Below are 484,793 nucleotides of genomic sequence, written 5' to 3' on the forward strand. Positions count from 1 at the left end.
GGCCCAGAGGATGATATAGCTGCTTTCTTATTAGACAGAGACAACTGGTGATAGTTCAACCCAAATCCTTCATGATAACCTCAGCCGGTACATGAAATGAGCTGGCGCTGTTAGTATCATTTTGCACTACAAGCCAACTGCCCAGTTAATGGAGCTTAATAAAGATATACTAGCATTAAAGACACTTCAAAAGATTTTCTTGCAAATGTTTCGTCCCCTTTCTAGGTGACATCTTCAGTGCTTGGGAGCCTCCTGTGAAGCGCTTCTGTGCTGATACCTCCGGCATTTATACTGGTTTGAATCTGCCGCTTCTGGTTGTCAGTAGCTGTCCGCTGCAGTGGCCGGTATATAGGGTCTAGGTCGATGTGTCTGTTGATCGAATTCGTGGATGAGTGCCATGCTTCTAGGAATTCCCAGGCTGTTCTCTGTTTGGCCTGTCCTATAATAGTGGTGTTGTCCCAATCGAATTCATGTTTGTCATCTGAGTGTATGGCTACTAGGGATAGCTGGTCATGTCGTTTCGTGGCCAGTTGGTGTTCATGGATGTGGGTTGTTAGCTGTCTTCCTGTTTATCCAATGTAGTGTTTTGTGCAGTCCTGACAGCCAGACTGCTGCGACCACTAGGACTCATAACAGCACACAAACCAACAGCCACTCTCAGACAACAACTCACCAGGACAAAGGATCCGATACCCAGCATGAGCAAAACCAATGTAGTTTACAAAATCCCATGCAAGGATTGGTGGGGTGGTAGGTGAGGACCAGTGGGGTTCTGTTCTGGTGGCGATTGGAGGGGCGGGGTTCAAGAGCGGAGGAGCGGGAAGTGGAGGATATGCAGTGGAGAGCATCGTCAACCTGGGAGCAGATGTGGCGAAAGCGAAGGAATTGGGAATATGGGATGGCGTTTTTACAGGGGGCAGGATCGGAGGAGGTGTAATCTAGGTAGCTGTGGGAATCAGTCGGTTTATAGTAAACGTCCGTGTTGAGTCTGTCGTCCAAGATGGAAATGGAGAGGTCTAGGCAGGGGAGGGAGGAGTCTGAGACGGTCCAGGTAAATTTGAGGTCGGGGTGGAAGGTGTTAGTAAAGTGGATGAACTGTTCAACCTCCTCGTGGGAGCACGAGGTAGCGCCGATACAGTCATCGATGTAGCGGAGGAAAAGGTGGGGGGTGGTGCCAGTGTAGTTGCGGAAGATGGACTGTTCCACATATCCTACAAAGAGACAGGCATAGCTGGAGCCCATGCGGGTGCCCATGGCAACTCCTTTAGTTTGGAGGAAGTGGGAGGATTGGAAAGAGAAGTTGTTCAGGGTGAGGACCAGTTCAGTCAGTCGAAGGAGGGTGTCGGTGGAAGGGTATTGGTTGGTACGGCGGGAAAGGAAGAAGCAGAGGGCTTTGAGTCCTTCGTGATGGGGGATGGAGGTGTACAGGGACTGGATGTCCAGCGTGAAGATAAGGCATTGGGGACCGGGGAAGCGAAAATCATGGAGGAGGTGGAGGGCGTGGGTGATGTCCCAAACGTAGGTGGGGAGTTCTTGGACTAAGGGGGACAGAACCGTGTCGAGGTACGCGGAGATGAGTTCGGTGGGGCAGGAGCAGGCTGAGACAATGGATCGGTCGGGGCAGTCAGGTTTGTGGATTTTGGGCAGGAGGTAGAAACGGCTGGTGCGGGGTTGTGGGACTGTGAGGTTGGAGGCGGTGGATGGGAGATCCCCTGAGGTGATGAGGTTATGGATGGTCTGGGAGATGATGGTTTGGTGGTGGGAGGTGGGGTCTTGGTCAAGGAGGCAATAGGAGGAGACATCCGCGAGCTGGCGTTTGGCCTCAGCGGCTTAAAGGTCGGTGCGCCAAACTACTACCATGCCTCCCTTGTCTGCCGGTTTGGGGTTGGAGCGGAGGGAGTGGAGGGCTGCACGTTCCGAGGGTGAAAGGTTGGAGTGGGTAAGAGGGGTGGGCAGCTTGAGTTGGTTAATGTCGCGGCGGCAGTTGGCTATAAAGAGGTCGATTTTCAGCTCTGATCTCCAGCATCTGCAGACCTCACTTTTTACTCGAAGATTTTAACCTACTGCGAATCCTCTTGCAAGGATGCCTTCCTTGAAGAAGCTCTCTTCCTCCATCTACAAGGATTTCAGTGAGTCTCTCTCTCTCACTGCACCCCCCAGGTCATCTCCTCTGCACAGAAGCTCTTCTGCCACATTCTCAAACAGACTCGCTACCACAGCCACATCTCCTTCCTCAGCACCTGCCTACGGAACCGACTGATCCCGCACGGACTCCGGACTACGTTCCGACCAACAACATTTGGACCCAACCAGGACAACCTATACCTACAACAAATCCAAAGCCTACAGCAACAGACGTCCCTCCGGATCCTCCGCTCCACCCTTGCAGCCATTCGTCGCTACCTACGTTCCCTGCAATCAGCCCTACCCCAGCTCAGGATAACACTCTCACAAACTTGTAAAGGACCTCTGCTGTTCTTCATCTACAGAAGAATCCATACACTAAACAAACAGTTCTTCCTAGCCATATCAGAAATTAAAGACAGTAAGTACCGAAAACTTTCATGTACTTACCCCCACACTCGTGGTTTCTCAACTGTTCCAGAATCTTCCATCGGCCTCTGCAATCTGTCGGACGCCATTACTCACGCGGCCACTACAGCGCCCGCGGCACCAATGGCCAACGACGACCGTGACGTCACTTCCGCCCCCACCGACCTCGCAGTCTCCATGATCGCCCAGGCGATCGCCGTCCAGACAACCGCTTCCACGATCGCCGACGGATTCGCGACCCCCGCGGCTATCGGGAGTGACTACACCTCCTCCCACCCAGCCCCCTGTAAAAACGCAGGAAATGCAAAACTTGCGCCCACACCTCCTCCCTTACCTCTCTCCAAGGCCCCAAGGGATCCTTCCATATCCGCCACAAATTCACCTGCACCTCCACACACACCATCTATTGCATCCGCTGCACCCGATGTGGCCTCCTCTATATTGGGGAGACGGGCCGCCTACTTGCGGAACGCTTCAGGGAACACCTCTGGGACGCCCGGACCAACCAACCCAACCACCCCGTGGCTCAACTCCCCCTCCCACTCCACTAAGGACATGCAGGTCCTTGGACTCCTCCATCGCCAGAACATAACAACACGACGGTTGGAGGAAGAGCGCCTCATCTTTTGCCTGGGAACCCTCCAACCACAAGGGATGAACTCAGATTTCTCCAGTTTCCTCATTTCCCCTCCCCCCACCTTGTTTCAGTCGATTCCTTCGAACTCAGCACCGCCCTCCTAACCTGCAATCTTCTTCCTGACCTGTCCGCCCCCACCCCACTCCGGCCTATCACCCTCACCTTGACCTTCTTCCACCTATCACATCTCCATCGCCCTTCCCCCAAGTCCCTCCTCCCTACCTTTTATCTTAGCCTGCTGGACACACTTTCCTCATCCTGATGAAGGGCTCTGGCCCGAAATGTCGAATTTCCTGCTCCTTGGATGCTGCCTGACCTGCTGCGCTTTAACCAGCAACACATTTTCAGCTCTGATCTCCAGCATCTGCAGACCTCACTTTCTACTCGAAGATCTATGATGAATCACAACCATTAAAATATATTGACACAACTATATATGAACTAATATTTGAAACTGTCACAACCTTAAATGCTTACCTGTTAGAAGGTTCCTGACTTCTTAGCAGGAAGTCCACCAGTGAAAACAAACTCTTCAGTGAAATGGATTCTCTATGTTTCCAAACTCCTCACCAGCATACAAAAGGAACAGGGGTGAGAAAGTTCAGATTTCCTAGAGACCTCAGATAAGGTCAGGTTCACCCTTGGGTGATTTAAAGTATTTATGAAATTTCTGAAAGGCCACAAAAAATACAGCATGGGGTTAGGAAACACTGGAGAGTAAAATTCAAAACAAAAATTTCTAAGTTCTGCTGGTCATGAACTTATTGTTGTCTCCACTATCAGACCCAAATTCAGCAGCTGGATTAAAAAGCTACTGACAGATGCACTCCCACTTGGGCATTCTGTGTACTTCTTCTGCCAATACTCACCTCCAATCCCAGTAAATTAGTAACATTAATCCCAGAAGATCAGAAACTAAGAATCAAGCCCAATGTTTTCATTGCATATTTGTAAGGAGTTTTTCTTTGCTTAGCTCATCTACATTGAGGCTAATGGTAACAGCCCGAACAGGTTGAGATCTGCTTGCCACATCCTGATAAATTTGAATTCAAATAGAAAAGTGTTGACATGTAAAATGTGCTGCTACTCATTGATTTAATTGCCTGGAAGAAATGTCCAATGACCAAATACTAAGTGTAATCATCAGATGAAGCAGAATTTGAAGCTTTTTAATCATCCAATCCATGGTTTGAAAACATTCCTGGTCTTGCTTTTAATATTTCTATTTTTAAAATTAAGTCTGCACAACTGGAATGTAAGCTACTTATACAAAATGTTTATACTGTTCGGATTAATCAGCTGCCTTTTGGCACAAACTATAAAATTTTTCCTCATGGTTCACTATGTCTACATATGTACAAACTGTGCAAGATTCAAAAAGGTCATACTCCATTACTCACAATCTGAGCTATGATTGGTTACGTATGAACCTTTGAAGAAGGGTGGTAGAAATAAGCCAAAGAATTCCAGACCAATGATTCTCACTTCTGTTCTAGGGAAACTATAGGTGAAATAAGGTATTACTAGCAAACTTAGACTATCTATTTACTCACTGAGGCACTGAACAGCAAGCAAAATGAATGAGGCTGCTCACTGCATTTAGGAACTGATGTCAAGACAAGCCAAGCACACCATGTGAATGTGGAGAGGCTATGGTGAGATCTGGTTAGAGGTAAAGGTTCCTTTGAAAAGTAAATTTAACTATTTCGGTTAGATATCCACAGACATTAAAAACATTTTGATTTATTTTGGAGATAACCATGAAAGACTCTGTCACAAATAGCAAGAAAAAGATATACCTTTAAAGAAACATGAGATGACATGCATAAGCTATTAACTAAATTAACATTCAACCATAGACAACAAAAAGACATGAACAATTAGTTAATCATTGAAGAAAGCCTAGAAAGACATCTGGCAGCATCACACCTGGGCATGAAAATTAATTGCTAACTAGAGAACGATTACTGGGACCATTCAACTAGTTAAAATAGTAAAGATCCTTATCACATGAATACTACTAGAGATAAAACACTAAAGGACAGAGAAGGGCTCTTTTGGCACAGTGCAATGTCCCTATCTCTGAATTGGAGACTCAGATTCAAGTTCCACCTGCTCCAGAGGTGTGTCATAATATTTCTAAACTTGATCAAATGTTGCCTGGATGTTAAAGGAAGTAATTTTCACCATATCTCTGGCAATGACCCTCAGATAATATTTCTCAAAAGATGCTTTATCACCATTTATCAAAATTGTATAATTAGTAAATCTGTTACATTACATATGATATATACTTCAGTGAGAGTACTTTCTGAACAGAGAAATTCCTGACTCTTAAACTATCGGGGATATTAACAACATAGCAAAAGGTTATTAAAATGAAACAGGCTGTGTGGAGGCAGGTAACATTCTCAGATATCTTCTTCCCTCGTGGGATGGTTACATAAATCCGAAATTAAGCATTTGTGAAATTGGTTTGCTTGAATTAAGCGCATATAAGTCAGAGTCCCTTCAGTGGGGAAACAGGCCATTTGGCCCATTGAGTCCATACCGACCCTTCAGCATCCCATCCACACCCGCGTTCCCACCATATCCCTGTAACCTTGCATTTCCCATGGCTAACACATCTAGTCTGCATATCCTAGACCAATTTAAATGGCCAATTCACCTAACCTGCACATCTTTATACTGTGGATGAAAGCTGAGCATCCAGAAGAAACCCAAGCAAACGAGGGGAGAATATGCAAAACTCCCAGTTGCCCAAGGGTGGAATCAAACTCAGGTCCCTGGCCCTGTGAGGCAGCAGTGCTAACCACTGAGCCACTGTGCAGTCTCTCTCATGGCTAATCTTTCAGCCTGCACATCCTGGAAGTTAACACCGAAATATTCCTGATCTGAGTTAGCTCTAAATATATGTTAAATGCTATAAATCACAAAGCCCCTCCAATAAAATAACATTCATATTGGCAAGGCCTAGAAGAGCTGGCTGAGGTTCAAGAGTAGAATAGCTATACACAGGAGCATCATCTAATAGAACCTAACAGCAGTAGCTGGAGTCCCCAGTTAGCCTCGAGCCCAAGCTGAATGACTACACAAAGCTCTGCACTGACTACCAAAGATACAGACCAGAGTTGACTCCAATTCTATACCCTAGGGAAGCTTGCATAGATAGGGTAGGTAAAGCAGCTTACATTTATGGTATAATTACTTAACAGTCACTGGTGGGTTTCCTTGATTACCAACGCAAAGACCTTAGTAACTCCAGACTGAATACAACAGTGTCAAATCATGCCTTTCAGACTCTAAAATGCTGTAACAATCTTTTAAGGTATGATGAATGAAATAGTGGCAGGCTTATTGTGTAATGTAACTTGATGATGTCTTTCTGTGCAGCAAACTTGAGAAACACGCTTAGAACAATTGGAAGCCCTCTTCATGAAAATATGCATGTTTATTTTATCAGCAATACCCATAACTACATCCTCCTTTTTTGCTGGCACTGAAGTACAGTTGAATTTCAGAGAAGATCAGAACCATAATAAAAATAATAAAATTAAAATAACAATAGGAATACTAATCACTTCATATATTTGATCCTGCCACTGTTTATCCTTCAGATGAACAATGGTCCTGGTACCATTTTTCTGCTGAATTCCCTTATCCTTTATTTCCTTTTTTGTTTCAAGTCCACTCTGAAACATTGACATGGTTTCTGCTTCAAACATTAACTCCAATGATACATTCTGCAGTTCAAGTTTGGAAATCCCTTCATTCTACACACCAAGACACTGGAAACTGTTTGTCTACCTTGTCTCATTTACTCTTAAATTTCACATCCCATTATATGTAAATTCTAACCAAAATAACCCTAAATGTAGGAAGTCGAGACTTGTATTTTCTCAAGATTAGAGTGGTGCTGGAAAAGCACAGCAGGTCAGGCAGCATCTGAGCAGCAGGAAAATTGACCTTTCAGGCAAAAGCCCTGATGATTTTCCTGCTCCTCAAATGCTGCCTGACCTGCTGTGCTTTTCCAGCACCACTCTAAACTTGACTCTGATCTCCAGCATCTGCAGTCCTCACTTTCACCTTGTATTTTCTCAAACCTGGCATGAGCGCTTTCTAACTGCAGTGGACCTTCTGTGTCACCTTGACATATGCAATTCAATGTTTATCCTTTCTTCCTCACCAGGAATACTTAAGGACAAAATCTAACATCTAACCTCATTAAACTTCTTTGGTGGTAATGGAAGAAGGGAGATATTGTATGCAAACTCCTTCCAATCATAAATAAATGAAGCATAGTACTCAAACTCTCACCACTAATCAAATATTTTCAAGTTGAGTGATCTGTAGTTTTTATTTAAAAATTAATGCAGCTAATTCTCAAAGCATATCTTTCTACATAAAATACTCCCTGAATCCTCTAAGTTAAAGAAACAATATATCAGCATAAATAAATGCCTCTGAACATTTATATTCAATCATTACCAAAAAACAAACAAACACTGTCTCTGATATAGAATTGCACCACCATCAGTACACAATATGAAAAATCACAGTGCGGACAACATAACACTAAAGAACCAGCTGCACTTGAGAATTACTCATTTAACTATTCTCTCAAATTTACAAGACGGGTTTCAGAGAAAAGTGAATGATCCGGCAGATAATGGGTTCACGTACATCTAGGAGCTAATGGATTTCAAATTATGCTTTGCTGCTGCAAAGGAAGGTCCATAATCAAGCTTCACCATTCCACCATCTGTTAATAGCTGTTCACTTAACAATGTGGAATTAGAAAGCAAACACTTAGAGAGATGAGGGAAAATGATGATGGCTAAATGTTGATAATTTATGGCAAAGCATAAAATAGAACATGAAGCACTTACTGATTTTAATACCTTCAGTAATTCAGCCTAAAATATATGTCAGTTACAACTACATGTACTGCCAATTGACATGGGAAATGAATTTAATACCTGATACTTTTTAAGGTTGACTGTACTACCAAAGTAATTCGTTATCTGTTCAGAAAGTGCAATATAAGATAGAAAATGCACACCGTACTGTTAATATTAAACTAAAATATACTTCTGGAGTATCATGTATCCAGATAGCTGACATTTTACCAACAAAAAGAGAAATTGCTGGAAAATCTCAGCTGTGGTGAGAAAACAGAGTTTTTCTCTGGAGGCAGGTCAGACAGAGTTCACTAGGATGATCCCTGGTATGGAGGGATTGTCTTAACAGGTTATTACTCCTGCTATGAGAGTCCAGGAGAGTCTCAGCATATACAGGCAAACATGGACTGTGATAAGAAAAAAATTCTTCTATCAGAGGTTTGTGAGATTTTGGAACTCTTTGACACAGAAAGCTGTGGGTGCAAAGGTCCTGTGAAAATCTATGACTGAGATAGATTCTTAATCAGTAGAGGAATCAGGGACAACAGGGAAAACACAGGAAAGTGGATGTGGAGCATGTCGGATCAGCCATGATCCTAGTGAATGGTAGAGCAGGCTCAAGTGGCTGAACAACCTACTGCTGTTCTTTCTTCTATGGTCTTACTGTTTAGAGTCCAGTAACCATCTTCTTTACCCTAGAAGGATCATTGGACTTGAAGCATTATCTTTGCTGTCTTGCTACAGATGCTGTTAGACCCGTTGAGTTTCTAAGCAATTTCTGTTTTTCTTTCAGATTTCCAACATCCACAGTCGTCAGTTTTGTTTTTGACATTTTACTAACGTGGCATATATATGTAGATGTACTTTATGCTGGTGTCTACTTTAGAGATTGAAGGTCTTTCTATCTGCACCCTTAAAGAGTACAAATGTAAGGGCAAAATTATTGTAGAAAAATCTACGAAAATAGTACAGTACATTTCTATGACTTAAATGGTAATAAGACAGTAACAATAGTAAGAATTAAATCTTTGGCATTTATCCTTCAAGTACATTTTTAAAACATCTTGGCATGTTGTTTCAAAGCCAAATACAGTATGATGCATTGAAGTTATCTGAACTGGGTAACAATTATGTGAGATGAATACAAAGGTTCATCTGCCAAACGCTTCTGTTGTGCATTAGGAACTTTATTCCAATCCAGAGTGGAAAACTGCATAATTGATCTTCGTCTCATTTGTGAACCAATAATATCCTCAGAAAGCTCTCTGAAACATACCAATGGAAATAACTATTTAATTGAATTTAACTGAAATTCAAATATGTCAAAGAGTTGCTAATTTTCTTAAAGTCAAATCTACCAAAGATAAACTGAAAAAAATAGAAACTATTTTGCCATTAAGATACTTCCGACTGTGTTACAGGGACAGGATACTCTATTCTATTACGCGCCAATTATTTGGCATCAATTAGCTACCTGCATTTTTTTTTCTCTCTGAGGCAGACTTTATTATATTCTGAGGAGTGGTCACTCGACCCAAAACATTAACTCTGATTTCTCTTCATGGATGCTGCCAGACCTGCTGAGCTCTTCCAGTAACTTCTGTTTTAGGTTATTATACATCAAACTCCTCCAGACAAGTGTAGAGGAAGCAGAGAGCTTTGAAGACCCATCTCAGGAGAAGCACACTACTTGAAACTCCCCCCAAAAAACTATTATGAAACCTTGTGACCTAATGCAAAATTACCTATGGTCACTTTGAGTCGGCCTTATATTCTATTTGCAATAAAAATCTCAGAAACAGCTGCAAACTATATTTCCAGAAAGATCTGCTTAGGGAAGAAGGCTTGAAAATTTTGATAAAGGAGCTTGCTCATATATGCATAATTAAAACAATAGACAAATATGATAACCTAGAAAGCCAATAAAAGTTGATCAAGTTTCAACATAGTTGATACCTGACAAAGAACACTCTCTCATTTTGATCAACATTCCTTATACATTATCATATGTAGCAAGCATAAGGAAACCTATTAACAGAATGTAAACTGGGATGTGAACCTTTCACACTAATGTCTGAATTGTTTGTGACACAACATAATTGCTTCTCCATTTAGGACCAGGTGTTTTATTCAGCAGCCTTCCAATACAACAAAGGTAGTAGTGTTGGAATATGTTATTTATTATGATTCTCAATAATACTGCCGCTACTCTAATGAACTAAATTTATGGCCATGTAAATGACATATTGTAGCTTACGAGGGTCAGGTGATATGGAGGGAATTGTAAGTTTATCATTTACATGACTCCTACTGTTCTAGGTTTGCATATTCCTTGTATTTCTGTTTCTTGAGCATTAACTGAGATGCACTTTACATTTTCACAATAATTAATATTTTAGTTCTCTGCAAATCTTCAGACACAATCCACAGTACCAGATGTAACTTAACACAGGTTTCCATCAGAAATTGTTATGCGTACTATGTTAATGAAAAGGTGAAAACCTGAGGAGAATAAGAATTTGAATTTCTGCATACAAACCTAGATCATGTGCTTAACAATCTATCTTACTGCGAGTCAAAGTGAAAACAGCTCTAAAAGTGGAAGGAGCTAGTAGCGTAAATGTTTCACTAGAAAACCAGAATCCAAAAAACAATAAAGAATAGCCAGCAGACATTTCAAAAGAGTAGGCCTTGCTTAACTAAATGTATTGAACGCTTTGCAGAAGTAACATATAAGGCGACAAGATAATGATATGGGTATAACATGTACAGCCTTTCAAAATCCTTTATTAGGCACATGGTAGATTCACGATTGGCCTTCAGTGCAATTGGACTCATTAGTGAAACCAGTAATTATGCAGATTTCTAATCTTGAAAAATTATCCAGGTCATAAAAATACAAATAATGCCCTGAGTTCATTTCTAAAGGAGTACAACTGAAAAGTAAGAAATGCTGATAAACATTCATAAATCTTACAAAAAGGATAAGGATTACACCTTGTTTAAGAACAAATTATATGAACAAGTGGATGTGTTCTATTTGAACTTTCAGAAGGCTTTGAAAAGTACCCTCATAAGACATTAGTTGGCAAAGTGAGAGAGTGTGGAATAGGTGGAATACATTAGCACAAATGGAGAATTGGTGGACAGACAGGAAATGAGTTGTGGAATAAGCAGGTCTTTTTCTATCTGGCAGGTGGTGACTAGTGGGCTACCAAAAGGATCTTGGGCCTCAACTATATATAACAGATATAAATGACATGGCCGAGGGAACCAAATGTAGTATTTCCAACTTTGTTGATGACGCAAAAGTGGGCAGGCTTGAGAGTTGTGAAGAGAATGCAAAGAGGCTTCAAGGTGATTTGGACAAGTTGAATGAGTGGACCTACACATGCTAGATAGGTTGAGGTAAAGGTAAAGCTGCCACAGTTCTACTGAACCATAATGCTGTTCTCTCATCATAGAGAGATGACTGGTGATTTAACCTGATGGTCACCACACCTTGGACAAGGGAAGAAATTTAGGAGAGTCCTTCATGCTAACGTCATCCAGTGGCATCATTCTATATCACAACAGTCATCCAGCCAGTTGAAAATATATCATGACTAAATGTGAAATTATACACTTCAGTATGAAAGACTGGAAGGAAAAATATTACTTAAACGAGGGTATTGTGGGAAGTGTGGATGCACGAAAGGGATCCTGCTGTCCTTGCACACCAGTCAATGACAGTGGATGGGCAAGTACAGCAAGCAGTTAGAAATGCTGGCTTTATTGCACGAGGAGTTGAGTTCAGAAGGAGGGATGTCTTATTGCAGTTCTGTGATGATTTGGTATAGTATTGCACATAGTTATCATCTCCGTACCTAAAAAGGAAGAGCAGATACTGGGGACAGCAGGATTGTCTATGAGGAGAGATAGTTTCAGCTGGGACTGTAGTTATGAGAGTTTTGACAGATGAGGGATGAGTCTGATTGAAACATCAAATTCTAATACGGCTGGGCAGAATAGATGCCATGAGGATGTTTCCCTTGGTTGGGCAGTCTAAAACCAGGGAAACACAGTCTCAAGGTATGGGTAGACCATTTAGGGCTGAGATGAGACTAGAGCCCATTATAAAGGATCTTAAAGCCCAGCACGTAGAAAACAGTGATAGAATTAGTCAGAGTAAATATAGATTTACAAAAGGTAAACCATGCTTGACAAATCTGTTGGAATTCTTCAAGGATGTATGGAGTTGATTGGGGAGCCAGTGGATGTGGTTTATTTGTACTATAAGAAGGCTTTTAACAAAAGCCCCACATAAGAGATGAATGTGTAAAATTAAAGTATATGGGATTGTGTAGTGTACTAAAATGCACAGAAAAGTAGGAATAAACAGGTATTTTTCTGAATGACAAATATGATAGTGGAATAGTGTAGAGATTGGTATCAGGACCCCAGCTTTTCATAGTGCATGTTAATGATTTAAATGAGGGAACTAAATATAATATCTCAAAATTTGCAGATGACACAAACCTGGGGTGGAAGGGTGAGCTCTGAGGCCAATCTAGAGATGTTGCAGTGTGATTTGGAAAAGCTGAGTAGGAAAATGAATGCCAGATGCAGTATAACGTGGATAAATGTAAGGTTATTCACTTCGATAGCGAAAATAGGAAGGCATTTTACAACTAGAATGGCTGTAAATCCAGAGAGGGGAACGTTCATGCACTGAAGTACACAGGTGCAGCAGGTTGTAAAGAGGGCAAACTTCATTGTCTTCATAGTGAGAGGATTCAAGTACAGGAATAAGGATGTCATGCTGTAATTAGACAGGGCTTCAGTGAAGCCACACCTGGAATTTTATGTGCTGTTTTGGTGTCCTTATCTGAAGAAGATGTTATTGCTATAAAGGGAGTGCAGCAAAGGTTTACTAAATTGATTTCTGGGATGTCAGGGCTGATAAATGAGGAGAGATTAAATAATAAAGATTGCATTTCCTGCAGTTTAGAAAAATAAGGGAGGGATCTCATAGGAACCTACAAAATTAAATCAGGACGAGACAGCTTAGACGTAGGAAGAATTTTCCTGATGGTAGGAGAGTTCAGAACCAGAGGTCATAGTTTAAGGAAGAGGGATAACCTTTTAGGCCAGAGATGAGGAGAAATGTCTTCACCCAGAGAGTAGTGAGCCTATAGAATTCACTATCAAAGAAAGTGGTTGATGTCAAAGTATTATGTTTTTTCATGGAAGCGGCAGATATAGATCTGGTGGCTGAAGGGATCAAGGGAAATGAGGGAAGGGTAAGCCTGGGTATTGAGCTTGATGATTAGTCATGGCGAGGTAGATTCAAGAGGTTGCATGGCCTGTTCCTGTTCTTTTCTTCTCTGTTTCTATTTCGTCATTCAAAGAGTAGTGAAACTGTGGATTTTTTTAAATGCCGAAGGCTGTGGAGGCCAGGTCACTGAATTTATTCATTGAAAGGGAGATTTTCTTTGCAAGATTTTTAAACATGTCAAGAAGTTTAGGGAGTAAGTGTGAATATGACATTGAGATGGAGGAGCAGTTACGTTCAAACTGCATGGCGGAGCAAACTGAAAAGGCCCAATAGCCTGCTCCTGCTCTTTGTTTCCATGTTGAAATTAGAAGAAAAAATATTCTATCAAGAAATATTCATTTATAGTTTGGGGTACTTTTCTCAAGAAAAGAGAAGACTCAGAGATAAATCTACTCAACAGATCCAGCAGGATACATGTACAGAAAATATTTCCATTTGTAGGAAAGCCCAAAGTTCAGTGCCATCAATGTGAGTGACTAATGAATCCAAGACAGAGTTCAGGAAAATCTTCTTTACTGAAAACTCACTGGAATTATGTCCTATTCCACTGGCAGGTCAAACCCAGCAGAGGTACAGTGGTATACAGTTGGGAGAGAGTTGGGAGTCTTCAACATTGACTCTGAAACTCCATGAAGTCTTGAGGCTTCAGGTTAATCATGGGCAAGGAAACCTCCTTGGTTCCTGATGAAGGACTTTTGCCAGAAATGTTGATTTTCCTGCTCCTCGGATGTTGCCTGACCTGCTGTGCTTTTCCAGCACCACTCTAATCTTGACTCTAATCTCCAGCATCTGCAGTGCCCACTTCAGACAGGGAAACTTTCTGCTGACTACCACGTACTGTCCTCCTTCGGCTAATGAATCGGTACTCCTCCATGTTGAACAACACTTAGAGGAAGCACTGAAGATAGTAAGGGCACAATAGTACTCTGAATGGGGCATTTCAATGTTCACCACTAAAAGTGGCTTGGCAGCAGTACTATAGATTGAACTGGTTGGGTCCTAAATGACATAGCTACTGGACTGGGTTGGGGGCAGTTGGTGATGGAACCAATAAGAGGGAAAAACTTACTTGACCTCATCCTTAACAATTTTTAAGATGCATCTGTCAATGAGAGTATAGTTAAGGGTGATCACACCACAGTCCTTGTGGAGTCAAAATCCTGCCTTCACACTGAGAATAACCTCTATCGTGTTGTGTGATACTATTGCTGTGCTAAATGGGACAGACTTTGAACAACAATTTCAGACCCAGCACTCAAGACTGGGCATCCACGAGGCACTGTGGGCCATCAACAGCAGCAGAACTGTACTCCATCACAATCTGTAACCTCATGCCCGCATATCCCCCACACAACTATTACCATCAAGCCAGGGGATCAACCTTGGTTCAATGGAGAGTGCAAGATGGCATGGCAGCAGCAGCACCAGGCATACCTGAAGGTGAGGGTGAGGACTGCAGAAGCTGGAGTTTTTATCAAAGTCGAGAGAGTTGTGCTGGAAAAGTACAGCAAGTCAGGAAGCATCCAAGGAGCAGGAGAATCAACCTTTCTGGTCAAAGACCTTCTTCAGGAATGACACCTAAAGGAATACCTGAAGGTGAGGTGTTTGATGAAGCCATCAAACAGGACTATTTCTATGCGAAACAACATAAGCAGCAAGTGATAGGCAGAGCTAAGTGATCCCATGACCAACAGATCAGATCTAAGCTCTGTAGCCCTGCTACATACAGTCATGAATGTTGGTGGATAATTAAACAACTCACTGAAGGAGGAGGAGGCTCCACAAATATCCTTATCCTCAATGATGGAAGAGTCCAGCACATCACTGCAAAAGATAAGGCTGAAGCTTTCGCAGCAGTCTTCAACCAGAAGTACTGAGTGGATAATCCATCTGGGCCTCCTCCAGTGGTATCCAACATTACAGTTACCAGACTTCAGCCAATTTGATTCACTTCACATGATATCAGTTGGAGACACTGGATACTGCAAAGGCAAAGGGCCCTGACAACATTCCAGCAATAGTACTGAAAACTTGTGCTCCTGAGCTTGCCACTCCCCTAGCCAAGCTCTTCCAGTACAGTTCCAATACTGGTATCTACCCAACAATGCGGAAAATAACCCAGGTATGTCCTGTACATAAAAAGCAGTACAAATCTAACCTGTCCAATTATCTGCTCCTTGGTCTACTCTCAATCATCAGTAAAGTGATGGAAGGGGTCATCAACGTGCTATTAAGCAGTACCTGCTCAGCGACACCCAGTTTGGGTTCCAGGGCCACTCAGCTCCTGACCTCATTACAGCCTCGGTTTAAATGTGGACAAAAGAGCTGAATTCCCGAGGTGAGGTGAGAGTGACAGCCCTTAACAACAAGGCTGCACTCGACCAAGTATGACATCAAGGAGCCCTGGCAAAACTGGAATCAGTGGGTATTAGGGAGCAAACTCTCCGGTGGTTGGAGTCATACCCGACACAGAGGAAGATGGTCGTGGTTGCTGGAAGTCAGTTATCTCAACTCTAGGACATCTCTGCAGGAGTTCCTCAGGGTAATGTCCTAGGCCCAACCATCTTCAGCTGCTTCATCAATGACCTTTTCTCCATCATATGGTCAGAAGTGACAATGCTTGCTGATGATTTCACAATGTTCAGTACCATTTACAACTCATCAGACACTGAAATAGTCCATGTTCAAATGCAAAAAGATCTTAACAATATCCAGGCTTGAGCTGATAAGTGGCAAGTAACATTCATGCCACACAAACGTCAGGCTATGACCATCACCAATAAGAGACAATTTAACCACCACCCCTTGACATTCAATGGAATTACCATCATTGAATCCCCCACTATCAACATCCTGGGGTTATCATTGACCAGAAACTCAATTGGCCTCATGACATAAACACAGTGGCTATAAGAGCAGGTCAGAGGCTAGAAATATTGTGGTGAGTAACTCACCTCCTGACTCCCCAAAGCCTGTACACCATCCACAAGGCAGAGGTTAGGAATGTGATAGACTACTCCCCACTTGCCTGGAGGAGTGCAATCCCAACAGCACTCAAGAAGCTTTGCACCATCCAGGGACAAAGCAGCACGCTTGACTGGTACCACACCCACAAGCATCCACTCCCTTCACCACTGATGCTCACTAGCAGCAGTGAGTACTAAATACAAGGTACACTGCAGAAATTCACTAAAGATCTTCAGACAACATCTTTCAAACCCATGACAGCTTCCATCTAGAAAGACAGGGGCAGCAAACATATGGAAACATTACTGCCTTCAAGTTCTCCTCCAAGCCACTCACCATCCTGACTTAGAAATATATTGGTGTTTCTTCACTGTTGCTGGGTCAAAATCCTGGAATTCCCTCCCTAATGCTATTGTGTGTCAACCCACAGCAGGTGGATTGCAGCGGTTCAACAAGGCAGCTCATTACCACCTTCTCAATGACAATGGGCAATAAAGCCTGAGATCCACGTCCCATAAATGATACCATATGGAATGCTAATGATATTTCATATCGATGCATTTAAGGAGAAGCAGATGAGTGAGAAAAAATAACAGGATACATTGAAAAAGTGAAATGAGAGAAGACTTGTGCGGAGCTTCTGCACTGCCACAGACCAATTGGGTCAATGACATTGTTTTGTGTTGTATTTCAATCTATGTATTTCAACGTAAATTCAATCTTCCTAAAACTGAAATAATGCTAACTGAACAAGTAAAGTAATAATAAAAATATGGAATTATTATATCATTTCCCAAGGATATCTGTAAACAACTATGTAATTAATAAATGAAAACAAAAAGGAACAAATTGAACTGATTACATTTATCTACTTTATGAACCCTGGTTAAGAAACCCAAAAGAGGCAAATCAGGTGTATAGCAAATTCAGAGGGAGGCAGGTTAGAATAAGTAATATGAGCAGAGGAGTTAAGATGGCCAATATCACATCAACAGTTCTCAATGACAAGGTCAGGAGTGAGCAAGAGAACAGAAATGAGGGTTCGGGTGAAGAGTACTGGAAGAAAGTGAGGACTGCAAATGCTGGGGAGTAGAGTCAAGAGTCTGATGTTGGAAAAGCACAGCAGGTCAGGCAGCATCTGAGGAACAGAATAATTGAAGTTTCAGGCATAAACCCTTCATCAGGAAGAGTACTGGAGGCAGGTAGAAAGATCCACTGATTGTGGGAGCATTTCTGACCAAAAAGGTTCAGAAGTTGTCATACTTGATTCAAAATGTTAATTTTGTTTCACTCTCCAGAGATGCCAGCCAATCTGCTGAATATTTCCAGCACTTTATTTTTACTTCAGATTCAGCATTGATAGAATTTTATTTTAATTTTAAATCAGGTGCATGTCTAATGGTCAACTGGGTTCACTGGTTCTTGGGGTGGTTTATCTGTTACAGGAAGCTGGAATAACCCTCACTTGATTCCAGTTATCATTCAGTACAAGCTCTATAAAACCCATTGTAAGGTTTTTGTTTTGTGACATTGCATGTTTCAGATAGTTAAATCCCATTATTTACTGCAGCACACAATTCGAAAACCCCAACATCTAGTACTTTCTCAATTTGCTTTGAAACAAATAGCAACAGAAAAATACGACTGTATACTGTGGCAACGATCTACCAATTGACTGAGCAGTTTCCTGATATCTTCTGGTGACATATCTGACCTCATTCCACATGGAGCACAGTAAGAGAAAAACATTAGTTAAAAAAACTAAATTCTCAACTTGCTTCATAGTTGCAACTATTGTCAGGCATGTTTCTAAACCACTTTAAAATTTCTCAGTATGAATTGAAGAAGGTACAAACCTGATCACTTTGTTCTCTTGGTTTAAAACACCTGAAATAAGATCAAAATAACATTTTTAAAATTGGCATCAATGGGAATTTTATAAGGCTAGTGGTCCCTCTGCCCTCGTGTTACTTTTTCATTGTTCCATGTCAGAATTTAATTTTAAGATGATAAACAAAGCTTGACACATTATACAAATATATAAATATAGATAGAATGGAGAATAAATACAAAGAACAATACCTGTACCAGATTGATTTGTATTTTATGACTGAGCTGTTTAAAATTAACTCAATTTAGAAAACTGAATGATGCAATAAAATACCCATTCATCTTTGGTACACAGGTTCAAACCCAAGCCTAGACTAATGAGATAACATAATTTTTTAAATCTGCTGTTTGAAGTCAAATTGTTTTGAACCATTCCAGCAAACGTGGTACAAATATATTACATAAAATTTTCCCAAGGATTTAAACAGAGATGCCAAATGGATAGCTGATACAGGAAACCGAAATGCCACAATGCAAAGTAGGTGTTAGTTTTCTGATTTGACAGCTAATCATTTTCCTAGGATAGATTAAGGAAACTATATCTATCCTTTGGGTGTATAACACAAATGTACAGTGCTGAAAGATTTCACATCTCAATGGAACAGGGATAAAAATCTCTCTCAACAAAATAAAAGTTTCAAAAATACCACTAACATGAATAACCTGTGATATGTAAGATAGTGACAAAGCATTATGTTGTATCCAACAAGTGGTGTACAAAGTGGCAGCTGGAGGATTTGTACGTCCATTAGGTAAATTCCTGATTTTAGCTATGGAGAATCAAGAAGATATTTTTTTCCAAGAGAAAAGATCTTACAATAAATGGTTATTATTGATCTTGATCCAGTTTGGAATCAGATAATGGCTCAGATCTTCCAATCTTTGAATCATCTGAGACCAGACCAAGGTGCATGTCAGGAACCCATCAGAAGACGCAAGAACGCCTGTGGGAATTGTTCAGAGGTTTGAACTTCTGACAGACAATCTCCCTGCTCCCCAGGACTTTCTGCAAAGGTCCCCAACTCTGAAGTTGTATGAATAAACTTTAGATGATTCTGCAGTTACTATCTGAAGAGTTATTAAGAAAATGTTAAGACAGATTAAAATCTACTCTAACTCCTAGGTAACTACAGAGCAGACATCCCAGTTACTCACAATGAACACCCACGCTCCTAACTCCCTCCTTGACAATCACTCCATCAAGCCTGCCACCTTCAACATCCACTTGACCACACCCCATCCCCTGACTACCCCTTCCAATGACATTAACCCCTGATCATCCAACTAATTCACTGACCAGACCTGACTACCTCTGCCCCATGATTTCTCCCACAACCCTAACTTGAATATTCTCTCAAACTGAAAATGTGTCGCTGGTTAAAGCACAGCAGGCCAGGCAGCATCCAAGGAACAGGAAATTTGACATTTCGGGCCAGAGCCCTTCATCAGGAATCTCTCAAACCAACTACCTTCCATCGCTAAAGTACTAAACACGACCTAATTACCTGCAACCAACCTGTACCGACTACCTCCCAAACCACCTCATGTACCCACCTCAGCAATCTGCCACCCTATCTACCAGTCACCCTCCAAATCAAATTCATGTAATCATCCATTCACTAACATTCATCCATTCTGTAAAATTCACAGTGGACCATTAAACCTAGTTTACAGCAGTTTGTACTGTATTAAGGGAATATGTATTTTCTTCTCCCAGCATTACAACTCTGAGAAGGAACTCTGCAATGGACTCTGCATTTACAATTTCTGGAAAAGTGAAGCTCAGAAGACTTGGCAAGAAATTCCAACGTTGCAGTGTGAAAGCTCAAGGTGAGTGGAAGATCCAGGCCAATATACTTAGCTTGCTGTTGAAGATTATCTTCCTGATACCTACACATTTTTGATTTAGTACAAATTTAACCAGACCATGTTCCAAATTCCATAATCAATAAAGTGAAAATATTATAATTGGTAGGACTATTAAGTTTGTAACATCTAAACATTGAAATATGAATAATATTGACTGCCATGACTTTAATTTTAGTTTTATATATTCCAGAAATAAACATTCTAATTGGGCGTGCTAAGAATTACTTCAATATTATTACCATTAGCTTTACCATTGTGAACACTGACCCGCTTTTGCGGTGAGAGACATTGACACAGTATAGGTTGACTCTAGCCCCTATGCTGACAACAGGACATTTTCATGAGAACACAATTTGTATAAATCATGCTTATGATATGCTAACATGGTATTGTCCTTTGCAAATATAAATAAATGTGGATATGAAGATAATGATAAGTAGGTGCACACTGTGTCTTGTGTAGCCTGGTCTCCATTACTCTTCAATTACTTCATGTTGGGAATCTAAAATTCAAACCTCATACGTATATAAAACAAAAAAAAAACCTGAAGTAAGACATACCTATCAAATAAGTGAAAACAAAAAGACACCAATAGCCAGAAAAATCCTACTAAAGAATCTCTTAAATATACTTTCATATAGCTTTGCAAACTGGAGACACCCGTTTTGAGGGGGTAAAAGTTGACACTGTTGTTTTACCAGCATAAACACCAGAAATTATATTGTTCATTTACACTAAATAATTTGGTATCATTTTCATACAATTAAAGCACAGAGGCAAACCCTGCTGGAGTCATCACAGATCCTGGCTAGATACTTAGGAGGATTACTTAATCCTTTGGAAGGACAACTTCTCTCAAAGCGTGCTGATCCCATGAATGGGTGAAACTAAGGACGGGTCTTGCAGTCCAGTACCGGAATATTATTAAGACTTGCGGGCCATCATAAACAGCAGCAGGATCATATACTACCACAGTCCAGAGTACTGAACAGTACATTGTTTACCTTTCTAGCTTCATTCAGTGTAGAGACCACATGGACTCAAGTACAGTCAAGAGCTACATGAAACATATCTCAAAAAAGATACCAAATCAGTTGTCACATAACCAATAGATCCTATCAATACATCTTGCCTTCTGAGAATAGGGAAAAAGAATCAAGCAGTAGCAGAAGACAGAAGGGCTATGAATATTTCCATCTTGAACTATGGTGAAACTCAGAATAAGAAACAAAACTGAAATACCAATAGATAAAAGTTCCAATGTTGGACCAATCTACTAAGCTTCCCTCGAGGTCCTCACCAACACAGATGCTAGCGTTAATCAGTTCCATACATTTATTTTTACATTTAAATATGAAATAAACAATGGACACAGTGAAAGCCATGGGTCTCCAAAACACAGGCTGCAATGCTGAAGAAATGTGAATCAATCTTGTTGACACTCTGCTCAATCCTCATTCATGCCACTGCCATTTTAACTGCCATTATGTTCCTGATACCTACATAAGATATTTTTGATTTAGTACAAATTTAACCAGACCATGTTCCAAATTCCATAATCAATAAAGTATCTTTAAGGGTTCAACAACAGTGTCATCTAGTGGCATCTTTGATTACTCACAGTGAATGTTTAGCTCTTTCAGAACTATTCAGAGAAATTAAAAAAACTGCAAATACTGGAATCCAAGGTAGAAAAGCAGGAGGTTTGAAGAACACAGCAAGCTAGGCAACATCAGAAGGTGGAGAACTCGACATTTCAGGCGTAACCCTTTTCCATTCCTGAAGAAGGGTTATATCCAAAACGCTGACTTCTCCACCTCCTGATGCTGCCTGGCTTGCTGGGTCCTTCCAAACTCCTGTTGTCTACCATTCAGAACTATTCAGCTTCAACATTTGTCACAGCCTTAATCCGGCTGTGACATGAAAGTTGAGCAGGAAAGGGAAAATAAAAATACTACACTTAACAGGCTATCTTTCCCACAACAGCACTAAACCTTGCAAGATACAGCAATTTGTTTAATTGTCACCAAACTAAATAGCCAACTTCCTCCTCCACTATTGCACTATGGTTTCAACTTCTTTGTAACAGGATGCATCATACTGATCCCACTTCAATAGCACTTCTCAGACTTGCATTTTCTATGTGAAGGACAACAATGGCAATGGCATGACAACACCATAAACTCCATGTACTCCAGCAAGACACAACATTTTCTTTCATCATTGATGGGTCCACATTCTGGGATTACCTATTGAATACAATAATGGAAGCACCATCAATGCAAGAGCTGCAATGGTTCAAAGAGAAAGTCTGCAATTACTTTCTCAGGTCAACTAAAGAATGAAATAATGTTTAGTTCATATTGGTCTTGTACCATAAGTCAACTTCTCTTCTGATATTCTTCACATGGTATAAATAGCTCTGTTTACTGTAAATCAGCATATTCACTAACTCCTTTTGAAAAGTACATGCGATACTACAGAGGAACCTCCTTTATCTGACATTTGATTATCTGAATATCTGATTATCTGGCAAGATCACAAGGTCCCAGTACTTGGCTAAACTATGTTATCCTGCATTTGATTATCTGGAATTCAATTAACTGAATGAAATACTCCCTGCCCGTATTCCTCGGAATTGAGGTTCCTCTGTACTTTATTTTTTATTAATGGATGTCTTCTGTCATAAGATCATTATAAATCTTCAGCAGTATGCAAAGTGATTTTGTTATAAATAGAGCATACTGATTTTAAACTGTAGCATAAATTAAGGTGAGTTAAACAGTTTATGATTAAACACATCTCGCAGTATTGAAGACAATCAAATATTTGGATTATACTATTTGAAAATAAGTTTAAAAATTCAATTGAAATAAGTTGTCTTTCAAAATAAAAGGTTGCCATCTAGTGGAAACTTAAATGAATTGTAATTTTCACTTAATTTAAGTTGACATGAATTCACATCTGAACATGTTAGCCACTAACACTGAATAATTAAGAAAGGATCTAATTCTGATCTGATCTTGCAGCCATAGCATTTATATAGTTGATCTGATCATTAATAACCATTGGGAATGTTAATTGTGAGATATTCATTAATGCCATTAAATGTCAAAAGACTGATGGTTAGGTATCCTTTTGTTGGAGATAGCTATTGATTGGCACTTGTGCAGCACAAATGTGACATACTATCAGTCCAAGCCTGAATGTTGCCCAGGTCTTGCAGCACAAAGACTCAGGCAGCTTCAGGAGACCATGCCCATTTCTGAAATTGTGATGAAAGGAAGGTCATTGATAAAACATCGAAGAAGGTTGACCCTAAGACACCATCCCGAGGAACTCCTACAGTGATGTCCTTGGGCTGAGATTATTGATCTCCAACAACCACAACAATCTTCATTTCCAATTTCTCCCAATTCCTATTTATTCCAGTTTTGCTAAGGCTCCTAGATTATTTACTTGATTGACTGCTACCTTGATATCAAGGGTAGAGACTCTCAACTCATCTCTGGGGTTCAACTCATTCGACTCTGCTTGGACTGAGGTTGTCATGAAGTTAGGAGCCAAGTGGCTTTGGTGGGAATCAAACTGAGCATCAATGAGCAGGTTATTTCTTTGCAAGTTTCATTGATAGATAGAAATGTCAACAACATCTTCTGTAACTTTACATTCAATGGAGAGTTGACTGACAAGCTGGTAATTCGTCAAGTTAAATCTGTTCTCCTTTGTGTGCACTGTACATGATAGGGTAAGGTCCAACATTGGCAGGTCAATGATGTAGCTATGCTGAAACAGCTTGATTAGGGGCATGATTAGTTCAGGAATATATGTCTTCAGTATCATTGACAGGAATGTTGTCAGGACCCATATAAATGTTTAGGTACGCCTGGTGTTGCTCTTGGCATACCCTCCTGCACTCTTCCATCAACCAGGCTTGTCCTCCCAGTCTGATGATAATGTTACAATAGGCAATATGCCAGGCCATGGCATTACAGATTGTGATTGAAAACAATGCTGCTGCTAATGATCGCCCACAGCACTTCGTGGGTGCCCAGTTTTGAGGTGCTAGATTTGTTAGAAGCCTGTTCCATTTAGCCTGGTAGTAATGCCAACAACAGCTAGGACAGGGAATTACAATGTGGTCCAATATTTAGGGTGGTGGGCTGGTAGTGCTCAGTTTCAGAGTGTGGCAAGGGCAGGGATTCAAGTTAGGATCAACACCTGGGTATGGGGTGACCACTATCCATGTCCCTGAGTGCCATCTAATAAGACGGATGATAACCCCAATGCAGAGAGCAGATTTAATGACTGTGTGGTGGCCAGTCTAACCCATACTGCCACAGACAGATGTATGTGCAACAGATAGATTGACGAAAATTAGATTTTATATTTTTCTCTCCTAATGGCTGTCTCATCACATGCCACAGACCTAGTCTAGCAGATGTCTTTTAGGATTCGAGCACCTCAGTCGACATCAGTGCTACTAAACCACTCTTGGTGACGGGCACTGAAGTCCCCCCATCCAGAGTATATCTTTTGCTATTGCCATCCTCAATGCTTCCTTCAAATGCTGCATCAGCAGGGCCCATAGTTGCCTTGATTTCATGAAGCTGGAGTCAATGTTGAGGACACCCAAGGCAACCCCTCCTGACTATATAGCATTGTGACAGGACGTCAGTAGGGATGGAAATGGCAGTGTCTGGAACATTATCTGTAATATATGATTCCATGAAAATGATTATGTCAGGCTATTGTTTGGCTATGCAATTACTCTCCTAGTTTTGGCATAAGCCAAGATGTTGGTAAGTCAGACTAAGCTGGATGAACAGGCTATGTAGCAGCTTGACAGAACTGAGTGCCTTGCTAGACCATTTCTACAGGCAGTTAACTCCAGTCATATTACCGTGAGTCTGGAATCACTTTTGGCCAGACTGGTTAAGGATGATAAATTTCCTTTCCTAAATGATATTAGTGAGCCAGATGAGTTTTATGACAATTGACAATGGCTGTGGCCAATATTAGGCTAACGTTAAACTCCAAATATTTATAGAATTTAAATTGTTCATTTGTCATGGTGATATTCAAATTCATGTTTTCTGAACATTTGTCTGGGTTTCTGAATTATTAGTCCAGTGATCTGACCACTTTGTCACAATTTCTCTCTAATGATTTTCAGGGAAAGGGGCCATAATTACCTGATGTGGCCGTTATATGATGCCAACCCCACAGCCATATGGCTGACTCATAACTGTTTCCTAAAATGACCTATCAAGTCACTCAGTGGTCAAAAGGATAGCCCACCATGACATCACAATTGGAGATGTCCAATCTTGGCCACATTCCATAAGTGATTTTCTAACAAAAAAATGGTGAGTAGGATATCAATTCATCAATTATACTGCTCACCCCCTCCCCAATTCTCAATGATATCCATTTTGCTCACAGACTTTGATGCTATATACAATCAAGTTCCGCCTTGATATTAGGGACAGTCACTTTTACTTCACTTCTGAATTCAGCTTTTATGTATACTTTTACTAATCCTTTACAAGGTCAGGAACAGAGCTATCCTGGGATTACCTAAATTGGGCTGCAATGATCGAGGAGATAGTAATTGGCCAGATTAGATTTGTGATCTGGACATACTATTGGGTAGATCTCAGTTTTATAGGCATATTAGAACAACTTGGATTATGGCATGGTTAGTCTGGAGCACAAAGTTTAGTACCTGAACTATGTTGTTGTTCTGATCTTTGATGCAACCAGTGCACTCAGCTGTTTCTTAATATCACACCGAGTGAGTAAATATAGCCAAGATGGTTTTGAGATGGTGATGGATCACCAAAGGAGATTTGAGATGGTGGGGGATCAACAAAGGAGTTCACTCAGCATTTCTCTCTGAAGATGGCTGCAAACTCGTCAATCTTGTCTTTTGCATGCATATTAAGTTCATCCATCAGAGGATGCAAATGATGATGCAGCCTTCTCCTTCTTTTAACTGTTTGATTGTCCACTTATATCAGGGCTGGATGTGGGGGACTGAAGAGGTTTAAGCTGATCTATTGCTTGTGGGATGTCAGTTTGAGGTATACTGGATACATGCTGCTCAACATTCATCAGTGTATCAGATTTGATTCTCTTGGGTTGATTGCAATTGCAAAGTGAGAGAGATGCCATATCTCGAGGTTACGGATTATAGTGGAATACTATCCTGCTGCTTCTGATGGCTCACAGGTGCCAATATGCTCTCTCGGAACATCAATGCCAATTATTAAGAGCACTCAAATTTTCTGATAAAATAACAAGAGAGATAAACCTCAGCTATGAGATTATGTCAGTTCAAGACACATTATCAAAGGTATGGTCTCAAGAATGCTCAGACTCAGTTTATAAATAACTGTCAGTTTTGGATGCTTGAAGCCTCAGTTATTAAGAATCCTGTATGAGGAGTCATAACTGCTGTTATAGATACACATTTACTTATTTATGCATTTTTGAAAAAAATCTTCTACGCCTTCAACCCTATCATATTTACAACCTGGTCTCATCAATGACCATAGGTAAAGTGACATTAAATATGAAGTGTTTTTAATAAACCATCCATTATATGATGGTAACATTTATTTTGGTAGTTGCAGCCATTATATTTTTAACAGATAAAGTTATTTCACAAATTAATTATAATATTTACTTAAGTAATGATCAAATCCCCACCTGGATATTTCTTATACGTTTTCTTTGGTGTGATGTGTTGAACAGTAAAATATGGTTTTCTTTGCCCAAAAGCCAAAGATTGACGTACTCGAAATTGATCTTGACAGTAGGTACCAAAAGCAGCATCTCGCTCCTTCTGAGTAATCACTGTACAAGGAATGAGTATGCACTGTAACTTCATTAGCAATTCAAATTCCAAAATTTTCAAAAATAAAGTTCAAAGTTTTGAATAACTGACACTGTCTATCAAGCAGCTGTACTGAAGGCACATGGAAGATGACATAAAGGCGATAATCTTGGTCCTGTGTCAAAGGATTATTGAATAAATCTGAAAGAGAATGAAATTTACAACATCAAATTACACCAAGAAAAGTGATGTTACGATACAAGTGTTCAGTTTGATATTTAATTTGGTGCAAAGTATATATTTTCCAGTTGAAGGTTTTGTTAACAGTTCAAATTAAGGTACTTTGGGACACATTTGGTGTGTTGCTATCAAATACAGGTCTTATTATCTTATTTAAAAATAATCAAAAATAACCTTTGTTTCTAATACTTCAGCAGTCAAGTTTAGTGGAGTGATACAGATCCGGAAAGTGTGAGATTCAATTACCTATTTGTTCTACATTTGTTGACTGCATCTATAATGATGATGATGAAGGCTTACTTGGTTGGGTTTATCCTATGAATGTATTGATATTTATTTGACCCTTGTGGGTGAGATGTTATTTGCCCAAATGCAGATGAGATGAAATGTCACCCAAAAAGTGTCAATGCTCTCAGGAGAGATGTGAGAATGAAAATGAATAAAACACTGAAAGAACGGATAGTCATCTCAAATCTTTTCTTTTGTGAAGCACCATGACATAGAACAATTTAATCCATTGTGTTTAGTTGTCAAAATAAATGTATTAACATCTTCCAAAACTGTGACTTCTTACAGTAACATTATTAAATTGAAATCAAATAGAGTCTAAAAGGGCGATGTTGGAAAAGCACAGCCGGTCAGGCAGCATCTGAGGAGCAGGAAAGTTGACATTTTGATTCCTGAAGAAGGGCTTATGCCTGAAACGTCGATTCTCCTGCTCCTCGGATGCTGCGTGGCCTGCTGTGCTTTTCCAGCACCACACTTTTCAACAATTTTGAGCTCTTCATCAGGAATGTGTATGTGTTGTTGGGGGTGGGGGGGGCATGTAGCTGAGAGATAAATGGGAGGCGGGTAGGGCTGGGGGGGGGGAGGTAGCTGGGAATGTGATAAGGTGGGTGGTAATAGTGATGCTGATAAGTTGGAAGACAAGGTGGAGCACAATTCAAGATGTGGCAAATTGGAGGGTTGAATCTGGGATAGCACTGAGGGAAGGGAGATGAGGAAACTGGTGAAATCAACTTTGATTTCATATGGTTGGAGGGTCCCAAGGTAGAAGATGAGATGTTCTTCCTCCAATCGCTGCATGGCTAGGATTTGACAGTGGAGGAGGCCCAGGGCTTGCATGTCCTAGGCAGAGTGGAAGGGGAGTTCAGCCACAGAGCAGTGGGGTTGTTTAGTCTATGTGTCCCAGAGATGTTCTCTGAAATATTTGACAAGTTGGCATCCTGTCACCCCAATATAGAAGTGACCACATTGGGAACATCATACACAGTAGATGAGGTACTTGTAGGTGCAAGAAAATCTCTGCCAGATGTGGAAGGATCCTTTGAGGCTTTGGATGGAGGTGGAGGTGGAGGTGGAGGTGGAGGTGGAGGTGGAGGTGGAGGTGGAGGTGGAGGTGTGGGCACAAGTTTTGCACCTCTTGCGGTGGCAAGGGAAGGTGCCGGGAGTGTAGGGTGGGTTGGTGGGGTGGCGTGGAACAAATGGGAGAGTTGAATTCAACCTTCCAACTCAGCACCGTCCTCTTGAACTGTCCTACCTGTCTATCTTCCTTCTCATCTATCCACTCCATCCTCTGCTCCAACCTATCACCACCACCACACACCTTCGTTTACCTATCACATTCCTAGCTACCTTCAGCCCAGCCCCAGTCCTATCCATTTATCTTTAAGTCCTATTTGGCTCCGATCTCCACATTCCTGATGAAGAGCTTATGCTCGAAACATGACTCTCCTGACCAGCTATGCTTTACCAGTGCCACATATTTTGACTGCCTCCAGCATCTGCAGTCCTCACTTTCTCCTGAAATGAAATAAACTTTGTTTTATGAAAGAATATTTGATGTAAGCGCATGCTATGAAAATTTGATACAAATATAGCACAAAAAAAATCCTCCATTGCTTTACCAGCTCTTTGAATTTCCCAAAAAAGGGTACAGTAATACAGTAACAGTGAATCTGAATTGGTAATGCAGAGGCCTGGACTAACAACCTGGAAAAACAAGTTCAAATCCAGCCACACAACTTGTGAATTTAAGCTCAATCAGTTAAAAATTAATTAATAATGTCTATGAAAACACTCAAATGACAAATTAATTCACTACTGTCTTTGACGGAAGGAAATGCTAGCTTTCCAGTAAGACCCATATCTTAGGAATGAATAAATAGCTTAAAAATGGAATTATCAAACTATTTTAAAAAGTTTTGACCAGCTTTCCTGCAGTAAGTGCTTATGCCATGGTGTCAAAGTGACTTGTGTTCTGAAATAACTCCACATAGGCAGGTATTCCATCACCAAGTTGCCCTCTATTAACACATGGTGACTCCTTGACATGATCCAGCTCTCAGAGTGACAGGATGCCTGACATTCATAGAGTCATAAAGATGCACAGCATGGAAACAGACCCTTCAGTCCAACCCTTCCATGCCGACCAGATATCCCAACTCAATCTAGTCTCACCTGCCAGCACCTGGCCAATATCCCTCCAAACCCTTCCTACTCATATACCCATCCAAATGCCTCTTAAATGTTGCAATTGTAACAGCCTCCACCACATCCTCTGGCAGCTCATTCCATACACGTACCACCCTCTGTGTGAAAAAGCTGCCCCTTAGGTCTCTTTTATATCTTTCCCCTCTCACCTTAAACCTATGCCCTCTGGTTCTGGACTCCCTGACCCCAGGAAAAGGATTTTGCCTATCTATCCTATCCATGCCCCTCATGATTTTGTAAACCTCTATACGGTCACCCCTCAGCCTCTGACACTCCAGAGAAAACAGTCCCAGTCTTTTCAGCCTCTCCCTATAGCTCAAATCCTCCAACCTTGGCAACATCTGTGTAAATCTTTTCTGAACCCTTTCAAGATTCACAACAACTTTCCGATAAGAAGGAGACCAGAATTGCATGAATATTCCAACAGTGGCCTAACCAATGTCCTGTACAGCCGCAACATGACCTCCCAACTCCTGTACTCAATACTCTGACCAATAAAAGAAAACATACCAAACGCTGTCTTCACTATCCTATCTACCTGCGACTCGACTTTCAAGGAGCTATGAATCTGCACTCCAAGGTCTCTTTGTTCAGCAATACTCCCAAGGACCTTACCATTACATGTATAAGTCCTGCTTTCCCAAAATGCAGCACCTTGCATTTATCTGAATTAAACTCCATCTGCCACTTCTCAGCCCAATGGCCCATCTGGTCAAGATCCTGTTGTAATCTGAGGTAACCTTCTTCACTGTCCACTACACCTTCAATTTTGGTGTCATCTGCAAACTTACTAACTGTACCTCTTATGTTCACATCCAAATAATTTATGTACCCTTTTTTTCTTTATTTTCTTTCTTTCTCCCACACCTAACTGTGGTAGTGCTTATTTTTCCCCAGCACCCATGCTGCATGTGTGCAGGTGTGGGACACAGTGAAAGACACAAGGCACATGAACCTTTATTCAGTTTCCAACACCAGGAAGAAAAGAAACACCCAAGTGGCCAGTGACAAGCAGTGCCCTTCACATCAAAGGGCAATGCTGTGTAATCAAATAGTGAAGGGAAGGGCAGGGAGTAAGTCAAAATAGAATTGAACGAGGAAATAATACACTCCATTCCCTGCGGCACCCACCTCTCCCTGAACAGCTCAAAGGTGTTGATGGACACCACATGCTCCTTCTCCAGACACCCGGGCTCTAACGTAACCGTGGAAGAGGGGCAGGCAGTCGGCCCTAACAACCCCCTCCACGGCCCATTGCCTGGACCTGTTTATGGCCAGTTTGCTCAGGCCCAGGAGCAGATCTACAAGGAGGTCTTCAGACCTGCCCCTCCCCCCCACCCCTGTACCGGGTGCCCGAAGATCAGGAGCGTGGTACTAAAGTGCAACCAAAAGCAGAGGAGGAGGTTTTTAAGAAAATCAAAAAGGAGTGCAAACGCCCACACCCAATATACATGTGGTGCACGGACTCCATGAACCACCGCAATCTGTGGTTGATGATCCTCTTTCTTTTTCTTTTTTTTTTGCTTCCTTTTTTTCTTTTTTTTAACCCCCACACTACCGCCTAACTGCGGTAGTGCTCATTTTTTCCCCAGCACCCATGTTGTGTGTGTGCAGGTGTGAGACACAGTGAGAGACACAAGGTGCACAAATCTTTATTTAATTTCCACCACCAGGAAGAAAGGAAACACCCGAGAGGCCAGTGACAAGCAGTGCCCTTCACCTCAAAGGGCAATGCTATGTGATCAGACAAGGAAGGGGAGGGCCGGGATTAAATCAAAATAGAGTTGGAAGGGGGAATAATGCACTCCATTCCCTGCGGAGCCCACCTCTCCCTGAGCAACTCCAGGGTGTTGGTGGACACCACATGCTCCTTCTCCAAGGACACCCGGGCTCTAACGTAACCACGGAAGAGGGGCAGGCAGTCGGCCCTAACGACCCCCTCCACGGCCTGCTGCCTGGACCTGTTTATGGCCAGTTTGGTCAGGCCCAGGAGCAGACCCACAAGGAGGTCTTCGACCTGCCCACCCTCCTCCGTACCAGGTGCCCGAAGATCAGGAGCGTGGGACTGAAGTGCAACCAAAAGCAGACGAGGAGGTTTTTAAGAAAATCAAAAAGGGAGGGCAAATGCCCACACCCAATATACACATGGTCCACGGACTCCACAGCACCACAGAACAAGCAGTTGGGCTGGGAGTCCATGAAGCACCGCAATCTACGGTTGATGCTCCTCTTCTTATTTGTCAGCCAGGATTCCCTGATTGAACTACATTAACACCTCCAGTCAGGAACTCCTATTCTATGAGTTCCACCTGGCTGACCTCCTAACAATCACTACACAATCTCTTAAAGTAATGCAATTACTTATGAGCCACAAAATATACTGATATACTGTCTACCCATCAAAGCCAGGGGGTAGTAATTATCATGACCCTACCTCTGCCACAGTAGCCCTTACCCAAGCTCTATCATCTACCATCCTTATATGTTGATTCACCACCCTTCACAATTATTATCTTCTATACATCCCACTATGATGCCTTCAATCCTTACAACTCATTTCCCCAGCATCCCAATCAGTAGAGTGGCACTCTGGTGGACCCTCTAAACTTTCCATGACTAGACCTGTCGGACTGATCGTGGCGTTTCCCACTGACCTGAAAAGATAGCCTCAACCAATGAGTGGCCAGCCCCTGATTGACCTCTGAGCAGCTTGATTGACCCCCTGTTCTCCAAACTGGCTCAACCATCACACAAAACTGGACATGACCCAATCCCTGATTGGAAAAGTATGGAGCCCTCACCTTGGACATCCCAAGTGGCTGAATAATCATGTCCAAGCCTTGGCATGTCCGCAGATGGTGCAAATGACTTAAAGTGTTGGTATGCTATGATTGACGACGATCTCCCTTGACTTGATGGAGGGCTACTTCCATTTGACTTTGATTCATGGCTAGGGTAGGGAAATGGGTCTGGGTGGGTTACTCTTCAGAGAGTTGGTGTGTGGACTTGTTGGGCCAAATGGCCTGTTTCCACACCGTAGGGATTCTTGTACGATAACTGTTTGAAGCACATGCAATATGTTTGCTGTGGATGCTGCCAGCAGATGGTGTAGATGCGACATTGATGTCGAAGAGGGCCATACAGCCACATGGTGCTAACTGTGGGCACAGGTGCACCTGAGGCTGTTGAGGCAGATGACAGAATTTCACTGCCCTTATACTCATTTTGAACAGAAGATCAGTGAAATGTTGTTACCTGCCTCAACAGTCTCAGGTGTACTTGTATCCACACTCATTGCCACAGACATCAGATTGGCCTTCTTCAAAGTGAACCCATGAAAAGTGATTGGCCCAGATACAGTCCCTAGCCATGCACTCAGGTTCTGAGGGGACCAGCTGGAGGGAGTATTCAAAGGCATCTTTAACCCCTCCTCATTTCAATGTGAGGTTCCCACCTGCTTCAAGAAGACAATTATCATCCCAGTGCCAAAGAAAGTTCAGGCAACTCGCCTTAATGACTGTTGCATTGTGGTCCTGACACCTGACATCCATCATTATGAAGTCTTCAAGAGGTTAGTAACGGCATACATTAACTCCAGCCTCCCAGGTTGCTTTGATCCACTGCTATTCACCTCCCATCATAATAGGTACACAGAAGATGCCATCTCCTCAGCTATACACTCAGCCTTGCAACATCTGGATAATAAGGACACCTACGTCAGAATCCTAATTATTAACTTTTGCTCTGCTTTCAACACCCCCATGGTTCCAATCAAACTCATCTCCAAACTCAGAGACCTAGGACTCTGTTACCCACTCTGGATCTGGATCCTCAACTTCCTGGTTCATAGACTGTCATCAATAAGGAAAGACAACATCTCCTCCACAATAATTCTCAAAACAAGTGCCCTGTAAGGCTGCGTACTCAGCACCTCACTATCCTCTTAATGCACACACAACTGTGTGGCCAACTTCAGTTCTAACACCATTTACAAACCTGCTGTTGGCACCACTGTAGTGGGTCAGATCTCAAACAATGAAGAGACAGTACAGGGAAGAGATTTTAGTGGCATGTGTAAAGACAACAATCTCTTCATCAATGTCAGTAAAACAAAGCAGTCAGCCATCAACTTTAGGAAGCAGAGTGGAGGACACAAGCATGTCTATATCAATAGCGCTGATGTGGTGATGGTCAAGAGCTTCAAGTTCCTCGGAGGAAATATCATCAACAATCTTTCCTGGTCCATCCACACCAACTCTACAGTCAAGAAAGTACATCAATGCCTCTCCTTCCTCAGAAAGCTAAGGAAATTTGGCACGTCCACAATGACTCCTACCAATTTTTATAGATGCACCATAGAAAGTATTCTATCGGGAACCATCACAGCTTGGTATGGCAACTGCTCTGCCCAAGACTGCAAGAAATTATAGACAGTTGCGAATACCACCATTCATCACGCAAACTAGCCTTCCTTCCACTGACACTAAGGGGCGGCATGATGGCTCAGTGGTTAACACTGTTGCCTCACTGCACCAGGGTCCCAGGTTCAATTCCAGCCTCAGGCAACTGTCTGTGTGGAGTTTGCACATTCTCCCTCAACTGTCTGCGTGGGTTTCCTCTGAGTGCTCCTGTTTCCTCCCACAATCCAAAGGTGTGCAGGTCAGGTGAATTGGCCATGCTAAATTGCCCATAGTGTTAGGTGCATTAGTCAGAGGGAAATGGGTATGGGTGGGTTACTCTTCGGAGGATCGGTGTGGACTGATTGGGCCGAAGGCCTGTTTCCACATTGTATGGAATCTAATCTAAACTCCCTAATGCCTTGGGAAAGCAACCAACATAATCAAAAACCCCTTCCATCCCGTTACACTCTTTTTCAACCTCTTCCATATTGCAGAAGATACAAAGTTTGAAAGCACATACCAACAGATTCAAAAGTAGCTTCTTCCCTGCTTATGAATGGACCTCTCAAATATTACAGTTCATCTTTCTCTGCACCTTCTCTGTATCTGTAAAACTATATTCTGCATTCTATTCTATTACCCTGATGTACTTATGTAACGTATGATTTGGCTGGCTAACATGCAAAACAATACTTTTCACTATATCTCAGTACATGAGACAATAATAACAAATCAAATCAAATCAAAATGTTCACCCCTCAGTTGATCACTACTGACAATCATAACAATTGCCTGCCTTTGAGTCTGCACTAAGAGGCAAGGCAACTTAGAAAGACTGCGAACCTCTCAGTTCCAAATGAAGTAGCAAAGCAAGGCAAGGCAAAGACGCAGGGCGCATCCAAATAGGTAAAAAGTGAGTGAGAGCTAGGAGAGTAAGCAAGATGCACCCTGTTCCAATCCACGAAGGGGGTGTTTGTCTCTATGCGCAAAGTGGGTTCAGCGATAGCATTTAAAAAATGTGTTGCTGGAAAAGCGCAGCAGGTCAGGCAGCATCCAAGGAACAGGAGATTCGACGTTTCAGGCATAAGCCCTTCTTCAGGAATCGCGATAGCATTAACTGCAAGGCAGCAATGTGCTCCAAAATATTGAAGAGAAAAACCATATTCTGAGTCGGAAACGTGCCTTGGGATCATGGGTGAGGCTGCCGAGAGTTTTAAGCCAACCTCTGTGGATTGGAGGTTGCAGGCAGTTGTTGCCCATGCCTTGTAACCTGAGATGTTGGAGAGAGCTGTCTGAGTTGGAGTCCTGGAGGAACATGCGACAAATTAGAGTTGGGAGATATCCACTCTGAAGTTCATGTCTGCAGTCATCTAATTCCTCGCTGACAAATTAGAGATTAGGAAACTGCAGATTACTGATATAAGATTAGATCATGATGAGATGTAAATAAACTTCTTACGACACCCTAGTGAGATTCACAATCTGGTTGCAAAATCAGACTAGGAGCACAAAAGTGATGGGGGAACAGGACTTGGTGTAAGTTAGAGCTACATTCCAACACTTATGTTTATGGGAAAATAAAGTTAATTATCTATGAAAGATATGCCATTACAAAAAACATATTGCATTTTTGTGACTGTTATGATTCAGTAATTCTAACTTTTTTTTAACAGATCATTATATAAATTGATCATTTGTGGGCACTGTTTCCGATTAATCACAGAATTAAAATAACTAAGTTGGAGACGGTTGTTGAAAACTTACTGCTATTATAGCAATATTTATCAAAACAAAATCAAAACAATTAGCAGTATGGTTCATTTCTATTTATTTCTATTGTAATAAACTTTGCTAAATGTGGCCTGTGCTAACTGGCACTTTACAAAATCAATTTAATATCCCAGAGACAGACAATTGCTTACTTAGTGTGTGTAGCCATCTCAATTTCTTGAATTCTGATATGACTTTCTCCACATTATGAAGCCAATTATTTTGTAGCATCAATATCTGCAATGATGTCAAATGTTTCAGAGCACCTACAATACAAGGCATCTTGTAAAATGTAATTCTAAAAACACTTCAATTAATTGAAAACATTGTGCTTGACAAAGTAATTTCTGAGCACAATCACCTCATGATGACAGCTCTGAATTGGAGACTTGTGATTTCAGATTTTAAAATGACAAACTGTGAAAGCATTTTCACAAACTGGCCATTGGTGAGTTATTTTCATGTAATTACACATTAATTCACTTCAGAATCAGGAATTTTTCACCATTATCTGGTTCCAGCTTTAATCTGTATAGCTTCCATTTAACTCAGTGTCCTTGTAATGAAATACTCAAAATCATACAAACCTATGAATTACCATTAGACAACTCAGCTCCCTCAGCCTGCTCTACTATTCAGTAATATCGTTGCTAATTACTCCATGGTCCTGATTACTTCATAATCCTACTTACTCATAATGTTTCACCTCTTATTTAGCAAGAATGTATCTGCCTTTGGATTACAAACATTGAATGGCTCTGCTTTCACCGCTGTCTGGGGAAGAGATTGCCAAAGACTCAAGACACTCTTGAGACGAATAATTTCTTACTTTAAACTGTGTCTCCTGTTGTTTATCTCTGTCAAAAAGAGAGCATCCATACTCTCAAAACCTTACTGATCTTCAATACGGTGACTTTACTTTTCAAAACTCCAATGGATCCAGACCCAGCCTGTCCAACCTTTTCTCAGAACATAATCTAGGTATAAATGAATCATAAGGAGACCAAAACTGTCTGCATGTCTCATGAAATGGCCCCACTAACCCCCTTCCCAACTGTGGCAAAACATAGCTAACTTTATATTCTGCTCTCCTTGCAGGAATATTTACTGTGTCTTCCTAATCACTAGCTACACCTATATAGTAATCTTCTAAAATTTATCAGCAAATGATGTCTACATCCCATGAGTGAATAAAAAACAGTATCAGAATACGCAGATCCATCTATCCCTTGGAATTCTGCAATATCTCCCTGCATTAAATAGTATGTTGTTTTTCTATTCTTCCTATCAAAGTGGACATGTTTACATCTTTCTACATTATTCTCCATCAAAATTTTGATCACTCTCTCAATTTTATATATTCCTTTGCAGATTCGTTATGTTCTCTTCCCACTTACTTTCCAACATATCTTTGTAAATTTGCAAGTAATTATGGTATCAGTACTGATCTTATGGTACTACACAATGTTCCCATTATGTCCTTCTGAATAAAATATTCCAGCGTTTCCTTGGGACAGATGCAAAGGGTTCTGACTCCTCTACTCCTGAAAGAGCGCAACTCAGCCATTGAGTTTCAACGGCAACTTCTGTAAATATCCTACGACAAAGTCCATCAGAATCTGTAGTTTGACAACTTTTGGTTTGAGCAATTTTCTCAATATGCTTTCACCGGTGATTGTAATTGTTTTAAGCTCTTCATACCCTTTCACCACACAATTATTCCTGGAATTAGACTTATGTTTTCTACACTGAAAACAAATGAAAAAGTTAAATATAACTTTGTGTATCTATTTTCGATTATTAATTCCTCAAACTTACTCTGTTGAAGACTAAGACTCACTTCCAATCATAGAGCTGTATAGCATGGATTAGATTAGATTACTTACACTGTGGAAACAGGCCCTTCGGCCCGCCAAAGCGCAACCCACCCAGACCCATCCCCCTACACTTACCCTTTCACCTAACGCTATGGCAATTTAGCATGGCCAATTCACCTGACCTGCACATTTTTGGACTGTGGGAGGAAACCGGAGCACCTGGAGGAAACCCACACAGACACAGGGAGAATGTGCAAACTCCACACAGTCAGTCGCTTGAGGCGGGAACTGAACCCGGGTCTCTGGCGCTGTGAGGCAGCAGTGCTAACCACTGTGCCACCGTGCTGCCCACTTGGAGATAGATCCTTCGAGCCAATTCATCCATGTTGATCAGATATCCTAAATTAATCCAGTCCCATTTACCAGCATATCCCTCTAAACCTTTGTATTCATATACCTATCTAGACGCCTTTTAAATGTTGTAATTGGACCAACCTCCACCACTTCCTTTAGCAGCTCATTCCATACATGCTCCACCCTTTGCATGAAGTTGCCCCTTAGGTTGCTTTTAAATCTTTTCCCTCTCACCTCAAACCTATACCCTCTAGTTTCGGATTCCCCTACCTGGGGAAAAGACTTTGGCTGTTCACCCTTTCCAAGCTCCTCATGGTTTTACAAACCTCTATAACGTCACCTCGCAGCCTCTGACATTCCAGAGAAAATAGCCCCAGCCTATTCAGCCATTGCTCAAACTCTCCATTCCTGGCAACATCCTTGTCAATCTTTTCTGAATCCTTTCAAGTTTCACAACATTCTTCCTATAGCAAGGAAACCAGAACTAAATGCAGTATTCCAAAACTAGCCTAACTCATATCCTGTACAGCTGCAACATGATCTCCCAACCCTTGTACTCAATGCACTGACCAATAAAAGCAAGCAAGACTCCTTCTTCACTATCCTGTGTACTTGGGACTCCACTTCCAAGGAATTTTGAACCTGCACTCTAAGATCTCTTTGCCGAGCAACACTTTCCAGGGCCTTCCCATTCAGTGTATAAGCCCTGCCCTGATTTGCCTTTCCAAAATGCAGCACCTAATTTATCTAAATTAAACTCCATCTGCCACTCCCCAGCCCATTGGTCCATCTGATCAACTCTACCAATTGGTTTCTTTTTTAAATACCTGTAAAAACTTTTACTGTTTTTGTGTTTCTATCTAGCTTTACCTCCTACTATAATTTATCCTTTCTCATTAATCTTTTAGTCATGCTTTGCTGTTGTTTACATTCTGTTCAAATTTGACTTCCCAAATTACATAACTTTTCTTTCATTTTGAAACTATTTAAGACAAAAACAGAAATTGCTGGGAAAACTTAGCATGACTGGCCGCATCTGTGAAGAGAAAGTAAAGTTAACATTTCAAGTCCACTGAACTTTCTTCAGAAGGCACTCTTTCAGAAGAAACCATTTCATACCTTTCTCAGTTAACCAAATATGCACAAGCTTCCTTTGAAGTCTTTCTTACACAATGGATTATACATTGAGTATTCTGATATACTTCATTAAATGTCTGTCATTGCATTTCTGCTGACAATAACCGAATGTCAGTTCACTTTAACCAGCTGTATACATGCCCTTTAAATTCCCTTATTAAATTTGAACCATGTACGTTAGATCCACTCTTCTCTCCCTCAAACTAAATGCAATATTCAATCTTATTATGTTCACTGTTACTTAGATGCACTTTTACTATGAGGTCCTTCATTAATGATGTCTCATTGTACATTACAGATCATATACAGACCATACATGTACCAGATCTGTGTATATAGCCAGCTCTCTAGTTGACTCCTGAACATGCTAGTCTAAGATAATACCTGAAAACACTCTAGCACCACATCACTCAGGCTACCTTTGTCAATTTGATTCATTCAAACTATATGTAGATTTAAATTGCACATGATTATCACTGTGTCTTTGTCATAAGCTGTCACTATTTCTCCAATATACCTTGTCGCTGTTAGGGGGCCTATGTATTAACTTCCACAAGAAACTTCTTACTTAAACTTTTTCTCATCTACATTTTGATCTTCACAACTGGAGTCATCATTCTGATCTTGTACTAATGCCATCCCTATTCTGCCACCTTTTCCTAGGTTCCTAACTTTTCTGAAATGTCATGTACCTTGACTATTCGGGTCTCAGTCTTTATCACCTTGCAGGCACGTCTCTGTAATAGCTACCAGATCAAACACATTTACTTCTTTTTGTACAAGGAATTCATCTGTTTTGTTTAATTAAACACATTCAAACTGAGAGCTTATAGTTTTGTCCTTTAACTGTTTGAATAAGCTCGTTTTATTTTGACGCACTCTTAGTTTCCATGTTCTCTCCCTTCTTGCCACATTCTGGTAATCATTTCCGTAATTGCTTGAACTCTCTTGTCTTGTCTTTTCTATTCAATGTATTACACCTTCCTAAACTTGATCTATTTCTTTCCCTGCCTGATGACCTACCTGAATTCTAGTCCTAGGACCATTCAGACAAATACTGACCCATCACAGCCTCAAGGTTTGGCAGTTTTATCCACATTCGAGGAATAAAGCTAAGAACTAGTTGGCTTTTCATGCATAGCACGTGGGTTAAGATAAAGGACAGTGTTACAGTAAAGAGAGTAAGGAGGTGAAACATAATTGAACCGGGATGATGAATGTAATCCAGTCCCCATTTTAATGTCATGTATTCTTATCTGTATTCAGTGTCATTACAAATTCAGGAGCTATGGCACTGAGTATTTCGAATAGGCCAAGGATGCAATTATAGCATGGCAAGTTCACATGGGTAGTTTCCATTGTAAATGTGGATACAGAAATTACAAACACAAAGAAGTGATGGGAAGTGAATGAAGATTTAAATTTTAAAACATATTAGATGTAATAGTTCAGAATTCGTTGGGGACTTGAACCCAGTTAGGTACACCTACATTGTAGAAACCCCTGAATGGTACATAAGAATGAAAAAAATTATGGAGCAAGTTCTCATTAACCCAATTAATTATGTACTTCCAAGAATTCTTGGAACTGTTGTGACTTTCGTCATTGCCTTTGCTGAAAACCATTATCTTCACCCCTTATTTAAATCAATGGTGATCACAGTTTTTCTGAATTTAAGCCACTTTTCAAGCAAATATTATTGAGATATAAAAAAAAGTATTGAAGGTCAATGGCACAAAGTATTCAATTTGATTGTATTCTTCAATTTCATATAAATAACATATTAACTTAAACAAAACTTGCATATTGAAATGTGTTTGAATGCTTAATCCATGGCCATACAATGACAGAATAGGTCAAAATGAAGGTTTCAAAGAATATCAATGGAGTAGTGAAAACTACTTCAGGCAGTGGTTGCACCATTTCTAATTGATTGCATTGTTCATTGCAGTATGTCCAATTAGAAAAACAGAGAAGGTTGGTGCAATCATCAGCAGTTATCTTGACATTTTGATTAGTAAAATCTACTTTGCCAGCATTGACAACATAAGAAAATGTAAACCTTTGCAAATTGAAGTAGTTTCTGTGAACCTTGCAAGTAGGCAGTTTCATCTGCAAGGAACAGAAAAGTTGCTGGACAATATCAAAAAAGAAATCACAAGATGTACAGATGATATCAAGCTTAAGCTTACATCTCAAGGACAATTAGTATTAGGCAACAAATGTTGGTCTTGCAGCCTTGTCAACATGAAGGGTTAAAAAAAATAAAACGTATAAACTATGGGAAACTTATAAGAATAGAGGTGATAGATCTTTCCAACAGTTAATTTTAAAACAATAAACTAAGTCCCATACAAAATGATGAGAAATTATTAAGTTGTCATTTCCAATTGTCGCTAATCCAAATTTAAAATCATTATTGACAATGTTCTAGCTGAATTCAACTGGTTAATGTTAAAGTTGATTTAAATGACCTCGTACATCTCCTGTTTACCCTCACTAATATACTCATGTTTCCTGTAGTGTAGTGATGAGAACTATAACCAGAACTCCACTTGTAGACTAACTAATAATTATATTACTTCAGAGTAACCTTTCCACTCTAATATACAGTGCTTCAGCTAAATAAACTAAGTAACACACATGTCTTCTTGACCATTTTATCTAGCCATCCGTTGCCAAGTCATCTGTTGTCAAGCCATCTACAAGGATTTGTGGGTTTGACCTCAAACATCCCTCCCCCTCTTTTCGACTTCTCAGTATCATACCATTTATTACTTTTGTAATTTTCCCAAATGCTTTAGCTCATGTCTCCAAACTGGAACTATATTTGCCACTGTTTCATTGTATAGACCATTGATAAATTCCTGAAAATTACAATTGTATTCTTCATATTAAAGCCAGTGCAGACTGGAAAATGATAGGTTGGAGCCTCTACTATTTCCTCTCTGGTTTCCATTAACAAACTAGGATACATTTATTCAGGGCCACATTTATCCATTTTCAAAGATGTTACTGTGTATCTTACTAATGATAATTTAATCAGACATTTCACATTCCGCTTCTGATTGTATCATCCTTCACTTTGGAAGGAAGCATGCAAAGTATTCATTAGGAGCAATATCCTGTGGCTCTATACACCCTTGTGGACCATAATAATCCTTCTTTAGTTACCTTCTTGCTCTTTACGCACTGAGAACTTGCCTCTGTTTTTTATGCATGTCCTTTCCTTGCTTCCCTAAATACCTCTTTAATTTTGTCCCTGCACTTCCTCCAGGTTTTCTACAATAGTGAATCATTAATATCTACCACAAATTTTGCTTTTCCCTTTATCCTCTTCTTTAAGCACCCTGACATTAAGAAACTCTGAATTTGTCAACCCCATAAAACATTTAAGAACTAAATGAGTGAAAGTTAACTTAAAATCATTACAATAATATTCTAATTAAAGCACCAAAACACTCCATTCAGAGCAAGAATCTTTAGCTAAATCAGTGATCTTTGTTCTCCTCTGGCTGACCACTTGAGTGTTTCCAGCATTTCCTGCTCATTTAGATTTTTAGCAGCTACAGTATTTTGCTTGTAATACAAACATATTTCATGGTAACAGAGGTGACAGATAATAGTATACATTGAAATACATTTTAAAAACTGAAAATTATCTTTCAAAGTGTTTGAGTCAGCAAGCAACATTATCCAAAATTAACTGTATTTAAGAAAAAAAATTGTACCTGTTACATCGGTGATCAGGTTGTTGTGTAAGTATAATTCTTTGATGTGATAATTCATGCTCAAGAAATTGATTGTTTTAATCTATAACAGACAAATGAAACTGAATGATACAATAATAGCATAGAAAGTCAACATTGCCCAGTTAAACTCAATAACACATTGATAAAAATGAAGGTTGTGTGTTCACGTGTTAAATGACTACTCAGTTCCATTTACATACATGGTATAGAAAATGTTGATAATGAGATCCAGTGCTTGAATAACTTTTCAAGTTTATTTGATTATTACTTCTATTTAATCAACTTTAATAATGAATTACACTAGAAAGCTACTTTGAAGTATAACATAGAGACGCAGCAATTCCATATTTCAATAATAAGTTACCTGAAGCACAAATGTTTCAGAAAATCATTGTTTTAAAACAAAACATTGAATCTTCTCAGCTCCTTTCCAGCATGAACCATGGCAGGAAAGTAAGGAAAATTGGGTGAGATACCCAGCCAGAACCTGCTTGACATTGAGACCAATAACTTTAATTCTCCAACCAATTGTTCCATGGCAAAATAAGATTCCCACCAATAAGCAGAAAGAGGCCTACATGCATGGATTATTGCTCATTGTCACCCAATCTTATCTCATTAATATCCAGTTTCCCATTGCTCCACCTATGGGATCAAAACTAGACACCAAGTACTCCTGACTGACAATCAGAGCAGTTAGCTGTTGACTGCAGCTCACCACTTGGTCCTCCAATTTGGACACCAGTCACTGACATCTCAGGGAAAAAGTGAGGACTGCAGATGCTGGAGATCAGAGTCAAAAAGTGTGGTGCTGGAAAAGCACAGCCAGTCAGGCAGCATCCAAGAAGGAGGGTCAACATTTCGAGATTCCTGATGAAGAGCTTATGCTTGAAATGTCAACTCTCCCGCTCCTCAGATGCTGCTTGACCGGCTGTGCTTTTCCAGTGCCAGACTTTTAGACACTGACATCTCAGGGCCCATCCCATAGGCAACAAGCACACACACAGCCCAACCATGGACCTTGGCATCTGACATATACCACCCTCACCACATCATCATTTACAGGATGCTTCTGTATGTCAGTGCTGCACTTTGGAATGAACTGGCGACATTTCATTAGAGTACAGATGCAAGGAAGGTTTACATCTTGAGATCGGCACTCAACTCATTGATTGGACGAGGGTTTTTTGCTCGGTTTCTTTAGCATTTGCTCACTTGTTCCCATTTTGATGTTTCTACCTTGCCTTTGTATACTTTTTCCCCTCAGCCAGAGCTAACACACTCACAGTTCTTGTACCTTGCTTTACTTTTCAGTGCAGAAATAAAGCCTGGCAGCTTGTCCCATTTATCAGCAATGATCAGTCAAGGGGGTGAACATCTTGTTATGTGGTATTGTGCACATCAGGCTCAAATCTGTACTATGTGCAATCTGTGTATGTGCCAAATATATTGTATGTGTTTCAATCAATTTCATTCAATTAGGTCTATGCAAGTAGACCTCAGGCAAGGCAAAGGAGACGCCCTTAAGGCACAACAAAAGTAAATCATTTCATCTGATAAGGCTTTTGGCATAGTCAGCCAACCACTTGAGCAGGCCATGGTAAGGATCCTTTCCTCGCATGCCCCACAATCCATCAGGGCTCTTTCAGTCTGATTGTGAGAGGCATTTTCTCCTGGAATGAGAAAAAGGGAGGTATTGAGTCAGGTAAAATTGACTAGCATTAGTGTAGGTTGGGGAAAGATGGTGAGGTGTCCCACATTAGTCAGTAGGAAGTATGGAGGCCATGCAGAGTTTGTAGTCTGAGGGGATTGAGTAGGTAAGAGCAAACAATGGAAGATGTTGCATTCAACAATGTGAGCAGCTACTCATGAGCCTGAATGGGAGGTGGGTGCAGTAGCAGAGTTAGAGTGAGTTGTAAGACAGCAGAGAGAAGTTAAAGCCAATTAGCCTGGCAGAAGGAAAAGGTTCTTGACCTTTGAATTGCATGGCTGAGTGTTCCTCGAGATGGTTGATACCGCACTAATGCAAGCTGTAACTTCAGAGCAAGCTGGCAGGATCTGATGTGGTCTCCTGCAGGACAAGGACAGGCCGTTCTCTGCACTATCCCGTCCATTCAGATTTCAAAGACCCTGTCCACAAAGCAGTACACCAGGTTCCTTGCAGTTACAAGGCAAATGCCTCAAACCATGCAGGGCAACACCGGACTGCCAGTGCTTGACTGGGAGCACCAAACCCTTTAACAATGGCGTCTGACCAGGGATCCCAAGAAAATCCCAGTGGTAGGTGAGCACTTTGCCTCAGGAAAGAGAGAGAACCAGGCCACCATCTGATAAGCGGAGCCCCATAGGGCGTGGTACCTAGATGATGAATTCAGTTTGAGCTGATAGTACAAAAAAAACTCGTTAAGTTCTTTCTGAGAGAAATGCACTATAAAACACAGCAAAATAATGATTAGCCAATTTCTGGTAAGTTTCAGCCCAAAGACTACTTGTAAAATCCCTCCTTAATATTACATTTTTGCTTTAATGTTATAAAATGGACTTCTGTATTTTGAGGTTCAGAATTCAACAATAAATGCTATATTTGCCTGCAATGTCCATGTCAATGAATGAATAAAAAAATGTAGATTGTTTGCCAGCAGAAAAATGAACATAAAACTAACAGCTGTTAATTTGTTTACAAGGCTTTAAAACACAGAGGCATAGAAAACCGATGACACCGCACTCATTAATTTGAGCACGAGAAATGGCAGACTGGAAGATTCATGATCATCATGAACTAGGTGCATTCTGAAACAGCTGTTAGACAATGTACTTTGCAACTGTATTCACTTGGTATTGAACAGGGTGCATTGAAGAAATTTGCAATTTACACCTCACTGAATAGCAGTTTTTAAAGGAACATTGCAAGTTACCACTAAACAAATGTGCGTGTAAATAAAAACTTAATGTGAATCCGGAAGCATTACTACATTTCCTTATCCCATTTTAAAACTGCTGCCCACTACTGGCTACCAATTACACTGCCTACAGTCACTGCTTCAACCTCTGACTTGATAGCTCTCTTTTTTTTGTAAATTTTAGCAAAAAGATTTTTGACATTACACAAATATAAAATTATTGAAAATACAACCAATAACAAATACCAATATAATAAAAAGAAAAAAAACACACAAATTACAATACAACTACTGTCTACTAACTACTAACGTACCCTGTAATACAAAACAAAACCTAACACTGTGCAAAACAACACCCCAATAAATAAATAAGTGACTAATAAATCAAAAGAAATGCAAAAAAAAACACAAAATAGCAATGCTCGACACAATGCTCCCAAAAAAAATTAATTCCAGGGCCCAGGACTCAAGAAACCTAACAGTCCTGGTTCAACAAACGCCCTAGTTAAAATAGCCGACAAATCTATATCCAAATAACTCAAATAGGGCTGCCATGTCTTATAAAAGTTGTCTGTTGTGTGGTGCACCATGTTTGTAAAAAAAAAATCCAAGGGAACGTGCTCCATAATTAACTTGCGCCATTCCAGCAAACCCAGTGGGATCTCAGACACCCGATTAATCAGTATCCTGTTCCTGCCTTATCCCCGTAATCCTTGATTCCACTATCCTTAAGAGCTCTATCCAACTCTTTCTTGAAAGTATCCAGAGACTTGACCTCCACAGCCTTCTGGAGCAGAGCATTCCATACACCCACCACTCTCTGGGTGAAGAAGTTTCTCCTCAACTCTGTTCTAAGTGGCCTATCCCTTATTTTTAAACTGTGTCCTCTGGTTCGGGACTCACCCATCAGTGGAAACATGCTTCCTGTCCAATCCTTTAATAATCTTATACGTTTCAGTCAGATCCCCTCTCAGCCTTCTAAACTCAAGCGTTTACAAGCCCAGTCGCTCCGATCTTTCAGCGTAAAATAGTCCTGCCATTCCGGGAATTGACCTCGTGAACCTATGCTGCACTCCCTTAATAGCCAGAATGTCTTTCCTCAAATTTGGAGACCAAAACTATGCACAATATTCCAGATGCGGTCTCACCAGGGCCCTGTGCAGCTGCAGAAGGACCTCTTTGCTTCTATACTCAATTCCTCTTGTTATGAAGGCCAGCATGCTATTAGCTTTCTTCACTGCCTGCTGTACCAGCATGCTTGCTTTCATTGACTGATGTACAAGAACACCTAGATCTCATTGTACTGCCCCTTTACCTAACTTGACTCCATTTAAGTAGTAATCTGCCTTCCTGTTCTTGCCACCAAAGTGGATAACCACACATTTATCCATATTAAATTGCATCTGCCATGCATCTGTTCACTCACCTAGCCTGTCCAGGTCACCCTCTATTCTCCTAACATCTTCCTCACATTTCACCCTGCCACCCAGCTTTGTGTCATCAGCAAATTTGCTAATATTACTCTTAATACCTTCATCTATATAATCAATGTACATTGTAAAAAGCTGCAGTCCCAGCACTGATCCCTGCGGTACACCACTGGTCACCGCCTGCCATTTCGAAAGGGAGCCGTTTATCACTACTCTTTGTTTCCTGTCAGCCAACCAATTTTCAATCCATGTCTGTATTTTGCCCCTCATACCATGTGCCCTAATTTTGCTCACTAACTTCCTATGTGGTACTTTATCAAAGTCTTACTGAAAGTCCAGGTATACTACATCCACTGGATCTCCCTTGTCCATCTTCAGAGTTACATCCTCAAAAAATTCGAGAAGATTAGTCAAGCATGATTTCCCCTTCATAAATCCATGTTGACTCTGACCTATCCTGTTACTGCTACCCAGATGTGTCATAATTTCGCCCTTTATAATTGACTCCAGCATTTTTCCCATCACTGAGGTCAAACTAATTGGTCTATAATTCTCTATTTTCTCTCTCCCTCCTTTCTTAAAAAGTGGGACTACATTTGCCACCCTCCGATCCGCAGGAACTGATCCTGAATCTATAGAACATTGGAAAATGATCACCAATGCACCCACGATTTCTAGAGCCACCTCCTTCAGTACCCTGGGATGCAGACCATCAGGTCCCAGGGACTTATCAGCCTTCAGACCTAACAGTCTCTCCAACATCATTTACTGCCTCATATAAATTCCCTTCAGTTCAGGTCCTTCAGCCACTATTACATCTGGGAGATTGCTCGTGTTTTCCCCAGTGAAGACAGATCTAAAGTACCAATTCAACTCTTCTGCCATTTCTTTGTTCCCCATAATAAATTCACCCGTTTCTGTCTTCAAGGGCCCAATTTTAGTCTTAACCATTTTTTTCACATACCGAGAAAAGCCTTTACTATTCTCCTTTATATTTTTGGCCAGTTTACCTTCGTACCTTATTTTTTTATTGCGTATTTCCTTTTTAGTTATCCTCTATTGTTCTTTCAAAGCTTCCCAGTCCTCTGATTTCCCACTCATCTTTGCTATGTTATACTTTTTCCCTTTTGTCTTTATATGGTCATAGAGTCATTGAGTCACAGAGATGTACAGCATGGAAACAGACCTTTCAGTCCAACCCATCCATGCCGATCAGATATCCCAACCCAATCTAGTCCCACCTGCCAGCACCTGGCCCATAGCCCTCCAAATTCTTCCTATTCATATACCCATCCAAATGCCTCTTAAATGTTGCAATTGTACCAGCCTCCACCACATCCTCTGGCAGCTCATTCCATACACGTACTACTCTCTGCGTGAAAAAGCTGCCCCTTAGGTCTCTTTTATATCTTTCCTCTCTCACCCCAATCCTATGCCCTCTAGTTCTGGTCTCCCCGACCCCAGGGAAAAGGCTTTGCCTATTTATCCTATCCATGCCCCTCATAATTTTGTAAACCTCTATAAGGTCACCCCTCAGCCTCTGACACTCCAGAGAAAACAGCCCCAGCCTGTTCAGCCTCTCCCTATAGCTCAGATCCTCCAATCTTGGCAACATCCTTGTAAGTCTTTTCAGAATCCTCTCAAGTTTCATAACATCTTTCTGATAAGAAGGAGACCAGAATTGCATGCAATATTCCAACAGTGGCCTAACCAATGTCCTGTACAGCCGCAACATGACCTCCTGACTCCTGTACTCTATACTCTGACCAATAAAGGAAAGCATACCAAACGCTGTCTTCACTACCCTATCTACCTGCGACTCCACTTTCAAGGAGCTATGAACCTGCACTCCAAGGTCTCTTTGTTTAGCAATACTCCCTAGGACTTTACCATTTAGTGTATAAGTCCTGCTAAGATTTGCTTTCCCAAAATGCAGCACCTCGCATTTATCTGAATTAAACTCCATTTGCCACTTCTCAGCCCATTGGCCCAACTGGTCCAGATCCTGTTGTAATCTTAACTTACCTCGTCAGCCACGGCCACCCCTGCCTCCCCTTGGGATCTTTCTTTCTTTTTGGAATGATCTGATCCTGCATCTTCTGCATTATACCCAGAAGTACCTCCATTGTTGTTCCACTGTCATTCCTGCTAGGGTATTACACCATTAAACTTTGGTGAGCTCCTCCCTCATAGCTCCATAGTTCGCCTTTTTCAACTGAAATATTGTCACTTCCAATTCTATCCTCTCCCTTTCAAACTACAGATTAAAGCTTATTGTATTGTAGTCATTACCTCCTAATGGCTCTTTTACTTCGAGGTCCCTGATCAAATCCGGTTCGTTGGACAACACCAGATCCAGAATTGCTTTCTTCCTGGTCAGCTCCAGCACAAGCTGTTCTAAGAATCCATCTCAGAGGCACTCTACAAACTCCCTTTCTTGGGATCCAGTACCATCCTGATTCTCCCAGTCTATGTTGAAATCCCCCATAACATCTGTAGTAATATCTTTGCAACAGGCCAATTTCAGCTCCTTATTCAACTTACACACTACATTCAGGCTACTGTTTGGGGGCCTGTAGATAACTCCCATTAGGGTCTTTCTACCCTTAAAATTTCTCAGCTCTATCCATACTGACTCTACATCTCCTGATTCTCGGTCCCCCCACGCATGGGACTGAATATCATTCCTTACCAACTTGGCCACCCTACCCCCTCTGCCAGTCAGTCTGTCCTTACGATAGCATATATAGCCTTGAATATTCATTTCCCAGGCCCTGTCCATTTGAAGCCACGTCTCAGTTATCCCCACAACATTGTAACTGCCAATTTCCACATGAGCTTCAAGCTCATCAACCTTATTTCTGATGCTTCGTGCATTCTTATATAATATTTTTAATTTGTTACTCCCCTCCCCCTTCCTCTCAATCCCTATTTCACTTGACCTTACGGCATGATCCTTTTTTGAGTTTTCCGCTCCATTGATTCCATTGTCTTTCTTGACTTCTCTTATTCTAACTTTCCCTTTAACTTCCTTCTTAAAGTTCCAGTTTGTCCCCTCCCCCTCGTTATTTAGTTTAAACGCAGCTGTGTTGCAGTGGCAAACCTACCTGCCAGAATGCTGGTGCCCCACCTATTAGGGTGCAAACCGTTCCTCTTGTATAATTTATGCTGACAGCTAAAGATACCCCAGTGATTCAAGAAGTTAAATCCTTGCTTCCTGCACCAGTTCCCCAGCTACACATTCAAGTCCACTATTTCCCTGTTCCTGTCCTCTCCAGCCCGAGGAACTGGAAGCAAACCGGAGATAACCACTCTGGATGTCCTGCTTTTCAGCCTTCTTCAGAGTTCTGTGAAGTCCTGCTGTAGAACGTCCCTCCTCTTCTTCCCGACGTCATTTGTGCCGACATGCACCACGTCTGGCTCTTCACCTTCGCCCTTGAGGATTTCCTGCACTCTGTCTGTGATGTCCTTAATCCTGGCTCCAGGAAGGCAACACACCATCCTCAAATCCCACCTGTTGCCGCAGAAACCCCTTTCAGTCCCTCTCACTATGGAGTCCCCTATTACCACGGCTCTGTGTAATGTCTGACTCCTCGGCTCTGCCTCCACGCCAATTTCTGGTTGGCAGACCTGACCGCCTCTCGGACTGGCAGTGACATCTGTCTCTATGGCTTCCAAGAGATTCAACCTGTTCCTGACAGGTACTTTCCCCAGGGTCTCTTGCACTTGTCTCATCTCTGCCTTCCTCATCGTCTTCTCCCTTCTACTCTCTTCTGGTATGCTTGGTGTAATAACCTTGCTGAAGGTCCTGTCCAGAAAGATCTCGTTCTCTTGGATGAGCCTGAGGTCATCTAGTTCTTTCTTCAGTGCTGCAATATGCTCTGTCAGAAGCTGAACGTGTACACACTTTCCACAGTTTATACAAGCCAGCTACATCAGAGTCCCTGACCTCCCACATCATGCATGCACTACCCTGAATCAGCTTGGCAGTCATGTCTTCAACCTCTTCAACTGTGGCGTAATCACTTCTCTCAACTTCTTTGTCGAAGACTCCTGAGCCTAAGACTCGTTCTTTCCTCAACAGAAACTTCCCTCGATCCCGTCTTTTGTTGAAAGTCTGTGGACTTTTAATTTAGGTTAGAGGAGGTGGGTGGGTGGGAGGCCCTACTGTGTAGGACCTGGGGCCTAGAACACACCTACTTAAATAACAGTCACCCACCTTCCCAACAGCCTCTGCGCTCTGACTTCACTTCCGCCCAACTCCCGCCGCTCTCTTCTGCTAAAAGACCGCTGGCTTCGAGGTAAGTACTTAAATAACACTCACCCACCTTCCCAATAGCTTCTGCGCTCTGACTTTGGGGGTAATAAAAATGCCTAGGTATCAGAACCTCGCCCATGACCACTTAAAAGGGAGCTTAGGGCCACCTTCAACCTCTGGCAATTTCTTGAGGTTCCCCAAAGGCACAGCTTCCACTTTTGCAAAGTTGATCTTACATCCTGAAATAGCCCCAAATAAACTGGTACATTGTATCAGACGGGATACGGAGATCATCGGGTCCAATAAAAACAGAAGGGTGTCATCTGCAAACAGTATAACCTTGTGTACCCTCGATCCCACTTCCGGAGCAGTTATGTGGACTTTCTGATGAATAGCCTCTGCCAGCGGTTCTATCACCAAAGTAAACAACGGTGAAAGGGGGAAGCCTTGACAACTACCCCTACCAATCCTAAAGTTCCCAGTCTTCACCCCGTCAGTGATGACCACAGCCAGCGAGTGGTGATATAAGACCTCCACCCAACTAGCAAAAACCGTTCTAAGACATAAAACAAGTAAGGCCATTCCACCCGGTCAAATGCTTTCTCTGCATCTAAGGAAATCACCAACTCCTGAATCGATTGTTGCTGACAAACTTGGACCATATTCAGAAACCTCCTAATATTATTAGAGGACCTACGGCCCCTTATAAAACCTGTCTGGTCCTCTTAACAATATGGAACAACACCTTTTCCAATCTCAGCGCCAAGATCTTAGACAGAATCTTGAAATCTGAAGTTAACAGAGAGATGGGCCTGTATGAGGCACAATCCTCAGGAATCTTCCCCTTCTTAAGAATTAAGGAAATATTAGCTTCTCTCGAAGATGGTGGTAGGCATTCGTGCATATAGGAGTGATTGTACATCTCCAACATTGGCCCTGACAGAATTCCTATAAACGCCTTATAAAACTCACCAGGGAGACCATCAGGGCCAGGCGCTTTCCCACTCTGAAGTTGCCTGGCTGCCTCCTATATTTCCTGAACTGTTAAGGGAGCATTAAGGAGAGAGGCCTGTTTCAAGGTTACTCGGGGAGGTCCAGGCTCTTAAAAAAGGCCTCCATTTTAGCCCATCTGTCCTCGCAATCTTCAGACTGATACAATTCAGAGTAAAAACTCCAAAAAGCCTCATTCATCCTTTTGGCATCATATGTAAGGAACCAGCACTGTCTCTGGTTGCAGTAATGAATTGAAGAGCACACTTTTTCCAAGTCAAGTACACTGAATACTTCCCCGGCCTATCCCCATACTCGAACAGCCTTTGTCTAGCAAAAGCAAGTTCTTTCTTTGTGGTTTGTGCAAGTATTGATTTCAAGGTAGCCAAGAGGGATGTGATCCGCTGTAGCTTAGTCACCGAAGGCATCGCAAAAATGTGCCACCTCAATGGCTTTCAACTGCGCCTCAAATAGAAGCTGCTGTTTCTCCTTCTGTCTTTTCCGGCTAGCCAAATAGGAAGTAGTTAATCCCTTAGCAAAGGCCTTAGCTGTCTCCCATAGCATAGACAGACTACCAGCCGTGCCTGAGTTGAGAGTCAAGAATTCCTGAAACTCCTTCAAAACGTATTCCACAAATTTGGAATCCTTCCGGAATAAAGGATCCAGACACCAGCACGCAAACCTAACCCCTCACTCTTGGCCTTAACTTCCAAATATAACGCTGCGTGATCAGAGATAGCTGTATTCCCAATCTTAAAACCCATAATCAAATCAAGAAGGGCTGAGGCGGCCAGAAAGAGATAATCCTCGTGTGACATTTATGTGGGTTTGAAAAAAAGGTGAAGTCCCTGCCGGTAGGGTGAAGACATCTCCAAATGTCCACCAGCCCCAACTCCTTCCATGTCAGTCACCTGCTTGGCCTGCAAAGTTGGGGGCCCACGAAGCATCCTGTCCACTGTTGGATCCAAAAGACAATTGAAATCCCCTCTATAATAATGTGTTATGTTCCAAAGGCAGTAGAGAAGGCGCTAATTAAAAAATTTGAGGAGATGCACCGAAGGATAATAGCCATTTAAAATGTCACATTCGTCCCCATGTATCAGGGTTTTAAGTATCACAAATTGTCCCTGCTCATCTTTCACCTGCTCCAATAATGTGAACAGAAAATTTTTCTGGATAAGTACTGCCACTCCCCTACTTTTAGTAGTAAAAGGTGAAAAGAATACCTGGTCCTAACTCCCCTATTGTAGCTTCGGGTGTTCCTCATCGTCAAGATGGGTTTCCTGCAACAGAGCAATATCAAGCCTCTTAGGGCTAGAAAACACCTATTTCCTTTTAACAAGCGAATGACTTCCCTTGATGTTCCAAGTGCACCATTTGACAAGAGGCTTAACCATGTCCCCTTTCAGAGACCCTTGAACCCATGGGAGGGAGAACCCTCCTTACAATGGGCCAAGCACAAGTAAATAAAGATTCATAGAGTCGAAGAATTGTGTATACAAAAACTACTCTATCATAACTACAAACAACTATTACTACCAAAAAACTACGAAGAAAACCAACTATAAAACCTTGAAAGGAAGACTCTCTCCCCTGCCCATAGGGGCGACTCACCCTACCCATTCCCCTCCTTCACAGCTCCTTCAAGCCCGGAGTGTGCCCCAGCCTTAGCAAAAAAACAGATGATCCATAAATCAACAAAAAAAAAGACAAAGTCAGGATAAGCACTCAACCCATCCCTGGCTTCACGTCACTCCTACTTGTGACTAAAAGTGAAAGAGAACAAACAAAAAAAAGGAGACAACAAAGGACATCCACAAAACTTCCCATAATAAAATTCAATTATTAAAAAAAGGAACAACACTTTCTGAGTTTTTAAAAAAAATTATTTGGGAAGGAGAAAAAAAGGGAAGACACAGGGAAAGAAGAAAAAGAGGACTAACACTAACCATATTCTTCAGACCAATGCATATAGTTTAAAGTGCCTACAAAGTTTTTCACTTTGTCCACTGAGTCAAATGTATAAACCGAGTCCTTGTGGCTGAAACGGAGCACTGCAGGGTACCTCATGGAATACGGGATACCCAGGTTCCTCAGCCTCTTTTTAACTTCATCGAAGGATTTCCTCTTTCAAATTCAACTGCCAAGAAATCATGCAAAAACATGATTTTTGACCCTTTGTGCAGCACTGCCTGTGGGTCTTTTCCCACTAATCTGAAGGCTTCTATTACTTTTTTGCTTGTCCTTGTATGAGTAGTTTCGGACAGGGGCTCTGCAACGGCCCAGACCTTTGCACTGCGACCCGATAGGCCCTTCCATCTGCAGCCAGCTGGACTTGATCTGAAGGCCCAGAAATTGCGGCAGCCAGCTTTCAAAGAAGCTGACTGGCTACCCACCTTCTTCACTCTCTGGGAACCTGACAATCTGCAGATTCATTCTCCAACCTCTATTTTCGAGGACGTCGATCTGGTCTCGTAAGGCCCGCACTTATTGCTCCAGCACCTGGATCGGCTCAGATGAGGACTCCATCGCCGCTTACAAAGCTTTGGTTCAACCCTCCACCTCCACCAGCCGCGCCCGAGGCCTGGATTTCCCGTTCATGCTTCTGCAGCATGGACATGATGGGTTGGACCTGGGCACGAATCTCCTCAGATCTTGTCAATCGCAGCCCCAACACCTTCGAGGTAAGTCTCTCCATCACCACCGCCAATTCCTGTGAGTCTGTCAGGTCCCCAGGGGATTCCAAAAAGGCTGCTGCTGCTGTGGTCTCTGGTGTCCCCGGTGCTGCAGGGGAGTGTCCTCTCTGCTGCTGTTTGCTCACTCCTTTTCCCTTAGGCATCTTTCCCACTCCCAAATATTAACAAATATGTGTTCTGTAAGGTTGTAAACTAATAATTCCTCCACATAAGTTGACCACGGATGGCAAAAAAACCAATATGCTTTGGCTGTTAGGCAGAACCGTCCATGACAGTTCCACAGAATCGCCGCCATCTTGCCAAGTCTGATTGCTCCCTCTTTAACATCTTGATTGCTTTATAACATTCTTAATTGTTCTCCTTTTGCAATTATAATCATGTTCTGTTTAAAATCGCCTTCTTGAGAGCTGCTACTGGCAAAATAATATTCAGAAATTTAAAGCCCTTGTGTTCACCTCACATGCTTGAAATCCCAGTTCAGCTGCATCTTAGATCTAAACATTTAGGCATGGAAATGACTATGATTTTGAGCACATTAATTTAGAATTCTTTCAACATAATTCCATTGCCATTTTGCAAATTGAAATATGGTCATAAAATTCAAATACATAACACTGCTGTTGATGACACTACTGAAGTTTTCCAATTACTACTATCATTGCCCATGTAACACAACATGCTAATTATGCAGGTGTTGGATGCAGACTTGAATCCATGGTTTGGTTATAACATGGTGTGACTCATTGGGTGATATAATGCCCAGCTTTCAAAGCAGGACAAGACAGGCTCATTGCAATAATTTGATTATAATTTGATTGTAACTCACAAAAGAACAAGCATTCAGCTACAAGAGGGGGCCAGTATTATCACCCATTATGACCAGCCAATGCATTCATCATCAGTGTGTGAATGCCCATCAGTAGGACATACGAATAGGAGAAAGCTGTTCAGTTAACTAGGGCTGCCCTGTCATTCTTGATCATGGCTGATCATCTATTCAATATCACTTTCATGAACTCTCTCTATAACCCTGAATCTCATTGGTCTCCCAAAATCTATCCATTCATGTTTCGAATCGGTTCAATGACTGAGTTTCAACTACCCTCTGGGTTAAAGAATTCCAAAGATTCATCATGCTCAGTGAAGAAATTCCCCTTCATCACAGTTTTAAATATCCTGCCCCTTATCCTGGGATTATGATTTCTGCTTCCAGTGTCGGCAACAAGAGGAAATATACTGTCTGTGCCCCCTATCAAGATAATTCCACCATCTGAGAGATTAATCTAATGAAGTTCAATTGCTCTCCTGTTAAGGTAAGTATAACCTTCCTTAGATAAAGAGATCATAATTGTATACAATATGGCTGGGTGAGGTCTCATCAAAGTTCTATACAATCACTGCAAAGCATTTTTAATATTGTACTCAAATACTGGTGAAATGAATGTCAACATACCATTTAGTCTTCCTAATTGCTTGCTGCACCTGCACACTATACACTAATAATTCATTGTCAAGGAACTCAGACCCCTTTCTACATCCACACTTCCCAACCTCACACTATTTAAGAAATATTCTACCTTTCCAGTTTATCTAACAAAATGAGTAAGTTCACATTTATTCACATTATTTTCCATCTGCCATGTTCTAGCCCGTTCACTTACCCTGTTAAAGTCCTTTTGAAGTCTCCTTGCATCCTCCTCACAAGTTACATTTCCATACAGTTTGGTATCATCTGTGAATCTGGAAATTTTGCAATTGGTCCTCGCATCACTTGTACACTAACTATTTGTTCATCAGTGCTCAGTTTGAGTTCCACCTGGTCACTCAGCTCAGACCTCATTGCAGCCTGAGTCCAATTATGAATTTAAAAAAAAGCTGAATTCCACAGATGAGGAGAGGGTAACTGTCCTTGACATCAAGCCAACATTTACATAAATGCAAACAAGCTCGAGCAAAATTGAAATCAATGGCAATCTGGGAAGACACTCAAATGGTTGAAATCTTACCCAGTACAAAGGAAGCTGATTATAAAGACATTTGAGATGTGCCAACAGCCCCCCAGGAATTAACATTCTCTGGAATGCCTTACCAACTGAGGGCTGTATGTGAATGTTTTAACTGCAGCAACCTCTGATATAAAGGGGGAGGTATGGTGTGTATTTGTGTACATATGGTGCATTGTTACTTTAAGAGTCTGATCACATGACATAATAAAGACAAAAACGTCCATTTTAGGCAGACAAACACTTCTCTCTGGAGTGAGTACCTCCTGAACAATGTTCTTACTGTTTAATGCTTTGGCCTCCTGGTCCTTCTTGAAACTGTCCACCTCCTATTGATCTTCCTGATACCCACATTATCATCAGCCTGGAAGTCATCATCAAAACACAGAAACCCATGTGGACCAGCTACATAAATGCTGGTCTACAAGATCATGTCAGAGACTGAGAATTCTGTGATGAGGCACTTTCTTTTGGACTTTTCAGAGCCTGTCCACAATCACAAGGCATAACTGGGGAGTATGACAATACTCCCCATTTGCTTGGATGAGTGTCACCTACCAGACTCACGATCAAGAGAAACAAGCACTACAGACTTATTAGAACTTACAAAAGGGTAATTCATTTTGTAGGTGATTCAGCTCAGTTACTTATTCACTGTAGGTCTTGCTAAGTCACATTCCCATTATACCAAATCACTGTTGTGAAACAACAGAGTACCTTTAAGGCTTCCCACTAAGAAATGTATTGCTGTCACTGGGTCAACATCTTGGAATTTCCTCCCCTATAGCCCTGTGATGAACCTATCATAGCTGGACTGCAGTAGCTCAAGAAGGCAGCACTTCTGCAGCTGCTGAAGGGAAATTAGGGATAGTCAATAAATGCTGGTCTTGTTAGCAACTCATGAATTTCCTTAGCAAATGTTTAAGTAAGAGCAATTCAATAACTATCCTGGGAGCTATTGATAAAGGTATGTTCTAAATATAGTGGCTCTGTATTTAAATTAGAAATTTATAATTTCAGCTGGACTTGAATCGAAACAGGCCTTAAAAATAACTCCCTTAACTAGTGTATCATGTGTCAAGGCTATATTTCTTTTTTGAAATATAAACTGCGAAAAATGGAAATTTGAACACTGCTGTGTCACAGAAAATGTACCAAGTTGTCTTCTTTAGCAACTTGAAGGTCAATAGTAGAACTGTGCCATTTTCACTCATTGGTTACACAAGATCATGTACCTTTTAATAATTAGAATCCATGTTGAAGATCAGAGGGTTATAGCTGCGAGACAGGCAGAAGGAATGACTAGCAATCATAAGTTTACCCAAAAAACTAACCTTTCCATTCACCCCTTAAACCTGAAAGTATAGAAGATGAGATCGTGAAAGGACAGCAAGTAACCAGGATAAAATGATGGATGGTCGAGAATTCCTTTACAAACTGGAAAGGAAGGTACTGAGGGTAGAATTGACATTCATAGGCTTAAGTATTTCCAATGTAACAATGTTACATTCAGAATGATCTAAGTTGCATGGGAAGCCCATTTATTGGAGGTCATAAGATTGGGTGCAAGGAAATAACCATCCCTGGGAGCTACTACTGCAAGTATAATGGATCTGTACTTAAGTCAGTGCTGTGTTTCAGAAAATATACCAAGTTGTCTTCTTTAGCAACATGAATTCAGTGATCAAACTGCAGTGTTAACTACAACTATGTGGTCAAAGATAAACACGACTGTGACTGTAGAAGTAATGAGAAAGGAAGATGATAGCTAAGAAGGATTTTTGTTGAACGGAAATGTAAACCCTTTTCCTTAAATAATACAACTAATTTCATAAATATATTAAAGGATACTGAATGTATTCGAATTGTTCAGAAGGAAATAGATTCACCTCCAGTGTGAATCGAAAGCCAGGTTTCTAATAAATATGATAAGTAGAATGTAATACCCTTCTGTTGCACAAAGGCATTCAGAGTATGATAGTATATGAATCAATGACAGTAGTCATTGTTCAAAAATTATCCGTAGATGGAATGGGCTTTCTCTTAGGTAATTACGAGTGAAGATTATAGAAAGTCATAGAAAATCCAAATTAAGTTAAATGAACGGAACAGTTGCAATGGAATCATACCTGGAACATTAGAACATGATTGTGGTTGTTGGGGGTCAGTCATCTCAAATCCAGGACATGTCTGCAAGAGTCCATCAGGATAGCGTCCTAGATCTGATCATCTGCAGCTGCTTCAGCAATGACCTTCCTTTATCATAAGGTCAGAAGTAGGGATGTTCGCCGAAGATGGTGCAATGTGCAGTACCATTCAAGTGACAGTAGAGGTGCAGGAGAGTGAAGAGATGAATGATAATCGAAGTGTGATAGGATGAGGTTGAAAATACATGCAGAAGAAAGCAACGGAAATTAGACCAGAGTAATGCATGATGATAAAATGTCAAAGATATAGGTTCTTTATCTGAATGCATGAAGTATTTGTAAAAAGACAGATGAGTTGATGGCACAAATATAAATAAATGAATTGACTTAATACCTGTTACAGAGATTTGGTTGCAGGGCGACTGGGACTTGGAACAGTGTTCAAGGGAGTTCAATGCTCTAGTAAAAGCAGCAAAAAGGAAAATAGATGGGGTAGCACTGTTAAGAAAGGATCCTTTCTGTGGGTAAATGATAAATATTCTTGGAGGTACAATAGATCATGATGTGGAATTGGTTTGGGTGGAAATAAGGAATAACAAATGAAATAAATCATGGGGAGTAGCCATTTATAGGAGTTGTTTTGCTGCAGGACAATATTGACTGGACAAATCAGATGGGAAAGGGTTACACAGAAGACAAATTTGTAGAGTGCATCAGGGAGTGTTTTTTGGAGCAATACGTTGTAGAACCCACCCAGGAACAGGCTATTTCACACCTAATTTGACAGATAGGAATGTGAGATGATGTGGGATGGCTAAAAAATCTTGTAGTTAAGTATCTTCCATGGACTAGGGATCACAACAGGAAAGAAGTTAAAATTCATTTTGAGAGAACAGCAGTCCTCAACTTAAATAGGAGTAATTACAGAGTTATGAAGGAAGTGTTGTCCATAGTAGGCTGAGAAAATATACAGAGAGGAAATTCAGTGGATCAGCAGTGACAAACATTTAAGTGAGTATTTCATAATACTCAAAAAAAATTGAGTCAAAAAGAACTCTATTGAAAGGAGAGTTAATCAAGACGATCAAGCAGAAAAATCCAGGCAAAACCTAAGGCGTATAAAGCTGCAAAAACTAACAGTAGGCGACCGGATTGGGAATTTTATTAGCATCCAGAAGCAGATGATTAAAAATCTCAGAAAGAGAAAGAAAATTTATTATGAACATAAATTGGCAAGAAAAAGAAAAACAAATAGAAAGAGCTTCTATGGTATATAAAATGATAGTAATTAATTAAGTGTAGACCTTATGAGGATCTACACTTAGTGAAATTGCAGATAATTTAAACCAATATTTTGCACTGGTCTTCAAGGTGGAGGGTACTCAAAGATAACATATAAGGAGGGTGCTAACGAGAGAAAAGATCAAACAACAATCATTATTACAAAGGACAAAGTACTTGACAAACTAATAGCCCAAAAGGCAGACAGGACTTGATGACCTAAATCCATGAGTTTTACAGGAAGCAGCTGCAGAGACAGTGCAGGCATTGGTTGAAATATTTCAATAGATACCAGGAGGGTTCCAGTGGATTGGCAAATGGCTAATGTGATGCCTCTCTTCAAGAAGGGAGGGAGAAAGAAAGCAGGAAACTATAGGCCAATTAGCCTAACATTTTCCATTGAAAAAATACTAGAATCCATTATTGAGGAAACAGCAGAATATTTAGAAAAGGTTTAACACAGTCTAACAGAGTCAACATGGTTTTGTGAGAGGGGAATCATATTTGATGAATGAGCTAGAGTTCTTTGAGGTCATAACAAGTAGAGTTCATAAAGGGGAACTGATGGATGTACCTTAGGTTTAAAAGTGTGAATAAAGAACTCTCCTTCTTTAAGCTTAACCTCTATACCGCTGAAGCCAGACGCCAACTCAAAGACACCAAACCATAATCTCTCAGATTATACAGAAGCTCATCACCTCAGGAGATCTCCCACCCACAGCTTCCAACCTCATAGTCCGGGTACCCCATACTGCCCAATTCTACCTCCTTCCCAAGATCCACAAGCCTGACCACCCTGGCCGACCCATTGTCTCAGCATGCTCCTGTCCCATCGAACTCATCTCTACCTATCTCAACGCTGTCCTATCCACCCTAGAGTAAAAAGTGAGGTCTGCAGATGCTGGAGATCAGAGCTGAAAATGTGTTGCTGGTTAAAGCACAGCAGGTTAGGCAGCATCCAAGGAACAGGAAATTCGACGTTTCGGGCCAGAGCCCTTCATCAGCGATTCCTGGTGAAGGGCTCTGGCCCGAAACGTCGAATTTCCTGTTCCTTGGATGCTGCCTAACCTACTGTGCTTTAACTATCCACCCTAGTCCAGGAAATCCCCACATACATTCGAGACACCACCCACGCCCTCCATCTCATCCAAGACTTCTGTTTCCCCGGCCCCCAAAGCCTCATCTTCACCATGGATATTCAATCTCTCTAAACCTCCATCCGCCATGACCAGAGACTCCAAGCCTTCCTCTTTTCCTCTCTCAACGTCCCCAACAGTACCCTTCCACCGACACTCTTATTCGTTTGGCTGAACTGGTCCTCACTCTTAACAATTTCTCTTCGAATCCTCCCACTTCCTCCAGACCAAAGGGGTACCTATGGGCACACGTATGGGCCCCAGCTATGCCTGGCTCTTTGTTGGCTACGTAGAACAGTCCATCTTCCGTTGTTACACCAGCACCACTCCCCACCTCTTCCTCTGTTACATTGATGACTGCATTGGCGCCATCTCGTGCTCCCGCGAGGAGGTTGAGCAATTCATCAACTTCACCAACACATTCCACCCCGACCTTAAATTCACCTGGACCATCTCTGACACCTCCCTCCCCTTCCTGGACTTCTCGATCTCCATTAATGACGACCAACTTGACACTGACATTTTTTATAAATCCACTGATTCCCACAGCTACCTAGATTACACCTCTTCCCACCCTACCTCCTGCAAAAATGCCATCCCATACTCCCAATTCCTCCGCCTCAGCCGTATCTGCTCCAGGAGGATCAGTTCCACCACAGAACACATAAGATGGCCTCCTTCTTTAGAGATTGCAATTTCCCCTCCCGCATGGTTAAAGATGCCCTCCAATGCATCTCATCCACATCCCGCACCTCCGCCCTCAGACCCCACCCCTCAAACCGTAACAAGGACAGAACCCCCTTGGTGCTCACCTTCCACCCTACCAACCTTCAAATAAACCACATCATCTGATGACATTTCCGCCATCTCCAAATGGACCCCACTACCAGGGATAGATTTCCCTCCCCACCAATTTCCGCTTTCCGCAAAGACTGCTCCCTCTGTGACTACCTGGTCAGGTCCATGCCCAACAACCCACCCTCCCTTCCTGGCACTCTCCCCTGCCACCGCAGGAATTGCAAAACCTGCACCCACACCTCCTCCCTCACCTTCATCCAAGGCCCTAAAGGAGCCTTCCACATCCATCAAAGTTTTACCTGCACATCCACCAATACCATTTATTGTATCCGTTGTTCACGATGTGGTCTCATCTACATTGGGGAGACTGGATGCCTCCTAGAAGAGCGCTTTAGGGAACATCTCCTGCACCAATCAACCCCACCGCCTTGTGGCCCAACATTTCAACTCCCCTCCCACTCTGCCGAGGACATGCAGGTCCTGGGCCCCCTCCACTGCTGCTCCCTCACCACCCGACGCCTGGAGGAAAAACGCCTCATCTTCCGCCTCGGAACACCTCAACCCCAGGGCATCAATGTGGACTTCACCCGTTTCCTCTTTTCCCTTTCCCTCACCTCACCCCAGTTCCAACCTTCCAATTGCCCCAAGACCTGTCCTATATGCCTACCTTCCTTTCCAGCAATCAACTCCACCCTCCTCTCTGACCTATCACCTTCATCCCCACCCCCATTCACCCACAGTACTCTTTGCTACCTTCGCCCACCCTCCTCTCTGACCTATCACCTCCACCCCCACTCACCTATTGTACTCTATGCTACTTTCTCCCCACCCCCACCCCCCCTCTCATTTATCTCTCCACTCTGCAGGCACCCTGCCTCTATTCCTGATGAAGGACTTTTGCCCAAAACATCAATTTTCCTGCTCCTCAGATGCTGGACCTGCTGTGCTTTTCCAGCACCACTCTAATCTAGACTCTGGTTTCCAGCATCTGCAGCCCTTGTTTTTACCTTATTTAAGCTTAAAACAGTTTACTGCAAATCACTTTTAGATTGACTTTGTCTAAACAAAGGGCATTGAAAACCTACTACAACAGTTCAAAATTAAGCCACTTTGCTTTTGGATAGAATGTGAGGAGGATAAAACATTTAAATCTATCTCTTCCCTCTTTCTGGAACATCAGGAAAAAGCGAAATCTTCCACAAGATGAAATGCCAATGGAGAGCAGGACTTGCTCTAATTAATACCTCTGAAGCAGGTGGGACTGATCCAGGTGCAAGAATACTAGCAATATGCCAAAAGTGGGCCCCTTCCTACAGCACCTTGTATTCTCAGACGATCTCCCATCCAAGTATTAACCAGGTCTGAGTCTGCTTAGCTTCTGAGATCAGACGAGACTTGGCATTATCAGATTAACTTGGCCATATCCAACACAATCTCTTTCCTTCAATTAATTAATTGCATGACTTTGCAATGTTCTTTGCTGTCAGTCAATTGAGCACTCACTCACAACACCAAGTTTGCTCTACTCCTGAAAACACACAATGAAATCTACTCCAGTATGTGCTAAATCCTTTAAACCTGAAGGTGGAAGACAGTCAGTTATTATCAATCTGTCCTAACAATTACATTAGATATTTGTTATTGCATGTGCTGTCTACAATAAAAATGTTTAAGGTCAATGTTCTCAAAGTTCATTCCTGTCTGAAAATATGCCTGAAATGTTACTTACATTCTCTGCTGTGACATTTACCGCAATTAAGAAGAAACAAAACATAATATTCCATAGCTTGCTTGAATAAGGGACTTAGTTATCGCTAAATTTTACTTACCTTGCAGCAAACATTTGGCACATAAAAATTAATATTTTAACCACAAACCAGATTTTGGTCAAATTTCCATCAGTTTAAGCTATGCAAAGCATGTTATGTTGGATTGGCAATATTTATCCACAGATGCAAAATCCCTATGCTTGGTCAATCTGCATTCTTTCAACCAGATTTTGCTCTGTATCCTCCATATTTCCACATATTCATAGTAGTTGTAATTAGATGTGTCTTAAAAATTGCATGTCGCATCTCTATCAATTTTTATTTCTGAAGAGGATGCCCTTGTTTAAGATCGCTGCCACAATTCTTCTCTTGGAGGATGATTTTGGTCAACATCCCAAATAAGGGTAGCTTTGGAGGGTTAGAATTCTAATTCAAGGCAGGAAATAAATATACTAACAGAATCTTTGAATAAAGTTGTTTGAAAGGCTAAATCTATTACTAAATCAAATTACCGCCAGCATATTTGGACACAGGTTTTATCAAATACATAGAAGTGCATGTATCAGTTAGGTACCACATCTTAATTTTTTTTAAAACAGCATGGTTAATCCAATCTTTTAAAGTGCTTTACATTGGTAATGAAAAACTACTGATGTAGGCAGGAATGTCAAATAATTAGATCAGCCAGAATCCCAATGAATGGCAGAACAGGCTTAAGGGGCCGAGTAGCCTACTCCTTCTTCTACTTCGTATGTACTGATGTTCGCTACCAGCTGTTAGGCTGACAGAAGCAAACAGCAGGGCTTGCAAATGTTATTCTCAAATACTTCTATGGATTAGCAAAATCCACAAACTGTTCAGCAATTACAAACATTTTCACTCACCTTATTGTGATGCAGCCACAAATACTTTAACCATTTAAATCTTGACAGATTAGGCACTTCTGTTAGTCCTCTTAAAATAAAATATGAAACAAGCATTTTATTTTAATTTCTGGTTAAACAAGTGTCACAATATAAACATAAAGAGACACTCAAAAGCACTTTATATATTAATGACCTGGATGAAGGGACTGGGGGCATTCTGGCAAAGTTTGATAATACAAAGTTAGGTGTACAGGCAGGTAGTACTGAGAAGGTGGGGAGGCTGCAGCAAGATTTAGACGTTTAGGAGTGCGGTCCAGGAAATGGCTGATGAAATTCAATGTGAGCAAATGCGAGGTCTTGCACTTTGGAAAAAGGAATACAGGCATGGACTATTTTCTATACAGTGAGAAAATGCATAAAGCCAAAGTACAAAGGGATCTGGGAGTGCTAGTCTAGGATTGTTGAAAGGTTAACTTGCAGGTTGAATCCATGATTAAGAAAGCGAATGTAATGCTGTCATTTATCTCAAGAGGGCTGGAATATAAAAGTAGCGATGCGTTTCTGACACTTTATAAAGGTCTAGCTAGGCCCCATTTAGAACACTGTGTCCAATTTTAAGCCCCAAACCTCAGGAAGGACATACTGGCACTGGAATGTATTTAGCGGAGATTCACACGGATGATCCCTGGCATGGTCGGCCTAACACACGATGAGCAGCCGAGGATCCTGGGATTGTATTCATTAGAGTTTAGAAAGTTGAGGGGAGATCTAATCGAAACTTACAAGATAATGCATGGCTTAGAAACAGCACATGCTGGGAAGTTGTTTCCATTAGGCAGGGAGACTAGGACCCGTGGGCACAGCCTTAGAATTAGAGGGGGGTCAATATAGAACGGAAATGAGGAAACATCTTTTCAGCCAGAGAGTGGTGGGACTGTGGAATTTATTGCCATGGAGTGCAGTGAAGGCCGGGATGTTAAACGTCTGCAAGGCAGATATTGATAAATTCTTGATCTAGCAAGGAATTAATGGCTACAAGGAAAGTGTGGATAGGTAGAGTTGAAATGCTCATCAGCTACAAATTAATGGTGGAGTGGACTCGATAGGCCGAATGGCCTTTCTTCCACTCCTAAGTCTTACGGTCTTATAGTTTTTTAAAGTAATATGTCAGCCTTATTTCAGCATTGTGATATTTGATTTTAAGCTACCTACATTTCACAATTAGAAACACAGATTCTGTAGTGTGAAATGAGGTCATTTGGCCAATCGAGTTCACACCGACCCTCTGAAGAACCCCACTCTATCCCAACACTCTACATTTACCATGGCTAATCCACCGAGTCTACACATCCAGGGACACTATTGGCAATTTTGCATGGCTAATCCACCTTGTCTACACATCCAGGGACACTATGGGCGATTTCACATGGCTAATCCAACTCGTCTACACATCCAGGGACACTATGGGCAATTTTGCATGGCTAATTCACCTCGTCTACGCATCCAGGGACACTATGGGCAATTTCACATGGCTAATCCACCTTGTCTACACATCCAGGGACACTATTGGCAATTTTGCATGGCTAATCGACCTTGTCTACACATCCAGGGACACTATGGGCGATTTCACATGGCTAATCCAACTCGTCTACACATCCAGGGACACTATGGGCAATTTTGCATGGCTAATTCACTTAGTCTACACATCCAGGGACACTATGGGCAATTTCACATGGCTAATCCACCTAGTCTACATATCCAGGGACACTATGGGCAATTTCGCATGGCTAATTCACCTAACCTGCTCATCCTTGGACTGTGGAAGGAAACCAAAGTGCCTGGAGGAAACATGCAGACATGAGGAGAACTTGCAAACTCCAGATAGGCAGTTGCCCAAGGCTGAAATCAAACGAAGGTCATTGAGTCTTTTGAAGAAATGACAAAGAAGATTGAAGAAAGAGTGATAGATGTGAGGATGTGGGCATCTGGGAGGTAGTACAAACTGGCTGAAGGAGCTGCACAAAATGGCTTCTGCACTGCTAAATTATATTGTACTGAACCAGACAGAAACAAGAAACCGCAGACTGATCAAACTTGATAAAAATACAAAAGTAACGGTTTAGCCCTAACCACTACGCAGGACAAAGAAATCATGATAGCATGAGACAGTATGCATGAATGTTTTATGCTATTTCATTGGTTATTACCAAATGATCATGCTCCATACTTGCCTATGAACAATATATATGAACCCTATGCAATCTCTGTAAGGGGTCGGATTCTTTTGTTGGTGTAGAAGTACTCATACTTCTGGGTTGATCAAAGTCTACTGACCTGGCCATATCAAGAATAAACGATTGCTTGTGTGATTAACAAAGAAGTGTTTACAGTTGTGTTTATTGACCGATCGCGGAACTGAGATGACGGTGGCATTCCCAAATAGTTGCTGTCCTTGTCCTTCTGGATGGTCGTGGTTGTGAGTTTGAAAGGCGCTGTCTAAGGAGCCTTGGTAAACGTCTACAGTGCACCTTGGAGATGGTACACACTACTAGTGAGCATCAGTGGTGAAGGGAGTGAATGTAGTAGATGTGGTGTCAATAATGTGGGCTGCTTTGTCCTGGATGGTGTCAATCTCCTTGAGTGTTTTAGTGCAGCTCCAACAACACTCTGGTGTACTCTCTGCTTGCTTGGTTTAGTGTAGTTCCAACACCAGGCAAGCAGAGAGTATACCACCACACTTTCGCCTTGTGCCTTGTGTTATGGACCAGGCCAGACCCCTCAAAACATCAGGAAGATAGCCCAGAGTCTAACTTTTCTCGTTGTTTTAAGCAGATGCACAGTAGATATTTCAGGAGTGATGCAGCTGATCAAAACCCCTCAGTTTTAAACTAGACAGAGTTAATTTACATGGTACCAAATGAAACACCAACAAAAGAGAACAGAATACAGAATAACTTAACCTGTCTGAAAATCCAATCAACACTATCACAACTTAATATTGCTGTTCCAAATATTTGCAACAACCCCATAAACCCTGCTTGGCAAAAAAAGTAAAATCCAACTAAGGTCCTTACAGGAGAGATGTCAGAGAGAGAGGGAGAGAGAGAGAGAGAGAGAGAGAGAGAGAGAGAGAGAGAGAGAGAGAAGATCAGCATGGAGTTGTTTCTTTGGGTCCAGTACCTTCAAAAACAAACTGCTTGCTAAAACCAAGCCAACCAAACCAGAGAAAAGCTGAGCTGGGGAAAACTGGCCACTCTCCTTTCATTATACAAGTGGTTTTTTTTTAAAGTTTAAAAGGTTCTTCAAGTAGATAAACCCAGACATTTCAGAACCTGTGTCTTCACTACCCTTGTGAAAAAAAATCCAAGGACAACATAACCATGTTAAAGAAGTAGCATCATCACTCGTCCCCTCTTAAAAATAATGAACCATCAAAATCCAAAGGTGGCTTCATTTTAAAACCCCTTAACCTTTCACTACTGGTACACTACAACGCCCACATAAGTTACATTGACTGTAAACATGCAAACATGCACTACTACATTTGGTTTCAGTCCATTTACTCCTGCCAGTGAACACATTTATTTCTCATCCAAGTCTCGACAATGCATCGGTAATCACATTTTCTCGTTCTGTCACAAGCACAATTTTCAAATTGAATGGCTGTAACAACAAGCTCCATTGAAACAGTCTGGAATTATTGTCCTTAAATTTCTCCGCAAACTTTAATGGTTTACGATCAGTGTGAATGATCATTTCAGACATTACTGCTAACATAAATGTTGAAATGTTGTAACGCCAACACCAATCTCAAAGTGTCTTTCTCAACTGTTGAATATTTCTGCTGATGAATGCTGAATTTCCTGGAGAAATGCCCAATAGGTCTTTCTATTTTCTCGTAGTCTTCCCGCAAGGGCACAGCACTGACACCCACATCACTGCCATCGACAGCCACCTTTCATGGTTTCATGAAATTAGGTGTGGCTAGCACTGCGGCAGTGGTTAAACACAACTTTCAGGCTTTCAAATGCCTTTTGATAATTCATTATCCACTGAAACGTCTTGCCTTTCTTTAGTAATTCAGTGCATGGAGTAGCCACACAGCTAAAATTGGTACAAACTTCTGATAAAATCCACTCAATCCCAGGAACAGTAGTTCTGCTCTTTTTGTCAATGGTGTGGGAAATTCTCCAATTGCCTTTGTTTTTGCTTTCCGTGGGGCCATTTGTCCATGTCCAATAACATGGTCCAGGAAGGTGACCTGGCTTTAGCAAATTCACTTTTAGCCAGGTTTATCACCAGGCCTGCCTCCCGAAGTTGACTGAATGATTCCGATAAATGTTGCAAATGCTCCTTCCATGCGTGACTAAAAATCACCAGGTCATCTATATATATATATATATGACATAGTTGGGTAATCTGAAAATGACCTTATTAGTTGGTCTCTGAAATGTGGCTGGCACATTTTTCAAATCAAATAGCATGACTTTAAATTGATACAGTCCATTCAGCATTACAAAAGCCAAAATTGTCTTCGCTCTTTCAGACAAAGGTACCTGCCAGTACCTTAGAAACATAAGTTGCTTGTCTCATCTTATCAACACAGTCTTCCAAACACAGGATCGGATATGCATCAGTCATTGTAACTGCACTGACTTTGTGATAGCCCACAGATCACCATTGGGCACCATCTGGCTTTGGCATCATTCCTATGGGTGAGCTTCAGTCACTGTAACTCATCTTGGAGCAGACATTCAATCTCCTTTCGAACCTGTGCCAACTTCTGCCTATAAGGAAGATACTTAATCAGAACAGCATTTCTGATAACTATATCATGCATAATAATGCTATCTTATTTCCACATATCTTCCCATGCACTGGCAATAATTCTTTCAAGCCATTTTGATTTTCTTCGAGAAGATAACTCAATAATTTATCCCAATTTTTGACAACTTCCTCATTGTCCAAGTGAATTTGAGGCATGTCTAAGTCTGAACTTGGTTCTTCACTCTGTGTTGTAACCAATAACAATAACACATTCTCCTCTTGCTTTCTTTCCCTATCAAATTACCTTTTGAGCATCAATAATATTTCTTTTTATATGTAGTCCTTATCAAACAGTTCATTTCAGTCAACCTCCTTTTGACTTGAAAAAGTCCACTAAACCTTGCTTTTATAGATTCACCTATCACAGGAAGTAGCACTAACATATTATTGCCAATAGGAAAATTGCAAGTTTTTGATTTCTTGTTTGTTTCCTGTTTTATTGTATGCTGTGATACTTTTAAATGCTGTCTCGCCAACTCCCCTACTCTATTTGACCATTCCCTAAAATTTGACACTTGCTCTGTGAATTCTGGCTTACCAATTTCTCCTTAATCATTTTTAGTGGTCCTCGCACTTCATGCTCAAAAACTAATTTAAATGGCCTAAATTTGGTCGATTCACTTGGTGCATCGCTGATAGCAAAAGGTACTTATGGAATTCCTTTATCCCAATCATCTGGACAATCTTGAATCTCAGCCCTCAACATGCCACCTGTTTAGCACTCTCTGCCATTCTGGATGGGTAGGAGTGAATTTGAATTGTTTTATTCCTAAGCTGTCCATAATGCCTTTGAATAATTTTGATGTAGAGTTTGATCCTTGATCTGATTGTATCTCTGCAGGTAGTCCATATCTAGTGAAAAATTTGATTAACTCCACTCCAATCCTTTTAGCTGTGATATTGTGTAATGGAATGGCCAATGGAAATCTAGTGGACACATCATTATTGTTAACAAATACTAATTCCCATTTTTTTGCTTTAGGCAGAGGTCCTTCACAATCAATTAAGACTCTTGCAAAAGCCTATGGTTTTCCAATTACCTGACTTGTATGACACATCTTGCAAAATTCAACTACATCCTTGTGCAGTCCAGGTGAGTAAAAATGTTTTTTGCATTTTAGCTTGAGAATTTCGTACTCCTAAATCACCCCCTACTGGTAGTTCATGTGCTACCTGTAAAACTTCCTTTCTATAACCCACTGGCAATACGAATCGATGAACTTCTGTCCATTTTTCATCTGCCTGAATATGTGGTGGTCTCCATTTTCTCATTAAGACATCATTTTTAAGATTAGCACACCAGGATACATCTCAGTTCTTCTTCTGTGTATGCTTTTTGATACAATTGGTTTAGTTCCTCATCTTTCTTCTGTAACTCAGTTAATTTTTCTGAACTAAAGACGTCTGTTTTGTCATCTATTTGCTCCTGGTTTGTCTCAGACATTTGATCAAATGCAGTCTCTGCTAATTCCACTTCAACTTTCTTAGCTATACTCCTTGATCTCTCCTGTTTCAGCTGGTGACTTTGTGACTTCATTACCACACAGCTAGAAAAAAATCCCAGGACATATGTCTTTTAATAGTTCAGTTGCCTGAGTTTCCATTCACAGTAGGCAGCACTTCTACCTGTGAACCAGTTACATAGTTAGCAAGGACAAATTATATTCCTGGAGTTGAGAGTTTGTCCAGTATTCCTACCATGACTTCTCCTCTTTTCACTAGACACTTTAACCTCACTCCACATAACTGAGCACTTTTTGTCTCACCGTGAATTCCTGTTATTAGCACTTCTTCTGGCAATGGTCCTTCAGAGGTACATATCTCATCTTTCAACATCAAAGATCAAGAGGATCCTGTACCTCTTAACACTGTAATCTGTTTTCCTGCTGCTCCAGGCCTATGCAAGTAAGCTTTAACTTTGCAGGTATATGTTTTAAGACAATCTGGCACTTCCTCTTTAAAACAACCTCCAACCAGGTTGTATATTCTGGTGCAACCTTTTAGCCTCCTCTGTGCTTTCTGTTACCAGTTCAACAAACTTCACTTGTTTATCCTGTTTTTCTACATCTTGCTTCCCAGTGCTTTTCTGAACCTACCAACACTATGATTTCACGTGGCCTACTTTATTGCAGTGAAAACACCTGATCTTCTTATCTTCTCTTTGCTATTCAAGGGTTCCCTTTTTACCTGTGGTAAGTTATCTTTATGATCTTCACTGAGATCTATCTTTCCCTTTCCTCGTGGAGATTTCTGTTTTTCCGAGTTTCTATCCCTCACGTATTGAAACTGAAGCTGGAAGCCAAACTTTGATTTATGAACCAACTCATAATCATCAGCCATTTCAGCTGCTCATCTTGCCGTTTTAACTCTCTGCTCTTCCACATGAGTTTTCACTACTTCAGGAAGTGAATTTTTGAACTCTTCCAAAATAATCATCTCTCTAAGGGTGTCATAGGTTTGCCTATTTTTAATGCCTTTATCCACCTATCAAAAGTACTTTGTTTGATCTTTTCAGACTCAAAGTAGGTTTGACTCCTGGAATATCCCAATTCCTTCGTCTCCACCACATCTGCTCCCAGGAGGACCAATTCCAATACCGAACAACCCAGATGGCCTCCTTCTTCAAAGACCGCAATTTCCCCCCAAACGTGATCGACGATGCTCTCCACCGCATCTCCTCCACTGCCCGCTCCTCCGTCCTTGAGCCCTGCCCCTCCAAACGCCACCAGGACAGAACCCCACTGGTCCTCACCTACCACCCCACCAACCTCCATATATATCGTATCATTCGTCGTCATTTCCGCCACCTCCAAACGGACCCCACGACCAGGGATATATTTCCCTCCCCTCCCCTATCAGTGTTCCGAAAAGACCACTCCCTCCGTGACTCCCTCGTCAGGTCCACACTCCCCACCAATCCAACCTCCACTCCTTGCATCTTCCCCTGCAACCGCAGGAAATGCAAAACTTGCGCCCACACCTCCCCCCTTACTTCCCTCCAAGGCCCCAAGGGATCCTTCCATATTCACCACAAATTCACCTGCACCTCCACACACATCATTTACTGCATCCGCTGCACCCGATGTGCTCTCCTCTATATTGGGGAGACAGGCCGCCTACTTGCGGAACATTTCAGAGAATACCTCTGGGACACCCTCACCAACCAACCCAACCCCCCCCCCATGGCTCAACACTTCAACTCCCCGTCCCACTCCACCAAGGACATGCAGGTCCCTGGACTCCTCCATCTCCAGACCATAGCAACAAGATGGCTGGAGGAAGAGCGCTTCATCTTCGCCTAGGAACCCTCCAACCACAAGGGATGAACTCAGATTTCTCCAGTTTCCTCATTTCGCCTCCCCCCCACCTTGTCTCAGTCCCAACCTTTGAACTCAGCACCACCTTCCTAACCTGCAATCTTCTTCCTGACCTCTCCGCCCCCACCTCCACTCCAGCCTATCACCCTCACCTTAACCTCCTTCCACCTATTGTATTTCCAACGCTCCTCCCCCAAGTCCCTCCTCCCTACACTTTTATCTTAGCCTGCTTGGCACACTTTCCTCATTCCTGAAGGGCTAATGCCTGAAACGTCGATTCTCCTGCTCCTTGGATGCTGCCTGACTTTCTGCGCTTTTCCAGCAACACATTTTCAGCTCTGATCTCCAGCATCTATAGCCCTCACTTTCTCCTGGAATATCCACTCTACACCTGCTTAAAACAATGAGGAAAGTTAGGGTCTGGGCTATTTACTTGAAATGTTTTGAGAGGATCTGGCCTGGTCCATAACAGAGTGGGGGCTCTTTGCAGGATTTATTTGATGCTTCCAATATGGGATTAGGGTTGTTAGCCTCAAAGCCAGCGAGTGGTGGGTATGAGTAACTTTTGTTCTGGGTGTTGTATTTGGTTGCTTTAAACAGTACTTGATCCTCACTTAGATTCCTAAAACGCTGCCCATAGGCTCCTGGCACAAACTCATATGCACTTAAAAGGGCTTTCTTCATCTCCTCAAACTCCTCAGATACCTCCTCTGATAGTGTTGTGAATACCTCATTGGCTCTACATACAAGTGTGTTTGGATGAACAAAAACCACATGGTCTCAAATTTAGGCAATGCTTGAAACAGATTCTCACCAGGCCTTTGACTACCATGAGTTTGCTCAGCCTCACGAAGCTTACCTTCAGCCTTCATCTCCATCCTTTTAAGCTGACATTCCTGCCTAAGTGCCAATTTCTGAAGTTCAAACACTCTTTCTTCCTTCCCTCTCTCTCCTTTTCTCTCTTTCTTCTCTCTCTTTCTTTTGGTTCTTCAAAAGCAATTTGTTCTATTTGTCTTACCTCTGCTTTTAATCATAATTCAAACGGTTTCATTTCTTTTGCCCTTTTCTTTTCTTTTGCCTCTAGCTCAAACTGCTTCATTTTCAATTGAAGTTTAGCCATCTCCAAAGATTCTGGTGGCATTTTCAAATCTAAATGCTGAGCTAATGTTGTGATCATCTCTCCTTCCCTCATGGAAGGAGGCAGCTCCAACTCCTGTTTGACTGTCAATTAAAGCAGCTTTGCCTTGTTCACCTCTTTCAAAGCCCCCAAAGTCACTTCTTCCATCCCCAGAAAACTCTTGGTGACTGAGATAGCCATTACCACATCAAGCACCGTTTAAACCAATTGAATACAACACTCGTTACAAAAGTTACTCATACCCACCACTTGCTGCGTCCAACAATCCTAATCCCAAACTGAACCATCAAATAAATCCCGCAAAGAGCTCCCAATCTGTTATGGACCAGGCTAGAACCCCTCAAAACATTTCAAGTAGGTAGCCTAGACCCCAACTTTTCTCGTTGTTTTAAGCAGATGTAGAGTGGATATTCCAGGAGTGATATAGCTGGTCAAAACACCTCAGTTTCAAACTAAACAGAATGTATTTACATCGTACCAAATGAAACACAAACAAAAGAGAACAGAATACAGAATGACTGAATCTATCTGAAAACCCAACGGACTCTATCACAAATTAATGAAGCTGTTCCAAATATATACAACATCCCCATACACACTACCTTGGCAAAAAAAAGGTAAAAATCAAACACAGGTTCTTACAGGAGAGATGTCAGAGAGAAAGAAAGAGAGAGAGAGGGGTGGGGTGGGGTGGGGGAGGGGGGGTGGAATCAGCATGGAGCTGCTTCTTTGGGTTCAGCAACTACAAAGACTGACTGCTTGCTAAAATCAAATCAAACCAAACCAGAAAAAAACTGAGCTGAGAGAAATGGTCATTCCCCTTTCATTGTATATGTATTTTGAAAAAAACTTAAGATGTTCTTCAAGTAGATAAACTCAGGCATTTCGGAATCTGTGCATTTAAGACCCCTCTGCCAAAAATCCAAGAACTGCATAACCTTGTTAAAGGAGCAGCATCATCACACTTGCAGATAACGGATAGGCTTTAGGGAGTCAGGTTGTTTTGTCACTTGCTGCAGGATTTCTAACTTGCACTTGAAGATACAGTATTTAAATGGCTAGTCTGGTTCAGTTCCTGGTCAATGTTAATTCCCAAGATACTAATAGTGGATGATTCAGTAATGGCAGTATCATTGAAGGTGGCATGGTGACCTAGTGGTGAGCACCACTACCTCACAGCATCAGGGAATCGGGTTCAATTCCATCCTTAAGTGACTGTCTGTGTGGATTCACTCCCACAGTCCAAAGATATGCAGGTTAGTTGAACTTGCTATGCTAAATTGTCCATAATGTCCTGGGGTATAGAAATGCAGGGTTTCAGGATAGGATAGGATAGGAGGATGGGTTTGGGTGCAATGCTTTACAGAAAATCAATATGTACTCAATCAGCCAAATAGTCTGCTTCCACACTGTTGGGAATCTATAAATATAAAGGGGCAATTGTTAGATTCCCTCTTATTGGAGATGGTAATTGCCTGGCTCTTGTGTAGCACAAATATTACTTGTTATTTGTCAACCCATGTCTTGTGAAATTGGACATGGACGGCTTGATTATCTTACAAGTTACACATGGTGCTGCATATTATGCAATAATTAGTGAACATCCCCACATGTGACTTTAAAATTAAGGGAAAGTCATTGATGCGCATCCCCCTAAAGTTCATTATGCCGGTCAGTTGAAGTTTGAAGATTAGTAGATCGGATACTGTGTCCTAATCTGATGAATTGGTCTTGGTTTGAATTTGTCTGCTCCAGTACAGAGACACACTTTTCTCAAAGGAATCAATGCTATTGCTTTAAATGTTGTTGTTTATTACTGAATGAAAAAGATTTAAAACAATTGTCACTGGAGGTCTTTGGGCAGAATATTCTCTTCCATAGTGTGATGTTAGTAATTGCAGGAAAACAGTCAGACTACAAAGAATTTAATTATCTGTGACAAGAAGAATGTCATCAATTTTCTCCTCAAGCCATAAATCACTTCAGAATTTCAGTATTGATTGGTGACTATCATAATGACATGCATTTGCACCTCCCTACTTCCTTCACTCTTGTAAGTACCTTTTCCACTAAATACCATCTCCATCTTTTCAACACACTCACCAACTCACTATCCTGTCTGGAGTACACACTAACAATTCATATCTTTGAGTCTCTGAATTTGAGAAGGTCTGGTGAACCTACCTTTAATATTTCACCAGAAACAGGCAATAACATTAACATCTTGTCTCCTGCAACAACATTTCAATTTTTTGCCTTTTCTGTGCTAGTTTTCATTGTTTGTTGAGCTTCTTTCAGATACTTTTTAGGCAATTTACAATTAGTCAGTTTCTCTCTGAAATTTGAGACATAGATTGGAAGCATTGTTTCTGAAATTTGTTTTATTAACTTTGCATATTTTAATTAGTGTGCTTAAATCCTGTCCATTTATTAGTTCAAAAGGTACAAATTCGAATAACCTATTGGGAGCATCCCTAATGGCAAATTGTAACAAAGGAATTCCCAATCATTAGGACATTTTTGATCATAACCCATAATCATAGCCTTCAAAATCTGATGCTAACTTTCCAATGCAGTTTAAGATTGTGGGTGATACACAGATGTGAATATTTATTTCCAAACTAGTCATAACTTCGATACATATATGCAACAGAAGATGTGAGCCTTGACAGGATTTATTTAGTTCATCCACGTTATGTAAAAAACAAATGAACTAACTTTTCTACCAGTACTTTCACAGTAATTTCCCATAAAGGCAGTGTTTCAGGAAATCTTGTGGAGACATTCATAGGCATTAAAAGATATTAGTTTTCGATTCTGCATTTTAGGCAGGGCCTAAAAATCCAACTAAACAGCTCTTCAGAGTTGGAATCTGAATTGTATTAGAATTAAAAGGGCCAGTTTAATTGAAGGTTGGGATTTCCCCACTACTGACATGATAAATTTCCTCTAATAGCTCCTGCTGCTATGCAATCTCAAAGGTTCACACGCCACAACTGTTTCCAGAGCCAGAAGTCAATGCTTCTGCACACTGATCAGCACACACAGCTTTGATGGAATATTGTTAACATGGATGGCATACCTGTGAAAATTTGACTACATCTTTCTGTAAACCTGGTCAATAAAAATATTTTAATACTTCAGTTTGTTTCCCTATATCCAATTGACTTGCCACTAAAATTTCGAGAGCAACTCATAAATTTTCCTTTCCATACTCAGATGGAAATATTACCATTGCCCAATATGGACCATTGCCCATTTTGCATTGGCTAGTATTTGTGATGGTCTCCATTTTTTTCTCATTAACATACCTGTAGCATCTGAAAAAGGAGCGTGGCTCTGAAAGCTTGTGTTTTCAAATAAACCTGTTGGACTGCAACCTGGTGTCATGTGATTTTTTACTTTCCTCATTAATTCTCTGTTTTTCAAGCAATGACATTCAGGTATTGTTTTTGATTTAGTTTCTAAGTAAGCCTATTTGTGTAACTCTAAATTCCAAATTTGCATGTTGCACTTATAACCATGTCAGCATCATTCTCTTTGCTTTCATCCTTGTCAGTTAAATTTTCAAACATTACATTCAATAAGTAAATTTCAAATTATCTCCTTGTTCAGAGAGCCCTTTTCTTCCTGTCTAATTTTATAGGCCTTATGTTTAGACATGACAGAATCAGAAAAGAATCTAGGATGTTTCTTTTATAATATTTCAGTTTCTTTAACCTCCATTAGTTATTCCACCACCTTATGAGGCCAGTATTTTTTAAACTGCAAGGTTATTTCACAAAATAAAGTCAATTCCTTTTATAATTTTTGTTTCACTTCTCCCACTTTCATTTCTCTATTTACCGAGTCACTCTTTATTCTTTGTACAATGAATACCACTAATTAATATTTGCTCCTTCATCAAAACCTCTAGAAAATAAATAGTATTATTAGCCAGCATCAGTGATGACCTGGTCCGGTGTGTCTCATAATTCATTGGTTTCCCTTCCGAGATGTGAAACACAGATTAAGTCCCTCCCTTTATGCGATAGAATACTCAAAGCTTGCAGCAGTCTGACTCTCCTTTTGAAATTCTCTTTTAAAGATTGACAACTGTCCTCAGCCTTCCCTCCCTTCTGAATACATCCTGAGTAAGCATGTTCGCTTTGTACCACTGTAACGGATTAGTACCTATATCTTTTCATGATGTCTTGTATGAAAACACCCTAGATTTTCCTATCATTGCAATTGGTCTCACATTTAATCTCCAGCAATAGGCTCTGAACTTTTCAGTTCCAGCCTTTCTCCACTATTGTATTGACATCCTTCTGTCTCTTCTCTAAAACAAATATCTCTTCTACCTATAAATTTTCTATACTTCCAATTTCATTGTAGATATCCCCATACGACCATTTACCTACCTATACCTGTCGGTGTGAGATATCATAGGTATCTTCCAAAACCACTGCTTCTCTGATCCTCAACACTAGATGCTCACCTGAATAAATTTTTGCAGCACTGCTATTTCTGCATTCTTCCCTGATCAGAATTTCCCTTACATTCTCAAGTTTTTTTTTCTCTAGCTAAAGTGATCTAAACCACTGACACCACAGCAGTTCTGCCTTCTTTGCAAATTCCACAGTAGTAGTCTTAATTTTCAATTAATAAGCTCAGGCACAAGCTTATAAGCATTGGGTATGGCTTCTTCAATAGTTACACACACAGCAGGTTGTTCCTCTGAACACAGACTATAATGATAATATCCAAATTTCTTTTGGCCACTTCATCTATCCAATTACTTTCTTAAAAGAGGTAAAATACTTTTCAATTCCACCCTCATTAAATTTAGGCATGAATCATAGATTCTCAGGTAAATCAAATTCCTCACTGGGGCCATAACAAGTCCAAACGACTACCTCTTTCTTCCTTCTTTATTCTAAGATTTTCTGCGGCTAACTCACATTCTCTACATTCCTCAGTTTATTGGAATTACGCTCATTAATTTCATCTTATTTTGTATTTTTCTCTGCTTTCTCCTCTGCTTTTTTAAATCAAGTATTTTAATTTATTTTTCCACTGTCCTTTTGGTTGTTTCTATATTCCTCATTATTCACTTCAAGGTTTTCTTTAAATTCCTCCCTCTCTGTCTACTTTTTATTAATTTCTAACTGTATCCTAACCAATTTCAACTGTGACATCATCATTTCTACTTTTCTGTCTCCCAATTCTAAGTGTCGTGTGATTACTCATCCTTTGGAGATTCTGTTTTGGTTCCCACCTTCAATATATCTGCTAAATCCTTCAGTTTAGCCTGAATCAAATATTTTAAATAATCCACTGTTTTATTTTCCAAGTCCAGAAAACTTGTAGCAACATCTAAAATCATATCCAAACTTTGAGCAATAAACTCAACACAACACTTTATGTCTCAGAAGCATCCATGGGGTTACTTTAACAAAAAGACTCAGATCATTCTTAAATCCAGTGAATTCAAAACTCCCAAGTGCCCCAAATTGTACATAAAATCGACTTAGATCTGCATCAAATGTTTGCTTTGTCATTGGACGACATGATAAACTTTCAAAGAAGGCATACAGAGAGCAAATAAATGGTGTGGGGGCAGCAGCTTGCACAAATATATTTTCTTTCAATTGGCTCTGGATAATTCCAGTTAACCACAAGATAAAAAAAATCCTGGAGAAACCCAGCACACCTGGCAGCATCTGTGGAGAGCAGATGAAGGGTCACGAGACCCAAAACATTAATTCTACTTTTTCTCTCCAGATGCTGCCAGACCTGCTAAGTTTCTCCAGCAATTTCTGTTTGTTTCAGATTTTCATCATCTACAGTTCTTTATTTTATTTCAGTTTATCACAGCTGCCTCTCTCACAGTTAGCCTCGTTTTGTTCTCACTAGCTAGTATGTGGCACGATTTCTGCATTTAGTAAGAAAGCCTCCTCTATCACACAGATGCATTGCAAGTAAGGCAACATTTCTCTACCCACAAGTATGGATAACTGTAGGCAATCAGAATAGCTGATAAAATGCTCTTAGTTCAGATGCTTTTTATATCTTGTAATATGTTTCATAGATTTCAGTGAATCTATATAATTGGCCACAATGTTATCGATTGAAAGGCATATTATCAAATTGATTTTTAAAAATTAATTCAAGCTTCAGTAAGTAATATAAAATAATTATACGAGCATCTAAAATAATGTTTCAGCTATCCCAGATGCTCAGATAGATAGAAAAACATATTCTGTGAAAATTGAATAGGTCAGCAAAAATCCCAAAGGAGTTATTAATTAATGTTTTAATGTTTTTGTGATAAAAAATTATGTTACTTACTCGTTAGCCAGGTAAAGTTCAATGAGATCATTTTTCACCTTGCATTTAGAGAGCTTTAATTGATTTTGTATAACCTGTTTGTAATTTAAGGAATCGTATACAAATTACATTTATTGCAATTTTAAAGACAAACATTTTGCTGTTATCATATTTTACTGTACGACTATCACCCTTAATACTTCTTGATTAAATCAAACTGTTCCAAAGTAAAAGTTTTATCTTTAGCATGAATGTCTGATTTATAAAGGTTTAGATGGAGAGGAATTTGTTTAGTGCGTATAAGACAATTTTCTGATTCAGTATATGGATGTACCTACAAGAGAAGGTGCAAAACTTGACCTACTCTTGGGAAGTAAGGCGAGGTGTCAGTGGGGGAGCACATTGGGGCCAGCGACCATAATTCTATTTGTTTTAAAATAGTGATGGAAAAGGATAGACCAAATCTAAAAGTTGAAGTTCTAAATTGCAGAAAGGCCAATTTTGACGGTATTAGGCAAGAACTTTCGAAAGCTGATTGGAGGTAGATGTTCGCAGACAAAGGGATGGCTGGAAATGGAAAGCTTTCAGAAGTGAGATAATGAGAATCCAGAGAAAGTATATTCCTCTCAGGGTGAAAGGAAAGGCTGGTAGGTATAGGGAAAGCTGGATGACTAAAGAAATTGAGAGTTTGGTTAAGAAAAAGAAGGAAGCATTTGTCAGGTCTAGACAGGATAGATTGAGTGAATCCTTAAACAGTATAAAGGAAGTAGGAGTATACTTAAGAAGGAAATCAGAAGATCAAAAAGGGGACATTAGATAGCTTTGGCAAACAGAATTAAGGAGAATCCAAAGAGTTTTTACAAATATATTAAGGACAAAAGGGTAACTAGGGATAGAATAGGGCCCCTCAAAGATCAGCAAGGTGGCCTTTGTGTGGAGCCACAAAAAATGTGGGGAAACTAAATGAATATTTTGCATCAGTATTTACTGTGGAAAAGGATATGGAAGATATTGACTGTAGGGAAATAGATGGTGACATCTTGCAAAACGTCCAGATTACAGAGGAGGAAGTGCTGGATGTCTTGAAATGGTTAACGGCGGATAAATCGCCAGGACCTGATCAGGTGTATCTGAGAACTCTGTGGGAAGCTAGAGAAGTGATTGCTGGGCCTCTTGCTGAGATATTTGTATCATCGATAGTCACAGGTGAGGTGCCGGAAGACTGGAGTTTTGCAAACGTGGTGCCACTGTTTAAGAAGGGTGGTAAAGCCTGACCTCAGTGGTGGGCAAGTTGTTGGAGGGAATCCTGAGGGACAGGATATACATGTATTTGGAAAGGCAAGGACTGATTAGGGATAGTCAACATGGCTTTGTGCATGAAAAATCATACATCACAAACTTGATTGAGTTTTTGAGGAAGTAACAAAGAAGATCGATGAGGGCAGAGCGGTAGATGTGAAATGTATGGACTTCAATAGGCATTCGACAAGGTTCCCCATGGGAGACTGATTAGCAAGGTTAGATCTCATGGAATACAGAGAGAACTAGCCATTTGGATACAGGTAGAAGACAGAGGATGGTGGTGGAGGGTTATTTTTCAGACTGGAGGCCTGTGACCAGTGGAGTGCCACAAGGATCAGTGCTGGGTCCTCTACTTTTTGTCATTTATATAAATGATTTAAATGTGAGCATAAGAGGTACAGTTAGTAAGTTTGCAGATGACACCAAAATTGGAGGTGTAGTGGGCAGTGAAGAGGGTTACCTCAGATTACAACAGGATCTTGACCAGATGGGCCAATGGGCTGAGAAGCGGCAGATGGAATTTAATTCAGATAAATGCAAGGTGCTGCATTTTGGGAAAGCAAATTTTAGCAGGACTTATACACTTAATGGTAAGGTCCTAGGGAGTGTTGCTGAACAAGAGACCTTGGACTATAGGTTCATAGCTCCTTGAAAGTGAAGTCGCAGGTAGATAGGATAGTGAAGGCGGTGTTTGGTATGCTTTTCTTTATTGGTCAGAGTATTGAGTACAGGAGTTGGGAGGTCATGTCGCGGTAGTACAGGACATTGTTAGGCCACTGTTGGAATATTGTGTGCAATTCTGGTCTCCTTCCTATTGGAAAGATGTTGTGAAACTTGAAAGGGTTCAGAAAAGATTTATAAGGATGTTGCCAGGATTGAAGGATTTGAGCTATAGGGAGAGGCTGAACAGACTGGGGCTGCTTTTCCTGGAGCATCGGAGGCTGAGGGGTGACCTTACAGAAGTTTACAAAATTATGAGGTGCATGGATAGCGTAAATAGGCAAGGTCTTTTCCCTGGGGTCGGTGAGTCCAGAACTAGAGGACATAGGTTTAGGGTGAGAGGGGAAAGATATAAAAGAGACCTAAGGGGCAACTTTTTCATGCAAAGGGTCGTACGTGTATGGAATGAGCTGCCAGAGGAAGTGGTGGAGGCTGGTACAATTGCAACATTTAACAGGCACTTGGATGGGTATATGAATAGGAAGGGTTTGGAGGGATAAGGGCTGGATGCTGGCAGGTGGGACTAGATTGAGTTGGGATATCTGGTCAGCATGGACGGGTTGGAGCGAAGGGTCTGTTTCCATGCTGTGCATCTCTATGACTCCATCTATGACTGTAATATATTTTCAGAAAAATAACACAATACATATGAAGAAATAACAGTAAATTCAGAAAGTAAATCACAACAGAACAGTAATGATCAAATAATTCAGCTTCTTTTTGGAAGTGCCCTATCAGAGGATACAGTATATATTACTTAGATGACTGATATCATTTTGAACGTTTTGCAAAAGCCGATAAAGAAACATGGGCTTAGTGGTTAGCACTGCTGCCTCACAGTGCCAGGGACCTGGATTTGACTCCCGCCTGGGGTGACCGGCTGTGTCGAGTTTGCACATTCTCCCTGTGTCTGCGTGGGTTTCCTCTCATAACCCAAAAATGTGCACATCAGATGAATTGGCCATGCTAAAATGCCCATTGTGTTAGGTGCATTAGTCAGGGGTATGTACAGGGTGGAGGAATGGGTCTGGATGGGTTACTCTTTGGAGGGACGGTGTGGACTTGTTGGACCGAAGGGCCTGTTTCCATACTGTAGGGAATCTAATCTCTACTTTTACTTTGCCAACAAACTTAAACCTGTAATTCCATTCACCTAAATATTATCAAAATCCTGAGACCCCCATGCAAAGCTACAAAGATTCACCAGTTCATACAGGAAACGGCTTACATCTGCATATGCCTCCTGTCTGCATACCTTACTTGCAAGTGGCATGTTTTTGTCAGTTGTTGGATCAACACGTTCCAACTTTAAATGCTCACATCCGAATTGGAAACTAATGTAGATGTGTCACACTGTAACTTCAATCTCCCTCTGGTACTAGTTCTCCAAGACTTTCACTGTTGATCCGTTGCAAAGATTTTCATTTTGGACTGTACACTCTTGGGTTCAAACCCTGCTCTGCACACTTCATTCCAAAACCTGAGTTGACATTCTGTTTTATTCTCTCCTGGATGTGGGCATCACAAACAAATATTGAAAGAGGGTTACCTTGTCCAATGTGCCTCTCTTGAGGTATGAAACCAAGTTACCATCTGACCTCTAACAAGAGTGTACAAGGTCCAATGTCACTGAAAGAGAGCAGTGACGTTTTCTTTCTGTGTTAGACAATGTTTACCCCTCAGTCATCAGATTATCTTTGTTTTGACTTATTGTCACATATACAAAGTTACAGTCAAGTATATTGCTTTGCATACTCTACAGGCACATTGTACCATGCAAAGTGCATCCAATAGCACAGCAGAGTGCAGAATAGTGTTATTGCCACAGAGTGACAAAGATCATCATTAACATTTGAGAGGTCCTTTATTGTAGTTTATGAGCCTTGCTATACACATTGATTATTATGTTTCTTAATTTACAACACTTCAAAACTAACTTATAAAGTGCTTTGTGGCACTAATTGCAAACTGATCTATCGGCTCATTAACTTGATCATTACTGTGCAGCAAGGTTAGTGCTGCTTCTGACATTCTGAAAGAAAATTACACTTCACCCAGAAACTAAACATAGTCTTAGAATTTTTATACCACAGAACAGGGTCCTATGGTCCATCATGTCTGTGTCAATCATCAAGCATCTATCTATACAAATCCCATTTTCAAGCACACGAATCAATCACTAGTCTTACATTATGGCATTTCAAGGATTTCTTATTTTCCTTGACCATTCTCATCTCTACCATTGTTTTAGGCAATGAGTTCCAGGTATCCACAACCCTTTGGGTGAAAAGAAATTTCCTCATATACCTTATACACCACTTAATCCTTACCTTAAAACTGTGTCCCCTAATTATTGACCCCTTTATTAACATGTAACATTTCTCAATATCTATCCTGACAATACCCCTTCGAACGTTATACACTTCAATCGGATCTCTCCCCAACCTCACCATCCCTTCAGCCTTCTATGCTTTAAGGGAAGCAACCTTAGCTTGTCTTCATAACTGAATCACTCCACCTCTGGCAATATCCTGATGAATCTTCTCTGCACCCCTCTCTAATGCAATCACATCCTTCCGCGAGTATGGTGACTTAAATTGCAGTACTCCAGCTGTGGCTCAACTAAGTTATAGACAGCTCCATCATAAACAACTTGCTCTTGCATTCAATGCCTTCTTAATAAAGGAAGTATCCTTCTATGCTTTCTTAATGTTAAACATAGAAAACAGGAGCAGGAAAACTTCCAATGTTTTGGGATCAAGTACTTTCTGTGACAGAAAATTTTTTAGGCTCAACGCTCTTCAGGTGAACAAATTTCTCATCGCAATCCTAAATGGCCGACCCTATAACCTTAGACTGAACTTCCTGGTCATTTGGAACATCCTTTCTGTACATACCCTTTCTAGTCCTGTTAGAATTTTATAGGTTTCTATGAGATCAAACACCTTCCCCATCAACCAAATTCTTCTGAACTCCAATGAATATAGTCTTAATTGAATCAGTTTCCCTTCATATATCAGTTCTGCCAGCCCAGGAACCAACCTGTTCATAGATAGATCAGAATTTCTACAGTGTGGAAACAGGCCATTTGGCCCGACAAGTCCACCCAGACCCTCCCAAGAGTATTCCACCCAGACCCATCCCTCTACTCTATCACTTTACATTTCCCCTGACTAATGCACTAACTTACCCATCCCTGAACACAATGGGCAATTTAGCATGGCTAATTCACCTAATCTGCACATTTCTGGACTGTGGGAGGAAACCGGAGCACCCAGAGAAAACCCACACAGCCATGCAGAGAATGTGCAAACTCCATACAGGCAGTCGTCTGAGGCTGGAAACAAATCCAGGTACCTGACGCTGTGAGGCAGCAGTGCTAACCACTGACCCGCCCATCTGCTAAACTTTTGTTGCACTCTTTCCAAATCCAAAACATTCTTCCTCAGATAAGAAGACCAAAATTGCACACAATACTACAAATGTGGTCTCACCCAGATCCTGCATGTTTGCTGCAAGACATTCCTACTCCTGTACTCTAATCCCACCGCCACGGCAGATCAGGAAACTTGAATTCAATGCAAACCTAGAATTAAGAGTCTAATGATGACCATTGTCTGTTGTCGATTGTCAGAAAATGTCATCTAGTCCCCTGATGTCCTTTAAGGAAGGAAACTGCCATCCTTATCTGGTCTGGCCTACATGCAACTCCAGACACACAGCAAAGTGGATGACTCTTAACTGCCCTCTGAACAATTTTCCTCCTCGCCATTTACCACTCCACCAACTTATGTGTCATCTGTAAATTTACTGATCAAACTTCCTACATTCATGTCTGGATCAATAATGTACACTACAAACAGAAAGGGACTCATGCTGAATATTGCGATACCCACTGGACACACGCTTCCAGTCACAGAAATGCCCTTTGACCATCAACCTCTTCTTTCACTAAGCAAATTTTAAGTCCAATTTGCCAGGGACCCTACAGGCTCTTAATTTTTTAACCAGTCTGCCATGCAAACTTTTGTCAAAAGTCTTAAAGAAGTCCATGTTGACTATATCAATTGCACTACCCTCATCTACACACCTAGTTATTCCCTCAAAAAATTAAATCTGTTCCATGAAATACTGCTTCAGAGGCAAATATCCTATTAACAATCATCTGATATTTACAAAACCATAATCTTTGACAATATCACTACCTCTCACTGAGTCAGGCACTACAGTGTCAATATTCCTCTTTTATGTCAGCCAGGTCTACCTGATTGGAGCAGATTAACAGCCTCAGTCAAGGAACTCATATTCTATGAGGTCCAGCTGGCTGACTTCATTATAATCACTCCATTAGAAATGATCAAAACCATTCTGATTGTTCTTGCTTAATCTTTTATCTCCAAGTGGAGATTAATTCTGTTCCTCAGATGTTTTTTCCTCAATAGTTCCCCTATGCTAACAATAGTAACAGGCCTGTTGTTTTCTCACATAGCCCTACTATCTTCTTGACTCATTGCACCACATTAGCTGTCTTCCAGTCCTATATTACCCCTCATATGGCCAGAGAGGATTTGAAAATTACATCAGAACCCCTGCAATGTCCTCTCTCATATCCCTTGGCAGCCTGGAATCATCTCATCTGGGCCTGGGAATTTATCCACTTTCAGGTCTATTAAAACTGTGAATACCTCCAACCTCTTGATGGTAATTTGGTCAAATATACCACAGGCCCCTTCCATGACTTTTATACTTGTACTATCCTTTACTATAGTGAATATCGATGCAAAGTATTCATTTAAAAACTCTAACATGCTTTCCGGTTCCAAACACACATTGCTCCTTTAGTCCTGAATTGATCCTGCCCTACTTTTGGTTATCCTCTTTCTCATAAAATATTATAAAATACCTTTAGATTTCCCTTCATCAGAGTTTTCTTTTCCATGTCCTTTGATTACTAATTTCTTTTTATTAAATAACCCCTGCACTTTCTGTAGTCATCTCGGGCACCTGCTGCTGCCAACCATGGGTAAGGCTTCACTTTTTCTCCCCCTTATCCAATCCTTCCACCTCAGTCCAACTTCAGAAAATAATAACTTGTAGACTCGAAATCTCTAAACCAATGCCATGCATCGTCCAAGATCTGAGAAGAGTCTACTTCCAAACATCACTCAAACTGAGGGACTTGACATGAAGTGTGGAAGTACTTTCCACTGTGCAAACTAAATTCCTGTGCTGCTGCTACCTACTGGGCACATCAGGAACTGCAACGGGTTTCATTACTGAACTCTGAGTGGCTGGCGAGATGTGGGCAGGAAGCTGGGGGTGAGGGCGGCCGGGGTTTTGGGGATGCGGTGGTATTACACAGAGGGAGGGTCTGACTCTGTCCCCGCTCGCCATTCTCTCACCTCCTCCGCCGCCGCCATCTTTCTGTCGACAGCGGTTGCCTAGCGACGTGACCTCACAGAGCGGCCCCGCGCTCACTCAGCACACTGCTCCCTGCGCCGCGCGTGCGGCTCGTCGCCATGACCACCCGTCCGCTGGAATGGCAACGTCCTCGGTGATTTTCACTGCAATGGTCGGCGTCCACTGCAATGTCCACCAGCTGCTGCAATGACCAGCTCCTACTGCAAAATCCACCATCTACTGCATTATCCAAAAGCTACTGCAATCTCCATCATCTATTGCAATGACCATCACCTAATGCAACATCCACCAGCTGCTGCAATATCCATCACCTACTGCAAAATCCACCAGCTACTGCATTATCCATCACCTATTGCAAAATCCATCAGCTACTGCAATATCCGCCATCTATTGCAGTAACCATCACCTAATGCAAAATTCACCCTTTACTGCAATATCCATCATCTAATGCAAATTTCACCCTTTACTGCAATATCCACCATCTACTGCAATGACCATCACCTGCTGCAAAGTCCAACAGCCACTGCAACATATATCACCCACTGCAATGTCCACTGCCAAATCCAAAATCCACCACCGACTGCAAAATCCAACAACCACTGCAATTACCATCACCTACTGCAAAATTCATCACTTACTGCAATGGCCATCACGTAATGCAATGTCCACTGTCCACTGTAATGTCCACTGCAATGTCCACCAGCTACTACAATATTCATCGCCTACTGCAATTACTACCACCACTGTAAAGTCTATCATACACTGCAATGACCTTGATCTACTGCAATGTCCACCATGTATTGCAATGTCAACTGCCTCCTGCAATGACCTCCACCCATTTCAATGAACACCATCCACAGCAGTGACCACTGCCCACTGCAATGACCACAGTAATGTCCATCCTCAACTGCAATGTCCACCACCTTCTGCATTGTCCACTGCAAAGGTACACCACCCAGCCCAATGTCCACTCTAATGATCACTTCCCACTGCAACAATCAATGTCCACTGCAATGTTTGCTATAATGATAATTGGCCTTTTGCAATGATCACCGCAGTGTCTACTGCATTATCACTGGTGAAGTTTCTGTGCAACATATATTTAATCTCAAAGGCTGTGTCTCAGCTGCTATTGTAGTGGAGATGATGAAAAGGTGAGGTTTGAAATCAGTTTGCAGAAAAGGATCTGTAGTCTTGCAGGATGGTATCGTGAAAGGAGAGCTGTCATCTTCCCCCCCTAGCTTCACGCACGAGGCCATGACAGGAGATGCTGCCGACTGGAGCAAGATACCCATCTGGGGCAGTGCACTGTCCCCAGTGAAAAGAATTGCCAAACAAGAAATAAGGAGGGAGAAGATTAAATATGAGATAGCAGTAATATAACCATTTTTTAAGATATATAAAGGGCAAAAGATAGACAAAAGTGGACTTGGGCAGTTGGAAAATCACACTGAAGAGATAATAATGGGGAACAAGGAAATGGCTGAGGAACTGAATAATTACCTTCCATCAGTTTTCACTGTAGAAGAAACGAGGACTATCCCAAAAATTCAAGAGAGTGAGGGGGCAGAGCTGAGTATGATGGCCATCACCAAGGAGAAGGTGCGATAAAAATTATCTACGTGGACTTCAAGAAGTCTTCTGACAAGGTGCCGCACAGGATGCTACTGGGTAAGATAGGGGCCCATGGTGTCAGAAGCAATGTGCTTGCATGGATAGAAGCTTGGCTGTCTAGCAGAAAGCAGAGAGTTGGGAGAAAAGGGTCCTTCTTGGGATGGCAGCTGATGACAAGTGGTGTTCCCCAAGGCTCAGTGTTGGGACGACAACTTTTCACTTTATACATTAATGATCTAGATCAAGGAATTGAGGGCACTCTGGCTAAGTTTGCAGACATACAAAAATAAGTGAAGGGATAGGTAGTATTGAGGAGGTGGGGAGACTGCAGAAGGATTTGGACAAGTTAGGAGAGTGGACAAAGGAGTGGCAGATGGAGTACAATGTGAGAAAGTGCGAGGTCATGCACTTTGTTCTGAAGAATAGAGGGATGGACTATTTTTTAAATGAGAAGAAAATTTACAAGTCTGAAATGCAAAGAGACTTGAGAGTTCAGTTCTAGTCCAGGATTCTCTCAAGATAAACTTGCAGGTTGAGTAAGTAGTTAGGAAGGCAAATGCAATTATGGCATTTATTTTGACAGGACTTGAATATAAAAGCAGGGATGTTCACTCAGGCTCTATAAGGGTCTGGTCAGACTACGTCTGGAGTATTGTGCGCAGGTTTGGGACCCATATCTCAGGAAGGATGTATTGGCTCTGGAGCGTGTTCAGAGGAGGTTCATAAAAATGGTCCCAGGAATGAAAAGCTTAACATGTGAGGAATGTTTGAGGACTCTGGGTCTATACTCAATGGAGTTTGGAAGGATGAGGGGGGATCTAATTGAAACTTACAGAATACTGAATGGCCTGGATAGAGTAGATGTTGGGAAGATATTTCCATTAGTCAGAGGGCACAGCCTTAGAATAAAGTGAAGACCTTTTAGAACAGAGATAAAGAGAAACTTCTACAGTCAGAGAATTTTGAGTATAGTTAAGACTGATATAGACAGGTTCTTGAGTATCAAGGGAATCGACGTTTTGGGGAGAAAGTGGGAGAATGGGTTTGAGAAACTTATCAGCCATGACTGAATGGTGGAGCAGACCCGATGGCCTGAATGGCCTATGTCTTTTGGTTTTATGGTCTTAATGTTAATGACATTCTTCACTCCGCAAGGATAAGTGCAACCATCTTCTGTCTGCTAGTTGACACTCACTATAGCTCTGCCGTTTCATACCTCCCACCAAGGCGAATTGTCTACCACTCTTGTTACTGCATGCAACATTTTCACTTATTGGCTCTCACCCACCTCACTCTCCCAAATTACTAAGTTCTCCTACACTCTGCACTTTCTACTCATTCAGTTATTCAATTTACCATCTTCCTGGCACCTGCAGTGCCACTAACAGCTCTTCCAACCACTTTTATCTCACAGTTCCTCCTTTTGCTGGAGTGGGGTGACTGAGATTGGATGGTGCCTTTGACTGAGTGTAGTAGAATTTCATGACTGCCCATAGTCTGTCTTCACTTGACTAAGGACTTATTCCTCTTTTACTTTAAGAAATGCTCTTTTGGTTGCAGCATATGCAGTGTGCTTGCCACATATATGCTGCTACACATTATAGATGTGACATTGACATGCACAGACCCATGTGCAGTTCATTTACTGTTCCATGCTTGTAACCACAACAAGTTGCCTGGATTTCTGTCTGCATAAAGGAGCACAGCAAGCCTGAGATGTGTGGTGACTGTAGAAATGCTAAGTCAATCTTGTCAGATTGTGAGGAGATAATAAATATAAACAAATTAATCATGTTAATATGAATCAATAAAATTTCAGCTTATCTTTTAGAACAAGTGAATATTTACTCAGTAGCGTCCACAATAATTCACTATAACAACTGTTAGCCATGATGGGTTGATGTAAAATTGCTTTTACTTATGCTATGCTTACATCTGTTACTATTGACTATAAGCTAAATTAGAAGGGCATCTAAAATCAGAGCTGATCTTTTCTCTGCACCACTTGAGGGAATAGCTTTACATTTCCTTGTAAGTCCTACTATCCAACATCAGTACTATTGGCAAAATAAATATTGATAGCCTTATCTTATTGCTGATTCAACACCGAAAAACCCATGGGAGCATCAGAATCAGACATTGAATGTGCAATGAGTGAATGCAATAAAATAAATAGCCACCAGAGGTCAGCAATAAATGCTACTTAACCGAGTGTTGCGTAATGGCACTTTCCAAGGTCCAGGACTGCGTGCTGAGGGACGCATTAAGACTTGGGGCAACTGCCACAAGGCACAGTGGGGAAAGACCACTGTCTATTGTTTTTCTCCTGAAGTTAAATGGTGGCTCATTCAATGTTCAGACCCTCCTTATACCTCAAATGCATTTAAATATAGTCTGGTTCAAGTAGGAGATCCCTTTGATTTGTTTCCTTGATGTCCTACTGTACAGAAATGAAATATGTTTGTGATTGTGTATATAGAAAAAGATATTTTTATGAATAAAGTATATTTTTGAAATTAAAAAAATGTGCTCAGTAATAGTATTCATAAACTGAGGGAAATATCATTTGCTGAAAGAATCAAGGCTAATCTTAGTGTCTGGCCATAGGATGAGTAAAGCAACATGAGGGGTGGTCTTATGGAGATGAACAAGATGTTAAATAAAAGCTATAATAGAGTATTAGTTAAACTGTGAGACTAGACCAAGGGCACACATGATCAAACTGGTAAATAATAACTTAATGATAACTAATAGCTTCCTTTCACACACAAAGAAATGAACTTCTGGGTAGAATGATGGAGACAAAATACCAGAGTATATGTAGAAAATAGCTAGATGTAATAACAAGGGGACTCAATATTGTCTCTTAATGAATGTTATAAGATGGGCTGTATGTTTATTATTCACCTGTAATTAACTTTTTATATTTTATCCTTCTTTTTGAGTTACTATGATTTTTCATTACAGCCTGTTTTACACTGTTTTGTCTTTGTTTTTATGCATTTGCATTTATATTAATTAATGTTATTCATAAGATTGATATTAGTAATAATTGATGTTTATCTGGTCTGTCTGCAAGAAACACCAATACTTTCCTTGCTCATATGTTCAATCTTACCTTTAATGGTTGCATTTTTAGTCCCTGCATATTTGTAAAAAGAAATGTAATTCCATTACTCATTATCGGCAATCACTCACTAACAAGAATGATTTTTCACACAGGAAAATCCATGTCACTGGTCATTGGTTTGGTGGATCCTTGTGTGACTGATTAACCTTACCATTGACCCAGTCAATTGGGAAGATCTATGGAAGACCCTGTCGGCTGTGCAGAGAAATTCATCAACATCCTTCATCTCCTCCATGACAAGCTGTCAGTCATGGTCTTCACTGGTGGAAATATGGCAGAATCTTTTGAGGTTAAGACAGGGGTTGAGTGTGGATGTGGCATTTCCCCTACAATTTTCTCCATCTTTATCACCACCATTCTTCATCTTGTCAAGAACAAGCTTCCCAGTGGTGTGGACATTGTCTACAAGATGGATAGAAAATGTTCCAACTTCAAACAATTGCAATCCAAGAAGAAATCTTCCTCACTTATGGAGCTATAGTATTATCATTTCTAACAATGATTAGAATCTTCCTCTCCCTGTTGTGGTGAGACTAAAGGTGAGTATGTTGAGAAAATGAGGATGGATTGAAAAAGATCAGATTTTCGCTATCAAGAAAATCTTTTCCAATTTTCCTTCAAATCTTAATGGTGATTGAAAAGTCTCAACACCTATCTTATCCTTAACTTTATTTTCTTTTATTTGAATCTTATTACAGCTTCAACTCATGCTACTACATTTCAATTCCAATTCTCCTCCCCTCCATTGAGAAAGTAGAGAGCATAATTTCTCAACATTGAAAACAGAGCGGGTCACCTGTCAGCCGTAGCTTGCCAAATGCCTGTCCCAGCCGTCATTCCACTGCTTCTTAGGTACAATGTTCCTGGATTTTCCAGCATCCATCTTGACTCTTCTTCCACATAACTCTGCTTTGACAAACTAACTGCCTTACCGCACCTTCAGCCTGCTCTTGGAGGAGTCTCACATCACTTCAGGCTTTCAACACTTTAGATTAGATTCCCTATGGCACGGAAACAGACCCTTCAGCTCAACAAGTCCACACCGACCCTCCGAAGAGTAATCCACCCAGGCTCATTTCCTGACATTTATCCTAACGAATGCACCTAAATTGGCAGTTTAGCATGGCCAATTCACCTGGTTTGCACATGTTTGGAATGCGGGAGTAAACTGGAGCACCTGGAGGAAATCCACATAGACACGGGAGAATGTGCAAACTCCACACAGACAGTCACCCCAAGCTAGAATCAAAACACATGTGAAGGAGCAGGGATAACCACTGAGCCACCATGTCACCCTACTCCCAATAAGTTGCACGGTTCTGCCGGGTTGCTTTGTGCATGGGAACAGTCATGGATCTAATCAGGGTACCTTTGTGCTGCTGTGGACACACATACACAATGTGTGGCTGTTAGCTTACTTTCTTATTGCTAACAAACACCAGCACTGATTATAGCCAGTGTGTGTGTGTGTGTGTGTGTGACATTGTTTTATTAGCACAGAAGGTTTTAAGTACTCCCTTACAGGCCTGTAGATTAGCCTGCTTTTGAATGTTGAGGCAGAGGCAGTTAGTTTGTACCAATGTGGAACAATGAAGAGTAAATGGTTCAGCCAGAGAAGAGGGGACAGATTACCGTGTGGCACCAGGCTTTGTCAACATCAGAGTTGCAGCATAGAGAGTCATACAGCACGGAAACAGACCCTTCAGTCCAACCAGTCCATGCCAGCCATAATCCCAAACTAAACCAGTCCCACCTGCCTGCTCTTGGCCCATAGCCCTCCAAATATTTCTTATTCATGTACTTACCTAAATGTCTTTTAAAATGTTGTAACTGGACCACATTCATCACTTCCTCTGGAAGTTCATTCCACACATGGACCACTCTCTGTTGCCCATTTGGGGAAAAAAAACACATACCATTCAGCTTATCTATACCCCTCATTATTTTATAAACCTCTACAAGTTCACCTCTCAACACTCAAACTTTAGTGAAAAAATGTTTTTCCAGCCTAACCAGCCTCTTCTTGTAACTCAAACCCTCCCTTTCTGCCAACATCCTGGAAAATCTTTCCTGAACCCGCTGCAATAATAACATCCTTCCCATAACAGGGAGACCAGAACTGGACATGGTACTCCAAAAGAGGAACTTGTGTGTGCTTCAAGCAAATGGCAATGTGTGAGAGTCAATTGTGAAGAGTCGTTTAGTGATGTGATGTGGGTCTACAGTCCGTTGGGGAGTAAAACCACAGTCAGCTAAGTGACTCATCAGATTACACCAAAGGGGATTGACCAGAGTCAGTCCTACAGGTCAAGCACAAACAGTTGAGGATTACAGATTGGTCAGCTATGATGCTTTTGAGGCATCAGTGCAATTTGGACAGAGGGGACAGTTTGTCTTTCAATAAGACAAAGCAAAGAAATGAGGATGATGGAAGTGGATGCAAGAGCAGTTCGTAATCATACATGAACAGGAACAGACGTGGGGTTTTGGGAGAATGAGAAAGGTGAGAGCTCTTGAGTGGGCATGATGTATGCAATACTGAGAATTGTAGTCCATGAGCCTTGTTGCAATATGTGTGCAGTGACAGAATTAGACTGAGAGCTGGTTCTTGAGTATTAAAAAACAGAGAGAAGGTAATGACTACAACCTTGCGGACCATGGAAGATCATTAATCTTCTTGTGACACTACCGGATATCCCTTTTCCATAAAATATTGAACTGTATTGTAAATTTTTTCTACCTGGCTGGGTTTGTTGATATGGCCTCTTTTGGTGGTCAGCTTTGAAAGAAAAATGCACTTCTCTCTTCCACCCTTATCCAACAGACCTCCTTCTCTGTGCTAGAAGTGGGAAACTAGCTTGACTTCCCTCTGAGATATTTTCTGTATTGGGGACTGCAGTCTGAGAGGTTGTTCCTGGCTTATAATGTGTGAAGCAATGTATATCTGGGTTTTCAATATGATGCCAGAGGTCTGGAAGCCAGAATATCTCAAAGGGATGAGCCTATCCACATCATTGCCACACAGTTCATCGAGAACTGCAGTCTACAGCCCAATAGTATAATTAATTGGGTGAAAAGCAAAAGACTGCATGAAGGCATTTGCCCAGATCATGGCAGGTCAAATGCAGTGAAACTCATTTACACCTCACTTTAACGATAAATGGAGTAATTCGGCCCAAGATTTTACAAACTTGCATTGTTTGTCTTCTAAATATCTTGAATTTGCTTTCAAATTGAAATTTATCATTTCATTTCCTGCTGTTGTTGGAAACAATACATTTATCATCCTCTGGTTTTGTTTTGATGACATTTTTCAACATTCAGCATGGCTTATCTCAGAGTTTGATTCATGTGTCTTTCACACAATAATTGTGTTGATGTGTGAAAACATTAAAATCGACAAATTTGTGAGAACATATGCTGTCTCTATGTTTTTAATATATCAAATAAGGCTGCTTACTCCAACATTGTTAGGAAATAATGCTGGATAATTGTTTAGAGAGATTCAAAAGATATTTGGCAAAATGCAAAATATTTGGGTGGCTTTTTTATCATTCAGTATTTGTCTAATGTTTTACTATATGATGAAAAATCAATATTAATTATGCATTAAAAAATAAGTATGATTATTTTGTAGTTATTGAACACAGCCAGGGGACCTGTTTTCCAGATGGGATGCTAAGCTTTAATCCAACTACAGTGTGAACGTAAAAGACTCTGTTGTATTATTCAAAGAGCAGCAGGCAATAGTTGTCACTCAAACAATATCACTAAATTAAAATAGATTATCTGGCCATTTATCAAATTGCTTTTGTGGGAATTTTTTGTTTCACAGATTTACTGTTGTGTTTCCCTGCATGAAACAAATGTTGTGATTTCAAAATTATTCAACTGGCTATGAAGGGATTTGTAATGTCCTGGGCTAATAAATGGAGCTTTTTAAATGTAGATTCTTGTTTTTCCTCCTTTCACAAGCATCTATGTCCTATTAGTACATGTCTCGAATTTTAAGTAGTAGTATGTTGTGTACCTCTTGATTAAAAATACAATATGGTTTCCACTATTGAATTTGTTTGGACATTGATGAAGAACATTGATTTGAATGATCTCTTAACAGGCTGAGTATCAGTAACTGAGAGATCAACTGATTTTGATGCTCCCTCTATAATCCTCCTACATTTCTATCTGCCTTTCCTGAAGGATATTATTCATGTTACAGTTCCGTGAAAACTGGCATTCTCTAACATTGTTAGTGGCCATTCTTCCTGCATGAATTTGAAAGTTAGTCAGCAAGTTTTTTGATTAACCTTCCTTACAGCAAAATTCACAATTTCCAGTGGGAACAATAACTGACTTTCTCCCTCACTGGTTAGAACATTGAGTCTAATTATATCACATTTACACATCTAATTATTAGGAAGTTGTGCTTGCATTCTTTAAGCATTATAATCGCTGCATTAATATTAATTACATGAAAATTACATTTGAAAGTCAAATGTCTTCAATAGATCTTTATAAAGTTTCATTGATTAATTAATTAATTAATTATAAATGACTATCACTTCAGAGACAATAACTTCTATATTTAAAATGTATTTATTGGAGAAGCCTGGAGATCTGTGTTGAATTAGTGTTCAGTGCAACTTGCATTATGAAATATTATGAAGTATCCCAAGACACTTCACAGGAGTAGTAAAAAACAAAGAATAACACAAGGAGATTTTCTGTCAGATGATTAGATTAGATTAGATTACTTACAGTGTGGAAACAGGCCCTTCGGCCCAACAAGTCCACACCGACCCGCCGAAGCGCAACCCACCCATACCCCTACATATACCCCTTACCTAACACTATGGGCAATTTAGCATGGCCAATTCACCTGACCCGCACATCTTTGGACTGTGGGAGGAAACCGGAGCACCCGGAGGAAACCCACGCAGACACGGGGAGAACGTGCAAACTCCACACAGACAGTCGCCTGAGGCGGGAATTGAACCCAGGTCCCTGGCGCTGTGAGGCAGCAGTGCTAACCACTGTGCCACCGTGCCGCCTAAAAGCTCAGTGAGAGAGTTAAGTTTTATGAAGTGTCTGAAAGAAGGAAAATGAGATTGAGTAGTAGAGAGACACATAGAGTGTATTCCAGAGCTTGGGGCTTCGGTAAATGAAGGAATTCAAACAACGGTTAAATATATACAAATGGTCAGAATTAAAGGAGCTCAGATATGTTGGAGAGTGAAAGTGATGAAAATATTTAAAAAAAAGGATTAGAGTTATAAAAGAAGACATTGTTTGCCTGAGAGTTTGCATGGATCAGCTTACATAAGAGTGAAAGGGATCAGTATTTATTGCAAACTAAGATATAGATGGCAGAATTTTGGAAGACAGAAAGTTTACAGAGGTTAAAATATTTCAAGCCAATCATGAATGTATTGGAATTGATGAATCTAGAGATAATGAAGGCATCAGTCAAGATTTCAGTAATAAATGGGCTCAGATGGGAGATGCTATAGATCTGAAAATAGATAGATTTGGTGATGTGTTATATATGAGGTACTGAAATCAAAGTGATACCAAGGTTGCAGATAGACTGGTTTAGTGTCAAACAGTTGTCAGTGGGAGGAATGGCATTCAGGACAACAGAGTTTGGAGGAAGGATTGCAATGGCTCTGTGGCCTTCACAGTTTTTAAGAGGAGGAAATTTGTCCACCTGCTACTAAATAATGATAATCAACCTAATAATTGAACAACAATGGAGATGTTGAGTGAGTATAAGTGAGGTAGAGCTTAGTGTTGGCACGCATGTGAAAACTATGCAAGAAAAACCTTTGTTATAATTTCAAATGTGTTTTAACTGTTTTCATTGGATTGAGTGAAAAATACTTGGCAGTATTGTGAAGCTCCTGATACTAGACAATTTAAACATGTGACAGGCTGCTTGGTGTTAAAGTGTAACCTCATTGTGCAAAATTGAAAATGTTCAAAGAGTGTGATGTAAAAATTACTTCAATGACAATTTTAACCTTATTTTGAAGTGGTAGTTATTATCACAGTTGTAATTAAAAATAAGTGGATTATAATCGAAAGAATGATTGCTGGTTAAAATAGCAATGCACAGTAGAGGATGACTTAGAAAACATGTACGTTTAATGCCTTACTTTGGAAATTCACAATATGTCATATGACATACGGGATTTGTCTCTTTAAGGGGCGTTACAAAGGAAATATTTCACAAAGTGAAACATGAGAAGTGTGAAATTTGAAACTGATACAATTTGCATATACCACACTTCTACGTGTGTGATCTAGTCTGCTATTGGTTAGCAAGATATGTGTGTATGTTTCCATTCTGAAGCTACACTGTTTCCACTTGAATGAATGCCAGGCAGCTTTATAAAAGGGGAAGCACAGAAAATCCTTGTTAAAAGCTGCAGTATTGCAACCTGGTCTTCATCCTGAGAGCTCTGGAGCCATGATCTCACAGTCGTTTGATTGCACATTCTTTGTGATAGCATGCATTTTTTTCAAATGCTGCTTTGCTTTCGACAAGGGTATTGAACAAACTAAAAATGATGCTACAGAAATATTCTACAATCGAAAGGTACTACAACATGATAGTCCAAGCAATTTAACATTAAATCAGGCAAGGAATGGAGGACGACAACCTGACCCATCAGATTTGAGTCGCAATGGTATGTTTTATATGTTTTCAGGAATACTCCATCGATTTCAAAGGTTTTTTTTCTGTTTTAGCTTTGTCTAAGTAATAGAATGATATTGTTAGATGCATTAAGTTACAGAACTTGATTTTTCCATAAATTAACAGCTAATGTTATCACTCAAAAGTACAAAGTTGAATGCTTATATAATGTAATTTATTGATATAAGCATATAGTATAAGTATGTTCAGGTTATGTAATATAACAAAAGCCCATGATTCAGTAAAGGAAAATTAAAAAGAAAGGATTTTAAAAAATTATTGAATGAGAACTAAGCATAGATGCACCAAGACAGTGCATGAAAATGTAATCACAGCTATGGTCGTATATAATGTACAGATAATTCCACAAGATAATAATTTCAAATCCTTCTATGACTCTAAAATTATTAATCACAATAATTATTTTTGTCTTGAGTTCAATCAAACTGAACCTGCTTTTGGGCAGGTTTCTGAGAAGTAGACATGCATTCTGATCGATGCAAGACGGTTTCAAGTAGCATTTGAACGTTCAGCTAGTTTTCAGTTACAGTTACTAGGATTACATGTGCTATCATGTCAGCTAAACTTTAAATCAATCTATCTTTGCATTACCTTCAAAGGAACCGACAGCAAATATCTGGGATTTCTGACACAGAAGTCAGCAAAATCTCAGTGAATTCCTTCCAAAGTGAATATTAGGCATTAGCTTTTATTGTCACATGTAAAGTATAGGTATTCAGGGGTACAGTGAAAAATGTACAAATTCTTATTAATGTATCAGTAAAAACCAAATGTAAAAGATCAATTGCTGAACATATCAGTTGCTCAATTTATCAACATAGCCTTCTAAATTTACTTGCTTAATTTTCCAATGATATGTATCTTTATTAAGGCATGCCACATTTTACGTCTGTACTTAGAGACAATTGCCAAGACTCATGCAACACACATTGGATGGATGAAAATCAGAATCAGCAAAATAAATAAAGTATACTTATTGTTCAAGTATTTTCTTTTGTATCTTAAGGTTTCAAAGTGAAAAGAGCTCAGAAAATAACACACAAAATAATTGGCAAGTCCAACCGATCACTGTTCACCCCATATTCTGAAAATCAGTTAAAGGTTTCACGGCTATTTGGTTACAAGCCAGTCTAGGATAGTAGAAGCATTTATTGAAAAATATGTCTTTGTACTTTTAAAAGGGCTCCCATTTATTGTAGAACAGATTTTTAAGCACTTTTGCTGTAGCTGTGAGAAAGCTATAAGTTTAGAATAGGTTTGATGCAGAGGAAAGATGTCTTGAGTTTCAACGAGTAACATTTGCCAGAAAAAAGTACAGTTCAAGAAAAAATTATGAATATTTGCAAGCAACACTGATTTTTTGTAGTTAATGTTTATAGAAACTCTTAGAATTGAATTTTGTTTTGAGGTTTATAATAAAAGTGATTTCAATGTAAACTACAATGTGTTCTTTTTGAAATGTAGATCGATCTCAAGTTGGCTGTCGTGAGCTTAGATCAACCAAGTACATTTCTGATGGCTTGTGTACTAGTATTAATCCAGTGAAGGAGTTAGTGTGTGCTGGGGAGTGCTTACCTGTGCCTGTTCTTCCCAACTGGATTGGAGGTTATGGTCGAAAATACTGGAGCAGGAGGAATGCACAAGAGTGGCGCTGTGTGACAGACAAGACTCGTACTGAGAGGATTCAGCTTCAGTGCCAGAATGGCGGGACACGAACCTACAAAATCACAGTAGTTATTTCATGCAAGTGCAAGAGATACACACGACGGCACAATGAATCAAGCAATACCAATATTGAGGAGGCACTGCCAACAAACAAGAGAAGATTCCGAGGCAAAAAAAGATCCCGGAAGATTCATCAAGAGGAGACCAAGCATAAAGCAAATTGGCATGAAGTGGAAGATAAACAGTGATTTTCTTTGTTGCCATATGAACTGTATTGCGCAAAAGTGGGCTTCCTTTGTTCGTGTTCTGCATTTATTGAAATGAGCTTACTCAATATGTGTTAGGTATCATTAATTAAAGAAGAAGTAAAATTATGGTCCATCAGATGCGTATAATTGATCAGGACTCCTGGATTAAAACATATATACTCAGGAACCTGGCTACATTAATGTTTTCAATAGCATTCCTTACCGTGCACCTTTTGCTTAACTATAACTTCAAAGAAAAGACAGTGACACCACTTTCATATGCGTAATAGAACAAAAGTACAATAAATGGCTGTAGAACAATTAAGTTATTCAACAATGATTAAAATTACTTCAGTTTCCCACTGGTTGAATCAATCAAACTAAGAATTATTTTGTTTCCAATAATTCTGTTGAATTGCATTTTCATCAGATAAATTGGTGACAATTTATGTATATAGATATTTTTGGATAAAGATCTAATCTGCATGGGATACCATACAAGAAATTAAATATGTTGATCTCAAATATTTTGTGCATTTCTAAATGTACATTACTGATTTATCTTTAATGCAATAGATAGTGTGAAGTAAATACATCTGATCAGTGATATTGGTTCAACTTATTCAAGCCACACCTTCTCAATAGAAAGTTGTACTCATTTCTGTTCTCTCCGTTGAAATAAAGTTCATTAGTATCAAAACTATCAAGCCCTCACCTCTTAATGAAAAAATATCCAAAGATTCATTTAGTGGATGGGATCTATGAAACATGACACTTATTAAATCTGATGACAAGATCTTTATTTCAGCCTTTGAAAGAACATTTGTTGTCTATTTATTTTTTCAATATAGATATTTAATAAACAGTTTCATTTGGCTTTAGAAAATTACTCAGCATAAGTCTTTTTTTCTGGTTTTATTATGTGTCTACAAGTATTTTCAGGTTTTGCAGTAGGAGACCAGAACAAAAATGTCAATAACAATGTACATTTTGTACAGCTAATAGCATTTTGGCTCTTCAAATTTTCCAGCTTTATTTTGTGCTTTTTTTTGCTGCAGAGTTTGAAGAGTATGAGAAACTCTAAACTTAGCTTTACTTAAATAATAAATGGAATGCAAAAGACTATCTTCTGTAGACATCCACTAGTCTGGTTTTTTTGTCTTTTAATGTCTTCCACTGAGTAATGTACATTTTCACAAGAGTAAAATTATAGAAAATAAATCAGTGAAGTCACAGCTTCTCTGTCTATTTCATTTATCCATTTGTTGCAATTATATGTACCAGGGATCATCTCAATTCCATCTGGTTTATATGAGCTATTGGCAATTCACAACAAGATGGGTGAAATTTTCAGTTCCTGGGGCTAAACTTTCAGATCATGCTGCGGTAAGAATAGAGGCAGGAGGGGAATAAAAATACCAGCTGAGGTTCTCTTTCCAGTATCCCAATGCCATTCCCAATAGAGGTGATCTTCACTAGGACTAGTGGAGGTCGAGCCCAGAATCTGACCTGACTAAAAAGGCCAATTACGAGAATTAAAGGTTTTGTTTGACAGCTTGCAAAGGTGCATGTTATGACTATGACTATGTAGACATGATGCATGTGCTTTCGGGGAAAGACCAGGTGAATTATAAAGGATACGCAGTGGGGAGAAAGTCATGGTCGCTTGAGAGATTTAGCTGGATCCCATGTAAAAAAAAGCTCAATCTCATTGATGAGTTCCATAGGGAACTCAGCCTCATTGGAAACAGATTCCCTCTGTTCAATGCAGGTTGTGGTGAGAACAGTCAGCATTTATTGAGGGGACAAGGCTGACAAATGCAACTGGGGATGCCGGCCAAGCACAAAGAAGCCTGATTCTCAGATATTAAATCCAGTGGTGATGAGGAGCAGCATCTTCACAGGAAGGGCAGAACTTGGGGCTTCAGGAGGGCAGAGGAGATGAATGAGGTGTAGAACAAATCCAGCATAAGGTGTATTGGTAAAGTGGCAGCTACCTTGAGATGACTGGAAGATGAGAAATAAACAGGCAGATGGTCACAGAGATCTGTGCCTTTATCACAATTAACTTAGACATTGCAGTACCTTTCATCATTCCCTGCCAACATCCATCAAAGTCACTGCACTATTGAACTCATTTGCTTCTGACCTGGTTCAAAGATCCGGTGTGGACCTTAGTGACGTCTTACAAATGGCTGCATAGCAATTGCTGATCATTGCTACCTTAATGACAAGAATTGGACAGTCTATTCAATTCCAGGCATACACAACTTTACAGGGCACAGGGTTTTGTCTCCATTCTCCCCAGATTCAGAGCATTATTAATCGTAGCCATGAAGGCATCAAAAGCATTGAATGAATGAGTGAGATTCACCAACAGGAAAGGCTTCCAGTCCTTCAAAAGTTTGATCTGCAACCACAGAAAGAGCTTCCACTTTGTGATTATTCATTTTCTAGACTCCTTCATCCTCCACCTGTCCAGGTGGCTGCAGCTCTCCACTCTATCCCTTTGAATCTCCTGATGGATTCCAGGAATACTAGAAATCTCTTGGACAGTTGGTTATTAGTCCTCTGTGAAAGCTAGAGACAGAAATACAAAGGTGATACAACCAGCACTCAGCTATTGACAAGGCCATCAGATGTCTGAAAAGGTGATTCCTGAACCTGTACCAGTCATGTGGTGACTTGCAGTACACTCATGCAAATGTCTCACTCATTGGATGTTCTGTTGCCCTATCCATATCAGGAGTGAATCTTGAAGAGTGCGAGGCTCTGGCCTGGAAGACAAAAACTCATAGGAGAAAGAAGGGGAGCAGGTTGAAGAAAGAGAGGAATGGTGACCTTCCAAGAGTTTGTAAGATGTGACAGTGCTTCTTCTGAGCTCTGAGGTCACTGTGATTGCACCAATGATAAAGAGGGAATTGGTCATCATTGTCTTGACATCTGAACATTTCAGAGACACAGAGGAAATCAGGAGAACTGGCCTTTGAGATCAGAAAGAAGACTTTAAACATTAACATGTTTTCTCCCTCCACAGATATTGACGCAATGGTTGCGTTTAGCCAGTAATTTTTGATTTTATGTCAGTTCTCCAGTATCTGCAGTACTTTGCTTTAACACTTATTATGAAAGGAGAAACCTCATTATGAGTATTCATTATGTATGGTTATTGATACACTGTCAGATGACCCTTTACAGGATGTAACATGTGGTGTAGTCCCCATCTCCACCATAGCTGACCATTTCACTTTGCACACCCTCCTGATGATCAGTGATCCCAGTGTTGTCCGCCTTCATGGTGACGACAATAGGAAAGTAGGGAGTGCCTTCTCCTGCATGAGGCCTGTTATGGATAGTATGAGCTTCTTTCTCCTGCAAAGAAAGAATGCGAGAATGTTCAGGGATTTCTATCTTTGGTGAACAATCCTAGCTTCTCCTATTCAATAAAAGTTGCATGTTTCAGTTCTGGCAGGTCTTCAGCAGAGCAGTATCGCTGAGCCATTCTAAAAGGGCCCTGGGCACACACTCCTCCCAAATTCAGGAACAGCGTGTGTCCAGAGGTGTCTGAACTAGTGTGTCTGCCGAGGGGGGTGAACACACAGAGCTTGTCCTGAGAGTTACAGCTTGCATTCAAGCAGCCAGAGTGAGTTAGGTCATTAAACCTACTTAAAACCAAGGCTAGTTTTTTCAGATCCAGTTTTTTGTGCAGCACATATTTATTGACTATGTTAGTTATCGATGCCTGCTTAGTTTCCCTCCAAGAAATGGATACCCCCCCCCCTCTCTGCTCACAGCCTTATTGTCTGCATCTCACACTAAAGGGATTCTATGATTTTAAAAGAAAAAACCCAGCAAATATAGGGATTGCCTTACCCCTGCTTTCAGATCTGTGGCTCTCCTGAATCATAGTCATAGAGTTTTTAAAGGGAAAGAGGCTCTTCAGCCCATCATATTCACACCAGTTATCAAACATTCATCAATTCTAATTCCATTTTCCAGTTTTGTATGCTTTGGTGTTTCACATGTTGATCAAGATAGTTCTTAAAATGCCTTGAGGTTTCTTGTCTCTACCAACCTATTAGGCAGTGAGATCCAAATATTTGGAATCATTTGTGTGAAAAATATTTTTCTTAAATCCCCTCTAAACCATTTGCTCCAGATTTTAAAACTGTGCCCTTTGGTTACTGACCCCTGTACTAACATGAAACTGTCTATGCATCTACCCCCACCATCAGAAATTTGCCCATCTTAATCAGATCCTGCACCCCTGCCCCCCCCCCCCCCCCCCCCCCGCCCCAACACTGACCTTCTACACTCTAAGGAAAATAAACAGAGCCTGCCTAATCTCTCTTCATTTCTGAATTACTCCAGCCCAGGCAACATTCTGGTGCATCACTTTTGCATCACTCTCATACAATTATATCCTTCCAATGGTATGGCAACCAGAACTGCACACAGTATTCCAGCTGTGGCCTAATTAATGTTGCATATCACTTCATTATAACCACCTTACACTTATATTCAATGCCTTGACTAATAAAGGCAAATATCCCACATATCTTTTTAAGCACATGTCTACCTGTCCTGGTGCTTTCAAGGATCTATAGACATGGACATCAAAGTCATTCTGATTCTCTGTGTTTTCAGGGTTATACCAAGCATCATTATTCCCTTGCTTTAGAGTCATAGAGATGTACAGCACAGAAATAGACCCTTTGGTCCAATTCGTCCATGCTGACCAGATATCCCAGCCCAATCTAGTCCCAGCACCCCTCCAAACCCTTCCTATTCATATACCCATCCAGATGCCTTTTAAATGTTGCAATCATGCTATCCTCCACCACTTCCTCTGGCAGCTCATTCCATTTATGTAACACACTCTGCATGAAAATTTGCCCCTTAGGTCTCTTCTATATCTTTCCACTCACCTAAACCTATGTCCTCTAGTTCTGGACCCCGCCCCCTCCCCCCCCCCCCACACACACCCCAGGGAAAAAAACCTTGTCTATTTATCCTATCCATGCCCCCATGATTTTATAAACCTCTATAAGGCAGCCCCTTAGCCTCTGACGCTCCAGGGAAACAGCCCCAGTCTATTCAATCTCTCCCTATAGCTCAACTCCTCCAACCCTGGCAACATCCTTGTAAATCTTTTCTGAATCCTTTCAAGTTTCACAATATCCTTCTGAAAAGGAGTCCAGAATTGCACACAATATTCCAAAAGTAGCCTAACCAATGTCCTGTACAGCCACAACATGACCTCCCAACTCCTGTACTCAATACTCTGACCAATAAAGGAAAGCATACCAAACGCCTTCTTCACTATCCTATCTACCCGTGACTCCACTTTCAAGGAGCTATGAACCTGCACTCCAAAGTCTCCTTTTTTTCAGCAGCACTCTTGAAAACCTTACCATTAAGTGTATAAGTCCTGCTAAGGTTTGTTTTCCTAAAATGCAGCACCTCACATTTATCTAAATTAAACTCCATCTGCCACACCCTAGCCCATTGACCCATCTGATCAAGATCCTCTTGTAATCTGCGGTAACCTTCTTCGCTGTCCACTACACTTCCAATTTTGGTGTCATCTGCAAACTTACTAACTATACCTCTTATGCCCACATACAAATCATTTATGTAAATCACAAAAAGTAGTGGATTCCACACTGATCCTTATGTGGACACCACTGATCACAGGCCTCCAGTCTGAAAAACAACCCTCCACCACCACCCTCTGTCTTCTACCTTTGAGCCAGTTCTGTATCCAAATGGCTAGTTCTCCCTGTATTCCATGAGATCTAACCTTGCTAATCAGTCTCCCATGGGGAACCTTGTTGAACACCTTACTGAAGTCCATATAGCTCACATTTACTACTTTGCCCTCATCAATCCTCTTTGTTACTTCTTCAAAAAACTCAATAAAGTTAATAAGACATGGTTTCCCACACACAAAGTCTGTTGACTATCCTTAATCAGTCCTTGTCTTTCCAAATACATGTATATCCTGTCCCCACTAATCCTTTCAAAATGCATGACCTCACACTTTTTAGGATTAAATTCCATTTACCACAGTTTAGCTCATCTGAGTAGCTTATTTACATTGTCCTGTAGTTTAAGACTTTCCTCCTCACTATTCACCACAATGCTGAAAGTAAAACATTGAAATAGCAAGAATGGTAATGTGCTGCTATGTGTGTTTAAATCACGTTATGTCTGCACTTAACTACTCCTACCTTTGTTCCTGCTCCCAAAAGACTAAACATCCAGCAAATCTATATCCAGGTCAATCAAAGGACGTCACATGAAAATTGGGCTGGTAATTGTTTACACCATGATTTTTAAATAGTCATGACTTCCGTTTCCTCTTCCTGGAAGGTCAATTCAACCATACCTCCTGAAGAGTTTAGGAATGCTATTGATGCTGGAAAAGACTTTGCCAAACCTCTTTAACTGAGCCACTGTATAGCACCTTGCTTCCAGATTCCCTGTCCAAACAAGAACAACAGGCCAGATGATATGTTGATCCTTTTGAAGGAACAGTTTCTAGTTAAGTGACCCTGAGAAGGGTTCAAAAAGCTCAAATGGTTCTGGAGTCCTAAGGTTCTGACAGCTTTAAGAATGGAGAAGTGAGCTGAGAAGGCTCCTCCCTGGCTCTCTGAATCTTCCCTGGAAATTCTGTTGAGGATCTGAGGGACTGCAGCATGGTGCATTTTCCTAAGAATGGATAGCGGCAGTCTCTGAAACCAGGCATGCATGCATGCATGGGAGAGGCCAAAGGGGTCTGCAGCAGCAGGAGTATAGTCTCTTCTACCTGGAGACAGCACAAGGACATCAAGACTTCTACAGATAAGGAAGTAAGTGACATAACATGTCCAGGTGCAGGCAGTTGGTCGAGCTGAGTGACTGTCCCAGAACACTTCTGTATAGCAGTCTTTTGAAATAACACCTCACAACTCCACAGGAACCTCCACATCTTCCCGTCTGGAGAGATAACACTCAAGCTCATCCTGGTGTCCTTTCAGACACATGCACCTTAACTGCCATTTACAAATTGTGTCCTTCCCTCCTCACCATACAACCCAAAATTAACCATTCATAACTCTCTAATTTCTTTCATTGCAGAGGAAGAGAGCACATAATCTTGATAAGAGGCAGAGACACAGGACACAGCATGGTGGTAGCAGGGGAGGGAATGAGAAGGGGTTGCATGGGCCTCCACTGACAGGTACCTTCATGGCCTCCAAGACAAGTGGGAAGAAGGTATTTTTATAGACTGTAGATATCAGCAATGTCCTATCAGAAAAACCTGAGGCTCAGCTTTTATGTCACATGTTTTGAGTGAGCTAATTTCCTGCCCATGAACCTTGTGTTGGGGGTTTCCATCAAGATAGACCTCTGTGTCTATCCTGTCTGACCAGTAAAGTAGCTTTGTGGCTTATGGGAAAGACAATAGACAATAGACAATAGGTGCAGGAGTAGGCCATTCAGCCCTTTGAGCCCACACCGCCATTCAATATGATCATGGCTGATCATTCCTAATTAGTATCCTCTTCCTGCCTTATCTCCATAACCCTTGATTCCACTATCTTTGAGAGCTCTATCCAACTCTTTCTTAAATGAATCCAGAGACTGGGCCTCCACTGCCCTCTGGGGCAGAGCATTCCACACAGCCACCACTCTCTGGGTGAAGAAGTTTCTCCTCATCTCTGTCCTAAATGGTCTACCCCGTATTTTTAAGCTGTGTCCTCTGGTTCGGCACTCACCCATCAGCGGAAACATGTTTCCTGCTGCCAGAGTGTCCAATCCTTTCATAATCTTATATGTCTCAATCAGATCCCCTCTCAGTCTTCTAAACTCAAGGCTATACAAGCCCAGTCGCTTCAGTCTTTCAGTGTAAGGTAATCCCGCCATTCCAGGAATTGACCTCGTGAACCTACGCTGCACTCCCTCAATAGCCAGAAAGCTGCTTTCACTGCTATTAAATTTGCTCCTGCTATTCCTGTTGGTGTAAATCCTGCTGCAACTACATAGTCTATGCTTGGCTTTACATCAAGTATACTTGGCGAAATCTGAAGTTAATGATCTCCATGATAATGAATATTACTTACCAATAGCTCCAATCGGTTTCCCACTTGCTTTCACACATTCAGGTGAAACCCAGAAATGGGTAGGACAGTGTTGATATTCTAGCCCAGTCACTTTTAATAGATTGAATATCCCAGCTGTCATCCATTTGCCTGCAATAATTCCCCTTATATAACTCAAACATAAAACACGTCATTCTGAAATAATTGTTTTGATCTGAGGTAGTTTGAGAAAATTATACTTGATTTAAGTCTTCATAAACTCAAATCTCATACATTGCCTTGGCAGATGCTGTAATTGTTCCAGTTTCACAATCAGAATTGGCATGAATATGAAAGAACAACAATGTTTTACTAGATAATACCTTCAAACCATATTGTGCAGCACCTTAAAAAGGAAGAGAAAGATTTTCTTATAATTCTTCAAACAACAGCATAATCAGCATGAAATTGGCTGTCCCAATCTAATTGAACATAAAAGAAAATTGAGTTATGTTACCTTTGTTGCACAGTACATTCTATTCAAATTGTCATTCCCTGGTTTTATTCAATTATCATTTTTAATTCAATTCAACACCTTGTTGGTAATGTCGAAAGAATGATTCCATGAAACCATGCATATGAATGAGGAGTGATTTATAATTATGCATCAAAGTGATGTAATTATTCACATATTGGATAAAATCGTAAAAACAGTTGGCAACTAGTGTGTATGGATAGAAAGTATTGTTCAATTTGTACATAGGACATTAGGATGAAAAAAATTCTCCTCACTTCATGTCCTAATGTCCTAAATGAGCAATTTTTTTTTGAAAGAGAAAGGCATTTTCTGTCATTATTCATTGTATAGTAAAGTGTGTTAAGTGCCAAACAGAAACAAAATGAACTGTGAAGTTGTTGTCTAGATTAGAGTGGTGCTGGAAAAGCACAGCAGGTCAGGCAGCATCTGAGGAACAGGAAATTTTTCTTGCTACTCGGATGCTGCCTGACCTGCTGCACTTTTCCAGCACCACTCTAATCTAGACACTGATTTCCAGCATCTGCAGTCATCACTTTTGCCTGTTAAGTTGTTGTGTATTGATGCCTTTAATTAAGGTGTAATCTGTTTGGGGATTCTGGTTGCAATTGTTATAATGTTGGGAGATAAATGGATATGAGCTTTTCTAGATTATTTTCTGAGCTTTTTTCACCCGGTAGAGTGTTGTAAAAACCGAAAACACATTTAAGAAGCCACTCCAGCCATGATCCTATTATCTTGCAGAAATGAGTCTACAAGAAACAAAATTGTCCATGATTAAATGATTATAAGATGCATCTCAATTGAACTTTTATGTAAAACAAACCAAGGAGAGGAAAACAATATGAACTGTGTACTGTAAATTGTAGTGGGAAAGGGGAGCTCAAATAATATGCATCACTCCAAATTGGACAGTGATAATTGAATGTTTGAAAGATATTAAGACAACACTTTCTAAACCCATGAATTCTTCCATCTAGGAGGACAGGGACAACAGATACATGGGAACACCACCACTTGCAAAATCTCCTCCAAACTATGATATGGAGGAGGTAAAAACAATGACTGCAGATGCTGGAAACCAGATTCTGGATTAGTGGTGCTGGAAGAGCACAGTAGTTCAGGCAGCATCCAAGGAGCAGTGAAATCGACGTTTCGGGCAAAAGCCCTTCATCAGGAATAAGGAGGAGCCAGTGTTGGACTGGGGTGGACAAAGTTAAAAATCACACATCACCGGGTTTTCGCTTTCGGAGCACTGCTCCTTCATCAGATAGCTGTACAGCACAAACATAAGGCACAGAATTTATAACAGAAGATTACAGTGCCATGCAACTGAAATGATATATTGAACAAACCTAGATTGCTGTTAAGTCTTTCATCTTTTCGAATGGGTTGCAGGTTTTGGTTCATTAATATGTAAATCCCAGAACTTCTTTTAAGTCACATTCTCAAGATACTTAAGGTTTTATTAAAAAAATGATGACTTCTCAGCTCAGACAATGCATTAAAGATGTGAGGTTAGAGTCTGTTTGTATCCTAGTCTTGAGACGAAACTGAGTACTGCAGATGCTGGAGTTTAGAGTTGAGAGTGTGGTGCTGGAAAAGCACAGCAGTCAGGAAGCATCTGAGGAACAGGAAAATCGACATTTCGGGCAAAAGCCCTTCATCAGGAAGGGCATTCCAATCTTGAATCAAACTGGTTCTATTTCCAAAGTGGAATTTATTAAATATTACATGGATTAACTGCTTGCATTGGCTGCCTGCAGACCGTGCGCTTTTGAGCAAAATAGAATGTATCTGCAAATATAATTTTGCAAATATAAATTCACCCCATATACTTATATGTGTATGTGCGTGCATGAGAGAGAGTGTGAGTGCCTGCATGTGAGTGTGTGCATGTGAGACAGTGTGTGTTTGCGTGTGTGGATGCTTGGTAACGTATGTGTGATTGTGAAGGAATATGAGCCTGTCAGAGGGTGTGTGCATGGGTGTGAGTTGGGCGGGGGGGGGTGGATGTGTGCATGCATGTCAGAGAGTGTCTGTATGACAGAGGGTCTGCGTGAGTGTGTGTGTGTAAGAGAGTGTGTGTATATGTGGTAGGTACTCATGTGATTCAACCAATGTTGTTTATCTCATACGCTGGAGGCAAGGATGCATGGTACATTGGCAAGACCAGGCAGACGCTAAGCAAAGTATGAATGGGCACTGTGCAACAATCTAGATTAATGGTGCTGGAAAAGCTCAGCAGTTCAGGCAGCATCCAAGGAGAAGGGAAATCTTGCTTTTGCCCGAAATGTCAATTTCGCTGCTCCTTGGATGCTGCCTGAACTGCTGTGTTCTTCCAGCACCACTATAACAGAATCTGGTTTCCAGCATCTGCAGTCATTGCTTTTACCACTGTGCAACAATCGCCAGACAGAGGTGTCCCCTCCCAGTTGGGGAACACTTCAGTGGTCAGGGACATTCGGCCTCGGATCTTCGGGTGACCATCCTCCAAGGCGGACTTCGGGGTGTGCAAATACGCAGAGTGGCCAAGCAGAGGCTGATAGCTAAGTGCAGTACCCATGAGGATGGTCTCAACTGGAACCTTGGGTTCATGTCATACTACAGATAACCCCACTACACTATACAATCTCTCACACACATGCATAATAACTGTTACAGTCCATGAGCCTTGATGATGGGTGTCTGGAATGGCCGAGTTAGGGTAAGTGGTGCTCTTTAAGTGCAAAGGAGCAGAGACAAAACGATGGCAATTTACCCAGGCAGACTGCAGAAGATCTTTGACTTTCTTCATAAATTGCTGGGTGTCTTGCTTTATCTATGCAATCCCTGGGGCAAGTCTTCACACACAGGAATGGTGCAAGGCAGCTCCAAACTGACAGCACTTGCCTTTTCAAAGATGATTCCAGTGCTGGCAATCACATGTACTCCTGGCAGGAGGCAAAACAGGATGATGAGTGGGGCATCATACAGGCAAAGTATATAGCTAATGAAACGAGTTCCAGTAAATAGCATTAGCAATCTTACTGGGTTCAGAGAGAAACCCTCCATGAAACTTGCTAAAATTGACATTTCTCAATTTCTGGCAAAATACAGCCCAGAATTTGTGTTTAATTTTTGAATTTGTGTGTTTTGCTTTTGTGAAGTACATGAGAAATCGGAGCTGGAGTGGGCTGTTCAGTCCCTCGAACCTGCTCCGCCATTCAATACCATCATGGCTGATCTCCTCTCAGCCTCAACTCCACTTTCCTGCCTGCCCTCCATTATCTTCCAAAATGTTACAAATTAAAAATCTGTCTATCTTCTCCTGAAATTTACCCAATGTCCTAGCATCCACTACACACTGAAATAGTAAGTTCTCTAGATTCATGATAATTTGAGAGAAGTAAGTTTTCACTGTGGGAACCTGTAAATCTCCAAGTGTTGCATGGATTTTTCACACTTAACCCAGATACCTGAAGCCAGTGCTACAATGGATTATAAAGGGCTAACTCTCAAGTGGAAACATAGGTGATTTATTGGTGGTGAATAGATGGAAAAAAACACCACTGATGATTTGGCAATGGGGAAAAAATACATTTTGTTGTGTGCAAGAGCACTTCTAGATATAAAGTAAAATTAAATAAAGGGCTAACTGGAAAGAAAATAGCAGGGCTGCTGGGATATCTTCTGTGCAATTTTAGCTCCTTAAATCTCAGCATCACCTGCACTCATCTCAGTGTCTCTAAGAGTTGGCTACCTCAAACTACACGTAAAATCTTTGGACTTAGCTCAGGGAGTATGTTCCCTTAGGGTAATACATATTCAATACAAGGTAAATCCTAACTCTACCTGTGCTGTAGCTTGGTTTAACCATGGTGATAGGATTTTGTACATCTTTGATACCCAGTGATGAAAAAATAGCAACCTGTCCTTTTGTAGTGACCAAAAAGATACATTGTCTGTGTTGCACTCAAATGGCTTTCAAAATGAGAACAACTCTATTGTTAGACTCTTTTTATAATTCTCAAAGAGGTTTACTATTTCATAGTAATTTGTACAAAAAGAAACTAGCCTTGAGCTGTTGTCTTTTGCAGAAAGGTATATAATTTTTTGAAGGTATTTCCGGTAATATTGACCAGTAGTATCAATATCAATTCTGCTTTCAAAGCTTGTGTTAGAATTTATACATACAACTCTTGAAGTGACATCCTCAAAATAAAAAGGTTTTGTTCGACTGTCAAGTAAAAGAGACAGAGTCTTTGGTCTTGGCAAGGGAAGTAACTAGCGCTATCTTAAACATGTGATGCAACTTAAGGTTTCAAGATAATGTTCTGAGATCAAATTAAACTTAGCAGACGATTGCATTCCCCATTTTAGTCAGAGTGGATATTTAATCGACTGTAAACTGAATTTGAATATTCTGACTGTTAAAAAATATCTGTATTTACTTCAATATATGGAGAACATTTTATTAATCATCTTAACTGTGAAGTAGGTTATTTAAGCAATAGTTTAAAAGAAACACATCAGTATAGATCATAACCTTCCTTTTGTCAGGTGAAATCACAACCCATTGTGGGATTTTTTCTGGGTGTATATCTGAAAGCATCAAATAGATTTAGCTAGTGAATTAGACAAAAGAAATTGAGTCTTGAAATGGTCCTAAACTATAGTTTCTATGCATACTCTCTGTCTGTCTGTGTGTTTAAAAAATGTAGGGTCACTTTGAGGTCATGAAAGGTATCAAATAAAATGCAGGAATTTATCAAATTACTGATAAATTGGTGAATCAAATGCGGATGGGTCTTATTATGTCTCTCTCAATATATAATCATGCCAGTCTGTGAAAACACTATTGTATCAACTCTAATCATTCCTTCAATTACAATAAAATCAGAGTATTTCTGGACACGAAAGCAAAACAAGCTAAATGTTTCACATGAAATAGTGCCAGAAGACTGGAGGATAGCAAATGTCGTTCGCCTGTTCAAGAAGGGGAGTAGAGACAACCCTGGTAATTATAAGCCAGTGAGCCTTACATCAGTTGTTAGTAAAGTGTTTGAAAAGATTATAAGAGGTAGGATTTATAATCATCTAGAAAAGAATAATTTGATTAGGGATAGTCAGCACGGTTTTGTGAAGGGTAGGTCATGCCTCACAAACCTTATTGAGTTCTTTGAGAAGGTGACCAAACAGGTAGATGAAAGTAAACCGGTTGATGTGGTGTATACGGATTTCAGCAAGGCGTTCGATAAGGTTCCCCACAGTAGGCTGTTGTACAAAATGCGGAGGAATGGGATTTTGGGAGATATAGCAGTTTGCATCAGTAATTGACTTGTTGAAAGAAGACAGAGGATGGTGGTTGATGGGAAATGTTTATCCTGGAGTCCAGTTACTAGTGGTGTACCACAAGAGTCGGTATTGGTCCACTGCTGTTCGTCATTTTTATAAATGACCTGGATGAGAGCCTAGAAGGGTGGGTTAGTAAATTTGCAGATGACACTAAGTGGAGTGACGAAGGATGTTGTAGGTTACAGAGAGACATGGATATGCTGCAGAGATGGGCTGAGAGGTGGCAAATAGAGTTTAATGCGAACAAGTACAAGGTGCTTCACTTTGGTCGGAGTAACCGGAATGCAAAGTACTGGGCTAATGGTAAGACTCTTGGTAGTGTAGATGAGCAGAGATATCTCGGTATCCATGTACACAGATCCTTGAAAGTTGCCACCCAGGTTGACAGGGTTGTTAACAAGGCATACAGTGTTTTAGCTTTTATTAATAGAGGGATCGAGTTTCGGAACCATGAGGTTATGCTGCAGCTGTACAAAACTCTGGTGCGGCCGCACTTGGAGTATTGTGTACAGGTCTGGTCACCACATTAAAAGAAGGATGTGGAAGCTTTGGAAAGGATGCAGAGGAGATTTACTAGGATGTTGCCTGGTATGGAGGGAAGGTTTTACGAGGAAAGACTGAAGGACTTGAGGCTGTTTTTGTTAACTAGAAGAAGGTTGAGAGGTGACTTAACAGAGACATATAAGATAATCAGAGGGTTAGAAAGGATAGACAGGGAGAGCCTTTTTCCAAGTATGGTGACGGCACACGGTGGAGGGGGCATAGCTTTAAGTTGAGGAGTGATAGATATATGACAGATGTCAGAGGTAGTTTCTTTACTTAGAGGGTAGTAAGGGTATGGAATGCTTTGCTTGCAACGGTAGTACATTCGCCAACTTTAAGCACATTTAAGTCATCATTGGGGACAAGCATACGGACGTACATGGAATAGTGTAGGTTAGATGGGCTTCAGATTGGTATGACAGGTTGGTGCAACATCGAGGGCCGAAGGGCCTGTACTGCGCTGTAATGTAATGTTCTATGTTCTATGACTGATTCAAGTGAAGTTTTAGAACACCAAAGAGGTTAGAATACATAATTTTACTTGAATCTCCTTCCTTACAAACTTCATTAACTAGCTGGTGACTAAAGCTACTGTTTGATTCATATTTGGTTGAAACTTGAAGGAACAACTGACATCAATGAAGGGACTGGAAACGACTGGCAAAAATAGCCCTGTTGCCCATGCAAAATTCTTCTTACTAACATCTGTGGGTTGGTGCTGAAACTGGGAGAGTTGTCTCACAGACTAGTCAAGCAACAGCCTGACATATTCACACTCGTGGATTCATACCTTTCAGACAAAGTCCCAGACACTACCCAGCCCATCAGGATGTGTCCTGTCCCACTGGCAGGACAGACCCAACAGAGGTGGTGGCACAGTTGTATGCAGTCAGCAGGGAGTTGCCCTGAGAGCCCTCAACAGTGAATCTGCACTCCGTGTCTTCAGGCAAGGAAACCACCTGTTGGTTACCATGTACCATCTTCCCTTAGCTGAAGAATCAGTACTCCATGTTGAACAACACTTGGAGGAAGGACTGAGGGTGGCAAGAATATAAAATATTCGCTGGGTTGGGGACTTCAATGTGGCTTGGCAGCAGCATTACTGATTGCATTGGGTCATAAAGGATATAGCTGCTAGACTGGTCTGCAGGTGATGGTGAGGGAAGCAACAAGAGGGAAAAACATACTTGACCTCAACTTTACCAATATGCCAGCTGCAGATGAATCTGTCCATAATAATACCTGTAACACCGATCACGACACAGTCTTTTGGAGATGAAGTCCCACCTTCACATTGAGAATGCCCTCCATCGTGTTGTGTGGCACTATCGGCATACTAAATGGGGCAGATTTTGAACAGATCTAGAAATTCAAGACAAGGCATCCATGAGGCGCAGTTGGTCATCAACAGCAGCAAAATCATTCTTTAACACAATATGTAACCTCATGGTCCAACATACTCCCCCACTGAACCATTATCTCCAAGCTAGGCATTCAATGGAGAGTAGAGGAGGACATGCCAGGGCCAGCACCAAGCATACCTAAAAAGAGGAGTAACGCAGTGAAGCTACCAAACAGTTCTACTTACATGCCAAAAAGCATAAGCAGCAAGTGATAGACACATAACTAACGATCCCACAATCAACAGATCCAAGCTCTGCAGTCCCTCCATGTCCAATTGTGAATGGGATTAGACAATTATTGAACTCACTGAAAGAAGAAGTTCCACAAATCCCCCATCCTCAATGATGGAAGAGCCCAGCAAATAAGTGCAAAAGATAAGGCTGAAGCATTTACTGCAATCTTCAGTCAGAATGTGGATGATCTATCTATGCAACATCATGGCTCTCAGCATCACAGATGCCAGTCTTTACTCACTTCAATTCACTCCAAGTGATATCAAGAAACAGTTAGAAACACTGGAGACTGCATAGGCCATGGGCCCTGACAGCAATGGTATTGATAACTTGTGCTTCTGAACTTCTTGCAACCCTTGCTAAGCTGCTCCAGTACAGTTATGGTGGCATCTACCTGACAGTGTGGAAAATTGCCCAGAGTATATTCTGTACACAAAAAGCAGGACAAGGCCAACCTGGCCAATTACTGCCCTATCAGTCTAATCTCAATCATTAGTATAGTGATTGAAGGTGTTATCAATGGTGTTATCAACATCCTGGAGGTTACTGTTACCAGAAACTCACTCGGCTCACCATACACAATGCTGAGGCTAAATCAGAAATGAGAAACATTACAGCGGATACTCCACTTCTTATCTCCCAAAGGCTGTTCACCTAAGGCACAAGTCAGGAATGTGATAGAATACTCCTCACTTGCCTAGTGGGGTGCAGTTCCAACAATATTCAAGAAGCTTGACCCCATCCAGTAGAATGCAATTCACTTAATTGGCACCATATCCACAAGCATTCACTTCCTCCACCACTGATGTACTGTGTACTATCTGCAAGATGCACTTCAGAAACTTGCTAAAGATGCTTAGACAGCTTCTTTGAAGCCTATAACTACTGCCTTCTAGAAGGACGAGGGCAGCAGATCATGGGAACACCACCTGCAAGTTCCCCTCTAAGCTAGTCGCCATCCTGACTTGGAAATATACTGCTACTCCTTCACTGTTGCTGGGTCAAAATCCTGGAATTCCCAACCTAAAGGCATTGCAGGTCTACCTACAGTAGATGGACTGCAGTGATTCAAGAAGGAAGCTCACCACCACTTTCTCAAAGAGAACTAGGGATGGGCATTAAATGCTAGTGATGCCCACATCCTATAAGAAAAAACTTTGGCTAATAAGTCACAAGTACTTCTCCTGTATCACACTTGCAGAGTAATAAACTGGGTTTGATGGTTGTGTTTGCTCTCTTAATTCCTTTCCTCTTGCCTCTGCAATCTTTCTATTATCAGCTTGCTTGTCACTTACCAAACTGCATTTGTCATTCGCTCCTTCATCTTATTCTCTATCTTGGTCTGCTTTTGGGTGCCTTTACCTTTCATTTCTGGGAATGTGCTTCAATTAGGATGGAATCATTTATTTTCAAAGAGATCTCACTTCAAACAGACCTGACATTTTAATCTGTCAATCATTCATTCCAATTTAAGTTGCACAAGTCCATTCTCAAACAGGTGAAATTGCCTCCCTATCACTTAAACAGTTTTACTTTAGATAGCTCCTTGTCTTTCTCCATGGTGAGTGTACACCTTGCGGTGCTGTGACCACTTTTCACTAAATGGTCCCCCACTGACACTTGACAAACCTCATTTCCCAAAAATCTGTTGTCCAATACTTCCATTTTGGTTAGGTCAGAAGTGTACTGATCAAGAAAAATCTCGCGAACATACCACAGGAACTCTCCTTCTCAGCTATTAAAACTATTACTATCTGAGTTCATAATAGATCATTAAAGTCCATTAAAGGGCTCTATAGTTCTTGTACCTCTTTGCAATTTCCTTGCAAATTTGATCCATTGTACTTTCCTCAATAGTTAGTTGCCTATAGAATAAACAAAATAAAGCAATGGCATCTCTATCATTTTTTTTAACTCTAAACAAATAAATTCTGTCCTTGACTGCTCCGTGGTATTCTCTCTCTCCAAAACAAAAATACTCTGCAAAGTTCATGTAGTGTAGTGGTAGAATTGCTACTCCTGAAACAGAAAGTCTGGTGTCAAATCCCTCCTGAAACAGATTAACTAAAAATATATAGAAAAGAAGATTGGTGGAGAAACTACACCTCAACAACTCAGAGCCGAGTACAATAATGTGGAGGAAATTTGTTGTCAGAAAATAACTAAAACACTCTCCATAATCAATATTTCCACCTACTGTTCCTGAACATCTTATAATCTTGAGGGAAATATGAGTGAGGTGGTCACAATCATCATCCATTTGTCCTTTGATTATGAAGTTGTGTCATTGGAATTGTTACACCCATGCTTAAGTAAAGTTTTCAAATATGAACTAATTACCCAACCAAAAGCTAAGGCTCGTTCATTTAACCCAAACACTCATTTAACAAAGTTGTGTTAATTAGTGTCAATCAACTTCCTGGCATTGAAAATGAAACATTATAAATTTGGTGTTTCATTTGAATATTGTTACTGGAGATATTGTTTTACTTGGTCTTTATTCTCCTCCCTCATAATCCAACCTTCATTTCCTTCTCTATTCTCTGACATTGTATTCAGTCAATATAACTTCCTTCTCAGTTCTTCACAGTCACTTTTATCTGATTCACTAATGAGGTATACGGTTTCTTGCCTGTTTACTCAGGTCTCAGTTGTGCTGAATTTCCTCACTGCAACACTATCAGTTTCCACCTTTAGCAACTTGCCAATCGAGAATTTAAAAAGTCTCTATTTGCAAATGCAAGTCAAACTAACAGAAGACAATGTTAAATGCCCTGCTAGCAAATTACAGCCTTACCCCTGAAGTGACCTGCCAGCACTTCTCCCAAAGGGACTTTGCTGATGCTAACCTGGTAGTCTTGAAACAGTACCTTGAAAGGAGCTGCCTTACATGTAGTACAATCTCTAAAAAGCAAAGACTATTTTTTCTTTAGTGAGAGATGTGAAATGGTACAGTATCACTTTTGGCAAAGGAGACAATTCTGTGGAAGTGTTATTGTGGCAGATGATAGTGGTCTTCTTCAACCACTAACCACAAAAGAGAATCATGAAGCATTAATCATGAAATGACAATACAGTCAACACAGACAGAAATACTCAGACAAGTTGCTGCTAGAGAATAATAGGCTAGTTAAGCTAGAATTATCCATAATCCTTTATATTAAGTAACTGTAAAAGCTATTTGAGGCACAAATATATATCCTCTCAATAATGTTATTTTAAATTTAATATCTTATAATGCACATATTACATTCAGATGTCAACAACCTGGACATCAGCATAAAATTCAATGGCTTCTCAGCTCTTTACCCCACTGACACAAATTTTATACCATTTGTATGGTCCTCTGTGAGGAACATATCTGTCTGTCTTTTTTCCTGTCCTTATTACCATAGTCTGGACCATGATCTTCCATTGGATTGGTCCATGCTTATAGGCATTGTGCTCCTATGTTTTACCATTGCCTTTGCAAGATGGCTGACTAGGTAACCCTCCCATCTTTACTGCCTGCCATCAGGATTCACTGACTATCAGTCAGCTTCTTTAACCAGGTTACAAAAGTACTTTGCATGGCCAACAAGTCATTGTGTAGGAATCAGATCTGGAATTCTGCCCCAGAGGTTGGGATGCTCCCACTGCACCACAAGAGTTCCTGGTGAATATACGTGTGATCACAATGATCTTGGATCGCAGGGTGTCACATGAACAGAAAAATATTTATTTCTCTTAATTTCAAATTCTTAGTTGGTCTTCCTTGTGGTAAAATCTAGCACGCAGAGGCATTGATATAACACAGCAACTTCACTCTAATCATATCATTATCTAATTACTGAATGACAGTAGCCTCATTCCCAAATAATTCCCACAAAGACAAAATGTGCAATATCTTCCCCTCATTTATTCCTCATCCTAGGGATGAAAATACAGGCATACAACAGATTAAGGGTATAGTGCACAGAAGTTAAACTAAACACCAGCATTTGAGGTTGGGGAGAGGTGTTGAATGTGTAGTGGCATGGCAACATCATTGCATGAGTAATCCCGAGTTCCAGGCTAATGCTTTCGGGAATGGGGCTTGAATCCCACCATGGCAGATGGTGAAATTTGAATTAACTAAAAATCTGGAAATAAAAACGAGTCTCAGGGAAACCATTCAATTGTTCTTGATTATCATAAAGGCCGATCTGAATCACTAATGTCCTCATGAAAGGAATTCTGATGTCCATGCAGGTTTGGCTTACATGTGACTCTCAACTGTGCCCTGAAAAGTTGCATCAAAATTGCTGCAAAACCTAATGAAAGGAATTAAACTGGATGGTCTACGCAGCATTGATTAAGGTACTGGAAATTGCAATGGCAAACCCAGAGGTGATGCCTTCCATAGACATAAACATGGAATCATATCTCACATACGTGCACCACTATCACCAACCCTGTCTCATCAGCATGAAAGACCAACCAGAGGTGGTTCCATAGTAGTACACAGTTGGGAGGGAGTTGTCCTTGAGTTCTCAACATTGGCTCCAGACCTCATAATGTCTCATTACATCAGGTCAAAAACAGATATGGAAACCTTCTGAAGATTATCACATATTGAATTCCCTCAGTTAAAGAAGTATCTCTCCATGTTGAACTTAATTTGGAAGAAGCAGTAGGGGTGGCAAAGGAACAGAATGACTGGAATGGGGATTTTAATGTTCATTATCAAAAGTGGCTCAGTAGCACCACTACTGATTAAGCTGACCTAGCCCTAATGCAGATAGCTGCTAGACTGGATCTGCAACAGATAATGAAGGAAACAAAAAGAAAGAACTATCTACCTGGCCTTGCCCACCCACAGTCACGTGGAGATGAAGTTTTGTCTTCACATTGAGGATACCCTCTTGTGTGGCAATGGCCATCTTGCTAAATGGGACAAACTTTGAAAAGATTTTATAAATTCAGACTAGGCATTCATGAGGTACATGTACCAGACACCGTTATCACCATCCCTGAGTATGGCCTGCCCAGTCAACATGAAAGGCCAACCAGAGGTGGTATGGTACATCCATGAGGTGCAGAATTGTATTCAACCATTATCACTAACCTCATGGCTTGGCATGTCCTTGCTCTATTATTGCTATCATGCCAGGACAGCAACCCCGGTTCAACAAGTGTGCAGGAAGGCATGCCAGGAGCAGCACCAAACAAATTTTTTTTAAAAATGATGTCAATCTGGTAAAGTTACAACACTGAACTATGTGCCTGACAAACAGTGGAAATAGCATGTAAGACACAGGACTAAGTGTCCCTATGGCAAAGAAAGATCTAAACTTTGCAGTCATGCTACATCTAGTTGTGAATAATGGTGGACTACTAAACAACTAACAGGAGAAGGCTCCACAAATAACCCACTTGCAACAATTGATTGGCCCAATAACATCAATGTAAAAGACAACAAAAACTGCTAGCGCCAAACAAGAAGTTTGGTAGCACCTGTGGAGAGAGAAATAGAATTAACATGTTATAACTATTATTTGGAAATGTTAGTGTAGTGAAAATAATTTAGGACGGAGAGAAAGAATAAAAGTTAAAGTATGAGTGATACAACTACCTTAGGTACAAGTTTGGGATTAAGATGTTTAAGATCCTAAGGTGATTGCTGATGCTTTGAGTGGAAGGAGTATTTTTAAAAGATTTCATGGACAAGAATCTAACATAAGGTCCCAGCTGACTGTATGCACTTTTACACAGAACTTTTGCATTCCTGTCCATGTTGCTCATTTCCCATTTCAGCTGCTTGTTTTCCACTTTATTTGCCCCGTGATCATGTCAAGGTTATACAAAATAAGTAGGCAACAATAATCTGGGAGACTTTCCTACCACTGTCTTGGGGTATGGTCATGACTAGTCAAGTTGTTGGATTTGCTGAGCATGTCTGTGATGCATTCCAGATATTTTCAAAGGAATCTTTTCAAAGAGTTGTTACGATACACCTCTGAAGCAGGTGGAACTTAAACCCAGGACTCTTGGCTCAGAGGTACGGCAATACTATTGTACCACAAGAACCCTTTGGTAATGTATTCCCCTGCACCTAATTGTGATTTTAATGTTTCCAGTATATTAGGTTTGATAATCTCGCAGTTAACCTTGATTTCTTTTTGTATGACAAAGTTAATTTGCTTAAAATACATTCAGCGTTAAGAACAAAATTTGTACCAAAAGCTTAGACTTCTGTCATCTTTTCTTTCAGTTACATCCATAAATTATTCACCCCCAAACATTCCTCAATCTGTGTGCAACTAGGTGGTGAAGGCACATGTGGTCACCTTCACAAAGGTGGCAATGATCTGCACTAATGTATGCTAAAGATAAACTGCACAATTAAGGAGTTTGTAGCCACTCCCTTTCATGCAAGAAACTGAATTAGGGAAATGTGTACGACAGGTATCATATGCCTGTACTGGAGCAAATCCTGCCACCAGGGAAAGGTTTACAGCCCCTATTAGTCACACTTAGGGATTTGAATGAATGGCTTGCTCTTGCAAACAATGCACTAGTCATTTTCTTTTAATACTTGTACACTGTGAAATGCAGCCAACAGGAAAGGCCATACAAACACACAATCAAACATTAGGAACAGGTGTAGGCCACTGCACCCCTCAAGCCTCTTCTGCCATTCAATAAGATCACGTGATATCACGTGTAACCCGATCTCATGCGCCACCTACTCCAGGTAACCTGTCACTAGTATTCCCTTTATGATGTGCAGCCTTGCTCAGAGGTTCCACTTATACTAATTGGTGCACAGAACATCAACTTTAGGCTGAGAAGTTACTGCTGTGGACTGACCTCAGACCACAGTTACTACTGTGCACAGTAACAGGTAAAATTAGAGGGACTGTAGCCTCTCATCTGCACATGTCCCTCCTTGCTTATGAAGAATCAATTCATCTTTGCCTTAAAGATATTTAAAATATTTGTAATGAAAATCCAGGCAAACTTTTTTCCTGTGATGAAAGATTACACTAACTATGATGCTAATTCAACATACTCTGCCCAATATCCTTCACAGCAACTCCCTTCCCATTTCCAACTAAAGCAAAACAGGGGGAAACCTTTGAGAGTCTGTGGTGTTAACTTAAATGATAACCGTGACAAGTTAATCCAAATCAAGTTCCTAATGTGTTACATTAATGAATACCCTACAAGTTCAAAAGTCAGGAAATGAAAATGCCATTCAATTCTTCAGCGCTAACATGATAAGACTGAGAAATCCTCAACACCTATTGATGTGAAAGACACTGCATGATTCTCATATCAAAGAAGAGAATCTGCTAAGTACGTTCACTTAGATGCATCAGAGTATGATCTTTTCTTACCCTAGCACATGCTCTCTTAAATAGGAATTCCATTGTCCCCAACCCTCTCATCTCACACACACACTTAATACTGCTCACTTTCACTGCACTATCCCTAGGGCCCGCTTTGTGATCCTGCCTGCAATCCTGGCAATGCCCACTAATGAGCTCTGGTGCCAGCAGGCTGTAAGAGCTGCTGGCCAATCAAGATTGACAGCAGCTACAGGGGGTAGAACTTGTCCCCTCAGTGAGGGATGGAAATCCGACTGTCTACTCCAGACCTGGGCATTTTATGGCCCGCAGGCCATATCTGGCCCTTTGGTCGTTCCTGTCCAGCCCGCATGAGGTCAATCTTAAATTAGAACATAAATGAAAAAGTATTTACGCCATGCATGCAATACAACTGTGTTGCTTTTGTTTTGAAAAGGGAGCTTTGTTAAATTTACGTATGGACGCACATGCGTGTGTATGCGTGTGTGCACGTGCGTGAACAGCTAAAAGTGATGCTTGCTGGCTAACCCTCAAAATGTCAGCTCATGCCAAGACAAGTCATGTCATATCCCACAAAATCGCCAGACACAGTAAACAGTTTTCTGATGGAGAGTTTATTAAGGAGTGCATGTTGGACTCTGCAGAACTAATATGCTCAGAGAAAAAGGAGGCATTTGAGAATGTGCCTCTCTCCCAATGCACTGTAACGAGAAGGATTGGGGACAAATGAGAAATCTGGAGCTTCAGCTGCAGCACAGACCGATCAACTTTGACTTTTTTTCCCTTGGCTTTGGATGAGAGCTGCGACATACGTGACACAGCCCAGCTACTCATCTTCGTACGTGGAATAACTACGGACTTTAAAATCACAGAGGAGCTGGCAGCCATGCAGTCAATGAAAGGAACAACGACTGGTAATGATTTGTTCACGGAGGTAAATGCATATTTGGACACTTTGGGACTAAAATGGGACAAGCTGGCGGGTGTGACAACGGATGGTTGTCCAAATCTAACGGGTAAAAATGTTAGACTCTTAAAGTGATCAAGTGACAGAAATTGACCCTGAACAGAAATTGGTATTTTTGCATTGTATTATATATCAGGAAGTGTTGTGTAAATCAGTGTTAAAAATTAACCATGTGGTTGATGTTGTAACTAAAATAGTCAACTTCATCAGGGCAAGAGCTTTGAATCACAGGCAGTTTGTTGTACTTTTGGAGGAAAATGAGGCTGAACATCATGACATCGGCTATCACACAGCTCTCAGGTGGCTCAGCCTGGGCAAGATGCTGAAAAGTGTATGGGACCTGAGAGAAGAGATTCAAGATTTCTGTGTGAAGGGAATGGCATTCCACAGCTTTCAGATGCAGACTGGATTGCAGACCTTGGTTTTGCTGTTGATATGACTGCACTTATGAATGAACTAAATGTGAAACTGCAACGCAAAGGCCTTTTTGTGCATGAAATGTACAATTTGGTGAAGGCTTTTATGAGAAAGTTGCAGCTTCTCTCAAGCCAAATGGAGGACAACATTCTCACCCACTTGCCAACGCTGAAGAGAAGCCACACCTTCAGCTGATCACCTCCACAGGTACTCATCTATGTTAGAAGCACTGCATGGTGAATTTTCAAGGCGATTTCAAGACTTTAAAACGCTTGAGAATGAAATGTACATTAATTTTGTTTTCCCCATTTACATGCAATGTGGAGAATGCACCTAGTGATGTTCAGCTTGAACACATTGACCTGCAGTCTGACACACTTCTGGCAGACTACTTTAGATCAGTCTCACTGCTTGATTTCCCTCAAAGAGAAGAACTTTCCACACATGAGAAGGCATGCTCAGAAGATTCTAGTCCTCTTTGGATCTACCTATATATGCGAACATACATTCTCAGGGATGAAGTTCAATAAATCGAAATACAGATCCTCGATCACTGATGATCACCTCTCACAGTCCTTCGCATATCCACCTCAGATATTCAACCAGATTTCAGTGCACTTGTTCAAGCCCAAAACAGACTGGAGTTTTCTCACTAAACAAGTAAAATGAACTGAAAAACATCAAAAACACTTATTGCTTTTTGTACAGAGTTGTTTGTTGTTTGTAATACTGAACAATAATGAAGCAACTTTTCATTATTGGTTTGTAAGATTAACATGTTAAGAATAAAATGAAATACTGAAATTATTGTTTTTACTGTTTATTTTTTCTATATTTGACCTACTCCACAATTCATATTTTTATTGTAACAGAACATCCTTATTCTTTTGATTATAAGTTTCAGTGGAAAACTATATAATTTAGTACTTTTTACAATGGGAGAAAATTAATACTGAGTAGAGTTATGTTCAACTTATTGTTGGTTCGGACCTCCAACATAACTCAGGTTTCTCATGTGGCCCCTTGGAAGAATTAATTGGCCACCCCGGTCTACTCCTTCAGCATGATTAGGCTGCAGCTTGGGATTCTCTCTGATAAACGGACTCACCTCACCACTGATTTTCCTTCTGAGAGTTGGAGGTGTTGAGCAGTTTGCCATCTGTCCACAAACACTACAATTTTCTGCCATTTATGTCCCATTGACAGCTTAGTTTTCTTCCCATTTTCACATCATCAGCAAATTCAGGTATTATTAAGTTGTTTCATCGAACTCATTTGGAAAGATTGTAAATGGTTTGAGACACACTGATCTCTGTGGAACTCCACGAGTCACAGGTTGCCAACTTAAAATAATTCACTTATCATTTATGTCTACTTCCTGTGAGTTAAGCAAGCCTCGATCCATGTTAAATCATTACCACCTCCCACCGGAGCTCTTACCTTGTGTTTGATGTGACTTTGCACCATTCCAATTGCTGTTTGGAAACCCAAGTACACATCACCTATTTTATTTTATCTTTATTCATCTTGTTTAGTACTCCCTCAAAGAACTCTAATAAATTAGTCAAACATCATTTTCCTTTCTCAACCTCGTGCTGATTTTTCCTGGTTGTATTATGATTTTCAAAATGCCCTACTATTCACTCCTGAAGAAGACACTGTAAATTTTTTCCAGATGCTAGGGCTGGCAGCTGTAAAATGCTTGGTTGAACATTAATCTTAGCTGCATGGTATGCCTTTATTTTCATTTGAAAATACCATCCTTAACTTCTTTAGTTACTACATCTTTCAGTCTTTCTTTCTTAATGGAATATATCTTTATTAGAAGTTTTGAAATGCTCCTTTAAAAATCTTCCACTGCTCCTCTACTGTCCTACCTTTAACCTAATTGCCAATTCACATTAAATGTCTTCATACCCTTTGAATTGTCCTTATTTACACTTAAGACTCTAGTGTTAAATTCAAAAGTCTCACCCTTGAAGTGAATGTCAAATTCTACCATTGATCCCTGTTGCTGAGAGGCTCCAGTACTATGAAGTCATTAACTAATCTTGTTTCAATTCTCACTTCCAGGTCTAAAGTATGCTGTACCTTAGTTGGCAACTAGAATGTACCATTTAAGCAAATGTCCCAAAAACACTAGTTATCAGCAAGTTTTGTAGCTCAGGCTAAGGTTCTGGATGTACATTTGCTTGCTGAGCTGAAAGGATCATCTTCAGATATTTCATCACCATACTAGGTAACATCATTGGGTGAGCCTCCAGATGAAGCACTGGTGTTAAAAATCTACTTTCTATTTATGTGTTTAGGTTTCCTTGGGTTGGTGACATCATTTGCTGTGGTGATGTCATTTCCTGTTTTTTCTCAGAGGGTGGTAAATGGGGTCTATGTCAATGTGCTTGTTGATAGAGTTCCGGTTGGAATGCCATGCCTTGCATGTCTCTGTTTGGCTTGTCTGATGGATGTGTTGTCCCAGCCGAAGTGGTGTTCTTCCTCATTTGTATGTAAGAATGCTAGTGAGAGTGGATCATGTATTGTGACTAGTTGATGTACGTGTATCCTGCTGGCTAATTTTCTGCCTGTTTATCCAATGTAGTTTGTTACAGCTCTTGTACAGTAGTTTGTTAATGATATTAGTTTTGCTTGTTGTCTGTATAGTGTCTTTCAAGTTCATTAGTTGCAGTTTTAGTGTGTTGGTAGGTTTGTGGGCTCCCATGATGCCAAGAGGTCTGAGTAGTTTGGCAGTCATTTCCAAGATGTCTTTGATGTAGGGGAGAGTGGCTAGGGTTTCTGGACGTGTTTTGTATGCTTGTTTGGGTTTATTGCTGAGAAATCTGCGGACTGTGTTCATTGGGTACCCATTCTTTTTGAATATGCTGTGTAGGTGATTTTCCTCTGATCTCCGTCATTCCCCTGTGCTGCAGTGTGTGATGGCTCATTGAAATAATGTTCTAATGCAGTTTCATTTGTGGGTGTTGGGATGATTGTTTCTGTAGTTCAGCATTTGATCCGTATGTGTTGTTTTCCTGTAGACACTGGTTTGAAGTTCCTCATTGGCTGTTTGCTCTACTGTGAAGTCTACATTAAGTTAGATTCCCTTCAGTGTGGAAATAGGCCCTTCGCCCCAAAAAGTTCACATCGACATTCCGAAGAGTAACCCACCCAGACCCATTGTCCTATATTTACCCCTGAGTACTGCACCTAACACTGGTCAATTTAGCATGGCCAATTCAGCTGACTTGTACATCTTTGGATTGTGGGAGGAAATCCACGCAGACACAGGGAGAAAGTACAAACTCCACACAGACAGTCCCCTAAGGTGGGGATCGAACCCGGGTCCCTGGCGCTGTGAGGCAGCAGTGCTAACCACTGAGCCATTGCGCCACTTAGGAATAGCAGTTTGTTGTTGTTTTCCTCCTCTTTAGTGAATTTTATGCCACTAATGTTATTATTGATGGTGTTGAAGGTTTCAACTGATTTGCTTTGTTTAGCAGTGACAAAGGTGTCATCCCCGTAGCGGACCCAAAATTTGGGTTGGATGATTGGCAGAGCTGCGTGTTTGAGTCTCTGCAGTACTGCCTCTGCTGAAAACCTGATATCAGAGAGCCCATGGGTGTTCTGTTGGTTTGATTGTAGGCTTTGTAGTTGAAAGTGAAGAGGCTGGTAAGGCATAGATCCACGAGCTTGAGGATGTTGTCCTTGCTGATGTTTGGTGTATGTGTCTTTGGTTCTTTTAATAGTGTAGTCAGTGTTTCCTTAGCCAGGTTGATGTTGATGGATGTGAACACGGCTGTTATGTCAAAGGAGACCATTATTTCATTCTCTTCTACCTTGGTATCTTTTATGGTGTTCAGGAATTCTTGGGTGGAGTGGGGTAATTCTTCTACTAAGTGTTTTAGTCTTTAGTGTAGCTCTTTGGCTAATTTGTACATTGGTGTTCCAGGTAGTGAGACTGGGGGGAGCTCATGGTTTGTGAATTTTGGGTAATCCGTAGAAGTGTGGTGTGTTGGATCTCGCTGGCTTCATTTTTTTGAAAGTTTAATTCTCCAGATTTCTAAAGTTTCTTGAGTTGCGAGGTCAGGTCTATTGTCACTTGTTGGTAGGTGTTGGAATCTGCAAGCAATGCTTTTGCTTTCTCAATGTCGTCTGTTCGATTTAAAAATGACTGTAAGCGTCCTTTCAACGAGCCACCACACACTGCAGCACAAAGGAACAGCGAAGAGCAGAGGAAAATCACCTACACAGCGTATTCAAAAAGAATGGGTAACCAATGAACACTGATTTCTCAGCAACAAACCCAAACAAGCAGACAAACACATCCAGAAACCCTAGCTACTGCCCCCTATCTTGTGAACACTTAAATTCCGTTCCTCTTACAACTTGGCTTCATTATCCAAAAGGCTAACCCACTTATCGCTTTGTTGTTTTTGATTAATTTATCACGTTTCCCCTCTGACAACATTCAAGAAGGCTGACACCATCATGACAAAGCAGCTTGCTTCACAGGCACACAGTTACACCTTCAATATTCAGCACGGAAGCACAATGGTAGCAATGTGTACTGCCTACAAGATGCACTGAGGTAGCTCACCACATTCCTTAAATGAGAACTTCCCAACCCACCACTTGACCTTTTAGTTCACTATTTAATTTCAATCTTTTCTGCAGTCAGTATACAAAGGTCAATTGGGCTAGAAAACTTAACACATCCTTTGGCCTACTTTTACACATTTTTTGCACTTGCTCTAGTTTCGTTATTATGTTATTTTCTTCACCTAGAATATTTATGTTACTCCCATATAGCAAGGACTAACAGAGTCTTTGACTTTATCTTTCCTTCTTAGCATGCTGATGTAAGCTGCAGCGGTGACTGCAAGCATCTAAACCTTCAAATGTTATTTGATAATTTTGAACAACCTGAATCAATTATGAATTTATACAAGTGACTGAAAGAGGTCATATAGTAAGAGCAGAAAGTAAGATTAGATTCCCTACAGTGCGGAAACAGGCCTTACAGCCCAACAAGTCCACACAGACCCTCTGAAGAGTAACCCACCCAGACCCAATCGCCTACTCCCTACTAATGCACCTATCACTATGGGCAATTTAGCCCTGGCCAATTCACCTAACTTGCACATCTTTAGACTGCAAAGTAAACTTTTATATTACCTCAATTATGTTTGAAAACAAAATAGATTTATCTTCATCACGTCATGCAGGAGACCACTCAGTCCATTACCCTTCCCGTATCTGTACTTTGAAATAGTTATCCAAATAGCCACACCCCTCTACTTTCCCGCAATGTAGTGCAATTTCCACCTTTTCAAATATGCCATCGAACTCCATTTTTAAGTTACCATGCAACTGTTTCCATTAAACCTTTTGGGAACACATTCAGGTCATAGTTTGTTTAAGAAAATGTTATCTTCTCTCTGATTTTTATTCAAACAATGCACCGACATCAATTAATGTTCGTATGAAAATATGTGTACTTGTTACAAGAACAATGAAAGATCACATTCTCCAATCAGCTGGAAAACGCACAGAAGTTAATGTATGTTGGTGTGTGTCTCGATGGTATCAGCTGCAAATCCCTAACTTGTGCGTGTCTGTCAAACATCGCCCGCTACCCAGCAGCAGAGTCCATCTTCAAAGAGGCACCCAAACTGTGTTTTTTTGAAGACAGACTGCAAAACCTTTTCCGGGTTCTGGTCCCCGAACCCGTATTTTATATTTTTTTTGTGTGTATGTGGACATGTTTCATTTTGATGGCAGAGGCAGCGAGTGATTCGGAACCGAATCGGCCTTTAATTTGTAATCACTGTCAGCAGATGGAGCAGGCCATTGCGAACCGGCGGCTCGATTTCTCAGTGGCAGCGGTGCTGCCTGCAGGTGGTTCCGGGGAGAGAATGGGAACAGCGACTCCGAAGCAATTCTGCCAAGTCCTGCAGAGGCCGCTCATTAGTATCACATTGGAAACATTCGAGAGGTGAGCAAGTTCGAACGTTACCCAGGGATCACTCAACGCTCCACTCACTGTTGACGTCATAATGGTTCAGGGCAAAAAAAACCTACATATGGAAGTCACTTGAATTTGTATAGCACCTTCGTTACCGCCCAAGAGTCCCAACGCTCCTTTGCAGACATACAAACACATTGTATCATGGTCTCTGCTGTTTGAAACTTAGATGAATGCTGTAATCACAGGCTATATGGCACATTGCGTTGTTAAATCTGTCTAAAACATTCCGAGAGGTTACGTTTACGATTGTCAATCTTGGTTCGACATATTTCTGGAAATCTTGCAATAATATCTCCTCCCTCCAACTCCCCGAGTTTCACGTTCTAGTCTTTAGGTCTCCCATATTCTCAGGGCAGCACTTTCTTTCAGGCAGTCAGAAGTCAATCCGACTCCTCATTATCTAATTGAATGAATATTAACCGTCAGCTAAATGGCGTCGTGTAGGGAAGAAAATAAACAAAAAAAAATGGGAGGAACTTCAATTCTACCAATGGTAACTACCTGAAATTGCAAAATAATAATGTTCCGGTAAATGTAGAAGCCGGTTATGACCAGTAGTAACACATTGGCATTAATAGGTAATTTGTAACTAATGTTTTACCAGTAATTTAGTTATCATATAACCAACTGAAATTTACCAAGAAATCATAGCCAAACGTTTCGCTAAGCTGTACGAGTCAGGCTATGCAGCAGAAGAAAGTTAACTCCCTCCTTGTCTCCTCTGTTTGAATACAGGTTCTTTGAGATGGTGATCACCTGATGAAGGAGCGTCGCTCCGAAAGCTAATGTGCTTCCAATTAAACCTGTTGGACTGTAACCTGGTGTTGTGTGATTTTTAACTTTGTACACCCCAGTCCAACACCGGTATTTCCAAATCATAGAAAATACATGCTTGCTTTAAAACGATTAATATATGCTTTTTTTTCTTCAGTAACCATGCTACATATGTTGGGCTTCCTAAAATTGGTCTTGATGGTCTTACGCAATAAGTGAAAAATGCCATTCAAACTTTGTGCTGGCTTTGCTGAATGAAGGCTCCTGATTGAAACTATACATGTATTTTGAGCAGAACATGTCACGCTGATGCTCCAAATCCTAAGTAAAATAGCCTGCTGATGTTCAGAGTGTATTGGCATGTATAAACAATGGCAACATTGACAATTTGGGTCACTGTTGGAGTCAATTAGATTTGCTTTCATGGACTGCTATCTTCTGCAGCATAGGAGAGAAAAGAAGGAAAATGGGGGGTGGGGGGGAAAGTGGGGGTGGTGAAATCATGTGTACACTAATTTTCTGCCTACCTTTTTTCTCCTGAAAATGTTGCTATCTCACTGGGAACACTTCCATGCTTAAGCCTTGATATATATTTGATTACTACTACTGTCATGGTAAATGGAATAACTGCTTACATTTATGTAAGTCTTTCATTTTATATCATATCTCAAGTCACTTCACGACAGGAATATAAAACAGTGTCACCTAATGTGTTACCAAGTCACATAACTAGGAGCTGGGTCAAAGAGACAGGTACTGAGGAGGGCCTCAATGGAGAAAAAAATTAGGTTGAAAAGGATTTGGGGATTGTGGCCGAGGTGACTGAAGGCACAGGAGCTTATGAAGGGGAAATATCATTGGGAATGCTCAAGAGGGCAGAATTAGAGTGCAGGAATCTTAGATAGTAGTTTTGCTGGAGAAGATTACAGAGATAGGAAGGGGTAAGGCCACAGATGGATTTGAAATCAAAGAAGAGATTGTAGCTGGACTGGGAACCAGAGTAAGTCAGTGAGCACAGGGGTGATAGAAGTATGAGACTTGCTGTCAATGAAGACATTGGTTGCACAGCTTTGGATGACCTCTGGTTTGTGGAAGGTAGAATGTGAGAGATCAACTATAACCAGGCATATATGAAAATGATCCATGTTAGAGGTAAACATAGGCTGAGACAGGGTGATGTGAGGAAGTGAAAACAATCTTCGTCATGCCACTGACATTTTTCTAAAATCATGGAAATGTTTCAGTTCTAGGAATCCATCTCCATTTCATTTATCATCCCCAATTAGAAAATATGTGGCCTTTTGCATAAGGAGTCTGATAATTGCACAGCAGCATTGGAATGGAGAGAATTGGTGATCAGGCAGAGGTGGGTGTTAGCTGCATGCAAGTGGAAAGTAATGCTGCAACTTCAGATTATGTCATAGAGATATAGCATGTCGATGAGAAATAGGAGTGGAAGAGTCCAAACAAAGAAACTAATATAATTTATTCAGATAAATATCTGAAGACAATTGTGATTTTTCAAGAAGAATGTTGTGGTTTTATAGGGTCATCAAGGCAGGCATTATATCAAAAATGATGATGTAATTATTGGGCTGAAAACAAAACACATGAAACACCATCCCAATGACTCAAAGAAGCAGCTGCTAAGATGGTCAACATTAGCATTACTGTATCTTACAAATTCCAAAGCCACTAGTATGGAGACAGCTGTCCAGAAAACCCGATTAAAAACAATTACCTTGGACGAGTGTGAATAGACTAGCTCCTGACCCATTGACAAACTATCTACTCAAGCACCAGTGTATCCACTAAAATGAAACAAATGTAGATGCTGTAGATCTGAAACAACAAAAACAGAAATTGCTCGAGAAACTCATCATGTCCAGCAGTACTCATGGGTTCAGTATCCATGGGGATGGCCTCAACCAGGACCTTGGGTTTGTGTCACACTAGAGGTGACCCCACTGCACTACACACACAGACACGCTCTCCTACAGAGCCATACACTCATGCAGATCTTCTCTCATACACAAACTCTCTCTGATGCTCTCACACACATTTCCACATGCACCCTCTCACAGATATCTAGTTGGCATGGACAAGTTGGATCAAAGGGTCTATTTCTATGCTGTACAGCTCTGAGTCATAGAGATGTACAGCATGGAAACAGACGCTTCGGTCCAACCCGTCCACGCCGACCAGATATTCCAACACGATCTAGTCCCACCTGCCAGCACCCGGCCCATATCCCTCCAAACCCTTCCTATTCATATACCCAAGCAAATGCCTCTTAAATGTTACAATTGTACCAGCCTCCACCACATCCTCTGGCAGCTCATTCCATACACGTATCACCCTCTGTGTGAAAACGTTGCCCCTTGGGTGTCTTTTATATCTTTCCCCTCTCACCCTAAACCTATGCCCTGTAGGTCTGGACTCACCGACCCCAGGGAAAAGACTTTGTCTATTTATCCTATCCATGCCCCTCATAATTTTGTAAACCTCTATAAGGTCATCCCTCAGCCTCTGACACTCCAGGGAAAACAGCCCCCGCCTCTTCAGCCTCTCCCTGTAGCTCAGATCCTCCAACCCTGGCAACATCTTTGTAAATCTTTTCTGAACCCTTTCAAGTTTCACAACATCTTTGCGATAGGAAGGAGACCAGAATTGCACGCAATATTCCAACAGTGGCCTAACCAATGTCCTGTGCAGCCGCAACATGACCTCCCAACTCCTGTACTCAATACTCTGACCAATAAAGGAAAGCATACCAAACGCTGTTTTCACTATCCTATCTATGTGCGACTCCACTTTCAAGGAGCTATGAACCTGCACTCCAAGGTCTCTTTGTCAGCAACACTCCCTAGGACCTTACCAGTAAGTGTATAAGTCCTGCTAAGATTTGCTTTCCCAAAATGCAGCACCTCGCATTTATCTGAATTAAACTCTATCTGCCACTTCTCAGCCCATTGGCCCATCTGTTGTAATCTGAGGTAACCCTCTTCGCTGTCCACTACACCTCCAATTTTCGTGTCATCTGCAAACTTACCAACTGTACCTCTTTTATGCTTGCATCCAAATCATTTATGTAAATGACAAGAAGTAGAGGACCCAGTACCGATCCTTGTGGCACTCCACTGGTCACAGGCCTCCAGTCTGAAAAACAACCCTCCACCACCACCCTCTGTCTTCTACCTTTGAGCCAGTTCTGTCTGCAAATGGCTAGTTCTCCCTGTATTCCATGAGTTCTAACCTTGCTAATCAGTCTCCCATGGAGAACCTTGTCAAACGCCTTACCGAAGTCCATATGGATCACATCTACTGATCTGCCCTCATCAATCTTCTTTGTTACTTCTTCAAAAAACTCAATCAAGTTTGTGAGATATGATTTCCCATGCACAAAGCCATGTTGACTATCCCTAATTAGTCCTTGCCTTTCCAAATACATGTACATCCTGTCCCTCAGGATTCCCTCCAACAACTTGCCCACCACCGAAGTCTATGACATAAAGTACAACAAATACTCTTTTTATTAGCAAGATGCAAAAAAAGCATTCTGTATGTAGCTTGCATATAATCTTAAACATCTTAAATATAAAATACATGCATAGTTAAACACTCATGAATTACAAATGTATTATTCTAAAACCAATCTACAGCAATCAAATGTGGTGTGGGAAAGGAGGGGAGTTTTCTACTACTCCTCATCTGAGGGAAACAATAGAAAGTATGGCACCGTTCCCAATCTAACGACTCCTCAAATTGCATTGTAGCTAATGAGATACATTTGAAGTGTAGTCACCTATAATGAAGGATAATGTTGGGGATTGATGAGCTAATAGCTGAAATCAGCCCTTGATATATATAGTATGCCAGACAAGATTTAATGAAAAAAATTAAGTTGCTGTAAAATCTACAACTTTGTGTGACAAGAAGCATAAATATAATATGATGTGGAGGTGCCAGTGTTGGACTGGGGTGGACGAAGTTATAAATCACACAACACTAGGAAGTAGAAGCTTTTGGAGCGCTGCTCCTTTGTCAGCTAGCTAGTGGAATAGGACACAGAATTTATAGTAAAAGATCATAGTGTCATACACTGATGCAATATATTGAGCAAACCGAGATTACTGTTAAGCCTTTCATCTTTTAGAATGGGCTACAGGTTTCAATTCATTAATGTATAAATCCCAGAACTACTTCCAAGTCACATTCCCGAGTTAATTTAAGGTTTATAAAAAAAAAGTGACGTTTCAGCTCAGAAAATGTACTAAAGGTGTGAGGTTAGAATACTCTATTTCATTCGCGAGTCAGACTGGTTCTATTTCTGTAGAAGGAATTTGTAAAATGTCATATGGATTATAAAAAATATTGACTGTCTACAGATTGTGTGCCTTTTGAATATATTTAAGCAAAATAAATATTAATTGTTTGGCCTGATTTTGTGCCCTTGCACATTTTGGTTAAATGTTTGTGCCACATTCATGCAGTAGACACATGAACGTAGCACCTTGACCTGTAAACTTGTTAGAATTTGAAAAGGATATTCTAACTTCTGAAGTTCTATTCGTTGTTATAATGCTGACTGTAAGTCCTACTTTGCCAGGATGCTGCTAAGGAGGGAATTTTTTTACATTACACTCGCTTGTGTATTTTAGGAACGGTTTCCTAAAAAGGCAGCGGAAGCTGAATATTTATTGAATATTTATAAGGCAGAGGTGGACAGATTCTTTGTAAGCAAGAGACGAGTGGTTATCAGGTTTGAGAAGGAATGTGAATTTGAAGTTAAAATCAGATCAACTATAATTTTATTAAATGGCAGATCATGCTCGAGAGATTGAATGACCTTCTTATTTATTGTTGTTTGTTTGTTTGATACGAGAGAAGATTTTTAAAGGTGAATGTCTTCACTGAAAAATATCAGAGTAACTGTCCAATATTTTTCTACTGGTAATTTCAAGCAAAAGCATGGAGTTGTTGGTTTTGTATTAAAGCACTGTGTCTTGCATCACACACAGCTGAGTGATTAACAGCTAAATCCTTTCAGTTCATAAATTGAGATTGGTTGGTGCACTTCAGATTGTTAAAATACTTGTTGTAAAATTCTAATGGCACTGTTTGCTTTTCAATGCTGTATCTTTGAACCAAAGTTGTAACAATCAGGGTAATTTGTTTTATAGACTTGTCTCCTTCCTTTCCTGATGGGGGTGACTTTGTGATACTTTACTCTGGTGTCGACTATCTGTTTCTAAACTTGACTTACCAAGTCTTTTCTAAGCACACATTTCCCAACAGATTTTTGTAGCCTTTTCTAATTGTACTTTTCCCAACAGGTTTTGTAGGATAACAATTAGAAGCTGGGACAATGACTTACTCGCTTGGGTAGGATTGCAATGGCCAGTTGCAGTGCCTCAGGTTATCTGCTTACTCTGAACAGCACCAGTGTGAATATCTCCTGGGAGGGAGAAATAAGAGATTTTAAAAGCAACCTATTCTGGGGGAGAATCAAAAGTATTTCTCCTCTGCTCCAAAATATTTTCCATTAATATAAAAAAGAATCATTTAAAAAAAATACTTTTAGAAAGCTAAAATAATTTAGAATATGTAAAACTGTACATATTGTAATTTTTTTTCACATTTTAGTGAATTAGTGACACAGAAGCAAGATCATTGGGTTTTTAATGTTTGAAGCTATCTTCATGATACTTGTGGTGAATTTTATTGTCTAATCTGCTTTGGAAACAGGTCACTTGTCTCAGCTGATCTCCCACAGTGTTAATACTCCACATATGTCTGATCCCTCAAATGTCTCCTCAACCTATCGCTCTTTGCTGTCCTTCCTTGGTAAACCTCACCTCAGATGTGTCAGTGAAATTCACATCAACAATGTCACGTGTAGTGTGTTTTATCATCTCACCAATTTCTTTGCAAAACATCTGTGTTTTATTTTCTGGACTCTGGTGATTGCTGCAGCTGATACTCACTCTTTGCTGTAAAATATGCAGGTATTTCTAAAGAACGCAATGAGCCATTGTCCACAATTCTAGTAATTGCACAAAGATTTTTTAAAAAGTCTCTTGTCGAGGGATCAGGGCTTTATGAAATAGGTGGAAAATCTTTAACAGCACAACTTTGTTCCCAAGAAAATTAAATCCCTGGCTTCTAATTTGCAGTTTGTGTCTTTATCCCAGTGTATATTTGTCTCTCTCAAGCTGTTCAGCACACTTCATAAATTATGACCCACTGTTTTGGTGTACTTTTGATGATAAATGTCTATCTTCCTTCAATTTCTGTCTGTAGCTTATATGTTTCTGTCTGCAACTCAATACATAACTGGCTTATTTTGTTTCCTCAGTGATATCTTTTTGTCTTCAGGATATAAATGTGTGCCTCAACACCTTTTTTAATGTGCTTTTTCATAGGTCTATTTGGCATGAATTTCAGTGTACATTTATTCACCAGTTTTCAGCTGGTCCTTGTCCGAAATTTTAAAAGTCTGCCTTAAATTATTGAGACAGCCTGTTATCTTTGTTGTTGAGACTTACTCACAGAATCTTTTGTTAGATTGAAATACCATAGTCTGGTCTTGTGCCTGAAAGGGCTGACAAGGTTTTAGTTTGACATTTCATTTGAAAAACTAGACCCACAATTGTGCAACATTCAATCAATAATCTACTGAAATTTCTACCCAAATTTCTGGGGTTGGGGTTGAACCTTAAATTTTATAACTCAAAACAAACTTTTACAACAAAACCAGGGATGACAGCAATGAGATTTTTTGCAGATGGGAAAAGTAAATCTGCAAAATTATGTTTTGGTTTACAGGGCCATGAATGATCACATCTGAAGTGCAGAGTATATTATTGTTTTCCTAATTTAAGAAAGGATGTATGAAAAGGACATGGACGATGTAGAATGTAGGAAAATAGATGGTGACATCTTGAAAAATGCTCATATTACAGAGGAAGAAGTGCTGGATGTCTTGAAACACATAAAAGTGGTTAAATCCCCTGGATCTGATCAGGTGTACCCTAGAATTCTCTGGGACGCTAGAAAAGTGATTGCTGGGCCTCTTGCTGAGATATTTGTATCATCAATAGTCACAGGTGTGGTGCCAGAAGACTGGAGGTTGTCTAACGTGGTGCCACTAGTTAAGAAAGGTGGTAAGGACAAGCCAGGGAACTATAGACCGGGGAGCCTGACATGTGGTGGGCAAGTTGTTGGCGGGAATCCTGAGGGACAGATGTACGTGTATTTGGAAAGGCAAGGATTGTTTAGAGATAGTCAATATGGCTTTGTACGTGAGAAATCATGTCTCATGAACTTGATTGAGTTTTTTTTGAAGAAGTAACAAAGAGGATTGATGAGGGCAGAGTGGTAGACGTGATCTATATGGACTTCAGTAAGGCAATCGACAAAGTTCCCCATGGAAGACTAGTTAGCAAGGTTAGATCTCACGGAATACAGGGAGAACTAGCCATTTTGATACAGAACTGGCTCAAAGGTAGAAGACAGAGGGTGGTGGTGGAGGGTTATTTTTCAGACTGGAGGCCTGTGACCAGTGGAGTGCCACAAGGATCGGTGCTGGGTCCACTACTGTTTGTTGTTGTTGTTATAGAAGATTTGGATGCGAGCATAAGTGGTATGGTTAGTTAGTTTGCAGATGACACCAAAATTAGAGGTGTCGTGGACAGTGGAGAAGGTTACCGCAGATTACAATGGGATCTTGATCAGATGGGCCAATGGGCTGAGGAATGGCAGATGGAGTTTAATTTAGATAAATGTGCAGTGCTGCATTTTGGGAAAGCAAATCTTAGCAGGACTTATACACTTAATGGTAAGGTCCTAGGGAGTGTTGCTGACCTTGGAGTGCAGGTTCAGTGCGACTCTACTTTCAAGGAGCTGATAGGATAGTGAAGAAGGCATTTGGTATGCTTTCCTTTTATTGGTCAGTGTATTCAGTACAGGAATTGGGAGGTCATGTTGCGGCTGTACAGGGCATTGGTTAGGCCACTTTTGGAATATGGCGTGCAATTCTGGTCACCTTCTTATTGGAAGGATGTTGTGAAACTTGAAAGGGTTCAGAAAAGATGTACAAGGATGTTGCCAGGATTGGAGGATTTGAGCTATAGGGAGAGGTTGAATAAGCTAGGGCTGTTTTCTCTGGAGCATCGGAGGCTGAGGGGTGAACTTCTAGAGATTTATACAATCATGGGGGGGGGGGGGAGCGGGGGCGGGGTGGGGGGGCATGGATAGGGTAAATAGACAAAGATTTTTTTCCCTGGGGTGGGGAAGTCCAGAACAAGAGGGCATAGGTTTAGGTTGAGAGGGGAAATCTATAAAAGACCTAAGGGACAATGCTTTCACGCAAAGAGTGATGTGTGTGTGGACTGGGCTGCCAGAGGAAGTGGTGGAGGCTAGTATGATTGCAACATTTAAAAGGCATCTGGATGGGTATATGAATAGGAAGCGTTTAGAGGGTAATGGGGCAGGTACTGTAAGGTGAGACTAGATTAGGTTGGGATATCTGGTCGGCATGAACGAATTGGACCGAATGTTGTCGACTGAGTGCAAGTCAGCTGCGTGAACATGTAAACAACATGCAAAGAATAGGCATAGATTGCTGAAATATTGGAAAGTTCATTGAGTAGGTGGGAGTTCTTGATGACTGGAACATTTTTATTTCAAATTGATTGCTTTTAATAGCAACTGAGCATTCCAAAGTATGAAGAGGGAGACAATATGCAGGAAATTATAGGCAAGCAAACTTGACATCTGGCATCGGGAAAGTGTTAGATTTGATCATTGAAGAGATTGTAGCTGTATACTTAAAAAAAAACCTCAAGGTACATCAGAACAGTTAGCATGCTTTCAAGTTGTTGAAATTTGGTGAAGGAATAATGTGCTCTGCATAAAAGGGAGCTCCCGATAATATGCTTTTTTGTGAAAATAAAAATTCATGGTTTAGGGAGTAACATAATTGCAGAGATAGAAGATTGACTGACTTGCCAGCAGAAAATAAAAGAATGTGTTTGTCTGCTTAGCAGGATGTAACTTGTGGAGTCAACAGCATCTGTGATGGGGCTTAACTATTTGCAATGTAGAAAGAGAGTGAAGGCATCATGCTGAAAATTTCAAATAACACCAAGAGAGACAGGAAAGTATGTTGTGTAGAAGATGTAAGGAAATTGCAGATGGATATAGATAGGTTGAACAAATAGCAAAAATCTGGCAGGTGGTGTGCAATGTGGGAAAATGTGACATTGGAAGGAAGAATAAAAAAGCAGTGTCTTTAGGGTACTTAAAATCAGAATGACTGCCAAATTCTGAGGTGCAGAGGGCATAGGTGTTTCAGTGCATGAGTCATCAGTCAGGTTGCTCTTGCAGCTGGCATTCAAGAAGGCTAATAAGATGTTTTTCTTTGTGACAAGAGGAATTAAACATAGAAGTAATGATGTTATGCTCCAATTTAAAAGGATATTGATGAGACCACATCTCAAATAGTGTGTGCAATTATGAATTCCTTATTTAAAAAAGATGTAAATACAGTGGAGGCAGCTCAGGGGACATTTACTGGATTACTACCCAGAATAAGTGATATGGCTAATGAAGTGGCCATTTGTGATGTGCAGGGTTTGGGATCATGCAGTGAGCTGGCCCACACCCTTATTAGGCAGTCCAGAAAGTAGGGAAGCCTGGGAAAGCAGGGATATCCATCATTTTAAAAAGCTCTTGAGAAATTCCGACCTGCTGAAAATCTAGGTTTTGAAAGAGCCATCTCAAAAACTGGAATTGGCTGTTTTGAGATCTACATAAATACTGTAAGGAGTATTGAAAAGATTGTTTGAAGACCCTTATATAATTAATCTAATGTTAATCCTATAATTGGCTTGCATGATGAAGTTATGTCTACAGTAGTACTAATATTGTTTACAATTCAGTGAAATGTCTTTTGTTTCTTCTTGATACATTTTACTTTTCTTTTACAGAGTTCATTGGATAAATGACATTGTCGTGGTGGTGTCAAAACAGAACTTTGAATTGATGAATTTGATTATAAAGCGTTATGGACACTCGAGAACAACAGTTGTTGAGGGTGCACTCACTCGTCACCAGTCGATTTTCAATGGGCTAAAAGCATTTGTGGAAAATCAACCTTGTAGAGCTTGGCTGCAGAAACCTGAAGTGGTGATCATCCATGATGCGGTGAGACCTTTCATAGAGGAAGATATATTATTCCACGTGGCCACAGCTGCGAAGGAATGTGGGGTATGTAAGAATATTATGATGCCGCTGCTAAGAACCAGAGGCCATTCAGCTCTTTGAGCTGGTTTCACTTGTAAATTAGATCTTGACTAAACTGTATCGAAACTGCACTTCCAGCCTTGGTTCTGGGCAAATGTATATTGATATTAATTTTGACATTGTCAATTGTCCTTGGCTCAGCAGCTTTTGGTGGAGTAGGAGGAAACAAGAAGAGAATATCATTTATTGACACGTGCTCAAATACAGAAGCATAGGAGTACAGTGAAATGTTTACAGCAGAGAAAAAGTTTGAATTTTCCACAATCGTTTGTGTGGAATAGTGCTTTCTGACTTCAATCCCTGGCTGGCTTAGCTCTAATGTTAACTTTAATGTTAGCTCTATTGTTCTGATTTCCCCTACCCCTCTCTACTGACTTTATCAACTTCACAAAGACCTGTATTTATAGAAACATTCATTGTGTGAATTATATGGGTACTTCCTGTTCCCTAGTGAATTACTATTTATTTTCAGTCCTGAAGGCAGTCACTATGATGTGGTCATAATCCAGCTAGTCATGTTAACCCAGACTTTGAATATTAACAGGTTATTTGATTGTGCAAGTTGATACAACAAAGCTGGCTTCTGTCTTCCTTCAACTTTCACACTTTCCATGGTGGTCTCAAATGATCATGAACCATAACCTTGAATAATTCCCACCTGCTCGAATCATCAGCTATGAAGCCAATCATCACACTCTTGGAGCAAGCCTTGGATCAAACTGTCTAATTTACCACATAGAAGAGACTGAGTCTCAGACCTTCCGATTCAGTGCAATACCATAATGCTTGGTCATTGGCTAATTTGCGGATTTAGTGTCTTGTTTGAACACCAAGCATTTTGCAGTTAGTAACTACAAGATCAGAGTTAGCACTCCAACGAATCAATATCAATAACAGGGTGATACGATGGCTCAGTGGTTAGCATTGCTGCCTCACAGCGCCAGGCACCCATGTTCGATTTCACCTTTGGGTAACTGTCTGTTTGCATATTCTCTCCGTGTCTATGTAGGTTTGTTATGGGTGCTCCAGTTTCCTCCCACAATCCAAAGAAACGCAGGTTAGGTGGATTGGCCATGCTAAATTGTCCACTGAGTCCAGAGATATGCAGGTTCGGTGGAGGGCATGGGGAAATGGAAGGTTACAGGGATAGGGTAGGGGCATGGATATCTGTGGGATGCTTTTTGAAGGGTTGGTGTGAATTTGGAGGACTGAACAATCTGTTTCAACACAGTAGGGATTCAATGAGTTTTTTAAAAAGTTTATAACGGATAGCATTTGCATTTAATAGAATGACCCTCATTTGTCAAGGGGTTCCTGCTCTCTCTTTAGTGGGAGATTTGTGGAACCCTCGGAGGAATGATGTCAAAATGGCTATTCAGCCAATTGTCAGGATTCTATTAAAGATTTTGAATAGAAATTCAAAATCCTGGATCAGTATACTCACTGAAATATTATTTTCTTATCACGTAAATGATCATTATATGCCTAACAATTCTTTCGACTTAGATTTCTTCACAAACTGTTTTGGGCGTGCATTTTAATATCTTTTATAAGGTTGTTCTCATGACACATTAGCTTTTACCCCAACATTCAGACATGATGATCCCAGGCTTTGTCAGGACTGAATTAAAAGATCTGACGCAGAGGTTAGGTGCTCGGGTCTATGCAATTGACATCATTGCATTGTGTTATGAGTAAAAAGTGAGGTCTGCAGATGCTGGAGATCAGAGCTGAAAATGTGTTGCTGGTTAAAGCACAGCAGGTTAGGCAGCATCCAAGGAACAGGAAATTCGACGTTTCGGGCCAGAGCCCTTCATCAGGAATTGTGTTATGAGGGCAGTAAGTTGACCAATCGAATATTCTATCTAGCGATCTTTCATTTGTCTTCATTCAAAGGTCAGGTGCATGGGGAGCTCCATAGTGCTAACTTGAAGTACTAACCATTATAGACAAGTCATTGTTACTTAGCAGCTTGGATTGACTTGGAGGTGAATTGATCAAGATAGCAATTGCAAAAAATGAACTAAGCAACATTGAGCAATGTTGCTTCAAGTGTCAACTGGTGAAATATTTTGCCAACGTGTTAACTGTCATCTGCTATAGTCAATTTTTCTGGCTCAGAGTCACACTTCTCTATAATCTACTTGTACAACAAAATAACTCGGGAATGTAGCAAATGCATATTTTTGTGATTGGACCAGATATTCTTCTTGTTTGAGTATGCAACTTAAAGGAACCAAAATAACACTGGCATTGATAGAGCTGTTGGGTCAAAAGACCCATATATGTGCTGTAAATTCTCTGCATGATTTATGTAAAGCTGATCAATGTAAAAGGTTAATCGTGTGTCAATGTTACCAACTCTGGTTATCAAGGTTGATATGTTACATAAATGTCAGGAGGTCCATGGTGCATTGGAAACTGCATCCAGTTCTCAGAAGAAGATGTCTGCTCAGGAGTATTTTTAAAAATACAAACAATGTTGTGTGCATTGAATAACAGTAGATTTGAGAAAAATGAAGGTTATTCTGCTGTTTATGTGGCATCTGTTTCATGGAGGGAATATTGTATTAAATTTCTAATATAAATATTTCAGTACATAAAAGTTTTCTATTACTAACTGTTGCTTCAATATGATTAGACGAGATGCTTAGGAATGATATCAAGGACTTTAGGAATGGGTTATTGATGTTTACTGTATTATAGAACTATGCCATACAAAGAGAATATTTCAGAGCAAGTGACATTTTGTTGTCATGCAGTTAAAATTATATCAACAAGAATCTTGGAAATAGATGACCTTGCTGTTTTCCTGGCTGTAGATGTTGCTATGTGTGGAGAAATGTGAAAGGAGAAAAAACATAAAGAAACCATTTCCTCAGCTTCAAATTGAAATATGGGACAGTAGTTAGGCGCAATAGGGCAAATGAAAAACTAGTTGTGATAATTTCTCAGGGATGGCAAACTTATGTGTACAAAGACTAACAAAATTGAATTTTTAAAAAAAAATGCAGAGAAAGCTAAAGTCAATCAATGCAATTAAACCAGCCCCATCTGGTCTTTTCAAATTGCTGTTTTGGGAAAGTGCTTTGTGCAAGTCTGATGCTCACCTTCTTATATGGGAGTAGGGAATCCTCTTCAGAAATGCTTGTCTGGCTGTAAAGCGTTTTGGAAGGTGATCAGTTCTTCAAAGGCATTTTATAAGCACAAGTCTTTATTTCCTTGAAGGAAAGATTTAAAAAGAGGTATTCATATAATGTGAGTTTTTGAAAGAATAAGCAAGAAAGCTGGTGACAAGACAGTTAGTAAGCTGAGAGCAGATTTAAAATAATTGGTTAAAAAAAATCCGAGAAATGAACAGACTGTTTTGAATTATTTCGCTACAGAATGCACTTTTCTGGTGGAAATCAATTCAGTAATAACTCTTTAAATGGGGATAAGATTTATAACTGGAAAAGAAGAAAATATTGCAGGGCTATGGGAAAGAACAGGGAGTGGAACCAACTGGGTGGCTCTTTCAAAGAGTAGATATGGTCTCCTTCTGTTCTGCTGTTATTCTTTGTTATTAGCCAGTGACATTTGTAGATGAGTGAGTAGGTCAAATTATGTTGGACTATTCTCTGTCTTTGGTGAACCATCTCAATACATAGAAAATAGTCTATCATGAGTGTTTAATTCAGGAGAGAAAGGGTAACAGGACATTTTAAGCAAGGCTAACAAATGAAGACGATAAATGAAATGTATGCATAGACAATGGAGAAGCTTGGTTCTTTTCCTTGTAGAAACTATGATTAAAATGAGACTTAACTGTGGGATTCAAATGTTAATGAAGTACATAAAGAGAAACTGTTCCAAGCGGCAGAAGCAGAGAAATATGAGGACACGGACTTAAAATAATTGGCAAAAGTAACCAGAAACTTCATGAGATTTGTTTTTTAAATAGTGAGTGGTTGTGATCTGGAATGCGTCACCTGAAAAGGAAATAGATTCAGCAATAACATTCGAAAGCGAACAGAAGAAATATTGGAGGAAAAATAAATATGTCACCTTGGGAAAACTATAAGTGAGTGTGATTAACTAAATAGCTTCTGTGGAACCAGCACAAGTTCAATTGGATAAATGACCCCCTTCTGTATAGTATCATTATTTGAATCTCTTACAGATTTTATAAGATTACTCAAGACTGGAGACTTACCTCTTAATTTACTTATTAATAAGTAAGTAAATGTTTGTGTACTTAAGGTGAGATATATTTCCACTATCAATGCTGTGCTGATAGAAGTTTACCAAAAGTTAAATTTATTTTGGTTTATCACAGTCATAAAAAATTGTTGTGCAAGAAAGTCATAATGGATGTAGGTTTGCTCGCTGAGCTGGAAGATTAATTTCCAGACGTTTTGTCACCCTACTTAGAAACCTCTTCAGTAGGCCTCCGGTGAAGCACTGCTGATAATTCCTGCTTTCTTTTTATATGTTTGGGTTTCTTTGGGTTGGTGATGTCATTTCCCATGGTAAAGTCAATTCCTGTTCTTTTTTTTGGAGTGGTAGATGGGGTCTAACTCGATGTGTTTATTGATAGAGTTCCGGTTGGAATGCCGTGCTTCTGGGAATTCTTGTGCGTGTCTTTGTTTGGCTTGTCCTAGGATGGATGTCTTGTCCTAGGATGAATGTGTCGTCCCAGTCGAAGTGGTGTTCTTCCTTATCTGTATGTAAAGATACTAGTGAGAGAGTGTCATGTCATTTTGTGGCTAGTTGTTGTTCATTTATCCTGATGGCTGGTTTTCTGCCTGTTTGTCCAATGTAGTGTTTGTTACAGTCCTTGCATGCTATTTTGTAAATGACATTAGTTTTGGTTGTTGTCTGCATACGGTCTTTCAAGTTCATTAGCTGCTGTTTTAGAGTGTTGGTGGGTTTATGGGCTACCATGATGCCAAGGGTCTGAGTAGTCTGGCAGACATTTCTGAGATGTCTTTGATGTAGGGGAGAGTGGCTAGGGTTTCTGGACGTGTATTATCTGCGTGTTTGGGTTTGTTGCTGAGAAATCGGTGGACTGTCTTCATTGGGTACCCATTCTTTTTGAATATAGGTAATTTTCCTCTGCTCTGTGTAGTTCCTCTGTGCTGCAGTGTGTTGTGGCTTATTGAAATAATGTTCTGATGCAGCATCGTTTGTGGATGTTGGGGTGATTGCTTCTGCAGTTCAATATTTTGTCCGTATGTGTTTTTCCTGTAGATGCTGGTTTGAAATTTCCCATTGGCTGTTTGCACAACTGTGACATCTAGGAATGGCAGTTTGTTGTTTTCCTCCTCTTTAGTGAATTTTATGCCAATCTCCTTTGATGCAACAGCCCTGTTCACATGAATCAGCATTAACCTGGCCAAGGAAACATTGCCTACACTATTAGAAGACCCAAAGACACACACCAAACACCAATGACTTCATCAACAAGGACAGTATCATCAAGCTAGTGGACCAATGCCTTACCTCACAATTCATCTTCAACAACAAAACCTCCAGACAAACCCACAGAACACCCAAGGATGTCCAACATCAGGGATTCTTAGCAGAAGCAGTAATGCAGAGACTTGAAGAAACAGCTCTGCCAACCATCCAACCCAAACTTTGGGTCTGCTATGTGGATAACATCTTTGTCATCACTGGACGAACCAATTAGAGGAAATCTTCATGACCATCAATAATACCTTTTACTGACTTAAAATTCAATAAAAAGGAGGAAAACAGCAACATGGGTGGCACGGTGGCTCAGTGGTTAGCACTGCAGCCTCACAGCACAAGGGACCCAGGTTCAATTCCCGCCTTCGGTGACTGTCTGTGTAGAGTTTGCACATTCTCCCCGTGTAGGCATGGGTTTCCTCCAGGTGCTTTGGTTTCCTCCCACAATCCAAAGATGTGCTGGTCAAGTGAATTGCCATGCTAAATTGCCCATAGTGTCAGGTGCATTAGTTAGGGGAATGGGGCTGGGTGGATTACTCTTCAGAAGGTCGGTGTGTGCTTGTTGGGCCGAAGGGCCTGTTTCCATACTGTAGGTAACCTAATCTAAGCAAAAACTGCCATTCCTAGATGTCACAGTAGAGTGAACAGCCAATGGGGAATAAATAATCATATAGCATATTGGAAGGGTTCTTATAGTAGAGTAGTAATAACCCTACCTTTGAGCCAGGAGACCCAGATTTAAATCACGCCACTCCATAGGTCTGTAATAACATCTCTGAGCAGGTTAATTAGAACATATCCATATCGGACTGCATCCAGTCCTTACTAGATAGAGGTAGCAAGCTGATTTCCCTGAGGGATATTGATGCATCACTTATCTTTTAGCACTTTGTTTCTTCTATAGGTAACAAATTCCTAAATTATTGAATTCAGTTTCACAACTTGTCATGGTGGAGTTAAACTCTTTGTCCTTGGGGTTGCTAGTCAGTGCCATTGTCATTACAGTATCTTTTGAGTGTGCACATATGGCTGATTATTTGATTTGACAAACACAGAAAAGCACTTCAGTTTGATGCCAACTTTTTTATTTTTATGTTCATCCAAATGTAACTCAAGCTTGTGTTCAGGGTAGATCGTAATCCATCTATTCAACTGTAAGCCATAAGTATAAGTCATGATTTGGCACTTCTTGTCTGGGCCAAATGTTTGGAACTCTTGAAATAACAGTTAACTAATCTTGCTGTGCTCATTAAAAAGCCATTTTTTTCCTGTAAAAATCTTGTTTTCTGCAGCTCCATTGTGACACAAGTAATCTCATGCATTTCCTTTCACATTAGCTAATCACAGCTTCCAAGGTTACTGTAGCTTTACACTATCTTCTTATCTGTGGCTCTCTCAATTTTGCTCTTGTTGTCCCTGAACTCGTTCCTACCTTGGGCAGTATTTTCTATTAATTCAATGTTCATTTCATTAGTTTATTGTTTTGTGTGCATTATTAATCACAATTTCTTTTTTGCTTAGAAATACCGTTTGCCTTGTGGTTAAGTATCACATCTGTTTTACTACTTTCTTAATGTTATCCTCCTGTTCTGACTAATCTGTTCAAAACATATTTTTCTGTGGCTTTATGTTGGAAAGCTGCATGAGGCCATGTGACTGACTTAATATGCTGACTCAGCCAGATTTCTTTTACCCATCTTTCCTGAGTTAGCCATTTTGTTATTTGTTTTATTTTCTAACAATGCACTTTTAATTAGGACTCCATAAAACTAGTATTCTCGTGTTAAAAATACTTCCTTCTTTAACACTAATTTCCTTATTTTCAGTTTGTATTGTCAGGTATCTTTTGCTCAAGTGAACAATTTGCCCAGATCAATATCACTCTCCTGCAACAATTTTGTAGTTCAGATTGAAAGTCACACTTTTGTCAAAAAAACAATGTCAATTCATCTCAAAATTAAAATGGTTTGAGATGAGGTGCTATTATGAATTAACATATTGTTTTATTCATTTGTTCACGACCATGACTTTCTCAGCCAGAGTTTTTGAGACAGCTAGTGAATTTTTGGTGCATCTATTATTTTATACAGAATATAAAAGCAATGTATTTTTACAATACTACCATTATATATAATGCCAACTCTAAAAAGAAAATTAAACATCAAGTGAACATTTTTGCAGAAGTTGGCTGAGGAATTGTGCAGAGCAATTGAATAGCTTTACTGTGTGCACTTTGCAAGGAAAGAAAATGCTTTCTTCTCATGTGTTGACATCAGTCGTAATAGATTTAAAATTTGGGCATTGATTTGCACATCTTTCTCATAAATGTTAATCAACTAAATATGCAATTTAATTAACAACCAAATCCTTTCTCTCTAAGTAAAAAGTGAAGTCTGCAGATGCTGGAGATCAGAGCTGAAAATGTGTTGCTGGTTAAAGCACAGCAGGTTAGGCAGCATCCAAGGAACGGGAAATTCGACGTTTCGGGCCAGAGCCCTTCATCAGGAATGAGGAGAGGGTGCCAGGCAAGCTAAGATAAAAGGTAGGGAGGAGGGACTTGGGAGAGGGGCGATGGAGATGTGATAGGTGGAAGGAGGTCAAGGTGAGGGTGATAGGCTGGAGTGGGGTGGGGGCGGAGAGGTCAGGAAGAAGATTGCAGGTTAGGAGGGCGGTGCGGAGTTCGAGGGAATCGACTGAGACAAGGTGGGGGGAGGGGAAATGAGGAAACTGGAGAAATCTGAGTTCATCCCTTGTGGTTGGAGGGTTCCCAGGCGGAAGATGAGGCGCTCTTCCTCCAACCGTCATGTTGTTATGTTCTGGCGATGGAGGAGTCCAAGGACCTGCATGTCCTCGGTGGAGTGGGAGGGAGAGTTAAAGTGTTGAGCCACGGGATGGTTGGGTTGGTTGGTCCGGGCGTCCCAGAAGTGTTCCCTGAAGCGTTCCGCAAGTAGGCGGCCCGTCTCCCCAATATAGAGGAGGCCACATTGAGTGCAGCGGATGCAATAGATGATGTGTGTGGAGGTGCAGGTGAATTTGTGGCGGATATGGAAGGATCTCTTGGGGCCTTGGAGAGAAGTAAAGGAGGAGGTGTGGGCGCAAGTTTTGCATTTCCTGCGGTTGCAGGGGAAGGTGCCGGGAGTGGAGGTTGGGTTGGTGGGGGGTGTGGACCTGATGAGGGAGTCACGAAGGGAGTGGTCTTTGCGGAACGCTGATAGGGGAGGGGAGGGAAATATATCCCTGGTGGTGGGGTCCGTTTGGAGGTGGCGGAAATGACGGCGGATGATACGCTGTATACGGAGGTTGGTGGGGTGGTAGGTGAGAACCAGTGGGGTTCTGTCTTGGTGGCGGTTGGAGGGGCGGTTCCAATACCGTACCCAGGAGGGCCAGTTCCAATACCGTACCCAGGAGGACCAGTTCCAATACCGTACAGCCCAGATGGCCTCCTTCTTCAAGGACCGCAGATTCCCCCCAGACGTGATCGACGATGCCCTCCACCGCATCTCCTCCACTTCCCGCTCCTCCGCCCTTGAGCCCCGCCCCTCCAACCGCCCCCAAGACAGAACCCCACTGGTTCTCACCTACCACCCCACCGGTTCTCACCTACCACCCCACCAATCTCCATATATAGCGTATCATCCACCGTCATTGCCGCCACCTCCAAACGGACCCCACCACCAGGGATATATTTCCCTCCCCTCCGCTATCAGCGTTCCGCAAAGACCACTCCCTTCATGACTCCCTCGTCAGGTCCACAGCCCCCACCAACCCAACCTCCACTCCCAGCACCTTCCCTTGCAACCGCAGGAAATGCGCCCACACTTCCTCCCTTACTTCTCTCCAAGGCCCCAAGGGATCCTTCCATATCCGCCACAAATTCACCTGCACCTCTACACACATCATCTATTGCATCCGCTGCACCCAATGTGGCCTCCTCTATATTGGGGGGACAGGCCGCCTACTTGCAGAATGCTTCAGGGAACACCTCTGGGACGCCCGGACCAACCAACCCAACCGCCCCGTGGCTCAACACTTTAACTCTCCCTCCCACTCCACCGAGGACATGCAGGTCCTTGGACTCCTCCATCACCAGAACATAACAACACGACGATTGGAGGAAGAGCGCCTCACCTTCCGCCTGGGAACCCTCCAATCACAAGGGATGAACTCAGATTTCTCCAGTTTCCTCATTTCCCCTCCGCCACCTTGTCTCAGTCGATTCCCTCGAACTCCGCACCGCCCTCCTAACCTGCAATCTTCTTCCTGACCTCTCCGCCCCCACCCCACTCCAGCCTATCACCCTCACCTTGACCTCCTTCCACCTATCACATCTCCATCACCCCTCCCCCAAGTCCCTCCCCCCTACCTTTTATCTTAGCCTGCCTGGCACACTCTCCTCATTCCTGATGAAGGGCTCTGGCCCGAAACGTCGAATTTCCCATTCCTTGGATGCTGCCTGACCTGCTGTGCTTTAACCAGCAACACATTTTCAGCTCCTTTCTCTCTAAGCATATGCCAAAGCTATTGTGAATATAATGGCAAAAATGAGCTCTTCCTTTGGTTTATTATTGGTTTTGAAATGGTAGTCTCAATTTAGCCAAGAAAAGATCTTGGAGCAACCTGTTTTGGAACTAGATAAGACTTTAGTCAGAGATTAAAAGAATAGTTAAGTACAGTGCTGTTGTGTAATGGGGAAATAATATGCAATGCCGCAAAGTGGAGCCACACTATTTTGGCAGTTAGTTTTGAGAGAATGAAAGCTATTTGGTAAATCATGACTGCACCCTGATGGGTTCAAGCTCAATTTGAAACTAATTTCACTGTGGTGCTGAATCCCCATAGTCCTGAAATCTTTTTACTTCAAATGTTTGTCTCTAAGCTCCAAAGACACTATTTCCATGTGGCAAAGTAATCCATGATCTAAGAGTTCTGTATAAAGATATTGCTCTAAATCCCTCTGTGTTATCCTAGTAACAGTGTCAAATTGATGATCACTGGTCATTGACTCCTCAACTTGAGAAATAGTCCTTTTCTAATCACTACATCAGGATCTTTTATACTTTTAAAATTTTCTATTGGGTCTCCAATTTTGCCTTCCACATTGGAATTAAAATAGTCCTAGTTTCTAATGAAGAGCTCATGCTTGAAACATCGACTCTACTGCTCTTCGGACGCTGCTGACCTACTGTCCTTTCCCAGCACCACACTCTTTGAGCCAGGACCTCATGTTAAAAAACTGTAATTTTTTAAACCAATATCTTTCCACTGAACTTATGGTGGATTCTATGGATTTGATATTCTTTTTCTGTTGGGTCTCATAGCATTTCAGGATACTTTTAACAGAAAATTGAAAATGACTATGTTACCCTTGTGAAAGCCTTTACCTATGTTCTCCATAATAATCTTTGGTCTATCAATATTTCCTAATTAATCTGTTCAGCGATGTTATGACAAACCTTTTGAAGCAGGTAAGACTCAAATCTGGGCTTACTAGCTCAGAGGTACAGGCACTACCACTACACTACAAACAAGAGCCCTAACTATTTGATCTATTCATTGCCATTTGCCTACCTGTATTTGCACTTTTAGGAAGTTATATCTTTGATGGGCTGAATCTCAGTGGGCTGAATTAAGACCGCATGCCACAATTATCAATTCCACATTGGCTAAAATGTTGGGAAAGCAGTTTGTCCAGGGAAAGAATAGATGTCTTGCAGTCAATTGACTCTTAATAGGTTGGAGGTGGGATCTCCAACTCTAAAAATAGGAAATCCTGTTTCAGAAGTTACAAGCTCTTGAACTACCAGTGAAAGTGTTGCTACTGTTGGTACTATGCTGGGGTTGATGAGCTGAGCTGTGATGGAATAGAACTTTGTAAGAGGTTTGTGAGAAGATTTGTAGCTCGGGTGCTCATTGTTGTGGTTCTGTTCGCCGGGCTGGGAATTTGTGTTGCAGATATTTTGTCCCCTGTCTAGGTGACATCCTCAATGCTTGGGAGCCTCCTGTGAAGCACTTCTGTGATGTTTCCTCTGGCATTTATAGTTTTTGTCTCTGCCGCTTCTGGTTGTCAGTTCCAGCAGTGGCCGGTATATTGGGTCCAGGTCGATGTGTTCGATGTTAGAATCTGTGGATGAGTGTCATGCCTCTAGGAATTCCCTGGCTGTTCTCTGTTTGGCTTGTCCTATAATAGTAATGTTGTTCCAGTCGAACTCATGTTGCTTGTCATCTGCGTGTGTGGCTACTAAGGATAGCTGGTCGTGTCATTCCGTGGCTAGTTGGTGTTCATGGATACGGATCGTTAGCTGTCTTCAACAGATTTCATCAACAGATATCTAAGGGAAAGATAACGGAATGAGGACATGCCACATCCCAAAGGACTAGACATGTTACCACATATCAAGAACATTTCTGAACTGACAGCCAGACCACTACGACCACTACGACCACTAGAACTCATAACAGCACACAAACCAACAGCCACTCTCAGGCAAGAACTCACCAGGACAAAGGACCTGATACCCAGCATGAGCAAAACCAATGTAGTGTACAAGATCCCATGCAAGGACTGCACAAAACACTGCATAGGACAAACAGGAAGAGCAAGAGCAATCCACTGTGATCATGGTTGATAACACCATTCCACAAGCCCCTGACTGATGTGGAAGGCAGGTATGATACTGAGCATGCTGATCAGGTTGCTGAAGATGTGGTTCTGCTGCTTGGACCAGTCTAGGAGGAACCCTGCAGTAGAGTCTGGACGGAGAGTGCTGCACTGTCCTGGATGCTGATGAAGTGAGGAACAGAGGATGACAAGGTCATTGAGGAAGAGGGTGCTGACTGCATCGGCGTCACCTCGTGCTCCCACGAGGAGGTTGAGCAGTTCATCAACTTCACCAACATATTTCACCCCGACCTTAAATTCACCTGGACCATCTCTGACAGCTCCCTCTCTTTCCTGGACCTCTCCAGCTCCATCAATGATGACCAACTTAACACTGACATTTTTTTTACAAACCCACCAACTCCCACCGATACCTGGAATACACGGTTCCCATCCTACCTCCTGCAAAAATGCCATCCTGTATTCCCAATTCCTCTGCCTCCGCCGTATCTGCTCCCAGGAGGACCAGTTCCACCACAGAACACACCAGATGGCCTCCTCCTTTAAAGAACATAATTTCTCTTCCCACATGGTTGAAGATGCCCTCCAACGTATGTCATCCACGTCCCGCACCTCTGCCCCCTCAAACCCCACCCCTCCAACCACCACAAGGTCAGAACCTCCCGGTCCTCACCTTCCACCCTACCAGTCTCCACATAAACTGCATCATCTGCTGACGTTTCCACCACCTTCAAACAGACCCCACCACCCGGGGTAGATTTCCCGCCCCTCTACCCCTTTTTCTGCTTTCCGCAAAGACAGTTTCCTCCGTGACTACCTGGTCAGGTCCACAGCCCCCAACAGTCCATCCTCCCCACCTGGCATCTTCCCTGCCACCACAGGAACTGCAAAACCTATGCCCACACCTCCTTATGTTTTAAGGAAGTATCAGCACTGCTGCCGATGTGTTATGGGCTGTGGGGCTTGTGGCTACTGAGCCATGATGTTGCCAGTGAAGTTCAATGCCAGATTACCAAAAATTGGCACAGCAGCATTTAAAAATGGCCCGGGCACTTGGGGTAGTGGTCTTTCAAGGGATATCTCGTGAGTAGTGAGCTCTTCCAGGAAATGGTGAGTGGTAAATTGGGGCTAGAATTGAGTGAGAGGGATATCATATGGGTGTGTTAGTAGTTAATGAAGTGTGTTTGATGGGATGTGATGAGAGGACTTGGCCTTTCAGAGGGAAACCCCGTAGGAAAGCTTAGTTTTTAGCTTTTGTTTGGCTTTGACTTTAATTCATTTATAAATTAGCTGTTGATAGTGGAATTATTTGATGAATAAATAATACTGTTTGCGAAAGCCTCACATTGTTGCACCACACAAAATGCTGATTGAGCAAATTGTGCTGTTTTGGCATTCAAGGCACACAGGATATGTAAAATACCAAATCAAAAGTAGTACAGAACAGCTAATGACTTTAGTAAGTGTTTCAGCATGTTTTAATACTCTAATTAGTACCCTCGAGCTGATGAAGGAACAAGGCATAGTTGAGTACTTTGATCAGTTCATTTTCAGCATAAAACATGTAAGAACACTCATTAGATATTGAATTTTCTCTTACAAAATATATGGCAATGCACAGAATAAAAGTGAGGAATGATTGTCAACATTCCATGATGGCTGCTTATCACTCGGATTTCGCAAGACCGCTCGTAAATCAGAGTGTAAATTGCTACAAATATACAGCAAATAATCCAGAAACGTGCTTGAATGTGTTGAATGTTTGAATTCATTAGCTGTTTGCCATTTTTTGCCAATTTTATGTTGTGCTTTAATTTTCATAGTCCCAGTACCCTAGAAAGCACTTACTTGAATGCAACTTTTCTTGCAAATAAACTGTTTAGTTAAAAGCAAAGTACTGCAGGTGCTGGAAATGTGAAATAAAAGCAGAAAGTACTGGAACGACTCAGCAGGTCTGGCAGCACCTCTGGAGAGAGAAACCGAGTTAATGTTTCAAGTCTGATATGACTCTTCAGTTCTCAAGCATTGGAACCTTGAAATGAAGTCGGAGCACAATGGTTCTAACGGCATCATGGAAGTTTCTGGGATACCTAACAGAGACTTTTAATATGTGGTACCTATGACCATAGATGACTTGCTCCTTGATTGAATGGAAACCCTTTTCTATTGATAAGGTCAGCTGTGTTATGATATGGTCTCCCAAATGTGATGTGCGCATGGTCTATGGCACCCAGTGATGCCAGCCTTGTTGTCTAAGCCCACTGCTTAGGTTGCAGTGCTGACCTTGTCACAGGGAAATGAGACAAAGCAGTGTAATCTGGCACAAATTGCAATGGTTACAGTTTAGGTACATTTGTAGGTTGAGGCTTGAGATCTCGTACACTCATCCCCAGTGGATCCATGCATCCAGCCAGCTGCATAACGGTTTAGTGTAGCTATCACCTTGATGGCCCCTGGGATAGAATGGTCACCCACCCCTTCAGGTCAACGTGTGGTTTCAATGAGGAGGCTTTTCTAGAAGTTTTGCAGTATAGCCCATAAAAGGTGTGCTGCAAAATTGTTTCGTTACGCCCCTCGCAAATGGACCAAGCAAAAAGGGAATGTCCCGGTGCAGAAGAGACAGAGGATTGACAGCAGTTACCTGAGGAGGAAGATGAGGATGAGCATCAGGGTTTTGACAATGAGGGCCTTCCAACACAGCATGACAAGGCAATGCATCATTGAATACAAGAGGCAAGAGAGAATCAAATTGAAACCCATTGCTAGGATAAATGAACTGGGTTTGAACTTCCTCTCTAGGCTGTAGTGCTTTGAGATGCCCAGTGCTTATGAAAAGTGCTATATGACTGCAGGTCTCTTCCTGTTTTCCAACTGTGCCATGTAATTGCAAGATTTGGTTACTACATACGTAAAAAGAGCTTCTGAAATTCTATTTTTTTTCGTTGTCTTGTGTATAGAAATGCAAGTTGTTTCCAACAAACCATGGAGAGGTTTACCAGTATAATATAAAAATGTTTAATCCAACTGTGTGTTGAGATTTTATCATATATGTCGTTCAAAACATTGTATTTGTAAATTACTTAACTAGTTGCTCAGATTTCGTATTCAGAATAGAGTAAGAGATGTATTGAGAGGGAGTGTGATGTATTAATCACATGTGAACAGGAGCAGATATCCTTTCAAAAGGGTTTGGTAAGAAAGGATTAAAATGCTGTGCAGGGCTACCACTAATGTTGACCTCACATAAATTGACATTCTGACTAAGTTGGCCACACCCTAATATCCCAATCTGTTATTCTCTTTGCCTTTGCAAATTTCCCCTCGCGATCTCAATGTTGCCATGCAGGCTTTAGTCCTGTCCCCAATGTCTCCTTTTTGAAACAACCCTACACATTTGCAATTTTTTGGTATTTAAAGATGCAAATAAAAAATATTAAGGGAAATGAAAACAAACACTAATTCTATGAAAAATGCCATGCACATTGCAGTAACCAAAACTGCTGTCAAAATCATGGCTAATCTTGGTGAGAATAAAAAGCTTTCTTTTAAGTACACATACATGTAAATCAAGTACAGGGCATTGAGGATACATGATGAAGGAAGAACATGCAAAGATATTCAAGCTAAATTTAACATCAAATTTTAATCATCTATGTGTATGAATATTAGTGATAGTTAGTCAAAACCCACTTCACCTTCAATGACCAGATCTACAAGAAAATCAATGGGATGCCTATGGGATCACCAGTATCAGGACTCTTAGCAAAAGCAGTTATGTAGAGGTTAGAACGAACAGCTCTTTCCATGATCCAGCCCAGGCTTTGGGTCAGCTATGTGGATGACACCTTTGTCATCACAAAATGCAACAAATCAGAAGAAACACATAAACAACATCCTTGCTGGTATGAAGTTCACCAAAGAGGAAGAGGACAACCGAATACTTCCTAGACGTCACAGTAGAACAAAAAGCCAATGGACAGCTGCAGACCAGTGTCTACAGGAAAGCCACACACACTGACCAGATACTCAAATACAAGAGCAATAGTCCCTACACCCACAAACGGAGCTGCATCAGGGCATTATTTAAATGAGCCACAACACCCTGCAGCACCCAGGAACTATGAGAAACTGAGGAAAAACACCTATACAACGTATTCAGGAACAATGGGTGCCCAATAAGCGAGTCCGTAGATTCCTACACAACAGACTTAAACAAGAAGACGCAATGCCCCCATAGACTCTAGCCACACTGCCATATATTAAAGACATATTGGATATGAGGACCAGACTACTCAGGCCCCTAGACATCATGGTAGCCCACATATCGACCACTACACTGAAAAAGCTCCTGATGAATTTAAAGGACGCCATATTAACAACCAGCAGAACAAACATCATATACAAAATACTCTGCAAGGACTGCAACAAACATTACATCAGGCAGACAGGCAAGAAACTAGCCACCATGATACATGAGCATCAAGTAGCCGCCAAAAGACATGACCAACTATCACTAGTATCCATATACACAGACGAAGAGGGACACCAGTTTGACTGAGACAATATGTCCACCTTAGGACAGGTTAGACAAAGACACACACTGGAATTCCTAGAGGTCTGGCATTCAAACCGTAACACCTTTTAACAAACACATCGATCTGGATCCTATTTACCAATCTCTCGGAAAAAGAACCACCAGTGATATCACAAGTGTAACAGACCAAGACACACAAATAGAAAGTGGGACAGAACACCAGTGTTTCACCAGGTGACGTTACCTATCATGGTGTTGAAACGTCTGAGAACAAATCAACCAGCACAGTGAGCCAACTGACTACTACATCAACCATTGTCCAGTCAGCTATGAAACAAACCAAAGCCCTGGATGACATCAACAATTTTTACTTCATGGCTTCAGAAACTTGCGTTCTGTATGCAGTTCCCGAAACACAAGATCCTGTTACTCATGGATATTGCTCAGCTCATCCTAATGTCCAAAACCAAAAGCCATATGATTGTTTGTTTGTTTTTTTTTCTCTCCCACTGAGTTCAACTTCCATTAGACAGCGTTATGAAGATGTGGGCGTACTGTATGTTTAAAAGAGTTAAAAGCTAGCAGAACCATCTGACAGCACCAAGTGTTCTGAATAAGATACAATGTAACACATGGTCCAGCAACTGGGGTTGCCTGGAGACAAAAGCAGATTCGAATTAAGCCAATCAGTTTAAATTATACCCCCCAAAATACCAGTTTCCAATCAAGTTTTAATTTAGTATATTGATAAATTTAAAAGCCAGCAACACACTCCGATGCTTTGGGAGTATAAGACTGGAGAAAATTGAACAGTTGGAAGTAGAACTGCCACGGCACCAGCATGTAGAGACTATGTGAAAAATAAAGGTACCTTTATTGATCCGTGATCTGTCATACACAATCCCTATGAATAAGAAAATAAGATACAGGCTGGTTTTGAAAACTTGAATTTTTGGTGAATCTTAATTGGGATAGTTTTACCGGACTGGTATTATAGAAAGGAAGATAAAAGATAGGTTAGAGGAAGGAGTTGTAAATACAGTAGCGCTTCGACTTACGAACTTACGAACTTAATCCGTTCCAGGACCTGGTTTGCGAACTGAATCAATTTTTCCCATTGCTCGGATAGCGTAAGAATGCTTGGACGGCTGTTCACAGTGCACGCGCCAAAGACGAACTGAATGAGATCACGCAGGGCCCAAGAGCTTTTGCATTCAACAAGCGCGTAGCAAAGCAGAACAATAAAACCACGTGGTCGCACCCTGGCTTTTTGCGTTCATACCTTGAATTTCGTACGTACATTGAAGCAAAATTTTACATACAATCCTGTTCGTAAACCGATTTGTTTGTGAACGGGGTCGTTCGTATGTCGAGGTGCAACTGTGGTTGTTAGTTAATTATTCTCTGTTACACTTTAAGAAATAAAGTTGTTTAAATTTTTCTTAAAATAGTTCTTGGTCTCTCTAATTTTCAAATTACTACACAGGATAAATCTTTTCAGTGTTGCTGGTGTAAAGTAAGCATGTCATAACAACAGCCAATGAACCAAGGTATAATTAGAAGTTGAAAATGCTTTTACTGCACGATGCTTGTCAATAAGAAATGGCCTGCTTGGAATCCAGAGGAAACTATAATATAGACTTACTCTAATAAGTGTACATCCTGAAGAAAGCCTTGAATAAGGTAAAGCAGGAAAAATCCAGAATTGCTTCATGTACACAATTTTCTTTGAAGCTAATGATAACAGTTTTTATGAAGTTTCATTATTTGGTGTCACAGACGATGACACTCAAGCTGCATGTTTCTTAAAATTAGGAGTTGACGAGCAAGAATTGGCTCAGTTAATTTTTAGTGGGGAAGTGGCAAGTCTCTGTTTCTTCATTTTAGTAAAATCTCTCCTGGGTTTCACTGCTACACCCCCCCCCCCCCAAAAACTTATGAAACTACTCGGGTGACTCAGTGGTTAGCACTGCTGCCTCATAGTGCAAGGGACTCAGGTTTGATTCCACCTTCTGGTGACTGTCTGTGTGGAGTTTGCACATTCTCCTCATGTCTGTACGGGTTTCCTCTGGGTGTTCCAGTATTCTCCCACAGTCCAAAGATGTGCAGGTTAGGTGGGTTGGCCATGCTAAATTGCCCATTGTTTCAGGGATATGTAGGCTAGCTGGATTAACCATGGGTAAATGCAGGGTTACAGGTATAGGGTAGGGGTGTGCATCTGGTGGGATGCTGTTCAGGAGTTCAGACTGGACTTAATGGGCTGAATGGCCTGCTTCCACACTATAGGGATTCCATGATACTGCTGATGCCATTGCAGAAGACTAACAAAAGCAGAGACTGAGGATGATGAGGTGAGGACAGAAGTTGAACATTGACATGTTACTGGTGCTGAATGTTTAATAAGTCAGAATTATTGTGTGATTATTTTCAGCAGGCCACCAACACAAATGATAAAGCATTCCACTTACTGAACCAGCTTTCCAAACTTCTTGAGAAGAAACAATTGTCCAAAACGAGGCAAGAGTCATTGAAAATTATTTTCAAATCTAACTGATGAGCATCAGTTATGGCTACCAGTGTGTATTCTATTCCTTGTATTTTGTTTATTGACTGTTCTACAAGTGAAGCAATTTCTAGGAGTTTGCAGTTCTCATTTTGTTTGTCTTTTTAATTAAATTAGTAATCAGTGGTGCACACAGATATCTGAAAAAAATGATAATGCCACCTGTTGATCCTCAGTACATGATAAAATATTTATGATACATATATGAAACATGGTCCGCACTACCATCTTGGATCAGTAATGTTGACATTCTGTTATATCGACAACGTGTTTGATTAGATTAGATTACTTACAGATTAGATTACTTACAGTGTGGAAACAGGCCCTTTGGCCCAACAAGTCCACACCGACCCGCCGAAGCGCAACCCACCTATACCCCTACATTTACCCCCTACCTAACACTACGGGCAATTTAGCATGGCCAATTCTCCTGACCTGCACACCTTTGGACTGTGGGAGGAAACCGGAGCACCCGGAGGAAACCCACGCATGAGCCTGGAAGTTTAGATCAGAGTGGTGCTGGAAAAGCACAGCAGGTCAGGCAGCATCCGAGGAGCAGGAAAATTGACATTTCGGGCAACAACCTTTCATCAGGAATGGAGGCAGGAAGCTTCCAGAGTGGAGAGATAAAGGTGGTGGGGATGCTGGGGAGAAGGTAGCAAAGAATACAATGGGTGGGGATGGAGGAAATAGGTCAGAGAGGAGGGTGGAGCGGATAGGACAGGTGGGACAGGTCATGAGGATAGTGCTGGAAGGTTGGAACTGGGGTGAGGTGGGGGCGAGGGGAAATGAAGAAACTGGTGAAGTCCACATTGATGCCCTGGGGTTGAAATGTTCCAAGGTGGAAGATGAGGTGTTCTTCTTCCAGGCGTCGGCTGGTTAGGGTTGGCAATGGAGGCGGCCCAGGACCTGCATGTCCTTGGTGCAGTGGGAGGGGGAGTTGAAGTGTTCAGTCATGGGTGGTGTGGTTGATTAGTGTACGTGTCCCAGGGATGTTCTCTGAAATGAGCCACAAGTTGGCGTCCTATCTCCCCCATGTCGAGGAAACTCCATCCGCTGCAGCGGATACAGTAGGTGATATTAGTGGAGGTTCAGGTAAATTTCTGTTGGATGTGGAAGGATCCTTTGGGGCCTTGGACAGAAGTGAGGGGACAGATTTTGCAATTCCTGCGGTGGCAGGGGAAGGTTCCGGATGTGGGGTGAGGGCTGGCAGAGGGAATGGTTTCTCCAAAATGCTGATCGGGATGTGGAGGGAAATATATTCCTATTGGTGGGGTCTGTTTGCGGGTGGTGGAAGTGGCGGAGGATGATGCGATGCATACGAAGATTGGTGGGGTGGAAGGTGAGGACCGGGATGGATTATATTCTTGTTGCATTGGGAGGGGTGGGGTTTCAGGTTGGAGGTGCGGGAAATGGGGGTGATCACTAGAGGGCATCGTCGACCACACGGGAGGGAAATTGCAGAAGGAGGCCATCTTGGATTTCTGTGGTGTAATTGGTCATCCGGGGATTTAGATTAGATTGCCTACAGTATGGAAGCAGGCCCTTCAGCCCAATATGTCCACGCCGACTCTCCGAAGAGTAACCCTCCCAGACCCAGTCCCTTACTCTATATTTACCCCTGACTAATGCACTTATCACTATGGGTAATTTTAGCATGGCCAATTCACCTGACCTGTGCATCTTTGGATTGTGGGAAGAAACCGGAGCACCCAGAGGAAACCCATACAGACACTGGGAGGATGTGTAAACTCCACCCAGACTGTTGCCGGAGGTAGAAATCGTACCTGGGTTCCTTGCTCTGTGAGGCAGCAGTGCTAACCACTGAGCTGATGTGGCAGAGGCAGAGGAATTAGGAATAAGGGATGGTGTTTTTATAAAAGGCAGGGTGAGAGGAGGTGTGGTCGATACTGGGAGATGATTAATAGCCCTCTTTGACCATGACCTCCCCTCCTTCACCGAACCATAATCTCCGAGATCATCCACAACCCCATCACCTCTGGGGATCTCTCACCCACAGCCTCCAACCTCATTGTCTGTGAACACTGCATGACCTGGTTCTACCTCCTACAGAAGATTCACAAACCTGACATCCAGGTCAACCCACTGTCTCAGCCTGCTCCTGTCCCACTGAACTCATCTTTGCATACCTTGACACTGTCCTGTCCCCCTTTGTTGAGAACCTCCCCACCTACGTTCGGGGCACCACCCACACCCTTCACCACCTCCAAGACTTTTGTTTCCCTGGCACCCTACGCCTTACCTTCACCATGGACATGCACTCCCTGTACACATCTATCTGTCAAGGCAAAGGCCTCCAAGCCCTCTGGTTTCTTCTTCTTACGCTGTCCCAACCATCCCCTTCCACTGACCCCCTCATCCGCCTGGCTGAACTGGTCCTCGCCCTTAACAACTTCTCCTTTCAATTCTCCCACTTCCTCCAAACCAAAGGGGAAACCATGGGCACCCACATGCGCCCCAGCAATGCCTGCCTGTTTGTCGGTATGTGGAACAGTCCATCTTCCGCAGTTACACCAGCACCAATCCCCACCTTTTCCTCTTCTACATCGATGACTGTATCGGCGCTACCTTGTGCCCCCACGCGGAGGTTGAACAGTTCATCATCTTCACTAACACCTTTCATCCCGCCCTAAATTCATCTCGGACATCTCCCTCCCCTTCCTGGGCCTCTCCATCTTCGGTGACTGACTAACCACAGACATCTACTACAAACCCACAAACTCCCACAGCTACCTGGACGATACCACCTTCCTCCCTGCATCCTGTAAAAACTCCATCCCTTATTCCCAATTCCTCTGCCTCTGCCGCATCTGTTCCCAGGATGACGAGTTCCACCATAGAAAATCCCATATGGCCTCCTCCTTCAAAGACCGCAATTTCCCCTCCCATGTGGTCGTCGATGCCCTCCAACACATTTCCTCCACTTCTCGCACCTCTGCCCTTGAACCCCATCTTTCCCAACGCACAAGCACAGAATGCCCCTGATCCTCACCTTCCACCCCACCAACCTACATATACATTACATCATCCTCCGCCACTTCCTTCACCTACAAACAGACTCCACCACTCGGGATATATTTCCTTCCCCATCCCTATTAGCATTTTGTAGAAACCATTCGCTCTGCGACTCCCTTGTCAAATCCATGCACCCCCCCCCCCCCACCCCCAAAACCAGCCCTCACCCCACTCCTGGCACCTTTCCCCGCCACCGCAGAAAGTCCAAAACCTGCGCCCACACCTCTTCCCCTGCCCCTCCCCACCTCCATCCAAGGCCTCAAAGGATCCTTCCACATCTAGCAGAAATTTACCAGTACCTTCACAAATGCCATCTGCTGTATCCGTTACACCCAATGTAGTCTCCTCAACATCAGGGAGACAGGCCACCAACTTGCGAATCATTTCAGAGAACACTTGCACCAACCAACCCCACCACCTGTGGCTGAACACTTCACTTTCTCCTCCTACTGCACCAAGGACATGCAGGTCCTGGGCCGCCTCCTTCGTCCAATCCTAATCATCTGACGCCTGGAAGAAGAACACCTCATCTTCTGCCTTGGGACCCTGCAACCCTTAAGGATTCATGTGGATTTCACCAGTTTCCTCTTTTTCCCCTCCCCCCACCTTATCCCAGTCCCAAGCCTCCAATTCGGAGTCGCCCTCATGACCTGTCCATTGTCTTTCCCATCTATCCAACCTATCACTTTCTGCTCAACCTTCATCTACCTATCGTATTTTTAGCTACTTTCCTCCCCAGCCCCACCCCCATTTATCTCTCAGCCCTCGGCCCACCAGTCTCTTTCCTGATGAGGGACTTGTGCCCGAAATGTCGATTGTCCTGCTCCTCGGATGCTGCCTGACCTGCTGTGCTTTGCCAGCACCACACTCTTGACTTAAAAAGCTCAACACAACTCTTGCTTAGCTAATTAAAGTAAGATTTATGATATCTTTTCTATAGTTATACTATCTGACTGCCCTCCTATCACACAAATTATTTCTGAATATATACAGTCATAGACATGTACAGCTTGGAAACAGTCCCTTCGGTCCAACCCGTCCATGCCGACCAGATAGCCCAACCCAATCTAGTCCCACCTGCCACCACCCGGCTCATATCCCTCCAGACCCTTCCTATTCATATACCCATCCAAATGCCTCTTAAATGTTGCAGTTGTACCAGCCTCCACCACTTCCTCTGGTGGCTCATTCCAAACACATGCACCCTCTGTGTGAAAAAGTTGCCCTGAAGGTCTCTTTTATGTCTTTTCCCTCTCACCCTGGACTCCCCGACCCCAGGGAAAATACTTTGCCTATTTATCCATGCCCCTCATAATTTTGTAAACCTCTATAAGGTCATCCCTCAGCCTCTGACGCCCCAGGGAAAACAGCCCCAGCCCGTTCAGCCTCTCCCCATAACTTAAATCCTCCAATCCTGACAACATCCTTGTAAATCTTTTCTGAACCGTTTTCAAGTTTCACAACATCTTTCCAATAGGAAGGAGACTGGAACTGCATGCAATATTCCAACAGTGGCCTAACCAATGTCCTGTACAGCCGCAACATGACCTCCCAACTCCTGTACTCAATACTCTGACCGATAAAGGAAAGCATACCAAACACCGCCTTCACTATCCTATCTCCCTGTGACTCCACTTTCAATGATCTATGAACCTGCACTCCAAGGTCTCTTTGTCCAGTAACACTCTCTAGGACCTTACCATTAAGTGTATAGGTCCTGCTAAGATTTGCTTTCCCAAAATGCAGCACCTCGCATATATCTGAATTAAAATCCATCTGCCACCTCTCAGCCCATTGGCCCATCTGGTCCAGATCCTATTGTAATCTGAGGTAACCCTCTTCGCTATCCATTACACCTCCAATCTGCAAACTTACCAACTGTACCTCTTATGCTCGCATCCAAATCATTTATGTAAATGACAAAAAGTAGAGGACCCAGCACCGATCCTTGTGGCACAAATGGAATTTTATTATCTGACTGCCCTCATATTACTCATTATTTCTGAATATATATGTTATATTTATTATCACAAACTGAATTATCTAATACACACAATCACATACCTCTCAAAATCTGTAGGGAATCTATTCTATGTGTAATTTTAGAATTCTCGGATGCCCTTCCGCCCACTATATTCCATAGTGTTCTTTCATTTCCTTTTTTCTAGGCTCATGTTCTGTCCATAACCTGAAATTCTAAATTATTCACTCCTTCCTCAAGCACTGACCTCAGCCCTTTTTCGAATGCTCCCACCATTACCCCATTGTTATGACAATGCCTTTGAGCAGTCTGCCATCGTAAACCACTGCTCCGTCTCAACCTAATTCTTTGAACATCACTTCTCAAATCTGACGTGACTTCCATGTAATTAGGTTTCCCCCTCTTGCAGTTACCAAAAGCGAAATACTTTGCATGCAGGAAATTTGAAGTAAAAACACAAATTCCTGGAACGCTAAGCAGGTCAGGCAGCATCTGTGGTGAGAAAGTGAATGAATGTTTCAGGTTGATGATCAGTTCTGATGAAACATTAACTTTGTGTGTCTCTTCACAGATGCTGCCTGGCCTGCTCAGAATTTCTGATATTTTGGAGTTGTTTGTCCAATAACAAAATTGGCCTAACCGTGAGATTATGATCTCTTCTTGATCATTCTACGACCTTTGTGATTCTTATCCAACATGACCCCTCTGTTCACATCAATGAGAGACAGTAGAACAAGGAAGGGAAAAGGATTTGTAGTTGGGTTGGTATTTCAAAAAGGAAGTTATGTTAGTTAGAAAGAAGTGAGGAGGAGGAGATTGGAAAAGCAATATATGTTGGAAAGGTGAAAACTTAGGGGAAGCCATGTGTGTGATAAAATGGCAGGATGGGAAGAAATACATGTATTGTGGTTCAGGAAAAGAGGTTCACATTTTTGTTCCAGGACTCTATCAGAAATCCACCTTCGAGGCCTTGGTAAGCTTTTCTTCCTATCATATCTTCCTGTGTAACCCATTAACTCCCTTTCAAAACAAAACAAAAGAAAAAATTAAATGTGATAGAAGCAAGAGAGAGCACATGTGAAAGAGAGAAAATTAAGTAAAAAGTTAAGCACAATAAAAGAGGCTGAAAAAGAAGAAAAATGGAGAACCAGTAACATGATTACTGTAGAACTAGATGAGAAACATGCCATGTGCTTTGACTTCAATGTGAAAGCCTTGAGGGCTTGATGGATGTATTTTTTATTCCTTTAAGAATGTTTAGATGTTGATATTTAATAAAAATGACTAAATATTGCTATTAAAATGCATTAATTTTATCTTACAATGTGCACTCAATGTTGCAACATGTAATAATTATGATAAGAAAAGTAGTTAATTATCTTTTGAATAACAAACAACATTTTGTTATTGCCAGCTGCCTTAATTAGGAAATTGGAACATATAATGATTTGTTTTAATTTTGTTTTGTTCTGTAGATCATGTTAATCAGTCTGTTAAGGCATGCTTATTCTTAGCCAACATTTTTTAAGCACATCACTCTTTCTATCGCTGGCATTTTGTATTGTAGCAGAGACATCGAGATAATGGTTCTTCAGATTGTGTTGTTCAATTCACACTTGCGTTGTTTATGTGAAGAAGTGAAGCATGTCATACCCCAATTGAAATATAGCAACATGAAGATAAATTCAGATTAGTTCCACCCTACTCATAACCTAGAGGCCTGATTTTCTTGCAGATACACAGTTGACAGCTATCCTTTGGGACCTCTGAGTGACTAAGTCTTCTATCTCTGGAAGTTGTTGTCAGTTTCAGAGGAGTAATGGCAACAAACACTAACAATTAAATCATCAGTACTGTCTCAAATTACAGGAGGTTAATCTTCTTATGGTCTCTCTTTCTCTCTCTTCCATGTCTCTAGCATTTTAACTTAAATCAATATCACGTTTTGTATTGACCCCTCTTAACCAAGTCTCTTGCATCATAAGCTTATCTTGCCTTTTGCTGTGCATTCGCCCAGGCCAGTTTTGGCAGAGTGCCCAGAATTAAGCACTGTACACCCCGGAACTGTGCTTCATGCAAATTCTCATGTCTTTGTAAAACTTATGATCCAGCCCTCTGTCTATACAACTGTATGTGTATTTATGGAGATCATGCCAATCAAGTGGGCTACTTTGTCCTGGATGGTGTCAAGCTTCTTGATGCTGTTCAAGCTGCACTCATCCAGGCAAGTGGGGCGTACTCATCACACTCCTTCCTTGTGCCTGGTATGTGGTGTAACTACAGTTTGGAAGAGATATGTAGCTACTTCACTTTCTGGTCATTGGTTTTCAGTAAAAATATATTGATCTTTGTTGTCAACATAATCATTGACTGAGCTTCATCAGCTCTCTTGGTTAGAGATTCCAAAGATTCAGTGCCCTTTGATTGAAGAGATTCCTCGTCTCAGGTCTAAATGGCTTGCCTGTTATTAAGAGACCCTTTCTATCTCTCTTGGAATTTTCAAAGTTTCAATGAAATCACCTCTCATTCTTACAATTTCTATAGAGTGCAGTCCCACTCTCCCCAGTCTCTCCTCATAGGACAGTTTCATCATCCTAGAAATTCAACTGGTGAACATCCAGTGCACTCATATATCCTTCCTTCACAAAGACAATCAAAATTATGCAAAATGCTCCAGATACAGTCTCTCCAGTATTCTGGTAGAATAGAATAGAGCAACTTTTTATTTGTCATTTCTACCATATGATACAGTAAAAACGAGACAGCGTTCCTCCAGCACTGAGGGTGCCGCATGGACAGCACAAACTACACCGTTGTACATGGCATAAAGCAGTGCATAAAAAGTGTAAAACACAAAAATTACAGTGCAATAGAAGTATGATCAATAATAGACAATTTTCTCGCAGCAATACAAAAGAATTTCAGATGGGAAAGAGTCCAATTATACTGCGTTAATGAGTCTGATGGCTTGGAGGAACAAAGTGTTGCACAGTCTGGCTGTGAGAGACCAAATACTCCTGTATCTTCTGCGAGATGGCAGGAGGGAGAAGGGTTTGAGTAAAGGGTGTGTGGGGTCTTCCACAATGCTCTTAGCCTTTCAGATGCAGCGTGTGGTGTAAATGTCTGTAATGGAGGGAAGAGAAACCCTGATCTCCTCAGCTGTCCTCACTATCTGTTGCAGGGTCTTACAATCTGAGACAGTGCAATTCCCGAACCAGGCAGTGATGCAGCAGCTCAGGGTACACTCAATCAACCCTCTGTGGAATGTGGTGAGGATGGCACGGGTGGGAGGTGGGCTTTACTTAGCCTGCGCAGAAAGTAGAGATGCTGCTGGGCTTTCTTGGCTATGGAGCTGGTGTTGAGAGGCCAGGTGAGATTCTCCGCCAGGTGTATGCCAAGAAATTTGGTGCTCTTCACGATCTCCACGGGGGAGCTATTGAGGTCCAGCAGAGAGTGGTCACTCCGTGCCCTCCTGAAGTCAACAACCATCTCTTCCGTCTTGCCCACATTCAGAGACAGGTTGTTGGCTCTGCACCATTAGCCGCTCCACTTGCTCTCTGTATGCGGACTCTTTATTCCCACTGATGAGACCCACTACAGTCGTGCCATCAGCAAACTTGGTGATGTGATTGAAGCTGTGCTTCGCTGCACAGTCGTGTGTCAGCAGGGTGAATAGCAGTGGAGTGAGCACACAGCCTAAGAATTTAAGCAAGGTATCTGTACTCCTGTCAACATGAGAAAGATACTTTTATTCTTCCTCTGTTTTTCTCTCTGTGAAACTACTTAATTATTCCTGCATTCATGATTGCTCCTATTATTTTAGCTTTCCAAAGTATCATGATCATCAGCTTACCGTTCCCAAAGTTCTACTTTGTTTATGTTTCTAGACTGACCAATACTTTGAGTAAATTTAAGCAAGGACATTTTCAGTTGACTCTATTACCACCGGTGATCCGGTCTTCACATAACTCCACTGGGAGTCCTGTATGATGGAATCCTTTTGCTAATTTGAACTCCTTTCAGGTTTTTTTTCCCTGCAAAGTCAATATGAATGAATGAATTATTGTAGCATCTATTTAGGGAGATACAGTGAAAAGTGTTCTGTCACTGCAACCCAGCACCTTTTTAGGAGCCCAAAAGAATAAGAATAAAGTACTTTAAATAGGGTTCATCTCTATTGGCTGGGGTCCTGAGTACAGCTCCAGGACTACCACAGCTAGGATCCCCACTCCATGCATCAACATTGCCACAATCAACGTTCCTTCACAACTGAAAGAGTCCATATTCTGGGCCTACTACAGCCAGGAATCCCCAGTCCACCATCAACTACAGCCCATTGCCCAATAAGTTCAAGCTTTGCTGTAATGGAAAGTTATTCACCCTAGTGACTAATGACATAAAATTCATTTCCTTTGTGTAGACATAGGATGACATGGCAGATTACATTTTCTGTGTGCTAGCCTTCGGACTTAATCAGCAGTGGAGAAGGCGCTGTAATCCATTCTTCAGAAATCTCTTATTAGTTTGGGTTGGGCCAGCAAGCTTGAACAACCTATGGAGTTCACATGAATGGATTATTATAAGGTATTTTGCAATAGCTTTGCTTTTCACATTGAGATTTACCTTTCTCTTTTGTAGTGAATTTATCAATGAGGGAATTGTAATTGCTGACAGATGAACTAAGAAAGGAAATATTGATCCAGGGAATGTGGGGGCAGGGTAGGATGAAGAAATATTTGCCTATTCAAGTAATGTTTTAACAATGGGTTTGGAAATTTTTATTGGGAAATGGACGGACTTGCATAGCTCTTTTTTTTTAAAATGGATGGTCTATGCTAAAGAAAAACCTGCAGTTGCAAATATGAAGGAAGGAGTGAGGTGAAACAAATGATTTGGTGAATTTTCATTTTCCATAAATGTTTATTATACTGTTAATGCAACAACAGTTTGCTGCTTGATTTCTGCAATTTGCATAGAAGATCCAAGAGGCAGTGGATCTGATGAAGAACACAGTCTTCCACGATACATCCCTCAACCTGATGTCAATGTCCCATAAATTTGAACCCATTTCTCCCACATGGTTACCTGTTTTTGTTGAATCTTTGCCAGTTAGCTTGTGTATGAGGTAGTAATCCAATTGACCTTTTTAGTTCTGCTCTTTTTAATTTAGCCACTAGCAGCTCATATTCGTGGACGGCACGGTGGCACAGTGGTTAGCACTGCTGCCTCACAGCGCCTGAAGACCCGGGTTCAATTCCCGACTCAGGCGACTGACTGTGTGGAGTTTGCACGTTCTCCCCGTGTCTGCGTGGGTTTCCTCCGGGTGCTCCGGTTTCCTCCCACAGTCCAAAGATGTGCGGGTCAGGTGAATTGGCCATGCTAAATTGCCCGTAGTGTTAGGTAAGGGGTAATGTAGGGGTATGGGTGGGTTTCGCTTCGGCGGGTCGGTGTGGACTTGTTGGGCCGAAGGGCCTGTTTCCACACTGTAAGTCTAATCTAAAATTCCCTGAGCAGAATCCTTCTGTTTCTCCCTGTGGTGTTGGTGCCTATCTGGATCTTTCCCCTCCCGATTGAAGTCCTGCTGCATCACAGAACCCAGGCGCCAGGCAGGCAACACCGCCTTCTTGATCCTGGCCACAGAGAACAGTGTCTATTCCCTTTGACTATACTATAATCTGAGTGCAGCTACAATTCTCCCACCCACCCCCTTCACTCCAGCCAGATCAAGTTATTGACTCCTTCATTTTTCAATTTGTGGCAGGTGTCAAGTAGATAGAAGCTCTGATTTCATGTTTTGGAACTTGAGGTTCATGGTCAATATCTACTTTTTAATAAGCCTGTAATTATGTTAAAATTGTTCGCATTCTGAATTTTGCATTTCCTGTTTATTTCCCCTTCCATTTTACTTCATTCTCTCCCTTCCATTGTCTCACAACATGTCACAGTGTGAAGCCTACAGTAGCTTCAGCTCAGTGAAATGCTTTGGCTAGAAATTGATATTGGTAATGGAGTCAAAGCTAAATTCCTTCAAGGTGTGGTGAGGGTGAAATTTCCATTCTGGTATGGATGCCCCCCACCCCCCCCCCCCCCCCGACCCCGGCAACCATATAAGTCTTTCGAGATCTATTGATTGAGCTGCATTCTATATCTGACCTTCATTTGCTGTGTTGCTGGTTTAATTCCGTTCACATCAGTTTTGGGGATGGTGCTTTGAGTTCACAAGGGAAGATAGTGCCGTCCCTTTTTTCAGTGACCTGGCTCCTTACTGTGGGACTGGAGTGTTTGGGTAATAAAGGGAGGCTGGATAGACTTTATTCAGTGGACCGTAGGTTTTTATAAAATCATGAGGGTCATAGGTAAGGTGAATAACCAGGTTTTTCCTTAAGCTGGGGGAGTTAAACTGGAGGGCCTTTTTTTTGAGGTGAGAGGAGAAAGATTTTGAAAGGACCTGTGTGGCAACTTCTTTACACAGATGGTGGTTTGTATGTGGAATATATTGCCGGGGAAGTGATAGATGCAGGTACAGTTACAGCATTTAAAAGATGTTTAGACAGGTACATAAATAAGAAAGAGTTAGAAGGATATGGACCAAACATAGGCAAGTGGGGCTAGTTTAGTTTGGGAATCTTGGTTGGCACAGATGAGTTGTACCGAAGGGTCTGTTTCCATGTTCTATGATTCTATGACTGCCTCCTAAAATGGCGCATTCACATATCTCTTTCCCCCTCCATGATGTATTTCAGTGTTCAAAGCTCAGACTCCAGCTCATCAACTCTAAGCTGGAGTTCCTCAAGCAACCAACACTTGCTTCAGATGTGGTCACTCTGAACCACAATAGGCTCCAGCAGCTCTCACATCATGCAGTTGTAGCTGACATTGCCTGGCCCAGCATCTCTATTTTCATTTCTTAGTTCTTAATTAGAGAGTTTTTTTAAAGTTTTCTAGTCTTTTAGTTTGTAATCTATAAATATTTCTTCTGTTTACCTTCAATCTGAAAGATAGTGAAATTAGCAACTATTGCCAACTGCTGAATTTAAGATTTTCCTGTGATTTCACTCACCCTTTTGTGTTGGGCCCCTGATCCTGGGCTCCAGTTTACCCTGTTTAAAAAAAGTAGTCACAAGCTGTGAACCAAAAAACAATCAAACAAACAGTACCTCTTCCCCATAGTACTGAATTCCCACACAGCCTCTGAAATTTCTGAACTATACACTGATGCACACTGTGTCTCACACGGGATGTGATCTCTCCTTACTGACCGTGCAAAGCTTACAGAGGATGGTGACCGCTGTCCTAGATAGAGACCTGGAGGAGTGAGCGACAAGCTGGAGCCTCCAGCCAACCACTCTGTCTTTCATGTTGGGAACTGTCGCTGTCTGGTTTCTGTCCAGTGCGAGGGAGAACAGGAAACGGCATACTGATGGAATGCAAATGTATGCACATAGGCCTGGCACTGCTCATGGGCGAGATTGTTGCCTCATCATTGAAAAACTGATTGCAGAATCTGACATTTTTTCTCCACATTGAGAATTTCATTTCTGCCGATCTCGCCCAATTTTCCGAACTGACTGACTTTGCTTGTGTTATTCAAAGGCTGGGAAGATTCCACCTGAAGCAAAAACTGAAATTGCTGGAGAAACCCAGCAAGTCTCGCAGCAGCTGTGGAGAGAAAACTGAGTTGATGTTTTGAATCCAGTGACTTTTCTTCAGAAGGTAGCCATGATGTGGAGGTGCCGGTATTGGACTAGGGTGAACAAGGCCAAAAGTCACATGTTGCCAGTTTATAGTCTAACAGGTTGATGTGAAATTACAAATTTTCAGAGTGCTACACCTTCGACAAAGGAGCAGAGCTTCAAAAACGTGTGATTTCAAATAAACCTGTTGGACTATAACCTGCAGCTGTGTAACTTTTGATCTTCTTCGGAAGATTCTACCCAATTCTGTTTTCTATTCTTCCCACCAAAATGGACAATTTTATGTCAGACTCCATTTGCCATATCTTTGCCCACTCACTTAACCTATCCATATCTTTTTGTACACTCTTTATGTCCTCATTACAACTTACTTTTCTACCTATCTTTGCCATCTTCAAATTTGGTGATCATGCCTTCAATTATTTCACTTCAGGTACATATGTAAGTTGTAAATATTTGAGGTCCCAGTACCAATACTTGTGGCACATCACTTGTTACATTTTGCCAGCCTGAAATAGACTATTCTTTGTTACTATTAGCCAGCCAATCTTCTATCCATGTCATTGTACAACACTGTATACCATGAGCTGTTACTTCCTACAATAATCACCTTATTAAAAGCCTTCTGAAAGTCTAATAACACTACATTGATTGGTTTCCCTTTTATCCAAAGTTCATATTACTTCCTTAAAAGATCTCCAATAAATTATTCAAATATGATTTCCCTTTTAAAGAACAAGGCTGACTCTGATTACCTTGAACTTAATCTTGTGCTCAACTATAACTTTAATAATAGTGTTTAACATTTTCCCTATGATAAATATAGAGCTAATTAGCCTGTACTTTCATACTTTGTGTCTTCCTTTTTGAATAAAAGTTTGAATAATGGTATCATTTTCTATCTTCTGATCTAATAGGACCATCCCCAAATCAAAAATTGGAAAACTGGAAACAGTGCATTTATTATCCCATTGGTCACTTCTTTTAAGATCCTTAGATGAAGTTCGAGCATTATCTCACATAAAAGCAGAGGATCAAATGTCAGTTTGAGACCAACCACTGGTTATTTTTGACTACAATCAAGGTGTCATCATCTGTGTTGATCTGCATATCTTCATGTACTGTCTTCTGGAAGCCTACTGTGTAATATTAATTCCCGTTATCTTTGCTTCCCATTGTTACATCTTCGCCTTATGTTCGCAACTTTCCTAACTGTCTGACTTGTTCATTGTGTAAGTAATTTTGTTAATTGTTTGCCTTTAGCTTGGCAGAATTATACATTAGGTACAAAATGTAACGCATTGTGGGATTTGTTCCCGGATACAAGCGCTCACTGCCTCTTCCTCTTTATCTGCATGAAGAATTTTAATGTTCTTTCTCAAATGCTTTCCTCATTGACCTTCCTGTTTTCACTCTGAACAAACTTCAGTTTCTAGGTATTGATCCAATGACCAGGTATGTTCAAACTTTCAAAGAGTGACTCATGTGTTGGGCATTCAGAAGAATTTTGGGTTGAGGCATCTTGATAATCAGTGATGCATATGAATTCCAAAGCAAGTCTTAAACCTGTGATAAATGATTTGCCTTGAGTTTATCACTTATCTTCATCGAGGTGACTGACTCAATTTATTTGCAGCACTCATCTTGATTTTGAATATGAAATAACTCATTATCCCTCAATTAGGATACCAATTAGCTACTAAATGAATGACTTGCCAATTCACCAAAGTAAAAGGCAGGTACCATGTCACGTTGGAACAACTGTTGGTGCTAAGATCACACAAATCACTAAATGAAAGGATGTGAGTATGCAAGTTATGAATAATAATGGAGGTTTCTGAATAGACACAATTCCTTAAAATGAATTAGAGGTTGTAAAGACAATTCAGGCATGTTCCATAATGCAATACTAAATGGATCACCGATTATTAAATTACACTTGAAATCCATCTCTGATCTAAATTGGTGAAATTAGTCTATAATTGAATCCCTGAGATTCCTGATAGATTAATAAGGTTAAATAACCAGTCCATTGCATAGATTATTGCTAATGTTAGAAATGTTTCTGTATTTTAAATGAGTGCATGCTTGTGAATAGAATGGTAAGGTCAACCTCCTTTCATCCTTTACTTCTGAGTTACTTTATAAAATCATAGAACACAAGGAAGCCAACTGTTTGTTCTGCCTGTCCTGTGCTGCATAGTTGAAAGTCCTTTTGCTCTGCTCTGTCTTCATAGCCCAATAAAATATTTCCATTTCAAGGATGTATCTAATTTTCTTTTGAAAATTACTACTTGTGGGTGACACAGTGGCTCAGTGGTTAGCACTGCTGCCTCACAGCACCAGGGACCCGGGTTCGATTCTCACTTCGGGTGATTGTGTGGAGTTTGTACATTCTCCCCGTGTCTGCGCGGGGTTCCTCCAGGTGTTCTGATATCCTCTCACAATCCAAAGATGTGCAGGTCAGCGAATTGGCCTTGTTAAATTGCTAGTAGTGTTAGGTGCATTAGTCAGGGATAAATATAGGGTAGGGGAAAAGGCCTGGGTGGGTTACTCTTTGGAAGGTCGGTATGAACTTGTTTCCATACTGCCGGGAATTTAATCTAATCAAAAACCTGCTTCTGTCATATCTGCAGACATCCAATACAAGGCAGTGTTTTATTAGTTAATCAAGTTGCTGATTTTGAACACCCCTATTATATCTTCTGTTAGATCTTCTCTACTTTAAGAGGAATCAAGTCCAAGTTCTCTCATTTCTCCATGAAATTAAAGTGGTATACCCCTGATATCACACAAATCTCCTCTATATCACATCCTTCCTCAGTGTACTGTCAGAATTGGATACAATACCCTGAGGCAGGCTTGGAGGAAGGAAGGGGACATTTAATTGGCTTAGAAGGTGTAAGCCTGACCGCTGCCTGTCCTCTGCCCTGACTGCTCAAGTGCCCAACAGATACTTTATATAGTCATCAAAGGAGGTGACAAGAGACTCTTGCCAGCTGACGAATCAGCAGATAAGAGCCCGGTAACTTAGACTAAATTCGATGCAATATTTCACTTGTCATATTCCATCACAATCTTTACCTGTAAGCAACCACTAAAAGGTGCAAAATTGCTTTGTTCGTGCAACCGTCATTATTCCAGATTTTGGTCTTTTTGAATTCATCTTAAAGGAGAAGACCACCCATAATATTACATAGAGATTGATTACGTCATGCACTCATTGTAATGTCTTGCTATCTCCCCTGCTGTAAGGAAATGGTGATGGAGACATGGATTTTCAAGCCTACCTGATGATTGAAAACTTCCTTCAATGTTGATCTTTTGGTTGAGGGGAAATCTCATCATTCTAATGTTTGTGAATATTTGGAATTGTGTGTTCCAGCTTGTTGTGGATACTTTTTGTTGAATATATTTCAGACAAATTTCAGACCCTAGAGGAACAAAGAATATGGGGAGCAGATGGAAGAATGGACACGAGGCATTAGGTTAACCAAGGTCTTATTAAATGGCAGAGTAACCTTGTGGGAATCATGTGATCTACTGTGTATTAAGATACCAAAAGACATTGAAATAGTGGCTGGATGTGGGTCACAACACCTTCCTGCTATTGCCCCAAATCATTTACTGGTGGTAACGTACACAAATGACCTTCCTTCCCCAGTTCAATTAAAGTTCATAAATACCAATTTAAGCACCTGAACCCGGAGAGAAGTTGGGCAGGGGAGAGCCTTACTGTACCGGGGGCAATCTATGGCATGCGTGCGTGCAGGCAATAATGTGGTGACCTGAACTGTACACAGTTTGCTTGCTATGGCATAACTAGAGTTAGCTCCATCATAACCTCCTTGAACTTGTATTCAGTGCTTTGACTAATAATGGCAAGTGTACCATATGCCTTTCAACCCCCCCCATTCTACCTCCCATTCTCCCCGCCCCCCCACCCTGCCCAAGTTCCTCCTGCTGCCCAATTCCACTGGATGGATTTCTCTGTGACTTTGAGCACCACTCTGTCAGACAATTCAGATCCTGTTTGTTGGCCTCAGGGTTTTTGACCTGAAATTTAGAACTTGAACACTAGCCCTCACCCTATCACTAATGTATCAAATGTTTCTTTTATTTTCATATCAAATTTTGGATGAGAAAATTTTGACAGTGTTGCAGATAAACAGAACATTTATAGCTCCTGAATAAATTATATGGAAGAGAAGTCCACAGGTTGACCACTTCTGATTGAAGAAATATACTGGAGGTCAGCAGCTGTTTGATTGTGGAGGCTGTGAAAGGAGCCCTGTCCTTTCATTACCCCATCTCTACGTGTACGTTTTTCATCTGGAATCTCAATGTCAGTGGTGATCAGGGGCAGAAATCAACCAACCAGTTGACTGTATATTTTTCAGATGAGGTGGCTGTTATTAATGTATTGACATTTGGGCTTAAATACAAATAATATTGTGGCATAAGTTACTTTCTCATGATAGAATCACAAATACAACTTAAACATGTTTGAGAACCATGTCTGACTGTATCTACAGTGTCCTAGGACTTAATGTGTCACCTGGGCAAACCATTTAATCTTGAATGATCTAGGTTTAATATTAGGACATGCCTGTAAGGATATGTCTGTTAAGTTTGTATTCTTTGAGATTTCTTAAAATAATGAAAGCAACTCTAGGTGCATGTATGTACACAGTTTTTAGAAAAAGAATAATTGGAATGTCCGCTTTGGCAAATCCCGTCTTTATGTGGTTTCTGCATTCCTTGCGTGACACAAATTTTAAAATAAATTTTGTTGCAGACGTCTGAAACTCTGATACACGTTTTTACCTGTAGCAGTACAAGACTGTGCTGAGACCACAGGTAATGCCATTTCCATGTGAAAGCTATTAACAATAAACTGTCTGAAACTTTATCACTTTAAGTGATCTAAACTTGTATAAACCTATTTTTATGGTATTGACATTGGAAGCAATTTTGAATGATTAACCTCCTCCAAACTTAATCATCCTGATTGTGAGCTGTTATGCATATTGTTGCCAAAATTGCCTTGAACATAAGCCTGGAAATGACAGTGATAATTAGAGGCCTTTTAACATTTTCTCTTAAGTGAAGTCAAACCTATTAATGTGAGTCCCAGAAACACTTTAATCGAAGGTAGTGTCATAATTGACCCATTAACTGCTACACTAAATTGTTTCAATGGAAGTTGCATGCAGAAATACTGGTTGCTTTTACATTTCCTACTCTAATAGTAGAATTTGGAATGTATTGTTGTAACATAGCAAAGTGGCATACAACATGTGAAAAGTTACTGTCTGAACATTGAGGTAATGGAAAAGGCGGATTGTGGTGTGGAGGTTGTGGGCTGGATAGGTTGGGTAGCATCTTCTATGGAAGGACAAGCTGGATAAAAATTGGCCTGCCTCATCCATGGTTCTCTTTTTGATCTTCTGAAAATAAGGCTGAGAAAATTTCAGGCCTATTGCTAATCCTAGCTGTTATGTAGCTCAAGTTTTACTCTTGCAGTTCCATCTGGATGCTTATTTACATTATGAAACCTAAATTTTGAGCCTCTTTGTTCCACTGTTCACTTACTTCTCAAAGTTATAATCATCATTCTTCTCACTGAAAGGATTACAATTGTTCCTATCTTCCCTGTAATTGTGTTCCTCAATCTATCTTCCTTTTAATTCATCATTCACGCTCAGTTCTACAGTCAGCCATCTGGGCAGTCCCGGTGCAAGTTCCTTCACTATCATCCTTGTCCACAGAATTAAGACATTCTGATTAAACTTGACCTATGAATGATGTTTAGCAAAGTTGATATCTTTACTGTCTTCTATCTCCATGTCATTACTGTTACTTAGTTCTGCTCTTGCCTCCTAACAAGATTCCAGCAATGGAATCATCCATCTGGCACCTTGATTACTTGGAATTATCCCAAGGTCTCATCCTTTTTAACACATTGCACTTTAATGATGTTTTCTGTAGACATTGAATCAGGTTTCATGTGTGCTAACAACATCTGACTCTGTCACTTAACTCTTGACTCTATGGCCATGACTAATTCGATTAGAAGATTGTCTGATATCAAGTCATGGATGAAGCAAAATCCCAGTCAACCTGAGGTCCAACTGCTTGTATCACACACATCTCTATACTTATCACACATTTGATATGGTGGTCTCGTGCTGATAGCAGGTTCATAAAACATGTCTTTGGAGGTGCAGTTGTCATCTGTCTGCCTTACATGAACCAAACAATTGAGTCATGACTTGAGAAAGAAGAGTTCGTTTTGGGCTTTGTGAATATACAAAATAAAAAAGCCGAAGTATTAGATCCTGTCAGTAATCTGACATATAGAGATAACCTTGTGCTGTGGTGCCTTGATTTTCCATTCTTCCTGCATTGCAAAGGTTTAATCTTGGGTATATAGCCCCATAGTTAACCAAGGGCGAATAACTCAGAGTCTGGCCTAAGTTTTCTAATTATAGCACCATATTCTTTTTTTTTTCCCTGTTTCTTTTTTTTTAAAAGATATTTTTATTAGAAATTTAATATTTTGACAGATTTACAAAAATAAACAGAACTTTCAAGCACAAACATTAATATAAAAATAGATCTTAAATATATAATCATCAAAATTCAAAGGAATGATACTAAAGAAGAAAGAAAAACAATGAAACTCAGTTAACTACTAATCTAATCCACAATTATCCAGAGTGTATAGTTGAGTCACTTACATCCTTCAAACAAGAGAAAATGTTCTCCAATACACTCATAACAGTATAATAAAAAGGAAACTATTTCCAAACAATAAGAACAAAAAAAATAAAACATGTTTGAATGGAGATCCTCCCCCTTGTTCTCAGGGGGCCTTACTTCCTTTCTAAAGGTCCACCATATCCTCTCTCAAACAGTGTCCCACCCTTGACCCGGGCGCTCCTTAATAGGATTTAGATATAATACCGAGCTAGAGTTAACAGTGAGCGCCCCACCCCTCCCCACCCATACCTGAGTATATCTGATAGCATCAATGCCACGTACAAACACACATAACTATAAAATTACAACTCCAATAAATTACAGTTAAGTATAATAACATAAAATAGCAAGGGAAGACAACCCTGCTCCCAGAAGCAAAAGTAAAGTAGAGTAAGGTATCCATTTCTCCCCACGGAGTGTGGAAGAGGCAAGCCAACACAAATTGTCTCTTACGATTTATTTAAACGAGTCTAAAAGTTCCTTAGCCTCTTCTGGTGATCTAAAATTATACTCGGATCCTTCGTGGTTAAAGCATAACGTCGCTGGGTAGCGTAAGGTGTATTGAATATTTAAGTTCCTTAGACATTTTTTCACCTCATCAAACGCCTTCCTCCTTCGTGCCAAAGCCAGGGAGAAGTCCTGAAATAACATAATCTTGGATCCTTCATGAATCATAGCTTTAGGATCCTTTCCAAGCTTTCTGGAGGCGTCCAGGAGTATCTGCCTCTCCCTATAACTCTGCAGCCGGAACAGGACCGGGCGTGGGCGCTGGTTTGGGCCAGATCCGCGTTCTGCGACCCGGTAGGCCCACTCCACCCTTACCCGGTCAGTTTCAGCCCCCAGGTTTAAAAGCTGGGGCAGCCATCGCTCCAGAAATACTACTAACTGTCCTTTCCCTTCTTGTTCAGGGAGGCCCAGAAGACGGATATTCTTTCTCCGATTTCTATTATCCAGGTCATCCATGTAGATTTCAAAGGCCCGGACTCTCTGCTCCAGAGCTCGCACCTGTTCTGCAGCTGTTTGTGCTGCAGCCTCGGAGGTCGTGGCCTTTAGCTCCGCCCCCTCCACTCGGCCCTGTAATTCCTCGAGAGCCTGGCTGTGCTTTTGTAACTTTTCTTCGAATGCATTCCATCTCTGTCTGGATTCTACAATGAAATTGACGAGTGTCGTTTCCAGCCTGGCAATCATCTCTTCAAGGCCTGTTTTTACATCAGCTGCAGCTGGAGGAGGAGAGGAGGGTGGGGGAGGGGTCTTTGTTTTCTGAGAGCTGCGGGATCCCTTTGGTTTACTCATTATCCACTTAATATTAAACTGCTTAAATATAATAGTAAGCAGCTAATTAAGGTTAGAAAATTTTTTTGGGTGGTTTGGTAAGTGTGGTGGGGGTGAATAACTCACTTTACCCAGGTTTTGGGAAGAGCACTGTAAACTCAGACTTGCTGAGTCGCCGCCATCTTGGATCTCCCATAGCACCATTTTCAATAGCGTTACATTATTGTACATGCGATAAATGAGAGCAATGGTATGATGATCTCATTAGTACCCTAGCCTGTCACAACATAATAAGTGGTATTCTTGCCTATAATAACCTAATAAATGGTATCTTGACCTATAATAACCTAAGAGGTAGTATCCTAGCCTGTTCACGCTGCAGTATGTACAAGGGTTTATAATACAGGTAGTTCTCCGATAACACCCGTTTTTTAAATCTGACTTGTCTGTAACGCGATTTGTGAATTGCTCAGCGTTTTTTAAATAAAGTGAACTCGTGTTACACGATTCTCATCCCTGGCACTAGGTGTCACGGTGCACAGAGGACTGGATGGCTCCTTGGCATTACGTAGTCAGTCGGCTTGTGCACTTTCTTGTGAAGAGCTTCATGTAAGGTATTGTGAAATGTTCATGTGAGTGGACTTGGAAAAGTATCACAATAATGTCTCTACAGCCTGAGGACAAGAAGCTGGGAGCAATCTTTAATTTAAAAAAAAATTTAAAGGCTTGGGATAAGAGTGAAATTTCATTGGCATTGACGAACAGTAAAAGGGCAGTGTAGCAGAGCAGTTTGAAACTTGGCTTTCTTGTTTGTATTAAGACCTTTTTTCTCTAATTTTAAAAAAATATGTTAGATGTTAAAGAATATTTGCAGACTCATGTGAATCTGTTTCAGTAACTAATCACCAAGGTAACCAACTGCAAAGAGAATGGCAGTACAGTGGCTTGGACATGGTCAGTCAGGAAACTCTGCATATAGTGGGTGAGGGAGAGAAAAGTGGATGGCACACTGTTACTTTTGGTGCATGTGTGGAGATGACCTGAGGGGGTGAATAGGCCTTGCAGAAGAGATTCAGGGTTAGTCAAGATCAGTATTAGTGAAGATGAGAGTGAGTGAGGAAGATGTTGCAGGAAATAGTGGCTACAGTAGCAGAGAGAGAATGAGTGTGAGGTATCAAAGAGAAGATAATGGCACCTTCACTGGCAGAGTGGAGAAGGTCATTAATCTTCTGCCTACATTTTCTGCATTCCATCAGACGGAAGAGACTGTACTCACTTGGATAGTAACCCTAGTCCAGGATGGTGTTCTCTGTTGGCCTGGGAGAAAAGGACATTCTGTCTCTGCATCACCCCATCCCCATCAGCAGCATCTCCATGTCCCTGTCCCCAAAGAGAGGCACCAATTTTCTATTGCCAGCCACATCCAGCACCAATGTCAGGAACCATGCAGGGCAGCTTCAGAGTGCTAGCTCTTCTCTGGGTGCACAATATCTTTTTTTTTTAAAAACAGTGCTGTATCATGGATGTTGGTCAATTCCACGATATCCAGGAAGCGGTGAGTTGTTTTGGAAATGGCACATGGTATGATGATGCCAGAATGTGTGAGAGGATGGGGTAGGTCATAAGGATGGGGTAGTCATAAATCAGGCAAGTTTTGGAAAATGATAGATGTCCTCAAGCATCATAATGTGAAACCCTCTGAACAACTTGACAAGACTGACACATAACAAAAGAAATTAAGATTCAGCCCTTGATCTATCAAGGCAGATTTCATTCTGGAATCCAACTTCTGCAGTGTTACCATCGAATAGGATCAGAAGACTGGCTAGAATGTAGTGCAGCCAGCAGGTATAGATGGCAATCGAGAGTAATCAGTTGAAGATTCTAATGAATTGCACTATACATTAGCATACAATGGGTCAGTTACAACATTTACTTAGACACTGCCAACATTGATGTTAGGCTAACTACTATTTTTGTTTTGATTTTTACTGGTAGTTTTAGTGGTTCACCCCAACCGTGTTTTCCCCCATAGGTCCCGTTCTTTCTATACATGATTATCTATAATTGCGTGATTTTCCCACGGCATCCCGCAAGAATGCAGCTTTGGTATTTTCAAAGGACTACCTGTCGTGGTACCTTTGTTTTTACTAAGTTCAATTTCTCTTCGTATACCATGCATTAATGAATAGCAGAGCTGGAAGTCTGCAGATATTGAATCACACTACAGACATTATAAAGGCTGCAAATTCTGTTCAACCTTGTTAAGGGTGCAACCTCTGCCAACTTCATTGAGGTCAACATAATAAGATGGAATGTGGCTATCATTTCTTGACCTGTCTGCAGTCTTTGGCAAGATTTACTACACAATCTTTCCCTGATGCCTCTCTGAGAAGTCCTCGTCATTAAGCCATCTGTAATTGCTTTTATTCCCGCTCCTATGTTGTTACCTCTGGTTTCCCCCAAGGATCTATCCTTGTCCTCCAGCCCCACCTCTATTTTGCACATACACGCTCCCCCTTAGTGACATCATCTGAAAACAAACTGTCAGTTTCTACGTGCATCCTGATCAGGCCTTGCATTCTGTCATGAGAAATCATGAGGGGCACGGACAGGATGAATAGGCAAAGTTTTTTCCCTGGGGTGAGGAGGTCCAGAACTAGAGGCCATACGTTTAGGGTGAGACTAGAAAGATACGAAAGGGACCTAATGGGCATTTTTTTCTGCAGAGGGTGGTGCATGTATGGAATGAGCTGCCAGAGAAGGTGGTAGAGGCTGGCGCAATTACAGCAGTTAAAAGGCATTTGGATGGGTATATGAATAGGAAGGGTTTAGAGGGAAATGGGCCAAGTGCTGGAAAATGGGACTAGATTAGGTTAGGATGTCTGGTTGGCATTGGACCAAAAGGTCTGTTTCTGTGCTGTATATCTCTATGTCGCTCAGCCCCTTCATTGTGTTTATAGTGTTGGACTACTTGTTTGACATCCAGTATTGCATTAGTAGAAAATTCTTCTAACTAAATCTTGGAAAGACTAAAATCACTGTACAAAACCCTTTGCAAACTCTTTCGCCTAGTTGCCATATCAATCACTCTGTATGGCAAAGGTTTGAGGTTGAAAGAAGCCTGTTGTTGTCATTTTTGATCTTGAGATGATCTTCTGATCTCACATTTATGTCATGACAGAGATTGTCTCTTCACTTCTGTCCCATCACTTGAGTCAACTCAAGCAGATTGCAGATTTCAAGCACAATGAGCAGGCATGAGTTTGTTTACTTTGAAATTTTTAAGTTAGTTAGATTTTTAAGAATGATTTATCTTTTGTTATGATCCCAGCTGATGTTACTACTCGACAAGTGAGATCTCAAACTGAAATCTGCCTTGATCGATCATACTTTTATTTTCCTTTTGTTTTTAATGAGATGGTCCCTCACTGAAACATAGGCATGCAGTAAGGCAGATTTGGTTTTCACCCAAACGGCAAAGGGTGTTTTGTGACTGGAAGCCTGAATCCAGTGGTGTACAATTGGTTTTGGCACTGGTCCCTTCTTTCTTGCTGGGTATATTATGATCTGGACATGGTCATAGGAGGTTTGATCACTAATTTCACAGATGACACAAAAATTGGTGGTGTGGTAAATAGTGAGAAGGAAAGCCTTAGACCACCGGATGATATAGAAGAGATGGTCAGATATGCCATACAGTGGCAAGTGGAATTTAATCCTGAAAGATATGAGATGATGGATTTTGGTAGGACTAACAAGCCAAGGGATACATTGAGTGTAAGACCCTGGAAACTACAAAGGTTCAGAGGGACTTAATTACGATGTTCACAGGAAGGCAAGATTGCAGGTACATAATATGGTTAAGAAATTATATGGTATACTTGCTTTTATTAGTCAAAGTATTGAATACGAGGTCAAGGAGTTTATAATGGAGCTAACTCAAGTTGGACCATAGCTGGTGAACTGTGTACGGTTCTGGACACCACACTATAGGAGGATGAGGTTGCACCAGAGAGGATGCAGACAAGATTCACAAGGTTGTTCGTTTTGGGTCCTGGGACTCTTCTTCAGAACTCCATGACCATTACTATGTCGTTAGCTTGATTGACTGACATCAAGTGGACTTGAAATGTTAATGCTGCTTTCTCTCCATGGATGCTGCCAGACCTTCTGAGTTTTTCTAGCCATTTCTGTTTTTGCTTCTGATGTTCAGCAGATGCAGTTCTTCCAAATTTTTTTTTCACCAGGTTGTTGCCTGGACTGGAATGATTCAGCTGTGAGAAAAGAGGAGATAAGCTGTGTTTGTTTTCCTTAAGGCCGAGAAGGCTAAAGGGACAGGCATGAGTGGGAAAACTGATTGAGATGTACAAAGTTCTGTGGGGCATAGATAGTCACCTTTTCCCTTAGTACAGGGTTCAATATAGGAAATACATTTCTAAGTTAATGAGCAGGTGATTTAAAGAGTATTTGAGGAAAATTCTTTTCACCTTGAGGGATCTCGCTGCCTAAAAGGGTGGTTGAGTCAGGAACTCTCAAGACATTTATGAAGCATTTAGATGTGCCATAACACAGCAGGCTATGGGTTAAGCTCTGGGGTTTAGAATGGGATTAGAATAGATGGATGTTTGATGACTGGTGTGGACACTATGTGCTGAAACGACTCCATGACTCTAAATTATTCTAAACTGAAAACAAGCTAGTCTCCTTCAATGTTTACTCTGACTATCCAGGGATTGCAAAGTTAAAAATCTCACACACCAGGTTATAGTCCAACAGGTTTAATTGGAAGCACACTAGCTTTTGGAGCGCCGCTCCTTCATCAGGTGGTAGTGGGTACCTGATGATGGCACAACCACCTGATGAAGGAGCAGTGCTCAGAAAGCTAGTCCTCTCAAATAAACTTGTTGGACTATAACCAGATGTTGTGTGATTTTTAACTCCGTAGAAATGTTAGTGCACTGTCCTGGAATGTTTGGTTAGAAGTATGCAGGTGAGAAAGTCTAACTTATCAGTATTGAAAATATTCATGTAAAAACACTCCATAGGACAGAAGCTGGGGGGAATCATTTAAGTTGAACATTATTTGATGTAGAGATCTAAATTCTATGGATTTGAAACACTGAAGTGATGGTGTTGGCGAGTAGGCTGAAACTTCATTTTTTAGGTCACAGAGTCATAGAGTCAATGCACAGCATGGAAACAGACTCTTCAGTCCAATCTGCCCATGTCGACCAGATATCCCAACCCAATCTCGTCCCACCTGCCAGCACCCGGCCCATATCCCTCCAAACATTTCTGTCTAATCTTCCTTTGACCTCTCTCCTTTACGGGGCTGTGGCTCAAGCTTCACCATGCAGCTGATGCCTCTTACCCGTGGAGGTAGTTTTCTAATTCACCTTAAGCTTTCACATTCTTATAGAGGTGTGGTGTTCAGGATTGAAAATAGCATGATTACAAGGATCTAACCATTTTCAAAAAAAAAAGTTGTGCATGTTTTCTCTGGGCTTGTATTTAGTTTCTCTATTGGTAAAGTAATGGGTTTGGTATGCCTTTCAAAACACTCATATGTGTACATCTTCAAGTGCTTTTGTCTCATTTCATCTATATTGACTAATCTCCATCTTTTCTACAATGCATCGCTTCTTCAATACCTTGTAAACTTCATCTGTGATCTTTATTGCCCTTGAGTCAGCTAATGTCCTCCTGAATTCAGTTACTATCCTTGTCTGTTGTTTCCTCATAGAATCATAGAATGATTGCAGGTTACAGCAATGGAGGAGGCCATTTAGTCTATTGAGGATCTTTTTGCAACAGCAATTTAGCTAATTCCACTGCCTATCCATTCCCATGGCTCTGAAAATTTTTATTTTCCCTTCTGACTTTAATCCAAGTTCCTATTGGAAATTACATTTAAATCTGCCTTCAACAAACTCTAAGTGATGCATTCCTGATCCTTAGCACTCATTACAGGAAACAGTTGTTCCTTATGTCATCTTTGGCTCTTTTTCCACATGCTTTATTATTGTGTTCTCTAGTTCTTGTACTGTTGCCCAATGCAAACAGACTACTCATGATTTTGTATTCCTCCATTACACCTTCTGTCACCCTTCTCTTCTAAAAGACGAATCGCTCTAGCTTCTCTCATTTGTCCATGTAGCTTTAGTCCTCAATGCAGGAGGCATCCGTGTAAATATTTTCTGCACTCTTTCTCTCTAAAGCCATCACGTTCCTTCCTGAAGTGTGCTGTGCTAAAACAGATTTGAGACAGGTTTGTGATGACATCCTTGCTTTTATACTCACTGTTGCTGTTTTTACATTCTGTATCTCCTTTCTCCAAACCACAAACATTTAAAACCCATGCTTGGTGTTGACCCACCACACTTTCCTGTTTTACTTCAGCTTTGCTCCTACCATCTGCAGTTTGGAACAAAACAGTACAAGTCACAACTATACATCAAAAAGTAGTGGTTCCAGTACAGACTCCTGGAGAATAACTGAACCTTTCCTTTAAGTCTGAAAAGCACCCACCCATCACTGTTCTCTGCTTTCTGTTCCAGATTCAATTGTGTGTCCACCCAGTCACTGCCTGTTTATTACCTTGGGCTTCCATTTTAATAACAAATTGCCATGTACACAAAATCAGCTATACTAACACTCAGCAAATCTCCTTGCTACTTCATCAAATAACTCAATCACTTTTGTCAAATATGATTTGACTTGAACAAATACATATTGGCTTTCATTTATTAGTTTCTACTTCATATTTACAGATCACCCAAAATTACTGATCCAACTTAGTCTTTTTTTGGTCACTTTATGTTTTGCTGCGGCATGTAGAAAATAGAAGCAGGAGTAGGACATTCAGCCCTTTGAATTAGTTCAACATCCGAATCCATATCCTGTTCCTGCTTTATAGGAACATAAATCATAGGAGCAGAAATTAGGCTATTTGGCTTATCAAGTCTTCTCCACCATTCTGCCTTGACTGACAGGTTTTTCAACCTCATTTTCCCGCTTTCTCCTGTAACCTTTGATCCCCTTGGCAATTAAGAACTTAGCTATCTCTGTTTTTCTCCCCATACTCTTTTAATTTTCTGACCTTAAGAACTGCATCTATGTCCTTCTTGAAAACAGTCAATATTTTGACTTCAACCAGTTTCTTGGGTAGAGAACTAGATGAATTCATCACTGGCTGGTGGAAGAAATTTCTCCGTAGTCCTAAATGGCCTACATTGTGTCCTTAGACTGTGACCCCCTGGTTCTGATCTCCCTGGTCGTCGGCAGCATCCTTCCTCCGTTTATGTGATAATTGCAAGTTAATGAAGGCAATGGAAATATCAACTGTGGTTCAGTGCCACTATGCCAATTCTGCAGAGAAGCTCAAGGATGAAACTACACTTTAGCACCTCATCCAGGCTGGTACTTCTATGCAATATGAAAGGAGTCACTGTCGGATACTGTCATTCAGATGAGGTGTGAAACCAAAGACCCCTTCTGTTCTCAAAGGTAGTTTACAAAAAACTCAGGACCAAGGTATTTGAAGTAGAGCAGGAGTGGCAAAGCTACACCAATTGTTATCTCATGTAAACTGCATTTTTGTGTCAATGATATTCTTCAGTCTTTAACAATTTCTTGTCAGTTATAATTACAGCAGTCTTGGATTTTGAGTAGCAAATATTATACTGAAAAATGCCATATTTTCATCCAATTATTCAAGCATGTTAAAAATGTATACATATAATATCAGTGCCTGATGTTTCATTTGAATTCATAATTTCCATAACTAATGTGTACTATATATCAATATTTGTGATGGATGTTTTATTTTAGACAATGAAAATGAGTTTTTGGGTGGCAAGCTGAAGCTCATTACCTGAGTCTCCATTCCTTCCATCCACAAGGAAAGTGCACTATAACGCTGCATCTCTTTGTTTTTAGGCCGCAGGAGCTATCAGACCACTTGTTTCCACAGTCGTTGCAACCAACCCAGAAAGCTATCTTGATCATTCATTAGAACGTGCCAAATACAGGGCAAGTGAAATGCCTCAAGCCTTCACATTTGATGTCATTTACAGAGCTTATCAACAGGTAAAATTCTTAGGTTCACTTTGCCCTCCAGTGATTCTGATTTTCTATGTGAATACCATCATGGGGTGGATGATTATGTTATTATCAATTATTAGGTGTATATATTTTCATTTGTGTCTCTTGGGACCATTTTCTCTGTTAAGGGTGCTGAATAGTTGCAAGTTATCATTGGCTTACACCAGCATGATTTGTACCAATACATTTGGTACCAACATATAAATTCATTGGAAAGGCTTCCTATAGCTTTGATTCCTTTGCCTCAGTCTTTTTCAGAGAAAAATATGTTTTGAAGCCTGTATGTATTAGCTGGAAAAGGAGGAGACACGTCAAGTATCAACACCACCATAGATTTGTTGTGCCAATGCCCTATTTCTGTTTTGTATATTTTATGTAAATCTATCCAGATGGTTTTTACTGAAGGCTCTGCACAGAGGGAGCCCTTTTTCTACAGCAGCATGGAAGACGTGCTGCAGCATTATCGAGACTGCATCTGGAGTTTAATGGACAGGACTGGAGCCCTTGTTTAAAGAACGATACACTTGCCATAGAGAGAATGCAGCTGAGGTTCACCAGATTGATTCCTATGATGGTGGCATTGTCCCATGAGGAGAAATCAAGGATACTGGGCCTGTTTGTAAGAATAAGTGGTGCCCTGATTGAATCTGAATGTAATCCTTAAAGGGATAAGCAAAGGTAGTTGCAGAAAGGATGTCTGACCTGGCTGTTGAGTCAAGAAGCAGGGGACCTAATCTCAGAATAAAAGCCACGCCATGTAGAACTGAGATCAGGAGGAACATCTTCAGTCAGACTGTGGTAAATCTTTGGAATTCTGTACCCCACAGGGCTGTGGAAGCTAGGTCACTAAGTAAGTTCAAGGCAAAGTTTGATGCATTTCTAATTACTAATGGCATCAATGGATGATGCAGGAATATGGTATTGAAATAGAGGATTAGCATTAATCTAGAATGTGGAGCAGCCTCAAATGGTGTACTTATGCTCCAGTATTCCAAATAGAAGGAGGAAGAGCGAAAGTCAAAAGGGGGCAAAGTTTCCTGAAGACTGCCATCATAGTTTCATATTACACAAGCCTGGAGATTTGGAATGACCAAGTCTTCTGCCTCCTTCAGTTTCAAGAGATCAGAATTTTCACAATTCCTCCAGTTTCTCATGGACCGTGATCACATTGCAGTCGGCCACAGAGCGATGGAAGACCCTTTGCTCGGGTGCATGTTGGTTAGACCTAGGTCCCATGACTGAGTTAACAGTTCAGCTTTCAGAGTTTGAGGTCATTAGAAGTATTGATTCCTGGAATTTCCTCAAGTACCCAAAAGATATTCACTGAGAGATATCTTTAACTGTTTTTCTTTTAATGGTTGTCATTTATCTCCTGAGAGCAAGAGAGGTAGCATTGTCTTCTTGTAAACCTTTCCATAACTGAACAACTCTCAAATTTGTGGCAAAATAGAAACTAAAAGTCTAGAAGCTATTGCTGGACAACTTTCAGCATTAGACCTCTTCCAAAATGCAGTTATTTTTCTAGCAGTTATAGGCTTTTATGCATTCCTTTATCTCCCTTTCAAAGGTTTTGTCCCAAGGTCACTTGGGTTTTTGCGAACAGCAGAAAATCTTCAGTTCTTTTGACCAATGCATTTCAGAGAGTTACATAGTAAATACTTGATAACCATGGACTTGTTCAAATCTTCCAATTGCTAGTTTTAGTAATCTATGTTTATGCGTTCCCAGCATCACATCAAAATGCCCTGGTCCAGTGTCTATGTCCATACTGCGTGACCAGGCTATCATAGCTTGTCCTTGCCTGTCTTCCCGCATGTCGTCAGTCTGTTAAGGAGCCTGACCTCATTGGGAAAATGTGTAGCTATATCATAGAGAACTACCTTGTGGGCCTTTGCTGCAGCTGGGCAAAGCAGTTGAAACCTGATATTAAGAAATAAGGAGTGTGGCTAAGGGATGGGGACTTTTATAGTGTATTTTATATCTTTTGCGCATCTCAAAATATCTTCCAACCAAGAAAATATGTTACAAGTGCTGTCATTTTATTATTGTGGCAAGCCTGACAGCCAGCTTATATACAGTAGAGTTTGCAAGTAGTAAATGGTTTGTGGCCGATTAGTTGTCAATTTATGAGCAGTCTTTGAGTGTCCCTGGCAGAGCCAGAATACTTGTCCATCTCATGTTCTTCTGTGGAAATGCTGAACCTTTTCCTTGAACTGTCCAGTTCATATCGAGGGCAGTACATTGACCAGAATACTGACAGAAATGTACAATCTTACAAAGACCCAACAAGAGGAGGTTGGTTTTTTGAAAGTGCTGTCAATTTAGCTCCATACTCCAGCTTACTGCCCATAATAACACAACTAGTACTTTTCAAGTACATGCCCAACTGGCTTTCAAATGTTCCTATTGAATCTGATTCTAACCTCCAGAGACTCATCATAAAATCCCTACAGTGTGGAAACAGACCCTTCGGCCCAATAAGTCCACAAGGGTAACCCACCCAGACAGTTCCTACCCTATTACTCTACATTTACCTCCGACTAATGCACCTAACCCACACATCCCTGAACACTATGAGCAATTTAGCATGGCCAGTTCACCTAGTCTGCACATTTTTGGACTGTGGGAGGTAACTGGGGCACCAAGAGGAAACCCATGCAGACATGGGTAGAACATCCTTGTTTTGATCTAAATAATACTGCCAGATCATTGACGTTCAGCTAAATAAGAAGATGGGCACTGATCAAAAATGTCTTATTTGAAAGACAAAGCTTTTGATAATGCAGTGATCCTTCCATACTGTTATGGATTGCCACCCTAGGTTATTTTTTCAAGCTTGGGGAACTGTGCTGTGAAGTAACAAAATTTACAAACTCCCAAAATTTGATCCTTTCTAAATATTTAATTCTTATGTGATATGGCAAATTAATTTATTGTCCAGAAAAAAAACTTAGATTTTTATAGCAGCTTACACATCTCCACACAGCTTCTGCCTTAACCATAGCCGAAAACTACAAAGAATGCTTCTTCCTGAACCAGTGTGTTTTTTTTCCATTTCAATGGTCATTTTTTTTTCCTGAGTAAGGATGCTAGTCGTTAAGGTCAGCTTGATACTATGGCAACACCTCCATTTCTAGCTGAGTTAAGTCAACTGAAACTGATGACATGCAAGCCTCTTTTAGAGAGAGAGAGAGCGAGAGAGAGCAATTTTTTCACCAGTTTTACATTGCCTTTATTTGAACCTTAAATAATACATGGCAAAAATCATCCACCATTTTAAATTCAAAAGTTAAACATTACGATGCCATAGGGTTTTCATCACCTCAAGTCTCACCTGCAAAAGTGGAGCATTTTGAAAGACTAACTAGATTATGAAGATCAAAATTCCTGTTAGTTGAAAACTGAATTTTGACGTGATAATTAATTTTATTTTAAAAATAAAGTGTGAGTTTAATATGCTAAAGTTACATCGCTGAATATTCTGAAACTGCATGATGCAGGAATGTATCAAACACACAATTTTAATATCTAAGTAACGCAATTGCAATATTTTAATCTTCCAGGCAATTTAACTATACATTTATATGAAGACATCTTGTATAAAGTATTGCTCAGTGGTTATGGTCAGTCTGCAGCAGCTTCATATTGGATGTGAATTGAAGAGAATTGTGAAGTGGGCTATCATTTGTGTACTTTGCTGAGACCAAAAAGAGATTTAGCAAAAGGTGAAGCAATTGCCTTTTTTTTTTGTCTGCCTGTGAATTTTGGAGATGAGGAAGACACTTTTGTCTGGCAAGATGGAGCGCGACAGATCAGATTTTGAGATTAGATAAATAATATGCCTTTTATTGTAAAGGTTGTGGCTCTATTACTTAAAGTAACTAAAACCTTTAGAGACCATAAAACATAACTGTCATTTTCTTGAATGATGGTTGAGATGTGTAGTAGTGACTTAAAGAAAAGTCAGTGGGTGTGGAAGAAATACAAAAAGAACTCTGGAAACATAGCTGCCTTTTAACAAGAGAGAGTATGTAATTTGTAGATCTAATTTCGGATAGAAATCCAGCTCCTGTGATTAATCATTAATCGTATATCCATTTTCCTTTTCTTGCCATAAAGAACAATGTTGATTTTGAATGACTTAACTGTTTGTATATCTCCTGGAGCAAAGTGTGGTTTCTCCCCCTCAATTACAATCTATAACACAAGAACGATGAGCCCTGTACTTAGAATCCCTCAGGGTTGAGAGAGATGGATAACTGACCCATCCTCCTTTCCTTTCCTATCCAGCTTAGTGAAGCTTACTGCATGACTGGTAACCAAGAACTCAACTCAAAGATTAAGTTAACATTTCTATTTCTATCAGTTAACATGGTTAATCCTATTCTCATGATCAATAGGATAGAACTTTCAACATGAAGAAAAACAAAAGGAAGATAACTATCAGAATCTTAGCTAAGATCAATGATATGAGCTGAAGTATGTGATTGATATTTGGAAAGGAGAATGGTTGCATAGCATGATAGAAGGATATTTGAGTGAAATATCACTCAATTCACACTGATTTGAGGTCTGGAATTGTGAATGTCCACACTTTGTGACACGACAATATCTTCTGTCTGTTTACTGTATAATGACAGCCTGTTTGGCAGGAGTGTCTGCATTGCAAGGCCACAGCTGAGGAGAACAGTTGGCTCATGTCTGGAGGAAGGGAGATCATGCCTCTGAATGCAGTGAGTTTTCCTGAGCGATGATTTGAATTTATAAAGTTCAATTTATGTGTGGTCTGATCATGTGCAGCATATTTACTTTCCTCAGGATCCATCAGTATCACTCAGTTGCAAAGTTGTTGGAGTGTTTTTCTTTTCATTTAGCAGTTTCTTAGGCATTATTTTTCGCAATTGTTTCGGGACTATCGTTGGGAAGAATTTGAAAATCTTCATTGAAAAAAAATGTACCTGAGTGTTTTTTATTAACAGAGAGGCTGACTGTGAGAGATGGAAAACCAATAAGACTTTGAATTCAATAAGCTTTGGAGAGAGGTTGGAATTTTCCAGCCCTTGGTTTGGTGTACAGGGAATCTCAAGGTGAGAGGGGTGAATTATGGAATGAAAAGTTCAATGTCTCCACATTAGTTGTGGAACTTTCCTACAAGTGGGAATGATAGTGATGCAGCTGCCCATCGATTAGAGGTGGACAGCCAATTAATTCAACTTACTGATCACTTGATGACTGTGTTTTAAATTGCACCAAGTGTTTACATATGTCAGTAAGTGCAGGGCTCTTATGGTGCAGTGGTAGTGTCCCTATGTCTGAACCAAAAGGGCTGGGTTCAAGTCCCACCCCTTCCAGAACATGAAACAATATCTCTGAACAGATTGATTAGAAAATAGATTTAAAGAAAAGCAGACCATGTTTGGTTTGTATTGCCCATAATGGGCCATGCTTGTAAATATTGAATTGGTTACACAGGGCAGCATGGTGGCTCAGTGGTTAACACTGCTGTCTCCCAGTGCCAGGGACCCAGGTTTGATTTCACCCTCAGGTGACTGTCTGTGTGGAGTTTGCACATCCTCCCGACATCTGTGTGGGTTTCCTCCCACATTCCAAAAATGTGCTGGTGAGGGGATTGGCCATGCTCAGTTGCCCATAGTGTCCAGAGATGTGCAAGATAGGTGTGTTCGCCGTGGGGAATGCAGGGTGAGGGTAGGGGTCTGGGTCTGGATGATCTGCTCTTCGTAGGATTGGCATGGACTCGATGGGCTGAATGGTCTACTTCCATATTGTAAGGATCCTATGAAGGTGAGTTACTGGTGGTGGTTAGTAGTTGGAAAAAAACCCCACAAAATTAAAAGAGTCACAATGATTTTGGTGGCGAGTAGGTCACTTCGTTGCGTGGGAAAACGCGTCTGGGTAGGCACCTTGGGCAAGCATGGTGTTATGGTTACCTCCTGCTCTGCTAACCCCTCTCCTACCACTTCACCTCCCATGGTTTGCATTGCCCATAATGAACTTTGCATTAAACTTTTAATTGGCTGCACACTGAGGTTAGTAGTTAAAAACAAAAAAAACAATGATTTGGTGATGTGAACACTGTTCTGTTGTGTGTGATAACACTTCCGAAGATAGACAAAAGGATGAAGCAGACCTATGGAGACAGAGCACGTGGGTGTCCATCAGTGCTCTTGATGCCTTTAGAGAGAGATGGGCACCCCAGGGGGATACAGTTCTTTATTGCCTCTTCCAACTCCATTTTCATGTCGCTCTTTCCCCCTCTCCCTGCCTCTCCCTCACTTCTGATGGTTGCATTGCCAATAATGGGCTTTGCTTGTTTATGTTTAATCAGCTATACAGGTGATTACTGCTGGTGGTTAGTACTTTAAAACAAAAGTTAATGGCGATTTTGGTGATGTGAAAGTCAATCAGTTGTGCGTGACAGCACTTCTGGGTGTAGAGAAAAATAAATCCCCCTCCCATGTGTGTGCATTGTTGTCAATGGTGTGTTTCTCAGTTTGGAATATTATTTACCATTAATATAAAAAAAAGGTGACTTGTGATACTTGGATAATGTCCTTACCTCTGAGCCAGGAGGCCTCTATGGATTAAAAAGTAATAAAACAGACTCAAAAATTGGCTACATGGGTGATTTACTGGTGCTGGTTAATAATTTTAAAAAGTCCCGTGATTTGGTGATGAGGAAAAAAAAACGATTTGGTTCGCCTAAGTACAATGCAAATAGTGGCTCTATTTTGGTGTGCAATAATGAACAACGTTCCTTTCTAGTGAGGCTTCCTGAGTTATACAGAGGATCCCTCTAAAGCATATTCTCAACCCTCTCAGTAAGCACAAAATGTAGAGGAGAGAGCTTGTTTTGGAAACCTTGTATAAATTTGATGTGGTCCACCCAATATTGCTGATTGACTGCAGCCAGTGCCTTGATGCTGTGGATGCCTGCCTGACAGGAGGCTAACATTGAGCATCTGTCCTACCAATGGATTTGCAAAACTGAGAAGAGGCATTGCTGGTGGTATTTCTCTAGGGATTTCAGGTGTGTGCTGTATATTAGAAAAACACTAGCTAACCTCAACGACGTTATTTCAATGCATGGATAATGGTTTAAAGCCCCTAAATGTGAGCACATGCGAGTGACTTTTATGTATTGCACCTCAATGGTAAAGGTTAGTGTAGCCTTGGTCCTGGACTGGATGGAACAAAGGTAGAACAGTTTCCCAAAAATTCTGTAAAGGAGCTCCACTCCCCCAGGGAGCTTCATGGGTATGGGTAGGTGTTGCAGCGAGGAAGATGGACAATGACAAAGTCATCTTGACTCTACTTTGTACATGTACTGCATTGTGGTGGATCCATTGGTGAACATCAAGGTTTACATGTCATTGGGAAGCAGTGGAGATTTTCTGAGGTTAGCCAGATTTGAGGAGGATGTTCCGTAATTCTCACAGGCTGACAGAGTCAGAGGCATTTGTAAGGTCAAAGAAGGCCATGCAAATCGTGGCTACTGCTTTCTGCTGGGCTGTTGGAGATTGTAGATGGGATTAGGTGATGATCAGTCCAGCAGTTGTCAGCTCCTGTCATGATGTGGGTAATTCTAACATGCTTCACGTCACTTGCTTGGATGATGTAAATGCCATTATCCAGAGTAAGGATGTTAGCATGAGGACTTGTATTTATCTCTCTGATGAAATAGGGTGTTTGTTAAGATCAGGTTGTGATCCACGTTTGTCAGCGGGAGGAGGATCCCTTTGCCTTCCCTATCTTTGCCATTCCCAATTTTCCAGAAGTATGCATCCCTTCTCACTCTGAGATTGAAATCACTGAAAATAATCAGCTTTTGTCCCTTTGAGACCCTGGAAAGCAATTGAGCAAGGCTAGTGTAGAATTCCTCTTTGACCTCATCCATTGTTTCTAGGGCTAGGATATACACACTGAGATCTGTGATGAACTGCATCAGCATTAAGGAAGGTTGAAAGATCACAAGGTGTTAATTTGTCCCTTGGGGCCTCGCTGAGATTAATTAGTTAGTTGTTTTGATGGAGTCTGTTTTGTTTCTCCGATTTCCCTTTCCAGAAGAAGGTGCATCCGCCTCCTTGTTCTTTAAGCTGACCTTCGCTTTCCCACCATCTCTGACTCAGGGCAGTACTGTTAATGCCGTAGTACTGGAGTTCCTAGGTTACAATAGCGGTGCAATGTTTACATTTGTCACTGCAGGGATTGCCCATGAAGATTCTGAAGTTCCAAGTCCCAAACATAATTTTCCGCAGATGAAAGATCCCTGTATGTAGGTTCTTTGATCGTGAGTGGCTGGAGCACAATGACTACCCACGTAATCCTGGTAGAACAAGGTTTTTGTTCAATGGCAGGCATGGCTGAAACGATTAGAGAGCAGCTCCACTACATTGGATGGGGACTAAGGGTATAAGTCATTACCCTTAATTCTACCCTTCTCCCATTCTAAGAGCTCACCATCCTGATGCTGTGCATCAATGCCATGGCAAATGGAAGGTGAATGTTAATTACCACTTATCAGCAGGAAGCCTGAATGTCGTCTAGGTCTTGCTGCACATTGGCAAGGGTGGCATCAGTATCTGAGGAGTCTCAAGTGGTACTGAGCACTGTAATTATTGGTAAACTTTCCCATGCCTGATCTTTTTGATGGAGAGAAGGCTATTCTTTCTAACAGCTGAAGGTGTTTGGGCCTGGGCCACTACCTTAGGGAACATCTGCGGCAATGTAACATTCTAAGCTATTGGATATGTGTGGATTGATTAGAGGGAAGAAACAAGATAGATACAGACACAGTGGGGTAGAAATTTATCTTGCGGTAATATAAATTGGCTAACTTGTTAAATGTTCATTCTAGTATTCAGTTCCATTGAGTTCATCTCCCTTCAACTTGCCTGTCTTGCTGTGTGTCCTTGGTGTTGAAAATATTTTAAAGTAATTCAGTACAGCACAGAGTTCTCAGTAAGATTTTTTTATTCATCGCTAAGATTTATTATTCATCCCTAATTTTCCTTGATGGTGGAGCTGTGAATTCATATCACACAGAATCTTGGACTTAAAGAGAGCTATTAATTCCCATTTAATAAAGATTGATTTATACTTATACCGTTCCTATTTATTAGTTACTTTCATGTTTCCTTTCTATGATATGACAAAAAAAGCTATTTTGTAATAAAATAGGAACTATTCCAACTTAGAATGCATAATGGGATTTAGAAAGATCATGAATAATTTATGGTAATTTCTGTCTGTGTTTCTGACGCAGCCAGCAGGTTAGAAATATTTATTGACATGTAGAAGACGGAAGATTGGACATTGCAACTTCGCGTATGTGACATCACAGTGCTTCAAGGCTGTTCAAAATATACTTTAATCTGTAACTAATAATTTTAAGGATCCCTGTGGTAAGATTCAGATTTCTATTTTTTTTGTTACAGTGCACAGATTATGATTTTGAGTATGGGACGGAATGTCTCCACTTAGCTTTGAAATACTGTGGCATTTCCGCCAGGCTCATTGATGGCCCACCCGATCTATGGAAGGTAAGAGGGAATGGTTCAAGTTTAACTAATATGCTTTCCTTAAAGTTTTTTTTTAAATCATTAAAAAACTCAACTTTATGACCAGAAACTTAAAGCAAACAGAAAGTACCGGGAATACTCAGCAGGTGGAGAGGGTGGAGGGTTAACAATTTCGGTTATGGCCTGAAAAGTTAACTCTCGAAACTTCATGTTCAATAAAATTTACAAAGGAGCGTTAAAAAGGGTGCAGATTAACAATGTTAATTCCAGATTCTGTTGTGTTGTTTAGACTGTGAGCATGTTCTCATGATTTGTTTTAGAACAAATTCCATTTAGATATATAATGGACAGAAAAAGGAATTAAATGAGACATTTTATAAATTGTTGTATCAAGTACAAGAATTAAGAGGTAGTGTTGAACTGCTGTTGCAACTGGAAATGTTGGGAATTCCATTATAGAAAGAACATGAAAGTCCTGGAGCATCCAATATGGATTTGCAAGGTTGATGCCAGGGATGGGAAACTAGTTTTCAGGAGATATTTGTGATATGGGACTTTGCCCACTAGAGCAGAAGATGCGAAGGGGAGATTTAATTTAGGTTCAGAAATTATTGTTAGAAAGTATTGCAATATGAATTAATGAGGAACAAGTATTCATTGTGTTTGGGAAATGTTTATAGCCTGTCGATTAAAGACTACTAAGAAAAACAACGTTAGGAAAGATCCATTTGCACATATGTTATTGGCATGGTTGGTATGCAGACCCCTGTACTTTGTGAGGGAAGAATATAAAAGCAATTGTATTGGGAAAAAAATACAAAACTTTTTGGAAGCGAGCAGGACTGTCAGATTAGTTTTATGTTGCACTATTAATGTACCAGCAGGGGCACAATAAGACAGGTGAGCTCTATTTTTGGCTTCTGTTGTCACATAATTGCATCTGAGAATTAAAACCCAAAAATATATGTCACATATTCAAATTTTATTTGTCAATAAAAACAATTGAGAAAATGTGTATGTTACTGGGATTAAGTGCTGCAGTTGAACCATTTTCTAATGTTACACACACACAACCAGAGTCTTGCATACAAATGTTATTAAGACTTCAATATAGTTCAGTGGGAGATAACAATCTTAACCGAAATATATACTTTGTCCGTGTTAAGGTAATATAAGAATATGAATGTAGAAAATGTTTTTTTTATTTAAGACATATACTAATTAAATGTGTTGAAATTTTTACTTTTTCATTCTAAAAATTGACTTGCATAGTAAACAAAGTATAGTTGCAGCTGGGTCTGTCATTTTATACCCTATTACACTGGTGTTTACTTCCTTGCTGATATGCATTTGTTGTAAATGTTGCAGGAATGTACAATATGGAGCTATCATTACTTTCTTCTGTGGAGAGCATTGTGTGGGCACTTCGACAGAACTGAAAGATATTACAGATGAATTGTTTTTAAAAAGGATTAGAGCAAAGAGATGAAGTGAGAAAACATGGACGAAAAACACATCTCGGGGAATAGCACAAAAGGCACAACAGCACTTTACAATTTTCATTATGACTAAAGCACTGGGTATATAAAGTGCTGCCAATGCTGAATTTTAGCACCACAGAATCATTAGTGAAGTGGAGCTTATTAGTTGGCTAAATGGCTTAAATAATATCAGTGTGGGAAATAATTTCCTTCAGTCTGACTTTTCTTAAAAATATTTATGGGACACCGACAATATGGACTACATTTTTGCTGTCCAGCAAGAAACATGAATCAGGACTGTTTTCAGGTCTCAGGCTTTCAGGGTGAAATGTGGGAGCAACAAACCGAGAATACTGAATGCTAAAGACTGTTAGGCTGGTTAATGCTGGACAAAAGGTCCTCACTGTGACCACAGCTAATGACATCATTGCAAAACCCCCAGACAGATGGAGAGGGCAGATACAATGCTGAGCATGCTGACAGATAGTTCTGAAGAAGTCACACTGAACTTGAAATGTTAACGCTATTTATTTCTCCAAAGAAGAGAGGGTGGCATGGTGACTCAGTGGTTAGCGCCGCTGGCTCACAGCTCCAAGGACCCGGTTCGCTTGTACCCGTGGGCGACTGTCTGTATGGACTTTACAGTTCTCCCCTTGTCTGCGTGGATTCCATTCGGGTGCTCCAGTTTCCTTTCATAGTCCAAAGATGAGCACATTAGGTGGATTGGCCATGCTAACTAGCCCATAGTGTCCAGGGATGTGCAGGCTAGGTGGGTTAGGCATGGAAAACGCAGGGTTACAGGGACAGGGTAGGGGTTGGTCTGGGTGGGATGCTCTTCAGAGCGGTAAGTGCCATATCACAAGTATCTCCTGAAACTAGTTTCCCATCCCTGGCATCAACCTTGTGAATCCATGTTGGATGCTCCAGGACTTTCATATTCTTACTATAATGGAATTCCCAACATTTCCAGTTGCAACAGTAGTTCAACACTACCTCTTAATTCTTGTGTTTGATCCAACAATTTATAAAATGTCTCATTTAATTCCCAAGGGCTTTTGCCCGAAACGTCGATTTTACTGCTCAACGGATGCTGCCTGAACTGCTGTGCTCTTCCAGCACCACTGATCCAGAATGCTCTTCAGAGCGGTTGGTATGTACTTGATTGGCCGAATGTCCTGCTGCCACATTATGGGGATGCTACAAAAGATGCTGCAAACCTATTGAGTTTCTCCAAAATTCTGTGTGTTTGATCAGTCTTCCTATTTGTATACTCACGAGCACAAGGTTCTGGTAGTAATCCTGAGATCACTGCTTTAAAGGTCCTGCTCTTTCCTTTCCTTCAGGATCTCATCCCGATTTCTAGAGGTTAAGGGGGTGATCTAATTGAAGTCTTCAAGCTGTTGACAGGAAATGATAGGGTAGATAAAGGTAAATCATACTGGTTGGGGATTCCAGGCGCATAGTCTGAGAATTAGGGCTGGGCCGCTCAGGAGAGATGTTAGGAAGTACCTCTACACACAAAGGGTGGGCGAGCTTTGGAACTGTCTTTCACAACAAGCTATGGATGCTTGATCAGTTGTTATTGACAAATTTGAGGTACAGCAATTTTTATTAAGCAAAGGTATTAAGGGATCTGGGCCAAAGGCAGGTAAATAGAGTTTCGGCTACAGATCAGCCATTATCTCAATGAATGGTGAAACAGCGCGAGGGCTGAATGGCCGGCGGCTGTCGCTATGTTCCCATGTATTAGGTGCCAATGTGGATTGAAGATTGGTTGATGAAAGTAATTAAGAGTAAATGGATGATTCTCAGGTTGGCAGGCTGTGACTAGTGCAAGTATTAATGATAAGTACTGTCTGTTCACAGTCTTAGAGATGATTTTGATGTGGGGACCAAGTAGAATATTTCCAAGTTCACAGATGATTAAACAATCTTGGTAGGAATGTAAGTTGTGTGAGGAGAGTGCGAATGGTTTTAATGGGGATTTAAACAGGCCAGGTGAGTGACTGGGCAAGAACATGACTGAAATAATACAATGTAGATCATTGAGAGGTTATCCACCTTGGCAGGAGGATTGGAGTCACATGTGTTAATGTCCAAAGGGGCTTCAGAGTCCTCATTCATAAGTGTGAACAAAAGCTAGAGGCATCACATGATTTGGAAAGCAAGTCTTATTTTAGGTTTTCGGACATGGGTGTTTGAGCACAGGAGCAAAAACCTCCTGCTTCATTTGTATAGAACACTGTTCAAGCTGCACTTGGTGTATTGTGAGCAGTTCTAGTCCCCTTGCCTAAGGAAGGAGAAGCTTTACATTGAGGGAGTAAAATGACTTGGGCTCCTTACAGCACTGTTCATGACTGGATGTTTGAAAACTCTGTACAAGCCAATGAAGTTCTTTTTACGGGTAGTTAGTATTGGAATTTGCGAAGAAAGCGAGTAAGAGGAGAAAGTAAGAAGGAAATCTGTTGTCAGTGGAAACCTAAAGTTGATGGGGAATGTTGGAGTGAAGTATCGGGTGGATCTTGTTCAAGCGTTGTTGTTCTTGCCTGCCAGCTGCATGATTGGTGAAAGACCCTCGCTGCCTCGTACAGCTGAGTCAACTGGCGATCACGCACTGGGGGCAAGCAAACAGTCTGGCCTTCCAGTGAATCAAGGCCCTGTACTTGGATGTCCTGCCCAGCAGGAGCTGCCAGACAGTCCGAGGGCAGGCAGCTTGGGCCCAACATTGCTACACAGGATTGGGGAAGACCCAGAAAAAAGTAAATGATCTTGTGGACTCGGGTGGAGGGGCGTGATTCTGAGTTTGAGTGTCACAGCAAGAGGGAAGCAGAGAATTGTGGAAGCAAGGGCGCGGGACTGGCTCCAAGCAGGCAGTCACTGCCTGATGTCCAGTGTCTTGATCTGGCACTGACTGCCTTTCATCAACACTTCCCTACCTCCAAAACAAAGGGTGGCATGTGAACCCCAGTAGAAATGTGGAGAGTCCTTTAAGTGTCCTCAATCAATAAACAGACAAGAAGATTTCCCATGGACCTTCTCACCCAGGATGTAATTCTGCTGAAAGCAGGAAAACTGTGGAATTAGGGTATGCCATCTTCCTACCAAATTAAATGCCCATCCACTCTCCAACCTATCACCTTTGAGTAGAAGATTCCACCCACAGTAAGGATTTGCTAACTGATGAAACACTACACAATGAAGAAAGTGTAATATAACATACTTCAATTTTAATGTTTGCGCTTAAAGTAAAATCAGATATCCTGAGTACATTGCGATTTTTTTTCATTTTCTTTATTTGATAATTTAAATAAACAGCTTCAGGCTATGATTACATTAGCTATTGATTTTCTCTCTGTAATAAACATAATGCAATTTGTTTGTTTCTTAGGTAACTTATAAGCGAGACCTCTATGCAGCGGAATCGATTATCAAGGGTATGTCTTTATGTTCATGTCAGATTGAGTTGTTTGAAATGCTTTACAGAGATAGCTATATTTTAACTCTGTATCTAGTATCACTGTGTGTCAATTGGGTTCAGGGTGTGTTGGCAATTTGCACAATAATGTGTTACAGAACTAGGAACATTATTCAGTCCCGAGCAGTGAGTAGACATTTATATACTATCCTTAGGCACAATTAGTAACTTGAGAACAGTTATTTAAAAAAAAAGTTCCAGATTAGGAATTTTAATCCACTGTCAAGTGGAGGTATATCCATTTATTCAAGTTTATTTCATTCTTAGTTTTGCTAACTTTGCTTAATCCGATGAAAACCACTTGAAAGACAAACAAAATTGATTTTTAGCACCATATTGAATGAGAAGTGTGCATTATTTTATTCATTCCTGGGATGTGGACATCACTAGTCATTTATTGCCTGTCCCTAGTTGCCCTTGAGAAAATGATGGTGAACTAAGAGGCATTTGGGTGGGTATATGAATAGAAAGGGTTTGGAGGGATATGGGCCAGGTGCTGGAGGTGGGATTAGATTGGGTTGGGATGTCTGGTCGGCATGGATGGGTTGGACTGAAGGGTCTGTTTCCATGCTGTACATCTCTATGACTCTGTGACTATTGGGTAGGCAATTCCAGGATTTTGACGCAGTGAGATTGAAGGGACAGCAAATGTTTCCAAGTCAGGATAGTAAATGGCTTGGAAGGACATTTGCATGCGATGGTGTTCCCATATATCTGCTGGCCCTATCCTCCTTGATGGAAGTGGTTGTAGATTTGGAAGGTGCTGCTGAGAATCTTTGGTGAATTTCTGCAGTGAATCTTATAAATCCCTGCTGCGAGGGAGTGGATGTTTGTGAATGTGGTGCCTGTGAAGGTTCTGAAATCTTGTTAGAGCTGCACCCATTCAGGGAATTGGGGAGCATTCCATCACACTCCTGCCTTCTGCCTTGTAAATTATGGACACGTTTTGGGAGTCAGGAGGTGAGTTACTCACCCCAGTATTCCTAGATTGTAATCTGTTGTTGTAGCCACGGTGTTTGTAGTGAGTTCAATTGAGTTTCTAGTCAATGGTAACTTCAAGGATGTTGATAATGAGGATTCAATGTCAGTTGGTGGTGGCTAAATTGTCTCTTATTGGAGATGGTATTTACCTGGCATTTATGTGGCATGAATGATATTGCCACTTATGAGCCCAAGCCTGGATCTTGTACAGCTCTTGTTGCATTTGAACTGATGCAGTATCTGAGAGTCACAAATGTTGCTGAACATTGTGCAATCATTGGCGATTATCCCCACTTCTCACCTTGTGACGGAGGGGAGGCCATTTATGAAGCAGCTGAAGATAGTTGAGCCGAGGACACTATCCTGAGGAACCTCTGCAGCGATGTCCTGGAGCTGAGATGACTGACCTCCAACAACCAAGACCATCTTCCTGTGTTCCAGGTATGATTCCAACCAGCAAAGAATTTGCCCCTGATACCTATTGATTCCAGTTTTGTTAAGGCTCCTTGATGCCACACTTGGTCATATACAGTCTTGATGTCAAGGGCTGTCACTCTTACCTCAAATTTGGAATTCAGCAGTTTTGTCTTTAATGATATTATAAAAGTTTTGAAGATCTGGAATCGTTTGTAACTTTTTAAAACTGCAGTAGTATGTTGCGGAGTTGGAATGACAGTTTAGGTACAAACGGGTCTCCTTTCTTTGAACTGATACCCCAAGATGGTTGGAAGCTTCCGATCTAAAATGGAGACAGCCACCCATGGATCTGGCACGTATTTATTTGACTATTACTCTTTGATCACAAGATGTTTTTGAAAAATTCCTACACGTTATATTTGCAGCACTGGCAATGAGCCATTTCGTGCCCATCCTTGGTTGACTTGAAGGAACTTAGAGTTAGCCCCAACTTGCAACTAGGGTTACACGCAGGTCATACTAGATTAAGATGACAGGCTGCCTGTCCTGTGAAACTGCCAGTTTGGTGTAATTGATAATTGATTGGTTTTCTTGAATAACTTTTCCTCTGGGGCTATTGGGGCAACATATCTATTGAATTCATTTTCAATATGGCATCTTGTTCCTTGCTGCAGACATCACATAATATATTGAAGCATATCGAAGGTGATGTTGGTGGTAGCAGCACGAGATGTGTGTTAGTGAATTGACTGTGTTTTACACACTGCTGGCTTTCTTTTCCATTGATGGTGGTGGAGAATGGCTTTCACAACCATGTCATTAACAGTTTTACAAAGAACTCAGTGATGGAACCTGATGAAATTTATAGTCGGATGCTCCTCTATATAATCAGCCCAACCAGATCTCAAACTATTCTCTTTGCATGGTAAAAATAGCTACCTTTCACATCTGTCCTAATCATCTGTATGATTTACTGTGGACCTAGTGACAGAGGTAAGCTGTCTTCTGGAGCCAAGCCTGCCCATCAAGTTCAAAATAGTGACACAGCTCTGACAGCAATGATCAGTGTGAACATCTGTGCACAACTAGTTACTTCTAAGCAGAAGTCATGGTTATTTGTCAAATTTCACGATCAGCAATGAATTAAGTGGATAGATTATCTGGATATCTCATACATACGTCAGGTTTATTCTACACATCTGAGCTGATGTGCACAGGGAAGATATTTATTTTATTGTTAGGTCTGTAATTATAGGTGGAGTCAACTCAGTGTTCTGTCAGGAATAGCAGCACATGTTTAATTCCATGAGTCTTGGTCTTCAAATGTCCATTGGTAAAGTGGAAAGTGCAGTTGAGGCGAAGAGGAGATCAGCCATGAGTGTATTACATAGCGGAATAAGCTTAAGCGACTGAATTGCCTACTCCTGGCTTCTAGTTCTTAATTTTTAAACGATTACCCAGTTTGCCTAGTAGGTATCATCAGATTATTCATGTGTCGGCTATCCATCTCCAATGTCCACATGCAAGGTCTGGAACAACTGCATCATGATCGTGACTCGATTCTTGCTGTTTGTTTATCCCTTTCTAGATAAGGGCCACTTATAACAGTCTTGCTGTTTCTGTATTGGAACTCTGAATATACCTTGGGTGGAATCAGAGGCCTTTATGAAGTTGTATGGCTACATTACATGTTTAGAAGTCCATTAAACAGTTAAGTGATTACAGCCAGACTAGTTCTTTTTAGAAAACGATGATTACACATTACAGAGCTGTTCATTTTTAAAAAATGGTATTATTTGTATCTTGTGATACAAAGAAAGAAATTACACTTTTTTTCCCCTTGGAAAAAGCAGTGCAGTTGGAACTATCAGAGAATATCATTATTAAAGTAGCTAGTGCAGGGGTTCTGGTGGGGCTGCTATTGGGTATAGGATGTGTGAGGGTTCAGGGTGGGTACATTTGAGGAAGGGAGTGGTGAGTTGAGATTCAGTTTTGTTAGTATTAACCCTGGAGTTTGATTAGGGTTTTAATCCTCCACATTACCCTCTGAGGTTTACCGTACTAGCTGAGGTTACCATGAAAGCCCTGCCTTCTCAGCATCAGCCACTGCCCAAAGTGTGGTGACCCTCAGATTAAACTCATTATTCTCTCAAACGTTGTCTCTGTGTAATGAGAGAACAAGCCCTATGGTCCTTTGGAAAATGGTGACTTTACCTTTTTTTATTTAATCTGATAACCTTTTCTGTATTGCTACTATGCTTAAATGAGTTGGAGCCCTCTGAAATATTCCACTTTTAAATTTATTTTTTGGAGAAATTAATGAAGCAGGCAAATCACTATTCGGTATTTTCAATTCCCTGTGAATCAGCTGTGTGGGATTTCCCAGTTTTCCCGATGTACAGCAGCAGTCTTCATTACAAAAACAACTACTGCGAATGTTTTTTGTCCTGATAGGATCAGGTAAAATTGTGGGAATTTGAGGAGGCTTTTTACTCATTTCAACATGAGTTTCTGGTTTTAATCGCTGTTGTTGGAAGTGATCTTACTGACACAAATGTGTTATGCATATGTGAGTTGCTGCCCTGGCACAGAGGACAGGTTTGCCTTCAGCTCCATGTTGACCAAATCTTTAGGAATGAAAATATTTACCACGTCTTGTGTAGAAAACAATATTGTTATGGCTCAGACCAAACTCTCTCAAAATATAGTCCCATGATCCAACATTTCAACTCCCCCTCCCGCTCTGCTGAGGACATGGAGGTCCTGGGCCTCCTTCACCGCTGCTCCCTAGCCACCAGACACCTGGAGGAAGAACGCCTCATCTTCCGCCTTGGAACACTTCAACCCCAGGGCATCAATGTGGACTTCAACAGTTTCCTCATTTCCCCTTCGCCCACCTCACCCTAGTTCCAAACTTCCAGCTCAGCACTGTCCCCATGACCCCATGACTTGTCCGGACTTGTCCTACCTATTTACCTACCTATTTCCTTCTCCACCTATCCACTCCACCCTCTCCTCCCTGACCTATCACCTTCATCCCCTCCCCCACTCACCCATTGCATTGTATGCTACTTTATCCCCCCTCCCCCCCCCCCCCCCCCCAAGCTTATCTCTCCACGCGTCAGGCTCTCTGCCTTTATTCCTGATGAAGGGCTTTTGCCTGAAACGTTGATTTCGCTGCTCCTTAGATGCTGCCTGAACTGCTGTGCTCTTCCAGCACCACTAATCCAGAATCTGGTTTCCAGCATCTGCAGTCATTGTTTTTACCTTATTCATGAAGTGAGCTGCTGAAATACTGAAGTTTTTTTTTCCAAATGTTGATTGACTTTATGCCTTTGCTATATTTTCTGTACTTATCAATTCCAGTGAAAAGTAAAGAATGTTTACCATATGGAAAGAGTGTAACACATTTGGCTTCATGGTGTACATGGTCTACTTAGACATCTATTATTGGTTTTGTACTGTAAATAACAACAAATACAGCAAATGATGGAAGTGTTTCTGAACTAATAATGTTACCAATTCCGATACCCAGTTAGAAAGGGCTTTTTGCCACATCTTAGTTATTAACACAACAAATCACACTCCGGCTACTTTCTTGAATTCCTCGTTTAAGTACATATAGTATAGGCAAAAGCCAAACTCAGTCATGTCATAATAACACCAGATTCTAACATTTGTGGGTGTAACAAACTTTGATAGCCCTGTTAATTTCTCCAATTTACACAGAGATAAAACTAGTCTCTGTGTAGAGAGTGGAGTCTCGTATTTCCATGGCTACAGAATGAGGTACCAGAGGAATGTGGACAACTGTTCAACAGCATGAAATACTGCCTTCAGGAAAGGAAGAGTGATAAGAAAATGAGTAAATATGTTTGCATTTGACTCATGTTCCGCTTTAGCATTGGGGTGTTTAAAAAAAAATGAAGTGGAAACATTAGATTAGATTACTCACAGTGTGGAAACAGGCCCTTCGGCCCAACAAGTCCACACCGACCCACCGAAGCGCAACCCACCCATACCCCTACATTTACCCCTTACCTAACACTACAGGCAATTTAGTATGGCCAATACACCTGACCCGCACATCTTTGGACTGTGGGAGGAAATCGGAGCACCCGGAGGAAACCCATGCAGACACGGGGAGAACGTGCAAACTCCACACAGTCAGTCGCCTGAGTCGGGAATTGAACCCGGGTCTCAGGCGCTGTGAGGCAGCAGTGCTAACCACTGTAGAGGAGCATCAGAATGTTTCACTGAGAAAATGAAAACCATGAATTAATTTTTCTTTCTCCCCATAGAAAGTCTTTCTAAGAGAGTCTGTATCTTCACTGGAATACAAGAAGAACCAGTGCAATTGAGCCACTTGCTGCAAGAGGCCTTACAAAAGTTGATGGAGGTCAGTCAAGTTTGTTAGATATGTAAACTGTGTGATATGTGTATTCAAACTGAATTGCTAACGTGGAACACTACTAAGACTGAGCATCAAAAAACCCCTGATACTTTATTGAATACTTCATGTACACACCATGAACAACTGAATCTCGGCATATTCTATATGAGGAGGCTATCTATAAGTGCATAGTCATATACTGCTGCACCATTGCGCCAAAAACAATGTTCCCAGTCAGAAACACTGATAATTAATAATACATGCAAGACTATGCATTTAGTTTCATTGTTAATAACTGTACCTATTTGATGCTTTTGTTGCTTGTGTTGACTGGTCACTTATAAAAGCTGTGCATTAAGTGCCATATCTCTGACACAAGGGCTGTGGTCCTGATGCTTTGATCCTGGCATGACTCTGTCCTACTTCCCTGTTATGTATTGGCACTTGTGCCTGCTTTGGTGCTGTAGATGCACCACCAGCATAAGTGCCTCATGGAAAAAGAACTCACAATGATATATTGTCACTTTTGAGTGAGAGAGAGAGAGAGAGAGAGAGAGAGATCCAGGTCACTAAGGGTGAAGAGGACACAATAGGAAAATATTTTTGTTGCTTTCTTGTAGAATGAAAATGCCACTTATATGGGTGATCATAGACAGAGAAGCATGACACTGCCATATTAGTCAACCTTTCATTGTCAGGGAGGTAGTGTGAAAATTGGCCATGGCAAGCTATGGGCATTTGGAAATGCTAATCTGTGTTCTAAGATAATCTATGAAGGTATACCAGTTTCTTCTTAAGCATATGTATAATCCCATTGCAAACAGAGCAAGTGTTATTTGCATCCCTTCATTTCTTTTGTGTGTGTTTCTGTAGGACATTCCACTCCTTGAGCCTATTTCAACATTTGATTAGATTATGGTGTGCCTTTTGCTGGGCACAATTTAACTGTCATTGATATATTCATATTTCAGAATATTTTAATATATTTTGATGTATTTGCCAAACAAGGATTTACCATTCTTTGTCTTGGAAAATTTTAACTGGTACAATACCCTCAGTTTTTGCATGAGTTTTTTGAATGAGATTTCTACAGTCCTTTGGAAGAAAAAAATGCTCCTTTTATTTCACATCTAAATGGCCAGATTTAAGGATTGGCTAACTAATAGAAGATAGGACAAGAAGGCACTTTAAGCATGGCAACATGTAATGAGTGGAGTGTCTCAGTTTCAGGGGTCAGTGTAGGGCCACAATCACTTTCATTATATTGCTATGACATGGGTAAAGAAAGCAAATGTATTATTGCCAAGTTTGCTGATGATACAAAAATAACTAGGAAGTCAAAGAGAGAGGATGGCTCAGGGAGTCAACATTAGGATAGGGATAGGTTAACTGAGTTGGAATATAATTTGGGAAAATGTGAGATTATGTACTTTGACAGGGAAAATAAAGGAGATTACATGAATAGAGAAAGACTGCAGATAGCTACAGGAGAGAAGATTTCCTGGAGCCCTTGTGCATGGCAAGTGCCATCTATGTTACCCTTGACTCCAGCCCATTCATGTCAAATATCTCACTATGCGCAGACTCCACCTTTATTCTAACCAAATAGACATGCTGTGTTAGTATCTGCATTGGTGGTAGCAATGATGATGTGCTTTTATTGTCACCAAGTAGTTTCTGTTCCTTCACTGTCCCATCAGGTTAGATTTCTTGAGTCTCTGATAGAGAAAGACAAACAAGTATTGTTGTGGTCTGGGGTGGGAGAGAGTAAGAGATGACTTGCCTACATTATCTGCAACTTGTAAGCATGAGAGTTTGTGGGATGAAGGGGAGATGGAATTGCGAGGAGGAGGATTAAGTATGAGGCAACTGTCATCCCAAATGATTTCACCCTCACTTTTGAGCACAATCTGAGTAATGAGTATCTTAATAATGCCAACATCATTTCCAGCATGGGGATTCAGACATACAGGCTTGTCTATCCCCGGTGCAAACTTCTACTGCTTCCACTTGTGCTCTGCCTTGATTTGCAAGATAATGAGAAGTGTGTCAATGAGTGTTGTCAAATGTGAATTGTGGTAGTTGAACAAATAACAATTCGTGTCAGTACTAATGTGCGAGTGTGAAGCTTGTAGTCATGCTCTGTGTGTGAGGGTGAAGTGAAACGTATGAAAGTCATAATGAGTTTTGATTGAAAGAAATTTATGCAAAGTGAGTGATGAGGGTGTTGTGAATTGAGCAGTTTCTGAGTGTAGCGGTATAGCTAGCAGTATGTTGCATTTTGAAATACATTTACTGAATTTAGCCAGTCATGTGATGTCAATGAACTTCTTGCAGCAGGACTTTGATTCTGGCACTGCTCTTCACAACCGTCTGCTCCCAAGACTTCTGGACATATGTGTGATGATGCTGCTCCTTTAACCAAGGTTATACTGTCCTTAGTTTTTTTTTCCAAAAGGGGTTATAAATGGCAGAGGTTACGATTTGGCTGGGATCAGCCCTTTGATTATGGCTAGCAGACACTGCCTCAGGCAAAGGCTTTTTATGTTTTTATTTTAGATCACTTGTACAATGAAAGGGGAGTGGACACTTCTTCCAGCTCAGGTTTTAGCAAGCAGTCTTATTGAAGCTGTAGGTCAAGAAAACAGCTGGAGGAAAAGTTTCCTGGATTCAACAGAAGTTTTCTGGCTGAGTCTCTCTCTCTGACATCTTAGATTAGATTCCCTACAGTGTGGAAACAGGCCCTTTGGCCCAACAAGTCCACACCGACCCTCTGAAGAGTAACCCAACCAGACCCATTTCCCTCTGACTAATGCAACTAACACTATGGGCAATTTAGCCAATTCACCCAATCTCTGCTGGAAGGACCTGTATTTGATTTTGCTTTTTTTGCCAAGGTGGTGTTTATGGGGATGTTACAGGTATTTGGAACAGCATTAAGTTGCGATAGAGTTGATTGGGTTTTTAGATAAGTTTTTCTAAATTTGGTTCTCTTCTGTTCGTGTTTCATGTAGTATTCTGTAAATAAATTCTGTTTTGTTTAAAACAAAGTGGTTTTACCAGCTGCATCACTCCTGGAATATCGACTATACACCTGTTTAAAACAACAAACAAAGTTAGGGTCTGGGCTATCTTGAAATGTTTTGAGGGGGTCTGGCCTGATCCATAACAAATGTCTGTAGAGTCTATTGACCGTCACCATGTACAGGATATCTTAGCTCTTCCACCAAAGCATCCTGTTCAGTGCACCTAAAGATTGGATCCCAGTCTTTCACATACTGTGCCATTCTTTCATATTTTACTGGCCAAGATTGACTTTGTAGACAATGCCCATTGACAAAACATTTTCTAATCAACCATGCAGATATGACACCAATGTTTGAGAGGCATTTAGACAGAACCAGCAGGGAATTAGTGGAGACAGACAATGTACAGGTAGATGGGATTAGTTTAGAATGCCATCATTGTTAGCACAGGCATGGTGGGACATAGGGCCTGTTCCTGTGCTCTACTGTTTTATGTTCTGTTCAGGTATGTTATTATACACCTCTGTCAGCTGGGATTTGATCCTGGGCCTCCTGCTCAGAGGTGGGGATGCTACCACTTTACAAAAGGAACCCAAGTAATTTATGCAGCCAGCTATAAAGGTCAGCAACGCACACTCCTGGCTACATTACACCTCTTTACAAGGTGCAGGCTCAATTTTAAGTGGAGTTAACCACTCTTCAGTATTACTGCATCGCTGATAAGTCCAGCTGCGCAACCGGTTTGCTGTCACTCACTGCATGCTGAAAGTATTGACATACTGCCGATGTTGCCTTAAATTATTGCGGGATAATTGCACAGTGTGATCCCTGCTCATCTTTCTGGCTGTCCAATCTAGCCACCAAACTTCCTAATAGGTTGAAACTTAATTTTTATCCAGGAGTTAAAATAGCTCATTTTCATCCTGTATCATCAACTTAATTTAAGTCATCCTTAAATCCAGATGCAGTTTGATTGCAGATATGTTCATTTAGTAGCAAAACACAGGAGCCCATATTTAAAATCATGTCTGGATAAATTCAGTTTGTTTTGCAAATTGCATGCCATCTTTGTCTGAGAGACTGTGCATAAAAACAGATGCAGGATTAATTCTCTCAGGCTCTTCTGGCATAACTCTCTCTGCAGATCAGCATTTTGGAATGCATTTAGCTCACATAATTGAATCTACATATAGTGGTGGATTATTTTGTTGATGCCCATTCTGTCTGATCGTCAATGTGTTTAAAAACATCACTGGGATACATCAGGCATTAACGTAAAGGTAAAAGCGTGTTGGCAGCTTGGTTTTTAACTGTCCGATATTTATTTATTTTCATTAAATTCAGGGTGGAACAAAAAAATCAAGCCAGATTGAAGCCACAATGACTTGGTGCATCAAAATCCTGGAATTTCTACAGCTCCATGTAAAAAGGAAGCATGCACCAGGATGATATGTCTGTGAAAAGATTTGTGATCATTGTGAGCAGCAGCTATCATTCTGAAGGAGCTCCAAATCATTCAAATGTTTTCCTTCCTGAAATGCATTTCCAATCTGTCCCCATGAGAGCAAAGTTTCATGGATTAGAGATTCTGTGATGATTTCCCAATTTCTTACCATAAGCCTGACTGGAGAGAGTAGTTTCTGGAGGGATTCTGTTGATCCTTCATCGAAGTTACAGCACAAGATTAGAAGAACTAAGCGGCACTTCAGGCTCTGCAGTTTTAACAATGGTTTGCCAGCATCAGAAATTTACAATGCTGCATGTGGTCAGAAAGTTGGTGCAGTCGGCCTGAGATAATGATTCATTTAGATGACTGCACCTAATTAGTTGTAACACTGTGTTGCAGGCTTTGAGCAATAAAATGAACTGCCCACATTATTCATAATTTGAGTTCAGAGCTGGCATATGCAATTATGTGATCTCTACTGAAGGCATTTGGTTTAATCAATCATTTCTTCCTTTTGAAGATCAGATTAAGTTGAATGGGAAGTGAGAAAAATGAGTGAAATCATAGAATGACTGCCAGGAATAATATTTTTTATAGGTAATATGCAATATGCTTTACACAGTACAAAATACAATCATTATTCTTAAAAGTATTGTGAGGGGCAAAAGACAATTTCACTAAGGCCACTTGAGTGCCACTTGGTGTACCCAGGAAAAGTATTTGTTCAAGATCAAAACCAATTTGGTAGTTTTGAGAAGTTGAAACTGAAGGCTTACTTCTGACTTTATCTTAGTTTTAAATTCAAATAAATGTCCAATTCACACTTGCTTTCTTCCATTACATCATCCTGAAATCTCCAGTTAACGCTGTCAGTGAGTGGAGGGAGAAAAGGATCTCAGTGGAACCAAATTGTACACACCTCTTTAAAGACTTTACAGTTAAGCTTTGACAGAACTGTTGACTCCTCCAGGCTTCCTTTCTGTACTCTCTTTGCATAATTACACAGTGCCTCACAGCCCTGACTCCAATCTTGCTCATTTATGCATAGATCAAAGTAAGATTGTGCAAATATCAGAAAAAAAATGGATGGTCAGGTAATGAATTACAGGCACGTAGGGAGGCTCCCTAATTGGTTCTAAGGATGGTGTGTGTTTGACTGACTGCATCACTCATGTATATACCTGTTTTCAAATTAGTCTGGGTCTGCAGGCACGTCTGACAAATTCACCCCAGAGCATCAATTATTCAACAACCTGTAAGCTACATGGTTTGTGATTGCTTTGGCAACATTTTATATCGAGTATTAATACATTTTTTTAGTTTTAATTGGATAAAACACTTGAAGGCAAAAATACTGAGCATAGTTGAGAGAGGCCCATTGAATCTATTAGGGTGGTTTTCACATAATGTTTTAAGAGCTGTTCGTGTTTCAACTTAATTTCTGATGTCGATTTTAACTCATTTCGTTTTGCTCAGTTTTTTTTAATGATGATATCACACAGTTTATGTAAATGTTAGGTATCCATGACCTCTTTACAGTAGATAGAGATCAATACTCCTGGGCTAGAAAGGTAAAAGAAAGTAGCCAAATTATTTTTCCTGTTTGACGCCCAATGGCTGATGATGGAAAACATATATTTGAACATACTCCTGAGAGGTAGGATGGACATAGCCGTGATGATGCCTGAAGGTGAATTCACTGGCAATCTTACTTTCTATATTTATGAAGATGGCCAAGGTATGAAGACCAAAAGCTGTATGAGCAGAAGTTGTCCATTTGGTCTGTTAGTCTACTTAACCCTTCAATGAGATCGTGATTGACCCTGATAATCCTTAATTCCACTTTCCTGCTTTTTCCCCAAAACCCTTAATTCCCTTACTGATTACAAATGTGTCTATCTCAACCTTGAATATATTTAATGATATAGCCTCTGCAGTCCTCTGTGGTAGAGAACTCCTCAGATTCACAACCCTCTGAAAGAAGAAATTCCTTCTCATCTTTGTTTTAATTGGGTGACTCCTTATTATAGAGTCATAGAGATGTACAGCATGGAAACAGACCCTTCGGTCCAACCCGTCCATGCCGACCAGATATCCCAACCCAATCTAGTCCCACCTGCCAGCACCCGGCCCATATCCCTCCAAACCCTTCTTATTCATATACCTAACCAAATGCCTCTTAAATGTTGCAATTGTACCAGCCTCCACCACATCCTCTGGCAGCTCATTCCATACATATACCACCCTCTGTGTGAAAAAGTTGCCCCTTAGGTCTCTTTTATATCTTTCCCCTCTCACCCTAAACCTATGCCCTCTAGTTCTGGACTCACCGACCCCAGGGAAAAGACTTTGCCTTTTTACCCTATCCATGCCCCTCATAATTTTGTAAACCTCTATAAGGTCACCCCTCAGCTTCCGATGCTCCAGGGAAACCAGCCCCAGCCTGTTCAGCCTCTCCCTATAGCTCAAACCGTCCAATCCTGGCAACATCCTTGTAAATCTTTTCTGAACCCTTTCAAGTTTCACAACATCTTTCAGATAGGAAGGAGATCAGAATTGCAATATTCCAACAGTGGCCTAACTAATGTCCTGTACAGCCGCAACATGACCTCCCAACTCCTATACTCAATACTCTGACCAATAAAGGAAAGCATACCAAATGCCTTCTTCACTATCCTATCTACCTGCGACTCCACTTTCAAGGAGGCATGAACCTGCACTCCAAGGTCTTTTTGTTCAGCAACACTCCCTAGGACCTTACCATTAAGTGTATAAGTCCTGCTAAGATTTGCCTCCCAAAATGCAGCACCTTGCATTTATCTGAATTAAACTCCAACGGCCAGTTCTTAGCCCATTGGCCCATCTGGTCTAGATCCTGTTGTAATCTGAGGTAACCCTCTTCGCTGTCCATTACATCTCCAATTTTGGTGTCATCTGCAAACTTACCAACTGTACCTCTTATGCTCTCATCCAAATCATTTATGTAAATGACAAAAAGTAGAGGACCCAGCACCGATCCTTGTGGCATTCCACTGGTCACAGGCCTCCAGTCTGAAAAACAACCCTCCACCACCACCCTCTGTCTTCTACCTTTGAGCCAGTTCTGTCTGCAAATGGCTAGTTCTCCCTGTATTCTGTGAGATCTAACCTTGCTAATCAGTCTCCCATGGGGAACCTTGTCGAACACCTTACTGAAGTCCATATAGATCACATCTACCGCTTTGCCCTCATCAATCTTCTTTGTTACTTCTTCAAAAGACTCAATCAAATTTGTGAGACATTATTTCCCACGCACAAAGCCATGTTGACTATCCCTAATCAGTCCTTGCCTTTCTAAATACATGTATATCCTGTCCCTCAGGATTCCCTCCAACAACTTGTCCACCACCGAAGTTAGCCTCACTGGTCTGTAGTTCCCTGGCTTCTCCTTACCACCTTTCTTAAACAGTGGCACCACGTTAGCCAACCTCCAGTCTTCAGGCACCTCACCTGTGACTATCGATGATACAAATATCTCAGCAAGAGGCCCAGCAATCACTTCTCTTGCTTCCCACAGTGTTCTAGGGTACACCTGATCAGGCCCTGGGGATTTATCCACTTTTATGCATTTCAAGATATCCAGCACTTCCTCCTCTGTAACATGGACATTTTGCAAGATGTCACCATCTATTTCCCTATAGTCTATATCTTCCATATCCTTTTCCACAGTAAATACTGATGCAAAATACTCATTAAGTATCTCCCCCATTTTCTATGGGTAATTATGCCCTTTGGTCTCTCTCCCAAAAAGGTAAATACCATTTCTGCATCTGGCTTGTCAAGTGCCCTGAGAACCCTGTCTGTTTCAATACTGGAAGTAGCCAAAGAGTAATGCAGTTGTCTCTCTTTAGAGGGGAAAAAATAGCAAGTCTAGCATGTTCTCGAGAGGGAAATAGAGTTAATATTTCAAGTCCAGTATAATTCTTAGTCTTCTGTAATGAAGAAGAGTCATATCAGTCTTGAACCTAGCTTTGTTTCTACACAGATGCTGCCTGGCCTGCTGAGTTTCTCCAATAATTTCTGCATATGTTTCCTATGCAGTTCTTTGATTTTATTAAGGTTGCAGATATGGCAAGAGCGACCATTGATTAAATTACTCTTACTGTTTGGTATAGGATACAACTTTTCTCTTTATGAACGCCACATTGTATCTGACTAGGTGAATTTGATTTTGACATTGATTGATAAAAGGTATTTAATTCTCTGTGCTGATAATACTCATTTTGCTGAATTTGATCCAGTGGAATAAAACAGCAAATACTTCTTAGTCAGTCTATTGTATTGCAATGAAAATTGATTGTTATTTGTTGACTTTAACATAGCTAAGGAAGTAATGTGAGTTGATCTTGTAGATTAATAAACAGATTTGTAAAAATAATATTATCTGGCATCCCTTCACCAGTTCCACTGTCTTTTTGAATTAGGATTCCATAAGTGGTGCCTGCATTCTGATTCCTTACCTGGCCAGCCATTATCCAACTGAAAGGGACAAGTGAGGAAGAGCAGGAGAGATTTTGTAACTACTAAGAGACATTAGAGGCAGCATATATGTTTCTTTTCCCTCAACTCGCCTCCCTTTCACTTTTCACTGCCTTTTCTTTACCCACTGTCTAACTTAGAGCACTAACCATTTCTTTGGATCCACAAAATTTAATTAAAATTGTAACCTAAATTATTCTGAGAGCACAAATATTTTTGGTTGGGTGACCTTTGATATTTGAAACAGAAAATTACTTCTATAAAATTTAATTTAAGCTCTTTTCAAACGTCTTAATTACTATAAACAAATTTACCCATCAATGTGTTTTAGATAATCTGTTTCCAAATTGGGACATGATTTATACACACACAAATTAGAAGGTACTTTATTTGAATGTCCTGTTTGTTGTGCAAGTGGTATCTGCCAATGAGATTGTGTTGAGTGATCAGACTGCTTGAAGCAGTTTGCTAATACTTCATCACTCAAAAAGCAATTAATTCATTCCTCTGAGCCATTTTAAAGTATCTTCTTCGGTAAACATATAAAACTATTGATCTTTGCTGGTCATTTTGAAAAGCTCAGCGAAAGGATCAGCCCTTTCAGTGCTCAGTGTGCTATCAGGTTAATTAAAAAACAATGTGTGGGGGCAGCTAGTTTTACTTCCATTTGCATTGATGAGAATGGGGGAAACGAGTGCTTCATCAGCAAACTCAAGTGAACCCATGGAATTCATGTCACTGGCCAATGAATGGTTGAATTTGGAGTGAGAGAAAGCAGCTGTTACTATTTACAGTTGTAAGTAATAAGCATTTTGCACTCAGGAATGTGCTATACGCAGCATGAAGATTTAATTTCACCTTTTCCAAGTGGTCTTCATTGCTCTCACCAGTGACTACGCCTTCAGCTATCTCGATCCTATACTCTGAAATTTATTATCCACACTGTTGACTGCTCTACTTTGCTTTCTTCTTTTTAAGGTGCATTTAAAGATCTCTTTTTTGACAATGTTTTTGTCACTTGTTTGAATAACTTAACATGTGGCTCTTGGGCAGTGTTGTAGAACAGAGAGACCTCGGGATTCAGATATATAATTCTTTGAAGTTTGCATGACATTTAGATGGGGTGATGAAGAAACCATTTAGCACACCTGCCTTCATTGCTCAGATGTTTGAGTATTGGAATTGGGGTTTATGTTGAGGCTGTACAGGATGTAGGTGAGGCCTCTTCTGGAGTGCTGTGTTCAGTTCTGGTCATAGAGTCATAGCGAGATACAGCACGGAAACAGATCCTTCAGTCCAATTCATCCATGCCGATCAGATATTCTAAATTAATTCAGTCCCATTTGCCAGCACTTGGCCCATATTCCTCTAAACCCTTCCTATTCATTATACCCGTCCAGATGCCTTTTAAATGTTGTAACTGTACCAACCATCACCACTTCCTCTAGCAGCCCATTCCGTACACTCGTCACCCTGTGAATGAAAAAGTTGCCTCTTCGGTCCCTTTTAAACTTGTCCCCTCTCACCCTAAACCTAAGCCCTCTAGTTCTGGATTCCCCCTCTCCAGGGAAAAGATCTTGCCTATTTACCCTATCCATGCCCCTCCTGATTTTATAAACCACCTATAAAGTCACCCTTCAGCCTCCAGTGCTCCACAGGAAGGATATTATTAAGCTGGAAGGGGTTGAGAAGATATTTACCAGGATCTTGCTGGAAAATTAGGGTTTGAGTTATAAGGAGAGGCTGGGGCGGTTGGGACTTTTTATCGCTGGAGTGTAGGAAGTTGGCGGGGTGACCTCGTAGAGGTTTATAAAATCATTAGGGGTATAGATAATGTGAATGGCAGGTGTCTTTTCCCTAGAGTTGGGGATTTCAAAACTAGGGGGTATATTCTTAAACTGAGAGAAGAAAGATTTTAAAAAAAGGGCAATTTTTCTTTACAGAGAGTGGCTTGTGTGTGCAATTAACTTCTGGAGGCGTGAGGGATATGGGCACAGTTAGAACATTTAAAAGATATTTGGATAAGTATATGAATAAGGAATGTTTGGAGGAATATAGGCCGAGTGGGCAAGTTGGACTAGTTTAGTTTGGGATTATGGCCGGTGTGGACTAGTTTGACCAAAGGGTCTTTTTTTTTGTGCTTTATGACTCTGCGAATGGTTCTTTGAAGTGTCTAAGCACGTACAAACATATGAATTCATAGCAGGAGTCAGCCATTTGGCCTTTTGAGCCTGCTTGTCATTTAATAAAATCTGCACCTTCCCTTCACATTCCCACCTGTCCTCAATCATCTTTCACCTAATAATCTATCCTCTTCAGTCTTAAAATAAAATATCAAAGATTCTTCAATCACTTCTTGAGGAAGATGATTCCAAAGAATGCTGAGAAAATGTTCTCTTCATCTCTGCCTTCAATGGGCGATTCCTTACTTTTAAACAGTGACCTTGGAACATCCTTTCACATCCATCTTGTTAAGTGTCTTCAGTACCTTATATTTTCAATTGAGTTGTCTCTTGCTCTTCTGAACTCAAGCCAATACAAGCCTAGCCTCTCCACTTCATTTTATTACATCAAAGGAATTATACAAATACAAGTTGATGTAGATTTGCTGATGATTGATATTATGTCAGGCATTTGGTTTGTGGTGTTATACTGGTATTATGTTGTTATAAATGTACTGTATAATTAGAACAGAAAATGCTAATTTGTCAATACATCTTTCAAAAGAGTATGTATGCCAAAGAATGCAACTTCTCTGCATTTCATAAAGAAATGCTAAAAGTCAATTTCTTATTTCTACACGGTAACCTAAATTACCATATTATACTCAGCGGCAAAGGTTGTGTTGAGTCAATGTCTTTCTGGACACACTGGAGAGACATTGCTGTCAGTCTCCTCTTCTGTTTATCTCACTTAGGATGAGCTCATTTGATTGTAATTACAAATAATTGCAAAGGGGACTCAGTGAATTGCCTTATGAAGTTGGCATTCAGCAGTTTTATGATCAAGTTAATTGCTTATGTTTGATCATGACAGATGGTGTATTTGGGAATATGTGTTTGGAACAATGGTGATCCAGAAATACAGTACACGCTTTCTGATAGAATGGCTGTTATCTAGATAGTCCTTGCCTAGGAAGCATATATACACCAGTTACTACTTATTAGTGATAGGCTGCTTGGCTTTGTATGGGGAAGGTCATGTCTCACAAACGTAATTGAGTTTTTTGAGCAAGTGACAAAGGTGATTATTGAGCACAGTGGTGGATGTTGTCTCCATCAACTTTAACAAAGTCCTTCAGGGCAGTCCGATACAAAAGGTGAAGTGGAGCTAATACAAAAGGTGAAGTCACATGGGATCCACAGTCAGTTGGATACAGAACTGGCTTAGTCATTGAAGACAGAGTAGCAGAGGAAGGGTGTTTTTTTGACTTGGGATCTAAGACTGTGGAAGAAGAGGCTATTGTAAAAGATTGCCAAGGTATATTGTGGTGTATAGATATATTGGAGATTAGGGCAAAAAAGTGGCAAATGGAATTTAATCTGGATGAATGTGAGGTGAGGCATTTTGGAAGATCTAATGCAGAAGGCAAGTGTACAATAAATGGCCCAACCTTTAGAAACATTAACATTCAGAGGGAATGAGGTGTACAGGTCCACAGTTCCCTGAAATTAGCAACATAAGTAAATGAGGTGATATATGGTATGCTTGTCTTCATTGGTCAGGGCAGAGAGGATAAAAATAAGTGAGTCATGTTGCATCTATATAGAACTTTAGTTAGTCCACATTTGGAATATTGCACACTATTCTGGTCACCACATTACCGAGAAGGATGTAGAGGCTTTGGAGAGTGTTCAGAAATGCTTTACTAGCATGTTTCCTGGTTTGAAGGGTATTAGCTTTTAGGAGAGATTGGATAAACTTGGTTTGTTTCACTTGAACGTAAGAGGATGAGGGGTGACTTGATAAAAATTTTCAAAATTATGAGAGGCACGTGGCTGGATAGAGTTTTTTTCCCAGTGTAGGAATGTCATTTCCTAAGGGACATAGGTTGAAAGTAAAGGGAGAAAATTTTAAAAGAGAGGAGAGGCAAGACTTTTTACACACACTGGTGGGTGCCTGGAATGCACTGCCAAAGGTAGTGTGAGCAGATACAGTAATAACATTTAAGAGGAATCTTGACAGATGCATAAATAGGTAGGGAATGCAGGGATATGGACTGCATAGAGCCAAAAGGTTTTTCCTTTAGAAAGGCATCATGTGTCGGAGCAGGCTTGGTGGGCTGCTTTGTTCTTTGTTCAATGGGATAAGACCCTTAAGGCAGTCTTTGCATTGCATACCAAGATACTGGAAACTGTGTAAAACCTCTTGTGCTGTGTGTTTGATGATGTGGAATTAATAATTTAAAATGTAAACTATAATTGCAATCACAATAAAGGCTTCGCCCTAGACTGGTGATCGTAGCACAGGAGAATCCTTTAGAGCTGGTGGTGTTCAGCATAACCTCTGAAGGAGAGTCTGGTGGTCAGGTGGTAAGCGATGTGGAGCAGATTGTGAAAATATGTCGTGGATGTCACCCTGTCGGCAGCCCCAGTGCAATATAACCAAAGCAAGGCATAATTACTGGCTGGGCCATGGGAGGATCTGAAAGTGTAGCACATTGCTTCGGGTGGTTTTTACAATCCAGTGAATTGCGAGTGAGTTTGAAAGCTTGGAGGCACATGATGAACAGTGCGTCACCTTCCACCAACCCCAGAGGTGGGGATAGCCATCAGGCAGTCCACCATCTTGTGGGCCTTTTGAGGCCCTTCAGTAACCCAGGTTGGTATTTTACATAAGATAGCGGAGGACCCAAGTCAGGTGGGCGGTCGGCAGCTTTAAATGCATCGGCTGGAGTTGGGCATTTGCGGAAAACCTCTCCCGTGGGTCCACCGGCTCGTTGGAAGCTTGTCCTTCATCCTATATCTCTGCTATGCTTTTTTGAGTTCAGACACCCGAAGCCCATCAGCTCCCTTGCTGAGACATCTCTGAGCCTGGGCTTACCGAGTCTCCTTGGCAATGCTTTGGCAGTGTAGGAGTATCTGATTAATCTAAATAATTTAGTGCTCCCAGCCTCCTACATCTGGAAATCTTTATGACTGAGATTTTGGACAGAAGGTCAGACACTTATGATGAATTTTTCAAAATATGCCTTATTTACGGCAAAAATATGGCCAAAAGTTCCCAAAAAAATGAGTTTAATTTCATAACGTTTGTCACTAGATTGTTGCAGAATCTTTATGCAGTCAACTACATTTTGTTCTGCATTCAGTGTACTGTTCTTCAAATATTACTACTTTATTTTTAATCAATATCCTGAGCTGACAGATTATGCTACCACTTGATACTTTTCGTGTCTCGCAGTTTAATGATTTCTATTTTCTTGCCAACAGGTTGATGTTTTGAACTGGTCAGAGAATAAAGAGAGTCGCTGTATTCAGACCATTTCCTCAGGCCAGTACTATAATTTTGTTTGCATAAATGTGAGTGAGAAATATATTTTTCAAATGTTTAAATAGGATTTTGCTTCCACATCAAACTGGTGGTGGATAATTGTGACAGGGTCAAGTAACAGATGGCATTAATTTAAGGGGTTGGAGAAAGAACTAACAGCGATATGAGGAAAATAATTTATTTTGCAGGACATGGTTGTGATCTAGAATATGCTACCAGGGACTGTATAACCTCAGGAGGCTAAGGAAACTCAGCATGTCCAAAAACACACTTATAAATTTTCATAGATGCACCATGAAAAACATTCTATCCAGATGCATCACAGTGCGGTGTGGGCAGCTGCTCTTCCCGAGACTGAAATAAACTACAGAGTCATGAACTTAGCCCAGTCCATTACGCAAACCAGCCTTCCATCCATTGACTCCATCTATACTTCCTGCTGCACCAGGATGAAACCAACATAATTAAAGACCCCTCCCAACTCAGTTATAATCTCTTTCACACTCTTCCATCGGGCAGAAGTAAAATTTGATTACACATACAAACTGATTCAAGAACAGCTTCCTCCTTATTGTTATCAAACTTTTGAATAGATCTCTTTAATGTTAATGTTTATCTCTCTGCAGCTTTTCAGCAACTGTAACAATGTATCCTGCACTCTGTTCTGTTGGCATGATACACTTGTATAGAACAATCTGCAAGGTGTTAATTGGGCAAGAGTCCAAATAAATTCGCTTACTGCTGCATTACATTTGGTTCCCATCTCCAGGTTATTGATCTGTATTATGAACAGTTGGGAGACCAAGTATAGATGCTTGTGGTACCCCACTAATTGTAGCCTGTCAATACAAGAATGACCCATTTATTCCTGATTAATGTTTTCTGTCTTTTAGCCAATCATTAATCCATGCTAGAACATTACTTCCCATCCCCGTGTGTTAATCTTTCTAACCAGTCTCCTTGTGAAAATCCAACTGTACCATGACCATCTTCTGCAGCTACACTGGCACCACCCCCCACCTTTTCCTCCGCTACATTGATGACTGTATCAGCGCTGCCTCGTGCTCCCATGAGGAGGTTGAACAGTTCATCCACTTTACTAACCCCTTCCACCCCGACCTCAAATTTACCTGGACTGTCTCAGACTCCTCCCTCCCCTTTTTAGACCTCTCCATTTCTATCTCAGGTGACCGACTCAACACGCACATTTACTATAAACCAACCAACTCCCACAGCTACCTAGATTACACCTCCTCCCACCCTGGCCCCTATAAAAACGCCATCCCATATTCCCAATTCCTTCGCCTCCGGGACATCTGCTCCCAGGAGGATCAATTCCAATACCGAACAACCCAGATGGCCTCCTTCTTCAAAGACCGCAATTTCCCCTCAGACGTGGTTGATGATGCTCTCCACCGCATCTCCTCCACTTCCCGCTCCTTCGGACTTGAGCCCCGCCCCTCCAATTCCATCAGGACAGAACCCCACTGGTCCTCACCTACCACCCCACCAACCTCCATATATATCGTATCATCCTTCGTTATTTCCGCCACCTCCAAACAGACCCCACCACCAGGGGTATATTTCCCTCCCCACCCCTATCAGTGTTTGGAAAGACCACTCCCTTCGCGACTACCTCGTCAGGTCCCCACCCCCCACCAACCCAACCTCTATTCCCGGCACCTTCTCCTGCAACCGCAAGAAATGCAAAACCTGTGCCGACACCTCCCCCCTCACTTCCCTCCAAGGCCCCAAGGGATCCTTCCATATCCATCACATATTCACCTGCACCTCCACACACACCATTTACTGCATCCGCTGCACCCGACTTGCGGAACATTTCAGAGAACGCCTCTGGGATACCCGCACCAACCAAACCAACCGCCTCGTGGCTGAACACTTTAACACCCCCTCCCACTCCGCCAAGGACTTGCAGGTCCTTGGCCGCCTCCATCGCCAGACCATGGCAACACGACGCCTGGAGGAAGAGCGCCTCATCTTCCACTTAGGAACCTCCAACCACAAGGGATTAATGCAGATTTCTCCAGCTTCCTCATTTCTCTCCCACCCCCCACCTTATCTCAGTCTCAATCCTTGGACTCAGCACCGCCTTCTTGACCTGCAATCACCTTCCCGACCTCTCCGTCCCCACCCCCTCTCCGGCCTATCACCCTCACCTTAACCTCCTTCCACCTATTGTATTCCCACCCCCCCCTCCCCCAAGTCCCTCCTCCCTACCTTTTATCTTGGCCTGCTTGGCACACCTTCCTCATTCCTGAAGGGCTCATGCCCAAAACGTCGATTCTCGTGCTCCTTGGATACTGCCTGACCTGCTGCGCTTTTCCAGCAACACATTTTTTCAGCTCTCATCTCCAGCATCTGCAGTCCTCACTTTCTACCATGACCATCAGCTCTTCTTTAACAATTTTGTTAGGAATGTCTTCAAAGATCTCCAAGAATTTTGTCAAACAAGAGTTCCCATTTTCAAATCCATGCTATATCCAATTACATTATTGTCCAAATGTCCAATTATTTCAACTTTTATAATAGATTCTATCATTTTCTCTACTACTGATGTAAGGCCAGCAGGTCTGTAGTTCCCTGTTTTCTCTCCCATTCCCTCCTTGATTTCTGCAAATTGAATGTGAAAGGTGGTGCATGTGCCAACAACTTACAAGGCAAACACAGTTAATGTGCATGAAGAGCTGAGGGATATGTGAAAGGGAACGATGAGTTATGTCAAATGAGCTGAGGGTGGACTTCAGGCAATCAGGGTGTTTCCTCACAGTCAATCTAGGGGTCGTGCCATTTTTAGTCCTGGTGATTGGTGAGGTTGTTGGTGCAACACAGACGTGGGGATTGGCACAATTCAATCAGAGGATTAGACCAGGTCAGTCTTTAGAAGTTGAGCAAAATCAGTCCAGGGCTTGCTGATTGCTCAGTTAGGGCTGCTTTGCAATTTAGTCCAAGGTTGGGCCGTGGTCATCCAGGAGGGTGGATTACACACATCCAGGGGGTATTTTAGGGTAAGTCCATGGTGCGCTCAAATCTGTTACAGCTTTAATCTGAAATTGGCCTGATTGTACTCACTAGCTGAGGGATTGGCCTCAATCATGGAGGCTATTGATGATGTGAAGATTGAAGATGGCAGAGTGGGACCTGGTGGATTGGAAGAGGGGACTGGAAGGTCTTGAAGTCGATTCAAGGTACACCATATTCACTCTGGTTTCGATATGGGGAAGATAAAAGACCAACAAATGCATCAGATTCTCAATAGTCATGGGCTCTGGGTTTAAACAGGGACATTAATAGTAACATAAAGAGCCTCAAACAAAATGGGAAAGGGTGAATGGTCATTGGGATCCAGTAGGGAAGTGGAAGAATGGAGATGGGGATGTTGTGCGTTACAAGCAAAGCCTGCAAGTCATTGTAGCAAAAGCAAATTCTAAAGCTCATCACATTGATTCAAAAATCATTTGCACTATTGGAATTTATTATTGTTAAATTGCTCCCACACTTTTGTCAGGGCCATTGTAAAACAGATAGCAGGCTTCTTGAAGATAAGTTAATGGAGCATTTGAGTGGTATGATGCAGTATACCCACCGACCGGGTACCCTGCATCATCCTTGTGCATTCTCCACAACCTCAGGGACTGAAAGGTGGATGTATTAACTGAGGAGGAGTGCAGAAGAGAGAAGAAACTTCTGGGAAGGGGAAGGGTGTGGTGTTGGCCCTGAGATAGGCCAGGATGTCATCAAAGAAAGGAAGATGGGCAATGGTTAATGGAGTCAGGGAGGTCAACAAAGCATGTTTCCAGGATGAAGAAATTTTGTTGAACTTGTTTCTGTGCTTATTAACATTACATTTGTGCAGTTTGCTCCTGAAGAAGGGCTCATGCTCATGTTCCTTGGATGCTGCCTGACCTGCTGCGCCTTTCCAGCAACACATTTTCAGCTCTGATCCCCAGCATCTGCAGTCCTCACTTTCTCCCAGCAGTTTGTTCTAAGTCCTCTACTTGCTTTTTGCCACATTCCTGATGGATTTGATTCATCTATGCAAAAAAAACCATTGATTTTTTTTTCCCTTTTACGCATGGCTCTGATATTCTCCTCTTAATGAGACCTAAAGTGTGTTTCTCAACCTAGATGAGTGCTAAAGGAATGTTTTTACAATGAGCACTGACACTATCTCCATCTCCTGGATTGTGGCACCAAAGTGAACAGACATGTGTCCCATCAGGGAGCCCACACTGTAGTGAAAAAGACTGAGTTGACCGATATCCTGAGACTGTTCCTTATGCATCCTAAACCCTTACAACTCTGTCAATGCTGCAGAATACAATGAGCTTTCAGTTGACCTTTGAAATGCCTGAACATCCTCACTGATTTTCACTGTACTAGAGGTTGCAAAATATAGCTCTTGTGCTGGGCCTTCTGCTGAGTGCCAGAAATGTCTGCAGAAGAGAAGCTAAAGAATTACTTGGTGAAGGTAGAGAGTATCTTATGCAGAGCAAAGTGTTTATCTCTCTGCTCATCTGAGAAGAGCAGGCCACACTGTTTCTTTCTGGTTTGCCAGCCCTTGTGTGTCTTCCCATCACCACAGGTATTGTCCCGGTTTTCCCTGACCATCTCTATGACCATTTCCACAGTGGTGGCGAGGATCTGATATCCAGCACTTCTGTCCTGCCTGGCTTGGCCCTTTCAGCAAAGGGATATACCAGCTTCCCCTGCAATGAGATGCAGAGAAGGATTGAATGCAAGGGGAATGGGCGCAGGAGCAGTTTATGAGCATCCATCACTTATGCAATGTAATGAACTGTCCCCAGTAAGTGAGTAGAAAGCACATTAGACAGGAGGGTTTGGTAATTTGAAAGCATGAGGTGTATGAATCATTATGAGCACATTGAGTAGGTTGTGCTGAATCTTGTTGGCCGTGATCGTTTGTGTGATGCCTCTGCCTTGGCAGAGTGAGACAGAGTGATGTTTTTGTGAGTGTGTAGTAGCAGAGAGAAATGGCACTAGTTAACATTGTGGAGAGGAGAAAATCGTTCCTTACCGGTGGGCACTGCTTACCATCCCTGGCGATGTGCAGATCAGGTTGGATGTGTCTGACAAGAGACTCTCATGGTGTCATTCCCTGGTAACAAGATGGACCTTCTCTTGATGACTTAGTCCAGCAGCATTAGCAAATCTGGGAGCCATCTTAGACTTGCTGGCAGGCATTTCTGAGCTTTTATGCAGGGTTGGTCATGGTGCGTGTAGCACGATAGGCTCCTGGGAAGTTCCTGATGTGCAGTGATTAAAATAGTGTCCAACTAACCATCAAATGTCTTGCCAAAACCTTCAACCTCAGAACGTCCATGTAGTAGTGAGAACTTCCAGTTCAATCGCCACATGTGATCTACTTACACAATGAGCTGAGAAGCATGTGATTGTGTGAGATGACCCATGCCAGGCACTGGCAGGTAGAATGCCATCTGAGATGCTGACCAGCATGCCTTAACTCCAAAAACTGAAGATCCTGGTCATAGATTCAATCCAAGTAGAACGTCTCCACTCATAAAAGATCAAGAACAAGAGGGCACAGAATTAAAGAACTTTGCAAAAGTAACAAATGTGATGTTGGGAGAAAGAAAAAGCATTTCATGCATTGAGTAATTAGAGTCTGAAATGTACTGCATGGATGTGTGATAGAAGTGCGTTCAATCAAGGCATTGGGTGAGGGTTTCCATTCAAGGTAACAGGGAGAAGGCAGGAGAATGGCACAAAGTCATGCTCATTTAGAGAGCTAGAGTAGACATGATGGTGTGAGTGGCCTCCTCCTGCACCACAGCCATTCAGTGATTCTTTAAATCTTAGCTTCAAGACTGTCTCTGTTTATACTAATTATACACTATGAGACAGATTCCTGTCAGGAACATTTGATACAATTGATTCTTCAGCCTATGCAGTTTGGCATTGTGAAGAAGGGTTTGATATGAAGTATCAATCAGTTGTCTGAGGGGCTTCTGGCTAAGTTGTCTCAAAATTATTGAAGTTCTAGGAAACATGGTTAGTAAATTCGCGGTTGACAGCAAAATTGGTGGTGCAATGGACAGCAAAAAGAGTTATCGAAGAGTACAGTGGGATCTTGATCAATTAGGCCAGTTGGCTGAGGAGTGGCAGATGGAGATTAATCTGGGTAATTGGTAAATATAAGATGTTTCATTTCGTGAGGCAAACCAGGGCAAAACCTCTGCAGCCAATGGTAGGGCCCTGGGGAGTGTTGTTGAACAGAGAGACCTAGGGGTTCAAGTACTGAGTTCTGTGAAAGTTGTGTCACAGACAGGGTGGTACAGAAGGTGTTTAGCACACTTACATTCATTGATCAGTCCATTGAATCCAGGAGTTGGGATGTCTTATTGTGGTTGTGCAGGATGTTGCTGAGGTCTCTTTTGGAGTACCGTGTACACTACTGGCCGCTCTAGTAAAGGAACCATATTATTAAAATGGAGAGAGTGTAAAAAAGATTTACAAGGCTGTTGCTGAGACTGGAGGGTTTGAGTTATAAAATTAAGCTGGATAGGCTGGGACATTTTCATTGGAGCATAGAAGATTGAGTGGTGACCTGATAGAGGTTTACAAAATCATGAGGGACAGAAATAAGATGAGTCTTTTCCAGAGGGTGGGGGAGCTCAAAACTAGAGGGCATATTTTTAAAGTGAGAGGAGAGAAATTTAAAATCGACTTGAGGGGCAATGTTTTCACACACAGGGTGGTTTGTATGCGAAAAATGAACTGTCAGAGGCAGTGGTAGATGCAGGCATAGTTGCAACATTTTAAGGGATATTTGGACAAGTCCATGAAAAGGAAAGGTTTTGACAGATATGGGCCAAACACAGGCAAATGGGGCTAGTTTAGTTTGGAAAACTTGGATGGCTTGGACATGTTGGACTGAAGGGTCTGTTTCCATGCTGGATAATTATGAAGCTCATTGGGACATTCTCAATTAAGAGAAAGTGAGGACTGCAGATGCTGTAGATCAGAGAGGATTTGCAGTAGGTTAAAATCCTAAAGAAGGGCTCATGCCCAAAACGTCGATTCTCCTGCTCCTGCCTGACCTGCTGCGCTTTTCCAGCAACACATTTTCAGCTCCGATATTCTCAATTAAGAGCAAGTTCCTGGTGTCATTATATTGTCATAAATGTGCCTAATAACATCCTTCCTTCCTTTTGTGCTCTCTTCAGAAATTTATAGTAGGAATGTGTTAATTAAGAAGTGTGACTTACCTTGACAACAGGAAGTCAAGTGTGCAGGTGGAAAGTACATGCAGGTGTGAGACATATAAATAGAGCTTGTAAAAGCTTTGAGATATGTTCCTCAGCAATTCAGATATTATTGTTTGTATATCACACTAACAAATCAAAGCTGAACAGTTTTCAGTTTTGACAAAGGTATACATAAAAGACCAGTCAATCCCTGCTGGCCATCTTCACCCAGCAAAGAATCAAGCAGCTGCCAATCTTAAGAAACTTCAGCAGTGACATGAATTGATCTTTAACTGCCCTCCAAGAATTGCTGGTTTAGGTCATCTTCCTGTAGGAAGTAGTTGACCACTTATCTAAGGGCCAGTCCAAATTTACAATTAACTATCACCTTTGTTTTACAAAGTCTGGAATGCCCCCAGAGCTCTGTCACGTACTATTAACTAGTACATTCTAAACAATAACACATGTAGAAATGTGCTGTAAGGTGCTAACATGGTTTGCAATTCAAATACCACTGATAAATTACTGCTTTGAAATTTCAATGTATAATGTTCATAGTAAAATCATGAATGCATTTGTATGAAGTTTTTAGTTCGACTGTTTTAATGAAGTTGCTAAATCATTTAAAGAAGTAGGCAACTATTAAATTGTGAAGGACTATTTTGCTATCATTAAGTCATTTGTTATAATTACACAGTGTGATTTCAAACTTGTGGTTTGCAATCGATATTTTACTGTCTTGTAATATAGGCATGACATTTTGTTACTTTATGTACAGTGACACCAGCAATTTGTTTTTAATTTAAAATATCCCAAGGTGCTTTGCAGAAGCATAAGGAAAACAAATGGTAAGCCAGAGCTAGAGGTTAGGAATGGTGGCTGAATGCATTGGCAAATAAGTAGCTTTTCAGGTGAGCTATGAAGGAATAGAAGAAAGTGAAGAGGTCGAGGTTTTTAAAGAAGAATATCTGGAGTGTGAGGCCTTTGTATTGATTGTAACAATGGTTTTAAAAGATGGGGCTGAGAGAGATGGGAGGTCAGAAAGGTGTGAGAAGGATAGTGTAAGATGCAGATAAGAAGTAACAATGTGGGTGTGGTGATTGGAACCAGATGGAACTAATTGATTATGAGATCATTGATTGGGTTGTTAACCTGGACTAATTAAGGAACCCTGGCTGTCCAACATAAAGAAGGGATTCAAAATCTTCTAACTGACTCCAAACTGGCTGGTCATAACCAGCATACTGTGCACACATAGATAAAGGGTGACTCTGTGACACCTTTATGCAGTTATATCAGTGGCTTAGGATTGGAGAAAACTACCTAGATAGGAAGAGATTAAGTCAAAAAGGAATATAGGCTTAAGGATGAGAATTTTAAATGTGGGTGTAGGAGTGAGAGCTAATATAGGCCAATAAAGACACATGATAAATAAGCACTGCCTAGTGCTGGGTCAATGTAAGTGGTGTAAGATTTATGAAAGTTGTGAGGTGAACCAGGAAAATTTTGAAAACAATTGTGCCTAGAGTTAGTAAAGCCATTAAAAAAGAGAGTTTCAGCCTGACCTGGGATTCTTAAAAACGTTTGCAATGTTACAGAGCTAGACGTGGTGTGGAGGTGCCAGTGTTGGACTGGGGTAAACAAAGTCAGAAATCGCACAACACCAAGTTATAGTCCAAAGGTTTATTTGAACTCACAAGCTTTCGGAGCATAGCTCTTTCCTCAGGTGAAGTGAGAGAGAAGCACACAGAACACAGAATTTATAGGCAGAAGATCATACAGACGGTGTGAGTGGAGCGTCGAATAATAAGTCTCTGCAGGTGACCAAAGTTGTTACACGGTGAAAGTAAAGAATCAATAGCTGAGTAAAGACCGAAGGGATGACCTATAATCCAATTAAAAGAGGCAGAGAGATAATTACAATCAATTAAAAGTGAGGGTGGTTCTGGAGACAAACCAAATGACGGGAATAAACATAGAACTCAACCAAATGCTGGTGGAAAAGCTCAGAAGGTCCAGCAACATCAGTGAAAAAAGACCAGAGCAAGGGTCACTGGCCTCACTGAGGCCCCCTCCCCTCCCCAGCAAACCCTGCCCTTGCTCCTGATTTACAGCATCCACAGTTCTTTCAGTTTTTTATTTGACTGGGATAACCTGATAAGTGTAAGAGTCCCACACCAAGGTTCTAACCAAAGTAATAAGTATCCAAACTGTATAAACTAATGAAGGTAGAGAGATCATAACCATTTATCAAGGTTATGGTGTCAAAACAGGACAGTAAGAAAGATTTTACAAATGCAGAAAATTATGGTGTGGTCACATGGCATAGACGCATGAACTCAAGATCAAGATTGAGGCCGTCTTTATCAGTACAGAACTTAGCTATCAATTGCCGCTCGGCGACTCTGTGGTGTTGTATATCTCAAAGGCTGCATTGGAGGAAGTTGAATGTCCTTGACCTCTGAAGTGTTCCCTGACTGGGAGGGAACATTCCTGTCTGGCGATTGTTGCGCGGTGTCCCTTCATCCATTGTCATAGCGTCTGCATGGTCTCACACAGCAAGCATACCTGTAAAATCTTCCTCACTGACCCATTTTGACGCCATCACCTTGACCAATTGTACCACAAGGATCAGTGCTGAAATTCTTGCTGTTTGTTATGTACCTTAACAATTTGAATGTGAATGTAGAAGATGTTATTAATAAGTTTGCAAGTGATCTGAAAATTGGTGGTGGTGATGATAATGCAGAGGATGGTCTCAGGTTACAGTCTGATATTGACCAACTGATAAATGGGCAGAGAAATTGTAGATGAAATTTAATCTTTATAAGCATGAGACGATGCCTTTTTGGGAGGTCTAAAAAGGGAAGAATGTACACAATGAATGGTTGTTCCTCAGTTCTCCCTAGGAACCTATGAGATCTTGATGAGCAAGTCCATAGATCCCTGAAGGTGTCAAAACAAGCAGACAGAATGGGGAAGAAGGCATATGGGATGCTTGCCTTCGTTAGCTGGGCATAGAATATAGGAGCAAGGGAGTCTTGTGACAACTTATAAAGAGCTAGTTGGGCCACAAATAGAATTCTGTGAGCAGGTCTGGCCACCACATTATTGGAAGACATGATTGAACTGGAGAGGGTGCAGTAAAGATCACTAGGATGCTGCCTGTGATGAAAAGTCTCAGTTATGAGGAGAGACTGGATTTGTTTTCATTGGAGCAGAGAAAGATGAGGGGGGGATCTGATTATGATACAAAATTATGATGAGCATAGACATGGTGGACTAAAGGGCCTGTTTCTATTCTGTATGATGCTATGACTCTACTTGCTTAGAGATAAGAATAAATGCAAAAATACTTCCCTGTGTTGTATAGAAAATTATCATTGGGACCTCACATTGTCGTCTTACCAATGTCTATAGGGAAACATCAACACATAACACTCAGAAATGAAATGTAGTGTTTGAATTTTCATTGTGTAAGTGAGTACTGGGATTTAGGGGACTATCCTGACATTGAGACTCCTCCAACTAACCTGCACTGCCTACTGATACTGTTTTCATGGTGGGGACTGGGGTGGGCCTGGCACCAGCTGTGCCAACAAAAGAGGTGAAATCAGCAGTGGCAACAGTGCTGTAAAAGAGCTGCACTCACATCTCCTGACAGAACTCCTTTCTTAGAGGAGGACTATTTAAGCTTGCTTGTCTGGACTGATGCCCCAATGTTGGCGGATTTGTCCCCAAGGATGTTCAAGAAACATGGAGCTCTCTCGCTCTCACTCTCCTTGCCCCACACAAAGCCAGAATATTTCCTGAAGCTTTTCTGGTTAAGGTAATGCAAATGTATCCTCATTTGCACAGCTATCAGGACTTACCCACATTCGGACTGTATTACTGACTACAGCGCCTGGATTAACTCACACAGGCTTCTGATAGCCTCACTGCATCCTCAAAATAACCAGTTTTCATTGACGCAACCGTCATCCCTCACTTTGTGATAATATTGGGATTGCAATCCAGTTGGGAATATTTAGCTCTCTAGAAAGTCTGCGGCCATTTTCTGAAATATTTGTGAATAGGATTATATGTCTATCTACTCATAATTCTCACTGCTGACTTTAACGGTGACAAAAATGATTAGTTTCTCTGACCAGCTCATATTGAAGCAGAGTGGGATTGTTACAGCTAGCAAGTGGCTTTAGAAATGATTCCACATCAGATAGATTGATTCCAGCATGTTTTGAAATGGCGACTCCTATTATGAAATGTTACAGCGCCAAAGGAGGATATTTGGCTTTTTATGCTTATCATGGAAATCTGAAAAAGCTAACCACTTCTGTATCTGTACTCCATTGTTATGGCCTTCTAAGTCTTCTCAATTATTTTTTATTGGTATTGATTACTGTTCCTGGCTTGGTATTTTATACTTTAACATGTCCTCTGTATTTTAAAAAAGATCCTAACCTCTGTTTTCAATTGTTTGAATGATTTATTTTTTGGTTACTAATTTGTTGACCAGTGGAAATTTTTTTTTTAACTTTGCTTTCTGAAAGGTCTTCCAAACTTGTCTGTCAGGAATTTAGTACTTTTGGTTTCTTTAAAAAAAAACATTGCTAGCCTTAGTTTGAATGTTGTCCACATCTTAAGATCTGGGCTGGCTTTGTATTAGCCAGAAGCACAGATTCAGATGCATGATCATTATCGAGCAGGATATTGATGTCCCTGAAGCAGTGCTTCAAATATTTCAGTTAATTAGCTAGGTTCTTGCCATATATAGGAATACGATTCGCAGCTTCCAGAAACAAGAGACATACAAAGGCTGATCACAAATGGACAATATTTATTTGGTATAAACTATGTATATATACAAGTACTGAATACAAACTGGTAACATTTATTTGGTATAAACTTTATACCTCCTCCTGCTAACACAGGACTTCATGAGTATCTTATCCCATCCCACTAAAGTGACCTGGCATCTTCATGACCTAGCACCATAATTCAGATACGCAGTAATTGTTGTCACAATGTTGGTACAATTAACCCTCTACCATGTGCCTATCTTACAATTCCAAAGTTAATACAAATTTCTGGATAATTTTGTCATGTGAAGCCCTAAGCCAAAGCTGATGGCGAAGAGTTATTTTCAGGCCCTGACCTCACTTAATTAAAACTAGCAAACTCCCTATCCCAAAATAGGATCCCAGTCCACCTCAAGGTAAATATTGAAGCTGAACTTGAAGCAGTCACAGTGCACACATATGTTTTTGCTGTCTGAGAATAGTGCCTAATCTGTTAATTTATGTAGCTTACAGTATCTGCAAGTGTGCCACACTGTGAGTCCAACTGACAATCCAAAGGTGTTTGTGAGCATAATTTTTCATACACTCAGGATTATTGAGCAAATGTTGTCCCATTGCTGATCTCATCTAATGTTGACTGTTACTAGTTTTGTGCTCTGTAATGTTTTAATAATAGAAAATATTTAGACATCGATCCTGAAAAATTAATATAGATGACACACTCAGCCCTGTTGATTTTAGTTAACTGAGAATACAATTTCAGCAAAGTATAGTCAGTTTTTCTCATGCTTGTTATGCGGAATATAATGGGGAAGAAATCTAATTGTGCAACGTTTTTGTGCTACATAGTAGATTTATATCAAGTCACTGAGGCAGGCTGCACTGTGAAGTGTTACCTGCACTCTCCACATAAAGCCTCCAATTAGATCACTGTGAATGCCACATAGCTCGAACACTAACTTCCACAGCCTATGTCCTACTACGGCCGTTGATGTGAGTTGGTGTGCAGCCCCTGAATACCTTATTTGCATATTTCTGTTGACATGTTTGCCTTCACTTCACTGAATTGTTTCTTGTCTTGATCAGGTCAACAATTTTGAATTATCTCAGGAAATTGTGAAACTGCTGGAGTTGATTGAAAATAGAAAACTTTCAGCCCTGTATCCTGTAGTTCTGACTGTGGTATGTATGTAAAAGATCACATATTGTTTTCCCTGTTGAAACTTGCCTGATTTATTTACCTCTAATCCATTGTATTCACTGCTCAAGAAGTTTAAAAGAACACAGCAATAGGTCAGGGATGTTAAAAATTGCATGTCTCTAACATTTTGCGCAAGAAATTTGGGTCAATGGACTTAACTGAAGCCTTCTTGAGCATGTGCATTGTATTGCCAAATGTTTCTGCAGCCCATGTGATATACCACTTTTGAGAAGCACATAAATTGCAGCATCCTCTCATTTCATTGGAAGCAACTGAATTTCACTAAATTTGAAGTTTCCTAGCTTTAATAAGTGATGTAAATTCTCCAGTTCTAAATGTGGACCACATAATCCATTCAATGAAATCACTCGTGACACACAAAATCAGCAACACACAAGTGTGTTAGAGAAATTTAACCAGAAATTGTTATACCACATACTGTGGATTTAAAGGGGGCCCAATAAACTAACACAAGTGCCCTTGAAGTCACCACTCCAAGTTTTAAGGTGCTACTCCTGCAAACCTAACCACAATGTGCACCATATCTAGATAGCTGAAAATCATGTCCACTGCAAGGTCTTGTTCACTATTCTCCCAGTGGTCAGTGTTCTAGAGAAGGGCAAATAGTATAATACAAGGATACTCTGAAACTCTCCAACAACCGGGCAGCATTGACATTAATGACTGGGAGGAGCTTGCTACAAATCATTCAAAATGGTGATATCTTGTCCATCAATTGCATTTTGCTTGGAGCCGAAACAACTTAATGATGAGACAGAAAAGGCGGGCATCCGGCACTGTGGCTTCTACTAACTGGGTGTCCTTTCCATGTGCCCAAAGACCTGCCTGTACAGTCACATGCAGATTCATGGCAGAAACCAGCAACAGTGAGTGGATAAAAAGTGAGAGAACTGCAGATGCTGTAAATCAGAAACAAATACAGAAGTTGCTGGAAAAGCTCAGCAGCTCTGGCAGCATCTGTGGAGAGAAATCAGAGTTAGTGTTTCAGGTTGAGTGACCCTTTCTCAGAACAGTAAGTGGATGTCATTTTCAACTTGAGGGACAGTTGGTGATCCCTATACACTAGCACGACAGCATCACGAGCTTCATGATGTTGTATTACACTGTGAATTCAGATATCATGTTTATAGAGGCTCGAAAAGTAATAAATTATTATTTGCACTTTGTTGCATGTGAATGTTTATAGCTTGTAGCTGGGATTTAGACTGGGGAAAGGGCCTGGTTTTCTGTTAGGTTTGATTGCATGAAATTTTAACCTTTACTGAAAGCTATTCAGAGGGTGTTTATTTGATACTTCTGCACTGCAAGAGCAATGAAATCAAGTTCTAATAATATTCATAAAGTTTCAAATTAATAATGTGATTGAATGGAAAGAGTACTACAAATATGTTCTTACTACAAGAAAGTGAAAAATTTCATTAAGGCTTTACAGGTACTGAGCATGTTGACTGAGCCATTGAACTGGATTCATGCAAAGCTGTATCTAAGAGCATCGCCCACACTTGTTTGCTAGAATTCCTACTTCTGTACTTAAATTCTCAAACTTACAGAAGCCATTTGATGCACACAGTCATCTTTTGTAAAATTTAACCAGCAATCCACCATATATAAAACAAAAATTACCCATAAACTGTAAAATACATTGCTGATAATAAAAAAATGGATTAATTGATCGGTAACATGAAGTTTAAATTTGCTCCAGTAACATAGAATGTTGATGGTGAGAATTTACATTGTGTACCATATTAACAGCTGGCTAAGGAAATGGTGGCTCATGGAATAATAAACTGGCTTACAAACAGAAAATAGTTATTTTCCAGATGGCACACAGCAGAATTCCTCCAGAGTCAGTTTATATTGTGCTATCAACCCTCTGTCTCTGTACATGGATATCTATATGTATAAATTATATATACTAATATGATGTGTGTGAGTACTATATTATGCCCTTTTTGAAGATTGTCTTTTATTAGCTTTAATTTTCTTATTAGAGTTTTTCTAAACCAAAATTCTTAGCCTTGTTACCAGCAGAATGGTTACTTCATTGCGTCTGATTTCCTATCCATTATTCTTTTCTGCAGTTAACTTTGTTACATTTTATTTCAGAATTTCTCTTCCTTTATGATGCTAAACCAATCTTTTAGAAGTTGTTTCAACATGTAGGCATACTTTCCATAAAAGCTTGTTTCAACTTCTGTTAGTTTAATAACTAACTATTATTGTTTGACTGAAGCATGACCTCTAGATGCCTTTCTTCTTTACAATCATCATGGAACCTCTAAGGACAATAACATAAATTCTTCTCAAAAAGTAGAAAATTGGAATAGATTCTTCAAAGCACCTTTGGATGTTTAACCTATCTATTGTCATTCTGTATTACCACTTCACTGTTCAATATGCACTAGTGCCGATACACACAGTCCCAAATCTCTTTATGTTCAAATCTTTGAGTAGCTGCTGCTACAAATTCAGTGGAGCCAACAGCAGAGCTGGCTCTTCTCAGTTCCTGAACTTCAATAACTGTGTTAAATGTTGACACAGAGGCATGGGGCATGAAGGATGTCAGGTCAATAACACTGCTAAGTCATTAGAATGATTGAAATGGTAAAATAAATAGTCTGGAAACTGTTGGATTGCAGCAAAGGTGTTAACAGACAATTATTTTATATAATATCATATTGTTTTGAGAAAAATATAAAGGTGACATTTACCCCTACTGAGGCCATGAATGGGGGAAAGAAATTCCAACATAATTATTTGTTTAGCGAATATTTCCAGAGTGAATTTACTTGTAACTTTCTGAAATCTGCCCGTTTTGTTTAAACCTGGGAGCACAAAAGATGCTTCCAGTTGCAGAGTTTGATGCATAAATGTGAGTGAAAATCAATCAAATAAAAAATAGAGCTAAGCACCTATAAAAGGACTAAGTATGCTTCGTCAGTGAGAAGCTAAAGAGAATTTGCATTCCATGGTAACTGGAATAGAGATAAAAGGCATGCGATCGAGCAATGACGGTGAAGAATGTGATGGAATGATTAGGTAAGTAAATGAATTTTTCACCTCCCAAATACTATAAATGCCAGAATCAGAGCAGATGGAGACATTTTATTTTGGAAAAATACGTTTGTTAGCTGCATTTTCATTCATGTTTGACCATCCAGTCTACCCTGGCTGAGGCTGGGGTCAAGCAGGTGGCTTCAAGGGATATATTCCTCCATATTCCAGGCTTTTTTCACCAAAGTAGTTTTCTGCGAAAATATCTGCCAATGAAATCCCAGTGTGCTTCCATAGTATCAGGAACTCCATATCTAGCACCTTGGAAGCAAAATCTATGTATTGGCACTCTGGGAAATATGGTCATGCTGTAATACCTGTCTCCATCTATCTGCTCATATGTCCACCTTGGCTTCAGTATAAATACTATTTTCTTTCTAGTTCCTATCAGCACTGAAGAAGGGTCATTGGATTCAAAACTTTAACTCTGCATCCTATCGGCCAATGCTGCCAGATCTGCCGATTTCTCTCTTTATCTTAGATTTTCAGCAGTTCTTTGTTTTCTTAATGTTGATGCTCTATTATGTTATGCCAGATATAGACAGGGGAGATGGAGATGAACTGTTTTCCCTGATTGAGTATTCTGGACCTAGGGTACATAGTCTGAGAGCTAAGGCTAGATGGTTTAGGAGGGATGTTAGGAAGCGTTTTACATACAGTGATTGGTAGATGTTTCGTACTATCCCACAAATGACAGTGAATTCTAAATTAATTTTTAGTCTTAAATCAGAGGTCAAGAAAGTTTAGTTAAAAAATGTATAAAGGGACATTGAGTAAAGATCTATGTTAGGAGTTTGACCACAGATCAGCCATTATCTCATTCAATAGAGGAACAGGGTTGCGGAGCTGAATGGCCTACTGCTGTTCCTGTGGTCCTATAAGTCTGACATTTTGCATTTAACTGTGCATATGTTGACCATTTTACAGGCTTATTGACAGTGAACACTGACAGATTTCATTGTCAATATAGTTGCCATTAGTTTCAGTATTAGAGGTGATCAACATGTTCTGAGTTTATCTCCACTAGTAATAGATAAGTAGTTTTGGCCTTTATTCCTGTTTTCTTTGACTTATGACAAAAGCACTTACATATATAATTTTGGATTATTTTTACTGTAGGTTCACCCAAACAATTTGGAAACTTCATCTCCCTGTGTTCAAATGGAAGATTTTATCAGCATCAAAGAACAGGCAAAGGATGCAAATAGAAAAAATATCTTAATTTTTAGACTGCTGTTGAATTATACCCAGGTAGGGATCTTTTCTTTCTGTTTTAGTATTGTGTTATAAAGAAGACAGTAACCTGTCAAATTAGACATAATCAATATGGTAGCATTGTTTCTTGATTTCTTTTCATGGGCTATAAATTTGTACAGCCTATGGCCTTAGCATATTACATGGAAGAAAGTATTGGGAACATTTTATTATTGAATTGTGTTGACTTTACTTTAATATACTGCGTGATATTTTGCTGACCCATTATTACCTTTGATCATTATCAGTGACAACTTGAGAGTGAATAAATCTCAACTTTAAATCCTCCTTTTTAGTATCAGTTATTTGGCAAGGTAAACTGTTCACTACAGTTATCAACTTTCTATTTTCTTTTCCTGGTTGTGTGTGCTGGGCTGGAGTTTCATGGTCCTAATTGGGACCAAATGGAGGCGGGACTGACATTAATAATTGGCTCTGAGCAGTATTCTAAAAGTTCCACCCCTGTTCCTATCTTTGACCATTTTTATGTAAGGTTCTGGACAGAGAATGGGACATAATTGACAATGTTCTGAGGCATGCTGAAAGGCCATCTTCCATAAGTCTTTCAGTTTTCAGGGAGGTTGATGGACCTGACAAACTTTTGGATTTTACACTAGCTACATTAAGCATAAACCATGAGTTGAAGGCATTAGGCGTTTTAAAAGAAATGGTTTTGTCCTCTTAACAGTTCATTGGGAAATGCTGTAGCATGAGTTGTATATGTTCATTTAAGGTGTATCATGAGAGTGTTGTGATTGGAAGATATTCCACACCTTCGTTGGGTGTACAGTTTTGGTCTCCTTATCTAAGAACACATAATCTGGACATTGAAGTGTACAATGGATGTCCACCTCGTAATCCCTGACATGGTGAGATTTTGTTATGAAGAGAGATTAAGAAAATTGGGTCTGTATTCCCGAGAGTTTTGAAAAATGAGGAGTAACTTCATTGAAACTTGCAAAGTTTTCACAGGGTATGACGTACCGAATAGGAGGCATCGTCTCAGGATAACAACATTGGAATTCTGTGGAATTGAAATCTGTGGAATTCTCTGAACTCTCATATCCCAAGGGATATGAAAGCTCAGTCATTGAGCATGTTCAAGACAGAAATTGATTGAATTCTGGAAGCTTAAAGACATTTATGCATTTTGAAGATGATGCAGGAAAGTGTCACTGAGTTGGATGATTAGCCATAATCTCACTGAATAGTGTAGCAGACTCAAGCTGAATGGCCTACTCCTTTCCCTATATTTCTACATAAATACCCACTGAACAATTTGTTTGCCAGATTACTACTTCTGACTGTAAATATAAAAAGTCTTCCAATGAATTTTTAAAAAGTTAATCTTACACAAAATCTTTGCGATATTAACAAGAAATCACAAGATAGATAAACTATTTCACAACTAAGTGACAAAGTCTGATATAATTAGGGTTAGACCATGCAGGAGAGATGTTAAAAGCACTTCAACTAGCATCAATTGTTGTTTGTATTCTGAGGTAATTTTTTGCTAAGCAAAGGTATCAAGGGATGTGAGCCAAAGGCAGGTATATGGACTTAGGCCATAAATCAGCCATGATGTTAATAACTGGTAGAACAGGCTTCCGGAGCAGAATGGTCTTCTGTAGTTCCTATGCTCATACAATGAGACAGAGTTAATTTGAATGGATATCTATATGTGATAACAATGTAAAAATGTTTAATCTTTTTCATTGCATTTATGTTTTCACCTCATGTCTGCTGATTTTAGAAATTCTGAGGTCAGTGTGTTTAGTAAACTCTTGGCTGCAAACATCCTGCACCAATTGTCTATTCGGTTTACATGTGCTGGCCTCTCTTTACACAGCCAGTTTGAAGATTCCATTTGCTTGCGGAATTTTATGAGCTACTCAATAGCTTCCAGCCGATATGAAATAGCTTGAGTTATTTTCGTAAAGTGATAATGAAAGAGTAGGAAGAGTAGAATTAGGGGGTATTTAATTAAGTGTATATATAGATTAAGGCCATCTGAATATAGTTCAGTCTTTGCTGCTGATACCATTAGAAGGCCTGACTGAGTTTTTTTTATTGAGAACTGAAGTGGGCCTTTTTAATGTGTTTATTCCAGCACCACTTTACTGCCTTTCCTGTTGTTAGGCCAACCTCCAGACTGACTCAGGCAGGACTGCAATGGCAGTATCAGTTTCACATCCTGACTTGCACCTCTGAGAAGAAAGTCATGGCCCTCTGTATTATCAATACAGGATATGGGGTAGTAGTCTCTCTATTTGATTAAAGCTATGATTTCTACTTGTTATTAGTATATGATATGAATGTTAGTCTTGAAATGATGATGCACTCAGACAAGCAATTTAAATTATCCACTCCATACTGAAATAAAATGAGTCCTGATCGCCGGTGGACAGTAGAAACTAGCAAATAATTGAGAGACCCCAGTCAGTCTTCATTGTTGTGCAGCGTTGTTAATACACCACCTCTCAAATGCCCACTTCAGTTGTCTTTAGTCACTTTCTGTTTGCTGCAGAAAGGTCAAAGGTTGCTGCAATCATGAATTCCATTCCTTTCCCAGTGATAATGATTTTGGACCCCAAAATTACAAGAAAGTAATACAAGAAGATTTTAGCTTAAACTGCAATACATTAGTTTATTAAATCAACAAAATCGTAGTCCAAGCCCTTCTTGATTTGGCTGAAATGTACACTCATCCATGTGCTCGTTGTTATCAGCGTTGATTGTAGACCTGGATGTGAAGGTGACCCGTCCCCATCCTCCTTTACTTGATTAATGCCCACGTTTCAATGTTGTCCTTTCTTATAGTATCATAGTGATGGTAGAAAATCTCATCTGTCAGCTGATGTGCTGGCCCACATCTTTGCCATTGATGTCTTTGCTCGGCAAAGGCCTGAGTGAGCTATCCAAAAAATTGCTTTCAGTTGCTATTCTAGCTGTGGATCTCTCTGCTAAGAATGCAAGTGTTAAAGGCAGACCTGAATAACTTGCCTGTGCCAATGAACAGAGCACATGTTAAATCTAAATCTAAATGTTTATACCATTGGCTGCTATTATAATTCGGGTATACTACACCTCAGATACACTGCAATTCAGTAACTAAAATGGAGATCTGTTTAAAGAGGCTCGGTTTTGGTTTTCCATATTGTCATCTCCACTTGAGAATACTGAAGATGAGTTTGCATTTTCCTCTGGAGCTCACGGACAGTGCATTACATCAAGGAGCAGTTTTATCTGATTCACATCTGTGCTGGGCCATGTGACAGGAGTTGATGACTGCTGCATTGGGAGCCTTCAGATGATGGATCCCTTCAGTGCTGTTTAACCTAACTGTCAGAGAAACACGTCAAAGTTAGATGAAAGAACAAAAGTGCTGTCATCATGACTTGCACTGTTTTCCCATGACCAATCTGCTGGATAATTGAGAATATCCAAGTGACTGTGTGCATTGCAAGTATGTTAGGTTTAATTGCTCTTCATGTTGATATATTTCTGCTGTGAACTTCCATTGATTGCAAGGGCAAGTATGTACATTTCTGAATAATTCTTCAAGCTGTACACTAACTGGATAGTTGGTGGCACAGCTCATTGATATAATATGAGATTACTTTACAAAGTTGGACATGACCCATCTTGATGTAGACCTTAAGAGAAAGTGGTCAAAGTTAGTAACCACAGGAACATCTGAAGCTGGAAAGGGAAGAGAGAAATGACACTTGATAGAATTGATATCTTTATTGTTGAAGTTGGTTAAAAATAAATTAGCAGTATTTGCACATTGATCAACTGATAAAAAGAGGGTATGTTATAAATTGTCATGCTACTCAGCCTTCAGAGCAATGAATGATTTTTTTCAACTCCTATATTAGTGCTGATTGAGCTAGTTTTTAAGGGCTGATTTGATTTGTTCCATGTATAGTCTCTAAGATTGTACCTTGTTTGGGCCTGAGTATTCTTGTCTCTTCTTCCTGTTCAAAATTCTAGGCATCTGTCTTGATCAAAAGCAAGTTGATGTTTATAAAAGTTAGACCAGTTTGTTGATACCTTTCCTAACAGTAGGAAGTCTTAATGTCTCAACCACATGCATGGCTCATTTCCAAGTACTAGCATCCGCCTTAAGTTAATTTATCTTTGTCATACCTCTATTTCATTAAATTAAACCAAATATGAGAATCTGACAGCTGTGGTTTGTTGTAACAGATTTTTGTGGGAGAGAAGTCATTGTTTATTCAGGGTAAGGGTCAATCACTAATGACAGAATGACTATCTATACAGGATAAGGGTGACTATATAACTGTATAGGTCTACTACTCAAGGTTAGGGTCAGCTAATGTATAAGTGTGTAGATTCATGAAATGATAACAGCACAGATGGAGGTAATTTGATCAATCACGGCAGTGCTGGCTCTCTGAAGAATCAATTCTCCTAGTGTCACCATCCCCACCCTCTCCATACAAGTCTATGTGTTCTTCCTTTTCAGAAGTTCAGCTCTGCTACTGTTTTTCTTGACAGATGAATGTAGGATTTAGGCCATATAACTTTTCAAGCTTGCTCCACCATTCAATAAGATCATGATTGGTGTAGTTATGGTCTTAGCCGCAGTTTCCCATCTGCTCCTAATAATCTTTGACTCTAGTCTATTAAAAAAAATCCAACAAGCTCAGCTTTGAATCACTTGAAGACCTAGCTTTCATGTCCTTCAGGAGAAGAGAATTTCACACTCTAACGACCCTTTGAAAGGGAAAAGCAATCTCTTGATTGTTGTCTCAAAAGTAGGCCTCTTCCTCTTAAGCTATATTCTTTTAGTTTTGGTAGCCTCTCAACAAAATATCATCTGGTTATCATCCTAACCAGTCTCCTCAACACCTCGTACGTTTCCAGAAGATCATCTCTTAGTTTTCTAAACTCCAGTGTGTCTCGACCTCATCCGTTCAACCTTTCCTCATAGGATAAGACTGCATTCCAGAAATAAAATCTGAGAGTCTTCACTCAACTATGTCTCAAGCAATTGTATAATTTCCTTCTAACAAAGAAGGCCAAAACAGTACAGACTCCTGCAGCAAGATATCCTGACTTTTTAATTTCCATTCTCCTTGCAAGAAACAACATTCCATTTGTCTTCCTTACCCCTTGCTGTGCCTGCCCCTCTGTTCTATCAAAATGAACAAGTTCATAGTTACCTACAGAACATAGAATAGCACAGTACAAGCCCTTTGACCTTCAATGTTTGTCAGCCTTTTAGCCTCCTCTAAGATCAGACTAACCTACATACCCTTCATTGTGTTATTTTGCATGTGCCTATCAGAGAATCGCTTAAATGTCCCTAATGTATCTTGACTCTACTTCAACTGCCGTCAGTGCATTCCACACACCCACCACATTCTGTGCAAAGAACCTACCTCTAAAAAACCTTTCTACAATCACCTTAAAATTAAACCCCTTCATGATAGACATTTCCGCCATGGGAGAAAGTTGCAGGCTATCCACTCTATCTATGCATCTCAATATCTTGTACACCACCTATTAAGTCACCTCTCATCGTTCTTTGCTCAAATGAGAAAAGCCTTAGCTCCCTCAATCTTTCTTCATAAGATATGCCCTCCAGTCTGGTCAGCATCCAGGTAAATCTCCTCTGAACCCTCTCTAAAGCTTCCACCTCTTTCCTCTAATGAGGCGACCGGAACTGAACACAAATTCCAAGTGTGGTCTAACCAGAGCTGTAGAGTAACCTTGCAGCTCTTAAACTCAATCCCCTGCCAGTGAAAGCCAACACACCATACGCTGCCTTAACAACCCTATCAACTTAGGTGGCAACTTTGAAGAATCTATGGACATGGACCCCAAGATCCCTCTATTGCTCCACACTTTCAAGAATCCTGCCTTTAACCTTGTATTCTGCATTCAAATTTGACCTTCCAAAATGAATCACTCCACATTTTGCCAGGTTGAACTCCATCTGCCACTTATCAGTAATCTACAACAGCCTTCCACATTATCCATGACTTCACCAATCTTCATGTCATTGGCAAACTTTCTAACCCACCCTTCCAAGTCATTTATAAAAATCACACAGAGCAATGGTCCCAGAATTGATCCCTGCAGAGCACACTGGTCACTGAGCTCCAGGCTGAATACTTGCCATCTACCAGCAGCCTCTGTCTTCTATAGGCCAGCTAATTCTGTATCCAGACAGCCAGGTTTCCCTGTATCCCTCTTTGTAATCCATCTGCAAAGTTTTTCTCACTCATTTAATGTGTTTATATGTCTTTTCAGACTCTGTATTCTCTTTCAAAAAGTACTTTCTTACTTATCTTGGTGTCATTGGCAAAATTAGTCACCGTACATTTGGTCCATTCATCCAAGTTATTGATATAGATTGTCTGTAGTTGAGGCTCAGCACTAATTCCTATGGTCCTTTACCACTGACAGCTGGCCAACCAAAGACTCATTTAGCTCGAGTCTCTATTCACTGTTGGTTAAACAACCACTTATCCATGCTAATAAGAGTTTCTGCTGTTATCTATATCTTGATTTGAGTTTATTTTTGTTGTTAAAGACCTCCTCTGCCCCTTTAGTCAATAAAGTGGCCATACGCCCTAGTGGGGAAGTCCTCCAATTAGTTTTCTAGTTGTGACTTTTCATTCAACTGGAAATCTCTAGAAATAGCATATTTGCATGTAACTACAACATATTTCTTTATGGTTTGATAAGTTTCCTGTATTTTTTTCTTTCTGCAATTTGATCTTGAAGTTGATTGTGAAGATTGTAATTTGAAAGATTTTAGTGCAGGGAAATTGGTCTGACATTATGGCAAAACCGTAAGCTTAATCTATTTTTGAGGTATAAAAATGTGTTTAGTATTTTGAATAACAGAAAGATTTCCTTTTCAAGAGCTCTTTTCTGTTTGGGAGAGTCTGGAACAAAGGCACAGAACTTTAAACTAGAGGCAGTCAGTTCAGTGGATAAGTTAAAATAAGCATTGCTAGAATGTGAAACTTTCTTCCCCAAAAAGCAGTATGTATTACGGAACTTAGTTACTCATTCTCCTGTGGGATAACCCGCCTCTCAGGAACAATTGGCTTTTTATCTAAGCTAATTTATGGCATTTTTTTTAACCTGCTGAAATCTTATGGTGGCCCCGCATATTCTCCCAAAGTTTGCTCTGGTCGCAAGTGTTTCCTGAAGGCCTCCTGATAAATGCTGTCATGTTCACCAGTAATTTTCTAGGGGATCCTTCTTTCAATACCACTTAGTGCCTGATGGAGGAGCCCTGTAGTGGGTAAGGGGCTGACAATCACCCTGCTAACCTTGCTTCCGATTCTCCTCCACGTGACCCCAGCCACACCTTCCCCAAAAGCGACAGTTGTTCAGTTGTTCGGTTTATGTCCTAGATGGTTATGCTTCTGTTCAGTAAGGTATTAAGGGATATGGGCCAAAGGCAGGTATATTGAGTTAGGCCACGCATCAGCATGAATGGTGGAACAATCTTGAGGGATTGAATAGCCTATTCCTAGCCTTGTGTTCCCCATAGCCTGCAACCAGCTCAACTCATCTGACTGTAGCAGTAATTATCAGTCAAGGCCTCCTTACTCAGCAGCCGCAAAAACCACTGCTGGTGACCCTGCCTATAATGTAGAGCTGCCGGTGGGTCTCGGTTCTTGGCATGAGGAATTCTGCCTTACTGGTGAGTTAATTGTGTACACGTGATAACATGACTGAATGCTACAGCATAACACTTGGTGCCTATTGAGGAATTGAAATAGTTTCTTAAGGATCCTCCCTACAGTGGGCTAAAATAAGTATTAGAGTTCAAGCATCCTGTTCTAAGCCAGTGGTTGCTCCTATCTACTAAGATGAAATCTATTACGCTTGGATCCCGGATGAAATTCCTTGAATTTGTTATGAGTACACAGATGATACCCCCTGTTGTTAAACTCCCAGATGAGGAGAGATTAACAAGCTTCCATTTCTTATTCACTCATCCTATTAGTGTGACAAGGTTAATTTACAAAGGATCACTTCCCTTGCTTTTTTAATTAGATTCCCTGCAGCGTGGAAACAGGCCCTTCAGCCCAACAAGTCCACACCGACCATCCGAAGAGTAACTCACCCAGACCCATTTCCCTCTGACTAATGCGCCTAACGCTATGGGCAATTGTAGCATGACCAATTCACCTGCCCTGCACATCTTTGGACTGTGGGAGGAAACGTGAGCACCCGGAGGAAACCCACGCAGACACCGGGAGAATCCACACAGACAGGCACCCGAGGCTAGAATTGAACCTGGGACCCTGGTGCTGTGAGGCAGCAGTGCTAACCATTGTGCCACTGTGCTGCCTCACGGATACTTTTTCTCCTAGGCACAAATGAATTTATGTTTTAAAATAAGCCTATTTTATTAGAAGACCCACCAGTCTGTCTTGCATTAATAGGGAGTGAGTGCATTAATTACTAAAAAGGAATTAATGATGGAACACATGCACACAGGTTAAAACTAAGAGGTGAGTTCAAAAAGGTAAGAATTGAAGGAAAAGGCATACTTTGCTTCTAAGATGTTCACAAATAATGAAGAGTCAAATATTTGTGATGATTGCAGTAGAGGTTACTGGTAGCATTGATGTTTGTAGTTGCAGAGTTATTTCAATATCATGAGTTTTGCAGGTTGATTGAGATTCTGTTGTTCTAACTCCATTCAATCATGTTTGAGTTCCAGCCTCCATGGTGAGTGAGAATCCCTTTCTTGTCCTACAGGACCTTCTGTCCAGCTGTGTAGTAGCTAACTTCGACTACTCAAAGTGAGAGAGTCTGCAACACAAATGTGACTCACTGCTATGAACTTCACAGCTTGTAAATCTTTATACACAGGATGGTACACATGAGAACATTCAGTCACACTACCACACTCCAGTAAAGTTGAAAAACTACTTTTTTAAAAAATCGATTCCACCCTCTCTCTGCTTGTTCTTCAAAGGAGAAAACGTGATTTGTCTGCAGTTTGGGACATAATTCTCAGGGAAAGAGTTTGCTGTTGAGCAAGGAGTCATCTGCCCCTAAATATTTTTTAAAATAATACAAGATCACTATCCAGTCTGTTTTGTCTTGCCTCTTTGAAGGGTGGTTGTTTGAACTTTTGCATCTTTAAACGTGATTGTCGATGAATCTTTTTGCAGACAGCCACTTAATTTTATATCCACAGTCATTTTCAGCTGTATCAGTTCTCTTTTTTAAAAAAAATACTGTTATGACATGGTGGTGAACCCCTCTGTTAAGTAAACCAAACATTCAGAAAAGTGCACCTCACCTTGTAATCTGTCAAAGTTTGAGCGACACAGAACTCCCAAATTCCACTATTTAAAGAAAATAATATTAATTTACTCTTTAACTCTAAAAGTGGACATTAAACAACAAATATTCACCACTCTAAGCCCCCCTTTCTCTTAACTGTTTATTACTTATGTCCAACTCTATTACAAAATGCTGTTTCAATAAAAGAGTTATTAAAACTACATCTCTTTTTTTTCTCTCTGTCTCTGTCTCTGTCTCTGTCTCTCTCTCTCTCTCTGTGTCTGATTGCCTCAATGTTAGCAAAATAATAAATTCAAACTCAATTGGGTTTTAGTCTCCTTGGGCATAATTTAGCCTGGTTAAATTTGAATTCTTCTCAAAACAGCAAACAACTTGGGTATCAGTTTCACAGCCAAACGTTACATATATTCAATTTTCAGTAAACTCTGAGACTGCTAGTTAGTTATATGACATGTGCTTGTACACTCTCAGTGTAAAACAGCATTCACTCTGTCTCAAAGGTATAGTACATACCTTCAACTTCATAACAATACCTATTGGAATTACACATTAAAATGTCCACATACTTTGGGGTTCTGACCTGTGGTCATGACACTTGAGGTCACAAATGCTTAATTGTCTGTAAAGTGCTTTACTTTTGTCAAAAATACAACCCCATGTTAGAATACATATATGTGTAAGTGTCCGATTCAGGCAGAATTTGGCATGGGTATAATTGCCCTTGAAGATGAATACCTACTTCAGCTGCATGAAAGTCTTTGAACCTCCTGCCTAACTGCATTATATATACACTTGCACCTCATGGAATACAGTGCTTTAAGGTTCACCACCACCTCTGGGCAACTGGACATGAACAATAACTCCTGGTCTTGCCAGTTGCTAAGTAACTTCAATAATGTAGCACCTTCAAGTAAGATGAGGGCAAGATAAAAAGTGATGGGAAAAGGGCAAAAAGCAGCCAAAGTTGCTTCCTGAGATTGGATGCTGGAGGTATTCTTGTCACAGAGAATTATTGCACCATGGAATATTTAAACATCAGTAACAAACAAGGGAAAGCCTATAAGATATTCAAAATCAAATTTGGTATGCACTTGTAAAAGAGTAATATGACACAATGAAAATTGAGATTAGAATTAATTCCTGCAGTTTAAGAGATAAATGTGGAGAGAATGGTTCTCCTGCAGTTTTGTTTATTTGATTTTATGCTGGTATTATGTCTTTCATTTGGTTTTACACGCAAACAAATTGAGTAAATCTAGAATTGAAATGTAACATCGAGTCAGAGCATTGTATAATTAGCAAGGGTTGGAACATTACTTGAATAATCGGCACAATGCCTCGTTGTGCCAGGGACTCTGGTTCAATTCTGCCCTCGGGTGACTGTCTGTGTGGAGTTTGAATGTTTTTCCTATGTCTGTGTGGGTTTCCACCTGGTACTCTGCTTTCCTCCCACAGTCTAAAGATGTGCAGGTTAAGTGGATTGGCCATACTAAATTGCCCATAGCATACAGCGATAAGCAGGCTAGATAGATTAATCATTGGAAATGCATGGTCTGAGGAATAGCGTGGGGGAGAGTCTGGGTGGAATGCTCTTTGAAGAATCAGTGTGGACCCGATGGACCGAATGGCCTGCTTCCACACTGGAGGGATTCTATGACTCCTATGATAAATGTTGCAGACTGAATGCTTCTTTCCTTGATTGCAATTAATTCTCTGTCAAAAATTTCCTTTCTAATCAATTGTACTTAAGTCTTGATGCATATCTATTCTACCATCTGTAGTAGAGTTTTCACTGATGGTAAAAACACTCAAAAGACTTAACAGTTTGAACATTACCATAATTAATCTGTAAAAATGAAGGATCGGTAAATCTTCCAGACTTGGCATTTGTCCAATGGATTCTGTAAGCACGTCTTTTAATTTCCTCTGGTAGACTGTAAAATTATAATTACATGCTAAATATTACCATTGCATTCCTGAGAGATTAGTTCCTCAAGAAACAGATGTTTTTAATGGAGAGACCTGTGAACATTCACTTAGAATGTTAACGAATTATAGTATAAGAGAAATAAAACCGATCTGTATTTTATAAGTTCAGCATGATAAAATTGGTTCCATTAAGTCTGTGATAAAGACAAATAGTTTATAAGCTGTAATGCAAACATGCTGCGAGAGACGTTTTTCTGTTTCTTGTTTTGTTGAATATTAGTGCACCAGAACACCTCAATTTGGGGAAATGTTTGTGTAATCCATTTTCCTGTGTTATATACCAAAATTATGCCCATTCTTCCCCATAATTACACTTTTTGTAACCTATCTTTAATGTACTTTCTTTCCTCTGTTCTAACCTGTTGTTATTATAACATTTTCTACTGACTTTATTCACTTACTCTATCCAGCTAATTATTTCCCCATCCTAATTGAAGGCCATTTTGTAAAAACCGCATGTGAAACTAGATAAAAGGGGTTTGGAAATATATGCTGTTTTATGTTCCGAGCAAGAGATAACTTTATCAATGAACTGTGAGCATGTTTTGCATGTTCTGTCTACTACCTGTGAGCATGTTCTGCAACCTATAAGGAAAAGCGGAATCTAATTTACTGCAGTCTGAGCAACAATGCGAAGTATGCTAGATAAATATATTCCCAAAACTAACCAGCTCAAACTGAGCAAAATGAAGTGAAATGGATTAGCAGACAATTTCATGTTGAAATAGAGGGGCAATGACCTGTACAAATCTTGCAAGAAGAAAGGAAAAGGGTGAATAAAAAAATGTAGAAACAGATTGAAAGGTGATCAGATGGGCAAAGAGAAACAAGGAATGAAATGTAACAAACGATGCCAAGCACAACAGAAAACAAGTCTTTCAGTCCCACAACAATGCGATTGAGAATGTATAAAACTTGCAAATAGCCAGCAGTAGGGGATATTAGATGAGCTGCATAGCCTGATGTTAAAGTAGGGAATGAGAAAGTTGAATGAGACTTAGCTATTTTAATAGATTCAACCAATATGTTCCTCCAGTACAGAGCTGCAAACAACAAAGCTAATAGCACTTTCAATTACTGTATATCCTTGAATAACAGTCAATTTCTTGTAAAAGTCAACCGATGACTCTTGTTCAAATAAACCAATCTCTTTGTATTCAGTATCCTTGGTTGAAATCAAACTTGCCCTCGCACAAACACATTCATTGATAGAATCATTGAATAACACACCTTAAAGCATATTTGCTCAGCCACTCAAGCCTATGCACGTCAACACGTGATGTCAAGGCAACAAGATACTGGTGCATGCTGTATCTTTTTGTGCCATCTTTGGGAGCAGGCCTGATAGGAACAGTCTCCATCCTGACAACTCTGCAATAAAACAGGACAATGGGAAGCGGTGAACTTCAATCCTTTCTTGTGTAAGTCAACCCCATACATGTTGGCTTCAAATTTGTCTGAGAAACTCGATTGTTATGCAAGTATGTCCACTAAAAAGTCAGAATATTTGAATCAAAGTCAATGGAGGAATAATCGCAGAATGATTATATTGTAGGTTGCTTTAGTCAGAGCGCTCCTTGAATACTGCATTCATTTTTGGTCTCCAAGAAATTAGAGAAACAATCAAAAAACTGCAAAGGAAAATCACAAGACTGATCCTCGCTATTTGGATTAAATTGTTTAGATAGATGTGAATTGGAAACTGGAACAAGAGGTGATCCAGAGGTGTATGAGGTTGTTAAAGACATGGAAAAGGTGAACCAAAATAATAATTTAAATTAAATTGTAGGCGTAGATCTGTGAGACACAAATTCACACTCATAAAACATAATCTTGGGATTTATACACAGTATCAGGAAGCCATTTTTCATACTTTAGTTTGTGCAAGAAGCTTTCAGATGCAGTAGTGGAAGAAAACACCCTGAAATTATTCAAGAAGCAATTAGACGGAATTAGTTACTGTGTGGATGGGTGAATTTAAATTAGCAAAATGGTCATCCTCATTTATAATTACCTTTTAACCAATAGTGAGTTATTTTTAATGAATCTTTTAAAATGCAACTTTGTAGACAAAAAAAATGGTAGGATTAAAGATGACAGAATAATGACATATAGGAATGAATCATCTCCAGCTGTCCCAGTCCAGAGCTCCAATATCGCGACTAAGTGACCACTGCTGTGCTCACTGTCGGCAGCCTATTCTACATCATGGTAAAGCACAGATCTGTCAGAACCTAATTTGTTACATATTTCACCACAAATTGCTGGATTTCTTTTACTGCACCTGAGATCACTTTGCATTCCATGTAATTTATAATGTGCTTTTTCTTCCTGTCTAGCATCTCATTAACCAATTGCCATATCTAGGAATCATAACAGAAAGAAAAAAATCTTTAGACCATATGTCAGCTACTTAAATGGATGACAGGCTGCCATTTGAATTAAAGTAATGTGAATTAAAATAAATTGAAGTAAAGTGTACCGAAAAGTAATGCATCGAGACAGCCACAGTTTTAGACTATTCACTGATTTGTGTATGCAAAATGTGAATGGCAATGAGATGGTTTCCCACACTCCTTATCTATGAAAAGCAATAAAAACTTGACCTAAAATTGTTGGATTATAGACTTGCTTCTCAAACTCACTTTCAAAGCAAAACCAATTCAGGCTTTAAAAAGGCTGCAATGTTCTTTGTATCTGAGAGAGAAGGGCGAAGAGCTCCAGGAACTGTCCCTTTTACATTTTGAGATTGAGGCTCAGTTCATTGAGATGTCAATAGCATTTCCTGCCCTAAATTGAACGTCTGTCTTTTGACATGGGAGCAAGAAACCCCTATGTGTCTGCTATAGCTAAGTTCTCCACTGTGCAAGCAGAATAAGTAACACCTGGACTTTCAGGTGTTGCAGAGAATGGTGGTCTCGTGAGCACGACAGGCTTATATGTAATAAATCCATGTATGAACTCTAATTGATACTTCAGATCACCATTGTTCATCTTTGAATTTTCAAGCTGTTGATTTATTGTTGAAAGGCAATGTTGAAGCTATCATTATAAAAACTGTTACAAGTTAATAAACATGAGCTCGGACAATTTGCTACACTCTCCTATTATGAGATCCACTAATTGAAGACAAATTAAGAGCAAAATGTGCATTTCTCGGTCTTCATTTCGAAGTTCCACTTGGGACAGTTTTGTTTTCCTTCAAATTCAGTTTTTTCTTCATGAGCCTCACTGGATGTGACTAAATTGGTGGTAAAATGAATCACAATTACTGTTTAAGATAGCAACACTTAGGAGCACTGCCATTGCTGAATCCCTCACTATCAACATCCTGGAGATTAACATTGACCAGAAACTGAACAGAATCAGCCATATAAAAACCATGACCACAAAACCAGGTCAAAACATGGAATTCTGAAACAAGTACCTCATTTCCTGGCTCCCAAAAGCCTGTTCCATTATGTGCAAGGTACAATATCAGAACTAATGGAATACTCCCCACTTGTCTGGATAAGTGCAGCTCTAACAACATTAATCAAGCTCCGTGGCATCCAGGACAAAGCAACCTGGTTGACTGACACCCATTCCACAACCTTCAATATTCATTGTGTCCACAACTGAAGCAAAGCATATGCCATTTGAAAAGATGCACTGCAAGCACTCATCAAAACTTCTTCAACAGCATTTTCTATACATGCCATTACCAAATAAAAGGACAAGGGCAGCAAATGCATGGGTACACCAATACCTGCAAGATCTCCTCCAAGTCAGAGCTGATTCTGATTTAGCTTGGAACTACATTGTCATTCCTTTTCTGTTGCTTGTTCAAAATCCTAGAATGCACTTCCTAATGGCTTTGCAAGTGCATCTGCAGCCCGTGGACTACACCAGTTTAAGAAAGTAGTTCATCACTATCTCCTCGAGCAATTAAGGCTGGCAATAATGGTTGGTCTAATCAGGGTCACCCACAACTTGGAAATGAATTAGAAAAAAAGGGTGATTGGATCTATGAGATCGAAATACATGTTGGTCAAGGCGGTGGAGAGATTGGTTTAAAAAACTGTGTCCTGAAGTACTATTTTCTTCATTAAAGATAATTCTTTACACTATAATAATTCGTATTGGAGCTAACATTATCTCTGGAATATTATGACCATTTTCATATGAGTTATTGTTTCACCATACATAAGAGACCAACATGTACAGTCAATTATCCATCTGTTTGCAATGCTAACTGGGAGGGGTGCATGGTTACCTCTATTCTATTAAGTTGTTTAGAATTAAGTTACGTAGAGCCTTTAACATAGAAGGAGGCTCTTCAGCCCTGTATGTGAGCTGCTTGCCACCCCTCTTTGTCTAATTCTATGTAAGTACTTAATAGCTTTAAAAATATGATTTGGAAGTCCTATCAATTTAAGCAGTGTAAATCAGGAGTGTCTCAGGTTTAATCAGCAATTTCCAGTAAGTCACCCAATCAGACCGAATATTATAGTAGTCAACATTGTTTAGTCTCAATGTTGGATAGCAGAGGGTAAAAATCAACCGAGGTTCCTATTCCCGAGTGAACCCAAATATAAAGTATTTGCTTGATGTTCATTAGCGATAGTAGGATCTGATTCAGTTGTGACACTCCCTCTTTACTGATGCATTCCTGCAGCAATATTGCAGCCCCGGTCATTGCAGACAGGAGTACTTGGGGTCTAGGGAAAAGTTAATTATATTTTAACTTCATAGAGTCATAGAGATGTACAGCATGGAACCAGACCCTTTGGTTCAACTCGTCCATGCAGACCAGGTATCCCTGCAATCTGTGGCATAACATTTCGAACAAAATCCTGCGTTTGACCGAATTATGAACTAATTGCAGACACTGCCATCCACCCCACTGCCTCCTGAGCATAGATGAAGGTCGGTTGTGTCAGTGCCAGTTCCTTGGAAGAATTAATCCAGCTTCCCTGCTTTTTACCCAGAACTCGATACATTTTTCCCCTTCCAGTTTTCTTTTGTGAGGGTTATTATCAGATCCGCTTCCATTATCCTTCAGGTAGTCCATTATACTTCATAAGAATTCACAACATGAAGAAAACTATTTTCATCATGCCTCTTTTTGCTAGATGTCATCTGCTCAATCATCTTTACCCTAGCCTGGTAATTTTGCAACACTCTCCAGGTTTTGCAACATGTCCAGAATGCCTTGTTTCCCCGCCAAAACTTACAATTTGTCTCTCCATTTGGTTTACCCTGTCAAGACACAGGACTTTGCTGGTGAGGGATGTGGAATTAGGTGGAGAGGTCAGCAAGCTGTCATCTCAGCAAGAAAATATGCAAATCTTTTGGAGTTTACACTACTGGTCTGGGAAGCAAGAATTGCTTTCTGAGGCCAGTTTTAAGGCACCTTAGTGTATGTTCAGTTGTGCAATATCTACCCATGCATGCAAAATTTGCCTCTTGACTGATGAGTTTGATCTTTAGCCCTCTTGCCCAGGTGTAGAAAGTCTGCACATGTGATGACACAATCACCCAGCAACATTTGCACAGTAATATCTGCCAACCTACCAGATCTGTCTCCAGTGGAATGGTTTTTAAAACTTCTTGAGCCCATGTCAATGTTCCTGGTGCCTTTCCTTCCAGAGTTCCATCCAGAAAGATTTTAAATTGTCAAAGCTGTGAAGTAGTAAAAATAAACAGTGAGTATTTGACAAAGTACGAAGGACTCACAATCACCATTCAGGAGACTTTGCTTGATTGGCACAGAGACTGAGTGAGAATATCTGAGAATTTAGTTCAAAATTGTAATTCAATGGGTAAATCTTGTTTAAGTTCAATTTTGGAGTAAAAGTCAGCTTCTGACCTAGAACTAATAGCCTTTAAATAAGATAAACCATCCTATTTAAACAAGTAACTGTGAATTGCCTGAATTTACCTATCAGTTCCTGAATCTCCTTGTCTGAATAAGGTGTTGGTTACTGTAGCATGAAGCTAAGCAAGGAAGTGACTCCTCATAGCTCGATATAAGAAAAGGATTTTTAAAGCAGCTAGTCATTAATGTTCCATGGTCAATGTGAGGGTGACTTGGCTGAGTGAGTCACAGACAAAGGTCAAGGGAGAATACCTGAGAATTTGGTTATAAGCACAAAGGAGGTAAGGGGTAAGGGGAAAGGGGTTTGCTGCAAAGAGTAAAGTGTGCTGAGTGCGGAGTTTGATGAAGGCGAGTTAGGTGATGCTATATTTTCTTCTATTCTTTTTCAGTCAGTTCATTGGTGTTCTTCAAGGGAATGCAGTTAATGTGACATTTGTAGCATTGCACAGATAGGGAGTGGTTTGCCAATAGAAGAGATTTGTTAGGTGAACAGACGGGCATTTCTATAGCTGAAAAATGACTCCAGATTGGTATGATGCCTCCCAGGTGCCAGGGTCAAGTGTGCCGCAGATCAGCTGCAGGACGTTCTTTGGTGGGGAGGGGGGTGGAAGTGAATTACCAGAGATTGTGAAACATAAATATCGCCAATGACTTAGTCGGGATCACCAGCCAGTGGAAGGAGGTAGATTAGATTCCCTACAATGTGGAAACAGGCCCTTCAGCCCAATCAGTCCACACCGACTCTCCGAAGAGTAGCCCACCCAGACCCATTTCCCTCTAACTGATGCACCTAACACTATGGTCAATTTAACAAGGCCAATTCACCTGACCTGCACTTCTTTGGACTGTGGGAGGAAAGAGCTGAAAATGTGTTGCTGGAAAAGCACAGCAGGTCAGGCAGCATCCAAGGAGCAGGAGAATCGACGTTTCGGGCATGAGCCCTTCTTCAGGAATGAAGAACGTGTGCCCAGCAGGCTATGCTAAAAGGTAGGGAGGAGGGACTTAGGGGAGGGGCATTAGAAATGCGATAGGTAGAAGGAAGTTGAGGTGAGGGTGATAGGCTGGAGTGGGAGTGGGGGCGGAGAGGTCAGGAAGAAGGTTGCAGGTTAGGAAGGTGGTGCTGAGTTCAAGGGTTGGGACTGAGACAAGGTGGGGGGAGGGGAAATTAGGAAACTTGAGAAATCTGTATTCATCCCTTGTGGTTGGAGGGTTCCCAGGCGGAAGGTGAGGCGCTCTTCCTCCAGCCATTGTGTTGCTATGGTCTGGAGGAATCCAAGGACCTGCATTTCCTTGATAGAGTGGGAAGGGGAGTTGAAGTGTTGAGCCACGGGGTGGTTGGGTTGGTTGGTGCGGGTGTCCCAGAGGTGTTCTCTGAAACGTTCCGCAAGTAGGCGGCCTGTCTCCCCAATGTAGAGGAGGCCATATTGGGTGCAGTAGATGCAGTAAATCTTGTGTGTGGAGGTGCAGGTGAATTTGTGGCAGATATGGAAGGATGCCTTGGAGGGAAGTAAGGGAGGAGGTGTGGGTGCAAGTTTTGCATTTCTTGCAGTTGCAGGGGAAGGTGCCGGGAGTGGAGGTTGGGTTGGTGGGGGGTGTGGACCTGACGAGGGAGTCACGGAGGGAGTGGTCTTTGCAGAATGCTGATAGGGAAAGGGAGGGAAATATATCCCTGGTGGTGGGGTCTATTTGGAGGTGGTGGAAATGACGACGGATGATACGATGTATGTGGAGGTTGGTGGGTTGGTAGGTGAGGACCAGTGGGGTTCTGTCCTGGTGGCGATTGGAGGGGCGGGGCTCAAGGGCGGAGGAGCGGGAAGTGGAGGAGATGCGGTGGAGAGCATCGTCGATCATGTCTGGGGGGAAATTGCAGTCTTTGAAGAAGGAGGCCACCTGGGTTGTTTGGTATTGGAACTGGTCCTCCTGGGAGCAGATCCGGTGGAATCGAACAAATTGGGAATATATTGTGTGAGGAAACCGGAGTACCTGGAGTAAATCCACACAGACACGGAGAATGTGCAAACTCCATACAGACATTCGCCCGAGGCTGGAATCGAACGTGGGTCCCTGATGCTGAGGTAGCAGTGCTAGCCACTGTGCCTGGCACTACATAATTGCAGGCTTGCCCATCTCAGCACTACACTTGGCGTTATTAGCACCACGTTCTAACCATCTGAGCTAACTAACCAATGCAAATCTGCAGAGAAATTATACAGAGATGATAACATTGCGCAGTTGTCATGAGCGACTTTAGTAACTTAAAAATAGACTGGTATACTAGTAGTGTAAAGGGTGATGAAGGGCAAGTGTTCCTAAATTCTGTTCATGAGAATTTTCAACCGTGGTTTGTGTCCAGTCGAGCAAGAAAGGATGCACACTTGGGTCTTGTTCTTGGAAATTAAATGGGCCAAGTAGATCAAGTGTTAGGTTGGGAATATTTAGGAGACAGTAATCATTATAGGGTTTAGGATGATGGTAGAGAATGACAACTGCTAATGAAGAGTAAGCAAAGTCAGTTGGCAACTGGACAAGAAGGTGGCTGGGCTGGATAGACGGGAGTAAAATATGGCAGGAACAACTGTAGTTGTGCAATGGGCCACCTCCAAAGAGCAGATAGTTCAAAAAGGAAAGGTGCACAAACCAATCTCGAGCTCACTAGATGAAAAGAAGAAGAATATGAAGGAAAATTGTGCTTGTGACGGGTTAAAAATACATTTCAGAATAAGAGGGATACTGAAGGTTCACTGAGGTGGTGAGAAATCTTATTGGGAAAGCAAAGAAGAATTCTGAGGAAAGATTGGCAGACAACTTAGAGGATTTTCAAATTTTCTTTAGGCATATAAATAAGAGAAGAGTGATAAAGGGAGGAGATAGGCTAATTCGGCACTAAATCGTGAATGTGAGCAGCAGGTCTAACTGATGATCAAATGAATACTTTGCATTTGTGTTTATCAAGGAGTTAGCTACTACCCATTGTCACAAGGATTCATGACTGGTCAGGAAGAAATATTGGATAAATCGCTAATATTCAAAGTAGACAAGACTGTGGTATTGGATGAGATGCACCTAATCATATTGAAGGAAGTGAGTATGGACTTTGGCTATAATATTTCTGTATTCCCTAGTCTCTGGAGTGGTGTCAAATTACTGGAGAATTACAAACATCAAGAGGTTGTTTGAGAAAGGTTATAAGGATAAGTCCAGGAATTACAGACTAGTCTGTTTAACTTCAGTGATGGGGAAGCTTCTTGACACAATTTTTTATAATTGAATGACTAGTCATATAGTAAAAGGTGAGTTGGTTAGGAAGAACCAGCATGGATTTTGAAAGAAGGAATAATGGTGAACTAACTGGTGGGCAGCAAGGTGGCACAGTGGTTAGCACTGCTGCCTCACAATGCCAGAGACCCGGATTCATTTCCCACCTCAGGTGACTGTGTGGAGTTTGCCCATTCTTCCCGTGTCTGCTCAGGTTTCCTCTGGGTGCTCCGGTTTCCTCCCACAGTCCAAAAATGTGCAGGTTAAGTGAATTGGCCATGCTAAATTGCCCGTAGTGTTAGATGAAGGGGTAAATGTAGGGGAATGGGTCTGGGTGGGTTGCGCTTTGGTGGGTCGGTGTGGACTTGTTGGGCCAAAGGGCCTGTTTCTACACTGTATCTAATCTAATCTAATCTAACTAGCTGAATAATTCTTGAAGAGGTAACAGGAATGCTTGATGTGGTTTTCCAGAATAGGTTCAACACTGGGGCACACAAAAGATGTGTGAGAAAACGTATGGAGTAACAGGGATTGTTGTAACATAATACAAAATCGGTTGAGTAAAAAGAAATAGACTGGCTTGAAATTTAAGATAGTATTGACTCAGCATAGAATCCTATTTACTCTTTTGAACTTGACTAAAAGTTTTCAAATTTTGCCCAGGTGATCTTGTATCAACCCTGCTACAATAAAAGGAATACAATTGTGGTGTTTGCACCATTACTCTTAATTATTATTAATTTATTCAGTTATCTCGAGATATTGTTACTACCTAGTTAGCGGTGGCTGTTATTTAAATAGAAATTCAAACACATTGTCTTAATGAACAGAAATATGCCAGTAGGTTTCAGTTTTATTCATAAAACAAATTTTATATTATATAAAAGAAATTAAACAAAAAAAGATAGATATAAATATTAACTTTATAGCCTGATTTATAATTATGCATGTTAGGCATTCGTATATACCGTTTACTTCTCACTTCCCCAAAGAATTTTCTTTATAAAATGCATTAATCCTAAAGTTATTCACTTTTGTAGGGACCACCAATTAGTATGCCACACCCTCCCAGAATTTTTTTCCTCAGCTCCAGCTGCTCTCAGAGGTAAAACATTCACTCACCACCTCTTGGATATGGATATCTCAGTTCCTTGTTCTGGTCACTTTTCAACACTTGCAAGCTGGTGTGTTTGTTGATTTCTTTACCACAAGACCTCAAGGACCACAGTGGATTTTCACATTAGTTTCAAACATTGCATTTTTCCAGCTTCTGTTTCTTTACAAACTTCAAACTGAATTTAAACCTCCCCCTAAACCCATGCACCCAAACATTTGGGTAAAATAGGCTCCAACCTTGCTTTAATTGTGTTTATCTCTTTTTTTTTTGTAACTTGCATCATTCCAGATCGAAAAATTAGTTGTAAAACACTAGCATGACCCACAAATTAGGTATTCATGACAATATTCTTTTCTATCTTCGCATACAGAACAATATTCTATCTAGGGTTTCACCTCGATGGAAAGATTTTGACACAAACAATGCTGACACAAATAAATAGTGTTTTTGCATACTCTTCATAGGGAGTCAAAATAAGAAAGGTATTAAACTATAATTACCACCTACTGTCCCAATGTTACAAATGATCACAATTCTCTCTGTCTCGTATTGTTCCTTGTGTTTGCTCTGATGATCACCAATAGTTTCAGAATTGTGTGCTACTTTGCTGGTGCTCTGCTTGTTTGAGAAATAACTGCATGCCACACTTGAACTTTCTTATGATACAGCTGCAGAAACAGCAAGCCAAGTACAAACTTTATGATCTGCCTGGTTTCTCAGTATCCTGGGACCTGTATACTGCATATTTGCAGCACACTGCCCTGTAGGTGAGCAAAGACATTTACCAGAGCAGGAAAGCGAACTCACTCCCATCTGTGTTTGCTGCTGATTTCATGCATTTCAGTAGTGTCTTGCCTGAACAGCAAATCCTTGGCATCCAATGAAGAATGTGTAAAATCCTTTTTCTTTCATTCAGCACAATTTCTGTGTCAAGAATGTCCCCGATAACCCCATTGCATTCCAGTTATCCACCCCTTAAAGACAAAGCAAATTTGGTGGATCTGATAATGTGAGCTGTTATCTTTTCCCAGTTTATATCAAACACCTCATCTTTGTAACTCTATCGATGGCCATTTTCTCATTCCCACTCACTTGTCTCCTTTCCTCCATCATGTAACATGCCCTATTCAACTGTAGCTGTGTTTTTGCTCAATCTGCAAACTAAATCTTATGGTGCAGAAAAAATTGCACAGCTCCCAACCTTGCTTCTTATTTATGAATTTTCTTCATTGCATGGAACTTCATTGCTATTTTATCTCCTGGCCTTGTCTAGATTGGACTGGGAGCAGCATGAGGAGCTTGAGAGTCCATCTAACCCAGGACAACAAAAGATGACAAATAATCTGAAGTTTGAATGCATTTAGTGGCCACAAAGAGTAAATGGGAAGCTTACTCTGTCTCCTGACATTCTTTGTCAGGCTCATTAAGTTTCCTGTTCATGGTTCTTTCTTAGCAGCAATAAATTCTCCCTTGCTCAAGTTACCCTGCATTTTTGTTCAGTAACTTACATCCCATTTTACTTATCCTACCCATTGATGCATCCCTGTGCTCTACTAGAGTCCTAGAGTCATAGAGATGTACAGCATGGAAACGGACCCTTCGGTCCAACCCATCCATGCCGACCAGATATACCAACCCAATCTAGCCCCACCTGCCAGCATCCGGCCCATATCCCTCCACACCCTTCCTTTTCATATGCCCATCCAAATGCCTTTTAAATGTTGCATTTAAAGAAGCAATAACTCTCAAAGCTAGGTATGCAAACAGATCCGGCACAGGTATACAGGAAGGCCTGGCTAACCATTTAGCTGAATCATTCTTCTGGTATTAATGAAATGTTGTCCTTTCAGTAAAACAGAAAAAAATGTACCATCCAAGGTGTTCACCAGCAGGAATAATTTGATTTCTGGAGTTATGAAGGTGCCACTAGCCATATTTGCTGGCATTATTACAATTACCTGCTGGTGAATGTAGTGACTTTACTTAAATATTTTCTTCATCAATTGGGATCCAGTGCTGTGCCATACACTAGAAGAATACTGGCAGCTTCAAAGGGTTTGCGAACAGTTGGCTGTCAGCAAGTGATTTCATACTGCATCCATTTTTACTCCAGTGCTGATTTATGGAAATAATATCTTGAAGGGGCCGATAAGGCCTATATATCACAATGCTCAATTACAAAGGTTTCAGTGCGAGGCGTTTATGTTACTAATTTGTCATCTTATTTTACATTGCAGACTTCCTTTCTTTCCGATTTTGGCAGTCGTTTCTTACATCTGCCTCCTTTAGCACAAAGTTGTTGTAGGTTGAGATACCTTTACACTTTTTCTAAATGTTGTAAAATTAATTTATTCCTAGTAAAAGAGCTTTACAATGAAGTAATGTTGAGGTATCAGTACTGTTGCAATATTAAAAACCTATAAACCACTTTATGTACAGTAAGATTTAACAAACTTCATCTTGATAATAAGCAATTATTTTTATTTGGTCAAGTTGGATAAGAGATAAACTTTGAGCAGGACACTGGGCAGAACTATCCAGCTCCTCTTTGAGTATTATTTTTGGATAGTTTGTGACCACCTCATTAGGTAGATGGGGCCTCAACTTTACTGCTCATCTGAATGCATGAAAGAACTTCCAACAATAGATCTCCGAATGGGCTCCAGCTTCACAAGACTAGCTGGCGTCTTGAATCCAGCTTGTCCCACCTCTAGACGCTAATTAGCCAATTCAGGAAAATCACTGCCAGTTGATTATTGTCCACAGTGCAGAGTTGTGATCCAGGTCATAAGCCAAATGGAAATAAAAATATTGTATTTAATAAATAACATTCTTTATTTTGACATTTTGAAATTCAAGATTTGCATGTTATGCTCTTATCACTTTTGTTGTCTGCCCTGTAAAATATCCAAATGTGAAACTAGAGTTGTAAATAATAAGCTGCCCCTAATTAAAACTATGTGGTTTTTTAACCTGTTTTTGACTGTTGAGAACTGCTTAATACCAAAAATAGGCATAATTTAGCATTTATCTTGCCAATCAGTTTATCCTGATAAAATATGTCTTTTGGGCTTTTCAGACAAGATATCAACACAGAAAAATGCAAACCATATGGAGAAACCCATGGAAGTACAAACATTCTCTGATGTAAACTGCATTCATTAACAAATTGGAACAAATTAAAACCACAGGTAGACAACTTGATGATTGAAAGCAGATCACGTTAGTCACAAATAAGTATTGTGTTCATCGATGATGCCAGTTAACTTTTCATGTCCGCAAGGTATATTCTAGCAGTTGAACCTAACAGAATAATAATTTGGAAGTACTGTGGTTAATATTTAATGGGCCTGAATCTGCTAGAGCAGGATTTCTGATGGGGAGCCTGCATTCTTTAGCTCGACACATTTATGCCATGTAAGTTGCTGGCAATCCAGATGATATCTGCAGTGAGTTAGCAGGAAATCTAGCGTGTTGGTGAACTACAGGATCAACGTGATATCTCCTTAACTGACTAAACGTAAGGATTAAGAAATAATTGGAATCCACAGAGATGCAGAATGGATTTGCTTACTCTACTTCCATGTTTTATATCAGGTACAGAAACAGAAGTGAAGTGAAAGAAAAATTGAATTAGGAGAGAGTGTAAAGGAAAAGCAGAATCTTTTAAAACATGACAAATTTAATATCATAAAGAACCTCTTACCTGAAGAAATGAGATTTCGCAATTCTACTTGTTCACATCCTGGACCAGACAGGTTGATTAAAAGTCAGTGGTGCTGGAATAGGCCATTTGGCCTTTCAAGCCTTCCACCACCATTCAGTACAATCACGGCTCGGTATCCCATTCTTGCCCTCACCCCATACCCCTTGATCTCTTTAGCTGCAAGGTCACATACAGCCCCCTCTTATATGTAATGAACTGGCCCCAACAGTTTCCTGTGGGAGAGAATTCCACAGGTTCACAACTCTCTGAGTGAAGACATTCTTCCTCCTCTCAGTCCTGACTGGCTTACCCCTTATTCTTATACTGTGACCTTTAGTTCTGGACTTTCCCAACATTGGGAACATTCTTCCCGCATCTAGCCCATCTCCAGCAGCTAGTGATTGTAACATGGTCAGCCAGGTGGACTTCACAGAATGAGTTTTCTGACTGTGGAATGTTAACCTGGTCCAAACAGGGTTGACAGATATAGATAGGCGTGTCTGAGGTCCTGTTCACCCAGAACTGGCTCAGTGTGAAGGACTCTTCACTTGTAAATAATGGGTGACAGGATACTGGCCTCTGTGGATTTATTTCATTTACACAATCATATTTATTAGGCTTAACTTTCTGAGATTAGTAGCAGTCAATTAATGTCCAATTGCAATAACACTTGGAATTCATAGCAATGTTCAGAGTAGGATGATACGAGCACAAAGCTGACAGCAGAATTGTAGCAATTGGCAAATTCTAGTGCACCTCTTCCTCATCACAAATTGCTAGTCAGGCTGCACATGACAGTAATTGTGTGTCATTTTAATTTTTCAATAAATTTTGACTCATTAGTATTAGTCATAAACAATTCTTTGAAGTACAGCTTTGGTTTCTGAGAAATATGACATTTTCAATGAATATGAGGGCATCCGCAAACCAGAATAACCAGGATTGACTGAACAAACCTGGGCTGAAGAAATTAGCAAGTGAGATTGTACTTTTTATGACTTTTACTTTAAAGCGAATCAGAATCAAAGTAATTTATAGGTAAATTAGCAATCAAATCATAATTGACACAAACTAGAAATTGTCCATGAAAAAAATCAGTGACAAAAATGGCATCTTATTGGCACCAATTTCAGCCATATAGCTCTTTCATGTTTGAATCTTCTTCAGGCAGCATGCCAATTCTGTTTTGGCAAGGACTTTGCTGTTTCTCTGCAAATTGCACATTCTGCTTAAACGGGGCTCAGCATATCCTCTTGACTATGAGTTTCCATCAGTTGCGTTGGCATGAATCTACCAGAACTGTTTTTACCTTTTGTATGATATGGCTCACTCACAGCATGCAATTGCTCAGAAGTGGAAGAAACAATACCATCATGTTCTTTCTGACTGCTCAGGAATTCAACTCTCCAACTTGGCTGTTCTCTCCTTCTAGTATCCAGCTCTTGCCTCCTTATTTCTTTGCCATATCACCTGTGTAGTTTTGTTCCCTGTTGGCATTGCTTCCAAGCCAAGGGTTGCTAGGTCACATGGATCAAGGTCTCAGTGTTATCCAGAAATTGTAATTGATTACTTGACATGTAGCATGAGAGCTTAACGGTCCTCTCCGTACATTCTTCTAACCAATTGCAGCTTCCCCTAACATCTGAAACTAATTACAAACTTTTCTTGCTGTTGCTGCTTCTGGGTGAATGGCTGTACAGGTGCCAATTTGTTAGTATCCTGTTGTTAACTGATTTATGGTGATTTCAGAAACTTCGCAGGATCTTTATGAAGTCTCAGATTTGTAAGAAAATAACTAAGAAAGTAACTTTCACAATTTGACCCAAGGTTTAATTTAACTTGCTCCAGCAAATACCTTGCATTGTATCAATAAAAATCTAAACAACTTTCAGTTTTCAATTCACTACCATCTCCGCTAGTTGAATGGATATCATTCCCTTTAAATTTCTGTGTTACTCAGATAATTTCATATTCAATTCAATTGCTAGTAGACCTTCCTAAGGCTCGAAAGATCATTTCTGTATCCCTGTCCAAATTATAAGGATGAAAGTGAAAACATAGCAATTACTGCCTTGAAGTGGTTAATGGGGGAAATATAATAAAATGACATATAACAGAAACATGCCTATAAGCCTGCTGTCTCACATCTAGCTTATGTTTTTTTTTCCTTCTCGTACTTTTGTTCATTTAATGTAGCAGAAGTAGTCATATGCAAAGTCTTGATATAATTGCTCGAAGTCCTGTCTTAGATCACTTACTACCCAATGGTTGTTAGAATTTGAAGCCTAATAGTTTCTGATGCACCATTTGAAGGTTGATGTCTTAGCTATCATTACAGGGCAAACAACATTCTCCCAACTTTGCGGTGCTTCCATTAGGTCTCTCAAACCACTGTACATAGGGAACAGGATTATGAAATGCATTTTGGGTTGACTTTTACTTTTATTTTCTGGGAAAGTGGACTATGCAATGGTCAGTGGCAAAGAAAAGACGAGGAGTATACAAATATTGGTGTCTGGCAAACAGTAATTGAATCTCTGGTGTCAGTCATGTGTTGTAAAAACAGGTTTTTAGATGGTGGGAGTCTGATTTAAAAAGCAAGTGTTGGAAATACTAGGCAGATTAAGCAGCAGTTTGGAGAGAAAATGAGTCATCTCAGATTGATTACTCTTCAACAGAGTTGAGGAAAGAACGAAGTGTAATAGTTGATTGGGGTAAAGGAGAAGGAGAGGGAGTAAAGAACAATAGAGACGACCTGAGGGTGTGGGCAGGAGAGATTACATATCAAAACATTTCATGAAACAAAAGCCAAAAGGAGTAGTAATGGGTAATTACATTGCTGCACCATTCAAAGCCAAAATGTGGCTTATCTCCCATTATTGTTGCTAATAGTTTTGTGATGTGTCTCTAAGCCAGAAATGTGAGGGAAAATAAGTCAATGGGGGAACAGTTCTTCAGAGATTCTGACAGTTCCATGCAGAGGCTTGCCCTTTCTCCATTTGGTTGGTCCCGAGATTGAATTTCCACAACCATGATGGGGATTTTCAGGGAAATACTTGTCTACTGACCCTGTGTATTTTGAGCGTTGGACTGTAATTTTTGTATTAGAAGCCTTGACAAAAGGAAACTATACAGCGATACGAGATAGACAGACTACATCAGAAGTCACACGGCAACAGGTTGTCGTCAAACAGGTTTATTTGAAATCACAAGCTTTCAGAGTGCTGGTTCTTTGTCAGGTGAAGACTACACCTGTTGAAGGGGCAGTGCTCTGAAAGCTTATGATTTCAAATAAACCTGTTGGACTATAACTTGATATCATGTGTCTTCTGATTTAATCCACCCGAATCCAACACCGGCACCTCCACATCCTAGACAGACTAAATACAGGAAACTTCAATGACAAAACTAAAAATATTGGTCCACCACCACCATTTTTTTTTGCAAAGGCAAGGTCGGTTTTTTGGTGTAGAATCTTCATTAGTAGTTCACTATATATTGGGTTTTTGATTTTAATTTTAATATTTTTGAATATTTCAAATAGTACCTTGAAACATTAGACACAATGAAGGAGAAATTCTTACATTCATTAAATACAACATGCTCATTAAAGTGTTTTCTGCACTGAATGAAAGGTATGACGTATATATGGAATATATTGTTGACCTATTTTCTGCACATTCCTATGAGTAATTTCTTTCAGTTCAGGCAGTTTGTACAATAACAATTCCGTCTTATTGAGTGGTTGTAAGCAAGTGCTACCAGGACGGTACATTATTATGATCTGAGGTAGTGATAATTTCTGTCATCAAAAGTGATCCATCAATCGAACTGTGTATTTTCACTGAAGTCTAACATGAGTATTATTTTCACCTACTCACCAAGCTCAATTCATAGTCTAGACAAATCCAGTTGATCGGAATGAGTCCTGTGCTGCTGAGTTCTCTGTAAACTCCTTGAGCATGAAATTTGAATCTGCAGTGACATTGTCGAAATCACAGGCCGTCTAAAAGTGGCACTGCATCGTGAAAGGCTTCCAGTACAGTCTGCACATACACACACATCCCCCTTCCCTCAACCTCACCCCCAAAAACTCGGAAGGTGGGAACTCCCTGCATATTCTGGAGCCCTCTGAACTTGCACTGTCCTGACCACAATAAATCTGTTCAATTTGTGTTCAGTTTATGAACTTAAATTCAACAGATGCATTCAGCGTACTCAGAACAAAAACACAAGAGTTAAGTAAAGGAGTACAATGTTTGGCCCATCAAACCTCATTTGCCATTTGCTAAGATCAAGGCTCAGCTGATTGTGGCCTCAGTTTGACTTTCCTGACTATCCCTCATGACCCTTGACTCCCTTGTCGATCATAAACCTAACTAACTCAGCCTTAAAAATATTTAATGACTCAGTCTCTACTGCTCTCTGGGGAAGAGAGTTCGACAGACTAATAACCCTTGGTGCGAAAAAGAACTTCTCATCTCAGTCTTAAATTGGATGCCCCTAATGTTTGAACTGTGAACCCTATTTCTTAGACACCTGCAAGGACAAATATCCTTTCCACATCCATCCTATCAAGTGGCAGGGTCTGATATACTTCAATAAAATCGTCTCTCATTCTTCTAAACTCTAATGGATTCAACCCTTGCTCACAAAATAATCACTTTGTCTCAGAAATAAGTTGAGTGATCCTTTTCTGAACTGCTTCTAATTATATCCTCTCTCAATTAAGGAGACCAAAACTGTCGACAGTTCACCAGATGTGTTCTAACTGAGGTCTGGCACAGCTGCAGCAGTACTTCCTTACTTTTATAATCTATTCCCCTTGCAATAAACACCAACATTGTATTTGCTTCCTAATCACTTGCTGCTCCTGCATGCCAACATTTTGTGGTTCCTATACCAGGACATAAAAATCCTTGCAGGCCACAGAGTTCTGCACCTTTCTTGATTTAAGTGCCGTCTTGCTTTTCAGTTTTCCTATCCAAGTGGAAAAGTATACATTATATTCGAGTTGCCAGTTTTTGTCTGTTCACTCTGTTATGACCAGACCAAACCTTCTCAAAACATGTCCAAGACACAGTCTGTACCCTAACATTTTCTTATTTTCAAGGCAAGAGTCAGGCATTGCGTTCTGAATGCATTTCAATTGGTCAACCTATCAGGCTTGAAGCAAAAATGCTTTATTCATACGCGATGATTAAAATACAGATAAAATAAAAGAAAGGAATTGACTTAACTATAACTCTGTTGGAATACTTATCAAAATAAAAAACTACTCACTAATTGTTCTAATGGAGTAACATTCCTTAGGCACTCTCTTTGCAAAGGCAAATTCAGTAAAGTAGATTGTCTCACATGCAAATCGAGCAGCAGGAAGAGAACCCTAGCATTTAGCTTTAGTAGAAAGAGGAATAAGAGCTTCTACATTCAGCCTTAAGACCCCTGTAAATGCCACCGAAAGCTAACCTAAAAATCCTGGTTCCGTGGGAGCTTCAACTCACCCCATTCAGGTGCTTCTATTGTTTGAACATTTCTAAAAAAAAAAGGTCTCACACGCTATTTATTTCATTGGCTTTAAGCCAAACACTCAATACCTCTGTCTCAATCTGTCCTTATAAAGAAAAGGATGAAATACACCTCTTAAAGCGAAAGTATCATCCAACTACATTTGTAGACATTTTCTGTCTTCCTGACAAGTTACGTTCTACCTACCTTTGTGCTATCAGTGATTGCTATCATACTTTTGATTCCCACATCCAAATCATTGACACACATTGTAAGCAGTTAAGACCTTGGCACTGACCCATTTGACACTCTACTTAGCCAACTGAAAATTGTAATTTCTCTTTACTCTGTGCTTCCTTGATTGCCACTCCCCAAAGTATATGGGTTCACCCACATGAGGAACTAGGTATGAGTATTATTTAAAGTACCAGGCACCCAACCGGCAAGTAAAGTCAATTTGAATAATTGTTGCCATTGAAGAGTCTGTGTATGCAATGTGGAGTATTTTAGGAGGCATTGATGACTTCCTGGATTTCGTGGAGAATTTTGTTGCATTCATTTGGAGTAGGCAAAGGATTTGATGACCAGTCTACAGACAGGTTGATACTGTTTTGATAGCTGTTGTGCCAGAACATTTGGATCTTCAGTACAACAAGGAGAGTGGAGGAGAGGCTGTGGAGAGAGGAAGGCATATAATTTTCCCTGTGGAATCACCTCACACCTCCATGATCGTTGGTTTGCCAGATAATATCTGCCACTGTCAATTAACATGCCCAATGTCTGTGTGTAGTGTCATTAAGACTATCCCATATGCTTCCTCTTAGATAACCTGATTTGAGTTCCTTGTGACAGAACTAATCTGTAATCTCTCCTTCCAATGAGCTAGAATGCAAACCATCCTTTCTCCTTGCAGGAACCCAATTATGCCTGATGAGTTACTACTTGTTAATCAGCCTCGAGCTGCATGTGGTACCAGTTGGTGATTGGTTAAGTGCATATGCCATGGGAAATGCCAGGGCCTCTTCATCAGTGTCGCTCTGTTTCTTTTCCAACATGTGTTGGGTTGGTCAGACTGCACTTCTAGGATATCTGAAAGGAGGAAATCCAGAAGCGGATTTGTGCCAAGGAAGGAGGTAGGGAAGAAAGATAGAATGATAATAAATTTAAAATTGCAAATGAGTCTATCTATCACAAATTGTATATTTCTAATACTTTGATTCAGTCTTGCTTTTGTGAACAGTCATCCCATACAATTTGACTCTCACTTACTGCGAATCTTGTTGCAAGGATACCTACCTGGAAGAAGTTCTCCTCCTCTCTCCACAAGAATTTCAGTGAGTCTCTCTCTCTCGCTGCAACCCACAGGTCATCTCCTCTGCCCTGAAGCTCTTCAACCATGTACTGAAACAGACTCATTACGACAGACGCTTTGCTACCTTCCCCCACCCTCCTCTCTGACCTATCACCTCCATTCACCTATTGTACTCTTTGCTACCTTCTCCCCAGCCCCCACTCCTTCTCCCCCCTCATTTGTCTCTCCACCCTGGAGGCTCCCTGCCTCCATTACTGATGAAGGGCTTTTGCCCGAAATGTTGATTTTCCTGCTCCTCTGATGCTGCCTGACCAGCTGTGCGTTTCCAGCACTACTCTGATCTAAACTCTCAATTCTGTCTGTTATTCAACTGTAGAGGGCATCACAGTTGATCCTATTCACCTGACATCACTGTTCTTAGCAATGCTGATTGCTCCAGGTTCTGACATACAAAACTCCATTACAAAGAGCACCATCTTCTCTGTAACACTGAGGGAATAGAAGTATTTTTCCTATTGACTCTGTTCTGCCACAATAGGTTGAAGACCTCATGTGGATTGACATGTTCACTGAATGCATCTTCATGTGGCATGTATTCCTATCACACCATTAAGCTCTCATGTAGCTCAATGCAAACACAACCAATCAGCCAGCCAACAGCAGATCCTGGCACTCAGCTCCCATTTCAAACATCTAGATAATCTACCTCACCATTACACTTACCCTCAATGCTGCCAAAAGCATGCCCACCTCTTAGCGTCTCCAGCTGCAGGCTTATCAATCAAACAAAATATTCCTAAATCACTAATAGTCTTTCTCGCGTGGGACAAGGTGACAGATATTGGATTGCGGCCCCTGTTATCTAATGTCAATGTTTTTTTCTGCAAGGAAACTTTTAAAATATATTTTTGTAATTTGTAATCTTGGATTCTAAAGTAGAGGTAAAAGGGTTTTTGATTTTTGGTTCTGTCAAGTTATTTTAAGGGTCAGAAATTCGTGACCATGGTCGAGTGACAAATGAGTGAAGACAGGAGTGATATTTTGCTGGGGTTGAGAGTCTTTAAATTTATGATTGGGGAGAAAGGTTGGAATATGTTTTTGCCGTTTACGATCAGACTTTTGTGAATAATCCTTTGTTATACAGCATTTTTAAAAAAAAATGATTTTGTGTGATAAAATTTTGTTCTTTGGTTGAAGTACATTTGCAGTCTCATACGAATATGTTCAATGACTGACCACTGCTGTAACCAAACTGCAGAAGCAAAACCTATGGTCTGTCAAGGCAGGTTTCACTCTGGGATCTGACTTGCCCAGTGCTACAATCTGCTGAAATCATAATAATTCTTTTGGACCTTCTCCCCTCCCAGCTCACCCTCACGCATCCATGTACCTCTCACTCTTCAATACTGCCTTCACCTCAAACCTCTGTTCTGATTTTCCTTTTTGAAACAAAGTTGCTCCCTGTCCAGGCAGTAGCTCAGGGAGATGGAGGGAGAGTAACAATACAGCACAATGAAGAGAACGATTACTTGATCTAACACATGCATGATATTAGCAGCATGATATTGATGCGGCATGAACCTTGAGTCAGTGAGCACAAGTAACCAGGCCAGAGAAAGAACATTTCATTTGTCAGGAGGGTGTTGTTATAGATTAGAGCATAAAGTAAAGAAGTAGAGTAGCTATTCAGAGTGGTACTGCAGAGGGCATAAATGAGAACTTGACCAGGGCTCCTTACATGAGACTGGTGAATGGTATACACACTAAGGTGCCTGGCAATCCCCTCTTAATGTGAAAGAGCATGGAGCAGTCCACAAGGCCCCTCAACAGCTTTTACAGTTGCACCATAGAAAGCATACTGTCCAACATAATGGCCTGGTATTGCAAGTGCTCTTCCCAGGACTGTTAGAAACTGCAGAAGGTTGTGTACATAGCCTGTGGAAGCCCATGACCCATGTATCATCTGTACTTTGTTGCTGAGGAAAGGCTGCCAACATAAAGACCTATCCCACTGAACATGCACCAGCAGGCTCAACAACAGCTTCCCTGCTGTTAATAGACTGATGAATGGGCTACTTAAATTCAAGTAATGTTAATCTTATTAATGCTAATTTTGTCTTGTACACGTGCTATTTGGTGTAACCTGTATGCCTTACTCAGTCCAAGTTTTTCCACCCCATGATCTGTAAGTCCTTGCTTACTATGATCTGTCTGTATTGCCCCCAAACAAAACTTTTCACTGTACTTCAGTGAATGTGACAATAAATCAAATCAAATCAAATCATATTCCTGTCAGGATGCAGTAAACCTCCCTATCAAATCGAGGAGTTCACCACAGCATCTAGAAATGCACTACACAAGTTTTCTAAATTATAAGGCAGGTTACTTGTCTAGCATTCTGGAAGGTAAAGGATGAAAATTAAAAATAAGATTCAAATGCAAGATAAAGAATTGTTTTATGAAGTGTCTACCTTTTTGTCATTTACATAAATGATTTGGATGCGAGCATAAGAGGTACAGTTCGTAAGTTTGCAGATGACATTAAAATTGGAGGTGTAGTGGACAGTGAAGAGGGTTACCTCAGACTACAACAGGATCTGGACCAAATGGGCCAATGGGCTGAGAAGTGGCAGATGGAGTTTAATTCAGATGAATTTTGGGAAAGCAAATCTTAGCAGGACTTATACACTTAATGGTAAGGTCCGAGGGAGTGTTGCTGAACAAAGAGACCTTGGAGTGCGGGTTCATAGCCCCTTGAAAGTGGAGTCGCAGGTAAATAGGATAGGGAAGGCGGCATTTGGAATGCTTTCCTTTATTGGTCAGAGTATTGAGTACAGGAGCTGGGACGTCATGTTGCGGCTGTACAGGACATTGGTTAGACCACTGTTGGAATATTGCATGCAGTTCTGGTCTCCTTCCTATCAGAAAGATGTTGTGAAACTTGAAAGGGTTCAGAAAAGATTTACAAGGATGTTGCCAGGGTTGGAGGATTTGTGCTATAGGGAGAGGCTGAACAGGCTGGGACTGTTTTCCCTGGAGATTCGGAGGCTGAGGGATGACCTAAAAGAGGTTTACAAAATTATGAGGGGCATGGATAGGGTAAGTAGACAAAGTCTTTTCCCTGGGGTCAGGGAGTCCAGAACTAGAGGGCATAGGTTTAGGGTGACAGGGGAAAGATTTAAAAGAGACCTAAGGGGCAACTCTTTCACGGAGAGGGTGGTTCGTGTATGGAATTAGCTGCCAGAGGAAGTGGTGGAGGCTGGTACAATTGCAACATTTAAGAGGCATCTGGATGGGTATATGAATAGGAAGGATTTGGAGGGATATGGCCTGGGTGCTGGCAGGTGGGACTAGATTGGGTTGGGATATTTGATCGGCATGGACGACTTGGATCGAGGGGTCTGTTTCCGTGCTGTACATCTCTATGACTCTATGACTTTATAAGTAATAATTTGAGCTATTCATTCCACTGATATATAGACTGAATGAGATGGGTATTAAAGCTGAAAGTGTTTCTGTGAAATCATTTATTTAAGGTATTGATTATATTCAACATTAATTCAACAGTTTCCATAATTGCCCTTTTTTGCAATTAGGTGAACAAGAATTTTAATCCCATCAGTATGAAACATAAATACCTAAAATACACAAAATTACAATACTCAAAACCTTTATACTCTATATCCTCAGTATTACTATCAAAATCCTCTGGATCAAAATTTATATATTCATCTATTTATTCACTGGCAATTTTCTGAATATGTATTTCATGATAGGTGTCAACGGTAAGATGTGTAACACATCCCCTACATTTTCAGTGTCTCTCAACAGCAAAACAATGGGGTTTTTTTGCTATTTGTTCATGCATTGTGGGCATTGTTGGCTGAGCCAGGAACTGCTACTTATCCTATTGTTAAAACATTAAATAATTCATGGTAGACCACTTTAGAAATTCTTCCTTCTTGAGCCAAAATGACGAGATTTCTTGGTGATCCTGTTCAACTGTTACGTTTTTGTGATATTCTTCAACAAGTGTTTTGATTTTGTTGCTCACATAAAAACATTCTGTCGGTCAGGTTTCAACTTAAGGGTGGCATTTGTACTTTACCATTTGCACAACATGTTGGAAGTGCCTTTTTGTTTGCTTTATTAGACCGCATTGTTAACAAACTTTGATCTACTGCCAACGTCATACTTTGAATCTGACTCATAATTTTGATGAAGATCAAACAGAAAAAAACTTCCTTAAAAAGTTTTGGTTCTTCTTGCGTTTTATTACCCCCTGTCAACATCATGCACTTGTTCTAGCCTTCTCATTGTCCAGTTTCTGATTGTTACTTTCTGTCAACTTTATTCTGTTGCCTTTTCATCTTCCTTGGCTGTAGATGCCACCTGTCACTTTTCCTTAGCATGTAGTGCCTCAGAATATAATTTCCATGAAAGAAAGTAAGAAAAAAATGTAGAAATGTTTATGATACAAAATTGTTGGATTCTCTCTTGGAGTGCATGGTTAAGGTAGATTAAAGCATTTCTGAGTTGGGGTGTCAGAGGGGACACACAGTCGGGAGGTCAACAAGTTCGTTCTCTCTCTCCCCCTCTGTCAGGCATTTTTCTTTTATATGGGATAGATGCCTTACCTGCAGCACACTGCCAGGACAATTAAATAGTTGGAGTGCTAAACCCCTATTGTTGTTGAACACATTGAGTGGAATCTTTCCTGCCGGAACCTCCTGCGCATTCACGAGAAAGTTGGCATAGCTGTGTGAGATCCAACATTGAGGAGCTTCCTGTTGTCAAGAGCAAAATGTCCAATTTCCCAACCAAATGTTGAATGAAGAGATGAGATTCTCACTAGTGAGTGGTGAGAAGGCTATTTGCTTGCATTAGCACGCATGAACTCCCTCATTATTATGTTATGTTGCCCCATGAATAATCCTTTGCCAGATAGAAATTGGGCAGCGGCACTTTCCAACATGGAAGTTAGTACGGTAACCTGGCGACTCGAGCCCGCTGCTCAGCCATAAGCATCTTCAGGCATGCTCCATGGGCACCCCATCCTCCAGCAGGACCTCCAGGTCCCTAGCAGGAAAGTGGAGTATCAATTGCCCTCTGTCATGTGTGAGGCAAATAAAATAAATGGCAGACTGCCTGCTCTTTACGAGGTGAATAGGTTAAAGATGGCACTGGCACCAGAAATTCCACAAGTCCCAGCAATAGCCAATATGTCCACCCTGACGAATGGGAAGATATAACAAGAGGAATACCTGGGGGAGTGGTGTATCAGTAACGAGGTGAGTTTGGAGAGGTAGTTGAGGAAATTTACTGGGCCCCATAGAAAGAAATCCTCCATAAAACCTGCCAAAGTTGAGAAGTAGCCAATTTTTGGCAAGATTCAGAAGGTTACCTAAGTGAGTAACAAATGAATCCGTTGACTGCACTTTCTGTATTTGGAAAATGATAATTGGGCTGTGTGACATCTTGGACATGCCATTTTTCCAGCTGTTTCTGATACCCTCAGAGAATTGTCCCCTGATCGTCATTCCCAACATGGTTGAGGGTTGTGGTCAGACATGATGACGAATACAGCATACACCTCCAGAGGGTTGTTTAATTTCCATGGCACTGTCTCTAGCAAGGCTATGGAGCCAAATTATGTGCCCAATGAGTGCAATTGCACATATAAATGTGTTGCCTGGAACTGTCCTTTTTACACTGAAATTTAAATTCTGTAATGGATTAAAGGAAATCTATAGCACGAGAATGGTTGATTTTTTTCAAACTATTCAGCCTTGTCAAAAGTTGGATTTGTGGAACAATTATCTCGTTATGGTTCTCTTCAACCTTACCATTACCAAGAAAGAAATCAAACCCTCTCCTATTGTAATTTGTGTTTTTTGCTATTATCTTGCAGTTCCATTCATATTCAATACAGGCATTATCAGAGATGATTCTAATTACAGATGATTTTTAAAAATTTAGAGTATTCAATGACTTCGTTTTTAAAAAGATGTGAAAAAAAGAATTGGAGAGGAATTTTTCACGCAGAGGGTGGTATGTGTATGGAATGAGCTGCCAGAGGATGTGGTGGAGACTGGAACAATTGCAACATTTAAGAGGCATTTGGATGGGTATATGAATAGGAAGGGTTTGGAGGGATATGGGCCAGGTGCTGGCAGGTGGGGCTAGATTGGGTTAGGATATCTGGTTGGCATGGATAGGTTGGACCGAAGGGTCTGTTTCCAAGCTGTACGTCTCTATGACTCTGTAACTTTATAACTCTAGATGCTGTCAGGAGCATCGTTGTACAGTATAGTGTCGAGACCATAGAAGGTATAATTACCCTTCATTGAGTGGAGAAGGTTACAAAGAAGGCTATTCATAATGTTCAAATTCAAGATGGGTTTTGATAGCATAAGTAAAAAGAAATGATTTTTCAGTGACAGATCGGGCCAAGAGGATACAGGTTTGGAACATTTATCAGGGTGGTTAAAAACAAGGTCTGCAGATGCTGGAAACCAGAGTCTAGATTAGAGTGGTGCTGGAAAAGCGCAGCTGGTCATGCAGCATCCGAGGAGCAGGAAAATTGATATTTCGGGCAGAAGCCCTCCATCAGGAATAGAGGAATATTTATCAGAAGAACCAGAGGCAGGCTGAGATGAAGATTTCTTCCATGGTGAATTGTTATGGTCTGAAGGATAAAGCCTGAAAGGGTACTGGGGCGTTCAGTGATGACTTCTAAAAGGGGCTTGGATAAATACTTGAAGAGAAAATTATTCAAGGATATGGAAATAGAGTAGAGGAATAAGATTAATTGGATAGCTCCAACAAATTATTAGCACACCCATGACTGAGCAATGGACCCCTCTGTATGGCTCTGTAATTGTGATAAAACAAATAAGTATTTCAACAGAAACTGTCAGCACCACTTCTGTTTTCTTTTTCTCTTCTGCCAACACATGTTCGTTTTAACTTAGTTTCACCGGACTTAGTTGCTAGGGAATTTTTAACTCGTACATGAAGATATCACCAAGAACTAGCCTAAATGAGAGAGCCTGCATTATTTAATGATATTATATAGTTTATTGTACTTTGAGCTGAAACGTTTTGATTGGGATCTTCAATGGCTACTGTTGCTAGCCTCCAAGCACTGCTGTTGACAGAAATGCATTTTCTATATTTTTCTTAATGCTTTTAAAAGTCATTGGGTGTATCCCTTTACTCTTGTGCTAATGCTGTTTGAAATTTGTTTCCCAGTTGGTTATGCATTACCTTGTCAATAATTTTAAGTGCTGCCAAGGTTACATATGTGGGCCTTTGTTCCTCAATTCACAGAATCTTGATGTTTACCTTTAGGTCATTTCCTCCTTGGTATACAGGAAGTAGAAAGAATGTTAAATGCAAGATGATATATTTTCAACTTCATTGAGTGTTATTCTTCTTCCATTGGTCTAATCTTATGCTAGAACCCTAATAATATTTATCTAAAAGAAAGACCAGATGTTTCAAAGATCACTTTGTTATGCTTGGCCTTAATAAAACCTCACTGAATGAATGTTTCACTAGGAATCCAAAATATCGATGAAGTTCTGCTTTTTAATTTTGATTTAATTGCTCAAATGTGTTCGAGCTGGCTATCCTGTGTACTCACGGCTCCCTTATCATCACAGATCAGTTGCGTGCGCAGTCTTGGAATTATGTTCTATAGTTTCCAATTTTCTTTGCTGATTTGTCTTGAATTCTTGGACAGGACATCAAAGAAGAAAATTAATTCCAGATACTTGTATTTGTTTTAGATTACTCCATGGCTTTGAAAGCGCATAAGCCTATGGCTTTTGAACCTATTGAAATCAGTGTTTCTTCCTCATATTTTGCTGAATTTTTATACCTGTTAAGGTGAGGGATATTAGCATACTCAAGCATTCGGTTTCGATGATGCGTAGTGCTGGTCAACTTCATGCAAATTATGTAACGCCTCTGTTTGTTTCTTCCATGCCCTGTTGGCAAAGTTGGCACTACTGGAGGTATGTGGAGTTGCTGCTTCATGGTCATATTGATGTTCTTGGATGCCCACATAGAGTCCCTACAATGTGGAAGCAGGCTATTCACCCTATTGAGTCCACACTTTGTGCGGAGTTGCTGGAAGACCGATTCTGCTTTACCAATACCGAAAACGATATAGAGATTACTTCCTAAGTAGAGAAATGGTCAGTGCTGTATATGTTCTGCTACTGACAGTGAAGGGGGCTGGCAGACACCTTGTTCCCTTCCAGTCATCAGTGTCTTACACTTCTCACAGATGGTACACATACCCTCGATCTTGGTACAGCTCCTCTCGAAACTGTTGGCCATATCTTGGAATGTGTGCCAGCAAGACCATATAGTAGTGAGTTCCAAATTCTTACCACCCTGTTTCTAGATAAGGTTCTTATTTTCCCTGATTCCTTACTATGTTCATCGGTGACCGTCTCACATTTGTGGCCCCTATTTTTGGCAACTCCTACAATTTTCCCGTCATTAATCCTACCAAGCACCTTCAAACTTTTCAAAACCTCCGTTGGGTCACGAGTCAGCTTTCTTTTTTCTGTATAAGAGACTCCCAGCCTATTCACCTTTTGTTAAGAAGATTAATCTCTCAATTCTTGTATCATTCTTTGTGGAGCTTCCTTGTGCCTTTAGTATAAGATAGATAGATAGATAATATAAGATAGAGTTGGGCGGAGAAGTTACAGATGGAGTTCAATCTGGGCAAATGTGAGGTGATGCATTTTGGGAGGTCTGATTCTAGAGTGAACTGTGCTGTAAATGAAAGAGCCTTGGGAAAAGTTGATGAACAGAGAGATCTGGGAGTTCAGGTCCATTGTACCCTGAAGGCTGCACAGATGGATATAGTGGTCATGAAGGCATATGGCATGTTTGCCTTCATCGGATGGGGTATTGAGTATTAGAGCTGGCAGGTCACGTTAAAATTGTACAAGACATTGGTTTGGCCGCACTTAGAATACTGTGTATGGTTCTGGTTGCCACATTACCAAAAGGACGTGGATGCTTTGGAGAGGGTGCAGGAAAGGTTTACGAGGATGTTGCCTGGTATGGAGTGTGCTAGCTATGAAGAGAAGTTGAGTAGGTTAGGATTGTTTTCATTAGAAAAAAGGAGCTTGAGGGGGGCAGATCTACAAAATCATGAAGGGTATAGACAAGGTGGATAGAGATAAGCTTTTTCCCCCAGGGTGAGGGATTCAATAACGAGCGGTCATACATTCAAGGTGAGAGGTGGAAAGTTTAATGGGGATACATGCAGAAAGTGCTTCACACAGAGGGTGGTAAGTGCTTGGAACATGTTACCAGCAGATGTAGCAGAGGCAGGCAGTAGATTCATTTAAGGTGCGTCTGGACAGATGCATGAGTAGTTGGGGAGCAGAGGGATACAGATCCTTAGGAATTGGGCAATAAGTTTAGACAGTGGATTTGGATCGGCATAGGCTTGGAGGGCCGAAGGGCCTGTTCCTGGGCTGTATATTTTCTTGTTCTTGTTCTTCTCTTCTTGTCCTTATCAAAAGTGAAAAGCCGCTGAAAATGAGGTTAAATCTTCTGAAAAGAAGCTCCAAATGACCAATTAGAGTGAAGAAGGCAAATCACTCAGACAAAATCCAGTTTTTAGCTCTCAACCAATGAGCATTAGTAAAAAATATCAGCTTGTGACAGCCATCACTTAAGACATGGGTCTGCATTGTGGTGGTCAACTCTATCCAGCAGCATCAAATGTGGTTCAGACGCTCCAATCTGACATAGCAGTCTCTGTCACAATGCTCCTCCAAAGGTCAGCCACAAGAAGTCATGTCATTAGCAACTGTCACCCAGTTGTCAGTGTCAATATCCACTGTCTTCATATCTCACTTGCAGATGTCCTTGTAGTTGAAGTATGGACACCCAAAAAGTATGTGACCCACCAGTGGCCAGTTTACACCTGAACAACAGAGCCAAGCCAGTGCAGATATTGGTCAATATGCTTCAGGGTCTCTCAATTGGCGCTCCATGTTCTGTCTTGAGATGTCATGGATATACCTGAGACAGTGAAAGCGGAAATTGTTCAGCTTTTTCCCAACCTGGTATATGTTTCAGGGTCTTTCTGCAGCAGATCAGTATACGCAGGCTGCAGGCTTGAGAATCCCTAATTTTTTTTTATTCATTCATGGGATGTGGACTTAACTGGGTAGACCGTTATTATTCGACCATCTGTAATTGGGCAATTAAGAGACAACTACGTTGCTGTGGATTTGGATTCATATTAGGCCAGACCAAGTAAGGACGGCAGGTTTCCTTTCCTAAAGGACATTAATGAACCAGTTGGCTTTTTACTGCAATTGACAGGGGTACACAGTCACCACAGGTACCAGCTTTTTATTCTAGATGGTTATTGGGTTTAAACTGCACCACAAGCCATGGTAGGATGTCCCCCACCCCCTCCCTGGGACATGAGCCTGGGTTCCTGGATTACTAGTCAAGGACATCACTACTATATCTGGTGTTCCCAGATAGCTTACTGTCATACCACGCACACTGTTACTCAATTGAACTAAGTTGAAGTATGAGTTGATTTCAGCATCAAGTTACAGAATGCTCCTGACTGTGGGACCTCATGTTCCACATCATGAGTAACACCAGGCTCTGATCAAGCTCCAGCTTCACATTGTCAGTGCTGATGGATAGCGAGTGGCAACATCCTGGACCATGACAGGCAGCTAAACCCGAGACTCTACAACTGTAGTATCTCCCACCCACCCTCCTCCTCTAACCTCCTTAAGTACTCTGGGTTTTTAAGGTAAGGATGTTCTATTTCTTTACCAGTGACTGATTAAAAATTTACTTTTTTTTGTTTATCTATTAATTCTTTTTTAGGAAAGGACTGTAGCAGAGAGGTATCAGAAAGTATTTTAACTCGGAACTGTAAAAAGTAACAAAGTAATTAACTAAGCAGAGATGGCTGGGCAGGTGATGTGCTGTGGCTGTATGATGTGGGAGTTGGCTGATCCCATTGTGAATGGCAGTGACCACATCTGCAACAAATGTTGGTTGCTGGAAGAACTCCGGATCAGAGTTGATGATCTGGAATCTGAGCTTCAAACACTGCGGCACATCCGGGGGGTGGGGGGGGAGAGTTACCTGGACGCTTTGTTTTAGGAGGCAGTCACACCAGGGAGATTAAGTAATTCACATTCATTTAGTGATCAGGGACATCAGAATGTGACTGTAAGTGAGGCACATAGGGGGAACCTGAGTTCAGGAGTGCAGGAGCCTCAGCCCTTGACCTTGTCCAACAGGTATGAGATTCTTGCTCCCTGTACGGATGAGGAAAAGGGCTCTGGACAGGATGAGCCAGCTGACCACGGCACCATGGTGCAGAAGGCCATTCAAGAGGTGGGGGGGAGCAAAAAGACAAGTAGTTGTTATAGGGGATTCTATAATTAGGGGGACAGATAGTATCCTTTAAAAGCCGGATCGGGAGTCTCGCATGGTGTGTTGCCTGCCCGGTGCCAGGGTGCAGGACATCTCCGACCGGCTTGAAAGGATATTGGAGTGGGAGGGGGAGGATCCAGTTGTTGTGGTCCACGTTGGTACTAACAACATAGGCAAAGCTAGGGTGGAGGACCTGTTTGGGGATTACGAAGCACTAGGAAGGAAATTGAAGAACAGGTCCTCAAGGGTCATAATCTCCGGATTACTGCCCGAGCAACATGGCAATTGGCATAGGGATAAGAAAATTAGGGAAGTAAACACGTGGCTAAGGGATTGGTGTGGGAAAGAGGGATTCCACTCCATGGGGCATTGGCATCAGTTTTGGAACTGGGGGGATCTGTACCATTGGGACGGTCTCCACCTGAACCGATCAGGTACCAATGTTCTAGTGAAGAGGATAAATAGAGTGGTCAGTAGGACTTTAAACTTCTGAGTTGGGGGGAAGGGAAAGTGAAAGCGACAGGGAGTATGGAGTTAAATGGAAAGATAAGCAACAGGATAGCATATGTGCAGGCAGATTTAAACTCAAGGCAGACTGGGAATGCAGCAAAAAGGAAGGATAACTTCGGACATCTTATGACTTCCAATATCTCAAAAGGTAAAGTTAGCATTAAGGCGCTTTACCTGAATGCTCATAGCATTCGTAACAAAGCAGATGAACTAATGGCACAGATCATAGTGAATGATTATGATGTGGTAGGTATCACAGAGACGTAGTTACGGGGGGGTCAAGACTGGCAGTTAAACCTCCAAGGGTTTTCAACTTATTGAAAAGACAGGGAGGTGGGCAGAGGGGGTGGGGTTGCCTTGTTAAGAACAAAATTAAATCTGTGGCACTGAATGACATAGCGTCGGATGATGTGGAGTCTGTGTGGGTGGAATTGAGGAATTATAAAAGCAAAAAAAACCATAATGGGAGTTATATAAAGACCTCCTAACAGTGGTCAGGACCAGGGGCGCAACATGTACCGGGAAATAGAGAAGGCATGTCAGAAAGGCAAGGTCACGGTGATCATGGGAGACTTCAATATGTAGGTGGACTGGGTAAATAATGTTGCCAGTGGATCCAAAGAAAGGGAATTCATGGAATGCTTACAGGATGGCTTTTTGGAACAGCTTGTCATGGAGCCCACAAGGACCTAGTGCTATATAATGAACCAGATTTTATACAAGATCTTAAAGTAAGGGAACCCTTAGGAAGCAGCGGTCATAATATGGTAGAGTTCAGTCTGCAGTTTGAAAGAGAGAAGGCAAAATCGGATGTAATGGTGTAACAGTTAAATAAAGGTAATTATGAGGGCATGAGAGAGGAACTGACAAAAATAGACTGGAAGCAGATCCTAGCGGGGAAGACAGTAGAGCAAAAATGGCAGGTGTTTGCGGGTATAATTGAGGACACTGTACAGAGGTTCATCCCCAAGAAAAGAAAGATTATCCGGGGAGGGATTAGACAACCATGGCTGACAAAGGAAGTCAGGAAATGTATTAAAGAAAAAGAGAGATCCTATAAAGCGGCCACGGGCACTGGGAAATCAGAAGATTGGGAAGGCTACAAAAACAAGCAGAGGATAACAAAGAGAGAAATAAGGAAAGAGAGGATCAAATATGAAGGTAGGCTAGCCAGTAATATTAGAAATGATAGTAAAAGTTTCTTTCAATACATAAGAAACAAGCGACAGGCAAAAGTAGACATTGGGCCACTTCAAACTGATGCAGGAAGCCTAGTGATGGGAGATAAGGAAATAGCAGGAGAATTTAACAAGTACTTTGCGTCAGTCTTCACAGTGGAAGACATGAGTAATATGCCAACAATTAAAGGGAGTCAGGGGGGTGAGTTGAGTATGGTTGCCATTACAAAAGAGAAAGTGCTAGAAAAGCTAATAGGTCTTAAAATTGATAAATCTCCTGGCCCCGATGGGATGCATCCTAGAGTTCTGAGAGAGGTGGCTGAGGAAATAGTGGAGGCATTGGTTGAGATCTTTCAAAAGTCACTGGAGTCAGGGAAAGTCCCGGATGATTGGAAGATCGCTGTTGTAACCCCCTTGTTCAAGAAAGGATCAAGATGAAAGATGGAAAATTATAGGCCAATTAGCCTAACCTCGGTTGTTGGTCAAATTCTAGAATCCATCATTAAGGATGAGGTTTCTAAATTCTTGGAAGAGCAGAGTCTGATTAGAACAAATCAATATGGATTTAGTAAGGGGAGGTCGTGTCTGACAAACCTGTTGGAATTCTTTGAAGAGGTGACAAGTAGGTTAGACCAGGGAAACCCAGTGGATGTGGTCTATCTAGAATTCCAAAAGGCCTTTGATAAGGTGCCACACGGGAGGCTGCTGAGCAAGGTGAGGGCCCATGGTGTTCGAGATGAGCTACTGGTATGGATTGAGGATTGGCTGTCTGACAGAAGGCAGAGAGTTGGGATAAAAGGTTTTTTTTCGGAATGGCAGCCGGTGACCAGCGGTGTCCCACAGGGTTCAGTGTTGGGGCCACAGCTGTTCACATTATACATTAATGATCTGGATGAAGGGACTGGGGGCATTCTAGCGAAGTTTGCCGATGATATAAAGTTAGGTGGACAGGCAGGTAGTACTGAGGAAGTGGGGTGACTGCAGAAGGATCTAGACAGTTTGGGGGAGTGGTCCAGGAAATGGCTGGTGGAATTCAACGTGAGCAAATGCAAGGTCTTGCACTTTGGAAAAAAAAATGTAGACTACTTTCTAAACGGTGAGAAAGTTCGTAAAGCCAAAGTACAAAGGGATCTGGGAGTGCTAGTCGAGGATTCTGTAAAAGTAAACATGCAGGTTGAGTCCGTGATTAAGAAAGCGAATGCAATGTTGTCATTTATTTCAAGCGGGTCGGAATATAAAAGCACCGTTGTGCTACTGAGACTTTATAAAGCTCTGGTTAGGCCCCATTTGGAGTACTGTGTCCAGTTTTGGTCCCCACACCTCAGGAAGGACATACTGGCACTGGAGCGTGTCCAGCGGAGATTCACACGGATGAACCCCGGAATGGTAGGTCTAACATACAAGGAACGGCTGAGGATCCTGGGATTGTATTCATTGGAATTTAGAAGATTAAGGGGCGATTTAATAGAAACGTACAAGATAATACATGGCTTGGAAAGGGTGTACCCTAGGAAATTGTTTCCGTTAGGCAAGGAGATTAGGACCCGTGGACACAGCCTTAGAATTAGAGGGGGTCAATTCAGAACCGAAATGCGGAGACATTTCTTCAGCCAGAGAGTGGTGGGCCTGTGGAATTTATTGCCGTAGAGTGCAGTGGAGGCCTGGACGCTAAATGTCCTCAAGGCAGAGTTTGATAAATTCTTGATGTCACAAGGAATTAAGGGCTACGGGGACAATGCTGGTAAGTGGAGTTGAAATGCCCATCAGCCATGATTGAATGGCGGAGTGGACTCGATGGGCCGATTGGCCTTACTTCCACTCCTATGTCTTATGGTCTTATTTGTCTTTCTGAGGCTGATGCTCAGACCTAAGTTCTCACAGGTTGTGATAGTCTGTCCATTTTCGGGCAAAAGCCTGGTGAAGCCCTTTTTCCCGCAACATCGGGAACATTGGGCGGCACGGTGGCACAGTGGTTAGCACTGCTGCCTCACAGCGCCAGGGACCTGGGTTCAATTCCCGCCTCAGGCGACTGACTGTGTGGAGTTTGCACGTTCTCCCTGTGTCTGCGTGGGTTTCCTCCGGGTGCTCTGGTTTCCTCCCACAGTCCAAAGATGTGTGGATCAGGTGAATTGGCCATGCTAAATTGCCTGTAGTGTTAGGTAAGGGGTATATGTAGGGGTACGGGTGGGTTGCGCTTCAGCGGGTCGGTGTGGACTTGTTGGGCCGAAGGGCCTGTTTCCACACTGTAAGTAATCTAATCGATTCTCCTGCTCCTTGGATGTTGCCTGACTTGCTGTGTTTTTCTAGCACCGCACTCTTGACTGGTGTTGTGTGTAAGCCACACCTGGTAAGGATCGCAGATGTACTTCCTTGAAGGATAATACAGTGATTGTAATGAGATCAGCCAATTGGACTTCAGAAACTGAGTGCCTTGATTGGGGCTGGTAATCTGGTCCCATCAGGGAGCTCTGGCTAACATATAAAAGGGGGAGTGTGAGAGCTACTGCCAGTCTGATCGCTGGCTCTAAATGAGGAGGACGAAAGTCAAGGACTGTTCACATGTAAAGAAAGGGTGACAGGATATTGACCTCTATGGAGTTATTTCAGATATTAATAAACTTGATAGAATTTTATGACAGCTGACCATAGTTATGTGGTTGCCATCAGGCCAGCTTTTAATTCCAGATTTTTTTATAGATATTTTTATTAGAAATTTAACATTTTTACAAGTTTACAAAAATAAACAAAACTCTCAAATACAAACATTGATGTACAATTAAATCAAATATACAATAGTCAAAATTTAACAAAGGAAAGAAACAAAAACCAAAATAAAACTAAAAAAAACAAAACTCAGTTTTCTACTAATCTAACCTATAACTAACCAGAGTGTATACTTAAGTCTCTTACATGCTCGGAATGTATTAACATCAAATGTAATAAAACCCGTATTCGTGCGGGATTCCTCTCCCAAGGGGCCCCGGAGCAGCCAGGCTTGTAATCTTCACTAAATAAAGGCCCTTGTTAGGATGGCCGAAATATCTGCATTTATGTAATTCAAAAAGGGCTGCCATATTTTATAAAATAATTCGGTCTTTCGGTGCACCATATTTGTGAGGAAGTCGAGGGGAATACATTCCATAATTAATCTGTGCCAATTTGAAAGTCCAGGGGGGCCCTCAGCCACCCAGCTCACCAAAATATTTTTCCTTGCACAGAAAGAGAGAATAGAAAATAGTCTCTTCCCGTGCATATCCAGGGAGGAAAAGTTCGAAAAACCCAAAAGGAGAGATACAGGGTCCACTCTAATTTCAGTTTCTAAAATTTCTGTCAGGGTACTTGCTACTTTAGTCCAATATCTACGGATCTTATGACAAGTCCATAGGCAATGTACAAGAGTGCCCACCTCAATTTTGCATTTGGGACACATTGGAGATGCTCCTGCCTTAAATTTTGCCAATCGAGCCGGTGCTATATGGGCCCTATGAAGTATCTTCAGCTGGATAGCCTGGGTTCTGTTACAGGTAGTAATTCTTCTAGCATTTTCCCAAATATCATTCCACGTTTCTATAGAGATTTCTAGTCCCAAATCCTGACCCCATGTTTTAAGCAGATTGTCCATATCTCCCGACAGTTCATCATGTAGTAAATGATAAATAGTACTAATGGAGGATACCCCCACTGGTCGTAGGACATTACATTCTCTATCTGATTTATAAAGACTATCTATTAACGTAGTCTTCTTCTGTATATAATCTCGACTTTGGAAATATCGAAAGAGGTCTCCATTAGGTAATCCGAATTTCTGATGCAGCTGTTCAAAGGACATCAGGACCCCATCTTTAAATAGGTCCCCTAAACATGAGATACCCCTGGATCTCCAGAGTTTAAAAGTGGCATCTGTAAACCCCGGTTGGAATCCCCATGCCCCTACTATCAGCGCATGGGGGGATGTTTTATGTAAATTACCCTCATTTTGCCGCATTATATTCCAGGCCTTAATTGTGTTTAGTATTATGGGGTTTTTACAGTGATCTGTAATGATTTTCCTCTTGTCTGAAAATAAGAGGTTAATAAGTGGGTATTTTACTTGAGAGGCCTCGATGTCCAGCCAGATTGATTGTGGATCAGACAAGACCCAATCAGCTATGAAACTTAATAGGGAACGTAACTGATATTTCCTAAAGTCTGGGAAGTCCAGTCCTCCCCTTGCCTGTGGAAGCTGTAGCTTCTTCAGCTTAATAAGGGGCCGTCTATGATTCCAGATAAAGGAACCCAGCCAGCCATATAATTTACGTGGGGCCATCCTTGGCAGCATCACCAGGAGCATTCTCATAGGATATAGGAGACGGGGCAGAACATTCATTTTAATTAGTGCTATTCTACCCAACCAGGAAATTGGAAGGTCTCCCCATCGCTGGAGGTCCTGCCTTATCCTTTCCAGTAATTGCACAACACTAGCCTTATACAACTGACCAAATACTGGAGTAATAAAAATACCTAAATATAAGAAGCCCTCCAGGGACCAACGAAAGGGAAAAAGGGATCCGTCCACTAAGTGGGGTGTCATAACCAGGCCACCCATTGGCATAGCCTCCGATTTTGAAAAATTAATTTTATAGCCTGAGAATGCACTAAATGTATTAATAACTTGAATTAGATGAGGTACGGACATCAGAGGATTATTGAGGAATAAAAGAACATCATCTGCATAAAGGGTAATTTTGTGTTTACCTGTACCAATCCTCGGGGCCGTTATATTAGGATCAGTCCGTATAGCTTCTGCTAGTGGTTCAATTATCAGCGTAAATAACAATGGCGAGAGAGGACATCCTTGACGGCAGCCCCTACCTACACTGAAGCTATCCGAACCTAATCCATTGGTAACCACAACTGCTTTGGGATCACTATACAATGTTGAGACCCATTTGTTAAACACCTGTCCAACACCAAACCTTTCCAATGTGTAAAACAAATATGACCATTCAACCCTATCGAATGCCTTTTCCGCATCTAATGAAACTACTACTCCTGGTATCTTTCCCTGATGACAGGCTTGGATCATATTCAAAACTCTTCTAATATTATTGGATGATCTACGGCCCTTAATAAATCCCGTTTGATCCTCCTTTATAATATATGGCAGTACCCTTTCTAGTCTCAGTGCTAACATTTTAGAGAGGATTTTAAAATCTACATTTAGCAAGGATATTGGTCTATATGATGTACAGTCTTCTGGATCTTTTCCTTTTTTAAGGATAAGAGAGATATTTGCCTCTTTCAGCGAAGGCAGGAGACAGCCCTGACTATATGCATAGTTATACATGTCCATAAGTGGACCAGCCAATATTTCTGTAAATTCTTTATAGAATTCAGCTTGAAAACCATCTGGGCCCGGTGCCTTTCTGCTCTGGAGTTGCCTAATTGCATCAAGTATTTCTTGGACTGTTAGAGGAGCATTTCAGGCCGATACCTGTTCCGGAGTCAAGCCCGGAAAGGTCAAATGTTTAAAAAATGACTGCATCCTCCTAGTCCTATCTTCACAATCCTGCGATTTATATAACTCAGAATAAAATTCTCTAAAGATCGCATTAATCTTTTTATGATCATGAGTCAAGGTACCTGTACTTTCCTTGATAGTCGTAATAGTCAGAGGGGCCTTCTTTTTCTTTGCAAGAAATGCTAAGTATCTACCCGGTTTGTCGCCATATTCATATAACCTTTGTTTTGCAAATAATATTTCCCTCTTAGCCGTTTGAGTAAGCGTAGTGTTCAGAGCTGTCCTAAGAGCCATAATCCTTTGCAATTTTATAATAGAAGGTCTGTCAGCGTATGCTGTTTCAGCTGCTTTTAAGCGAGCTTCGAGCAGACGCTGTTGCTGTCCCTTCAGTTTTCTCTGGGTCGCTGAGTAGGAGATGATCAAACCTCGTGCATAAGCTTTGATGGTCTCCCACATCATTGATGGGTTGCTAGCCGTACCTGAATTAATTTCTAAAAAAGTTTTAAATTCTTGGGAGAAGTACTTTACAAATTTACTATCTTTTATCAGGAAGGGGTCCATACGCCAATGCCGAGCGGATGTCCCATTGTTCCTTGCCTTAGTTTCCATATATACAGCGGCATGGTCGGAAATTGCTATAGTACCTATTTTACAGGATAATATGGAATTTAAAAAAATTGATGGGGCAAAAAACATATCAATTCTTGTATGACATTTATGTGGATTAGTGTAGAAAGAAAAATCTCTACCCTGTGGATGAAGACATCTCCATACATCTACCAATCCTAATTCTTTATTCAGATCCGCCAATTGTCTAGATCTGGGAGATACTCCGGCAGCACTCCTGGGAATCCTATCTATTTCCGGATCCATAATACAATTAAAGTCTCCCCCTATAATTGTATGACGGGCACCAAAAGCCATCAATTTTGAAAAAGCTTCCATTATAAATTTAGAGGGGTGTGCCGGGGGGCAGTACAAATGTAGAATCCCATATTCCTCTCCATTTACGAGGGCTTTAATCAAAATATATCGTCCAGATTCGTCTTTTATCTGATTTAGAATTTTGAAAGGGAAATTCTTCCGAACAAGAATAACAACTCCCCTGCTTTTTGAGCTAAAAGAAGAGAAAAAGGCCTGATCAAATCCACCCTGCCGTAATTTTAAGTGTTCTTTATCCGACAGGTGTGTCTCCTGTAGGAGAGCTATATCAACTCTTTCTTTCTTAAGATTTGATAATATTTTCTTCCTTTTGACTGGCGAATTACTCCCCTTGACATTCCAGGTGCACCACTTAACCGACTGATCAACCATAATCATCTAGGCAGATCCGAGACCCCCCGGGAGGGGAAACCCCATCTGGAACATCTCGAGCATGGAGCATATAAAATTTACAAAAATAAAGGCTCTCTAATACACTCACAACAATATAATAAATAACTATTTCTAAATAAAAAAAATATAAAACGTACCTAAATGGAGATTTTCCCCCTTGTTCCCAGGGAGTCACTTCCTCTCCAAAAGTCCATCTTATCCTCTCCCAACCAATGCCCACCCTTGACCCAGGTGCTCCTCAATAAAGTGAGGAGAATTCAAATATAATACAAAGCTAGAGTTAACAGTGAGCACCCTACCCCCGCCCACACCAACACCTGGATATATTTGGAAATGTTAATACCACATATAAATATATAACTATAAAATTACAATCTCAACAAGTAATAATTAGATATAATAATACAAAATAACAGGGGAAAAACAACCCCGCTCCTAAAGACAGGTAGAATAGAGTAAGGTAACCACCTCCCCCCACCAACATTAACCAATCGCCCCAACATATATATATATATATATATACACACACACATACATACCCACACGTATACATAAGGTAATAAAAAGAACAAACCTAAGCGGGGGTGGGGGGAGAGAAAATCAAATCCCTCTCCCCGCCCCCCCACGATAATATTAAACACTGAGGTAAAAAAAGAGAGAAAACAAAAGGGGGGGGGATATAGACCAAAGTGGGGGGAAAGGCAAACCAACATCCACAATCTCTTACAGTTTATTTAAGAGAGTCCAAGAATTCTTTAGCCTTCTCTGGTGAACCGAAGTTATATATGGATCCTTCGTGGTTAAAGCGTAGCGTCGCTGGATAACGTAAGGAGTACTGAGTATTTAAGTCCCTTAAACGCTTCTTCACCTCATCGAATGCCTTCCTCTTTCGGACCAGAGCTGGGGAAAAGTCCTGAAATAGCATGATCTTGGATCCTTTATAGATCATGGCTTGGGGATCTTTTCCAAGATTTCTTGAGGCTTCTAGGAGCATCTGCCTCTCCCTATAGCTCTGCAGCTGGAACAGAACCGGGCGTGGGCACTGGTTTGAGCCGGGCCCACGTATTGCGACCCGGTAGGCCCATTCCACCCTTACCTGGCCTGATCCAGCATGCAGATTTAAAAGCCGTGGCAGCCATTGCTCCAGAAATGCTGTAAGCTGGCCTTCCTCTTCCCGTTCGGGAAGGCCCAGAAACCGAATATTTTTTCGATGACCTCGATTATCGCGGTCATCAATATGATTTTCTAAGGTCCGGACTCGCTGCTCGAGAGTCCGGACCTGATCCGCGGCCGATTGAGTTGCAGTCTCGGAGGTCGCGGCCTTTAACTCCGCCCCTCCGACTCGGAGCTCGAGTTCCTGGATGTCTCAGCCGTGCTTCTGCAGCGCGGCCGAGAGTGATTCCCAGCGATTTCGGGACTCCTCGATAAAGGCATCGATCTTCGCGTCCAGCTTGGTAATCATCTCCACAAGGCTTGTTACCGTTGGTAAGTCCCCCGGGGCGGCTGTGGACGCCTCTGCTGCAGCTGAAGAGGGAGGGGGGGAGAGGGGGGGAGAGGGGGTCCTGCTTGTTGAGAGCTGCGGGTTCCCTTCCCTTTGGTCATTTTTACTAAATATTGAACTATTTAAATGTAATACTAAGCAACTATTTAAAGTTAACAGCTATTATGAATGATTTGGTGAGTGTGGTGGGGGTGAGTGACCCACTTTACCCAAGTCTTGGGAAGAGCACTATAGACTCAGACTTGCTGGGTCGCCGCCATCTTGGATCCCTAATTCCAGATTTTTATTTAATTCAAATTTTGTCATCTGTCATGGTAGGATTCAGTCCCATATCTCCAAAACATAAACCTGGATTTCTCAATTACTAGTTGAGTGACATTACTGTTACACAGTTACCTCCCTGATATTTGGAATCTGGTGCTGGTGGATCCCACGAAGAGAGCCATTTAAAAGCTCAATATTAATGCTTTTATAATTGCATAAGGTGACCAAGTGTTGGTGAGTAAAGTAACAGTTGACTAGCTTGGATTTGTCTTGTACAGAGCATTTATGGATAGTTTTATGCCAATGTCTTATTTATGGTGAGATGTCCCACTTGACTAGTGGTGTTGAAGGTTCTTGAATACAGATCTTAATCATTTGAATTGTTATAGGTTCATAGAGTCTTAAAGCATGGAAACAGACACTTTGGTCCAACCATTCCATGTCCAAACTAAACTAGCCCATCTTATTTGTGGATACTCCTCACCTTTGTTGAGTTTAGAGTGTGCAATCCTTGCTTGATCTCACATGGAGCGAGTTGAATTAGCTGAAGAATTGCATGTGTGATGGTGAAGCCTGAGCAGGATCATTCTTTTTGCAGTTTTGGTTGAACATTCCAGTGAATGTTCAACTTTGAATTTTGCACTCACTATGCCATTATTGAGGATGGTAATGTTTATGGAACCTTTTCTTCCTGCAGTTAGTTGACTGTTTCACAACATGATTGATTTACCACTTCAACAACTGAATGTGATGGGACAGCAGAGCTTTGGCCTGATCTATTGATTGTGAAGTCAGAGTTTGGTTTCCACTGATTAGCAGATATATAGTTCTGTGGTATAATTTCATTGGATTGACACTGTACGTTCATGTATGCCTGGTGGTTTTCCAACATGCTACACTTCATAACCATTCCTTGGATAAATAAAAGATAATTATACACTTAATGGTAAAATCCGAGGGAGTGTTGCTAAACAAAGAGACCTTGGAGTGCAGGTTCATAGCTCCTTGAAAGTGGAGTCACAGGTAGATAGGATAATGAAGAAGGCGTTTGGTATGCTTTCCTTTATTGGTCAGAGTATGGAGTACAGGAGTTGGGAGGTCATGTTGTGGCTGTACAGGACATTGGTTAGACCACTGTTGGAATATTTCATGCAATTCTGGTCTCCCTCCTATCAGAAAGATGTTGTGAAACTTGAAAGGATTCGGAAAAGATTTACAAGGATGTTGCCAGGGTTGGAGGATCTGAGCTATAGGGAGAGGTTTAACAGGCTGGGGCTGTTTTCCCTGGAGCATCGGAGGATGAGGGGTGAACTTATTGAGGTTTAAAAATTATGAGGGCGTGAATAGAGAAAGCCTTTTCCCTGCAGTGGGGAAGGCCAGTACTAGAGGGCATAGGATTAGAATGAGAGGGAAAAGACATAAAAGAGACCTAAGGGGCAACTTTTTCACACAGAGGGTGGTACATGTATGGAATGAGCTGCTAGAGGAAGTGATGGAGGATGGTACAATTGCAACATTTAAGAGGCATTTGGATGGGTATATGAATAGGAAGGGTTTGGAGGGATATGGGGCTGGTGCTGGCAGGGTGGACTAGATTGGATTGGGATATCTTGTCAGCATGGATAGGTTGGACCGAAGGGTCTGTTTCCATGTTGTATGTCTCTATGACTCTGGTTCTGGGCACTGCACTTTATGGAGGTTTTACTGGTCACGGAGAGTGTTGATTTACGACAAAGATTGGTTTATTCCAAGGGTTAACCTAAAAAGGGACATTGTAGAAATTCTGATATTCCCTGGTAGGTTAAGGGGTGATCTGATTGATGTCTCAAAATAATAGAGAGCAGATGGGATAGATCTGGAGAAACTTCCTAATAGTTGGACACAAATTAATTCTTGTAGCCGAGGAATTAAAAACTATTTCCAAATGAATCAGATGGTCGAAGGGTGCAACTCTCTTCTGTGAAATGTAATTAATGCCAGATCAATTGTTAGTTTCTCAGTTGAGGTTAATAATGTAAGTTAGGTAATGACATCAATGGATATGTTGAAAGGGCTCACATTGAGGCCACAGATCAGCAGGGGATAAATGACTGATTCCTGTTCTTACATTCGTTTCAAATAAACTTGTAAACATAAATTTATGTTTATCTGTATTGAAATTAATTTGCAAATTGCAGTCTATTCTGTATGTTTTTTAATATTTTATTATAAATCCCAGACTGGAAGAGTACAGATTGTAATGCTATACAGTTCTCTTCCTGCTCGTGGTCCGCAGTCTTTCATGATTACTCCATGTGAGCCACTATCATATTGTGCACAAAGTGATGGTATCCTCAGTGTCTCTCCAGGAGCTGTGTGGTGATCATACTCCCAGTGTGGTCAGGAACAAATGCATTAATGACAGATAGATGAGCTGAGAAGCAGTTAGGAATACCTTGACATTATCAAAGACAATTTATAAATGAAATGTTTGTCATAATTGTACCGCTCAGATGGGTGTCACAGTGCATGACCCGAGTCAAACTCTCATCTTGTTTAATTTGACGATTTGATATGAGGATTTTTTAGTGTTATAGACGTAATTGTCCAGATGCCACATCTAGTTGTAACCACCACTTTGACTGCAGTGTTTGAATTATTTGTACAGCTTCAGTTAACTGTGTGGTAACATAGAAAGCCATGTTGATATTACTGCAAGCTGTTAAACACTGATAGGTAATTATACCTTATTTCAAAACAACATTCCAAGCAACAATGTTATTTGGGTTTGTCAGCCGAAAGCAAGTCTCTTTAATTTAATTGCATTTGTTCACAAACACAACTTCACAAGGCCACAGCAATACATTAACAATATTGTTAGATTCATACCTTGAGCCTACTCTGCTGGAAAGATAAGTGCAATACTCTCAGATTAGTCAATTTACTTCTTGTCCTTGAACCTTTTATTCAGGAAAAAAGTACCTATTTTAAAAATTAATCTCAACTGTGCCTGGAAAATGTCTGATTCATTATGTTGCATCCTAGATGTAGAATTTTCAAATCATGAACTAGAGCCCCATGCAATGTAACTATCACTGTATCTAAAATTTCTGGGTTTGATGTCTTGATCATGGTTGTTACCGTGAAGAAGAAATAATTAATACTGTTAAATGGAGGACCAATAAGGGGCCAATCAGACCATAGAGTCATGGAGATGTACAGCACGGAAACAGACCCTTTGGTCCAACCTGTCCATGTCGACCAGATATCTCATTCAATCTCGTCCCACCTGCCAGCACCTGGCCCATATCTCACTAAACCCTTCCTATTCAAATACCCATCCAGATGCCTTTTAAATGTTGCAATTGTACTAGCCTCCACTACCTCCTCTGGCAGCTCATTCCACACGTGCGCCACCCTCTGCTTGGAAAAAGTTGCCCCTTAGGTCTCTTTTATGTCTTTCCTCTTTCACCCTGAAACTATGCCCTCTAGTTCTGGACTTCCCATCCCAGGGAAAAGACTTTGTCTATTTATCTTATCCATGCCCCTCATGATTTTATAAACCTCTATAAGGTCACCCCTCAGCCTCCAACGCTCCAAGAAAAACAGCCCCAGCCTATTCAATTTCTCCGTATAACTCAAATCCTCTTTCCAATAGGAAAGAGACCAGAATTGTGTGCAATATTCCAACAGTGGCCTGACCAATGTCTATACAGCTGCAACATGACCTCCAAACTCTTATATTCAATACTCTATCCTATTCCTTGGATGCTGCCTAACCTGCTGTGCTTTAACCAGCAACACATTTTCAGCTGTGATCTCCAGCATCTGCAGACCTCATTTTTTACCCTATTCAATACTCTGACCAATAAAGGAAATCATACCAAACGCCGCCTTCACTATCCTCTCTACCTGCGACTCCACTTTCAAGGCGCGTATTATTTACCAGTTTAGCTCCTTTCCCTTTCTGGGTGCTTCCATCTCTGTGTCTTCTTCTTTTGGATTGGCGATTATTCGTTTTTTTTTGGCATGTTTCCTGTTTTGTATAATAGTTTCTGTGTTCCTGAGGTTCCAGCATGCTTTGCCTCATTCTTTGTACTACATTGCTGCCCTAGACTGCGCACTCCCATTCCCTGTGGTTCATAAGCAACTGAGGCCTGCTCCCTCCCTTTCTGTGTTGCTTTAATGCTTTTTTCACTCAAATATAAGAGGTAACTAGAGCTCAAGAGGTAAGACTTCCTGTGCTTGGAGTCACAACCTAGTGGTAAAAAATAAGGTCTGCAGATGCTGGAGATCAGAGCTGAAAATGTGTTGCTGGTTAAAGCACAGCAGGTTAGGCAGCATCCAAGGAACAGGAAATTCGACGTTTCGGGTATAAGCCCTTCATCAGGAATGAGGAGAGTGTGCCAAGCAGGCTAAGATAAAAGGAGGGACTTGGGAGAGGGGCGATGGAGATGTGATAGGTGGAAGGAGGTCAAGGTGAGGGTGATAGGCCGGAGTGGGGTGGGGGCGGAGAGGTCAGGAAGAAGATTGCAGGTTAGGAGGGCGGTGCTGAGTTGAGGGAACCGACTGAGACAAGGTGGGGGGAGGGGAAATGAGGAAACTGGAGAAATCTGAGTTCATTCCTTGTGGTTGGAGGGTTCCCAGGTGGAAGATGAGGCGCTCCTCCTCCAGCCGTCGTGTTGTTATGATCTGCCGGTGGAGGAGTCCAAGGACCTGCACGTCCTCGGTGGAGTGAGAAGGAGAGTTAAAGTGTTAGGCCACGGGGTGGTTGGGTTGGTTGGTCCGGGCTTTATGCCCGAAACGTCGAATTTCCTATTCCTTGGATGCTGCCTAACCTGCTGTGCTTTAACCAGCAACACATTTTCAGCATAAAGAGAAAATGTCAGAGTGCCAGGATATTGCTGCAGGAAATCCTCAGAGCAGCATACACAATCCAGCAATGTTCGAGTAAGTAACATTTCCACAGTTAGCTGCTTAATTTGCCACTTCTCTGATAATGCAGCTCATAGTGGTTGAGAACAGGATTTGAACAACATTCAAGCTTGGGCTAATATGTGTTAGTCATGTTCCTCCACATAAGAGCCAAGATTGACTATTTCTACAAGAAAACGCCTAATCTCTTCCTGTTTATTATGAATGATACTACACTTAGTGGCACTATTGACCCAAGGCTAAACTATAGCTACCACGCCAACAGCTTTACTACAAGAGAATGACCAAGGCTGAGTACTCGTGAAAAACGACACACTTCCTCAGCTGTCAAATGTCTTGCCATCAAAAGCCTTAATTCAGGGGTGCCGTGATCTTCACTCAATGAGGTCTGGTTATCAGCCTGAGGTCTGTTAATAGCACAGCAGTATCCATGCACTTAAATTGGAACCTTTTTTGCCTTTACTTTGCCAGGGTTCTCTCGTTAATCAGACAGAATCACAGATTCTGGAAGCAGGCCATTGGCCCATTGAGTCATCACCAATCTACCTAGATCTTATTCCGGTAACTTTCATGGTAAATGCACCCAACGTACACATCCCTGGACACTATATAAGGAATTTAATATGACCAATCCACCTAACCTGCACATATGTGGTCTGTTCAAGGAAACCAGAGTGCCAGGAGGAAACCAACGCAGACATGGGGAGAGAGTTGCCTGGGAGTGGAATCAAACCCCGGGTCCCTGGTGCTGTGAGGCAGCAGTGCTCCCCACTGAGCTACCATATCCCTCATCCGCCCCCCCACCACCCCCAATTTAAAAATAGGATTTTTAAAAATTAAGGATACCAGAATTTGTTCTTCACTTACTGCACTACCTAAATGGCAAGCACACAACAGATTGAAAATAAATTAATAACACTTGCTCTGTGTGAGGAATGCTTTCGGAATTTTAATTTTTGCAGCAGAGATTCTGTTCACAAGGTACGTGTGTTCTGACAGTTTCTTTCTTTTGCTGGATTAATTTACTGTCCTTGTTTCCAGTGTTTTCAGGCAGAACCAAGTTAGAGTATGAAAAGTGATTGCAGTGTTTGAGGAACACTGCTGAAACAGAACTGGCACTTGTATTTTAAAGTTAGTTGTGTAAACAGACATTGCGGCCTGAAGAAGTTTCTTGTTCCCTCTGTGTAGTTGCAAACCTTGGACTAGTCAGGATTAGTTCTTAAAGGTGAACTAAAGGTCAATAAAAAGACCTTCTTCACAAATATGTAAGATGTCACAAACTTTATTAATGAACGTTGACCTCTTCACTTAGACCTGGTCCTCTCGGCTAAATGGAAATTTGCTGGAAAGGTTTTGAAAGTCTAGCACATGTGCAGTATGAATGATTATGCTGAGAATGCTACTTTGTAAATGCAACCACACAACTGTGCAGTATCAATGCTGTGAAAAAGAATGTAATTTATCACAAGAATTCAATACCTGTAAATTCAAAAACAAATAGTTTACTTTCCTTAGAACATAAGGACTGCTGTCAACTTCAAATAGATTCTGACTGAATAGTTGTAGAAGAGGAATCAGAAAATCAGACACCTGGGCACCATGACCCTTGGAGAGTTCTAACATTGACAGGACACTGACGCAGATTCAAGCATTTTTTTTAATCCTTGGGGTCCTGCGAAGGAGACCTTCATAGCAAAATGAAAACATATGAAAGGCGAAACAATAATGATGAATTTATCCACAGTTCTTTGACTGCGATCTCATTATCAATTACATTTCTATAGTGCTTTTAATTGTCATCAAACATTTCAAGAAACTTAAGATTGTAATATTAAGAAACAAAACTTGAGAACAAGTCATAGAAGGAGACATTAATGCACATGCTCAGAAGCTTGATGAAAAAAGTTTTTAGATTTGAAAGAAGGTCTTATAGAAAGAAATTGAAGGAAGCAGAGAGTTGCAAGTCCTTGACAGCTGAAATGGGTCTGGGTGAGCTACTCTTCGGAGGGTCAGTGTGGACCGGTTGGGCCGAAGGGCTTGTTTCCACACTGCAGGTAATCTAATTTAATCTGAAAACATTGTGTTGTAACAAGATGTGCAAGAGGTCAGAATTGAGGGTGCACAGATATCTCTGTGGTTTTGTAGGTTCAGGGCTACAGATATTGAAGGACAAATTCATAGGGTGATTAAAATCAAAGATTGGAACCTTAAAATCAAGGCTTGACAGCTTAGTGAACACAGGATGGACAGCACTTGGTGTATATAAGAATACTGGCAAGAACAGAGTTTTGAGTGATTTGTGATTTTTGAGAAGATTTGTAGCCCAGGTAAGAGGTTCAGGTTGTAAGTTTGCTTGCTGAGCTGGTGGGTGTATTCTCGGATGTTTTGTCACCATGCTAGGTAACATCAGTGAGTCGCCGTTGAAGTACTGGTGTGTTACCCCACTTTCTATTTGTGTGTTTTGGTCTGTTACGACGGGTGTTATCATTTCCGGTTCTTTTTCTGAGAGGTTGGTAAATGAGGTCCGAATCAATTGGTTTATTGATGGAGTTCTGGTTTGAATGCCAGGCCTCTAAGAATTCCCATGTGCATCTCTGTTTGATTAGTCCTAGAATGGATGTGTAGTCCCAGTCGAAGTGGTGTCCTCCTCCATCTATGTGTAAGGATATTAGTGATAGCTGGTCATGTCTCTTGGTGGTTAGTTTCCTGCCTGTCTGATGTAGTGTTTGTTGCAGTCATTGCAGGGTATTTTGTAAATGACATTTGATTTGCTGGCTGTTGGTACATGGTCCTTTAGGTTTATCAGTGACCATTTGTGTGTTGGTAGGTTTGTGGGCTACCATGATGCCAAGGGGTCAGAGTAGTCTGGTAGTCATCCTGAGATGTCTTTAATGTATGGTAGTGTGGCTAGAGTCTCTGGGCGTGTTATGTCTTCTAGTTTGGGTTTGTTGTTTAAGAATCGGTGGACTGTGTTTATTGGGTACCCATTGTCCTTTATCTTACCTATGCAAGGACTGCAACAAACACTACATCGGACAGACAGGCAGGAAACTAGCCACCAGGATACATGAACACCAACTAGCCACCAAAAGACATGACCAGCTGTCACTCGTATCCTTACACACAGACAAAGAAGGGCACCACTTTGACTGGGACAACACATCCATCCTGGGACAGGCTAAACAGAATTCCTAGAGACCTGGCATTCAAACCGGAACTCCCTCACTATACACATTGATTCAGATCCCATTCACCAACCTCGGAGAAAAAGAGCCGGAAATTGTATCACCCACCTTCACAGACCAAGACACACAAATGGAAAGCGGGACAGCACACCAATGCCTCAATGGAGACTCACTGATGATGATACCTAGCATGGCGACAAAACGTCAGAGAACAAACCGACCAGCTCAGCAAGCAAACGTACAACTTAAGTTTTGAATGAGTTTGTAGAGCTTGTAGGTTGGAATACAGTCCAGCTTAAGCAAGCTTAGAGATGAAAAGGGTTGAAATGAAGGTTTCAGCAACAAATAAGCTGAGGAGTAGAATGAAATGTTGTAGAAGTAGGTGGTTTTAGGGTTGTTGTGTGTCATTTCTGCATCAAATGTGACACTGCCTTTCTTTCATTGTTGCTGGGTAAAATTCCTGGAATTCCTTCCCTAACGGTACTGTGAATCTACCTACAGCGCATGGACTGCAGCAGTTGAAGAAGGCAGCTCACCACCACCATTTCAAGGGCAGTTAGGGATGGGCAGTAGGTACCGGCCTAGGTAGCAATGCCCCATATTCTATAAGTGAATAAACAAACAAAGTTACAGATAATTTGTTTGAATCTCGAGGGACGGAGTCCATCAATAGGGAGTGTAATTGTGATAAGAATCGAAGATAATAGTTTTGGCATTCCAATAGTTAGTTGGAGGAAATAATTTAACAATTGAGGCAGTGAAGGGATCAAAGGAGGTGGTAGCGTCATCAAGCTGGATGTTGTTAGCGTGCATGTGGACCCTGGTGTGCTTTTGAATGATATCTGGGCAGGATGTAAATGCAAAATAGAAGGGAATAATGGATGGATCATTGTGTGAAGAACAATTTTGACAACATCTATGCCAGTATGTAAAAATAGGTTAAACAGTGAACCGAAACAAATCAGTGATGTGGGAACAAGTTGGGCACATAAAAGTGCTACTTGTGTGAGGTCTTTTAGCCTAAACAGGCTGTTCCAGTGGTGGGCAATTGTGTCTCTTACTTTTAAGTTAATTGCTGATACTAATTTTAATAAAGTACCAATATATGGTTGAAACAGCCTGGCCATAATTTAGTGGGACCGGTGAGTTGATTCTCTGCTGCATCTGCACTTTTGAGGTCCTGTTGCCATAATGTTTTACTTTCTGTGCTGATTTTAAAGCATTTGCCTTTCTTTGTGAAGTTTTGCTGCCTGCCTGATTGATTGAGAAACATGTCTGATTTCCTCATCTATTACTTGCCTCTCTGCATGTGGCAAGTCAAATGTCGGAGGGATGACTTAAGAAGAAACTGATTGAAAAAGCAAATCCCAGGACAGAGAAATTCAGAAATTTTTTTTAAAAAAGCAAAGCATGTGGAAGGAGGAGAGGAAGATAAATGTGAAGGAGAAGGCGAAACTAGCTTTAAACCAGAGAAAGTAATGCATTGGAGGATCACAACAGACGTATAGAATTGAAGGACAGAGATTGAAATTATAATAGGAGGCAGAAAACAGTGAACTGAGTAAAAGAGCAAGCATGATGTTTGCTAACTTACCATAAACACGAAGTGAAGACACTTGCCCCAAAGCCCAACCCTGACCAAGAAGTTTGGGTATAATTTATCAGGGTCAGGGTATAAGGAGTTCAGTAAATGTTTGTAAGAATGCAGGAGGTGACGGTGACAGAAAGGGGTGAGGTCAGAGAGATACATTTATGAAAAAAGTTGGGAAAAAGCTGTTCTTGTTTTGTCTTGAAAGCAATTATCTTGGAGGTAATATCACAGAAGTAAATGAAATCGTGATCAAAGACGTAAATTCAAATGAATGACTTTAAACTAAATTGTAAGAATAGGACAGGTGAATGCAGATTCAACAATGAAAAAGAAAGTTTAGGTTAATGTCACCAAGTAGTTCACACAATCCGTGCCTATGGAGTTGATTGCCAGCTATGTCAGGGAGAGCAAAGAAATATGATTGGATATTGTGGTTAGGGAGGTTTTGAGGTCTTTCTGAATGGATTACCTAAGATTAACTGAATTTGCCTTCTTACCTGTCAACCTAACCTGCATCAAAAACAGAAATAGCTAGAACAACTCAGCAGGTCTGGAAACATTTGTGGAGAGAAAACAGAGTTAACGTTTCTGGTCCAGTGTCCCAGCTTCAGCACTAATTTTAGCTTGGAAAGGGTTGGTACTTATGCAGAAGATGTCGTGAGGGGAAGGTGAGGACTAAATGACAGGAGTAAATGGCAGAGATAGAGCCCAATGATGAAGACAGTACACCAAACAAAGCAATGAGTGAAGGTCAGCCTTGGAGAATCAGTAGCTACTTACAGAGATGTTTAGTGGCTGACAATGAGTTGTTTGTGGTAAGGACATGGAAGAAGGACGTGGGAGGAAGTGCTCAAGCCCTAAAACATAGGCCCTGAATTCGATCTTGAATTTGAAAGGCTGAAGGGTTCAAAAGTGGAAAATGAGATGCTGTTCATCCGGCTTGTGGTGAACTTTACAGAAGCACTGCAGCAAGCCTGAGACTGAGATGTTGGTCAGGCAGCACGGTGGTCTGTTGAAGTGGCAGGCAACAGGAAGCTCTGGTTTATTTTTGCAGATAGAATGTAGGTGTTCCAAAAAGTGGTCACCCAGTCTGTGTTTTGTCTCCCCGATGTAAAGCATTGTGAGCAGTGAATACAATAGACTCGCTTACGTAAAAGTGCAGGTAAATCACTGCTTCACTTGGATGGTATGCCTTGAGGCAGTAAGAAGTAAATAGGCAGGTGTTGCACCTTCTGCAAAATCACAGAAAGGTAGTGTAGTGTGGGGTGGGGTGGGGTGAAGGAGGAGGGGCCAGGTTGTCCCAGAAAGAATGGTCCCTGCCAAAGGCTAACATGGGAGGTGGCATCCCACTGGAGATGGCAGAAATAGCAGCTAACAATCCTTTGGATGTTGACGCAGATGATTGGTAAGTGATCTACCACTTACCATGGGGTTGGGGATGGGAGGGCGTTGGTGGGCCCTATTACTGTCTGAACTGAACCTGCTTCTTAACCTTAAATGAATCCTGAACAGGGACCAGCAATTCCCTTTGTGCTTCAGATTTCTGAAGCCTATGCTCTTTAGAAAATAATCTACACCTCTGTTCTTCCTACAAAAGTGCATAACCTCACACTTTCCCAAATTGTATTCCATCTGCCACTTCTTTGTTCACTGACCAAGCCTGTCCAAGTCCTTCTGCAGCCTCCCTGCTTCCTCAACACTATCTAACCCTCCACCGAATCAAGTCAAAACAGCATTCTCAGAGAGGTGACAATAGTGCATCATTGCTTGCCTTTCTCCAATTCCTGTAAGCTTTCAGTTCTCAGATTTAGTTTGGTTCGACTCTTATAAATTCATTTGTAGCCAAAGAGTCAAAGAGACATACAGCAAGGAAATAGACTCTTTGGTCCAACTCATCCGTGCTGACTAAATTTCCTAACCTAATCTAGTCCCATTTGCAGCATATGTCTCTCAACCTTTCCTGTTAATATAGCCATCCAGATGCCTTTTAAATGTTGGAATTATACTAGTCTCCTCCATTTTCTCTGGCAGCTCATTTCATACACGCACCATTCTCTTTTAAATCTTTCTCCTTGCACCTTAAACCTATGCTCTCTAGTTTTGGACTCCCACACCCTGGAGAAAAGACATTGGCTATTCACCCTTTCCACCCACTCATGATTTTATAAACCTCTATAAAGTCACCCCTCAGCCTCCGATGCTCCAGGAAAACAGCCCTAGTCTATTCAGCCTCTCCCCGTAGCTCAAACCTCCAAATCCTGGCAACATCCTTGTAAATCTTTTCTGAACCTTTTCAAGTATCACAACATCCTTCCCATAGCAAAGAGATCAGAATTGAATGCAGTATTCCAAATGTGGCCTAACCAATAGTAGGGAGACTGGAATTGTACACAGTATTCCAAATAATGAACGATTATAAAACATGTTTAACTTCAAGTAAAGTATAGGATCCAAATCTAGGTACCACACTTTGGGAAGGATATGAAGGCTTTCAAAAGAGCACATAAAATATTTGCAAGAATGATTTGGAACTACAGTTACATGGATAGGTTGGTTAAGATTCGAGTGAGAGGCTCACTTTGGAGAAGGGAAGATCAAAAGGAGATTTGATAAAAGTGTTCAAAATCATGAAAATCTTAGACAGTGTAGTTAGAGGAAACTTGTTTGCGTGGTCACAAGGTCTGAGAATGAAAGGACACTTGTTTAAAATAATTGGGACAAGAATCAGTGGGTGTTCATAGGAGAAGCTTTTCTTTACAAAGTGTGTGGTGGAATCTGGAATGTGCTTCTAATGAATGTGATTGAGGCAGATTCAACCATGGTTTTTACTTGAAGAGAATTACTTGAAGAGAAAATTACTTGAAGAGAAATTACTTGAAGAGAAAAATTGTGGACCAGTTTGGCAAAGAACAACAGAGTTTCCTTCAAGTGGACGTTTGAGGAAAATCTCGAAATGATCTTCAATTGCTTTGCACAATGGATGTGGAAAACTGAAAAAAGTACTTAAACCAGAGCTGGCCTTTGTAAAGTGGAATGGCAGAATGTAGCTCTGCTGTCCGATTGGTGAAATTCAAGGAAAATTCATTCATTGGTCTCAGCCTCAGCCATATCAATAAATGAAAAACAGTTGTCTCAAGGAAAGCAGGTTATTTGTTGTCAATGTTCACCTCTTCATTATTGCTTTCCAGTGCTTTAGTTATAGAATAGATTTACAACAACATGAGTGCAGTAGCAACATAACAGCTGCTCAAGTGGTTGATCTGTCTGTTTAAGCCAAAGCCATCATATTTTACACCAATCCAAACAATGTGCATACAATCTGCAAAACTTTATGTCAAGCATTTCTTTTTCAAAATTGAGCAACTGAGATGAGTTCATTACTAAGGCATTAGCTGGGAAGTTGCCAAAGTGGGAGAATTGCAAAGATTAAATTTTACTTTAGTACAAGAGATCTTACTTATTTGAAGACATAGGAAGTGACAAATATAGAAGGTAATAGTTTGTGTATTGGAGGTGGACCCTCTCAAGTGAGTTGTGAAAATTAAAATGATCTCTAACCTGTGTTTGCCATTGTTAAAACTGTGGGCTCAAAGCAGAACAGTCTGAGGTTGCTCTTTTTTTTAAATGGAATTTTAGTAATTGGACAGTTCGTAGCTCTTCATTCTGTTTGCAGCTTTACTTGCCTCATATGCCAAATCCACTTCAAAAGGGAGATGAATTCCCTGTGCCCAATAGATTGCCTAATGAATATTAGTTGGCAAGTTCTCAGAAGATTTCAACATTGATTGTGTGGGTGCAAAGACACAGTATTACTTGATGCAATTAATTGTCTCAGCAATAAAATATTCTAGCTTTGATGTTGGAACCATTCCACGCTCTTCATTGAATAGTGTCACAACCACACCAGGAATGTTCTTGGAGTAGTCCATAAACTGAGAATTTGTATAAACTCTAATTTAGTTCCCTTTTAGTTTACAACTTAAAGGCAACCATCAGCACAGCATTATGTTTAAATAACATAAAATCTAGTTTATTGCACAACCAGTGTTGAATTTGTTCATGTGAAAATGCTTAGATTATTAGCTCAAAATAAATGTACAAAAATTAAATGGAAGTAAAGGTATAAGACACTTATGGAGATGAAAGTACGTCAATCCTTAACCCTATCAACAAGCCTGTAACTTCTTGCAGTTCCTTTTTCTGAAATATTGATACTTGAAGTCAGATTCAGCACTTAAGTTGAATCCTGTTGTTGAAACGTCAGTGTTTGCCTGTACTTGTGGACACAGCAGGAGTTGGGAGAGAGAAAGAAGGTTTCTTGACCCTCAGCAGCTCTGTGGTTACTGCATTTGCAGATTGGCTGGGCTCCTTAAGTAGTACAGCTCTTGATTTCTGAAGGTCTTTCTTCTTGGGCTGCCTTTGGTCAGCAGCCATTTCTGAGGATGTCTCTCAGAGTTCTTCCTGGAAGTTCTACATAAAACAGCTTTGGTAAAGCAGCCTTTTTCTCAACTATCGTTACTCTGTTAATTTCAAATGAGTCCTTGTTCCACTAGACAAATTACATTGAGGTCCTTTGCTGTCATTTATTCTCCCAGACATTTGGAATTCTTTCACTTTTAGTTGAACCCATTGTGTTTTCCAAGAGTTAACGAAGTTCTAAATATCTCCTTCCGTGATTGGTGCAGAGAAAACACAACTCGATACACTTTAAACCAGCCCAATGTAACAGATGTTTGTATGCTGTGATTCCTGTTACACAAGATAATGGTTCTGGAAGGGTTTTACGTTGGACCCTGTATTAACCCAATGTGATGATATCATTTGTCTTGGTTTGGGAAATTGGGAGAATAGTTCTAGATCTTAATGTGCCTTCTCTGCTTCCTAAAAGTCTCAGTAACAATGTCTAACTAGCTAACATCACCTGTAATTATTGCTATCATGCAGTAAATTCTGTCTTGTTAGGAGAAAAGTTTCTTCTTTTTTGGACTTGATCCTCTGCCATTGTAAACCACAAAGATCCTTCGACCGAAGGAGAGAGAAATGGTGACAATATACCTCTGCTTGCATTTACCATAAATTTCAGCTTGAAAAGAATTTTAAAACTTAACTTAGTGTTTTTTTTGTTACAGATTTTAAAATAGCAATGTTCTTTCAAAAGTACTTTTCTTACAATATCAGAACTGTAGAGACATGACAGTGCACACACAGACAGTGCAATTAGGCATCAAGGAGGAAAAGTTCACGGTAACGTCTAAACTCGATTGAAGAGATTCAGTGATGGACAAATTTGCCAAGGGAAATTTGCGTGTTTGGGGCCAAGCTTGCTGAAGGCAGTGCTCCTAATGCCAATGTCTAATCCAAAGAGCTGGACAGAGGGTTTTGGGAGGGTATGGCTGTTCCAGTCCCACAGAAGAATGTAATAGTGTTAAATGCGTGTACTCAAGGGAGTAAGGAGCTGTCGGAGCTTGCGGAGATATAGTGAGGAAAATTCATGGAAGGATTTATAAATAAGAACAAAGGACTTGATAGTGATAGTGACAAGAATTTGGTTATTTTATTGCACAATTAAATACAACTAGGCTTTAATGTCTTGATGTCTCGAGGAATTAAGGGCTATGGGGAGAATGCCGGTAAGTGAAGTTGAAATGCCCATCAGCCATGATTGAATGGCGGAGTGGACTCGATGGGCCAAATGGCCTTCCTTCCACTCCTATGTCTTATGGTCTTATGTCTTAATAAATGTTTCGTGAAAATGAAATCTCTTTTCAGTACTGTGGCTTAATGACTGTGATAGACTCTGTAGCTCTTCCATGTTAAAGGCTTTTCTAGTAAGAGGAAAATGGCCACTTGATATTCCTTGAGATAGAAAATGTTTGTAAAATGTATTTAGTATTTTGTAGGCCTATTCCTTCTGGTTCATGTCTTTCTATGTGTGTACAGTAAATGGAGTAATTGCTAGGTGATATGTCCTGGTTCGTGTGAGCCACAAATGTACAAAATATCATTTGGTAAATTAACTTTGTGGATAGATAGAAGACACAGTGATTGACTCCACTTTCGTCTCCTTTTGACCCCTTACCCAGTTGCTGTGACTACCCTTGTTAATGCAACTACTGTTGTAATATATTCAGCAATATACTTTGCTTTGGTCAGATGATTGTACTTTGCAACATCCTTTTTACTCATTTATTTCCAATTCTTTTCTCATTTTGTCTCCTTGAATTTTATTTTTTGCTAGCATGCAGACCATTAGTCCATTCTCTTTTTCCAAGCTTGTTATCAATAGAAGTTATTTGACGATAAGAGGAAAATTCTCAGAGGCAAATCCCAAATACATGTGCATACTTGCCAGCAGGGGCTACCAAATGTGATCAGGAACAAGTCAGCTGAGGTCCATTTTAAAGTACTTATCACTATCCATTCTAGATCAGCTCTTGCAGATTTGAATCTGGCATCTTCAGGAATTTATAATTTGCCTAAAATATGCATTGAACTTAAGTTGTGACTTTCTATACTTCTAAATATAATAAAAATCATATGAACAGGATGTAAAGTGCTGTAGTACATGACATGTGCATTTCATCCACAGGAAATTAAGTCATTTAAATGCAATTTCAATTGCAAATCAATGTTTAGCCTTTCAGTGAGCAGACCGAAAAATGATTGACTGAAAATTTTGACTGTGCATCTTAATAAGATGTAGGAAAATAATGAGTAATTGCAGCCATATTCTATTTTCTTGGTGTAGACTCTGGTGTGCAACTTTTAGTGGGAATGGAACTCCAGTATGAGGCTATCCTAGGCGAAAATAAAGATATTTAAAGATATCTATTTCCTACCAGTTCCACAGCTCACGTGCTTGCCAAGTAGTTTTTTTTTCCCACACTGACACTCAAATAAACAGTAGCAAAAATCACTAATAGGCTCAGTAGTCACAGGTCTCCATGAAACGTGTGCATTGAATTAATCTTGTTTTGTTTGAGGCAAAGCACATGATTGATGCGCAGCATTTAATTGCTGATGCAATAACTCATTGTGGTTGCAATGGTTCCAAAATGATACCCTTGAGGATGGGAGTTTGGAACTGAATCAATGGTCTGTGGTAGATTATGTAATGTGATAGCTCAGCCAGGCAGGTTTGCAGAACTTCAGGATGCTGTGATAAATGACAGCCAGCCAGCCTGATTTATGAGACATGGGAGAATGCACCAATACTGGGGCTGGAATTCTTCCAGATAATCTTGCAAGCCTGTGCCATAATGGGTAGAGCTGTCTTGACTAGACAAGCAATTAGACGTTTACCAGCTTTTAGGTTCAAAAAGTCCATGGTTTTAGCTGATTAACTTCCAGCAGTATACCTGTAATTTTAAAATCGGATTGGTCCAATGTACATCAACTTTTTCTGGTCTTTCTAAGTGGAATCTAGCAAACAGAATGAATTGCTTATATGCCAATGTAAAGCATTTATGTGGATCGCTGATTATTTAAATTTGGAACCTTCAAGCATGGCGATAAGTTTAATTCATGTCAGATAGTCTAAAGACAAATGGCGATTTTTGTTCAGAGTAGGAATGGAAGTATCTTTAGTTCTGGCACATGGCATTGAGAAAATTGGATAAGAAGATGGATGCGATTAGGACTCTGCAGTTATGCAGTATCAAACAATCTAATCACAGTATTAATGAGAGAACACCGATGCAGTTGTAACTATCATTTTGTCACCGTGTTTTACATTATCAAATCAGAATAAACACCAATGGCATGAGTTCAATTCCCGCACTCTCTGAGGTTACCATGAAATATTCATTCTCAACTTCTTCCCTTGTGTGCGATGTGGTGATCCTCAGGTCAAACCACCACCAATCATCTCTGCTTAATGAGAGAGCAACCCTCTGGTCGGCTAGGACTTTGGCATCTTTACCTTTACTTATAACACCTATTCACATCAGTGGGGAAGGGCTTTCAAACAGTATTTCATCCAAAATGAGACCTTAAGATATGCTACTCTGCTGATCTTGCACTGTGTATATGATCACACACAAAAAAATTTAAATATATGCTCATTGGAAGAAGTGGATTGATCACAGCATTTAGTTGGAACAGAATTTTCAATGCCAAATAAAGCCAGGGTACCCCTCAAAGGTGCAGATTACGATGAACCTATACCCTAGGTGACCAGAGAAGCTTGAATTTTCATACAGAGACCCTATCTGTTGTTACAAAAATGTAGTGAAGACCCAAACCTGCCCTGAACAAACTTGTCACCCTTTTTGTGTTTTGTTTTGGGGTTGGGGCAGAATGGAGACAAACTTGAGCTGACATACCACTGGTTCACAGAAGCCACTGTAAGTATTCACGTGCGGCTGCCTCAGCTTTCATCAGTGGGATGTTTGAAACACGACTTGTGCAATTTTGATCAGCTTGGAGCAGAATGAAAGCTGTCAGAGTTCTTTGGAGAAGTAGCATGCCCTTTTGGAGAGGCAAGGTATCCTTCTGGATATAGTCAAAGGATACCTTTGGGGCAGTCAGCTGCCCTTGGAGATTGCGCATGAAAATGCGCAAACTCATTGTTAAAAGAAAACTGTTCTCCCTTTAGAATTTTCTGACCTGATTCTGCTGAATGGAGATGAAGTTTGTTTAGTTTTAGCTCAGCAGTCTAAACATTCCAATCATTGACACCACAGGTATCCTGCTAGATACTTGACTGAAGTCATAGAATTATACAGTGGGGAAAGCAGGCCATTCTGCCCATCAAGTCCCCATCCTCTGAACAGCATCCGACCCAGACCCACCCCCCATTTCGCAAAGCTAACCCACCCAGTTTGCATGTCCCTGGATAGAATGGGCAGTTTAGCATGGCCAATCCACTTAACCTGCACAACTTTGGACTGTGGGAGCACCTGGAGAAAACCTACACAGACATTGTGCAAACTCCATTCCATCAGTCACCCAAGGCTGGAATACAACCTGGGTTCCTGGCGCTGTGAGGCAACAGTATTGACCACTGACCCACCACCTCATACCTTCTGGAAAATGATGTATTTAGCACATGGTTTCAAATGACTTTTTGATCTTTTTAAAAAAGATATTACCTTCACAAAACTAACCAAGGTCTATGGGACTCTATTTTAAAACCCAAATCCCAAATGATGATAATGTGAGTCAGTAGTATAATACTTTTATACACACTTTTTCCTGTTGTCTGCATTGACACTCTTCCAGAGCATTTGAAATCTCCTTTTCCTTTAGTTTTATTTTGATAAGTTTCCACCTGTGCCTTCACAAGAAATTACAACTTTTCTTCAATAGTTGTCATGGAACAGTAAGATTCTTCATGTTTTGCAGAGATCCTGTGAAAATATTCATATTCTCAGTTTCCAGATTACTTCACTGCTACCAAATTGCTAATCCAATCTGTAGGAGATGTGATTTTCTTGATTAATTCCTTCTTTTCCAGTTCCTCAATCTTTTCTTTCCAAATGGCCTTGTCAGTAGCTGGATCGCTACTCGACAAGTGCTATGTTTTTTCTCTCACTTTCATCTACTTTGGGATGATGTTCACCAGGAACATATTGAAGAATAATGCAAACATCGTTACAATTTGTTGTGATGTGTCAATGGCTTAGTGTTCTGCGACAGACTGCAAATCTCCCCTGACATATTTGAGGCAGTTGAAGTTTTAGACTTCCGCAGAGATGAGTGGATTTTGCTTCCCATCTACTATCTGAAACTCCAGATCCTCATTCTTCCTATTGTACTGGGATCTCAGCTTCATTTGTTCTCTTGGCATCATTAACCTCAATCTCATTTTTGAGGACTTTGTTTTTGTCTCACCATCTTGAGTAACTTCAAAGAGGCCTGGAAAGCTCATGATATTGTACGGAGCGACAGTGGGTTTCTGATACTTCACACTGTGTTCATGCTGTCCTTCTGCAGTCATCATTCTATCACAAACTATTGATCAGCTTTAGACCTGATGATGCCAATTTGTAGTGCAGTATAGAGGGAATCATCAGCATCATTGGTTGCTATCAGTCCAGCAGCCACCTTTACATTTGTTCTGTTTCTTTTGAGTGAAGTGTTGACATGCAAGGTGATTTAGTTTCTTGAGATTGAGCACTTTTCCCCCACTAGATATGGTTCTCTTTTTTAATGTGATATCCTTCACAATATTTATGTCCTAACCTCTAGCCAAGATCATTTTGCTGGCTTTTCTGCAAATATTTCTTGTCTCTTTCCCAATCTATTGTTTTCATTTAGCCTGGAATGTCTTCCCATATAATGCAAAGCCTCACGTGTTCTCTCATTAATATGCTTTAGCTGTTGACTAACAGGCTCAGAGCTTCTTCACATGTCAGTAACTTTCTTGGAAGTAATTCCTTATCTCTCTCCCTCGATGTGCTTTCATGGTAGGTATACTTATGCCCATCTCTGATGAGATCATCCTTCAGTTGTCCACACTCCGGATTCAGCTCAATGTATTAGTGCGGTCACATACTGATCAATAGTTTTCCTCTCCTCTTGAGCTCTGATGTTTAGCAAATGCAATTCATGAACATGGACTTCAAAACCTTCAAATTCGCTCCTGTCTGGGTTTTCTGTTTCTCAGTGAGATCTAGGTAGCAATGCACTTTCTCTTCCTAATGTGCTCAGATTTTTAAATTAATTCTGTTTCTATTTCAGTCCTGCCTTTGAGAATGAAAATAATCCAACTCTGTCTAAAAGCTCCTTTCATTTCCACAGCAGTAGGGTGTGGTTTGACTTACCTAGCAATCAAAGTTGCAAAATATTTATTTTTACTTCCTTCTTGCCCACTTTATCAGCAACTGTCTCTCTTATAGCTGTGGAAATCCACACATTTTCAGTTGGATATTCCTTGCTGTCTTTTCCAAACAAGTGGTGGATGTGGGTACAGTTCCAACATTGAAAAGACATTTAGATAAGTACATGAGCAAGAAATGTTTGGAGGGGTTTGGGTCAAGCACAGGCAGGTGGGATTAGTTTAATTTGGATTTATGGTAAGCATGGAGTGGTTGAACCAAAGGTTCTGTTTCCACGCTGTATGATGGTTTGACTCTATACCAACTTGCAGCTCTAAATATCTACATATTTTCAGCTACACAACCCTGACACCAAGTGGGGTCTCTTTAATAATTCCACAGATGGCACACAAAGGCTCTTACACCAGAGATAGCGGTTACATGACTCCAAGTACCCAGAACACTAAGTACAACATGTTTCTCATCACCAATCTATTAGCTTCCATATTTTATAACGTCAGCGTGACAAATTAAATAATTTTCATATATATTTGTTGGTCTTATTTCCTGTAATCTCCTCAGGGAAAGAAAAAGTTAGATATTATTGATAAATGTGTTTCAGGGTTCAATTCCCCTCAAACTTATCATTTTTTTTACACTTTCACCTGTCAAACTGGCCCTGAATTTCTCAGGTCACATTATAACTCTCAGTTGGAAATTGATGGAATCTTTCAGGTGTGAAGATGCTGGGGTTGTTGTATTAGTCCAGGAGAACCTTGATGGAATTGTAAGACTACTCATTCTCAGATGTCAATGTGCTTGTTGTGCACAAAAAAAAACTTTTGCCTTTAAAACAGCGGTGAAGAATGGAATACAAAATAACTGTTGTTTAGCATTTAGCTTAAGACAGTAATTCATTCTCTAAATACTGCTCATAGGTACTTATGCACTGCTGCCTTTTAATTGCAATTGCCATTTATGAAGTGATTGGATCCATTCACTTGGACTAATATTTCACAGTTCCGTTGTCCTATAAATATTTTCCATTACTTTTAATGCAATTCCTTCGCAGGTGGATTAATAATGAAACTCTGGTGCAGTAGATAGGTCATGGAATGCTAACTTCAGAGGTTGAAAAATAGATACAGTGCTGCCATTCCAGCAATTATAATCAAACCTCAGCAGTTTATAGCATTAGGAAGACAAGAGCATGGAGAAGGAAATGAGTGTTCATTTTATATGTCATGCTACTTTGACATACAGTACTGATTTGTCAAGAAGTTGATACAATATCAGTTACTCAAGGAAGCCACTGGGGTGGATGTTGTAAGTTTCTTCCAGAGTTATATTCTGCAGACAAAGATATTGAGAAAAATGGTGAGGGGATAGGTGTGTGAAGCTTACACCAATCAAAATTGAATTTATTTGTTGCTGAATGACCTATTTCTGTACTTTATATTCTTAAGACCTATGCCTCACTGACAATATCCACAGTTTGTTTTCAACTCAGGAAATATCATGTAACCATATAAGAGGACAAAGGCCAGTGCAGATCTCTGATTTTATTCAGATGTTAAAACATTTACAAATACAAATATTTTCAAATTAGAAATGTTAATTTATCTATCTACCGTTTATTGCTACTTTCTCATGTTTAAATTTAAAAGTTCATGATCCATTCAGTTAACTGCATAAGACCATAGTCAAGACACGAGAGTTCATAACGTTTAAGTTAATTCTATTTTTATTACAACAGATTAGCTGATTTTCTTTTACTAGCTATGGGCAACATATTCAACAATAAATCTATTTTGTTCTGAAAGCAAAATAATACTGACTTTGTAATCATTGTATTAATACTAATGAACATTCTTTTTAATCAATGGTTGCAATTTCAGCTGTATGGAAGCTAATGAAAAGAGTTATTTTACAGACAGGGTGAAGAGTTTGAGTATGGGGTGTTAAATTCCTTAACAGTGATGTTGGGTCAGGATTTTGATTTCATCCCACCCACTTCCAGGTTTCACCCGGGTGAGTTTGAAGTCAGTCCCAACGGTTTTCCAACAGCTGTGTCAGTATTTTATTTTGACATTGGCCTGAACTACCTTTCCTTTTAACTCGTGGCATTGTGTCAAGCAATCAATTTCCTTCTACCAATGTCTGTTTCTTCAATGAGACTGAGGACAAAATGAGGGCAAAACACTTCTGAAAGCTTGATTTCCTCTTTGCGAGAGTTTGAAGTAGTATAGCAAAATTGTTACGCAGTTTCACCATTCATTTCCTTTATCTTAAAAAAAACACAGCACAATAAACAGATCAAAGTGAAATTGATGCCACTCTAATCTGAACCAATGAATTTAGCTACTTGGTTTACCTAAAGTTTCTTCATATATAGTGAGCTTAAAGTTAACCTAGTCAAATTCAAACAAATGTGTGAGATTACCCCGAATTGATCTTCCTTGCCACTTCAGTGTCACATTGTCTGCAGCAACAACTGGTGGGAATTAAACTGAGTTTATTTTTAGTTTTTTTTGATGTTAATAAAGTGTTAATAAAGCTTTTTGTTGATGTTCAAATTAAACCTGTGTTCAGAAGCCTGTCAGTAGGTATCACCACACAACTTAATCTTCTCAATATGAGTCTCCAAAAGGTGGTTTACTTGTTAATTTCCTGTCCATATAAAAGGTTAACTTTAAGTCTTTGCAGTTTCATTTATTCTGTAAACAAAGGGGGAATTCAATTGATCTCCCAACTCAATTTTGTTTTAAAGTAGACTGGTCATTCCCCTCTTTGATTTTGAATATAAAATGACCATTTTCTGTAAGATTGTTAGTATAATTCAAGGGGTATAACAGAAGTTGCATAATAGGCAGTTCTAGATTGGATTTGGAGCTGTTTGTATGGTCATATAATGTAATGCTTCAGAGTAATAGTTCTGTGTAAAGTTTGTCATTAGTAGAGTTCTACAGGAATTGGGTCAATTGCTTCTTCATGAGTGATCCATTTGAAGGAGATGAGGAAATGCTCCCTCAATTATAGAGTCGTAGGGATGTACAGGATGAAAACAGACCCTTTGGTCCATGCCGAACAGATATCCCAACCCAATCTAGTCCCACCTGCCAGCACCCGGCCCATATCCCTCCAAACTCTTCCTATTCATATACCCATCCAATGCCTCTTAAATTTTGCAATTGTATCCGGCTCCACACTTCCTCTGGCAGCTCATTCCAGACACGTACCACCCTCTGCGTGAATAAGTTGCCCCTTAGGTCTCTTTTATCAACAGCATATAAAACAGTGATTGCTGCTCCTGGAATTCGAGGAAATCACCTCCAGCACCTAAAATACCTCAAAAAAGGAGCAGCTGTTACAGCCATAAATGTTTCCTGTCCTCCATCTTCGATTACTGAGAAACCTTTTGGCTTTTCAGACGACACAGAATTTTTTAGCTGTCGAGACCTTCAGATGAGAAAACAGATCACAGGTAGATCAAGCTGTAGTCCTATGTTTTGTTAATGTGTTTTAATAAGTTTAATGTGAAGTGCACTTGGATAGAGACAAAGCCAATCATGTGTGTATCTTGCAGATTTACCTACTCAAGTTGCTAATCAGCTAAAAAGACCAAAGTGTGTTACTGCATTAATTGTTGAAGATTCATACCTGTGATCTGAGGCTATCACAAAAGCAAAGAGTAGGCTGGATGGATAGTTGAAATAATTAAATATAATCAAGAAATATTTTTTTCTAATCTGTACACGAAGCAGAGAACAAGATAGGGCTGATAAATTAAACTGCATTTATTTCAATGCAAGAGGCCTAATAGGGAAGGTAGACGAACTTGGGGCATGGTTTGGAACATGGGACTGGGATAGCATAGCAATTACAGAAACATGGACTGGACTGACAGCTTAATGTTCCAGGATACAAATGCTACAGGAAGGGTAGAAAGGGAGGCAAAAGAGGAAGGGGGGATATTTCTGGAAATACATCCAGTGAATTTATTTGTGTGGAACTGAGAAATAAGGAAGGGATGATCACTTTATTGGGATTGTATTGTAGACTCCCCTAATAGTCAGCGGGAAATTGAGAAACAAATTTGTATGGAGATCTCCATTATCTGTAAGAATAATAGGATGGTTATGATAGGGGATTTTAACTTTTCAAACATAGACTGGGACTGCCATAGTGTTAAGGGTTTAGATGGAGAGGAATTTGTTAAGTGTGTACAAGAACATTTTCTGATTCAATATGTGGATGTACCTACTCGGGAAGGTGCAAAACTTGAACTACTGTTGGGAAATAAGGCAGGGCAGGTGACTGAGGTGTCAGTGGGGAAGCACTTTGGGGCCAGTGACTGTAATTCTATTAGTTTAGTTTTAAAAGGATAGACCAGATCTAAAAATTGGAGTTCTAAATTGGAGAAAGGCCAATTTTGATGGTATTAGGCAAGAACTTCCAAAAGCTGATTGTGGGCAGATGTTGGCAGGTTAAAGGGACAACTGGAAAATGGGAATCCTTCAGAAATGAGATAATGAGAGTCCTGTTAGGGTGAAATGGAAGGCTGATAGGTATAGGGAATGCTGGATAACTAAAGAAATTGAGGGTTTGGTTAAGAAAAGGAAGGAAGCATATGTTAGGATAAACCAAGTGAATCCTTAGAAGAGTATAAAAGCAGTACGAGTATACTTAAGAGGGAAATCAGGAGGGCAAAAAGGGGACATGAGATAGATTTAGCAAATAGAATTCAGGAGAATCCAAAAGGTTTTTACAAATACATTAAGGACAAAAGGGTAACTAGGGAGAGAATAGGGCCCCTCAAAGATCAGCAAGGCAGCCTTTGTGTTGAGCCGCAAGAGATGGGAGAGATAATAAACAAGTATTTTGCATCAGTATTTACTGTGGAAAAGTACATGGAAGATGTAGGGACATACGTGGTGACATCCTGAAAAATACCCATATTACAGAGGAGGAAGTGATGGATTTCTTTAAAAACATAAAAGTGGATTAATCCCCAGGACCTGATCAGGTGCACCCTAGAACTCTGTGGAAAGTGATTGATGGGCCTCTTCCTGAGACATTTGTATCATCGATAGTCACAGGTGAGGGGGTGGAAGACTGGAGTTGGCTAACGTGGTGCCATTGTTTAAGAAAGGTGGTAAGGACAAGCCAGGGAACAATAGACCAGCGAGCCTGACGTTGGTGATGGGCAAGTTGTTGGAGGGAATCCTGAGGGACAGGATGTACTTGTATTTGGAAAGGCAAGGACTGATTAGGGATAGTGAACATGGCTTTGTGTGTGGGAAATCATGTCTCACAAACTTGATTGAGATTTTTGAAAAAGTAACAAAGAGGATTGATGAGGGCAAAGTGGTAGTTGTGATCTATATGTACTTCAGTAAGGCATTCGACAAGGTTCTCCATGAGAGACTGGTTAACAAAGTTAGATCTCATGGGATACAGGGAGAACTAGCCATTTGGATACAGAACTGCCTTAAAGGTAAAAGACAAGGGGTGGTGGTGCAGGGTTGTTTTTCACACTGGAGTGCCACAAGGATTGGTGCTGGGTCCACAATGTTTCATCATTTACATAAATGATTTGGATGTGAGCATAAGAGGTATAGTTAGTAAGTTTGCAGATGACACCAAAATTGGAGGTGGAATGGACAGTGAAGAAGATTACCTCAGATTACAAGGGGACCTTGATCTGATGGGCCAATGGGCTGATAGGTGGCAGATGGAGTTTAATTTAGATAAATGTGAGGTGCTGCAATTGGACAAACAAATCTTAGCAGGACTTATACACTTAATGGTAAGGTCCAGGGAGTGTTGCTGAACAAAGAGACCTTGGAGTGCAGGTTCATAGCTCTTGAAAGTGGTGTCGCAGGTAGATAGGATAGTGAAGAAGGCATTGGTATGCTTTCCTTTATTGATCAGAGTATTGAATACAGGAGTTGGGAGGTCATGTTGCGGCTGAACAGCACATCTGTTTCTTGATCAGTGGTGCTGGAAGAGCACAGCAGTTCAGGCAGCATCCAACAAGCAGCGAAATTGATGTTTCGGGCAAAAGCCCTTCATCAGGAATTTACCAGCACATCTGTTAGGCCACTGTTGGAATATTGCATGCAGTTCTGGCCTCCTTCCTATCAGAAATATGTTGTGAAACTTGAAAGGGTTCAGAAAAGAATTACAAGGATGTTGCCAGGGTTGGAGGATTTGAGCTATAGAGAGAGTTTGAATAGGCTAGGGTTATTTTCCATGGAGTGTCAGAGGCTGAGGGGTGACCTTAAAAAGGTTTATAAAATTATGAGGGGCATGAATAGAATAAGTAGACAAAGTCTTTTTGTTGGGGTGGGAGAGTCCAGAACTAGAGGACATAGGTTTAGCGTGAGAGAGGAAAGATTTAAAAGAGACCTAAGGGGCAACTTGTTCACGCAAAGGATGTTACATGTATGGATGAGCTGCCAGATGATATGGTGGAGGCTGATACAATTGCAAGATTTAAAAGGCATGTGGTTGGGTATATGAATAGGAAGGGTAATGAGGGATATGGGCCAGGTGCTGGCAGATGGGACTAGATTGGGTTGGGATATCTGGTCAAGCATCGACAGGTTGGACTGAAGGGTCTGTTTCCGTGCTGTACATCTCTATGACTCTCTAACTTTGTCCTGACTCAGATATAATTGTGTCTACTGTTTTGATTTGATTTTATTAAAGTTTTATTGTTAGATGTACTCATGTACAGGAGTACAGTAAAAAGTATACAGTGTTACCACGCATGGTTGGTTCACACACATACTGATATGGAGGCTTTGGAAAAGATCAATAGTGTAATTGCTGTTATTTACCACGTTAAACCTTGGGCTACGGTTTTTTGCTCTGGAAACAACATGTAGGCATGAAAGAAGTTTGATTGAGTTCCTCATGGTAATGAAAGGATTGACTTGTCATATTGCAACATAAATTATTCCAACCCCTTTTGTTAAGTGGTGCAGAGGATGGTCTTGTTGCACAATTGTAGTGTCCACTACCTTTGCATCAGAAGGTCAATGTTCAAGTCCCACCTGCCTTGGAGGTGTGCTGTAATATGTCCAAACATTTTGATTAAAGAAATCTCAGGGATTTGTATCAGATCTTTTGTTTTGAAGCTGCTATCGACATTTTTCATCTATTGAAATTGCCCTTCTTTGTAGAGGTGACTGGATTGTTGAATGACAGTGATCCAGTTAATGATGTAGAACTTTAAAATAGGCATTTGGATGAGTACATGAATAAGAAATGTTTGGAGGGTTGTGAATCAAGTGCAGGCAGCTGGGACTAGTTTAGTTAGGGTTATGGTTGGCCGGGTCTGGTTGGCAGAGTCTGTTTCTGTACTATGACTCTGTGAATCCATGACTTGATTTCCAGAAAGCTTTTGGTAAAGTATTGTGTAAAAATGATTAAAGTAAGCTCTGATCATGTGAGATTGGTGCGCTTGTTTTTAAAAGCTGGGTAGTAAATTGGCTACATTCCTGTCTGCAGTGGGGAGTAATTAATGGTGGAAAATCCTCAACTGGGCTTTAATCACAAGCAGAGATTGTTGAAATTCACATTGACCATCACTTTCCACTGTCCATATTAATGATTTGGATGAAGGAATTAAATAAATAGTGTATAAGATTATTGATGAAAACATTATGTACCAACATTACAAACATTGATTAACTTCATTTGATGCAGATACATTTCAATACATTGGGAGCATGGGCCTGGATGTGCCAGATGTCGTTCAAAACAGGAAAAGACAGTATGATTTATTTGGGTCTGGGTAATGTCAGATGTATATTTACCATGACAAGTGATTGACTAAGGGATACAAGGCTGGAAGGGGATGTGGAACCCATGATGGATGAAACACAGGAGTCTGGAAGCAGTACAGCAAATAATGGAATAAAAACATGTAAAGGTCTGGAGAAACTCACCAAATCTGGCAGCATCTCGGAGAGAGAAACAATGTTAACTTTTGAAGCCTGACATAACTCTGAACCCACATGCTTCTCTCCCCTTTTACTGCCTCCTTGTTCTTCAGTGCAATGTGGTCCTACAATCAATAAGGCAAAATTTCCTTACACTCTTTACTCATCCTTCAGTGTTGTATTACCTATCTTCGTACTCCATTTTCCCTCTCATGTTTTGCACCCTTGCCACTCTCTACTTCCTCCGAGAACTGCCTAACATGGTGGAGTACTGATTCACCAGCCTGGGGGTTGGGGGTGAAGTCCGTGGTTGAGAGTAGGATGCTGAAAAAGCACAGCAGATCAGGCAGCATCAGAGGAGCTGGAGAATTGATGTTTCAGGCAAGAAGTATGTGGTAATTAGCTGGAGGTTTCCTTGCCCATATTTCACCTTATTACACGACACTTCATGGGGCCCATACTTAATGCTGAGGACTCCTTGGGCATCTCCTACTTGAGTGTATACAGTGTGCCACAACCCTGCTGGGTCTGTCCTTGCCAATGAGATAGGACATACACATGGATGTGATGGTGTTGTCTGGGACATTGTCTCTAAGGTACGACTATATCAGGCTGTTTCTTGATGAGTCTGCGAAACCCATCTCCCAGTTTTGGTACTAGTGGCCAGACATTAGTAAGAAGGACTTTGCAGGTCAACAGTGCTGGTTTTGTTATCATGTCAGGTGCCTTGTTGGATGCCGAGTGGTCTGTCCAGTTTCATATCTTTGTTTAGACTGTGTTTAGACTTTGTTTACAGAGATTGATACAACTGAGTGACTTGCTCAGCCACTTCAGAGTCAACAACTTTGCCATAGATGTGGAGTCAGATGTTGACTACACGATGTAAGCACTGCAGTTTCATTTCCTAAAAGGCATTAGTGAACCTGACAGGTTTTTACAACAAATAACAATGGCTTCATAGTCGTCATTAGACTTTTAATTCCTGATTTTTCATTGAATTCAAGTTTTACCATTTGCCATGCTGGGAATTCTAACCTGTTTTCCCAGAACATTACTAGGTTCTCTGGATCACTGGTCCAGTAACAGTTCCACTGGGCCATCACCTCACTATTGTCTGTGCAGCCTCTCAAATGTTACCTCAGCATCCTCTTGTATTAGCTCTTTCAGGATCCTTGATAAGCCTGTGAGGTAAGATTTAGAATTGTTAAGATAAGAAAACTTTATGGCATCATTATGTGCACAGTCCAGTTTCATTGGTCATTGAAATGGAGCTAGAATGAGTGAATGTTCAATGCCAGTTCACAGTGAGATGTTTGATTCTGGCACCGCAGGAGCTCTCTAGCTCCAAAGGCAAGACATGCCAAGACCATATCTTCAGGATAGCTTCCCCAACCTGTCCACATGGAGATGGCCACGTCTGGTTCTCTGCTATTCCTGAAGGAGGAAAAAAGAAAGTTATGAGTTGACTTTGCTTAGGGCAACATTGCTCCTCACATAATGACCAAACTGACACAATGTTCCCTTTGAAATTTAGTTGCTGAGGACCACTCATTTCTTTCAGTGTGGAGTACCTTTAAGTTTTTGGTGTGGGGTTGTGTACTCGTGTAATTTACCATCCGAGAAAGCCACTGTGGCACCCTTAAGACAGCGTACATATGCAGTTTAGCAGAAATGCTAAGAGTAGACTTGAGAAGGCAGAGTGAGGGGAGGTTGAGTTTGACACAAATGCTTGATTGCGCCCTGCTCCTACTCATCTTCCTAAATATCTGCTGCTGACCACCTCCGCAATCTCCAACCTCGCCATCTTGTTCTCTGAGACAGGCTTCTTCCTCCCATGGCAAGGAAATGGATCTCACTCTGGGTCTGTTGCCAATCGCAACATCAATTGTAGCAGTGTAACACTGAACTGAGGTAATCCATGTAATTTCAGGAATCACGTGCTGCTGGTCCAATCTCTGTTGGAACATCCATGCTATCAGTTATTTTACTTAGCAAGATCATTTTGTATACAGCAAACTTTGCTTAACCGATGCTCTTGATAAACCAGCTATAATTATAAAAGTTTACTGTGTTATCACAATCTCTCATTGTATGAGTATTCAGTAAAGGGTGCAAGTGAGAAGGCTGCCTGACAGTAAGTTTTATTTATTATTTATGCTGTAAATGAAGTGTAACAGTGATGTGTATAACCTCTGCATTTCATTTCCATTACTTTTTGCATTGATGTTTGTGGACTTCCTGATCAACCAGAATGTTTGATTAACCAGTACACTCCTGGTGCCATAGGTGTCAGTTAATTAAAAGGTTTGCTGTACTTTAGCTGAAAAAGATTTGTGCGGGTTATCATCATGTCCATTTGTATAATTCTTTAGTGAAACTTCAAAATCAGCTTCAAATTCAATGGCTGGGTTCAGTGTCATTGACAAACACGCAGCAGGAAGTTCCAGTTTCACCTTGCACCTCCCTCATAGCCACTGAATTGGAGAACTAAAACGCACCCCAAAAGTGAAAAGTTTGCAGTGAAAAGTAAACTTGCCATTTTACACAGAAACATAGAAATTATGTACAACAGTAGGCCATTCAGCCTGCAAGACTGCACCACCGTTCAATAAGATCATGGCTGGTCATGCAATTTCAGTATTGCACTCCCACTTTCCCTCCATACCCCTTGATTCCTTCAGCTGCAAGGGCCACATTCTACTCTCTCTTGAATATATTTAATGAATTGGCCCCAAATTAGTTACGGTTTCTAATTCTGAAGTCATTTCAATAACAGACTGCAGTGACAATGATGTATAATTTTCTGGGACAGAAAAGTACAAGAAACTAAATTTAGACACCTTTTTTAACTTAATTTCATCATTTCCTGGGGCACAATATAATTTATCAACAGTCATTCAATTAATACATGGCTCTAATTTAATTGGTTTCAGCTTTGTATCCATCTGCATGGTACATAGTGTCCGAGGTGTAAGCCAGTTTAAGGATTATAAGATGCTCTTTATAGAATCGCAGAGCTATAGAATCCCTACAGTGGGGGAACAGCAATTCATCCCATCTAGTCCACACCGATCCTCCAAAAAGCAGCCCACTCAGACACATCCACCTACCTTAACCACATAACCTTGCATTTCCCATGACTAATCCACTGAGCCTCAGGTCACTGGATGCTGTGGGCAGTTTAGCATGGCCACTCCATCTAACCGGCACATCTTTTGGTCTGTGGGGGGGAAAAGGAAACACTGAGAGATGAGAATATGTAAACTCCACACACAAAGTTGTCCTTAGCGTGGATTCAAGCCCATGTCCCTGGCGCTGTGAGGCAGGAGTGCTAACTTCATGTGGTTTTACATTTGGCAAGTCAAAGTGGAAAGTATTAAAATATACACATTTGAGCATTGAAGAAAAGTGAATTATCTGATTCAGATGGAAAATCATAATCTCAAGTGGCCTTCGTGGCAATAGTGATAATAGAGCTTGGAGCGGAAAAATGCATACCAAATCCAAGCATGAAATTTAACTTACCATTCTTGTTAGTTTCTATTATGCATAAGCCCTTGTCCAACCATAACATTTCAGCATGAATTAGTTCTACATTTATCAGGACTCTGCAGTAATAACGTTCCAGGTTGTTTTCTGTTTAATACAAAATATCATCATAGTCAATTCTGTAAATTTACCAACAGTGAATTTGTTTAGCAGTGTTTTATTCTTGGTTAATGTTTTTCAAATCATTTATAAATAAACTGTCATTCTTAAGTATAAAACACTTAACATAATTTTAAATAACGTCACCATAGTGTCAGAGGACCATTGGGCTGCTCTGTCATGAGAAAGAAATGATTGGTGGTTTAACCTGAGGTTGCCACACCTCAGGCAAGGGGGCAGGTTGGGAAGGAGGAACCTTCATGGTAACCTCAGCCATTTCCCATGTGCTGTTCAGAACATAGAAAGAGGACTAGGCCATTCAGTTTTCATGCCTGTTCCACCATTCAGTAAGATCATGGCTGATCTATGGCCTGGAACCATAGCCACCTTACAATGTAGATAGAGACCTTTCGGCACATCGTGAGTGCACTGACCCTCCGAAGATCATCACACCAGTCCCATTCCCCCCACCCTATCCCCATAACCCTGCATTTCCCATGGCTATCACACCTAGTCTACACATCCCTGGACATTATGGAGCAACTTCGCTTGGTCAGTCCACCCAACATAAACATATTTAGGGTGTGGGAGGAAACGGGAACATTTGGTTGAAACCCACGCAGAGAATGTGCAAACTCCACACAGTGGCCTGGGCCCTGGTGCTGTGAGGCAGTAGTGCTAACCATTGTGCCACCGTTCTGCTTAACTGCATGTTATGGCCTTTGCCCATATCCTGTATTACCTTTGCTTAAAAAAAATGTATCTCAGCTTTCAAATTAACCATTGATCCTGTATCTATCACCCTTTGTGTATAGAAGTGTTTCCTAACATCTCTCAGAGAGTCACAGAGTTGTACAACTCCGATACAGACTCTTCACGCCAACTCATCCATGCCAACCAGATACCCTAATTAATCTAATCCCATTTGTCAGCACTTGGCCCATGTCCCTCTCAACCCTACCTATTCATATACCTATCTAGATTCCTATTAATTGTTTAATTCCTTTTAATTAATCCACCACTACCTCTGGCAGCTCATTCCGAACATACACCACCGTCTACGTGAATAAGTTGGCCCTTACTTCTCTTTTAAACTTTTCCCCTCTGACCTTACATCTATCCCCTTTAGTTTTGCATTCCCCTACCCTGGGAAAAAGACCTTGGCCAATTACCCTATCCATGTCTCTTATGATTTTATAAACCTCCAACACTCCAGGGGAAAAAAACATCAGCCTATTCAGCCTCTTCCTATAAGTTAAGACTCCAACTCTGGCACCATCCTTGTAAATCTTTTCTGAATCCTTTCAAGTTTCATGTAATATACATGTAAATCCTGTCCCTCAGAATCCTCCCCAACAATTTTCTCTCTGCTGATGTCGGGTTCATTAGTGTTTAGTTTCCCTGGCTTTTCCTGACCACCTTTCTTAAAATATGGCACCATGTCATCCACCATCCAGTCTTCCGGCATTTCACCTGTGTATATCGATGATACAAATAACTCAGCAAGAGGCCCAGCAATCACTTCACCAACTTCCCACGGAGTTCTGGGAAACACCTGATTGGGTCCTGGAAATTTTACCACCTTTGTGCATTTTAAGACATCCACACTTCATCCAAAATCATCGACTTTTTCAGCACATCGGTGTTTATCTCCCCAAGTTATCTTGCTTCCATATCCTTTCTCCAAATAGTGAGAAAAAATATTCGTTTAGTATGTCACCCATCTCCTGTGGTTCCACACATTGGCGGCCTTGTCGATCTTTAAGAGACCCTATTCTCTCCCTAGTTGCTCTTTTGCCTTTAATGTATTTGTAGAATCTCTTTAGTTTTGCTTTAACCCTACAAAGCTATCTCATGTCCCCTTTTAGCCTTCCTGATTTCCCTCTTGAATATACCTCTACTGCCCTTATACACAAGGGATTCACTCGATCTTTGCTGTCTCTCCCTGCCATATGCCGCCTTTTTCTTGACCAGAGTCTCAATTTCTCTAGTCATCCAGTATTCCCTACACCCAGCTTTGCCCTTCACACTAACAGGAACATACTACCTCTGGACTCTCATTGTCTCATTTTTGAAGGCCTTATTAGCCCGGCCCTAACTCTCAAACTCTGCCCCTTCATTCTAGAATCCCTAACTTTTGGAAATACTTCATCTACTCTGTTGTTTTCTGTTAATATCTTGAACAGTTGACTTCACTCTCTGTCAGTAGAGTCATAGAGTTCTACAGCACCGAAAAGACCCTGCGGTCCAACTCGTCCCTGACGACCAGATATCCTAAATTAATCTAGTCTCATTTGCCAGCATTTGGCCCATATCTCTGTAAACCCTTCCTATTCATGTACCCATCCAGCTGCCTTTTAAATGTTGTAATTATAACAGTCTCCACCAGTTTGTCTGGCAGCTCATTCTGTATACGCACCATACTTTGCATGAAAACGTTGCATCTCAGGTCTGTTTTAAACCTTTCCCCTCTCATCTTAAACCTGTGCCCTCTATTTTCAGATTCCCCTACTCTGGAGAAAAAGACATTGGGTATTCACCCTCACCATGCTTCTCATAACTTTATAAACCTCTATAAGGTCACCTTTCAGCCTCCAACACTCCAGAGAAAATGGCTCTAGCCTATTCAGCCTCTCCCAAAAGCCCAAACCCTCCAACCCGGGCAACATCCTTGTAAATCTTTTCTGAACCCTTTCAAGTTTCACAACATCTTTCCTTCAGCAGGCAGACCAGAATTGAACACAGTATTCCAAAAGTGGCCTAACTAACATGACATTACAACTCCTACTCTCAATGCACTGACCAATAAAGGCAAGTATACCAAACGTCGTCTTCACTGCCCTGTTCAGCTGTGACTTCATTTATAAGGAAGTGCACCCTAGGTCTTTTGGTTTGGCAACACTCCCCAGGACCTTACCATTAAGTGTACAAGTCCTGCCCTGATTTGCCTTACCGAATGCAACACTTCATATTTATCTAAGTTGAACTCTATCTGCCAATGCTCGGTCCATTGATCCATCTAATCATGGCCCCATTGCTCTCTGAGGTAACCTTCTTTGCTGTCCACTACACCACCTATTGTGGTGTTATCTGTATACTAACTAACCATATCTCCGATGTTCACTTCCAAATCATTTATAGCAGAGGACCCAGCATTGACCCTTGCGGCACACCGCTGGTCACAAGACTCCAGTCAAAAAGGCACCCCTCCACCACTACCTTCTGTCACCCACCTTCAAGCTAATTTTGCATCCAAATGATTAGCACTCCCTGTATTCCCTGTGATCTTATCAGTCTACCATGTTGAACCCTTTTGAGCACCTTGCTGATGTCCTGAAAGACCACATCTACTGCTCTGCCTTCACCAATCTTCAGCACTTTGATGAGCAATGAGGCTCCTTGGCTCTTGGCTCATAAGGCAGTCCTGCAGCTGTTAGCAGCCCCAGTGTAAACATGCTAAATCTGTGCATTGGCCTCAGGAAAATTATTTAAGGGTTGTTTCCAGCTACACCAGACTTGTGCATTAAAAACTGCAACCCTATGAATCCAATATAAAGTGGCTAAAGAATCAAAAATCTTCAGTTCCCTCTTGGATGTTCCTCATTTTTATAAACATAAAGTTCATACGTCTCCCACAAAAAAAAATCTAATTACATATTTGAGTTATACAGACTTTATTGACCAATTATGCAATTTATACTTGACCTTTTAATTCTGAAAAATGTTACCAGATTTTATACATGTAATTAAGATATCAACTGTTCTTAATCACTGTTACAGGAATTAAATCACAGAGAGAGTGAAATTAAGGCTTTACAGCAAGAGACTTTATAAATTTAGTTAAAAATAACAGAAACTTGACAGGGGCATAGATACACAGTTCTTCATGCTCAAACTGAAATATCTGTATTTCTGTACAAAATGCAACTGGAGCATCATGTTGTCAAATACATTTTCTGAAAAAGACAACTGATTGCTGTTATACTGTAGATTGAAATATATGCATCCTTTCTGGTTTCATTATTTTCAGAAAAATAAGCAGAGCATGGAAGGAGAAAAATCATTTATGTTAAACAAATATAAAGGCCCCAATATTTAAATGGAGGACTTGAAGAAAATGATAGCTTTGGGAAAACTAGCAAGAATGGAGTGCTGAGATCTTGCCAGATTTAATGGCAGGAATATTTTTTTTTCTCTCTCTCTTTTGCTAACTCGCAGATGATCAAATTGACAGGTTGATAACTTCCTCAGTGGAAACATTAGTGGCAGGAAGCCACAGGCCTTGGGATTAGTACCTGGTATTTGCAGTCAAGGGGCTGACCACAGATCAGGGTTTGCACTGTGGGTACAGAAAGAAAATTGACAATTATGGGAGGGATGAGAGAGAGGCCATGATCAGCAGGAGGGAGGCTAAAGCTTCTTCAAGAGGCTCAGAATAGTGTTTCTGCTTCTCTCAACCCAAAACATGTGTTGTGAAAAGCATTTGCCTTCTAGAGTGAGAATCTACCACCTCTCTCTCTAGTGGAATTCTCATACTTTAGGAAACCTGGCCAAAGGACTTAAATTGAAATCAGGCTCCCAGTTGCACGTTGGTAGCCTTATTTAGTGATTGCCTAATGATTTCTGCAGGGATCTTACTCTAGAATCCCCTTGAGTCTTCCCCATAACCCTCTGAAGAGCATCCTCCCAGACTCGCCGCCTACCCTATGCTCACAACCTCACATTCATCATGCGTGGCTAATCTACACATCTCTGGACAATTTAGCATGGTCAATCCACCTAACCTGCAGGTTTTTGTACTGCAGAGCAGACAGCGAAAACCCACGCAGCTGCAGGGAGAACATGCAAACTCCACTCAGACAGTTGCTCAAGGCTGGAATTGAACCTGGTTCCCTGGTGCTTTGAGGCAGCAGTGCTAACCACTGAGCCAACCCTTGAGGGACACATTATCTATTGCCAGGATGTACAGCAACTGGCATGTACAAGGGGTGGGGGTTGGGGGGTGGTTGAGACTACAGTTTCATTTGTTATAGTTTACTCTTTTAACCCAGAACCTTGTTTCGTACCCATCTTTGCTGAGAGGTGTAGAGCAGAGGACTGACTTAATATAGGCCAAAATTATTGGCTGCACAGGGAAATGGAGTTAAGGCCACTCTTAGAGCTTGATGGGCTAAATGGCCTCACTTAGCTCCTAATTTATCTTTTAAACACATTGAATTTCAGTACATCAATCAGGCAGTCTTCTTGCATGACCAGCCATTGTAATGCAGTTTCTGAGGTTTAGATTGCTGGACAAGGTGATTGATGTGAATGCACACTACATGAAATATGACTGGTGCAATCTATATTTTAAGATGATAAAACATTTAACCTAAAAATATAGCTTCAACGTCCATCACTTTTATGTTACTATAAGGTTTCAGTGTTGTTTTAATTATTTCAGTGTGCCATTGCCATTCCTAATCACTTCTACATGCCCCTCCTTGTGTTGGTATAGTGCCATATCCTATAATTATATTAGACTCAGCAAAAGTGATTGAAAAGTGTAAATATTCTTAGGTTTGTATTTCTCACTTTTAGCCTGTTTCATTGCTCCTTCTTTGCTGGTTTTGACTCCATGCTGGGTTGCTGTTCCATCAGAACATCAGGGCAAAAGTAGGCCATTCAGCCCATCGAGCATGCTCCAATATTCAGTATAACGATTGCTGATCATTCACTAAATGGCTCTTTTCCATGCTAATCCCATATCCCTTTATGTCATTTGCACTTAGAAATCTGTCGATCTCAAAACACACTCAAAAGACTGAGCTTCAACTTCTCTTTAAGGTAGAAAATTCCAAATGTTTACAACTCTGAGTAAGATCATTTCTACTCCTCTTGTTCTTCATCTTCCCCTTACTTTAAAATTGCATCCCTGGTTCTTGGCTCCCTAGCCAGGGAAAATGCCTTACTTGCATCTACCCTGTCGATCCCTTGAAGTTTACAAAATATTTTAATGAGATAATTTCTCCTTCAGAACTCTAGAGAATAAGAGTCCAGTCTCCACAATATTTTTTCACAGGAAAGTTCTGCTATTGCAGGAATGGTGGAGTGAACTTCCATTACATTCACCTTGGTGGCAGCATCATTCTACTTAAGGTCAGAGGATAGTACTCCAGGTACAGTCAAGTTAATATTTTATACAGTTGATGCAAACATACATACAAATTCTCTTGTTGCCCCATTGAGGAACCCTCCTCAAGTGGCCTGTTAATTTGTTGGCAAGCGATTCAGATTGTGAATCACAACTGATCCTTATCCTTCCACAAGCTAACGTCACACCCATGGACTGTTTTGAAGGATTGGGAGGGTAGTGATCAGAATTGGAGAGCACCTTGATTTTTCTCCCCTTCCATAATCAAACACCATTGAAGTTGATTGCAAGGTCTCCATTATGACTGAGTCTTTGGGCAGCTAACTCAGAACAGAATAGGAACCGGATCTAAATCTTGGTTGAAGATATGGCTCAGTACCTCACTAGATAGATTCAACGAGGCACTCTTAAAGGTGTTGTTGCCTTGGGTTGCTGCATGTCTAGTTCAACATTGAAAAAATATTGCATTTCTTGGCAATAATTTTTTACTGACTGTTCAGGATGTCATTCCACAATAAAGATACTTTTAACATAAAAGACAGTAATCCTTCCAATGTAGCTCAATTAGGCATTGTTTTGATTTTCTTTTTAATGTTTCCTATTAAATCAGGTCATGTCATATTATAATGGGAGATGAATACTGTTTTAAGAGAAAGCTACGCAACAAATAGTGTATAACAAGGCTAGTTACAATAGACACAAGCAATATTTGTTTGCTGTGAAATACCAAAGGGTGAAAAATGAAGTTACAGTAACAATGTATGGTTTGAAGGAATACGGATTGCTAAACAAGCTGTAGTGTGTGTAGGGAGCTGCACCTGTGGAAATGTGCAAATGTACCTGTGATGCTAGAGAAACACTTCCATTGTCAAACAAATTTTTCAGTTTACATAATACTTGATGCTACATTTAAGTGTATGGGAGAAAAAGAAAACATTTGTGAAACATGAGGAAAAGTGTGTGTGAAGGGGTTCATGTAAAGCTGAAACATTAACTTGGTGGGTTGAATGACCTGTTTCTTTATTTAAAAGTTCAATCAAAGCCATACATACAGATTGAGACTCTATGCACTTGAGTTGAAAAGAATGGGAGGTTATTGAAACCTCTAAGCTTCTTGATGGGTTAAAATGCTGAGAGGATGTTTACCATCATGGGAGAGTTTATACCAAAAGTCATGGCCTCAGAATAAAGGAATACCAAGTTATGACTAAGATGAGCAGGATTTTCTTCTCTGAGTGTTGAGAGACTTTGGAACTCTTTGCCCCAGTGAGCTGTGGCACATGTCCTTGTGTATGTATAAGGCTGAGTAAAGGAATCAAGAGTTTGGGATAAGGGCTGGAAAACAGACTTGATCAGCCTTGATCCTGTTGAATGGTGGAGAGACTTGAGGGGCTGAATGGCCTACCTCTGTTCCTATTTCTTATGGTCTTATAGCCCTTATTGTTTTCAGTGCCTCTTTGGTTGAAGAAATTATCATCTCAGCCATTTAATAATCGTACTTTTTTCCAAACAAAAAGGAAGAACAAGAATTGTGGGTGTTGGAAACAAAAACAGAAAGTGTTGGTAATATTCCACAAGGAACAAACCTTTTCATGTTATTGCTCTCTTAGAATCCACTTGTTTTTCTTCCACTTTTTTTGGATCTGTTGAAGGCTGTTACATTGACATTTATTCTAGTCAAAAGAAGCTGACAGTTCCATGTTTCTTGCATCTTCTGTTTCAGCTTCATTTTTCTTTCACTGACAATAGATTTGAATTTGAAAACATATTGTTAAGTGTGGCTCAGTCTCACTGCAACTACTACGTTTAAGCATGGAAAGCAAAGAATTAACAAGACAGTAGGTTTTTTTAAGTCATTATGATGTTATGACATAGAGACAGGCAAGGGCACCAAATCTGCCTTTCTACCTTTGTATTTGCAACTCAGTAAAATTAAACCATTGAAGACCCCTGTAATTACTCCACCAGTTTCTAGCCTGGCTTTGGAATAATTAATTCAGTTTTGTATCTCAAACAAAAGACTTAACTATTTATTATATATACAATGACTTTAGCAATGAAAATATGAACAGCAAGGTAAGCTGAGGGCTATGCTTTAAACCCAAAACATGTGTTCCCAACCGTGATTCATAAAAATGACAGACAGACAAACAAACACAGTTCAGAGACAAGTGGAAGGAAATCATATTAGTGGCCAGATTACTTAAATGGCTTTCATTTGTGGTGTATTGTTTCACAGGTATAGATGTTGGTTGCTTTTCTGGAATCGCCAATTAGAGTCACCTTCTCAGTTCCCCCAGGCAAAGAGGACAATGCTTCTAACTCAGACATTTCCTCTTTTGGTTTCCAAAAGCTGGTGTAGCAGAACAGGCAGGGAGCTGTCAAATCTTCATGCTGTCCTGTCAGTAGCCAAGCTCATTTCCTCAGAAAATACAGTGCAAAAAACAACTTCAATTCTGGTCCCACTCCAATAGACTGATCGCCTCTTCCTGAGACCTCAATTACTATTCAATATCTGCCATCTGCTTGAACATAGGATATCTTCCAGACTTGCCAGAGCTAATTCCCAGGTATTGATCTTGTTAATAGACAACTGCTATCTGTTAAATACAGTGCTCTCCCCAGGGTTGACGTGTCTATTGGAATCCTTTAAATCAATAATTATTGTGCAATTAACTGCCAGGCCTGGCCTCACTAATAAACAAAGTTTATTTGTTCTGTTCTATTCCTTCCACCACAAATCACCCCAGAGTGTGCAAGCGACTTCCAACTCTCAGTTCTAAGTTCACAAACTCCAAACCAAAACTGATAAATGAATAAAAAATTTATTAAAAATTAGTAAGTGTCTGAGATATGTGCTTGGTGCTGGTGACCCTTCAGGGAACCTTCTGTCTCAGATATTTTAACTGTCTGTCACACTGAACAAGTTACTAGTATTTTGATGAGTGTAGTTGTAATAAAATGTTGTTCAATTTCAAATATTTCTTTGCTCTTCAGTGTTTTAAATGTTGTGTGATTTTACTCTGTCAGTGCAGCTTTCAGAGAAATATGGAACTTCAAAATACCAGTTATGAGTCATGGGACTGCGATTTTCCCATGATACTGCCCCATTTTGAACCCTTGCCTGCCCCATTTTAATATTAAAGGTCACCACATGCTCTGCCTTCCTGGCCATCCCACTCCTTCAGTGTCTCCCTTCCACTCAGCACACTGTTTTCTCACTGTTGGTCTTTCCCCAAATGCGATAACAGCGTGGTGAGTCGGAGAGTGGGCACTGAGGGGACCAAAGAGCCAATTGAGCAGAGTGGCCAGTGTGCAAGTCTGCCAGTGGGACAGCGAGTGGGCGGCCAGAGAGGCAGTGAGAAGGGAATTGTGTGGAACAATCAGGCAGTGAGAGGGGCAGCCAGTGGGGCATCGAACAGGGTGAGCATGAGTAGCGACTGTTCGTCCGATGCACACCAATATCATGGGATTGGGTACCGACTTCCTTCTGAAAATACGATGGTGGTGGCAGTGGCACTGGTATCCTGTTCCAGTGTTTTGGCAGGAAACAGTGTTACAGCATTTAAATCTCATGCCTGCGATTAATAGGAGGTTTCACTTTGAATATCCTTTGTCTTCACTGCAATTGGAGCATGGATTCATTCCAATGCCTTGACACTTTAGTTCCCCTTTGATTTCCTGAAGAAAATGATGGCATTGCTTTGGACCTGATTCATGCTTCAGGGTCAGGTACATCTACTAGGTTACAGTTGTGACAGACTCATCCAAATGTGGACATCTGCACTGAATCTTACAAAGAACTCCATTCACGGTATTTAAGTTGTCCAGGCCACACCACAAAATCATGGACAGAACTCTCGCTACATTTTACCTTAACTCTTTCCAAAGGCATTCAGAATTTTTAGGTTCAAGTCTTTTGCAGGAGCTGTGAACTTGAGAGGTGTGACATTATGATACATAGAAAGATGCAAACTGAAATTAGTAATGGAGTTGAGATGGTATCTGAAGTCAAAAGTAAAAGGATGGTGGAGGAGTGAGGGTTGTAGTGCAAAGAGAGGACAGGCTTGTGCACTCTTCTTTCTGGCTGGGTCACATGCTGAGAGACAGGTTAGTTGAAGTAGAATTTTTGGAGCATACGTTTGTTTGTGGCTCATTGTAGTCTAACTTCTTATACCCAAGTAGAATTCCTCTTTGGTTAACTTCAGCCATCAGAGTCAAATGTGTTAGAAAGTGATCGCTGCACTACCTTTGCCCACACTCCACAACGCCTGGCTAATGTGTATCTTAAAAAAGTATCTGTTTTAAAATTATAACTTATCGTGAAAGCATTTCACTAATTACTAGTTACTCCTAGTAAAATTTGAATGTTAATCTTTATTTGATTCAAGCTTATGAAACTGTGGAATGTGCCTTGAAGATCAATGGAAGCCAGTGTCTCCGGGTTGGAAAGAGTTGAACTGTAGTTCTTTCACTGAAACTCATAATTACACTTTCAGAAATGTTAACTTCACTTAGTTCAGCTGCAGGAAAAATCCGTTTTCCAGTTTACAAGCTTTTTTGTGTAATTGTCATTTTTACATCTGGTTTTTAGTTTACGCCTCACTGCAAAATGTTCTTATTGTAAACTTCAAACTTTGCAGTTGTAAATATGTTCCAATAATATTATGTCATGCATTGGGCTCAACCCTTCACTTGCATGCTGTTAAAATCAGATCCAGTGACACTGGTAAAATGGAGGGTCGGTCACAAGGGTGCATATGCTGCTGGACAGCATGGCAGTGGCTTGGTGCATGTCCCCTACCTGTCTCGTCATGTCCTGTGGTGATTTTTCCAGTGGAAGGGAAGGCATGCTTGTTCATGGGTCAGATGAGGCTATGAAATACCCAGTTAATGTCCACTTAAAGGCTTTCTCGCTTTGATGTTTGGAGTTTACCCTGGTGAAGGAGGCACCAAATAAAATTAGCGAGGTGGAAGCAGTCATCAATGTTCGGGCCTGCATCTCTCACTCAGACACACACACAGACACACACACCAGCCCCTAACACTACCTTGTGAGCGTGTGAGAGTATTGCTCCAACACCATACTTATGCTTAAGTTCACCGAAGATGTAAAGGTTATGTGGATTAGCCATGTTAAATTGCCCATAATGTTCAAGGATGTATACCTTAGGTGCATTAGTCAGGGTTAAATGTAAAGTAATACGGGAATGGGTCTGGGTGGGATACTCTTAGGAGGGTCGGTGTCGTCTTGTTGGGCCGAATGGCCTGTTTCCACACTGGGGATTCTATGATAAGTCATCACCCCATGTCCCCTTTTCCAATTGCCTGCGGACTCCAAAATGGCCACCTCCATTTGATTTGCTGGAAGATCTGAAAGGTGGGGCTTCCTTTCCGATAGGTTGATGATTGAGACTAAAATATGGATGTAATTTCAGAGTGGCTGTGTTCACTGAGTTCAGTGTATTTAAAGTGAAGAGGAAATTCAGTAGAGCTCATTATTATTGTTGAGCTTAGGGGTTCATGGTCACAGTTATGTGATGCAGGCAGTCAACAATTTGTAAGCAATTTTCTGATAGCTAATTAAGTATGTTAAGAAGCAGCAGTTTAGATGTGATACATTAGTTAATGATAAAGGAAGGGTCGAGCATGACAATTGAAAATGGTTCTCTGATACCTGAGGACAAAGCAGCCTGTCAGTGGAAATGTTTCAGTCTTGCTAAAGTGGTGGAGGCAGGATCCTGTTCTCCAGTTGAAGTGTTGGAAATTTTTTCCCTGGGTCTTCCTCCTCATCTTCTGGTTCATCTTCGATCTGTCTGATGAGGAATGCTGAATCGAGACTGCTGTCTGAGGACCATCCGGTGAAAACTGCTGCCTTCAAGGATTGCTTAATGAGACCTGTTCCTTGAGAAAGCCCCCTGCCTCAAGGATTTCTTCTTATACCGTATTTCTAGGGACAGGTTATTTACACTGTGTCAGTCAACTGTTTAAAGCCTTTGGGCCAATGGCCATGGGACAGCTGCACATGATCATTCGATGATCATTGTCACCTTGGCTGAGGGTTAGTTTATCATTCTTTCTAAGGGGCGATACTTCTCACTTTTGAAAATAATGCACTGACATAATGGTGCATTGGTGCCAGTAAATTGTTGTTGCTAGAACAATGGGCATTCTAACCTCTGTTTTTCATAATTATTCCCTTTCTATTCATATGCTAGAATTTTGGAAAGTTAAGTACTGTTATAATAGCTGCAAAATGAAATCTCATGCTACTCTGTAAATACTAGGAAAACTCAGTTGTTAAGAGATCAATGTTCAACACTCTAACAATGCTGTGTTAACTCAACTTATTACAATTATACAGCTGTTCCCTAAGGTCCTTCACATTCTGAGTATTACACCGTAACTACAAAACTGAAAAGGTATACTTTTTTTTTCTTTTGAGAGCTTCCATATCACAGAAGGTGTTTTTGGCAAATCCTCATCAACAACTTGCTCTGAAAACTCTACTTTCATTTTTCAATTGAGAAATTCCATCATAGCAGATGAAGCAACCTATAGCATTCTAAAACAGTCAAAAGCATTTGAAATGCTACAATAGACAAATTTTCTTTTCAGAAAGTGGTACATTTCCCTACATCCAATGTTAACAAATCCTTTTAAAAAGTTCCAAGATCTGGAAATGCATCTTTGCCAAAAACTCCTAAGTTCTTCCTGGGGCTTTATCCTGTCTGTGAACTACATTTTGTTGAAAGCTACCACTTAGTTTTTGATATGTGTAGTTTGCAGGTGAGCAGACTAACAAACAAGCCAAAAGCATTACCTCATCACACCTTCAATTGCAGAAGGTAGCCACTAAGAGAATTCTGTTATGCATTAGCATGATACTTTTAATCTTAGCTAAACTTATGCAAAGTAAATGTATCTTCTCAGTCTAGGTTGATTGCACAAGTAAAGAATTCACTGTAATCCAGATGAATGAATATACTTTAGCACTTCTATCCTGCTCAATTGGTTTTTTTCCTGTTTTCCCTGCAGAGATTAAAAAAAGTTTAGTATGTGCTAATGCAGATAGCCACGTGATCTTTCAGAAATATTCCACATGATTTCCTGGTATCGGCTGTGTTGCTCGTACAGTAGTTTCTCTACTCAAAATAGTTGGGACATGGAAAGCACTGCCTGCAACAGTCGTAGATTTGCCAACTTTAAGGACATTTTAAATGGCCGTTGGATAAACATACGGATGAAAATAGAATAATGTAGGATAGATAGGCACCATTATGTGCAGGTCAGGTGAATTGACCCTGCTAAATTGTCCGTAGTGTTAGGTGAAGGGGTAAATGTAGGTTGAGTTAACACAGCATTGGTAAAGTGTTGAAAATTGGGATCTCTTAATAACTGAGTTTTCCTAGTATTTACAGAATAGCATGAAATTTCATTTTGCAGCTATTATAGCAGTCCTTAACTTTCCAAAATTCTAGCATATGAATAGAAAGGGAATAATTATGAAAAACAGAGGTTAGAATGCCCATTGTTCTAGCGACAACAATTTATTGGCACCAATGCACCATTATGTCAGTGCGTTATTTTCAAAAGGTTCCACAGGTCAGTGTATCATCGAGGACCAAGGGGCCTGTACTGCGCTGCAATGTTCTATGTTCTGTGTTTTTTATTTTTTTAATATAACTTAGTGTGGAAACAGGCCCTTCGGCCCAACAAGTCCACACCGACCCTCCAAAGAGCAACCCACCCAGACCCATTCCCCTACATTTACCCCTTCACCTAACACTACGGACAATTTAGCATGGCCAATTCACCTGACCTGCACATTTTTGGACTGTGGAAGGAAACCGGAGCACCCGGAGGAAACCCATGCAGACACTGGGAGACTGTGCAAACTCCACACAGACAGTTGCCTGAGGCGGGAACACACACAAGGCCAAATGATCTCCTTTAATACTAAAGTCATTGAATGATTCTATTGGAGTTATCTATGGTTATTGATGGCCTTGAGCTCTAGCTTGGCTGGTGCAGGGAAGTTGATTGTGGACTAACCAGGGTTCTCTGAAGTGCTGTGGAGCTGGAAGGCGAATCTTTCTTCCCTGATTCTACATTAACGAAGATAAACTTCAAAACTATATCAATTTGCCTACAAATGCTTTACACTTTGAGAAGAACCTGTTTTGCACATGCTTTGAAAAAAAGCAAAATACTGCAGATGCTGTAAATCTGAAATAAGAATAGAAAGTGCTGGAGCAACTCTGGTCTGGTAGCATCTATGGAGAGAGAAATGGAATTTACATTTAGAGTCTGATATGATCTTCTTTTCAAACTGTGTTTGATTAGATTTGCTAAGGTCTTTTTAAATAGACATGAGGCTTTTTCAGTTAGACAGCACATCAAGAAACCATTTCCTTCCATCCCTCCTGGATCTCCTTTTCCTCCCCTTCTTGCACCTCATCCTTGGAAGTTACCAATGTGAGCTGACATAACAAATTGTATGCACTTTGACGTGCAATGACTGGTCAATTTCACTCAATGCTCCAATTCCCACTGACAGTGGATTTAGGGTACTTGTTTATTACCAAGTGTTTTTTTTAAACATACTTACAATGAAGCATATTCCATTTAATTAATCAACATGGACATTTAATTTCTTAAAACTTTTTAAAAAACTCATCACCGTGTTGAGAATAAACATTCAATCATGTGTCTGATTAATATGACTTTAGCAAGTATAACCCACTGAGTAACTTAAAACATTTGTTTTTGTGCTCCAGTCGTATTACATTCATTGTGAAACTAGCTATCACAAGCTTTAAACTAATTAGACATAGGCAATTCTACCGAAACATTTGATATCTTTAGCTAGCACTGTAGCTGAAAGTAAAAGACATCATTCTTTGTTTCTCAGCTTCCTTTCATTTGTGGTAAGTTTCCGTTCGCTTAATTATGAGAGCTTAGCTCAACATGTTGTGAGTTTACCCAACAGCTATAAATCATATTTTAAATCATGAACTTGCCCAGTAAAGTTGAGTAATTTCTGCTAGGCAAACAGTACTCAGCATGTCCCCACTTGATTTAAGAAAAATAGCTACTTCTTTGAGTGACTCAACATTAGTTTGAATTACTTTACAATGTACTTCCCATTACATGTCTGCAAAATATACATCCTGTTAATCTGTTACGCCAATGTCCGATTTATGGTTATGGTGTGCTTTAAGAAATTCAGCTGAAGGAATGACTTGTCCTAATGTTGATTATTTGTATTTATTTTAAAATTTGGTTTCAATTTTAATACATAGGATAGCAAGTTTTTAAATCAATAATGCAAAATATAGAAAAATAGAACCAATCTATGTTAAAAGCCTTATGCTGAGTTTGAAAGATATTCTTCATTATTTTACCTCAACCCTTATCATTTACCAGGAATAGAAATGAAGTGTTTGAATGGTGTTCTTCTGTGTAGGAAAAAAATGGACTTAGTCTGGTTACTTGTGTTGTCTGAGCATATGCAAACAGATTTGAGTAATTAATGCATGATAAGGACTGGGTATTCTTGTGCATGAATCACAAAAAATTGGTTTGCAGTTGCAGCAGGTAATTAAGACGACAAATGGAATATTGTCCTTCATTGCTAGAGGGATGGAGTTTAAAATAGAAAGGTTATGTTGCAGCTGTATAAGTAACTGGTGAGGCCACACCTGGGGTACCGGTATATGTTTTGGTTTCCTTAATTGAGAAAGGATGGACTGGCGCTGGAGAGAGTGCAGGGGAGGTTCACTAGGTTGATTCCAGAATTAAGAGGGTTGGCTTACGAGGAGAGGTTGGGTAGACTGGGATTATCCTCATTGGAATTTAGAGGAAGGAAGGGGTGTCTTACAGAAACATGGAAAATTATGAGAGGAATAGATAAGATAGGAGCAGGAAGTTCTTTCAAATGGCAGGTGAAACTAGAACTGGGGGTGGCATAGCCTGAAGAAAAGAGGAAGCAGATCTAGGACTAAGTTGAGGAGGAACCTCATCACCCAAAGGGTTGTGAATCTGTGGAATTCCCTGCCCAGTGAAGTGGTTGAGACTACCTCATTGAATGTTTTTAAGGCAAAGTTAGGTAAGTTTGTGAACACTAAAGGAATTAAGGCTTATGGTGAATGTAAGTGGAATGTAAGCAGATAAGTGGAGCTGAGTCCATGAAAAGATCAGCCATGATCTGACTGAATGGCAAAGCAGACTTGATGGGCCACATGGCCTACTCCTGTTCCCATTTCTTATGGTCTTATGTAATAATTACTGTCCCTTCACTTGTTTTACAGTTGAACCACTTATATTTTCTCGTCCCTCATTCTTCCAACGAAAATGAATCACTTCCTCATTCTGAGCATTAGGTTTCATCAGTTATGTGTCTGCCACTTCACAGATTTGCCTACGTCCTCTTGTTCGTATCCTGCTTACTCCATTTCTGTGGAGGAGAAGTAGTGTGTGTGAGTGACAATATTGACAGCCCCTTTCTTGCTAAGTGTGCTAACCACTGTCCGCAACCACAATTTCCATTCATCAACCATGCCACACCTTACCTTCCCTTTGTCACAGACCATCACAGTATCCACCATAATGCAAAAATAAAAGCCATCATAAAATTAGCAATTGAAACCAAATATATAATTGAAACCAAACCTAAACTGGGTAGCACGGTAGCACAGTGGTTAGCACTGTGTTCAATACCCGCCTCAGGCGACTGACTGTGTGGAGTTTGCACATTCTCCCTATGTCTGCGTGGGTTTCCTCTGGGTGCTCCAGTTTCCTCCCACAATCCAAAAAAAATGTGCAGGTTAGGTGAATTGGCCCAAAGTGTTAGGTGGAGGGGTAAATGTAGGGGGGTGCGTTGCGCTTCGGAGGGTCGGTGTGGACTTATTGGGCTGAAGGGTCTGTTTCCACACTGTAAGTAACCTAATCTAAACTAGTGCCTGCCCTTGAGCTGGTATGGAGTGCTATCCCAATGGTGTATCATGTCTGGTGGAAGGCTGCTGAATTTTAGTATCGGTGACTGTAAATGGTCTGGGAAGGAAGACTTGAACCACTCCTGCTGCTATAATCCATTCTCCAAATTACCCAATCTGGCACAGACAGCTGCAATCTGGGGCACTATTGGGGAATGGCAGGGGAACACACATGCATTTATCCTGACAAAAAGAGCAACCTGACCCTGCTTCATGGAGCCACTGCCATACCGCCAGGCCCTAAACCTCAATAATCCCAGTAATCCATCAGAGGACAGACTGCGACACCCTGCAAGCTCCTTTGCACACAGTAATTCACAGCTGTGATTGCAGCCTTTTTATCTGGTATGACAGCTCTCTGCACTTGCACTCAGTTATTGTGCGGCTGATGTTTGTGCTGCAGTTCCAGCTGAGACAATAACCATCCAGTGCCATGTCCTAGTTGGGTTTACAAGTATGTGGATAGAAATAGGAGAAAGTGAGGTCTGCAGATGCTGGAGATCAGAGCTGAAAATGTGTTGCTGGAAAAGCACAGCAGGTCAGACAGCATCCAAGGAACAGGAGATTTGACGTTTCGGGAATAAGCCCTTCAGGAACTCCTGAAGAAGGGCTTATGCCCGAAACGTCGAATCTCCTGTTCCTTGGATGCTGCCTGACCTGCTGCGCTTTTCCAGCAACACATTTTCAGCTGTGGATAGAGATAGCCACTGTTTCCATGCTGGGAAGAAAGGGCTTCAACCTTTGTGCAAAGTTGATACTCAACAGGTCTGCACTGTTTGAGACTGAATGCAAGTTTTCCAATGCTCCAAGCATTTTCTGGTGCATACTCATCAGCATTCTTATATATAAGAGTAAAAAATGAGGTCTGCAGATGCTGGAGATCACAGCTGCAAATGTGTTGCTGGTCAAAGCACAGCAGGCCAGGCAGCATCTCAGGAATAGAGAATTCGACGTTTCGAGCATAAGCCCTGATTCCTGATGAAGGGCTTATGCTCGAAACGTCGAATTCTGTATTCCTGAGATGCTGCCTGGCCTGCTGTGCTTTGACCAGCAACACATTTGCAGCATTCTTATATAAATCACTCCAACAAAGTGTTCATCTAAGATCTCGGTTGGAAAACCCATTGATGCAGGTGAACAGGGCAGCTGCTGCACTATCATTGCTCCCAGCCTTGACAGTGTGGCACTTCATGCTGATTCACCCTCCATGCTATGGTTTAACTACACACAGTGACAGTATCTGAGCTAGTGGTTTTGAGTGTGAAATTGGTATTCCTTTATCAACACTGCGCTCCTGATGTTCCTCTACACCTTAGCTAGGTTGAACTTCAGGAGTATGTGAAAGGGGACAGGCCCAAGGGGGAGGTTTTGTTTAGGCGATAGAAGCTTACACCAGTGCTTCTCAAAAAAACTTTTCAGAGGACTCCATTTTAACATTTGAAAATTAGCATGACAACAGAAGTCAGCATAAACAAACTGCAGTAAAGCAAAACTGTTAATATTGTGTATAATTTCGAAGTTTGTGTTTTGCTGATGAACAGAAAATGCATCGAATAAATACAACAGTCTGAGTTTTTGGAGTACTTTGTAAAACTATCAGCCTTGACCCCCTAGTCTCTGGATGGTTGAAGACTGGACATATGCTGAATAATATGCTATGGGTTGTCACGGAAGTCCCGACTCAGTGACTATGTGGTGATTATTTGGGAGGTTCAAACTTCCAGTGGGCAATTATCCAGCATCTGGAATCCTCTGAGTTAGTTTCTGAGACTTCAGAAGGTTCGGTCTTACTAACCTGAATAGTTGCCTGGGAAGAATTAGTGGCATTAAAACCTGCTGGACCACCTGGCTCGCTATGAAATTGACCTTCCAATTATTTACACTCATTCCCCAAAACACAACTCTACCTCCAGTTCCGGACTGATTCTATCCTCTCACTCACTTACATTCTACAATTGCTCCTTGAGTGTCGGCCCACATTAACCCATCACCCTCCCCCCCCTCCACCCCCCCCATTGGTGTCATCATCCCTTATCCAGTTAGCACCCCTTCCCTATCTCATCCACTTGCTTCCATAAACCCTCAACAATGAATTAGCTACTACTCACACTGACGGGAGACTCACGTAGCCCCTCTGTGTCCCACCAAAACCATGCATATGTTTTCCAAACCACCAACTCTCCCTTCCCCACCAACAGAAAGACCTGCAGCCACTCACCTTTCAGCTCAGCTGCATGATGTCCTGTGTTTTCCTGTACTCTGGAGGCAAGTGATCTCTGCTAGTTACTGCCTGCAGCAAGTTGACGTAAAAACATCCCAGGCCTGACTGCTCAGTCTGAATTTAAGGAAGACTTTGAGTTCATACAGTATGAGTGAAGTTGAATTGGTAGGTCCAGGGCTTTCATACTGTAGCCTCCAGATTGGGTCACCTCTCCTCAGTCACCATTACTCTAATTTTGGTGCCATGAATATCTCCAGCTGCTATTGTCTACCCTTGGTTATTCTTTGTCTAAAATACCATTCCTAAACCTCTCTGTTTCTTCCACTTTGCATCCCTTCATTAGAAACTCACTTAGAATTGAGCTCTTTGACCAAACTTTTGGTCATTTCACCTCCTGTCCACTTACATAGCTGTGTCGTAATTTGTTTTATATTGCCTCTGCAAAGTGACTTGGAATGTTTTGTTATCTTAAAGACACTATGTAAAGGTAGGGCATGGGCCGTAACGGAATCTTTACTTGGGTAACTTCTATTTCAAATTACTAATTTTAAAATTTCCAAATCCATTAGTCGCACAAAACTTAACTTTGAGTCACAGGAACCAATCAATCACTTCTCGAACACACTTCTGGGGACCTGAAATTCTGGTAAATTCAGATTGTCATTTTTTTTGCCTTGATTCATGCAACTTGACATATCTGTTTTTAATTTTTTAAAAGTGCTTCATGGTAATCCGAAATTCTACTTGTTTGGAATGGTATTTGTGTGGAAAATGCAAGTACTTCCAGTGCAGTCATTCTTTCAGACATGCTGCGAGAGATACTCGATCCATCTTTGCTAAACTGACTTGCTGGAGGGGTCTGGAGGAAATGCGAACTACAGTTGTATTTGTTGGCTGTTGGCTTTCCGTTTTACATGCCATACCTGACTGAGACTACACAGTCACAAACTCACATAGCTTCAGCTTTCACGCCATTTTTGGAGGTAATAAAAACCTGCAAACAATTGTGTCCAAGCATGCCAGCTGAAACTGTAAAATGAATGTTTTCCTTCATCAACAGAGGTTGCTAGACAACAATTTATGGTCCCTTATGCAGCAGCATTTCCTGAGGATCACACAAGTGAAGTTCATATTCCTCATTTGTTTGCTTGATGTGTCTGTCATAAGAACAAATTATTGAGTATCATTTGATTATCAAGACTTGGCTGCTCAAACTCACATCTGTTTTGCAGCGGTTCTACTCATATCATTTCGAAGAAGCAACACGAACACATCAATATGATCATTAAAATAACCAAACGCTAAAACAATTTTTTTGTGCCAAATATGTTCTGGTTAGGTTTTATTGTTTTATTTCTTGCATTAAACTGCACATTCTTTTCATAATATCCATCGCCTGTTCACAGTCCAAATGAAATTAGTGTTCAAGAATGCTCAGCATATTGTTGTGGTCATCTGTTTTTCCCATAGATGTGAACTGCAGAACCTGTTGAATTATACAGGATCAGGCAGGATTGTGTGGGCCATGACAGCACATCTGACCCATTCAGCTGATGGCACACAAAAAATCAACTTGAGTCATTGGCAGGAACTGAGGAAGAGGAGAAGGATGCAACTAAGGGTGATATTATTCTCACGTGTACCAAAGCACAGTGAAAAACTTTGTTTATGAGCAGTACAGGTAGATAGTAAGCAAGGATGGACACATCAGAAAGACTTAGACAGAAGCATAGAGGTTACATATCACAGGTGTGCACTAAGTGAGCAAGGTCAGCATTATTTGAGACTAGAGAGTCCCTTCATCAGTCTAATAATGACCAGGAAGAAGCTGTTCCTGAACCTGCTGATGAATGTGTTCAGGCTTCCGTGCCTTCTGCCTGATGGAAGATCGGGTCCCAATATTTATATGCCATGTTTTAAAATTCAATTGCCTTGATTACTATTCCTCAAAGCAGTGTTCTTTTCTTCCTACTGAGAACAAATCTCTGAATAAATCCCTACAAAGGTGCAATCACTTTATTATTTGAGCCCATTTCTGTGTCTGCTTGAATGTTTTGTTCTTAAATTGGAAAGATGCTGGAATCCATACCAAAATGGTAGACAGGTTAATGAGCATCTAGAGGCAGATGGTACAGTGAAATAGGCAGCATGGATTACAAAACCTCTTTAAAGATATGAATAGGTTACAGACGGTAGATGTAGAGAGAGAAATTTTGAGGTAATCCAAAACTAAGAACTATAAATACAAAATAGTCATTAATAAAAAATCCAGTAGGGAAATCAGGATATGTATATTTACTTGAAGGGTGGCAGAATATGGAACTCACTCAAATACAAACAAATAGCTTTTAAATATCTAAGTTAGGATAGGAAGAGGCCATTCAGCCCATGAGCCCACAGTCTACCTTGACTGATTTGATTATGGCATTAACTCCGTTTTCCTTTATACTCTTAGATTCCCTATTAATGAAGGAGTCAATCTCTTGTTGCCTTAAAAATATTTAATGACTTTACCTCCATTGCTGTCTGGAGAGGAGAGTCCCAATGATTAATGGCACCCCAAAGCAGAAAAATATTCTCTTTTATCTCCATCTTAAATGGGAGACACCTTATTATTAAACTGTGTCACCCAGTTCTCATCTCTCCCACAAGAAGAAACATCCTTTCAGAATCCATCCTATGAGTCCCCACAGGATCTTATATATTTCACATTGATTACCTCTATTCTGCTCCACTGCAGTGAATAAAGGCCCAATCTGTGCAATCGTTCAAAGTTTTGAAAGGAAGCTAGATGGATATATAAGAGAAATGGGAGCAGAAGTACTTGCTCAGCAGCAGAGATGAGGCAAATGGTATGGGAGAAATAAGCTAGTTGGTTGAACAGTAATATTTCCACCCTTTTTTGTTAGCCTGTTTGCTTGTTGTCTATATGAACAATATATCTCAAAAACTAATGGACAGACTTCAGTGAAACTTGGTATGTGGATAGAGTGCAGCCTAAGGAAGAAATTATTAGTTTCTTTTTATATGATGTGGGCCAGAAGCCTGAAACATTTTAAAGGATCTGGCATCACTGGGAGGTGAAATGAATTGGTTTTTATTTATCACGTGCATTGTTTTATATAGAAAGTTCTTGTTTGTTTTAGACTATTGTGGATTGCCTCAGCTGCTGTGATGTATTACAGAGCGTCAACCAGGCAGGGAAAGGCCTTGAGGTAGAACTGCGTAATTGTAATGACGCTAACACAACGTGACACAAGTATACGTTCCACAGAGCGCCCTCTTCACTTACTTCTAATTTGTTTTTTTATCATATTACCATGATATTAGTATTCACTAGAAGCTTGTTTTATGCAGACCAAAACTTCACTTTACCTAAAACCTTGATGGGCTCCTGCCTCATTCACACAGATGCTGCCAGGGATGCCTACTGCATCCTTTGTGTGTATACGGCATGTGCAAGCTTCACAGTTATTGGTATTGAGTTCCTATGAGTTTTAACTTTTGTTCCATGTAATTAAGAAATTTCAATTTAACATCAAAAAAGAAGTGCTCAGTCTGTGGCAACAATGTGCATTAATTAGGAATTGGCATCCAGGTCAATAAACTCTGAGCTTCCTGTGCCTCCTCCACCTTCTATGCAGGCCTTCAGCTAAAACTTCTTCAGGTGGAGGATTTACAACAGGAGCTAGAGGTTGCTGCTGGTCCTGGTCTTGCCGATGTGCCCGGCCTTGATTTCTCTACGACTTCATTGTACAATGGCTAGTCATGATCACCGTTGCTATGGTTGGATCCATTGGTCATGATTCCAATGAGCCTATGTGGGGGATATCAAAAACAAACCACTGTATAAGCAGTCAAAAATTTTCATCCCACACAAATGACCATTTACCATGGACCTTGTTACTGTAGGACATCGAGGCCTCCACCAAGCAAGGGCAGGGAATGCCTGCACTTGGATCCTTGGTAAAGTGGTTCTTATTCTGATGTATGCAGCACCCTCTTCTCTCACACAAAAACAGAAGGAGATTGTAACTCCAGTAGGATTACTTAACGCTTGACCATCTCCATCCCACATTACATGAAAAAGACTGCGTTGAATGTATGGGATTGTTGTCAAGCACATACAGTTCCAGCTTCAGGTCAACCAGCTCTGTTCTCTTGTGTAGCCTGTGAAACCTTGGATTGTCTTTGAAAATTCTGGAACGCAGGTAAAACATTTAAGGTCACCTATCATTTGTTCTGTTTCTCAGAGATATCTAAGACCAAACTGCAATCATCAGTGACATGGTTAAGATTTCTTGTGGTCAGGATTTGTATTCAACAGATTTGAACACTGTGGTTCACATGCTGAATTCTGTGATTACACATTTCTTCAACCTTACTGTGTCAGTCAGTACAATTGCCCTTAAAGGACCTCAGAAGTAGAGACCACTTCCTCAAATTGATTAAAAAAGAACATTTATTCCATTTATTCCGGGTGTGGTGGCAGCCATTTTTCATTGCTATTGTGTATTTGCAATTCAGATTGAGATGAAAAACAATGTGACTCACTCTGTCAATCTAGATGACTTCCTCCCCAATAAAAAGTTCTTTTGAAGGAGCAGCACTTCAAAAGCTAGTGCTTCCAAATAAGCCTGTTGGACTGTAACCTGGTGTTGTGCGATTTTTAATTATTTCTTTCTTGCCTTCCCCGAAAATCCATCAGTTCTAAGCATCCACACATTATCACTAAACTCTTTCACTTAAGTCTTCACCTTCCCACTTTACCACCGAGTCAATGTTTACAGCTTAGTTATTTCCAACCAATGCGTTACATATTCTCCCTGTTGAAGCTAGTGTGATGATGATTGGAAATGACGTCCATCATAACTCACGCCCTCCAATACTCTATCATCTCCCATCCTTCTACATTTGAGTTGCCCTCTTCACAATTATTGTCCCCTCTGTATTCCAGCATGCAGTCCCAATCCTCTAACTTGCCCTGAACAGCAGTGGACCCTTGTAACCTCCTTGACCTTCAATGAACAGACTCCCCAGGACTCTGCCTCCCCAACTGACTTATAAGACAGTCCCAACAGATGAGTGACCAGACCCTTGACTTAACTCTGTGCAGCAGCTTGACTGATATACCACTCATCCCCAATCTGGTTGCACTAGAACTATAGGATTGACTGTGCCTGGATTGTATTGATATGGAAGTCGAGAGTGTGGTCCTGAAAAAGCACAGCTGGTCAGGCAGCATTCAAGGAGCAGGAGAATCGACGTTTCGGGCACAAGCCCTACTGTATTGATATGGAAGTCCTGTTCTAGACTGCCCAAGCTGCTGGCTGACCTTGTCCAGGTCCCTGGAATCAGATTGGATAATGGCCTCAACTGATACTGATGACACGCCCTACCTGACAATTTGTCTTGATCTGACTGAGGACTACTCACATTAGGTTCTGAGACAAAGCCATTAATAGAGTCATAGTGATATACAGCACAGAAACTGACCCTTTGGTCCAACCCGTCCATGCCTACCAGATATCCTGACCTAATCTGGTCCCATTTGCCAGCATTTGGTCCATATCCCTCTAAACCTTTCCTATTCATATACCCATTCAGATGCCTTTTAATTGTTGTAATTCTACCACTTTCTCTGGCATCACTCTCTGCATGAAACCATTGACTCTTAGGTCCCTTTTAAATATTTCCCCTCTCATCTTAAACCTGTGCCCCCGAGGTTTGGACTTCCCTACCATGGGGAATCGATTTTAGCTGTTCACCCTATCCATGCCCCTTATGATTTTATAAACATCTATAAGGTCAACCGTCAGTCTCTGATGCTCCAGGGAAAATAGTCCGAGCCCATTCTGCCTCTCCCTTCAACTTTGGCAACATATTTGTAGAGCTTTTCCGATCAGTTTCAAGTTTAACAACATCCTTCCTACAGCAGGGAGACCAGAAATTAACAAAGTTTTACAAAATTGGCCTAACCAATGTCCTGTGTAGTCACAATATGACCTCCTAAACTCGTACATCTAATGCAATAATGGCAGGTATACCACACGCCCTCTACACCACCCTGTCTACCCGGGACTCCACTTTCGAGGAACCATGCACTCCAGCGTGTCTTTGCTCAGCAACATTGCCCAAAACTTTACCATTAAGTGTATAAATCAAGCACATTCAGTGTGTACTATGTGTGCAACTGGCACATGCTGTAGGTGTGACATGAGACCATAAGACACTGGAGTGGAAGCAAGGCCATTCGGCCCATCGAGTCCACTCTGCCATTTATTCGTGGCTGGTATACATTTCAACTCTACTTACCCGCATTCTCCTCGGTGCCCTTAATTCCTTGCGAGATCAAGAATTTATCAATCTCTGCCTTAAAGACATTTAATGTCCCAGCCGCCACTGTGCTCTGTGGCAATGAATTCCACAGGCCCACCACTCTCTGGCCGAAGAGAATTCTCCTAATTTCCATTCTAAATTGATGGCCTGTAATTCTAAGGCTGCCCCCATGGGTTCTAGTCTACCCAACTAACGGAAACAAATTCCCAACATCCGCCCTTTCTAAACCATGCGTTATTTTCTAAGTTTCTGTTAGATCTCCCCTCAAACCTCTAAACTCGAATGAATACAATCCCAGGATCCTCAGTCGTTCATCGTGTGTTTGGCCGACCATTCCAGGGATCATCCGTGTGAATCTCCACTGGACACACTCCAGTGCCAGTATGTCCTTCCTGAGGTGTGGAGCCCAAAATTGGACACAAAAATGGGGCCTAACTAGAGCTTTATAAAATCTGTGTAGCACATCACTGTTTTTATATTACAACCCTTTTGAGGTAAATGACAACATTACATTCGCTTTCTCAACCACAGACTCAACCTGCAAGTCAACCTTTAGAGAATCCTGTATGAACACTCCCAGATCCCATTGTACTTCGGCTTTATGAATTTTCTCACTGTTTAGAAAATAGTCCGTGCCTGTATTCTTTAGTCTGAAATGCAAGACCTCACATTGGCTCACATTGAATTTCATCAGCCATTTCCTGGGTCATTCTCCTAAACTGTCCAAATCTTTCTACAGCCTCCCCACCTCCTCACTCTTACCTGCCTGTCCACCTAATTTCGTATCATTGGCGAGCTTTGCCAGAATTAACCCAGTCTCTTCGTCCAGATCATTAATATATAAAGTGAACAGCTGCAGCCCCAACACTGAACCCTGCGGTACACCACTTGTCACTCACTCCCATTCTGCAAAATAACCTTTTATCCCAACTGTCCTGTCAGACAACCAATCCTCAATCCATGCCAGTAGCTCACATCGAGCACCATGGGCCCTCACCTTACTCAGCAGCCTCTTGTGAGGCCTTATCAAAGGCCTTTTGGATGTCTAGGTAGATAGCATCCACTGGGTTTCCCTGGTCTAACCTACTTGTTACCTCTTCAAAGAATTTAACAGATTTGTCAGGCATGACGTATCCTTACTAAATCCATATTACTGGTTTGTTTACCTTCATAATTGATCCTTGCCTTCCTTATCTCTCTCTTTGTTCTAATCTGAAACTGCACTTCCAAGAGCTTCCTTAATGATGGATTCGAGAATTTTACCTGCAACCGAGATTAGGCTAATCAGCCTGTAACTTCCCATCTTTTGTCTTGATCCTTTCTTGAACAAGGGGGTTACAACAGCAATTTTCCAATCGTCTGGGACTTTCCATGACTCCAGTGATTTTAGAAAGATCACAACCAATGCCTCTGCTATTTCTTTAGCCACCTCCCTCAGAACTCTAGGATGTAGCCCATCGGGGCCAGGGGATTTTTCAAATTTTACACCTTTTAGCTTTTCTAGCACTTTCTCTTTTGTAATGGCTACCATACTCAATTGTTGAGTTATTATCCATGTCTTCCACTGTGAAGACTGACACTAAGTATTTGTTAAGTTCTTTAGCTATATCCTTATCTCCCAGCACTAGCCTTCCTGCATCAATTTGGAGTGGCCCAATTTCTACTTTTGCCTCTCATTTTTTATTATGTATTGAAAGAAACTTTTACTATCATTTCTTATATTACTGGCTTGCTTACCTTCATAATTGATCCTTGCCTTCCTTATCTCTCTCTTTGTTATCCTCTGTTTGTTTTTGTAACCTTCCCAATCTTCTGATTGCCCAGTGCTTTTGGCCACTTTATAGGCTGTCTCTTTTCCTTTGATACATTTCCTGACTTCCATCAGCCATGGTTGTCTAATTCCACCCCCCCCCCCTCAACTCCACCCACACAGACCCCACATTATCTGACCCTATGTCATTCAGTGCCATAGATTTAATTTCATTCTTAAACTGCCCCCTCTGCCAACCTTTCTGATTTTTCAATAAGTTGTAAATCCTTGGATATTTAACTGCTAGTACCGAACCCCCTGCAACCACGTCTCGTGATGCCTACCACATCAAATTTGTTTATGATGATTTGTGCTGTTAATTAATCTACTTTGTTGCGAATACTACGAACATTCAATTTAAAAAAAAATTGATGTAGCATGATACAGTACAGCAAAGTGTCTATCCTCTTGACTGACTCCCTAAAGACAATCATGACAAGTTGCCTGGCTTTGCTTTTTCTGAAAGGCAAGGTAAGACAGAAAGACCATGAGCCTTTAAGTTCTAAATAAGGTGGCAACGCTTAAAAAAGCAAAGCAGAGATGCTGTGAGCATCAAAGTAGGCGCAAAGTAAGTGAGCACTAGGAGAGCAAGCCAGAAGCCCTGAGATGCGCTTTGCTCTGATGCATCGGATGGATGCCACTCCTTGCATGCAAAGTGGCCTGGTAACAGCATTGCAATGAAAGTTGTTAGTGAACTCCAAAGTGCAATATTGAAGTGATGAACTGGATTCTAAGTGAGTCAGAAATGTATTATGAGGTTATGGTCAGGTTGGAAGCATAATGCCTGAAGGTGGACCACGCCGGACCAGAGGAGCAGGTGGCAAACTGGAGCGGCCAGGTACCTGCTCAGAATTCCAACAAAGGGATTTTTCTCTCCACTGCCTTGGAAAATAAGTCAGGTAAGATTAGGTAATAATGAGATATTGATGCATTCAAATAGGCTAGTCACTGATCACCAGTGAGATTCTCACCTCGCTGCTAAAACCTTGGCTGGAAAATTGGACTTCTTTTCTCAACATCAAGAATGTTATTTTTCCCATTTTACCAGATTTCCCCAGCTTAAAGGCCAAACTCCTGTTAGTCGGGGGTTTGGGAAAAAAGTGCCCAGCAACTTAGGATAAGATAACTAAAAATTTAACTTGCAGCCCCTAGACTTTGGCTTCTTGTAAGTCAGATGGGTTTGCCTACCTTGTTAGCTTTATCTGAAATTATTCTGAATAACTTGTGTCATTCCCTGTATAAACAAGATCACGTCAGAATGAAACTGGTATTCACCAGGTATTTTTCAGTTTCGGGTAGTTTGCAGTGAAAAGTACTGCTTTTGATTGTCACAAAAAAGTAAGACCACATTAAAATTGTTTAACTAATTGAATTGTCGTCTTGTCAATATCTATCAGTGTTTCAGGGCAACCTATTTCTTTGTGAATATCACCTGCTACAATATGTTTCCTATCTCTATTTATTAATTACAAATCCTCTTGTAAACTAGTGCTTCCCAAATGTTTTCCCATTGTGTTTCCACTTTAACGCTCAAAGATTGCTGAGGGCTCCATGCCTGAGATAGCAGTGGAGAGAGATGATTTTGTGTGGATATGCTCATAAGAGAACAGGCAGCAATTGTCTGTGAGAACAGAGGGGAGGATGCATGGTGGGAAGAGATGGAGAGTGTGGAATGCCTGTGTGCAGGACTGCGGCTAGAGGATGGTGAAGAATAATGTCCATGAAAGCTGCAGGATGTTAGGTGAGGGGTAAGACACCTATCAGGGTAATAGAGAGACAGCTATTTAATCCATAGTGGTTTTAACTAAAAAGTATTTGCCTTCATATTGTATTTTAGGGGATGTGATGACCTAGTAGTATTATCACTTGAGTAATAATCCAAAGACCCAGATGATGTTCTGGGGAACTGTGTTCAAATCCAGGCGGGGCAGATAGTGGAATTTAAATGTAATAATATTTTGAAATTAGGAGGCTAATGATGTTCATGAAACTAGAAAAAAGACCATCTGGTTCACTTTTGTCCACTAGGGAAGGAAACCGCTGCCCTTACCTGGTCTGGCTTACATGTGACTCCAGACCCACAACAATGTGGTTGACTCTTAACTGCCCTCTGGGCAATTAGGGATGGACAATAAATGCTGCCCTAACCAGCAATGCCTATACCCAAGAATGAATAAAAACAGACATGGTTCAGACCTACAAGAATAGGCAGTTAGTTTATGTCTGCTATTAAAAACATTGCTTGATTTAAAGGGGTAGCCATTGGTGCATCTAAACTCAAGTTCCTTCCAACTCCGCTGGGTTCACAATGCATAGACGTGGAAGCCTTTAAACATAAGACTTAAAAATTATTTGGAGCATAATATTGGGCTAAAATATAAATACTATGCCTATAAAAGCTTTTCTTTGAATTTCCTCTCCGATATAACTTAAAATAATTGAAAGCCATCTGCTGCCAAATATTTCTTTGAAGAGATTCAACAGTTAAATTGTGACATTTGTGAAAAAGGAACTTTGAAGTTTTGACATGGAGCCAAATATATAACTGATTGCTGTCTCAACATACACTTTGCAAACCCATATTATCATGAATCTTTACTGGACTCCATTCAATGCTCTTTGCTATTTATTATTGGCTGTCTTACTGCCAATGTGTAATTCTAGGCCATTGTCCAACCGTTGAAATAACATTTTAATAGAATGTCCTGAAAATTAAGCAAATATGTTGTTTTTGGATATGAGAGATATGCGAGCTCAAAAAGATGAATTTCTTCTACGCACAACAGTTTTTTTTTCTTCTAGGTTTCAATATGCCTCTCCATATAATAGGTCACTCAGGTAAGATCAGGAGTCTAAAATGATTTCAGTGTGGTAGAGGGTGTTGGCAGTACAAAGTGATTGCATGTCACACTGGTTCTCTAAATTATTGCAGCTTACAAAGCAAACATGCATAAGAATAAAGTTAAAAATCACACAACACCAGGTTATAGTCCAACAGGTTTAATTGGAAGTGCACTAGCTTTCGGAGCGATGCTTCTTCATCAGGTGATTGTCGCTCTGAAAGCTAGTGTGCTTCCAATTAAACCTATTGGACTATAACATGGTGTTGTGTGATTTTTAACTTTGTACACCCCAGTCCAACACCGGCATCTCCAAATCATTCATAAGAATAGTTTCATATTTTGGACATTAATGAGTGATGAAAAAAATCAATACAATTTACATGGAGTCCAATAAAGATATTGATAATGGTGATTACACACTATTTATTTGGTGATATCTATACCACGTCTGCTGCTTGAGAACATCTTGCATGGTTTCATAACTCGAAATGATGATAATTCTGAACCTTAACCCCAGCATAAACACAAAGCATACTGTGCTCTTCTGTTGCAAATATAATATTTGTGGAAAAGACTGAAAGTACTTAGTGTATCCAAAATGGGTCTGTGGAGATAGAAACAAAGCTAGTGATTATAATCAATGACCTGTCATAAGAACTCAGCGATGCCATTTTGTGAGTCATACATTTTGAGTTGAGCCCATTTCCTGGCTCTCTATTCTGTTTTTGAGTGGTGTGATTTCCAGCCTTACTAGGACATCTGTTTTCTCCATGTACTCCTTCATATGGGAGCTTATTTAAAATCATGAGAATGACATTGCTTGTCTAAAGTCATGTTATTTGTGCTGCTCTTGTTTCAAATTAAGTGCTGCCAAGATAAAAGAGGTGTATCTGTTGTCACCAGCTTTTAACCTGGGAAACATTCTTCCTGTCTGCAGCTTGTTTTATACCTCGACTGGCAACTAATATTTTCAACAACTTTTTTTTTGTCTTAATATATTACAGTGAACTTGCCGTAGGCAAATTAAGGGCATTGGTCTGGCATTTGGGAAATTCTCACTCTCCCTACCCAGAATACTTTGAGTCACAATACTGTATTTTCCTTGGGGATGACTTGCTCATAAGACCATAAGACATTAGAGCAGAAGTAAGCCATTGAGATCATTGAGTATACCATTCAATGATATCAATACTGATCTGATAATCCTCAACTCCACCTTCCTTCCTTTTCCCCATAATCTTGATTCCCATAATAATGAAAACCTTCTATTTCACTTTTGAATATACTAATGATCTAACCTTGGCAGCCCTCTGCAGTAAAGAATTCTGCAGATCCACAACGCTCTTCATGTTCATGAAGGAGGGAAAATGGGTACGCTGACAAGAGCAATGGATAAGAAGGCACTAAGAAAGGAACATGATGCCTTTCTAATATCTCCTTTTGTAAAGAGTCTATAGACCACACAGAGCTCATGAAAAACTGAGTGAAGAGCACTGTATGAGTTAAGTTGTAAGCTCACTCAATTCGTTTGCCATTGGTTCCATTCAATTAACAATGAGATTCCTCAGTCTGCTATTATTGCACATTCACCAGGTTGTAGTTACAATCTTGAGGAGAACTGAGGATTTTTATTCATACATCCATAGGGTACAGTGTTAGTGGCAAGGACAACTGTTACTGCCCTGGCACAATCTCTCAGCAAACTAGACAGTTGCCTAAGGGGGCAAATTTTGTCTGGTGCTGGGGCAGCAAAAAGCTGCTGGCATTTTAAAAAAATATAGGAACTAAAACACAGCAACATTTTGATCAAATCAGTGCCATAAGTTACCATCAACAACCAAAGATAAAGAAGCTCCAACTTCCATTACCTTGAGTCATTGCCGGCAGAATGCTACTCAATTTCAAATCTCCTCCAACTGGGAGAAGGAAAGGCTGGGATTATGACAAACTGCAATGGGGTTGATGGGTTTGAATTTAATTCGGGATCCGGCATGAGGAACAAGTGTTAGTTCAACTGCAGTGGATATGAGTGAAGGTTCAGATCGTTCATTTCTGATCAGTCAGTGGTTTGTTTTTAAAGTTTACTTCAAATGCACCCAGCATAGTTCTATTAATGTCTCTAGCTGGAAGTCAAACAGAGAAACTTTAACCCACAGCTGGCTTGTTGCTTGGGTGTGTTCAAACAGCAGGGATTTTGCAATCCCAATGAGGAGGCAGCCATCCGTGACTTGTGTAAATGATATAAATTCCACAGAGGATCAATATCACTTCATATGCAGACTTTTCCTTGAGTGTTTAAAGTTGGTAGTTCTCCAATACAGAGATTATCTGTGCCATGTTGTAACATTTCTCATTACTTCTACAGTTAATTGTTAGTCAGTACAGTGCCAAAACTATTTCAACAAGAATAGTTGCAGAGAAAGGAAGTTGTGTATAATTATGTGCTGTAACATTTGCCTGCTAAACCAAAAAATGCATTTTTCTACCTAGTCTGTATGAAATTCACGTACAGCTGTGTGTAATGTATTTGTCACAATGTCTGCTTTCTCACACATGGGTATTAATATAAATACTGCTGAATAAAATCTGTGGATATTTGGTATTTGTGCAATAAACACAATTAGACTTTTCACTTATATGTTGATACAACATATTGTTAAAGGTTGACTGCCAGGTCAGCTACAGTCCCAATATCATTTACAAGCATTTTTTAAAACAATGAAGTAAAAGTCTGGTGGTGACCGTGATTTGGAGGTGCCAGTGTTGGTCTGGAATGGACAAAGTTAAAAATCACACACCAGGTTACAGTCCTGATGAAGGATCAGTGCTCCGAAAGCTAGTGCTTCCAAATAAACCTGTTGGACTATGACCTGGTGTTGTGTGATTTTTAATTTTGTTGGTGCAGGGCACTAATAAATGTGGTCTTGTTGTTGGCTGCAAGCATTTTGTTTTTCTGAGTGGTAATATTTGACTCTGCAATATGTATAACACTTCATATAATTTCATTTTGATGTAAACACCGTGAGTAATGTACTGTTATTGCAGATTTTCAGGTAAAAATTGTGTTGTTTACTTTTAACTGATGTTTGGTCTTGTGTGCTAGCAACTGAAGTTAACCTAGTGAAAATAAAATACTGCGGATGCTGGAAATCTGAAATGAAAGGGAAACACGCTGGAGAAACTCAGCAATCTGTAACATTTCTGAAGAGAGAAACAGTTAATGCTTTTGAATCTGATATGACTTCAGAACAGAAAGGGGCTGGATAAATAATAGTGTTCACAGTGTTGATTAAGGAGGAAGAGGAGAGGAGCAGCAAGTGGATTAGATAGTGAGGATGCCTTGAACAATAGAATAAAAACAAAAGTAATTTATTGTCTCTTGTACTTTTACGAAAAATATCAGTGAAAAATGTTTAAGTCAATATGCTCTGGTGCCTAGATTAATTACAGAAATTGTATCTATTAAAAAAGTTAAAATAAGCCCATCTTTGTTCAATTCACGGCTCATGGGTTCCCAAGGTCAATGAAAGGACAGGAACCACATTTCCACTGCTGCAGAAAGCCGACGTCAAAGCTGCCAAATCTCAGGCCATTGGCATGCTGGACTGGACCTCCGTGCCCCTAAAGATGCCATAGAAGCTGCCTCAAGGACACACCTCACCACCACAGCCATCACTGAAGAAAACCATCATGATGGGCCATTGGAATCCCAGCCTGCAAGGTGCCCTCGAAGTCACCTTCAAGAATCCCTCTCAATTGATTTCTCATGATTTTACATACCCCATGTTCATCGTATAAGGTATAACATGAGTCCAATTTTATATTATGGATCTGAAATATTCTGGAAGATCGATTCCCAGTTTTACATCAAAATCTGAGCAACAGTGTATTTAATTAAACACAATATAATTCATGTTAATAAAACAAAAAGAAACTGAATGGTGGAGATCTGAAATAAAATCAAAACTTACTGGAAAATCTCAGCATACCTGGCAGCATCTGTGGGAAGAAAGCACATTCCAGATTCTCTCACATCCAAAAATGGACCACTTCAAACTGGGTCAGCACATGGCCTACACCCTGCCCTAAGATGGGGACACCATCTGTACTCTACCCTAACCGAATCTGGGGTGCCTCCTGGGTTTAGAAGTCTCCCAAGAAGGAGCACATGCTGCATGCACTCCCTTCGAACAATGGTGGAAAAGCATTCAGACCGAGTCAGGGCAAGGTCTGCACCCTGTTCTAGGATGGGATACAATTTGCCCTCTGCCCCAACCGAATTTGGGGCATCTCCCGGGCTTGGATGTCTCCCAAGAGGGAGGCTGGTGACTCTTAATCTCCATGCTTATCTGAGTTTCACCAGAAATTTCTGTTATTAGCATTAACACATCAAGTTAAAATCCTCGGTATCCACAAAATCACGAATCATGAATTTGCCCAACTGTGCCAAAAAATGCCTATTTGCATTCATGCTAGGTTTGGCATGGATTTGACAGGGGAACCTCGATTACCTGAACGAGATGGGCGGGCACTATTTCGTTCGGATAATCGATTATTCGGTTAATCGATTAAATGCTGCTGTTGCTGCCGCCTTTGTGTGGTAAGTCTCCAAATAACATACACACTCACAGCCACACATACACACCTTTATACTGCAACTTTTTGACAGGTTCCACCTCTGCCCTGCACAGGACAATGTTGGTCAGATTATCTGGGGAAGGGGGAGGGGGGGTTAGGGTGCACCCCTCTGTAGAACTCCAGGGAAAGTGTGGGGAGAGAGAGAGCGTGGGAGGTCAGTCATTTGGAGACGAAGTCTGTTTAATCACTGAACAAAAGATGCAATTACTGTTGGAAATACGTCTTTGACATAATGTTTCTATCAGAACCTCCAGATCTCCTTCGGATAATCTGATTTTCGGATAATCAGAGTTCCTCTGTACTGACAATTCTAGGACTTAGAATTCAACAGGTATTTATCTCATATTCACTGTAAATGTATTCTATATTTCTCTTTCCTCAATCCTCCTTAAATATCCTTCTCCAATCATTATCTCTGACACTGCAATCCAAGCGACTGGCAAGTTTCGGGATGCTCTTCTCTGTTTGGATCATCACTGCCGGTTGGGCACTGTCCTACTGGGTCTTACTATCTCCTTGGCACTATGGGCCTTCTTCTTTTGCTAAGACAGTGGAAGAATTAGGTGTTTCATATCTGAAGACGACATGCTTTCAGAGCGGGACTCCAAACCTGTGGTGTTTCAATCGTCCATGTTGGCAGTGTTCCTCTCATGCCACACTTCCTTTTTAACCCAATGATCCCCAAGGGGGCCATGGCTACTAGAATTGGTATTAGCTGTTCTCCATTCATTGATCCATTTCCATGGTGCCCACTTCCCACACCAATCCCTCCCGCATATCCACCCATAGATATACGCCTATCCTGAGTCTTGGCTTTGTCAGGAAGGCAGCCAGTTTTCAAATGCTGGCCGACAAAATGTCAGCGTCACTGCTGCCACCCTTTTAATCCAGCACTAGAACATCCTTCCTGGTCATGGCCCAAACTGGCGCTATGGGACATCCCATCGTAGCTCAGCACTTGCCATGAATCCCACAGATCGGCTATTAATTGGGATGTGGAGATGGGTGGGGAGTCAGATAAATTGGGAAGCGGATGGTGCTAGGACATCATTTATGGCCCATCCCAACTTCCATTGCAAAGGGGATGCTGAGCTGCCCTCTTGGACTGCTGTCGTACATAGCGTAAAGGGTTGAATACACCTACAGTGCTGATAGGAAGTGAGGCCCAGAATTTTGAATTAGTCATAGTGAAGGACAGCAATTAATCAAGACGCTGTATGGCTTGAATGGAAACCTGCAGGATATGGTGTTCCCAGGCACCAGCTGTGTCCAAAGTGGTAGAACTCTTGATATCTGGTCATTTTATCTCTAAGGACTCGTTACCATATTTCTTATCAATTCCAGCAGTGAGGGCTGGCTGGTGAGAGCAGGGTAAGCATGGCAGAAACAGATAACAGGAAATTCCAGAACACATGTGAGTTAGGCTGATGACTGGCGATGAGAGTGTGGTAGGTGTATAGACATGACAGTGTTTGAAAGGGACAAACATCCATGACAGGAAAGCTAGTGACTTCTTTGTAGGGCTTGAGTTCTTGGCCCACAAAGAAGCCTTCAAAATGTAATTAAATTGCCTTTGTGGCATTCTTCTGGATGTTTTTTGTGCCATGTGCAAGGATTCTGTGATGACGCAATTGTTCAAATGGCAAGGGTACAAGTCCAGCATGGATGAAGTGGACAAAATTTAAAACCTCCAAACCAGACCTGAAAAGCAACGCAGGGGTAATTGTTTCCGAAAGATTTTACCACTAAATTTTAGTACTTCCATATTTTATGTTCAACCATCTTCACTGCTAAACTAGCAGAATCTTTCAAGGAAATCATTTTGCCACTTTCGGCTTGTATCACAAACTTTACGTTCTGACAGGGTTGATCTGATAATATGCACTGGTAAGGCTAGTAGGAGCCTAGACTGTGGGAATAGACCTGAATCTCTCACCTCCACTGCAGACAAGTTACGCTGCAGGGTGCCTGAGGCACTGATGTTTGGGTTACCTGCACTCTGGTGCTTCAGTGCTTTGTGTTTGCTTCTAGGAAAGAAGTTTTATTTTCTTATATTTCTGTCAGCCAGACAAAGATTGAGAGAGCACAGATCATATTTATTTACAAGTGACTTGCTTGGGGACACAGACATATTTTTCTCTTTTATTTTCCTGGCTAATCTGTTCCTTAAAATACCCATTATTTTGAAAGAAGACTGGAAGTATAAAACCTCCTGTGTTAGTGAAGGAGACATAAGTCTCTTTTACTGTTATGTTAGAGCATTGTTGAGTGACATGATTGCAACTTCAACTATCTCTTCCTGATTTCTGCTTACCTACAGTTTACTGAAAAAGTAAGGGCTGGGACATGTGTCTTAGAGCCATAGAATCATATAGATGTACAGCATGGAAACAGACCCTTCAATCCAACTAGTCCATGCCAACCAGATATCCCAACCCAATCTAGTCCCCTTTGCCAGTACTTGGCTCATATCCCTCTAAACCCTTCCTATTCATACACCCATCCATATGCCTTTTAAATTTGGAGAATTTTTTTTTCATTTTGATTTTTATATCAATGCTTATACATTTTGAGATGGATTTTCAAAACAGGTATGAGAACCTAATGCCTACGTGATTTCTGTGTCCTGATCTGGTGTCAAGCAATGCTGTTCTGAAACATAAATGCCCTTATTGTGTCAGAGGTGACCTTGTCTCTCAGTCAGTGGCACCAGGTATCCCCAAGAAGCAGAATCTGCCTGCAGAGCACGAACAGCATAGACAGAGGACTGACTTTTTGGAGTCTTCCATTGTCCTGCTCAAGAGAGCAGGCTCCGGGAAGGGCCAGCAGCATAATGGTCCCAAAAATGGTCATGTGACCAAAGGGATGATAACGTGCATGATCTGACCCAAGGTCCTCAGATTCATATACATTTTACTGTGTAAATGTAACATTTTGCTTTTGAGCCTGACAGCTATGCACCAATGTGCACCAGATTGTTTGGGTTCCCTGAATTCACATTTGAAGATTGCATTCTCACATTTCCCAGACGATAAGCAATCCCCTCATGGAGCCTAATGAACTACTTATTAGAGTTGAATGGGTTCTCTCCCACCTTTCTCTTTTGAAGTCAAAGCATATCCACAGAGGCCCAGGAATCCCAAGATGCTTTCCAAAAACAGTATGTTAAAATCATTCAGGGTTTATGATAGAAGACTGGAGATTTTGCAGTTTAAAATGGTCATAAAGATAGGCCCAAAATTAACGTTTAATTTCAATGGTGGTGGAACCTTTGGAAACAATTATTTGCGACAGACTTCACAGTCACATGAAAAAACATGGGTCAATGTGAAAGGATTGGCAAGGATTTGTTGAGAGGAAACCACACCTCACTAAATTGTTTGAGTTTTCTGAAGAGGTAACAGAGAGATTTAGTGAGGCCAAGGCTTTTGTTGTCATCTACATGAACTTCGAAAAGGGATTTGATCTATATCCACGCAATAGATTTCGGAGGAAAGTGAATAAAAGTTATAATGTAATTCTAATTTTAAGTTCATCAACAGTAAGAATTTTCCAGGAATAAATTAGTTGCATTTTTAAGAATAATTTGAGCTTGTTTCTGACAGATGATAAATAACATTCTCTGGTCATTTTATGAGACAGTGCCAAAGGGTAGGCCTTATCCAACATCTTCAGGTAAAATAATTGGGTGGCAAAACAGTTGTTGATAATGGCCCACACTGCCTAATTAAAAAGTCAAAGGTATCGTTTCATCATTGAGAAACTAAGATTAAAAGAAAGAAGACAATCACTAGAAAAGGAAGGAAAGACTGGGGGACATGAGATGTTTTGGTTTTTAAATTCTGAAACAATGTCAGCGATTGTATGATGTGTCTTCATAATAATGGATAATAAAGGAAGGAAGAAGAACTTGTTAGATGAGATAGTGCTGCTTATGACACAGCATTGATGTGATAAAGTGATAATAATTGCGGTGACAAAGAGATTGCAAGTCTAGAGGGTTGAGAGTAATTATTTCTCAGGTGACAAGCTTGTCATTGTATCTTGTTCAGATAAATGTTAGAATAGCCTCACCAGCAATGGACAGAATATATATGACATGCATCAGTTTAAGCTTTATAGGAATTAAAATGTTTTAGAAAATCTCTAATCTGAGCTTCTTCCTGAGCTATTCAATTAATGCCTACTTAAGATACCCATCCCACTGTCATTAGGAGTATGTGGGAGATAGGAGAGCCTTTTGCCAAGTGGCCAGCCCAATAGCTTTCCATAGAGGGGCACGGTTCCATCTGTAAAGTGCTCCCTGAACCCATTGGAGGACCCACAACCAAGGTTTCTTTTCATGCTCCAAAGTTGTTCATCATCCCAAGGTCCACCCAGACTTCAGCCTTCCACCAGCTATGTTAGGCCTAGCACCCAGCAAGACACCAGAACATCCCTCAAATGATCCAGCACAACAGGCTCAATTTGCTGGAGAGTTCCTGGCAGCTCTTTGATTGGCAGACAAATCTCAGAGACAGGGCTGACCTCATTCAGAAAGGTGGAAGTGCTACCTCCTACTTATTAATGGCCCATTTTTCAACTAAATAACCATCAGCCAACCAGTGTTCCCATGTGGTGGACTTTCATAGAGTCATAGAGATGTACAGCATGGAAACAGATCCTTCGGTCCAGCCTGTCTATGCCGACCAAATATCCCAACCTAATCTAGTCCTACCTGCCAGCAACTGGCCCATATCCATCCAAACCCTTCCTATTCATATACCCATCCAGATGCCTTCTAAATGTTGCAATTGTACCAGCCTCCACCACTTCCTCTGGCAGTTCATTCCATACACGTACCATCCTCTGCGTGAAAAAGTTGCCCCTTAGGTCTCTTTTATAACTTTCCCCTCTCACCCTAAACCTATGCCCTCTAGTTCTGGACTCTCCCACCCCAGGGAAAATACTTTGCTTATTTATCCATCCATGCCCCTCATAATTTTGTAAATCTCTATAAGGTCATCCCTCAGCCTCCGACACTCCAGGGAAGACAGTCCCAGCCTGTACAGCCTCTCCCTATAGCTCAAATCCTCCAACCCTGGCAATATCCTTATAAATCTTTTCTGGACCCTTTCAAGTTTCACAATATCTTTCCGATAGGAAGGAGACCAGAATTTCATGTAATATTCTAACAGTGGCCTAACCAGTGTCCTGTACAGCTGCAACATGACCTTCCAACTCTTGTCCTCAATACTCTGACCAATAAAGGAAAGCATTCCAAAGACCTTCTTCACTATCCTGTCGACTCCACTTTCAAGGAGCTATGAGCCTGCACTCCAAGTTCTCTTTGTTCAGGAACACTCCCTAGGACCTTACCATTAAGTGTATAAGTCCTGCTAAGGTTTGCTTTCCTAAAATGCAGCACCTCACATTTATCTGAATTAAACTCCATCTGCCACATCTCAGCCCATTGGCCCATCTGATCAAGATCCTGTCGTAATCTGAGGTAACCTTCTTCACTGACCACTATACCTCCAATTTTGATATCATATGCAAACTTACTAAGTATACATCTTATGCTCACATCCAAATCACTTATATAAATGACGAAAAGTAGTGGACCCAGTACCAATCCTTGTGGCACTCCACTGGTCACAGGCCTCCAGTCTGTAAACAACCCTCCACCACCACCCTTTCCATGGGAAAAGAGGGATATAACTCAAGCCAATGGACCTAATGGCCTCCTTTTGTTCTGTAGTTCTAAGAGTTGAGCGAGTGACCTGACTTCATGTCTGCATGTGTTATTGTGGGACTGGCTGCTATGGGGAAGAATTGGAATATACAGCCTGAAGAGACCTCTTCCTCTTCATGGAGTGCTGTGTGTAGTGTTCATTTTAATGTCTTTTAATGACTTTGATACAAACGTATCCAGAAGAGAACTACACAGATCTATTATGCTCACCTTCCTTCTTGGGTTGTACACCTGATTAACATTAGTTTGCATGTTTCATAAAACATATAGATTAGCTTTACAACAACTAAGCATCAAAAAAGCAAAGTAACTAACATATGATACATTAAATGCAATGCTGTCCACAAGAGCAGCCAGCTTTTCTCAGATGTAGCTCTGTCTCCATTCAAAGATCTAAAATATTAAGTGCTGAAACATAAAATATTCCAAGAGCAAAAAATAGCAATGCAGCAAAACCATAACAACTTAGGAGCCTGATTGAAACAGTTCGTCTTTAATATCTGTGCATAGCTGTTTGCAGTCTTTTGTTCTCCATACTTTCTAAGACACATTTCCATCACCTAATACTGCATCGACCAAATCTATGCAGGTCTCTAATTTGTTTGTAATTAGCAAACTAAAGGTAATCAGGAACTATGCAAGATGTTTGAAAAACGTTGTGACAATGAGCAACTGTGTCTCAGAATAATTACTGTCACAGTGCTTCCAAATAAACCTGTTGGACTATAATCTGGTGTTGTGTGATTTTTAACTTTGTACAACCCAGTCCAACACTAGCATCTCCAAATCGTGACATTGTAAAGAGTGAAGTCCAGCCTTTAAAAATGGGCAGGTTGCAGTGGTTGATAACAAATCTCTCTGATTCTCACAGCTGCCTTGAATTTGTTACAGTGGTTTAAGGAGTTTTGCAGATCGATCTCCATAGATTGTAACATTCCTCTCATATAGTGTAAGCAAACGTTAATGCTGGCTTTCTGTGGGATGTTTTCTCAGACTGGTGTTGAGAAATCTTATAAGGGTCAATGGATTAGGGAGTGTGTTCAGCAAGTGCTTTCAGTTGAAAAGTCAAACAGGAAATAAGTGGCACATGGATTAGCACACTAGCTTTCACTCTCAGACTCCCTTGAGTTAGGAAACCAGCTGAAACTAATGGAATTGAAAAAATCCTCCCTTTGCTGTGTGTTTGTCCTAAATGAGATGGCTTTGAACACAATCTCAGTTCATGCCCCTTACGTCATTCCTGACTCTCCAGATCCCACGGCAACACAGCTCAGACTTCCCTCACTTCGATCACCTCTGGGGGCTTGGAAGGGAAATTCCCCAGAATTCCTTTTCCCTGCATTGACCTGGGGATATTCTTTTTAGTAACATCTGTTTTATAGCAGGAAGTTGTATGATTGCTAGTGGTTAGGGAATGGTGTGGATCATGATATTCAGTTAGAATCATACGACACGGAAACAGACCGTTCGGTCCAACCAGTCCATGCCGACCACAATCCCAAACTAAACCAGTTCTAACTGCCTGCGCTTGGCCCATATCCCTCCAAACATTTCTAATATACGATTTATCCAAATGTCTTTTAAATGATGTAACTGTTTGAATATCCACCACTTCCTCTGGAAGTTCATTCCACACATAAACCACGTTCTGTGTAAAAGAAATTATTGCACCTCAGGTCTTTTTGAAATCTTTCTCCGCTCACCTTCAAATTATGCCCCTAGTCTAGGAAAAAGACACCTGCCATTCATTTTATCTATACCCCTCATCATTTTATAAATCTTGACAAGATTAACCCTCAACCTCCTACACTCCGGTGAAAAAAGTCTCAGTCTATCCAGCCTCTCCTTTTAACCCAAACTCTCCAGTCCCAGTAACATCTTGGTAAGTCTTTTCTGAACCCCCACCAGCTTAATTATACAATATACTTGCAATATAACAGTGCAATGGAAGGGCTGGTCCCCTTCCTTCATTTATCCAAGGTCAATCTCCCAGCTGGCAGTGGAAATCCATGCAGGAACCTGCCACACATAGGTGATGGAGGCTAAACCCAGCGCATTGGTCAAGATTGGGAAGGTTTAAAGTGCCTGGTCAAAGTATCACTACATGAATCTCACCCTGAGAAAGAGAATCCCAATCTGACTGTCGGAAGTGAGAATCGCCACTCCATTCTCAGCATCGACTTCTCTTGGAACACAAACATTTTAAATCAAGGTAGTCTACTCCAAAATCAAAATCATCTTCGTGCCTCACATGTTGAATTGTTCAGTAATTCAAATTAACGAACAGAAATTACAAAGCAAAGTAGCAAGTGTGATCCGTTCAATCATTTAGATTAAACCACTTCAATCTAAAAGAGAACTGTCTGTTCCAAATACAAAAGATTTATTTTATATTATGGTTAATTTCTCCCCTCAGTCCCTCATTTTACAGAGAAGTTTCTAATAGTTTGAATTACTTTCAGTTGGTTAGGGTGAGACCCTTTTTGGCAGATCAGTTTGAGTGGACACTTATGTGGTAATAAGGGGAGAGTATATCTTTAAATTTTAGGTATCTACAGTTGCTTTCTTTAGAAAACGTATTGTTGAAATAAATCTCAAGGAGTTACAGTTGATGAAGAATTTGAAGAAAATCTTGGAATCGAATATGCTTGTCTAAACAAGACAGCACAGCAATTAACAAAACCTCTAAAGCGCCAATTCTACAGCCAAATCAGCGAAAAGATGGAGGAAGTCATGACCAAGCTGTTGAGTGCTATGCTCAGACTGTGCCCTTGGGTCATATATTCATAAGATATAGGAGCAGAATGAGGCCATTCGGCCCATTGAGTTTGTTCCATCATTTGATTGTGGCTGATGTGCTCCTCATCCCCATTTTCCTGCCTTCTCCCCATGGCCCTTCAACCTATTACCAATTAAAAATCTGCCTATCTCCTTAAATGTACTCACTATGCCAGCATCCACTGCACTTTAGGGTAGTGAATTCCACAGATTCACAACCCTTTGGTCATTATCCAGTTCTGGTCATCAAGATACATGGAATGCATTCAACAGTTGGAAGCAGTGCAAGAAAGCACGACAAGACTAATCCCTATTGTTGGAATGAATTATGAGTTGCTAAATAAAATGTGGGTTTTGAACCCTTCAAAATAAGGACAGAATCTTCCCAGCCTCTGAACAGCTTGGGCATTGGTGAGAAGGTTGAGAAAACAGGGTGAGTTTGGCAGAAATGAAATTCTCCAACCAGGAATTGAATGGCATTACGGTTGAATGGTAACACTACATTGGGAACGATTTGCATGGATTGACATCTCATTATTACCTAATCTTGCCTCACTTAATATCAGTTTCTCATTCCTGCACCTGTCACATAGAAATGGCGATTATATCGGACATGAAAGTCAGAGCAGATACCTGGTGACTCCAGCTCATCACTTGTTACTCTGGATCTCCATTTTGGACAGTCATCTCCAACATCTTGGGGTGTGCTCCATGAGTAGTGACCATTCAAACTGCCCATCACCCATCTGGCAATCTTTGATCTACTTACAACAACTATCAGCATTTCAGCGCTGTACAATGAAGTTCACTGAGCCCCTTCCTCATAGTGCTGTTTCCAAGGCAGGGACAGATACCAAACTCTCAGATTGGACCAGGCTACATTTCAGAGCCGCTCACTCTCTTAGTATTCACTTACTTTGCACCGACTTGAATGCTTAAAGCATCTCTGCCTTACTCTGATTTTCCTTATCTTGTTGTGCTTTGTCCCTCATTCACAACTTAAAGACTCATAATAATTTTGTCTTGACTTGCCATTTAGCGTAGGCACAAACCTGTTCCCTGTAATTTTCATACCAGCTGTAGAATCGTAGAATCATAGAATCCCTAAAGTGTGGAAACAGGCCCTTCGGCCCAACAAGTCTACATCAACCTTCTAAAGAGTAATTCACCCAGATACATTCCCCTACCCGATTACTCTACATTTACCCCTGACTAATGCACATCCCTATACACAATGGCAATTTAGCATGACCAATTTCCTAACCTGCACATCTTTGGATTGTGGAAGAAAACGTAAGCACACAGAGAAAACCTGCGCACACACAGAACCGTGCAAATTCCATACAGATAGTCACTGAGGCTGGAATTGAACCCAGATCCCTGGTTCTGTAAGGTAGCAGTGCTAACAACTGAACCACTGTGCTGCCCCAGAAGCTGTGTGAGCTTCTGAAGCCTGTAAGCAGTAGTGAACTTCTGGAAAGAAAAATCAATGCCATGATCAACGTGCCGACACCAATCACAGTGCACGCAACATTGAAACAACTGCACAGGCACGCAGCTTAGAGGGAGCACTGGTTACAGGCCCAGGCAGCTTGCCACGTTGTCAGCCTTCATCAGTCAAGAGGATGGACATGTTTTTGTATAGCTAATTCAACCTCGCATCTGCACTATGTGAATGTATCTTACAAGGACAATGCACTGAATCTGCTTTGGCCAAATACCTATTCTGAAGTCTAAGGGGAGTGGTCCTCAAGGAGTCGCTGTGCCAACTGTGACTTTTGATGCTTTCCATTCTCATCCGACTTATAAATTCACAAATCCTGGAGACAAATCCTGTTCATCAGCCTGTGATTAGAAATTGCACATTGACAATAGTCATTTCTGTAAAGCAGAAGTAATCGCAGATGACTTTAAGATACAGCTGACTTACCCTGGGTGCAGGTGCTCTACAGACTGGGCACACATTGCATGTACTATGCCATATCATCATGCAGCTGAGTTCATCAATAGAAAATGGTACCGTTCCATCAATGTGCAATTCGTTGGTACCACACCTCAGATGTCTGTGCCAGGTACCCTGGGAGCTGCCAATTTGCTTATATCCTGAGAAATTGTATGTTCCTGCTTTTTATTTCAAGGCCCAGATGCTATGTTCTGCACCACTGGAGCAAGGAAAAAGGGGATGTGATGGACTCTGAAGAGCTGGGGAAGCTCTGGGGTTTTCTGAGGAGGTGGATGAGGACATTGAGCTGGTGGAGCATCACAATGAAGCTGATGCTGCAGTGCTGTATACCAGATTGAACTGACACCTGGCTGTGTAGCTGGGTGCAGTAATCACTCATTGCCTGTAAATTTGCTGGTACTTAAAAGGCAAGTGGTTCCTGTTTGTTCCCACAAGCAAACACAGCTTCTGTTTGTTTATTTAGTCATCACTGTGACTGCTGCTGAATGAAAGCGAATGCTTTCAACCATTTGAATGCTTTCCAGTATATGCTAGTCCCACACTGAACAATGAGAAAATGTTATTTTAGGCACTAGGGAAAGAGCAACACTCCCTTAGACAGATATCTAAGTTGGGATGTTGCTAAGGATGGGTAAGCTGTGTAGTTTATTCACTAAATCGCAATATATTTATTGATGTCCACTTGTATTTGCAAAGAAGTGTCAAACTTGCTCTGAGAGGCTCTTGGTTTTGATTCTTCTCCCACTATGTGCATGGGGAAGAGCAGCTCCTGACTGACAGTGCTTGACCTGGTGTACAACTGGGATTTCAAAATGAAGCCAGGGCCAAGAATCCAGGGAGGTGTTGGCAGCAGCAAGTAAGAGGGAGGGGTGGGGCAGATCTTACACCATAGTCTGCCCAGGATCTAGTAATTGAATCATGAGTCATGAAGCATTCATGATAAACTTCCACTAGGATTCTTGTCAATGGTAATAGCCCCCTTACTTCATCAGAAACACTATCATAAGGAGACCATTAAAGGAGCAGAGAACTCCCAAAGAACTCAGCTCATATCCTATCAATGAGCTCAATAAGTAAAATACTGGGGGCAGATTAGAGAAAGAAGATGCTTCAATATATCAATATAATCTTCAGCCATTGAGAAATGAAAGGACATCTTGATTCTTGCCTATAAACCAATATCAGGTATTACCTGCCACTTCCATCAGAAAAAAAGGGAGAAATGCAAGAAACTCACTGTCCCTTGTCAGTTTTTGCATGCTCTCAGCAGACAGAGAGGTGGTCCCAGAAGAGGTGGGATAAGGGAATCAGGTCGGCTTTGTGAGATGTTGGTAGGCTGTGATGCACAACTTTGCTCCTTTTATGGACAATCTACTGAAGCCCAATCCAGCTTCTGGTGTCAGTATGGGTTTAGGCATCAAAAGCCCACCAATGTGTAGTAATCACAATTTGAATTCTCAGACATTTTTCCACGGTAAAATTTAAATGTAACATTTAGTATGATGTATTCAGATATCATCTTTAAACCTCTACCTTAACAAATGGGGACATGATATCTTTCCACAAATAATTGGACTGGCATTAACTTCTGACTGTCTGAATTATGCAGAGATCAGCTGGCAAGCCGCTTAAAGAGAAACATCTGGGTTCTTTGGAATAAAACCACTTTTGTGTCAATTGAGCAAATTCAGATTTAACAGTGGCACACAAATCTGTAGAGTAATGGTGTGTGTTCCACAGCTGCCAGCTTTTTTTGACAAAATGTTCAGCTGGAAGAAGTTTTAAATCTTGGTTGAACTGAGGTTATTGATGTTTTGCCTTCTTTAATATACACTTAGAATCTATCTTTATTATGAAGGAAAGTAAGACTTACATGGGTCAAGTATTTATGTGAAAACTTAGAAGTGATGCATGTTTCCTGCAGTAAGTAAATCAGTTGTTGCTGCCATGCCTTGAGAGGTGATGGACAGATGGGGCAGCTATTAGATTACAACACCCGTGTTAATAGTCTCTTGGGACTTTATTTTTTTTAAAAATGATTTTAAAAGAAACAATCGCTGCTTGTTTAAAAATAATTTTTCACAAGTTTTGAAATAGTGATTGATGATGCAGAAATCATGAACTGGACTGTAGGGGTAATTTTATGAATTCATGCTCCGAAAGTAGAGCTTCACCTATCAGGAATACACATCACCCCCTTGTGTTAGTTGAAGTTGAGAAATCAAAGAGAACTTGGCTACAGAGGTCAACAATTGGGATTTTCTGTCTGAGAATGCATATTCATAAAATTACCCATTGCATTTTTGCTTTGCCATATGAACGTCAATTTAAAAAAGCAATACTTAATGACTACATCATTATAATGACGCTAGTATGACTTTTTTTTGGAAACCTAAAAATGTAGCTTTTTTCTCCTGTAACTATTGAGCATACAGAGCTGTGGTGGAGAGCATTTATTGATCTCTGGTGTGGGAATAGCACATAAATTTTGTGTGACCCAAAGAGATGGCTTGGGAGAAGTGGGGTGGTGCGAAATGGTGATGAGATGATCTCACCCAGAAAATTGACATTGGTTCCAAATTTTGTCAACAATGGGAAAGCTCCATTCTGGATAAGACAGTAAGGAAGCAAGACTGGGTTTTGAATTGCTGAGCAAGTACTTGAATTTGCCCAGAACTTGCTTCAGTTTTAGAGGAGCTTGTAAATTTAATCAGTAGCACACAGGGATTATGCATCTTCTGACCTCTGCCCAGTTAGAGATGGCGGTGCTGAGGCAAGCACTTTCTGCTGCTTCAAGATGGCAACCATGTGGAATGCTGGGAAAATAAAGAGTGTGAAGGGAACATTGGCCATCAGTGCTACAGCATTCACAGCAAGGGTGGGAGCAGGGGTGGGGGGGGTGGAGGTTTAGCAGGTATTCTAAGGGGGTGAGTGGCAAGGGCAAGATAACAAAGGCAGGGTCTTCTTTTAAGGGTCAGTGTGTCAGAGGAGGAAGAGACCAGCAGGCATGAGTGCCATCCATCCTGTGTTTGTGAACCATGGTGCTGCACAGCAGAGGCATGCAGAGCCAGGTAAACTTTCACTCCTGACAATGTCCCAGACATGGCCTGATCTACCTGCAAATGTCTAAACGCCAGTGTCTGTGAAGTTTCCAGATCTCCATATAGGCTTTGATTATGCAGCAAGCTGCAGTGTGAGCTGGAACGGAGGGTCTTCAGTGGATACTCACTGTCTGTGTCCCTGAAGATCCATGTGGTACTCAATCTCTAAACATAAAATCATGAACGGCATGGACAGGGTGAATAGCCAAGGTCTTTTTCTGGTGTAGGAGAGTCAAAAACTAAAGGGCATAGGTTTAAGATGAGAGGGGAAAAGTTTAAAAGGGATCTAAGGGGCAATCTTTTCATGCAGAGGCTAGTGCATGTATGGAATGAGCTGCCAGAGCAAGTGACTGAGGTGGGTATACTTACAACATTTAAAAGGTATCTGGATGGGTATATGAATAGGAAGGGTTGAGACGGATATGGGACAAATGCTGGTAATGGGACTAGATTAATTTAGGAAATCTGATCAACATGGAAAAGTTGGATCTAAGGGTCTGTTTCAGCGCTGTACATCTCTGACTCTATCTAGATCTTTCCAGTGACGCAAGAGATCTTCCAGGTAGCTGCCCAAAGCTGTGCCAAGAAGGAAATCATGGCTTTGTTCAGGAGGCTCAGCAACTACTCGTGCTATTGAACTTACTCTGATATTCAAGTGGACACAGATTTGGATCTAGATTTCCATGGGTGCCAGGTGTCATTGAATCATTGAGGATAGGAGATTGTGGAGGCCATTTAGCCCTTCGAGCCTGCTCCGCCATTCATCATGATCATGGCTGATCGCCCAACTCAGTAGCTCAATCCTGCTTTCTCCCCATAACCTTTGATTCCACTTGCTCCAAGTGCTATATCTAGCTGCCTCTTGAATACATTCAATGTTTTGGCATCAACTACTTCCTGCGGTAACAAATTCCACAGGTCTACTACTCTGGGTGAAAAAACGTCTCCTCATCTCCATACTAAACAGTCCAACCCGAATCCTCAGACCGCGACCCCTGGTTCTGGACACACCCACCATCAGGAACATCCTCCCTGTATCTACCCTGTCTAGTCCTGTTAGAATTTTATGTCTCTTATGAGATCCCCATCAGAACTCCAGTGAAAATAATCCTAACCTGGTCAATCTCATACGTCAGTCCACCACCCCCAAAATCAGCCTGGTAAACCTTCTGTGCACTCCCTGGAGAATAAGGGTAACCTTCCTCAGAAAAGGAGACCAAAACTGCACACAGTATTCTAGGTGTGCCTCACTAAGGCCCTGTATAACTGCAACAATGTCTCCCTGCTTCTGTACTTGAAACCTCTCATACCATGTGCCTTCTTTACTGCGTGCTGCATCTGCATGCTTACCTTCAGCAATTGGTGCACAAAGACACCCAGGTCCCACTGCACACTCCCCTCTCCCATCATGCAGCCATTCAGATAGAAATCTTCGTGTTTGCTTCCAAAGTCATCAACTGCTCTCTTGGCCATCAAGGTTCCCACAGACCAGTAACAGGAAGAGCTTTCATTTGAGCTTTATCCAACTGCACAGTCTGTGAACCCTAAAATCACGTCCTATAGGTGTATGCACAGTTTCTAGGGTGTAACCATGGTTCCTACAAATTTAGTACAAGATATTGCCACTTCCTCAACTTGTTGTGCACCTTCAGGGATGGATTCTCAGGGGTGATAGATACCCATTGAAGATATGGCTGGTCTCACTTATGAGAAACCATTGCAGAGCAGTCGAGAAGTGAGTTAGTACGAGCATGGGTCTACCCGCATGACCATTGAGCAGGTATTTGGGCTGGCAAAAGTTAGACTCTAATACTTTGCTTTGATCTGGTGAAGCCCTGTAATACACCCCAGCCAGGCACATCTCAGCTATTGGTGTGATTTTCTGTGCTTGATACAATCTAGCAGTGATGAGATCAGAGGCCTTACATCAGGAGGACACGGCTGATCTCCATTCTTCAGCCAGAGTGGAGGACATCTAGAATATTGATGAACAAGCACCGGAGGAAGAGCCGGTCCTTGCAGCATAAACAAGGGGTATTGGGAAATCTGCAAAGGATGTATGAGTCAATCTAGTACATCCCTGGTTCCTCCCTCCATGATATCTTTTGAAAAATCACCTCAGTGTAGTGCCGTTATCATCTTCCTTTTGAGCAAATGCACCTAGTGCCCAAGGCATTGAGTACACTCAGAGAGTTGATAGGATAAGTTAAGGGGCGGTACGTGGCTCAGAGGTTAGCACTGTAGCCTCACAGTGCCAGGCACCCAGGTTCAATTTCCGCCTCGGGCAACTGTCTGTGTGGAGGTTGCACATTCTCCCCATGTCTGCGTGGGTTTCCTCTGGGTGCTCCAGTTTCCTCCCACAGTCCAAAGATGTGCAGATGAATTGGCCATGCTAAATTGCCCGTAGTGTTAGGTGGATTAGTCAGGGGTAAATATAGGGATATGAGTTTCCCTTCGGCAGGTCGGTGTGGACTTGTTGGGCCGAAGGGCTAATCTAATCTAATCTCATCAAAACTTCACAAGGGATTCAAACTGTTCACCTTCAACAAATTGACATTGAAACTTCCTGAAAGGCTGCTCCATCATGGACAACGCTTGTTCATATTTAGTGGTTCACTGTCCTTTCCTGACACTGCACTCCCCTGTAGTCTGGAAACTGCCTGCACTCTGACACTTAAAGGATAACTCTAGTACTTTCACAAACAGCAAGCTTCACCAAACTAATACCGCCAGTGGATTTGTTTCTTGAGCACTGATACAGCTCAGTTCCATCAAGCAGTTACTGCTGTGGGCTTTCATCCTCTCCACTCTCAACCCTACTATACTGTACTAAAGGCCCCGATAGCTCGCAGGACATTTCTTTACAGGTTACCTCAGCATTTTTTGATGAAGATTGAAAACAAACTTTATCCAATTCAAAATTGCATGCAAACTATTTTACTTTACTCATTTTTCTCGCATAAATTAGTGAGAAGAAATATCATCGACGAACTGCAACTCAGCAGCCCACATGAATTATTTGATCCTTGGAAAGTGCTTCAAAATGAAGTCAAAACAGAAAGCTCATAAGCCAATATTATATAACACTGGAAACTTTGTAGATATCTCATTGAGACTGAAGGAACTGAAACACCTTGACAGTAATTCATGTTAGAGTTCAGGGTTTCAACTACTGAGCTGTCCTTCATGGATATCATGTGCCATGGAATTGATTTGCGCCAGATTATATACATCTCTTTGCCAGTGTGGAGGAAACTCCAAGCCATTGTGTTTAGGAGCAGCTGATCAGAGAAAGCAACAAAGCAGACCGCATTACTCATAAGATGGGAGTAGTGAGAGTCTAGAAATCTTGCTTTTGAACTACATTTCGTGACTGTGTGAAAAATGAGGTGAATATTAATCTGCCTGCTTTTGCACATGCAGCTAGTTACTAAATAATAAACTTACATAAAACTCAAGTAATTATATTTGTGATTTTTAAAAACTATTTTGCTTATGCCAAGAGTCTAACCTATGGCTGTATTTAAATATTATGGATCTAAGCACTAGAATCAAAATTAATATAATCTTACTTCATTTAGATCTTTTAGTGAACTTGTTAGAATAACAGATTGAATTCAGCAATTTTAAGTCAACGTAATATTCATATTTATTTGAATTAGTCTTTAGATGTTTCTCATAAGAAGGTTATTTGATCCTAATTCCAGTGAAAATGACCAAAGACTGAAACATTTACTGAGGGTTGGATGGTATATATAACTTTTTATGACTCTAAACATGGCACCTTCTCATATTCAATCTAAGTAATATAATGCCACTGTGAAATTAAAAAAAAACTTCAGCACCACAAGGTTTGTATTAAATAAATGTAAAAAATCTGTTTCCAATCATATATTGAACTTATCCATTGTGGTTTGTTACAGGCAGTTAGATCAAAGTATTGATTGTGCAAAAAATGTACCCAATAAGTGGACAGATTTTCTGGTTAAGTAAATCTGAATGTTTGTTTTTATTAGGGTTGTTATTGTATGATTACATTTTCCAAAAATTGATTGTTGTATCAGATGTCATTCAGAAAATGTATCTTCCATGATGCTGTAACCTTTACCATCAATGTTTATTTTATTGATATTGCTTTCAACTTAAAGCAGCATAAAGGTACTTTAACATTACCATCATTTTACATGAATCACAAGATAGTGGCACAACCTCCTCCTGATAAGTATAGGCTAAGCTTCAATACCTTGTGCACATGGTTTGCAATTCCCTCCTTAGTCTGCATGCAAGGAAAACAGTAATCTAACAAAGGTCACTGACCAGTCAGCAATATGACCATAGTTAATCGTTCCTCTCCCTAAGACAAAGACACCGAAGCCAATTGAAGCACCAGTTTACCAGTTTGGATTAGATTAATTAACACAGTACAAACTGGGCATTATTCAGCTCAATGAGAATGTGGAACTCACAATATGGTTGTTGAGACAATTAGTATAAGTGCATTCAAGAGGAAATTAGATAGGGTTCATAAGAAAGAAAGGAGTAGACGGACATATTGATAGACTCAGATGATGTAACTTTAGGCACATGCTTCTTGACTCTCCAGGGTCAGTAATCCACTTCAATCCTATGAGATATCTGACGCTTCTAATTCTGGCCTCTTCAACACCCCTGATTTTAATTCTTCTCCCCCTTTGTTAGTATTTAACTTTTGAATCCTCTTCCTACACCTCTTTGCCTCTCTACTTCAGCTTTCTCCTTTCACCTACCTCTTTGCTTTTGCTTTCCTATTTTAGGGCAGCACGGTGGCTCAATGGTTAGCAATGCTGCCTCCCAGCACCGGGGACCCGAGTTTGATTCCAGCCTTGGACAACTGTCTGTGTGGAGTTTGCATGTTCTCCCTGTGTCTGCGTGGGTTTCCTCCAGGTGCTCCGGTTTCCTCCCACAATCCAAAGATGTGCGGGTTAGGTCAATTGACCTTGCTAAATTGCCCATCGTGTTTGGTGCATTAGTCAGGGGTGAATATAAAGTAGGGGAATGGGTCTGGGTGGGTTGCCCGTTGGAGGGTCAGTGTGGACTTGTTAGGTCAAAGGGCCTATTTCCGTACTGTAGGGAATCTGATCAAATTTATCTGAAGACATTCCCCCAGTCACCCCAAGCCATATTTTGTTTGATAATGCTCCTGAGAAGCGTCTCGGGCATTTTATTACTTTAAAGGTAGTTTGTAAAAATATATTGTTATTGCAGTCCAAAACTTTGCTATCTGTGTCCTACCTCCCGCACAAGTGTCACCAACCCTTTGCTCACTAACTCATATTGAGTATCTGCCCCAGTAGTGACTCACTTTTAAAATGACTGACCTCTCAAATGTTCTCACAGCTTCTCACCTCGCAATCTTGGTGACATGCCTAGCACTTCAGCTTTCTCAATACCAGCCTCTTGCACACCCTGATTTTATTGGTCGACCATTAACAGTTGTGCTTTCAGCTGGGAGGCCCAATGGTCTGGAACCCTCTGAAACTTTCCACCTCTCTCGGGACATTTAAGATGCTCCTTACAAACGTGATGATATGGTAGAACATTGACTTTTGTTTGACTCCCTCGAAGCATGGTAAGAGGTAGAAAGCTAAAAGGAGAGTAGTGGGAATCTGGAACTCATTACCTGAAAGAATGGTTGAGACAAACACACTTGGAACATTTAAGCAGTGTTCAATATTCACTTGTGTTACAGCCACCAGGATTATGAGCCAAAAGCTGGAAAATGAGATGAGTGTCGCCAGATGTTTGTTGTTATAGGGTTGCAATAGGCTGAATGATCTCGTACAGATGTCTGAGTCCGCAAGGTGTCTTGCTATATTAAAGACACTGTGTAAATGTAAGGTGGTGTTGAGGCAGAGGGGAAATTAATAGAGACTGTGCAACTTAATCATCAAAATGTAAATAACTCTCACTTTTCAGGAGGTGAGCTTATCAACTTAAATCACAAATTTAATATAGTATCACGTTGTCTCAAAATTCTTCTTAAATGTCATTCTTTATTCTTTTCTGTTACCATCTCTGCAATTTTTACAAGGAGATTTGAACTTCCAGTTAATAGCTCACAAGATTTCACTTAGACTATTTTACTTTTACGAAAACAAATGACTAAAACTATTATCTAATTACCATTTTATTTTTGTAGGTACCCACTCCTTTACACTATAGGAATGTTCGCTTTTCAAACTTATCACTTTCCATGGAATAACAGTCCTCATAGCAAACAATGCATTGTAATCCCAGCTTCCTGGGGGTTCCTATGTCTCCACGTTGCTGAATATTAACATTAAATGACCATTTGCAGGCATTCCCCATAACTTTTGGAGAGTCTCACATCCAGCAGCAGCTGTAAAACCTGCAGTGGTGATTCTTCCCCATCCAGCCTTGCCAGACTATAAGTTCCACAAATCCATAGATGATGATGGTACATTCCAGCTACATTCCATCTCCCTTCCACTTCCAGCTGTATTAACTCGCAAAATCAAGCAACTTTTTTTTAATCTCTGCTGGCCACAAGGAACTCCTCCCAGTGATGTTCATATTCATTGGTTTTTGTAGAAGCCTGTAACTCAATCTCAAAATGGCTTCCACCGCTTGCTTTCCCATGACAACCTGATGGAATGCTAATTAGCTATCTTTGATCCCAACTCCCTTTCATCTTAGAAATAACTGAAGAAACTACATACAACTGTTTACCACCTGATATCTATAACTTTGAGAAACTCAGAGTCTTTTCATTGTCAGCTTAGACTGCTGTTATTGTCTCCCAGCATAAATATGTTGCACCTTGTTCTTGGTAGAACAATCTAAACCTTCCTTTGATATCTAACAATCAATCCATCCAGGATTACTGTCAACAGGGCTACAGCTAGAACACGTCATATGACCTCCTCCACTTGCCCTAAATTTAAATCTCTAGTCCCAAAATGTAGTAATCTTGTAAACCACATAATGGCAGCACAAATCAGAGTTAATATTTCACATCATTGCAATTAAAACAAGTCTAGAAATCAAATATTTCAAATCATTCACATGGTTAAATTTGCATAAAATACAAACTTTAACAATTATTTATAGTTTTTTTAAAACATAATTTATTGTGGTAAAATTTGACACAAATGCTGTGCGTGAATGTGAGTTCCATTTTCAGCATTTGCGACTCCTGGTCAAGAGCGTTGGCTGTTCAAACACACTATGGACTTTAGCACATAAATTATGTAAAAGTGCATGGTTTTTGGTATGCTGCATTATCACAGTTTTCACTTTTCCAATTAAGTATTAAGCTGACAACGAATCTTCCTGTTCTTGTTGACACAACGAATTTCACGGCATTTGGTTTTAAAAGGAGCAGGGACGTCTCTCCAAATAATTTCTGAATTGCATAGTGCTTTGGAGGATGTGACAAGTTCTTTCTTTCTATTTCCTGCTATTCCTATTGTAAGGGCCATAATAACAGTCTGAAATATTTCAGAATTGGCTCTGTCTGTGCTACCCAGTGTATCAGATCTTTTTCAAGCATTGTGGCTGGCTTATATTTTGGCCACATGCTATGTGATAAAATGAGTGAAAAATTATAAGATCCAAGTATATGCAGGACAAAACATGATTGCAGACAGAAAATGTCAGTGTCACTGTATGCAAGGAGCTTTTTTTAACTGCTGTTTTCCAAGCTTTCAACTCTATAAAGAAAAACACTGTATATTCCTCATAATTATAATTGTACATCCACTGTAATTAATTAGGTCATTGTAGTTACTGAACCACAAAGTACATCGACTCATATAAGCAGGAGATATTTTTCCTCAGTTTGTTTACCCTCAATTGATGAGATTTACATGGGGTACCATTGACAGCAGACATGATACTCTAGCGAATAGGACTTTTTGTTCATACATGAACTGATCTTGAGAAGCTCTGTCGTATCACAAACCCAGTACTGTGAGTCTCTCCAACAATTCTTGGGTTATCAGACAAAGTCAAAAGCATAGGAAAGCTGAATTCCCTTCCTGTTGGCAATCTGAACTGTCTTTGACTTGGAAGAGCAGCAGAGAGCAAAGAAACTAGAGAAGAATTTCACATGGGAAGTTCACGCAAAACATCTTTATTTTGTAAAAGGGGGTCTGGGATGTGAGGTATGGGTTTGAGGTGCATGACAAGTCGCAAATAGACCAAAAAATGTTAAAGTTAATTATAACTGTGTGTAATTGTAATTGAAATAAGATATTAACAGTGAGCTTTTCTGTGTTAGTGATCCAGTTTGTTGTAATTGGTTTTCAAAATATTTTGCCGTACTGATTAACATTAATAAGTTGTATACACATTGGTAAAATGGATTTTTTCTTTGACTGTTTATATTACAATAAAGATGTAAAGTATCAGATGGCTTTGGAAAAACATGTTAATTCTGGTAGATTTTGGTACTGGACAAAAGTTGAAATTCTCTCCATCAATCTTTCATTTTTTATTAACAGGAATTGGATAAAGTTGAAGAATCTGTGAAAGAAGCTGCCTCAATCATCGACTCATTAATAAAGCAGCGGAGCCCTGCCCTAATTGGGCAAATCCTTGTGGTCTGATTGTAGCCAGGAACTTCTCTGGGCACAGGTGTTGTGATGTCTGAATACTGTGAAAGAATATACTGCCCTCTAATGATAGCTGTGAAAAACTGCAAGTATCTTCTCATCAGTTTTTAAATCAGGAACATAAACAGGACATGAAATCTAGTTGAACATGTCAATATTTCTATCAAAAATTATGCCCCAGACTTGCTAAGGTCAAAATTAGGAGAAAATTACTGCATTTCCTGGAATCTGCACTGAAAACAAAAAATACTGGAGATCACAGTGGGTCAGGCAGCATTGATGGAGAGACAGCAAGCTAACGTTTCAAGTCTGGATGACTCTTCATCAGACTGGGATGTTGAAGCAGCTCTGATGAAGAGTCATCTAGACTTGAAACATTAGCTTTCTGTCTCTCTGTGGATGCTGCTTGGCCTGCTGTGCTCTCCAGCATTTTTCATTTTCAGTGCTAGATCTACTTTAACTGGTATTGTTCATCTTGCTCTTTCAGAAAGTCTCATCACTGGTGGAGAGAATCAGCTGCAATTCTACTGTCCCTACTCCAATACGAAGTTATCCAACTTCATTACAACAGAAATTCTGTTCCCTATCATCAGGGAAATGCCTTTTACCCACCAGCTATTTAAAATGGCTTGGAGTATGGCTGAACTGTACCTTTATATTAATGCAAAGCAAAAACCTGAAGAGAGTCTCGTTTAGGAGACCTGTCATTTTGATTTGAAATATTGAATTTTGTTTGTAAATCATAGTCTGGTAATCATTCCTTCACATGATTATGGTGAGGTATTTTCAAGATAATTACCAGGAGCACTAAGTTTTTCTTTCCTTTTAAAATTGCTGTTTTCATTGGAAAAATAAAACAATTAGAAAATAAAATTGTTATACATTAAAAGTCTCTGAGTCACTGATTTGCACCACTATTAACAGTACTTGTCAATGAAAAGAGAAAACTAGTCTCAAGAGTCACATTCAGAGCTGCCCTGAATCGCTACGTTGGTTAAAAATCACACAACATCAGGTTATAGTTCAACAGGTTTATTTGGAACCTCTAGCTTTCAGAGTGCTGCTCCTTCATCAGGTGGTATTTTGGTGACTGCATTAAATCTTGGTCAAAGTTAAAAAAAAACACACAACACCAGGTTATCGTCCAACAGGTTTATTTGAAAGAACTAGCTTTCGGAGCGCTGCTCCTTCATCAGCTGGTTGTGAAGAGTAAGACCATAACATACAGAATTTATAGCAAAAGATTAGTGTCATGCATATATTGCTATAAATTCTGTGTCTTATGGTCTTATTCTCCACAACCACCTGATGGTGGAGCAGTATTCCAAAAGCTAGTGCTTCCAAACAAACCTTTTGGAATATAACTTGGTGTTGAGTGATTTTTAACTTTGTCCACCCCAATCCAATACTAGCTCTTCCGCATTAAATTTTGGTGTCATTTGGCTTGTATAGCTTCATTACTTGTATTGCTGGGGAACTATGTCAAAAGAAATTTTGCTACTTCATTTCTCATAGAGTCATAGTCATAGAGTCATACAGCACAGAAACAGACCCTTCAGTCCAACCAGTCCATGCCAAGCATAATCCCAAACTAAGCTAGTCCCACCTGCCTGCTCCCGACCCATATCCCTCCAAATCTTTCATGGACTTATCCAAATGTATTTTAAATGTCATAATTATGCCCACATTCACTGCTTCCTCAGGAAGTTCATTCCACACACCCAACACCCTCCGTGTAAAATATTTGCCCCCATATCTTTTGTAAAAATCTCTCTCATCTCACCTTAAAAATGTGCCCTTTACTCTTGAAATCCTCAATTTTAGGAAAAAGGTAACTACCATTAACTCTAGCAATACCCCTCATGATTTTATGAACTTCTGTCAGGTCACCTCTCCTATGGTCCAGTGAACAAAGTCCCAACCTATCCAGTCTTTCTTGAAAACTGAAACCTTCCATACCCGGCAATTTCCTGGTAAATTTCTTCTGAAACCTCTCCAGCTTAATAGTATTCATCCTATAACAGGGTAAACAGAACTGTGCAGATCTTGTTGTTTCCTCTGCACCGTTTCACCCTAATTGATACCACTGCCACTCTGCTACTGCTTAACTCAGTTTTAATAAATTTTATTAAAATGGACAACAGTTAACAGAGAAAGAGTCAAATTCAGATAATCAACAAAACTAATATAGAGGTGCCCTATTCCATATGCTGCATTTTCAGCAGTTGCCACTGCTGGTTAGATTGTGATGCAGGCTGCTCTTATCAATTAGGTAGCAGTTCTGGTAGTCACTGGCAAAATGTAACCCAGTGTCTCACCAACTGTGAGGGCAGAGCTGCCTCCCACTTTCAGTCCAAATGGCAGGACATTGCAAGTTCTGAGAAAGTTCAGCCAACAGTTTCAAACATTTCTAACTAACTCAAATTCCTAGACTGTACTGCCACCTGCAGGATGTACTGGTGTGGTCTTAATCACAATTTTTTCTACTGGTTGGATCGCAACATGGAAAACCTAATTTATAAATTTGGTTTGGAATATTTATTTTGTTTTGAGTTATATTTTACCGTGCCCAAGTGGTCATTGTGATGATATGTGACTGAGCAAATATAATGTGAGGTACTGTTGATAAAAAGGCGAATTGCAATTGTAAAATTAGATGGAAGGGAACTATCCAGACAGATTCTTCTCTTATTTACGCAGTTCTTCATCCTTCTTCTCTTGCTACTCCGCAGCTACTTGTTGTAAAGCTGATCCATCAACCAGTCCAGATTTCTTCCAGAGGAGTCAAGGTGCTTGAACATGATTTCAGATGAGAAGTGGAGTGGATTTTGACCAGAGTTTCCACATCCATGTGCTTGCTGCCAACACTCCCATCATAATCCACTTCCACATCACTGCTACCCCTCTGCTGTGGACCAGATTGGTGATAGTCAGTGGCGCATTGTAAGATCATTGATACAATATATGTCATCCTGCTTAAGGTGGCTAACAAATTACATTCCAAGTCTTCATTGTCATATACTTCTTTAAAAACTTGCTTAGAGCTCCATGGAAGTTTGTGCACTCTCACTGTGGCAACCTCCATACAATTTCCTCCACCACCAAACTGCTTGTGATCAGAGTAAACTCCTCAATCCTTTCAACTTTTGTTGAGTGTTTGTGTAGCACATCTTTTTAGAACCTGGCCAAATTTTTAATGCACTAGCAGTACTTTCTTTCTTAACAGTAGTTCCCAGGGTTCAGCATCTGTGTCCAACTGAACAGAACTTGGAGAGAGTTACAGGCCAGGCCATTATTGCTGTATCTGCCACAATTTCCTGCTCACAGTCATTTGTGAGTTTTGAATCAGCAGATAAAAACTCAAGTGAACCCACCAAAGCATTTATACTAGTGCATGGCTGCACATGCAGCCTCAGAAGGAGCGAGGTCCTCTGAGGAATCGGTCTGATGGGCATACTTCAACACATGAGGGGCATGGATAGAGTGAATAGCCAAAGTCTTTTTCCCAGGATGGGCAAGTCCAAAACTAGAGGGCATAGGTTTAAGTGAGAGAGGAAAGATTTAAGAGAGACCTAAAGTCCAATCTTTTCACAAAGATGATGGTACATGTACAGGTTGATCTGCTATAATGCGTCAGTGTAAATTGGCTATAACGCAATTCACGAGTTGTGGATGTTGTTTGGATAATGCAAACTTTCTACTGACTGGGTATAGCAGTTTTCTACAGCGTGAAAAACACGATGTTCTATAACATGAGGTTACAGAGGAAAGCAACTGTCGCATTATAGCTGAACGACTTGTATGGAATGAGCTGCCAGAGGATGTGGTAGAGGCTGGTACAATTGCAATATTTGATAGGCATCTGGATGGGTATATGAATAGGAAGGGATTGAAGAGAAATGGGCCCAATGCTGGCAAATGGGACTAGAGTAATTTGGAATGTCTGATTGGCATAGACAGGTTGGATGGAAGGGTCCCTTCCTGTGCTGTACAGCTGTCTGACTCTACATACCAGACTTATGAACAGTCTGGAAAGATACAAAAAATATATGATTTAGTTAAATTCACAATCTTGGCAATCACTATATTTAATCTTATCATAGTTCATTCAATAATGAAGTCAACAAATGTGTGTCAGAGACACTTGTAAATCTGTCACCAACGATTTACAAGCTTTTGGACCAGATCTTTCGCCACACCAGGACCAGGAGAGGAGGTGGGCTGATGTGGAATTTCACGCCACTAGTCTGGATGCCAGTTTCCTGAACATATCTCCCCCATCCTGAGCTACCTTCTCAGGGATAGAATGGGATCCAGCTGCATAGCTCATCTGTAAGCAATGGGTTATCTAAGGGTCTATTGAAAGAATCGACTGGGACTTTTTGGTCTGTTTTCAGGTTCCTGGAGACAGCCGAGGATCGTTAGCTGCCCGGAATTAGACTCCCAGCAGCATACTGAGAGCACAAAGTTCAAAATGTCAGAGAGAAGGCATCTCCATTTTATAGCACCTTCTCCAACACCCACCTGCATAGACAGCCTGCTGCTGCTTTCAAGCTGGAATTACATGACATGAATGACAAACTTACTGCTTGACTGTTAAATGCACTCTCCAGAGAGATTGAGATTGACTGATTCATTGCTTCATAAGCTGAACCCCATTTAAACCCGATGACAGGGTGCAAGCATCCAAAGGAAAAGTCCAGCTGATGCCAATCTGTCTATGGCTGAAAGTGATTAATGATATGCATTTACCTCCAGAGTATCTTCCTAGCTCAGTTAGACTACTTGTAATCACCGACATCCTTCACCCTTATATTTTACTCTCACTTCTGCAAACAATGCAAAACCAGACTGAACCTCAATCAGACTGAGCAAGCATCAAACCTAAGAATACGGTGTGAGGATGACTGAGATACATATATCCAATGCATAAGGAATGGGATGAGTATCAGCACTGGATGGATAAATACATTGGTGTCTAAGTGCAATGAAAATGGAGCCTGGAGGCTGCTCTAGGTGAATGGATGGGGAGTGATGTGATAAAGAAGTTCTTGCAAAGCAAAGCAGAATGTTGGAGATGAATGTTTAAGATATAGGATTAGGTGATTCAGAAAATGGCCTCATTGTTGCTAAACTGGTTGATCATAATATTGCTTTTGACATTGCATTGATGACTGCAGCCCTTCTGCACATTTCCTCAACTTTCACACCTCACTTTCCTGGCGAGACCAGTAGGATTCTCTTACTTGCTTCTTGACTAAAGTGTATAATTCCACTACTTCTAATTTTGTGGATTGTTCCTTTGAAAATAGTTGAGATAAGATCATGTCATTGGGCATCTTACTTACTGTGGAACTTGAGATCGTTATAATGAATTGGTTCAGTTTGGTTGAGGTTACTCACTCTGATTTGTTCATTTAACTTTCGATATTACCGCATAATTTCAGTCTCCTTACAACGGACTGCACTTTTGTGGAATCATGGAGATTATCACGAGCAAATGTAAAGGGTGCAGACGGTCTGCATTCATAAATTGGCCAACACGATTGTGAGGACAGACATCTCCTAACCCCTCAGCAAATTGAATGGAATTGGGGCAGTTTCTGAAAGGCCCACTCTCAGAGGTAACATGAATCATAATCTGAATGCGAAAATCTATTAAAAATAGGTTCAAAAGGGTATGTTCTAATGAAAATGCATGCTCTCCATCCCTCCAAAATGGCCCCTCATGTCTGTGTGCAACCCAGGCCCCTGCACCCATTCCAATGGCTACTCATGTCTCATTTCTTCTCTTTTGGATGCCAGTTGGAAGAAGCAGTAAGGGTGGAGAGAGCATAAAATGTACTCTGGGTGAGGGATTTCAATGTACTTCACTAAGACTGTATCACTGACTGAACTGACGACATCCTAAAGGATATGGCGACTGGGCAGGGTCTGTAGCAAGTGGTGAGGGAAGAATTGACTTGATCTCATCCCCAACAATCTATCTGAAGCAAATGCACCTATATTAATAAGAGTTTCTACCTCAAAGTCACTGTGGAGAAGAACTCCCATTTTCACATTGAGAAATATCTCCCATTTTGTTGCATGGCACTACCAGTGTGCGAAATGGGATAGAGTTTGAACAGAGCTAGGAACTTAAAGCTGGGCATCCATGAGATGCTATGAACATGTAGAAGCAGCAGAAATGTATTTAACCACAATTTGTAACCTCATGATATGACATAACACCTACTGTAACATTACAGTCAAGACTGGGGATCAACTGTGGATTAATGAATGAGGGCATGATGTAACTGACGTAAGATTTTCAACCATGTGAAGCTGTAATATAGGATTGCTTGCATGCTAAACAGTGGAGGTCACATCCAATAGGCAGAGATAAGCAAGCCTATAACCAAGGGATCAGATTTATGCTGTGCAGTCCTGCCACATTCAGCGAAACATTTGTAATAATCTTCGTCCAGGATAACAGAGTGGATGATTCATCAGGACCTCCATCAGAGTTTGCCAGCATCACAGGTGCCAGTTTTCAACCAATTCAATTTGCTCCACATGATGTCAAGAAATGGCTGAAGGTACTGCTTACTGCAAAGGATATAGGTCTTGACAACATGCAAGCAGTTATGCTGAAGACTACTGCTCCAGAATGAGTGGGTGCATCTAGCCAAACTGATCTAGCCTGTAAAAACATTGGCATCTACCCAGCAATGTGAAAAGTTGTCCAGGAATGTCATACACACAAAAATCCAATCTGGTCAACTCATCTCCTATCTGCTTGCTCTTGGCCATCACCCAAGTGATAAAGGGGGTCATCAACTGTTCTGTCAGGTGACATTTGTTCAGCAGTAACCTGATCACTAACATGGAGTTTTGGTCATTATAGCCTTGAGCTATAAGAGCTGGACTCCAGAGTGAGATGAGAGAGACTGCCCTCTTCATCAAGGCAGCATTCCCCTGAGTTGTGGCATCAAGAAACCCTGGCAGAACTGCAGTTGGAAACAGGGGAAAACTCTCTACTGTTTGGAGTCATACTTAGTACAGGTAGATGATTCTGGTTGTTAGAAGCAAGTCATCTCAGTCCCATGACATCTTGCAGAAGTTCCACAGAGTAGTGTCCTAGGCCCAATAATCTGCAGCTGTTTTATTACTGACCTTCCCTCCTTCATAAAGTCAGAGGTGGGGCTATATACTGATGATTGTGCAATGTTAAGCACTATTTGCATCTCTTCAAATGCTGAGTCAGGCCAGTATATCAAGATGTGGGCTATATCCAGGCCTGGGCTGACAAGTAACTTTCATGCCGGATAAATGCCAGGCAATGACATTGTCACAAAGCTAGTTCATTTTTTTTCTAAAAGCTGTTCCTTGGCTCAAGGAGACTCTGTTCTTGATTTTTTCAGAGGGGCAATAAACTGGGCCAGGCTTCAATCAGTCTGCTTTGGTACAGAGATGAAAAGGATTTTGAGAGGCCTTTTTGTTTCTATGTAAACAGATGAGACTTCAGGCCAAAGTGGTCATGTTTTAAAAGTGACCTGTATAATGAAAGGGGAGTGGTCAGCCCTCTAGCTGAGCTGAGCAGTTTTGTTCAGTCTTGAATTGGTTGAAAGTTCAACAGGGAGCTGTGTGGAAACTCTCTCTCTCTTTCTCCCTTTCAACTTCAACTTATAAGCATGCGTTCCATTTATACTGGTTTTTAAAGGGAGTTTGCTAATTGGGACTGTTGTGTATATTCAGAACAGCATAATTAAGTCTAGTTGGATAGGCTGAGTTCTGTAGGCATTCTTTATCCTGTTCTTTGTGTTTCATTGTGTAATTTTGTGAATAAAGTTTTGTCTGTTTCAAAATCTAGTAGTCAACCTCACTAACTTAATCTGGGTAATTTCCACTGTACACTTACTGAAACAAATTGCAAAGTTATGGTCTGAGCTGTCTAGAATGTTTTGAATGGTCTAGCTTAGTCCTTAACACCATCTCCAACAAGAGAGAATCCAACTCATGCTTGTTGGTATGCAATAGTATTATCATCATTGAACATACCACTACCAACATCCTAAAAGTTACTATTGACCAAAAGCTGAACTAGACGAGTCATATCAATACTGTGGCTGCAAGTCCAGGTCAGAGGCTGGGAGTCTGCATCAAGGAACTCACTTTCTGAATCCCCACTTCCATGGCCAACAGCAGTCAAGAAGCTTGACACCATCCAGGATAAGGCAGCCTGCTTGATTGGCCCCACATCAACAAGCATCCACTCTCTCCCATCACCAATTCTCAGTCTCAACAATGTGTGCTGTCTGCAAATTGCAGTGCATAAATTTAAAGATCTTGAGACAGCATCTTCCCAACCCATGACCACTCACACCCAGAAGGAAAAGTGAAGCAGATACATGGGAACACCATCACCTGCAAGTTCCCCTCCAAGCTACTCACCATGTTGACTTGGAAATATTTAGCCGTTCCTTCATTGTTGCTAGGTCAAAATCCTGGAATTCTTTCCATTGCGGATCTACCTGTAACAAATGGATTGCAATGGTTCAAGAAGGTTGATTGCTGCCATCTTCTCAAGGGCAGCTGGGGATAGGTAATAAATGTTGACCCAGCTATCAATGTCCACATTCCAAGAATAAATAAAAAGAATACATGAGGTGACCGCATGTGGAAATGCGATCTGTTGGCATGGATGATCTGAGGGACAGTTAGAGCTGGATAGAGGGGCATAAGCTGATATGGAAGGGGCACAGAGTGATGAGGGTTGAGGGGATATGAGTGATGTGGGCTAGAGGGACTAATATTGAATAGAACAACTGGGCAATGTCCCAGAGCACCAAAGTGGATCTTCTAACCAGTCTGCCTTTGCCACTTAGCTTCTGTGCCCACCTCTGATTTGTGTCTGAGCTAATGGTTTGCACACTTCCTCTCCAAGGATTTTCCTGAGATGGGCAAGTGAGCTGGGACATGTTCCGTCTCCTGCTACCCACCTCTAATTAGACTGTGTACAATGATAGAAAGGAATTATCATCGATTACTAATCTGTGGCATAATAGCACAGCAATTCACAGAGGAGCTTGACAGGGAGATGAGCAGCAAATAAATATTGTGAGGATCTTTAAATTTTCCCAAACATTACTCCTCTTCCTATCTTAAAAAATATTTGAAAACTCACCCCATCACTTCCCTCCTCCAAAAGGATCAATTGTCCATTACAAATATTGCAATGGGGCTTTCACTAATTGGAAAATGAAGTTTAGGATCATGTGGCACCACCCAAAATTGTTGAGGGAATCAAATTTTGGTCAGAATCTTTCTTGCCATTTGGATAAGGCTTGGAGGAAGGGGTTCATAGGGTGTGAGTAGGTATGGGCTTTGCCTCTGGTCAGCTTGCTACAGATGCCCACCTCCCTGGTGCCAGTTGTAGTCTCCCCACTGGTGTCTGTAATGCAAGTGATTACAAGGCCATTAAGCACAGAGAATATATTTATGAAAAAGACGCATAAATTTCTACATTTTAAAGGTATCACGTAGTATGTGGAGAAAGTGGAAATAAAGCACTGAGATATAAGAGCAGCCATGATCATATTGAATGGCGGGGCAGGCTGAAAGGGCTGAATGGCCTACTCCTACTCCGAGTTTCCATATTTTTAGACTGATATTTATCCACTACAATGTGATCTTGCTCCCAACTTGGGTCAAAAGAGTCAACCTTACATGAGAGGTCACAAAATCTTAACTTCTGAGATGTTGAAGAGCTCACCGACAGCAAATGACAAAGTTGTTGTCCTCTGTATCACAGCCTAGCCATTATGAGATCCTGGAGGTTGACGTCTCTAACGGACAAACATTTCATCCAATCCACAGGCACAATTGCAAGCCTGCCCAAACACTCTGTCAGCCTGACCCCCTATGGAGCCTCCATTGTCCTCAAGCTGAGGGCTGCAATATCCTGTACTCCTGACTCTGGATCGTACTGATAAATGCAATGAATTCCCATTCCTGCTCACCTCTTCCTGCAGTTATTACCCACGCATGGAATGTGCCAACGTATAATATGAAAATCCCCTGCTTGGTTATGCTGTCTTTGACCAGCAGGAGGGGTGAGAATACCAACCAAGTGGAAAATCTATCCAAATTGTTCCTCGTCACCTGGTTTGATTTAATAAAATGCGTGTGTGTGTGAATATTCCATGTCCGAAGGGGAAATGTATTTTACTGAATTGTTCTATAATTTATTACCAAGGGAAGAATAGATGGAAACTTATGTTGCAGTTCAGAAGTACAGTACCTTTACAGTATTGCACTTGGTAACATAGATTACCCAGCTCACACATAACTGCCATTTGAGGTATATTTTAAGAATTTGCTTCTGTGGTATCTATGTGACATAACTAAGCACTAATAGTGGGATTGTATTCGTTAGAGTTTAGAAGGTTGAGGAGAGATGTAATAGAAACTTACTAGATAATGCATGGCTTAGAAAGGGTGAACGCTGCGAAGTTGTTTCCATTAGGCGGGAAGACTAGGACCTGTGGGCACAGTCTTGAAATTAGATGAGGTTAATTTAGAACAGAAATGAGGAGATATTTCTTCAACCAGAGAGTGGTGGGCCTGTGGAATTCATTGCCACGGAGCGCAGTGGAGGCTGGGATGCTGGGTGTCTTCAAGGCAGAGATTGATAAATTTTTGCTCTCGCAAGGAATTAAGGGCGAGGGAGAGAATGTGGGTAAGTGATGTTGAAGTGCCCAACAGCCATGATTAAATGGTGGAGAGGACTTGATGGGCCGAATGGCCTTGCTTCCACTCCTATGTCTTATGGTGTTATAGTCTAACAGTTCCAATTGATGGTATTGACCTCAAAACTATTTGGATCGTGATCCTGAGCATTATGCTGTGATTGACCCCGATGGAGTCTTTCAGCAGTGACCCTGTCAGAGTTTCAAATTCAGACACCCCACAATGATGCAGATAACTACAATGATCACTTCAGATGCTAAAACTCCTGTGTTGCTGTACCCTTTTGTGGGATTTCCTTTGGATTCCTGTTCCCTTCCTCATATCCTAGTTCAAATGTTCTCTCTCACTTGAGCAAGAGGGCGAATACCTGGGAAACTCCAGGTAATAAATGGGATCATGGTGGTATTCTTTCAAGGGGATTAGTACACCCCAGGTGCTCCTCAATTCAGTTGCCTTACCTGGATGGTGAAACTTTAATTGTTGCTTAGTGGTATTACTGGTAACGCAGAGACCTAGATATTAGTTGAATCCCAACTTAACAGATAGTAGAATACGAATTCAATAATAATCTGGAAATGAGAGACTAATGATGACCATCAAACCATTTTCAATTGTCAGGAAAAACCCATCTGGTTCACAAATGTCCTTTCGGGAAGGAAACTGCTATCCTTTTTAGACTGGCCAATATGCGACTCCAGAGCCAATCTTAACTGCTCACTGAGCAATTAGGGATGGGCAATAATTGCTGGCCCAGCCAGCGATGCCCACATTCATGGAAGAAGAATTTAAAAATATGTTGGCTCCTGATGACTATTCACTTATTTACAAAATAAGATAAATTTACTCCCTTTTCCCTTAATTCATTCATGGGGTGCAGGTGTCTTTGGCATGGCCAGAATTTATTGCCCACCCTTGATTACTGTTGCAAATACGGTGGTGAACAGTCTCTGTGATGCAGTCAGTATCCTCTGTAATTTTCTTCCCAAGGCCTGTGTGTGGCAACAACTTGTGGAACCAGATTGGTGTGGCAACAGCGATCACTGTGCATGGAACATTGGAGGGACAATGCACACCTACAGCCACATAACCCAGACATTGCCAAAGTTCTGCTGGATTTTGATCCAGTGATAGTGAAGGAATGTTGACATAGTTCCAAATGGAGGTAGCATGTGGCTTGGTGGGGACTTTGCAGGCAGTGAGGTGGATTTCAGTTGTTCCAAGTGGTTGAGGCCTCAGGTTTGGAAGGCACTGTTGAAGAAGCTATGGTGAAGTATTGTATTGCAGTTGGTAGACGGTGCAGACCATTGCAACTGTGTACTTTTGATAGAGTGAGTAAATATTTACGGTGGTTGGATGGACTGCCAGTCAGCCTCTCCGCCCCCACCCCCACTCTGGCCTATCACCCTCACCTTGACCTTCTTCCACCTATCGCATTTCCAAAGCCCCTCCCCCAAGTCCCTCCTCCCTACCTTTTATCTTAGCCTGCTGGACACACTTCCCTCCCTCGAACTCAGCACCACCTTCCTAACCTGCAATCTTCTTCCTGACCTCTCCGCCCCCATCCCCACTCTGGCCTATCACCCTCACCTTGACCTCCTTCCACCTATCGCATTTCCAACGCCCCTCCCCCAAGTCCCTCCTCCCTACCTTTTATCTTAGCCTGCTGGACACACTTTCCTCATTCCTGAAGAAGGGCTCATGCCCGAAACGTTGATTCTCCTGCTCTTTGGATGCTGCCTGACCTGCTGCGCTTTCCCAGCAACACATTTTTCAGTTCTGGACTGCCAGTCAAACTGGCAGCTTTGTCCTGGAGGATGTTAAACATGTTGATGTTGTTTAAGGAGTGCTCACCCAGGTGTGCTAGAACATGCATATGCTTTGGAGAGTTAGAAAGTAAGTCAGAATTCTTAGACTCTGACTGTCTCCTGAAGCCTCAATATTACTATGACCTGTTCAATTAAATTTCTTGCAAGAGGTAAACCCCCAAGCTGTTCTTGGTAGCAAATTCAGCAACAGTAATGATTTCAATGTCAAGAGAAGATCCTTAGGTAGTTTCTTGTTGGAGATGGTCATTACCTGGCGGGTAGTTGCCATCTATCAACCCAAGATTATCCAGGTCTTACTGAACCCAGGAACAGAATGTGCCAGTATTGAGGAGTGGCAAATGGTACTAAACAATTTGAAATCATCAGCAAACATCTCTACTTCAAACCTACTGCTTGACAAAACTGTTAACAATTCTTGCCCCCAAGACAATATTTGAGAAACTGTTACTACTGAAATAATTGGTCTCCATCAACCATAGCATACTCACTTGTGCAAGGTATGAGTCTAATCAATATGAGTCTGATTCAGTATGAGGATGTACTTACTGGAGAAGGTTAAAAACTTGACCTACTCTTAGGAAATAAGGCGGGCAGGTGACTGAGGTGACAGTGGGGGAGCACTTTGGGGCCAGCGACCATAATTCTATTAGCTTTAAAATAGTGATGGAAGAGGATAGACCTGCTGTAAAAGTTGAAATTCTAAATTGGAGGAAGGCCAAGAACTTTCAAAAGTTAATCGGGGGCTGGATGTTCACAGGTAAAGGGACTGCTGGAAAATGGGAAGCCTTTAAAAACAAGATAACCATAGTCTAGAGACAGTATGTTCCTGTTAGGGTGAAAGGCAAGGCTGATAGATGCAGGGAATGCTGGATGACTAGAGAAATTGAACATTTATTCAAGAATAAGAAGGAAGCATATGTCAGGTAAAGACAGCAGGGATTAAATGAATACTTAGAAGAATATAAGGGCAGTACGAGTACACTTAAGAGGGAAATCAGGATGGCAAAAAGGGGATAGGAGATAGCTTTGGCAAATAGGATTAAGGCAAATTCAAAGGGATTCTACAATTACATTAAGGACGAAAGAGTAACTCGGGTGAGAATAGGGCCTCCCAAAACCATATTGATAGTTCCTTGGTCACCAAACTTTTGACAACTGCCTGGTATGTGAAGTTGTCGAGCGCCCCTTTTTAAATTTCATGCTGACTCTAATCAGTGGGGCTTATCCGGAAGTTCCATTAACTTGAATTTTGCCAAGGCTCCTTCATATGAAACTCAATCAAATGCTGCATTAATGTCAAGGGCACTCATTCTCACTTCATCTCAGGAATTTAGATATTTTATCCTTGTTTCATTTTGTAATGTGGTCTTGGCAGAACTGACTAACCTGTTGAATCCCTTCCTGGCCCCGATAAAAAGCCAACTCAGCAAATAACTTTGGATGAAGCCTTCTTAGACAATGAGCCAATGACCTGTCTTTGGACCAAAGCACACATGAATTAATGAATGACCCTTGATAACTTCAGTTTCCCATGTTCTTTGCCTTCTAACGTATTTGAACTGCAAACATGGGTATACAACTCTTTATTCTTCCATTCAGATGACTGATAAAATAGTGTTAAACTGTGCAGATCCCTGTGGAACATCACTTGTCACATTCCATTATATGTCCTTAACATTCCAACTAACATACCAATCTATGTTGCAGAATCCATGCAATTCTGTGGTCTTTCATTTTCATTAATAATCGCTTATGATGATTATGATTATCTCTTTACTCTCAGGTGCCCTCTTCCTTCCATATGAATAGCATTTCTTGTCCATACTCCACTTTCTCATTAGTGGGGGTCAGTTAGCTAAACAATTGGTTTACAATGCAGACTGACGCCAACAGTCTGGGTTCAATACCTGCACCAAGAGAGGTTACGATGAAGAGTTCTCCTTCTTAACCTCTTCCCTCACCTGCAGCGTGTGAGTCTCAGGTTAAACCACCAACAGTCTCTTTCTAATGAGAGAGCAGCCCTCAATTTGGTAAGATGGCAACTTTACCTTGTTAATATATATCTAATATCTGACCTCTACTGTACAAATTCATGCTGAATCTCATTCATCTGCTGCTACTTGTTCAAGTGACCAGATTTTTTGTCTGGAATTCATCATGCTGTTCTGTCACAGATTGGATGGAAAACCCCATGACATGTCAGGGTAATCATCTTTCTTGATGACCTCCTATACCTGGAAGCTCATATACAACAGATGAAGGTATGTTGTGCATTTCAGGCTTCTACACGTTCATGACTACAATGTGTTTTGGAACATGGGGGCAAAGTCTCAGGATAAGACACAGTTCTATAGAACTGAGATGAGAAGTTTGTTCACTCCAAGAGTGCACAAGAATGTTGTGGATGTTTTATCACTGAACCTTTTTTTAAGATTAGGATGGACAGATTTTCTTTCTCTCCAGAGTTCAAGGGGCATGTGGAGAGATAGGTAAGTGGGGTTTAAAACAAGGATCTGTCATGTTCAATGGACTATGCCTTCTCTTACTCCTCTTTCTTATGTTTATACCAGGGCTCACCATCATTGATTCAGGGGTAAAAAAGGAGCAATGGGTGATCTCCTCAGTATCAGTTCAAGTAAATCTCACACCATTACCAGTGGTGATGCTTCAACATAGCACTTGTCCTGGTTTGCATTTCCCTCCCAAAACCATGTTGATAGTTCCTTGGTCACCAAATTCCGACCACTGCCTGGTATGTGAAACTGTGGAGCGCCCCTTTTAAATTCTCATGCTTTTGCACTCCTAAGAATTACCAGATACAAATTTAAAGTAGTTATTCCTCTCTGCCCCAGTCTTCAATATTATACGGATTCCCATGGGTTCCTTCTGGGCTGCACATTAAGGTTCTAATTTAAGTTGGAAAATGAATAAGAAGTATTTGCAGCAGCTGTGGGTTTAGCCAAAGCAATTGGCTGTTTTAGTATTTGTCTGGAACTATGGAAGCAGCTTTTAGTTCGTAAAATGGAGCCTTTTGCAATAGTTTGTGCTTGTGAGTGATTAAGTTACTGGTTACATGTGAAAACTGGAAATAAGCCATGAAATAGATAAAGTTGAAGAAAATCGTAAGGATCCTTTTTAGTGATCTATATACCACAACTCATCCGTGTTGTAATTTCCAGATGTATTCTAAATTATTCCATAGGTTACACCTCCACAATCCTACCCAGACGTCCATTCAGAATTTGTCCCTCACATATTGTTTTCTTGCCGTTTTTCTCTTTCCTTTCTCTGGGTACTTCAGTGGCATTTAGGCACAATAGCACCAGTCCTCTCCAGTGCTTCCACCATGTAGTTCCTAGTTTTGTGTTTACAGACAAACATAGATCTGTCCTCTTTTGATGCCTGTACCCTTACAGCTATGACAGTGATCATTTGACCTGCTTTTTTTAAAATCATCTAACTTGTTGCTAAGGTCATATTGATAACATTATCAACTCAATCTACATGGTCTGGGGTTCAAATATGGAACTTCACTGTTTATGTGGCTCAGCTATTCACTGAAATCATTATGACTAATGCAGCAGATATACATACAGAGCATTGCCTTGAAATATTATTTCTGTTTCTTCCTGCAAAAATGCTGTCTGAACTGCTGAGAATTTGGTGTAATTTTTTATATCAGATTTGATGGTAATACTGATGTCAAAACAGACAAACACAGGATCTGAATTTGAGTTAGTAAATGTGAGACAATAAAGTAAGACATGAAGGTGGATGACAACTCACCATCCCTAATTCAGAAGTGTATTTCTCTGTACTTCTCTGTCAGTGCTCATGGCATTATCAGAATTCCTTTATTCCCTCAAGCCATAAACTAGCTTTCTAGTGTCTTTCAACCTCTTATGTGTTGTTTCATATTTAATCATAATCAGCTGACCAGTCTTGAGCCAAATAAAAAGAAAAATATGTGGATGTGGGAGAACAGCATTATTTAGATTTGTGGGTTTAGAGAAAGCATTCCATTGTTTTTGCATTTGGCGGATAAAAATAGAGCCTTTGTACTTCTAGCAAAGTGACAGTTGTGTTAGTGAACCATTAAATTACTGCTACATGTGAAATTGAGCAAAATAAACCAGATTATGAAATAGATAAATGGGAGGAAGAAAGCCATAAAACTCTTCTTTGCTGACCTATACAGAAATAACATCCAGTCCCCATCGTAGTTTCCAGATGTGTTATAAATTATTCCAAGAGTTTTACCTCCACAATCCTAGCCAGAGGCACATTCTACAATTTGATCAATTTTTGGGGTGGTAATTGACTTTGTGCTGTTGTATAACTTGGATGATATCAAAGTCGTGGCCTGTTTTATGTCCCTTCTGATTTTAATTTCTATTGACTTTTATTAATGTATTCTGTCAATAACTTACTCAGGATATGTCAGAAGAGTGAGAAAACCTTTGGCAAAATATTGTGACTTGTCTTATATCACCCTAGAGAAACTGATCTCAGTTAGGAACCTCAGGTGGGCTCACATCTGCTGACCAGGTGTATCTGCACCTCCATACAAAAGAGAAATAAAAAGGCACAAAACAGGAACACCAAAGTTTCATCTACATCTACCTTATTTAACTAACCAAACTTTTCTGTGAAGCGCGGAAACCCTACTTATATAAGACCATTTCAGGATTTTTAGTGCATGGAACTGACGTATCTGTGTATCATATGAATTTCCATTTATTCTAGTAAAGTCCCTCTAAAGGTTTATTCCCATTCCTTATCTTCAGAGAGGCAAATTCCAGATTCTACTCTCCTGTTTTTCCAACCATTAGGTTTGTCACCAGCTACAAAATACCATGTACCACATCACAGGGGTGTGATCTATATAAATGTTAATTCCATTTAGTTTTGGATTTTTGAATTTTGAACTATTGGCATAATTATGGATTTTCTGTGTATAGGAAGAGGTTTACTGATTAACTTGTAACATAACCTGCAGCCTTGGTGATTTAAAAGTAGAGTAAAAAGTGAGGTCTGCAGATGCTGGAGATCAGAGCTGAAAATGTGTTGCTGGTTAAAGCACAGCAGATCAGGCAGCATCCAAGGAACAGGAAATTCGACGTTTCGGGCACAATATTAGACAGAGACTTCCTGGAGTGTGATGTGATTGTAATGAGGTCAGCCAGTAACATATGAGTTCCCTGATTGGGACTATTAATCTGGTCCAATCAGTGAGCTCAGGCTGATATAGAAAATGAGTGGCAGAGCCCAGGTGTCCTTGGAGAAGGAGCACGCGGTCTCCACCAACACCCTGGAGTTGTTCAGGGAGAGGTGGGCGCTGCAGGGAGTGGAGTGCATTATTTCCCCCTCCAACTCTATTTTGATTTAATCCCTGCCCTCCCCTTCACAGTTTGATCACACAACATTGCCTTTTGTGAAGGGCACTGCTTGTCACTGGCCACTCGGGTGTTTCCTTTCTTCCTGGTGGTGGAAACTGAATAAAGATTCGTACACCTGGTGTCTCTCACTGTGTCTCACAGCTGCACACACACAACATGGGTGCTGGGGAAAAACAAAAAAATACAAAAAAAATGAGTGGCAGGGATGCTGATAGTGCCTGGCTCTGTATGAGGCAGTATTATAGTCAAGTTCTGTTCATATGTAAATGAAGGGTGACTTGGTGACATGATACCAGCCTCTATAGAGTTATTTCAGAGAGTAATGAGACTTTGTTTACACAGGAAGAGTTTATCGGTGAACAAACTAAACAGTTGTACTGTAGGCTTTTATTTTTCTCTCTTCTTTTCTCTTTCTTTGGTGGAAGGCGGTCGGAAATGGCTTTGTCAAGTCCAGAGTGTGGTAAGGTCAGAGCGGGACTCTAGCAACTGTGTTGGGGAGACAGCTGGAGGTGGGGAGGGGGAGTGGGTGGGGTCTGGGGAGCCAGTATTAGCTGTTACATCGATGGAAGCGACATCGGCAAGGTGGAGGAAGGATGTCTTGGCTGGCTGCTGTGATGACGATGGTGGTTCCATGTGACCATTGCAGCTGCGTCTGATTGTGATCTGTTTTGGCATCTTCAGCGGCATGGCCCAGGATTCCGTTGGACTGATCGGCGGTGTAAATGGACAGCTTCGACAATGAGATTGGGATTGCTTCAGTGGAACCTTATGGCTGGGATTCCAGCAGCGTGGCACGGCACTCTTGCAGCGGTACTGTCTTTTCCCAAACCAAGGAGCCTGGAATTGAACTAAGATGAACGTTGTCTTAATTTTATTATTTTTTATTTGCGCCTTCTGTTATTAATCCAGGCGTTGTGGTGTGGTGACTTAAAAACATTTCACTGTACTTTTTCATGTAAAAAATTCAAGTGACAATAAATGACTATTCTATTCTATTTTACATAGCCTGAGATTATTTTTCATCCCCCTTATGATTGGGGGAAACACGAATAGCTCAAAAAATCAGCATTTTACTTTCATTTAAGGGAAGTTTGCAGAAGTCTTGGCTGAAGTTGGATATGTAAAACAGCTGCTCCCAAGAAAGAGGGCTACTTTTAAGAATGTTAAGAAAAAAGTTACCTCAGTGTATGGATTTAGTTTAGTTTAAAAGGTTCCAGTTCATTAGTATTTAGTTAAAATCCTGAAGGGATTATTTGAAGATGAGAAAATCTAAACTCATTCATATGAACATTCCAGGAAAGAGCTATCAAAATCTTAACAAGTGGAATTCAAGCCACAATTAAATGAATCCTCATAGATATGGGAAAAGTAAGAAATTCTGTGAAGTGATTATTATAAAGGTGTTTTGTTGGGATTGATGGACATATATGTTTTCATGTACTTTGAAATCTTTAAATTTGTATTATATTATAATTACTTTTGAGTAATAAACTTTGTTTTATTTTTAAACCCAAATCTGCAGAAGTGGAGTTTGTGTTTCAGTGAAAGTCCATCTCATTAAAAATGAAACAAAATGATCTTTTAAGCTAGGTTTCGGTCTGGGATTTGATTTGACTGATAATAGCACCAGCCAAGATCATAACCTGGGACATTTTTCACACTGCCTAACCCTTAATTCTGCAAGTCCCAGAACCAATCTCTCAGTGTGGATAAAGCCTGCTACTTTGAAATATTCCTAAATACCAGATCTACCTATCGATTTTTTTTTAAATCCAATTGAGTGGAGAGAATTTTGTCACATTCCTGAATTCAGCCTTTGTAGATGGTGAACAGGGTTTGAAGAGGTGTGTTTTTTGCTGTAGGATTCCTAGCCTCTGACTTGCTTTCGTAACTATGTATCCATATAACTCTCCAGTCCAGTTTTTGGTTAAGGGTAATGCCCAGCATGTTGATTGTCTAGGTTTCAATGATGGTAATGCCATTGAATGTAAAAGGGTGGTGGTTGGATTCTCTTTTATTGGAAATGATCATTGCCCAGCAATTGTGTGGTGAAGTGTTACTTGCCATTTAACAGCCCAAGCCGGAAGATGGAACAGGTTTTGCTGCATTTAAACTTCTTTAGTATCTTGCAAGTGATGAATAGTGCTGAACATTGCACAATCATCAGCAAATATCCCCAGTTCTGAGTTTATAATGAGGCAACATCATGTGTGATGCATATTACAATGATTGGTCCTGTAGCGATGCCCTGTGGCTGAGATTATTGACATTCAACAATCTCAACTTGATTCCTTTGTGGTTTTTATTATGACTTTCCTCCTGATTCCCACTGAGGCTTTGCTAGAGCTCTTTGATGCTACACTCGGTCAAATTCTGCTGGATATCAAACACAGTCTTCCTTAATGCCTCTCTTGAGTTTCAACTCTTTTGTCCATGCTTCGAGCAAGAATGTAACAAGCTGACTGGAACTGGCACAATCCAAACTGAGTGTCGTGAGCAACCACCTGATGAAGGAGCAGTACTCTGAAAACTAGTGCTTCCAAATAAACCTGTTGGACTATAGCCTGGTGTTGCATGATTTTTAACATTGTCAGTGAGCAAGTTATTGTTGAGTAAGTGCCATTTGATAGCACTGACAATGATATCCTCCATCATGAGCTGATGATTGAGAGCAGACTGATGCGGCAGTAGTTGATTGAGATTGCTTTATCATGCTTTTTCACAGACAGGTGTTGAGACGGAAACCGAATGGTCTCGTCTCTACGTGTTCGTTGGAAGGAGAGATCAAACCGGCTAGAGTTTGGGGCAAAAACACCGTTTATTACAGAATCAAAACTGGTACACTATACAACGAATTCAAAAACATGCAAATTCGTTGGAGAAGGCGTTCTGTCTCTCCCTTCGGATCTGGTGCAGTTATACTTCGCGCTTCCTCGAGTTCCCGGTCAGGTTCCCCTTGTTCGGCTCTTTCATTGGTCGGTTCACCTGTCTGTGAAGGGATTAGTGTCTCTATTGGCTGCCCCGAGATACCTGCCCCACTCCTGCTGTGCCGAACAATGGGTAGACATCCTGGGTTCGGCAGTTTCCGATCTTATAAATTAAAAGTTTATTGTTGGAAGGGATTCCTCATTGCCATGCGTCTGGCTGTCTGGGCGTTCACAATAGTTCTCCATAGTTGAATAGGACCCGAATGAGTTTGACGTCAGCGGAGGCATTAGCAAGTACTTTATCAATCAAGTGTAGTATCAGTGCGATTTACACTATCCGATAGTTACCGGTTTCCTTTATTGACAATGAGAGTGTAATAGGATGATCTGAAACTGACGGACATGTTCTAATCCCCCAGGAATGTGGCCTCAGGCAGTCAGTCCTGCGGTGGCTGGGTTTACTTTACATGGCTGTGTTTTAGCTGGATCTGACAGTGTCTGCTTTAATAATGGTGCTCCCCTCCCTAGCCCCAATGTAGGTACCCCGATAGCAGATTCTCCCCAACATTCCCTCCCTTGGCCTCGAAAGAGGCCACACCCCCTTATCCCGTAAGGAACGCAACCCCACGAGGCGACCGGTGTCCGGTGTTGTATCGACCAGACTCACCGGTTCTAAGGAGACAGTCATATGGGGATGAAGGGTGCCCTGAAAAACGCGCCGCTACACAGTTAAGCAATAGATAGTCACAGCTGCATGCTAAGCTAAACTAATAGTTGAAGTAATTGAGGCAGTGTCTGCAGAAATAACGAAAAGCACAGGATTAGACAAGCATTGCAACAAGTCATTCAGAGCTGGCGAAATGTACGCGAGTGCGTTAGAATGAGTAAGTCATTTAGTAAACGCAAGTCTGTAGTCCAAAGAGCCGGCAAATGTAAATAGGTGTTGTAAGTTTGGAAAGGGAGTAGGAACAGCCTGGTACCAGCAGTTAGGTACCCGCTAGAGATCTGAAACTCAATGTGAAACTGTAGTGTGCCCCGGTGGTCCCGTAGATCAGTATGCTCCAGAGAGCGGCAGTGCTGTTCAACCGTCCGACACGGATGCAAGCAGGCAGAAATCTCATCAAATGGAGACGAACGGAGGCCACGCGTTCCGATGTCAATGCGCGACTGTGCCTGTCTTAGGTTGTCCCTCGCCCGAGGGATCTTACCCGTCATTGGCTAACCAGTCGTGCTGCATTGAGTAATAGATGGTGACATCCATTTCACCACCCCAAGGACAGGCATGGGCAGCTCAGTAGCATGGTCAGTGGCCTCCGAGGGTGGCTGAGGGCAGTCAGGAATACTGGACAGTCCGCAAAGGCCGCCTGCGAGAACAGCAGTGTCTCAATTGCCAAGGCACACAGTACCTTTCACCCACCCGCTGTTATGGAAGGATCAATTCACATATCCCCAATTTAAACGGGCAAAATAAATAAGTGGGGGCTCTTTGGACAACCAGGCTGCATTTATCGTACATGAAGATGAAAAGTTAGTCATGAGTACAACAGGATCAGACGAATTCGAAAGAAAGTCATTGAGGGAGCTGACACGCACCGGTGAGATAGGATTTACTATGCCCGAACCGCGAGCTTATGCAAAGGCGGTACTATAGCAATGAAGAAAAGAATTGGGAGGTCCCCACTCGCCAGCCCTTATCGCAACCAGCCGTAAGCAAGAAACCCGGTATCATGGCTCACGAGCGGACGTCGCATTACAGCATGTATTGGATGTGTCCCTGTCCGTTTGTAGGAGGTCACACACAGGCTGTCGTGTTGTTGGAGTTGATGGCAGCGGCGTCTCCCGGTGGAGCTCAATGGATGGGGGTCTGGTTGAAAAGTAATAATACCTTATCACCTTTAAATCAGTGAGACGGGGCTGTGGGAATGCAGTAAAAAGGAGTCCCCGCATCACCAGGGTGGTATATGGCGGGGTCAGGCAGGTACCATGTGACTACTATGGGAAATAAAGTGTTGTGTTGTAAGGGGCCTTTGGGGTGGCATGTCTGGGAGACCGGAATGGACGGGAGGCAGTCCCCAAAGTCTCCAGTCAGTACTCCTGAACATAAGGTCTGTGCTCATGTGGACTGTCAAATGCAACCAGGAAGAGTGTACTCAACCATTTGTGTAAGAGGAATGGGGGCAGATATAAAGACCATGGTGAAAATAATGACGGTAGTGTGAAAGCCTTAATTATTCTTATGAGTCGCGGACCTGTATGTGGCAGTATTCCACAAAAAGGAGTCACATGAAAATAGAGAGAACTCTGTGTGAGGTAGAAGGAGTGGTTTCATGTCAGGGAAAGGGTACAACTTTACACAAAGGTAGTCAGAGGGATTCGTGATCTCAAATCAGAGAAAAAAGGCTCCCCAGCATGGGCTGCCACAAAAAGGCAGTCGAGGCAGGGGTAGCCAGATTATACTATAGGTGTTTTAATGTTCGTCGAATTACGAAGAGGCAGAGGAAAAATGTAAAAACGTAATCATGACACTGGTCCAGTGTCGGTGAGGTAATTGCGGGGAGCAGTCACGCAAACGGTGTCAAGTCGCAATATTCTGACAAAGTTAAAATCAAGTGTGCGCATAGTGTGGAAGACAATTAGTAGGATAATCCGTGTCCATTTGAGCAGCAGCACTACACGGGGTAGATGAAAGTCGGGACACTGATGTAAATGCAAGATAGTACGAGTGGCAGTTCTGACTCGGTAGGAATGTATACTAGCAGCTGCAGGAGCGCAGGCGCCTGTATGTTTTAAAACGCAATGTTTGAAGTGTAAAAACATTCGTCCAGGAGTTGTGTTGAAAAAATAGAGTAAGTCCCTCGAGAGGGAAGTGGGATTGGTAATATTGAGAAGGGAACTACAATAGACTGCATAGGGGAAGGCCTACGGTACGCCTTGATACTGCGCGGTAAGGGGCGCAAGCAATCTCGATTTGCACCCCGGGGAACTGCCCGTGCTCAGGGCGCACAACCAGTGGGGCTGTCGTAGGACTACCGTTTGATGAGCCACCCATGGAGACCGTTAAGGATAAGGGTCATTAATGTGGAAATGATGAGGATCCCCATCAACGCTGTGGTAACAGGCCAATGGAGCAGGTAAATTTCCACTGTGTGGTTGGGGAAGACACAGCGCAGGGGATCCCCTAACCTCTCGGGGGCGCAGCGTAAGCCTCAAGGCAGCTGGGACCCCCCTTTTGCAGGCAGGGCGGATTGTCGCCCCCAGACACGTGGGTAGGATATTGAAGCGGACCGCGACTATAACTCAGAATATGGGTAATATCAGAAAAAGCGTTTACACAAGGGATAAAGACAAGTTTAGACAAAAAGGAGGTTGAAGCAACAACTAAAGGGCACAATCCTATCCTGATGGTTATTTGCTCGCTCGCAGCCGAGTCCATGATAAACAAGGTGGATCTCTTAAGATAAGGCTGAATGAAGAGTTTAGACAGCGAAATAAAGTACAAGAAGAGCAAAGATATCAGTGAAATGGACCCATGTCGGGCCGTGTCAAGGTGGGGCTGCATGTTCCCATCTCAGTCTGCATCTCCCCGCGAGGTCCTGTCTCATCGAGTGATTTTAGGGATATATTAGGTTGTGCTGACCTGGAGCAATGGGAGAAGTGGTGCGTGTAGTGGCCTATGTGTTTCCAGCCAGCTCAGTATAAGATATGATGATGATGATGATTATGGAGAGGGGGCCTTTCTCACCGGGACCCTGGTGAGTAAAGCAAAACTCTGGGCAATTAGGAGATTTGCGGCGGAACGAAGTTGGACTGTTTGCCTGAGGGGGCTTGTTGCCCTGAATGAGGTACAGAACGAGAGGTGCAAGTACAATCCTTGAATATGCAAGAACCTGCTTGTGTGAGGGGCCGTGTGCCCTAGCCGAAAGAGTGTGCGCAGGTGCTGCGGGCATGTTGGGAAGGGGAGAGAGAGAGAGAATTACAAAAGGCTGGTCAGACAGGTCAGGACAGAAATTGTCGGTGTAGCACTTCCCTCCGTTTAATACTTGAGGATTTGATTAGTTTGAGGGAAGTAACAGCCTTTAAAAGATACCCCGGGAAAAGGATCGTAAAGGAACCTGGTGACCCTGCCGTTCTCAGTGCGTACCCGTGCGTCGGAAAAGATATGAACAGATGAATTGGCGAGGAGCACTCGCAGCTGAGGAGACTGAAGGATTTGGGCAGGGCATGAGGGTTGGGAAGTCCTGGTAGAAAACCTCAGGGAGCTTAAAACCTTAAAAAGAGATGGAGCGTAAGGATCCGCGGATCTTCTATTCAGCAAGACCCAGTTGAATTCATGCAAGCTGAATGAAAGACAGGACTAAGACGACCTCAGATCCGGCGGTGAACATAAAGTGTGTGGGTTTGGGAGAAAACGATGAAGGGGCGTGACTATGAGCGTCCATAATGCTTTAGCGAATGAAAAAATCTGTGGACTTGGGAGAGAAGATAAAAATGGGTTCGTGAGAGGGGGCAGAAAAATGTGGAGGGCATAGACGGAAGAAGGAGTAGATGGGCCCCCCCTCGTTCTTGGCACTTTGTGAACACGAGGGGAAAAGGGATGGCCTAAACACCCATGCCGGTGGACAAAAATGAGTGAGCGGCCGCGAGGAAGAGAGATGGGCCATGCACCCTGCTGGGTGCTGAGTAGCACGTCCTAGCTGGAGGCCTGAGGCCTGTGACCAGCGGGGGAAAAAGAGAGAGACAAGATAAGTGGGGTGGGGGATATTCGGGCAGTGGGACGGCCAAACACTGGACATACAAAACGTTGTAAATGAAAACGTACAATATGGCGATACGGCAATGCGCATGTTGTCGGTCGGGACGTTAGAGTTAGAAAGGTACAACCTGTCAGAGAAGATGTGGTTAGAGGCATGATTCATATCGACATCCCAGTAACTGAAGGACCTGTTCATCGAGCAATCCCATGAAGTAGGGCAATGACGCTTGAGAGACCCATCGGTGTAGTGGTGGCGCGGTAGTTGGGCTAAAAGGGTCGCGGAACGTCCGCAGGCGAGCAGCCCCTTCTAGACTGTGCAATCCTGCCAAGAGTGAGCATTCGCGCCAAAAGCGAATGGGTACCGCCCCAACTGAGCGTTCGCGCCAAAAGTCAGCTGGCCCCGCCCAACCTGAGCCTTCGCGCCAAAAGCAAGAAAGCCCGCCAAGAACTAAGGTGACCCGCCCAGAGAAGGGTGACCCGCCAAAACTAGGGTGAGCACGGGACACCCCGGGATTTACCGTCTTAGGATTCCACAACCGCAGTGTTATTAAAATAAAAGCTCAACCATCCCTTCCTGCGCCCCCTCCCTACATCTAGGTATTCCTTTCCAAGTATAAGAGTAATTAAAAGTGATAGTGGGGGAACAAGCGGTATTTAATCCTAAAAATCAAGACGAGACTATGGAGAAAAATCCCAGACCATTAAGTGATCAATCCCAAACCGCTAAGTGTTGGGAACAATACTCACGTACTCCGACAGCAATAAAACTGCTTTCGGCTGCTGGGCGGCTTCCCACGGTCCCTCTCCGTCACTCAGGCTGTCGGCGCCGGTCCACTGTACACCGAGACCTGGGATGAAACATTTGCTGCGACACCTCCGTTCGCCGCGTATGTTAAAATCACTGCACTCACTCACTCACTCCCTCTCTCACTGGGCCGGCCCCACACTGGTTTTCATCCACATACATGCCAATCCACGCATACTGTCGGTGTGTCCGTACTCTCGTCTCAGCCTGTCGCAGTCCCTTGTCCCTAGTTTTAGTGACATGTTTGGCAGGGGCGTCCGAAATGACTGGGGCTGTGGTGGAGGTACAGTGGCCCCCTTGCCACTGCGGGTTGAATGTGACTAACAGTTTCGTCTTCCACCCCAGGGATTTATCAGCGGTCAGTGGTGCCCAATCAGTAGGGGGTTTTCCTAGGGCTATTGTTTGCCGCACTGAATATTGCGGCAAGAGTAGGAGGCTGTTTAAAATCTTGGTCATTAGCGCCGTATCTGTGAAGGTCTCCTTTAGTCTCGTCAATATCAGGTCTTTTTGGGCGGGCGCTTGGTTAAACACTTGATCCAGTGCTGTCTTGTGCACTGTTACACTGTCCAGTAATAAATGGGCATGCCAAGTTACGTCTGTGCCAACCGTGAGGTGCCACCAGGGCACTCCGGGGCGTAATGGTCGAAATCGGGTCATTTTTGGTGGTCCAAAGTTCAAGTCCCCCATGACGGATCTCCCCTGGTGGGTACCACTTTAAAAACAGAGCGTTTTTCAAAAGCCTGACCTTCACGTGGCAGATCTCTGATCTTAACAACCGGTCTAAGGCAAACGCCTGTGCAGGTAAACCCTAACCAGGAGATGAGATCCGTCCTCTGTCCCCTTAGGATGCTAGCAGCAAGTGTGTCTATCGATAGTTGTCAGAGTTAAAGTGCTTATTAAAAAGAGAAAGGATCCAATCAGTGAAGTGCGGTCAGCGCTGTATTAATTAATTTCAAAAAGCGTCCAGGCTCCGTAAGCCACGCTGTACCTTAACTCAGACCCAGAGTTTTTTCCCCACTAGCGCGTCGGGCCCGACAAAATCCCCCATTCAGAAGAAAATTACTGCAGCACTGGACGTCTCGCGTGTCAGAGCCTTCGTTACCTCTGAAGACAGTCCATCAGGGCACCTTGTTACCTTCGAAAATTGTCCGTCAGAGCACCTCGTCACCTCTGAAAATTGGGCAGTACTGGACGTCTCGCGTGTCAGAGCCTTCGTTACCTCTGAAGACAGTCCATCAGGGCACCTTGTTACCTTCGAAAATTGGCCGTCAGAGCACTTTGTCACCTCTGAAAACTGCCCGTCAGAGCACTTTGTCACCTCTGAAAATTGGGCTGCCGGAACCACTTGTGACCTCCGGGAAGAACACACTTTAACTCAACTCAAAAACTGCGTCCAGGATCCGAAATCCACGCATTAACTTAACTCAAAAACCGCGTCCAGGATCCGAAATCCACGCGTAAAACTCAAACTCAAAACGCTGCGTCCAGGATCCGAAATCCACGCATTAACTTAACTCAAAAACCGCGTCCAGGATCCGAAATCCACGCGTAAAACTCAAACTCAAAAAGCTGCGTCCAGGATCCGAAATCCACGCATTAACTTAACTCAAAAACCGCGCATTAACTTAAGGCTAGCCATGGATCAATTAGTCACTTCAGTACCGCGATAACAGGCAGGTATTAGTGAAGAAGTGAGAAAATAGCTTACCAGTATGGACTCTGCAACGTTGCTGCCAAACTGATTTAAAAGTACTGTTTGTGTTGGTGAGGATCAGGGAGCAGACAAAGACTGACTAACTGAAAAAATTTACCTACTGGAAGTCTTTGCTTTAACAGGCGCTTCCTCACCTTTTAAAAGTTCGGCCGAAAGTTTGTCTGCCCTCCGGTCCGCCAACGTGGCCAACTTGCGGTCGTCTCTTTCCCTTCCCACGTTCAGGCTCACCATCTGTTGAGACGGAAACCGAATGGTCTCGTCTCTACGTGTTTGTTGGAAGGAGAGATCAAACCGGCTAGAGTTTGGAGCAAAAACACCGTTTATTACAGAATCAAAACTGGTACACTATACAACGAATTCAAAAGCATGCAAATTCGTTGGAGAAGGCGTTCTGTCTCTCCCTTCGGATCTGGTGCAGTTATACTTCGCGCTTCCTCGAGTTCCCGGTCAGGTTCCCCTTGTTCGGCTCTTTCATTGGTCGGTTCACCTGTCTGTGAAGGGATTAGTGTCTCTATTGGCTGCCCCGAGATACCTGCCCCACTCCTGCTGTGCCGAACAATGGGTAGACATCCTGGGTTCGGCAGTTTCCGATCTTGTAAATTAAAAGTTTATTGTTGGAAGGGATTCCTCATTGCCATGCGTCTGGCTGTCTGAGCATTCACAATAGTTCTCCATAGTTGAATATACAGATATTATCATTTAACATAGGACCCGAATGAGTTTGACGTCAGCGGAGGCATTAGCAAGTACTTTATCAATCAAGTGTAGTATCAGTGCGATTTACACTATCCGATAGTTACCGGTTTCCTTTATTGACAATGAGAGTGTAATAGGATGATCTGAAACTGACGGACATGTTCTAATCCCCCAGGAATGTGGCCTCAGGCAGTCAGTCCGGCAGTGACTGGGTTTACTTTACATGGCTGTGTTTTAGCTGGTACCTGACAGTATCTGCTTTAATAATGGTGCTCCCCTCCCTAGCCCCAATGTAGGTACCCCGATAGCAGATTCTCCCCAACACAGGTCAGACCTGGGCTACACCATACCCTTATTTTTCCTGATAGATGTCAGTGTTGAAACTGTAATGAAACAGCTTGGCTAGTGATGTGGCTAGTTTTGGAGCACTAATGCCAGTGCCACTGCTGAAACTTTGTCAGGGCCCATTGCCTTTGCAGTCTTCAATACATTATAAGTCATAAAAAGCAGCCTGGAACTAAATTAAAAAGCAGACGGAAAGATGTTGTGAAACTTGAAAGGGTTCAGAAAAGATTCACAAGGATGTTGCCAGGGTTGGGGGATTTGAGCTACAGGGAGAGGCTGAACAGGCTGGGGCTGTTTTTCCTGGAACGTCGAAGGCTGAGGGGTGACCTTATGGAGGTTTATAAAATTATGGGGGGCATGGATAGGGTAAATAGGCAAAGTCTTTTCCCTGGGGTGGGGGAGTCCAGAACTAGAGTGTGTAGGTATAGCGTGAGAGGGGAAAGGTATTAAAGAGACCTACAGGGCAACGTTTCACACAGAGGGTAGTACGTGTATGGCTAGAGCTGCCAGAGGAAGTGGTGGAGTCTGGTACAATTGCAACATTTAAGAGGCATTTGGGTGGGTATATGAATAGGAAGGTGTTTGGAGAGATATGGGCCTGGTGCTGGCAGGTGGGACTAGATTGGGATGATCTGGTCAGCATGGACGTGTTGGACTGAAGGGTCTGTTTCCATGCTGTACATCTCTATGACTCTATGACTCTAAATGTCTCCTCATTTCCATTCTAAATTGACCCCTTCTAATTCTAAGGCTGTGCCCATGAGTCCTGGTATCCTCGCCTGATGGAAACAATTTCCCAGCATCCACCCTTTCTAAGCCATGCATTATCTTGTAAGTTTCTATTAGATCTCCCCTCAACCTTCCGAACTCTAACGAATACAATCCTAGGATCCTCAACCGTTCATCATATGTTAGGCCGACCATTCCAGGGATCATCTGTGTGAATCTCCACTGGAAACACTCCAGCGCCAATATGTCCTTCCTGAGGTGTGGGGCCCAAAACTGGACACAGTATTCTAAATGGGGCCTAACCAGACCTTTGTAAAGTCTTCGTAACACTTCACTGCTTTTATATTCCAACCCTCTTGAAATAAATGACAATATTAACATTTGCTTTCTTAAACACGGACTCAACCTGCAAATCAACCTTTAGAGAATCCTGTCCGAACGTTCCCAGATCTCTTTCTACTTTGGCTTTATGAATTTTCTCACTGTTTGTAAAATGGTCCATGCCTGTGTTCTTTTTACTAAAACCTCGCATTTGCTCACATATTATCCGTCAGTTGTGGGATTGCTTTGTCCCGTTTCTTCACTGTATGCGCAGCTTTTAAATGTCAAAGGATAAAAACCAAGCATGTAGGTAAAGTTTATAATATTGCTTTCTTTCTCAAAGAATGGTATATGTATTTTGTGTGTTAAGAAAATAATGGATAGAGTCAAAGAATTTGATTCCCGAAGCACCAGTAAAAATTCCAGTACACTCTGTGATAAACCAGAACTTGGCTCATTCCAAAACCTTGAAGTTATATTCTTCATGGTATAACAGCTCCATTGTTGTAAAACAATGTATCCTTAGACTCATCGTGAGCAAGAACATGGGAGATATGCCAATTATATGCGTGTGTGTTAATATCCCAGATTAGCTAAAGGTAACTTGGGTTACATAAAGTCAGATCAGCTTACTGCAAATTCTAAACCCATCAGGCTGAAATGTTAATTTGATATCTTTTATTTAATGCTCTTGGCACATGCCATTTCCATTTTTTCTTCGGCTGTCTGGCTGCATATTGCAGTTACATTTCCCAGTTCATCATAACGTTCACCAAACTTGGAATCAAAGCTATGCTCGGAGCATCTTGATGTTTACTGGACTTTTCTGGTTTATATCAAGAAACATCTGGTACACATGTTTAACATATGACATCATTTTGTGCTACTTTTTTTTCTTTCCTCTTTTTTAATTGATCACAATCACTTTTTTTAAGACAAGGTGGACAAGATTATCTGGGCTGAGATGATTTCAAGATCCTCACTAATGTTGCTCTGTGATTATTTGATGCACCTTGAACTCAGTTTGATTACTTATCAGAGTTTATTTTACTATTGTTTTAAAGGAAATATATTTTGTTCTCTTTCTATGCTGCACTTCAAACTGAGAATGTCCCAAATTCAGTCAACAAGACCAGAAGAGTTTAGCCTATGATTTAGGGATTGTTTTTAGAATGCTTTCTTTGATTCTTCTCCTACTCTGTCAATGTTTTACTTGATCTACATTAGGTCTCAAATCAAGGCTGGTTGTTTATCTCGAGAAATAGAGTTATTTTAAACTATTCTGGTCTTTATTATTGCTCCATAAACACATGGCCTGCCTCCATGCAATTGAACGCATCAATAACCACTGATTATCTGTGTTTCTCCAGTGTAGAATGTCATACCAATTGGAGACCACATTAAATTCACAATATTTATTTTGAATTATGTAATCCATAAGCTTCTTTTTTGGGTTTTCCCCAAACTGACTTTTTTTCCTGAAAAGATTGAAGTTTAGTTATTGTAAATTGTTAAATTTATTTTCTAATTTTCCTTCTTGTTTTCCATGTATTTTAACCTGATTTTTGTTACTCCTGTTTAGAACCTATCTGCCATCCTGTATATTCTCTCACTGCAATAAGTTAACTATCAACATTCTTCCCATGAATCAATGGGGAACAAGTAAAGAATTATGAAATTCTCTGAGCAAATATTTTTGCCTTTCTCCGAGCAACCAAATCTGCCTTCTTCTTATATTTTCACCCAACTGACAGTTTTCAATTTAAAAATGAACAGGAACTGGAAGGGCCTTGCCATTTTTGGTCAGGGTAAATTGGAGTTAGCTTGTACCAAAGACAAAGTTGCTTGTGACTTTATTTAATTCTGCTTCAGACCAGTGGATGAGTCGGAAACCTGACTGGACAGAAACAAGCCAAATCTATACTAATGGATATTGTTTTGGAAGAACAGAAAACAGAGTCTAGTGAATTGTATGCCTTAACAGCCCACTGTCTCTCTCTCTCCAACAAGTGTGGTAGAATGGGCCTCCTGACTCACATTCGATGATACTTAATTCTTACAAGATGGTAGGCTGCCACCAGTGTTAAAGGGCAGAAGCATGTCAAAACACTATCAGCAGCTAATTTTTTTAAAATGAAAATGTTATAACAATAGAAAAGGAGAAAATTGATTTAAGCTTAGTTGTCATGGGGTATTTAAGTACAGAAGTATAGGAGTACAGGTGAACAGTATATATGCAGCCATACATGACGCTCCCTTAGGTATGGAGATACTCAGGTACAAGTAGTAATACAGAGAAACAAAGTTAAAAGTAAAGCATTAGTGTTGTTATTAGTATATGTAGAAGAATAAAGAAATGAATTTAAAAGTTAACGTTAAAGTCCTTCCAAGTATTAAGTGGAAAAATAAAGGTCAAATGTCAACTGCCTTCCTGCATTCCCTGCCAGGGCTCGGTCTCCTCTGTTTTGGCCCACTGTCCAGGAAACCTCAGGCTTTCTTCTCTTGATGTAGCAGATACTGGGGACCGAGACTTCAGGCTCGCTTGAACGATATTGGGCATACTGGACCACCAGTCAACACTGCTCCTGGCCCACAGCTGCTGCCATGCCCCCTACGATGCCATCGCCGCCGCTGCCTCTTTCTCTAGAACATTCATAAACAAAAAAGATGAAGCTAAGAGAAGGGTGTTGGGTGAGGGGTGCTCCAGGGATGACCATGTCGTAGGTAATGGGAAAGCTGAATAGGCTTTCATCACTGTGCATTGTTAACTAAATACTCATTGGATTTGTGTGGTCACTTTAGATCCATTCTTCTTTGTCAAAGGCTGTAGTGACTATAAAGCATATCTCACATAACCAGGGTCATGGCAACCGGGAAATATGTCCAATATCCTGTTGGAAAATATACCCTATAAAGCTTTCCTTTAATACCTTATTTTCTTTACACTTAAGTTTTGTTTAAGTTCCAAAATGCAGTCTAAAAGTATTCTAGGGAAGTCTTTTAAACTACTTTAGAAGCAAATGGAAAATCCTATTTTCCTTTGGCAATATTGCAACATGTCCAACTTCAGGTGTCTACAGACCCCTTGATCAGATTGTCATCAACGTTCAAAAGTTAATGATATGTGGCTTGTCCAGTGTGATATTTTCTTCTGAAACAAATTATACAGTTTTTATACTCATACATAAATATTGCCGCAATCTATCATTTTGTTCAGTGAGTATTATAATGGGACTCGTTGTGTTACAAAGGGATTTTGACTTCATTTTGCACACATAAATTTAGATTAAGATCATTTTGTGGTTACCTTTGAAACCTAATAAACAGATGTCTTTTCCCAATCATTTATTTCTGGTGAAAGAGACTTGCTCTACAGCTGAAATAATTCTTAAATCAATCTATGCTTTACGTGATAGTTGATTGCAACAAATGGATCAAATTGCAATCCAAAAACGCTCTATATAAACAAACATACAACAAAGGTTTTGTATAAATCTGTCACTGCTTAGATAAATGACTTCCTTTCAGTGTTTAAACAATCAAATGTCTTTTTTTATATATGTATAAAGTCGTGAGCCAATTAATTTAGAGACTGCCCTTTTTTTATTTTTTTCATGAACTAAAGTAGCAAACTTATCATTGGTCCTTCTCCAACAGTTTATCCATAAGCACACCAGAAGCTCATTCCTAATGGGTAATTTTCCGAATTTGTGCAGCCGTGGGGAATTTTACTGCTAGTTGTGCACGTTGGAAATTTGGTCAAGAGCTGCGCAAAGTTTTCCATCCATTATTTCAAACAAATATTAGTACTGATACTTTCATGGGCCCCATTGTTCAGATAAGGTTAACACTTGCTATGCTTGTTCAATGATGGATTTTGATTAATACACGCAAGAAGGCAACATTCCAGCATAGGAACTGAACCAGCTCAGTAGCAGAATGGTGAACTTTATACCCATCCTCGTACATGCTGCCAGGAAATTCTGGAGCTTATGGTTGTGCATACATTTAACCTACAGGGGTTAAGCAATAGCTGGAGCAGGAAATTGTGTGCAGCTGTAACTGGTAAAAGCTGCAGCTGCCATTTAAAAGGGCACATGAAATGCTGCCTGCAGAAGAAGTAGAAGTGCTGCAGGAAGGAGCAGCTATCCATTTACAGATGTATGTTTGAAGGTGTCAGTGGAAGAATTGCAGCAAACGGGATAGTTAATGTCATTGGCATCTGTGGGTACCCTGTTTTCAAGAGGATACATTGCAGAGGGATCGTTTATGCCACTGTGTACCCCTCTGGAATGAAAGACCTAGGAGCTGCAGGATGGCAAAATCATTGACCAAGCCAGTGAATTGTTGGGTGCAAAGTTGTGGTTGATTACCCTGATCTTCACCTTTAAATATTGGGTTCTGGCTATCAGAAAATCTAACAATGCTCTGACATTTTGATCCATGTCATACATTCAGCTCAATGATCACGAATAAGTTTTTTTTAAAAATGCAAACTACCCCAGAAGTGCCTGGAAGTGAAATACTGATCGGCTTACCCTGCTGGGCATTCTAGATTTCAGGTGATGGTGACACATTAAAGCACATTCACTATTGAAGGGTAATTCACATTATCCGCTGAATCAGAATTGTGTCTGCAGAACTGTTGGAAGGTGATGTTTGACCTACAAAACATGTGACAGTTGCACAACACAAGAGAGAATGTGCTCAAAGATTTAAAAACACTTCAGTGGAGAAATTGATGCAGGAGATGGAGAGGAGGAAAGCTGTAATCTATTTACAGGAGATTCTCCAGAAAATATTTGTGAAGGCAGTTAGACTAGATACCATTGTAGGCTCTGCAAAGAGTCTATCTGCAATGACATGAACATAGTGCCTCAAACATTTCATTGACTTCACGTGAGTGGTCAGGGTCAGTGAATATATCCTCAAATGATATATTCCACCACATTGTCACTAAAATCACAGCTTCTTGCACTACACCCTCATCATTCATCTATCATTCACTTGTCTCACTAATTTAGCATGGTTGTAACCCTCACACTCACATTTCACAGTTTACTCATCCTGTTCAGCTATTCAACTGTGACAGCTTCTTGAAAGCATCAACCTGACCAGGCAGTGAAAGAAGAGCAAGGTGTGAAAGATTAGAACAATAATGATGCAAAAGAACCACTGAACAGAAACTCTTCATCTTCGATCTTAATCTTAAACAAAACAACTGAATTCCAGAGGTGAGGTTGGAGTGACTACCCTTGACATCAACACAGCATTCAACTGAATATGACATCAAGGAGCACCAGCAGAACTGAAGTCAGTGCAACTCAGAGGGAGAACTCACCAATAGTTGGAGTTATGCTGACACTGTGGAGATGATTGTGGCTGCTGGAGGTCAATCATCTCAGCCATAGGACATCATTGAAAGAGTTCTTCAGTTCCAGGCCCAACCATGTTTAGCTGCTTCAGCAATGCCTTCCATCGTAAAGGCCAGATTCGAGGCTGATGATTGGACAATATTGCACACCATTTGCGACTTCTCAGATACTGAAACAGTGTTTCCATGTGCAGTAAGATCTTGAAAACATCTTGAGCATCTGTAACATTGGTGTTACAGGTCAGAAGCCCAAAATATCAAGGCATTTTTAGTCTTTAATTCCAAAATGTGTTTTCTTAAAAGAGAGACAAACCACAAATGTAAATGCAGTAGCTGGTTAGCAACGAAAAATCCATGTGGGACTGATGGGTTGTAACACCTAAAGCTGCAAAGAAACCTCAAACCCATTATCTTTGTGGTCACAAGAGAATATGATCTCTTGTGACCACAAAGATAATGAGAGACTAATAATCCTTGACTTATTAGCAAGCCTTCTGACACAGTTTAAGTCCCAGACTGCTGACATATTTTCTGTTTTTCCCTTTGATAAATGCACAATGACAAGGCACTTTCAACTTTACTGGAGTGAACTTGTGGGTCAAAATATCTTCATATATACCATTCAGGGTTAGAGTATTACATGCTGTGAAGATTACAGTTGAAGAACTATCCCCTAGTTACATATGTATTGCTGATAAAGATTCCCTGTCTGAGTGCTTCAAATCAATTAATAAATAAATCAGGGCTAAGGGACTTCAGTCAGCCTGAAAAAGAAAAGTTTGTAAGGCCAAACGTTCAAGTACAAATGTCAATGCTAGTGGTAATCTTCACAGCAATGGCTGTAACATTAAGCTGTTCTCGCTTTCCAAACAATCCGTACATATTTCTTTTTACCTTTGACCCTTTCGAACTCACTTCTTCTTTGTATGGGTAATCTATAAGAGTGTTGCACTGGAAATTCTTCTTGCATTTAATAATGAATAAACTCACTCTTTTTGCTAACTCATTGGAAGAAGTGTCATTCTGGACTCAAAACATTAATTTTGTTTCTCTTGCCATAGCTACTGCCAGAACAATTTAGTTTCTCCAAGAATTACTGTTTTTTTATCTCAGATTTCCAATATCTGCAGTATTTTGCTTTTATTTTTATAGAAATCAAAGAAACAACCCATAGAAATACTTTGGCAATTAACCTGAAAGTAGGCTGATTCCCTTAACTTTTTTGATGGAATCTCCTGCCTACTGCTGAAGGTCTGGTCATGGTTATTTACTAAAAGACATGTGTTGTTGTATAATACGTGTTGAATGATGGGATGGCATGGTGGCTCAGTGGTTAGCACTACAGTCTCATAGCTCCAGGGACCTGGGTTCGATTTCAACCTTGGGTGACTGTCTATGTGGAGTTTGCACATTGTCTCTGTGGGTTTTCTCCCACAGTCCAAAGATGTGCATGTTAGGTGGCTTGGCCATGCCAAATTGTCCATAATGGTGAATTAGTCAGAGGGGAGTAGGTCTGGGTGGGTTACTCTTCAAAGGGTCTGTGTGAACTGGTTGGAAATGGCCTGTTTCTACACTGTAGGGAATCTAATCTTTGAAAAAGTTAAATGGTAGATATGAGGCTAATTCTGTATGGATGCTGTAGAAAATGCTTCATCTTGGACCAGAGTGCATAGTCTCGCAGTACAGAGTTTCCCATTTAAGAGAGAGAAATGAGGAGGATATTTTCCTCTCAGAGGGTAGTAAATCTGTGGAATTCTTTCCCACTGAGGGATGTCAAGGCTGGGTCATTAACTATATTCAAGGTTGTGATAGATTTCTAAACATTAAGAGAATTAAGGATTAGAGGGGAAAAGCAGAAAAGTGGAGTTGATGGTTATCAGATCAGCTATAGAATAGTAAAGTGGATTCAGTGGGCTGAATGGCACACTTTTGGTCCTATGTCTTACGGTATTCTTCATCTATCATCTGTCTAAAATTTAGTTGTTCCGTTTGTATTCTTCCTGCTCTTGGCTTTGCATCTGGACAGTAATGGATAGTTAACATACTCAGACCTGCTGCAGCACTGGCCCTTGAGCCAATCCATAGCCAAGAGACCTGAAAGAGTGTGTTGCTGGAAAAGCATAACAGGTGAGGCTGATACCTAATAGAGGGCATATGCCTGAAATGTCGATTCTCCTGTTCCACGCATGTTGCCTGATCTGCTATGCTTTTCCAGCACTACACTCTTGATGCTAATCTTCAACATCTGCAGTCCTCATTTTCTCCCACAAACCTTCAAGCCAACTATTATTTATATTTTACATTAGCAGCAAATGTCCCCATACATTGAAAGATGCACTTGGAAAATTAAGACTGTACACACCTTGCAAATGTTGAAAAATGTCAAAGCTATCTCTGCCATTCAACAGAATATATTCATGAAAAAGGTCAATAATATTTTGGTTATTGAGGGAATCAAGGATAATGCAGAAAGGTGGAGCTGAAGTAGAGGATGAGCCAGGATCTTATTAATACAGCGCAGGCTCAAAGAGCTAAGTGGCCTACTCCTACTCCCATTTCTTATCTGCTTGTGTTCACAAACTTTGTCACTTTTTACAAGTTGTCTTTTTGAAGAAGGGGTCACAATTTCTCTGTTTTTCTTTGTATGGGTGGTTATCTTGGATTTACACAGGAGTCTGTTCATCTATTAAGATTGTGACAGCTTGCTTGTGTACTATTCTGGTCTTCCTCCAATAGGAAGGATGTTGTGAAACTTGAAAGAGTTCAGAAAAGATTTATAATGATGTTGCTTGGGTTAGGAGATTTGAGCTAGTGTGAGAAGCTGAAAAGGCTGGAGCTACTTTCCCTGGAGCATCGGAGGCCGAGTGGTGACCTTATAGAGGTTTATAAAATCATGAGGGGCATGGAAAGGTTAAATAGACAAGGTCTTTTCCCTGGGGTGGGGGCGTCCAGAATAGAGGACATAGGTTTAGGATGAGAGAGAAAAGGGACCTAAGGGACAGCTTTCTCACGTAAAAGATGGACATGGTGACAGTGAATGTAACAAGTAAAGCTAACCAAAAGGAAAGGGATGGGAGTTGATTCACAGTTTGAAGGTGTTGAACTCAATATTAAGATGTAGAGTTTGGTTAACTTTTATTGAAAATAGTATGATAAATTAGCGAGAAAAAAACCAGCCACCAGGATACATGAACATCAACTAGCCACAAAAAGACATGACCCTCTCTCACTAGTATCCTTACATTCAGATGAGGAAGGACATCAATTTGACTGGGACAACAGACCCAACCAACGACAGGCCAAACAGAAACACGTGCGAGAATTCCTAGAAGCATGGCATTCCAACTGAAAGTAAAAAATGAGGTCTGCAGATGCTGGAGATCATAGCTGAAAATGTGTTGCTGGTCAAAGCACAGCAGGCCAGGCAGCATCTCAGGAATAGGGAACTCTATCAACAAACACATTAACTTGGATCCCATTTACCAGCCCATGGAGAAAAATAACATCACCGCCAGAAATAACATGACCACAGGAAATGACATCACCAACCCAAGGAAACCTAAACATATAAATAGAAAGCGGGCCATACCGCCAGTGCTTCATCTGGAGGCATATTGATGATGTTACCTAGTATAGTGACAAAACATCTGAAAACAAACCTTTTAGCTCAGCGATCAAACCTACATCTGGAGTATTATAAACACTCAACTCAGAAAATAAACAATCTTACACTTGATTTTAAAAAAAATCCACCTATTTATATTTAATTTAGTTATAATTTCATTCTGCTGTATGTTTTCAGACTTTTTTCTCTCTTTTTACATCATAATGGGTGACAATTCTGAAAACAGATTGGAGTGTACACTCATTTGCATGAATAGCTGGATCTAACAACTTGCCATACAAGCCCTTTGCCATGTACAGATCAAAGTCAGCAAATTTCAAACATTATCCCTCAGTTTAATTGATCTTATTTATTCATTTATTGCAAAACCATTGTTAATTCTAAGTTCTGTTTGTACATATTGGTTCCAACTGTTTTCAATTAAACACAGATAATTATCATTCCAGAATCCTGGGTTCAAATTAGATTCAAATTAATAAAATGGAATTCTCTGCTGAACATGCCTTTATTATTTAAAACTGTGGCCACCAAGTTAGTTAATATTTATACTGCAATATCCTTCCCTTTTTGCATGAGTTTAATTAGCACTGGCAGGAATGACTAATAATGTAAATAACATATCAAGGCCGATGCTTGGCTCTAATCACTGCACTGTACAACAAAGTCAAGGCTACCCATAGGAAAATACTCTGGGCTTAAGCAGTTAATATGATTGGCCTTGGAACAGCTGCACGGCTCACTTTTGAACCAAGAAAATTGCCTGCCTGCTATCAGTCACAACCATTTTTTGTTATGATTGGTGTAAAATATTTTTGTGTTGAAAAGTATCGAGTTTTGAGAAAAAAATGGCAAGTTAAAAAAAATGAACATCTCCAGCAGCGATTGGCATTTTCTGGATAATTTTCATGCATGTTATCATGATTGCCTTTGCGAGGGATATTCTAGCAAAATGACAAGGGGCAATGACTTTAGAAGATGAATTGTCTGGTGCACATTTGCAAGAGAGGACTTTTGAGGGTGAAAGTGTTAAGGATTTAATATGAATGCCATTGTGTAACTTGTACTTGGAAGTTGAAGTAGACTTGGTTCATAAAAGTTCAGTTTTTAGTTTTGCTGATTGGGTTCATGCCCAGTGTTTATCATTTAACATTCCTCTCTTAGTAAGCAGCATCAAAACCTCGAACAGAAATTTCCACATCGGCTTTAATTTTGAGTAATCTCTTGTGACTTTTTCACAAACCTTTCCATTCTTTTCTAAGAAATTTGGGGGAGTTATTTGAAAGAAATTAATTAAATGTCGATTAATTTGTCACAAGACCAGTATCAAGAATTCGCCGATTCAACCGCTGGGCTTTGATTTTATTTGCTTTTATTTTAATCATACAGGGGATGTAGGGGTCATTGAGTAGGCCAGCATTGATTGCCCTGGAGAATGGGTAATGAGCTGCCTTCTTTAAGCGCTGCAATGCTTCTAATGCAAAGATATCCACTATCATGTGAGGAAGGTAATGCCAGGATTTTGACCAAGTTCCTGATGAAGGGCTTATGCTCGAAACGTCGAATTCTCTATTCCTGAGATGCTGCCTAACCTGCTGTGCTTTAACCAGCAACACATTTGCAGCAAGTTACAGTGAAGGAAAGATGCTATTGTTCCAAGTCAGGATGATGTGTGACTCGGAGGGCAACTTGAATGTAGTGGTGCTCCCATGCGATTACTGCTTTGTCCTCTTAACTGTTAGAGGTTTCAAGTTTAGAAAGTGCTGTTGAAAGAATTTTCCAAGTGTAACTTGCCTCTCATGATGGAATATGTAGACATAGTCAGTATATTTCAAAGTAATTCATCATTTGCAAAATCTTTACAATCTTCCTAAAAGACATTGGCAACAATTTCAATATTTGTATTAACCCAACTGTTTTCTTCATTTCTTCCTTTTCCTTCCTTACTTCCTACATCCATTCCTCCCTCTTTTTCTCCTACTCGCTGGTCTTTCTGGTCGTACCATTGTAAACCCTCCAGTTCTCTAGCATTCCCCTCTCTACCCACTTTGTCTATACCTAACTAATTGTTACAACCCATCATATTTGTGAGGGATTTTTCAGTCATTCTGAGGTTGTGACTGAAAATTACCTCCAGCACTCATTGTATCAACATACAAAGGGCAGAATGGCCTGTAACAGTCCTACAAAATAAATAATTTGGAGCAAGTGTATAATGCATTTCCACTCCATTACCACACTTTAATTGTTTTTGTTGAAATTAAACTCCAATCACAGTAAATTTAATCTGTAAAATTAAAATTGATTATTGAGAAGCATAACATTGGAATTGTTATGACATAGGGTTTGCATGCCAGTCCAAATCAGATACGCTAACACTGGATTTGCAACGCAGTGAAATTAAAGCATTTGATGACCATCAACATTATTCCATTGTTCTTCATGAGATTTTAAAAATAGATGTTCTTGGACACAAAGTTTATCATGTCAACAAATATTAATAATTTATTTTTAATGATGTAAATTTAGCAGAACACGGATGAACTAAAAGGCAATCCTATTGCTATCTACAATCTAAGTCCAATTTCTTTGTTCACCAACACCCACTCACACACTGAAAGACATCGCTAAGAGATGAATTTTTTAAAAATACCAGTGCGATAATTGTTTCAATGATGAATAGCAAGCTTTTATGAAATCTAGGTTGTAGAATAGGCACATAGGTTTGTATCTTGTTTGAATTCCAAAGTCACCTGTGAATGCAAACAGTTTCTGCAGATCTTTGGATACTTTCCTGAGTTCTTACAGACTGAGACTCTTTTCAATGAGTCACCACCTGGAGAATAACCAAAGAGGGCAAAATCAAAAGTTTCAGTCCTGCAGCTTCCAAAGCAACAACTGCCTCACTGATAAAACTACACAGTGACATCAACAAGTTTCATCCCACCATCAAACTCACCATGGACTACTCTCGACGATCTGTCTCATTCTTGGACACATGCGTCTCCATCAAGGATGGACACCTCAGCACCACACTCTACCGCAAACCCACAGACAACCTCACAATGCTACACTTCTCCAGCTTCCACCCAAAACATATTAAAACAGCCATTCCCTATGGACAAGCCCTACGCATACACCAGATCTGCTCAGACGAGGAGGAACGTGACGGACATCTGGAAGTACTCAAGGATGCCCTCACAAGAGCGGGGTACGATGCTTAACTCATGGACCACCAGTTCCGACGTGCCACAGCAAGGAACCGTAATGACCTCCTCAGGAGACAGACACGTGCTGCAACTGACAGGGTACCCTTCATTGTTCAGTACTTCCCAGGAGCTGAAAAATTACGCCATGTTCTTCGTGACCTGCAACACATTATCAATGAGGATGAGCACCTCACCAAGATCTTCCCCACACCTCCATTACTTGCCTTTAAACAGCCACCAAACCTCAAACAGATCATTGTTCGTAGTAAACTGCCTGGCTCTCAGGACAACTCCATACAACCCTGTCACGGTGGACGCTGCAAGACGTGTCAGAGTGTGGACATAGATACCACTATTACGTGTGGGAACACCTCCCACCTGGTACATGGCAGGTACTCATGTGACTCAGCCAATGTTGTCTATATTATACATTGCAGGCAAGGATGCCCAGAGGCATGGTACATTGGGGAAACCAAGCAAAGGCTATGACAACACACACACACACACATACACAGATATTCCTACACACACACACTCTCACGTACACATGGACACACATACACACAGACGTGCACACAAACACCCACACACACACCCTTATAGACACACACACTCCCACACGCACACATGCACACCCTCACTGACTTAAGACACTCTGCACTCACTACACACACACACACACACTTTCTCACACTCACAACCCCCACCCCAGATAGACACACACACACAGACAGACAAAAACCCACATGCACACATATATTTTATGGGGTGAATTTGTACTTGCAGAGTTACATTGTACTTTGCTCAAAAACTGCATGCATTCATGTAGAACTCTGAGCTCAGAAACTGCATGAATTTATGTAAAACTCTGTTATCTCACTTTTTAGATTAGAATCAATCTAAACATCAGGGCACAGACAGAGAGCACAGGGGGCTAACACCTTCAACATATTGTCTAGCTATCACCATTGTTAACAGCTAACCCGAGAATGCAACTTTAAAAAAAGGTTTTGTGATTTACACATGAAAGAAGTGAAACTATCACTGTATTCTAACGGATGAAAGGCTTAACAGACAATCAATTTTTCAGTGTATAATTTCAGTTACATCTTACTGTAAATTTTTGCTATAAATTCTGTGTTACAATCGAGCCCTCCACTATCACCTGATAAAGGAGCATCGCTCCGAAAGTTAGTGTGCTTACAATTAAACCTGTTGGACTATAACCTGGTGTTGTGTGATTTTTAACTTTGTACACCTCAGTCCAACACCGGCATCTCCAAATCATGACAAAGGGCACGTGAACAGTATTAGTGAGTCTGAAAGGCCATGGCTCCAGGTGAACATGGCAATGTAAATGCTAGAACGCAGCACCTTGGACCATCCATTGTTGACAATGTTAAAGTGAAACAGACATATTTCAGTCAATTGGTGGGCATTCTCAGGATGTGCTGAATGTTGGAGAAGTGCGCTAGCGTAGGGAAGGTACTTTTGTACCAGACTCCGCATTCAAAACATCAGCAGAAACTGCATTTCATTGGTGTCTTTGTGTAGGAGCTCAATTTTAAAAATTATGATCAAAACTTGAGTAGTGGGTAAGGATCACATGCTGCCCTTGGTGGTCTGGTCCTTCTAAGGAGATAGAACATAGAACATAGAAAAATACAGCGCAGTACAGGCCCTTCGGCCCATAATGTTGCACCGATCCAAGCCCACCTAACCTACACTAGCCCACTTTCCTCCATATGCCTATCCAATACCCGTTTAAATGCCCATAAAGAGAGAGAGTCCACCACTGTTACTGGCAGGGCATTCCATGAACTCACGACTCGCTGAGTAAAGAATCTACCCCTAACATCAGTCCTATACCTACCACCTCTTAATTTAAAGCTATGCCCCCTCGTAATATCTGACTCCATACGTGGAAAAAGGTTCTCATGGTCAACCCTATCTAAACCCCTAATCATCTTGTACACCTCTATCAAGTCACCCCTAAACCTTCTTTTCTCCAATGAAAACAGCCCCAAGTGCCTCAGCCTTTCCTCATACGATCTTCCTACCATACCAGGCAACATCCTGGTAAACCTCCTTTTCACCCATTCCAGTGCCTCCACATCCTTCCGTTAGTATGGCGATCAAAACTGCACACAATACTCCAGATGTGGCCGCATCAGAGTCTTATACAACTGCAACATGACCTCAGGACTCTGGAACTCAATTCCTCTACCAATAAAAGCCAGTACACCATATGCCTTCTTCACAGCACTATTTACCTGGGTGGCAACTTTCAGAGTTCTGTGTACATGGACACCAAGATCCCTCTGCTCATCAACACTACCAAGTATCCAACCATTAGCCCAGTACTCCACCTTCTTGTTACTCTTACCAAAATGAATCACTTCACACTTAGCTACATTGAACTCCATTTGCCACCTTTCTGCCCAGCGCTGCAGCTTATCTATATCCCACTGTAACCTGCCACATCCTTCCTCACTGTCAACAACTTCACCGACTTTCGTATCATCTGCAAACTTGCTCACCCAACCTTCTAGCCCCTCCTCCAGGTCATTTATAAAAATGACAAACAGCAATGGTCCCAAAACAGATCCTTGCGGAACACCGCTAGTAACTGCACTCCGAGATGAACCTTTACCATCAACTACTACCCTCTTCCAGCCAGCCAATTCCTAATCCAAACCTCCATCTCATCCTCAATGCCATACCTCCATATTTTTTGCAGTAGCCTACCATGGGGAACCTTATCAAATGCCTTACTAAAATCCATATACACCACACCTACCGCTTTACCCTCGTCCATCTCTTTAGTCACCTTCTCAAAGAATTCATTAAGGTTTGTGAGGCACGACCTGTCCTTCACAAAACCATGCTGACTATGCTTGAGTAAAAAGTGAGGTCTGCAGATGCTGGAGATCAGAGCTGAAAATGTGTTGCTGGTTAAAGCGCAGCAGGTCAGGCAGCATCCAAGGAACAGGAAATTCGATGTTTCGGGCACAAGCCCTTCATCAGGAATTCCTGATGAAGAGCTTGTGCCCGAAACATCGAATTTCCTGTTCCTTGGATGGTGCCTGACCTGCTGCGCTTTAACCAGTAACACATTTTCAGCTCTGACTATCCTTGATCACATTATTCCTATCCAGATGTTCATAAATCCTATCCCTTACAATTCTCTCTAAGACTTTGCCTACAACAGAGGTAAGACTCACCGGCCTATAGTTACTAGGGTTATCCCCACTCCCCTTCTTGAACAAGGGAACCACATTTGCAATCCTCCAGTCTTCTGGCACTATTCCTGTAGAGATAGAAACCTTTGTTGTTTGGAGTCCCACTGTATCACTGACATTATAAATGTGAAGAGCAGATGCTCTTCAGTCATCCAAATGCTAAACATTGTTATGGACAAAGTTCACTTGAGTCAAAATTTGTATCCCTTTGTCAATGTTTTGCTACCCCCCACCCCTCTCTCTCTCTCTCTCTCTCACTCTCTCTCTCTCTCAATCTCTCCCTTTCTCTCTCTCTATAAAAGCTGCCTATCTGCTTATCTGGTGGTTGTTTGTAACACTTTCTGCTTTTCTTTCAGTTTTCCAGAATTTAGAATATTTATGTTTTAAACAAGGACGTGGTATTTGTGGAACCCTGGCTGGTTTTTAACACCTTAGACAGATTTCTGGATGGGCTAAGAATTTTTAGCCTCAATTCATTTTCCCCAGATCGGGCTATTCTCAACTGACTTCTTTGCATTATTTATTTTATGTTGTAAAACATCCAAAGTGAACATTACACCATCAAGCAATCTATTTACAATCTGTAAACATGTAATCACATGTCTTTAAACACATGAATGGACATTAATTATAGATAAGGTGATTGGAATTCATATGTAAGATCTGATTATTTTGGCAATGGCAATATAGCAGAAGTTAAAAATGTATTTATCTACTCTTGAACTTTTGGTTTCTTTTCCGTTTTTAAAGCAGAGTTCACACAGGAATAATTTAACGTTACCTGCATATGGCGACCCATTCTGTATGTTTTTCAAACAAATCAAATTAATGTAGTTCACAGCTTTTTGATGGACTCCATGTTTCACATTCTGGTAATGAGATGGGATTGCGGAATTCCTTGGATGAACAAATTTGGGCTGGAGAAGCTTCCAGCAAACCAGCTGAGGAATGTGACTGTTGTTCTTGTGAGAGAGAAACTGAAAAGCTGGTGTAAAGATAAGTGGGCCTAATGCAGAAATGATCTTCAAAGATGGCTGCATCAGAAGGTATTAATGGGCAACCAGGAGACCACAGTTATAACTGAGTGGATTTCGGAGCATATGTGGAATAGTTAGATATGCTTTGAAGATCATTTGACCGTGAGATGTAACAGCAGAAGTAGACCATTCAGCCCATTGAGTCTGTTATGCCATTCAATGCAATCATGGTTGATCTAATAATCCTCAACTCCACTTTCCTGCCTTTTCGCCACAACCCTTGATTTCTTTACTCATTAAAAATCTGTCCATCCTCAATCTTGAATGTACTTAATATCCCTCTGTGGCAGAGAATTCCACAGAGTCACTATTCTGTGAGAGAAGAAATCCCTCCTCATCTCCATGTTAAATGTGCAATCCCTTTTTATGTTATTATGACTTCTGGCCTTAGACTCTCCAACAAGTAGAAACAATCTTTCCGCATCTACTCTGTCAAGTCCTCTTAGAATCTTAAATGCTTCAATATGGTGCACTTCATTCTTCTAAATTCCAATGAGCACAGGTTCAACCTACTCAACCTCTCCTTAGAAAACATTCCCTCCATACTCAGTGTCAGTCTAATGAGCCTTCTCTGGACTGCCTCCAAAGCCTGTATATATTTCTTTAGATAAGGGAGTAGATAAGACAAACTAATGCTAATATGCAACCTCCAGTGCCATGGGTTCTTATCTTATTATGTAGGCAAATGTATGGTGCCTTATGAAATGCCTTTGAAATCCAAATATATAATACCCACTGCTTTTCTTTATCTATCTTATCCTACTTATTACCTCCTCAAAGAATTTCTGTAAGTTTGTCAGGCATAATTTCCCCTACGTGAGTCCATGTTGACTCAGCTTACCTATATTATGTATTTATACATGCTTTGCTACTAAATCCTTGATAATATACTGTAACATTTTCCTCATAACTGTCTTTAAGCTAGCTGGCCTATAATTACTTGTTTATATTTTATCTTCTTTCCTTCTGAAATAAAGTAATTACATTGGTAGCTATTCAGATTTCTGGAACTTTGCCAGACTCTAAGGATTCCTGGAAGATTACTGCCAATACATCCACTATCTCTGTGGCTACTTCCTATATAGGAGACAGTGAGGACTGCAGTTGCTGGAGAGTTAACTTTGATAAAGCATGGTGCTGAAAATAGCACAGCAGCTCAGGCAGCATCTGAGGAGCAAGAGAGTTGACATTTTCCTTATTCAGGACTGGGGAGGGGGGCTGAGTGATAAATGGGGGAGGTGGGGCCAAGGGAAATGTAGGTGGGATGGTGATAGATGGGCAAAGGTAGGAGGTGACGGTAATAGGTCAGTGGGAAGTGAGGAATGGATAGGTGGGAAGAAATATGGACAGATAGGTCAGGAAAAGAGGGTGGATCTGAGTAGGGAGAGTTGAATCTGGGATTGGGTGGAGGAAGAGGAGATTTGGAAACTAGTGTATTCAATGTTCATGCCATCACCTCTTAATAGCCTACGGTGAATCCCATCAGGTCCAGGGACTTATCAGTCTTTAGCTCCATTAATTTTTCACTGCTATCTATGTTCTCAAAGATCATGATAATTGAGTTGTCTACCAGATGATGGGGAGAAGGAAAAAGGTGAGATTTGTTTTCCAGAAACATCCCAATTCGGGTTACTCCAGAAATGGCTCACTCCAACAAAGTGCTGCTGTTGGACATTTTGATTAAGCCAACTGAGCAGTGCTACAACCTCATGCTATCAGAAAGAAAGCCATTGTTTTAAAACAGTAAAGAATCTGAGATAGATATGTTTTGTCAAGCAAAGAATTTAAGGGATATTAGCAAAGGGCAAGTGGAGTTAGGTCACAAATCAGGCATGATATTCTTGATTTATGGAACAGGATCAAGGACTGAATGGCCTCCCCCGTTCCTAAGTTCCTAATCAGTTATCAGTGAGGATATTGGCAAGATTATTGTGTCCTTGAAAAAGCTGCCCATTCAGTGTAATTTTGGAGAATTTCAAAAGAGTGCACTGTTGGACAGATTTGTTTGCAGTTTAAAAGTGAATACGTTCTCAGGCTGTGCTTTCCATAATCTAACTACTTGGTGAGTGAAAAGTTTTTTTCTCTCATGACTTTGCTTCTTTTGCAAACCTACACTTTAAATCTACACTGTCTCATTCTAGCTCATTTTAAAAGCCAGAAAGGTTTATCCCTATCTAATTTATCCAGCCCGCTGATAGAGTCATAGAGTCATACAGCTGGAAACAGACCCTTCGGTCCAACCTGTCCATGCCTACTGGATATCCTAAATTAATCTAGTCCCATTTGCCAACATTTGGCCCATATCCCTTTGAACCTTCATGATTTCAATCCGATCTCTTCTCCAACGAGAACAGTTCCAACTTCTTCAATCTATCCTCAAAACCGATGTATCTCATCCTGGATCCATTCTTGAAAATTACTTCTGTACTCTTTCCAAAGTGTTCACTTCTTTCTGATAATGTAGTGTCCATAACTGTGTCCAATACTCAAGCAAAGGTCCAAAAAATGTCTAATGCAAGTTCAACATCACCTCCTTGCTCTTGTATTGTGTGCTTCTATTAATAAAACCAGGGGTATTGTATGGTTTACTTACTGCTGTCCCCCATCCATTCTGCCATATTCAATGATCTGTGCATACGTACACTCAGGGCCCTCTGATCTTGAACTCACTGTAGAATTGTACCTCCTATTTTATATTGTTTTTCAATGTTGTTCCTACAAAAATATATCACCTTACATATCTCTGGAACAAAACATATCTGCCAACCATTCTTCCATTCCACCAACATGTCTATGCTGTTTTGGAGATCTTCACCATCATCCTTAGTTTACAATTCTTCCAAGTTTTGTATCATCTGCAAGCTTTTAAATTTTCCCCAGCACACCAAGATCTGTATCATTCATGTATGTCAGGAAAAGCCAGGGTTCCAATATTGACCCTAGAACCTCCATGATAAACTTTCCTCAAACCAGAAAGATATCTGTTGACCATTATTATGCTTCCTATCATTCAGGAAGGTGCAGTTTGTACAAACTAGCAAATAAACCTGAGCCTCCTGAAATACTGCTGTTCAGACAAGTCAAAATCCACTTCATCTGAGTCTTGTTATTCTCAACAATGGACCATTCACAGTGCTTATGGAGTTGACAATTCCAAAGATTCACAACCTTCCAGGAGAGGTTTTGTCTTGTCTCAGTCCAAAATGATTAATCTCTTACCTGAGACTGTACCAATGAGTTCTAGCTTCCCCACCCCAGGGAGATACCCATCACTTTTCGAGCACCTTTCAGTTCTGAAGAAGTGCTTCTGTATCCATGATGAATTTTTAAAAAACAGTCTGAGAGAGATAGTTCATGAAGGCTAATGAGGTTTTGTTTACAGTGGGAGAGGTTTACAAGCAAACAGTAAAAAAAAATCTGCATTTGGCTTCAGTTAGAAGATTCCGGATTTGATTTGATTTGATTTTGGTTTAGGGTAAACAACTACAGCTTTAAAAAACTTTTTTGTATTGGCACTCTTACAGAAATTCTTGTCTCAAGTTGAATGTGAAAAACATTTGCTTTGAAAGAAAGGAGATGGTTTAGAACAAATAAAAAAACAGGTTACAACAATGTAAGCAGTTTCATTCAAAAGTGCCAGACTAGAAGTGTGTAATTCAAACCCTGAAAGGATTATTTAAAGCTGAGAAAGTCTAGGCTCAGTTGTACCAAGCTCAAGAAGAAGATAAACCGAATCTCAAGAGCAGAGAACTGAACTTACAGCTAAATCCAATCCGGTTTGTGATAGAAAAGGGAATTCTCCCTCGTATTTGAGAGCTGTAGAGGAATGCTTTTGGGATTAATGGCATTACATTTCACTATCTGTTTCAAAATCTTTAACTTGTTTTATATATAAATAAGAGAAAATGAGGCCTGTAGATGCTGTAGATCAGAGTCAAGAGTATGGTGCTGGAAAAGCACAGCACATCAGGCAGCATCTGAAGAGCAGGAGAATTGACGTTTCAGACATAAACCCTTCATCAGGAATGAGGATTGTGGGCCGGGGGGCTGAGAGATGAATGGGAAGGGAGGTGGGGCTGGTGGATGGTAGCTGGGAATGTGATAGGTAGATGAAGATGCCAATGGAAGTGATAGGTAGAGGAGAGAATGGAGCGAATGGGTGGGAAAGAAGGAAGATGGACATGCAGGACTGGTCAAGAGGGCGGTGCTGATTTGGAGGTTTGGGACTCAGATAATGTGGGGTGGGGAGGGAAATGAGGAAACTGGTGAAATCCACATTGATCCCATGTGGTTGCAGGGCCCCAAGGTGGAAGATGGGGCATTCTTCCTCCAGGCGTTGGGTGGTAAGGGTTTGGTGATCAAGGTAGCCCAGGACCTGTATACCCATGGTGGAGTGGGATGGGGAGTTAAAATGTTCAGCCATGGGAGCGATGGGGTTGGTTGGTGCAGGTGTCCCTGAGATGTTCTCTGAAGCGATCTGCAAGTTGGCATCCTGTCTGCCTGATGTAGAGGAGACCACATCTGGTACAATGGATACAGTAGATAATGTGGGTAGAAGCACAGGTTTCTGCCACCCACCAACTCCTGATGCTGCTTGACCTGCTGTGCTTTTCCAGCACCACACTCTCAACTTATATATCAATACTTTTGTTTATTTTAATTTACTTTCTTTTGAATAATGAACATTTTCTTGTTGTATTAAATCTGCAGCATTACGTGCTAGAGTTTTAGTGCAAAACTGTTATTTAAAAGAAAAAAATAAACACAACATATGATCAATCAAGCCAGATGTCAGTCTGGGATCTGACTTGTCCAGAAATACCATTAACTGGGATCATAACAAAGGATGCAAAAGCAATGAAAATGTTTTAATATGTATCCTTGGGATTATATGAAGAAAGTGCAGTTATTCTTATGAAGAAAAGTCTTTAATCACTGGAGTTCCAAAAACTGGTGTTCAAGATCATGGTAAACATTTCTATTTCTTGAGAGTATATCATTTTGTTAAACATCAACATTAAGTAACAAATATACTGGGTACAAATGATATAGGTGAAAGGTTGGTCCAAATGAGGAGGAAGTAATGGATGAAGGGAATGGCATCAGGCCATATACCTTCAACACTTTCATTAGCAAGTATAACTGTATAAAGTTAGCAACAATCACAACAAAATGTCAACACACTATTCATTATAAATTTAGAAAAAAAATACATTTTTATTGAACATTCCAGGTCACTAGTAAGTTATTATTAATTCATGATGGTGATAGGTAGATTACATTCATATTTCCTAATTCTGTATATTCCAGAACACAGTTGTGCCATTTGGGATTTGCTACCTACAAAGTGAAAAAGGAAAGAACAAAATCTAACAGGTGAGCTAACCTGAACCTCTACAATAACAGGCCAGTAGATCAAATCTCTACACTCTGTGCATAATTTACCCCATTATGGAATCTACTGTACCCCATTTATTCAATTTCCATTATAATCCATCAATGTTATGAGCCTGAAAGCAAATAACTAGCTACTGCTTGAATGAGTAGCCACCTGGAAAGACGTAACTGTGGCAGAAAATATTTTTTTCATTATTACAGTGAAAGTTAGCAAATGAATTTTTGCGTACACTTGACAAATAGTAGCAGTAGCAGGATGTTCATGCTGAGCATGCTGCTAAGCACAGCGATTTTTCATAGCTGAAAACCACAGTCAACAGCAGGAGCCATCAATGTTTAAAATGCATACCACTGCTCATTTTGTAAGTTTAACATTGTGAGTTTGAATTGAGACATAAAACTTAGGATCATAAATGATGCTACTTTGTTAAACATCTCATATTTCCCTCCCTGTTCTGCTCATTCACACCTCGGCTTTGATGTTAATTTCCATTGGTTCAGTGGTAGTGATCAACTGTGCTGTTGACCTGTTCTTTTTTAACCCGAAAATTTATTTTCTACTTTATCATAGGATAATTAGATATAATTGTTATTGGGGCAGAATCGACACACTCCTTGAAAAGTGCTCAAGGAAACAATACAGCAAGGTAAAAAGAAGAACAGAAATATAAAGATGTATATGAAATTTATCTGGACATTTCAAGAATGTTGCTGTGAAAAGTACAAAAGAAATAACTATAAAGGTTTTTTTTGCTTTATGGAATTACACAACGCTGATTCTTCTGGTCATCCCAGAATTGCGGAGTGGATTATGCATGCCATTTGGATACATTATTATCTATAATAACCTGTGTGAAAATTGAACAGCTGTCCACATGTGGTTGGTGCATTTCAGTATGAATGTCTGCATGGTCCATCACAGTGTAGAGCAAGCAGCTTAGCCAGCCTGCTGCTAACTTTATCAGAGTTTTATTCACACCAGGCATGGGCATTTTCTAATGCTGCAATTCAGGAAGTATTTATATGCTCTGTAGTTTTATATTTTCCAAAAAAACACTTTGCAAAGGAGTGATTAAACCTCAATTAGATTACCTTTAACCTCTACTCGCAAGGAGCATAAGTTCATATGCACAGAAACTAGATTGCACAGCATCTGTTCTGATGAGGGATCTTGAAATAGCATTCCCCATAGACAATTTCTATTTCCAAACACCCTGTAGGCTTAAGGATTGAGCAAATGAAACTTGTATACAAAACTTTAGTTCCTTCACGAAAGCTCTGTTTGTGATGTAGTTGAGCATGCTTAATATTAGCTGTTTCTTTTTCAAGCTGATCTTGGAGTGATTTGTTTTGTGTGCCACATTAATCCATTCCACATTTTCTGGAACCAGACAGTTGGAATTCCACTTGTGAGGGTTTTTTTAATAAAATAATCTCAGAAGCAAAGCAGCAGGGACCCACGCTTGACAAGTTCCCCCAAGGCAACCAGCAGAGTGGGCTATCGTGACAAGCCAAAGCCTTTAAACTTGGTGTCTGTGCCCAATATTCTTGGTGGGCTGGGCCTCACAGCTGGTGGGAGGCCCAATTATCCTTTATAATTTGGTTGTAATTAAGTCATGCAGTGAATTGGTGTTTATAAATACTGAACAGAACATATTGAAGATCAGGTGCATGCATCTTGGAAACAATATGCTTGCCCAAGAGCTTTCCAAAAGCATTTTGTGGATTTAGAAGGGGTGGATTAATGGGAAATTCAAACAATGGTTATTTTTCTGGTTCAGTGAAATATTAATATGAGTATCACACAGCTGGTGACATCATTACCCTTTTATCATAGCTTTTCATTTCAATTTTTGGTAATTTTGTTCCACTTTAAGAAGGGATAAAAAGGAGTAACAAAAAGGAATTTCTGTTGGATCTTTAGTAATAATAAATGCAGCATTTCAGCAAAAAAAAAGAATTAATTGAAGCAGGTTGCCTACGGCTTTTGCACATTTGACACTAGCCCCTACCACCCCTTAGTGTACGTTGTTAAAATGATTCATGGCACTGATTTGCTGCACACATTTTCTTGGCTTCCTTACTGGAAGGAGTACAAAGGTAGTTGACCAGATTGCGATGGTGCAGGCAGTGATGCCATTTATGAGAGAGGTATGGCTAACCACCACATGTGTTTGAATCAGTTCATTCAGCATGTCTGAGACTTCCCCTTGTGCCCACAAACTGCAATTAGAAAGCAAGTGAAAAGAAAAGGAACAAATAAGTCGAAAGAATTACAAAGTGCAGGTGATTTTTATAGACATTCCAACACCTCCAAAAAACTTGAACTCTCACCAATGAGTCTGATATTCATTTAAAAGCCCCTGTGCTGGAGAACATATGCACTTGGTCTCACATACATATGCCCCCACCCCACCCTGACGCACACCTGCAGGACTCCCCTGAACTTGAAGTACTCAAACAGAAGATGATCTAGTTTCCCTTCATTGCAAATTCCTGAAAAATCACTATGTACTCATCTCGTCCTATTATTTTCCTTCACCAGTTTTATTAGCATTTCCAACTCAACGAATATCATAATAATAACTAATTAGACAATCAGCTAGTTGCCCAAATATATGTTGTGAAATTGAAGTCAGAAATGATAGGCAGCAATGTACTTTCATGAATCAATGGGAAAAAAAGGTATCCTGTATATAGTTCTAAGTCAGCTTAGGACTCAAAGGACTTTATTGCTGCACTTTTGATGGTCATTGGAAAAAGTTTCTGCCTCTCAGCAGATGGTATATTTGCTGCAGGGCAGGCCTATTAACAGCACAGAGCTTGTGTTTTTATCTTAGTTATTAAATTTATGAGAAATATAATACATTTGAAGCAGCAGACTCAATAGGAGCATAATTAAATCATTGCGCCCCTAATTGTATAAGTGGAAAATGGGGCCTGGTCTAATTAAAAGGGAAGTACATCCTTACAGAGGTTATAAATACATATTGCGTCTCAGATTACATTGTTAGATTCTCTTCTATTTGGTAATTAAACTTTCAACTCAATTTTAACTTGGCAGAATTTGGATACAGGCGGGGTCATAAAACTGAGAAAATCGTCAGTGCATCAGGCACACAGCTTCAACCTGCCAACTTCACCAATTAATCGGAGTGTGTGAGGCTGAGTGCCCACAACTCCCTCGGAGAGGTGAGTCACCAATTAATGTATGTTCACTGATCAGTTAGAGTGATATTAACACTCGCGCTGTCTCTGCTTCAATTCCAAAAATTTACTCGGCTTCCTGAAACTCATCAGTCAATGCAAGGAGAGTACGCAACAACAGTCCCACCATAACATGCTCAGTACTTACGGCTGCTATCATCCCTGCTAGTAGAAAGAGTTTGTTCATTGCTCTTTGCTGAGTGTTACTGCCTGCCCTTCAAGGGGCTGCTCAACTACATCAAGATGGGTACCACATATGATGCCCTAGACTGAACCTCACCAAGATGAGCAATGACAACACCCTTTCAGGAGGCACAAAGTAGGAAACCAGAGACCAGTTCCTTTAATATCTGCCACTTGGGAATTGATAGAATCAATTATTAAAGAAGTTATTAATGAGACATTTGGAAATTGTGTTTGATGAATTTGCTAAAGTTCTGTGAAAATGTAAGAAGCAATGTATATAATTGGGATCCTGTAGATGCAATTTTTCTGGACTCTTGGAAGGTATTTTTTAAGGTGCACACAAGAGGTAAATACACAATCTAAGATCACATTGGAGAATGTGATAAGTTATTACCTTGGATAGATTCCCTACAGTGTGGAAAAGGGCCATTCAGCCCGTCAAGTCCACACTGACCCTCTGAAGAGCATCCCACCCAGATTAACTCCTCTTACCCTATCCCTGTAACCCTGCATTTCACATGGCTAATCCTTCTAATTTACACATCTCTGGACCCTAAGGGCAACTTGCTCCAATCCATCCACCTGCATATCTTTGGCCTGTGGAAGAAAACTGGAACAACCAAAGGAAGCCCATGCAGACATATGGAGCAGGTGCAACTTCCACACAGATAGTCCCCAAGGATAGAATCAAACCTGGGTCCCTGGTACTGTGAGGCAGCAATACTAACCACTAAGCAACCGTGTTGCTGAGAAAGCAGACAGTTAGCATTAGTTGGTCTCTTTTTCATTGGCAAGATGTAACTAGTGGAGTGACACTGAGTTCAAGTCTTGGACTCCAACTGTTTACAATCTATATTATTGACTTGAATGCAGGGATGAGATGTATGATAGCCAAGTTTACAGACGATATTAAATAGGTGAAAATATTGGTTGCAATGAAGAAAGAAGAAATTTACAAGTGGATGTGAAGATATTAGGTGAATGCACCAAATTTTGACGTTTGGAGTTTACATGAAAATATGAAGTTATCCAATTTGGTGGGAAGAATAACAGGCAACTAATATGAGAGAAAATTCAAAAAATCTTTGCGTAGATAGATCTAGGTGTTTTTGTACATGAGTCACAGAAAGCTATTTTGCAGGTACAGCAGGTAATACTGAAGCATTCACAGTAATCTTCAACCAGAAATGCCAAGTGGATTACTCACCTTGGCTTCCTCCAGTGGTCAAGCGCAGCAGGTCAGGCAGCATCCAAGGAACAGGAAATTTGACGTTTCGGGCATAAGCCTGATGAAGGGCTTATGCCCGAAACGTCAAATTTCCTGTTCCTTGGATGCTGCCTGACCTGCTGCGCTTTTCCAGCAACACATTTTCAGCTCTGATCTCCAGCAGACCTCACTTTTTCCTCCAGTAGTCTCCAAGATGCCAGTTTTCAGCCAATTTCATTCACTCCACATGATATCAAAAGACAATTGGTGGCACTGGATGCTGCAATGTCTATTGACATTGACATAATTCCAGCAATAATACTGATGAGTTGTGCTCCAGAACAGCCAAGGTGTTCCATTACAGTTAAGACACTGGCATCTACCTAACAATGTGGAAAATTATTGAGGTTTGTCCGATATATATATAAAGCAAGACAAATCCAACCAGACAAATTACCACCCCATCAGTCTATTCTTGATCATCAGTAAAGTGATGGAAGGTGTCATCACCAGTACTATCAAACAGCATCTGCTCAGCAAAAACCTGCTCAGTGATGCTCAGTTTGGGCCACTCAGCTCCTGACCTCATTACAGCCTCGATTCAGGCATGAATTGAATTCCAGAGGTGAAGTAAGAGTGACAGCCTTTGGCATCAAAGATGCGTTTGACTGAGTGTGGCATCAAGGAGCCCTAGCAAAATTGGAATCAATGGAAATCAGAGGAAAACTCTCCACTAGTTGGACTGATACCTGGCATGCAGCAAGATTGTTTTGGTTATTGGAGGTCAGCGATCTCTGCTCCAGGATATTTCTGCAAAAGTTCCTTATGATAGTGTCTTGGGTCCAACATCTTCAGCTGCTTATAATTGACCTTCCCTCTATCATAAGGTCAGAAATGGGGATGTTTGTGAATGATTGCACAATATTCAACACCATTCATAACTCCTTGGAGACTGAAGCAGTGTATGTGGAAATGGAACAAGATCTGGACAAGATCCAGACTTGGACTGACACAAATGCCAGGCAATGACCATCAGCAATAAAAGATGATCTAACCACCACCCACTCATATTCAATGGTGTTACCATTGCTAAATCCCCCACTATAAACAACCTTGAGGTTACCATTAACCAGAAACTCAACTGCACTTGTCATATAAACACAGTGGTTACAAGAACAGATCAGAGGCTAAGGGTCACCTCCTGACTCTACAAAGCCTATCTATCATCTACAAGGTAGAAATCAAATTGTGATGGAATATTTCCCACTTGCCTGGATAGATGCAGCTCCAATAACACTCAGGGATGTTTTGCAACATCCAGGACAAAGCAGCCCTCTTGACTGGTGTCGCATCCACAAGCATCCCCTCCCTCCAAAACTCCAAACCAAAAGTGAAAGCAGTATGCACTATCTACATACTGTACATACTGTAGTACATGTACTACAAAATGCAGTACAGAAATTCACTAAAGATCCTTAGACACCACCTTCCAAACGCACGACCAAACCATGCCTCTGGCTTTGGACAGAGCTAGGCTCAGCTTATGATCTGCTCCTGGCAGGGCCAGTGCTCAACCTACTGATACCCTTTGCTGTGGGCTATCTTATAGACTACCTGAAGAAGGGCTTATGCCCGAAACGTCGATTCTCCTGCTCCTTGGATGCTGCCTGACCTGCTGCGCTTTTCCAGCAACACATTTTTCAGCTCTGATCCCCAGCATCTGCAGTCCTCACTTTCTCCTACCTTACAGACTGCCTGGAACTCTCTTAGCTTCTTCTCCTGTACTTTCATCTTGCTTCCCCAGATGGTTATTCTCCTTCTTCAGGGCCTGTTCACTTCCTTTGGATTCAGTGACCTGATCTGATGAAGTGTTTTTGCCCGAAATGTTGATTCTCCTGCTCTTCAGATGTTGCCTGACCTGCTGTGCTTTTCCAGCACCATACTCTCGACTCTTGACACTGCAGGTATTCTAGCTGGTTCCTGTACCTTTCCTCTGCTGGCTACCTCTCTGCCCTCTCTCACTGCAGGTGCACATACAGCATTTCTCTTGCTGTGGCCCTCATGTTAGAGCTTCCATCGGACTCCCTTACTTCTGCCTTCAGTTGGTTGACTTTCCTATCCAGTACCTGGACCTGTTGCTGAAGGCAGATTGCCTTGTGTATGGAACACTTACGCTCCTTGCTGTCAGTCCACTGGGCTGCTGCTTCCCCAGAGACTCAAGAGATCGAGGACCCTTTTCTTGGATATATTCACCTATTTAAACGCTTAGGAGAAGATCCTTTCCTCCATCAGAGTCTTTGCCTCCACAACTCCCTCTGCCACATCACATGTTCTTTTGCCAGTGTTTTGTTGTAGTTGCCATTTTGTAGGGTTCTGGTTTGCAATCCATTATTTTCCTGATCTTCAAGTGGTTCTATTCCCTCTCAGGCCTCTGTTTCTAGATGCGACTTTTTTTTGGGGAATATGAACGAAGAGGCAGTATACAGGTATTTAAGGGCAAAAGAATCTCTGTTCATTTAAGGTACTAAAGGTAATTATAACATAAGAAATAAGTAATGCAAAAAGTCAACGAAATTAACACAAATTCATACTTAACGCAGGAGAACAAAGGTACTTTAAAATTCTCTATAATTAGATTAACACTGTTAGAGCTATCTTACCAACCCACAGAAAACAACAATGTTAAAGCTTAGATTCTTAATCTGAATTCCTACCTGTCGGGTCCCACACGCCTTCCCCTCTCTGCTAGCTAGGTCAGAACTTTGGGGTAAATGCTGACCACTCAGAATGCAGTTTTGAAGTCCTCCTGGCTGTTCTGGCTTGCCGTACCTGGAGCCTGGATGAAGACTTCAAACTGCGTAACTCTTTCAGTTTGAGTTAAGTCTGCAGACATGGTAAGGCGTGTATTGGACCTTTCAGGTAAGTACCAGGTTTCCTTTACTTTCTGCACGTTGTGTCTGAAGACTTGTGGTACCAGTCAAATTGACTGTTGCTTTGAGTTGTTGGTTTTTAGTTCTGATGGTTGTGGTCAGTTGTTGAGATTCATGCTGTTGGTGTTCTTGGTTCAGAAAGGCCCTTGTGCAGTAGCTCTTCATTGGATTCCCCTGTTGACTTCTCCCTCTCAGATGTCTTTTGTTATGGTGAGGCCCTTGGATTGGCTCCCCTGTTCTTGGTTCAGTCTCTGTAGGTCTTGGTTCTGAAGCTGCTTGTGGGAGTGAAGCCTGTGGGAAAGCTGTTCATGCAGAAGCTTGTTGTTGGAAAAGCCCACCCTCGGGTGAGATGAGGGCTGGTAATTATAGGTACCCCGTATCTCCATGCCAAATCGGTAGTTTTGATTGTGCTCTTGGAAGGCCACCTGAAATTAATTGGCCTTCAGATGGTTAGGGTATGTATGGATGGGTTTTGATCAAGGTTGAATGTTCAGTATCTCTGTCAGCCCCATGCTGTCTGTGCTGGGTAGACCGAGGTGTAAAAGCTGTCTCAGGTTGGGGTCTGTTGGTTTCGGTCAATTATCCTTGAGAGATGATGTGGAGGTGCCGGTGTTGGACTGAGTTGAACAAAGTCAAAAATCACATGACACTGGGTTATAGTCCAACAGGTTTATTAGAAGCCGCAAGTATTCAGAGCCCTCACTCCTTTCGCTGTCTGAGGATTGGACATAGGCTCCGAAAGCCCGCAGTTTCAAATAAATCTGTTGGACTATAACCTGGTGTCGTGTGATGTTTGACTTTGCCCCTTAGAGAGGAGTGTAAATTGGGATTCCGGGCTGAACAATAGTTCCAGTCAGCAACCACCATGTGCACTTACCGCAGACTCAGTCCAGCTGTCTTTCTTCTTTTAAAAGTTTTGAAAATGCAGGGGTCTGCTCAAAATCCAGGATTTTGTCCACATGTTTTAATAGTGGGAATTTTTTTGCTGAATCTGACACCTTCTAATAACGTAAACTGCTCAGAAATGGAAAAACTGCTGCCAGCCCACCATATACTTAGAATGAGAAGCAGCTCCCCCCACCCCAGGGAAGGTGACAGCTAGGTGGAAGTCCTATTCTGTCATTTATGTAGAGCTCAGAGGAAATTCCAGTCTCTGTACTTTGAAGTTTGAAGAAGTATCAAAACGGAAACGGTCAATCCTCTACTTGGTTTATGATACATCACTCAGTGAAATATAAATAAGAGACAAGTCTTCCTGCAACAATCCATCATTCATTGGCTCTGCATGAAAGTATTTAATTAATTGATCAAGGAACTCTGTGGAACTGAGATTGGACATATTTACATTATGCTGCTCAACATCTGGCAAATGAATGACAAAAGAATTTGCTTCCTACCTTGTTTTCCCCAAACTAAAATAAGTTTGGCAGTCACATTTTCTGTATTTGCACAAGTCACTTTTAAAATCTTCGGCAACAAAGTGTTCCTCAAGCAACAAATCATGGAAAACAGTTTAGAAAAGCTGATGCTGACATGGCTACAGGATTACAATAAAGAAGCCTGGCGTTGTTTTCTGTAGAGTTCTAGCACAAATTAATGCATATTATGAACTCATATGCTCTTTTCCATTTGCAAAATAGAACTTACTTATTTCTATAGAATAATATTAAAGAAATAATTTTCTACAGCATTGTGACTATTAGCTGTGGAGTTGAAGCATAGACTTGTTGAGAGTTGGAATGTTAAATATATTTTTGCTTTGTGTAGGTAGAGAGACAGCATGAAATTTCGATCAGCAGGCAGCAGCACAATACATACAGATTGGCTCACGTATAAAACAGTCAAACTCTGGAGTGGACGGCTGCCCTGATATTTGCTTCAGTATGGGACAGATAATATGTCACCTAGGTGCTGTGCATCTCCTAGAAGTGCCAGAAGCAAATAAATGCATCTGATCATAACATAAAAGCTCATACAGATCATTTGATATAAGTCCATGGTTTGTATGCATTGCTGAGTGGGCCAGGATTTATTACCCATGCCTAATTGTGCTTTTGATGTGAGCACTTACAAGGTCTTTCAGAGGGCATTTAACAGTCAACCACATTGTTGGAGATGCAAAGTCAAATAGGCCAGATCAAGTAAGAATATCAGATTACCGTCCCAAAATGACATTTGGGAACCAGATGGGTTTTTACAACAATCAGTAATGGTTACATGGTTGCCATCAGATTCATTTTTAATTCCAGAAATAGAAACAGAGATGCTGAGCAAGGGAAGAGTGGATACTGAGCTTCCAGTCGCCTGTCACTTCAACACCCCACCCTGTTCCCTAGCCAACATCTCTGTCTCAGGCTTGCAGCGAAGCTAAGCATAAGCTGGGAGAACATCACCTCATTTTCTGCTCGGGGACATTGCAGCGTTCTGGATTCAATATCAAAGTTCAATAACTTTGCGGCTTGAATTCTTCTATGTCCTAGCTCTCAACCCCACACCCCAGGTCTTGTGATCATATAGTCTGCTATTACACACAGTGTTAGCCACTAACAGTCTCCATTAATAATTATTCACTCTCCTAGCCAGATCATTATCCAATCTTTTGTCCAAGTGTTCTCTCTCTTCAGGCTCTATCCCCAACCACTTATCATTTACTCCTTACCCCGTCCCCAACCCTATCTTTGGCACGAGAACCAATATTTTCCTAAATACCAGCAGTTCTGAGGAAGGGTCGCTGAACCCGAAATGATTCCTCTTCACAGATGCTGCCAGACATGCTAAGCTTTTCCAGTAACTTCTGTTTTTGTTTCTGATTTACAGCATCTGCAGTCCTTTCAGTTTCTATTTTGTTAAATTAGTATGTAGTGAGTTTGCCCCCGCAGGCAGTTGTCACATGCTATAGGTGTTACATTGCCATCTCGGTGTTGTATCCACCCACAATCCAGGACTGTGTAATATTGAAGACCATGACAAGCAGCCTGTCCGATGTCTCCAGCAAACAGGCCCATAAAACAGCAGTAGTGAAAGCCTTTGGTTCTGACTGGAATACAACATCACAAGGCAAAGCAAAGCAAGCTTGGCATGGATGGGGTGAGCATGCAGGTAAGCACAAAATGACAGAAAGTGAGCAGTGCTGATATTCAGCCTGATCCAATCCAAGAGTTAGGGTCTCTGTCCGTTGCTAATGTGCTCAGTACTACAGGTTTCTACCTCTTGAGTCCCCTGCTATTGTTTTGGAGAGGTGACATATTAGTTGGCGGATGACAGATGTCAATGTCCATAGACAAAGGGCATGTATGGCTGGTACCCATGGATCATGTCCCAAGATGTTGTCCAATGTCCAGCATGAAGGTTCCTCAGAGCAGATAGTGAGCTGAATCTGCCAGGTACCTGCTCCAGTTTCCTCGCTGAGTTTTCCTAATGTCCAGCTTATTTGGCGAGTTAGGTAAAATGGGAATCTGAATGTCAATGAGGTGTTTATGGCATAAATAAGATATTTTATGAGCATTAATCCCCATCTGTTGGCATTCTAGTAAGAATCTCACTTCACCACTTGTGAAAAGCATAAAACTTGAAGCGAGATCATCTCAGTATCACAATGGCTCTCAAAACACTTGTCACCCAATTCTGCCCCATCTTATCATAGCCCACATTTACGAAGAGCCCTATAAGACTCTGTCCTGTTTCATTGTGTCAAGGGCAATTGTATAGTATTGTAAATAGTGATGGCCAATCCTGCAAGGAAATAGACAATGCATCCAAATAGTACATCACAATGCACATGGGCATACAGGATAATAACCACTGAACTAACTTGCGTTTCTCCACATTGACTATTAATTCTAATGAATTGTTGTTTCTAGAATTTCAGCACCAGCCAAGTTAAATTGACTGGTCTACAATTGCTGGGCTTATTCTCATACCCATTTTGAACAAGGGTGTAATGTTTACAGTTCTAGGGCCTAGCTCAATGGCTGAGTGGTATAATCGCTATACTATTAATTCAGAGACACAGACAAGTTCTGCGTACCTGGGTTCATATCCCAATGAGGCAGTGGAATTTTAATTCAGTTTTAAAAATCTGGAGTTAAGAGTCTAATGGTGAGCATGAAAATCATTGTTGATTGTCATGGGGAGGAAAAAAGCCTTCTGGTTCATGAAGAAGTGTCTGGCTTATATATAACTGCAGACCCACAGCAATGTGGATGCCTCTTAACTACTGTCTGGGCAATTTGAGATGGGCAATAAATGTTGGCCTGGCTAGCAAGGTCCTAAGCCTGTGAATGAATAAATCAAATCCTTTGGCACCATCCTTGAGTTAAAGAACTGATAAATTGGAAGCAATGCTTTCCCATTTGAACTCTCAATTTCTTCATGATCCTGAGATGCTTCTCATCCAATTCTGGTGCATTGTTAACTTAAAATGTCAAAAGCTTGTCCACCACTTCCTCCTTATCATGTTTGAATGCTTCTACTGATTGAATTCCCTTTCTGCCACAATGGTCTGGGGAGCATTTGCTTCCTTGGTAAATTCAGATGCAAAGTATTCTTTTAATACCTCTGACATGCTCTTTATTTCCTGCATGTATACCTATTTTGGCCCTTATTCTGACCTACTCCTCCTTAAATCTCTCTCTTACTGTATAAAAGACTCTGAGATTCCCTTTTATGACAGCTGCCAATCTCATTTCATAATCCTATTCTACTTCTTTTATTTGCTGTTAAATCTCCCTTTTGTACAATCTACGTTCAAGTTGGTTCTTAATTGTATTGTCTATCCTGCATTCATCCAAAGTAATTTTTTTCTTTTTTATTTTAATTTCAATCTCCTTTTCTTCTGGGATTGTTTACACTATCCTGTACAACTACTGCCACTAGACTTTATTACATAAGCTTTCCTAGTTTTGTTTGTGCCTGAGCTAAGGAATGCTTTGAGTTTGACTGGAATGTCTCCCTTGGATATTTGTGAGCACAGTAGTTGGATTCTGATTTCCTCCTCGACAGATGTGCCAGGGGAGTTAATGTTGTATTGCATCCTGTTTCATCTAAAACTGGATTTAAAAAGAAATCAAGCTGCATTATCTCAATAGACACTGAAAACTGATGTCTTGTTGATGGTGACTGGATTTTGTATCTGTTCTAGCAAACAGTTTTAAACTGTATTTTGAGTTTAGTTTGTAGTTTTATACTGTAAGGATGGAATTAATCTTGAGCAATATGATATTTCTAGTATGATGCACTAAAGAAAGGACTTGCGTCACCTTTTATGGGCTTAATGCGTTCCAAAGCACTTTGAGCCAAAAAAATAGCTTTTGAAATGTGATCACTTTGACAAACAGTTGAATGCAAGGGTCTATTTGGATAGCACCCAGTTGAGGAACAGCAAAAGTTTTAAAAAAACGAAATGGGAGTTATCTACAAGCCTCCAAACAGTAGTTAGGATTTGGTGCATCAGATAAACGGGGAGATAGAAAAGACGTTTAGGAAAGGCAAGGTTGCAGTGATCATGGGGGATTTCAGTATGCAGGTGGACTGGGAAAACCAGGTTGGTGGTGGATCATGAGAAAAGGAATTGGTGGAATGTCTACGAGATGGCTTTTTGGAGACAGACAATTCAGGATTTGTGGCAAAAGCCCTTCATTCTTGATGAAGGGCTTTTGCCTGAAACGTCGATTTTCTTGCTCCTCGGATGCTGCCTGACCTGCTGTGCTTTTCCAGCACCATCCTAAACTAAATTCAGGATTTAATGTTGTGCAATGAGGTTGACTTAATAAGGGAGCTTAAGATGAAAGAACTCTTAGAAGGCAGTGACCATACTATAATAGAATTTACTCTGCAGTTTGAGAGGGAGAAGGTGGAATTAGATGTAATGATATTGCAGTTGAATAAAGTCAACTATAGAGGCACAAGGGAGGAGCTGACTAGAATTGTCTGGGAGAGGAGCCTAGCAGGAAAGACAGTGGAATAACATGGCAGGAATTTCTGGGAGTAATTCGAGAGACACATCCTGAGGAAAAGAAAGCATTCTGCATGGAGAATGAGGCAACCATGGCTGACTAGGGAAGTTGGGGAGGGCATAGAAGCAAAAAAATAAAGCATATACTATGGTGAAGGGCAGTGGGAAATCAGAGAATTGGGAAGCCTGCAAAGACCAACAGAAGGCGGCACGGTGGCACAGTGGTTAGTACTGCTGCCTCACAGCGCCTGAGACCCGGGTTCAATTCCCGACTCAGGCGACTGACTGTGTGGAGTTTGCACGTTCTCCCCGTATCTGCGTGGGTTTCCTCCGGGTGCTCCGGTTTCCTCCCACAGTCCAAAGATGTGCGGGTCAGGTGAATTGGCCATGTTAAATTGCCTGTAGTGTTAGGTAAGGGGTGAATGTATGGGTATGGGTGGGTTGCGCTTCGGTGGGTCGGTGTGGACTTGTTGGGCCGAAGGGCCTGTTTCCACACTGTAAGTAATCTAATCTAATCTAAAAGGCAACAAAGAAAAAAGTAAAGAGGGAGAAAATTAAGTATGATGGTAAGCTAGCCAGCAACATTAGGAAAGAGTTTCTTAAGATATATAAAGGGCAAAAGAAAGCCAGAAGTGGACATTGGGTCGCTAGAAAATTATGCTGGAGAATTAGTAATGGGGAACAAAAAAGTGGCTGAGTAACTGCATAAGTACCTTGCGTCAGTCTTCATGGTGAAAGACATGAGTAATATCTCAAAACTTCAAGAGACTCAGGGACAGAGATGAATGCGGTGGCCATCACCAAGGAGAAGGTACTGGAAAAACTGAAAGTGGATCAATCACATGGACCAGATGGACTATGCCCTAGAGTTCTGAAGGAGATAACTGAAGAGATAGTGAAGTCTTTAGTAGTGGTCTTTCAGGTATCACTGGAATCAGGAAGAGTCCCACAGGACTGGAAAGTAGCTATAGTAACTCTCCTGTTTAAGAAGGGAGCAAGGCAAAGGACAGGAAGTTATAGGCTAATTAGTCTGACCTCAGTCGTTGGTAAGATTTTCGAGTATAATGTGAAGAATGAGATCTCGGAATACTTGGAAGTACATGATAAAATAGGGCAAAATCAGTATGGTTTCATCAAGGGAGGTCATGCCTGACAAATCTGTTAGAATCCTTTAGGGAGTTAACGAGTAGCTTAGTCTAAGAAGAGCCAATCGATGTTATCTATCTGGATTTCCAGAAGGCCTTTGATAAGGTGCTACACAGCAGGCTGCTGAGTAAGATAAAGGCCCATGGTGCTCGAGGCCAGTTACTAACATGAATAGAAGCTTGGCTGTCTGGTAGAGGGCAGAGAATGGGAATAAAAGTGTCCTTCTCAGGAAGGAAACTGGTGACTAGTAGTGTTCCACAAAGATCAGTGCTGGGACAACAATTGTTGACCTTATACATTAATTATCTGGATGAAGGGCATTCTGGCTAAGTTTGTAGATGATACAAGATAGGTGGAGCGGCAGTTAGTATTGAGGCTGGAGGAAGATTTAGACAGGTTAGGAGAGTGGGCAAAGAAGTGGCAGATGAAATACAATGTAGGAAAGTGTGAGATTTGATTAGATTAGATTAGATATGCTACAGTATGAAAACAGGCCCTTCGCTCCAACAAGTCCACACTGACCCTCCGAAGAGTAACCCACTCAGACCCATCCCCTGACCCTATATTTATCCCCCGACCCTAATGCACCTAACACTATGGGCAATTTAGCATGGTCAATTCACCTAACCTGCACATCTTTTGGATTGTGGGAGGAAACCCATGTAGACACAGCGCAAATGTGCAAACTTCACACAGACAGTAGCCTGAGGTCGGAATCGAACCCAGGTCCCTGGCGCTGTGAGGTAGCAGTGCTAACCACTGAGCCACTGTGCCTCCCGCGAGGTGATACACTTTGGTAGGAAGAATAGAGGCATGGACTATTTTCTAAATGGGGAGAAAATTCAGAAATCTGAAGTGCAATGGGACTTGGGAGTCCTAGTGCAAGTTTCTCTTAAGGTAAACTTGTACATTGAGTCAATAGTTAGGAAGGCCATCACAATGTTGTCATTCATCTTGAGTGGGCTAGAATATAAAAGCAGGATGTACCTCTGAGGTTTTATAAAGCTCTGGCCAGACCACATTTAGAGTATTGTGAGCAAATTTGGGCCCCATACCACAGCAGCTGGTCCAGAGGAGGTTCACAAGAATGATTGCAGGAATGAAAGGCTTAATAAATGACGAATGTTTGACGATTCTGGAACTACATTTGATGGAGTTTAGAAGGATGAGGAGGATCTGATTGAAACGTTTAGAATACTGAATGGCCTAGGCAGAGTGGATGTTGGGAAGATGTTTCCATTGGCAGGAGAGAGTAGGACCCAAGGGCACAGCCTTAGAGTAAAGAGAAGACCCTTTGGAATGAAAATAAGGAGAAACTCCTTTAACCAGAGAGTGGTGAATCTGTGGAAATCATTGTCACAGAAGTCTGTGAGGCCAGGTCATTGACTATATTTAAAATAGCGATAGATAAGTTCTTGATTACTAAGGGAATCAAAGGTTATGAGAGAAAGCAGGAAAAACCTATCAGGCATGATCGAATGGTAGAGCAGATTGATGGGCTGAATGGCCTAATTTCTGCTCCAATGGTCTTATGGTCTTATAGTAAAATCCTATAAACAGCAAAGAGGAATGACTAGATTCATGCTTTTAGTGATTTTGAAGGATAAATTTCTGGTATTTGAAATCTTGGAATCTTGCGTCATTCTTTTATTTCGTTCATAGAATGTAAGCATCTTTAGCCAGGTAAGTGTTCATTGCCAAGCCTGCTAGGGAAGGTTATGGTAAGCTGCCTTCTTGAACTATTGGACTCCTTGGAGTGCAGGGACACCTATAATACTGTTAGGAAGGGAGTTCCAGGATATTGATACAGCAATACTCAAGGAAGAGCGATATATTTCCAAGTCAGGATGATGAGTGGCTTGGAGGGAACTTGCTGGTTGTGATGTTCTCATTCATCTGCTGTCCTTATAAGACCATAAGACACTGGAGTGGAGGTAAGACCATTCGGCCCATCAAGTCCACTCTGCCATTCAATCATGGTTGATGGGTATTTCAACGCCACTTACCCGCACTCTCCCCGTATTCCTTAATTCCTTACCAGATTAAGAATTTATCAATCTCTGCCTTGAAGACATTTAACGTCCCAGCCTCCACTGTGCTCCATAGCAATGAATCCCACAGGCCCACCACTCTCTGGCTGAAGAAATGTCTCCTCATTTCCATTCTAAATTGACCCCCTCTAATTCTCAGGCTGTGCCCATGGGTCCTAGTATCCCTGCCTGACGGAAACAATTTCCCAGGGTCGACCCTTCCTAAGCCATGAATTACCTTGTAAGTTTCTATTAGATCTCCCCTCAACCTTCTAAACTCTAATGAATACAATCCCAGGATCCTCAGCCACTCATCATGTGTTAGGCCTACCAATCCAGAGATCATCCGTGTGAATCTCTGCTGGACACACTCCAGTGCCAGTATGTTCTTCCTGAGGTGTGGGGCCCAAACCTGGACACAATATTCTAAATGGGGCCTAACCAGAGCTTTATAAAGTCTGAGTAGCACACCACTACTTTTACATTCCAACTCTTTGAAGATAAATGACAACATTACATTTGCTTTCTTGACTACGGACTCAACTGCAAGTCAACCTTGAGAGAATCTTGTACTAGCACTCTCAGATCTCTTTGTACTTTGGTTTTATGAATTTTATCATCGTTTATAAAATAGTCCATGCCTGTGTTCTTTTTTCCAAAGTGCAAGACCTCGCATTTGCTCACATTGAATATCATCAGCCATTTCTTGATCATTCTCCTAAACTGTCTAAACTTTCTGCAGCCTCCCCACCTCCTCAGAACTACCTGCCTGTCCACCTAACTTTGTATCATTGGCAAACTTCACCAGAATGCCCCCAGTCTCTTTGTCCAGATCATTTATATATAAAGTGAACAGCTGTGGCCCCAACACTAACCTTATCCTTCTAGGTGGTAGAGGTTTCAGTTTTGGAAAATACTATCAAAGGAATCTTGGTGAGTTACTGTAGTGCATCTTGTATTTGGTATACAGTGCTAACACTGAGCATTAATAATGAAAGGAGTGAATGTTTCATGTGGTAGATTGGGTACCAGTCAAACAGGCTGTTTTGTTCTGGATGGTATCAAACTTCTTGAGTGCTTTTGCACTCATCCAGACAAATGAAGAGTATCTTATCGGACTCTTGCCTTCTACCTTGTAAATGTTGGATAGACTTGGAAAGACAGAGGGTAAATTATTTGCTACAGAATTCCTTGTCTCTGTCCTGCTCTTGTAAACACAGTCAAATTCAGTTTCTGGGAGAGCTCGACAGGTCTGGCAGCAACTGTCGTGAGAAATCAGAGTTAATATTTTGGGTTGAATGGTCTTTCCTTAGAACAGGAAAGGTACATGGGAAGAACACACGAAGAACAGGAGTTGTACATATCTTCAACTGTATGGGTTCCTTACCTGGACTTTTCCCAGGACAACTCCTTCAAAGGTCAGTGCATTTTTATTGTATGATTAGAGTTTAAAATATACTCTGATAGAAAAGTCTAGGCCACCATCTCTGAAAGTACAGGCGTATTTTAATGTGCCATCGAAATCCTGGTCTAACTTATATAATTAAGTCTTGAATGGGTTTTAATAATCTGACATTCTGACTCAGAGGAAGGAGTGATACAATTAAACTAAGACTCACATGACTAAATTACTTTTCCTTTTTGCTTACTGATTATTTATAATCATACAAAGCGTATCCTGTAAACTGTGTTGAATGAGGTTGAAGTATAAAATGTGTTGTTTTACAGTTTTGGTTGTGGAAATACCTAATGATATAGTAACCCATTCCAAACTCTATTTCGGTCTTGCGAAAATTTACTGAGTAAACCATCAGTACTTGTCACACTTCCCTGTCATCTTGCTTTAATGAATGTAATGAATACTGGGCCATTAGCTTCACTGAAAGCACTCAAAGATAAGGCTAAGGAGGGGAAAGTGTGGAATGGCAATGAGGAGGAAAAATCAAGATACTATAGAGTCAATACAAGGTTCCTGGTTCTCGCCCCACTACAATGCTTTAATTTTTCTGTCTGAACCGTTCCATGCCTCTGATGCTCACTTCTTAGCAGTCTGCAACCTTTGGAGAACATTGAGTCGAGCAAACCTTGCTGGTACTTCATTCGTTGGAAATCAGAAGAGCCCATAAACAGGAATTAGGCCCATCATTAACTGGAACAAGGAGCCTAACACATCGGTTAAGATGGTCCACTGGGATACTTAAAAAATAGGCTCAACAAATTTAGCAGATGCACAAATTCACACTTTAGCTTTATAATCCCATTGCTAGCTTTGTTACCACTGCACCATTTTGCATCCAAAAATACACTGCACGACAAGTTTTTGCTCTAATTGCAAAATTATACTACACAAAAATGGCAGGTCAATTTGGTATTCAAGGCAATAAGTGTCCAAAAGATACGGATTCTAAGTTAATCAGCTTTTTTCTATCCAGCAAAGATAAAAAGAATAACATTGAATCATTATTCATGTTTACAAGTAAGGTGGGATCATATAAGTTTGGTTAAGTGGCTGATTGTAAAGCTGTTGTGCTTGAAAATAACATGTTATACAATATATAATGGAAAAAGGTACTGTATTTGCTGAGTTACCAAAGAGCATTTCACTTTCTTTGTAGAACTATCAAGGTCAGCAGCCCAGTTCCATATTGCAAGACCGAGCAAGACTAAAAGAATGTAAGAGAATGCAAAAGGATGGAGAATTTGTTCAGCTAACCAGATATTTTGAAGTCTGAATACAGGAGGAGAATTGAAATATTTTGGTAGATAACGAATTTTGAGATTGCGAAAGACCCTGGTACAAAGGTGAGAACTAGTATTGTCAAAATGCGTCAAAAATCTCTTCATATTTGAAGGACGTATGATGTTTTTTAAATGTTTAAAATAGAAATAAAACTAAAATTAAATTAATTTAGTTGTATTTGCAATCAATATTGTGGTACAAATAGAATATTAGTTTGTAATTTATTCAATATAACTGTTTCACGCATGTTCTGTGCACACACAAAAGACAGATATCTAAATAATTACTCATATTATTATGGAGAAAAAGTCCATTTTCAACTGATTACCATGAGTATCCTCTATAAATATTGGTAGGATGATCTCCAAAATACTATGTCAAATCAACTAATATGCTGAGACCTTATGCCAATGAAATGTTCATTGAAGTATGGTTATACTCTTTTGCAAAAGAAAGAAAAATATACACAAGAGGAAAAGTCAGAAGCTATTTCCTGTGGATTAACTAACCATGAAACTATTGCGTTGCTTCAATGAATTTCATTGATTCCCCCCAGATTCATTTCTTCTATCAGATGCTACAGATGTGACTGGGATAGAGAAGGAGTCTGCGCCTTTTTGCTTTCCGGCTGCACCTTTCAGATATAAAACTTTTGAAATCCTGCTTTACCTTATGGATTGACATCTGCTGCCCCATCACTCTCCAGAGCATTACTGTGGTGATTCTCTGTCTTGAAGATTTCACATGAAAGATTGGTGTTTGTGGCACTATGTTCTTTATTGTCTTGTGTGAAAACTAATTCTGACTAATAAATAGCTAAGAAATGGCAAACACTCAGAAGATTCAGATAAATAATTTTTTTATTCATTTGTTTAAAAGACTCAGTGAACCAGTCCTAAGGATAACTGCATGTTAGCAGCTTCTTAATAATGCATTCAGTGTTTCTGATTGTAAGCTGTAGGCCACAACTTTCAGCTTCATGACACCTGTGGCTTTAGTGCTGTGTATGCTATGATGCTACCAAAATGTGTGCTAGACATCCACATCACAATGGATACTGCTTTGGTGAGGGAGTGAGCAGCATTCAGAAGGTGGCATTTTCCTGCTTTATAAAATCCAAAAGAACTGTACTTAGTTAAATCAGAAACAAAAACAGCAGTTGCTGGAAAAGCTCAGCAGGTCTGGCAGCAAATATGAAGTGAAATCTGACGAAGGGTCACCGAAACATTAACTCTGATTTCTCTGCATAGATGCTGCCAGACCTGCTGAGCCTTTCCAGCAACTTTGCCTCCTGCTTTATGTTGGTTTCTGAGCTCCCAGCTCATCCTTATCAATTTATCTGGCATTGTGAGCAAGCGCAGATGTGTCAAAATGGATCTCTTGTTTTCGCTTCCAACCTACAGTCCTCATCTCTACCCTCCCCTTCTTATTTTCTGCTTCAGATACATAAGGACTACTGACAAATGTTACCTTAATCCAAGGAAGAGAGGAGAGTGGGACAAAGAGCTTAGCACTAATGAAAAATTCTGCCATTTGTTCAGAAATGTGTATCTGTTGGCTCTACACATACCTTAATGGGTGACATTGAGTTCGAATCGGGACATGTTGAGTCACCAGGCAAAGTGGACCGCAGTTACATCTAGGGAATGTACATGCCAGTTCACCTGAGTTCACAGATGAACTCGATTATGGGGATTCAAATAAGGACCTCCATGGAGCAGCGTAAAAGAGACCCCTGAATGAGGATGCAGTCCAGGATGCTGTGTGCATTTGCTAACCTACCAAATAAGCCTGCTGTCACAGTCAAGAAGCTCAGAGAGTCCAGAGTTTCCTATTTGCAGCTGCTATTCCAGTTCTCTTTTGTGCTGTTGATCCAAAAGCATGCCAACTGCGGTCCCCATACTTTTGTTTGGATGAGTCTCCTAATCGTCTGTGATCCCTGTGAAAATGCAGCAATTCTCTGCCAAATGCAGGAATTCTCCACAATAAAACACTTTCACATCACTTTCAGAAACTTTACAGTACCAGGGGATTGTTACTTGCAAATTCATCTTCAAATCTATATTTTTTTTCACTTCATTGCTTACTGAGAATTATTTAAGCACTCACTTTTCCTATATTTCTGTGTAAGATTTTTATTTTGGATTGATTTTTTAAACAAATGGAGCTTTTGTCTTTTGTGTGGTAGAATGACTCCACAGGCTTTTAGGTGCCTCTGTTTTATTTTACAGACAGCATGGATCATATTTTTTCAATATTCTGCTTCAGTAAAGCACCCATTTGATCTGCTCTACCAGTGTATATCAACCATTATTTGCAATGACACATGTAAGAGATGTAAAACTGGAAGTAATTGTAATGTTATCTTCTGACCATACCTCCTTCATTTTTCTCTTGACAATTTTAATACTGACATTAACAATTCGCTTTTTTATTCATTCATGTCATGTGGACATTGCTGGCTAGGCCAGCAGTTATAGTCTGTTCCTAATTGCTCCCGAGATGGTGATGGTGAGCTACATTCTTGAACCTTTGCAATTCATATGTTATAGGTGCACCAGATATGCTGTTAAGGAAGAAGTTCTAGGATTTTTATCCAATGTTTGTGAACGAAGGCTGAACAGCTCCATGTCAGGATGGCACATGGCATGGAAGGGAACATACAAGTAGTAGCCTTCCCTTGTATCAGATTTCATTGTCCTTCTAAGTGATAGAGGTGGTACGTTTGGAATTTGCTAAAGATTCTTACTGAGTAGTGCAGTACTGTCACTGTGAATCATTAGTGGGAAGAGTTAGAGCTGAGGGTGTTATCTGGGATGTAAATCAAATAGACTGTTTTGGACTGAATGGTCTCAAACCTCTTGAGTGTTGTTGAAACTGCATGTAGGTGGCTTTCCATCACACTCCTGGCATATCTCCTGTAGAAGGTGGATGAGCTTTAGAAAGACAGAAGGTGAGTTTATCTGCTGCAAAATTCCTAGCTACTGACCTGCTCATGTAAGCCACAGTATTTATAACGCTGTTCATTTTCGGTCTTCGGTAACCCCAAGGATGTTGATAGAGAGAAATTCAATAATGGTACATCATTGAATGTCAAGGGTTGATAGGTGGATTCTCCCTTGTTGAAAATGGTTGTTGCCTGCCGTGGTGTGGTATGGATGTTATTTGGCTCTTCTCATCTCAAGTCTGAATGTTGTTCAGGTCTTGCTGCATTCAGACACCATTTGCAGTATCTGAGGAATTGTGAATAGCATTGAGCATCCCCACGTCTGATCATACGATCGAGAAAAGGTTATTAGTGAAGCAGTTAAAGATGGTTTGGCCGAGACCATGACTCACATTAAATACATTAGTGAAATTTGATATCATTGGTGAAATGTTATATCTTTCGTGAAGAATTTCTTCCAACCCTTACTTCAGCTTCACACAAATTAATCTTGCTTCTCTGCATTCAATGTTTGGCTCAGAATTTGAGGCATATATCATCTTCATTTCTTGTTGCATTAATATTTATTTATCTAACTAAAACTAGCATAAATCCTAAAGTGGTTTATGAATCATTAAAGTTGGATTGCGGTAGTAATACACACTGCTTTATGGAACACATTTGTTGTAAAATCCTCCATTTTGCATGCTTTTTTTCCTCAAAATGTGTTTTGTTGTAGGGGTCCATGTCTTTCTCTGATTTCAGTTAGCTCCATTCATCATGTTGTATTTCTACTACAAATTTTGATATTCAGATTCACATTCTAATTTCATTATAGAAATCAAATGGAAGGGTGAACTAAATAAGCAGTGTATATAATTAAGGAAATATGATTTCACGATGAAAGTTTAGCAGCATCAACATTATGCGAGTGTTATAAAGGATATAAAGGAGTTCTGAGGCAGGGTCACTGAACTTGAAACATTAACTCTGATTTCTCTCCACGATGCTGCAAGACCTGATGAGCCTTTCCAGCAATTTCTGTTTTTGTTGTAAAAGATAGGATTGCCAACTGTGATTAAAGGCATTTATGTGGACATCACTGTGCCTAATCTCTAGCCATTAGTGTGTGAAAACACATTCTTACAATGGACTATCTTCTTACATCAGTTGAAAAGCAAAAGCACAAATAAACCACAAACAATAGGTGGAGATGGACCAGGGAGAGAGAGAAAGACAGTTGGGCAGACAAAGGAATGGATAAAGGTCAGCCTGGGAGAATGAATAGCTGCTAATGCGGCCTGTTAGTGGCTGATAGTGGGTTGTTTGTGGTAGCAACCTTAGTGATGACAAGATCTAGTATGTAGGGGTTAGGGTAAGGATATGGAAGAGCCAGCTCAAGCTGAAGAATCATTGAACTCAATATTGAGTCCAGAAGGCTGCAGGGTTCCCAAGTGAAAAATGAGGTGATATAACTTCATTGGAGCACTGCAGCAAGCCTGAGACAGGGATGTTGACTACAGAAACAGTGGTGTGTTGAAATGGAAGGCAACTGGAAGCTCAGGATAATTTTTATGGACAGAATTTAGGTGTTACTGCAAAGTCGTCATCCAGTCTGCACTTTGTCTCCCCAGTGTAGTGATTGTGTAGTGAATACAGTAGACTAGATTGAGTGAAGTGCAGCTAAATCACTGCTTCACCTGGAAGGTGTGTCTGGGGCCTTGGATAGTGCGTGTTGCATTTGAACATGGACTGCTTCAGTAACTGAACATTGTGCAATCATCAGCAAATCTCCCCACTTCTGACCTTATCATAGAGGGAAGGCCATTGTTGAAGGAGCTGGAGATGTTGTGCCTAGGGCTCTTGCAGAGATGTTCTGGATAAAAAGAATCTTAAAAGAGAAGAGAGAAAGACAGTGAGGTTTACAGAGAAATTTTGAAAGATAAGGGCCAGGATGATTAAATGCACAGCTGCCAACGATGGGGCAAAGGAAGCTTTTATATGTGAGGAGTATGTGTTTGAGGAAATATCTTGGCTCCTGACAACCTTACATACCCAAGTCATTCCATGAATAAAATTAACACAATTATTACATAGCATCAAAAATCTTGCCTAAGTAGGATTGGATAATGTTTGCAATGTAGGCAGGAGACGTTGAAAATCATTAAGAATCTGAATGGAGAAGGGCAAAGTTCCAGTGAGAATTTTGTATGATTCCACGGTGGACACAAATGATAACTTTTAGCATTTACAGACTTGGTACACATATAAAACTTGATTACATTTCAGAGATGTATTTGTGTTTAGTATTGTTAAATTATTGACGTTCTGTTGAGATATTTATAAATTTTAAAAATACTAAGCATTTGTCAAGATGTACATATTTTCAATTAAAGCAGCGAAAAATGTAAACGGGTGCAATGTATAGAATAGAATACATTTTCTTATATTATGTGTTCTGGCAATCCAGATTTGATACATCACTCATACATGCTTAAACAGGATTCTCCTGCTCCTTGGATGCTGCCTGACCTGCTGCGCTTTTCTAGCAACACATTTTTTAGCTTTATTTTCTAGGCAGTTTGGATCTCTGTGTTCAATGTATTGTTGGTATGTATGTGGTTTTCTGAAGTTCTCATTCTATTCCTGAGCATTGAAAACTGTTTGTGACTTTAATGTCATTCCTTGGGATGGACCCCAACTGTAGAGATAGAAATCAACGTCTATCATCTCATAATCTGATTGCATCCCTGATTGCCAAATGTGAGTGAATAACATTTTCACCAAACTGAAGTGCATATCTTGTCCAAACATATTGTCATAAACAATACCAAAGCAAGATAGTAAAGACTTATTGAAGGATTGGGTTTTGCAATTAGTAGTGAAGAGACTTTGTTTGCTACTGGCCTCAAAGGAAGCTGCCCACAGTCATTCTGCAATCTCTGTGACATGGATTTTATTTTTGCTGACAGTAATTTTAATCTGGCATCAAGTTAAAGGAATTTCAAGGCATCAAAAAACAGTATCAGTTGGTGTAAGCAGCTAATCACATTGAAGTATTCACAGACAGAAAATCAGGCAGCAAGAATGCTCTGATCACTTTCACTTTGAACAGACTTTACTGGCCTGGATTAAATGAGTGGCACATGCTCAGAAGAAGTTGGAATTCAGAAATAAAATTTTAAAATTATTATATTCAAACCATGGAACCTTTGACAGGTAAGTTAGATTTGACAATAACTAAAAACAAAATTAAATTTCCAGGGCCTGGGAAGTATAGTAATCATGACCTAATAAACTGTTAAAAACCCAGATGCACCAAGGCATTGTCAGTGGCAATACAACAGCATAAAATAGGAAGTTCTAATCAGTTCATGATTGGGAGGTGCTGGTGTTGGACTAGGGTGTGCAAAGTTAAAAAAAATCACACAACACCAGGTTATAGTCCAACAGGTTTAATTGGATGCACTAGCTTTCGGAGTGCTGTTCCTTCATTGGTGGTTGTGGAGTATAAGATCATAGGTCACAGAATTTATGGCAAAAGTTTACAGTGTGATGTAACTGGTATTATGTATTTATTGAAAAAGACCTGGATTATTTGTTAAGTCTCTCATCTTTTAGAATGAGCATGTTGGTTTCAGTTCTTTAATATGTAAATCTCAGAACTTTCTTGAAGTTACATTCTCAAGCAAATTTTAACAATAGGGGCCATGTTGGCCCAGATAATGCATTGAAGGTGTGGGGTGCCCTGTGTGAGGCTATCTGTGCTCCAATGTTCAGACTGATTCTCATCTACAAAAGGGGATTTACAGAATCTTACCTGGATTCATGCAGTTTTTGAGCAAATATAAATGCAAGTACATATTCACCCCACAAACTTACGCGTGTGAGTGTGTGTGTGTGTGTATGTTATGTGTGGGGGGGGGTACAGTGGGGTCACCTGACATGTGACATGAACCCAAGGTCCCGGTCCCCATGGGTACCGAAGTTGGCTATGAGCCTCTACTCGGCCATTTTGCCTTGTTGCCTGTCCCAAACTCTGCCTTGGAGGATCGTCACCTGATGGTCCAAGGTTGAATGTCCCGGTCGAATGCTGAAGTGTTCTCCGACTGGAAGGGAACAGCCCTGTCTGGTGATTGTTGTGCTGTGTCCATTCATCCATTGCCGTAGCCTCTGCTCGGTCTCACCAAGATACCACGCCTCAGGGCATACTTGCCTGCATGTATGAGATAGACAACATTGACCGAGTCACATGAGTACCTGCCGCATACATGCTGGGAGATGTCCCCACGTGTAATGGTGGTATCCGTGTCAACACCCTTACAGGTCTTGCAGTATCCACCATGTTTTTCAGTTCAGTGATTTTTAGTCAATTATAACTTACAGGAATTTCAACACTTTAGAGAAGAGTGGTGCCACTGACAACAACTTAAGGATTTCCCCATGTTTCTGTGCATATGCTACCTTGAGAATTTTCTGTCAGCTTCAAGGGAACAATGATTGTGATTGTGGGTCAATCCGACAGCGACAGATGAAGGTGAGTGAACCTGAGGGTGAACAGTGATAGCAGCAGTAGGATAAATGCCTGAGGAGCGGGGTCAGTCAGAGTAAACCTACGAGTGAACAGAGAATGCAAGAAATGGGAGCAGGAGTAGGCCATCTGGCCCATCGAACCTGCTCCGCCATTCAATAAGATTGTGGCTGATCTTTTCGTAGACTCAGGTCCACCTACCTGCCCACTCCTCATAACCCTTAACACCTTTACTGTTCAAAAATCTATCCATCTCTGTCTTAAAAGCATTCAGTGAGGTACTCTCAACTGCTACGCTGGGCAGGGAATTCCACAGGTTCATAACCCTTTGGGTGAAGAACTGCGGCAGCAGGATAAATACCTGAGGAGCGGGGTCAGTCGGAGCAAATGTGACGCTGAATCGAAGGGCGAAGTCTCACCTCAAACAGTGACATAGGCTTGGCTGCTCAGGAAGCAAGTTTACAGAGTGAGTGAGTAGTACCTGGACAGAATTAAAGTATATAGTTTTTGGAGTTGTTATCTGCCAGGAATAGAGAGCGGTAGACAAAGACCTGAGTTTTATGATGAGTGTGTAATCAGTTCCTGGATTATTGTCTGTGATTGCTAAGGTTGATTTAGTCAATAGGTTTGAACTAGCAGGAGAACTCAGCCCCATGCAGTGCCCACCCTGCAATATGTGGGAACACAGGAACCCTTCCAATATCCATGGTGATGATGTATGCAGGAAGTATGTTCAGCTGCAGGTCCTGATTTGCTGCATGGAGCACCTGGAGATGCGGATGGACTCACTATGGAGCACCCATGAGGCTGAGAATCTTGTGGATAGCATGTTTAGCAAGCCAGACAGTGAAGGAGTCCTCTCTGGACATTTCCCTCTCAAAAAGATATACTGTTTTGGATGCTGTTGGGGGTGATGGCCTATCAGAGAAAGCAACTGCAGCAGCAAAATCACTGGCAGCACAACTGGCAGTATTTTACAACAAGGAGGCTCATCCAACCTTCGGATACAATGCAACATCCTCTGCCATTTCCGCACTTACAGTCAGACCCCACCAACAGAGATATATTTTCCTCCCCACCCCTACCTGCATTCCTCCCCCACCACTATTCTCCCACCCCCCACCCCTCAAAAAAAACCACGCTCCATTCCTGGCACCTTCCCTTGCCACCAGAAGAGGTGTAAGACCTGCACCCAGACCTCCCCTCTCAGCTCCATCCAAGGTCCGAAAGGATCCTTCCACATCCAGCAGCGATTTTCCTGCACCTCCAAACTCCTCATCTATTGCGTCCATTGCTCTCGATGTGGTCTGCTCTACACTAGGGAGACAGAACAACAACTTGTGAAACATTTCAGAGAACATCTCTGGGACACACGCACCAAACAACCCCACCGCCCAGTAGCTGACCACTTCAACTACCCTTCCCACTCCGCCAACCATATGCAAGTCTTGGGCCTCTTCCACCACCAAATCTTAGCCACTCAACTACTGAAGGAAGAACACCTCATCTTCAGCTTTGGGACCCTCTAACCACACGGAATTAATGTCAATTTCACCCATTTCATCATCTCCCCTCCCCCCACCTTATCCCAAATCCAACCCTCCATCTTGCCACCGCCCTCTTGAACTGTCCTATCAGTCCATCTTCCTTCCCAACTATCCGCTCCACCCTTCACTCCAACCTATCGCCATCACACCCACCCTCACCTACCTATCACATTGCTAGCCCTTCCCCTCAGTCCCACTCCCCCCTTCCATTTATTTCTCAGGCCCCTTGCACCCATGCCCCCCCACCCCCCCCTCCCCACCCCCCAACATTCCTGATGAAGAGCTTGTGCTCGACAAATCAACTCTCCTGCTCCTCGGATGCTGCCTGACCGGCTCTGCTTTTCCAACACCATATTTTTTAACCGAGGCTCAAAGTGTAGGAAAGACATAATGATAGGGACAGTAAAGTCAGGAGCAGAGATGGGTTTTTCTGTGGACTCCAAGGTAGTGTGTTGCCTCCCTGGTCACAGGGTCAAGGATGCCTCTGAGCCAGCTCAAGAGAGTGATGACAAGCATAAGTTGTGGCCTATATTGATAACAATGATGCAGCCAGAAAGAGAGATGAGGTCCTGCAAAGGAAGTTAAGGGAGTTAGATAGGATGTTGAAAAGCAGGCCCTATAGGATTGGAGAGTCATAGAGACAGACTCTTACTCCAACTAGTCCATGGTGACTAACCTCATCCCATTTGCCTGCGTTTGGCCCATATGCCTTCAAACCTTTCTTATTCATGTAATTATCCAATATTGTAACTATATCTGCATCCACGATTTTCTCTGGCAGCTCATTCCACACACGAACCGTTCTCTGTGTAAAAATATTGCCCCTCACATCCTTTAAATTACTTTCTCCTCTCAGCTTAAATAATGCCCCTTAGTTTTGAACTCCCCCACCTTAGGGAAAAATACCCTTGTCATTCACCTAATCTGTTGTGGTTCTGCTCGCCGAGCTGGAAGTTTTTGCTGCAAACGTTTCGTTCCCTGGCTAGGGAACATCATCAGTGCTGTTGGAGCCTCGTGTGAAGCGCTGCTTTGATGTTTCTTCCGGTATTCAGGCTCCAACAGCACTGATGATGTTCCCTAGCCAGGGAACGAAACGTTTGCAGCAAAAACTTCCAGCTTGGCGAGCAGAACCACAACAACGGATGCCCGAGCTACAAATCTTTAATCAGATTTTATTCACCTAATCTACGTTCCACATGATTTTGTAGATCTCAATAAGGTCTCCCCTCAACCTCCTACACTGCAGTGAAAAACATCTCAGCCTATCTAGCCTATTTTTATAACTCAAATCCTTCAATCTCAGCAACATCCTGGTAAATCTTTTCTGAACCCTCTCCAATTTCATAATATCCTTCCTATAGCAGGGCAACCAGAACTGCACACAGTACTCCAGAGAAGGCCTCACGAGTGTCCTGTACAACCTTAACATGACATCCCAACTCCTCTATTCAAAGGTCTAAGCAATGAAGGCAAGTGTGCTAAGTGCTTTCTTAACCACCCTGTCTACATGTGATACAAATTTCAAAGATTTATGTGCCTAAACCCTAGGTCTCTCTGTTCTACACCACGACCCAGGGCCTGACCATTAACTGTATAATTCCTGTCCCTTGTTCATTGCATCAAAATGCAATTCCCTGTGTTTACCCAAATTCAACCCCATCTGCTGCTCCTTAAGCCCATTGGCCAATTGATGAAGGTAGATTAGAGGAGTGCTGGAATAGCACAGCAGGTCATGCAGATCCGAGAAGCAGGAAAATTGATGTTTCAGGCAGGAATTCTGATGAAGGGCTCCTGCCCGAAACATCGATTTTCCTGCTCCTCGGATGCTGCCTGACTTGCTGTGCTTTTCCAGCACCATTCTAACCTTGACTTTAGACTTCAGTATCTGCAGTCCTCACTTTCACCCAATTGATGACGATATCTTTACAATCTTAGATAACCTTCTTCACTGTCCACTAAACCACCAATTTTGGTGTCATTTGTAAACTTACTAACTGTGTTTCCTGTATTGTCATCCACGTCATTTATATAAATGAGAAACAAAAGTGGACCCTCTACTAATCCCTGCGGAGAACCACTCGTCACAGGCCTCCAGTCTGAAAAACAACTCTCTACCATCACCCTCTGTCTCCTACCATCAAGCCAATTTTGTATTCGATTATAAACACACCCTGAATCACATGTGATCTAACTTTATAATCTCGGATCATTTCCTCTGCCATGTGCCATTGAGGCTAATAGTACAGTTAAATATGTGACTAAAGAGCTTCAAGTATGTGGATCATTGAGATGTCTTCTGGGGCAGGTGTGACCTACACAAGAAGGACAGGTTGCAGCTAAACTGGAGGGGCACCAATATCCTGGCAGGAAGGTTTGTTCCTCCACTTGGGAGGGTTTAAATGAATGTGGCAGGGGAGCATGAACCAGAGCAGAAGAACAGCAAGTGAAAAGGACTGAAGAGAAATCTGGGACTAAGGCCAGTGAGACTGAGAAGAAGAAGAGACGGTAATGTATTACTGAACACGGCAGGACTGGTGGTCTCAGGTGTATTCATTTTAATGTGAGCAGTATGACAGGTAAGGCAGATAAACTCAGAGATTGGATTAATACACATAACTATGATGTTGTAGCTATCCCAGAGACTTGGTTCAGAGAGGGATAAGACTAGCATTCAACAGGATTTAGATGTTTCAGATGAGATAGAGGGAGATGTACAAGAGGTGGGGGAGTTGTGTTACTGTTAGGGGGGAATATCACGAATGTACTGAGGGAGGACACCTTGGAAGACTGATCCAGCGAGGCCATGTGTGTACAGCTCAGGAATAGGAAGGGTGCAATCACTTTGATGGGATTGTACTGCAGGCCTTCCAACAGCCAGAGAGTGATAGAGGAACACATGGGTGGACAGCTTATGGGAAAGTGTAAACATAACAGAGTTGTTGTAATGAGTGATTTTAATTTTCTTTTCAGTGACTGGGACTCTTCCTGCCAGGGGCTTGGATGGTGGAGAATTTGTTAGGTGTGTTCAAGAGTTTTTTTTAATGATATATAAACAATCCAAATAGCAGATGGGCTCTACTAGACCTGTTATAGTAGAATGAGCCTGAGCAGGTGAGAAAAAAGTCAGTGGGGGATTATCTTGCCAACAGTGATCATAATTCTGTAAGATTTAAATTTCTTATGGAGAAGAATAAGAGTAGCCCTCATATAAAAGTATTGAACTGGGGAAAGGCTAACTACCACAATACTAGGCAAGAACTGGGGAATATACATTGGGGTGGCTGTTTGCAGATAAATCCACATCTGGTATGTGGGAATCTTTTAAAGGCTGGTTGATTAGAGTTCAGGACCAACATGTTCCTATGAAAATGAAAGATAAGAATAGCAAGATTTGGGAACCTTGGATGACAAAAAGAAACTGAGAACTTAGTCAAAACAAAATGAGAGGCATTGGTAAGGCTTAGGAAATGGAAGTCAGACAGAACCCTCGAAAAGTACAAAGATAGTAGGGCAGAACTCAAACAAGTAATTAGGAAAGCTAAAAGGGGCCAGGAATGTCTTTGGTAAACAGGATTAAGGAAACCTGAAGGCATTGTCTACATATCTAAGGATAAGAGGGTAGCGGACTCGGCAAGATGGCGACGAATCATTACAACTGCCATGGATAGCTCTGCCTATTGGTGTTTTTTGCCATTCCTGACTAACTTCTATGAGAGAATTTATAGTTTAAAGCTTTGAGAACACATATTTGTTCACAATTTGGAGTGGGAAGGATGCCAAAGGAAAAGGCAGCAAGCAAACAGCAGCAGGAAGGATACTCCACTGCAGCACCAGGCATGCCAGAGGCTGCTGCAGTGGCCTCTCCCGAAACCCTGAGGGACTTCAATGACCCACAGGAATTGGCGGCAGCAATGGTGAGACATACCGCGAAGGTTGAGGCTGCGTACAAGGAGATTTGAGCCCAGATTCAACCCATCGCGTTCTTGCTGCAAATGCATGCATGGGAGCTCCAGGTGAGTGGATGGAGGAGGTGGAGGGTTGAACCATGACCTCGGAAGAGGCGACCGAGTCCTCGTCCAGACGGATCCAGGCCCTGGAAAAGCAAATGCGGGCCTTGCGAGACGACCTCAAAAATCGAGGACGGAGGATGCATCTGCGGATTGTCGAGCTCGCGGAGGGTGAAGAAGGTGGGCAGCCAGTCAGCTTCTTTGAACACTGGCTGCCGCAATTCCAGGGCCTTCAAACTGAGTCTGGCCAGCTGCGGATTGAAAAGGCCTATTGGGTAGTGGTGCACAGGTCTGGGCAGGTACTGCACCCTAGACCGGTCCTAGTGTACCTCCACTCATACAAGGCCAAGCAAAGAGTAATAGAATCCTCCAGGTTACTGAGGAAAGATCCACAGGCACTGCAGCACAAAGGGTCAAAAATTATGTACTTCCAAGATTTCTTGGCAGCTGTAAAATGAAAGAGCAAGTCCTTCGATGAGGTTAAGAAGAGGCTGAGGAACCCGAGCATTCAGCACTTCATGGGGCGCCCGGCGGTGCTCTGTTTCAGCCAGGAGGATTCGGTTTATATGTTTAACTCGGCAGATAAAGCCAAGAACTTTGTGGACACTTTAAAATAGACCGACTAATCTGAAGGATATGGTTCACATTTGTCCTCTTTTCCTTCTTTCCCTGTGTTTTCCCTTTTCCCTTTTTTCATCTCTCCCTAATAATTTTTTTTTAGAAAGAAATGTCTTGGAATATGTTGTTCCTATTATATTTTTATAGCTGGATTTTATCATGGGAAATTGTATGGGTGCTCTTTGTTGTTTTCTCTTTGTTTTAGTTCTTTTTCTCTTTTAGTCATAACTGGGGTTGACATGGAGCAGGGGATGCGTGGAATGCGTATCCTGGCTTTGTCTTCTTTTGTTGATTTAAGGATCATCTTCTTGTTTACTTATTTTTTTAGCCTAAGGCAGGGGCACAGTCCGGACTTGAAGAACCTGTGAAGGAGGGGGATGGGTAGGGTGAGTGCCCTCTATAGGCAGGGAGGAGAGTCTCCCGTTCAAAGTTTTATAGTTGGTTTTCGTTGTAGTTTTTTTTTGGTAGCAACAGTTGTTTGTAGTTATGTTAGAGTAGTTTTTGTAGATACAATTTTACGACTCATGAGTCTTCATTTACTTGTGTTCGGCGCATTGCAAGCAGAGTTCTCCCTCCCGGGTGTTCAAGGGTCTCTGAAAGGGGATATAGCTAAGTGACTTATTAAATGGTGCACCTGCAACATCAAGGAAAATCATTCGCCTGTTAAAAATAAAAAAGGACTTCCTTGCCTTAAGAGGGAAAGAGTTGATATCACCCTATTGCAGGAAACCCATCTTGATGATGGAGAACACCTGAAGTTACAACAAAGGGGTTATGACCGGGTATTCTTTTCATCCTTTACTACTAAAAGTAGGGGAGTGGCGGTACTTATCCAGAAAAATCTTCTGTTCACATTATTAGAGCAGGTGAAAGATGAGCAAGGACAGTTTGTGATACTTAAGGCTGATACATGGGCAGGAATATGGCATCTTAAATGTTTACTGTCCCCTGGCGCATCCCCTCAAATTTTTGATTAGTGCCTTCTCTAAGCTGAGTGCCTTTGGAGGGGGGATTTCAATTGCCTTTTGGATCCGATCGTGAACAGGATGCCTAATGGGCCCCCAACTATCTCTTCACAGGCCAAGCAGGTGACTGACTTATGCGAGGAGTTGGGGTTGGTGGACATTTGGAGATTTCTTTACCCTACTGGCAGGGACTTCACCTTTTTTGTGAACCTGCATAAATGTTACACAAGGATTGATATTTTTCTGGCACCCTTGACCCTTCTGGATTTGATTATGGGTTGTAAAATTGGGAACATACCTATTTCTGATCACGCGGCAGTATATTTGAAGGCTAAGGCCATGAGTAAGGTGCTAGTTCATGGCAATGGTGTCTGGATCCTTTTTTCCTTAAGGATTCCAAATCTGTGGAATACTCTTTGAGGGTGATTCAGGAGTTTTTGACTATCAACTCAGGTACGGCTAGTAGTCTGTCTATACTATGGGAGACCGCTAAGGCCTTTGCTTGGGGCATAGTTATTTCCTATTCAGCTAGTTGGAAACGACAGAAGGGGGAACAGCAGGTCTACTTGAGACGCAGCTGAAAGCCATTGAAGTGGCATACTTTGCGAGGCCTTCGGTGACCAAGCTACAGCTGATCACGGCTCTCCGTAAGTAATTCAGTACTTACAAAGATCACAAAGAAAGAACTTGCTTTTGCAAGACAAAGGCTGTTTGTGTATGGGAATAGGCCAGGGAAGTATTTAGCATATCTGACTAGGAAAAAGTGTGCTCCCCAATCCATCACTATAGCTAGAGACAGTGCTGGATTCTTTACATACGATGCCAAAAGGATTCATTAGGCTTTTCAGAGCTCTTATTCTGAATTGTATCAGTCTGAAGCTTGCGAGGATAGGTGAGTCAAGATGGAAAACTTTTTTAAGAACCCTGGACCTCCCAGGGGTAACCTTGAAACAGGCCTCTCTCCTTAATGCCCCCTTGACAGTTCAGGAAATACAGGAGGCAGCTAGGCAACTTCAGAGTGGGAAAGCGCCCTGCCCTGATGGTCTCCCTGCTGAATTTTATAAGGAGTTTGTAGGGATTCTGTCAGGGCCAATGTTGAAGATGTACAATCACTCCAACATGCATGAATGCCTACCACCATCTTTGAGAGAAGTTAATATTTCCTTTAATTCTTAAGAAGGGGAAAGTTCCGAAGGATTCTGCTACATACAGGCCCATCTCTCTATTCGATTCTGATTTCAAGATTCTGTCCAAGATCCTGGAGCTGAGATTGGAAAAGGTGTTGCCCCATATTATTAAAGAGGACCAGACAGGCTTTATAAGGGGCCATTGATCCTCTAATAATATTAGAAGGTTGCTGAATGTGATCCAAGCATGTCAGCAATGATTGAACCAGGGGTTGGTGATTTCCTTAGATGCAGAGAAAACATTTGACTGGATGGAATGGCCATATCTCTTCTATGTCTCAGAGCAGTTTGGGTTGGGTGGAGTCTTTGCTGGGTGGGTGGTGGTTTTATATCGCCACCCACTGGCCATGGTCATTACCAACGGGCTGAAGTATGGGAACTTTAGGATTGGTAGGAGTAGTCGTCAAAGCTGCCCCCCTTTCACCATTGTTGTTTACGTTGGTGATCGAGCTGCTGGCAGAGGCCATTTGTCAGAACGTACACATAACCGCTCTGGAAGTGGGATCGAGGGCACTCAAGATTACAGTGTAGGCAGATAATGTCCTTTTGTTTTTAACGAACCCAATGACCTCTGTACCCCATCTGATACAATACATTAATTCATTTGGGGCCATTTCAGGATATAAGATCAACTTTGCGATGTCGGAGGCTATGCCTTTAGGGGACCTTAAGGAAGTGCCAGAGGTTGAAGATGGCCCTAGATTCCCCTTTAAGTGGTCATGGGTGGGTTTCTGATACCTAGGTATTTTTATTATTCCCATGTTTGATCGGTTATTTCAGACTAATTTTGCTCACCTGCTTGACAATATTAGGCGGGATCTCCAGAGATGGGATGGTCTTCCAATTTCATGGTTAGGCCACATAGCCCTCATTAAGATGAATGTCCTCCCTTGTTTGCTTTATCCCATGTGCATGCTCCCTATGTTTCCCAGGTCAACATGGTGGAACCTTATGGGCTGGTTTAATTCTTTTGTTTAGTGTTGTGGGTGGGCCCTTACTAAATTGCAGTTGCCTCAAGGATGGGGAGGAGTTGATTACCTAGATATCAGGAGGTATCAATTGTGTTTCATGCTGTCCTTTGTGTGCGATTGGGCAGGTAACGATCCAGGCTCAATATGGCTGGATATCAAGGCCTTGCAGGCAAAGTGACCTCTTATTAACCTGGTGTTGCCGGAACCCTATTGTTATTAGTACATGGCATGAAGAGCAATGAGTCAAAGTGAGGGTTGCTTATCCAAGACTTCGCCACTTACTCCCATAGTTGATATGCCGGGGTTCCGACCAGGAATGATGGACTCAGGGTTCAAACTATGGGCAGCGAGGGGAGTTTCTAGTTTGGGAGGCATGTTTGTTGGGGAGGTTATGATGTCTTTCAAGCAATTGAGCCGCAAATACAGGCTGCCTAGCAGAGATCTTTTTGGGATTTCATCCAGAAGAAGACTACTCTTCTCATTAAGCCCTATAAGCCCGATACAGAGTGGTTGTGGCTACGTGCCACAAGCACCCTCTCGGTTACTGCCCTTTATCACCTGCTGGATGGTAGGGCCTGGCAGGATATTAACCGGCTATGTGAAGTCTGGGAGAAAGAGCTAGGAGTGGAGATCTCTTCTGAAATGTAGGCAGGCATAAGGGAGAATGCGCAAAAGATCTCAATCTGTAATAGGACATGCACTATGCAGTTAAAAGTTCTGTGTAGGGTTCGTTTGGCACTGGACTGTCTGGCAAAGTTTAAAAAAATGGGCATCTCTAATGTACCCCAAACATAAAATAAGCGTAGGTACTCTTACCCATTGCTTCTGGACATGCCACAGACTCTGTGTTTATTGGAGTGCTGTGGTGGGAGAGATAGGGAGGAAATTGAGGACTGAAAAAGTAGACCCGACATCGCTCCTTCTAGATCTACCAAATTTATCATCTTTAGACAGGCATGGGAAAAATATTCAATATTCTTACTTACTGTACACAGAAGAATATTCTGATGAATTGGGTGTCAGAGAACACACCAGGCTTGCTGGGATGTTGAAAATTAATTATGGAGTACATTCCCTTGGATTTTTTCACAAGTATGGTGCACCACACAACAAACCTTTTATTATAAGACATGGCAGCCAATTTTGAGTTATTTGGACACAGATTTGTCTGCTATCTTAACTAGGGCATTTGTTTAACCAGGATGGTTAGGTTTGCTGAGCCCTGGGCCTGGGAAGGGGGACACCTGAGTTAATATGGGTATTTATACAATGCTCCAGTTCTTCTCTTCGGGAGCTTTGCGCTGATCACAGTTATTTTTTGTTCTTTTGTGTTCTTTTGCTTTTTTTGACTGACATTTATTTATTGGTGTTGTTTTGCACAGTGCTTGGTTTTGTTTTGTTTTATAGGGTAGGTTAATAGTAGACAGTAGTTGTATTGCAATTTGCATTTTTTGTTGTACTGGTATTTGTTTTTTTTTATAATTTTATAGTTTTGTAAAGTCAAAAAAAGTTTTTTTGCTAATAAATATATTTACAAAAAAAGGCTAAGAGGGCAGCTCGGGAAAGGGTAGGTCTGCTCCAGAACAAAGAAGGAAATTATGATGTGGAGCCGGAGGAAGTGGGTGAGGTCCATAACGAATGCCTCTCATTAATATTCACAATGAAGAAGGGCATGGGGGGTGGTGAGTCTTGGAAGGGTATGTTGATATACAAGGGAATGTCAATATAAAAATGATGTTGGATGTCGTGAAAATCATGAAGGTAGACAAGTCCCCATGATCTAATGAGATCCATCCCAGATTGCTGAGGAAGGTAGATGAGGAATTTGCTGAAGACTTGTACGAATTTTTTGTATCCTCTTTAGTCAAAGGACAGGTTCCAGAATGGGAGCCTCCTGTGAAGCGCTTATGTGCTGATTCCTCCGGCATTTATAGTGGTTTGAATCTGCCGCTTCCGGTTGTCAGTTGCTGTCCGCTGCAGTGGCCAGTATATAGGGTCGAGGTCGATGTGTCTGTTGATAGAATTTGTGGATGAGTGCCATGCCTCTAGGAATTCCCTGGCTGTCCTCTGTTTGGCCTGCCCTATAATAGTGGTGTTGTCCCAATCGAATTCATGTTGTTTGTCATCTGAGTGTATGGCTACTAAGGATAGCTGGTCGTGTCGTTTCGTGGCTAGTTGGTGTTCATGGATGCGGGTTGTTAGCTGTCTTCCTGGTTGTCCTATGTAGTGTTTTGTGCAGTCCTTGCATGGGATTTTGTACACTACGTTGGTTTTGCTCATGCTGGGTATCGGGTCCTTTGTCCTGGTGAGTTATTGTCTGAGAGTGGCTGTTGGTTTGTGTGCTGTTATGAGTCCTAGTGGTCGCAGCCGTCTGGCTGTCAGTTCAGAAATGCTCCTGATGTATGGGAGTGTGGCCAGTCCTTTGGGTTATGGCATGTCCTCATTTTGTTGTCTTTCCCTGAGGCATCTGTTGATGAAATTGCGCGGGTATCCATTTTTGGTGAATAACTTGTATAGGTGTTCTTCTTCCTCTTTTTGTAGTTCTGGTGTGCTGCAGTGTGTTGTGGCTCTTTTGAATAATGTCCTGATGCAACTTTGTTTGTGTGTGTTGGGGTGGTTGCTTTCATAGTTCAGCACTTGGTTTGTGTGTGTGGCTTTTCTGTTATACCTTAGTGGTGAATTCTCCATTCGGTGTTCTCTGTACCATCACGTCTAGGAATGGGAGCTCCCATTCCTAGACATGATGGTACAGAGAACACCGAACAGAGAATTCACCACGAAGGTATAACAGAAAAGCCACACTCACAAACCAAGTGCTGAACTATGAAAGCAACCACCCCAACACACACAAACAAAGTTGCATCAGGACATTATTCAAAAGGGCCACAACACACTGCAGCACACCCGAACTACAAAAAGAGGAAGAAGAACACCTATACTAGGTATTCACCAAAAACGGATACCCGCGCAATTTCATCAACAGATGCCTCAGGGAAAGACAACAAAATGAGGACATGCCATAACCCAAAGGACTGGCCACACTCCCATACATCAGGAGCATTTCTGAACTGACAGCCAGACGGCTGCGACCACTAGGACTCATAACAGCACACAAACCAACAGCCACTCTCAGACAACAACTCACCAGGACAAAGGACCCGATACCCAGCATGAGCAAAACCAACGTAGTGTACAAAATCCCATGCAAGGACTGCACAAAACACTACATAGGACAAACAGGAAGACAGCTATCAACCCGCATCCATGAACACCAACTAGCCACGAAATGACACGACCAGCTATCCTTAGTAGCCATACACTCAGATGACAAACAACATGAATTCGATTGGGACAACACCACTATTATAGGGCAGGCCAAACAGAGGACAGCCAGGGAATTCCTAGAGGCATGGCACTCATCCACAAATTCTATCAACAGACACATCGACCTCGACCCTATATACTGGTCACTGCAGCGGACAGCAACTGACAACCGGAAGCGGCAGATTCAAACCACTATAAATGCCGGAGGAATCAGCACAGAAGCGCTTCACAGGAGGCTCCCAAGCACTGAGGATGTCACCTAGAAAGGGGACGAAACGTTTGCAACAAAAACTCCCAGCTCGGCGAACAGAACCACAACAACGAGCACCCGAGCTACAAATCTTCTCACAAACTTTGAGGTTCCAGAAGACTGGGGAATAGCAAACATTTTTCCATTGTTTAAGAAAGGCAACAGGGAAATCCAGGAAATTATAGGCTCGTGAGCCTTCGGTTTCCTAAACCTTAACAATTCCTCTTTTTCGTTTTGACTAAGCTCTCAATTTCTCTTGTCATCCAAGGTTCCCGAATCTTGACATCCTTATCCTTCATCTTCACAGGAACATGCTGGTCCTGAACTCTTAATCAACTGGCCTATAAGAGATCCCCATGTTAGTGGTTGGGAAATTATTGGAGAAGATTCTTAGGATAGGATTTATTTCACATCTGGAGAAATATAGACTTACTAGCCATAAGCAGTATGGCTTTGTGTAGGGGAGGTCAAGACTCTCAAACTTAATTGGGGCTTTTGAAAACTGACAAAGATGTTTGATGAGGGCAGGGTGGTAGATGCTGTCTTTATGGACCTTAATCAAGGCCTTTGATAAGGTCCCTCATAGCAAGCTGATCCAAAAGTTGAAGTTGTATGGGATCCATGGTGAGCTGGTAAATGGATGCAAAATTGGCTTAGATAAAGAAGACAAAGAGTATGGCGGAAGGATATTTTTCTGATTGGAGATCTGTGACCAGTAGGGTTCAATAGGGATCAGTGCTTTTGTAATATATATCAGTAATTTTGGAGAAGCGTATAGGTGATCTGATTCGTAGATTTGTGGATAACACAAAGACTGGGAGAGTTGTGGATAGTGAGGATCTTTGCCAAAGGATACAGCAGGATACAGATTGACTGGAGACTTGGCGGAGAAATGGCAGATGGAGTTTAATCTGGACAAATGGGAGGTGATAGTTTTGGAAATTCTAATGCAGGATGGAAGTATACAGTAAATGGCAGAACACTTAATAACATCAACATACAGATGGATCTCAGTGTACAGATCCATATTTCCCTGAATATGACAACAAAAGTGGATAAGGTGGTCAAGAAGGCATATGGCATGCTAACTTCATTGGCTGGGACATAGAGTGTAAAAATTGGCAAGCCATGTTGCAGCTGTACAGAACTTTAGTTAGGCCACATTTGGAATATTGTGTACAGTTCTAGTCGCCACACTACCAGAAGGATGTGAAGGCTTTGAAGAGAATACAGAAATGGCTTACCAAGATGTTGCCTGGTTTGGAGGGTATTAGCTATGAGGAGATGTTGGACAAACTTTTTTTTTGTCACTTGAACGTCGAAGGATGAGGGGCAACCCAATAGAAGTTTACAAAATTAGGAGAGGCAGGGATAGAATGGATACTTGGACTTTCTTTTCCTGAAGTAGAAATGTCAATTTCAAGGGGACACAGCTTTAAAGTAAAAGGGGCCAAGTTTAAAGGAGATGTGAGAGACAGTTTTTTTTTACATAGAGTGTAGTAAGTGCCTGAAATGCACTTTCAGAGGAGGTGGTGAAGGCAGATATAATAGCAATGTTTAAGAGTCATCTTGACAGATATATGAATAGGCAGGAAATAGAGGAATATGGACAACACGGAGAAATAAGGTTTTTAGTTTAGACAAATATCATGTGACAATTCAGGCTTGGTGGGCCTAAAGGCCTGTTCCTGTGCTGTACTGTTCTTCATTCTTTATACTTTGCTCATAGTTTTGTTGTCACTGTTCTTACAAAATCTATCCCTAAGAGTTTACTGACAGCATACTTTCTCAAATATTGTTACACAACACAATTATTCTGTAGAGTATATAAAATGCTAAAGTTTAGCAAGCATTTCATATTCAAGAAGAAAACTCCAGATGAGGCCAAATTGGGAAAAAATGGTGAAAAATAATGAGCAGGTTTGAAACAGGGTTCAGATGTTCATATGATCTGAATGTACTGAATGGGTTTTTTTTTCCAATTCTTACACACCTACATTGCACAAAGTTATCCAGAAATTACTACAGAGAAGCAGGTCTCTTAGACTAACTAGCCATGTTGATATTTTTACCTGAAACAAATAGTAATCTTAATCCCAAATGGATGCCCCATTCTCATTGTAATTTACTCACTTCCTTACATCGAGACATCTAATTCATCATAAAGTGTTGGAAGAGACTCAATTTTAATAAATATCACTCAGAAATGGTCATAGTAATTTTCAACCTTTACTCGAGTTGAAGAACTAGAGATCGAATAATGCAAAGTGGAGACATGAAATAGAGTTTTTGAACAAATTGTATGGCAGGACTAACTCAAAATCTTTGTTTTGATCACTGGTCCTGTGGAAAGCAAAACCTAAGAAAATTTCTCCACTAAAAAGACACTTTGAACATTATAAAAATATTCCCCACCTCCAAATGCCAGGAGCACGTGTATCAGTAAGGTAAAAACAATGACTGCAGATGCTGGAAACCAGATTCTGGATTAGTGGTGCTGGAAGAGCACAGCAGTTCAGGCAGCATCCAAGGAGCAGCGAAATCAACATTTCGGGCAAAAGCCCTTCATTCCTGATGAAGGGATTTTGCTCGAAACGTTGATTTTACTGCTCCTTGGATGCTATCTGAACTGCTGTGCTCTTCCAGCACCACTAATCCAGAAGCACGTGTATCAGTAGACAGGCACTGGAAATGTATGCAATCAGCCTAAATTCTGAAATACAGTACAATGGAAAATTTAACATCAGAATGAGATTGAAACAGAGTTTATTCCCTTATTCACTGCCACCTCATCTCCTTGACAATTATATGCTATGTTTCCAGATGTGTAGTGTCAAAGAATTGATCATCATTTCAGAAGGGGCACAGCACTTGAAATGTTAACTCTGCTTCCTCTCCACAGATGCTATCAGACCTGCTGACTTTCTCCAGCAATTTCTATTTATGTTTGTAATTGGACATAATTGGTTCTTATAACTTTATAATAGTGCATGTAAAGAAGTAATTTTCATCTGCAATATCTGGGTATCATTAGCAATCAAGTAGATCATTTAGAAATAAGTGAAATCTAGAAACTTGATATTGTTTTACTGGGACTGGTCTCTTAATCAAACTTTTAAACAGAGAAGTCCTGTTTCCTATTATCAGACTGATATGGTTTGATACATTCAATTACCAATCCAACAGTTCCCCTTCATTTTATTTTTTTCTTCTGTTTGTTTTGTATATTTAACATACAAGTTTGTGACTCAAGAAATTGAAGATACAGGAATCTTTCTGCTTGTCATGTTTAGTTGTAGTTGGTAGCTTACTTTTACTTGTTTGGCTTGAACTTAGTTTGCAGGACAGAATGAATTTTATTTCTTTGTACCTGAATTATATTTTACTTTTTTTACATTCCTAAAGTTTGATAGTTCTTTCATAATCCTAGAATTCCGATTCTGGATTTTTCCAACATATGGCATGTAAATGAAGTCACAATGATTACAAATAAAATATTCTGATTGCTTTTAATAACCGATCCTCATAGCTGCCAATGTAATGTAAACACAATAGTCTTGGACATTAAAACCAGAAACTGCCTGATTCGCTTTAGAAACACTGTTCTGCAACTGGGAAAGAGGATTCTGCTTGAGGGACACATATTCATGGTATTCCAGAGCTCAGTAGTAGTTTTCAGCCATAATTGAGGAAATCCTATTGAAATCATTAAATATTGGGGAATTATATTGATATCTCATGTAGTCTTTGAGATTCTATATCATGCAGATGGTATGTGTTGGAGACTCATAATGCAAACAGAAAGGAAAACTAGATTTGTTTGCTTTTATGATGAATGCCTGGGGTTGATTGATGTTTGTGAGTGCTATAATCAATAAACAATTACCAAGTAGAAAACAATTTCCCTACTATTTGAGAAAGGAGATAGACAGCGACTTAGTGAGACACGAGTAGTGGGTGAATTGCTAGTATCTATTAAAAATAACATTCTTTTAAAAATCTATTTAAAAAGATTTTATGACTGAACACAAGGGCTGAACTGGATTTTGCGCTAACTGGTCTAATTGTGATGGAGGTGTCTTTAGAGATGACTTACTCCCCAATCAGAGTGAATCCTCTCCAGATGAAATTCCAATGACCCACTTAAGAGGTGTCTACTGGCTTTTCAGCAAATTATGAGCCTCAATATTAATGTACCTCCCTACAACCAGCAGCCAGCCAGACAGATTCTGGGACCTGGAATGGTCACTACAGGCCCAGTACACAAGAAGGTAAATTGATATTTTTAAGAGATTGCAGGACAGGCTGGGGACAAGCTTTCCATTAACCACCTTCTGCCTGCCATCTGTGCTCCCAATTCCTTCCAGTTTGAGGCAATATAGGCTCCTCCTCTTTCCAATGATCTATCAGGCATAGCACCCCGATTTTCCTGCCAGCCTGGATGGTAGATACTCAAGTTAGTCATGGATAGAATCCCTTACTTGGCTGTTAATTAACAATTAAAGGGTCTTAATTAGTGGTAGAATGAGAAAGTCACCCATGAACCTTCCTGCCCAGAGTGATTGCTGAGTTATTGGGAGGAGGTCACTACCTCAGCCGTGCCAACCCACTTGAATATATTTGCCTTCCTCTCACCCATGTCATCGCCTTAGGATGAGAAATATAGTGTTCTAGAAAATAAGGATAGCATTAGGATGAAAAATATAGTGTTCTAGAAAATAAGGATAGCATTGGGATGAGAAATATAGTGTTCTAGAAAATAAGGATAGCATTAGGCAGAGTCAATGTAGATTTTTGAAAATGAAATCATGTTGACAAACCTGTTGGAATTTTCTTGAGGACCTACCAAGAAAGTAATACATAAGGGAGTACTGGTAGATGTGGTGCTTTGGATTTTCAGAAGGCATTTTTATTAGTTCCCAAATAAGAAGCTAATAAACAAAATTAGAGCATATGGAATTGGGAGTAATATACTTGGATTGATCAAGAATTGGTTAATGGACAGACAACAGAATAAGAGCAGGAATAAATGTGTTAATCTAAGGTTGTCAACCTAGGGCTGATGCAGTAGCACAAGGATCAATGCTTGGGCCCCAGCTATTCACAATTTATATCAATGATTTGGATGTGGCACAAATATAAGCAGGAGTCCACATTGTGAAGAATGTACAAAAATGCTTCAAAGAGATTTAGACAGGCTAGACATGTGCGTAAGAACATGGCAGATGGAATATCATGTGGGTAATTGTGAAGTTACCCACTTCAGCATGAAAAATAGAAATGTACAGTATTTCTCAAACATTGAGATTTGGGAAAGATTTAAATGGGCAACGTTTTGACACTGTGTGGTATGCATATGGAACTAGCTGCCAGAGGAAGTGGTGGATGCATGCACAGTTAGAACAATTAAATGATATTTGGACAGGTATAAGAATAACAAAGACTTAGAAAGACATGGGCCAAGTGTGGCAAATTTAATATGGAAAACCTGGTTGACATGGACGAGTTGGGCCGATGGGTCTGTTTTCCTGCCATATGACTCTAAAAAGTGTATAAGTCCAAAGGAAATTGGGTGACCTCATTCATGAGTTATTACAAATTAATTAGCAATTATGAAGGCAAATGCTATGTCAGTGTTATTATAAAAGGATTTGAGTACAGGAGTAAAGATGTCTTCCTGCAGTTAGGCAGAGTCAAAGTGAGGCTGCAGCTGAGATACAGTGTGAAGTTTTGATCTCCTTTACTAAAGGATATCATTGACATGGAGTGGGTGCAATGAAAGTTCACCACACTTATTTCTAGGATGGCAGGAAAGTCCATGAGAAGCCATTAAGGAGTCTGTGTCTGTTCTTTCCAGAGCTTAAAAAAGTGAGAGGTGATCTCATTGATGTTGCCACCATACTGAAGTTGACATGGTTTAGGTGGGCACAACTAAGCAGTAGGCCCAGGACTTTGGAGGTAATATGAAGAGATGAAGACTT

The 484,793-nt window shown here is 41.0% G+C and overlaps 2 protein-coding genes across 5 annotated transcripts; both read left to right on the forward strand.

The window, feature by feature from the left end:
- The first annotated feature begins 99,426 nt into the window (after nt 1-99,426).
- Nucleotides 99,427-101,999, forward strand: sostdc1a (sclerostin domain containing 1a). The gene is made up of 2 exons (XM_060825429.1): nt 99,427-99,682; nt 101,176-101,999. The coding sequence occupies exons 1-2, from the start codon at nt 99,463-99,465 to the stop codon at nt 101,622-101,624; spliced, it is 669 nt and encodes a 222-aa protein (XP_060681412.1). The 5' UTR covers nt 99,427-99,462; the 3' UTR covers nt 101,625-101,999.
- Nucleotides 102,000-131,787: 29,788 nt separating this feature from the next.
- On the forward strand, nt 131,788-387,849 carry crppa (CDP-L-ribitol pyrophosphorylase A). 4 transcript variants are annotated; one of them, XM_060825431.1, is made up of 10 exons: nt 131,788-132,446; nt 143,246-143,525; nt 191,421-191,570; nt 201,041-201,145; nt 205,994-206,039; nt 211,780-211,877; nt 226,295-226,384; nt 239,488-239,583; nt 243,797-243,928; nt 386,850-387,849. In XM_060825431.1, exons 1-10 carry the CDS (start codon nt 132,010-132,012, stop codon nt 386,952-386,954), a joined length of 1,539 nt encoding a protein of 512 aa, XP_060681414.1. In that variant the 5' UTR covers nt 131,788-132,009; the 3' UTR covers nt 386,955-387,849. The 4 variants fall into 4 exon arrangements, with proteins under 4 accessions (XP_060681414.1, XP_060681415.1, XP_060681416.1 ...); XM_060825432.1 differs by having other exon boundaries at nt 143,246-143,462; XM_060825434.1 differs by lacking the exon at nt 131,788-132,446 and adding an exon at nt 132,836-132,972.
- The last annotated feature ends 96,944 nt before the right edge of the window (nt 387,850-484,793 follow it).

The sequence above is a fragment of the Hemiscyllium ocellatum genome, chromosome 5, assembly GCF_020745735.1.
Source record: "Hemiscyllium ocellatum isolate sHemOce1 chromosome 5, sHemOce1.pat.X.cur, whole genome shotgun sequence".
In the NCBI taxonomy this organism is placed as follows: domain Eukaryota; kingdom Metazoa; phylum Chordata; class Chondrichthyes; order Orectolobiformes; family Hemiscylliidae; genus Hemiscyllium; species Hemiscyllium ocellatum.

Excerpts from the sequence above, each read along its gene's own strand:
- crppa (XM_060825431.1), top strand. The coding sequence starts at position 132,010 with ATGTATGTTGGTGTGTGTCTCGATGGTATCAGCTGCAAATCCCTAACT. Across the intron at positions 206,040-211,779 it reads AGCGGAATCGATTATCAAGG|AAAGTCTTTCTAAGAGAGTC; the intron begins GTATGTCTTTAT and ends TTCTCCCCATAG. Across the intron at positions 226,385-239,487 it reads ATAATTTTGTTTGCATAAAT|GTCAACAATTTTGAATTATC; the intron begins GTGAGTGAGAAA and ends TGTCTTGATCAG.
- sostdc1a (XM_060825429.1), top strand. The coding sequence starts at position 99,463 with ATGATCTCACAGTCGTTTGATTGCACATTCTTTGTGATAGCATGCATT. Across the intron at positions 99,683-101,175 it reads ATCAGATTTGAGTCGCAATG|ATCGATCTCAAGTTGGCTGT; the intron begins GTATGTTTTATA and ends TTTGAAATGTAG.